This window comes from Salmo salar, chromosome ssa14, assembly GCF_905237065.1.
Source record: "Salmo salar chromosome ssa14, Ssal_v3.1, whole genome shotgun sequence".
NCBI classification, from domain to species: Eukaryota; Metazoa; Chordata; class Actinopteri; order Salmoniformes; family Salmonidae; genus Salmo; species Salmo salar.
This window is the reverse complement of record NC_059455.1, coordinates 28,618,052-29,194,767: the sequence shown is the minus strand read 5'-3', so window position 1 is coordinate 29,194,767 and position 576,716 is coordinate 28,618,052. Positions and strand designations below refer to the sequence as shown.

The following is a 576,716-nucleotide window of genomic DNA, read 5'->3' as shown; positions in this document are numbered from 1 at the left end:
CTCCTCTTTTCCCTCCCCCGCTCCTCGCCGCTCCCCTTTTCCCTCGCCGCTCCCCTTTTCCCTCGCCGCTCCCCTCCCCTTTTCCCTCTCCGCTCTTCTGCTCCCCTCCCCTCTTCCTCCTCTCCTGCCCCCGCTTCCCTCTCCTCCCCTCTTCCTCCCCCGCTTCCCTCTCCTCTTCCTCCCCCTCCTTCCCCCCCTACTCCTCCTCCTCCGCCCGCCTCCCTCTCCTCTTCCTCCGCTCTCCTCCCCCGCCTCCGCTCTCCTCCCCCGCTTCCTTCTCCTTTTCCTCCGCTCTCCTCCCCTCTTCGCCGCTCTCCTCTTCCTCTGCTCTCCTCCTCGCCGCTCTCCTCTACTCTCCTCTTTCCGCTCCTCTCCGCTCCCCTTTCCCCTCTTCGCTCCCCTTTTCCCTCTCCGCTCTTCCGCTCCCCTTTTCCCTCTCCGCTCTTCCGCTCCCCTTTTCCCTCTCCGCTCTTCCTCTCCTCTCCTCCCCTCCCCCTGCTCCCCTCCCCCTGCTCCCCTCTCCCTCTGCTCTCTCCTCCCCTCCCCTTGCTCTCTCCTCCCCTCCCCTTGCTCTCTCCTCCCCTCTCTCTTACCACAGGAGTAGGGGACAATCTGCCATGGCACAGGTGACCATGAAACCTCCCTGTCTAATCAAGAGGACTCAAGGACAGAGGAGGATGATTAATGATTTGATGGATGTCATGGAGGAATCCTGGTGACTCAACTCAGGTCCAGCGTTTGATGAGGAAGAGACACACATATGCGCACACACACACGAAACAAATACATTTACTAGAATTGAGTACAAAGAAACAATAGATAAGCAATATACAGAAAGTTAACTTTGAAACTGTTCAAATAACATCTAGATCAACAGAACATTCACAATCAAAACATTACCCTTACAGAGTAGAGAACAGACTCCTGTTATTCCAGTGGTGTTTTCCCAGCAGGTCAGTGCACTGCCACTAGGGGCAGAATGGGGTTGAGTTCCTGCTCGGGGGACCACATGGCAGGAAGAGTGTTGTGTAGCGCTGAATAATCTTTGTTCGACTCCAGCGGTTGGCCCACTTTCCCGTTCACTGATTATTTTGTGGGTTTATTTAACAGCAATGACTTATGCACAGCAGTGGGCACAACGTGGATATCTACCACACACACACTTGGCCTCCCTAACCTGCTATCTATGTCCATTTAGAAGAAGTAGGCAGAGAAAAGGGATGTCATGCTACAGACTTCCACTTGAATTATGGCTGACTAGTGGGACTGGAGAATACACACATATGATTCTATTCTAGTTCTATTCCATCCAGAGAAAGAGGGGAAACATTAAATACCATCAGAATCAAATATAGTAGTAGTCCGTCTATAGTGCACAGTTTTTTCGCCCCTACCTACATATACAAATGACCTCAACTAACCTGTACCCCCACACATTGACTCGGCACCGGTACCCCATGTATCCTTGCTATTTTGTGTTACTTTTTATTATTTTTTACTTTAGTTTATTTGGTGAATATTTTCTTAACTCCTCTTGAACTGCACTGTCGGTTAAGGGCTTGTAAGTAAGCATTTCACAGTAAGGTGAACACTTGTTGTATTTGGCGCATGTGACAAATAAAGTTTGATTTGATTTGGCAGGGAGGCACCTTTCAGTCCCTACCTTCCTACAGCACTATTTATAATTCAAATACTGTACAAAAACATCAGATCAACCAGCTCTTTTATATACCTAATGTCTATTCTTAAGAATATTCCTGAAGGTGAAGGGAACCTTTTCAGTGACCATCAATCTAGATCAAGTAAAGTAGGCCGATTAGGAGTGCCTGAACTGACAGTGTATTAGGTGTGTACTGGTCAAGATTTTCTGAGAAACTGACAGTCATGCATTCCCTGAACAGTGTTCTGAATCCCAATTTGAGCAAGCGAACACGAGAGATAATCTGGTTGCTATGACATCATTACAGCTGTTTACTGTGACATCATTACAACTGGTTGAAATGTGGTTGTAAAAGAGGATTTTCCTCAGTGATTCCCTCCAATGAAGGAGAGAGAGGATTTTCCTCAGTGATTCCCTCCAATGAAGGAGAGAGAGGACTTTCCTCAGTGATTCCCTCCAATGAAGGAGAGAGAGGACTTTCCTCAGTGATTCCCTCCAATGAAGGAGAGAGAGGATTTTCCTCAGTGATTCCCTCCAATGAAGGAGAGAGGACTTTCCTCAGTGATTCCCTCCAATGAAAAAGAGGATTTTCCTCAGTGATTCCCTCCAATGAAAGGGTGGGAGGTTGATGTGATGTGCGTGTGATGCATGTGTGTGCTCCCCTCTCCTGACTCCCACTGTTATGCAACGAGCATGTTATGAAACCTTTGAAACACAAGCCCTTTGAACAGCCAACACACACAGAGAGCTCTCAGCATTGTCTTCAGTGACAGAGGCCTGTGTTTATGTGTGTGTGTGCGCGTGTAATCTGTGTGTGGCCGTTTGTGTATGTGTAAGGGCTATTTGACCAAGGAGAGTAAGGGAGTGCTGCATCAGATGACCTGGCCTCCACAATCACCCGACCTCAACCCAATTGCGATGGTTTGGGATGAGTTGGATCTCAGAGTGAAGGAAAAGCAGTCAACAAGTGCTCAGCATATGTGGGAACTCCTTCAAGACTGTTGGAAAAGCATTCCAGGTGAAGCTGGTTGAGAGGATGCCAAGAGTGTGCAAAGCTGTCAAGGCAAAGGGTGGGTACTTTGAAGAATCTAAAATATATTTAGATTTGTCTAACACTTTTTTGGTTACTACATGATTCCATATGTGTTATTTCATAGTTTGTCTTCACTATTATTCTACAATGTAGAAAATAGTAAAATAAAGAAAAACCCTTGAATGAGTAGGTGTGTCTAAACTTTTGAATGGTACTGTATATCTTTTTTACAAATTGATACTTGGAGTCAAAGTATTGATTTAATATCATCTAAAATAACATTGTGATATGTAACTGTATCGAAAGTCTATTTGATGGAAACATCTCTGGTGGGAAAATGTGCATTTTGTTTTATGCAGGTTTTAGAATATTTGTATGAAATTCTGCCACAAATTGAGTGAAAACCTAGCTAGTGACATACATTTTCTTCCAACTTTGACTCCTACAGGGTCTGTCTGTTCGTCTCATAGGGCAGTTGAGTAGCTCAACTCTTGTTTCGGTAGCATTAGACAGCTTCCTCTCCAACACTGCATAATGAATATAATAGTGAGAGAACATTGAGGGTAGGATATAGTGTGCAGGCCACTTTCACACAGCATATAGAACGAGGTATAGGCTATATAGGCCACTTTCACACAGCATATAGAACGAGGTATAGGCTATATAGGCCACTTTCACACAGCATATAGAATGAGGTATAGGCTATATAGGCCACTTTCACACAGCATATAGAACGAGGTATAGGCTATATAGGTCACTTTCACACAGCATATAGAACGAGGTATAGGCTATATAGGCCACTTTCACACAGCATATAGAACGAGGTATAGGCTATATAGGTCACTTTCACACAGCATATAGAACGAGGTATAGGCTATATAGGTCACTTTCACACAGCATATAGAACGAGGTATAGGCTATATAGGTCACTTTCACACAGCATATAGAACGAGGTATAGGCTATATAGGCCACTTCAGAACATTAGATGGAGACAGAAACGCAACATGCCAGATGGATCATTCAGCATCACCATCTAGTTAGCAGTGTCACTATGTCACCTCACCACCCACATTGCCACGCAACATGCTCATTAGCTAGTCATTAGTTAGCTAAACAACCCAGTCCCATATCACTCTTCAAGGTCTTGCAGGTGGGTGTACTGTTTTGTGGGTTATTTACAGAATTTCCGAGAGAGAGAGAGAGAGAGAGAGAGAGAGAGAGAGAGAGAGCAAGAGAGGTAACGCGTGTTGTTGTTGTCTTGAGATAGGATACAATAGCCCCCCCACAGAGTGCCGTTTTGGTTTACCCTGGTGGCATCGGACCCCCAAGGGAGTGCACCATGGGAGGGTGTAGCGTGAAAGCAGAGGGGTGAGGCCGGGTGAGGGATGGCCAGACTTCTCTCCCTAATCCCTATATAAGATGACCTCAGACTGTCGCTCCTTCTCTCCAACTTCCTGTGTGTATGGTACGTGTGTGTGCTTGTCGGTGTGTGCCCATGCGTCTGTGTCCTTGCGTCTGTATGTGTGCACGTCTGTCCATGAGTGTGTATGTGTGCACGTCCCTCCGTCCTTGTGCGTATGTATTCAGTGATTCGTTACCTGGCGCTGGGTGACTCCTGCCTGTCTGTAGCCGTTATAGGGTCCTGGGTTTCCCTTTTCATTTGCAGGGCTGCATTAATAATAGCTGCTGGTGGCTGACAGAAACAGAGCGGAGACGTTTCACATTCAGACGCTGGCCTGCTGCTACTCTTGCTGTCTGTCTTTGTCTGTCCTCAACCTCACTCCCTGGTCATCTTTGTCTTAATATCTTTCTCTTTCCCACTGTCTCCCTTTGTATTACATCTTCTCCATCTTCTCGCTATTTCTATGTCACTAAAATGTTGCAGGGAAAGGAAGTCTGCCAAGTCTTCTGCGAGTCTGCAATTATTGCAGAGCTGTAGGTTCATGTAACCTACTACCTACCTACTGGATGTAATGCTGTAACATTGTCATGTGTTACTGTAACATTATGGGGACAAAGAGCTGTAGGTTCATGTAACCTACTACCTACCTACTGGATGTAATGCTGTAACATTGTCATGTGTTACTGTAACATTATGGGGACAAAGAGCTGTCCATTTACAACAGCTCAGTATTAAATGTTCTTTGGCCGGGGTAGGCCGTCATTGTGAATAACAATTTGTTAACTGACTTGCCTAGTTAAATAAAGGTTAAATATTTTTTTTCACAAAAATGTTAAACCGGGCAAGTCAATTAAGCACAAATTCACAAAAAGACCTGTGGGGCTAGGGGCTAGGATTAAAAATAAAATGTAGGACAAAATGCACATCACGACAAGATGGTAGCAATACAACATGACAGTAACACAACATGACACCACAACATGACACCACGATAACATGACACCACGATAACATGACAGTAACACAACATGACACCACGATAACATGACAGTAACACAACATGACACCACAATAACATGACAGCAACACAACATGACACCACGATAACATGACAGCAACACAACATGACACCACGATAACATGACAGCAACACAACATGACAGCAACACAACATGACAGCAACACAACATGATAGCAACACAACATGATAGCAACACAACATGACAGCAACATAACATGACACCACAACATGACAGCAAGATAACATGACACCACAACATGACAGTAACGCCACATGACACCACAACATGACAGTAACGCCACATGACACCACAACATGACACCACAACATGACAGTAACGCCACATGACACCACAACATTACAGTAACACCACATGACACCACAACATGACACCACAACATGACAGTAACGCCACATGACACCACAACATGACACCACAACATGACAGTAACGCCACATGACACCACAACATTACAGTAACACCACAACATGACACCACAACATGACAGTAACGCCACATGACACCACAACATTACAGTAACACCACATGACACCACAACATGACACCAAGATAACATGACACCACAACATGATAGCAACAACACCACCACATGGTAGCACCAAGACAGCAACACAACATGGTAGCGACAACTTGACAGCAACACAACATGATAGCCACACAACATGACAGCAAGACAAAATGACAACACAACATGGTAGCAACACAACACCACATGGTAGCACCAAGACAGCAACACAACATGGTAGCGACAACTTGACAGCAACACATGACAACACAACATGGTAGAAACACAACACCACATGGTAGCACCAAGACAGCAACACATCAACACAACATGGTAGCGACAACTTGACAGCAACACATGACAACACAACATGGTAGCAACAACAACATGACAGCAACATGACAACACAACATGGTAGCAACACGAAATGACAACACAACATGGCAGAAACATAACATGACTGCAACACAGCATGGTAGCAACACAAGACAAAAACAACATGACAGCAATAAAACATAACAGCAACACAACAGCAAAACAACACAGCATGGCAGCAACACATAACAAAACATGGTAGCAACACAACATGACAACAACATGGTAGAACGACATGACAACACAACATGGTAGAAAAAACATGACAACAACACAACATGGTAGAAACACATGACAAAATGGTAGCAACACATAATAGCACAACATGACAATGGCACAACATGGTAGCAACACAACATGACAACACGGAAGCAACAACATCAACACAACATGGTAGTAGGACAAACATGGTACAACCAATGTTAGGCACAGATAACAGCACAAAGGACAAAACGGTAGAGACAAAACACATCACGCGAAGCAGTTTCAGGGCAGTATGTCTCTCACTCACATACACACACCACTGTATTTACGTAACTCAGACAAGGCTGGTTGGAGGAGATATACAGTTATTTCACTTATAATGCACTGTATGACAATTCCAGTGGGTCAGAAGTTGACATTCACAAAGTTGACTATGCCTTTAAACAGCTTGGAACATTCCTGAAAATGATGTCATGGCTTTAGAACCTTCTGATAGGCTAATTGACAAAATTTGAGTCAATTTGAGGTGTACCTGTGGATGTATTTCAAGGCCTACCTTCAAACTCAGTGCCTCTTTGCTTGACATTATGGGAAAATCAAAAGAAATCAGCCAAGAAGTCAGAAAAATTGTACACCTCCACAAGACTGGTTCATCCTTGGGAGCAATTTCCAAACGTCTGAAGGTACCACGTTCATCTGTACAAACAATAGTACGCAAGTATAAACACCACGGGACCACGCAGCTGTCATACTGCTCAGGAAGGAGACGCATTCAGTCTACTAGAGATGAACGTACTTTGGTGTGAAAAGTGCAAATCAATCCCAGAACAACAGCATCTATATCCACAGTAAAACTAGTCCTATATCGACATAACATGATTGGCCGCTCAGCAAGGAAGAAGTCACAGCTCCAAAACCGCTATAAAAAAGCCAGGCTACAGTTTGCAACTGCACATGGGGACAGAGGTGGTACTTTTTGGCGAAATGTCCTCTGGTCTGATGAAACAAAAATAGAACTGTTTGGCCATAATGACCATCGTTATGTTTGGAGGAAAAAGGGGGAAGCTTGCAAGCTGAAGAACACCATCCCAACCGTGAAGCACGGGGGTGGCAGCATCATGTTGTGGGTGTGCTTTGCTGCAGGAGGGACTGGTTCACTTCAAAATAGATGGCATCATGAGGGAGAACAATTATGTGGATGTATTGAAGCAACATCTCAAGACATCAGTCAGGAAGTTAAAGCTTGGTCGCAAATGGGTCTTCCAAAATTGACAATGACCCCAAGCATACTTCCAAAGTTGTGGCAAAATGGCTTAACTTTTTAGGGTATAGGGGGCAGTATTTTCAATTTTGGATGAAAAGCGTGCCCAGAGTATACTGCCTAATACTCGGGCCCAGAGTCAAATATGTGCATATTATTAGTAGATTTGGATAGAAAACACTCTGAAGTTTCTAAAACTGTTTGAATGATGTCTGAGTATAACAGAACTCATATGGCAGGCAAAAACCTGAGAAAAAAATCCAACAAGGAAGTGTGGAAATCTGAGAATTGTAGTTCTTCTTTTGAATCCCTATTTAAACTAGTGTCTGTGGGGTCACGTTGCACTTCCTAAGGCTTCCATTGGCTGTCAACAGCCTTCAGAAAGTTTTCCATCAATCTCCTGTTACTGGGCAGAGAATAGTAGCTCAGTCAATGAGTGGACTGCCTATGGACGACTTGGTGATGCGCGATCCTGCGAGCACACCCCTCCTTTTTTTTCTGTAATGAATACACTATTGTCCGGTTGGAATATTATCGACGTTTGATGTTAAAAATACCCTAAGGATTGATTGTAAACAACGTTTGACATGTTTCTACGACCGGTAATGGAACTTTTTGACTTTTCGTCTCTGGTACTGCGCTCGCGCGTTATGCCTTTGGATAGTGATCTGAATGCATGAACAAAACGGAGGTATTTGGACATAAATATGTAGTATTACAAACAAAACGAACATTTCTTGTAGGAGTCCTCAGAGTGCATTCTGAGGAAGATCAGCAAAGGTAAGAGAATATTTATAATACTAATTCAGTGTTTTGTTGATGCCAGAACTTGGCGGGTAGCTCTATAGCTTGCTTTGATGGCTGAGCTATGTACTCAGAATATTGAACAATGTGCTTTCTCCGTAACGTTATTTTGAAATCTGACAAAACGGTTGGATCAAGGAGTAGTGTACCTATAATTCTTTCAATAACTGTTGTAAATTTTATCAACGTTTATGATGAGTATTTTTGTAAATTGATGTGCACATTCACCGGCGGTTTTGGTGGGAATACATTTTCTGAACATCACGCGCCAATGTAAAATGCTGTTTTTGGATAAAATATGAACTTTATCGAGCAAAACATACATGTATTGTATAACATGAAGTCCTATGAGTGCCATCTGATGAAGATCATCAAAGGTTAGTGAATATTTTAGCTGTACTTTTGGTTTTTATGATGCATGTCCTTGCTTGGAAAATGGCTGTGGATTTTCTTGTGAAGTTTATGTCCTAACATAATCTAATTTATATGCTTTCGCCGTAAAGCCTTTTTGAAATCGGACAATGTGGTTAGATTAACGAGAGTCTTATCTTTAAAATGGTGTAAAATATACTGCTCAAAAAAATAAAGGGAACACTTAAACAACACAATGTAACTCCAAGTCAATCACACTTCTGTGAAATCAAACTGTCCACTTAGGAAGCAACACTGATTGACAATAAATTTCACATGCTGTTGTGCAAATGGAATAAACAACAGGTGGAAATTATAGGCAATTAGCAAGACACCCCCAATAAAGGAGTGGTTCTGCAGGTGGGGACCACAGACCACTTCTCAGTTCCTATGCTTCCTGGCTGATGTTTTGGTCACTTTTGAATGCTGGCGGTGCTTTCACTCTAGTGGTAGCATGAGACGGAGTCTACAACCCACACAAGTGGCTCAGGTAGTGCAGCTCATCCAGGATGGCACATCAATGCGAGCTGTGGCAAGAAGGTTTGCTGTGTCTGTCAGCGTAGTGTCCAGAGCATGGAGGCGCTACCAGGAGACAGGCCAGTACATCAGGAGACGTGGAGGAGGCCAACAACCCAGCAGCAGGACCGCTACCTCCGCCTTTGTGCAAGGAGGAGTAGGAGGAGCACTGCCAGAGCCCTGCAAAATGACCTCCAGCAGGCCACAAATGTGCATGTGTCTGCTCAAACGGTCAGAAACAGACTCCATGAGGGTGGTATGAGGGCCCGACGTCCACAGGTGGGGGTTGTGCTTACAGCCCAACACCGTGCAGGACGTTTGGCATTTGTCAGAGAACACCAAGATTGGCATATTCGCCACTGGCACCCTGTGCTCTTCACAGATGAAAGCTGGTTCACACTGAGAACGTGACAGACGTGACAGAGTCTGGAGATGCAGTGGAGAACGTTCTGCTGCCTGCAACATCCTCCAGCATGACCGGTTTGGCGGTGGGTCAGTCATGGTGTGGGGTGGCATTTCTTTGGGGGGGCCGCACAGCCCTCCATGTGCTTGCCAGAGGTAGCCTGACTGCCATTAGGTACCGAGATGAGATCCTCAGACCCCTTGTGAGACCATATGCTGGTGCGGTTGGCCCTGGGTTCCTCCTAATGCAAGACAATGCCAGACCTCATGTGGCTGGAGTGTGTCAGCAGTTCCTGCAAGAGGAAGGCATTGATGCTATGGACTGGCCCGCCCGTTCCCCAGACCTGAATCCAGTTGAGCACATCTGGGACATCATGTCTCGCTCCATCCACCAACGCCACGTTGCACCACAGACTGTCTAGGAGTTGGCGGACGCTTTAGTCCAGGTCTGGGAGGAGATCCCTCAGGAGACCATCCGCCACCTCATCAGGAGCATGCCCAGGCGTTGTAGGGAGGTCATACAGGCACGTGGAGGCCACACACACTACTGAGCCTCATTTTGACTTGTTTTAAGGACATTACATCAAAGTTGGATCAGCCTGTAGTGTGGTTTTCCACTTTCATTTTGAGTGTGACTCCAAATCCAGACCTCCATGGGTTGATAAATTGGATTTCCATTGATTATTTTTGTGTGATTTTGTTGTCAGCACATTCAACTATGTAAAGAAAAAAGTATTTAATAAGATTATTTCATTCATTCAGATCTAGGATGTGTTATTTTAGTGTTCCCTTTATTTTTTTAAGCAGTGTAGTTGATTGTTTGAGAAAATTAAATTATGAGATTTTTGCTGTTTTGTATTTCACGCCATGCTATTTCACTGGCTGTTGAATAGTGTGGGACGGTTACGTCCCACCTAGTCCAGAGAAGTTAAGGACAACAAAGTCAAGGTATTGGAGTGGCCATCACAAAGCCCTGACTTCAAACCTATAGAAAACGTGTGGGCAGAACTGAAAAAGTGTGTGCGAGCAAGGAGGCCTACAAACCTGACTCAGTTACACCAGCTCTGTCAGGAGGAATGGGCCAAAATCCATCAAATGTTTTGTGGAAGGCTACCCGAAACGTTTGACCCAAGTTAACCAATTTAAAGGCAATGCTACCAAATACTAATTGAGTGTATGTAAACTTCTGACCCACTGGGAATGTGATGAAACAAATAAAAGCTGAAAAATCATTCTCTTCTATTATTCTGACATTTCACATTCTTAAAATAAAGTGGTGATCCTAACTGACCTAAGACAGGGAATCTTTACTAGGATTAAATGTCAGGAATTGTGAAAAACTGACTTTAAATGTATTTGGCTAAGGTGTATGTTTTAATGGGAAGGTACGAAACACATGGAAACAATGTATTTGACTCCATTCCAGCCATGCAATGAGCCCATCCTCCTATTGCTCCTGCCGCCTCTGACGTAACTGCTATATGAACTCTCTGCCCCTGGAACTGTAGTCTGTTCTCGCAACCCATTCCACCCTTCTATCTCTAGTGTGTGTGTGTGTGTGTGTGTGTGTGTGTGTCAGAGCGACCAGCGGCACTGAGGGCCTGATAAGTGAGTTAGGTCACATATCCAAAGGTTAACAAAGCCATTGACACCATCTGTATCTCAGTCTGTGTGTCTGCAGTTTCAGGAGATGCAGTGGAATACACTGCATAGCCTACACCTGTCGTACTTACACTACAAACACAACACAATCCCTACTAAATTTGTGCTATTATATTGTGTTGGTGTAGTGTCACAAACCCACTGACCCAAACAACAGCGAGAGTGACAGCTATCCCAAACCATTATTCACACTTAATCAATGTGCCTCTATGAGATTAAGAGAGATTAAGATTACTTTATTGGTCAATTGCAAACTGAATCCAACTGAAATTTCAATTCCGCTTTTAACCCAACCCCTCCGATAGGGCTGGGCGGTATACCTTATTTTACAATACAACAGTATTGATGCACGGACCAGTTTGGGTTTTTACTTTACCTTCTATAACTGTATTTGAATGTTTGGTTTGTTAAATGTGATACGCCGTGTGTAATGTAAATTTTTATAGTTTACTCCGCTACTTGAGTTCTCGCTCTCCATGCCGCTTTCCACACAGACCTAGCACTTGTTGTTCCTCGAGCACGAGACACTTGAGTTCAGTCTGAATGGTCAAGGCAGCACATGCAACAATGTTGATGACAAAGTGAAAATGACAAATATGCCGTTTTCACTTTGCTTCTTAATATAAATCCACTAGCGTTCTATAATTACACAATCAGTTTGTGTTTCTTACATCTGCAAATGGCTAGTTTGTCTTTTCTTAACAAGTTGGGCCTAAAACATGTTAGCCGCTAGTGCTAATCACCATGTTAGCTGCTAATGCTAATTGCTAGTTAGCTGGCTAGCTAGTTAATAAATGTAATGAGTCAGCGCAAACTTAACTAGCCATTCAGCCTGATAATACCAGTGATGATGTAGACCTAAATCAGCATGTTATTTGTGCAACAGTATCTTCTAAATCAAAGAGGAATACGCAAAGCATGAATATGTTAGCTACATGAAGTAGCTAAGAGAAAACACTCAATGTAGCCAAAGATTTGGCTCCTACCCTGTTGCAATAACTCCTCCCTGGCATTTTCATTCATTGTCATGACAAACACTATTCAAAGTACCCACTGGTATATTCTAACTATAGAATAATCATTTTTCCAGGATTCCAAAAGTTCACCCAAGTGTTTTGCTCTAAATCGCAATTGCAACATTTGGTTGAAAAAAAGGCCTAGATTGTTTCCCATATAGTATAGCCCTATGTGACAGTGTGGAAATTATCGCAAATGAGTGCAGAAAATCAGAAATTGATGAAAATGCTGAATTTTTGTTGGGGTTGAAGTTGAATTCAACAGTATAAAACAATCAGAATGGAGAAAGCCCCATTGAAATCACTTAGAATGTATGTGTTGCTACCCTAGGGTCACACACACATAAACCAAATGTATAACTTGTATTATTGAAAAACATCAAATACCTTTTTTTTTTTTTACAAATACCGTGATATGAAATTTTGGCCATATCTCCCCAACCCTACCCTCCGAAAGACACACATGCATACAAAAAAGTATATGGGCACCCCTTCAAATGGATTTGGCTATTTCAGCCACACTTGTTGCTGACAGGTGTATAAAATCAGGCACACAGCCATGCAATCTCCACAGACAAACATTGACAGTAGAATGGCCTTACTGAAGAGCTCAGTGACTTTCAATGTGGCATTGTCATAGGATGCCACCTTTCCAACAAGTCAGTTTGTCAAATTTCTACCCTGCTAGAGCTGCCCTGGACAACTGTAAGTGCAGTTATTGTGAAGTGGAAACAATGGCTCAGCCGCAAAATGGTAAACCACACAAGCTCACAGAACAGGACCGCCGAGTGCTGAAGCGCGTAGCACAGTTGGCAACACTCACTAGCTAGTTGCCAACTGCCTCTGGAAGCAACGTCAACGCAAGAAGTGTTAGTCAGGCGCTTCATTAAATGGATTTCCATGGCCACACACAAGCCTAAAATAGCTGTGCGAAATGCCAAGCATCGGCTGGAGTGGTGTAAAGCTCGCCGAATTTGGACTCTGGAGCAGTGGAAACACGTTCTCTGGAGTGATGAATCACGCTTCACCATCTGGCAGTCCGATGGACTAATCTGGGTTTGGCAGATGCTAGGAGAATGCTACCTGCCTAAATGCATAGTGCCAACTGTAAAGTTTGGTGGAGGAAAATTAATGGTCTGGGGCTGTTTTTAATAGCAGGGGCTAGGCCCCTTTGCTCCAGTGTATGCTACAGCATACAATGACATTTTAGACAATTCTGTGCTTTCAACTTTGTGGCAAAAGTTTGGGGAAGGCCCCTTTACTCTTTCAGCATGACAATGGCCCCATGCACAAAGCGAGCTCCATACAGAATTGATGTGGAAGAACTTGACTGGCCTGCACAGAGCCATGACCTCAACCCCATTGAACACCTTTGGGATGAATTGGAACGCTGATTACGAACCAGGCCTAATCACCCAACATCAGTGGCCAACCTCACTAATAGTCGTGGCTGAAGGGAAGCAAGTCCCTGCAGCAATGTTACAACATCTAGCGGAAAGCCTTCCCAGAAGAGTGGAGGCTGTTATAGCAGCAAAGAGGGGACCAACTCCATATTAATGCCCATGATTTTGGAATGAGATGTTCGATGAGCAGGTGTCCAAATACTTTTGGTCATGTAGTGTACATACAGTGCATTCGGAAAGTATTCAGACCCTTTAACAGACCCTTTAAATTTTGTTACATCCTCATTAGAAAATAGATTAAAAAATGTTTTCCCTCAATCTACACACAATACCTCAGTGACAAATAAAAAAAAAACGTTTTTCAGACATTTTTGCAAATGTATGTATGTATGTATGTATGTATGTATGTAATGTATGTATGTATACACTACCATTCAAAGGTTTGGGGTCACTTAGAAATGTCCTTGTTTTTAAAAGAAAAGCAAAACATTTTGTCCATTAAAATAACATAAAATTGATCAGAAATACAGTGTAGACATTGTTAATGTTGTAAATGACTACAGTAGCTGGAAACGGCTGATTTAAAAAAAAAAGGAATATCTACATAGGTGTAGAGACCCATTATAAGCAACCATCATGCCTGTGTTCCAATGGGACATTATGTTAGCTAATCCAAGTTTATCATTTTAAAAGGCTAATTGATCATTAGAAAACCCTTTTGCAATTATGTTAGCACAGCTGAAAACTGCTGTTCTGATTAAAGAAGCAATAAAATTGGCCTTCTTTAGACTAGTTGAGTGTCTGGAGCATCAGCATTTGTGGGTTCGATAACAGGCTCAAAATGGACAGAAACAAAGAACTTTCTTCTGAAACTCGTCAGTCTATTCTTGTTCTGAGAAATTAAGGTTATTCCATGCGAGAAATTGCCAAGAAACTGAATATCTTGTACAACGCTGTGTACTACTCCCTTCACAGAACAGCGCAAACTGGCTCTAACCAGAATAGAAAGAGGAGTGGGAGGCCCCCGTGCCCAACTGAGCAAGAGGACAAGTGCATTTGTGTGTCTAGTATGAGAAACAGATGATTCACAAGTACTCAACTGGCAGCTTCATTAAATAGTACCCGCAAAACACTAGTCTAAACGTCAACAGTGAACGTCAACTCCGGGATGCTGGCATGAGGAAGAGTTGCCAAGAAAAAGCCATCTCTCAGACTGGCCAATAAAAAGAAAAGATTAAGATGGGCAAAAGACCACAGACACTGGACAGAGGAACTCTGCCTAAAAGGCCAGCATCCCGTCATTGTCCTGTTGGAAGGTGAACCTTCACCCCAGTCTGAGGCCCTGAGTGCTGTGGAGCAGGTTTTCATGAAGGATATCTCTGTACTTTGCTTCAATAATTTTTCCCTCAATCCTGACTAGTCTCCCAGTCCCTGCCGCTGAAAAGCATCCCCACAGCATGATGCTGCCAACACCACATTTCACCGTAGGGATGGTGCCAGGTTTCCTCCAGACGTGACGCTTGGCATTCAGGCCAAAGATTTCAATCTTGGTTTCATCAGACCAGAGAATCTTGTTTGTCATGGTATGAGACTCCTTTAGGTGCTTTCTGGCAAACTCCAAGTGGGCTGTCATGTGCCTTTTACTGAGGAGTGGCTTCCGTTTGGCTACTCTAACATAAAGGCCTGATTGGTGGAGTTCTGCAGAGATGGTTGTCCTTCTGGAATGTTTTCCCATCTCCACAGAGGAACTCTGGAGCTTTGTCAGCGTGACCATCAGGTTCTTGGTCATCTCCCTGTCCATGGCCCTTCTCCCCGATTGCTCAGTTTGGCCGGGCGGCCAGCTCTAGAAAGAATCTTGGTGGTTCCAAACTTCTTCCATTTAAGAATGATGGAGGCCACCTTTTTTGGGGGGACCTACAATGCTGCAGGAATTTTTTTGGTACCCTTCCCCAGATTTGAGCCTGGACACAATCCTGTCTCGGAGCTCTAGACAATTCCTTCAACGTCATGGCTTGGTTTTTGCTCTGACATTCACTGTCAACTGTGGTACCTTATATAGACAGGTGGGTGCCTTTCCAAATCATGTCCAATCAATTGAATTTACCATAGGTGGACTCCAATCAGGTAGTAGAGACATATCAAGGATGATCAATAGAAAAGGATGCACCTGAGCTCAATTTCAAGACCTTTAGCAAAGCACCCCCACACCATCACACCCCCTCCTCCATGCTTTACATGTGGGAACCACACATGCGGAGATCATCCGTTCACCTACTCTGCGTCTCACAAAGACACGGCGGTTAGAACCAAAAATCTCAAATTTCGTCTCATCAGACCAAAAAGACAGATTTCCACCATTCTAATGTTCATTGCTCGTTTTTCTTGGCCCAAGCAAGTCTCTTCTTAATGGTGTCATTTAGTAATGGTTTCTTTGCAGCAATTCGACCATGAAGGCAGTTCTCCTCTGAACAGTTGATGTTGATATGTGTCTGTTACTTGAACTCTGAAGCATTTATTTGGGCAGAAATTTCTGAGGCTGGTAACTCTAATGAACTTACCTCTGCAGCAGAGGTAACTAGGTCTTCCTTCCATGTGGCGGTCCTCATAAGAGTCAGTTTCATCACTGCGCTTCATGGTTTTTGCGACTGAACTTGAAGAAACTTTCAAAGTTCTTTAAATTTTCCGGATTGACTGACCTTTATGTCCTTGTCACAACACAACTGATTGGCTCAAACGCATTAAGAAGGAAATAAATTACACAAATTAACTTTTAACAAGGCACACCTGTTGCTAGCCCCAATTCTGACTTGTGCTCTGATATCTGCTTCACTGATTTCTGCTCTTGTAAAAGCCTGGGTTTTCTGCATGTTAACACTAGAAGCTTATTACCTAAAATGGATCAATTTAAAGTGTGGGTTCACAACTCCAATCCAGATGTGCTGGTCATTACGGAGACGTAGTTAAGAAAGTGTCTTGAACACTGATGTTAACCTTTCTGGTTATAACCTCTTTCGGCAAGACAGATCTTCCAAAGGTGGGAGAGTGGCAATCTTTACCAAGGAACACCTTCAGTGCTCAGTTGTCTCCACCAAGTCTGTCCCCAAACAATTTGATTTGCTGGTTTTAAGCATTCAACTTTCAAATAGCCATTTGTTGACTGTTGCTGGGTGCGATCGTCCTCCATCAGCACCGGCCTGTACCCTACCTGCCCTAAGCTCTCTCCTGGCCCATTACACTATGTCTGAATTTTTCCTGCTAGGTGACCTAAACTGGGACATGCTTAAACCACCTGACCAAGTCCTAAAGTAATGGGACTCCCTAAATCTTTCTCAGATTATTACCAATCCCACAAGGTATGACTCCAAACACCCAGAAAATGCTACTCTGCTCGATGTTATCCTTACAAATAGTCCTGATAGGTCATTATAGAAAACACCAGACTAATACCTTAGTGATAACTGTTTTACAGCCTGTATTTGTAATGGCGGCTCAGTGAAATGACCTGTCCTGATTAGTCATAGACGCTTGCTAAAAAACTTTAATGAGCAAGCCTTTCTTCATGAACTGACCTCTGTAAAATGGTATGGAATCAGCTTGATCTCTGTTGAAGACGCTTGGACCTTCTTTTTTAATATTTTCAGTGGAATTGTTAACAAACATGCCCCCATAAAGAAAATGAGAATTAAAAACAGGTTCAGCCCCTGGTTCGACAGTGATCTTGCAGAGTTACTCCACCTCAAGAATAGCATTTGGCAAAAGGCTCGGCACACGCATACTCAGGCTGACTGGCTCTCGTTCAGGCAAATTAGAAATAAGTGCACTCAGGCTATACGAAAGGCCAAAGTTACTTTAATGAGCAGTTCTCTCTCTGTAGGTCTATCCCCAAGAAGTTCTGGAAAATGGTTAACCTCTCTGGGCTAGGCGGGACGAATTCGTCCCACCTACGCAACAGCCAGTTGAATCCCGTGGCGCGATTTTCAAATACCTTAGAAATGCTATTACTTCAATTTCTCAAACATATGACTATTTTACAGCATTTTAAAGACAAGACTCTCGTTAATCTAACCACACTGTCCGATTTCAAAAAGGCTTTACAACGAAAGCAAACCATTAGATTATGTCAGCAGAGTACACAGCCAGAAATAATCAGACACCCATTTTTCAAGCTAGCATATAATGTCACAAAAACCCAGAAGACAGTTAAATGCAGCACTAACCTTTGATGATCTTCATCAGATGACAATCCTAGGACATTATGTTATACAATACATGCATGTTTTGTTCAATCAAGTTCATATTTATATCAAAAACCAGCTTTTTACATTAGCATGTGACGTTCAGAACTAGCATACCCCCCGCAAACTTCCGGGGAATTTACTAAATTACTCACGATAAACGTTCACAAAAAGCATAACAATTATTTTAAGAATTATAGATACAGAACTCCTTTGTGCAATCGAGGTGTCCGATTTTAAAATAGCTTTTCGGTGAAAGCACATTTTGCAATATTCTCAGTAGATAGCCCAGCCATCACGGCTAGCCATTTAGACACCCACCAAGTTTAGCCCTGACCAAAGTCAGATTTACTATTACAAAAGTTTGATTACCTTTGTTGTCTTCGTCAGAATGCACTCCCAGGACTTCTACTTCAATAACAAATGTTGGTTTGGTCCAAAATAATCCATCGTTATATCCAAACAGCGGCGTTTTGTTCGTGCGTTCCAGACACTATCCGAAATGGTAAATCAGGGTTACGAGCATGGCGCAATTCGTGACAAAACAATTCTAAATATTCCATTACCGTACTTCGAAGCATGTCAACCGCTGTTTAAAATCCATTTTTCTCGTAAAAAAGCGATAATATTCCGACCGGGAATCTCCGTTTAGGTAAACAGAGGAAAGAAAACAAAGCATTCTGTCGACGCGGGCACGCGCCTGAGTCTCACAGTACTGTAACCAGCCACTACCCAAACGCGCTACTTTTTTTCAGCCAGAGCCTGCAAAGCCACGATTCAGCTTTTTGCCGCCTTCTGAGAACCCATTGGAGCCGTAGGAAGTGTCACGTAACAGCAGAGATCCTTTGTAATGGATAGATATGGCAAAGAAGGCCAAGAAATGGTCAGACAGGGTACTTCCTGTACAGAATCTTCTCAGGTTTTGACCTGCCATTTGAGTTCTGTTATACTCACAGACACCATTCAAACAGTTTTAGAAACTTTGGAGTGTTTTCTATCCAAAGCCAATAATTATATGCAAGTTCTAGTTACTGGGCAGGAGTAGTAACCAGATTAAATCGGGTACGGTTTTTATCCAGCCGTGTCAATACTGCCCCCTAGCCCTAACAGGTTAAAGACCTGGAGAATAAACCCTCCTCACAGTTGTCCATGTCCCTTAATGTTGAGGATGTGGTTGTTACTGACAAGAAGCACATGGCTGAGCTCTTTAAATCACCACTTCATTAAGTCAGGATCCCCATTTGACTCAGCCATATACCTCTTTGCCCGTCCAACATTTCCTGATCTCCCTCCCCTTCTAATGCAACTAGCCCCGATGCTCCTCCCTCTTTTTCCCAAGTCCCGCTACAAAGTTTCTCCCTGCAGGCGGTCACTAAGTCCGAGGTGCAAAAGGAGCTCCTTAACCCTCCTGTTGTGTTCATTTCATGTTAATTAATTCTGTGTTCCCGGTCCAAAATGATCGCCCCATTATAGCTGATTATAAATCCATAATAATACATATTATCACCTAATGTTGTGTTATATCTTTTTATTAACTTAAGTTCTTGTGAACATTACAAGTGTTGAACTTGTATTTACGGCCTTGTAGGCCTCATTGGCCTATTTATAGCCTTTGGCCTGGATTGCTAACTACCTCTCTCAAAGAGTGCAGTGTATAAAGTCAGAACATCTGCTGTCTCAGCCACTGCCTGTCACCAAGGGAGTACCCAAAGGCTCGATCCTAGGCCCCACGCTCTTCTCAATTTACATCAACAACATAGCACAGGCAGTAGGATGCTCTCTCATCCATTTATTTGCAGATGATAGTCTTATACTTAGCTGGCCCCTACCTGGATTTTGTGTTAAACGCACTAAAACAAATCTTTTAGTGTCCAACAAGCTTTCTCTGCCCTTAACCTTGTTCGGAACACCTCCAAAACAAAGGTCATGTGGATTGGTAAGAAGAATTCCCCTCTCCCCACAGGTATGATTACAACCTCTGAGGGTTTAGAGCTTGAGGTAGTCACCTCATACAAGTACCTGGGAGTATGGCTAGACGGTACCCTGTCCGTATCGCAGCACATATCAAATCTGTAGTTTAAAGTTTAATCTAGACCTGGTTTCCTCGATCGTAATCGCTACTCTTTCACCCCAGCTGACAAACTAACCCTGATTCAGATGACCATCCTACCCATGCTAGATTACGGAGATGTAATTTATAGATCGGCAGGTAAGGGTGGTCTCAAGCGACTGGATGTTCTTTACCATTCGGCCATCAGATTTTCCACCAACGCTCCTTATAGGACACATCACTGCACTCTATACTTCTCTGTATACCCATCGCAAGACCCACTGGTTGATGCTTGTTTATAAAACCCTCTTAGGCCTCACTCCCCCCACCCGTTCTGCCAGTCACATTCTGTTAAAGGTCCCCAAAGCACACACATCCCTGGGTCGCTCGTCTTTTCAGTTTGCTGCAGGTAGCGACTGGAATGAGCTGCAACAAACACTCAAACTGGACAGTTTTATCTCTTCAGTCAAAGACTCAATCACGGACACTCTTACTGACAGTTGTGGCTGATTTGTGAGATGTATTGTTGTCTCTACCTTGCCCTTTGTGCTGATGTCTGTGCCCAATATAGATATATATCTCGTTAAAAATAGAAAAAAAAATATATATATTATTTTAAGTTATGGCGATTATTGTATTTTCATGACGGTCTTCATCCATAACCATCTGTTACACACATATATGGTGTCTGTGCCAGCCCTACTAGATGTCGCAGTGAGACCTTCCGAACCCGAGTGACCAGAGGACAGGAGAGGAGAAGAGGAGTGAATGAATGAATGAGATTGTAATGCTTTTGCACATTCCCTGGCTCCACGTGCTCCTGGTGGCTTGCGCCCTCTTCTTCTCTCACCTTGCTTTCTTTCCTTGTTTTGTTTTGTTTAAAATGTAATGAGGCCTGGTTGAAATGGCTGAACGGCAGGCAAAGAGGGAGGGAGGCTGAGGCAACTGCAGGCATGGCATCCGGGGTGTTCTGGCTCAGCGCCCTGTCACATGCTGGGGCCATGTGAATGCAGTGGCACTGACCGAGGAAGGGAGGGGGGAAGGAGGGAGAGCGAGGGAGAGTGATATAAAGAAAATAACCAAAGAGGGGAAGTCTAACCAGAGGGGAACAGGCAGAGAGAGAGTCGGAGGAGTGGTAAAGAGAGAACGAGAGCTACACAGAGGAGAGAACTAGTGGGAGGGAGGTGGAGGAAGAGTGTGAAATAGAGATCGAAAGAGCTACGCAGAGAGATCTACAGATAGAGAACTAGATGGAAGAGAGACAACCAGAGAGGAAGGGGAAGCTAGAGAGAGAAAGAGAGGGATCTCCTCGATCCGGCGCAGTGGGTGATAGCTCCCCCTTTCCCATGGCCTAGGTCATTATAAGAGACCACAGCTGAGAACAATTAAGCCTGCAGCGCTGTAATGATTAAGTCTGGCTGCACACTGGGCTTGGCCCTATCCCTGGGACTCCACTGTGGAGAGAGGAGAGGGGAGGCAGACGGGCCATCAGGGACCACTGGCCCTTTAAACTGGCCCTTTAACTTCGAAATGCTTCAGCAGCTCAACAAAGAGCTGTCCTTTCTCAGTACCAAACGAATGCCCAGAGCTAAGACCACGAACAGTGTAGAACCATGAACTGCTATGGAACCACTAGCAGTATTAGGGATGGGCACGGTTATTCGAATATTAGAATATCCGAAAGGACGTTAGTATTTCATTACTTAGGAGAGTATTATTACATTTTTTTAAAGAAGTAAAAAAAAGCCTATTTTAACAAAGAAAAGGCTTTGTCTAAAAGTACAATTATCTATATGACACTGCTACAGTCTACAAGAATATAACTTTTTTTTTTAACCACAGTTTTATGACAGTCTTTATGAGTGCGCCCCATAAAAAAGACACTGGTTGCCTACACACTTTTCACACCTGTAGCATGTTGTTATTGTCTAACTTTACAGAACTCCACCCAAACACACCTTATTTATCCTTGTCTGGACCACACCAACATAGTTGTTGTAACCGTTTACATTCTGACTACAGCCATTTTATCTGTCCAAAACCTATGCCAAACTTCCATAAGGTAAAGTGGCTAACTAGCCAAACAAAATGTTCCCAGATGAGAGCTAGGCCTAATGAATGACAACATCCAATTGATGTCCATCTAATGAATCTGTAATGATCCCACTGGAGACTTGAGGCAGAGCGAATCGGTTAAACAACATTTGAGATGGAATTTAAGGACCCAACTAATCAGAGTGTTTTGGGTTTGGGGCTGCTTTTGGTCTGTTTTGCTGAGAGTTGCAGATGCTGGCTGGCATTAGGCTAGGCTGCTGTTGATCAAAGCTGGGGAGAGGGAAGAGTGAGCCCCTGCTGGACCTAATCCCCCCCTGCATGGGCCTGAGGAGCTCAGGAGACTAGGTCTGGGGAGAGGGAGGAGGACTGAGGAGGAGGATGAAAGAGGGGACTGGGGCTGGGGAGAGGGAGGACTGGGGATGGGACTGAGGATGAGGCTGAAAAAGCAGACGGGTTGGGGATAGGGAGGACTGGGGCGAAGGCTGAAAGAGGGGACTGGGGCTGGGGAGAGGGAGGAGGACTGGAGAGGAAGCTGAAAGAGAAGACTGGGGCGATAAAGGAAGACTGGAGGGGAGGGGAGGAGGGGACGGGAGGAGTAGAGGGGAGGAAAAGGTAAAGGGGGGATACCTAGTCATTGGCGCCCGGAGAACAATGGGTTAACTGGCATTCTCAGAGGCAGAATGACAGATTTTTCCTTTCGGTTACTGGCCCAATGCTCCTACCCGCCAGGCTACCTGCCGCCCCCGGGGATGTGATGGAGAACAGGGGAGGAGGGGATTTGGTGGAGAGGAGGGGACTGGGGAGGAGCGGAGGGAAGAACAGGGCCTGAAGTGAAAGGGGGACTGAGGCTTCGAGGGCTGACCTGACTTTGGGGAGCCCCTTCACTGCCCTGTTACTCCCTCAATTTCCTCAAAAGACAGTTTGACAGAGCTGAGGCTGGCCATTCCCATATGGTGTATAGGAACCCACCCACTTCAGGCCCCCCTCCAGTCCCCCACTCACTCCCTCCCTCGACATGCGAAAGCTGGCAGGCTAGACAGGAATGACATATCAGCATGACATTCTTTAGCCCAGATTTAGCTGCTTACCACAAAGTAGTGTTCACTTCAAAAACAATGCCTCTTTCGCTCTTTTTTCTTCCCCTTTCTCTCTTATACACTACCCCTTCCTCTCTTTCATTGTTTGGTTAGCAATGTGAACTGTGTAGTGCTCATGTGATTGCAGAGTTTGCAAAACAAATGGCCACTGGATTGATGCAAATAATCATGATATCCTTCTGCCAGGCTACTTTGTAGTTAAAATATTTAATTGACAAGGTTTTTGGGAAAGCCTTTCATCTCTACCAGAAGACGATTATCATTAGGATAATCGCTAACAGCTATACAAAGTGTACAGATACCCATGGGTGTCTGCGAGCAGGAGTTGTGGCAAGGCAAGTCTTCACTTTTGCACAGATATGGGAAATACATTTTGAAATTGAAATACACTAGATGGCCACAAGTATGTGGACACCTGCTCGTCGAACAGGTGTACGGCGTTTCCTCCGACACATTGGTGCAGCTAGCTTCCGGGTTAAGCGGGTGTTGTGTCAAGAAGCAGTGCGGCTTGGCTGGGTTGTGTTTCGGAGGACGCACGGCTCTCAACCTTCGCCTCTCCCGAGTCCATACGAGAGTTGCAGCGATGGGACAGAACTAGGATTGCAAAGGGATAGAAACTTTCCGGAAAATTTCCATGGCAAGTTAAGCCCAGGAATTTGGGGAATTTTGCTTAAGTTCATCAAAAACGTTATAAGTTAACAGTGAACCCTTTTTGTGCTATACACAAGGATACACAACTTGTTAACAATTTCTGCTAGTTAGTTTTTGCTACCATGTGGGTTTTAGCTTGCTTGAGCCTGCTAACTGAGGAGTGTTAATTCACTTGTTTCCATACACGTTTCATTTAAAAACATTTATCTTATAAAGGAGTTGTTTACACTAACTGCTTAACTATTAATCTGTACATAGAATTGTATTTGGGATTTTTTTTTACAAAAATGTTTCTAATCTTTACAGGAAAATGCCACAGGCACTATCTGATGTGTGGAGACATTTCACTGCAGCTAATGTAGATGGAAAAGCTGTGTACATTTGCAAATACTGTGCCAAATCATATGTGAAGAATGCAACAAAGATGCAGAATCATCTGGCCAAGTGCATAAAGTTCCCTCAGAGCTCACAACAAGCAACCTCTGAAAAAAGTCCCTCTACTTCTATTCCAGGTGAAAATGATGAATCAGATACCTTATCGATAGCAACAGCTCATGGTCTTTCTGGAAGCAGAAGGTTTTTTGTCTCCATGGAGGAACGTAATCAGAGAAATGCTGATGAATGTCTTGCTTGAGCTGTGTATGCAACTGGTTCACCTCTGATGCTCACAGGCAATGTGTATTGGAAGAGATTTCTGAATGTTCTTTGCCCGGCATACACCCCTCCAACCAGACATGCTTTATCTACTCATTTGCTGGATGCAGAGATCAGAGTTCAAGTGAAGGTCTCGCAGACGAGTAGATAAACCACCACTACCCTCCGCATTATTGGCCAACATGCAATCATTGGAAAACAAACTGGACGATCTACGATTAAGACTATCCTACCAATGGGACATTAAAAACTATAATATCTTATGTTTCACCAAGACGTGGTTAAACGAAGACACGGATAATATAGAGCTGGCTGGCTTCTTCGTGCATCGGCGGGACAGAGCAGCTACGTCTGGTAAGACGAGGGGCGGGGGGGGTGTCTATTTGTCAATAACTGCTGGTGCGCGATGTCTAAAATTAAAGTCTCGAGGTATTGCTCACCTGAGGTAGAATACCTCATGATTAACTGTAGACCACATTATCAACCAAGAGTTCTCATCTATATCATTTGCAGCCATCTATTTACCACTACAAACTGATGCTGGCACTAAGACCACACTCAACGATCTATATAAGCCCATAAGCTAACAAGAAAATGCTCACCCAGAAGCGGCGCTCCTAGTGGCTGGGGACTTTAATGCAGGCAAACTTAAATCCATTTTACCTCATTTCTACCAGCATGTCACATGTGCAACTAGAGGAGAGAAAAAAAAGAAAAAAAAGCCATTTGGCAAATCTGACCATAATTCTATCCTCCTGATTCCGACATACAAGCAAAAAATAAAGCAGTGACTCGCTCAATACGGAAGTGGTAAGATGACACGGATGCTATGCTACAGGGCTGTTTTGCTAGCACAGACTGGAATATGTTTCGGGATTCATCCAATGGCATTGAGGAGTATACCACCTCAGTCACTGGCTTCATCAATAAGGGCATCGACAACGTCGTCCCCACATTGACCATACGTACATATCCCAACCAGAAGCCATCGATTACAGGCAACAGCTGCACCGAGCTAAAGGCTAGAGCTACCAATTTCAAGGAGCGGGACACTAATCCGGACGATTATACGAAATCTTGCTATGCCCTCAGGAGAACCATCAAACAGGCAAGCGTCAATATAGGATTAAGATTGAATCCTACTACACCGGCTCTGACGCTTGTCGAATGTGGTAGGGCTTGAAAACTAATTACGGACTACAAAGGGAAACCCAGCCTCAAGCTGTCCAGTGACGCGAACCTACCAGACGAGCTAAATAGCTTTTATGCTTGCTTTGAGGCAAGCAACACTGAAGCATCCATGAGAGTACCAGCTGTTCAGGACCACTGATCACGCTCTCCATAGCCAATGTGAGCAAGACCTTTCAACAGGTCAACTTTCACAAAGCTGCGGGGCCAGACGGACTACCAGGACGTGTACTCAAAGCATGCGGGAACCAACTGGCAAGTGATATTTCTAACCTCTCCCTGACCGAGTCTGTAATACCTACATGTTTCAAACAGACCACCATAGTCCGTGTGCCCAAGAAAGCAAAGGTAACCTGCCCAAATGATTACCGCCCGTAGCGCTCACGTTGGTAGCCATGAAGTGCTTTGAAAGGCTGGTCATGGCTCACAACACCATCATGCTGGAGACCCTAGACCCACTCAAATTCGCATATTGCCCCAACAGATCCACAGATGACGCAATCTCAAATCACACTCTACACTGCCCATTCCCACCTGGACAAAAGAAACACATTTGTGAGATTGCTGTTTATTGACTACAGCTCAGCATTCAACACCATAGTACCCACAAAGCTCATGACTAAGCTAAGGACCCTGGGACTAAACACCTCCCTCTGCAACTAGATCCTGGACTTCCTGACGGGCCGCCCCAAGGTGGTAAGGGTAGGCAACAACACATCTGCCACGCTGATCCTCAACACTGGGACCCCTCAGGGGTGTGTGCTTAGTCCCCTGCTGTACTCCCTCTTCACCCACGACTGCGTAGCCAAGCACGACTCCATCATTAAGTTTGCTGACAACACAATGTTGGTAGTCCTGATCACCGACAATGATGAGACAGCCTATAGGGAGGTCAGAGACCTGGCAGTGTGGTGCCAGGACAACAACCTCTTCCTCAATGTGAGCAAGACAAAGGAGCTGATCGTGGACTACAGAAAAAGGATGGCTGAACAGGTACCCATTAATATTGAAGGGGCTGAAGTGGAGCAGGTTGAGTTTCAAGTTCATTGGTGTCCACATCAATAACTAACTATCATGGTCCAAATACACCAAGACAGTTATGAAGAGGGCACGACAACACATTTTCCCCCTCAGGAGACTGAAAAGATTTGAAATGGATCCCCAAAAAGTTCTACAGCTGCATCATCGAGAGCATCCTGACCGGCTGCATCACCGCCCGGTATGGCAACTGCTCAGTATTTAACCATAAGGCGCTACAGAGGGTAGTGCGTACAGCTCAGTACATCACTGGGGCCAAGCTTCCTGCCATCCAGTACCTATATACTAGGCAGTGTCAGAAGAAGGCCCCAAAAATTGCCAAAGACTCCAGTCACCCAAGTCATAGACTGTTCTCTCTGTTATCGCACGGCAAGCGGTACCAGAGCGCCAAGTCAAGGACCAAAAGGCTCCTTAGCAGCTTCTACCCCCAAGCCATAAGACAGCTGAACAATTAATCAAATGGCCACCCGGACTATTTACATTGACACCCCTTTGTTTTTACACTGCTGCTAGTCACTTTTTATTATCTGTGCGTAGTCATTTTACCTCGACTAATATATATATACATATGTAAAAATGTGTTTGTGTATACAGTACCAGTCAAAAGTTTATACATTACTAAAGTTTATATATATATTACTCAAAAAAATAAAGGGAACACTTAAACAACACATTCCTAGATCTGAATGAAAGAAATAATCTTATTAAATACTTTTGTCTTTACATAGTTGAATGTGCTGACAACAAAATCACACAAAAAGAATCAATGGAAATCCAATTTATCAACCCAGGGAGGTCTGGATTTGGAGTCACACTCAAAATGAAAGTGGAAAACCACACTACAGGCTGATCCAACTTTGATGTAATGTCCTTAAAACAAGTCAAAATGAGGCTCAGTAGTGTGTGTGGCCTCCACGTGCCTGTATGACCTCCCTACAACGCCTGGGCATGCTCCTGATGAGGTGGCAGATGGTCTCCTGAGGGATCTCCTCCCAGACCTGGACTAAAGCATCCGCCAACTCCTGGACAGTCTGTGGTGCAACGTGGCGTTGGTGGATGGAGCGAGACATGATGTCCCAGATGTGCTCAACTGGATTCAGGTCTGGGGAACGGGCGGGCCAGTCCATAGCATCAATGCCTTCCTCTTGCAGGAACTGCCGACACAATCCAGCCACATGAGGTCTAGCATTGTCTTGCATTAGGGGAAACCCAGGGCCAACCGCACCAGCATATGGTCTCACAAGGGGTCTGAGGATCTCATCTCGGTACCTAATGGCAGGCAGGCTACCTCTGGCGAGCACATGGAGGGCTGTGCGGCCCCCCAAAGAAATGCCACCCCACACCATGACTGACCCACCGCCAAACCGGTCATGCTGGAGGATGTTGCAGGCAGCAGAACGTTCTCCACGGTGTCTCCAGACTCTGTCACGTCTGTCACATGTGCTCAGTGTGAACCTGCGTCATCTGTGAAGAGCACAGGGCGCCAGTGGCGAATTTGCCAATCTTGGTGTTCTCTGGCAAATGCCATTCGTCCTGCACGGTGTTGGGCTGTAAGCACAACCCCCATCTGTGAACGTCGGGCCCTCATGCCACCCTCATGGAGTCTGTTTCTGACCGTTTGAGCAGACACATGCACATTTGTGGCCTGCTGGAGGTCATTTTGCAGGGCTCTGGCAGTGCTTCTCCTGCTCCTCCTTGCACAAAGGCGGAGGTAGCTTTCCTGCTGCTGGGTTGTTGCCCTCCTACGGCCTCCTCCACGTCTCCTGATGTACCGGCCTGTCTCCTGGTAGCTCCTCCATGCTCTGGACACTACGCTGACAGACACAGCAAACCTTCTTGCCACAGCTCGCATTGATGTGCCATCCTGGATGAGCTGCACTACCTGAGCCACTTGTGTGGGTTGTAGACTCCGTCTCATGCTACCACTTGAGTGAAAGCAGAGCCAGGATTCTAAAGTGACCAAAACATCAGCCAGGAAGCATAAGAACTGAGAAGTGGTCTGTGGTCACCACCTGCCGAACCACTCCTTTATTGGGGGTGTCTTGCTAATTGCCTAAAATTTCCACCTGTTGTCTTTTCCATTTCCACAACAGCATGTGAAATTTATTGTCAATCAGTGTTGCTTCCTAAGTGGACAGTTGGATTTCACAGAAGTGTGATTGACTTGGAGTTACATTGTGTTGTTTAAGTGTTCCCTTTATTTTTTGGAGCAGTGTATATTACATTCTATTAGTTGAAAGAATTGTGTATAGTTTAAGTTGAATCCGGTGTTCCGTTTTGTGTATCAGTTCTTAAACCATGTGCCATGGAGTCAGTACATCGAAAATCTCCCCCAAACTATTTTTCCTCTGTCATTTGTTGGGTCCTTAAATTAAACTAGTATACTTTTTATTCTACACAATTTCCTTTAGTCAATTTTGGTCTTCAATGCAGGGCCAACAAGTTCCTTACCTTTTCCCATTTCCATTTGCCTCCATTTTTGCAGTAATGCTGCAATCAGTTGGTTGTAATTTTGGATAGAGCTGACATTTCAATATATTTTTGTTAAATGCATGTGTGACAACTCCACCAGTTCTATTTATGATATAATTTACAAAGATTTTTTTTTCCAATATTTGTTCTGTCTTTTCTGGTGGATTAAACTGGAATTGCCAGCAGCTTTCTATGGCTTTTTTATTTAAATTTTTGTGTGTAATTTTGGAGATTATTTCATTTTCAAATAACCAAAAGTGAGAAATTGTAATCTGAATGAAGTGGAAAAAGGCCATTCTTGAACGTGGGGTGAGCAATTCTTACTAATCTGATAGAGAACCTTTTCGATTTAGTCATTAGGTGTAGGCAGGGCCATAAGTAAATAGGTAAACTGGGATATGACTAAAGAATTAATCAGGGGGACTATCCCACAAATTAACAGGTGTTGTCCTTTCCATGGTAGCAAAATCTTATCTAATTTGGCTAACTTTCTATAAACATGTATTGTAGTGAGAATTTATTTATTTCAGGATATAAATACTGAGTATGTCCACTTCACCGTCTGACCATTTTATCGGTAAACTACACGGTAATGTAAACATTTTATTTTGAGATCCAATTCATAATATGGAATTATAATTTAGCATAATTTGGTTTTAATCCGCAGAGGTTCGAAAACTATGTCTAGATCCTCTGAGGCTGTGCAGAGATCCAAATTGTGCATTTAAAGAACATGAATCGTAAGCGTACAATGACACCTTTGTTTTTAAGTTCTGGATTTCTAGCCCCTTGATATTATTGTTGATTCTTATTTTAATAGCTAACGTTTCATTGGCCATAATAAACAGATATGCCAATAGTGGACAACCATGTTTTACTCCTCTTGACAATTTAACACGTTTGAGAATTAGACATTATTTACCATTTTACACCTAGGGTTACAAAACATAACTTAAACCCACTGTATTAGAGATTCTCCTAAATTAAAATAGTCAAAACATTTATATATAAATTCCAGTTGTACTTTATCAAAGGCCTTTCCAAAAATTAGCTATGGATACCAGGCCTGGTTTCCCAGATTTCAAATCAAAATGTATGTCACATGCGCCGAATACAACAGGTGTAGACCTCACCGTGAAATGCTTACTTACAAGCCCTTAACCAACAATGCAGTTTAAGAAATAGAGTTAAGAAAATATTTACTAAATAAACTAAAGTAAATTGTTTTAATAAAATCAAAAAGTAACACAAAATTATATAACAATAACGAGGCAATAAACAGGTTGTACTATCAGCAATATTAAAGATGATCTACCCTTTTTTTTTAAGTAGATGCGCGCGCGCACACACTCACAGGGGGGCATTCCTGTGCCGTTTCAGAAGGTTGCAGGAAAATACGAATCACTGAAGCATTTTATTCATGTCTTATGAATAACTTGGGCACATTAATTAATTTTCTAATAAGTTCAATACATTTAGTTGATTTCTTTGAATATTGTTGAATTCCATTGTAATGTCTGGATTCCGTGATTCTGTCCATGTTCTCTGGAAGGCAGATTTTATAGGGCCCTACCATACTCCTTTCTCATAACCATGAGTACTGGGCATCAGTTCATTACAAGGGAGGAGGGTAGGGGAGAGGAGAGGGGAGTATACTTATAATCAAGCAGCAACAGTAACATCACTGTCCTTGTCCACAAGACTAGACAGATATGATGTTGAGATACGAGATTCATTATGGGGCTCAGAGAGAAAGAAAGTGAAATAGAGATAGAGGAGGGGGGAGATGGTGAGAGAAGCTTGAGCTGACATTACCCTAAATATCAAACTCTCTGTTTAAGAGAAATTGAGTGAGAAAGAACAAGGCACAACACATCTCAGACCCCCCCCCCCACGGTGGAATGGCAACAAACTGAGTTGATCAGGGATGAGGGTGGCAGAGAGAGAGGGGGCCGATGGACAGTCGGGGATGGAGGGAGAATAAGAAAGCTGGTCTTGTGAAGGAGAGAAAGAGATATGGAGAGATAAATGCAATCTGTCAGATGGTCTGAGGGAGGAGGAGATGTGAGAAACGATAGCGAGAGGAGAGCGATGAGGACAGATTGAGGGAAAAAATTGAGAGAGCTAGAGATGGAGGGACGGGGAGAGGGAGGTCGGCCAAGAGAGGGATCTACTGTATATTAGAATGAAAAAAGACATACTCCTATGGCTCTGCAGGCTGACACCACTATCCTAAAAGCATCTCACCACACACACACACACATCCTCCCTGCCCCCACACACCTCTTATGTAATAGTGTGTTTCTCCCATGAGGAGACAACACATTCTTTAAGTATTACCCTTTTCCTCCTCTCCTTGGGTGCACACACACAACACATTCGATTCAAGCCCTGGAACGTGCAATATCTGATTAGAAAATGACATGACTCACCAATGGACTGTTTACAAGCACACCATTAGCTGCCAGCCAGGAGAGGAGATGAAGGTAGACAACCACCATTAGCTGCCAGCCAGGAGAGGAGATGAAGGTAGACAACCACCATTAGGGGACTCATTTTCACTATTGGTTGGCATTCATTTTGAAGCAGCTTTCCATCTCCTTGACTACTAGAGAAACCTTGAGGTCCTTGAATCTGAACAAGGTAAATCCCATTTAGGCATAACACTATCAAAATAATTACATTCAGTTGACCTCAGATCGCACCTAGAGACAATGCACTGGAATTATAATTTTAATTGAGTTAAATTCCCTAACTACTACTGCATTCATCAAATATGGAGAGCTTCTAAAACTTGTTGTTAAGACGACCAGTGAGCTCATTCCATGACAGACTGACCAGGTGAATCCAGGTGAAACCTATGATCCCTTATTGATGTCACCTGTTTGAGTGTCAAGAACTGTAATGCTGGTGGGTTTTTCACGCTCAACATCTTCCCATGTTTATCAAGAATGGTCACTACCCAAAGGACATGCAGCTAACTTGGCAACTGTGGGAAGTATTGGTGTCAACATGGGCCAGCATCCCTGTGGAATGCTTTCGACACCTTGTAGAGTCCATGCACCAACGAATTGAGGCTGTTCTGAGAGCAAAAGGGGGTACAACTCAATATTAGGAAGGTGTTCCTAATGTTGTGTACACTCAGTGTACATACAAAAAGGTACCAGAAAGTGTTCTTCTGCCATTATGTCAAATATTTGGAGAAGATTGATGTGCAAACGTGAGACCAATCTGGGGTGTGGAGTGAGAGACAAGAGGCTAACTCAACTATGTGCTTAATGGCTGTCATCAGGACTGCTTCAGAGAACATGAAGCTTCATTAATCCTTTAAACCCCTAGCTAGCTGCAGAGTTCTTAGTCACTACATCACCAATATATTCCTGCTCACTATCCAGCTATGTGACAAGGGGACAACCAGACGGGACATTATATATTGTATTTTATTTAAATGTGTGTGAACTGCGGACAAACTAATCAAACTAACTAATGTAAGGTAAACGTTAGACATAAAATGGCCACATACGCAAATATCACAAACAGCATTTCCTATTTATCTCCTGAAAGCATCCACTGTCCTTTCTCACTGTGCTTTGTGTGTACAGGACCGCTTGGATTAGGACGGTATACATCTCCGTTGTCATAAATTCCACATGAGCAATGTATTCCCATGCTGCACCTGTCCGTCACACCAAAGTACACCTCATGACACATGGTGCTTCAAACACGTGTGACGCAGTAACATTGCAAAACCTTACCAAACTCTTTACCTGAAGGAAGGGAAAAACTAAACTCTGTCCTCTCTTACCTGACTCACCTGTTGTAACCTACTCTCTGAAGTGGAGACAGCACAGCCGTAGCCTGAAAGTATTATAGGACAAGCAATGTATTGTGTGACAGAGTAGTTATTTTGAATAGGTCTACCCAACAACATAATAACAGTGAACCTGTTCACTCATGACTGCGTGGCCATGCACGTCTCCAACTCAATCATCAAGTTTGCAGACGACACTACAGTGGTGGGCTTGATTACCAACAATGACGAGACAGGCTTCATCACAGCCTGGTACGGCAACTGCACTGCCCTCAACCGCAAGGCTCTCCAGAAGGTAGTGCAGCGTGCACAATGCATCACCGGGGGCAACTACCTGCCACCAACAACACCCGATGTCACAGGAAGGCCAAAAAGATCATCAAGGACATCAACCACCCGAGCCACGGCTTGTTCACCCCGCTATCATCCAGAAGGCGAGGTCAGTACAGGTGGATCAAAGCTGGGACCGAGAGACTGAAAAACAGCTTCTATCTCAAGGCCATCAGACTGTTAAACAGCCATCACTAACAGAGGCTGCTGCCAACATACTGACTCAAATCTCTGGCCACTTAAATAAATGGTATCACTAGTCACTTTAATAATGTTTACATATCCTACATTACTCATCTCATATGTATATACTGTATTTTATACCATCTACTGTATCTTGTCTATGCCGCACGGCCATCAGTCATCCATATATTTATATGTACATATTCTTATTCCATCCCCTTACATTGTGTGTGTATAAGGTAATCATTGTGAATTTGTTAGATTACATGTTAGATATTACTGCACTGTCGGACTAGAAGCACAAGCATTTCGCTACACTCGCATTAACTAATTAATTAATCTGCTAACCATGTGTATGTGACCAATAAAATTTGATTTGATCCTCAATTAAAATGACAGAGCAATGCTCACTGTCAACGAAGCTCATATTTTGACTCATTGAGCTAAAACACTGAAGTTTGTGAAAGTAATACATTTGACAGACTGAAAGAAATCTTAGAAAATCAAGTCTGGGCAGCTGGGTCTTTATAAAGTCCTAACCTGTTCTAAATGTGTGATGTTTGCTAAACGAAGCTAGTTAGTAGGCTAATGACGGTAAATAATTCAGGATTGGTATAAAGCACTCTGGCTCACACACACCTCTGAGTATGTTAGTGGGGAAACAGTTGCATCCGCCTGGCAAGGGAGAGCTTCATTAGGATATTCTCCTGGGAGGTCTCTGGGCTGATCCTAGTTCAGTGTATCTACAGAGGGACACTGAAATCCCTGAGCTAGGAGCTGATCCCAGTTCAGTTTAGCCACACAGAGTGTGTGATCTCTGGCAGCCCCTCTGCTCACCCAGGTAAGATACCGTATCTCATGTGGTCACTGAGGAGGAAGGGGTGCACTCTAAGCATGACCTGACCTATTCCAAACAAACTGAACAGACCAATGACAACAAAGTAGTTGGATCCTACTGAATATCACCAGCCAAACAGATCATTTAACCTTGTGTCCATCTCGGTCTCCTTTACCTTGTAATTACGCTGAACAAAAATATAAACACAACATGTCAGGTGTTGGTCCCATGTTTCATGAGCCGAAATAAAAAAATCCCAGAAATGTTCCAATCGCACAAAATGCTTATTTCTCGCAAATTTTGTGTACAAATTTGTTTACATCCCTGTTAGTGAGCATTTTTCCTTCGCCAAGATAATCCATCCACCTGACAGGTGTGGCATATAAAGAAACTGATTAAACAGCATGATCATTGCACAGCTGCACTTTGTGCTGGGGACAATAGAAGGCCTCTAAAATGTGCAGTTTTGTCACACAACACAATGCAACAGATGTCTCAAGTTGAGGGATCGTGCAATTGGCATTTTGACTGCAGGAATGTCCACCAGAGCTGCCGCCAGATAATTAAAAGGAATTTGTAACGGGCAGATGGCAGACAGTATATGTATGGCATCGTGTGGGCGAGCGGTTTGCTGATGTCAACGTTGTGAACAGAGTGCCCCATGGTGGTGGTGGGGTTATGGTATGGGCAGGCATAAGCTATGGACAATGAACACAATTGCATTTTATCGATGGCAATTTGAATGCATTGAGATATTGTGACGAGATCCTGAGGCCCATTGTTTCAGCATGATAATGCACAGCCCCATATCACAAGGATCTCTACACAATTCCCGGAAGCTGAAAACGTCCCAGTTGTTTCATGGCCTGCATACTCAGACATGTCACCCATTGAGCATGTTTGGGATGCTCTGGATCGACGTGTACGACAGCGTGGGACCTTGTCACGATATCTCTATGCATTCAAATTGCCATTGATAAAATGCAATTGTGTTCAGGCCACAATCAACAGCCTGATCAACTCTATGCGAAGGAGATGTGTCGCACTGCATAAGGCAAATGGTGGTCACACCAGATACTGACTGCTTTTCTGATCCAAGCCCAAGGTAGCCAAGGTATCTGTGACCAATAGATGCATATCTGTATTCCCAGTCATGTGAAATCCATAGATTAGGGTAGGGCGATATGGCCAAAATATAAGATCACTATTTCTTTATTTATTTTTTTATGATCGTATGGCGTATTTGACATTTTATACTTGCTTTATGAGTAGTGTGTGATCCTAGGGTGGCCACACATACATTCTAAGTGATTTCAATGGGGCTTTCTCCATTCTGATTGGGGTTTTTTACAACTGAAGTTGACTTCAACCCCAAATAATTGATCAATTTCTGCATTTCCTGGACTTATTTGAGATCATTTCCACGTAGGGCTGCACAATATGGGCAAGCAATCTAGGCCTCATTTGATTTGACATGTGATTTAGAGCAAACACTTGTGTTAAGTGTTGGAAGTATGGAAATAGAATGATTATTCTAATTCTATAGTTGGAATATAATAGTGGGCACTTTTAATACAGTGTTGTTTGACATGACAGCAACAGGCTGTATAGCTAATTACGTTTGCTCTGCTCTGACTCACTACATTTATTAGCCAGCTAACTAGCATTAGCGGCTAACAATATTTAGGTTCAACATGCTAAGAAATGACAAACTAGTTGTTTACAGATGTAAGAAACACAAACAAAGTAATTACAGAACGCTTGTGGATTTTGATTAAGAAAGAAAGCGACCAGCATTTTTGCCATCAACATTGTTGCATGTGCTGCATTGACCATGCAGACTGAACAAGTGTCTCGTGGTCGAGGAACATCAAATGCGCTCTTTGAGTGACAGGGCGAGGGGCTAGGTCTGTGTGGAAAGCAGTATGGAGAGAGATGACTCAAGTAGCGAAGAAACTATAAAAATGTATGTTACACATGGCATATCACATTTAACAAACATTCAAAGCCCGTTATTGAAGGTAAAGTAAAAACCCAAATCAGTCTGCGCTTCAATACCGGTATATTGTAAAATTGGGTATACCGCTCAGCCCTAGATTAGGGCCTAATTTATTTCAATTGACTGATTTCCTTATATGAACTCTAACTCAGTAAAATCTTTGAAATTGTTTCTTGTTGTGTTTATAGTTTTGTTCAGTGTAGTATCTTCGTAGCGCAAACCCAACTTTCTTCCCCTCGGCAATCTCGCTATATTTGCTAGCCTTTCAGGCCTATTCCTCCAACAGACATATTTCACAACAGGTGTTGTTGAATGTACAAACATGAGACTGTCTGTGCTACAGGGCGAAAGAGACATTAATGCAGAACTACAGAGATTAGATTGTGAGGCCTCTAACAGGAAGTCCAGTAGACTCCACTCACACACACCACACCCCCCTCTTATCTTCACTATCTAAGAGGAACGGTCAGTCAGTCAGTTGAATATGTGACAGTAGCAGTATGGTAGTATCCCCCTCCAACCCTGGAACCTCTCCCCCTCCCCAGTAGACGTGCCTGACATTCTAGAGGAGCCAGTGTACATTCCTCACATGCCTCCACCATATCAGAGAGGGGGCGTGGTGGGAGTGCCTCACACAAGGGCATATGGGCTGTTCGGTTTTAACTTCCTTGTTGAATGCTGTCGCTGCTGTGTGACAAACAGGGACCTGCGTGTTGGGCAGTGAACCAGGGGGGTGAGAAGAGGGTCACACAGGGCCTGAGGAGGTCCGAGGAGGGCTCAGGTGACCAGAGTTAAGCCGGCTCATGTGGGACAGGGAGGGTAGGTGGGAAAGGAGACCGGCAGAGGACAGGGAGGGAGGTGTTAGATGTCTGGCCCGGCCCCTGGAGGTGGAGGATCAAAGCTACCGTACTGTAATGGCTGTCACTGCTGGTTGGTTGACTGGCTGGCTTGACTCAGCTGACTGCACATGTATACCATACTGGTAGGCTGCAGGCCGATTGAAAACCCTGTTAACCACAAATATCACACACACACACTCTCTGTGACACAAACCACACATTCACACTCATTCAGCCTATCATATAAAACCATCTAAATTAACTAGTATCCACTCAAGCCACTGTGGCCCTTTGAAACATACAAAATAATTACGGGCCTGGGACATGTGACCGTGAACGGGACAGCAACAACCACGTGGCCATTTTCAGTTTCACATCGACAACAACCTCTGCAACAATAGGCTCTCTCAGTCAGGGCAGGACAGGCGTTTGTGGAGAGTGTGTGTGTTTTGGCCTCTGCTCACGTGCAGTACCAGGCTCCTAAATGAAAAGGCTCACCTTCACATTACCAAGACCTTCCTGACCCTGGAGAACATTGTAGAAACTTCTCTCTCCTCCCAGCTTAAGCAGAAGCGGTGGTGGTGGGATATCAGCGGTGGAAGAGTGAATGGAAAGAGCTTCCTGCTCTCTGATGGAGCTGAGGCTGAGACTGGGGCACACAAACCCAGCTTGGAAGGCAGTGTGACAGTCCAGAAGACAGGGTGCCTGGAGGACAGGGCCTGTGCAGCATCTAAATGACCACAAATCACTGAATTCTTCCACATAGCTGGGGTTTTACGCCCCCCCCCCCTCCCATCCCTCTCTCAACCCATCCATCCCCCTATCCCTCACTCTCTCCCTCCCGCCCTCCATCCACCCACCCACACATTCAAGCCTTTCATTACGATGATAATGGGCCAAAAGCCGGAACAGGGCCCATGTCTGGGTGCCATAAGTTCAGCGCTGGCTTTGTGGCCATGTCATGCGTGTCCATGGGAGCGGAGCGTGCTGCCACGGTTCAACAAAGACGGAAGGAGAGGAGGGAAAAAAACCAACCACACTAAAAATCCTACTGCCTTCAGCAGGGCAACTTTGACCAAAGCATAGTTCCCTGTAACTCTCAAACAACCTTATGCCAGCATACAGTCAGGCCTGGTCTGCAAGCCTGGACACCATAGGGGACAGGTGTTCAAAATGTGTGTGAGCTATACACACACTATGGTGATATTGGATAGGCAGTTATTGTGTGGTATTAATATTCAGTTCCCACTAACCTTGCCAATACTTGTGCCCAGGAGCCTTATATCTGCCCATCTTTACCCTCCTGCATTGAGTATGGACTGTTATACTCACCTTGCCTGTCAAAGTTCACAGCTAATGACAACAGGAAGGAGTGGGCCTGTTATTCCACCTGCATGGCATTATTACAGAGGAAATTTAAATGTTTCTACCAATGGTGTATATACACCCTGGATTTATGATATGTAATGGCCAATGTAAGGCTTTGATGCCACTGGTCAGCCATATTGGCATTGCCCAGAAAAAGCAGTCCTACACAGGAATGAATGGAATTTCAATTAAATATTTAAAGGACTTTATGTTTAGCTCACAGTATGATTTAAAAAGTATGTATTAAGATGTCTAACAGAATAAATGTGGCAAAAATGAATGTAGACATGAATAAATGCATTTCACTAGCTTCCAAAATATGTTCTACAATGGTGGGGGAATGCCAGAAAGGTAGGCGTGGAAGTGTTTGGTTAATTATCTATCCCTTAGGCAAGGGTTGTCATGTTTTACTCTGTTATTACAATGATATAGCATATACACCATGTAGGCTAACGCCATTCCCCCAATACAAATAGAGTTGGTAGGCTTAGGAATGACATGTAGGGTGGTCTACACCAATACAAAAGTGTAGGAGCAACAGTTAACCTCAAATGCATTTCCATTCAACCACCAAATGACGCAAAACTTACATATGCATGATATAGCAAATTGCTATCAATGATAAACAAGATAAATTGTTTATCATTCTTACCAACTTCAAGAGTAGCTTGGGCCCATTCATCTCTCTGACATTATGTCAACATCAGGTCTGTTGTAATAACATTCAAACATATTGCACACCGCAACAGTAATGAAACAAGTGTTTTTTTACCTGCGTAAAACCGTAACAGGGAGCCAATCTCGGTGTTCATCCCTTCCTCCTGCACGCGCCATGGGTCCTTAAATCCCAGTTTAAAGAGAAAGTCATTCTGGATCTGGAGAGGCCTCTCGTCTTGCCCGAGCCTCCTGACAGCGTCACCGTGGAGCTGAACGTAAAGTGTGGGACTCGTGTCACCTGCTGCGTCTCTATCTTCATCAGCCTCTGCCGAACCTGTTTTCAAAGCACGCTGGCGATTGTCAGGGTCTTGGACGTCGGGCCTATTACCTGTCGAACAGGCCCGGGACAATGAGCTACCGCTACTACTGGGTGGCTGCCTGCTTTGACCGAGCCTGTTACCTGCTCCCGTATCCTCTGTCAAGTCGTTTAAATGACCACCGTTGCTAAACGTGTAGTTGGCAGAGACTGTGTTGCCATTCGGGAGAATAGGGTCAATGCTTGTGGTAGGACAGTCGAGCTCCAGTTCGTCTGAGGAGCTGCCATAGGTGTCGTGGCCCTCCGTGGCGCTGTCAAAACTAGGGCTCAGGACGGATGCGTCTGTGCCCAGGATCATGTCGTCGCTGAGGGAGTCCCGGTGCTCACTGAGCCGAGCCCCCGAGATGCTGAGGTCATCGAATGCGCTGCTGCTCTCCACGTCCGAACCAGAATTGGGCCCGTAGTTGTCCACTCCGTTCAGCCGCTGTTCTGGATCATCCTCGTTAGGAGTATCCAGGTTAGAATTCGAATTTTGATCAGACAACGAGTGAGTTATATTATCTTTTGAATCCGAGTCCGGACTCAAAAGTTTTTCATCCTGTTGCTTTTGCAGCTCAGCGTTCTCCATAAGCAGTAGTCTCAACCGGTCACTTGGCTTGTCTGATAAGCCGCCCCTGAATTCTGGGGATCCCGAATGGTTGCGCTTGATATTAACGTTACCGTCTTCAATAAGTTTGCACTGACTGTCATATAGATACTTCACGTTACAGTTTCCGTTTTGATCAGTCTTTAGGTTGTCTTTACAAAATATACGCAATACAGAGCTCGACTTACTGAGTTTGCTCATACGGAGCGCCATGTCGCCGGCGGTGGTATCGATCGTGCACAGCACCGGCCTAGGATATGACGGCGAGGTGAGTTTATCGTGGACATGTATGGATCCCCTGTGAAGATCCACTCGCACCCACTCTCTATCTGAAGGCTGCAGTTGCATGTTCTGCCGATGCCTCAGCAACGTCTTCCTATCCAGACTCCGAGTATGCAGAGACGCAGAGGAGAGGGTCGAGTTCATATTGGCGCCGCAGGCGGCAGTGACAGCCAATGTGGTTGCAGCGGAGAGGTTCCTCTTCAGCCTCCTCCGTCTCAACAGGAGCGAGTTGGAGTTACTGGATAAACTCCGGCCATTCGTAGATGTGCTTCCATTACTTTTATTCGAAGCACTAGAACCCACTGCAGTCTGAGAGGGATTGTTCCCATTTCTAATATCTAAACGAGAGGCCGTCAAATGTACACCACCATCATCCACTGGCGTCCACTGGGCGACAGACAGTCCGCTAGGCTTCTTAAACTTAGTTGCAGTTCTATCTGCCAAGCCTTCGTCAACGACAGCCCGCGCACTTTCCATTTTACCAAATGAAAAGTACACTAGATATCTGTGCGTACGTGGCTTAACATCAGCCTTCTACATTAAAAAAGCGCGACAATAGGAACACAATACAATAAATGTCCGCCGGTTGGGTGGTGTACTTATCCCACTATTCATTCCCTTCTTTGCCTCCGCGCTCCAATTGGAATCTCCCCTGCGTTTCCGAAAACATTTCAGAGGAAAAATCCGCTAAAAACAGGTCGGACTCGAAGTGAGAGATTGGTACAAGGGCGGAGACGTAACTGTGTGTCTCATTTACACCAAAATACTATGGCAGAATATGAAATTAATGTCGGCCGACCTCTTACGCAAATACTGTACGATACATATTCATGAGGTGACAAGATGTGGGAACCTTGTATTGCCTTGTGGGAAATGTATTTCAATGTAAGGACATCTACAATCTTTCATTTTGAAATGCTGAAGTAAAAACTACATTCCCCAAATAAAGGGCATACCTACAGCAGACAGAAGGGGGCAAGGTTCAGAATGATGTAAATAGATATGTAACACAGAAATACAACTCCCTGTTATTTGGTAGAGAGCCTTATCAGTTCTATGCACATAGATACATTTCTATATGCAACGACCTTTATGCACCGCCCACGTGTTATGCTCTGCCCCTTCTGAGGAATATCCCTCTTGTTGCCTAGTTTTGACAAGTGGGATTCAACCTTCTGACTACACAGACAAATTACTGTACCTGTGAAATATGCTTGATGCGACGGACAAGTTTAAAAGCATTCCAAATCAAAATGGGAGACAGAACATGTTTTTCCCCTCACAGCATTAATATTAAATATCCCACTTATTTGTCAGGTGTTTTAAGCCAATGTATTTTATGATATGTGCGTGCTTGCATTAAATAGCATGGGGAAATAACGTTTGAGGCTACTCGACCAGTAACGACGAGGGTGAAATAACTTGAGTGGTGCACCATCTCATCAGGACGCCATTTCACAAGGCCACGCCGACTGGCCGACTTTCTGTCCTCAGTGATATTCTATTGTCCTCTTCCACCACCTAGTGGTGTTCCAGCTCCAAGTAGTGACAATCCTGGTCCTGGGGACACACAGGGTGTGCAGGTTTTTGCTCCATCCCAGTACAAGAACTCATTATATTGATGTCATTGATTTTCTCATTTAGTACACTGTACAGTCAACACGGTCCCTAATGGTAATCCATAACCCATCCCCACTGTGTTAGTAGGCTACAGTGTTAAAACTAGGCTAATAAAAAATAAAACGGTTGCACTTACATGATTTAAGCACTTGGCTCCGATAACGAGCATAGGCCGTTGAAAAATGTCTTTCATCCTTCTCTGATCGGGGCAAGTTCTTATCAATCACACCAGTGCCGCGCTCTCATTTCTGCTTGGACGTCTCTCGTCCAACAGTTTGAATCCTGGAATTGGGTACAAATGGAGTTTGACTGAATCACTGAAATCATTGACACCAGTGAAGCATGATTGCTGGAAAAATCCTTTTAATAAGATTTCTTGGACATAAAATCAGTCTACCCGTTACATGCATTGTCTACCTGTGCAAAGTGAAGATCTGACATAGGGTAGGCCATTGGAGAATCCTGTACATAGGTTTTACTATACAATACTACTTAGATTATTCTGTATAATGAAAAGTGCTTTACAAATGTAATAAATTGTCAAAATTGACTTTTTAGTTGGATGAGAATATTTTGATGTGCTTGGAACAGTTATTGGATCTATGAAACCCCAAAACACCAACAAGTGGTACATCCAGACTATTTGGGATGAAACAGTGAGCTTCCCTGAACTAATAAAGCAAAGGAATAACCCATAGAATTACATGGTGATTCATTGGAGCGCTGTGGGATAACCTCTATGATAGACCGATGAGGTTGTGGTGGTCAACATAAAGATCCAAAAGCATAACTGACACACACAAAAGGAAAGCCAAAGTAGTAAGGCAGTATTTTACTCTAAATCACATTAGCTACAATTCCTGGGCAGCCATAAAGACCCAATAGCTGATGTCAATATTGCCATGGTTTGAGAAAACATGTCTTATATATGATAGTGAACAGAATGCAAAATACATCATGATGTTTAATAGAGAGACAGACAAGGCGGTCATTCACATTGTAAATGGAAAGGAATCCCCATTTCCAAAATAAATAAAATCACTTCCAAATTAAATTCTCAACAAGTACATGTAACAAAAGTGTATGACTGAATTCATATTCCTCAATTCCAACATGACACCATCCTCATACTATGCTCTGTGGTTAAGTGGTCTGTCAAAAGACAGAGAGGAGCCCCCTCAAGATGTTGATCAAAGCGTTAAGACTCTATACAATGCCCAAAACGGTTTGAGGCAAACATGACGTGGTTGGCATGATGCTGGAATCAACAAGGATGCTGATTAGAGCAGAAAACCTGACCCCATCGTCTCTTGAAGAATCTACTGATTTAAGTTGTTCCAATGAAATTAGGAAAAACAAACAGGGACATTGGGAAAGAGAATAACCTGTGTAATAAATGAAGCAATAAGTAATATGTGGAGAATAAACTAACATTTTATATAATATAATAACCCATTTTTACCTGATAACCAAACATATGTGCAATACCTTCGATGTTCCAAAATGTTTTCGTAAATTTCATTGGGCCTCAACTACAAAGACGTTAAAAATGACAGAGGATGTCTTTTTGTTGGTGCATTTTCCTATGCAAATACATTAATACCTTAGGTGGCCAATCAGGCCCGTCACCATATCTAATCTACGTCTTATGACAAGCAAACCTTTTCATATTGCAACTATAAGAGTAATGCGTACCATTTTAAAACAACTCAGTGGCCAATAGGATTTCAATCCTGATATTCCCATTGGGGCCTTTCCTAAAATGGCAACAAAAAAATATATATTTAATGGAGAGGACCATTTACAAGCAAACTAAAAAAGTTTTCATACAGTTTGCCAAGCGGCAGAAAGAATATTGCTTGTTCTTAAATATACAGAAAAGACTGAAAAATACATAAACAGAGTGCAGTGCACTCACGTCAGCAGAGTTCATTTAACATAAGACTGCAAAATGAGAAAAGCTTAATTGTCAACAATAAAAAGCATAAAGTATCCCTGGATGGCAAGCCACATGTACATCCTAAATGGAACCATATTCCCTATTTAGTGCACTACTTTTGACCAGGGCCCATATGTGTCTCTGGTCAAAAGTAGTGTACTATATAGAAAACAGAATGCGATTTGGGAAACATTAGCTATTCTCTGAAGGAGTCTATATTCAAACATCAGAGACCTGTGACATCCCCTAAAGCCACATACCCCACAGTTTAAAATCAAAGTGCCACTTTTAAAAATAAAAATGATATAAAAAGCTGTTCAACCTTAACACATACAGTCAGTGCATTATCTGCCAGCTACATTTTTCATTAAGGTTACCCTTTCATCCATACAGGATCCCGACATGAAAGGGACAGTATTGAAGTGTGATTCTATTTAAAATTTTACTTCATACCTCTGTATAAACACAATGTATATTTGGAGAGTGTAAACAAAACATTGTCTGCACTCTCAAATTCACAGTTAGCAATAGATAAACATTGTCGGTACAGTGGGAACTGAACTGACCACCATGGGGAGAAGTAGAGGTGGGATTGCATGGTCATGACAGGGTGAACCCCAGAGGGCGCTATGACCTAAGGAGAGAGCACAGCGGGAAAATATTGCACATAATTCTGAAATGTTTTATGGACCAGACCCCTCACTTATTTTTCTCTTTAACCATTCAAACACTGTAGATGAATCCACAAACAGCACTAGGTTCACCTTAACAGACCAAGGATAACATTCTCCAAGTGGTTGAAGTCCATCTCTAGCAACGTCCATGGGTAGAGGGAGTAAAAATGTCCTTTCTGATTGAGTGAGGATGTGGAGGCTCCTTCCACCAATAGTGAGACAGTGACAAGGGCGGGGCATAGGTACCTGGTAACCGTGACAGCCAGTCAATGGAGTAGAGACGGCAGGTGTCCAATCCCAACCAGCCCATCCCACTATCATCATCATCATCATCATCCCCAAAGCACTGAGCGCCTTCCTGAGAGCTCAGCACTAAGGTGTGGGACAAACTCGTCAGTCAGTTACATTGAGAAAATTGTGGGAGTTGGGGGGGGGCTACTAAAGGTGTCCAACTACTGTTTGTCTCTGAGGGGAAGGTACCGACCGACTGAGCAGCAGGGTATTGAAAAGGCATTTCAAATCAGAAGAAGACATGGCCTTATTGTAGAATTGGGCACCATTTACTGTCCAGCACTTATGGTTCTCAGTGAAGGAAAACAGCCAGTCTGGCGTTCCTATAGACAGTGATGGTCTACGGCCTGTGAAACCTGAGGGAGGAAAGAGCAGAAAAATTCTGTCATTTGTACGAATTCTAAAGGTCACATATTGCAATTTCCTTATTATAGGGAACTGGAAAAGGTATGACATACATACATGCATACAGTGCCTCAAATCTAAACACAATACATCCTAATGACAAAGGAAAAAACAGGTTTACACAATTTTTTTGCAATTAAAAATTAAATTAAACTGAAATATCACATTTACATAACTATTCAGAGCCCTTACTCAGAAATGTGTTGAGGCACCTTTGGCAGCGATTACAGCATTGGGTATTAATTATGATGCTACAAGCTTGGCACACCTGTATTTGGGGAGTTTCTCCCATTCTACTCTGCAGATCCTCAAGCCCTGTCAGGGTGGATGGGGAGTGTCGCTGCACAGTCATTTTCAGGTCTCTCCAGAGATGTTCGATCGGGTTCAAGTCCGGGCTCTGGATGGTCCGCTCAAGGACATGAGACTTGTCCGAAAGCCACTCCTGCGTTGTCTTGGCTGTCTGCTTAGGGTCGTTGTCCTGTTGGAAGGTGAACCTTCACCCCCAGTCTGAGGCCCTGAGCACTCTGGAGCAGAGTTTCATCAAGGCGCTCTATGTACTTTGCTCTGTTCATCTTTCCCTTGATCCTGACTAGTCTCCCAGTCCTTGCTGCTGAAAAACATCCCCCACAGCATGATGCTGCCACCACCATGCTTCACCATAGGGATGGTGCCAGGTTTCCTCCAGATGTGACACTTGGCATTCAGGGCAAAGAGTTCAATCTTGGTTTCATCAGACCAGAGAATCTTGTTTCTCATAGTCAGAGTCCTTTGGTGCCTTCTGGCAAACTCCAAGCAGGCCATCATGTGCCTTTTATTGAGAAGAGGCTTCCGTCTGGCCACTACCATAAAGGCCTTATTGGTGGAGTGCTGCAGAGATGGTTGTCCTTCTGGAAGGTTCTCCCAACTCCACAGAGGAACTGTCAGAGTGACCATCGGGTTCTTGGTCACTTCCCTGACCAAGGCCCTTCTCCCCCGATTGCTCAGTTTGGCCGGGCGGCCAGCTCTAGGAAAAGTTCTTAGTGGTTCCAAACGTCTTCCATTTAAGAATGACGGAGGCCCCTGTGTTCTTGGGAACCGTCAATACTGCTGACATTTTCTAGTACCCTTCCCCAGATCTGTGCCTCGACACAATCCTGTCTCGGAGCCCTTTGGACAATTCCTTTGACCTCATGGCTTGGTTTTTGCTCTGTTATGCACTGTCAGCTATGGCACCTTACTTAGACAGGTGTGTGCCTTTCCAAATCATGTCCAATCAATTGAGTTTACCACAGGTGGATTCCAATCAAGTTGTAGAAGCATCTCAAGGATGATCAATGGAAACAGGATGCACCCAAACGCAAGGTAACTTTTTTATTTTGAATAAATTTGCAAAAGATTCAAAAGAAATCTGTTTTTGCTTTGTCATTATGGGATAATGTGTAGATTGATGAGGGGATTTTTTTTTAATTATTTAAATCAATTTTAGAATAACGCTGTAACATAACAAAAAAAAAGGGGTCTGAATACTTTCCAGATGCACCGTACATAAAGTATTTAAAGGTTTGTAAAGAAATTGCTTTTCACCATGCCATTCGGGGATGTGTTCATGCATACAAATACATACCATTAAAAACATGCTAATGCACAGGTCTTTACCTGGTTAAATGGCGACTTGACTCATGCACTTCCATTTCATGGCTCTTGAAATCATTGAGTTCCTTCCGTATGGCTGCCTGTGAAGGACAAACAGGTTGCAAGGGGAACAAAGGGTTAGTGCCCAGATAAATAGAAAGTCACTCAGTCTTGCTCAGACTCCTTTTAAACGCATAATTTACTCTCATCTTAAGGTCAAGAGTGAATAAACTAAATCCTCTCCATTAAAACACACTTCTTCCTTGGTCTCCATCTTTTCCCTCCCGCTGGTTTGAGGGAGCAACAAAGAACCTTCAATAATCTCCACCCTGCTGCTCATTGCTCAGTCTTGTACTCAAGGTAGCACCTTGTTAAATCAGTATCGCAACATTCACAAGGGTTGTGTGCTTAGAAAAACTTTACATTTTAGCCTGTACAAAATAATGAAAAGCATCCTCTCGTACCTCCCCCTTCTTTGCACCATTTGGGATAACAGCGCCGGAAGCAACCTTTTGTGGTGGTTGTATTGTGCAACAAAGACAGTTTCTTAGAACAAAATCGTGTACAAGCACATCTGATTAGATGCAATGCATTCTTAAAATGATCCCATCCCCGAAGAGGACTTCTTCCAGGAACAAAAAGTGGTGGCTCAGTCAGGTCTTTTGGATAATCCCCCTGACATGTTCTGACACAGGCTGGTGATGTCACAGACAAGTCTAATTAGCAGGATGACACAGGGGAACGTCTCATCGCCTGAACAGGATGATGCTACTGGTCTGAAAACAGGAAGACAAAAGCCCTGACCTCTGGTAGACGGCAGGAACAAATCTAATGTTATCGGAGCGTGTGCAGTTGGTGGAAGCTGAGGGTTCCTGAGGCGCCGCCTGTCTGTCCCTTCATTATCATCTTACGTAATAAGGAACGTTGTGTAACTAGCTGCCGTGCTTTTGCACCTGAACGGTCCCCAGGTGTTGACTCCGTATGCTCGGATTCCACCGCTGCAGCCAACGTCATAGGGATGACAGAGAGGAGAAAACGGAGAGCGGCTCGCTCTTCCAAGTAATACACAGTTCATTAAAAGTCAGAACCACGTTTCGACGGCCGGGAGGATCGCTCGGGGGTGTTTACTCTCGGAGCGATAAACAAAAAGGGGGGGGGGGAGAAATCATTTGAACTAATAAACAGCAGCCTGGAAGTGCTGTAAGGAGAGGAAATCTCCTGGCATTATACTCCTGCATTATACTTCTTTGAGCTCTGAACTGAAGGGTGGAGATTGATTGATCCAGGGCAATCTGCAGAGGGGCTGCTACCACGGCAGCCAATGTTACTGCTATAACTGCAGAGGGGAAGTACAACAATACAGACCAACAGACTTTCGACCTTTGAGTTGGGCTGGGGAAAATCTAAATGATAATAGATATGTGAGGTCAAGTCGCTCATGTACTCACCAGGGCTGTCTATGTACAATAGGATAACAAGATTCTCTGCAGCATAAACCAACTTCAAAGAAGCGAATACCACACCTCAGACCGGTATACACAACCTCAAAGGCCATTTGATGCTAAATGACACCACTTGACAAAGTACTAAATAAATAGTGGGAAGAAAAAGTATGTGAACCCTTTAGAATTACCTGGATTTCTGCATAAATTGGTCATAAAATGTTCTGATCTTCATCGAAGTCACAACAATAGACAAACAGTCTGCTTAAACGAATAACAAACAATACGTTTTCATGTCTTTATTGAACACACCGCAGGTTGGAAAAAGTATGTGAACCCTTGGATTTAATAACTGGCTGACCCTCCTTTGGCAGCAATAACCTCAACCAAACGTTTCCTGTAGTTGCGGATCAGACCCGCACAACAGTCAGGAGGAATTTTGGGCCATTCCTCTATACAAAACTGTTTAAGTTCCACAATATTCTTGGGATGTCTGGTGTGAACTACTCGAGGTCATGCCACAGCATCTCAAAATCGGGTTGAGGTCAGGACTGACGGCCACTCCAGAAGGTGGATTTTCTTCTGTTCTTGATTTACTTGTGTACTTTGGTTTGTTGCATCACCTAACTTCTGTTGAGCTTCAATTGGCAGACAGATAGCCTTACATTCTCCTGCAAAATGTCTTGATAAACTGAATTTTTCTGTCGATGATAGCAAGCTGTCCAGGCCCTAAGGCAGTCCCAAACCATTATGCTCCCTCCACCATAGTTTACAGTTGGGATGAGGTTGATGTGCTGTGCCTTTTTTTCTCCACACAGTGTTGTGTTCCTTCCAAACGCCACAACTTTAGTTTCATTTGTCCACAGAATATTTTGCCAATAGCGCTGTGGAACATCCAGGTGCTCTTTTACGAACTTCAGATGTGCAGCAATGTTTTTTTTTTTGACAGCAGTGGCTTCTTCCATGGTGTCCTCCCATGAACACCATTCTTGTTTAGTGTTTTACGTATTGTAGACTCGTAAACAGAGATGTTAGCATCTTCCAGAGATTTCTGTAAGTCTTTAGCTGACACTCTAGGATTCTTTTTAACCTCATTGAGCATTCTGTGCTGTGCTCTTGCAGTCATCGTTGCAGGATGGCCACTCCTAGGGAAAGTAGCAACAGTGCTGAAATTTCACAATTTATAGACATTTTGTCTTACCGTGGACTGACTTTTGTAACCCTTTCCAGCTTTAGGCAAGGCAACAATTCTTAATCTTAGGTCTTCTGAGATCTAATTTGTTTGAGAAATGGTTCACATCAGGCAATGCTTCTTGTGAAAAAAAACACAAACCTTTGTGAGTGTTTAGGGGGCAGAGCAGCTCTAACCAAAATCTCCAAACTCATCTCAGTGATTCAACTCCAGGTTAGTTGACTCCAATTAGCTTTTGGAAATGTCATTAGCCTAGGGGTTCACATACTTTTTCCAACCTACACTGTGAATGTATAAATTATGTATTCAATATAGAAAAATACAACAATTTGTGTTTTATTAGTTTAAGCACACTATGTTTGTCTATTGCTGTGACTCAGATGAAGATCAAATTGTATGTCAAATTTATGCAGAAATCCAGGTAATTCCAAAGGGTTCACATACTTTTGAGACATACAGTAGCAAGAAAAAGTGATACATTTAGCATTTCCACAAGGATATAGAAATGATCACTAAAACGCTACATGAATCTCCTTTTACCCACTCATCCCCACCACTACTTGCCTTGTCGGCTGCCGTGAGGCGAGTCCAGGGTTTGTCTGCCCGTCTGTCGTGTTCCGGGGCGTCAGACACCTCTACGTAGTCACTAAAGCGGATCAGGATCTTCGCCTGTCTCAGCTCCTCCACCGTAGGCCTCTGGCTCAGCTGGAACAAGAGAGGAACAGAGTGTTGTGATGAGTATAGACCACAAATAATCCACGTTTGGTATCACAGAGCAAAGGACGTAACATTAACCTTAACACTGGAAAAGGCAGCATTATCAACCGTTGAGGAAGTTAATCAGGCCTGAAAGCTAGTATGCTGAAGGTCCCTCCAACTTCTTTATGAAGCAGCTATACTGTACTCCACATGATAGACTAGTGTGTTGGGATGAGTAGACTGTACAGCGCAAAGACCACTATATCAAATCAAAGTTTGTCACGTGCGCCGAATACAACAGGTGTAGACCTTACAGTGAAATGCTTACCTTTACCCAGGAGGAGACTTAACGCCTGAAGGCTAATCCACTGAAGGGAACCTAAACATCTATACAGCCTGGTTTCTGAAGCAGTTACACTGCAAATTATTGATCCAACTTATTCATTTGATACATGCCATTGCACCAGATAGCTAGATCGTACATTTTCATCTGTAGTCCCTGGTCAGAAAACAAACCAACATCAATACAATAAAAATTCTAAATAAAACTAGTGATTTTGGTTTGACTTTAGTAAATAAATACTACAGTCCCAAGCAACACTACATACCTGCATCTGGGAGTGATAAATGGCTTCTTGTTTACTAAGAAATGTATGACTAGTTGTATGAGGGCATCGTTAGGGTTTGTTCACAAATGCCAAGGACTGAGGACACTACCGTCCCCTGGTATGACCTGGGAGATGTAGTGCTGTGACTACCACTGATTTTACACCTTGCTCTCCTCTCACCCAGAGTGAGTAATTGTTATGCTGTTCGTTTTGCTGTGTGAACAGTCTGTCCTGTCCAACACCTTAAAGAACAACTGTGAGCCTTGGCGGTTGGCATGCTGTTTGCCCATAGGGGTTATGCAGTCTTTTTTAAAAGCTATTTTTGTAGTCAGGATGGAATTGGAAGTTATATATATATATATATATATATATATATTTTTTTTTTTTTTTTTTTTATTTATTTATATACAATTTAACTAAGCAAGTCAGTTAAGAAAAAAATATTATTTAAAATGACGGCCTACCAAAAGGCCTCCTGCAGTGACTACCAAAATACACATCACTACACCACAATACTACAAAGAGAGACCTAAGACAACAATATAGCAAGGCAGCAACACAACATGGTAGCAGCACAAAACATGGTACAAACATTATTGGGCACAGACAACAGCACAAAGGGCAAGAAGGTAGAGACAACAATACATCACGCAAAGCAACCACGACTGTCAGTAAGATCGTCCATGATTGAGGCTTTGAATGAAGAGATGCAGATAAAACTGGAAAGAGGAGGGACCCAGGGATGTGTGCGCTTTGGGGACCTTTAACAGAATGTGACTGGCAGAACAGGTGTTGTATGTTGAGGATGAGGGCTGCAGTAGGTATCTCGGGGGGGGGGCAAGAGGGTTTCATAAATAAGCATCAACCAGTGGGTCTTGCGACAGTTTACAGCGGAGTATAGAGTTCAGTGACGCGTCCTATAAGGAGCATTGGTGGCAAATCTGATGGCCGGCTGGTAAAGAACATAGCACCCTTACCTGCCGATCTATAAATTAAGTCTCCATAATCTAGCATGGGTAGGATGGTCATCTTAATCAGGGTTAGTTTGGCAGCTGGGGTGGAAGAGGAGCGATTACTATAGAGGAAACCAAGTCTAGATTGAACCTTGGCCTGCAGCTTTGATATGTGCAGAGAGAAGGACAGGGTACCATCTAGCCATACTCCCAAGTACTTGTATGAGGTGACTACCTCAAGCTTTAAACCCTCAGAGGTAGTAATCACACCATTCTTCTTACAAAACCATATGACCTTTGTTTTGGAGGTGTTTAGAACAAGGTTAAAAGCAGAGAAAGCTTGTTGGACACTAAGAAAGATTTGTTCTAAAGCGTTTAACACAAAATCCGGGGAGGGGCCAGCTGAGTATAAGACTGTACCATCTGCAAATAAATAGATAAGAGAGCTTCCTCCTACCTGAGCTATGTTGTTGATGTAAATTGAGAAGAGCATGGGGCCTAGGATCGAGTCTTGGGGTACTCCCTTGGTGACAGGCAGTGGCTGAGACAGCAATGTTCTGACTTTATACACTGCACTCTTTGAGAGAGGTAGTTCGCAAACTAGGCCAAAGACCCCTCAGAGACACCAATATTCCTTGCCGGCCCACAAGAATGGAATGACCTAGGCCAAGGCAATACAAATAGCAGCACAACATTGTTTGGAATCAAGGGCAATGGTGACATTAGGACCTTAAAGGTTGCAGTGACACAGCTCCTACTTTTTGGAAGTCCCTCTCCTGCCTTACCTTTCGCGTTAATCTGCGTTTTATTTCCCTCTTCTCCTCCAACTCCTCCTGTTCGTTGAGCGCTGTGGGAAACACAAGGGGTCAGAGGTTATACCGTGTTTCAGGGCACACATGAGTGGGCTGCACTGCTTAGGAAACGTATTCCCACTACTGGAAGGAGAAAAACACTTCATTTACATAATTTAGTCGATTAAAATGCAGCACAGAAACATACTTAATATTCCACGTCGCTGAATATATCAAAGCCTTAAATGGTTTATCATCATCATCACCTGTTTGTAATGTAGAACTATTTGCATTGCAGAAACAGACGGGAAATTGTCTCTCTCTATCCCCCATTCCCACATGGCTAGTTCCTCCACATTCATTAACATGGGGTTGGTTGGCTGGTGTATGTTACATTAAAATAAAATGCTTCTTAGGGAACAAATTAGAATATTCAGACCCAGTTTTGCTCAGAAGAAATACTCCCGTCTCACTGGAGATTACTCTTAGCCTTTTCCATGGACACCCTCCAAACTAATTATCAGATAAGCACCCTCCAGCTTTAGAGTGAAGAAGTTAAAATCAAAAAGGAGGAAAAGGACTGAAAACATTCTATACTTGCTAATCCAAAACAGAGTTCTGTTTTAAATGCCTAACTATACCACTGTAGTCTTGGTTTGGAGTGCCAGTCCAAACAGAATGTTCCATTTGATAAATGGGTGGCAGGTAGCCTAGTGGTTAAGAGTGTTGGGCCAGTAACCCGAAAAGTTGCTGGTATGAATCCCCGAGCAGACGAGGTGAAAAATCTGTCAATGTGCCCTTGAGCAAGGCACTTAAGCTTAATTGCTCCTGTAAGCCCCTCTGGATAAGAGTATCTGCTAAAATGTAACTAAAAGGCATGCCCCATTTATTTAACCTATGCTGTGTTGTGGGGAGACAAAAATTTCAGGAATGGCACATCCCGCTTATCCTCTCCTTACACACACACTGCCAATCACAGAGCAACCTCTGGGAGACCAAGGCACTGCTGGTAAACCGGTCTTTGATGAAAGCAGAGGAGCCCAAGCTGCTATCGCCTGCCTGCGTCTCTCTGATACGGAGTGTGTTTGAGCTGAGAAACCAGCCTCCTTGGCCCTAGCCAGCATCCTGAGGGAACCACACCGCCTTGCCTTCCTCAGATGAAGGAGAGAGAAGAAAGGCAAGATGTATTCCACTGGCTCTAGGATAAGTAGGCCTCTGAAATAACCAGGGCAACTGTGGTTCGAGGCGGCTTGCATAAAATACTTATTAAATGTGGAATAATATGGTACATTAGGGTAAGTCAAGTCACTTGGAATAGTTGTAAAAGGGATAAGAGTGGTTTAATAGTGAGGTGATCATTATCAGTAAATTGCTACTGTCTATATAAATGATGATATGTTATAATGATATGTTATAATGATAGGTTCAGAAGGTAGAGGTACATACAGTACTCACGTTTCAGGATATTCCTCTGTTCCAGTTCCTCAGCACTGGGCCTCTGACTCAACTGCCTGCACAAACACAACCAAACACACGGTCAAGTCAACAGTCAAACTCAACCTTAGATGGATAGTACAAAAACCAAACATGATAAACCCCCTGAACAACAAAAGCAAACTCTGTCAACTAGCCAAATCTCCATAGACGACAACAGTACTAAACATGGGCAACTCAACCTAGATTGATAGTAGGGCTGGGAATTGCCAGGGGCTTCACGATACTTAGGTGCCGATACAATATGCATTGCAATGCACAAGATTTTATATATATTGTGATTTGATGTTCTAAACATATTGCTCACTATATGTCAGCTGCATAGAGACGAGAGAGCATGAGGAAACAAGTTTTGATCAGTCATGGAATAAGTGCTAAAAACATGTTGGCTCACTATTTAAAATGGACAAACTATAGGATGAAAAATACAAGAGTTTTGGCATAGGTACATCTGACGAGTGCTAGTTAACGCTACCTGGCAAAAAATAAATACCTTTTTTTTTACAAATTTATACTTTGAGTTTACAGAAACACACGCAAACATGGATATTTCTCAGTCAATTTAAACTTAGCAGCTCACTTTCAGTTTCTGTGCACGTCGTCTCAGGACAAAGTCCATACCCAAATCACATGACAATCTGTTTCTCTTCCTACTCATCTAGCCTGCGGTCACTTCTCTTTTAGAGGACTCCATCTAGCCAGGGTTATCTAAGTGACAGTTTGAGTGACAGCTTGAGTGTCAGCCAGCACCAGGGTGATAGCTTTGGCTGAGTTGGCACGTCAGGACGGATGGCATCTCAGTCACTACAGAAATCTACATCTATTCTTTGACAGACATGAATAGAAACTGACTGGATTCAAGGCAGTGAGCCGCAATATTCTGTGTGCAGGGCTCATTCCTTTATCTCAGTTATTTTATTTAGACCAGTATTGTCAAGGTCAGGATGTGCACATCACCCTCATTTATTTCCAGACATAACACCAGTTACGAAATCTGGTTTATTCACACAAAAGTATATACTGTAACAATAGCATACAGCACCACACTATACAGTTCAGTCAACCATGCCCATCTCTCGATCCCCCCTTCGTTACTTTGTTTAGGGAAGTCACATTAAGATTTTTAAAAAATTCTAGTTGATCCAGTGACTTCTGCACCACGGAGGGGTGGAGCAAGAGATATGGAGAAAGAAAAAAAAATAGGGGAGTGAGAATGTATGACTGTTTGCAAGCTGTTAAAAGATGAAGAGTCGACAATTTTAAAAGATTCCATTCCTAATTTATGCCGAGAGAGCGAGAGCGAGAAATCTTGTATCAAATTTCTTTGACATCAAGCGCCTGACATGACTGGCTGAATACAGTATGACATTCTAACAAGGTTGGTGAAAATGCTTTTCATTTGAGATTTTGGGAATAAGCGCTGAACACAGCAGTAGATATTCAGACTGAGGTTTCTGCCGGAGCCTACATGACGGGCGTTACTCAAGTTACAGACTGATTGGTTCGCCTTGTGTTGCCTCATCTCAGTGTCTCGCTTGGCTGCACGCGTCCCGGAGAAACAAGACAGTGAGTCTGCCGGACGTCTCCGCTTCTGCTCTCAACGTCAGCTCAGCGTTCTGCAGCTCTACACAGACACACGCCGGCGCCGACCTCAACCCAACCTCAGACAATCTGACTGACCGCCGCGCTTGTCCCAAATCATAAATGCATCATTATACAAGAGGCCATTGCCATAATCATAAGGAATTACACAATAAATTATGAAATTACCAATATGAAAATCAATTATACCGTCTATTAAGTCTCCATCACAATAAGGAGAGAGGAGGAGATGGCTAAGGTCACAATGACCTCCTTCAGGATTAGAACCATCCATTTGTATTGGCATGCCACAAAGAGATTTGCTACAGAGGAGCACAATGCACATGGCAAATAGCATGACATTGGGAGTCATGACGCTGATAGTGTGTCCCAAGTGGCACCCTATTCCTTATATAGTGCACTGCTTTTGACCAGGGCCCCAAAAGTAGTGCAAAACATAAGGAATAGGGTGCCATTTAAGATGCATACAATGGCACTGCGTAAAGGATAGCGAGACAGGGAGCGTTTTGGGAACAACATAATGCCTTCTGGGAACAACACACCATGTGCCAATCACAGCATGGAATAGTGGCAGAGTACGCCCTATTCTCTTTCACATTAAACCATGATGTTCCCTCTATTTAACACCCAGTCATCTTCTTCCCTCTTCTACTCCCTCTGTTCCATCCTGTCCACCTCTTCATTCACTACCATCATTGTTTCCCTACTGGCCAGGCCTGTTCCATCACTGAACAGGATGCTGTTTGGACAGTAGATTCAAATCAAACCATAGATTAATTGACAAAGACTACATGGCTAGGTCATGTTCACCTTGGATTAAGAAAAACCCATCTGTATATTGCCATGTTCAACTTGAATGTGAAACAATGAAAAGTGTTACTGCTGTGTTTATACAAATGTGTAATCACTTCATATGGGCTTCTAAGGTGTCTGTTCCCTTACCACTGAATGTGTGCTGGTGCTGCATGTGTGAGAGCTGTTGGTGTGTGTGAGAGAGAGAGTGCCGTCAGTATAGCGGGTGTGTGGAGGTGTGGTGCGGTATTGCCTTGGCACATATCACCGTGGTGATTCAGTGAGCGAGGGAGGACGGCAGGCAGTGGGAAGAAAAGAGGGAGGGAGAGAATGTAGAGCGAGACGGAGAGCTGATGCATTGCTGAAATTAGGTCAGCTCAGTTCTCAGCGCCCCTCTTAACGAGGTGGAGGGTTAATCTTTAAACGGATGGAAAGAAAATACAACTAAACTGATGGAAAAGTGTTTTGATAAAAAGGAGGCTTCCATTGCGCTTTTAAAAAGCTAGATTAGTCATAGCTAGTTATGTTAGTGGGGATATCAGACCATTTTCCCAAAGTAGGCCACAGTGCAATATTTGGCTGTTGACAACCGTTTCCTGAAAGCTCCGTTATAGAGGAGAAATGGACACGCCTTTCAAAACGCATCAGAGAGCTGTTGGCATTGCAGAAGAGGCATGCTTGGTCTAGTGCTACATTAAGGATGTTGAAGATATTTAACATATGAAATGGACAGGTCGCTCTATTTATGAAAATACAATGGAGTCTGTTCTAGTCACTATCCATCTGTGACTAGAACAGATGAAAACTGAAAAGCTCAACTGTTAAGATCCTGGTCCACCTTTCAATCCTCCTTGGGCAGGTTGTGTGTGTGCGCGCCCGTGTGCTCCCTCTCTCACCGTGTGAGCTTGGTGCCTATCTGCTGCCTGGACTCCAGCCTCTCCTCATCAGTCTGCATGGGCAGGATGTTCTTCTCCTCCAGCTCGCTCTTAGATGGACGGTTACTCAGCTTGACAGCCAGAGAATCCTTCCTCAACACCTTCAGACCCAGGGTACCTAGACACAGACACCAGGAGTTAAAACACAACATGAACCTAACGCGTGTGTGTCCACCATGGTGATCTTACTTGTAAAGAGCGAGTCATCATCCTCGTCATCATCTTCATCATCATCATCCTCATCATCCTCGTTTTTGTACATGCTGGGCAGGTCCTCATAGTCAGACTCGTTGGGCATGTTCTCTTTGTCGTCCTCGTCGATGACCTCAGAGGGCACCTGGCTTCTGTCCAGAAGACTACACTGACCAGAATGCATTGCATTGCTGCAGGGAGAAGAGGCCAGGAGGTAAGTGTTAATGTTAGTGGTAATGATGGATAGAAGAGATTAATATGAAGATTCAATCTACCACTTTTCCTTTCCCAGTGTGAATCTAATGGTTGCTATAGAAATGCAACAATGTGCTGTAGAGAGCCACTATGACCATGACTCTACAAGTGGTTGACTCATTCCATATCTCCTGTGTAGTCATCTGAGAAAATGGCAGTCTGGCTGTAATTGCCTTGACGCACTCGATGTGCGAGGTTGTGCCATTTCTGGATCATGGTTATTAGCACCAAATTGGCCACCTTGACTTGCAGCCATTGAGACACAAACATATCTGGTTATCCGAGCAATAGGTTCCTAGCAGGGAGGTCAGTCTGACTGCCACATTAGCCTACATACCATTAGAAAAGGTTGGTGACCACTGATCGGAGTCAAAATGATTTTCAGCGTCAAAAAGCAAGCAGAGATATAGCGCTCAGAATTGTTTAAAAACACGACTTGAAAAAAAATGGAAGCCTATGCAACATAACCTTATAAAAATAGTCTGAATGAGGATTGTGCAGTCGGCCTAATACATTAATCACAGCATATTGGCTATGCTTGGTCTGCCAGTATTGTTATTCTCAGACATTACCATTATATTATGTATCAAAACTCAAGCTTTGATAACAAAATAGATAAGTTGTATCACTTGTGAGGCACAGCTGAGCATAAATTGAAATACATTTTTTATTTTACTGAACTGATGGTACCAGCATCTGATGGTCAGTCTCAGCGGAGGGAGAGTGCAGCAGAGGGCCCTTGCTCTCTCCTTTCCTCCGGTGAGACTGACCAGAGAGGGGACAGTCGTCCACCTGATGGCGAAACTCAAGTCACACCACATTATTTCTACCTCATGCACAAATTCATGTTGTTCCTATGACCAGAGGAAGTGAAATATTCCTCAATATTACAATTGACATGAGCTACTAATAATAAAACGCAGGCCTAATGATAACTAATTCATTCCAGATGCAGTGCCGGTTGTAGCGCGAGTGGAATTAGGGAGAAGCACATTATGTTTTGTAGAAGCCTTGAATATTTTTTATATTTTTTACTTTTGACAGTGCTGTATAAAAATTTAAACATGAACTCACTCAAAAACAGCAGCTCTTTGTTGTATTCTTTGACAGTCTCTCTCTGGTCAAGGTTTTTAAAGTTATGAAATCTCACGTAGGCTAGTGTTAAACTTTTCTGTGGGGTTGTGGAAGCTGTAGGCACAGTGATTTGAGCCATCCGATTGGCCAGCACAGTAGGCGCACTTGATTTAGCTCTCCTGGTCCGCCGGGTAGGCAGTGTTCGTCCCTTCAAATAAATGAAATGGATCAAAATGGGAACACCTTGCCTACCCGGCATGCTGGGCTTCTGAATCAAGTGCACCTGCTGCCAACAGTGCAAAAAAAATAGGAACGCAAGGCTTTATCGTTGGCTTTTCTACAGAAATGTTTGGTGATTGACTAGGAATGCCTTGAAGAGCGCGGTTGATGACCACTGCATTAGATAGTTGCCCATATCCTTCACATCACAGACCATTCAGGTTCAAAGAAACAAAGTTGTCAATCAACTGGGTTGATGAGGGGCTGGTTCCATACTGTAGTCAGTTGTAGAGCAGGGTTTAAATCTACATATCAGACAGCCCACACTGCTATCACGCTATGACTAATCACAAGCCCCTGCTGTGAGAGCCCACTAGGGACCATTCAGCTCACCATGAGACACGCAAAGCAAGCAATCAGAGGACCTGGGAGGGACTGTGTGTGCATGAATAAGAGGATCCCCTGCTGTGAGATGGTATCATACTCATGCATACAGAGTCAACCTGAATGAATAAGAGGTCTGATATTTGGTTGCAGAAATAAGAAATCCTAGCTGTTCTACACATGGTATTCCAGTCTATACAAATGATACGATAATACTGGCTGTACCAACTCAATTCAGTTGAAAGATAAGGGAAACCAGCTGATCGATTCTAGTTCTGGTCTAGTTTTTTTGTCTCAATTTTGAGACATTTGCGACCAAGCGTTACATAAAATACAGAGAAATTACGTCCAATTCCCCAATACATTTCTCCGTATTCATTTGGCCAGTGTCTGCTAGGGGGATGGTAGAGGATAGGACAGGCTGTGGCATCAGTTGTGCCAGGCTTGCCTCTGGAGGCGGCCTGTGTGCCATGGTGCCACATACACACACAGTCTGCTATCAAAGTGGGCCACTCTGTCGCAGTGGAACGGGGCGAGCTGGGTCAGACCTCTACATCAAAGCCACATGGTGGCAGCCTGACCCCAATATCACCAGGCAGGGGTGATCTGACCTACAAACCAGCTGGACCCGTTAACCTGAACAGATGTATGTATTGAAGACGCACTAAGTCTTCACATTTGATTAGTTTACCTAAGGTGAGTGTTGGAGACAGAAATATATGATATAGAATGGATGTTACACCTCACTCCCATCATAAGGTTGTACCATCTAAATTCTTAATTTGTACCTGCAACGTCCTGGACAAAAGCTATACAACCATAGAGATACATAATGGTTTTATTTAATAATGTGTATACAACAACTCACTTCTCCAGCCTCTGCAGGTTGAAGGCCAGCGTCTTGTTGAGCTCCTCGATGATGCGGCTGGGGGCATGGCCTTGCATGGAGCCATACTGCAGATGGATCTGGTGGCCTTGGTTGTGTGCGTGTCCGTGGTTATGGTGCTTCCCACTCCCCTGGAGCCCCTGGTGGAGGTTGGCTAGGGATGTGAGATGCGAGGGCAGCAGGGGGCCATGGTGGGGGGGATGGCCTTGGAGGTGGCCCTGGGGAGGGGGGAATTTCGGCTGGGAGAAGGTGCTGAGGGAAGAGGGTGAGGAGCAAGAGTTGTCCATTCCCCCTTGAGGCACACAGATCATCACTTTCTTGGGAGGTAGAGGAGGAGATAGCTTGCCTCCCTGGCCTGGCATACAAGGCAGCTTCATCTGCTGGCAAGAGTCTGGACAGAGAGACAGATGAGTAGAGAAAGAGACAGAAACAGGTAAACATCAATGTAACTTTTTTCTGAATAGCAGTAGCAGGGAGTGAGTGGAGTGCTTTGACATGTTCATTTCATTTTCTCTGCTGCCCTCGCAATTGGTAGCAGTTACATTCTTCTCTCGTCGCTGCAACTCCCGTACAGACTCGGGATAGGCGAAGTTCGAGAGCCATGCGTCCTCCGAAACACAACCCAACCAAGCCGCACTGCTTCTTGACACAATGCACATCCAACCCAGAAGCCAGCCGCACCAATGTGTCAGAGGAAACCAGAGACCTGATCAGCGTGCACTGCGCCCGGCCCGCCACAGGAGTCACTAGTGCACGACGAGACAAGGATATCCCTGCCGGTCAAACCCTCCCTAACCCAGACGACACTGGGCCAAATTGTGCACCGCCCCATGGGCCTCCCGGTTGCGGCCGGCTGCGACAGAGCCTGGGCTCGAACCCAGAGTCTCTGGTGGCACAGCCTTAGACCACTGCGCCACCCGGGAGGCCCCTTCCACGTCTTAACTGGTAAGTGGTGAGTATAAGTAGGACTACAGATTAGTGTGTCCTGACCAGGGAAAACACAGGGCTCTAAGCACAATCACCAAGCCATATTGTAAGAGACAGGCAACAGTTTGATAGAGCATATCAACATGACAGTGTGCAGTAGAATATCCAGGTTTGATTGAGCAGGGAGAATTAGACTAGGCTATTGCCACTTCTAGCACAGACAACAGCTGACCTGGCTACACTGGGACTTAATGGCACTAATCTCTCCATACGCACAGACAGTGTGTGCGTGCATGTGTCTACTGACAATAGGTTTATGATCATTCAACCACATAACTGTCTGAACAAACTTTCACTGTGTGTGTGTGTGTGTGTGTGTGTGTGTGTGTGTGTCTCAGAGCTCTGTACTGTAAGCCATTTGCCAGTTCAGTCAATCGTCTATCTTGGTATTCAGTGCCAAACATGATTACATTGTATATAAAAATGCTTGTCCCAATGTCCCAGATGTTGACAGGTCTGGGCCTTTGGTGTACACCTGTGTTTGTCCTTCCTCACTCTCAGGGGAGACAACTACAGGAAGAGCCTGACTGACACCATCCAATCCACTTTCCCTTTGTTGAAGGAGATCAGCAAATCTCGTTGTGGGGTTCACACGTCTTTTGCACATTAACAGTGCCTTTGTATTAGTCTAACAAGGGGCATCAGTGACCGGGTCGCTGTGTGTGCTTACCTGTGCTGTGGTTGGGGATCCTGTTGAAAGGTTTGGGGGGCAGCGCAGGGGGCTGTTTGTGGTACATGGGGGTCTTGGCGACGTTGTCCTGAACGTTGCTGGGGAAACCAACAGATTTCTTGGAAGGCAGGACCATGGACGACTTCATACTAGAGGGCTCCCGAGTGCAGACTCCACCCTCCATCGAGGATCGGAACTCTACGGTTGCTTAAGAAAGACAAACACCAATTATAAACATAATGTACAGACAACTGGAAATGAACGGTCTACGAAGGTGAAGAGAACTAATGTGCTGCATCATGTAAGTGAACATGAATGATATGATAGTGACACACGGAGTACACTAAACATTAGGAGCGCCTTCCTAATATTGAGTTGCACCTATCCTTTGCCGTCAGAACAACCTCAATTTGTTGGGGCATGGACTCTACAAGGCGTCAAAAGTGTTCCACAGGGATGCTGACCCATGTCGACTAAAGCTTCCCTCAGACTCTGAACAGCATGGCGCCGACAGAGATGGTCGTTCTTAGGAAACTATGCAGTATTTCGTTTTTTATTGTATAATTTCTTACATTGTTACCCCAGGAAATCTTAAGTCTTATTACATACAGCTGAGAAAAACTATTGGATATAAGAGCAACGTCAACTTACCAACATTACAACTAGGAATACGTCTTTCCCGAAGTGGATCCTCTGTTCAGACCACCACCCAGGAATATGGAGTTAAATTCCAGTAGGCCATCCAAAACAATGACACCACAGAAGGGGCAGACGACACGGCCACCTGGCCAGGCTCCGTAGACGTGTACATCACACACAGCCCGCCCCCCCAGTACACAACTAGCCAATGTCCTGACTCTTGATAACAAGGTAGATGAAATTCAAGCTAGGGTTGCCTTCCAGAGAGACAGAGAATGTAACATTCTGTTTCATGGAAACATGGCCCTCTCGGCATATGTTGTCGGAATCGGTTCAGCCACCGGGCTTCTCTATGCATCGCGCTGACAGACACCTCTCTGGGAAAAGGGCAGGCGCGTATACTTTACGATTAACGACTCATGGTGTAATCATAACAACATACAGGAACTCAAGTCCTTCTGCTCACCCGATCTAGAATTCCTTACAATCAAGTGCCGGCCATTTTACCTACCAAGAGAATTCTCGTCAGTTAGTCACAGCTGTGTACATTCCCCCTTAAGCAGACACCAAGACAGCAATCAAGGAATTTCACAGGACTATATGCTAACCATACATCCTGAAGCTGCATTTATTGTAGCTGGGGATTTTAACAAAGCAAATTTGAGAACAAGTCTACCTAAATTCTTCCAGCATATTGATTGCGCTACGTGCATGCGCAATCCCCTCGACCACTGCTACTCTAACTTCCGCGATGCATACAAAGCCCTCCCCCGCCCTCCCTTCGGCAAATCCGACCATGACGCCATCTTGCTCCTTCCATCTTATAGGCAGAAACTCACAGGATGTACCAGTGACGAGAACCATTCAACGCTGGTCCGACCAAATCGGAAGCCACGCTCAAGATTGTTTTGATCACACAGACTGGAATATGTTCTGGTCAGCCTCAGAACAACATCGACCTATATGCTGACTCGGTGAGTGCGTTTATAAATGTCTGAATATAAACAGTTCAGCCATTCCCTCCGCAAGGCAATCAAACGAGTGAAACGCCAGTACAGGGACAAGGTGGAGTCGCAATTCAATGGCTCAGACATGAGACGTATGTGGCAGGGTCTACAGGAAATCAGACTACAAAAATAAATGCAGCCATGTCACAAACACCTTCTTTGCCCGCTTTGAGGATGATACAGTGCCACCGTCACGGGCCGCAAACAAGGACAGCGCCCCCCTCCCTTCTCCGTGGCTGACGTGAATAAAACATTTAAACGCGTTAACCCTCGCAAGGCTCCTGGCCCAGACAGCATCCCTAGCAACGTCCTCAAAGCATGCGCAGGCCAGCTGGCTGGTGTGTTTACGTATATATTCAAATCGCTCCCTATCCCAGTCTGTTGTCCCTACATGCTTCAAGATTGCTACCATTGCCTTCTTGGGTACAGGAACAAAGAACTGAACTAAATGACTACTGCCCCGTAGCACTCACTTCTGTCATCATGAAGTGCTTTGAGAGACTAGTCAAGGATCATATCACTGCCACCTTACCGGCCACCCTACACCCACTTCCGTTTGCATACCGTCCCAACAGGTCCACAGACAACACAATCACCATCACACTGTTCATTGACTACAGCTCAGCATTCAACACCATAGTACCCTCCAAGCTCATCATCAAGCTGGAGACCCTGGGTCTCAACCCAGCCCTGTGAAGTGGGTCCTGGACTTCCTGACGGGCCGCCCCCAGGTGGTGAAGGTAGGAAATAGCATCTCCACGTCGCTGACCATCAACAATGGGGCCCCACAAGTGTGCATGCTCAGCCCCCTCCTGTACTCCCTGTTCACCCACGACTACGTGGCCACGCCTCCAACTCAAATCATCAAGTATTTAGACAACAACAGTAGTGGGCTGATTACCAACAACGACGAGACAGCCTACAGGGAGGAGGTGAGGGCACTTGGAGTGTGGTGTCAGGGAAACAACCTCTTACTCAACGTCAACAAAACAGAGGGAGCACCCCCCTATCCCCATCGAAGGGACAGCAGTGGACAAGGTGGAAAGTTTGAAGTTCCTCTTTGTATACATCACATACAAACTGAAATGGTCCACCCACACAGTGTGGTGAAGGTGCAACAGCACCTCTTCAACCTCAGGAGGCTGAAGAAATTTGGCTTGTCACCCAAAACCCTGACAAAGATTTACAGATGCACAATCGAGAGCATCCGTCAGGCTGCATCACAGCCTGGTATGGCACTGCACCGCCCTCAACCGCAAGGCTCTCCAGAGGGTTGTGCTGTCTGCACAACGCATCACCGGGGGCAAACTACCTGCCCTCCATGACAACTACAGCACCCGATGTCACAGGAAGGCCAAAAAGATCAAGGACATCAACCACCCGAGCCACTGCCTGTTCAAACCGCTACCATCCAGAAGGTGAGGTCAGTACAGGTGCATCAAAGCTGGGACCGAGAGACTGAAAAACAGCTTCTATCACAAGGCCATCAGACTGCTAAACAGCAATCACTAATTCAGAAATACTGCTGCCTACATTGAGACCCAGTCACTGGCCCCTTTAATAAATGGATCACTAGTCACTTTGTACCATAATGCCACTTTAATGTTTACGGGGGGGGGGGGTATTTGATCCCCTGCTGATTTTGTATGTTTGCCCACTGACAAAGAAATGATCAGTCTATAATTTTAATGGTAGGTTTATTTGAACAGTGAGAAACAGAATAACAACAAAAAGAGAAAAACGCATGTCAAGAATGTTATAAATTGATTAGCATTTTAATGAGGGAAATAAGTATTTGACCCCCTCTCAGTCAGAAAGATTTCTGGCTCCCAGGTGTCTTTTATACAGGTAACGAGCTGAGATTAGGAGCACACTCTTAAAGGGAGTGCTCCTAATCTCAGCTTGTTACCTGTATAAAAGACACCTGTCCACAGAAGCAATCAGATTCCAAACTCTCCACCATGGCCAATACCAAAGAGCGCTCCAAGGATGTCAGGGACAAGATTGTAGACCTACACAAGGCTGGAATGGGCTACAAGACCATCGCCAAGCAGCTTGGTGAGAAGGTGACAACATTTGGTGCGATTATTCACAAATGGAAGAAACACAAAAGAACTGTCAATATCCCTCGGCCTGGGGCTCAGGCAAGATCTCGTGGAGTTGCAACGATCATGAGAACGGTGAGAAATCAGCCCAGAACTACACGGGAGGATCTTGTCAATGATCAAGGCAGCTGGGACCATAGTCACCAAGAAAACAATTGGTAACACACTACGCCGTGAAGGACTGAAATCCTGCAGCACCTGCAAGGTCCCCCTGCTCAAGAATACATATACATGCCCGTCTGAAGTTTGCCAATGGACATCTGAATGATTCAGAGGACAACTGGGTGAAAGTGTTGTGGTCAGATGAGACCAAAATGGAGCTCTTTAGCATCAACTCAACTCACCATGTTTGGAGGAGGAATGCTGCCTATGACCAAGAACACCATCTCCACCATCAAACGTACAAAATCAGCAGGGGATCAAATACCCCCCCCCCACTGTACATATCTTACATTACTCATACCACATGTAAACTCAGCAAAAAAAATAAACGTCCTCTCAGTCAACTGCATTTATTTTCAGAAAGCTTTACATGTGTAAATATTTGTATGAACATAACAATATTCAACAGACAAACTGAACAAGTTCCACAGACATGCGACGAACAGAAATGGAATAGTGTGTCCCTGAACAAGAGGGTGGCTCAAAATCAAAAGTAACAGTCAGTATCTGGCCACCAGCTGCATTGAGTACTGCAGTGCATCTCCTCCTCATGGACTGCACCAGATTTGCCAGTTCTTGCTGTGAGATGTTACCCCACTCTTCCAAGGCACCTGCAAGTTCCCGGACATTTCTGGGGGGGGAAATGGTCCTAGCCTCACCCTCCGATCCAACAGGTCCCAGACGTGCTCAATGGGATTGAGATCTGGGCTCGTCGCTGCCCATGGCAGATCTGACATTCCTGTCTTGCAGGAAATCACGCACAGAACAAGCAGTATGGCTGGTGGCATCGTCATGCTGGAGGGTCATGTCAGGATGAGCCTGCAGGAAGGATACCACATGAGGGAGGAGGATGTCTTCCCTGTAACGCACAGCATTGAGATTGCCTGCAATGACAACAAGCTCAGTCCGATGATGCTGTGACACACCGCCCCAGACCATGACGGCAATTTATTGCCCTGGCCACATCTGTAGTCCTCATTCCTCTTTACAGCATGCCTAAGGCATGTTCACGCAGATGAGCAGGGACCCTGGGCATCTTTCTTTTGGTGTTTTTCCAGAGTCAGTAGAAAGGCGTCTTTAGTGTACTAAACTGTGACCTTAATTTCCTACCGTCTGTAAGCTGTTAGTGTCTTAACGATCATTCCACAGGTTCATTGAAAAAACATAGGAAATTAAACCCTTTACAATGAAGATCTGTGAAGTTATTTGGATTTTTACAAATTATCTTTTAAAGACAGGGTCCTGAAAAAGGGACGTTTCTTTTTTTGCTGAGTTTATGCCATCTATTGCACCTTGCCTCTGCCGCTCGGCCATCCATATATGTACATATTCTCATTCACCCCTTTAGATTTGTGTATATTAGGTAATTGTTGGGGAATTGTTAGATTACTTCGATATTACTGCACTGTCGGAACTAGAAGAAGCACAAGCAGTTCAATACACTCGCATTAACATCTAACTATGTGAATGTGACAAATAAAATTTGATTTGTGTCAAGTTGGCTGGATGTCCTTTGGGTGGTGGACCATTCTTGATACACACAGGAAACTGTTGAACGGGGAAAAACCCAGCAGCATTGCAGATCTTGACACAAACTGGTATGCCTGGCACCTACTTCCATAACCCGTTCAAAGGCCTTAAATATTTTTTTTCTGGCCCCTTCACCCTCAATGGCACCCATACACAATCCATGTCTGAATTGTCCCAAGGCTTGAAAATCATTAATTAACCGGTCTTCTACCTTTAATCTACACTGATTGAAGTGGATTTAACAAGTGACATCAATAAGGAATCATAGCTTTTACCTGGATTCACCTGGTCAGTCTCATGGCAAGAGCAGGTGTTCTTAATGTTTTGTATATTCAGTGAGAACATACAGAAATCCTCCCAGACAGGTGTTTTGCGGCCATTTCTTGTTGTGACAACCGCAACGCACCAGAGGGCCTTGTTCCCGTCGCGTCAGGTCTGACAGCTTCTATTGGACCAATTCCTCACATATCAAAAAAGTTATGAAATGGTTGCATAATGACTGCAACACCTTGGAGGTGTAACTGGGAAACCTGGTAGGGAGACAGACTGATGTATGACACATGGGACCTCATATGGGCTGTCAGATGAGAAAAGTCCGTATTGTGACCACAAGTTAATAGCAGTAGTGCAACTTTTCTTGGTTGACTTAGTCTTTCAAAAGCCTTTTCCTCATGCACACTGTCAGGTAAGAGACTGTTGTTTCTAAGGACCACGAAAGCTGAGAAGCAATGAGTAAGCCTAATACAGCACGGGTCAAATCAGGCTGAGAAACAATCGTTCCAATACAAGGACAAGGTTTGAGAGGGATCAGACAATCCTCTCCCTTTCCCAGGTGCTATCAATACAAAGGATGAAGGGTGATTTGGAACACAGTTGGCTACTACAAAAATAACCCTTCATATTGTAGAAAACAACATATCACTATTGCTGTCATTTTCATTAACCAACACTCCCATGTGAGTGCTACAGTAGGAGGGTTTGGAGACAGACAGTTGGGGTGTTACATTAAATCCAGGCACATGCAGCACCACTCCAGTGTCAGCCAGTTAAAAGCTGATTACACACCAGCAGCCAAATCAGAGGAGAGATTAACAAATGTTTTGGGAACTGATGTGATTAAATCAATTCTGATTAATGAAATTCAATCTATGTTCCCTTTCAGATGACAGCTAATGGCAAGTCTCATAAGACCTCCATCCAGAAAACATACATCAACCATTTATGCCAGCAGCACTGGCAAGGCACCTCCTACTCTGTTCAATAACTCAAGTCATACTTCATTTCAGGTTCTTCAGTGATGAGTATAAAAACTTCTTACAACTATTACCCACAATCAGAACAAATCATTTTAAGCATAGAAGAGGAAGTGGATTTTCCCAAAAAGAGTTAAGTGGTAATATAAACTAACAAACAAAACATCTTATCCAGGATGAGACTGGATTGGTAAAAAATAAAATAAACAAGCTAGTCCAGTGACAGCAGATGTATCATTAATCAAATGGCTAGCCGGACTATTTGCATTGAACCCCCTTTATTTTTTGCACCGACTCTTGCAGTGACTCTGCACACTCACTGGTCAAGGGTCAAACGAATTGTCCAAAAAGCTCAGAGACAGGATTGTGTAGAGGCACAGATCTGGGGAAGGGTACCAAAACATTTCTGCAGCATTGAAGGTCCCCAAGTACACAGTGGCCTCCATTCTTAAATGGAAGAAGTTTGGAACCACCAAGACTCTTCCTAGAGCTGGCCGCCCAGCAAAACTGAGCAATCGGGAGAAAAGGGCCTTGGTCAGGGAGGTGACCAAGAACCCGATGGTCACTCACAGAGCTCCAGAGTTCCTCTATGGAGATGGGAGAACCTTCCAGAAGGACAACCATCTCTGCAGCGCTCCACCAATCAGGCCTTTATGGTAGAGTGGCCAGACGGAAGCCACATGACAGCACGCTTGGAGTTTGCCCAAAAGGCACCGAAAGACTCAGACCATGAGAAACACGATTCTCTTGTCTGATGAAAACAAGATTGAACTCTTTGGCCTGAATGACAAGCATCACCTCTGGAGGAAACCTGCCACCATCCCTACGGTGAAGCATGGCAGCAGCATCATGCTGTGGGGATGTATTTTAGTGACACGGTGGTTGGTACCAAAAAGCTCCAATTTGAACTCCAGACCAAAGGACAGATTTCCACCGGTCTAATGTCCATTGCTAATTTTTCTTGGCCCAAGCAAGTCTCTTCTTATTGGTGTAATTTAGTAGTGGTTTCTTTGCAGCAAGTTGACCATGAAGGCCTGATTCACACAATCTCCTCTGAACAGTTGATGTTGAGATGGGTCTGTTATTTGAACTCTGAAGCATTTATTTGGCATTCAATTTCTGAGGCTGGTAACTCTGGGTCTTCCTTTCCTGTGACGGTCCTCATGAAAGCCAGTTTCATCATAGCGCTTGACCCGTTTTGCGACTGTACTTGAATTAACTTTCAAAGATCTTGAAATGTTCCAGATTGCCTGACCTTCATGTCTTAAAGTAATGGACTGTCGTTTCTCTTTGCTTATTTGAGCGGTTCTTGCCATAATACGGACTTGGTATTTTACCAAATAGGGCCATCTTCTGTATACCACCCCTACCCTGTCACAACACAACTGATTGGCTCAAACACATTAAGGAAAGAAATTCCACAAATAAATTGAAGGCACACCTGTTAATTGAAATGCATTCCAGGTGACTACCTCATGAAGCTGGTTGAGAGAATGACAAGAGTGTGCAAAGCTGTCATCAAGGCAAAGGGTGGCTATTTGAAGAATCTCAAATATATTTTGATTTGTTTAATACTTTTTTGGTTACGACATGATTCCATAGTTTAGACGTCTTCAATGTAGAAAAACCCTTTAATGAGTAGGGGTCCAGAACTTTTGCCCAGCAGTGTACACAGTCGCAATCTGCTAAATGTTCTATATTTTGAGTACTCAAAATGTATGCATCATGAGTGAATTACTTTCTGAAAGTGATGGAATTTGGCATTTAGCTGAGCAGAAAAACACACACACACACACACACACGTCTAAACAAAACGATGAGAGATGACCAAAACCAAACACAAATACATTTTATACATTTTTTATGGCACATGATGAAGTGAATGACGAAAGCATCTCACCTTTCTCAAAGATCTCTTTCAGCACACCTCTCTTGATCAGCTCTTCTCTGCTTTGCCTTACCGACATCTTCCTCTCCAACGCTGAGGGGGAAACAGGATTGTTAAATCATATATTATATCAAGAGTGTGTGCAGGAGCATTCGTATATGGGAAAACAGGAATACCATCTTTACCTACAGTAAATCCTTGAACAGGTTGTAATAGAGCCAAATCAGAAGATTAGGAAAACAAGGATGAGGTTTATTTTGGGATCAGCATCACCCACGTAATCAATATGTTAAAAATTGAAACATTTTCCCCTGGTTATTTCTATCAATGTGTTCACTTGGCTCCCAACATTGATTGGCACACTTGCGACTGAACACGTCATAAGCACTCTGGGGGCACTGATAATCATGGGTCCTGTGCATCACACTACGTTCCCAAGAGGTCATGCATTCACCATGGGGACACGAGGGACGGGTGATTTTTTCTCTTCTTAATATATTCCTTTTCACTTAGTCTAAAATATTATGAACTGGTGACCACTGCCCATCAAATTCATTAGCAAAGTAAAATGGGCAGTGAAATGAAAAAATTAAGATGCCTCTAAATAGTCAAAACGAACACCTTATCCAGTTGTAAAGCACTAGCCTTAAGCCAAGGAAGATCTTCAAAAGGCATGAAGGAGGATGTTAACCTAATTTGTGAGAATGATGAGAATAAAAAAAGGCAAAAGGCAATGCAACATCACCTCCCATAGTAATGCATTATGTATGAGCACGTCGGGAAGGCATGTCCCAAAGTGAATGCTTCTATATTTAGATCTCAGCAGTTGAGGGACTTAACCATTTACATTTTAGTCATTTAGCAGACGCTCTTATCCAGAGCGACTTACAGTAGTGAATGCATACATTTCACACATTTATCGCTGGGCTGAACAGAGGCAGTTTACCGTCATGTTAGTAATAATACGTATTTTTTTTTTTTTTTAATCTACCCCAGCAAAGGAACCAATTAAGAATGTAAAATGACGATCAGCAAAAACACTTGAGCAGCACACTGTGCAACAATCTCCCTGCAGGCCACCGGCTCTGGAAGTGAGAGTATGTGTATGTGCGCACTCAAATGCATAGTATGTGTGCAAATGTGGTGTGTGTGTAATAAGGAGCTACAGCTCTCGACAGTAGGGGCCAGGGCCAATATACCTAGAACCCAAACAGAAGGCACACATGAGAATCATTCAAAAAAAGGTCAGAAACTGTTGTGAGTCTCTAGTGCATGCAGTCAGAGTGAACCTCAGTGTTCTAACATGTCACATCGCATAAAGTTTAACATTATGAGCTCTTCCAGGACATCCAGATGTTTTAATACACCATCTAAATTTCAAAGACCAGCCAGAGAAGCTCGTTGGGGATGGGAGAAGTGGAATTTGGGCAGTGTGTAAAAATATTATATTTTGAAGAACTGGACCGCTATACCAAAATATAATGCCATGAGCAGGATATCCACCTACATTAGTAGTACAGCAGACAGGCAGAGGAGTAGAAAAGCACAGCTAACATTTTTTTTTTTTAAACCCACCAGGGTTGTGCTCAATTCAGAATTGAGACTCAAATTCTTGAATTGAAGTAGTAAACAGGATACAGAATTGCAATTCAAATGCCTCTTCTAATCTATATTAGGTGTAGTCTATACAAATACATACTGTACACAAAACAAACATGTCGTTATATACATGCATATAAAATATTGGATGAAACAATTGATCTTCAGGACAAACTCTTGAAATGAATGATCAAGGAAAACAAAACCTGTACGTAAAGAGTGTAAATTATTATATTTCATTATGACCTACATTTTGTTCAATATGTGGAAAATATTACATGTCCCAGAATGCATTAGTTTAACCCTCCAATTGACCCCAAAGCCTTACAAAAAAAAGCCAAACAAATGAAATGGTTGGTGGAAATATAAATGGCTATTCTAAGCACTAAGGTTAAGAGTATAAGAACATTGTTTCCAGAGAAAAGTGATACCAAAGAATGTATCTGGAAGTGTGACCTGTCAGTTAATGAAACGCATGTTCTACAACTGAGTGGAATTTCTTTGAATTGCACAGAATTAAATTCTACTTCCTGTGACTGAAATTATACATCCTGTGGAGTGTGGCCAATTACATTTTCAACTCATGAGTTGAATGGTAGTCAATTTGAAAATTCAGAATTGAGCACAACCCTGCCTCCCACCCTATACTGGGTGTGTGTCTGCATTTGATAAATGGCCTCATTTGATAAAGCACCAATCACGGCAACATCATACTCCCAAAACATGCTAAACTCTAATCATTACCAATAACAGGGGAGGCTAGCATTTTTTTGGTGGTAGGATCTCACTAGTCATTCACAATTAAGTCACGACTATACATGATCATGGTAGCATCCACATTAATGTAGAAGTGTTCAGAAACATAATCAATTCCTATTTACAATAGAAGTGACTCCAATGACAATACATTTACCATTAGTTTCTATTGAGGCACAACATAATTCGAAACGATCAAAACAAACTGCAGCCAACAAGTCTGTAGAGTCAAACTTCATACAGTCCTTGCGTGCTAGAATATGTTATAAAATTTGCATTCGACCATAGTAGTCACGGGTGGGATAGTCCATATGGCCGGGGAAGAATACAAAAAAAAAAAAAAAAAAAAAAAAAAAAAAATTCTCTCTCAAGTTGATAGATTTCCCAAAAAAGCATCGCGGCGGGCTGCATTGCCTGCATGGATAGTAACGTTAGCAGCGCCATGATGATGTGTAGCACACGGTAAGTTGTTTGGTTAACCATCTATTATAGGTAACGTCAGCTAAATAGCTTGACCTGCTAAAAACAACGATGTTAGCTAGCTAGTAGCTAAGCTAACCAATGAACAGTCCCAAAGAGAGAACTGCCAATGCAATATCAAAAGTTATAAAATCACTTGCGAATAATGTAGCAAGTCCTGGTCTATTTTATGTTTCTTAACATCAGATACAGAGACCTGTGAAAGTCCCATGTTCTGGAGAGATTGAAGGGTATATCTCCAATGGGTTATATGCTATTGGTTTACTATTACGAGTCGGTTGTAGCGCTACAAAAGTACTGTTAAGCAACAATGCATAGACCTAGAACATGAATGGCCAACCTTGCTTATAGAGCTCTAGCTACTCTGTGCAGGTATCAGTTCCAGGCCAGCCCTGACATTCTGCATATTATTTGTATTAGACACCAACTATTCAATCTCGTTAGGAGTCAGATGAATGTCTAAACCCACTAACCATTTACATAGGCGTCCTTTGTATGATATGAAAGTGATTATTTGATTTAAGTAACAGTTGTCATTGAACATTCCCTGTTTGTTTTTATTTGGTTGTCACTCACTCATTTTGTCTGATATTACAGATTTGCAGCAGATGTCCTTGATCATTCGTGGGTGTAACAATTCGTGTATGGCTGACCTAGGATACAACCTCTGTCCACAACAGCACTTCATACTCACAAAGCAGCATCCATGATCTTGGTTGGGCTAGGATAACAGTACTTTAGGTCTCAGGGCAGGTGATATCACCACCATGGCTACTAGGGCTGTGTCTCACTTGGTCTTTCCTTGATTACTCGCATCCCATTGCAACTGTATTGGAGGATAAGGTACAAGGTCCCTCCCCTCTGATCTTCTCCAATGGGTTTTTAGGAGGTGGGGAGAGGAATTGAGGAAGGATAAATTGAGAAAGAGCCTAGCACTCACCCCTCTGCTACACTCACTGACCTTCTCTGCTTCAACCTCAGCAGGCAGCAGCGCAGACAACCGAGTCGATCTAGCACACAGAATACATTGTGTATTTAACTCTGCTACATTGACGCCGGTCACAGTCAGTGGCGTAGGTAAGAGGGGTGTGACTGTAGCAGAGGTGAGCTGTAGCCACTGATGTCATCCCCCTGATACTTTAAGTAGTAGTCTATCATGAATGCATCTAGATTTTTAATAGCATAAGCATCTCAGCTGATTTCCTATTGCAATTCTGCACTGATTTACTTCATTCTGCTACACTCACTGTCCTCCCCCAGTGGGCCGGGACGCAAATCTTAATCAAATGACACATAGCTAGCATGCCAACCATTAGAGGGGTTAATGCTAGAAGGGATCCAGCTTTTGTCAGAATGTACTTTTTCCTAGCAGGTTTTTGAGAACTTACGCAACAAGTTAGGATAGTTAACGTGGCAGGTTAAGGTTATAAAATGGGTTAGGGTTAGCTAAAATGCGAAAAATATCTATCAACTTGATGTAAATTGGACAAAGTCTGGATCCCATCTAGAAATGAACCCTCCAGTGGTTGGTATGCTAGCTACAAGTGTAATATCTGATTAGGGTTTGCATCCTAGCCTGGTCAGCCATACAGAGATGGAACTCAAACATTACATGGCTACTTTGCAGCCCATGTAAAGTGACCCTTCACTGTGGTCACTCCAGTGTATTTTTCTCTTGCCTCCACTAGCTGTGCTCTACCCTTTTGGTTACAGTGAATGGGAGATTATTTATGACACGCATGCTAAATGCAGACATGGGATTAGTATTGGCCTCGTGGGCATGTCTAATGCACTTGTACATGTGGCTTGTCATTTCTATACTGAAACAGGATTAGCAAATCCTCACACTTTACATTGGGATGTTTTCTTCATTTGAAATTATACTAATACACATATGAAAAGCACTCGCGTCGGAGAATGTACGTGTGGAAAATAATTTGCTAATAACTAAAAAAGCTTATACTGGAAAGATCAGGGTGTAGGTTTTTCTTTTTCATTAGACAATTGAGGCCAACTAGATTTGACTCCTACTGTACATGCCGTCATGAAATGGATTGGTGCAAACTCTAGGCGGCATATTGGCTTCTCCCTACAGTTCACGTTTCTAAACGTCAATATTCACTTGCGATACAGCTTTCGAAACATATGGCCCTTATCTTTCATCAGCAGTTTTGCAAAGAGCCACACAGCTATGGGTGCCTCCATCCAACGAAACTACTTTGAGTTACACTTACACAGGTGTTCGGAGCATGCTAGATGGCCAATAAGCACAGGTGGTCGCTTCTTGTCTGCCGTAAACAAATACTCTAACATGGAAATATGGCAATGTGGGAACACTAACAAGATGTATCAATTTAACATTGTTTTTTGAAAATGATTTCTCACTGATATGAAAGTTAAGGTCCTTATGCTTCCAAAACCATACCGCAAGTGACACATGTTACTGTTCAGACCAAGCTACAGAAGACGCCTTCGTCCAATGACTTGTGTAATGGAACAGAGTCATGATCAAGGGCTAGTGAAAGCCCTAACCTTGTAATGAAGGTAGTCTTAAGGATGACATGCACAGGACAGAGACCTTATCAAATATCACCATAATGAGGGTGTGCAGAAATGAATAAAAGGTTAATTTCATTTCAAAATACATGTTGCTTGAAATAGTTGCAATTTGTTTGCTTCATGTTATTATCCTGGTGTAATTTAATATGCAGTTCAACATTAACATAAGGTGAGCGCTAGCATTTAAAAAAAAAAAAAGTCTAGCTTTACTACATGTAAACAAATCACTAGGTAGATCTCGTAACATGAGGCCAATAGTACATGGCTCAAAAGCTAGCGGTTCATTAAAACTACAGTATCTTTCTTAAATTGAAACAAACTGGGCAATACACCTGGGTAAAATATAGTTGCATTTGAGGAAGCAGACCAAGAGCTAGGCGAGACCGATTGGTGAGGGAGAGCGAGGTTTATAGTGGGATAATTACTGCTGCTAGCCAACTTTTGATAAACAAACAATGTGTCTGTCAGACTAGGGCTGGGCGATATGGCCAAAATATATCGCAGTATTTAAAAATGTAAAAAAAAGTTGACGGTGTGTTTTTTTAATTATAAAAAGTTCTACATTTGCTTTGAGTAGTGCGTGACCCTAGGGTGGCAACACATACATGGGTGATTCTGCAACGTCGGGCACTTTGGCCCGGCAAGCTTTCAGAAATTAAAATGTATTAAAAACACAATTTTACCAGTATTATAATTGTCTTTAATTTGTCTAGAAATAATCTTATAATGGTTGTGATTGTACTATTCAGGAATTGATACATTTGTCGTTTTTCCTCAGACAGCCATAGACAAATGTCACTTCCATCACATCATTAAACATCCATTTTAGTTAAATGAAATCATACAATTAACATTTCTTATACATTTGTACATTAACTTGCGTTGAATATTATTTTAAGTGCTTTAAGGTTTTCTGAAAATTAATAATTCAACATAACTCCTGAATGTATAAACTTGCCTTTGTGACAGCTGAAAATATTTATCATAAAAACATATTTCCACCCAACCTTTTTGTGAGATGATAACAACCATATGATTTCACTATCTAAAACAAAATCAATTTAAATTATACATAATACTACTTTACCTAAGAACGGGTGTAGTGGAAATGACATGAAAAAAAAAAAAAATTTGGAAAACAATATTTTATTTCAAACATTTTGAACAACCATTGTAGAGCATTTAATTCATTTATGAAAAAGTAAGATTCCAAAAGTGGGCAGAGCTCAAGGAAGTAGGCCAGTGTTTGAGAGATGAGCCCAGATTGCAGAGGGGTCATCCGCATAGAAGAGCTCAGTGAGCAAAGTGAAATGGTATCATTTGTGGTATATCCAACACAGGTGTGGAGGGTCACCTGCATGTAACTGGTGTATTTACACAGGTAGTTCTCCGTTTGTTCACTCAAACCACCATGTCTGCTCACCAGCATCAGTCAGATGTTTAAGCTCTTTGGCTTGGCAAAAGGAGAACTGTGTACATGCACTCTTCAGGTTCTCACAGAACAAAGACTCAAGGTTTGATTTGTTGCTGCAGCTGATCACTTTGATACTGTAGTTTATCCGCCATGAACTGGAGGTTGGTGTGGGTTTTGCAGAGTGTCCCTATCCTGGACTGTTTTGCATGTGTCCCTATCCTGGACTGTTGGCTTGACAACACAAAAATACGTATTTTAAAGAATTCATATTAGGACACTAATCTCTGAATATTCCCTCTTAAAATCCTGATAAAAGGTTCTGAATTGTGCCATTCAAGAAGCGCTTCTGCTTTTTTTTTTCTCATTAGTGTGTCCTTTTTCCCCAGTTATTTCTCTACTGTTGACATCACTTTGATATAATCTAGTGATTTTCTCTTGTGGCTGTGCTAATTATGTTACACTGCTTGTTCCTGGAGTATTGCAGACTTGTTGGCCTGTTTTCATTTGCCCTCATTGCTTTTGCTGAAAATCAAAATTCTGTTTGCAGCTTTGACCAGGCCATACTTTCTCAGGATGTTGCCTCTGAGCATTTTTGAAGCCACTTGTTTGCATTTTCTGATACTTTTGCTTTAACTCTGCAATGGCATTTTGAAACAATAAAATCCTTCAAGTTTGGAGTTCCCTTCATTTTCTGTTTTGTCTTTGGCAAATCTTGTCTATCCATTTTCTTCATCAGTTGATCATACCTTTTTTTGTATTTCTCAGTTTTCCATTAAGCTTTATCAAGTTTGACATTTGTCATGCAAAGATCTATTTGAGCGACCTCTTCCAACATTTTTCCTTCCAGCAAGTATTAGACTTCTCATTCCTGTTGCAGATGAGGAAGGGGTATCAGGGCAGGGGGCAGGTAAGTTAGGGGCAGGTATGATGGCCTCATGTTCTGGCTGCAAGTCATCTGGTGACTAAGGTGTCCTGTTGCCGGAGATATTCACCAGATGGAGACCTGAGGTGATGTGTTGCCTGATAGGGTAGGTCTCCATCTGGTGACTGAGGTGGTGTGTTGCCTGATAGGTCTCCATTGCAACGGTTCTCTTTAAAGTCTGTCTTCTATTCAGTTGGTTACATTTCCATCTCTTGCTTCTTTGTTCTCGCTTTGTAAGCTCAGATATCACTTCTCCCTTCTTTTTTCTTCCAGTATCTCTCCCGTCTTTTTGCAGATGTACCTGGTATCGTATAGAATATATATATTTTTTTTTGTTTCTTTGTCTGGTGACCTCTGTTTTTAGAAGATGCCACAAAACAGCACAAATAAATGCTTACATTTTCCAATTGTGCACACCTTGGTGCATTTGAGATTAAAAGTAATTTAAAACAAACTTAAATTAAAAAATAACATGGATTTGTCATTTCCTCCACGTTCTGTCATTTCCATCACAGTTAAGTTTGATGGAAATTATGCTTCTGCTGTTTTGAGAAATTACAATACAAGCATTCTAAGCTGATTTCAAATGGGTCTTTCTCCATTCTGATTGTTTTATACTGTTGAATGCAACTTTAAATCCCAACAGTCAATTTTCAAAAATTTCTGCATTTGAGAACACACTGCCACATAGGGCTGCACAATATCGGCAAGTAATCTGGGCCTTATTTTTAAATTACGCTTACTCTTCTTACCCAGTACATTTATTAGCTAGCGATTAGCATTAGCGGCTAACAAGATTTAGGAACAACTTGCTAATAAAAAGACAACCTAGCTGTTTGCAGATGTAAGAAACAAACTAATAGTGCAATTATAGAATGCTAGTAGATTTATATTAAGAAACAAAGTGACAACTGCATAGTTGTCATCAACAGTGTTGCATATGCTGCATTGCCCATGCAGACTGAACGCAAGTGTCTCGTGGTTGAGGAACATCAAATGCTCTCCTTGAGTGACAGGGGGTGTGGCTAGACCTTTGGAAAGCGGCAGAGAGTTGAGAGATATGACTCCAGTAGCGAAGTAAACTACAAAGATGGACGTTACACTGCGTATCACATTTAACAAACCAAACATTCAAATACCGGTATAGAAGGTAAAGTAAAAACAAACCGGTCCTTGCATCAATACTGGTATACCGCCCAGCCCTATGTCAGACTATTGCTAGCTACATTTAGTTTAGTGATTGTTGGCTGTGGTGAGAAATTAATCTATATAGCTAGCTTAACAAGGTAAACTGATTTTATCACACAAGCTCTGTAGGTCTTTGCTGTCCTAGCCAAATGTAGCACCACCAGAAAAAACAGATTTTTTTTGGTGGATCTGGTAGCAACAATATGAATTAATATTTTTAAACCACCAGTATACGCCCACACCATTCTGTTGTTGGGGTACACCCACACCATTCCAACACAGAAGCTGCTTTTTAACATAAATTTACTTTTTTGGGAAGGAAAACTATAATTTCAGTAAGTAATTATAGGTCATATTTCATAGAAATTGAAACACTAGACAGTTACTTTAAGCCATATATCAATATGTTCTATCAAAACAGCTACATTATTTTACCCAGCAGAGACATTGTTACTCCGATTAGCATGACTTGAATTTATAAATCAGAACAGACTAGCGTCACAATATTTCACATGATTCCAAGCTGAACATTGAGGTTAAATTGGGTCAAAGGGTGGTTGTGTGTCTGAAAATGCAGTAACGTGTTCTGTGATTACATTTCAATTTGATCAAAATGAAAAAGTAATTACCAAAAGATGACATAACTCTGCCTGCGTCGCCATGATGGGATATACACAGTTATGCAATGATTACACTGATTTGCAACACGCCTCAGCCAGTTAGGTCTTCAGGTTTGTCACAAACATTCAGTTCTAAAAAAAAAAAAATGTGGACATCACTGTACACTTATGTTTTCTGTAAACACTGAACAGCTTCTAACTACAAAATGTTGTAAATCACCACTTGTTGCCCTGTTCCAGAATTATATTGAAAACAAATTCAACAGTAAGCTAGGCTACATTACGTTTCCACTAGTGTGAGTTGGTTTAGATCCAGAGCATGAACAAGTGACAATGTGAAGTCAGTTATTATTGCCACAGTCCATTCACAGTAAATCATGACCAAGCTAGCTACTCATGATCTGCACCAAGATGAGGGGATTATGAATTCATTGGAGAGACGCTTCTCAGAGCATATTAAATGAAACTGGCATCATTGAATACACTCAAACAGCATCGACTTGCAAGTGCTACGCTTAGCTTTAGAGAGAAATCCATTCTGCTGTGAATTGACCCAGATAGGAGACAGAGCGTTCCCTACAGTATCAAGCCCCAGGACGAAGTGAGGCTTTTAGCGAGGCAATTCACTCACCCGTTAGCCTCACAAAACCAAAGTAAAACTTTCATGCTGCCTTGTCACAGATGTTGTGGCTCTCACATCTGGAGTCTAGTTAAGGCAAGCATCTGTGTCTAAGATCTGGACAAGGTTTGTAGGCTAGTGATAACACTCCGAGTGGCGCAGCGGTCTAAGGCATCGCATCTCAGTGCTAGAGGTGTCAAAACAGACCCTAGTCAATTCCAGGCTGTATCACAACCCGCCGTGATTGGGAGTCCCATAGGGCAGTGCACAATTGGCCCAGCGTCATCCGGGTTTGGCTGGGGTAGGCCGTCATTGTAAATAAGAATTTGTTCTTCAGTGACTTGCCGAGTTAATCTTTTTAAAGTGTGTGGGGGTGTTATGGTATCTGGTGGCATTACTTTTTTTTTTTTGTGCCTTCAGAAAGTATTTATACTCCTTGACTAATTCCACATTTTGTTGTTAGAGCCGGAATTCAAAATGGAATGGATTTTGTCTCACCAAATCTACACACCAGTGGAGGCTCCTCCTCAGTGAATTTCATAAAAATATAAATAGTATAGTTATTTATCTAAAGGATAAATCACTAAACATTCACTTCACCAAATAATTGTTTAAAACACACTATTTTGCAATGAAAGTCTACAGTAGCCTCAACAGCACATTGTAGGGTAGTAACATGGTGTAGCCAGAGGACAACTAGTTTCTGTCCTCTGGGTACATTGACTTCAATACAAAACCTAGGAGGGTCGTGGTTCTCACCCCCTTCCATAGACTTACACAGTAATTATGACAACTTCCAGAGGACGTCCTCAAACTTATCAGAGCTCTTACAGCATGAACTGACATGTCCACCCAATCAAAGGATCAGAGAATGAATCTAGTACTGAAATCAAAGCTACAGCTAGCTTAGAGAGACAGTAGTTAAACAAAACATTTGCCCATGATTCTTTTCAGAATTCTTCAAGCCCTGTCAAATTGGTTGTTGATCATTGCTAGACAAGCTTTTTTTGGTCTTGCCATAGATTTAAGTACATTTAAGTCTAAACTAACTCGGACACTTTGGAACATTCAGTCTTGGTAAGCAACTCCAATGTATATTTAGGTTATTGTTTTGCTGAAAGGTGAATTCATCATCTCTCAGTGTCTAGTGGAAAGCAGACAACCACCGTTAAGGTTTTTTTTATTTTTATTTTTTTATCCTGAAAAACGGCAGTCCTTAACGATTGCAAGCAGACCCATAACATGATGCAGCCACCACTATGCTTGAAATATGGTGAGTGGTACTCAGTAACGTGTTGTATTGGATTTGCCCCGAACTAACACTTTATTCAGAACAAAAAGTTCATTGCTTTGCCACATTTTTTGCAGTATTACTTTAGTGCCTTTTTGCAAACAGGATGAATGTTTTGGAATATTTTTATTCTGTACAGGCTTCCTTCTGTCATTTAGGTTAGTATTGTGGATTAACTACCATGTTGATCCATCCTCAGTTCTCCTATCGCAACCATTAAACTCTAACTATTTTATAGTCACCTTTGGCCTCATGGTGAAATAAAATTGTATTTGTCACATACGCGTGTTTAGCAGATGTTATTGCAGGTGTAGCGAAATGCTTGTAAATCCCTGAGCGGTTTCAGTCCTCTAACAACGGAGTTAGGAAGGACGCCTGTATCTTTGTAGTGACTGGGTGTATCGATACACCATCCAAAGTGTAATAACTTTTTTTTACCCATCTACCAATAGGTGCCCTTTGCGAGGCATTGAAAAACCACCCTGGTCTTTGGTTGAATTGGTGTTTAAAATTCACTGCATAACTGAGGGACCTTACAGATAATTGTATGTGTGGGGTACAGAAATGAGGTAGACATTAAGAAAATCATGTTAAAAACACTTACTGCACACAGAGTCCATGCAACTTGTGAAGCAAATTTTCACTCATGATTTATGTAGGCTTACACTAACAAAAAGAGGGGTTAAATACTAATTGACTCAAGACAAATACAGCCTAAGGACCCCTGTACATCCTTAACATAAACCCAATCATGGTGCATGAAGCATTTCTAAGGTCTACAGAACATGAAAAAAATTCCAAAATAATCTACATATTTGTACTGTATTTTCAGTGGCATTAAAAACCAAAATCCATATTTTCAAAAGGCTACATTATGAACAACAAACCCAGGAGTGGTCAGATTAGTGCCCCACACTCCCAGGGAATAGAGCTTGATCCATGAACCTCTAGTTTCAATAGCATTATGTTACCATAACACTGTGGCCTGACTAACCAAAGGAACAGGAGGCAAGGCTTTCAGGACTCTGAGCACCGTGGCTAGCCCACTCCTGGAGTTATGAGTATAGCCCCCCAGAGCTGGCCTTCATCTGCCTGACTAGAATACATAATCCACATGCACATTCTCCAATTACCTGGCTAGAACATCTGCATGCCCAGCAGCTGGTCTGCTTCTTGCCTGCAGTCATAGTCCCAATGATCATGATGAACATCATAAACAAGAACAACCACAAAAGAACAAACTTGGGGTAATAGCTGAACTAATCCAATAAGATCATTGATTTGAGTTTTTGCAAAATGTTTTGCTACGGTGTAACATACTGAACACTTCCAACCATCCGTCAGTGATGGCCTTGAACTGACTGATGGAGTAAACCTAATCCTGGTGCACTACTTCTGCTCAATCAATGGTCAGGGGGCAACCAAGGTCACTGCTGTAAGTCATGATGAGCTCAGCAGTCTCTATATAGCCTTCCCTGGTCAACTCCTCACAGAGCCATCCTAACAAAATGCATTTGCAACAAAGAAACTATAGTTGGTTGTTTGGATACATATAATGTCCTCTGCAGTGTTTGGAACAATAGTTGTCCTCAGTGTAGAAAGGGACTGAAGTGAAAAGCTCTTACAGAAGCCAGTCCAATGGGAAAAGCTAGTAGGAGACAATATGCCATTATGCTGCCATTAGTGTAAACAGTATGAATAAGACTAAACAAAATAATACTACACAGAGAGAGTCTTATCCATTGGGTTTTACTGTTGATTTAACAAAAAAAAACTCCCTTTGTTAAATTCTGCTGCTCCGTTTCACTCAGGAGAAAGGGGAGAGAAGAAAAAAGGAAAAAAATATGGGCTCAAATATGCAGTCAACATTATGCATACAAAGTATGTGTGAGAAAAAGATGGTGGCCAGCAGAAAGTGAGTCGTTGTCAGGTCAAGGTGTCAGCGTCCACTAATGTCAGTGTCCCCAGGGATAGAAAGGCAAGGCTGAGGGCCCAAGACTAGAGCACTGGAGGGGAAGGTGACGGTCACAGTTTAGCAGCCCTCAACCTTAAAGCTAGAATCCTTAGTGGTGAAACGGCCATATCCATTTGGAATATTACAAAGTTACTATATGTAAATACACAAAACATCAAAGTGCATATCGCATCACTGCCAAGCTCAATGAATTACTGACTGATCAATGATCAACTGCATTCATAGGACATTTGACCAACAGAAGGATAAAGCCATCACCAGAGCCTGGAGGAGCAGGAACCCAAATATAGACAGGAGTTCAGCTCTGTACCTGACTGACCCAATATAAATTCAAAGTGAGGGAGCTGATTCAGAACACATCTTTCCATGTGCAGTGGATCATCAGGCAAGGGCAGTAGATTGTCAGGGGAAGAGGTGAAATTGTCAGGAGAATACACACGCTACACACACACACACACACACACACACACACACACTAGTATTAAATAAATGCTGTAGAAAACCAGGGACATGTGCAGTATAATGAAGAATGTGTGCTCTTCACATGCCCCTGACTGTTACAGACCTCTGGATTGGCAAGCGCCGAACAAGAAAATATATTTTCCTGATGCATTTAGAAAAACAATAGCAGCAAGTCATTTCAGAGCAGCACGTCGCTCAATCTTTACTGCATGATTAAATATTCAGACAGTTAGGTAGAGGATATAGGATTAAAGACAGCAGATATACCTAGGAGGCTGTAAATAAGGGAGCGGTACTTTGAGGGACAGCAGGCGGTGTGTGTTTTGTTTCCTTTGTGTGTCCCTTACCGGTAGAGGTCTGCTTGAACTTCTCACTCTTCTTCTTCCTCCACTTCCAGGGCTTCAAGAGACGGCCCAGAGTGGCAAACTTGCTCCGGCGGCGGATGGGCGGGGTGTGTGTGCCAGAGACCAGGGACTCGGAACGCATTGCGGCCCGCCTTTCAACCTCCTCCGCTATAGGGGCACAGAATGGAAAGAATGGCTGGTTAGTTAGCAGTCTGCTATATTCAGGGACCACAGATGGAAATAGATAGCCAAATCGGTTGTCATATTTGTTGTGCGTGGTCTGACAAACAAATCAAATACCGTAATTTCCGGGCTATTGAGCGCACCTGAATATAAGCTGCACCCACTGAATTTAAAAAAATATATATTATTTTGAACATAAATAAGCCGCACATGTCTATAAGCCGCAGGTGCCTACCGGTACATTGAAACAAATTCACATTACACAGGCTTTAACGAAACACGGCTTGTAATAAAAAATTTGCAGTAAGCTTTGTCTTTTTGCACTGAGACAATTCCTCACGCTGCTGTTTCCAACGTCTTATCATCGACTCATTAAGACCAAGCTCCCGTGCAGCAGCTCCATTTCCTTTTCCAACAGACAGATCAAATCGCCTTCAACTTGACAGCTGCATTATATGCATTTCTCCGTGTCTTTGCCATGATGAGGGTGACAAAATGACTACCGTAATCAGAATGGTGGGAAGTTTGAGCGCACTCGATTTAATCTAAACAGTAAACAAAAGTTGTTTGACCTTAACCCGTTCGGCAATTTCATTGGTCTAATGAAAGCTTCATGCCGCCAAAAAACTGAGCACGTCACAGAATGTTTTTTTTTTTTTAAAGCGGGAAAAATCCATATTAGCTGCGTCATTGTTTAAGCCGCGAGGTTCAAAGCGTGGGGGAAAAGTAGAGGCTTATAGTCCGGAAATTACAGTAAATGAAATTTCAACAGCAGTAAAACCACTGAAGCATCTCTGATAAGACTCCAGTGTAGGAATAAAGATATGCCAACTGGCCTTCCTCAATGATGTGATCTGGCATGGGTAAATAGACCTGTGTGTTAGCATGATATATTCCAAATCTGAACAGCAGGAAGCTGCAGATTAGTTTGTACTAGCTTGCCAAGAAACAGACCCACAATATCAGGCCAGGGAGAAATAGTCCTGTTTACTAGCTCCTTATAGTCAAGAGCTTCTCTCTTAATTTGATGTTTTCAATACCATCAAGAGGAGTAGTTGAAGACAGTGTTCAAGCTAATAGCATCCATATTTAAAACGACTCACTCAGACTTGTCCGGGTGAAACAGTGTTGAAATGGGGAAGGCTACTGTTAATCCACATATCAACTCTACATTGAGCAGGATTACAATTTGTGCTTAAACCTTAGCATTTGAGAAAATGTAAACCTATTTGTTAGCTTATTCCCATGAGATAATGTGTTACTTAGCTACTATGCTAACATGACCAGCAAGATTATTTCCTGCAACAAATTCTAGATCAACCAATCAAAGATCTTAAAGTATAACAATATTCACAGGCCTTCCCCATTTCAAACCAGTACATCATCAATAGAACAAATAAAGAACCTGCGGGGAAAAAGGGCTATACACGCACATGTCCACTCTCAGAAGTAGAACTAACATGACAAAACACCACCAAGAAAAAAGAAAATACTTGATTCAAGTTACACAGAAACCTGGGCACTTGCTGGAAATCAGCTGAGTCATGATTAGCGTATATACAAAATGTTAAAAATCAGTAGCAAAGTCAAGGAATGTGATCATTTAGAGTAGGGATGGGCAAATTTGATGGGGGCCACAAAACATCTGAACCCATCATGAAGGGCTGCAGTGGCTCGCAGGCCTGCATACCCACACGTGCAGTCAGAGCCGGGCCTAGCCTTTTGGGCTCCCTAAAATAGTTAATTTCCTGCAATTCTACACATTTTCCCCATGGGGCGTAGCAAAAATCATGCAGTTAAGAGAAGTTTGCTGCAATGCAACACATTTCCATTTATTTAACCAGGAAGGGCTCATTGAGATTTGAAATATCTTTTTCAAGAGTCATTACACAATTACAGACAGACATGAAAAACTATAAGTAATCTAGTAAAAACCATAGAAATCACAGGAATATAACAAAATCATAAAACGGCTAATTAAAAACACTGACAGGTCAAGGAATCAGTCTCAAAATCCTTCAATGATTTAAAAACATCAAATCGGGACAAGTTCTTTCAGTTATAACTATTTTGTAAGGCATTCCAAGCCGATGGCACAGAGTACATAAAAGCTCTTTTACCAAATTCTGTTTGGGCATTTGGAACAGTTAGCAGGATAGTCCTGCGAACGAAGCAAGTACCAACCACATGTCTAAAGAATAAAAATGCCCAAATAAAAGATGGTAGTAAACCCAAAATGGCTTTGTAAATAAAAGTATGAGTGACTAGAAGGCCAGCCAACCCTGGTATATAATGCACAGTGGTGTGTAAGCGTTTTGCAGTTTAAAATAAATCTCAATGCTTCATGGTAAAGGATGTTAATTTATCACAAACACTGAGCGGAAGTATTCATAAAATATCACCATAGTCTCGTATAGGCATAAATGTAGCCGATACTAGCCTCCTTTTGGCTTCAAAAGAAAAACAGGCCTTATTCCTAAAATAAAATACCAACCTCAGCTTCAATTTTTTGTTTTTGAATATGCACATTTTTTATATTTTTTTAAAGGCAGTCAATTACAAGTCCAAGATATAGATATATAGAGAACCTTTAGTGTAGAGATATGAGGTTACAGCCTCAATCTCATTGCCCTGAGAGGTAGTAAAAGGTGAAAGATGCAGAGGTCCATTTCTTGCTTTAGAAAACACCATTAATTTAGTCAGCATTGAGGATGGCCTTCAATTGATACAAGGTATGTTGAACAGTATAAAAAGCAGTTTGCAAGTTCTGTAAAGCTTTTGAAAGAGACGAGGTACAACAATAAATAACAGTATCAGCATAAGTGAAGTTGCACGTCTAAATTATTTATAATAGTGAATAAGAGGTGACCAAGTACAGAGCCCTGGGGCACACCATTACAGAAAGACAATTTAACAGATATGAGCCCATCAAATTGAGTTCTATCAGATGGTAAACCATGCTCAGAAAGACCTACGCTCGACAATCTCTGCCTCAGTATAACATGATCAACTGTATCTAATTGTATAGGTCACATACACGTTTAGCAGATGTTATTGCGAGTGAAATGCTTATGCTTCTAGATCTGACAGTGCAGCAGTATCTAACATTAACAATTCCACAACAAAACCTAATACACACAATCTAGTAAAGGAATAAGAATATAAGTATAAAATATATGGATGAGCAGTGAGCGGCTAAGATGCAATAGATAGCATACAGTATATACATATGAGTTGAGTAATGTGAGATATGTAAACAGCGATGCACTGAAAATCCTGTTGGCTGTACGGACTCCAACAGCATGTCCCCAGCTAGCCATGTTTCCGTGGAACAGAGCATGTTACAATCCCGGATATCTCTTGCCACGATTTTAAGCGACTTTGTTAACTTGGGACTGGACATAAGCAAGTAATATACTAGGAAGCGGTGTGTGCACAGCCAAAACCTCACTAGAAGACCGCGCCGGCACCCTCTCCTCCGGCAGCGTTGTTTTTGGTCGGCCTCTGGAATCAGTTCAAATGCCCTGGGAGGTGCAAATGAGTCACTTTGGGAAAGTTGTATTCCTGGTCGTAGTGCTGGTAAGTTGACGACTCTGATATCCAATACTACTTCCCAGCTGTATGTAAATACACTTAAGGTTTTCTGGGCTAACAATGTAAGAAATACATTTTTTTTTTTTTTTAAATACTGCACAATTTCCTGAGGACTAGAAGCGAAAGCTGCCATCTCGTGTGTGTGTGTGTGTGTAAAAAGCCTTACTTTCTCTCTGAGACAGTGCTGTTTTTTTGTCAAGGGCTTCAGTGATATCATTTAAAACCTTCCTGGCTGCTGTAATTGTGCTAGGCTTCTTCCTGAAGCCTGATTGGTACATTGCTCAAATAGTTTATATACTACAGTAACTCTACTTTAGCTGTTCACTAACAAGGGTTTCAAGTATTTTCGCCAGGGGTGACAACTTTGAGATTGGCCTATAATTATTTAAAAGGAGTTGGATAACCCACTTGTAAAAGTGGTAAGACAAATGCTGATTTCCAGATCCTTGGCATTTCATTACATTCCAGGGTTAGATTGAACAGATGTAAGTGGTTCAGCTGTGAAATCAGCTGCCACTTAAAAAATAAAAAAGAAATCAGGGGTCAAGAATCAGGACCTGCAGGCTCTCTCTGATCTAAGGATTTCACGGCTTTATGTACCTTCTGCACTGAGAATGGAAAAAAAGCAAGAAGTTTGACCAGCTCTCACCGGTTCATCCACACAGGGTTGTACAGAGACAGAGGACACTGAATCAAACAGCCTACCTGATGATAGAAAAAGTGCTCATTGAAACAATTCAGCATTTCAGTTGTCATATACAGCAACAGAGTCCTTCAATACACATGACGGTAATTCATTAACATTACATTGACAAGACAGACTTAATAGCCTTCCAAAGCATTCAGGCTATCAGTGATAACAGACATAAGTCAGATTTAGCCTTCCTGAGAAGAGATTAACACTTTTTTCATATCTACCTAAAAAGAAGCCAATCAGCATCAGAACATGATTTCCTTGCTTTAGCCCAGGCTAGATTATATTTGTGAATACTACAAAACAGCTCAGAAGAAAACCCATTGATTATCCCGCCCTTTATCTCAGAACCTGCGGAATGTTTGTTGACTATTTGGGAAAAAAACATGAAAGAATTTCCACAATCTTGCTCCAGTCAAAATAAAACAAAATCATGACGAAAGCATTAAAACGCGTTACGAATTAAACATGGGTTTGTTTTAGGAACCTTAGTATTTTTAACAGCAACAGCACACACGGTCACTTAAATCATTACAGAAAACACCAACCACAGAATATTTACATGGAACGTTTGTCAATATCAAATCAGGGTAAATTTCTCTGGACATTTTGGCGGGTGGGTGAGTTAATCAACTGGGTAAGATTCATAGAATTACAAAACATTTTAAAATGCATCAGACACCGGCTTTAACAAACACCAGTTGATATCACCAATCAAGATCATTTCACTGTAAAGAAGTTTAGACATAAGGTGCATCAGAGAAGAAAATGCAGAGAGCAGAGGCGGGTCTATAACAGCTAATCACAGTTATAGAGAGATCCTTTGAAACCTCAAGATTCAAAGCAAGAAATTCCAACTGTTTACAAATAGTTTCAAATAGCCACACTTACAAGGATTTTAGTCTTCACATATAGCCAAACCCACCTTAACTCCATCAGTGTGATACACATTGTAACCATTTATACAAATAGCCTTATCAAGAACAGACTTGCTGAGCCAGGTTTCAGAAAATAAAATTACATTAGCATCAGTTGATTTTGCCTAAATCCTAACTCCATCAACGTTAGATAACAGGCTGTGTACATTTTAAATGAAAAATATCAAGACCAGATCTAGATATAAAATCAGAGGGGGTTTGGAGACATTGCATATCAGGGCCAGATTGCACGTTACCTAATATCAACAAAATAAGAATAACTAGGCACCTCTTTAATAACCTTGCACTGAGTCTCTGTAAGAGACCTACTGCAAGTGAATTCTACAAGTGAGTTTCCAGACAATAGTCATTTAAAACCATTAGACTTAGTAACAAGTTCGTACTGTTCACATCATGACACAAATACATAGGCACTTGGATGAGTGGACCGAGTGAAAAAGAGCGAGTTCCTGCAGACACAATGTCTAATGGAGGGGAAAGCACATTGTTGCTGGGTGAGTACATCTGACAATGTTCATTTTCTCCAGAGTTCAGTAAAGTCAATGCGAAAAGCAATACAATAAATTGTCATTTTTCCTCTGAGAGATGTAAGAAAGAGGCCAAGGGGAGAGAGGAACTGTATGTATGTATGCATGTATGTATGTATGCATGTATGTTGGCCACACCACTTGCGTGCGCATGTTGATTTTGTCCACACAGATCCGCTCAGGACAAGCAGGTTGAAATATCAAAACAAACTCTGAATCAACTACACTGCTCAAAAAAATAAACACTAAAATAACACATCCTAGATCTGAATGAAATAATCTTATTAAATACTTTTCTCTTTACATAGTTGAGTGTGCTGACAACAAAAATAATCAATGGAAATCCAATTTATCAACCCATGGAGGTCTGGATTTGGAGTCACACTCAAAATTAAAGTGGAAAACCACACTACAGGCTGATCCAACTTTGATGTAATGTCATTAAAACAAGTCAAAATGAGGCTCAGTGGTGTGTGTGGCCTCCACGTGCCTGTATGACCGCCCTACAACGCCTGGGCATGCTCCTGATGAGGTGGCGGATGGTCTCCTGAGGGATCTCCTCCCAGACCTGGACTAAAGCATCCACCAACTCCTGGACAGTCTGTGGTGCAACGTGGCGTTGGTGGATGGAGCGAGACATGATGTCCCAGATGTGCTCAATTGGATTCAGGTCTGGGGAACGGGTGAGCCAGTCCATAGCATCAATGCCTTCCTCTTGCAGGAACTGCTGACACACTCCAGCCACATGAGGTCTAGCATTGTCTTGCATTAGGAGGAACCCAGGGCCAACCGCACCAGCATATGGTCTCACAAGGGGTCTAAGGATCTCATCTCGGTACCTAATGGCAGTCAGGCTACCTCTGGCGAGCACATGGAGGGCTGTGCGGCCCCCCAAAGAAATGCCACGCCACACCATGACTGACCCACCACCAAACCGGTCATGCTGGAGGATGTTGCAGGCAGCAGAACGTTCTCCACGGCATCTCCAGACTCTGTCACGTCTGTCACTTGCTCAGTGTGAACCTGCTTTCATCTGTGAAGAGCACAGGGCGCCAGTGGCGAATTTGCCAATCTTGGTGTTCTCTGGCAAATGCCAAACGTCCTGCACGGTGTTGGGCTGTAAGCACAACCCCCACCTGTGGACGTCAGGCCCTCAGAGTCTGTTTCTGACCGTTTGAGCAGACACATGCACATGTGTGGCCTGCTGGAGGTAATTTTGCAGGGCTCTGGCAGTGCTCCTCCTGCTCCTCCTTGCACAAAGGCGGAGGTAGCGGTCCTGCTGCTGGGTTGTTGCCCTCCTACGGCCTCCTCCACGCCTCCTGATGTACTGGCCTGTCTCCTGGTAGCGCCTCCATGCTCTGGACACTACGCTGACAGACACAGCAAACCTTGCCACAGCTCGCATTGATGTGCCATCCTGGATGAGCTGCACTACCTGAGCCACTTGTGTGGGTTGTAGACTCCGTCTCATGCTACCACTAGAGTGAAAGCACCGCCAGCATTCAAAAGTGACCAAAACATCAGCCAGGAAGCATAGGAACTGAGAAGTGGTCTGTGGTCCCTGTCCCTAATTTCCACCTGTTGTCTATTCCATTTGCACAACAGCATGTGAAATGTGTTGTCAATCAGTGTTGCTTCCTAAGTGAACAGTTGGATTTCACAGAAGTGTGATTGACTTGGAGTTACATTGTGTTGTTTGAGTGTTCCCTTTATTTTTTTGAGCAGTGTATATTAATTTGGGAACATTAAACATTTATGGCAATTTAGCTAGCTAGCTTGCTGTTGCTAGCTAATTTGTCCTGGGATAGAAACATTGGGTTGTTATTTTACCTGAAATACACAAGGGCCTCTACTCCAACAATTCATCTACAGATAAAAGGGTAAACCGAGTCCTTCAGGCTTCTTTGGATTTTATGGCAGTTGGCAACCAACTTTAAGATGCATTACCACCACCAACTGGACTGGAGTGTGGCCCTCAGTTCATCTTTCAAATCACCCATGTGGGTATATGCTCCTAAAAACCAATGAGGAGGTGGGACTTGCAAACAGAACCAAGTCCTATTTTAGCGCATGGAACTCAGACGCTCGTTGATGTGTGCGATGATTGAATAAGATGTATTTTTCAGCACACGTGACGCGGGCGGTGTGGTCAGCATGTAGTCTGTATGGGAGTGTGTGCGCGCGTGAGTAGATTGGGGGTGGGGGTCGATTTGAGAGAACGGGTTGGGATTGTTGAGCTGCCGCTGACAGCCAGGAGGAGAGCGAAAAGGAGGAGCTTGGACGAGACACTCCACAGAGGGAAAGCAGAGGATAAAACACAAGTCTGCCAGAGAGGGGGTTAATTTGGTAAACGACAAGTAGGGAAGTGCAAAAATGGATAAAAAAATAAAAATACTTGAGGGGGACCCACGATCTTTACAACTGCAAGGAAAGTGTAGATTTGCTCCACCATAAATGAATAGGTTATTAGTAGGTTAAACTACTAGGCACTGACAAACAACTTGATATCCTGCCATGGGGCGGAGAGAACATTTAGCAATTGTATAACTATACTGAACAAAAATATAAATGCAACATGTAAAGTGTTGGTCCCATGTTTCATGAGCCGAAATAAAAATGTAAGGGCCCAGAATTTTTTCCATATGCACTAAAAGCTTATTTCTCTCAAATTGTGGATAAATTTGTTTACATCCCTGTTAGTGAGAATTTCTCCTTTGCCAAGATAATCCATCCACCTGACAGGTGTGGTATATCAAGAAGCAGATTAAACAGCATGATTATCACACAGGTGCACCTTGTGCTGGGGACAATAAAAAGCCTCTAAAATGTGCAGTTTTGTCACAACAAAATCCTCAGATGTCTTCAGTTGAGGGAATGTGCAATTGGCATGCTGACTGCAGGAATGTCAACCAGAGCTGTTGCCAGAAAATGTAATGTTAATTTTTCCACCATAAGCCGCCTCCAACGTTTTAGATAATTTGGCAGTACGTCCAACCGGCCTCATAACCGTAGACCACGTGTAACCACGCCAGCCCAGGATCTCCACATCCGGCTTCTTCACCTGCGGGATCGTCTGAGACCAGCCACCCGGACAGCTGATGAAACTGAGGAGTTTTTCAATCTCTAATAAAGCCTGGGCCTAGCTCCCCAGTGGCTGGGCCTTTGCCCTCCCAGGCCCACCTATGGCTGTGCCACTGCCCAGTAATGTGAAATCCATAGAAAGGGAGATGCCTAGTTGTACAACTGAAATGTGTCTTCCACATTTAACCCAACCCCTCTGAATCAGAGGTGCTGGGGGCTGCCATAATCGACATCCACGATGTCGGCGCCCTTGGGAACAGTCAAAACGACAGATTTTTTACCTTGTCAGCTCGGGGATTTGATCCAGCAACCTTTTGGTTACTGGCCCAACGCTCTAACCACTAGATTAGGGCCCAATGAATTAATTTCAATTGACGGACCTCCTTATATGAACTAACTCAGTCGAATCTTTGAAATTGTTGCATGTTGTATTTATAGTTTTGTTCAGTATAATTTCATGCACTTCTACTCATTTTGCCATGGGTTGGAGAGAAATTACCAGTTTTTAATATGATATCTGATGATCAATGGGGGCCTCCTGGTCAGTAATTCAACCATGATTACTACAAGTTCAGATCGCCCCAAAAATACAACATTTTTAAATTGCTTGTGTATTCAACTAGTAACAGTAAGTTGACACCCCGACAGTTGCTAAAAAGTATTATGATGCAGGGGAATTGGGGATACCAATTGGCCATGCCTGATTTAAAGCATACAACGGAGCACAGGGCTTGAATTTGAGCAGCAACGTCAGATGGGTGTGGCAGAAAGAGTTGGGGTGATTTAAAAAAAATATTTAAAAAAGTATTGCCTGCAGCATAAATAGACTGATTTATTTACATATTGTGAGTTTATCAAAACAGCAGATAAAAAATAAAAATAAACAAGTAGAAGACAGTGATCATGTGACCACTAAAGAAGTGGGCCATGTTCTCCCCTGCCTCTCAATCTGACAGTTTAAAAAAAGATGAAGCAACGCAGTCTTTCAAGAAGCATGCTGAATCTATGTCAACACAACGGGGGGGTAAGGTTGTCTAAACAGATCCCAGTCTCTACCGTTGTAGCCTACTGTACACAAAACTCTGTTGGTAAATGGCTGACCCTGGCCCCACTCTGAGGATGTCTCAGGGGGAGTTTGGAAATGTTTTTTGCATATCTCATTCACACATGCGTATAATACACACTTGTAGATGTGTGAAATAGGAAATAAGCACCCACCAAATTATTACACACAGGCTACAGAAGCAGTAATTAAGCCCATAGACAACCAACCTGCAGTCTTTGGCCTATAACAGTTCCATAGTGATAATTATATTATATACTGCCCTGATGAGAGCCATGCAATCTGCCACTTCAGTTATCACTAGGCTACTTTCTCACAGTTCAGCTCTAAAAGTGATAACTGATTGCTACATGGGGCTGTAGTTCAGATGTATGAGATGACCTCTAGCTCGGGGACAGGAGACAGTGCGTCAGTCACTACAGCGTCACACCACCACAGCGTTCATAATTCAAATGACATCACCGCAGGAGCTCTACTGGGGTTAAGGTTATATGGTATAGTACAGCGTTTCCAAAACTAGGTCCTGGAGACCTTGAGGGATGCACGATTTGTTTTTTTTCCTAGCACTACACAGCGGATTCAAATTATCAAAGGACTAATGAGTTGAATATTTAAGTCAGCTGTGTAGCGCTAGGGCAAAAAACAAAACGTGCACCCCTTCGGGGTGACCAGGACTGAGTTTAGGAAACACTGCTCTAGCAAGATTCATTCAGAACCAAGGCGGACATGAATGCAGTGAAACCAGTAACAGACCATTACTCAAATACACAATCCTGCCACAGCTCTGTCTATAAATAGATCAGATTCAATGCTAATTGAATCCAGGTGATGTTTCAAATTACTTTAAATGAAGTCCAAAATGAAAAACAGAATTCACTAACCATTGTCAACTCTGCATTTGAGAGAACAGCCAGCCACACACTTCCTAGTTTTGTTGACAGGGATGCAAATTGAAAGTGACAGTTTATTTTTAATCTGTGTTCGGTGAAAGATACTCCCATAGTTGACCGTTAACGTGCCAAACATCCTCGAGACATCCTTCAGAACTCATCATATTGCGTGAGCAGCAGCCAAATGAATAAAAAGTACTTTGCGGCAAAGTCACACTCTTCTTCCAACTCAACAAAAACTCTCAAGAGAAAGCTACAAAGGCTGTGTAAGAATAAGATAAAAGGGCTTTAAAAACATAGGCTACAATATCACTAGTGTTTCTTTACCAGCATGTATTCCCTGATAAACACATCTATACTCCTCTGGCCAGTTACCCAGAACCAGAGTGCCAGATTTAGCCTAGTCCTTGAACAAATATTAATCTGGGTACTGGAGACTGTACCCTCGTGTTTTTTTACATCCTCATAATCATATTGGCTTCATGCAGGCTTAGGGTGGGGTGGGGATAGAGTGGAACAGCACAGCAGGGGACTGAGAATGACCACTTCAGGTGCTACTCAGTAGGAGGAGAGGATTTTGGGTAGTGGAGTCGGGGGGGAAGCAGGCTCTTGGCCAATTCTACACCACACCAGGAACCTGCTCCAAAAAAATACCTGTCAAACACACTACACAAATATAATTTCTTTAAGTCTGCAATGCCATATAGCTATTCTATTATAGCTGCTGCTACATTGTTTCATACCGCTTTTTGCCAGAAATAACACATTGTAGCTGCCTGTTTTTCATGATGCATTTGTTTGACCCACTACACATAGTGCAAAACTATGTGATGTTGTTACAAATTGTTGCATTGTGAAATGTGTCCCTAATGCAACAGAGTTAAGTGAGTAAGTAGTTTAAGCACGTTAATCCTCGCAAGGCTGCCGACCCAGACGGCATTCCAAGCCACATCCTCAGAGCATGCACAGACCAGCTGGCTGGAGTATTTACAGGCATATTCAATCTCGCCATATCCCGGTCTGCTGGACATCTTGAAGCAAGTGGGGACGACATTGTTCCTGTCCCCAAGAAAGCGAATGTAACTAGATAAATTATCATTGTCCCGTAGCACACACTTCGGTCATCATGAAGTGCTTTGAGAGGCTAGTTAAGGACCATGTCACCTCCACCTAACCCACCACCCTAGACCCACTACAATTTGTATATCGTCCCAACAGATCCACAGACAACGCAATCGCCATTGCACTGCCCTATCCCACCTGGACAAGAAAAATACCTATGTAAGAATGCTGTTCATCGACTACAGCTCAGCCTTCAACACCATAGTGCCCTCTAAGCTCAGTGCCCAAGGTCTGAACCCATCCCTGCACAACTGGGTCCTGGACTTCCTGATGGGCCAACCACAGGTGGTGAAGGTAGGCAACAACACCTCCGCCACGCTGATCCTCATCACCAGGGCCACAGGGCCTGCCCTCCAGGTCATCTACAGTACCCAGTGTCACAGGAAGGCCAAGAAGATCATCAAGGACCTCAGCCACCCGAGCCACGGCCTGTTTACCCTGCTATCATCTACAAGGCTGAGACAGTACAGGTGCATCAAAGCTGGGACCGAGAGATTGAGAAACAGCTTCCATCTTTAGGCCATCCGACCCTTAGAGTCACGACTAGCACAGTACCCTGCCCTGAACCTTAGTCACTGTTCTAGCTGGCTACTACTCAGTACCCTGCCCTGAACATTAGAGACTGCTGCCCAATGTACATAGTCATTGAACACTTCACTTTGATTAAATGTTTACAAGCCGTTTCACCCCCTTCATGTATATAATGTATTCTAGTCATGGCTCATATATACACACATACACATTTTATTTTTTTTGGAAGGCATTATTGCACTGTTGCAGCGAAATTGTTGTTTGTAGCTCCATCTGCGATAACAGCTTCAAATCCGTTAACGCCACCAATACACTTTGATTTACTAATGAAGGGAGTGTAAATAATATGGTAAAGAAGGTAGCCTACAGAGCATAGCCTCCTCGATTACACAGAGCAATGCAGTCAAGCCTCAACTGGAATTGTTGCGCGCCTGTGATTGATGTTACCAGGATTAAACACATCAAGACATTTTCACCTCATATCTCTAGGACATATAATTGCGGAATGGACAAACAAGAACGCATGTGTCCCCCTCCCTATTGAGCGTGTTCAATGAAACCAGCGTTTGTTTGATGGCCAGCAGAGATGAAGCGAGACTATGTGCCACAATCAATGACTGTATATATGGGCATAATGCGTTCATATGCCGCTAGACTACTCACCGTCCTGGGTTTCGTTCCCGCGACTGCAGTTGCTGCAAATGTGTTTGATCTCTTTTCCGATGTGACAGTGTATCATGAAGGGCATATTGTTATTCTGGTGATGCTGGTGGTTGGTTTGCTGATGCTTGGTTTGTTGCCCTTTCTTATTGTTGTTGAGAGACATCATTCTGACCAGGTAAAATGCCTTCTTCGGTTTCTCCACCGCCACGGGCATATTGTTTTCCATGTAGCCCGTGTTGTTGAACCAACTCCCATGCATGGTGGTAGGCGCAGGATCCGCCGCCATGGGGTAGTTGCCCGATTTGAACATGGATAGACGAAAATGAATTTGCGTCTAAACGCAAGGCATACGGGCACGGGGTTTTAAACGAACGGCTCCCCGATTCCTACCTGACCTCAACCAATCGCAAGGCTTTCGATCTTGAGCGCTTCCTTAAACCCCTTCTTCTCTTTTATCAACGACGTCAGATATAATATTGTAAATTCCAAACCTGTACCTTGATTCCGATCTCGCTCACTCACACCGGGCTGACTCCGCAATGCCAAGGGCAGAATTCAAAACCACGGATATTATTATACTATGCTGTAGACCATTGCTGCTATAGGCTACTTTACAGCTTGTCCCAAAATAATGACTGATAGTGAAATAGAGTGAGTGAATTGCTGTGCCTGTCTCTCCCTCAATACCCATCCTCGTCTGCAAAACTAATCCGCAAGTGAGCATATGATTGGCTACCTACCCAGTGCGCACCCCTGCAGTAATATAGTCTACAGACAGAAAGAAAGTAACGGTTTTGAACCAAATCCCAAGACTTGATAATGACATGAATGATTATAGGCTCCAACTATAGGCCTACATGAAAGTTTGGATAGAGAACTTTCTCATACTTGATTGGACAGGCAATTATACTCCAATTCAACACAATTCAAGCTGAAAAAGTAATGCAATGCTCTTTATTACAGTTCAGATGCAATTCACTGCTGATCTTGTTATGATAGTGTTAAATATTCATCCTAAGAGACTGTATGATAAAATGTGCCGTTATAGCAAAACACACACACACACACACACATTCATACACACACACACACACACACTGCTGGAGAGGAGAGATATTAAAATGTTTGTGCACGAAGCAAAATTATCTTGTCATTTTAGAAGAAATGTAATTAGTAGCCTGCTTACTTTAATTAATGTATCTATCTGCCATTGTGCCAACTATTCTTGTAATATACATAGATAGATAGTCATTAGCCCTAATGTTCCTGGCAAGAATATTCAATAGGCCTATAGCTCATCCTTTTTAGCAATAAACTAGTCACCAGCTACTGTCTCTTCATGGGTTTGGGCTACATCACACATGTCCTTCAATGAACATATATTCAGTGGTGTAAAGTACTTAAGTAAAAATACTTAAGTACTATTTAAGTAGTTTTTTGGGGGGTATCTGTACTTTACTATTAATATTTTTGACAACTTTTCCTTCACTACATTCCTAAAGAAAATAATGTACTTTTTACTCAATACATTTTCATTGACACCCAAAAGTACTCAATACATTTTGAATGCTTAGCAGGACAGGGAAATGGTCCAATTCACGGAAATATCAAGAGAACACGTGGTCATCCCTACTGTCTCTCTAATCTGTCAGACTCACTAAACACAAATGCATCATTTGTAAATGATGTTGGAGTGTGCCCCTGGCTATCTGTACATTTTCAAAACAAGAAAATGGTGCGGTCTGCTTTGCTAAATATAAGGAATTTTAAATGATTTCTACTTTTAGTTTTACTTTTGATATTTAAGAATACTTTCTCAATTATTAGGCTCCTGGAAAGGAGGTGGGGAGCCATGGTATATGCCAGAGGAGGCTGGTGAGTGGAGGACGGCTCATAATAATGAATGGAATGGAGTGAATGAAATGGTATCAAACACATAGAAAACAAGGTGTTTGATGTGTTTGAGACCATTCCATTAATTTCGTTCCAGCCATTACTGTGAGACTGTCCTCCCCATTTGAAGTGCCGCCCAATGCTCGAAAGGGGGACAAGTCAAGAAAGTAAATCATGATGCAAGTCATGGGAGGGAGGGGGGGTGCACAGTCATGGGATCTATCATACCATAACAAGTGCACTATACCAGTGCGTCATGCCGTCTTTTGGCCTGGCTTCAAATCCTGAAGGAGGAGATAGATCTCGTCCTCTGATATATCAATCTAGACTTGCAACAGGAGAGTTGGGTATAGCCTGTCTTGCGTAATGGCCAACGCAGCCACCCCATAGCCATGGAGTCCCATCCCCTTGCACTCTGAATCTCGATCCTCACAAAGTTAAACTCCAGAAGTTAAATGAGGCAGTAATAAGGCTGCAGCTTTAATATAGGGAAGATATCTAAAGGTCTCCATGGTATTTTCAATCATGTTTCAGGCTGAAAATCGTTTTGCTGTGTGTGTGGTGCCTTTGATGTTCCTCTCAATGAACTGTGGCTTATTCCAGTGACATCAAAGCCCCTATCTGAAATGAGGGACAAAGGCACCTGATTTTCCAACTGCTGCCACAGGTCAATGTGGTGGAGTCAATGCCCTTGGCCATTTTTCGATTACAGAATTTCACCATGTGCTATTCCCACCACCCTTTGGGTCGATGGACAGTATGGTTCTCTACACTCCCAGACTCTTGTCACATAGTATTTATGGAGTTCCAGGTGTGAACAGGGAGTACAGGAGGGGACTAAGCACACACCCCTGTGGGGCCCCTGTGTTGAGGGTCAGAGTGGCGTAGGTGATGTTGCCTCCCCTCACCAGCTGGGGTCGGCCCGTCGGGAATTCCAGGATCCAGTTGCAGAGGGAGGTGTTCAGATCCAGAGTCCTAAGCTTGGTGATGAGCTTGGAGGGGACAATGGTGTTGAATGCTAAGCTGTAGTCAATGAACAGCATTCTTGCATAGGTATTCCTTTTATCTAGGTGGGTGAGGGCAGTGTGGAGAGCAATTGAGATTGCGTCATCTATGGATCTGTTCGGGTGGTGTGCAAATTGGAGTGGGTCTAGGGTGTCTGGGATGGTGGAGTTAATGTGTGCCATAACCAGCCTCTGTGGGGATCACAGACTGGAATAAGGAGAGGTTGAAAATGACTGTGAATATGCCTGCCAGCTGTTCTGCACATGATCTGAGAACGCACCCTGGAATACCATCGGGCCCCACGGCCTTGCGGGTGTTGACCTGATTAAAGGCCTTTCTCACGTCAGCCTCGGAGAGCGAGATCACCCAATCCTCTGGCTTGGTGACGGCCCTCACACCCGGCACAATGTTGTTGTCAAACGTGCATAAAATGCATTGAGTTCATCTGGTAGAGATGCATCGTTGGGCAGATCAAGGTTGGGTCTTCCTTTGTAATCTGTAATGGACTGTAGCCCTGGCCACATGCGTCGGAGCCTGTGTATTATGATTCCACCTGTATTGTCCTTTTGCTCATTTGATGACTCTGTGGAGGTCATAGTGGGACTTGTACTTATTGCTGTCCTCAGCCGTAGCCTCCGTGTTGTCTACGATAGCTCTGTGTGCAATAGCCCTGTCCTTTAGTTTAGTTTAGCGCCAACCTCAGTGCTTACAGGAATCATTGAAGTGAGACACCAGCCCTCATAAATAGAGAGATGAAATACACAGACATATAGACCTTGCATTGTTGGGTTTTGAGTTTGCAAGAACGGCATTTCACTGTACTTGTGCATGTGACATTAAAATCTTTCAACTTGAACCTTGAAGCAGCACAGTGTTTAAAGCTGCATGACCCTATCAGTGTGTCTCTCTATTCAGCTCCAGTGTTAGCTGTTGGCCCACCTGACGCATGACAGCATTCTTATGTAACAACAAGCTGGGGATAGGGCCCAACCACATAACTTGGGCTCATTCATGGGAAAACAAACCAAGGATGTTTTATATTCATTTTTGTCTCGGAGCAAGGTAGTTTATTTTTAGCTACAAGTAGTGTTTCTTGAAGGAAAAAAAAATATTTTAGGCAGAGATTTTTGAAGTGACTTTGCTTAGAGTTAATTTTATACTTTAGATGTAAAAGGCTGTAGACAAGGCCCATAACAAGGCCCATACCGTGGAAATGTATTTGGTCACATATTTCCTCTAAAGCAGGGCAGGCACTACACCAACACTGCCACAGCCTTAAATAACCTACACCAGTATTCAAACCTATGTTCATCAAATACAGTATTTTGATTAGTAGATTATATTTAAATTATTTAGCTTGTTTGATAGAGTTTTGCATTTACAACATAAGTAGAGTATGACACTATGATTGCTCTTTTAGTTTATTTTGCACATTGTGTGTGTATTTTAGTTTCTGACTGTACTGGATATTGTTAGTGCTTTATGCAGTACTACTGCTACCATGTCTCACCTCAGTAATCTGTTATTTTCTTTGATGTAATAATGTAAATGAGTCTAACCAGCCTCTCCAGTTTCCCTAGACCGATTATGTTTCTGTCCGCGGCACGCTACCCTCCAAAAAACCCTGTATTAGAAAACATACTTTTCTGCACAGTCGGTTTGTCCAAGTGGATTGGAATATTCACTCATCCAGACAGAGAAGTACATGAACTGATCTGTTAGAGCTAATACCTAGGCCGAGACAGTACACTGTACACGCTCTGGAGAGTCCTGCTGCTGTGTTATGAGTGAGGGCGTGGCTAGGGCATGAGTCTTGCGCTGACACAAACAACCACCATGTTCGAATTCTCCCTCCACCTCGCCTCAGTTTCTCCTGTTCCATTTCCTTGTCCCACCCTCCCTCCCTCCCTCCCTCCCTCCCTCCCTCCCTCCCTCCCTCCCTTTCTTTCACTCTTCACTCTCTCTCTTTCTACCCCCCTCTACCTCCCCTTCTATCATTCCCTCTCCCTCCTTTTCTCTCGCTCGCTCGCTCGCACACACACACACACACACACACACACACACACACACACACACACACACACACACACACACACACACACACACACACACACACACACATCTGCTGTGTTCCCTCCCCATAAACCTGAAAGGAAATTACATTTAAATGATAAAAGCATGATGTCTTTTTTCTCTCTCTCCTTTGAGTCTCTTCTTGGCGTGTTGAATTGTTATGCAATTATAATCTGGGAGGGACCTAATTTTCCTCCATTTAGTTACACAGTTCTTGGCTCCACCCAGAAAACTAAGCTCAATCTAACGTAATCGCTTATGTAAAGTCTGACTGAGACGCTATGAAAGAAAAGATAAATGAGGCCCGTTGAGTCTCTGGCTTCAGCTCCCCGTTTCTTATATATCTGTGTGTACACACATCACGTAAGTTCTCTCTCTCTCTCTCTCTCTCTCTCTCTCTCTCTCTCTCTCTCTCTCTCTCTCACACACTATATTTTCTGCGGTGGTGATTCAGTTAGCTCAGAGTTTGTATAGGGGAGGAGGACTGAGAGACCATCACCCTAGAGGTATTAGACTGTATCACTAGCTATGTTAACAATATGACACTGTAGGGGGAGCACCTTGACTACATTGCAGCTATGGTAACATAAATCCCATCCCAAGAGAGAAACATGAAATAAATGATAGCCAACAGAGACACAAGTTCATGCTCTAGGAGAGCGCACTTCCAATACCCAGATACAGTAAACTGCACTGCCACGCCCAGATACAGTAAAATGGCTGAAATACATGTTATCATAAAATCCAGCTGGTGTAAACTTTCACTTAAATTATACAGTATGAACATTGGCAATGTGGAAAGTGTTCTACCTTGTGTCCATTATGTGAAAATGCTACAGTGGAAAGATGATAAAGATGACTTGGTATTTGCGGCTTTATAATGCTGCCACCTAGTGGTTACTCAATTCACATCAGTCCTACTCATTTCTCACACCTCATTCAGGTCAGGAGTATCATAAAATACAACATAATGTATCTCATACCTTTATATTGTTTCTAGTGCACCACATACTGTCATACTGTATGCTGTCCCAGGAACATCAAACCTTCCTTTGTATTTTTACAACAGTCCTACTCTGTACCTTAAGTGTCAGAAATGGGTAGAGCTGAGTAGTAACATACTGAATCTCTCTGTGGCAGCAATACACCATTGTATTCTAGAGTTTATAAGGTGGTTCAAGGGAATAGTGGAAAGTAAATATCTATACAATGGTAACCATTTACTGTAGCTGACAAAAATGATGTTGTACCCAATAAAAATGATCACACTGTCAACAATGGCATTCCTCTTATTAGAATGCTCCATCAACTCTTCCTCATTTCAGGATTTTAACCCCCTAGAGTTGATGTCCGAGCCCCCGTGAAAATCGAATTAACATAATAAAAAAACCACATCCAAATCCGTCTGTTTAAGCTAGATATATCTTCCATAGGATACGTCTCAATCCAGCACATCCGCCGATGGCGGCCTTCTGCATACATCCTGAAAATCGGTCTCCTCGCAAAAATGTCTGTAGCATCTGAACCGTTTGGCCTACAAAACTAAGATCAAAAGATGAGACTACCAGAAACACAATGGTGTTTTCCCTTTTGCTCTACGACCCCCACAAGCGTCACGGGACTCATCTGAAGTCAGTACCGCCCATCACCCAAAAATCTGTAGCGTCCCAACAGTTTGGGCTACACACTAATGATATGACATATCTATGGAAAGGTGAGACTCTCACGAACACGTACATGTTTTGCTCTAAGACGCCCACAAGCCTCACAAGACTCGTCTGAAGGTAGCCCGGTAACAGTTTAAAAAAATTAATGGAAGTATACACTGAGTGTACAAAACATTAGGAACACTTTCCTAATATTGAGTTGCACCCCTTTTGCCCCCAAAACAGCCTTAATTCGTCGGGGCAAGGACTACAAGGTGTCGAAAGTGTTCCACAGGGATGCTGGCCCATGTTGACTCCAATGCGTCCCACAGTTGTGTAAAGTTGTCTGGATGTCCTTTGATTGTAGGACCAGTCTCGATACACATAGGAAACTGTTGAATGTGAAAAACACAGCAGAATTGCAGTTCTTGACACACTTACACCGGCGCGCCTGGCACCTACTACCGTACCCCGTTCAAAGGCACTGAATGGCACGCATACACAATCCATGTTTCTATTGTCTCAAGGCTTAACAATCCTTCTTAAACCTTTCTCCTCTCCTTTATCTACACTGATTGAAGTGGATTTAACAAGAGATATCCATAAGGGATCATAGCTTTCACCTGGATTCACCTGGTCGGTCTATGTCATGGAAAGAGCAGCCTAATGTTTTGAAAATTCAGTTTAGTGCCCCAGTAAATTGGTTAAATATGGCTAAATAAAAAAATACAAATCCTGATCTTTCTTCTATCTCTCAGATATAGGACAGACACTAGAAAACAAACCTCTTTTTGATTCGTTTTTTGACCGTTTTTTTCCATGTATGAATCTGTTATTCAATGCGTTTCTATGGGCTAATAGCAGTAAGGCCAAATTCAATGTTTCACCAAATAATTTTTTATAAAAAACAATTATACATAAAGGGGTTCTAAAATTAAAAATCAAATGGCTAAATGATCTTTGGTATGACTATCTTAAAACAATTCCACATGCTAGCGAAACTACCTCTTACTTCCTTCATACTGGACACAGAGACATCAACATTTCATCCACGACTTGATCTGACTCTGGGGAAGTAGATAAACGGCTTCACTGCCAAAATCCCAAAGTTTCCCTTTGGGGATTTTAATGGACCCCCCAGAGGAAGTTTACCCCACTATTTCGATGTAATTTCCTGTCCTGGGATGAAATGCACATTTAGGTTCTACCTCTGAAGAATGACCAAGGCAATTCATGAATTGTTTGTGGGAATTTCCATGTGGAGTTGATAAACATCAACAAATAGGGCACTGACAGCTATCAGTGTACTGTAGCTAGCTATCATGCTAACTTTAGCTATGTACTGTATATATACTGAACAAAAATATAAATGCAACATGCAACAATTTCAGCGATTTTACTGAGTTACAGTTTATAGAAGGAAATCTATGGATTTCACATGAATGGGCAGAGGCGCAGCCATTGGTGGGCCTGGGGGGCATAGGCCCCACTTGGGGGCCAGCCCCACCCACTGGGGAGCCAGGCCCAGCCAGTCAGAATTAGTTTTTCCTCACAAAATTGCTTTATTACAGACAGAAATACTCTTCAGTTTCAGCGGTCCGGGTGGCAGGTCTGAGACGATCCTGCAAGTGAAGAATCAGGATGTGGAGGTCCCGGGGTGTCGTGGTTACATGTGGTCTATGGTTATGAGGCCAGTTGGACGTACTGCCAAATTTGGCTTATGGTAGAGAAATTAACGTTCAATTCTCTAGCAAAAGCTCTGCTGGACATTCCTGCAGTCTGCATGCCAATTGCATGCTCCCTCAAAACTTGAGACAGCTGTGGCATTGTGCTGTGTGACAAAACTGCACATTTTAGAGTGGTCTTTTATTGTCCCCTGCACAAGGTGCACCTGTGTAATGATCATACTGTTTAATCAGCTTCTTGATATGCCACCCTTGTCAGGTAGATGGATTATCTTGGCAAAGGCGAAAGCTCCCTAACGGGGATGTAAACAAATTTGTGCACAGAATTTTACAGAAATAAGCTTTTTGTGCTTATCAGACATTTCTGTGATTTTTTTATTTCAGCTCATGAAACATGGGAGCAACACTTTACATGTTGTGTATATTTTTTTGTTATGTATAGCTAGCTAGCTATCCTGCTAACCTTATCTAGCTAGCTTATGTTATCTGTGTTACTGTTTTTTTTTTTTTTTACTACACCTTATTCAAAAGATTAGCCAGTTGGCTCTATGGCCGATTCTGGAGCTGGATTTGTCATGAGGATTGATTTAGGGAAACTTTGCCACAGATGGAAACCACTGGCCTTTGACTTCGCCATTTATTGTAATCTCCAAAGTTTTGTCTTTCGTAAATTTATGGCCACGAATCCGCCATAAAAATAATTGGAAAGAATAAGATGAAGCTCTGGTAATATGGATAACTATTGAAAGATAGCTGATATGCGTTTTCCTACATTGTAATGGACACAGTGCGACCTTTGGTAGGCAGGTGGCAGGTTTCGGCTGTAAAGCCAAGTCAGCCCATGATCATGGTTCTCACAGGGGAAGTGAAATGATAGGCTACAATGATCATTCACGCCACGAATTTTCTTTCACAAGGGCCTTTTCATTATCTGGATAGACACTTGTGGTTTCTAGCTTACATTATACCAATCAAAGCATTGGAGCGTGTAGTGAAGAAAAACTTTTGTGGTCAAAACCATTCATCTTGTGGCGAGTGGGTTTGCAAAATGCCATCACATCATGCAATTATACCATTTATAAAATGGCCATATATATATATATATATATATATATATATATATATATATTAGTTATTTTTTATCCAGATTAGCTAACAAAAAGTGAAAATGTACAAATGATCCAATGGATTATGATAATTTTCAGGTAAAAAGTGGAGGTGCAAAAACGTAAGTTTGCATCCCCTATTTTAATTTGCTCCATTGCTCAGGCGGCCAAGTGGACACAAGGCTGTTTGGCTCATCTCAGTCACAGAGGTATAACTTTTCAGCTGTTTCTGATTAATAAACAATGGTATGTGGTAACATTCAAATAAAATCCAGGCCTGAAAGAAAACATAGGCTGAAAATAATGTGTATGTCATATCATTGGAAAAGACACCGCATTCACACAGATTTGCACGAAGTGGGCAGTTCAGATTGATCACTTCAAGCCCAAATATATCATACTTTGACTAAAACTATGACTTTTTGACTTAAATCGTTGTGCAACATCAGGCTCTGTCCATGGTCTTTCAGCTCGAAAAAGTGGATTTCTACCGGTGTGGGCGTTTAAAGCAGCAATATGCAGTTCAAACATCAACAAAGCAGACACCCTCCCACAGATTTGGCAAACAGCTGAGGGATGGGGCTGGAGAAATGTATCCACTCTCAAATTCATAGACCGAGCTATGGATGCAAGGACGTGATATCAAAATGATCGTTTTAACCATGTTTTGAAGCTATACTGTACAGGAAAAATTATGTATTTACCTGCTTTGTTGAATATTGATAGTTACCAATTATATGCTTAACAACAGGAAGACATTTTCATATCTACTAATACTGTGCTTCTGTAAAGGGATGGTTACCCTCTAGCTCCCTGCTGCTGGTCTGTGAGTATAGTCAAGGAGATAGAGATAACCTGAGGAGTAGAACAAACCCCTACTTGTTTCTAATCATCTTTGCTTTTGAGAAACTAAGCCGGGGGGTGGGGGTGAACATTTGTCTCTCAAGCTGTGCACCTACGTTGTAAACTTTAATTCATAGGCTAGGTTGTAGCAACCTCATGATGGGTATAAGGAAAATTAGAGTATCATGTAGTAGCCTAAACCTATAGATGTTACGTTGAACTGGGTGAATGGAATATGAATGACAGGCCATGCTCATGAAAAAGAAAATTGTCCTTCCTCATTATAAACGGCACTGACCGCCACTGATACTAATGCAGTTGTAACGCTCGTCGTTAGAGGGAGAAGTGGACCAAGGCGCAGCGTGGTAAGTGTTCATGATAATTTATTACAAGAAACACTCAAACAAGAATAACCAAAAGTAACAAAATGAAAGCGAACAGTTCCGTCAGACATAGACGCTAAACAGAAAATAACCTCCCACAAACACAGTCGGAAAACAGGCTGCCTAAGTATGATTCCCAATCAGAGACAATGATAGACAGCTCCCTCTGATTGGGAACCACACTCGGCCCAAAAACAAAGAAACAGAAAACATAGACTTCCCCACCCGAGTCACACCCTGACCTAACCAAACATAGAGAATAATAAGGATCTCTATGGTCAGGGCGTGACAGTACCCCCCCCCCCAAAGGTGCGGACTCCGGTCGCAAACCAGAACATAAAGGGGAGGGTCCGGGTGGGCATCTCCTCTTGGTGGAGGCTCCGGTGCGGGACGCAGATCCCCCTCCGCTTGGGGCTCCCTCCACTTTTGTGGAACCGGACCGTGGATCGTCGCCGGAGGCTCCGGACCCTGGATCGTTGCCGGAGGAACCATACCGTAGATCATTGCCGGAGGCTCTGGACTGAGAACCCCCGCTGGAGGCTCTGAACTGACGACCGTCGCTGGAGGCTCCGGACTGGGAACCCTCGCTGGAGGCTCCGAACTGCCGACGGTCGCTGGAGGCTCCGGACTGCCGACGGTCGCTGGAGGCTCCGGAATGCCGACCATCGCTGGAGGCTCCGGACTGCCGACCGTCGCTGGAGGCTCCGGACTGCCGACCGTCGCTGGAGGCTCCTGACTGCCGACCATCTCTGGAGGCTACGGGCTGGGGACCGTCGATGCAGGCTCCGGACAGGGAACCATCGCTGCAGGCTCCGGACAGGGAACCGTCGCTGCAGGCTCTGTGCCATGGATCGTCACTACAGGCTCCGCGCCATGGATCATTGCTGGAGGCTTTGTGCTATGGATCATCACTGGAGGCTCCGGGCCATGGATTATCACTGGAGGCTCCGGGCCATGGATTATCACTGGAGGCTCCGGGCCATGGATTATCACTGGAGGCTCCGGGCCATGGATCATCACTACAGGCTCCGGGCCATGGATCATCATTGGATGCTTCGGACCATGGATCATCACTGGAGGCTTCGTATGTGGAGCCGGAACAGGTCTCACCAGACTGGGGAGACGCACTGGAGGCCGGGTGCGTGGAGCAGGCACAGGGCGTACCAGGCTGGAGAGACGCACTGGAGACCGGGTGCGCGGAGCTGGCACAGGATATACTGGGCCGTGGAGGCGCACTGGAGGTCTGGAGGGTAGGGCAGGCACAACCCATCCTGGCTGGATGCTCACTTTAGCCCGGCAAGTGCGGGGCGCTGGCACAGGACGAACTGGGCTGTGAAGGCACACTGGCAACACAGTGCGTAGAGCTGGCGCAGGATATACTGGGCCGTGGAGGCGCACTGGAGGTCTGGAGCTTAAGGCTGGCACAACCCGTCCTGGCTGGATGCTCACTTTAGCCCGGCAAGTGCGGGGCGCTGGCACAGGACGGACTGGGCTGTGAAGGCGCACTGGCGACACAGTGCGTAGAGCTGGCGCAGGATATCCTGGACCGAGGAGACGCACCGGAGACCAGGAGCACTGAGCTGGCACAATCCGTCTTGGCTGAATGCTCACTTTAGCCCGGCAAATGCGGGGAGCCGGCAACGAGTGCACCGGGCTGTGAATGCGCACCGCAGATACGGTGCGCATCACCGCATAACACGGTGCCTGACTGGTCACACGCTCCCCACGGTAAGCACGGGGAGTTGGCTCAGGTCTCAACCCTGACTCCGCCAATCTCCCCGTGTGCCCCCCCCCCCCCATTTTTGGGGGGGAACTGCCTCTCGGGCTTCCGTTGTTGCCATGCTAATTCCTCATAACGTCGCCGTTCTTCCTTTGCTGCCTCTATCTCCTCCCTTGGACGGCGATACTCCCCAATCTGCGTCCAGGGCCCTTTGCCGTCAAGGATCTCCTCCCATGTCCAACTATCCTGGCCACGCTGCTTGGTCAGTTTTTGGTGGGAGGTTCTGTAACACTCGTCGTTAGAGGGAGAAGTGGACCAAGGCGCAGCGTGGTAAGTGTTCATGATAATTTATTACAAGAAACACTCAAACAAGAATAACCAAAAGTAACAAAACGAAAGCGAACAGTTCCGTCAGGCATAGACGCTAAACAAAAAATAACCTCCCACAAACACAGGTGGAAAACAGGATGACTAAGTATGATTCCCAATCAGAGACAACAATAGACAGCTGCCTCTGATTGGGAACCATACTGGCCCAAAAACAAAGAAACAGAAAACATAGACTTCCCCACCCGAGTCACACCCTGACCGAACCAAACATAGAGAATAATAAGGATCTCTATGGTCAGGGCGTGACAGCAGTGTAGTAGTATAATCAGACTATCCCCTCCCCGTCCCTTTATTCACCTGCCTATAGAGTAGGCTGCTGCTGCAGCAGAGTCAGTGCTGAATCCCTCTGTTTCTGATTTTTCCAACAGTGTGCTAATGATGAAACAGCACTGCGGGCTGGGTGAAAGATGGTGACAGACACACAGCAGCTTTTGGAGAAAATGAACATCGCTTTAAAAACTGAGGAGCAAGGGTGTGTGTGTGTGTGTGTGTGTGTGTGTGTGTGTGTGTGTGTGTGTGTGTGTGTGTGTGTGTGTGTGTGTGTGTGTGGCTACAGCACAGGGGTGGGTGTGTGTGAGTACATAGCTAGATTAATGAAGCAAGGTCATACAAGGGAGAGGGAAATGTTTCAATCCTAATTCAGGTGTGATGAAGTGTAAACCCTACAGTCAGGTCTCAGTGAGGAGATGTAGGATCTATGCAGCTCTTTGAAGTAACAACAATGTATTTTTCTCAGTCCAATACAAGCTTTGTTGTCATACGATATGCAGTGAATGATAGCTAGAATTCAAAATCTTTGCTCTGTGAGGTTGAAATCTGTGACTTTGATATTCTTCTAGAATGAGGCCGATAGAGTTTGATATCCAAATAAACAGTATGTCAAACCTGTACTTGTGAGTTTGATATTCCTCTAGATAGACTGTGCTTCAGTGGAGGCTGGTGGGAGGAGCTTTAAGAGGACAGGCTTACTGTAATGGCTGGAATGGCATTAATGGAATGGAGTCAAACGTGGTTTCCATATGTTGGATTTGTTTGATACCGTTCCAAATATTCCATTCCATATGTTACAATGAGCCCATCCTCCTATAGCTCCTCCCACCAGCCTCCTCTGCTGTGCTTCCTTTCTGCATCTGTTCTCAGTGTACCGTTGCTATGGGCACTGAGACGAGTTGTTGCTGAGCTGAGCACAGCAACAACACTCACAGGTAAGCTGGCAGCCTGGCAGCAGCTTGGCACATCATGGCCTGCTGGGAGGTGTATAAGAGGTAGCAAGGCCTCTCTTTCTCTCTCTCTTTCTCCCTATTTCCCTCTCTCTCTCTCTCTCTCTCCCTCTTTCCCTCTCTCTCTCTCTCTGCTCTCTCAAACACACACTCTCGCTCTGTGTATCTATACATCTGTAATTTGTAACTCTCTACTACTCCCTCTGTTGTCAACACTGTCTTTTTCTCTCTCTCCGTCTCCCTCTTCCCATATCTCCTTTCTATCACTCTCCCTCCGGTGTATCTATAAATCTTTAATTTGTAACACTCTAGCTACCGCTGCTCTCCCTGTTGTATACTCCCCCTCTCTCTCTCTCTCTTTCCCTCTTTTCCTCTCTCTCCCCCTCATTTTGTGAATGGATTGCTGGTTCTCATCAGAGCTCAGTCATTCCCTCTGGCCTGTGATGACTCAGTAGAAGATTATACACTATACATGCAGCTCTGCTCTGGATCTCATGGTGGGGTAGCATTGCTTTATGTAACTGCTTACACCCAGGAGTTCACTGGCGACAGAGCACGCCAGCAAGTCCCAACAACAATTATGCTAATGTGACAGGACTCCGGTCCCCGAGGGTCCCAGGGAGAACATGGAAACAGTGGAAAGGGGGGAGACGCGGAGGGGGTAAGGGAGAGGGGGGAGGAAGACGGCTGTAACCGCTCACAATTTAATGCTGATGCAAATAAGCCTCAGGTATCAAAATAACAATTCAAGTTTATCTTGACTAAATTAGTCACTCTCTCATTGCCCTCATACAAAAACTCCTCAACTGCTTAATAATTATGTACCTGCTTAGCGTGGACAGATGTCTCTGCTATTGGTTCGCCTCTCTCTCTCTGGCGCTGCCCATGTTCTTACAGATCCCATAATAGGACAGATACAATTTTGCGTCCTCTAACAATCTCTATGGGTTAAACAATTGTACTAAGTTAATGAGGCATTTGTAAGTTATATTCTTAAAGAATCAATGTCTATACATAATTGATTTAGAAGTCCAAAAATGTATGTTTCAATCGCAGAATGCCCTTTAAATATTCATTGCCATTGTGACCCTTTTCCTTCGGTTTAGTGAATAGTGGTCCAGTAACTGCATGTAAGAACCCAGAGGCACATGCATTTTCACTCTACTGCAGTTGCAGTAGCATTGCACTCCACCAGAGAGCAGCAGTGATACATTATGTGCTACAACTGGACCAAGCCCTTTTGAATAAATGAGAGAATACTGAGGTCGAGTTCCTGCCTGACTACATTGCCGACGCATACCAGATCTTACAACGCCTGGATAGGTATTTAACATATCAGCTAACCACATCATATGATATAGAAATATGATGCCCGACTGCACAGTCGATGATGTGGCACGCAACAATTGGTGATGCAATACAACGCCTGCACATCTGGTCTGGCAGGAACTTGACCGGTTTCTTCTGTGGTGGGAGTGAACAGCTCCAAGTCTCTCAAGAACTGTAGGGTGCCAAATAGTCTGGTCCCAGATCTGTCTGTGCTGTCTTACTTTGGTTGCAGTGACCATAGGAGTTAGTTGGCAAGACAGCAGAAACAGGTCTGGGACGAGGCTAGGTGGCAGAGGCTGCAGGTGTAGTTTTCCACCTCCCAGTCACTGAAGCCTCTTCTGACCAGTGTGTGTTTGATGATTTAACACCAATCAGGCCACCTCCTTCAGTATGTTCAGTTGGTCTTGGCCATGAAACATCACTGGAGATGTGGAATGTAAAAGCATTAATATTTCACAAAGGAACTCAAGCACTAAAAAGCTAGTGTAGGATCTTAATTTGATCACCTTGTTGAAGGAGAACATTCCTGCAATGCAAACTTGTAGTGTATTTTAGGTTTAAAAAAGCTTCTGAAGTTTGTAATTTCCACTATTAAATTTCAGACTTGATTTTCACAAAAATGTCCATTAATTATGATCCACGTAATAATTCACATTTCCGGTTGCAGCAGGATTATTTTCCTGCTGTATTAAACTGGCTCAAATTAAGATCCTACATCTGTACACTGACATGATGATATATAGCTAGAGCTATTGATGGAGGGGAAAACAAACAATAATAATGGTAAAAATTAATTACTCAATCTAAAATTCAATAGTCCAATGGTTTTTGTTAATGGTGAAAATTGATATTCACCCAAGCAAAAATGCTCATGTTGAAAGTGGTGACCATAATTGTACAAATAATTACCCCCTTATTGAGATGCTTTTGGGAATGAATACAGCTCATACTATTTTGGGCATCTGAGTGCAGTCTGACAGGGTTCCTTGAATAAAATGTATCATAAACTCCTCATATTGACCAGAGCAATTTTTCCCCATCCCATCCCAACAACAACATCATTTAGAACACACTGGTCTCTACACTAAACACATGGACACATAGATTTTCCCTCTTATCTTTGGAATGACCAAGTGAAAGACTGTTGAACAAACTGGTATGCAAATAAGAATGATAGTGCAAAAAAAAAAGACTCATAATATAAAAATAAAAACAAAGCCTATCATTGGTCACTTCTCTAAACTGCTTGGAGATATAACACACTACCCTCCCTTTTAAATCATCTTTATGATGCTGTTAAACCAATGCCCTGCAGTACTTATGGATAGTCTATGAGAGTACAGCACAGCAGTCCCCGGTGGAGACACTAGTCAAACTCAGTTGCATGGTTTGCACAGCCAGGAACAATATAATTCACAGTGGTCTTTCCTAAAGGGATTCATTTGAAAATGAATAATGGAATGACCGAAATAACTTTAAGTGCCATACAAACTTCCCCAAGGGAGTTTACTCTTCTACGTATTTAATCCCACTGGTTGCTGCAATACACAGAGCTACTACATATCAGTGGAGATTGCTTAGAGGATGAAGGGGAGGACCATCCTCCTCAGTGAATTTCATTTAAAAAAAATCGTAAAACATTGAAAAAGTTATCCTTTTTAGATAAAACTACACTAAATATATTCACGTCACCAAATAATGGATTAAAACACACGGTTTTGCAATGAAGGTCTACAGTAGCCTCAACAGCACTCCGTAGGGTAGAAACATGGTGTTGTGACATGGTGAGGTTGGACTCAGGTCCAGAGAAGAGACCAGACGAGGAATCAGTGGTTAAGGGTAAACATAATACTTTACTGAGAAATGTTAATGGAAGGATCACTGGAAGAACAACAAACACTAAGTCTCAAACTCACTCAGGAGACAAACGCACATGGCACACAATTCATTCCAGCTTCAGCAAAGGACAACAGAAAACACACCTCTTTTAAAAGGGAAATCATAATGAGTAAATGTGTCGTTCATGTCTCTAGGATGGTCTCTGCTGTCCTCTAGTGACAGGTGGAACCATGTCAGGTGTAGCCGGAGGACAGCTAGCTTCTGTCCTCCTCTATGTACATTAACTTCAATACAACACCTAGGAGGCTCTTGGTTCTCACCCCCTTCCATAGACTTACACAGTAATTATGACAACTCTGGAGGACGTCTTCCAACCTATCAGAGCTCTTGCAGCATGAACTGACATGTTGTCCAACCAATCAAAGGATCAAAATCAAATCAAATCAAATTTATTTTTATATAGCCCTTCGTACATCAGCTGATATTCTCAAAGTGCTGTACAGAAACCCAGCCTAAAATCCCAAACAGCAAGCAAAGCATGTGAAAGAAGCACGGTGGCTAGGAAAAACTCCCTAGGAAAAACTCCCTAGAAAGGCCAAAAACCTAGGAAGAAACCTAGAGAGGAACCAAGCTATGAGGGGTGGCCAGTCCTCTTCTGGCTGTGCAGGGTGGATATTATAACAGAACATGGTCAAAATGTTAAAATGTTAAAATGTTCATAAATGACCAGCATGGTCAAATAATAATAATCATAGTAGTTGTCGAGGGTGCAACAAGCACGTCCGGTGAACAGGTCAGGGTTCCATAGCCGCAGGCAGAACAGTTGAATCAGTTGATCAGAGAATGAATCTAGTACTGAAAGCATAAGCTACAGCTAACTAACACTGCAGTGCATAAAATGCGGTGAGTAGTTGACTCAAAGAGAGAGAAAGACAATAGTTGAACAGTTTTCAACAAATTAATTTCTTCAAAAATGAAGGAGAAGGAAGAGAGAGAAAGAGTGGCATTTTTTTCAGTTTCACTTACTTACCTAGCAAATGCAGCTAGCTAGTTTAGTTACTCAAACACCCGGCTCAAACAGAGGGATGTTATGTTAGCTAGCTGGCTATGACTATCCAACACAACACTGGAACTCTTCCAAGTCAAGGTAAGCTTTTGGTTAAACTAATTTATTGCCACCGGGGCTCGCCGGTGTAACTGCTTAATGACTATACACTGTAACGTTACTGCATGATTGTAGCGAGTTTACTAATTCATTAGTTCTATTAGCTATGTTGACTAGGACGTTACTTTAGCTAATATGGTGACAACGATGTAGGCTGTGTGAAGAGGTTATGACATGGTTTGGCTTTGAAAGGTTTGGGATAAAAATACAATAGAAACTCTCATTTGCAACTGTGGGACCAATGATTACGCCATAGACAAGCAAGATGCAGGCAAGAGTGTGCAAGGCGGTATTGAATGTGTCACTGTCTGTCACCTCACATTTTTCTCTCAACCTGTGCACCTACATTGTAAACTTTAATTCATAGGCTAGGTTGTAGCAACCTCATGATGGGTATATGGAAAATTAGAGTATCATGTAGTAGCCTAAACCTATAGATGTTACGTTGAACTGGGTGAATGGAATATGAATGACAGGCCATGCTCATGAAAAAGAAATGGTCCTCCCTCATCATAAACGGCACTGACCGCCACTGATATTAATGCAGTGTAGTAGTATAATCAGACTATCCCCTCCCCGTCCCTTTATTCACCTGCCTATAGAGTAGGCTGCTGCTGCAGCAGAGTCAGTGCTGAATCCCTCTGTTTCTGATTTTTCCAACAGTGTGCTAATGATGAAACAGCACTGCGGGCTGGGTGAAAGATGGTGACAGACACACAGCAGCTTTTGGAGAAAATGAACATCGCTTTAAAAACTGAGGAGCAAGGGTGTGTGTGTGTGTGTGTGTGTGTGTGTGTGTGTGTGTGTGTGTGTGTGTGTGTGTGTGTGTGTGTGTGTGTGTGTGTGTGTGTGTGGCTACAGCACAGGGGTGGGTGTGTGTGAGTACATAGCTAGATTAATGAAGCAAGGTCATACAAGGGAGAGGGAAATGTTTCAATCCTAATTCAGGTGTGATGAAGTGTAAACCCTACAGTCAGGTCTCAGTGAGGAGATGTAGGATCTATGCAGCTCTTTGAAGTAACAACAATGTATTTTTCTCAGTCCAATACAAGCTTTGTTGTCATACGATATGCAGTGAATGATAGCTAGAATTCAAAATCTTTGCTCTGTGAGGTTGAAATCTGTGACTTTGATATTCTTCTAGAATTTGTATTTATTTATTTATTTTTTATTTCACCTTTATTTAACCAGGTAGGCAAGTTGAGAACAAGTTCTCATTTACAATTGCGACCTGGCCAAGATAAAGCAAAGCAGTTCGACAACATACAAAAACACAGAGTTACACATGGAGTAAAACAACATACAATCAATGATGCAGTAGAAGAAAAAAAAATAAGACTATATACAATGTGAGCAAATGATGTGAGATAAGGGAGGTAAAGGCAAAAAAATGCCATGGTGGCAAAGTAAATAAAGTATAGCAAGAAAAACACTGGAATGGTAGATTTGTAGTTTGAAGAAAGTTCAAAGATAAAATATAAATAATATGGTGCAAAGGAGCAAAATAAATAAAATAAATAAATACAGTAGGGGAAGAGGTAGTAGTTTGGGCTAAATTATAGATGGGCTATGTACAGGTGCAGTGATCTGTGAGCTGCTCTGACAGCTGGTGCTTAAAGCTAGTGAGGGAGATAAGTGTTTCCAGTTTCAGAGATTTTTGTAGTTCGTTCCAGTCATTGGCAGCAGAGAACTGGAAGGAGAGACGACCAAAGGAGGAGTTGGCTTTAGGGGTGACCAGAGAGATATACCTGCTGGAGCGCGTGCTACAGGTGGGTGCTGCTATGGTGACCAGTGAGCGGAGATAAGGGGGGACTTTACCTAGCAGAGACTTGTAGATGACCTGGAGCCAATGTGTTTGGCGACGATTATGAAGCGAAGGCCAGCCAACGAGAGCGTACAGGTCACAGTGGTGGGTAGTATATGGGGCTTTGGTGACAAAACGGATGGCACTGTATGAGGCCGATAGAGTTTGATATCCAAATAAACAGTATGTCAAACCTGTACTTGTGAGTTTGATATTCCTCTAGATAGACTGTGCTTCAGTGGAGGCTGGTGGGAGGAGCTTTAAGAGGACAGGCTTACTGTAATGGCTGGAATGGCATTAATGGAATGGAGTCAAACGTGGTTTCCATATGTTGGATTTGTTTGATACCGTTCCAAATATTCCATTCCATATGTTACAATGAGCCCATCCTCCTATAGCTCCTCCCACCAGCCTCCTCTGCTGTGCTTCCTTTCTGCATCTGTTCTCAGTGTACCGTTGCTATGGGCACTGAGACGAGTTGTTGCTGAGCTGAGCACAGCAACAACACTCACAGGTAAGCTGGCAGCCTGGCAGCAGCTTGGCACATCATGGCCTGCTGGGAGGTGTATAAGAGGTAGCAAGGCCTCTCTTTCTCTCTCTCTTTCTCCCTATTTCCCTCTCTCTCTCTCTCTCTCTCCCTCTTTCCCTCTCTCTCTCTCTCGCTCTCTCAAACACACACTCTCGCTCTGTGTATCTATACATCTGTAATTTGTAACTCTCTACTACTCCCTCTGTTGTCAACACTGTCTTTTTCTCTCTCTCCGTCTCCCTCTTCCCATATCTCCTTTCTATCACTCTCCCTCCGGTGTATCTATAAATCTTTAATTTGTAACACTGTAGCTACCGCTGCTCTCCCTGTTGTATACTCCCCCTCTCTCTCTCTCTCTCTCTCTCTTTCCCTCTTTTCCTCTCTCTCCCCCTCATTTTGTGAATGGATTGCTGGTTCTCATCAGAGCTCAGTCATTCCCTCTGGCCTGTGATGACTCAGTAGAAGATTATACACTATACATGCAGCTCTGCTCTGGATCTCATGGGGGGGTAGCATTGCTTTATGTAACTGCTTACACCCAGGAGTTCACTGGCGACAGAGCACGCCAGCAAGTCCCAACAACAATTATGCTAATGTGACAGGACTCTGGTCCCCGAGGGTCCCAGGGAGAACATGGAAACAGTGGAAAGGGGGGAGACGCGGAGGGGGTAAGGGAGAGGGGGGAGATAGACGGCTGTAACCGCTCACAATTTAATGCTGATGCAGCTTTAGCAACACAATGTAATGCATGGAGCAATTTAACCTTGCATGGTGGGAGTGAAGTAGTAGTGTACGTGTGTGGAATTCCAGATCAGTATACTGCCTCCCCTGATTCATACATTGCTCCAGGAAGAGCATTATATACAAAAATGAATATAATATTAGGCACTTAATCCAACCTCTCTTTCCTCTTACTACACCCACCCATTTCCTCCTTCCATAGCCTACTGGCTAGGCTTAATGTAGACTTACATAACTGTCACTCTGAATAGTGGGTACATTATTTCCCGTTATGATCTGTGTGTATGGATGAGCCGCACAAACCACCATGTCAAATTTGGCCCATTCTCATTGGCTGCTCTAATTCTGCCTCAATGAAAACACATCTGGAATCTACTTTTTTGTGGAAATTAGTTGTACTAAATGTGGAATTGATACCAGTGTCATGGTTCAGACAAGACAGGGTCTGGATTCAATAAAATGATGCCTGCCCTGGCAATACCCATGATCTGTCTCATTTTTCATGCACACATGTCTTATTCTAAAATGTGGAAGCATCTACCTGTGAGAGTACCTGTACAAAACAATTAAGCAATTTGACAATGGTTTCTTATCCATATGTATACTGTGTAAATAAATGCTCTAGTGTAGCTTTGACTTAATGGAGTCCAAGGTTACTACTGTACAATAGCATTGCATTTTGAGAGTTGTATCTTAGATCTCTCCTCTGCCAGTCAGCAGAAATGTCATAAAGAACTAGTGCTGGTGGTGCGCAGTGGGAACTGTAGTGTGATACTACCAACAAGCTCTTATGCCATCCTCTCCGCATTGTTTCACAAAAATGCTGCCTGCCTGTCACCAACTCAAACAGATATAAATGAACTGCGCTCCACCGGGCTTTCTGCAGATTGGATAAAATGAAACAGGCTGTGTAGGAAAAGAGACACTGCACTGTACCACAGTAAACGTCCTCCACCTCCTCCCTCCTCCAGGCAGCATATTGGCTTTTGGCAGTGGTGGAGCTGTCATTGGGATTCAGTGCCTCAACCCATCCTATCCCCCCACCCCTCTTCCCCCTTCCCCTTTCCAACGTTCTGCCACACTGACTATAAATATGATCAATAACCGCATCGTCACGCAGCTTTCCCTAGCTTGGAGAGCTTTTGCTGAAAGCATTTTTTCACAAGGAGGGGCACATGGAAAGCGCATTACAGCTAGAGCCATTGCCAGACTTCCGGAGAAAGAGGAGGGAGAGAGAGACAGAAAGAGAGACAGACAGAGAGAAGAGCAATCTTGCAATCTCTCCAGGCCTTTCATGGTTGACACCTGCCTGTCTCCTTCTTTCATCTGAAGTGGGGGATGATGGGAGACTTCCTGGTAGGATGGTTGGTTCTGAGGGTTGAAAGGAATCGTAGCACCATTAGTTGCCTCGGTGTAGCACAGCTATACAGCTATTTTCAATATGATATTCATGTTTTATTCACAGATTGATGGTATAACCGGTGCTGGTCAACGTGAATCACTGTGAGAATAAACAAGTGTGTTGCTTGAGATCTCTGTGAAATGCAACTCTGTAGGCTCACGCGTCATGCTTTAAGTTTAAAGGACAAGTTCGCTTTTATGAACCAAATCTCTGTTTTTGATGTAAATGGCATGTTATAAAAGAGACTTCTCGTTCCCATTGTGGTGATATGAGAAACGAGAAAGTACCAGCTTGCTAGCACACAAAAAAGTAACGCTCGAGTCCAACAAAATGATATATAATGTTGAGGATAAAGTTTGTAAAGACACAAAAATCTTAAGACCTGCATCAATATACTGAGGGCATTGCCGTTTCTAAAAATAAGGTATTTGGGTGTTTTTGGAGCCTTTGTTCTTTTGGAATTTGTATTTATTATTATGGATCCCCATTAGCTGCTGCCAAGGCAGTAGCTACTCTTCCTGGGATCCAGCAAAATTAAGGCAGTTATATCATTTTAAAAACATTACAACACATTCACAATATCACAATACATTCATAACAGATTTTCACAACACACTAAGTGTTTTAAACTGTCATCTCTGTTAAGGAAGAGATGCTCATATCAGGGATGCAATTACTACTAGATGAAACCCTCCCTTGCAGTGAGGCAGTCAGAGAAACCAGGCAACTTCATACACAACTTCATACACACAGTGTATGAAGTAGAGAAGATACAGTAGATCTGCCCGGGGCAGACCACAGACGGACTCAAATAGAGATCAAATACAGCCTGTATTAAGGCTGGGAGTGGGTCTGGTCTGGCAGGTGGCTGTCCCCCATAAAGGCCCAGGCGAGACAGGCAGATAGAGCCCTGCACCTACAGGGTGGCATTGGATGGGCTCTGCCCTGCCGCCACCACCATCCATCTGGCTATATTGAATGTTCTCTCTAGGACAGGAGTGATTACAGAGAGCAGGAGGGGGAGGGAGGGAAATATGGAGAACTCAGTACCTCAACTGCACTAGGATACCAGGCGGCCGGGGATGGGAAAGAATGATCCCGTAACATTGTAAAGAGGTTGTCAGAATGTTTGGTGCTGAGAAGGTGTGTTAATTGGTATACTGGAGGGGGTATTGTGACACGGCATGTGTGTGCGTGTGTTTGTGAGTGAGTGTGTACTGTGTGAGTCAGTGGAGGCTGGTGAGCTCATAGTAATGGCTGGAACAGAGTTGATAGAATTGATAGAAACACGTTTCCCTCACCAGCCTCCACTGGTGTGTCTTTCTACGCATCGCATGCAGGTATGTGCGTGCATGCGTAAGTGAGTAAGTGAGTGCGTGTGTGCCTGTTATGTACTTGTATCTGTAGGACTATATGTGTATTAAACTGGCTCCAACTCAATATGGGTGTCAGTTACTCTTCTGGAGCACAGCCAGGGGGAGCACCAAATACACACTTCATCCCCTGCAATGCAGCCCAGCCCAGCCCAGCCCAGTACAATCCAGCCCAGGCTCCAGCCCATACAGGCTATTTATATTCAGCCCATGTTCTGTAGTGGCGATAAAGCCATCAGCATCCCCTGTACCATGACTCAGTCTGCACACACAGCATTCACCTGCCCAGGACAGGATAACTAACTACTGCACAGCATGTAGCCCACCCCTGTAAAATGCACAGTGTATCACAGACCAATACACTACATTACAGGATCATCCAGGTACTGTGTAAGACAGATCAACAATGAGTGTAGCGATCTTCAAGGATGTGATTAAATTTAAACCAAAAACGGATCAAATGTAATCACACACAGATCAAAGGCTCCAGTGTCGGATGATACGAGGAGAACGAGGAGAAATGGAGGGATGTGTGTGTTTTGTGAATCTGTGTGTGAGAGGGAGATAACAGATGTGACTGTTGTTGAGTTGTGCTTGAATGATGATCAAACAAAAACAAACAAATAAATCTAATGAGCAGCTGTATCAGCAGACGGTCGAGCAAGCAGGCAACTCACACACCGTTGCACATGCACACACATACACACACACACACCATTGCACACACATCACTGCATGGCAGGTACACCACATGTGCATGCAGGCACGCACATACGCATGCAGACACACACACACACATACATACACACACACAGCTCTCACCCAAACCTTCCCTGAATAATTTGGACTACTGTCTACCATACAGGATCCTGTACAGATGGGACTGGATTCTATTCATCCTGTGTTTGTCTGCACAGTGTACTGTATTATGGAAGTGTCACCCAGCTTCTTTGGTTAGTAGTCATTTCCTGTTGGGGTTGTTGATTGAAATCCTCACTGCACTAGTGCCTTGAGTGAACAAGTCTGACAGATGTAGTTCCAATAGCTCAAAGCGGAGTCATATAAAGATTAGTGATGGATACACACACACACAAACATGCACACACACATAGGCACACATGCATTCTTGCATACACATACAGTACATCCTTTGGACTGGCCCCCCAGCTGCTCTGAGAAAACCTCCAAAAGGGTGGCATTGTGGTATTGTACAGTATCTCTGGGTGCACACTGGGAGCTTCATAACATGAGGTGAGAGACAACAGCTAGGGTTAATTTTAACAGCTGTTTCCAATAACAACAAACAACTCGATTAAGGATGAAAAGCCAGCGGTATGACGCAGCTCAGGTTAATCTAATCAAAGAGACTAATCAAATTATCCACACGGTGCTAAACAGGCCAATTCAATATACCTACGTCTTGTCATACTCACCCCTTACTGTACTCAACTCTGATTCCATTATGGGGTGATTCCTATCATAAAGTCATTGGATGCTATGGTACTATCTGCAAGCTCTCACAGTCTCACATCCATCCAGGTTTCTGTTGTTCCAAACGTAACATTTCAAAGTGTCTAAGGTTAAGTTTAGGCATTAACTCCAAATTCTTAAGGTTAGGCATTAACTCTGAATGGTTAAGGTAGGGGTTCATGTTGGGGATAGGCAAAAAATAATAATAATAATACTTGTAGGTATTATTGCTCACTGTTGCCCCTAGTGGCCGGTTTCCACCTCATCTCCCGACGTCCTCAGACATGGATGGACATCGAATACTGACTTGTATCATGGGTGACCTGGCTGGGTAATACAGGCTTGCAGGGCCGAGCTAGCCCCTCAGCAGAGACTGTATCTCCAAATCAAATCAAATTCTACTGGTCGTGTACCTGCCGCTTTTGGGGCGGCAGGTAGCCTAGTGGTTAGAGCGTTGGGCCAGTAACCGAAGGGTGATGGATTGAATGACAAGGTACACATCTGTTGTTCTGCCCTGAACAAGGCAGTTAACCCACTGTTTCCTGGTAGGCCGTCATTGTAACTAAGAATTTGTTCTTATCTGTCTTGCCTAGTTAAATAAAGGTTAAAATGAAAAGAATATATATATATACATCATATACACATGTCTTGGGTGCAGTGAAATGCTTATGTTTCCAACAGTGCAGTAATACCTAACAATACACAACAATACACACAAATTCCAAAAATGTAAAGAAAGGAATTAAGAAATATCAGAACGAGCAATGTCAGTCAGATATTTATATTACAATGTATATGATGGTGTGTATAGACAGTATATGAATAGAAAAGGTGTGTACAGCAGTAGTTACAGTATATACATATGAAGTGGGTAAAACAGTATGTAAAGCTTATTAAAGTGACCAGTGTTCAATAACTATGTACCATTGAGATGATAGTGGGTGAACAGGCTGCGGCTCAGGTGGCTGAGGTCCTTGATGATCTTCTTGGCCTTCCTGTGACACTGGGTGCTATAGATGTCCTGGAGAGCAGGCAGTGTGCCCCCGGTGATGCGTTGGGCTGACCGCACCCCTCACTGGAGAGTACTGCGGTTGCGGACGGTGCAATTGCCGTACCAGGCGGTGATACAGCCCAACCGGATGTTCTCAATGGTGCATCTGTAGAAGTTCGTGAGGTCTAGGGGCCAAGCCGAATTTCTTCAGCCTCCTCAGTTTGAAGAGGTGCTGTAGCGGCGTCTTTGTCACACTGTCTGTGTGGATGGACCATTTCAGGTTGTCAATGATGTGCACACAGAAGAACTTGAAGCTTTTCACCCTCTCCACTGCGGCCCAGTTGATGTGGATGGAGATGTGCTCTCTCTGCTGTCTCCTGAAGTCCACGATCAGCTGCTTCTTGTCCAGATGGGACAGGCCAGTGTGCAGTGCGATGGCGATTGTGTCATCCATGGATCTCTTTAGGCGGTATGCAAATTGTAGTGGGTCTAAGGTGTTGGTTAAGGTGGAGGTGATATGTTCCTTAACTAGCCTCTCAAAGCACTTCATGATGAGAGCAGTGAGTGCTACGGGGTGATAGTAATTTAGTTCAGTTATCTTCGCTTTCTTGGGTAACAGAACAATGGTGGACATCTTGAAGCAATTGGGGACAACAGACAAGGATATGATTGAATATGTCTGTTCACACTCCAGCCAGCTGGTCTGCGCATGCTCTGAGGATGCGGCTAGGGATGATGTCTGGGTCAGCAGCCTTGCAAGGTTTAACGCGCTAAAATGTCTTTATCATGTCGGCCAAGGAGAACGAGAGCTCACAGTCCTGGCGAGCGGTGGTGGCCTGTGTCGGCAGCACTGTGTTTTCCTCGAAGCCGACAAAGAAAGTGTTTAGCTTTTCAAGGAGCAAGGCTTCAGTGTCCGCGACATGACTGGTTTTCCCTTTAGAATCCGTGATTGTTTTGGAGTCCCTGCCACATACGTCTCGTGTATGAGCCATTGAATTGAGACTCCACTTTGTCCCTGTACTTATGTTTTGCCTCTTTGATTACCTTACAGAGGCCATAGCTGGACTGTTTGTACTCGTCCATGTTGCCAGTCATCTTGCCGTGGTTAAATGCAGTGGTTCGCGCTTTCAGTTTTGTGTGAATGCTGCCGTCTATCCAATTTTTTTTGGTTTGGATAAGTTCTAATCGTCACAGGGGGAAAAACATCCTCTGTGCACTTCTTGATAAACTCGGTCACCGAGTCAATGTACACACTACATGACCAAAAGTATGTGGACACCTGCTCATTGAACATCTCATTCTAAAATCATGGGCATTAATATGGAGTGGAGTTGGTCCCCCCTTTGCTGCTATAACAGTCTCCCCTGGGAAGTCTTTCCACTAGATGTTTAGTAAAACTAAATGCATTCTCTTCAACCGATTACTGCCCGCACCCGCCCGCCCAACTAGCATCACTACTCTGGACGGTTCTGACTTAGAATGTGTGGACAACTACAAATACCTAGGTGTCTCGTTAGACTGTAAAATGTCCTTCTAGACTCACAGTAAGCATCTCCAATCCAAAATGAAATCTAGAATCGGCTTCCTATTTCGAAACAAAGCCTCCTTCACTCATGCCGCCAAACATACCCTCGTAAAACTGACTATCCTACCGATCCTTGACTTCGGCGATGTCATTTACAAAATAGCCTCCAACACTCTACTCAGCAAATTGGATGTAGTCTATCACAGTGCCATCTGTTTTGTCACCAAAGCCCCATATACTACCCACCACTGTGACCTGTATGCTCTCGTTGGCTGGCCCTCGCTACATATTCGTCGCCAAACCCACTGGCTCCAGGTCATCTATAAGTCTTTGCTAGGTAAAGTCCCGCCTTATTTCAGCTCACTGGTCACCACAGAAACACCCACCCGTAGCACGCACTCCAGCAGGTATATTGCCGCCTTTCCTTCCAGTTCTCTGCTGCCAATGACTGGAACGAATTGGAAAAAATCACTGAAGCTGGAGACTTATCTCCCTCACTAACTTTAAGCATCAGCTGTCAGAGCAGCTTACCAATCACTGCACCTGTACACAGTCCATCTGTAAATAGCCCACCCAACTACCTCATCCCCATATTGTTATTTATTTATTTTTTGCTCTTTTGCACCGCAGTAACTCCACTTGCACATCCTCATCTGCACATATATCACTCCAGTGTTAATGCTAAATTGTATTTATTTCGCCACAATGGCCTTTTTATTGCCTTGCCTCCCTAATCTTACTACATTTGCACACACTGTACATAGATTTTTCTATTGTGTTATTGACTGTATGTTTGCTTATCCCATGTGTAACTCTGTGTTGTGTTTTTGTCACACTGCTTTGCTTTATCTTGGCCAGGACGCAGTTGTAAATGAGAACTTGTTCTCAACTGGCCTACCTGGTTAAATAAAGGTGAAATACATTTTTTTTTAAATTAAATTAAAAAAGATGTTGGAACATTGCTGCGGGGACTTGCTTCCGTTCAGCCACAAGAGCATTAGTGAGGTCGGCCACTGATGTTGGGTGATTAGGCCTGGCACGCAGTCGGCGTTCCAATTCATCCCAAAGATGGGGTTGAGGTCTCTTGACAGGGCTCTGTGCCGGCTATTCAAGTTCTTCCACACCGATCTTGACAAACCATTTCTCTATAGACCTCACTTTGTGCACGGGGCCATTGTCATGCTGAATGAGTAAAGGGCCTTCCCCAAACTGTTGCCACAAAGTTGAAAGCACAGAATCGTCTAGAATGTAATTGTATGCTGTAGCGTACACTGGAACTAAGAGGCCTAGCACGAACCATGCTAACTTTACAGTTGGCACTATGCATTGGGGCAGGTATCGTTCTCCTGGCATATGCCAAACCCAGATTCATCTGTCGGACTGCCAGATGGTGAAGCGGGATTCATCGCTCCAGAGAACGCGTTTCCACTGTTCCAAAGCAGCGGCAAGCTTTACACCACTCCAGCCAACTCTTGGCATTGCGCCTCGTGATTTTGAGGTCTACTTTGTGGCTGAGCCGTTGTTGCTACTAGACGTTTCCAATTCACAATAACAGCACTTACAGTTGACCGGGCCAGCTCTAGCAGGGCAGACATTTCAAGAACTGACTTAATGAAAAGGTGGCATTCTGTGACGGTGCCACTTTGATCGTCACTGAGCTCTTCAGTAAGGCCATTCTACTGCTAATGTTTGTCAACGGAGTTTGCTTGGGTGTGGCGGAAATAGCCGAATCTACGAATTTGAAGGGGTGTCCATATACTTTTGTATATAAAGTGTACGTCAATGCCATTCTCAGAGGCAACCCAGAACACATCCCAGTTTGCATGATCAAAACAATCTTGAAGCCCTGGATTCTGATTGGTCAGACCATGTTGAACAGTCCTTACCACGGGTACTTCCTGTTTAAGTTTCTGCCTATAGGAGGGGAGAAGCAGAATGGAGGTGTGATCTGATTTGCTGAAGGGAGTGTGGGGGAGGGCTTTGTAGCCATCCCAGAAGGGGGAGTAGCAATGGTCAAGAGTTCTTGATGAGCGAGTATCGCAGGAGATGTGTTGCTAAAACTTTGTAAGCGTTTTCCTCAGATTTGCTTTATTAAAATCCCCAGCTACAATAAATGTGGCCTCAGGATATGTGGTTTCCAGTTTGCACAAAGTCCAGTTTAGTTCCTCGAGAGCTGTCGTGGTGTTGGCTTGAGGGATTAAATACACGGCCGTGAAGATGACCGAAGAAAATTATCTTGGGAGGTATTGTGGTCGGCATTTGATGGTGACGTATTCCAGATCGGGAGAACAAAATGACTTGAGTTCCTATATTTTACCACAATCACACCATGATTAGTGAATCATGAAACATACACCTCCCTCCACCTTTCTTTTTCCTGGAGAGTTATTTCTTCATGTACGGAGAACTCCACTGGCTGTATGGATGGGGACAGTATATCCAGAGAGAGCCATGATTCCGCGAAACAGAGTATGTTACAGTCACTGATGTCTCTCTGGAAGGAGATCCTCACTCTGAGCTTGTCTACTTTATTGTCTAGGGACTGAACATTAGCGAGTAATATACTCAGAAGCGGTACGCCTCCTGAGTCTGACAAAAATCCCACTCCATATTCCTCTTCTCCATCGACGGTGTCTTGGAGCAGCCCCTGGGATGAGTGGAATTGCCTCAGGGGGTACAAACAAAGAATCCAATTAAGGGAAGTCACATTTCTGGTCGAAATGCTGGTAAGTGACCACCGATCTAATATCTAAAAGTTATTTGCATCTGAGCAAATAATGTAAAATGTAACACGCAAGAAAATAAAAAATACTGCAAAGTTGTCTAGGAGCTAAGAACAGGACGATCATGTCTGTTGGTGCCTACTGTATGTGATACTGGGAGAACAGGGATCCAAATGTTTCAACAGTTTCAGCACAAATGGTGAACAGTTCAGAGTACAAATAGCACTGCATGTACTGATTTCTCCAAGCTGTTGATGTTCCTGAGGCCTCTTTATTATGTTGACCCTGGATCAACATGTCCATCAACCAATCAGACAATAGTCTGCCTTTTGAACTGTGTCCTCAGATAATTCAACTGTTGTCCACTCTGAATGTTTTTTCTGTTGTCCTCGGAGTATGTGTGAGTGTGTGGGACTGTGAGTTTGGGTGATATCTGATCCCGTATTGTGATCTGTGGTGTCTGCCGCAGACAGATTGCATGTCTGTCCTCCTTTTGCCACCTTTTGGGAGGTGGCCTTAGTGTAAAGGGAGCAGAAGAATGGGGACCAGCACTTACAGGATTCATGGAATAGACCTGAAGCATGCTGCTACTGTATACTGTGTGACAATCTGTCTGTGGCAGACACCACAGATCACAATACGGGGTCAGATATCACACAATCACAGTCACACACACTCCGACCCAGCAGCAGCAATCCATTCCTATTCCATGAATCCTGTAAGTGCTGGTCCCCATTCTTCTGTCCCCTTTCCACTAATGCCACCTCCCAAAAAGGTGGCAAAAGGAGGACAGACATGCAAAGTCATAACACTCACAGCATGCTACCTGCCACAGAGTGACGGGCTCATTAGAACAGACAGTGTGAACTGGGTCCAGGTTACCTCAGGGCTCATCTGGACTAAATTACTTGGTGACCTTGTTTCCACATAGAAGCTCTGCTTGGCCTCCTGCTGGCCTCAAACCATATGTATACCCTCTGTCTCTGTTGCTCTGTTTCTCTCTCTCTCCCTTCATTTTGCTCTCTCCCTTCATCACCCCTTTCCTCTTTCTCTTCATCTCTTTCTCCCTTCCTCCATCATTCCCCCCTCTCTCTCTTCTTGTTCTCTCTCATTCTCTAGCTCTCCCTCCCTCCCCACTCCCCCCTCTGCACCTCCCTCTCTCCCTCTCACTCTCACTCTCCCTCTCCCTCTCCCTCAAGGCACACCCATACAGCACACAAAATTGTGGACAGCATTTAGCCTACCTGATAGGATTGGGAGCACTGTTTTAGAAAGGTGGGGGGGAAAATAACCTGCTCCAACTGTCCTCTTTAAATTCCTTTCAGTTGATAGCAACAACAAAAAAACATGGTTTGGACAAATCAAAACACAAGATAGTAGACATTTCCAGAATGCATCAATAGCCTAAAAAGTATTTATTCCTGAAACTATGCAAGTCGGTGCAAAATTGACTGTTAATCAATAACACAGTAAAGTCCATCTAAACACCATAGGGACTGATGCTGCAGTTTAGTCACAGAAGATCACTCATAGTGTGGGTGTGACCATAACAGAAATGGTTAAACAAAATATAGCAGATTAATACAGAAAAAAATATCCGAAAAGATAACATTTAAAGACTTTACCTTAAGTTATTCGAAGTTTGTCCACGTACGCAACGCAATTTGGGCTTTCTCGCCGTTTCAGCACCACAGCACAGTGGACAGCTCCGGCCAGGTGACAGAAGCACTGCAAGACTATTGAACTGATGCACTGACTATATGCCAACTAAAACCATGCAAACGTCTCCAAGGCTATTTATTTCTGAACAAATTCATCATGGCAATCATGCAATCGCATAGACCACATTTTGCATGATATCGAAATACGAATAACTGCGATATGTGATCGGATGCCTAGGCTACATTTGGCTGTATTTGGTTGAAGTTGTATGCTATTACAATGCAAACAAAAATCTGAATGCCTCTCATGGGCTAACAACAGACTCAGCCCGAAAATTATGCCAAGTCACCATGGTAACAAGAGATGCAATACACCTAGGCGCTCGGAAAGGGAGCAATTTGTGTACGTTTCCCACAAGCCAGAAACGGAATCTAATCAACATCTAATATACCAATAATATTGCACTGTATATAATAACTTGGATGTATTTAACATATACGGGTGCTTTAACAGTCAACACCAATCTGCTTTCTGTCAGGGATCTCCGGCATAATCCGAACACCTTGCTGTTGACTACACGATCACGTTGGGGCTCAGATTGTCAGTCGAATGTTCCCTCTATTATGTGACTGAAATGAATTAGAGGACCTAATGCCGTTCTCTAACGAAATAAAATATCACACGTTGTACAATGACCATTCATCTTCTTCTTATTCTTACATAGCCTAATAGCAAATGATCAATCGACCAATCAAACAATTCGATATGATAAATGTGTCCAAAATGCCACCAAAAGGGCAAATTAGGCAAAACCAAATGTCCACATTATATATGCACTAGTGCAGATCGAGCTGTCTCAGTAAAAATAACTATGAAATATAAATCTATTTTACAAAACCGTTAGTTTACAATAGTAAGGTTTGGTGCTCCGAGAATCAATGGCCACACTTGAGAACAAACCTACCTGTATGCAGGTTGAAGGAGACTCTGGCTTCGGCGAGATACGGGGTATCGCTCTTGGACCGGACTCTCCTGATCCGCCGGCGGTCTATATGGTCTTCCGGAGAAGCCGCCATCAATTTGAGCAGCGTCCAGTGACGACTGGCGTGTTGGGACAGACACAGAGCCACGGCCGATCACGGGAAGGTATTGGTGGGGAGAGAAATAAATAGAAAGGGTAGAACAGGAGAAGGAGATGCTGGGAGATTTGAAGCGAGGCTTGGAGCTGCTATTACAGAGCTCCTTAATAACCCAACAGCAGAGTGGAATGAGAATGGAATATCAGAGGGGGGAAAAATCGCTAAAATGGAAACATCAGACCAGTCATTGCATTTATTCGAGGTTTTTGAACTAACATATGACTGCCTATGAAAGCTAACATTATGAGAACATTAACATTATTTTCCTTCATGTATGTAAACTATGATAAACCAAAAGACATAACTGTAAATTGTGTTATACATTCGTGATACATTTTTAAAATAGCCTATCCAACGCCATCTTGTGGAATTAAATTAGAAATATTGGGTCCTTTATGGACGTATCAGCAAAATGGGATGAAAACGAAGAAAAAAAGAAAGAAAGAAAGTGTGAGCTCAGGGAAGAGAGGAAGTTCTATATTTTAACACCACCAGAGGGCATTATAAACTAGACTATATCTTTCCCCTCAGTGGATTTTGTGGTCTGGCTAGAAGGGATCCAGCTTTTGGCAAATTAACGTCAGATTTGACATTTCGTATAGGAGAATGTACGCAGCAGGTTAGGATAATTAACATAGCAGGTTATGAAAAGGTTTAGAGTTAGCTAAAATACAAAAGAAATATACTTTTTAAGATAATTTGACAAAACTTGGATCCCTTCTAGCCATGACCGAATTTTGGAGCGAAAAATTCTATGCTTTGTGACAGTAAGGGAGTCTTTACGGTTTTTCAAACTAATTACTGTAAGAAAAGTAAACAAACTCTGCCTCGCAGGCTGGTAGCTCTACTGGTTCGGTATGGACGTGTTACAAATGTTATGTATGAATTCAAAATATTCTGAACACAGGCTATTCAATGTAGTGATCGATGCACAATTGATTTGCCTGCATGTACATTTTATCCTGACTTGATGGCTCATCACCTCACTGTTTTCAGTTTTATACATGTATCGTTGGGGAAATTATATTTATTTGTTATTAAAAGCTGTGTTTAAATGTTTTATAAAAAAAAAATCATTTACGAGCCACAGCTGATTTGAACGAGTTTGCTCATTCAGATTCAGAACTTTAAAAACATTGGGTAGACTCCCACTGGGCAGGCTCGCATTGGTCGAATCAACGTTGTTTCCACACTGAAATTACTTTGAACCAACGTGGAATAGACCTTGAATTGACGTCTGTACCTAATGGGGCCTTAATCAACAGGTTTGCCTACATTGTTAACACCATTCAGAATGCATAATCCTACAAAGAGTGGATTTCCTACCTTTGGTGGTGCTGCAGGCTACTGGAGGAAATGGCTTTCTCAGGTCATGTAAAACACACATACATAGAACTACAGGCATTAATTTCATAGTCATGATTTTTATGCTCATGTACACACAGATGTTTACACAATGCTACAGATATACAGTAGCAGTCAAAAGTTTGGACACACCTATTCATTCAAGGGTTTTCTTTATTTGGACTATTTTCTTCATCTTAGAATAATAGTGAAACAATCTACACTATGAAATAACACATATGGAATCATGTAGTAACCAAAACAGTGTTAAACAAATCTAATTATATTTTATATTTGAGATTCTTCAAAGTAGCCACCCTTTGCCTTGATGACTGCTTTGCACACCCTTGTCATTCTCTCAACATTGGTTGAATCAAAGTTGTTGCCACACTGAAATTACATTGAACTGACGTGGAATAAACTCTTGGCATTCTCTCAACCAGCTTCACCTGGAATGCTTTTCCAACAGTCTTGAAGGCGTTACCACATATGCTGAGCACTCGTTGGCTGATTTTCCTTCACTCTGCGGTCCTACTCATCCCAACCCATCTCAATTGTAAACACCATTCAGACTGCATAATCCTACAACAATCGTACAGGGCAGGTGCACATTGGTTGAATCAACGATGTTTCCACACTGAAATTACTTTGAACCAACATGGAATAGACGTTGAGTAGAGGTCTGTGCCTAGTGGGGTTTTCCTCTCATTGTAAACACTATACTAAACACTACTCCATTACTCTCCTTCTTGGTCAAATAGCCCTTACACAGCCTGGAGGTGTGTTGGGTCATTGTCCTGTTGAAAAACGAATGACTAAGAGCAAACCAGATGGGATGGCGTATCGCTACAGAATGCTGTGGTAACCATGCTGATTAAGTGTGCCTTGAATTCTTAATAAATCACTGACAAAGCACCCCCACACCATCACACCTCCTTCTACAGTGCATGCTTCACGGTGGGAACCACACATGTGGAGATTATTCATTCACCTACTCTGTTTCACAAAGTCACCGCGGTTGGAACCAAAAATCTAACATTTTCACTCATCAGACCAAAACCCACATTTCCACCGGTCTAATGTCCATTGCACGTCTTTCTTGGCCGTAACAAGTCTCTTCTTCTTATTGGTGTCCTTTAGTAGAGGTTTCTTAGCAGAAATTAGACCATCAACAAGTTGATGTTGAGATGTGTCTGTTACTTGAACTCTGTGAAGCATTTATTTGGGCTGCAATCTGAGGTGCAATTAACTCTGATGAACTTATCCTCTGCAGCAGAGGTAACTCTGGGTCTTCCTTTCCTGTGGCGGTCCTCATGAGAGCCATTTTCATCATAGCACTTGGTTTTTGCGACTGCACTTGAAGAAACTTTCAAAGTTCTTGAAATTTTCCAGATTGACTGACCTTCATGTCTTAAAGTAATGATGGACTGTTATCTTTGCTTATTTGAGCTGTTCTTGCCATAATATGGACTTGGTCTTCTACCTATCTTCTGTATACAACCCCTACCTTGTCACAACACAACTGATTGGCTCAAGCGCATTGAGAAGGAAAGATATTCCACAAATTAACTTTAAACAAGGCACACCTGCTAATTGAAATACATTACAGGTGACTACCTCATGAAGCTGGTTGAGAGAATGCCAAGAGTGTGCAAAGCTGTCATTCTTATTTACCTTGGCAAGTCAGTTAAGAACAAATTCTTATTTACAATGACGGCCTAGTACAGTGGGTTAACTGCTACGTTCAGGGGCAGAACGACACATATTTACCTTGTCAGCTCGGGGATTCGATCTAGCAACATTTCGGTTACTAGTCCAACACTCTAACCACTAGGCTACCTGCCACCCCACGTCATCAAGGCAAAGGGTGGCTACTTTGAAGAATCTAAAATCTAAAATATATTTTGATTTGTGTAGCACTTTTTTGGTTACTACATGATTCCATATGTGTTATTTCAGAGTTTTGATGTCTTCAATATTATTCTACAATGTAGAAAATAGTAAAAATAAAGAAAAACTTTGGAATGATTAGGTGTCCAAACTTTTGACTGGTACTGCACTTTCTCTCTCTCTCTCATATCTACATAAACTCCCACACACTGTATGACATGTACTGTATGAAATTGTAGAATAAACACACTGCATGGGTGTGTGTGTGTGAATGTGTAGCTAAATAGGTCATATTTCCCATCTTGTTGCTAGGTCAAAGTTTAGTCTTTGATCTCAGCATCAGGGTGGCTCCAGGGTCATTGTGGTAATGGGGGTCTGTCTGTTTCTTCACATAATATGGCTCTGTGCCCTATCAACAGATTTATCTTGACAACAAGAGTGAGAAGGGGGAGGAGGGTGGGGTGTTACTTGCGTAACCACGGTTACTGCGTGCAGTGCCAAGGAGCTAGAACCAGGAGCTGGAGCCAGTGTCAGTTCATGAAAGTGGGACAGTCTCAGGTTGCATGATTGAGTGCCCACCAAGTGTTTATTTATGGGAGCTTGTTCCCACTCTGTTAAATATCTACCTACTTAGTCTCACCCAGCCAGCCCCTAACACTGTAGACTTAACCCATCCCTCTCCACCCTGACCGCTCAGACTCTGTGCGCGTTCCCCTGCCCAGGCATTGCTAACACCTGCCAGATCTTACAACGCCTGGATAGTTATTTTAAGTATCAGCTAACCACATCATATGTTATAGCAATCACGACACAGTCGATGACCTGGCACGCAACCATTGGTTGATACATGCGAAGTTTGAGCAGGGGAATGCGACTTCTACCTCCTTGCACTGTAAACTCTGACCTCTAACCTTCCATGGCCCTGTTTATCTCTGTCCCCAGGACCTAGCCACCCCTGAGGCCTTCTTTCAGAACCCGCACCTCTCAAGGTTGAGAAAACATGCTGAGTCCGGAAGCAGGTCCGGTCTGTGGTAGTCAACGCCCAGGTCATAGATGATTTGCACTACCAGGCCGGTTCCAGACATGTCCTCTAGATCCACGGTGAGAGGGCTGGGCTGGGGTTTTCTGTACTAGGCTGGGCTGGGCTAAGAGATGGCTAGGTGGGCCTGTGGAAGGTCTGGGCTTGGGCTGGGATGGCTTGGGCAGCAGGGCTTGGCTGGGTTCAGACAAGGCCACAGGCAAATACATTTTAGAAAGAGGGCACTGTTTCAAGGGAGGCTTCATTGTTTATGACTAAACTGAGAGGATATACAGTAGCCAGATAATTAGCCCTTGCTCTTGTGGTGGTTTCCAAAACTAGTTGTCAAAAGTCGAAAATGTTAAGATGAAGAATAGACTAACTTTATCTATTCGAGTCCTTCACCTAGGGTTGATTACATCAAACAGCTCTCAACAAGAAACCAGTATGCGTCATTATAATAAGCACACTAGCCATTGAGGACACTACCTTTGAACACTTTCCAGTATTAACATCTCACACACGAGAACTGGAGGACTATTTTGTCTTGCTTTACACCATTGGAGGCAAAGTGGAATGGAGTTAGAGGTAAAAGAGGCGGAACATTCCAACGTATCCTCCCTCTGCCCTCACGTCCAGACCTGTGGCTCTCTAACCATTTTATGGCTCTGAGCCCCCTGACATCATCGGGGCCCTCTGATGAGGCCTTCCCACTCCACCTTAGCACCCAGTGCAAGCTTCTCTGTTTCTGGTCCTGGGGTAATGAGCTGGCCATCCCCTGGATCATAACACGCCTCACAGGCTCGCAGCGACCCTCTCGTTGTCCTCCGCTAGTGGTTGTTATAGGGAGCTCCATAGTTGGGGATGTGGTGGTCGTGGAAGCAAGTACCCACTGCTTCCCTGGAGCCCGTGTTTGTGACATAGATCACCAGGACCATGCTGTGATGGAGAAGCACCCAAATTCTTACACGGTAGTCACGGGCTCCCGATTGGGGCAGTGGTCTAAGGCAGTGCTTGAGGTGCCACTACAGACACCCTGGTTTGAATCCAGGCTGTATCACAACCGGCTGTGATTGGGAGTCCCATAGGGTGGCGCACAATTAGCCCGCGTTGTCTGGGTTTGGCCGGTCTAGGCCGTCATTGTAAATAAGAATTTGTTCTTAACTGACTTGCCTAGTTAAATCATTTAAAAAAATAATGTTGGTACAAACCACAACAATCTTCATAAATCGGAGCAATTAAAAGAGGACTTCAGAGGGCTCATAGGCAGGCTAGGCAGCGGGTTCTCATTTCCGGGCCTCTACCAACAAAGGGTCACTGAATGGAATGCTTTAGTCATCTCCTCTGGCTTAAATCCTACTGTTCCTTGATGGATTTTGAACACATTGACCATTTTGAGCACTTTTGGAAGAGGCCCCAGTTTTACAAATAATTGTTTTACAAATAATTGGCTTGCATCCAATTATGAAAGGGGCATAAGTTCTCTCGGCCAACATAACATTGACTCAAAAACAGCCAAACCCCTGCTGAGGTAACTCATCCCATTCCCACTATGTCACAGCGTTATCGTACTGCTACAGGTACATATCTTCCCAGGTGCATTGTCAGTAATAATCTTGTGACCATAAAGTTGATGTCACGTGTGCTCCCCCTTCGGCCACTAGGTCACCAGGCTGCTCGTTATGGTGCACACCTGTCACCATCGTTACGCGCACCTGCGCATCATCAGACTCACCTGGACTCCATCACTTCCCTGATTACCTTCCCTATATATTTCACTCCCTTTGGTTCCTTCCCCAGGCGTTATTGTTTCTGTGTCATGTCTGTGCGTTGTTCGTGTTTCTTATTTTGTATTATGTTGTGTTTATTTATTAAAACACTCACTCCCTGAACTTGCTTGCAGTCTCTCACGCACTTCGTTACAGTTGAATTCCACTCTTATGAGTTAAGAATTAAAATGGGCTTCTATAAGAGCAGGTCCCGTCTATGGTTAAAAATAGCAGAATACAAACCATTGAGTCGTTATTCATTCTGGTTATTGAATTTGGCGATATCATCTATAGGAATGCAGCTTCCACTGTATTGAAGCCATTGGACACAGTTTATCATAGCGCATTGCGCTTTGTTACGAGCGATAGGTTCAGTACACATAATTGCATTTTGAATGAGAAAGTAGGCTGGCCCTGTTTGAAGTCTCATAGATCGATGCATTGCACTCTTTTTGTCAATAAAGACCTTTTGCATTAACGTCTGACATACCTTACGTCATTGTTGACCTTCAGACCCGTGCTCAGGGATGGCTAACCCTGGAGATCCCATTAATCTTCACCGAGTTAAGTAAATCTGCTTTCAGTTTTTTTTGTGCCTCTCATGTGGAATGCTCTCCAAAAGTCCTTAAAGTTGGTGGATTCAGTGTGTTCAAAGTGTTTTGTTTTTCAGATGATTGTTTTGCTTTCTGTATTTTTGTGTTTGCTTTTCATGTGTTGTGTAATTGATGTTCCCTTTATTGTAATTGTTGTTTATTGATGTGTTTGACAAGTCATCATTGTAAATAATAATTTGTTTTTGATTGACCTACAATGAGGGAAAAAAGTATTTGATTACCTGCTGATTTTGTACGTTTGCCCAGTGACAAAGAAATGATCAGTCTATAATTTTAATGGTAGGTTTATTTGAACAGTGAGAGACAGAATAACAACAAAAAAATCCAGAAAAACGCATGTCAAATATGTTATAAAATGATTTGCATTTTAATGTGGGAAATAAGTATTTGACCCCTCTGCAAAACATGACTTAGTACTTGGTGGAAAAACCCTTGTTGGCAATCACAGAGGTCAGACGTTTCTTGTAGTTGGCCACCAGGTTTGCACACATCTCAGGAGGGATTTTGTCCCACTGCTCTTTGCAGATCTTCTCCAAGTCATTAAGGTTTCGAGGCTGACGTTTGGCAACTTGAACCTTCAGCTCCCTCCACAGATTTTCTATGGGATTAAGGTCTGGAGACTGGCTAGGCCACTCCTGATTTGCATTTTAATGAGGGAAGTAAGTATTTGACCCCCTCTCAATCAGAAAGATTTCTGGCTCCCAGGTGTCTTTTATACAGGTAACGAGCTGAGATTAGGAGCACACTCTTATAGGGAGTGCTCCTAATCTCAGCTTGTTACCTGTAAAAAAGACCTGTCCACAGAAGCAATCAATCAATCAGATTCGAAACTCTCCACCATGGCCAAGACCAAAGAGCTCTCCAAGGATGTCAGGGACAAGATTGTAGACCTACACAAGGCTGGAATTGGCTACAAGACCATCGCCAAGCAGCTTGGTGAGAAGGTGACAACAGTTGGTGCGATTATTCGCAAATGGAAGAAACACAAAAGAACTGTCAATCTCCCTCGGCCTGGGGCTCCATGCAAGATCTCACCTCGTGGAGTTGCAATGGTCATGAGAACGGTGAGGAATCAGCCCAGAACTACACGGGAGGATCTTGTCAATGATCTCAAGGCAGCTTGGACCATAGTCACCAAGAAAACAATTGGTAACACACTACGCCGTGAAGGACTGAAATCCTGCAGCGCCCACATGATCCCCCTGCTCAAGAAAGCACATATACATGCCCGTCTGAAGTTTGCCAATGAACATCTGAATGATTCAGAGGACAACTGGGTGAAGGTGTTGTGGTCAGATGAGACCAAAATGGAGCTCTTTGGCATCAACTCAACTCGCCGTGTTTGGAGGAGGAGGAATGCTGCCTATGACCCCAAGAACACCATCCCCACCGTCAAACATGGAGGTGGAAACATTATGCTTTGGGGGTGTTTTTCTGCTAAGGGGACAGGACAACTTCACCGCATCAAAGGGAACGATGGATGGGGCCATGTACCATCAAATCTTGGGTGAGAACCTCCTTCCCTCAGCCAGGGCATTGAAAATGGGTCGTGGATGGGTATTCCAGCATGACAATGACCCAAAACACATGGCCAAGGCAACAAAGGAGTGGCTCAAGAAGAAGCACATTAAGGTCCTGGAGTGGCCTAGCCAGTCTCCAGACCTTAATCCCATATAAAATCTGTGGAGGGAGCTGAAGGTTCGAGTTGCCAAACGTCAGCCTCAAAACCTTAATGACTTGGAGAAGATCTGCAAAGAGGAGTGGGACAAAATCCCTCCTGAGATGTGTGCAAACCTGGTGGCCAACTACAAGAAACATCTGACCTCTATGATTGCCAACAAGGGTTTTGCCACCAAGTACTAAGTCATGTTTTGCAGAGGGGTCAAATACTTATTTCCCACATTAAAATGCTAATCAATTTATAACATTTTTGACATGCGTTTTTCTGGATTTTTTTGTTGTTATTCTGTCTCTTACTGTTCAAATAAACCTACCATTAAAATTATAGACTGATCATTTCTTTGTCAGTGGGCAAACGTACAAAATCAGCAGGGGATCAAATACTTTTTTCCCTCACTGTACCTGTATACATAAAGGTAAAATACCTTAAAAAAATTCTCTGAAGGGAAATTCTTATTGGACAAATGTCATTGTCAGCATGTTTTGGAGAGAGAAATACATTGTTTTCTTCTCCAAAGTCTCTGGTTGGTGTTCAGTTCTGTGTTTTCCTCCCCTGTGAGTCATCAGGTCTGTTTGAGACGTGCTGTGTGAGCTGTGGACATGTGGCTGTGAACCAGGGCAGCCCTATATGTGCTGCCCTAGAGGGGAAAGGGTAACTGCAGCTGCACTACAGCCCCTCAGTACAGCACAACCACCCGCTCACAGCAGGAACATTCCTCTCTCTCAACATGATGAACTTCATTCTCCATTTGGGTCTGGTGAATTGTCTGCATTGGCTGTGTGACTTGACTTTTAGAACATTTATTGTATTAATTTGTTCCACTGTTCCACAGTTCCACTGACCCAGATACCAGTGATGCCAAGATTCCTTCAGAGGAGCTGCCAAGGTAGGGATGATTCGTTTGGTTCTGTGTCTCTTTGTTGACATATTTTGTTACAAAATAATTTTCTACATAGTGGCAATATTTTGTTATTTGCTTTTAACTTAACCTCTTCTCAATCCTAAGTAACCATACATACCTGTTATGTGTGATGTTAACCTGCATGTGTGGTGTTGTCTGGCGGTGGTTTTATGTGCAGATGTGAGAGGAGAGACTGTCATGCTCTGCTCAGGCTCAATGTGACCTGGTTTGGGGAAACTCTGGACTTGCACGTCCTAACCAAGGTGGAGACAGTACTGGACACCTGTGATCTGTGTCTCGTGGTGTCACGTCCTGACCAAGGTGGAGACAGTACTGGACACCTGTGATCTGTGTCTCGTGGTGCATTTGTGGAATTTATGTTCAATCTGTATCTTATGAATCTCATTCATTTTTTTTGGAAAATGCCCTCTTTAAACACCCACTTTTTATATACATTATGCACAAGATTTAATATATGAGGGGCCTCCCGAGTGGCGCACTCCAGTGCTTAAGGCTTCACTACAGATTCAGGTTCGATCCCGGGCTGTGTCACAGCCGTCCACGACACTATTATAAGATGCAATGTTTTTGTTTTAATAAAAGATTATTTAGGGATTTATTTTAGTGCATTTTTGAAAAAAAAAGATATTTCATCAAACGGGGATACTTCATCAAAACAGAACCTGATAAAATGTGTTTTATTCATACTTCTACTGCACCACACAGTTCAGGTTTAAAATCATTCAGCGTTAATGGCTCATTGGACTTATATCTGATCAGATGTGTGTCACTGATTCCCCCTCAGGAGATTTGGCATGGATCCTCAGATCCTCAAAAGGTTCTACAGCTGCACCATCGAGAGCATCACTGCCTGGTATGGCAACTGTAGTGCGAACGGCCCAGTACATCACTGGGGCCAAGCTTCCTGCCATCCAGGACCTCTATACCAGGCGGTGTCAGAGGAAGGTCCTAAAAATTGTCAAAGACTCCAGCCACAGTAGTCACCACTCTCTGCTACCGCACGGCAAGCGGTACCAGAGCGCCAAGTCTAGGTCCAAGAGTCTTCTAAACAGCTCCTGAACACCTAATCAAATGGCTACACAGACTATTGCATTGCCCCCCCCGACCTATTTTACACCGCTGCTACTCTTTGTTGTTATCATCTATGCATAGTCACTTTAATAACTCTACCTACATGAACATATTGCCTCAACTAACCGGTGCCCCCACACATTAACTCTGTACCGGTACCCCCCTGTATATAGTCTCACTATCGTTACTTTTATTTCTTATTCTTATCTGTATTTTTTTTAAACTGCATTGTTGGTTAGGGGCTTGTAAATAAGCAGTTTACTGTAAGGTCTACACCTGTTGTATTCGGCTCATGTGACTAATACAATTTGATTTGATTTGAATTTGTACAGCAGCGAAATCAATAACCAATGTCCTTTGTGATACTATTCCTTAGGGAGACACTGGGGAGACCGGTAGACCGATTTGTCACATTTCTCCTTTTATACATGCATTGTCAGGTGTTTGTCTTGTGTGTGTCGCGGCGTGCTGCTGCTGTACAGGTACCATTTTCAGGGCCCGTGTGGGACCACGCTACCCCTGGCGTTGGCGCGTCAAAGTCTGAATTTATCCAAGGGTCAAGGGGGGGGTCTGATGGGGTTTGACCTCCGGGGCTCTTCTCATATCCACTCCAGGGTTGTTCGATTCCACGGCAATTATTCTCAGATCCCAAAAACGTGCCTTAAGACACTTTCAACTAGGAATTCTTGGTGGAGGGAGTGCTGCTGTCTGCTGCAGAAGACTGAATAGTAGAGCTGAGTAGTCTGACTGGATACTTGATACTTGTTAGGTTAACTAAACTGGAACTGAGATGTTATGTGTGTAATTGTTGGTTCTTGAAAGGCAGAAAAGTGCATATTCAGCTGAAATAAGAAAAATGGATTAGGCTGCTGATTATCCCGAACACATGTCACCATCGTCTTGCGCACATGCGCTTCATGACACTCACCTGGACTCCATCACCTCCTTGGTTCTTTTACCTATATCTGTCACACCCCTTGGTTCTTTCCTCAGGTGTTATTGACTCTGTTTTCATGTTGGTGCGTTGTTTGTCTTACGTGTTTATTGTTTCATTTATTTATTAAAACACTCACTCCCTGAACTTGCTTCCCGACTCTCAGCGCACTCGTTACAGTAGTCACCTGGATGTGCCTTGTTTAAAGTCAATTTGTGGAATTTAGTTCCTTCTCGATGCGTTTCAGCCAACCAGTTGTGTTGTGACAAGGTAGAGGTTTGTATACAGAAGATAGCCCTATATGGTAAAAGACCAAGTCCATATTGTGGCAAGAACAGCTCAAATAATCGAAGAGAAACGACAGTCCATCATTATTTTAAGACATGAAGGTCAGTCAATACTGAAAATTTCAAGATCAAAAACCATGAAGTGCTATGATGAAACTGGCTCTCATGAGGACCGCCACAGGAAAGGAAGACCTAGAGTTACCTCTGCTGCAGAGGATAAATTCATGAAAGTTAACTGCACCTCAGACTGTAGCTCAAATAAATGCTTCACAGTTCAAGTAACAGACACATCTCAACATCAATTTCCAGAGGAGACTGCGTGAATCAGGCCTTCATGGTTGAATTGTTGCAAGGAAACCACTAATAAAGCACACCAACAAGACAAATGGACTTGCTTGGGCCAAGAAACACAAGCAATGGACATTAGACCAGTGGAAATCTGTCCTTTGGTCTGATGAGTCCAAATTTTAGATTTTTGGTTCCAACCACCATGTCTTTGTGAGACACAGAGTACGTGAATGGATGATCTCTGCATGTGTGGTTCCCACCGTGAAGCATGGAGGAGGAGGTGTGATGGTGTGGGGGTTCTTTGCTGGTGATACTGTCAGTGATTTATTTAGAATTCAAGGCACACTTATCCAGCATGGCTACAGTTCTACAGCATTCTGCAGCAATACGCCATCCCATCTGGTTTGCGCTAAGTGGGACTATCATTTGTTTTTCTACAGGACAATGACCCAACACACCTACAGGCTGTGTAAGGGCTATTTGACCAAGAAAGAGAGCGATGGAGTGCTGCATCAAATGACCTGGCCTCCACAATCACCTGACCTCAAACCAATTTGAGATGGTTTGAGATGAGTTGGACCGCAGAGTGAATGAAAAGCAGCCAACAAGTGCTTAGCATATGTGGGAACTCCTTGAAGACAGTTGGAAAAGCACTCCAGGTGAAGTTGGTTGAGAAAATGCCAAGAGTGTGCAAAGCTGTCATCAAGGTAAAGGGTGGCTACTTTGAAGAATCTACTACTTTGAAGAATCTCAACACTGTTTTGGTTACTACATGATTCGATATGTGTTATTTCATAGTTTTGATGTCTTCACTATTATTCTACAATGTACAAAATAGTAAAAATAAAGAAAAACCCTTGATTGGTACTGTATATATATATATATATATATATATATATATATTTTTTTTTTTTATACCGTACCATATGATCATACAGTAAGGTAATCATATACCTGAATGTTGGTTTTTATTCTCTATGGAGGAAAGGTTTACACTATTTCCCTTGTGAACTGTATAAACTACAACCCAGTACAATACCTAATCCATATGCCTGGTCAACTGTTTACACAACCAAATACACACAGCCATTACCAAATACACACAACTATGACCAAATACACACAACAATGATCAAATACATCAAGTACATGGCAATATCACAGAGAGAGTTTCAGCCACGTTCACTGAGATGGCTATTGCTAAGGGAAAGAGGAGGTGGACAGAGAGAGATGGGAAAGTTTGGGCAAAGGTACACTATAAAGCTTAAAAATCAGAAATACCTTATTTACATAAGTATTCAGACCCTTTGTTATGAGACTCGAAATTGAGCTCAAGTGCATCCTGTTTCCATTGATCATCCTTGAGATTTTTCTACAACTTCATTGGAGTCCACCTGTGGTAAATTCAATTGATTGGACATGATTTGGAAAGGCACACATCTGTCTATATAAGGTCCCACAGTTGATATTGCATGTCACAGCAAAAACCAAGCCATGAGGTCGAAGGAATTGTCCGTATAGCTCCGAGACAGGATTGTGTCGAGGCACAGATCTGGTGAAGGGTACCAAAACATTTCTGCAGCATTGAAGGTCCCCAAGAACACAGGGGCCTACATCATTCTTAAATGGAAGAAGTTTAGAACCACCAAGACTCTTTCCAGAGCTGGCCGTCTGGCCAAACTGAGCAATCGGGGGAGAAGGGCCTTGGTCAGGGAGGTGACCAAGAACCCAATGGTCACTCTGATAGAGCTCTAGAGTTCCTCTGTGGAGATGGGAGAAACTTCCAGGACAACCATCCCTGCAGAACTCCACCAATCAGGTCTTTATGCTAGAGTGGTCAGACGGAAGCCACTTCTCAGTAAAAGGCACATGACAGCCCTCTTGGAGTTTGCCAAAAGGCACCTAAAGACTCAGACCATGAAAAACAACATTCTATGGTCTGATGAAACCAAGTTTGAACTCTTTGGCATGAATGCCAAGTGTCACATCTTGAGGAAACCTGGCACCATCCCTACGGTGAAGCAGGGTGGTGACAGCGTCATGCTGTGGGGATGTTTTTCAGCGGCAGGGACTGGGAGACTAGTCAGGATTGAGGCAAAGATGAACTGAGCAAAGTACAGAGAGATCCTTGATGAAAACTTGCTCAGGACCTCAGACTGGGGTGAAGGTTCACCTTTCAACAGGACAACGACCCTAAGCACACAGCCAAGACAATGCAGGAGTGGCTTCGGGACAAGTCTCTGAATGTCCTTGAGTGTCCCAGCCAGAGCCCAGACTTGAACCCGATCGAACATCTCTGGAGAGACCTGAATATAATTTACAGCGATGTTCCCCATCCAACCTGACAGAGCTTTAGAGGATCTGCAGAGAGGAATGGAAAAAGTCAAGGGGTCTGAATACCTTCCGAATGCACTGTATATACTTCGATACAATGATTGTATTTGTACTTTTGTACAATTACCGCTAGCTATTGTAGGTGTTTTGCTTCTATTCAAATTGATCTCATATACAATGCTTCAAAATATAATACTGTCAACAACATTATGAATACATTTTCATTACGTTTGTCCTTTTTTCGTCTCACACAATGTTATCATTACTGCAGTCCTTTCACTGAACAGTCTCTACATAATAAGCTATGAGTGATTGGGGGAGTGTGAGTTCCCAAAGCTAACAGTAGATGCCAGTATGTTTCCTGAACAAAAATATGAACGCAACGTGAAACAATTTCAAAGATTTTACTGAGTTACAGTTCATATAAGGAAATCAGTCAATTGAAATTAATAAATTAGGCCCTAATCTATGGATTTCACATGACTAGTCGGGGGTGCGGCCATGGGTGGGCCTTGGAGGGCATAGGCCCACCCACTTGGCAGAAAGGCCCGCCCACTGGGGAGCCAGGTCCAGCCAATCAGAATGAGTTTTCCCACACAAAATGGCACACACGTGCACCTGTGCAATGATCATGCTGTTTTATCAGCCTCTTGATATGCTATACCTGTCAGGTGGATGGATTATCTTGGCAAAAGAGACATTTTCACTAACAGGGATGTAAACAAATTTGTGCACAACATTTTAGAGAAATAAGCTTTTTGTGCATATGGAACATTTCTGGTATTTTTTAATTCAGCTCATGGAACGTGGGACCAAGACTATATTTTTTTTCAGTTTAGCTTCTTCTTCCTCATACTGTAGCTTCAATAACAAACTCCTCTGAACAGACAGACAGAATAGTCAGGAGAGTCTGCAGTCAGTCAGGCTGTCTCTCACTTAGTATGAATGAGTGAGAGGAAATACGGAGTTGTGTTCTCCTGCGACAATGTTTTGCTCTGCTCAAGGTGGAGCTAACACTAGCAGTAATGCAGTAGACTGCAGAACCAGGGAGCTCATTCAAACCATCATAATGTTGTAAAATAAAAATATAATGTAGGCGTGAACTACTAGCCACATTGACCACAGGTTCATGGTCATTGTATGACCCTGTTTAGCTATTTTAGTTTTTCTCTGTTCCCATATGTATTCTCAAATGACTCTCCATTTCTATTGATCTATTGAGTGAATGAGAAACCTTATGAAACCAGAGAGAGCATGATTTGGAAGCATGGGGTATGGGGAGAGGATTTGGCTGCTAAGGTCCAAGCAGGACAGACCTCTCTTACAACTTACAAGTTCAAAGGTGAAATGTCATACAGAGGGCATGACATCAGTTAGAATGTCTTATAGAAAACAACCACAAATACAGGAAAAGAGAGACCACAGTAAACATCCCAAAATTATACAGGCAAGTTCACTCATCACATGTGGGGTTGCCTGTCTCCTACTGTTAATTGGTTGTTGATGGCTGAGGTTAGTTCATATTGTGTGAGATAGTAGTTCACATCAAGCTGAGTCTCCATCTGTTTCAGGGCCTGTCTCTGTTCTTATAGGCCTTGTTGACAAGAGGGTGGGGGGGGGTGACAGTGAGGTCTGCGTGTGTGTGTGTCTGTGTGTGTGTCTGTGTGTGTGTGCGTGCATCCGTGTGTCCATCCAAGTGTGTGTGTGTGTGTGTGTGTGTGTGTGTGTGTGTGTGTGTGTGTGTGTGTGTGTGTGTGTGTGTGTGTGTGTGTGTGTGTGTGTGTGTGTGTGTGTGTACACTGGTGGTGAACCTGGTGACCTAAGTAACTAACCCCCTATTTCTAAAATGTCCTGCCTTTGAATCTTTGATAAATTCTCAGCTAAGATCTTTCCTGTTTATGAAATGTATTCTAAATGCTCATTAGTCTGGCATCAGGTCAGGTCATAGCACTATCTCTGCTGCATCACTGGTTATAAATGATATAGTTAAAAATATCAACAAAAGAAACATTGTGCTACCCTTTTCATTGGCCTGTCAAAGGCTTTTGACACTGTGGACCACTCATTATTAATTCAAAGGTTGTCAGAAATTGGCCTGTGTCAAGCTATATGTAATTGGTTTAAATTGTGCTAAGTCAGGTTTCTTTGATATTATGAAAGGTGTCCCACAGGTGTCGATTTTGGGTCCTGTACTTTTTACTATCTATATAAATGATACTGGTTTGTCTGTAAAAAAAAAAGTAGCCTTCACTTGTATGCGGATGATACTGCTGTGTATTGTGTTGCCCCTTCTGTTGACACGGCTCTGTCTGATCTACAGTCTGCCTTCATTGTTTTACTGAAAACCTTAAGTGACCTTAAACTAGTATTGAATGTGGATAAAACTAAGTAAACAGTGCATTCGGAAAGTATTCAGGCCCCTTGACTTTTTCCAAATTTTGTTATGTTACAGCCTTATTCTAAAATGGATTGTATTGTTTTTTCCCCTCATCAATCTACACACAATACCCCCTAATGACAAAGCAAAAATAGGTTTTTATCCATTTTTGCTAATTTAATAAAATAAAAAAACTGGAATATAACATTTACATAAGTATTCAGACCCTGAACTCAGTACTTTGTTGAAGCACCTTTGGCAGTGATTACAGAGTCTTCTTGGGGATGACGCTACAAGCTTGGCACAACTGTATTTGGGGTATCACACCCTGATCTGTTTCATCTGTCTTTGTTCTTGTCTCCACCCCCCCCCCCCCCCCAGGTGTCGCCCATCTTCCCCATTATCTCCTGTGTATTTATACCAGTGTTCTCTGTTTGTCTGTTGCCAGTTCGTTTTGTTTGGTGAAACCTACCAGCGTTTGTTCCCCTGCTCCTGTCTGTTCTTGCTCCTGTTTTCTAGTCCTTCCCGGTTTTGATGGTTCTGCCTGCCCTGACCCTGAGCCTGCCTGCCGTTCTGGACCTTTTGCACCCTCTCTGGATTACTGACCTCTGCCTGATTTTGACCTGTCGTTTCCCTGCCCCTGTACTAGAAATAAACTTGTTTCTTCGACACTGTCTGCATCTTGGTCATACCTGAAACCTAATATGGGAATTTCTCCCATTCTTCTTTGCAGATCCTCTGAAGCTCTGTCAGGTTGAATGGGGAGCGTCACTGCACAGCTATTTTCAGGTCTCTCCAGAGATGTTCGATCGGGTTGTCCGGGCTCTAGCTGGGACATTCAGTCCGGGCTCTAGCTGGGACATTCAGAGACTTGTCCCGAAGCCACTCCTGCTTTGTCTTGGCTGTGTGCTTAGGGTCGTTATCCTGTTGGAAGGTGAACCTGGTTTTCCAGCACTTTGGATTTGAAATGACACAATGACTATGAGGTTGAAGTGCAGACTGTCAGCTTAAATTTGATGGTATTTTAATCCATATCGGGTGATACGTTTAGAAATTACAGGACTTTTTGGACACAGTCCCCCCATTTTAGGGGACCAGAAGTATTGGGACTGACTTACGTATGTATATTAAAAGAGTAAAAAGTTTGGTATTTGGTCCCATATTCCTAGCATGCAATGATTACATCAAGCTTGTGACTCTACATTTGCTGTTTGTTTTGGTTGTGTTTCAGATTATGCCCTATAGAAATGAATGGTAAATAATGTATTGTGTCATTTTGGAGTCACTTCTATTGTAAATATGAATAGAATATGTTTCAAAACACTTTTTACATGAATGTGGATGCTACCATGATTACGGATCGTCCTGAATGAATCGTGAATAATGATGAGTGAGAAAGAACACAGACACACAAATATCATACCCCCAAGGCATGCTAACCTCTCACCATTACAATAACAGGGGAGGTTAGCATTTTTTGTGAGTGTATGATATTTAAGCCTCTAACTTTCTTACTCATCATTATTCACGATTCATTCAGGATTATATATAATCATGGTAGCATCCACATTAATGTTTAGAAACATATTATTTTCTTATTTACAATAAAAGTGACTCCAAAATGACACAATACATTATTCACCATTCATTTCTATAGGGAACAAAATAATCTGGTTTGTGTCACGCTCAACAGTTTCCCGTGTGTATCAAGACTGGTCCAACACCCAAAGGACATCCAGCCAACTTGACACAAATGTGGGAAGCATTTGGGTCAACATAGGCCAGCATCCCTGTGGAATACTTTTGACACCTTGTAGAGTCCATTCCCTGAGTAATTGAGGCTGGGGTGCTCTCAGTAATAGGAAGGTGCTCTTAATGTTTTGTACACCCAGTGTATTTTGTGTGTGCATGTGTGGACAAGGTGATTCATCGTTGGCGACCCAGGGGAGTCACACAGGCCCAGTTCATATCATGCCCACCCTGCTCCCAGCACTCTTATCAAATTAGTGTCTCACACACACACACACACACACACACACACACACACACACACACACACACACACACACACACACACACACACACACACACACACACACACACACACACACACACACAACCGAGGGAACAAAACACAAAGACATGCATCACAACCCTGTCTAGACTCATCTAGTCCAAAAATACCCCATCCCATTTCCCATTCATTAAGGAGTAATTCCCTTTTCTTCATGGCTTCTCTCTGCTTCATTTCTTTACCAACAATTAAGGGCCAAATGACATCCTCCTTATGTCCACCATATTGGATCTTCTACTGTAATGTTGATTATCATTGATGATGATGATGACTATCATCAGAACTTTTCTCCTATTCTTCTTACCCCTTTATTTCACTTGAATGTTTTCAGTTGTACAACTGACTAGGTATCTCCCTTTTCCTTTCCTTTCCCTTTCTTTCCATTTATTTTGTTCATATTCTTTATCTTCTATAAACAGTATGTCTAATGTCAGGTAGATGTGAGGGGAAAATGCTATATGGTTTTTCACATCCTAAATAGAAGCCATTAAACAGAGGATAAGATTGTCCTTGCTTTGATATAATGTGATACAGTGGTTTTAAAGCCTCAATTGAGCAAGCCTGCTGGAGTGTGAGTGGTTATATTGGCAGTGACTGGATGCAGGAGAGTGGGATGAGGGAGGACTCAGGAAGGGATGAGATGGTAGATGTGTAGAGGTCCCTGTCTGACCCAGGCAGCTGCAGGTTTATAGAGCCATCATCATTGGTATCAGTTCAGCAAATATCCTTGTGTCTATTTGAATGAAAAGTAAATTGACCAGGAGACAGGGTGTGTGTGTGAGTGTGTGTGCTTGCATGTGTGCGTAAGCGGGTTTCTCTTTATGCAGACTGATAGGACTGTCAGAACTATCCAGGTCAGCAAAAACACCCCATAAATTTGGCCCATTCAAAGAGCATGGTCGCTTAGTGAAGACAGATATGATTTCAATTACCTACAAACAAGGTCCCACTTTGTGTAAAAAAAATTACATTTCAACATTGCTGTGAAATATTCGAACAGACAAGCAGACAAGTTGATGTACAGTACTGTAGATACTGTTGGTACTTTCTATTCATAGTAACCGTCAATCAGCTTCACAACTGTGCAGGGGAGGCTGCGGCTGGTCTCTATCTATCTCTTTCTCTCTCTCTATTTCTCTCTCTCATACACACATAGGTGGGAATAAATAAGGAAATAGAATACCAAGCAAAAACCAACGTCCAGGCTCTTGCACATTTTACCCTAGGCCTAATCTGTGTTCATGCTAGCTGTCAACAAGTGATCATCAGTGATTATAGCAGAGTTGCCTGCAAGTCCCATTGTCCAGGCGTTAGTGCAAATTATTTTTGTCATCTCAGTGATAGTGAATGGCCCGTACGAACAAAGAGAGAGCACAATATTTCACAATGGCAGAGGAAAAGCAACATGATTCAGACAGAAACGACAAAGAGCACTAAAAGCCAGACTCAGAGATTGAAACAGAACTGTCATTATATCAGAGACAGAGTATCAAAATAGCCAATAGCCTAGGAAACTTTCAAAAATATTACATTTCCATAATATCTCAAATCAATTGCAATCCAAAAGGAAAACATAAGTCAAATGTGTTGCCAAACCATTATGAATTTACATTTCAGATGCTCCAAACGTATTTGAAATGAATATTAAATGAATACATTTCCTGTCATTAATTAACGGTGTGTGACTGCTAAACAGTGATATCTACAGTATCTGTGATAACACTAATACAATATAACAAACACTTTAAGTGCCATCGGAACAGTGCTACAGTTCACATATTTTAATTGCAATCCAATATTCAATACAGTACGATAGAAGTGAGGCTTTTCTTTTGTCAGGCAAGGGATTCGATATACTTGCGAACAAAATGTCAATGCAGAAAAAGAACTAAAGTACAGAGAATTATAATTAATACTTTTAAAGCTCTTCTACATGTTCTTCTACCTACGGGTGTAACGCCCTGGCCATAGAGAGGGGTTTTTGTTCTTTATTTTGGTTAGGCCAGGGTGTTACATTGGGTGGGCGTTCTATGTTCATTTTTCTATGTTTTTGTATTTCTTTGTTTTGGGCCATGTGTGGCTCCCAATCAGGCACAGCTGTAGTTCGTTGTTGCTGATTGGGAGTAACACATAAGGAGCCTGTCTTTCCTTTGGGTTTTGTGGGGGATTGTTTCTGTTTCGTGTTTGCACCTGACAGTACTGTGTGGCTGTCAGTTTTCTTGTTTTTGTATAGTGTTCACGTTGTTTAATAAATTCCTGAAGATGAACACTAACTCCGCTGCACCTTGATCTACTCTCTCTTCCGACGGCCGTTACAGAATCCCCCACCAAAAACGGACCAAGCAGCGGAGGAAGGAGAAGCACCAGGAGAGGGGAGATATGGACTCGTGGACATGGGAGGAGATATTGGACGGTAAAGGACCATGGGCTCAAGCTGGGGAGTATCGCCGCCCGCAGTGGGAGATCGAGGCTGCGAGAGCGGAGAGGCGCTGGTATGAGGCAAGGGAGCGTGACAGGCATGAGAGGCAGCCCCCCAAAAATTGGGGGGGGCACACGGGGAGTGTGGCGGAACCAGGAAGGAATTCTGGGCCAACTCCCCATGCTTACGGCAGGCAGCGTGGTACTGGTAAGGCACCGTGTTATGCTGTGAAGCGCACGGTGTCTCCGGTGCGCGTGCATAGCCCGGTGCGCTATAGGCCAGCCCCCCGCAAGTGCCATGCGAGTGCAGGCATCGAGCCAGGACGGATTGTGCCAGTTCAGCGCGTCTGGTCTCCAGTGCGCCTTTTCAGTCCAGGTTATCCTGCACCGGCTCTGCGCACTGTGTCTCCAGGGCGCTGGGAGGGTCCAGTTCGCCCAATGCCTGCGCTCCGCCCGTGCCAGGCCAAAGTGGGCATTCAGCCTGGAGTGTGGGTAAATGGCCTAAGTACCAGAACTCCAGTGCTCCCCCACAGCCCGGTTTATCCTGTGCCTCCTCCTCGGTCCATGGCCTCCAGTGGGTCTCCCCATCCTGGTCAGTCCTGTGCCTCCTCCACGGACCAGGCCTCCAGTGGGTCTCCCCAGCCTGGTGAGTCCAGTGCCTGTGCCCAGAGCCAGGCCTCCTTCATGTCTCCCCAGCCTGGTGAATCCTGGGCCAGAGCCGCCCACCAGTCTGGAGCCGCCAGAGCCGCCCGCCAGGCCGGAGCCTGGCGGGCTGTAGTTCGTTGTTGCTGATTGGGAGTAACACATAAGGAGCCTGTCTTTCCTTTGGGTTTTGTGGGGGATTGTTTCTGTTTCGTGTTTGCACCTGACAGTACTGTGTGGCTGTCGGTTTTCTTGTTTTTGTATAGTGTTCACGTTGTTTAATAAATTCCTGAAGATGAACACTAACTCCGCTGCACCTTGGTCTACTCTCTCTTCCGACAGCCGTTACAACGGGTGAAACTATGACAATGCACAGCATTCTGACGCAAATCCCAGGCACCAGAGATAAAAGAAGCCTCGCTACTTCAGTAGTAAACATCATGAATACGGTTCTCCACTTTAACCCCTTCTAATAGCTTGGCATCTGTTGGTGCATCTCTCGACTCGTCCAGCTCCTCTGTTCTAACTGCTTGGTTGACTGACTGATGTTGTATCTCCTGGGTTGGAGACCGATGTGAACCATCTGAGAGTAGTAGTGCTGCTGACCTAGGATCAGTTTTAACTTTAGGATAATAATGAACAAGATCACATGAACAGGGCGGGCCTGATCCTAAATCAGCATTCTTACTCTGAGATGCTTTGTAAATATGGTAGTACCAGTCACAATGCTAGCTCCAATATCCATAAATCAATTCACATTACAGTGAGTCCATACATTTTTAGTAAATGGGCATGCTTGTCTATTTATCTTTCTATTGATTTCTAGATTAATTAGGCTACCATGCAGGAAATCAGTGTGTCAACAAAGTGACTCGCTAAAGAGCTTAGGCGGCCTAAAAATAGCAGCAGTTTTTCTTTCTAGAGTAATATTTGTTCTTCCTAACAAGCTGTGTATTAGTGATTGCCTGGAGGATTTCAGTCCAAAAATCCAATCTGGAGAAACAGCCAGGGAACTGGGATTATTAATCTGGGCCTATTCTACATCAGTGTCTGCATTCCAGACCCAAAGCAGCAGGCTATTTCCTATTGCTAGAGGATAACATATTATTTTATGGCGTAAGTACTTTACCTGTGAGGACTTGTATGAGGACTTTACCTGTGAGGACTTTTGATGCGATAATGAAGTGCTAATGATCAAAACCCAGTAGACCTAAAAGGCTCCAAGACTAATTCCCTCTGCCATACATTGTGTGTATGTGCGTGCGTGTGTGTGTGTGTGTGTGTGTGTGTGTGTGTGTGTGTGTGTGTGTGTGTTACTCTAGCTTAGGATGGATCAATAGACAGGAGAATCCTCTTAATGCTGCTGATAGGTCAAGTCATCTAGGAGAGGCCAGTCACTGTGTGTGTGCTTGCCCATGTGCCCTGTCTCCTCCCTCCAGGGCTTTGCTCCACGTGCCGATGCTGAACTGAAATACAGAGTGCAAGGTTGGTCTTACCCTGAACATGGGAGCCCACACACCCACCCCCTTGCACAGTCACACAGAGGCACACACAGAGAGGGATACAGAAAGAGGGAGAGAGAGAAAGAGAAACAGATAGAGGAAAAAGGAGGAATAGGAAATACCTAGAAATTGGTGTCTGATGGCAATAATAGAGGTAACACCTATGAGTCAGATATGATTTATTTCTAGTGTAGATATATTGGGGACCTTGACTAGGGAGACCGAGAGAAGATTGTGCAGGAAGTTATGCGATATAAGTGGATGAGGGTCAACAGTCATAAAGACTGGTTGTCATAGGGTCAGGTAAACAAATGTGACGTTCAGAACAACAACAAAAACAAGACACAGGTTTGTCAAGGTATGTGGAAAATAAGAAGAGCAATGTACACTGAACAAAAATATAAACACAACATGTAAAGTGTTGGTCCCATATTTCATGAGCTGAAATAAAAGATCCCAGAAATCTTCCATACACACAAAAAGCTTATTTCTCTAAAATGTTGTGGACAAATTTGTTTACATCCCTGTTATTGAGCATTTCTCATTCGCCAAGATAATCCATCCACCTGAGAGATGTGGCATATGAAGGAGCTGATTAAACAGCATGATCATTACACAGGTACACCTTGTGCTGGGGACAATAAAAGGCCAGTCTAAGATGTGCAGTTTTGTCACACAACACAATGCTACATATGTCTCAAGTTTTGAATAATCGTGCAATTGACATGCTGCATGCCTCCAAAGTCATTTTAGAGAATTTGGCAGGACGTCCAACCAGCCTCACAACCATGCCAACCATATACAGATTAAAATGGAAGAAAATACAATAGAGCCGGAGGAGACGGCTGCCATTTTACGGGCTCCTAACCAATTCTGCTATTTTGTGTTTTTTAACGTTGTTTGTAACTTATTTTGTAGATAATGTTTCTGCCACCGTCTCTTTTGGCCAAAAATAGCTTCTGGACATCAGAACAGCGATTACTTACCTTGAACTGTACGAAGATTTTTTCTTTAACGAGTCAGACGCGAAGGATTTACTCCAGATACCCGACCCGGTCAATTTGCATGAAGAAAAGACGCCGATTGTCACGTCTACTCCTGCTCCTCCTCTCTGGCGCTCATTGTAATCTGTAAGTCGCTCTGGATAAGAGCGTCTGCTAAATGACTTAAATGTAAATGTAATTGTAGCCAGTTTACTCATCATTACACGCTACTCGTGTTTCTTGTTTTGTTCATGTTTCATTTATTATTACATTTACTCCTGTACTTGCTTCCTGACTCCCAGCGTACATGTTACAGAATAACACCTCACCAAAGGGAAACAACAGGGATTTTTTTGCTTTTTGACTGGTGACGTCAGGTCCAACGTTCGTCTGTCGAAGCACCCGGGGATGCCTCAGCTGGCTCGTCAGGCTTCCATGCCTCAGCTGGCTCGACATGTTCTCAAGCCTCGGTTGGCTCATCAGGCTCCCATGCCTCAGCTGGCTTGACAGGTTCTCAGGCTTCAGTTGGCTCGTTAGGCATCCATTGCCGAAGCTACCGGGATGCCTCAGCTAGCTAGTCAGGCTTCCATGCCTCAAGCCTCAGTTGGTACGTCAGGATTCCCGCGCCTAAGCTGGCTTTACTGGTTCCCACGTCTCAGCTGGCTCTACAGGTTCCCGTGCCTCAGGTGGCTCTACAGGTTACTGTGCCTCAGTAGAAGTGATCGGCCCACTCCTGGTCCTCGGGACCGTCCTTCTGGTTGGTGTCCTGCTACTGTCACGTCTACTCTTGCTCCTCCTCTCTGGCGCTCGTTGTCGCCAGTTTACTCATCATTACGCACACCTGCCACCGTCGTTACATGCACCTGCGCTTCATGTGACTCACCTGGACTCCATCACCTTCCTGATTACTTCCCCTATATCTGTCCCTCCGAATGGTTCATTCCCCAGGCATTATTGATTCTGTTTCTGTGTTTCATGTCTGTACGCTACTCGTGTTACATTTATTATTAAATTCACTCTCTGTACTTGCTTTCCGACGACCAGCGTACACCGATACAGGGGACGCAGGTCTGGGTGCCTTGAGTAAATTCGTCGGCGAGCGGGTAACCCGCCTCTACCATCCGTCCTATTGGCCAACATGCAATCATTGGAGAATAAACTGGATGAACTCTGTTCAAGACGATCCTAACAACGGAACATTAAAAACGGTAATATGTTATGTTTCACAGAGTCGTGGCTGAATGACGACATGGATAATATACAGTTGGCTGGTTTTTCCATGCATCGGCAAGACAGAACAGCTGCGTCCAGTAAGACAAGGGGTGGCGTTCTGTGTCCATTTGTCAATAACAGCTGGTGCGCAAAATCAAATATTAAGGAAGTCTCAAGGTTTAGCTCGCCTGAAGTAGAGTATCTCATGATAAGCTGTAGACCACACTATTTACCAAGAGAGTTTTCATCTATATTTTTCGTAGCTTTCTATTTCCCACCACAAACCGATGCTGGCACTAAGACCGCACTCAACGAGCTGTCTAAAGTCATACGCAAACAAGAAAATGCTCATCCAGAGTCGGCGTTCCTAGTGGCCAGGAACTTTAATAAGGCAGGGAAACTTAAATCCATTTTTCCTAATTTCTACCAGCATGTTACATGTGCAACCAGAGGAAAATAAACTCGAGGCCACCTTTACTCCACACACAGACACATATACAAAGCTCTCTCTTACCCTCCATTTGGCAAATCTGACCATAATTATATCATCCCGATTCCTGCTTACAAAGAAAAACTAAAGCAGGAAGTATCAGTGACTCACTCAATACGGAAGTGGTGAGATGACACAGATGCTAAGCTACAGGACTGTTTTTCTAGCACAGACTGGAATATGTTCCGGGACTCGTCCGATGGCATTGAGGAGTATACCACATCAGTCACCGGCTTTATCAAAAAGTGCTTTGATGATGTTGTCCCCACAGTGACCGTACGTACATACCCCAACCAGAAGCCTTTGATTACAGGCAACATCTGCACTGAGCTAAAAGGTAGAGCTGCCACTTTCAAGGATCGGGACTGTAACCCGGACGCGTATAAGAAATCCCGCTATGCCCTCAGGTGAACCATCAAAGAGGCAAAGTGTAAATACAGGACTAAGACACAACACTGGCTCCGACGTTTGTCGGATGTAGCATAGCTTGCAAACTATTACGGAAGACAAAGGGAAGCCCAGCCGCGAGCTGCCCAGTGACACAAGCCAACCAGACAAGCTAAATTACTTCTATGCGCGCTTAGAGGCAAGCAACACGGAAGCATGCTTGAGAGCACAAGCTGTTCCGGACATCTTTGTGATCACGCTCGTCGTAACCAATGTGAGTCAGACCTTTAAACATGTCAACATTCACAGGGTCGCAGGGCCTGATGGATTACCAGGACTTGTACTCTGACTGGCAAGTGTCTTCTCTGACATTTTCAACCTGTCACTGGCCTCGTCTGTAATACCTGCATGTTTCAAGCAGACCACCATAGTCCCTGTGCTCAAGAACACCAAGGAAACCTGCCTAAATGACTACTGACCCGTAGCACTCACATCTGTAGCCATGAAGTGCTTTGAAAGGCTGGTCATGGCTCACATCAACATCATCATCCCAGTAACCCTAGATCCACTCCAATTTGCATACCGCCCCAACAGATCCACAGATGATGCAATCTCTGTTGCATTCACCACTGCCCTTTCCCACCTGGACAAAATGAACACCTACGTGAAAATGCTGTTCCTTGACTATAGCTCAGCGTTCAACACCATAGTGCTCTCAAAGCTCATCACTAAGCTAAGGACCCTGGGACTAAACACCTCCCTCTGCATCTGGATCCTGGCCTTCCTGACAGAGCTCCCCCAGGTGGTAAGCGTAGGCAACAACACATCTGCCACGCTGATCCTAAACACAGGGGCCCTTCAGTGGTGCGTGCGTTGTCCCCTCCTGTACTCCCTGTTCACCCATGACTGCGTGGCCAAGCAAGACTCCAACACCCTCATTAAGTTTGCAGACGACACAACGGTTGTAGGCTTGATCACCGACAATGATGAGACAGCCTATAGGGAGGAGGTCAGAGACCTGGCAGTGTGCTGCCAGGACAACAACCTCTCCCTCAACGTGATCAAGACGAATAAGTTGATCATGGACTACAGGAAAAGGAGGGCCGAGCACGCACCCATTCTCATCGACAGGGCTGTAGTGGAGCAAGTTCAGAGCTTCAAGTTCCTTGGTGTCCACATCACCAACAACCTATCATGGTCCAAACACACCAAGACAATCGTGAAGAGGGCACGACAACGCCTATTCCCCCTCATGGGTCCTCAGATCCTCAAAAAGTTCTACAGCTGTACCATCGAGAGTATCCTGACTGGTTGCGTCACCGCCTGGTATGGCAACTGCTCGGTCTCCGACCGCAAGGCGCTAAAGAGGGTAGTGCGTACATCACTTGGGCCAAGCTTCCTGCCTTCCAGGCCCTCTATACCAGGCGGTGTCAGAGGAAGGCCCTAAAAATTGCCAAAGACTCCAGCCACCCTAGTCGTAGACTGTTTTCTCTGCTACCGCACGACAAGCGGTACCGGATTGCTAAGTCTAGGTCCAAGAAGCTTCTTAACAGCTTCTATCCCCAAGCCATAAGACTGCTGAACAGCTAATCAAACAGCTACCCAGACTATTTGCATTGACCCCCCCCCCCTTTTTTTAACGCCGATGCTACCTGCTGTTTATTATCTGTATCTATACATATTACCTCAACTACTTCGACTAACCTGTATCTCCGCATATTGACTCGTACCGGTACCCACTGTATATAGCCTTGTTATTGTTGTTTTATTGTTGCTCTTTTATTTATTACTTTAGTTTATTTAGTAAATATTTTTCTTGTAAGTAAACATTTCACGGTAAGGTCTACACTTGTTGTATTCGGCGCATGTGACAAATAAAATTTGATTTGATTTGAATCAATTGACATGTTGGTTTCTTTCATGTCGGTTTCTTTCATGTCTTATCCTGTGAGTGTCCAGACTGGGTTCTGAGGCAGGCCAGGGTTTGTGGCCATGATCAATAATTAGGTGGCCGCTAGCCTTGATCCTAATTATCCTAGCTTTGGAGGAGATTAGCCTGCACCTGAGCCCCATTCTCAGCCTGTCTTAAAAACAACTCCCTCCCAATCAGCCTAGCCTCACTACCCAGAACCTCTAGCATCAGCCCAATAAAGGGAAATACAGGTGGGGACAAGACACCTTAGTTTATCAGTTTACTCACCAGATCTCTCTCTCTCGCTCTCTTGCTCTGATTTTCTCTTTCTCACTCCCCCTTCTCTTCCATAGCGACTTTGTGGATTAGTAATGAACCTGTGTTATTGTTGCCCAATACCGTAAACAGAGGCAGTTATTAGAAGGGCTAGAGAAGGGAGATGGAGGAGATCACTATGAGCAGCAGAACGTGTGTGTGTGTATCTGTGTGTCTGTGTGTCTGTGTGTGTGTGTGTGTGTGTGTGTGTGTGTGTGTGTGTGTGTGTGTGTGTGTGTGTGTGTGTGTGCATGCTTGTGAGCATACCCTAGAGTAGGGGATGTTTTTAGAGTGTGACAGGCAGCTCAGACAACCAGTCGTTCTAAAAATAAACGTTTCTAAGGAGTTCCTCATGTATGTCTCTATCCAGGGGCCAATCTCAACTGCTAAACTGATACCAGAAGCAGCCAGGTAAATCGTCCGTTAACGCACCACAACACACTTAGTTTATTTTCACTGGCATCTGTTTGTTCTCGCCGTCATCATCCATTTTTACATCCATCTATAGAACGCATGGGGATTGAAGTTCAGAGTATTTTTTTTTTTTATTGCGGTTGTGGCATTGAAAATCCATGAAAGCCATTGATGCAATATTCATCATGTGTATATACCAGATATTTAAACAGCAGATTAATCAGATACTGCTCACCCAACTTAGACTGTCTGCCTGTCTGTATGTCTGTCTGTTGTCCTGTCCGTCTATCTGTGTCAGTAATAATGAAACTCTTACATGAGGATGTACAGTAGCTACTACCGAGCAGCAATATGGTCAAGACAAGTAAGACAGAATGTCAGGCTCATAATAATGTGTGGTCTACATCCTGAGTACCACATCTTTGTGCTCCTTTAGGCCAGCTAGGTGTTGAAATGTCACTGATGAAAAGCAGTGCCAAGCCCAGGCCTTTTGGGGAAGGAGCCCAGAGGCTGTCTGAGGTCTGCGCAGTTGACAGATGCACACTCCGGTTTTGTCCCAAATGACACCCTATTCTCTATATAGTGCACTACTGTTGACCATATCTCTGGTCAAAAGTAGCGTACTATAGGGAATTTGGTGCAATTTGGGGCACATACTTGGCCTCTCATTGTAATGCTGAGGAGTTGGTGATCCCTAGATGTGAATCAGAAATAGGTCATCATATGGTGTGTGATTGTTTGAATAACGGTTGTGATTTACTGTATACCAGGGTTGGGGTCAATGCCATTTCAGTACAGTCAGTTAAGGAACTGAATTGAAATTCCAATGTTACACAAACCCTAACCTGGATATACGTACAGTATCAGCTATCAACTTTTTTCTATTTTTCTCATCTCTTTTCTTCCTTCTACCACAACATCAACATCCTGTGCATCGTCTCTCTGTTTGCATGTTATGGCCTAATCACTTATTCAGAGCGAGTTACATCATTGGAAGCCAACGATGCAGACAACTACAGAGAGTGTCTGTCTGGGTGAAATAGTTGAGTGTTCTGCTTCATATAGGTAGGTCATCTTTCAGCTATCACACGCCAACCTCTCCCTGGCACAGATGGGTCATGGCGCGCGCGCGTGTGTGTGTGTGTGTGTGTGTGTGTGTGTGTGTGTGTGTGTGTGTGTGTGTGTGTGTGTGTGTGTGTGTGTGTGTGTGTGTGTGTGTGTGTGTGTGTGTGTGTGTGTGTGTGTGTGTGTGTGTGTGTGTGTGGCCGTCATTTTGCCTCTGATGGATGACTAATCTTCTCCTGGTAATGACTGAGGAGGAGCTACCTTCTGAATGCCAAGCAGCTGGATAGGAAGAGATGGAGCGAGAGGGGGGGGGGGAGTGACAGTCAGGGAGAGAAGGAGAGGGTGAGTGAGAGGAGAGTAAGAGGGAGAGAAAGAGGGAGAGAGAGAAAGAGAGGAGGGAGATGGAGAGGAGGGAGACAGAGAGTGGCTACAACACCATGAAGCCCCAAAGAATGTTAAAGATGAGACACATGTTTCTGAATTCCCTAGCTGTGTCTGATTCAGACTGATAGTATCTAGATCTCCTGTGTAATAACCTTTGTACAACATGAGCTTTCGTGTTTCCTTGCATTTCACCATGAAATACAATACACACATACAAAAGTGCAATATGAAGAGGGGGCTGCTTGAAGGAAATTATTATCTTCACTCAGCTAACTCAATGCAGTAACCGGATATTGTAATCATAATTATACTGTATTCACACACTCACTAAGACATAAATAATATATACAGTACCAGTCAAAAGTTTGGACACACCTACTCATTCAAGGGTCTTTCTTTATTTTTACTATTTTCTACATTGTAAAATAATAGTGAAGACATCAAAACTATGAAATAACACATATGGAATCATGTGGTAACCAAAAAAGTGTTAAAAAAATGAGAATATATTTCATATTTTAGATTCTTCAAAGTAGTCACCCTTTTCCTTGATGACAGCTTTGCACACTCCTGGCATTCTCTCAACCAGATTTGTGAGGAAGTCACCTGGAATGCATTTCAATTAACAGCTGTGCCTTGTTAAAAGTTATTTTGTGGAATGTCTTTCCTTCTTAATGCGTTTGAGCAAATCAAGGTAGGGGTGGTATACAGAAGATAGCCCTATTTGGTAAAAGACCAAGTCCATATTATGGCAAGAACAGCTCAAATAAGAAAAGATAAATGACAGTCCATCATTACTTTAAGCAATGAAGGTCAGTCAATGTGGAAAATTCTTCAAGTGCAGTTGCAAAAACCACCAAGTGCTATGATAAAACTGGCTCTCATGAGGACCGCCACAAGGTTCAAGTAACAGACACATCTCAACATCAGCTGTTCAGAGAAGACTGCGTGAATCAGGCCTTCATGGTCAAATTGCTGCAAAGAAACCACTACTAAAGGACACCAATAAGAAGAAGAGACTTGGACATTAGACCGGTGGAAATCTGTCCTTTGGTCTGATGAGTCCAAATTTGAGATTTTTGGTTCCAACCGCCGTGTCTTTGTGAGAAGCAGAGTAGGTGAACGGATGATCTCCGCATGTGTGGTTCCCACTGTGAAGCATGGAGGAGGAGGTGTGGTGGTGTGGGGGTGCTTTGTTGGTGACACTGCCAGTGATTTATTTAGAATTCAAGGTACACTGAACCAGCATGGCTACCACAGCATTCTGCAGCGATACGCCATCCCATCTGGTTTGCGCTAAGTGGGACTATCATTTGTTTTTCTACAGGACAATGAACCAACACACCTCCAGGCTGTGTAAGGGCTATTTGACCAAGAAGGAGAGTGATGCAGTGCTGCATCAGTTGACCTGGCCTCTACAATCACCCGACCTCAATCAAATTGACACTTTTTTTGGTTACTACATGATTCCATATGTGTTATTTCATAGTTTTGATGTCTTCACTATTATTCTACAATGTAGAAAATATAAAAAATAAAGAAAAACCCTTGAATGAGCAGGTGGGTCCAAACTTTTGACTGGTACTGTATGTTCACAGATGTGTCCAATATTGGAGTTATTCATATGGAATCACATTGTCTCTTATGGATTTTCTGTGTATTCAATGACTAGGACCTAAAGTTAGGAAAACATTGTAGTGTACTAGAGAGAGAAGAGGGGAATTGTGGGTTCGGTCTAAAGTGAGCTCTGCAATACTGGGTCTTTTTTTGTTCAAGACAGGAGACGACGAAGACGGGGAATGACAAAGCGATATTTAGGATTTATCCTTCTCTCATGCTTTTTTCTTTTTTTGGTGTTCATTCTGCCTCTCCAGATCTCACAAGCTGCTCTCCTACACATGACAACTTCACTTTGAACTTTAAAAAGATGACTTAGACTTGAAAGAACATGCTCTCCCTCTCTCCCTCCCTCCTTTGTTCTTTCAAACAAACACACAGGCCTAGAGATACGCATACATGCACTCACGCACATAAACAAACGCACACACGCACGCAGACACACGCACACACACGCACGCACGCACGCACGCACGCACGCACACACACACACACACACACACACACACACACACACACACACACGCAACACACACGCAACACACACAAGGATTCACACATCCATGAGTTCTGTGATGATTCCTGATATCTTCCAAACAACTCTCTTCACCTGGCAGAGGTGATATAACTGTATATAAAAATACACAGGTGGCCTCCTCCCTTGTGCATTGCTATTTTTACAGCTACTCACAGATATGTGAATGTGCTACTGTTCCTCTAATTGGGGAATGCACACAATCTCTTAATGGATCAAAATGGATATCATTTTATAGTGCAATATATAACAGTTATACAGCAATGATGTTATTCATATGCCTGTTAGCTGATACATGATATACACAGACATTAATTGTGTTCTGTGCATAGGCCCCGAAGTGCCATACCTGTTCTCATTTGTATACATGAAACTCAGTAGTCTACTTTAGTTTGTGCAAATTAATTGTTCTAAGATATAATCGACATACTTCTTCTGACTTAAACCTAAAGTAAATAGGCTACAGTATAGCTCACTAAGCCCAGAGAAAGATAGTTATTTGCTCTGTGTGGGGACTGTAGTGCTAGCTACCTCTCAAATCTCTGTTTTGTGTTGGAGATCTGTTGAGTTACTAATACGTGTCTTATCTCCACTTCATAATGCGCAGGCGTGATCCAATCTAAGCCTAGCGAAAAGCTGTTAGATTCAGAACTCGACCGTCGTGTGTTCGAGTCTGTTTCCACACTGTATTCCTCGCCCGAGTGAAACAAAAGCCACCGACAGCCTACTTTTTGGAGTCTTCCTCAAGGGGAGAAAATGCTTGCACGTTTCCTTGGTGACTGATCTCCACGAACAACAGATTTCAACCTGTGGATACTGCGTGGCGTGCGCCAGTTTCCAGCCATAGGGATCCGGGACGCTATCCCCTCTAGCCGGCTGCGTGCTTGATTGTTTCCCGGCGTCGGTCTGTGGCGCGCTGTGTGGTCCAGTGTCTCGTTTATGAATGGCCCTGACATGGAGGAAATTCCGTTTCAGAAAGTCAAAACTCGGCGGAAGAAAAGCCACTGTCCACCCGGCGTCCCTCTGACTACCATTGCATGCGAGGACGAGTTCGACTGTAAGGAGCTGGAGTCTCTGTTCCAGAACTACAACCTAAAGCTGGAGCAGACGTCCACTCTCAAAGCCCTGGCGGTGCTAATCATCATGGCATCGACGCTGGCCGTGGTGGAGTTGCTTTCCGGGCCCAATCTGACCATCTCCAAGGGGTCCCATCCTGTCCACTGTATCGTCTTCGTATCCCTCTTCATTGTCACCAACGTCAAATACCTACAGGTGACCCAGCTCCAGCAGATCGTCAACCTGACCTTGCTCTTCGCCTTCACCTTCTCGTTCCTCTGCTGTCCCTTCTCCCTCGGCGCGGTGGGGCTGGAGCCTCCGACCAACCCGGAGCAGGGCATGTGGCAGCTCATGCTGGTTACATTCGTCGCCTACTCGCTCCTGCCCGTGCGGACTCTGTTAGCAGTAGTGTTTGGAATAATGATTGCCATCTCTCATATCATTGTGACAGCGACCTCCGTGACAGTCAAGACGCAGAAATTATGGAGAACGGTAAGTGGGTGCATACTAATTTGTATGTGTGTATACATAGTTAACCACCAGGCTGTTCAAGGCATGGGTAACGGCTTTTATGAAGAACCGATAAGGGATAACATCCGCGAGAGGAAGCAATGAGTAGGCCTATGTCAATATGAAGTTCAGCACTGTCAAACTGGACAGCGACCGGCAGCTTTTCATACGTTTACATGTCAGTCATTGAGCAGACGCTCTTTTCCAGAGCGATTTACAGTAGTGAATGCATACATTTTCATACTGGTCCCCCGTGGGAATCGAACCCACAACCCTGGCGTTGCCATGCTCTACCAAGTGAGCCACACCGTACTACAATGTCTCGCTTGTGGAAGACCTACAAAATTAAATTCTTAAATTAAATATATTTTAGGTTTATATATATAATGGTTTAGATTTATGTAGAATAGAAACAACTGTGAACTCAAGCCATGCATTTTTTTATAACGAGCGTGTGCTGGATGTAGGCCTACAGTAGGCTGGTAGACATGGCAAGGCTCTACAGTAGCTTGTAGAAAGTGCAAGGCTGTGCGAGATGATGAACGGAGAGGTGCTCAGTAGCTCAATCTAAACTCGGACTTCAATGACGTGCAGCGGATTGTGATAACCTCTACAGACAGGAGAGCAGAGGGGTATCTCACGAAGTAGGGTTGAGGAGTTAATGAGGTAACTTTGGTCAACTCTGAGTTCAATTCGAGATAACCGGCCATACGAAAGTGTGTCACCTTTTAACAGGTACATTTCTATGACAAAGATACCTTCAAAACTAACCTGCCCCGGGACAGGCCAACTCACCGCTAACTTCACTTACCATGAATGAAATGACAGCCACGAGTTGAGGACCAATGAAATCAGATTCCCTCCCTCTTGCAAAGATTGCGTCATCATCCCCTTAATTTGAGAGATGACTGATTACATATTTTATTAATTAACGTTGGTTTGTGTGTTAAAAAAGAGTGATGTTAAAATATATCACATTATATGGAAAGCCGTTTTAACATATATTTATATATTTTTTATATTAATAATTCATCTTTTTTTATATAAATAATTAATTTGTTGATATCAATAATCATATGATAATGACCTTCATAGGGGCTGAATTCAATTTGCATGCTCCTACATACAGTCGCTAGTGAAAGTCTACACACCCCTTGCAGTCTTCACATTTTGCTGCTATAAAATGAATTAAAAAATGGATTACATTTTATTATTTTCCTATAGATCTACACAACGTACTGCTCTTTTTCCAAGTGAAAGAAAAATATAGAACCTTTTTTCAAAATAATAAAAAAAATAAAAATATAAAATGTGTTGGTTGCATGTATTAATTGAGTATGTCTCACAGCCCATTAGTTAATACTTGGTGGAAGAACCTTTGGCAGCCATTACAGCTGTGATTCATTTGGAATAAGATTCTACTAACCTTGCACAACTCTTGGGGCAACATATCCATTGTTTTTGTCAAAATTACTCAAGCTCAGTAAATTTATTGGGAATCATTGCCAGACAACAATATTCAATTCTTGTCACTGATTTTCAAGCAGATTTAGATCAGGACTGAGACTACTAGACCTTTCAGGAACACTCAGCACCTCTTGGAAAGCCGTCTGCTGTGTCTTTCGAATTAGAATTAGTTTAATTGTTTCGCTGATTATAAAACTATGGCAGGTTTTTAGAAAACTATGGCAGGTTTTCCTCTTTATGTTTTACCTGTCCTTTGCTCCTTTCATATTCATTTTGATCCTAACATACAGTACTCCCCAGCCCCTGCCGGAAACAAGCATATTCATCTCATTCAAAATCATTCACACCTGTAATGGCTGCCAATGGTGCTTCCACCAAGTTCTCCTATACGCTTCATGCTGTATAGGGGACTACATCTGCAGGCATCCCAACAACTACATAGTTAAGTTCTTGGATGACACCGCTGTCCTCGGGCTCTTAAACAAAGGCTTTGACACCACTTGCTACAGGGCAGAGATTGAAGGATTCGTCAGCTGGTGTGATGAACATACAACTGAATGTGAAAAAAAACTGAGGAGATGATCCTTGACCCTAAGTCCATTGGGGACCACAGCCCCATAGTGGTAAACAGAGAGCACATTGAGCAGGTGAACTCATAGTACCTGGGAGTCCACATTGACAGTGTGCTGTGCTGGCACATCCGTGTGGAGAGTGTGCTCACGCGTTCAACAGCACTTGCACTTGTCGACACAGGGTCTATTGAGTCAACCAGAAGATCATGCTCCTCTTTTATAGATCCACAATTGAGTCAGTCCTACCCTACGGCATTGTTACATGATTTGGTAACCTGACAGTGCAGCTCAATGCCCACATTTTGAGACTGACCAAGACAGCAAGGAAGATTATAGGCATGACACTTCCCTCCTCGCTCCAGGACATTTTTTGATGAGACCATCATCAGACTGGCCAGAAAGGTCATATGGGACCCCACTCACGCACTGAACACAGAGTTCCAGCTGATGCCATCGAGGAGGCGTTACAGGGTGCCTATATGCTGGCCAAACAGATATAAACATTAGTTTGAACCCCTGTCAATAAAACTGCTTAACAGCAGGGCAGACATAGAGACTGTAGGCGTTCATCATGTGTTATCATGCTTGCTAAATAAATGCCGGCGGAAAGTGGAGAGCGAGCCTTCAGCTTTGTGCGTTGTGCCCGGCACGTGCGACCTGCCCGGCACGTGTGACCTTTCTGTGAATCTGATTGGTCAAGACACGCACAGAGCCTGCAGCAGCACTCTGATGTGAAGGACAGAGAAATTGTGCACGAGTTGACAAATCATGAGGCAAATCAGTAAAAAGAAAAGCACTTTGCTCCTCTTTTTAACGCTTTGCGTCAATAGATTTTATTAAATTAAATCAAAAATGGTGTGCCATAGTTAATACTTGGTGGAAACATCATTGGTGAATCATTTTGAATAAGATTAATATTGTGGTGGCAGCATCATGTTATGGGTATGCTTGTTTCCGGCAGGGGCTGGGGAGTATGTTACCGTCAAAATACATTTGACAGATAAAAAGTTAGAGGAAAACCTGCAATAGTCTGCTGAAAACCTAACCTTGCAATAGTTTTATTTTTCAGCAGAACAGTTACACAAATTCTAATGCTAAAGACTCAACACAATGGCTTTCCAAGAGGTGCTGAGTGTTCCTGAATGGTCTAGTAGTCTCAGTCCTGACCAAAATCTGCTTGAAAATCAGTGACAAGAATTGAATATTGTTGTCTGGCAATGATTCCCAACCAAATTTACTGAGCTTGAGTAATTTTGACAAAAACAATGGATATGTTGCCCCAAGAGTTGTGCAAGGTTAGTAGAATCTTATTCCAAATGAATCACAGCTGTAATGGCTGCCAAAGGTTCTTCCACCAAGTATTAACTAATGGGCTGTGAGACATACTCAATCAATACATTGATATACTCAATCAATACATTGAAAACATATTTTTTCATGAATTTGGACATTTTTTCCCAAAAAATGTTCTTACACTTTTTAAAAAGAGGTGTAATTTGTGTAGATCTATAGGAAAATCATCAAATGTGGTCATCTCTTTTTAGATGTCATTTTAAGGCAGCAAAATGTGAAGACTGTGCAAGGGGTGTGTAGACTTTCACTAGCAACAGTATGTAGGAGCATGCAAATGCAATCCCGCTCCCATGAATGTCATTATCATATAATTATTGATTTATATATATATAATATAATGATCAATAAAAAAATCAAGAATTCTAATGATCGATAAAAAATAAATCAATCAATGAATATATGTCAAAACCGCTTTCCATCGGCACAAATAAAAATGTGCCACTGACTCGCCCTGATGGATTGATGTTTCAACATTGTCTCAATGAAGCGTTTGGCGTTCGACTAGCCATGTGCGACATGCATGCTCAGTTTCAAGCCTGCTAGAGGTAGCGGCCGAGCAGTATCCACTAGAGCCTATAGAGCTGTGTCTGTCTCACCCCATTGACTTCCAAATAGCCTGTGTGACTGATATGACTTGGGTCTATGGTATGAATTTCAATATCACACAAGACGTGGGAATAGGGATCATCTATGAAAACACACTCCCATTCAAATGTACCATTCCCCATTTATATATTGCAACTGCCTATGTCAATTATGAAAACACAGAGCACATTATCTGAAAATGGAAAGCCTCTTCACTTATTATACTTGTTCTGAAGCACATCCGAGATTTACTGGAATCTCACCTTTGAGATCAAGTGATCAGCCACCATGTCTGATGGAAAATCAAGCTGATATGAGAGTGTATGTCTAATAATTTGACCCAACCTCATATCATCCTACACCGCCAACACAGAGTGAAACAAAACAAACAGGACCACACAGAGAGAGCAGGCAGACAGTGTTCAGACAGGGTTCACATATGCCTCTGTTTCATAGGGAATATCTGGTCCACTTAAGCCTCAGAGGATGAGGGTAAAACATCCTTGAGCAGAACCAAAGTAGGCCATGGTAGAGGACCTGAACCAGATATCAGACAACCAGACAGAGTGAAACAAAACAAACAGGACCACACAGAGAGAGCAGACAGACAGTGTTCAGACATGGTTCACATATGCCTCTGTTTCATGGGGAATATCTGGTCCACATAGGCCTTGGAGGATGAGGGTAAAACGTCCTTGATGCAGAATCAACGTAGGCCAAGGTTGAGGATCTGAACCAGATACCAGACAACCAGACAGTTAAATAAAGGGCATTGCAAAGCTAGATAAGTTATTTCAGGACAGAAATACCTAAAATGTCTTGACAATCTCAACAAGTTCTCTCTCTCTCTCTCTGGATAGGTTGAGCTCTATCAAATCAGCTCTAGTTCTTCTCCTTACAGGTTATGGTTGTGTGTGGTTTTAGTTTTTTAGCATGTGGCCTATAATATCTCACGCCTGTAGCCTGTACTGTATGTGGGCCAGGAAGACTGTGTGAAGGACAGTGCTAGCAGAAGCAGAGTGCAGCCTGGGGAGGGAAAGCTAATCCCTTAATCCTGAAGATGAGCTCAGCGGTGTAACCGTACAGGACCTATAGACCACCTTCTCTTCAGAATCTCACTGTGGTGTAAACAAGCCAACAATAGCCATGCTTCGCCTCAGTCAGAGAGAGAAGGACTTGGGCTAGACTCTTTCTTTCCCCTCTCCTGATTAGTCACTGCAGCCTTTATTTACCTGACTTCTGTTATAAGAGTCCACCAACACACTGACGGATATTCGAGGGTCGTCGTCTGTATGGCAGTCTTGTGAGACCAAGGATTTCTTGTGCCTTGGGGGTCAGGTCAGATCCTCGTTTATAACAGTTGGTAGTCAGGTTGACAGTATTAAGCTTGCCCTCATCAAATACAATCACAAACCCTACAGTACAGTACTGTATAACTAATCAACCCATTGGCTGCTGTTGCCTGTATTGTGTTTTCTAAATGCTTGTTCTCGCCACCAGTCATCATACTCTATCAATTACCTATATTACAGTAGACTTTGTAAACACCAGTGACCAATCCCCAATCAGGGTCTGTGGAATAAATTATTCCATGTTGAGTATTGCTCCTGGTGAGGAAGGCTGGCTGAGGTTATACAGAGTTTTAATGGACTAGTGTGTGTGTGTGTGTATTTGTGTATGTGTGCTTCTGTGTACAGGCCTTGTTTTGTTGTTGTAAAGGTCACACTGTGCCAGGACCAGTCATGCCCAGCCACATGGAAAACACTCACTGTTCCAGCCTCTGTTGTTCTGTTGTTCTGTTGTTTTCTCTCCTACATGTCCTATGCTCGGCTGGAAGCACAGCTTACACACACACACACACACACACACACACACACACACACACACACACACACACACACACACACACACACACACACACACACACACACACACACACACACACACACACACACACACACACACACACACACACACACACACACACGCGCGCGCCATGACCCATCTGAGCCAGGGAGAGGTTGGCGTGTGATAGCTGAAAGATGGCCTACCTATATGAAGCAGAACACTCAACTATTTCACCCAGACAGACACTCTCTGTAGTTGTCTGCATCGCTGGCTTCCAATGATGTAACTCATCATACACACACACACACACTGATAGATTGATAGTTTCCAAATGTGTAATAAGACAAGACAAAGCAAATACGTTATTTTTGGCTTCAAAATAATGTTTGTGAATGTACAGTACAGCTGTTCTCTCTTCCTATATCTATACAGTGCATCAGTCTGTCAGTGTGCTATGTGTTTAGGCCAGATGGTTTCTGATGCCTCAGCTTCACCTGGCCCTTCATGCGTTAAAGGGGCAATCTGCAGTTCAAACAATAACAAGCGGACAACCCACCACTGAGGGATGGGACTGGAAAATTGTACCTCTCTACAATTAATTGACAGAGCTATGGATACATGGATACATGGACTGACCATCCATGATAGTTTTAGTCATGTTTTGAGGCTATACAGTGCTTGTTTTCAATTACATTGTTTCCAGACAAAAGGGGTGAAACAAGCTTATATTTGGGGTTCTGATGGGATAAGACAATTGAACTAAAAATGTTTAAGTTATGTTCTTTAAAAATCTATGGGTATACAGCATATGTGAATTTAGAAGTCCAAAAATGGATGTAGCAATCACAGATTTCCCCTTTAAAGATATAACGCAGGTAACTATCAAAATGAAGGAAACACCAACATAAAGCGTCTTAATAGGACATTGGACCACCACGAGCCGCCAGAGCCACCAGAACAGCTTCAATGCTCCTTGGCATAGATTCTACAAGTGTCTGGAACTCTATGGGAGGGATGTGACTCCATTCTTCCACCAGAAATTCCATAATTTGGTGTTTTGTTGATGGTGGTGGAAAACGCTGTCTCAGGAATCGCTCCAGAATCTCCCATAAATGTTCAATTGGGTTGAGATCTGGTGACTGAGACTGCCGTGGCATATTATTTAAATAGTTTTCATGCTCATCAAAACGTTCAGTGACCACTCGTGACCTGTGGATGGGGGAATTGTCATCCTATGGGCGCATAGCCATGTTATCTAGCTACCTGTCAAAGTATAGTTTCACTATCACCATACTGTATGTACTTTGTACAATTATCAGACAGTCAATACATGTATTTGCTATTTAAGACAGTCTTTGCCTTAAGAACGTAGTCCTGTGTAGTTCAGTTGGTGAGAGCGTGGCACTAGCAACTCTAAGGTCATACGTTCAATTTCTGCAGGGATCCTATGTCACTTTGGATAAAAGCATATGCTAAGTGGCATAATGTTGTGTTGTTTGTTGTTTGTGCTTGTAGCTGGTGGCCAACACAGTGCTGTTTACCAGTGTGAACCTGTCTGGATTGTTTGTGCGCATCCTGACTGAGCGAGCCCAAAGGAAGGCTTTCCTACAGGCACGCAACTGCATCGAGGAGAGGCTACGCATGGAGGACGAGAATGAGAAACAGGTACAAACACACATGCACGCACGCACGCACGCACGCACACACACACACACACACACACACACACACACACACATTAACAGAAGGCATAAGGTTAAAATCACGTGTATGATGTCTCATTTATGCATGGCTCCTTTCTTCCCTCCATTCTCTTTTTTTTATCACACTTGGTGACTCATTCACACACTTTTTCAATTCTGTTTGATACACCACCTTTTTGTCTCTCACTTTTCTTATCTGCACCAGCACCAACACTCTCTCCTCTCCTATTCTCAAGTCTGATACAGTATAACTTTCTTTCCTTCTCGTCACTCTGTCTTTCTTTTCTTTCTTTCTTTCTTTCTTTCTTTCTTTCTTTCTTTCTTTCTTTCTTTCTTTCTTTCTTTCTTTCTTTCTTTCTTTCTTTCTTTCTTTCTTTCTTTTCTTTTCTTTTCTTTCTTTCTCTTTCTTTCTTTCTTTCTTTCTTTCTTTCTTTCTTTCTTTCTTTCTTTCTTTCTTTCTTTCTTTCTTTCTTTCTTTCTTTCTTTCTTTCTTTCTTTCTTTCTTTCTTTCTTTCTTTCTTTCTTTCTTTCTCACCCACACACACAGGAGCGCCTTCTGATGAGTTTGTTGCCAAGGAACGTGGCGATGGAGATGAAAGAAGATTTCCTGAAGCCTCCTGAAAGGATCTTCCACAAGATCTACATCCAGCGCCATGACAACGTCAGGTAGGACACCCACCCAATCTACAAACTCCCAACCCAGCGTCAGGGTGAGAAAGTTGGCATTGGTTCATTTAAAACAACTCAAAACTCCCCACACATATTGCCTACACCCTCTTTGACTCATTTAGCCATGAATTAACAGACTGAGACATTTTCTCCTCTTAGTCATTTTCAGCTAAAAGTAGAAGCATAAATACTGTCTGGTTGTGTTATAATATTTCCACAAAAGGAAACCAAACATGCCCTGTGGATGTAGCTAAACTCAGAGATGGAGAGAGAGTAACACAATCTAACATTACGGCAGAGTGCTTTGTCCCAGAAAGACCCTGCATCCAAATCCATCGTTACTGCAGAATGGCGATTGATTGTAATATTCATTCCTTGCTGTGTTTTTTTGTATCACTGAAATATACCCCCTATCCAACTCAAGGTCACTTGCATAATATTATATTGCGTTTCTAAATAGAGTAGTTCCATCATCCATTCAGTGCCTTGCTTAAGGATACACTGTCCCTCACAGGATTAGAACCGGCAAGTTTTGGTTCCGTGGGCGAAAATCTAAACAATTTTTCACAATAATAAACTAACGACGTGAGTTGTAGTGAACGCTCCCCCAACCTCAACTCACGCCAAGGTCAGGATGCCGCCATGTTTTGGCCGGACCCAGGGCACTATGCCATGGCCCATGGGTGAACATGACAACTTCTGGGAGCGTCACATCTTATTGGGTCCCTGGGGAAGGGAAACATGGCCTGGGGAATCATAGTTCCTCTAGGTTCCAGTGAAAGGTGGATTAAGCAACGCTCAGTGAGCAGTAGACTCCTCCGGCTCTTAAGCAATATCCTGCCTTGGCTGCCAAACCAAGCCCCCTACTGGCTGAGCTCAAATTCTCACGCTCCGTGTCCTCTAGAATAGAGCTTTAAACTCCAGTTATAAGAGCATCTTATTACCTGCTCACGCTGTCTCCTCTAGATTAGAGCTTTAAACTCCAGTTAAAAGAGCCTCATACCACTAGCAATCCACTATACCATTACCAGTGTATTTATAGACACATGTATGAGTTGGGATGCTGTTGGGTTTGCTAAAGGGTTTGCTATTGTAATGGTTACGTTGGCATTGAGCAGAGCTTCTTGTGAGCAGACAGAGAGGAATTGTGTCTCAGTCAGTGGTGGGTGTCAGTTTTTGCCAAATGGCATTAGCTTGCACAGAATGTTACTGGCCGATACACTGTGGTTTCGCTGGAGGGGGACCAGCGATTTATTTAGTGGGTTCACTGAGTGCTTCTTCATGGACTTCAGTATCTCTTCCACTTCCAGAGGGCTTTTTTGGAGTCCTTTCCTCCCTCTCTCTCTTTCCCTCCCTCCATCATCCCTCTGTATTCCCTCCCTCCCTCCCTGTCCAGTAAACAAACAGCCAGTGATCAATTAGAGGTTTGTGGGTGGATCTGCTTTCATATGATTAACCAGCTTTGATGTCTAAGTAATTTGTTTACACCTTCCCCCCTGTCCCCGTCCTCTCTCTCCATCTCTCTCTCTCTCTCCCCCGCCCACTCTCTCCATCTCTCTCCCTCCCCCCTCTTTCCATCTCACTATCCCCCCCACCCCTCTCTCCATCGCACTCTCCCCCCGCCCCGTCGATCCATCTCACTGTCCCCACACCCCCTCTCTCCATCTCTCTCTCCCCTCATCCTCTCTCCATCTCACTCTCCCCCTGCCCGTCTATCCATCTCACTGTCCCCCCGCCCCTTCTCTCCGTCTCTCTCTTGCCTCCTGCCCCCTCTTTCCATCACTCTCTCCTCCCGCCCCCTATCTCCATCTCTCCCCGAGACCCCTCTCTCCATCTCTCTCTCTCCTCCCTCTCTCTTCCTTTATGTTGTCAGAGGGGCGTTGGGGCATTGAGGTGTGCGGTGGGAAGTTTGCTTAGCCTCGGCATTAAGCCTCTGCAGTGGAGACTAAACTGTATTGCATAAAACAGTGTGTGTGTGGTGGTTAAGCATGGACACATCTCAATGGAGTGCTTCTGATTGCACTACGCCTCTCACTGCACCAAAGGGCTTTACTGTAGGCCTTATTCACATGCAGTTAGTGCCCACTGACGATCCATTATAAGAGATCCAAGCATATTGCAGGGGGTGGATGATAGGATTTGGGTGGGCAGTAACTGCAAAGTAAACAATGTTACAGCAGTTTAGTCAATACGTTATTATTATCTTCCACAACTGTGGGCGTTATATGGTTTAAAATAAATCAGATCATTAACTCTCATACTACCAACATATTTTACATACTGTACATAGATTACCAACGGGGGTCATTTTGACTCCCAAGTAGAAACTTTTGGAAAAACCAACAATCATAGCAAAATATCAACTGAAACTATTATAAAAACATCATTAGACATGTAAATAATGTTATCTGATGAAAATAAATCTAAAGAGACTGTTATTTTTGCTAAATTACAATTCATTCACATATTCTGTTAAACAGAAATGTAAAGATTTCCCTTAAATAATGTGCGCTTACTATCCCCATAAGTACTAAAAAGACGATTTACCATAATTTAATTGTAGTATCATTTAAAAAATAATAATTCTAAATACATATTTTGACAAAAACGACTGCCATTTTAAGGGGCAGTACACCAACATTTAAAATATACTTAATTCTATTGACAAAAAGTCATTCATCCAATGATCGTTAGAGTTTTAATTATTTACTTACCCCACAGCCAGCATTAGCATTGCTGCTAGTGAAACAAGTTGCACATATTGAATAATTATAGGAATTCTGGTATTTATATGACATTTCCCGTAGAATAACTATTTTTCAAAGAATATACACCAATACAGCACTATGTGTACATTTAGAGGGTAGCTGGTTTCTGTATGACAGTTCTACCAAGTATTCATACCACTGACAGAATTTGATGAGCTGTTTTGACTGCAGCCTAGCATAAATGTAAGGTCATTTTAACCTAGTTCTGACAAGTTATAACAATAGATGAGTACATAAGGTGCTCCATCTCTACAGGGGATCTGTCTATCAGGTCAAGATCACTGATACAGGTCCCCCTCTATGTATAAGTTATTATTGTCTCCAGAAAAACCGGGATTCAAATAAATACTTTTTGAGATTTGCCCTAGAATAACTACTTTTCAGAGAACACACACCAGTACAGCTCTCTGTGTAGATTCAGAGTGTATCTGAGTTCTGTATTGCAGTTGTATCAAGTATTTATACCATTGGCAGGCCTTGTATACCATTAGCCGATTTTTATATGCGCGAAAGGTAATTTTGATTTTGTACAAAGTCATACAGTACGTGGGATAGAAAAGTACAATCGTAGGTGAGTACACAGGGAGCAATATCTCTGTAGATGATCTGTCTATCTGGACAATCTCTGTAGATGATCTGTCTATCTGGACAATCTCTGTAGATGATCTGTCTATCTGGACAATCTCTGTAGATGAACTGTCTATCTGGACAATCTCTGTAGATGATCTGTCTATCTGGACAATCTCTGTAGATGATCTGTCTACCTGGACAAGTTCACTGATACAGGTTCCCCTCCACCCTCTGCTGGTATGGATAACACCTTTGGGCTATGATAAAAAATATGCCTCTGAGGTCAAAATGGCCCCAGTCGGTAGTGTGAGGGTTAAGGTAGCTTGGACTATTATGATATGGTGCTGGTGTGGGCATGGTGTGGGAAGTTACTACACACTTAAATATTATACAGTACTAATAATCCTAAAAATAAAACAATTAAAATATGAAGTGTTGCAAAAATTAAAGGCAGCTCCACCACTTTTCATCATCAAATATGAATTATCTCCAGCACCAAACCAGTGTCTACATAATGTGAAAATGGCGCGTTTCTATGATCTGTGATAAAAACATAAGAAGAAAGGTCCAAAAAAATGCTTCTTTGTGCCATCACAGGGTAGGATTTAAAGTAAGAAAAACAAGAATTTTCAAAACCTGCAATGTGTTTCTAGCCATAGGGAGGGTATTTTCTTAACGTTATTTACAAAAAATCTTCTATAAAACTTAGAAATATGCCATTTTCACATATGTAGACACTTGTTTGGTGCTGGAGGTAATGAATATGAGGCTGAAAAGTGGCGGAGTTGCCCTTTACTAAGTAAAACCATGATATGTTACAGATCATAACCACACATGAAATGCCAGCAATAGTGTAAGTCTTCTTGATATGGGCATCGGCTTTGTAAACTAGATAATGTAATACTGTGTAGTCTAATTTAATAGATGCTTTCAAATGAGATTGTATTTAGTCATCTCTCAATTTACAGCACAATAATCTGTGTGTGTCTGTTTCTGTTGCAGTGAGGAGAGGGAGAAAATAAGGAAGAGAATGTGCACTGGTGTGTACAGAATTATACTGGGAAAGAAAGAGAGGAAAGTAGAGATGCAAAGAAAATTGGGAAAGCAATGCATCAGACCCGTTTGCCTGTTTGTGAACTAACAATGTGATGACAGCAAAAAGATATCTCAGTAGCATTATCCAGTCAGCAAAGAATGCCATCTGCCTCATCCTACCAAAAGAGGCTTGCTTTATCCTTGCAGCCTACAAACCAATTGTCTGCCTCTTTCATAATTTTCCTTCAATTCGCAAGTAGCTGAATGTTTTAGACCAGAGAAAGTATCTCAGTAAGCGAAACCGCGCCCCTCTGTTTCAGTATCTGTAGCCCATGTATCTGATCCTGCCTGGCCAACGAGAGAATGACATTTAGTATGACAAGCCCGTAGCATTAACTCCCTAAAGTCGATGTCCGGGCCCCCGAGGATATCTAGTTAGCATAATACAAAAATACCCATAAAAGCTGTAAATTTAAGATAGAGATATCTGTTTTGTTGCATTGGATGAGTCTCATTCCACCGCATTCGCCGATGTCGCACTTCCGCATCTGCAGTGAAAGGTGACAGAGCTAGTGTCACGCTTGTGTGTAGAGAAGGACCAAGGTGCAGCGTGCTCTGAGTTCCACATTTTATTTTAGTGAAACAAACCGTGACGACATAGGTGCTACATGCACTGACACAAAATAAGATTCCACAAACAACAGGTGGGAAAAGGCTGCCTAAATATGATCCCCAATCAGAGACAACGAGATACAGCTGGCTCTGATTGGGAGCCATATCAGGCCAACATAGAAATACAAAACTAGAGTACTCACCCTAGTCACACCCTGACCTAACCAAAATAGAGAATAAAAAGGATCTCTAAAGTCAGGGCGTGACAGTACTCCCCCCCCAAAGGTGCGGATTCTGGCCGCAAAACCTGACTCTATAGGGGAGGGTCCGGGTGGGCATCTAGCCTCGGTGGCGGCTCCAGTGCTGGACGTAGACCCCTCTCCGCTCGCGGATCTGCCATCTTTGGTGGCGATTCTGGTGCAAGGATCGTCGCAGGAGGCTCCGGACCGTGGATCGTCGCCGGGACCTCCGGACCGTAGATCGTTGCCGGAAACTCCAGACCGTGGATCATCGCCAGAGGAACCGGACCGTGGATTGTTGCCGGAGGAACCAGACCGTGGGTTGTCGCCAGAGGAACCGGACCATGGGTCGTCGCCGGAGGAACCGGACCGTGGATTGTCGCCGGAGGAACCGGACCGTTGTTCGTCGCCTGAGGAACCGGACCGTGGGTCGGCGCCGGAGGCTCCGGACCGTGGATCATTGCCGGGGACTCCGGACTGTGGATTGTCGCCGGGGACTCCGCATCGTGGATCGTCGCCAGGGACTCCGGACCGTAGACCATCGTAGGAGGTTCCGGACCGTGGGCCGTCTCTGGAGGTTCCGGACCGTGGCCCATCTCTGGAGGTTCCGGACCATGGCCCGTCTCTGGAGGTTCCGGACTGTGGCCCGTCTCCGGAGGTTCCGGACTGTGAAATGTCACCGGAAGCTCCGGACTGGGAACTGTCGCCGGAAGCTCCGGACTGGGAACTGTCGCAGGAAGCTCTGGACGGAGAACTGTTGCCGGAAGCTCTGAACTGTGAAGGCACACTGGAGGCCTGGTGCGTGGAGCTGGAACAGGTGACGCCAGACTGGTGACACGCACTTCAGGGCGAGTGCGAGGAGCAGGCACAGGACGTACTGGACTGGGGAGGCACACTGGAGGCCTGATGCGTGGGGCCGGTACAGGTGGCACCGGACTAGTGACACGCACTTCAGGGCGAGTGCGGGGAGAAGACACAGGACGTACTGGACTGTGGAGGCGCACCGGAGATACAGCGCGTAGAGCTGGTGCAGGATGTACTGGACCGTGGAGGCGCACTGGAGGTCTGGAGCGTAGAGCTGGTGCAGGATATATTGGACCCTGGAGGCGCACTGGAGGTCTGGAGCGTAGAGCTGGCACAACGCGTCCTGGACAGATGACCACCTTCGCACGGCAAGTGCGGGGGGCTGGCACAGAACGCACCAGGCTGTGGAGGCGCACTGGAGACATGGTGGGTAGAACCGGCAGACATTGTACCGGAATGGTGACAAAACACCTCAGGGCGAGTGCGTGGAGGAGACACAGGACGTACCGGACTGGGGAGGCGCAGTGGAGGCCAGATGCGTGAAACTGGTGCATATGACACCGGACTGGTGACACGCTCCTCAGCACGCCCGTGCAGCGCAACGCACACCAGGAATCTTTCGTCAAGTTCCTCACTCGACTCCCTGACTGGCTCTGGTTCACCCCTCGGCTCTGCCGACCACTCCGTGTGCCCCCCAAAAAACATTTTTTGGGCTGTCTTTTGGGCTTGCGTCCTGGCCGCGAACCCGTCGTCGTTCCTCCTTCGCTGCTTCCGCTTGTTTCCATGGCAGGCTTTTGTCTCCTGCCATTATTTCCTCCCAGGTCCAGGATGTCCTCCACTCCTGGCTTTCCTTCCAGGCCCAGGATCCCTGCTCCTCCTGGGCACGCTGCTTGGTCCGTTGGTGGTGGGATCTTCTGTCACGCTTGTGTGTAGAGAAGGACCAAGGCGCAGTGTGCTCTGAGTTCCACATTTTATTTTAGTGAAACTTTACAACCAAACAACAAAAACAAAGAAACAACCAACAAACCGTGACAACAGAGGTGCTACATGCACTGACTCAAAATAAGATCACACAAACAACAGGTGGGAAAAGGCTGCCTAAATATGATCCCCAATCAGAGACAACGAGATACAGCTGCCTCTGATTGGGAACCATATCAGCCCAACATAGAAATACAAAACTAGAGTACCCACCCTAGTCACACCCTGACCTAACCAAAATAGAGAATAAAAAGGATCTCTAAAGTCAGGGCGTGACAGCTAGAGCGGTGTTTGTTACACCATGAGACATCCTGAAAATCAGTCTTCTCACAGAATCATCTGTACCATCAGAACGGTTTGGCCTGCTTTAGGACGCCCACAGGCCTAACAAAACTCGTCTGAAGGTCCCCTAGTACCAATTGAAAAAATTTATGGAAGTATACACTACCTTTCAAAAGTTTGGGGTCTCTCAGAAATGTCCTTGTTTTTGAAAGAAAAGCAAATATTTTGTCCATCAAAATAACATCAAATTGTTCAGAAATACAGTGTAGACATTGTTAATGTTGTAAATGACTATTGTAGCTGTGTACTACTCCCTTCACAGAACAGTGCAAACTGTCTCTAACCAGAATAGAAAGAGGAGTGGGAGGCCCCGGTGCACAACTGAGCAAGAGGACAAGTACATTAGTGTCTAGTTTGAGAAACAGATGCCTCACAAGTCCTCAACTGGCAGCTTCATTAAGTTGTACCCGCAAACACCAGTCTCAACATCAACAGTGAAGAGGCAACTCCGGGAGGCTGGCCTTCTGGGCAGAGTTGCAAAGAAAAAGCCATATCTCAGACTGGCCAATAAAAAGAAAAGATTAAGATGGGCTAAAGAACAAAGACACTGGACAGAGAAACTCTGTCTAGAAGGCCAGTATCCCAGAGTCGCCTCTTCACTGTTGACGTTGAGACTGGTGTTTTGCGGGTACTATTTAATGCAGCTGCCAGTTGAGGACTTTTGAGGCGTCTGTTTCTCAAATTAGACACTCTAATGTACTTGTCCTCTTGCTCAGTTGTTCACCAGGGTCTCCCACTCCTCTTTCTTTTCTGGTTAGAGCCAGTTTGTGTTGTTCTGTGAAGGGAGTAGTACACAGCGTTGTACGAGATCTTCAGTTTCTTGGCAACTTCTCGCATGGAATAGCCTTCATTTCTCAGAACAGAACAAGGGTTTCAGAAGAAAGGTCTTTGTTTCTGGCCATTTTGAGCCTGTAATCTAACCCACAAATGCTGATGCTTCAGAAACTCAACTAGTCTAAAGAAGGCCAGTTGTATTGCTTCTTTAATCAGAACAGCAGTTTTCAACTGTGCCAACATAATTGCAAAAGGGTTTTCTAATGATTAATTAGCCTTTTAAAATGATAAACTTGGGTTAGCTAACACAACATGCCATTGGAACACAGGAGTGATGGTTGCTGATATTGGGTCTCTGTGTGCCTATGTAGATATTCCATTAAAAATCTGTCGTTTCCAGCTACAATTGTCATTTACAACATTAACAATGTCTACACTGTATTTCTGATCAATTTTATGTTATTTTACTGGACAACAAATGTGCTTTTCTTTTAAAAACAAGGACATTTCTAAGTGACCCCAAACTTTTTAAAGGTGGCGGACCTGTATGGAGACTGTTTAGTGCCAAAAATAAGGGGTTAATACATGTAAAAAAAAAACAACAACAAATGTTTCCTGATCTTTCTTATATCTCTCAGATGTAGGACAGATACTTCAGAACAAACTTCCTTTTTTGGAACTATCTGTTTTTCCATGTAGTGAATCTGTTATGCGTTTGTATGGGCTAATAGCAGTAAGGCCAAAACAATTGTTTTATCAATATGTACCTAACTAAGTTAGATGTAGTATAGGCTAACGTTAACTAGCTGTCTCATCATTTCCCATGAAAGGAAGTTAAGCAAGCAAGTATTTTAGTAGTCTAGGACAACAAATATTAAAAGCGTGCACTACAGGAGTCATAGACCGTTTTGGCAACATGAAAGAGAGGTTGTCATAGCGTTCCTCTACAAGTTGGGTGAGTAAACGTGTTTTTTTTCTACTTGCACACGTGTGTATACACACACAGGTCTACACACAGAAATCAGTACCATGGACAGCCATATGATATTTAGCTTATGTTAATTACACTAAATTGTTTTTGGTATATTTAAATTGTCACTGTATTACACTAAGCATAGGTGATTTGATGTTGAAATATGGAAGTTGAAATAGTGCTGGAATAGTGGAGGCAGCTCCTGGATTCTTTGCGACTTGCGGTAACTCTCTGTGGTTCTAAATACATTTTGAAAATGTCAAAAACATTGACTTGCTTTACCATGCTGTAGGTCATGTAACTGTTTGTTACATCCAATATTTGCTTTGTGGACTTCACCGGATAGAGGTTTCTCTCTGGTTTTGTGATGAAACAAATAAAATCAAATTTTTGTCACTTGCGCCGAATACAACAGGTATAGATAGACCTTACAGTGAAATGCTTACTTACAAGCCCTTAACCAACAATGCAGTTTTAAGAAAAATAAGTATTTAAAAGTATTTACTAAATAAACTGAAGTAAAAAAAATCATAAACTAAAAAAGCTACAAATAAAATAAAAATATAACTAATAAACAATACAAATAAATAAAAGGAAAAATAAATAATATATAATAACAAATAAAAAATGTGATATTGAATTTATTCTGCCACTGTGTGACTGTTGTCACCATGTTGTCAAGGTGGTGTATGAACTAATGGGTTAAACAATGCAATTATCAAAACACAGGTTGTAATATAGCTTTTTTCCTGGATTATCTTCCCCATTGATTTTACCCATGCACCACTACTGCAACATGCCCAATCCTGCTGACAGTCTGCTATTGTTGCGTAATCCCTGACAGGCAGACAGACAGACAGGTTGCGTCACAGTCGTCTGCTGAATCCCACCTGACACATTCTTGTCACACCTGGCAGGTCTAGTGTTCCTAGAGCAGGGCCCTCTGGGGGCTTTATGCCTGTTGATGACGTGTCGTGTGTGTGTGTGCATGTGTGTTTGCTTGTGTGTGCTGCGCCCCACACAAGCCACCTCATCAAGCAGAATCTTTCTGTCCTGCTCTTTACATGAGCCTTGATGTCAACGACTACTTCACACACACACACACACACACACACACACACACACACACACACACACACACACACACACACACACACACACACACACACACACACACACACACACACACACACACACACACACACACACTCCACCCCTGAGGGACCTCTAGGCTTGACCCCCTCTGGGTCGCTGTGTGGGTCTAGTTCTACCTAGCGCTTGGCTGCTTCAGAGGGACCTGTTGACATTACAATAAAATACAATCTTTATTTGTCCATTATACACTTGATAAAACAGAAATGTGTTAGTTTTTGCTGTCAGAGCAGCTCCTAACCTCGCCACACATTAGTATACTAGGGAGAGAGAAGAGATGATCCCTGGAATGTGATGAGATGAGATCTGGGTGGGGGACATGATGGAAGGTCAACTATGGGAAGGTCAACTATGTCTGCCTGGCCTGGTGATGGGGCACTGGGGAGGACAATATCCAACATTTGGCTAATAACATCGAATCATATAAATGGCCCTAATAGGATGATTTGTTTGATTCAGAAAGCGTTCATGTCCTTAAGAGTCAATTCATTTTGTGTCTGGGGTGGGTTTTGGGGTGGGAGCTGGGGGTTGGTGCTATTTAGGTTTGGGGCTGTGGGATAGGACTGGAGCTGCATTAAAATGGCTGTTTAACCACAGCTCATGTTTCACCATGAGAACAATCTGTCAAGTTCTCTCCCCAAATGTTTGCTGCTCGTAGATGGCTTCCAATTAAAACAATCACAGTAAATTGAATCCATTGCAGTTCATTCCATTGACATCTGGTATATGACAAACTGGCATTTAGTAGCTCACAGATCGTCACGCCGGAGGGACACATTGTGTGTGTGTGTATGTGTGTGTGTGTGCGCGCTCTGTCACACTGTGAAAAGTCCATCTCAAAGAAAGACATCAGGACGCTTCGACCACGAGAGCCTTAAACACAGACATGCAAAGCAGTATGGTCAATCATCATCTGTAGATGAAGACGAATGATACCCTTACCACACCTCCCCTGCTCCCCCAGCAGTTAGGACAATTCCATACAAGATAACTAAGCTTCTCAGGTCTGAGTAGATACATATTCATGTTGTTAGGTCCCCTTAAGGACCTGTTACACCATGTAACTAGGGGCCAGAATTTTCCCCAGTCAAGACAAACTTTGGGCCCTATATGAGTTGTGTCTGCTTATAATATTTACTCATCTAGTTAGTTTGTCTAAGGGTTGAGATGTATTTATATTTCTGTCTAGCTCCTAACAGAGCATGGCTCTGGTTTGATTCCTATGAGAATGATCTAGGGAAGAATTATCCATGTTTCTATTCTGAGTTCATCTGCTTGACTTCACTGCCAGTCAGTCAGTGGAACAGAACAGGGATCATCTCATTGGCTGTCACGGTCCGTTAAATACAACGTTTGATTGATTGGAGGAAAACACATTATGAATAGAGACAATGCTCACTCACTTCCACTTTGGCGTCGCTTTCTAAATGTAATTTAACAAATCCAATGAGACAGTCTGATTTAGCATGTTGTGGCAGGTAGCCTAGTGGTTAGAGTGTTGGGCCAGTAACTGAAAGGTTGCTGGATTGAATCCCTGAGCTGACAAGGTAGAAATCTGTTGTTCTGCTCCTGAACAAGGCAGTTAACCCACTGTTTCCCGGTAGGCTGTCATTGTAAATAAGAATTTGTTCTTAAATTACTTGCCTAGTTAAATGAACATTAAATTTAAAAAATCACTTGTATCTAACTATTTCTCCTTCTCTCTCCCAGTATCCTGTTTGCTGATATCGTGGGGTTCACCAGTCTGGCGTCCCAGTGTACAGCCCAGGAACTGGTCAAACTACTCAACGAGCTCTTTGGGAAGTTTGATGAGCTGGCCACGGTGAGTCTACAGTTTTCCTGTCCTCCCTCTCTCTCTGGCTGTCTACTGCTGGACACTTATGGAACTTACTATCATTCTCATTCTGTGGCTCCTAGACATGCTGACATGGTCAAGGTGTTGTTCAGTTGCTATACAGTCACGTGTTCCATCTTTACCTACATGATACCCTAGTGCCTATTGTTGAAGTGCTAACACCAAGTCATGTACTGTGGTAATTTGGAATTTGACACATGGATTTCAGTAATTGCTGCTTTATCAGTGAGGAAGACGTTGAAGGTTTATTAATTACTTATCACAGAACTTGTAGCTAGCTTACAGTCTTGCCAGCTAGCTCTACCTTACTGAAAGCTAAACAGCTTGCTTGGTTTGTTTAATTACCCTCAAGTTGTAGACATGCTGCCCCAAAAGTAAGAAGGAATGTTATCAGAAATCAATTCATAGTTGATTTGCCGCGATCGCTATGTTGTAACATTGGGTCAGCTAAACGCAGCAGCAGCTGATTCAGGAGGCTACTACGAAGGCTCGCAGCAGAACAGGCAGTTGCTTCATGAAAACAGATGAAAACTCATAATAATGTTAGCTACTAAAGTGGCTAGCTAGCTAACTTTTGGTGGAAGCATTCAGCATTGTGTGTGCAGCACAAGGTAGCTCGTTGGTTAGCAGCATCCCATTCGTTTTATATGAGGTGTGACTGGCTCAGCTAGCAAGCTAATGTTGGACAAATTTAAGATAGCTTTCATGAACATTGTCAATCTTCATAAAATACTGCTTTGTGAAGCACAAAACTCCTTTGCTAGATAAAAAATGGTGTGACTACGATTTTCTCTACAAAAACTAGGTTGAAAATAACAAAGGTTAAGACAAGAGGATTCTAATTTCCCATAACGTTTTGCATAAATGAGGAAGAATTCTAAACAGTTTAACCAAATATGCTAGTTAGCTACAGCACATGGAATCATAACTTGTTCTAACCTGGGTATCTTCAACCTAAACCAAAAAACATGAACATTATAGAGATGTATTGTTTTAGACGGACTGTTTTGAGGCAGAAATGGGGTTCAGCAGACACTGTCACCTAGGTCATATTTTCAACATTTATGACAGCATGCTGTGGCCGAACTACTTTCAATCTATATCATTACCCTTTGTGAGATATGAGACTGATCAATGCAGGCGGAATTGATGCGCTATCTGACGTAAGACAATGCCTTCAACCTACAATTGTCTAATGTTTTCCGTTTGTCTTAGACCAGGGGACTGTCCTTTTGCTCTCTGGTCTGTGTAGGCTTTGGTCAGTTTTTGACCCATAGCCATATGGATCGTGTCTGTCTTCATTTAAGGATGTGGGATACAGTCGACTGGCTCTTGCCGCTATCATTACAGCTTAGTAGGATGTCATCAGGAACATCAGGGCCCCATATGATTTTTAATATGATTATACGCGCTCTCATCTGAGAAAGAGATGACAGGACTCTTAATCCATCCCAGATTTACCCCTGACTAAAGCTCCTTTGTCTCCTCTGTGATAGTCTGAATGAACTGAGTAAAGGAGAGGGGAAAGTGGACTAATACAAGTTACATCTGTCCCAATCTTTCCATCCAGTGTCAAAAGAAAAATATTTGCACGGTCCATCTGTGAATATACAGTATTTCATTCTTAGCAACTCTCTTGCTATGTTGGTGCCTTGAAAGTCCATGCAACAACAAAAAAAGCCTTTACACTTTAGTACTTCACCTTGTTTTGGCCTATTTAGATTTTTCGATTATCATTGATATTCTTACAGTCAGGTAAAATGCAAATGTAGAATAAATTCTAAGATTCAGCTCTCACAACAGGCATTGTTACTGTAGTAGCCTCAACCCATCCCTTCTCTTCTACAGGGAATTCCAGACCTTGATATTAGGCTGACACACGTATTTGTTGTGTTAGAGTTAGAGGGTTCAGACCCCCACCCATTCACACACACCCAGCAGATCATTTCCCCACATCTCTCTGTAATCTGGCCCCCATTACTTACACTGTGCACATGCCTGTGCAATCCCTTAATCCACTGGATTACAAGCAAACCTTTTTTGCTTTTATAGAACAAAAGTCTGTTTGTTTACATGCATTAAAAACAGAATCGGACAAGACAACTGTAGTTTTTCTAAAAGTGATGAAGGGTAGTCAAGACAGTAAAAGGGAATTCCTAGAAGTATTTGTGACATTGGTTATTTTGTCATTATTACATATTTGATTTGATATATTAGAATGCCTTCAATGCTCTTGCTTTACAGTACTGTATGTCTTACCAGTTATTCAGAAGAAGGTCATGGCCAGCCTGTAGGTACAGTACATTGTAAATAAATACATGCATGGTAAAGACAGTCCTACAACCTATACACTAATGCCTCACAAGTCAGAGTAAATGAGAGAGAGAGAGAGAGGGTCAGAGAGAGAGACAGAGAGAGAGGGGGAGGGGGAGAGAGAGACAGAGAAAGAGAGATGGGGAGAGAGAGATATTATGTACAGTATATAGTAGATGCCGACATGTGCGACCACATTTCAAATCGAGCTTTAAGCTATTTCTCATAAGCTATTGTGTATTGCGTTGCAGCTATCACATTTTCACACTTCCATCTCCCCAGTGGCTGTGTCACACTGACAGTTGTCCCCCCGACTTAAACTCCCTCACCAGAGGTTCCACCCTGTGTCCTGACCCATAGCCCCAGTCACTGTGATCCAGGCTGGCAATAAGTGGCAGTGCAAGTGACTCATCCTGCCTTGCCACAGCACACACACATACACACTCACACACACACGCTGTCTCTCCCTTTTCCAGACGATGAGCGGGCGATTCCACATGTCCTCCAGGCAGCGTCTCAGCGCGCCAGTCCTGCCCATCCCCACACCATCCCTACACCACCTGTCCAACCGTTGGACTTGTTGGCTATCCGCCGTGATAGTGGGCCAGGAACGCAGCGTTCTCTCCAAATGTCCTGCCTTAAGCAACTCCTCCTCTCTTCCGTTTCTCTCCTTCCGCTCGTCTGTCTTTCTTTTACTCCTCTCCTCTCCCCTCCCCCCTCCCTTGTGCTCTCCTCTCCTTCTCCCTAACTTCTCACACTTATTTTTTTCCCACCAGCATTCTATCTCCCCATCCTCCCCTCTCTCCCTAAGACATGCACCATGCAAATGAGTAATAACTTAGTGTTATTTGACTTCAGGCTTGTAAAACATTTAGCCTGCGCTGTGCTTGATCCCACTTCCCTTGCGGTCTCAGTCTCTTTGTAACCTGTGCTGTTAACAGACTGAATCATGCTGGCTTCTGTCACAGCCTCTCCTTCACTGCCCTCCCTGCGCCTGATGTTGCTCTGTGATTGTGTCAAAATAAAAGTTAAAAAAAATACCATTACTCTTAATTTGGTTAACCCATTCTGTCTTAAACTATGGGGTCCTCCTTTATTTGAAGGGCACCTAACCTAAATGATGACTTCATAATACATTTGTAACCCATTGGGCCTTTTGTTTTTTCTTAATCATGTGACCTGATTAGGAAGAACTCCAGGTCCTATCATAGCCCATAACTTGGACTCCGTTTTTTTTCGTGATCAGGTCTCGAGGTATAGGAAAAATACAATTAGCATGTGATGAAGAAACACATTCCACTTTTTCCTCCATCCCTCTCCTGCTCTAGCACTGTTTAAACACTGTTTCTCTCTGTTTAGTTTTTCTCCGTCATGCCAGAACCTGAAACAACAGTCTCTGTGCAGAAAGAGACACACTCAGGGCTGATTAATACAGCAATATTATGCAATTCATTTGAATGGTTCTGGCTTGTGTGTGTGTGTGTGTGTGTGTGTGTGTGTGTGTGTGTGTGTGTGTGTGTGTGTGTGTGTGTGTGTGTGTGTGTGTGTGTGTGTGTGTGTGTGTGTGTGTGTGTGTGTGTGTGTGTGTGTGTGTGTGAGCTTGCTTGTGTGTGCGTGCGTATGTGAGCGTGTGTGCATGTGTGTGTTTTCCTCAGTTTCCATTGTAGTTTCACAGAGCTTTTTATTCCCCCCTCTCTCATCTCTCTCTTCTCTCCCTTTATCTCTTCCTCTCTCTTCCTCTCTTCTCTCAACGCCTCTTTGCATCTGAGCTCTTAGACCGGCTCACAGCAGCTCGATTTCCTGAACGGTGTCTTTCTTCCCCATGCTGTTCCTCTCCCTCTGTTCACTCCACTTATTGGTGGGCTTCCATTTTTTGTTGGACGCTTTGATATTTCTTCCTCTGACCTTTTGGATTATTTCAACAAGTCAGAGCTTCTTTTTGGTTCACACACACACACACACACACACACACACACACGCCCACACACATACACACACGCACGCATGCACGCCCGCACACACACACATACACACACACACATTATCGTCATTGTGTAAATGAGTGGCGTGTCAGAGAAGCCATTGGACACAGCTGAGCACAGCAGTCCCATGTCACATCGCATCTTTAGGGAAGGGACTGACCTACAAGTAGCTAAGTAGCTAAGATAAGATATAAGTCTCCAATTTCAGTGATTTTTGCAATTTGTTCCAGTCAATGGCAGCAGAGAACTGGAAGGAAAGGCGACCAAAGGAGGTGTTGGCTTTGGGGGTGACCGGTGAAATATACCTGCTGGAGCGCGTGCTACGGGTGGGTGTTGCTATGGTGACCAGTGAGCTGAGATAAGGCGGAGCTAAGATAAAGCGGAGCGAGATAAGGCAGAGCGTTTAAAGAGTGTTTAAAGTGTGTGTGTGTTTGTGTGTGTCACCGCATCTCAACTCAGTTGAACATTTATGGGAGATTCTGGAGCGACGCCTGAGACAACGTTTTCCACCACCATCAACAAAACACCAAATGATGGAATTTCTCGTGGCAGAATGGTGTTACATCCCTCCCATAGAGTTCCAGACACTTGTAGAATCTATGCCAAGGAGCATTGAAGCTGTTCTGGTGGCTCTGGCGGCTCGTGGTGGTGCAATGTCCTATTAAGACGCTTTATGTTGGTGTTTCCATCATTTTGGCAGTTACCTGTACAGTGAGGGAAAAAAGTATTTGATCCCCTGCTGATTTTGTACGTTTGCCCACTGACAAAGAAATGATCAGTCTATAATTTTAATGGTAGGTTTATTTGAACAATGAGAGACAGAATAACAACAAAAGAATCCAGAAAACGCATGTCAAAAATGTAATAAATTGATTTGCATTTTAATGAGAGAAATAAGTATTTGACCCACTCTCAATCAGAAAGATTTCTGGCTCCCAGGTGTCTTTTATACAGGTAACGAGCTGAGATTAGGAGCACACTCTTATAGGGAGTGCTCCTAATCTCAGTTTGTTACCTGTATAAAAGACACCTGTCCACAGAAGCAATCAATCAATCAGATTCCAAACTCTCCACCATGGCCAAGACCAAAGAGCTCTCCAAGGATGTCAGGGACAAGACTGTAGACCTACACAAGGCTGGAATGGGCTACAAGACCATCGCCAAGCAGCTTGGTGAGAAGGTGACAACAGTTGGTGCGATTATTTGCAAATGGAAGAAACACAAAAGAACTGTCAATCTCCCTCGGCCTGGGGCTCCATGCAAGATCTCACCTCGTGGAGTTGCAATGATCATGAGAACGGTGAGGAATCAGCCCAGAACTACACGGCAGGATCTTGTCAATGATCTCAAGGCAGCTGGGACCGTAGTCACCAAGAAAACAATTGGTAACACACTACGCCGTGAAGGACTGAAATCCTGCAGCGCCCGCAAGGTCCCCCTGCTCAAGAAAGCACATATACATGCCCGTCTGAAGTTTGCCAATGAACATCTGAATGATTCAGAGGACAACTGGGTGAAGGTGTTGTGGTCAGATGAGACCAAAATGGAGCTCTTGGGCATCAACTCAACTCGCCGTGTTTGGAGGAGGAGGAATGCTGCCCATGACCCCAAGGACACCATCCCCACCGTCAAACATGGAGGTGGAACCATTATGCTTTGGGGGTGTTTTTCTGCTAAGGGGACAGGATAACTTCACCGCATCAAAGGGACGAAGGACGGGGCCATGTAAATCTTGGGTGAGAACCTCCTTCCCTCAGCCAGGGCATTGAAAATGGGTCGTGGATGGGTATTCCAGCATGACAGTGACCCAAAACACATGGCCAAGGCAACAAAGGAGTGGCTCAAGAAGAAGCACATTAAGGTCCTGGAGTGGCCTAGCCAGTCTCCAGACCTTAATCCCATAGAAAATCTGTGGAGGGAGCTGAAGGTTCGAGTTGCCAAACGTCAGCCTCGAAACCTTAATGACTTGGAGAAGATCTGCAAAGAGCAGTGGGACAAAATCCCTCCTGAGATGTGTGCAAACCTGGTGGCCAACTACAAGAAACGTCTGACCTCTGTGATTGCCAACAAGGGTTTTGCCACCAAGTACTAAGTCATGTTTTGCAGAGGGGTCAAATACTTATTTCCCTCATTAAAATGCAAATCATTTTATAACATTTTTGACATGCGTTTTTCTGGTTTTTGTTGTTGTTATTCTGTCTCTCACTGTTCAAATAAACCTACCATTAAACTTATAGACTGATCCTTTCTTTATCAGTGGGCAAACGTACAAAATCAGCAGGGGATCAAATATATTTTTCCCTCACTGTATGTTGTCATTGACACAATGACAGATCAATATAACACAATATTGATGGGCTAGGGCCATGGCCAGGCCGTCTTGTCTTGATGACATTTTCTACTATGCCTTGTCACCTTGAAGAGGGAGGGGACATACAACAGTAAGGATCTGGATGTAAACATTAGCCTCATTCACCCCTTAACACCAACAAGTGTCTATATACATGTGTGTGTTCTAAAGTGTGTGTCTGTATATCTGTCCCCTTCTCTTCTTCTCCCCATCTGTCTCTCTCTTGCTGTCTGTCTGTCTGTCTGTCTGTCTGTCTGTCTGTCTGTCTGTCTGTCTGTCTGTCTGTCTGTCTGTCTGTCTGTCTGTCTGTCTGTCTGTCTGTCTGTCTGTCTGTCTGTCTGTCTGTCTGTCTGTCTGTCTGTCTGTCTGTCTGTCTGTCTGTCTGTCTGTGTCTCTCTCTCTCTCTCTCTCTCTCTCTCTCTCTGTACATTATGGCTGTATAGATTGCACATGGGTGGTATGGTCACGTGATAGGGCTAGAGTAATCCTGCATGGCTTGGGTTTGAATCAGCCTCCTAAGCCCTAGCTCACTAGGCAGATCAGATGAACTAACACAGGGACAGGAGAAGAGAAGCAGCACAGCACAGAGAGAGGACTGAGAGGAGAGGAGGAGCCTTTCTAAGCACCAGGGCTTTTCTGTCCACAGCTCCAGCCTCTATCTACCCACTGTAGCCTCACTATAGCCAGGCTCTATATAGCCCACCACCTGTTATACCCTCACTGTCTTCGCCTTAAGATATTCCCCGACCATGGACGTTATACCCTGGTTTCACCCTAGTTTCAATCACCCCTGGTTGCTCACGTGATTGTTTGTGATTGTTTATATTAAAAAGATGACGTTTAGGTGTGTTCCCATGTAGGTACATATAGTGGTGTAGGTTTAGGAATCTTTACTAGCAGATTGTTTGCACCTCTCTTTTGGATGGGATGTTCATTTTGCATCTAGCTATATCTGTCTTCCCTATATCTGTCTTCCCAACTACTGAGGTCATGTAGGTTTATGGATATTTCCTGGTAGGTGGCTTAGCCTATTAGTGCAGTAGCTACACTACATGACCAAAAGTATGTGGACACCTGCTCATCCAACATCTCATTCCAAAGTCATGGGGGACTGCAGGGATGTGCTTCCAGCCACAAGAGCATTAGTGAGATCGGGCACTGATGTTGGGCGATTAGGACATGCTCGCAGTCGGCGTTCCAATTCATCTCAAAGGTGTTCGATGGGGTTGAGGTCAGGGCTCTGTGCAGGCCAGTCAAGTTCTTTCACACCGATCTTGACAAACCATTTCTGTATGGACCTCGCTTTGTGCACGGGCGCATTGTCATGCTGAAACAGGAAAGGGCCTACCCCAAACTGTTGCCACAAAGTTGGAAGCACAGAATCGTCTAGAATGTCATTGTATGCTGTCGCGTTAAAATGTCCCTTCACTGGAACTAAGGGGCCTAGCCAAATCATGAAAAACAGCCCCAGACCATTTTTCATCCTCCACCAAACTTTACAGTTGGCACTATGCATTGGGGAAGGTAGCATTTTCCTGTCATTTGCCAAACCCAGATTCAGCCGTTGGACTGTCAGATGGTGGAGAGAACATGTTTCCACTGCTCCAGAGTCCTATGACGGTGAGCTTTACACCACTCCAGGCGACGCTTGTCATTGCGCATGGTGATCTTAGGCTTGTGTGTGGCTGCTCGACCATGGAAATCCATTTCATGAAGCTCCGGACGAAAAGTTATTGGGCTGACGTTGCTTCCAGAGGCAGTTAGGAACTCACTGGTGAGTGTTGCAACCAAGGAGACGATCTTTACGCGTTACTAGCTTCAGCACTCGGCAGTGCCTTTCTGTGAGCTTGTGTGGCCTACCACTTCGCGTCTGAGCCGTTGTTGCACCTAGACGTTTCCTCTTCACTATAACAGCACTTACAGTTGACCAGGGCAGCTCTAGCAGGGCAGAAATTTGATTAAATGATTTGTTGGAAAGGTGGCATGCTATGACGGCGCCACGTTGAAAGTCGCTGAGCTCTTCAGTAAGGTCATTCCACTGCCATTGTTTGTTTATGATTGCATGGCTGTGTGCTTGATTTTATACACCTGTCAGCAACTGGTGTGGCTGAAATAGCCAAATCCACTTATTTGAAGGGGTGTCCACATACTTTTGTTTATATAGTGTAGCTCTTCTGTTGTACAGTAGGAGGATGTTCTCTTTAACACTCTCTGGTCTTTCTGGTCTCTCTCTTTCCAACGACAAATGTGTTCTGGCTCTGGCCCAACCCATCAGTTTCTGGATCAATCAGACGGCCCCGAATGTGTTCGCATTCGCTGAAGGGACGGGGAAGTACTCAGATCCAGACTCATTGCGGAGAATAAACTAATGCCTGTGGGTGTGGCGTAGTGTTTAGCCGGAGCAAGGAGTCTGGGTAGCCTGGCAACCATTGAGTGTTAAATAGGGGGCAGTATTTTCACGTCCGGATAAAAAACAAACCCGATTTAATCTGATTATTACTCCTGCCCAGAAACTATAATATGCATATAACTATTAGCTTTGGATAGAAAACACTCCAAAGTTTCTAAAACTGTTTGAATGGTATCTGTGAGTATAACAGAACTAATTTGGCAGGCCAAAACCTGAGAAGATTCTGTACAGGAAGTACCCTGTCTGACCATTTCTTGGCCTTCTTGATCATCTCTATCCAAAAGAAGGGATCTCTGCTGTTACGTGACACTTCCTATGGCTCCCATAGGCTCTCAGAAGGCGGCAAAACGCTGAGTGGTGGCTTTGCAGGCCCTGGCTGAAAAACATTAGCGCATTTTGATAGTGGTCGATCAGAGAACAGAGACTGGAGGCGCGTGCACGAGGTGACCCCATGTTTTTATTCTTTCGTCTTTGAACGTAAACAACGACTCCCGGTCGGAATATTATCGCTTTTTTACGAGAAAAATAGCATAAAAATTGATTTTAAACAGCGGTTGACATGCTTCGAGGTACGGTAATGGAATATTTATAATTTTTTTGTCACGAAACGCGTCGGGCGCGTAACCCTTCGTCACCCTTGGATAGTGTCTTGAACGCACAAACAAAACGCCGCTATTTGGATATAACTATGGATTATTTTGAACCAAACCAACATTTGTTATTGAAGTAGAAGTCCTGGGAGTGCATTCTGACGAAGAACAGGAAAGGTAATCAAACTTTTCTAATAGTAAATCGGAGTTTGGTGAGGGTCAAACTTGGTGGATGTCAAAATAGCTAGCCTGTGATGGCGTGCTATCTACTCAGAATATTGCAAAATGTGCTTTCACCGAAAAGCTATTTTAAAATCGGACATAGCGAGTGCATAAAGGAGTTCTGTATCTATAATTCTTAAAATAATTGTTATGTTTTTTGTGAACGTTTATCGTGAGTAATTTAGTAAATTCACCGGAAGTTTGCGGGGGGTATGCTAGTTCTGAACGTCACATGCTAATGTAAAAAGCTGGTTTTTGATATAAATATGAACTTGATTGAACAAAACATGCATGTATTGTATAACATAATGTCCTAGGGTTGTCATCTGATGAAGATCATCAAAGGTTAGTGCTGCATTTAGCTGTGGTTTTGTTTTTTGTTACATTATATGCTAGCTTGAAAAATGGGTGCCTGATTATTTCTGGCTGGGTACTCTGCTGACATAATCTAATGTTTTGCTTTCGTTGTAAAGCCTTTTTGAAATCGGACAGTGTGGTTAGATAAAGGAGAGTCTTGTCTTTAAAATGGTGTAAAATAGTCATATGTTTGAAAAATGGAAGCTTTTGGATTTTTTAGGAATTTGTAATTCGCGCCACGCCTATCATTGGATATTGGAGCAGGTGTTCCGCTAGCGGAACGTCTAGATGTAAGAGGTTTTAAACTAAGAGAAAATTAATTCTTTATTCTTTTCTTTTCTTTTTAAGGCTAAGTCCCAAATGGCACTCTGTTCCCTATGTAAGGCACTTTGTAGGGAATGGGGTGCCAATTGGGATGTAGACGGAGACTTACCTGTTAGTGAACAGTTGGCATGTACGTTCTTAAAGCAGGTGGCTTAACTCTGTGGCTTGCTCCTTTGGCACAGTGTTATTGCCTAAGCTGTCTATTTGAAATGTGTGTGTAGGGGCCCGATGGAACAGAGGAAGTGGAGTCTCAGAAGTTCTATTGAAAATGTATAACTGTTGTTTCTGCAGTCACACCTATTTCACTAGGTAAAGACCTAGTGAAATAGCTAGAGGCCTCAAGTAGAGCCCAAAACACTTGCTCTCCTCTGAAGTTTCAGAATTTCCAGTACGTGTTCCAAACTATTTTTGTGTCTATTTAATTTAGGTTACACTGTTCATTCTACCTAGTTGGGTCTGGGTAGTAAACTGAGATTAGTTTTGGGCTTTGGAGGGTTGTTTTTGTATTTGTTCTTTCTGTTGTTCGATTCTTTAATCAATACTACTGTCTTCTCAGAAGTGAGGCTACGTGTCGCCCGTTACATTGGTTATGATTAGATAGCTAAGACAAAACTTGCCTTGACAGGTTATGTGGTCAAGAGTCCACTGTAGTCCCTGTGCCCAAGAATACCAAAGTAACCTGTCTAAATGACTATCGCCTATTGCAACTCGCATACCGCCCCAACAGATCCACAGATGACACTATCTCTATTGCACTCCACACTGGCCTCTCCCATCTGGATATGAGGAACACACGGTGTCAGAGGAAGGCCCGAAAAACTGTCAAAGACCCCAGCCACCCAAGCCACGGACTGTTCGCTCTGTTACCGCACGGCAAGCGGTACCGGAGCACAAAGTCTTGGACCAAAAGGCTCCTTAACAGTTAACCCAATAAGTCCCACCGTATTGCTGGTGAATTTTGTACTTCTAACCCCTTTTAAACATTGTGTGTTTGAGCTACAGACTTCTGTTGTAGCTCAAACACACAATTTGTCTAGTTCTTCTGCATCCATAGATACCCACCATTAGTCTGTGTGATTAACGGGCGCTGAGCTAAAGCGGTGTTTGTCAGGCAAGGGTGGATCCCGAAGGAGAAAAACAGGGTTTTCTCTAAGATGCTCACAACAGTTGTTAGAAGGTAAGGGCTTCTTCTAAATAGAAGATTATTGGAAATCCCAGGAAATAGTGTCTATAATGCTGTAATAAGCTCACATAGTTGTTGTCACAAACTCCAAACTCCACACAGTTAACGCTGACTAGTTGGATATTCATTTCCCAGTGAGCAAAACATTTCTCTACTTACAGAGTTCATATCATTTCCTTTTGATCAGGTTTTTGCTATGACTTACCTTTTTTTAATTTACATTTATCAATAAAACTCATGAATGCAACTGTTTATGTGAAATTATTTTGTGTTATACGGGTTGTCCTGAAAAGAAAATGGTAAAACACTTAATTATGAGTCGAAATATAAGTCAGATAAATAACAAGCTGATTTTTGCTAGGATCTCGGGACTGATAGGGTTAATCAAATGTCTACCCGGACTATTTGCATTGACCCTTTTTTGCACTGATTCTATGCACACTCACTGGACTACACACACACACACACACACACACACACACACACACACACACACACACACACACACACACACACACACACACACACACACACACACACACACACACACACACACACACACACACACACACACACACACACACACACTACCTATGCTCATACACACAAAACACACACACACATACATATTGACGCCACACATAGTCACATTTATACACTCTTAACATACGCTGCTGCTACTCTGTTTATTATCTGTCCTGATTGCCTAGTCACTTTTACCCCTAGCTACACATGTACGTATTACCTCAGCTACCTCGTACCCCTGCACATTGACTGGGTACCCCTGGTATATAGCCTCGTTATTGTTATCTATTATGCTACTATTTTCTATTTTTATTTGCTAATTGACTTACTTTTTAAGTGCACTGTTGGGAAAGGGCTCGCAAGTAAGCATTTCACGGTAAAGTCTACGCCGGTTGTGTTCGGCGCATGTGACAAATATAATGTAATTTGATTTATGATGAATTATGATTTTGTCCGTTAAACGAATCCGAGTTTTTCCGCATTATTTTCATCATTCATTATTGCTGTTAAGGTCCTATCAAAACACAGAATTTCCTTTTTTTTATGTTTATCTTTTAAGACAATATCTGACTTGAAAGAAATATGCCTCAGTGCCACTGAGCGATAACAAAGTGAGTGTAACATGTAGGTACAATTATGGAAAGTAAAACCATATTTTATGCAGCTAACAAGCTCTCTCAATTCAATTCAATTCAAGAGGCTTTCTGTCTGTCTGTCTGTCTGTCTGTCTGTCTGTCTGTCTGTCTGTCTGTCTGTCTGTCTGTCTGTCTGTCTGTCTGTCTGTCTGTCTGTCTGTCTGTCTGTCTGTCTGTCTGTCTGTCTGTCTGTCTGTCTGTCTGTCTGTCTGTCTGTCTGTCTGTCTGTCTGTCTGTCTGTCTGTCTCATTCAACACAAATAGACTTGCATGTTAGAAATAGAGCTTCCATCTCCATGTTCTTCTTCCCGTGGCACACTGAGAGATGCACTGCATAGTTTTGGGGCTTTGAGTTTTTTTTTGTTCACATGCTCTGCTCAGCCCACGATCACATCTCTTCCATGGAGAAACAACGGGAGCTGGGATATTGTATTACCCCATAGCAGCCCAGCCCCCACCCCTAGTTCAGCTGGCTAGTGATGTCTGTGGCTCACAGATCCTTAATGATGGGTTAGACTTCCAACGCACCTTTCATCCCAGAACAGAGCACAGCTTCACATCATGCCAGGCAGCCAGGCAGACAGGCAGGCGGTGTGACTCACCAACAAACGTCTACAACACTGATCATATGATATGATGGAGTGGGGACTCTTGTGGTTCTGCGCTTAGAAGCATTTCCTTATTTAAGTTGGAATTGTACTGTACAGTACATCTTGCAATAAACTGTATGTTCACGTTAGTGTGTACTTCACACACAGTAGCCTACAGTATACTACATTGATGATACTTGTTGGAGTGGGGACTGTTTTTATCTGTTTTCATTTAATTACATTTTATATCAAATCAAATCAAATGTTATTTGTCACATGCGCCGAGTACAGCAGGTATTACACCTTACAGTGAAATGCTTACTTACAAGCCCTTAACCAACAATGCAGTTTTAAGAAAATACCTAAAAAAAAAGTAAGAAATATATAACAATTGTGTGCTGTGCAGAACATGATGCAATATACTGTATGTTCACATTAGTGTGTACATCACGCACAGTAGCCTACCGAATGTGCAGTACCCCTTTAAATTAAGTACAATTTATAAAGGCTTTATATAGCATACATAAAGGATTCATAAGCACTACATAAATGCTTCACAAATCATCTATAAGCATATGGGATACTCTACAAATGGTGTATAAAGCGTGACATGAAATCAAATTGTATTTATATAGCACGTTGATACAACACATGCATTTCAAGGTTCTTAACAAATCACATGAAGGCATAAGGACATAACAATTCTAACTGTAGGATGAATTGCAAAATGTGACATATGTATGTTTATAGACCATTTATAGAGTATGACATATGTACGTTTATAGACCATTTATAGAGTATGACATATTCTTATAGATGATTTGTGAAGCATATATGTGATGCCTATGAAGCCTTTATGTCTGCTATATAAAGCCTATATAAATTGTACTCTATTTAAAGTGGGACCAGATAGGTCATAGTGTATTTGCACATTAGTGCATATTGTATATGGATGCACAAGACCCAATTCGGATGCACAGATTTTCATACAGTATGTTAACATACAGTATGTACCCTGAATGGCTTGCTGTGGTTCTCAATCCTGGTCCTGGGAACCCAAATGGGTGCACGTTTTAGTTTTTTCCCAAGCACTACACACCTGATTCAAATCCTCAAAGCCTGATGATGAGTTGATCATTTGAATCAGCTGTGTAGTGCTTGGGAAAAAACAAAAATGTGCACCCCTTTGGGTCCCCAGGACCAGGATTGAGAACCACTGGCTTAGGGGAATGGATATTAGATAGAGGGCACCAGGCAATCTAATATCGTAGGTCTGGCATACTGCTATGAATATTAGAAAGCTTATGTGTATACACAGTGGTCAGTTTATTAGGTACACCCACCTAGTACCGGATCGGACCCCCCTTTGCCTCCAGAACAGCCGGAATTCTCTGGGGCATGGAGATGTTGCTCAATTGGTTTCAATTGAGAAACCATTACACCACTGCCACCAGCCTGTACCGTTGACACCAGGCAGGATGGTTCCATGTACTCATGCTGCTTACGGGAAATCCTGACTCTACCATCAGCATGAGGCTACAGGAACCGGGATTTGTCGGACCAGGCAATGTTTTTCCACTCCTCAATTGTCCAGTGTTGGTGATCGCATGGTCACTGGAGCCGCTTCTTGTTTTTAGCTGACAGCAGTGGAACCCGGTGTTGTCGTCTGGTGCAATAGCCCATCCGTGACAAGGATCGACAAGTTGTGCGTTCAGAGATGTCGTTCTGCACACCACTGTTGTAGCGCTCCGTTATTTGCCTGTTTGTGGCCCGCCTGTTAGCTTGCACGATTCTTGTAATTCTCCTTCAACCTCTCATCAACGAGCTGTTTTCGTCCAAAGGATGTCCGCTGACTGGATGTTTTTTGTTTGTCGCACCATTCTCTGTAAAAGCTAGACACTGTCGTGTGTGAAAAGCCCAGGAAGCCGGCCGTTTCTGAGGTACTGGAACTGGCGCGCTGGGCACTGACAATCATACCACGCTCAAAGTTGCTTAAGTCACTCGTTTTGCCCATTACAACATTCAATCGAACAGTAACTAAATGCCTCGATGCCTGTCTGCCTGCTTTATATAGCCCTCTTTCTCTACTCTCTCTCACGCTCTCTCTCTCTCCCTCTACCCCGTCTCTGTCTCTGATTGACAGGAGAACCACTGTAGGCGTATAAAGATCCTGGGAGACTGTTACTACTGTGTGTCAGGTCTGACCCAACCCAAGACTGACCACGCTCACTGCTGCGTGGAGATGGGCCTGGACATGATCGACACCATCACGTGAGTCTATAGGTTTCTGGTAAACACTCACTCAGTCATTGCTAGCACCTTGGAGCGCAGCGCTGCGGCATTTGTCTCTCCATGACGTCGTGTTCTTGGCCAGGTCCCGGGCTGATGTGATGTTATGTCCCAGGTTGTATGGGTCGTCCGTGGTTAACACGTCACCTAGTGTAGCCCACAGCCATTTGGCATAGCCAGATCAGGACCAAACATAAGGACAACTCAGAGTATGCTATTCTGTTCTACTGAAATAGACTACATTTTCTTCATATCATGCTTCTTTAGACCTGTCTAAAATAAATAATGGAGTTATTGTGAAGGTGTAGGTTGTATTGCATGGATTTATTAGACTTTATAAGACTTTCTTAGACTTTATTCAAATGTAGCTGTTCCAGAGGTCTGCATCAGTGGCTTGTAGGCTGTGTGTGGAAGCCAGGGGGATGCTAAATGTGTTTACATAATTAACGGTCAATTACCATGAGACCAACATTTTGTGACTGCCACAGCCCTAGGTACAGACACATTGAGTTGTGATGGATACCATATTACATAGCTCTTTATGGCTCTGTGGAATGAGCCTGCTGCATGGCTTTCAGCCATTATATTGATTCATTTGGTTTGACCAGGGATAAATGCCCAACTGAAGACTGGGGATATTTTGCTATTCTCTATTCTTCTCCTCTAAACCACAGTGGTTCAAGTGAGTCCAGGCTGAAGGATTCCTTAGTGGGATTGTCAATGGCTGCTATGAATACATGCCAAGACTGCAGATAGAGTTGAGAGTGGAATCTCATTTGAGGGCGCGGGAATGGAAATGTATTTGGATGCTTCCTTATGAAGCGTGAAAGTGTTTGTCTCATTTGCATGTCCTGCACAATTTGGAGAAAGAAGAAAGAGCTCAATACTTCAAAAAGCTTTATCCCATTCCGTGTTAAATGCATGGCCATGGACTTGGTCTTATATGGCTCTATGTGCACAAGGCCACACAGGATGTCAGTATTCAAAAACAGACAGTATAGGACTATACACAGACACATAGGGCTACAATGCACAATGAAAACACATGCCTTTTTATATTAACGGTAGATTCATACGCATATTCATTTATATTCCTATTGGTGACCAGTGTAGCATTTTGCCCTGTTTATTTTAGAGTCTAAAGATTGCTCTTAAATCTCACCCTGCTCCCTCCATACGGATGGAATTTTCCTCTGTCTGCACTCTTACATTATTAAAAAAGGTAAAAAATAGTTTAGAATCCAGTGTAGCAACCATTTTGTCCTTCTGGCTTATCTCCCCAGAACATGTGCACTTTTTCCTCCGGAGAGAGAGAGGGAGGGTGGAAGGGAGGGTGGTTAGAACTCAGCTGCCTGGTCTTTCTATATTATTAGGTGAAGAGGAGCAGCACCATTTATCATGGAAGAATAACATTTGTGGAATTTATGACATTGCCTGCTAAGGCAAGAAATTATTTGTATACGGGAATGCTATAGTACACACAAACACACACACATCTACTCGTATGCACACACTCACACACACATGCATGCAGGCACACTTAGGGACATGGCACTTGGCTGGCGGGCAGGTACACACACACGTACGCACGCACACACGTATACACACACAATCACACACACATACACACAGTATCAATGTTTTAATGTTGTCATGACTCTCCTCATGCACCTGCAGGTCGGTAGCGGAAGCCACAGAGGTGAATCTGAACATGCGTGTGGGTCTCCACACGGGCCGGGTTCTTTGTGGGGTCCTGGGACTGAGGAAGTGGCAGTATGACGTGTGGTCCAACGATGTCACACTGGCCAACGTGATGGAGGCAGGGGGACTGCCTGGGTTAGTACCAGTTACCACCATGCCAAAATCTACTGTCCCAACTTCACACACAACAACACACAACACAGGCTGTGAGCAGCGCCTCTGGAGTAATTAGGGGTTAAGTGCCTTGCTCCAAAGCACAACGGCAGTAGGTAGCACCACATGAGGCTGACTCTGTTTGTGTTTCTCCTTCTCCACCAGGAAGGTCCACATCACCAAGGCGACCCTGGACTCCCTGAATGGAGACTATGAGGTTGAACCAGGCAACGGTCATGAGAGAAATGCCTTCCTCCTCAAACACCAGATCGAGACCTTCTTCATTGTGCCAACTCACCGACGGAAGGTGTGTTTGTGTCTGCGTACGTGTGTGTGTGTGTTTGTGTGTCTGGGTGCGTGCGTGCGTGCGTGTGTGTGTGTGTGTGTGTGTGTGTGTGTGTGTGTGTGTGTGTGTGTGTGTGTGTGCAGTATGTGAGATCTTCTGCATGGGTGTGTGTATGTGTGTGTAGGATTAGAGGTGTTTGTATGTGTGTGTGGGGATGAGTGTTTATGTGTGTTCACAGTATGAAGCAAAGTAAAAATAGACACATTTTAGGACACAGATCTCATTTGGTCTTATCGTAGTTAACTTAGGTTCAGTGATGACATCTGTGGAACATGAAGTAAGCCTACTAGCTAGCAGTAGTCTAGCCATTAGGACTCCTGGTTTTTACCCAGGCACCTGGTTCAACTCCCGGTATGGGAACTCGCATTTTGGGCAGCAAGTAGTGCATTGGGCCAGTAACCGAAAGGTCGATAGTTGGAATCCCTGAGCCGACAAGGTGAAACATCTGTCGATTTGCCCTTGAGCAAGGCACTTAACCCTAATTGCTCTAGGGTCGCCATTGATAATTGCTGACCCTGGCCGTGACCCCACTCTCTGAGGTTGTCTCAGGGGGAGTTGGGATATGCAACAAAAAAATAATCTAATTCACACATACATATCAATTGTACATGTGTGAAATAGAACAAATATAAGCACCCACCAAATTATTATACTAGCATTCTTAGTTGGACTAGGAAACACAGTATGGGACATAATCTTGGGCATATTTGAACATACTTGGATATACAGTACTCGACAAAACATTGGATATACTTGGAAATACATACATGAACTGCACATAACCTTGGCATACTGTACATGGACAGATGCAGTGAGACTGCCAGAAGTTAGGATAGATAATCAATTTTAAGTCCAGATTTAAAAAAGACTTAACCTCTCATTAGCCTGCATTTTCATCTTAATAGATCTGGAAAGACAGTACTTTAGTGCTGTAGTAGTGTAGGCCTACATGTTCCATATGCTGTGTGTATACTAGAAAGTGTTAGGTACGTTTTCATTGAGTTGTCACTCCCTCACGTTGGTAGGGTTGTTCAGATGAGATGGGTTCCCTTACAGTCTCGCTGATGTTCTGTAAGTGCTGTTATTGTGTAGTGGAAACATCTAGGAGCAACAACGGCTCAGCCGCGAAGTGGTAGGCCACACAAGCTCACAGAACGGGACCGCCGAGTGCTGAAGTGCGTAAAGATCGTCTTTTCTCGGTTGCAACACTCACTACGGAGTTCCAAACTGCCTCTGTAAGCAACGTCAGCACAAGACTGATCCATCTATCACCTCTCCTGCTATCTCCTTCTCCTACCCTACCCTCGTCTTGCAGACTTTATTAGGTCTGGAGAGAGGATCTGACTTCCTGATGCCTGACGCCTGTGTATTTATTATATGCTGCTTGGCTATTCCAATGGTACACTGTAAAGAAATGAACAATGCACAGTCTGGTGAGGTGCTGAGACTGCTGACTAGCGGAAGATAAATGAAACAGTCAAGGCTCTTCAGCCGAAACTCTGGCTAATAAATCTACAAGGAAGGAGAGATGAGTGCACAACTTTTCTTTAGCATTTGTGTACTGTTATCCACCAGGTTTCACATGATGTAAAAGTGTATGTATGTGGATCCTTACATGAACCTTTAAAGCAGTGTCACAATGTCTCAGAGGGCCGTTCAACCACCCTGTCTTCGTCTACTCTCCTCTGTGAGTGGTGGGACCCTTGACTAAGGTTGTGGCCCAAATGACTCTCCATGAAGTCCACCACTTTTCAACAAGTGCACTAAATAGGAAATAGGGTGCCATTTAAGACACAGCTTTGGTTAATCCTCTTAATAGACGCACCGACAGCTCTACTTTAAGAGAAGAGAGAGAAGAGACGCCACAGTTGTGTGTTTGTGTTTGTGTACTGTAATCTGGGTTGAAACCATATCTACTGAAGTGTATCTCCTGTATCATAGTGTGTATCTTAACACCTGCTTGTTTGTTGACAGATATTCCCAGGATTGATTCTCTCGGATATAAAGCCTGCCAAAAAGATGAAGTTTAAGACGGTGTGCTACTTGCTGGTGCAGCTCATGCACTGTAGGAAGATGTTCAAGGCCGAGATACCCTTCTCAAACGCCATGAACTGTGAGGATGGTGACAAGGTAAGGGCTTTGTGTTTGTTTAGGTGTGTGTGTGTTATGTAAGGGAGTGTAGAGACAGAGAAGTTGTATGTGTGTGTACACATGAAATGTGTTTTTGTGTGTGTACATGCATGTGTGTGTGTTGTGTTAGGGAATGTAGAAACAGGGAGAGGCGTTGTATGCGCATGTGTGTACGTCTGTGCACATGTGTGCGTGCGTGCAAGTGTGTGCGAGCTTGCGAGTGTGTGTGCGTGCAAGTGTGTGTGTCCTCGATGAGGAGTCCAAGCCACCTAGACTTAGTTGACCTTCATCAGCTTACTTTCAAATCCTGTGGTAATCTGGCTAAGTGTCAGTGTGTTTACTTGACCTGCTATTCTTGTGAAGAAATCCTGAGGTCTGGCTGCAGTTCAACTCTGGCTCAGGGTATTTAAATGCAGATGCTCAGGGTATTTAAATGCAGATGCTCAGGGTATTTAAATGCAGATGCTCAGGGTATTTAAATGCAGATGCTCAGGGTATTGAAATGCAGATGCTCAGGTCTGTGTGGGTGTGTGTGGAAAAAAGATGTGTAGGATAAGAACCAAATGAATATTGCACTTTCAGATAAAAGCATGAAACTTGGTACACTCACCTACCTCTATGTGGTTACACTTATGTAATATGTCATAGAGCTGTGACTATGTAAAGTTCATGCTTGAAACTGTTTCCATTTGCTTCGGGATAACCCTGGATGAAAGCATGTAGACATAGACAAGATAATACACAGGAGAGGAAAAGGACAAAGTGGAAATATACTCGACACAGAATGAAAGATTAGGATTCATGCCACACACACACTCTCTCCAGGTTGTTGTAAATGACACAGACTCGGGAGAGAAATAGAGAGAGAGAGAGATAGAGGGTGACGGGAGAGGAGGAAGGAGAGAAAGGATGAGTGCGCTCAGAGCAGGCGGGGGTGTGTGATGTGATGACTGTCCTATGCTCCCCAGACCATCTCCAAACGATTGGGTCATATGCAGAAGTTCACATCCTCTAGGGAATATATTACAGTGGGAGATAGAGAGACAGAGAGAGAGGAAGATAGAGAGACAAATAGAGAGAGAGAGACAAAGCAAGAGAGAGACTGCGAGATAGAGGGAGAAACTGAAGAGAGAGACTAGAGAGAGAGAAAGACGGTAGAGGAAAGGGGTGAGAGACAGGCTTTTAACACAGACATATAAATACTCATTAGCATAATGAATGCACACACACCTCTGAAACAACCAACAAAAAGCGAGAGGTGTTAAAGGATGAAGGATGATGAGGATGAAGTCAATGGGGTGTGTGTTAACCTTCCGCAACATTCGCCACTCTCTCCAGCCTCTCCTTGCCTACCCACTGGCTCTCACACTGTGATACTGATGTCTGTACAGCTCAATGGCTTTCTGCCTTCATCCAGGAAGACTCACTCAGGCTACGTCCCAAATGGCACTCTTACCCTATATAGTGCACTACGAAGGGAATAGGGTGCCATCTGGGACGTATCCTCCTTCTCTCTGGTGTTAAATCACTGCTTCTGCTCTGATGCCCCACATAGCGTACTGTACAATAATGATATTTACTTCCTATGGACACTTAAGAAAAGGGTGTTTAGTTGGGTGAGAATTAATGTTAGCTGTAGAGGGAATAATGAATGTTAACTGTAGAGGGAATAATGAATGTTAACTGTAGAGGGAATAATGAATGTTAACTGTAGAGGGAATAATGAATGTTAACTGTAGAGGGAATAATGAATGTTAACTGTAGAGGGAATAATGAATGTTACCTGGAGAAGGAATACTGAATGTTAACTGTAGAGGGAATACTGAATGTTAACTGTAGAGGGAATAATGAATGTTAACTGTAGAGGGAATACTGAATGTTAACTGTAGAGGGAATAATGAATGTTAACTGTAGAGGGAATAATGAATGTTAACTGTAGAGGGAATAATGAATGTTAACTGTAGAGGGAATAATGAATGTTAACTGTAGAGGGAATAATGAATGTTAACTGTAGAGGGAATCATGAATGTTAACTGTAGAGGGAATACTGAATGTTAACTGTAGAGGGAATAATGAATGTTAACTGTAGAGGGAATAATGAATGTTAACTGTAGAGGGAATAATGAATGTTAACTGTAGAGGCAATAATGAATGTTAACTGGAGAGTGAATAATGGATTTTTTGTTTGTTGTGTGAAGTTAAGCATTTATTAAGTTGATGTTAGTTATTGACTAATGTGAAGTCAAGTCAACCACAATGATTGACTTTGTTTCATTGCCCTTTTTGAATACAATTAGAACAAATCTCTTCTTACTCCATGGTCAATATTGTTGTTGAATGGTTTGTGATATATGTGCTAAATAGGGATGTCACAATACCAGTATTGCGAAACTCAGAAGTATTGTGGCAAGGAAACAAAACATGAGGTATATTTAATTTATTGAGTAAAAAAGCCCTAATGTTTGCAACAAACATTATTATGTTGTCATCCAGAGTCTTTTTTTTTCTTTAAAAAAAAACTATAGCACAGAATATTTTACTTAAAGTAGGTTTTTAAGGTCCAAAGACTTTCTTCTGCTTTGTGTTTTCTTTTTTGGCATGGAAAATCAAATATTGCGATATTGCGATACTGGTATCGTCACAACCCTACCTACATGCAGTTAGATATAAACTTTCTCTACCCCACAGTGATCCTCAACAATAGACAGTAAAAGCCCCGTAGTATTTTTCCTACATGCTCCATTGTTTTGAACAGCTGGTATCAAACCCTCTGAACGTAGTTAAGTCAGGACTCCGTTTCCCACAATGCTGTGCCACAGCGGAGGGCCCTGCGGACGGCTCCAGATAAACTGCGGAACCGGACTTCGGTGTCAGCTAACGTGACCCAGGCCAGCCCGGGCACGCGGGTCAACCGCTACATTGGTCGTCTGATCGAGGCGAGGCAGACAGAGTCGGACACAGCTGACCTCAACTTCCTTACACTCATGTACAAGTGCTCTGAGCGCGAGCAGAGGGTGAGTTACTGTACTGCACTTATAACATACATGTACACACACACAACTGCAAACTCTGCAGCATAAGGAATAAAATTACTTTTGAATCGGACTCTTTCATAGACATTGCATCCATGTCAGCTTTATTAATTGTTTTGCATATATCTGAGACATCCCTCTCTCTGGTTTCTCTGACAGTACCACCAGCTACATGATGAGTACTTCTCCAGCGCTGTAGTCCTCTCTCTAATCCTAGCTGCCTTGTTCGGCCTTGTCTACTTTCTCATCATCCCACAGTATGTATTAGATTATTAGAGGATATCATCCTACCACAGTATGTATTAGATTATTAGAGGATATCATCCTACCACAGTATGTATTAGATTATTAGAGGATATCATCCTACCACAGTATGTATTAGATTATTAGAGGATATCATCCTACCACAGTATGTATTAGATTATTAGAGGATATCATCCTACCACAGTATGTATTAGATTATTAGAGGATATCATCCTACCACAGTATGTATTAGATTATTAGAGGTGTCATCCTACCACAGTATGTATTAGATTATTAGAGGATATCATCCTACCACAGTATGTTTTACATTTTTAGAGGATATCATCCTACCACAGTATGTATTACATTTTTAGAGGATATCTGACAGCAACTCATTCTGTAGCTCTCTCTCTCTCTTTCACTCTCTCCCTCTCTCTCTTTCATTTTACTATATGATGTCTGACAGCAACACACTCTCTCTGTATCTCCCTCTGTATCTCTCTCTGTATCTCTCTGCAGTTCCGCTGCAGCTCTCTATTTCCCGCTTTCATTTTACTGTATGATTTATTTATTTTTGTGACCAAATGTTTATTTATTTTGTCGTTTTTTATGGGCGGGTGGGGTGTGGGTATTACTGGTACAATATAGAAATTCATATCATTTTATATTCAGTTCATATTCACCTGTGGGCTGCCACTCAAGAAGAGAACAAAGTATTGATCATTATGATCATATTACAGAGTTAACTAATAATAACACATTTAATATGTAAAGGAAAATAAACAAAAAGAAGTGAGCCTCCACACCTAACCTCCTGTCACCCAACACCACCACCACCCCTCCCCCTCTAGCAACTAGGGTTGCTTGCCATTCACCCCCCCCCCACAGAACACACTATATCTTTCTTTTCTCTTTTGATCTGCTGCCTTTTCAGTTTACTTCCACAGGCTCTGTCCACTAACTCTCCCCCATCTTCTTCTCCTCTCTCTCCCCTCTTTCTTCCACTCTATTCCTCCTCTCTCCCGCTTCTGTCACCAGGGGAACAGTGGTCCTGGTCCTACTGGTCACCTGCATCTGTTTCCTAGTAGTTTGTATCATGTACCTGCATGTCACTAAATTACAGGTAAATGCCTGCTTGATGCCTTGGTCACCATCTGATTTAACATGTTGTTCTTTTACTTATTCACTCACTCACTTTTTTGACTGGCTCATTAGCTGTAAGTTATTTTCCTTGGGTAGGTCAAGTGGCCACGAGAAACTCTTGGCTCAAGCTATAAGTAATTTGTGATAAGTTAGTGCTGGTAAATTTAATTTAGCAAATATAAAACATTTCAGTTTAAATAGGCAAATATTCAATTATATTTTCATAAGTAGTCTATAATGGGAATCTGGTGTATGTAAATTGATGTCAATGGCCTTCAGAAAATTTTGCAAATCACACTCAGTTTTCCTTCAAACTCAATGCTAAGTCTATTAATTTCAGCTTTCGTTGAGGTTGACAGTTTTACTTTTTCCAACTTTCCCAAACCCCTTAGCTAATATTATACAAATGTAATGTCTTTTCAAATTCAAATTCTTACCAGTCTCCCTCCCCTTTCCTCCTTAATCTCTTTCTCTCTCTGTGTCTATCCTCTCTCTCTCTCTCTCTCTCTCTCTCTCTCTCTCTCTCTCTCTCTCTCTCTCTCTCTCTCTCTCTCTCTCTATCTCTCTCTCTCTCTCTCTCTCTCTATCTCTCTCTCTCTCTCTCTCTCTCTCTCTCTCTCTCTCTCTCTCTCTCTCTCTCTCTCTCTCTCTCAGTGTTTTCCAGGGTGCCTCACCATTCAGATCCGTACTGTTCTGTGTGTTCTCATAGTGCTCTTAATCTATGCTGTAGCCCAGGCCTGTGTGGTAAGTAGGGTTAACAACATGGCACTAAACCACCTAGACTCATTATATTCATTGCAGTACTCTTGAACACGTGAATGTAAATGTCATGTCAATCTAATATGCAAAGAACCAACCTTTGAATTACTGCTCGAGAGGTATTAACATTTGCCATATTCACCTTCTCCTCTCCTTTCCTTTCCTCTTCTCTTCTCTTATTTTATTTTCTCTCCTCTCCGCTCCGCTCCTCTCCTCTCCTATTCTATCCTTTCCTTTCCGCTCCTCTCCTATTCTATTCTATCCTCTCCTCTATACTCCTTTCCTCTCCTCTCCTCTTCTATTCTCTCCTCTTTTATGCTCTCCTATCCTCTACACTCCTCTCCTCTACACTCCTCTCCACTCCTCTCCTCTATACTCCTCTACACACCTCTACACTCCTCTCCTCTACACTCCTCTCCACTCCTCTCCTCTATACTCCTCTACACACCTCTACACTCCTCTCCTCTACACTCCTCTCCTCTACACTCCTCTCCTCTCCTATGTTTTTCTCCCAGGTGGGCTGCATGCCGTGGCTGTGGGGTAGTGCCCACCACTCCAACAGCTCCATCGTCAACATGGATACAGCAGGCCCGCTACGCAGCTTCAACCGTACTTTGATGGAGCTGCCGTGCGACGGTGCCCACTACGCTTTCTTGTCATGCGTTGTGGGCACGCTGACACTGGCGCTCTTCCTGCGCGTATCCTGGATGCCAAAGATGGCCCTGTTGCTCCTCCTGGGGGTGCTGTATGTCACTGTGCTGGAGCTCAGCGGATTCAGACGCACCGCGAGGTAAGAGAGAAGACAGAACATACACACACACTGTCGGGTAAAAGAGAGGATACACACATGTACTAGGGATGTGTATCTTTCCCTTTCAAGATGATTCGATACGTATCTAGATACATGGGCTCCGATACGATACTGGAACAATGCATTTTAGTTTGAAATGATTCGGTGCGATTCGGTTTGATTCAAGAACGATTCGATGCAATTTGTTGTTGCATAAACACATTCATTTTCCATTCTCCATATTAAAAATGATCATATAAACTGATTTTTTTTAAAGCAAAACTACCAAAATGATTGCTGATGGTGTCAGGAGAATTATGTTCTCAATGTTAACTTAAATTAAAATACTCAGTCTGCAACCTGGAATTGGTTTGATTCTGGTTGAATGAAACAGACAGAGTCCCAGCTTACAAGAGGCAGAATGTTTATTCACGAGAACGTTCTGAAGTCCATTGTACAGAGACATCATTTTTATAGTTCACTCCTTACTTTCGCACACACATACTCACAAACATTAAGGCCCCAGATCTCTTAACACTGTAGATCATTACCCAGCTGACAGTTTCATTCCTCTGAGATTAGGGAAACCTTGAGGGGTCCTCCCTCTCATATCATAAACCCTCAGAGTTCAAGCTAGAACAGGTCAACCACAGTTTAACAGTTCTTGGTGTTTACTTAAACACCCAGACACACATTCTTCTCTTTCCCAGTCCAACCTTGTTAGATTTATGCTTAACCCTTTAGTTACTCATTCTACATGCGATATAGACCATATCCCTAATAGTTAAGTTTCAGGGTAGAATTATTTAATCATTACATTCAAACATATAAATCCCTTAACAGATGGTGAACCTGAACAATCAAAATAAAATCAATTGTAAGCCCCGTTCAGCAGGTGGGATATAGCCATTAGTTTACTTTTATTCTGGTAAAACACCATTTTCAACAGCGCATAGATAACAATGATCTATCAAATGACATATGTCGTCACATAACTAATAAAGCCTAATACCACACGAGCCATTTTAGCATTTGAATGCTGAAGGTGCCGCTCAGATTTGCTAAATCAGAAACAGGCCGCCTACCTCCTCGCATTGGTCAGTGCGCGAAGCTGCCACAGTGCACAGTTTGACCAGGCTACTGATATTCCATAGGGTTGTTCTCGGCATTCAAAATGACATGTAGATCAATGACTGTCAACACAGTCAACACAACACACTGAAGAAGAGGACGCATCAGTTGTCACAAAATAGGAGTTTTTTTCGGAAGGTAAAAAGAAACTAATAAAAGAATGGGATTCGCTGTTTCATAACATTTTAGTCGATTTTCTGACCGATTCATACCACATTTGGATTGGTTTGGTGTCCATACTAAACACAACATTTGACTGACAACAAAGTTGGTTCTCACAAAGTGGGGGTTCTTTCCACATCTCCCTTGTGAAGTTGTACTGCCCACTGTATTTATCTGGTCACCCACTCCCCCTTTTATTACTGAAGTGGTACCGTCCTACAGTTGGTCTATCCACATCTCCCCACTTCCCCTATTCATTTATGATGTGGTACAGTCTTACTGTGAACCTACTTATATTGCTGACTTCTCTGTTGGTTTGTCCAACAGTGATGGGGTCCATAGCGTTATATCTCTGTGGTGGGTGGAGGGGTGTCTCTCCATGTACCTCAACTCCCCTTTTAATGAATAATGTGGTACAGTCCTTTTGTATATGTTGCTGATGTCTCTATTGGTTTGTCCCACAGTGGGGGGTCTAATCTCCAGATCCGGGGCTTTGAGCCCATCCTGTCCCTGCTGCTGTTCACCAGTGCCCTGGCCCTCCACTCCAGACAACTGGACCTCAAACTACGACTGGACTTCCTTTGGGCCACACAGGTGTGTGTTTGTGTGTGTGTCACTGTGTGTAACAGCCAGTGCCAGGCTATTGGCTGTTAAAGCTGCGGGCAGAGTGGTGGTGTCTGATATTGGAATGTTGGTTACGATAGGACAACGATAGGTCTCTAGTAGGGGCTGGCTTTTAGGTTTGGACCATAGAGATCCTATTACATTGCTATATAATATTCAAATTCTTAATTCTATGGTTTAGAACTTTTAGCTATTGATTCTACCTAGTGCTCCTTGTCCATAATGTCAGGCTAAGACAGTGCCTCAGTCCTGTACATTTAGAGCTTTTACTGACAACTTGTGGTAAGAACCTTGAACTGCAGGCTTGAGTTGTACTGTGGGGTGAATATAATGTTCCAGTTTTATTCAAATTAGTATATGGTATTTGTTTGTGTGTGGGTGCGTGCGTGTGTGTGTGTTGTCAGGCAGAGGAGGAGAGGGATGGCATGGAGAAGGTCAAGCTGGACAACAGGCGGATTCTTTTCAACCTGCTTCCTGCTCACGTGGCTCAACACTTCCTCTTGTCCAACCCCAGAAACATGGTGAGACCTATGGACGGACAGGCGGATAGATGGACAGACAGAGGCAGGCAGACAGACAGACAGCATTGATGTTTCATAAAGGATATAACCCCTCAAAGTCTAATACGATAATTGATATCTTGTCATACAGTGAATTCGGAAAGTATTCAGACCCATTCCCTTTATCCACATTTTGTTACAATACAGCCTTATTCTAAAATGCATTAAATAATTTTTTTCCTCATCAATCTACACACAACACACCATAATGACAAAGCGAAAACAGGTTTTTAGAAATGTTTGCAAATATATTAAAAAAAAAAAAAAAATTCCTTATTTACATAAGTATTCAGACCCTTTGCTATGAGACTCGAAATTGAGTTCAGGTTCATCCTGTCTGATCATCCTTGAGATGTTTCTACAACTTGATTGGAGTCCACCTGTGGTAAATTCAATTGATTGGACATGATTTGGAAAGGCCCTCTCTATGTAAGGTCCCACAGTTGACAGTGCATGTCAGAGCAAAAACTAAGCCATGAGGTTGAAGGAATTGTCCATAGAGCTCAGAGAGAGGATTGTGTTGATGCACAGATCTGGTGAAGGGTACCCAAAAATGTCTGCAGCATTGAAGGTCCCCAAGAACACAGTGGCCTTCATCATTCTTAAATGGAAGAAGTTTGGAACCACCAAGACTCTCCTAGAGCTGGCCCGCTGGGAGGTTTACCAAGAACCGATGGTCACTCTGACAGAGCTCCAGATTTCCTCTATGGCGATGGGAGAACTTTCCAGATGGACATCCATCTCTGCAGCACTCCACAAATCAGGCCTTTATAGTAGTGGCCAGACGGAAGTCACTCCTCAGTAAAAGGCACATGACAGCCCGCTTGGAGTTTGCCAAAAGGCACCTAAAGGATTCAGACTATGGGAAAAAAGATTCTCTGGTCTGATGAAACCAAGATTGAACTTTTTGGCCTGAATGCCAAGTGTCACGTCTGGAGGAGACGTGACGCTTGGTGGCATCATCATGATGTCTGGATGTTTTTCAGCAGCAGGGACTGGGAGACTAGTCAGGATTGAGCGAAAGATGAATGGAGCAAAGTACAGAGAGATCTTTGATAAAACCTGCTCCAGAGCGCTCAGGAACTTAGACTGTGGGCGAAGGTTTACTTTCCCACAGGACAACGACCCTAAGCACACAGACAAGACAACACAAAAGTGTCTTCGTGACAAGTCTCTGAATGTCTGTAATCGCTGCCAAACGTGCTTCAACAAAGTACTGAGTAAAGGGTCTGAATACTTATGTAAATGTAATATTTCAGTTTTTTATTTGTAATACATTTGCAAACATTTCTAAAAACCTGTTTTTGCTTTGTCATTATGGGGTATTGTGTGTAGATTGAGGAGGGGAAAAAATTATTGAATCAATTTTATAATAACGCTGTAAGGTAACAAAATGTGGAAAAAAGTAAAGGTGTCTGAATACTTTCAGAATGCATGGCCTAAGGGTGATTATCTGTTCTCCTATAGGATCTGTATTACCAGTCCTATGCCCAAGTCGGAGTGCTGTTTGTTTCCATCCCCAACTTCAATGACTTCTACATTGAGCTGGATGGGAACAACATGGGAGTAGAGTGTCTGAGACTACTCAATGAAATCATCGCTGATTTTGACGAGGTGAGGCCCTTTCGGCTGCTACAGTTAACTTAACTGGGAGAATGTGTTCTATTCTTCTGTGTATGACTGTGAATCTTGTTTCTTTTTCCTCAGCTCATGGATAAAGATTGCTATAAGGACATTGAGAAGATCAAAACTATTGGCAGCACGTATATGGCAGCTGTGGGTCTAGTCCCCACCATCGGAACAAAGGTGTGTGTGTGTGTGTGTGTGTGTGTGTGTGTGTGTGTGTGTGTGTGTGTGTGTGTGTGTGTGTGTGTGTGTGTGTGTGTGTGTGTGTGTGTGTGTGTGTGTGTGTGTGTGTGTGTGTGTGCTTGCGCATGTTTGATATATAAAAAAATATATAACAAGGACAATGAATGAATGTGATTATGACATACAGTATATATATTTTTACTTCCTTTCTACAGGACAAAAGATCTGTCTATGATCACCTGAGCACAGTTGCAGACTATGCTATTGAGATGTTTGATGTGCTGGATGAAATCAACTACCAGTCATACAACGACTTTGTCTTGAGAGTGGGTATCAATGTGGGTCCAGTGGTGGCGGGGGTGATCGGGGCCAGGAGGCCTCAGTATGATATTTGGGGGAACACAGTGAACGTGGCCAGTCGCATGGACAGCACCGGAGTCCCTGGCAAGATACAGGTACCGTATAAAATTATGAGTTATGTTTGAGGCTTGAGGATTGGCCCGGAGTAGATTGGTGTTGGCGAGTAAATCTCATTGTATGACAGTGGTTTAACCTCGCTCTCTCTCTCGTTCTCTCTCCCTCCCTGTCTCTCTCTTTCTCTCGCGCTCCCTCCTTTCCTCCCCCAGGTAACAGAGGATGTGTACCGTATCCTGGGGGATAACTATGACCTGGTGTGCCGGGGGAAGGTCAGCGTGAAGGGTAAGGGTGAGATGCTCACCTATTTCCTGGAGGGCAAGGTCCACAGCGCAGGCTGCGCCACCACCTCCTCCGTGGTGCGCTCTGCCAGCCTGAACCGCCGCGCCCACTCCTGCGGCAAGGCCAGTGTTCCCACCAAACTGGGCAGTGTGAACTCTGTCGCCAGCTTCACAGTTCGCGCCAGCATGGTTAGCCTCGGTGGCACGGGTAACAGCAGCTCTAGCCCCAGTGTCAGTGTCAGCATCCACCCCATGCCATGCTTGCCCTCACCCTGCGTGCCCACTCTGGGAGAGGAGGATGAAGAAGAGGAGACAGATGTAGATGTGGGAGGAGTGGTGGTGGAACGGGTGAAAGAATTGGCGGTGTAGGGAGGTGGAGAGAAGAAGTGCCACACTGTTGTAAACTTGAGTTCCAGACCTCCCCGTCCTGGGCTATCACATCCGTCAGGAGTCACTGGGGGTCCCACTAAAGACTGAACCAGGGTCTCCTGTGGGTAAAGGGTACACTGGGATACTGGGACAGCCCACTGCACAATGTAGTGATGCTCCTCGAGGAGTTACCTGTCTCTGAGGATGGTCAGACTGGACAACTGGACAATCACACCTAGGATGGCTGCATGATAAAATCACGCAGACTTGATTGAGTTTGTTGTTACATAAATAGTGACTTGTCACTGTTTGCAACCAAACACAATCAACTGAAGAATTCCGGCTTCCAGCATTGGAACATCAGGCTCCTGGTGACATGACCAGGAGTATGAGTGAATGTGGCAGCCAGGTGATAGTGTGTCGTCCCTCTGTGTGTGTACACTCCCAACAGGGGGACATGCACAAAGCACAACCCAGTATTATCCACATAAAAAAACTGAACTTTTTATGTCTTCTTCTCTGATTATGCCAAGGATTCATTCCATCCTTCAAGGTATAATAGGCTAGTTTTCGTGTACTGTAAATACGGTATGCATGCAAGTGTGTATTCATACACAAGTATTTATATGTGTGTATGCATGTGGGTGTTCGATCTTAAATGAAATAGCACAAATACAATTTTTATACACTCAAAGAGTCCTCAACATCTCAAAAGGCTTTTGACACAACGTCTTTAGTAGTGCATGACCTGTTAGTGCTGGTCTGGACTGGTCTGGTTTCCTGTCGAGTGTAAACCAAAGCAATGAGCTCCTCTAACATCCTGTTGTTTAGTACTTCGTCCTTCACAAAAGGAGCACTACTGCCATCTAGGTTTCTGGCTTTTTAGAGCAAGTCATGGTCAGGGGGGTCAAACACTCAATAGGCAAGATATATGGTTTACTGCATGTGACATATTTTAAGTCTCATGGATCCAAACAAATAATCATGGCTGTTTAGTAAGACTGTTTTGAACCAGAATGGTCTGGTTTTAGATAAGGGTAAGTCACTTAGTGTTACATTTCTAATGTAGGGAACCAGGTGCAACACACACACAGTCAGACGTAGCTTTGTTTGCATCCATGAACTTGTCGAGTTGTGTATTGATCAAGGCTTGTTATTCGTCCATTGCTCTGCCCTGATAGGGATTATGTGTGGGGGTGTGTGTCCTGCGTCGGCTATACACGCAGCAGGCTGTAGCCAAGGCTTTGAAGGGACAGGGAGGTCGGTAAAATAGGCATTGGGTAAGGTGCGTTGGCTTTGACACACAGAGCGATGCCCTCATCCTTGAGTCCCCGATGTGTGCTATAGAACTTTAGTTAATGCCAAACCTGGAACAGTCACTCTTACGCACAACCACCAACACATACGTATGTATGCTCGCACCTTCACACATGCTCTGTGACACACACACACACACACACACACACACACACACACACACACACACACACACACACACACACACACACACACACACACACACACACACACACACACACACACACACAAAGAAAACAGTATTCTGCAAATACGTACAGACATAGCAACATCTGTGGCAGCTGTAGAATCAGTGTTTCCAACTCCCATGCTGTAGACTATGACCATTAGATAGAGAGATGACGACTTTCCCTTGATCTGCAAAAATGTAAATACGTCAAGTTTCAAGTATTTTGCCTTACTTCTATAAACGCTTACAGTGATTGAAAACTGCCTTTTTAGCGCATCACTTTGATACGCAGAATTTTGTAAATAAATGACTACTACAGCTGTAAACAACGTTGTATCTTGTACAGTGTAAAGTTGGGTTATCTCAGATTTTGTAATAAACACTTTATTGATGTACAAAATACATTTACATTGTTGATGTGCGTGTACACGTGTGTGATGTAGGAATTAGGCCAAGATTCAGAAATTCTGCCATTCCGAGATGTCAAGTCATGTCCTTGATGAGGTTACCCCTTGATAGGCATGTTGTTTGTCCCTCAACAAAATCCTCAAATCACCTTTCAAATTAGGACCACCATGGTCCAAGTGGATGTAAGTTACACTATATATACAAAAGTATGTGGACACCCTTTCAAATTAGTGGATTCGGCTATTTCAGCCACACCCGTTGCTGACAGGGGTAAAAAATTGAGAACACATATATGCAATTTCCATAGACAAACATTGGAAGTCCTTACAGTAGTCTCCCTGTACACCAAGTCAGAACCTTAGGATAAATAAAGGGGTCATATAAGCAGACAATGAAAGCTCTTACAATATTCGATGATTACATTTCTCTAAAACAGGCTATAGGCTACATGTGCACCATCAGGTCAGAACAGTAGGCTAAGTTATGAGGGAGAAAGGGACCAAATTATTAGGGTGAGAAACATTGGCTACTAACAACTTACTACACAACATACACTTAGTATTACTTTCTTAGCTACAATATACATATCTCCCTGGCATATTACATCATTTATACAGCAGCATACAATACATTTTTGGACTCGAAGGTGGTGTGGCGGTCCTTCGTGTGCAAATTTGTCATCAAACTTTGTCATCAAAGTCTGGCAATCTCTGGATTTATGGTGCTTTCAAAACAACTGGGAACTCGGAAGGTCGAATCATGATGTCCGTGATCTTTAGGTCGGGGCTCTAGAAAGAGGCCCGAGTTCCCGACTTGGAATTCCGTGTTGGATGACCGTTCAAAACATATGTCGGAGCTCGTATTTTTCCAAGTTCCCAGTTGTCTTGAACTCACTGAAGTCTGAGATTTCCAAGTTCCGAGTTTCCAGTTGTTTTGAATGTGGTAGAAGTCATGCTTGATTGACAGCATGGCCAATTTATTCAACTTTTTCTGTCCCATGGTGTTGAATGTTTATCCTTTTAAGTTTGGAAAAGAGACCCTTAAACCCAGACTTGGACTACACACCCACTCCACTGAATAGCAGGCTAGTGATTGCTTTGCAACCACTAAATCCTTCCAAACCACTCATTGTTGATTTTGCGATTTCCAACTTGTTGTGTAATGTTTATGTCCAATCGCCGATGAGCACCGATACATTTTATCTATAATTTATTTTCATATGACAAGGATGGAAAAGGATTTGCCAGTAAATTGTCAACTTGATTCATGACGATGACTGGTTTTCTAGCTTGCTAGCTAATATTTTGAAAGTATGATGTTGACGTGATATCAGTGATCAAGGCAAGACCCAGATGCAGACTTGAAGTGACACTGTTTATTGTAGCAACAGGGGCAGGTAAAGACAGGTCGAGGCAGGCAAGGGTCGAAAATACAGGGTAGGGAAAAGGTTTTGGACAGCAGGCGACTCAGGGTCAGGGACAGGCAAGGTTCAGTAATCCAGAGGTGGAGCAAAGGTTCAGGACGGCAGGCAGGCTCAGGCAGAGAGTTCAGGCAGGCGGGTACAGGGTCAGGACAGGCAATGGTCAAAACCAGGAGTACTAGTAAAGAGAGGCTGGGAAATGATAGGAGCTGACAGGAAAAACGCTGGTAAGCTTGAACGAACCAGACGAACTGGCAAAAACAGGCAGAACACAGGTATAAATATACAGGGGATAATAGGGAAGATGGGCGACACCTGGAGGTGGGTGGAGACAAGCACAAGGACAGGTGAAACAGATCAGGGCATGACACATGATCAGTCCAATCAAAGCTATAGAAGATATAACATGATTTGATGTAATTTTATCTGTGGCCAATGACCTTGAGCCTTCTTGGATGGGCACATATAATATAACTCTATGGCATCACTTGAATTTTCACGCTTTTCCCGTGGATTTTGCATTGAAGTAGTGTCCCCATGAGTGACAGAACACTGAGCCAATCACAGTGCAACTAGAGAACATTACCAACCCCTACGCTCCGTATTTTCCACTGGCTGCCCCACCACCAGCACAGAAATCACTGAGCTAGACTGAAACACCTGTATTTTGGAGCTGCCTTACTCAAGAAAGCAAAAAAGAGACCATGTTAGTATGCAGCTTTATTAACTCAATGATTGTTATTATTTTACATTGTTTGCAAACTGATATGTGACACGTATTAATGTCAAAATAACATGTAAAACAGGCACACAAAAAATTAAATATAATTATATATATATATATATATATATATATATATATATATATATATATATATATATATACACAGTATCAGTCAAAATTATGGACACACCTACTCATTCAAGGGTTTTTCTTTATCTTTACTATTTTCTACATTGTAGAATAATAGTGAAGACATCAAAACTATGAAATAACACATATGGAATCATGTAGTAACCAAAAAAGTGTTAAACAAATCAAAATATATTTTATATTTGAGATTCTTCAAAGTAGCCACCCTTTGCCTTGATGACAGCTTTGCACACTCTTGGCTTTCTCTCAACCACCTTCATGAGGTAGTCACCTGGAATGCATTTCAATTAACAGGTGTGCCTTGTTAAAAGTTAATTTGTGGAATTTCTTTCCTTCTTAATGCGTTTGAGCAATGATGGTCAGTCAATGCGGAACATTTCAAGAACTTTGAAGTTTCTTCAGGTGCAGTCACGAAACCATTTAGCGCTATGATCTGGCAGTCCGACAGACAAATCTGAGTTTGGCAGATGCCAGGAGCATGCTACCTGCCCAATTGCATAGTGCCTGTAAAGTTTGGTGGAGGAGGATTAATGGTCTGGAGCTGTTTTTCATGGTTCAGGCTAGGCTCCTTAGTTCCAGTGAAGGGAAATCTTAACGCTACAGCATATAGTAATGTTCTAGACGATTCTTTGCTTCCAACTTTGCGGCAACAGTTTGGGGAAGGCCCTTTCCTTTTTCAGCATGACAATGACAAAGGAAGGTCCATACAGAAACGGTTTGTCGAAATCGGTGTCAAAGAACTTGGTTGGCCTGCACAGAGCCCTGACCTCAACCCCATCGAACCACCTCGGGATGAATTGTAATGACGACTGCGAGCCAGGCCTAATCGCCCAACATCAGTGCCCGACCTCACTAATGCTCTTGTGGCTGAATGGAAGCTAGTCCCGAAGCAATGTTCCAACATCTAGTGGAAAGCCTTCCCAGAAGAGTGGAGGCTGTTGTAGCAGCAAATGGGGGACCAACTCCATGTTAATGCCCATGATTTTGGAATGCGATTTTCGATGAGCAGGTGTCCACATACTTTTGGTCATGTAATGTATGTTCTGACTATGAATCAGCTACTAAAAGAAAAAACGAACTATCCTACCAAATTGCCCTCACTATATAACTGGTCCAAAGCACATCGCCCCACGTCTTGTCAGTGTCTGTGATAGACTCAAAGCCTATATGTTCAATGTGCTTTTCCAGCTCCATTCCTTAACCTTTGAATCAACACGGTTCTTACAATAACAACTTCCCTGCTATGCTTCAGCTGCCCAAAGTCACTGACAATGGCAAGTTTACAAAGTCTGTCTGTATTACTTTCCACAGATAAACCTAGGAATGTCACTTTTTCCCAAATGTTGAGTGTGGGCCAATGTTTTTAAATGTTTTCCCAGTGTTGATGTGTGGTTTTTCAGGGGCTCACTCAGTGTAACAGATACGTCAATACAGAGCTGGCCTGGCTTGCTCAACACTCCTGGTTCACCAGTCTGTTGTGGTGTTCTAGTAAGGAATCAAGGACACAGTCAACACAATTCCCTTCATGAGCTACAATTTAAACGTTCCTGTGGTTAGGAGCATTTCAATTGTATTGCTACTCATATCAAAACAACTAATCTACAGTAAATCATAAAAATATCGAAATGAGATGTCCTCTCCTGGTTTATTGCACAATAGTCTGTTATATTGGAGAGTAACTAGTCCTGTAGACTAACAGTGAAATGCTTACTTACGGGCCTTTCCCAAGAAGGCAACAAAAAAAGAAAGCGTAGAAAAATAATAATACAAGGAATAAATACAGAATGAGTAAAGATAACTTGGCTACGTACACGAGGTACCAGTACCAAGTTGACGTGCAGGAGTATGACGTAATTGAGGTAGGTATGTAGCTACATATACTGTAGGTAGGGGTAAAGTGACTAGGCAACAGGATAGATAATAAGATAATAAGCAGTATCAAATCAAACTTTAATTGTCACATGCACCGAATACAACAAGTGTAGACCTTACCGTGAAATGCTTACTTACAAGCCCTTAACCAACAGTGCAGTTCAAGAAGAGTTAAGAAAATATTTAACAAATAAACAAAAAAATACCGGTACCGAGTCAGCGTGTGTAGGTTCAGGTTTGTTGAGGCAATTTGTACATGTAGGTTGGGGTGAAGTGACTATGCATAGATAATAAACAGTGAGTAGCAGCAGTGTTCAAAGCAAATGGAGGGGGGTGGGGGGAAGGTGTCAATGTAAATAGTCCGGTGGCCAACAGTGTATGTGATGAGTCAAAAGAGTGCAATAAGGGTCAATGCAGATAGTGAAATAATTAACCAAATAGCTACCCAAACTATTTAGCAATCTATTGGCTTGGGGGTAGAAGCTGTTCAAGATCCTGATTGTTCCAAAATTGGTGCATCGGCACCGCTTGCCGTGCGGTAGCAGAGAGAACAGTCTATGACTTGGGTGGCTGGAATCTTTGACAATTATTAGGGCTTTCCTCTGACACCGCCTGGTATATAGGTCCTGGATGGCAGGGAGCTCAGCCCCAGTGATATACAACGTCCTATGCATTACCCTCTGTAGCGCCTTGCGGTCGGATGCCAAGCAGTTGCCATACCAAGCGGTGATGCAGCCAGTCAAGATGCTCTCAATGGTGCAGTTGTATAACTTTTTGAGAATCTGAGGGCCCATGCCAAATCTTTTTAGCCTCCTGAGGGGGAAAAGGCATTGTCGTGCCTTCCTCACGACTGTGTTGATGTGTGTGGACCATGTTATTCCTTACACACAGAGGAACTCAAAGCTCACGACCCACGCCACTACAGTCCCGTCGATGTGGATGGGGTCATGCTCGGCCCTCCATTTCCTGTAGTTCACGATCAGCTCCTTTGTCATGTTGACGTTGAGGTAGATCTTCTTGTCGTGGTACCAAACTACCAGGTCACTGACCTCCTCCTATAGGCTGTCTCATAGTCATTGGTGATCAGGCCTACCTACCACCGTCGTGTTGTGGCGTTGGAGTCGTGCACAGTCACACAGTAGTGAGTGAACGGGGAGTACATGAGGGGACTGAGCACGCACCCTTGAGCACGCACCCATGTTGAGGGTGAGTGTGGTGGATGTGTTGTTGCCTACCCTCTCCACCTGGGGGCACCCCGTCAGGAAGTCCAGGATCCAGCTGCAGAGGGAGGTGTTGAGTCCCAGAGACCTGAGCTTAGTGATGAGCTTGGAGGACATTATGGTGTTGAATATTGAGCTGTAGTCAATTGTCAGAATTCTCATACAGTGCCTTGCAAAATGATTCATCCCCCTTGGCGAAAATAAAAAAATAAGCAAACACGTTTGGTGTTCGCCAAAAGGCATGTGGGAGACTCCCCAAACATATGGAAGAAGGTACTCTGGTCAGATGAGACTAAATTTGAGCTTTCTGGCCATCAAAGAAAACGCTATGTCTTGAATTGAATCATCATCATTCCTTCAGAATTGAAGGAATGATGGATGGCGCTAAATAGAGGGAAATTCTTGAGGGAAACCTCTTTCAGTCTTCCAGAGATTTGAGACTGGGACAGAGGTTCACCTTCCAGCAGAACAATGACCTTAAGCATACTGCTAAAGCAATACTCAAGTGGTTTAAGGGGAAACATTTAAATGTCTTGGAATGGTCTATTCAAAGCCCAGACCTCAATCCAATTGAAAATCTGTGGTATGACTTAACGATTGCTGCACACCAGCGGAACCCATCCAACTTGAAGGAGCTAGAGGAGTTTTGCCTTGAAGAATGGGCAAAATTCCCAGTGGCTAGATATTCCAAGCTTATAGAGACATACCCCAAGATACTTGCAGCTGTAATTGCTGCAAAAGGTGGATCTACAAAGTATTGACTTTGGGGGGATGAATGATTATGCAAGCTCAAGTTTTCAGTTTTTTTGTCTTATTTCTTGTTTGTTTCACAATACAAATTATTTGACATCTTCAAAGTGGTAGGCATGTTGTGTAAATCAAATGATACAAACCCCCCAAAAATCTATTTTAATTCCAGGTTGAAAGGCAACAAAATAGGTAAAATGCCAAAGGGGGTGAATACTTTTACAAGCCACTGTAGGTGTTACTATTGTCCAGGTGGGAGAGGGCAGTGTAGAGTGCAAAAGTATCTGGATTGGTGTCCCGCTCCTTGAAAACGGCAGCTCTAGCCTTTAGCTCAGTGCGGATGTTGCCTGTAATCCATGGCTTCTGGTTGGGATATGCATATATGGTCACTTTGGGGACAACATCGTCCATTAACTTATTAATGAAGCCTGTGACTGACTGATGTGGTAAACCCTTCAGTGTTATTGGATGAATCCCAGAACATATTCCAGTCAGTGCTAGCGAAACAGTCCTGTATTTTACCATCTGCTTCATCAGATCACTTCCGTATTGAGCTCGTCACTGGAAATTTCTGTTTGAGTTTTTGCTTGTAAGCAGAAATCAGGAGGATGGAGTTATGGTCAGATTTGTCAAAGGAAAGGCGAGGGAGTTAGTTGTATGCTTTTCTATGTGTGGAGTAAAGGTGATCAAGAGTTTTGTTGCCTCTAGTTGCACAGGTTACATGCTGGTTATTCCAGTTTCCCTGCATTAACCTCTATGGGCTAGGTGGGACGCTTACTCAACAGCCAGTGTAATCCCGTGGCGCGATATTCAAATACCTCAAAAATGCAAAAACTTCAATTTTTCAAACATATGACTATTTTACACCATTTTAAAGACAAGACTCTCGTTAATCTAACCACACAGTCCGATTTCCAAAAGGCTTTTCAACAAAAGCAAAACATTAGATTATGTCAGCAGAGTACATTCTGTTTCCGGTCACAACTTGCAGACTTGTTTACGCTTCTGTGCGTTTTGTTGCCGATCTTACTTTGCTACCTGACGGTTTTTACTTTTTCATTACCGTATATTTTTACTTTTTCCCTCACTCAACTTTTTTCATTCAACTTTTTCACCCCGGAGGTCTTATCTGGACATGGTTCGTCAGGACTTCAAACAGCCGAAGCTAAGTAACATTAACATGATGCCTTCTAATTGCAGTCGTTGTACTTATAATGTACAGGAGAATGATCGCCTTACGGCAAGGATAGCTGTGCTGCAAGCCCAGCTTCAGACGCAATTGTTAAGCAAGGGCAATTTCAGTGTAGGAAAGGATGAAACAGCGTCTGTGCCACCAGTAAGTACAGATAGTAACATTAGTATAAACCCCCTCGCACGGTCCCCGCAGCCGGACAACTTTCTCATGGCTTCTGGAGGGAAACGCTGTAGGAATGTTCAACCGGTGTCGCTTATTCAGCCGACAGAAACTTTCAACCGGTTCTCCCCATTAAGCGAGTCGGAGTCGGAGGCCGAGACTTCTCTGGTCTCTACTCCTCCCGTTGTGGGGTCTGAGACGCCGACGGCTCCCACCATTAGCTCTGACAAATTGAAAACCCTAGTCATTGGCGACTCCATTACCCGCAGTATTAGACTTAAAACTAATCATCCAGCGATCATACACTGTTTACCAGGGGGCAGGGCTACCGACGTTAAGGCTAATCTAAAGACGGTGCTGGCTAAAGCTAAAACTGGCGAGTGTAGAGAATATAGAGATATTGTTATCCACGTCGGCACCAACGATGTTAGGATGAAACAGTCAGAGGTCACCAAGCGCAACATAGCTTCAGCGTGTAAATCAGCTAGAAAGATGTGTCGGCATCGATTTATTGTCTCTGGCCCCCTCCCAGTTAGGAGGAGTGATGAGCTCTACAGCAGAGTCTCACAACTCAATCGCTGGTTGAAAACTGTTTTCTGCCCCTCCCAAAAGATAGAATTTGTAGATAATTGGCCCTCTTTCTGGGACTCACCCACAAACAGGACCAAGCCTGGCCTGTTGAGGAGTGACGGACTCCATCCTAGCTGGAGGGGTGCTCTCATCTTATCTACGAACATAGACAGGGCTCTAACTCCTCTAGCTCCACAATGAAATAGGGTGCAGGCCAGGCAGCAGGCTGTTAGCCAGCCTGCCAGCTTAGTGGAGTCTGCCACTAGTACAGTCAGCGTAGTCAGCTCAGCTTTCCCCATTGAGAGCGTGTCTGTGCCTCGATCTAGGTTGGGCAAAATTAAAAATGGCGGTGTTCGCTTTAGCAATCTCACTAGTATAAAGACCTCCTCCATTCCTGCCATTATTGAAAGAGATTGTGATACCTCACATCTCAAAATTGGGTTACTTAATGTTAGATCCCTCACTTCCAAGGCAGTTATAGTCAATTAACTAATCACTGATCATAATCTTGATGTGATTGGCCTGACTGAAACATGGCTTAAGCCTGATGAATTTACTGTGTTAAATGAGGCCTCACCCCCTGGTTACACTAGTGACCATACCCCCCGTGCATCCGGCAAAGGCGAAGGTGTTGCTAATATTTACGATAGCAAATTTCAATTTACAAAAAAAAAACGATGACGTTTTCGTCTTTTGAGCTTCTAGTCATGAAATCTATGCAGCCTACTCATTCACTTTTTATAGCTACTGTTTACAGGCCTCCTGGGCCATATGCAGTGTTCCTCACTGAGTTCCCTGAATTCCTATCGGATCTTGTAGTCATAGCAGATAATATTCTAATTTTTGGTGACTTTAACATTCACATGGAAAAGTCCACAGACCCACTCCAAAAGGCTTTCGGAGCCATCATCGACTCAGTGGGTTTTGTCCAACATGTCTCTGGACCTACTCACTGCCACAGTCATACTCTGGACCTAGTTTTGTCCCATGGAATAAATGTTGTGTATCTTAATGTTTTTCCTCATAATCCTGGATTATCGAACCACCATTTTATTGCGTTTGCAATCGCAACAAATAATCTGCTCAGACCCCAACCAAGGAGCATTAAAAGTCGTGCTATAAATTCTCAGACAACCCAAAGATTCCTTGATGCCCTTCCAGACTCCCTCTGCCTACCCAAGGACATCAGAGGACAAAAATCAGTTAACCACCTAACCGAGGAACTCAATTTAACCTTGCGCAATACCCTAGATGCAGTTGCACCCCTAAAAATTAAAAACATCTGTCATAAGAAACTAGCTCCCTGGTATACAGAAAATACACGAGCTCTGAAGCAAGCTTCCAGAAAATTGGAACGGAAATGGCGCCACAACAAACTGGAAGTCTTCCGACTAGCTTGGAAAGACAGTACTGTGCAGTATCGAAGAGCCCTCAATGCTGCTCGATCATCCTATTTTTCCAACTTAATTGAGGAAAATAAGAACAATCCGAAATTTCATTTTGATACTGTCGCAAAGCTAACTAAAAAGCAGCATTCGCAAATGGAGGATGGCTTTCACTTCAGCAGTAATACATTTATGAACTTCTTTGAGGAAAAGATCATGATCATTAGAAAGCAAATTACGGACTCCTCTTTAAATCTGGGTATTCCTCCAAAGCTCCATTGTCCTGAGTCTACACAACTCTGCCAGGACCTAGGATCAAGGGAGATACTAAAGAGTTTTAGTACTATATCTCTTGACACAATGATGAAAATAATCATGGCCTCCAAACCCTCAAGCTGCATACTGGACCCTATTCCAACTAAACTACTGAAAGAGCTGCTTCCTGTGCTTGGCCCTCCTATGTTGAACATAATAAACGTCTCTCTATCCACCGGATGTGTACCAAGCTCACTAAAAGTGGCAGTAATAAAGCCTCTCTTGAAAAAGCCGAATCTTGACCCAGAAATTATAAAAAACTATCGGCCTATATCGAATCTTCCATTCCTCTCAAAAATTTTAGAAAAAGCTGTTGCACAGCAACTCACTGCCTTCCTGAAGACAAACAATGTATACGAAACGCTTCAGTCTGGTTTTAGACCCCATCATAGCACTGAGACTGCACTTGTGAAGGTGGTAAATGACCTTTTAATGACGTCAGACCGAGGCTCTGCATCTGTCCTCGTGCTCCTAGATCTTAGTGCCGCTTTTGATACCATCGATCACCACATTCTTTTGGAGAGATTGGAAACCCAAATGGGTCTACATGGACAAGTTCTGGCCTGGTTTAGATCTTATCTGTCGGAAAGATATCAGTTTGTCTCTGTGAATGGTTTGTCCTCTGACAAATCAATTGTAAATTTCGGTGTTCCTCAAGGTTCCGTTTTAGGACCACTATTGTTTTCACTATATATTTGACCTCTTGGGGATGTCATTCGAAAACATAATGTTAAATTTCACTGCTATGCGGACGACACACAGCTGTACATTTCAATGAAACATGGTGAAGCCCCAAAATTGCCCTCGCTAGAAGCCTGTGTTTCAGACATAAAGAAGTGGATGGCTGCAAACTTTCTACTTTTAAACTCGGAAAAAACAGAGATGCTTGTTCTCGGTCCCAAGAAACAAAGAGATCTTCTGTTGAATCTGACAATTAATCTGGATGGTTGTACAGTCGTCTCAAATAAAACTGTGAAGGACCTCGGCGTTACTCTGGACTCTGATCTCTCTTTTGAAGAACATATCAAGACTGTTTCAAGGACAGCTTTTTTCCATCTACGTAACATTGCAAAAATCTGAAACTTTCTGTCCAAAAATGACGCAGAAAAATTAATCCATGCTTTTGTTACTTCTAGGCTGGACTACTGCAATGCTCTACTTTCCGGCTACCCGGATAAAGCACTAAACAAACTTCAGTTAGTGCTAAATACGGCTGCTAGAATCCTGACTAGAACCAAAAAAAATTATCATATTACTCCAGTGCCAGCCTCCCTACACTGGCTTCCTGTTAAGGCAAGGGCTGATTTCAAGGTTTTACTGCTAACCTACTAAGCATTACATGGGCTTGCTCCTACCTATCTTTCCGATTTTGTCCTGCCGTACATACCTACACGTACGCTACGGTCACAAGATGCAGGCCTCCTAATTGTCCCTAGAATTTCTAAGCAAACGGCTGGAGGTAGGGTTTTCTCCTATAGAGCTCCATTTTTATGGAATGGTCTGCCTACCAATGTGAGAGACGCAGACTCAGTCTCAACCTTTAAGTCTTTACAGAAGACTTATCTCTTCAGTAGGTCCTATGATTAAGTATAGTCTGGCCCAGGAGTGTGAAGGTGAACGGAAAGGCTGGAGCAACGAACCGCCCTTGCTGTCTCTGCCTTGCCGGTTCCCCTCTTTCCACTGGGATTCTCTGCCTCTAACCCTTTTACAGGGGCTGAGTCACTTGCTTACTGGTGTTCTTCCATGCCGTCCATGGGAGGGGTGCGTCACTTGAGTGGGTTGAGTCACTGACGTGGTCTTCCTGTCTGGGTTGGTGCCCCCCCCTTGGGTTGTGCCTTGGCGGAGATCGTTGTGGGCTATACTCGGCCTTGTCTTGGGACGGTAAGTTGGTGGTTGGAGACATCCCTCTAGTGGTGTGGGGGCTGTGCTTTAGCAAAGTGGGTGGGGTTATATCCTGCCTGTTTGGCCCTGTCCGGGGGTATCATCGGATGGGGCCACAGTGTCTTCTGATCCCTCCTGTCTCAGCCTCCAGTATTTATGCTGCAGTAGTTTATGTGTCGGGGGGCTAGGGTCAGTCTGTTACATCTGGAGTATTTCTCTTGTCTTATCCGGTGTCCTGTGTGAATTTAAATATGCTCTCTCTAATTCTCTCTTTCTGTCTTTCTCTCGGAGGACCTGAGCCCTAGGACCATGCCTCAGGACTACCTGGTATGATGACTCCTTGCTGTCCCCAGTCCACCTGGCCGTGCTGCTGCTCCAGTTTCAACTGTTCTGCCTGCGGCTATGGAACCCTGACCTGTTCACCGGACGTGCTTGTTGCACCCTCGACAACTACTATGTTTATTATTATTTGACCATGCTGGTCATTTATGAACATTTTAACATCTTGACCATGTTCTGTTATAATATCCACCCTGCACAGCCAGAAGAGGACTGGCCACCCCTCATAGCCTGGTTCCTCTCTAGGTTTCTTCCTAGGTTTTTGGCCTTTCTAGGGAGTTTTTCCTAGGGAGTTTTTCCTAGCCACCGTGCTTCTTTCACATGCATTGCTTGCTGTTTGGGGTTTTAGGCTGGGTTTCTGTACAGCACTTTGATATATCAGCTGATGTACGAAGGGCTATATAAATACATTTGATTTGATTTTGATTTGATACCCAGCCAGAAATAATCAGACACCCATTTTTCAAGCTAGCATATAATGTCACATAAACCCAAACCACAGCTAAATGCAGAACTAACCTTTGATGATCTTCATCAGATGACAACCCTAGGACATTATGTTATACAATACATGCATGTTTTGTTCAATCAAGTTCATATTTATATCAAAAACCAGCTTTTTACATTAGCATGTAACTAGCATGTGACTAGCATTTCCACCGAACACTGCCGGTGAATTTACTAAATTACTCACGATAAACGTTCACAAAAAACATAACAATTATTTTAAGAATTATAGATACAGAACTCCTCTATGCACTCGATATGTCCGATTTTAAAATAGCTTTTCGGTGAAAGCACATTTTGCAATATTCTCAGTAGATAGCCCGGCATCACAGGGCTAGCTATTTAGACACCCAGCAAGTTTAGCATTCACCAAAGTCAGATTTACTATAAGAAAAATGTTATTACCTTTGCTGTCTTCGTCAGAATGCACTCCCAGGACTTCTACTTCAATAACAAATGTTGGTTTGGTCCTAAATAATCCATTGTTATATCCAAATAGCGGCGTTTTGTTCGTGCGTTCAAGACACTATCCGAAAGGGTAAATAAGGGTTACGAGCACGGCGCATTTCGTGACAAAAAAATTCTAAATATTCCATTACCGTACTTCGAAGCATGTCAACCGCTGTTTAAAATCAATTTTTATGCCATTTTTCTCGTAAAAAAGCGATAATATTCTGACCGGGAAATCGTTTTTCATTTCAAAGAGAGTGAAAGTAAAAGCATGCTATCCCCTCATGCACGAGCGTCAGTCTAATGGCCCTCTGATAGAGCACTTGCCAAACGCGCTAATGTGTTTCAGCCTGGGGATGGAATTACATCGTTCAGCTTTTTCCCGCCTTCTGAGAGCCCATGGGAGCCGTAGGAAGTGTCACGTCATGCCAGAGATCCCCTGTATTTGTTAGAGATGATCAAGGAGGGCAAGAAATGGTCAGACAGGCCACTTCCTGTAAGGAATCTTCTCAGGTTTTGGCCTGCCAAATGAGTTCTGTTATACTCACAGACACCATTCAAACAGTTTTAGAAACTTTGGGGTGTTTTCTATCCAAAGCCAATAATTATATGCATATTCTAGTTACTGGGCAGGAGTAGTAACCAGATTAAATCGGGTACGTTTTTTATCCGGCCGTGCAAATACTGCCCCCTAGCCCCAACAGGTTAAAATCACCTGCCACGAGAAGTGCTGCCTCTGGGTGTTCATTTTTGTGTTTGCTTATGGCCCTAGACAGCTCAAAGACTGCAATCTTAGTGCCAGCATCAGTTTGTGTTGGTAAATAGACGGCTACGGAAATATAGATGAAAACTCTCTTGGTAAATAGTATGGTCTGCAGCTTATCATGAGGTATTCTAACTCAGGCGGGCAAAAACTCAAGGCTTACTTAATAACATTAAACACTAGCTGTTAACTAAGAAACACACCCCTCCCCCCTTTGCCTTACCCAAGACTGCCGTCCATACTAGACGATGCATGGAGAAACCAGCGAGATGTATATTATCCATGTCCTTGTTCAACCACGTCTCTAAGAAACATAGAATATTACAGTTCTTCAGATCCCATTGATAGGATAGTCTGGAGCAGAGCTTGTCCAGTTGGTTCTTTAGTGATTGTATGTTTACCAATAGAACGGAGGGTAGAGGTGGTTTATTTTCTCGCCAACGTAGTCTCGTCAGGATGCCAGCTCGTTTGCTTCTCATGCTCTGTCGCTTCCTCTTTCGAGTACCACGGATTAAGACCTGGTCCGGAGTAAGCGGAACATCCAGAGCTGCCATCTCGTTTAAATAGAAATTGTCATCCAAATTGAGGTTAGTGATCACTGTTCTGATGTCCAGAAGCTGTTTTTGGTCATGATGGCAGACATTATGTACAAAAAAAGTTCAGATCAGCTTAAAAAACATAAAGTAGCAAAATTGGTTAGGAGCCCATAAAACTGTTGCTATCCACTGTACATAATGTCACCACCATCATTTCCGATGACCAAAAACAGCTTCTGGACATCAGAACATTATATTGAGAGTTGAAAATGCTAACGACCTCAGTAGTAAATCCAGTTGTATATCTGCTGATAATGCCCCATGCCTGTAGGTATCACAAATTAGAAACACTGACTACAGATGTAATTGGGTAGCACGGACAGAGTGGATATTGAAAATGCTAACAAAAAATAATCTTAGGTTCATCAAGATAATGAGATTGCAATATTTGATGGTTGATTTTTTTTTTCTTCGTTGAGCCAATTTAGTCAAACTGAGAACATTTTGGAACGACCGGCTCAATTCGGTCTTATGTAGCAAAATTTTAAATGATGTTTTTTACACTGGATAAAAGTAGAGACTCAGAGCTAGAACATGGTATTCAAGGGCCACTTTGAGAAGATGGCCCTTGAATGTTTTGGTACACCTACTGGAGAGCTCTTCTTTGTTTACACCAATTCAGCATCGTTCACATCCTCTTAAACCTTAGCCTCACCCATCTCTTTAAGGATTCACATGGAGTCCATGTGTTAAACAGAGTGAGTACGTTAGTGTACTAAACAACCAAAGATTTCAAACTAAAGGCTGGTTTATACTACAGTGAGGGAAAAAAGTATTTGATCCCCTGCTGATTTTGTACGTTTGCCCACTGACAAAGAAATGATCAGTCTATAATTTTAATGGTAGGTTTATTTGAACAGTGAGAGACAGAATAACAACAACAAAATCCAGAAAAACGCATGTCAAAAATGTTATAAATTGATTTGCATTTTAATGAGGGAAATAAGTATTTGACCCCTCTGCAAAACATGACTTAGTACTTGGTGGAAAAACCCCTGTTGGCAATCACAGAGGTCAGATGTTTCTTGTAGTTGGCCACCAGGTTTGCACACAACTCAGGAGGGATTTTGTCTCACTCCTCTTTGCAGATCTTCTCCAAGTCATTAAGGTTTTGAGGCTGACGTTTGGCAACTCGAACCTTCAGCTCCCTCCACAGATTTTCTATGGGATTAAGGTCTGGGCCACTCCAGGACCTTAATGTGCTTCTTCTTGAGCCACTCCTTTGTTGCCTTGGCCGTGTGTTTTGGGTCATTGTCATGCTGGAATACCCATTTTCCTATGCCCTGGCTGAGGGAAGGAGGCTCTCACCCAAGATTTGACAGTACATGGCCCCGTCCATCGTCCCTTTGATGCGGTGAAGTTGTCCTGTCCCGTTAGCAGAAAAACACCCCCAAAGCATAATGTTTCCACCTCCATGTTTGGCGGTGGGGATGGTGTTCTTGGGGTCATAGGCAGCATTCCTCCTCCTCCAAACACGGCGAGTTGAGTTGATGCCAAAGAGCTCCATTTTGGTCTCATCTGACCACAACACCTTCAACCAGTTGTCCTCTGAATCATTCAGATGTTCATTGGCAAACTTCAGACGGGCATGTATATGTGCTTTCTTGGGCAGGGGGACCTTGCGGGCGCTGCAGGATTTCAGTCCTTCACGGCGTAGTGTGTTACCAATTGTTTTCTTGGTGACTATAGTCCCAGCTGCCTTGAGATCATTGACAAGATCCTCCCGTGTAGTTCTGGGCTGATTCCTTATCGTTCTCATGATCATGGCAACTCCACGAGGTGAGATCTTGCATGGAGCCCCACGCCGAGGGAGATTGACAGTTCTTTTGTGTTTCTTCCATTTGCGAATAATCGCACCAACTGTAGTCACCTTCTCACCAAGCTGCTTGGCGATGGTCTTGTAGCCCATTCCAGCCTTGTGTAGGTCTACAATCTTGTCCCTGACATCCTTGGAGAGCTCTTTGGTCTTGGCTATGGTGGAGAGTTTGATTGCTTCTGTGGACAGGTGTCTTTTATACAGGTAACAAGCTGAGATTAGGAGCACTCCCTTTAAGAATGTGCTCCTAATCTCAGCTCGTTACCTGTATAAAAGACACCTGGGAGCCAGAAATCTTTCTGATTGAGAGGGGGTCAAATACGTATTTCCCTCATTAAAATGCAAATCAATTTATAACATTTTTGACATGCAATTTTCTGGATTTTTTGTTGTTGTTATTCTGTCTCTCACTGTTCAAATAAACCTACCATTAAAATTCTAGACTGATCATTTCTTTGTCAGTGGACAAATGTACAAAATCAGCAGGGGATCAAATACTTTTTTCCCTCACTGTATGTACATCTATTGTCACGTCCTGACCAGCAGAGGGAGTAGTTGTTTAGTATTTGGTCAGGACGTGGCAGAAGTTGTGTGTTGTATGTAGTTTCTAGTTGTTCTGTTTCTGTGTTAGTCTTGTGACTCCCGATCAGGAACAGCTGGATATCGTTGTTCCTGATTGGGATTCATATATTAGGTGTGTGTTTTTCTCTTGGGGTTGTGGGTTGTTTTATTTTACACTGCTAGAGTTATGTATAGCCTGTAAAACTGTCACCGGTTCATTTGTGTTTATTGTTTTGTCCGTGTACATCATAATTTATTAAAAATGATGTTGAGCACGCAATCCACTGCGTATTGGTCCACTTTTTCTGACAGTGATTTTGAGATATCTTCAGACGAAGGAGAATATTGTGACATCTATCGACGTGCCTGCAGACATGCAGTGAAATCATGAACATTCTATTGTCGTCCGACATCAAACTTGTCGTTGTCGTTATAATAAAGTATAAACACCAAAACAAAATGCATGATATCAGCAGCCTGGTGGACCAAAGTAGCATAACTGTTGCATTGTAACACCAATAAACCCATCCGTTTAAACATGTATTTAGTAAATGTCAATCTAGCAAATCAGGCATCTAAAAGCAACTTTCTAAACAACGTTTTGGTTTTAAGCAATTTCAAGCTAGCAAGTTCAAATAATGACCATATCATAGCTGACTACGTCTTAACAGGAAAATAAACTCACAATGAGCTCATTATTTACAAGTTAATGGTGAGCTAATTACAGAAAATAGCTTACGGTTGTGAGTGTGACGAAATAAAAGCAGGGCATTCTACCAGAGAATTTTAGAACTTGGACACTGTCTCATTGGCCTGACATTATAACCTAATTTGACTTTGGTGCAGGTCAAGTTGTTCTTCACATGACTGTCACTGGTAAACACGCACTATATAAAATGTAGGTTTTTTATCAGAAACACAGAATACAGAAGGTGTAAATGGTACAGTGAAACGGTTACTTGCATAGTGGAGTATTTCGTTTAGACATGTAGCTAGATAGCTATCTACCTTAACAACAAACCATAATCCCAAATCATAACATTACAACTATGCATAAATCTGCAGGTAGCTAAAGATAACCAACTAGGTTCAATATTAGCTTGCTAGCTAACATTAGGTTATAACTAGCAATGCAAATGGCTTTCTGAGATACTAATAATATTACTACACAGATCATACACGTAATGTTAGCTAGCTAGCTAACACAACGCTTTAACTTGCAATAAAAATGACTTTCTGACAAAATTAGAAACGTATAATATCTGAAAATGTTGCTAGCTAGACTTTCTTTCCCGTATACATGGATGAATGCTTCTCCCTCTCTGTTACGGATGCCATGGTTGCCCTTAGTTTGAAGATGTCATCCGAAGACAGGTGTTTTATACAACAGCCTTCTGTGTGTTCTCTTTTCGACTCACTCCGCATATTTGCAATCAAACATCCAAATGTTCTCGATGTCCTTAGCTATCATACTCTGCTTAGACCGGGCATTCCACTGATTTCAAATCTCGGTCAACTTCTTCCGTCACAACAACCCTGTTGATTGCCGTTTCAGAAAACTACAATGTCTGGTTTAATGAAAATGTTTTTAATTAAATCAGGGATTTCCTCATCGTCTGATTCATTTTCAGAGTCGGAGAGAGTCAGTATGGCACAATCATCCTTCAGAAAATGGAAAGCATTAGCAAAATGTTTGTATTTCTTTGTGATGCAGTTGAAGTCGGAGGTTTACATATACTTAGGTTGGAGTCATTAAAACTTGTTTTTCAACCACTCCACAAATTTCTTGTTAACAAACTATAGTTTTGGCAAGTTGGATAGGACATCTACTTTGTGCATGACACAAGTAATATGTCCAACTATTGTTTACAGACAGATTATTTCAATTCACTGTATCACAATTCCAGTGGGTCAGAAGTTTACATACACTAAATTGACTGTGCCTTTAAACAGCTTGGAACATTCCAGAAAATGATGTCATGGCTTTAGAAGCTTCTGATAGGCTAATTGACATCATTTGAGTCAATTGGAGGTGTACCTGTGGATGTACTGTCATGTCCTGACCAGTAAAAGGGATTATTTGTTATTGTAGTTTGGTCAGGGCGTGGCAGGGGGTGTTTGGTTTGTGTGTTTTGGGGTTTTGGGTTATGTTCTATGTTAGTCTATTTCTATGTTTATTCTAGGTTGTCTATCTCTAGGTTGGGAGTGTTTGGGATTGGTCTCTAATTGGAGGCAGCTGTATCTCGTTGCCTCTGATTAGAGACTATATTTAAGAAGGGTTTTCTTTCTCATTGTGTTTGTGGGTGGTTATTTTCTCTTCAGTGTTTCGTGTACCTGACAGTATTGTTTGGCTGTCGTGTTTTTCTTGTTTTGTTTAGTGTTGGTAATAAAGTTAATTATGAGCACATAACCCACTGCGCCTTGGTCTACTCCCTTCGACAGCCGTTACATGTACTTCAAGGTCTACCTTCAAACTCAGTGCCTCTTTGCTTGACATCATGGGAAAATCAAAAGAAATCAGCCAAGACCTCAGGAAAAAACTGCAGACCTCCACAAGTCTGGTTTACCTTGGGAGCAATTTCCAAATGCCTGAAGGTACCACGTTCATCTGTACAAACAATAGTACGCAAGTATAAACACCATGGGACCACGCAGCCATCATACCGCTCAGGAAGGAGACGCATTCTATCTCCTAGAGATGAATGTACTTTGGTGTGAAAAATGCAAATCAATCCCAGAACAACAGCAAAGGACCTTGTGAAGATGCTGGAGGAAACAGGAACAAAAGTATCTATATCTATATTAAAACAAGTCCTATATCGACATAACCTGAAAGGCCAATCAGCAAGGAAGAAGCCACTGCTCCAAAACCGTCATAAAAAAGCCAGACTATGGTTTGCAACTGCACATGGGGACGAAGATTGTACTTTTTGGAGAAATGTCCTCTGGTCTGATGAAACAAAAATAGAGCTGTTTTGCCATAATGACCATCGTTATGTTTGGAGGAAAAAGGGGGAGGCTTGCAAGCCGAAGAACACCATCCCAATTGTCAAGCACGGGGGTGCCAGCATCATGTTGTGGGGGTGCTTTGCTGCAGGAGGGACTGGTGCACTTCACAAAATAGATGGCATCATGAGGCGGGAAATCAACGTGGATATATTGAAGCAACATCTTAAGACATCAGTCAGGAAGTTAAATCTTGGTCACAAATGGGTCTTCCAAATGGACAATGACCCCAAGCATACTTCCAAAGTTGTGGCAAAATGGCTTAAGGACAACAAAGTCAAGGTATTGGAGTGGCCATCACAAATCCCTGACCTCAATGCTATAGAATATTTGTTGGCAGAACTGAAAAAGCGTGCGCGAGCAAGGAGGCCTACAAACCTGACTCAGTTACACCAGTTCTGTCAGGAGGAGTGGGCCAGAATTCACTTATTGTGGGATGATTGTGGAAGGCTACCCCTGAATTTTTTTGAACCAAGTTAAACAATTTAAAGGCAATGCTACCAAATACTAATTGAGTGTATGTAATCTTCTGACCCCCTGGGAATGTGATGAAAGAAATTAAAGCTGAAATAAATCATTCTCTGTACTATTATTCTGACATTTCACATTCTTAAAATAAATAGATGATCCTAACTGACCTAAGACAGGGGATTTTTACAAGGATTAATTGTCAGGAATTGTGAAAAACTGAGTTAAAATGTATTTGGCTAAGGTGTATGTAAACTTCCGACTTCAACTGTATCTTTAAAAAAAGCCACATTAGCAAGGATTACCTACACATACTGATCAGCTCATGTTATAGACAGAAGCATGCTAAAACATGGCAGACGAATCCGAACTCATCGCTCAGCTTTTCCAGCCCATCCATTATCTCAGCCAATAATGGCTAGCGGGAAGGTTCCTGACTTTTTCCGTGGCTCCTAATTTAAGAATTGTATTTGTATTTACAGATGCCATACAAGTTTGTTATTAAGGCACATGAAAGGTCACATGTTCGTGAAGGCATTTCTGTCAAAAAACACATTTTGATAAAACAAATGTTTACGTTCAATGCCTCCTGTGAAGTAGTGACGTGCGACATACGCCTGGTTTCCTGAAACAAGTCATATTTTATGACTGAGAATGTTTTTGTCATCTCATATGTCTTTGATTTGGGCAAACACTGTCTCTGCCAAACCAGGATTGGTGTCACTGTTTGTACTGCCATAACCTGTCAGGCACGGTTTTCTGCAGTTTAGGCCAAGGACTTGCCTGGTAAAACTGACTGACCGCTGCCCTCTCATTATTGTTTCGCTTCACTTGCTCCTGAGTGGCGCAGCGGTCTAAGGCACTGCATCTCAGTGCTAGCGGTGTCACTACAGACCCTGGTTCGATTCCAGGCTGTATCACAACCAGCCGTGATTGGGAGTCCCATAGGACGGTGTACAATTGGCCCAGTGTTGTCTGGGTTTGGCCGGGGTTGGCCGTCATTGTAAATAAGAATTTGTTCTCAACTGACTTGCCTAGTTAAATAAAGGTTAAATAATTAACTTGTCACATAATACATCACTACACGACTTAATACGTCTAGTGAAACAGAATGTGAGCTCGTGAGATTAGGATGGTGGATCAGGTTAAAAGACTACCTCCACTGCACTCAAATGAACCCACAGTGTGACACAAAAAAGAGCAAATCAAACTGAACAACTGATGGTGTTATAATGGCCTTGTAGTGTGTCCCATCAATCAATGTCTCTAAGGTCATGATTAAGCAATAAAGGGGATGTAAGGTTAACCATTTAGAGTGTTAAACTGCACAATCAGTCCTCTCTACAACATCACCAATACTACAGTTGTCGACATTGGAACAACTGTGTCTTTAATATACAAATACATCATTTCAGATGAGTTTAACTCTGGGTAGAGGTTGTCATCATAACTTGCTTTCTGATCGTAGGGCACCGGGTCAGCTAAGTCGGGTACTAGTTTTATTTTCCCATGCCTGCATATTTGCAAAATGTGTCAATTGACATCCCAGGCTTCAATTAAAGAACAATCAAGACAATTACAAACTGGTGTGTAACCAGACTGCATATAAACAGTTCTTGATATTCACTTCAAATGAGAAGTTAACTCTCAGGGAAAACAACAATTACTTACTCTATTCCTTAGATAATTGATGTTATGGAGAATCAACAGCAATATGTAAGTTTAAATCTGTATATGTTTTGTCTCCAACCAAATATGTCTCTGGAAAAACTAGAGTTTGAATAGAAAGTATGCAAAATAAAATGGTTGGTGCTGTTGTGTGCTATTGAAATGATCTGAGATTTTGCTAGCTTCTGAGTCTTCACAAAAAATACAAGAGTTCTATATACAGTTAAAGTTGGAAGTTTACATACACCTTAGCAAAATACATTTAAACTCAGTTTTTCACAACTCCTGACAATTAATCCTAGTAAAAAATCCCTGTCTTAGGTCAGTTAGGATCACCACTTTATTTTAAGAATGTGAAATGTCAGAATAATAGTAGAGAGAATTATTTATTTCAGCTTTAATTTCTTTCATCACATTCCCAGTGGGTTAGAAGTTTACATACACTCAATTAGTATTTGGTAGCATTGCCTTTAAATTGTTTAACTTGGGTCAAACGTTTTGGGTAGCTTTCCACAAGCTTCCCACAGTAAGTTAGGTGAATTTTGGCCCATTCCTCCTGACAGAGCTGGTGTAACTGAGTCAGGTTTGTAGGCCTCCTTGCTCACGCACACTTTTTCAGTTCTGCCCACACATTATCCATAGGATTGAGGTCAGGGCTTTGTGATGGCCACTCCAATACCTTGACTTTGTTGTCCTTAAGCCATTTTGCCACAACTTTGGAGGTATGCTTGGGGTCATTGTCCATTTGGAAGACCCATTTGCGACAAAGATTTAACTTCCTGACTGATGCTTTGTGATGTTTCTTCAATATATCCACGTCATTTTCCTGCCTCATGATACCATCTATTTTGTGAAGTGCTCCAGTCCCTCCTGCAGCAAAGCACCCCCACAACATGATGCTGCCACCCCCGTTCTTCACAGTTGGGATGGTCTTCTTCGGCTTGCAAGCCTCCCCCTTTTTCCTCCAAACATAACGATGGTCATTATGCCCAAAAGGTTCTAGCTTTGTTTCATCAGACCAGAGGACATTTCTCAAAAAAGTTCGATCTTTGTCCCCATGTGCAGTTGCAAACCGTAGTCTGGCTTTTTTTATGGCGGTTTTGGAGCAGTGGCTTCTTCCTTGCTGAGTGGCCTTTCAGGTTATGTCGATATAGGACTCGTTTTACAGTGGATATACATACTTTGTACCTGTTTCCTGCAGCATCTTCACAAGGTCCTTTGCTGTTGTTCTGGGATTGATTTGCACTTTTCACACCAAAGTATGTTCATCTCTAGGAGATAGATTGCGTCTCCTTCCTGAGCGGTATGATGGCTGCGTGGTCCCATGGTGTTTATACTTGCGTACTATTGTTTGTACAGATGAACGTGGTACCCTCAGGCTTTTGGAAATTGCTCCCAAGGATGAACCAGACGTGTGGAGTCTACAATTATTTTTCTGAGGTCTTGACTGATTTCTTTTGATTTCGCCAAGATGTTTAGCAAAGAGGCACTGAGTTTGAAGGTAGGCCTTGAAATACATCCACTGGTACACTTCCATTTGACTCAAATTATGTCAATTAGCCTCTCAGAGGCTTCTAAAGCCATGGCATGATTTTCTGGAATTTTCCAAGCTGTTTAAAGGCACTGTCAACTTAGTGTATGTAAACTTCTGACCCACTGGAATTGTGATACAGTGAAATAATCTGTCTGTAAACAATAGTTGGAGAAATTACTTGTGTCATGCACAAGGTAGTTGTCCTATCCGACTTGCCAAAACTATAGTTTGTTAACAAGACATTTGTGGAGTGGTAGAAAAACAAGTTTTAATGACTCCAACCTAAGTGTATGTAAACTTCCGACTTCAACTGTATTCTATCTAGCCCTGTAAAGTTAATCAGATTCACTTGATATACAGTGCCTTGCAAAAGTATTCATCCCCCTTGGTGTTTGTAATTTTGTTGCATTACAATCTGTAATTTAAATAGATTTTTATTTGGATTTCATGTAATGGACATACACAAAATAGTCCAAATTAGGGAAATTAAAATAATGACTTGTTTCCAAAAAATTGAAAAGTGGTGCATGCATGTGTATTCACCCCTCTTTGCTATGATGCCCCTAAATAAGATCTGGTGCAACCAATTACCTTCAAAAGTCACATAATTAGATAAATAAAGTCCACCAGTGTGCAATCTAATTGTCACATGATCTCAGCATGTAATACACCTGTTCTGAAAGGCCCCAGAGTCTGCAACACCACTAAGCAAGTGGCACCATGAAGACCAAAGAGCTCTCCAAATAGGTCAGGAACACATTTGTGGAGAAGTACAGATCAGGGTTGGGTTATAAAAAATATCAAAAACTTTCAACATCCCATGGAGCACCATTAAATCCATTGTTAAAAAATTGAAAGAATATGGCACCACAACAAACCTGCCAAGAGAGGGCTGCCCACCAAAACTCACAGACCAGGCAAGTCGGGCATTAATCAGAGATGCAACAAAGACACCAAAGATAACCCTGAAGGAGCTGCAAAGCTCCACTGCGGAGATTGGAGTATCTGTCCATAGGACCACATTAAGCAGTACACTCCACAAAGCTGGGCTTTACGGAAGAGTGGCCAGAAAAAATACATTGCTTAATTAAGAAAAAAAATAAGAAAAGACGTTTGGTGTTCGCCAAAAGGCATATGGGAGACTCCCCAAACATATGGAAGAAGGAACGCTATGTCTGGCACAAACCCAACACCTCTCATCACCCTGAGAATACCATCCCCACAGTGAAGCATGGTGGTGGCAGCATCATGCTGTGTGGATGTTTTTCATTGGCAGGGACTGGAAACTGGTCAGAATTGAAGGAATGATGGATGGTGCTAAATTGAAGGAAACCTCTTTCAGTCTTCCAGAGTTTTGAGACTGGGACAGAGGTTCACCTACCAGTTCGACAATCACCCTAAGCATACTGCTAAAGCAACACTCAAGTGTTTTAAGGGGAAACATTTAAATGTCTTGGAATGGCTTAGTCAAAGCCCAGACCTCCATCCAATTGAGAATCTGTGGTATGACTTAAAGATTGCTGTACACCAGCGGAACCCATCCAACTTGAAGGAGCTGGAGCAGTTTGCCTTGAAGAATGGGCAAAGATCCCAGTGGCTAGATGTGCCAAGCTGATAGAGACATACCCCAAGAGACTTGCAGCTGTAATTGCTGCAAAAAGTGGTGATAGATTTTTTTTTTGGGGGGGTGAATAGTTATTGACGCTCAAGTTTCTGTTTTAGTGTCTTAGTTCTTGTTTGTTTCAAAATATAAAAATATTTTGCATCTTCAAAGTGGTAGGCATGTGTAAATCAAATTATACAAACCCCCCCAAAAAATCCATTTTAATTCCAGGTTGTAAGGCAACAAAATAGGAGGGTGTGAATACTTTCGCAAGCCACTGTATTTACTAAAACTAACGATACAGCAGCTAGAACCTATCCAGGAAGAGGAAGAGGAGGAGGAGGAGAAGGATGAGGAGGAAGAGAAAATAGAGCAGGAGGTGGTGGATGATCAGGAGGAAGAGTCTCCACTAAAGGTGTGGAGGCCAAGCCGGCAGTCCCGTTCTCTGGACCAGAGTAGTGCTGCACAGGTGGAGATCTACAATCTCTCTGTACCATATCCAAATATCACCCAGGCCACAAGTGACCTTGGGGAGGAGATTACCCCAACAGGGTTTACACTCCCTAGGAAACATAGAGCAAAGGCTGATGGTGAAGAGGATTTAGTTCATCTGGAAGTAGAGGTAACCCACTTGGGCACAGATGTCAATTCAACGCCTATTCCTATTCCATTTTTGTTCAACATAATTTCATTGAAATGATGTGGAAACAACGTTGATTTAACCAGTATGTGCCCAGCCTGTTCTCCCAACTCATCTTCTTACTTTTTATTTTTGTTGATGTTTAATGCAAGTATTTACATTTCAGCCCCAGCTAACCATCAACAGAAGAGTGAAACAAACATCTCGTACAAGGAGGAGACTCTCCTGGTCATCGTCAGATGAAGAGCTACCAACACCACAACGACCACAGAAGAGGAGATGGAAGGACGAGCTACCACCACCACAGAAGAAAGGAGGGGCTAGGGGACGGAGAAAGGTGCCAACTGCAGTGAGTATCAATAATACGCCTGTAGTCATGATGGTCTGGACAAACAAAATACATGTACATTACCAGTCAAAGGTTTGGACACACCTACTCAATCAAGAGTTTTCCTTTTTTCCTTTTTTACTATTTTCTACATTGTATAATAATAGTGAAGACATCAAAACTATGTAATAACACATATGGAATCATATAGTAACCACAAAAGTGTTTAAAAAATAAAGATATTTAATATTTTAGATTCTTCAAAGTAGCCACCCTTTTCCTTGATGACAGCTTTGCACACTCTTGGCATTCTCTCAGTTAGCTTCATGAGGAAGTCACCAGGAATGCATTTCAATTAACAGGTTTGCCCTGTTAAAAGTTAATTTGTGGAATTTCTTTCCTCCTTAATGCGTTTGAGCCAATCAGTTGTGTTGTGACAAGGTAGGGGTGGTATACAGAAGATAGCCCTATTTGGTAAAAGACCAAGTCCATATTATGGCAAGTACAGATCAAATAAGCAAAGAGAAACGACAGTCCATCATTACTTTAAGACAAGAAGGTCAGTCAATCCGGAACAGTTCAAGAACTTTGAAAGTTTCTTCAAGTGCAGTCACAAAAACCATCAAGCACTATGATGAAACTGGCTCTCATGAGGACTGACACAGGAAAGGAAGACCAGAGTTACCAGAGTTACCTCTGCTGCAGAGGGTAAGTTCATTAGAGTTACCAGCCTCAGGAAATTGCAGCCCAAATAAATACTTCACAGAGTTCAAGTAACAGACACATCTCAACATCAACTATTCAGAGGAGACTGCATGAATCAGGCCTTCATGGTTGAATTTCTGCAAAGAAACCACTACTAAAGGACACCAATAATAAGAAGAGATGTGCTTGGGCCAAGAAACACGAGCAATGCCATTAGACTGGTGGAATTCTGTCCTTTGGTCTGATGAGTCAAAATGTTTGGTTCCAACCGCCGTGTCTTTGTGAGACGCAGAGTAGGTGAACGGATGCTCTCCGTATGTGTGGTTCCCACCGTGAAGCATGGAGGAGGAGGTGTGATGGTGTGGGGGTGATTTATTTAGAATTCTAGGCCCACTTAACCAGCATGGCTACCACAGCATTCTGCAGCGATACGCCATCCCATTTGGTTTGCGCTTAGCAATCCTTATGAAGCTGGTTGAGAGAATCCCAAGAGTGTGCAATGATGTCATCAAGGCAAAGGGTGGCTATATTTTGATTTGTTTAACACTTTATTTGGTTACTATATGATTCCATATGTGTGTGTTCTACAATGTAGAAAATAGTACAACTAAAGAAAAAACGTTGAATGAGTTGCTGTTTCCAAACTTTTGACTGGTACTGCACATCAAAAGTGCATTCAATTATAGTGATCAAACACACATTTTGACCATTTTGTCCATGATACTCTCTTCACTATATCCCTATAGGAGAATTTTTTCCCACAATGGCTGGTGAATTTGATGCACAACATTGAGGAGGCTACAACACATGAGCTGGTTGTTGAGTAGGCTTGCAACATGACTAAAGGGCATCCAATAAATCATTGCAAGATGATACATACTGTGTGTCACTAAAGCATACAATGCAAGAGAAATACATGTGTCTGATTCATGAATAAAGGTTATCTGGACGTTATCCAGGGTACACCTCCAATGTACCAATTGTGTTTACCAGGGCCAGCATTTCATCAGACTGGGAAAATAACAGGGTCGTTCGATAAAATGAGTCCCTTTTGGGTAGTGTAATAAGTCTGTAAAAATATTCCGATAGTAAGAGCATACTAAGTGCAAAATAAAGTAACAGGGTTGACGATTTCATCTTAAATCAGCCATAAATTCCCTTATGAAAGGATGAATGGAAGCTTGTGTGTGCAACAGTGAGCGGCAATTGAATGCAAGCTTAAAAAAAAAATGTTATTGTTAAAATAATTCTAGCCTGTCTATCTATGGGTAGACTTAGCGGAGTTGCCAAAAACCGGACACATACATTTTTTAGGGATACAGCTAATTCCACCCAGCTTCCTTTTCCGCTGAAAAAAGAATGTATGACCTCCGCTCAGGCATTTTCTTTTACGTCTGATACTTTAGGTTAATCTATCGGTAACAGGGTTTACATGTTAGAAGTCACAGAGGGACATGCCAAAATACAGAATTTTGGCACTTTAGCAAGTCTGATTTATTGAATTTTACATGTGGTCTATATTAAAGGGCACTTCATTTAATATAACATGCTTTTTAAATGCAATTTTGGTGCAGTTTCTTCTTAAAATATCAAAGGGATGTAAAAGGAACTAATTTCGTGGAATGACCCAACAACCTTTCACTATCCACATATGACAAGGTAGTTTCAGTTGGTGTCTCAAGACACTGACTAATAGTCCAGTCATTGAACAAAGTCACCATGCTTCATCATGCGATGAAAACCATGAGGTATCATAGAGGCACAGAGACAGTGTGTGTGTGTCAAGGTATGGGGGAGGGGTGTAGAGGTGTTCAGTGTTAACCGTAGATAAAGTGTGATTAACTAATACTACACCAGGAAGTGACCAATTAAAAAAGACATTCTCCAGACAAACATATTATGGTCGCATGGTTATGTAACTGATGGGATGATCATGTTTATGTGCCCTGCAGATGACCCCTAAGTCCACCACATGGGCTGAACAACACATACGGTTTTTGAAAGTAGAGTAGAATCAAGTCATATCCAGTTCATGACTGACCTATAACTTCTGACCCTTAGGTAAGTCATGTACCGAAGGATGAATCTCAATGCACAACTTAACATCAATCCATTATTAGTTTGTCCCCCACATCATACAGTATGAACGATCGAGGGGTCAAAACCAAAAAAACAACTCATTGATTTTGCAATGTTTTCCAACATCACCTTGTACAATCACTCCTCGTCCCAGAGTAAATATTGACGACAGGGCAGGCAGGCAGCTTCAGTGAACCCCAGTTCAGATCTACACACTCTACCAGAGGTCAACCCACCCAATACAGTTAATGCTGCTCCTGCGCTGTCTATCCAAAATGTTTAATATCTGGAGTCACTGGTTCAAACATTAACCTCCCTGAGGGTCAGAGCTCTGTATAAATACTGCAACTCCTTTGTTCTGAGAATTCAGTTCAGAAAGAAAGAAGGAAACCTATAGATGCCTATCTACAGTATATTGTGCTTGTCATAAGTACTTGAGGACTAAGCAAAAACTACACTTGAAGATTAAAGACTGCACTTGAAGATTAATATCTACACATGACTGTAGATTTTAGTTTCTTTCTACACCTGAAGATTCGAGATGCTCAGATTATATGAGAAGTTGACCCTGCTGGCAGCAATGTCATTGTCCCTCCTGACCTCTCTGGCCCAGTCTTCCCCTGTGGTGGGCCCGGAGCCTATTCGCTGTGCCCCCTGTACCCAGGAGAAACTGGATGAATGCCCGGCCATCTCCCCAGACTGCAAGCAGGTTCTAAGGGAGCCAGGCTGTGGCTGCTGCTTGGCATGTGCCCTGGAGAAGGGGGCCTCCTGTGGGGTATACACAGCCCACTGTGCTCAGGGGTTAAAATGCAGCCCAAGACCTGGGGATCCCAGACCCCTCCACTCCCTCACCAGAGGACAGGCCATCTGCACTGAGGACCAGGGACAAGGTAGACTCAGCTTTCTGTCCTTATGTTTTTGTTTTTCATTCATTGATTCCTTCCTTCAGCTATTACTTACTTATAAAGATGTTGGACAATCTACAAATTAAACCTTTTTTGACAACATAATCAAAAAGATATAATCTAAACTTGTGTAAAACATGGTATACTTACTCCACAGAGGAAGTAGAGGGGGTGCCAGACCACAGCTCCCTAACCTACTTCCTGGGACTCAACACCCCCTTTGACACCAAAAATGAGGGGGCTCAGGAGAGCATCAAGGCCAAGGTCAACACCATCCGCAAGAAACTGGTGGAACAGGTATGCACAGTTTTCAATCTGAAGCAGGGCTGCCACTTTGGTTTTAGAAGTGGGGGGGGGGGACATAACCAGGTGGGGAGTCAGGGGGGTCCTCCCCAGATTTTTGGTGGCCATCTAAAGCTAATTTCCTGCATTTTTACACAATCTAATCTATAACAAAAAGTAAGCAAACATGCCCACAGTCATCAAGCTAGGTAAGAGATCCTTATTAAATATGTTTATGTGGTTAATAAGACAGAACTAGATCAAAGGTAATTCAATAATAAATATTGTGTTACACCTTTAACCAATAGCCTAACAAATGAACGACTCTTGAAAAATACTTTTGATTGTCTTTGTTAAGACATCAACTATATCAAATTTCAGCCAGCACAAGCTGCCACCCCGACCAATCTAGTCAATAACTCAACTCTTTCCCAACACAATTTCCTTCTCAGGTCACACCTTTAATTTTGTTTAATTCCCAACGGGAAAGGTTTGGAAACAAAACAAAAAAACGACATACACCTCAAATATACATTAACACACAGAAACAGCAAATCCTCCATATAATTAATCTCATAGGACTAATAGTACTGTAGAGCTCTTTTTATTTGCACACCATATAGCTGGGTTGCCCGGTCCTGTTCCTAGGGGTCCATCACCCTGCAGCGCCCCAACCCAACACACCCACTGAACTTTAGGATCTTAGTGAAATATTCCTAATTGGTTTTGGGTGTATTAGGAGTGACACCCCACAGGACGGCAGACCCCAGGGCTAGGACTGAGCAGCCCAGGAACTAGGGATTGCCAAAATAGATATCTCCCCTGAAGTGGGCATCTTTTCAATACAGACTCCTTTAGTCGTACTGTATTCCATATAAGGCATCCAGACCTTATAAAAGTTGCCCATTATGCCCTTAATCTTGTAATAAATAAAATCTAGTGATACATAACTTGACATTGTGGGAGGATAACCAACCTTCCAATTAATGGCAATTATTTTCTTAGCCAGTGTACAGTACATGCATGGATACCGTTTTTCAGATAAGTCTCCGGTATCAACAGTGAGAAGGGAGAATCTGTAGTCATACTGAAACAAAAGAACATACTCTTTACTAAAATTCAGCCATGCAGCCTTCACAAGCCCATAACATATGCAAATATGTCCCCTTGTGTTTTTTAAACCTCCAGAAGAGGAATGACATTTCTGAGTGCATCTAATTCAGTTTCACTGGCATATAGTATGTTCTATGGATGGTCTTAAACTGCAATCATTTATGTCTGAGATGATATGAACATGACAAGCATTCAAACATATCTGTATCCATTCATCATCATCAATAGCTTCTACCAGATCCTCCTCGCATTTTACTTTTACATGTTTTGTGACATCAGGAAAAGCCTCTATCAACCCTTGAAACAGTTTGGAAATCAACTTTGGAGGTTTGTCAGACAGACTTAAAATAGCATCTGGCTTGTCCAGTGTTTGCTACACAGAGAGAATGAATTGTTGTATCTGGAAAAATTCACCTCACCTCTGTCACAGACTGGTCTTCCCTGGCTGTCTGACTCTGAGACCCCTGTAACCATCTGATCCTGCTAAAATGAGGCATGACAAATAATTACCTTAGTGTATTATATTATATATATAATATATATTATATATATTATCCAAGAATATAATCAATGGTTCAATAATTGAAATGACTATTATTCCCAGACTGTAGCTTTAAGTTTCAGCTGCTGTCCTGTAGCTACTGTAAGTCTAGCCATCAATTGAAGATGGAACTTTGTATCATTCACTGATATTGTTAATATACTGCAAAATTCACCTGAGCTCCGTAGACTGGTCTTCCCTGGCTGTCTGACCCTGCTGGGACCCATGTCACCATCTGATCCTGCTAAGACATGATGAGCATAGTGTTGTGTACTGACTGCACTAGAGGGCTGCATTCCCGTGGGATTCCTGCAGGAACTGCAGTTCCTGACTGAGATCATTGCGGTGCTGTCAGCATTTCTCATGCTGCGGGCAGGGGTCAGAATTAAAATAGTTTTGTTGTCGCACAGATTATTTGGAAACGGTCCTCTTTCTGCTTTGTATGAGTTAGCCTACCTATTGTATTAAAAGCACATGTTTTTCGCATTATTCACACTCTGCTGCTTCAACTTCAGTAGTCTACCCCTCCTAGTTGGGCGTGACAGTTCAAGTGCGCCTAGTTAGTGTGGTCTCATTGAAATAGACTAGGCTGCCTACATGGGCAGAGAATCCCATGGCAGTGAATATTAAATTTACTTAAATACAATTAGACTGTAGTTTACTTCAGTGTCTGTAAATAAATATTGATAATGGAAAGAAGTGGAGGCGTTCAACCAACGTGTGTCTAACGTACAATCCATTTTTTTTTTTATTATTATTGAAAAGGAAAAGGCATAACATGCACATAGGCTAAGTGGTGAGCTAGCGTTGAACCTTTTCATTTATAATAAGTATTGATTACCCATTTATTTGTCTCTGCCAGCAAATGTTCCTCCTAAATGGTAGGCTATGTCCTATAGGCCTATGCAAAATGTAGCAAGTGCCACTCATCATTCTTGCTGCTTCCAGTTCAGTAGCCACACATGCGAAATCAGGTGCACGTGTAGTCTCAATTAAATAGAGTAGGCTGTAGTCTATGCATGGGCAGGGGGGCAGTTACATTTACTTACTAAATAGACCTATGATTAGAAATAGGCCTAAATATTGATCACCCAACTCTGCTCTCTTCAAACTACATCTAGCAAATTGGCTGACATAGCCTAGTAATACAATATAAGGGCCATGTGAGAATCTTTGGTAATTTAACCTATTTCTTAAGTTATTTTTGTACATTTGATATTTCCTATAGGGTGCAAAATTGCTGGGACCATGGCTGACAAGTGAGCTGCATCACATACACCTAAAATAACATAGCTGGACTGTGGTTGGGTTTGGGACCAGTTCTTGCAGTAGTGGGTGGGAGTCGGACAGAAAGCAAGCAGGTGCGGGAGCGGGACGAAGAAATCAGTCCTGCGCAGACCTCTACTGTGCACCATGACAGTAAAGCATATAATGTTAGATCCGTTTATTACTATGCCAGTGTGAAAAGTAGGGAATTGGCTAGGGAAACTAACATTACATTGCCATACTGACTAATAAAAGTCATATTGCACTGAAAAAAACGTCAGAATATCAATATTCTATCGTTTGGCCGATGGCTTCATCGTTTGATTGAGGCAAAAAGAATAGCTAACGTTCAACAACCTTTGGACAGCTCTCTCTAATGGTACATCAACTGGCGATAGCTAGCCAAGTTAAATTACTTCTGAAACGGGACAAAACAAAGGCTACAAAACATTTCCATACAAACAACAGCTGTTACATAATAATAATAGCCACCTCATATCGTTGTCTGACAGAACTGGAGGCTAGAGCTGACCTGGCTGTGGTAACTAGCATAGCTTATTCACTCACCTCAGTCGAGACGGGATGAAACATTATCTATTGTTACATGTCAGTTACAATACTAGCTCAGCACTGCAAATTAACACTAGTAAAAAAAAATCTGTTAAGTTAAACAGCAGTTACCTTACCTAAATAGTAGCCAGTTTCTGCTCTGCTTGCTTTTACAACTCGGTGAAAGAGCGCAACACATACACAATGAACTATACTCAACTCTCTCAAGCTGGTCCAGCCAGCCTTCCAGAAGCTTTGCCTTCACACAGCCTGTCAGCCCGCTCTGTGGTGTCCACGAGGTCCTAAATCCAGCAGGCTGAACACTCCAAACATCCTACCCGACCGCTCGGAGGCGTCCGCATGGTCCTAAAGCACACTGCCGGTTTTTGTATCACATTGCAATGATAAAACTGGGGGTGACAAAAATGCCATTTCAAAATGTGTGGGGGCGTGGACATAACCGTAATGTGATTCAGACTGTAATGGTTGAACAGGTGGGCACAACTTACATATGCATCAAGCTTCTGATCTGGAATCAGTACTCCCCATCTGCATGTAATCTTATTCATTGTGATCTAAAAGGCTAAACTCCCTCACAAAAAAATTTGGAGTATTGAAACAGCAGTAAAAGTGCAGCAACTGCAGTCGACTGTGATATTTTGGACGCAGTAATTGCTGAATAACTGCAGTGTAATGCAATTAAACTGCAGTTAGACTGCACTTTTACTGTAGTAAAAAAAAAAAACACTTGTATATTGAACACATTATTTGCAGCATACTGCAGTTATACTGCACTCTGACTGCAATCTTTTTTCGTAAGGGCTGATCCTAAATCAGGTGCTTTATACGGCCCGGACTTCTTCTTCAGCTGTAGTTTAGTGGAGAGAACCTAATTTAGAGTTCAAGTCAATTTAGCTCTTAGCCACCAGAGGAAGCTGTTGCCATTTTAACTAAAACTACCCAGCCTCAATGAAAAAATGTTATTCCCTTGAGATGAAATTTGCTTTGCATTTTACCACATCAGGATTTAATGTTCTTAGTCAGATATAACAACTTAGTAAAGGACCAAAAGGCTCCTTAACAGCTTCTACCCCCAAGCCATAAGACTGAACATTTAATCAAATAGCCACCTGGACTATTTATATTGTCCACCCCCCCCCCCCATTTGTTTTTACACTGCTGCTACTCCGTTTATTATCTATGCATAGTCACTTAACCCCTACCTACATGTACAAATTACCTCAACTAACCTCTGTACCCCTGCACAGTGACTCGGTACCGGTGTCCCCTATTTATAGCCTCGTTATTGTTACTATATTGTGTTACTTTTTATTACTTTTTACTTTGCTTTATTTGTTAAATATTTTCTTAACTCTTTCTTGAACTGCATTGTTGGTTAAGGGCTTGTAAGTAAGCATTTCACGGTAAGGTATACACCTGTTGTATTCGGTGCATGTGACTAATAGAGTTTGATTTGATTTCATAATGTATTCTATGTCCATCTTGCTGTGTTTATTATACAGTATGTATTGTATCAGATGTTGACTGTTCTCTTTGTCTAATCCCCAGGGTCCCTGCCACATTGAGCTGCATGCAGCTCTGGACAAGATAACCAGCTCTCAGCAGGAACTAGGAGAGAAGTTCACCAACTTCTACCTACCCAACTGTGACAAACATGGCTTCTACAAGGCCAAGCAGGTAAGGCATACCACCAGAGCTGTAGGTTTGTTTAGCAATAGCATTAGCTCATTAGTGGTTGATAGTAGGACCAGGGATTGTTCTTGTGATCTGACCAGGAATCATTTATCAATGCAATGAAGTTGATCCATGTAACTGAATATATTGCCCCCTCTTCTGTTGTGTTCTAGTGTGAGTCGTCTCTGGTGGGACCCCCTGCCAGGTGTTGGTGTGTGTTCTCCTGGAATGGGAAGAAGATTCCGGGGTCCAATTATCTACTAGGAGGCTTAGAGTGCCAGCTGGAGCTCACTCACTAAATCATGGACACTCTGACCCACATTCACAGGCACATGCAGGCACACGTATTGACAAATATACAGAGTCTTTTTTACTCCGCTTAAACACACATATAGGTGCCCTCAAACCTACACACATCCACATCATATATACTGGCTTTCTTTTACAAACACGTACAAATACACACTCATTCAAATAAGCACACATTTTTTTATGTAATTACTCTTTAATTTATTTACGTGACGTATCACACCTTATTTATTCAAAACGTGTATGTGCTTACTAGTATGAACCATTTGTAATTTTTAGATTATTTATGTTTCCTATTTTCTAATTGTAAATAGGGCAACAGTGTATGCATTTGTGTTTCTGACTAAATAACTCCATCTCTGAAGACCACAGGTCTCCAGCTCTGCCAAACCCAGTTCAGGGTCTTCAGAATCTGTTTTTGATTCATTCAACCAGGTGGACCCGTGAACAGTAAATGAAACAACACAGCCATTCATTCATTCAACATGTTGACAGTTTCGGAAGGTATTCTCATTGACATTTCCTCAATGGGTATCGGGGAAATACTTAAAGTTCCACAAGTATGCATCTGGTGGCCAGGCACAAACATATCACTGCTCATCCAAGCCCCTGTTTGGTTTTGGGGGAGTTTTTCTGTCTTCATCTACCTCTACTGGTCTGTGCAGGTCTTCTGGTTTAGCAGATGTTTTTTGGGACAGTTCTTTCTCTCAACTTTCTGCACGTACACCACCCTCATGTGAGGTAATTGTTTCATTTGTCTGAAAGGAAGTTCTCTTTTGTTTGATGAAATGTCTGTATTTATTATATGTCAAACTATTCCTGACAGCAAGTCAGAAATATGTTATGAGATATGCTGCTATTACTTTTTGTTTGGTTTGTTACAAATCATTTATAGCCTATGTTAGTTACTCTGTAATTTTGTGCTTCCAATAAACACATTAACCTCAATGTTTGTGTTTAGAGCATGTTTCTGTAGCATAGGACATATTAAGACACGGCAAGTTTGGAGAGAGTTGAATGAAGACACCAGTGACTTCATTAAATTAAGTATTTATTTGTGAGGAAACGTGTAACAGAGGTTCTTGTATATCCCCTGGCTTTAACCCCGAGGTTGTGGGAACACTTGGTTCTCAACAAATTATGAGAAAAGACTCCTGGGTAAAGTCTAGAAGGGTACCCTATTCCCTCTAGTGCGCTACTATTGACCTGGTCAAAAGTAGTGCACTACATAGGGAACAGGGTACAATTTTGGACACAACCCTGGTGGGAATTAAAAACATTTCCAGAGCTAGCAACATGCAGGGTTACTTCTGCATCAAGCCTTAACAGAACCTCTAGTGGCAATAGTTATGAGGGATATCAAGTTATAATTGTGAACTAAAAGTATTCAGAATCTCAGCATCATCAATAAGGATCATGGACATTTTGAAATGTTAAGTATATTCAGACATCACACTTACAAAAGTAAATCACATAGCCATGGAAGCTGGTGTCAACTTTACTGCATTTATTTGTTAAAAATACACTTTTTTGATACAAGCATACAGAATATTGACCTTTAACCAAGGCACAGCTAAATGGTGAAAAGGAATCTCTGAAAAGAGAAAAACGTGCCAAGCGTCACGTCTGGAGGAAAACTGGCACCATCTCTACGGTGAAGAATGGTGGTGGTGGCAGCATCATGTTGTGGGGATGTTTTTCAGCGTCAGGGACTGGGAGAGACTAGTCAGGATTGAAGGAAAGATAAGCAAAGTACAGAGAGGTCCTTGATGAGAACCTGCTCCAGAGCACTCAGGACCTCAGACTGGGGCGAAGGTTCACCTTCCATCAGGACAACGACCCTAAGAACAGCCAAGACAACACAGGAGCAACTTCGGGATGTCACTGAATGTCCTTGACTAGCCCAGCCAGAGCCCGGACTTGAACCCGATTGAACATCTCTGGAGAGACCTGAAAATAGCTGTGCAGCGACGCTCCCCATCGAACCTGACAGAGTTTGAGAGGATCTGGAAAGAATGGGAGAAACTCTCCAAACACAGGTGTGCCAAGCTTGTAGCGTCATACCCAAGAATACTCAAGGCTGTAATCGCTGCCAAAGGTGCTTCAACAAAGTACTGATTAAAGGGTCTGAATACTTACGTAAATGTCATATTTCAGTTTTTTACTTTTTATAAATTTGCTAAAATAAAAATAAAAACTGTTTTAGCTTTATCATTATGGGGTATTGTGTGTAGATTGATGACAGGGAAAAAACTATTTAATACATTTTAGAATAAGACTGTAACGTAACAAAATGTGGAAAAAGTCAAGTGGTCTGAACATTTTCCGAATGCACTGTATGTTCCACTGGTGGAAGTATAGGGAATGTACTTACATGAAGATGTATATGAGTTGCATAGGGAAGATGAGAACAATATCCAGCTTTATAGTCAACTCCCTTAAAGGGTCCTGAGGAAAGGGCAGGGATGCTGCAGTGAGATACAGGTTGGACTAAAAGCTGATGTATGTATCCTCTGGCACAAAGTGGGAAGGCGTTTTATGACATTGTACTGTACTGTGCCACAGGGTGGTCACACACCAGCGGTTACACAGATAGACACACTTGTATTTTTTACACACACACACACACACACACACACACACACACACACACACACACACACACACACGCACACACACGCACAAATACATACAGTAACATATCAAACATACAAAATTACTGTATATGAGTCTCTGTCATCAAGTCTGTAATCATCAAGGCTAGCCCTCTGTAATGGAATTAATTATCTAATTTGTCCTTATTAGAAGTACTGCCCTCTGTCTATGGAGAATCCATCCACACACTGCTTACAGTGCATAGGAGCAGCACATAGCATTGGAGGATGTGTGTTGGACACAAGGAGTGTGATTGGATGAGTCCTCTTCTCAAGCCACTCCTCCAGCCCTGCCTTCCATACGGTCCTGTTGGCCGAAGTATCATCAATGCCAGCCAACACGTCCAGGCCCAGCCATTTTGGACCCTTTTGGATCCCAATATCTTCATAGTTTTTCTGTGTGTTCATGGCTCCCTTTTCTTTCTCTCCGCCTCTCTCTCTCTCTCTCTCTGGTTCCTTCTTGCCGCTCAGGTCTTATTGGCTCTCAGAGTTGTAGCATTGGGTGTCTCCTCTCTCCTTCCCGTTGAAACTTGGCAATGGCTGCCCATACTTGTCAACACACCAGCAAAACCCTCGCTTTCTGCCCTTGGATGGACGGCACTGTGTGTGTGAGGGAGAGGGAGAGAGAGAAAGGGGGAGAGAGAAACAGAGAGTTACAGAGACCGAGGGAGAGAGCGAGAGAGCAAGAAAGAGTTACAGAGAGAGAGGGAGAGATTAACAGCGAGAGAGTTACAGAGAGAGAGTTACAGAGAGAGAGATTTACAACAAGAGAGTTACAGAGAGAGAGGGAGAGAGTTACAGTGAGAGAGTTACAGAGAGAAAGTTACAAAGGGAGAGAGTTACAGCAAGATAGTTAAAGAGAGAGAGGGAGATAGTTACAGCGAGAGAGTTACAGAGAGAAAGTTACAGAGAGAGAGAGCGTTACAGAGAGAAAGCTACAGAGAGAGAGTTGCAGAGAGAGAGGGAGAGAGCAAGAAAGATTTACACAGAGAGAGTTAGAGAGAGAAGGAGATAGTTACAGCAAGAGCGTTACAGAGAGAAAGTTACAGGGAGAGAGTTACAGAGTTACAACAAGAGAGTTAAAGAGAGAGAGAGAGTTACAGAGAGAGAGGGAGAGAGAGTTACAGCAAGAAAGTTACAGAGAGAGAGGGAGAGTTACAGGGAGAGGGTTATGTCGAGAGAGGGAGAGAGTTACAGTGAGAGAGGGATGGAGTTACAGAGAGAAAGTTACAGAGAGAGAGGGAGAGAGAGACTTACATGGAGAGAAAGTACAATAAAAAGATTTAGGCTTGTACAGTACATAATTACCAATAGTCATCTAGCACAATGGCCATCTAAAATGACTTGAGGAAGTGGGACATGAAATGGTTAAGGACATTAACGTCCATTTTGTGCTGAAGACCTGAGGAGACTTGGCCATGGGATGCATGCTGGTGGTATTTTCAGCTGCTTTTACGGTCTACCTCCAGTTCCACACACATATAGAGAGCTTTAAGATAAACAGAAACCTGGTCAAATATTTGCTTAGGCCCGTTTGTGAACAACTGAGACCCAATATCTATTTTCAGTGAGCTGGTGGCCAGTACAAATCATCTGTTGCTGATTATACCCCAAAGCTCCAAATTATGGGTACTACAAATGACTTACAGAGTCTCCGGAGCAACCCAAGGGCTGTTATTTTACTGCCAATTTGACTAAAGGTCAGAGTCCTCTCTAGTAAAACATGCAGGCATTAATTTGAAGGGCAAAGGAAGGCGAACAAATGGCGTCGCTCTCTAAAAGAGTTCATCAGAATGGAAGTCAGTCCTTTCTCTGCTTGATATTACATGTGTCTAGGTATCTGACCCCAGAGACCATAGCATAGGCTCAACCCTGTAAGAGCGATGTGGTACCGTAGAGTTTATGTAATGGACTGTCCAGTCAAAATATGACTATCTTGTCTACTGTAACTTAACTCTCTAATATTGGCACCCATTATCATGTTATTTCCCTTCTCCGAACAAATTATGTTTTATTATAATTTCATCTATATGACCAATCAAGTAGCATAATTTGATTAAAGTACACATGCTGAGAGCTTAAGTCACATTTTCAGGAAAAAGTCATTAAAAAGTTGAAACATTGGAGTCAAAGAATAACTCCACTAAATAGTAGCTTGGGAATCTAATAAAAGTAATAAAAAGAAGACAAAACCTGGAAAAATGCATTTAAAAGCTGCATTAAAAGCTCTTTTAAATGCACCTCTCATGCATAATCGCTTTACCATTTCCACCATCTAACTCCACATGCTTTACTTCCTCCTCCAAACTATGTATACGTTTATAGTTAATAAGACATGTTGGGTCTGAGACTCATGGGAACCGCAGAAGTAAACTCCCAGACATTAAATGTCTGCCATTCCCTCCCTGCCTGCCATCCCTGAGGAGACACAAACGTACATTTTATATAAACAAAGACAATGAGCCTGGCGTTTTGGTATAGCTGGTTATGAGATGATTGCAGGTCAAACAGAAGCACGTCCATTAGGCAGGAGACTCAGTGCTGTGGCATGTAATAGAAATGTTGCTTTGTTTTTGGTGGGTGCCGTGATGGCGCTGGTGGACTAAGTGCCTCCATATGAACGCGTCAGGGACACTCATTTATTATAAACCTATTGTGGGCGGACCAGGACCACGCAAATGTTTGAAATGGCTGAAGATTCTATTTTCGGCACTGCTTTTTCAAAAGTCTGGCAATTATGGGGAGCGAGCAGCGGGTGCCGGCGGCCACCTTGACGTCTGTCTCCCTGGGAGGGTTCACGTTAAATGGCCGCTGTTTGAGCCGCGCTGGGTGCTTGCTGGGGTCTGTGGTTCCATGTCTCCAGAGCCAACCCCAAATGGTGTGGCTGAGAAGTGATGAGGCTCTAAGAACTAGTGAAGCAGATCTGGAGGAATGGATCTGCTCCAGATATGAATCTAGTACGCATGATGAGCCACTGACATTACAATCTTCATTGATGAAGAAAGGGTAAGTGGGAAGATTATGTTCAATGGGGGTGACTTTCCTGGCCTTTATAACACTGTTCAAATAGGTGGGTCTGGTATCTGGGCTCGTGTTCCTTGGTGGAAGCATGGCTTTGACACATTCGGGTAATGCCAAGGAGCGTGGGGGACTGACTCATAAAATGGCATCTTTATCCCTACGGTGTGTTTGTAGGATTTCCTTACCTGTTTTTTTTTGTAGAAGCCCTTATTGTCACAGTTTGGGATGTGGAAGCCTCTGGGGTTGAGGATGTCTGTGATCTTCAGTCCTTTAAGGACACTCTCCATCTCTCTAAGACAGGGACCCTAAACACACACAGACTATAATGACCCATATTACCTCTTCCAATCCAAAGCACTCTGTCTATTACATACAGCTCAAATAATGTATTTATCCTATTCGAACAGTGAAACTAACAGAAGCCACAAAAGTGTGCTTACTTGGTACAGTGTAATTCAATCTCTAGGAACAATGGAGCCGGAGAAGAAGGCTGACGTTTTACGTGTCCCCAACCGATTGTGTTATTTTGTTCATTTATTTGCGTTGTTTGTAACTTATTTTTTAACTTACTTTGTACATAATGTTGCCGCTACCATCTCTTATGACCGAAAGTAACTTCTGGACATCAGGACTGAGATTACTCACCATGGACTGGCAGAATCCTTTTTTTCCTTTAACGAGTCTGATGAGGCCGACGCAAACGATATACTGCTTTCTCGGGAACAGGCCCAGATCCCCGTGATTTGCGTGAAGAAAAAGGGGCCAGAGGGCGGTCTGCCTTCTGAGAATTCGTAGGTGATCGAATAAACCCCCACTTCCTTCCATTCTACTAGCAAACGTGCAATCTTTGGAGAATAAAATCGATGACCTACGCGGAAGATTAAACTACCAACGGGACATTCAAAACTGTAATATCTTATTCTTCACGGAGTCGTGGCTGAACGGTGACACTATCAACATACTGTTTGATAGCTGGTTATACGCTGTACCGGCAGGATAGAACAGCGCCGTCTGGTAAGACAAGGGGTGGCAGATTATGTATGTTTGTAAATAACAGCTGGTGCACGATATCTAAGTCTCAAGCTATTGCTCGCCTGAGGTAGAGTATTTCATGATAAGCTGTAGACCACACTATCTACCTAGACAGTTTCCATATGTATTTTGTGTAGCTGTTTACATACCACCACAGATTGAGGCTGGCACTAAGACAGCATTGAATGAGCTGTATTCCACCATAAGCAAACAAGAAAATGCTCACCCAGAGGCGGCGCTCCTAGTACCCGGGGACTTTAATGCAGGGAAACATAAATCCACATTTCTATCAGCATGGTAAATGTGCAACCAGAGAGAAAAGAAACTCTTGACCACCTTTACTCCACACACAGAGACGCATACAAAGCTCTCCCTCGCCCTCCATTTGGCAAATCTGACCATAATTCTATCCGCCTGATTCCTGCTTACAAGTAAAAATTAAAGCAGGACGCACCAGTGACTAGATCAATGAAAAAGTTGTCAGATGAAGCAGATGCTAAGCTACAGGACTGTTTTGCTAGCACGGACTGGAATATGTTCTGGGATTCCTCCGATGGCATTGAGGAGTACACCACATTAGTCATTGGCTTCATCAATAAATGCATCGATGACGTCGTCCCCACAGTGACCAACCAGAAGCCATGGATTACAGGCAACATCCGCACTGAGCTAAAGGCAAGAGCTGCCGCTTTCAAGGAGCGGGACTCTAACACGGAAGCTTATAAGAAATCCCGCTATGCCCTCCGACGAACCATTAAACAGGCAAAGTGTCAATCCCAGAAACCCTAGACCCACTCCAATTTGCATACCGCCCCAACAGATGATGCAATATCTATTGCACTCCACACTGCCCTTTCCCGCCTGGACAAAAGGAACATCTATGTGAGAATGCTATTCATTGACTACAGCTCAGCGTTCAACACCATAGTACCCTCAAAGCTCATCAATAAGCTAGGTGGTAAGGGTAGGTACAGTAACAACACATCCGCCACGCTGATCTTCAACACAGGGGCCCCTCTGGGGTGCATGCTAAGTCCCCTCCTGTACTCCCTGTTCACTTATGACTGCACAGCCAGGCATGACCCCAATGCCATCCTTAAGTTTGCAGATGACACAACAGTGGTAGCCCTGATCACCGACAACTATGAGACAGCCTATAGGGAGGAGGTCAGAGACCTGGCCGTGTGGTGCCAGGACAACCTCTCCCTCAACGTGATTAAGACAAAGGAGATGATTGTGGACTACAGGAAAAAGAGGGCCGAGCACGCCTCCATTCTCATCGACAGGGCTATAGTGGAGCAGGTTGAGAGCATCAAGTTCCTTGGTGTCCACATCACCAACAAACTAACATGGTCCAAGCACACCAAGATAGTCGTGAAGAGGGCACGACAAAACGTATTCCTCCTCAGGAGACTGAAAAGATTTGGCATGGGTCCTCAGATCCTCAAAAGGTTCTACAGCAGCACCATCGAGAGCATCCTGACTGGTTGCATCACTGCCTGGTATGGCAACTACTTGGCCTCTGACCGCAAGGCACTACAGAGGGTAGTGCGAACGGCCCAGTACATCACTGGGCCAAGCTTCCTGCCATCCAGGACCTCTATACCGGGCGGTGTCAGAGGAAGGCCCCAAAAATTGTCAAAGACTCCAGCCACCCTAGTCATAGACTGTTCACTCTGCTACCGCACGGCAAGCGGTACAGGAGCACCAAGTCCAGGTCCAAGAGGCTTCTAAACAGCTTCTACCCCCAAGTCATAAGTCTCCTGAACATCTAATCAAATGGCTACCCAGACTATCTGCACTGCAGACAGGGATACTATCATTAGCATTAGGCTACACCAAGCTCCATCTGTAGCCTAACGCACTACCGCACTACCCTTCAGTAGTACCCAAACAATGTTGGTACTAGGGATAAGAAGAAAGAGAGGCAACTAATAGGAAATGAATTCACCTTGTGAGGGCTTACACTTTGCTGAAAGCTGTTTAGAAACTAGCTAACACTTTACACAAAGGGCCAGGGCCAGGGGATAAGGTCCATTCAAAGAGGTCTTAGAAAGGAGCCGACAGGCCTTATCCTCAAGTCCAGCTCCAGTCTCTGATCAAAGCAAATCAAGGCAGAGTTATTTTCTTGTGCTGCACTCGTTTCTCTGCCACCGGGCCAAAGATAGGATAAAAAAACTGAAAGAGGAGGGAGGAGGGCGAGTCCAAACAGGCACACGCAAAGGGCCAATCCATCATCAACTTGCTCTGAGACTCGGCGCTCCCCTCCAGACCGCCACCGCTCCCCTCCGTTCCCCCAGGAGGCATGCGGACGCCTTGCTGCAAAACAACAGGTTACCCAGAGGCAGAGCTACTGTACCCAATCACCGCCATGCCAATCTACCGCCACCACGCCACCGCCAGCCGTCAGTACCCATACCCAGAACATTTCATCACCCGCAGACGGACGGAGAAAAACACCAAAACACAGAGAAAACGGGGAGGAAAGAGGGAGAGAGGAGGAGAAGGGAGGAGAAAAACACCAAAACACAGAGCGAAGAAGGAGGAAGAGGAGAACATTTTCTGAAAGACTGTTCCTAGAGAAAGGAAAACAGTGGACCTGGTACTCACATACTCTGGCTCCTGCTTGGATTCCAGGGAGAAGTTTTGTTGGTCTGTGCTGTGAGCTCCAGGGAGTTCCTCCATTTTATAGCTCCGGGCCCTCTTCAGCTGCTCCCTGTGGATGACCACTGCCTTGACAGGGTGGAGGAGAGATGGGTGGTGGGGGAGTCTGGGGGGGCCTACAGGAGGTCTGCTGGTGCTGAAAAGGGCTTGGGGGGCTTGGATCACTGGGGCGGTGGTGTTTTGCTCCTCCTCCTGAGTACCATCCACATTCTCTGCCAAAAGTTATTTTGGGGCAATTATTTTCATTCCCAAAATTACATAATTATTTTAAGTATTATACATTATAAGTATAATATTTAGTATAATAATACTAATGGGTATATGTTTGGATCATGTGAATCATGTGAATGGTCTATCTGTGCTGGTTCGGGTGGGGGTTTTTCACTCGAAGTTCATCCAAGCTAATAATAGTTGCACATTAATTACTGATGAAGAGAGGAGGGTAGAGAGATCAGATGACATTACAAAATTACAAAATGTAAATTAGTTTTGATTTACAATTGGAAACCACAGTGTAGTTTGAAATAAATATTGACATCTGTCAAATAATTCCAGACTCATTCAATCAATAATCTTCATGAAACCCTTGTATCACAGAACCCCAGTTGTATCACACAGTCCCAGTTGTATCACAGAACCCCAGTTTATCACACAGTCCCAGTTGTATCACACAGTCCCAGTTGTATCACAGAACCCCAGTTTATCACACAGTCCCAGTTGTATCACACAGTCCCAGTTGTATCACACAGTCCCGGTTGTATCACAGAACCCCAGTTGTATCACACAGTCCCAGTTGTATCACAGAACCCCAGTTGTATCACACAGTCCCAGTTGTATGACACAGTCCCAGTTGTATCACATAACCCCAGTTGTATCACACAGTCCCAGTTGTATCACACAGTCCCAGTTGTATCACACAGTCCCAGTTTATCACACAGTCCCAGTTGTATCACACAGTCCCAGTTTATCACACAGTCCCAGTTGTATCACACAGTCCCAGTTGTATCACACAGTCCCAGTTTATCACACAGTCCCAGTTGTATCACACAGTCCCAGTTGTATCACACAGTACCAGTTGTATCACACAGTCCCAGTTTATCACACAGTCCCAGTTGTATCACACAGTCCCAGTTTATCACACAGTCCCAGTTGTATCACACAGTCCCAGTTGTATCACACAGTCCCAGTTTATCACACAGTCCCAGTTGTATCACACAGTCCCAGTTTATCACACAGTCCCAGTTGTATCACACAGTCCCAGTTTATCACACAGTCCCAGTTTATCACACAGTCCCAGTTCTATCACACAGTCCCAGTTTATCACACAGTCCCAGTTCATCACACAGTCCCAGTTGTATCACACAGTCCCAGTTGTATCACACAGTCCCAGTTTATCACACAGTCCCAGTTGTATCACACAGTCCCAGTTTAATCACACAGTCCCAGTTTAATCACACAGTCCCAGTTGTATCACACAGTCCCAGTTGTATCACAGAACCCCAGTTTATCACACAGTCCCAGTTGTATCACACAGTCCCAGTTGTATCACAGAACCCCAGTTTATCACACAGTCCCAGTTGTATCACACAGTCCCAGTTGTATCACACAGTCCCAGTTGTATCACACAGTCCCAGTTGTATCACACAGTCCCAGTTTATCACACAGTCCCAGTTGTATCACACAGTCCCAGTTGTATCACACAGTCCCATTTATCACACAGTCCCAGTTGTATCACACAGTCCCAGTTTATCACACAGTCCCAGTTGTATCACACAGTCCCAGTTTATCACACAGTCCCAGTTTATCACACAGTCCCAGTTCTATCACACAGTCCCAGTTTATCACACAGTCCCAGTTTATCACACAGTCCCAGTTGTATCACACAGTCCCAGTTTATCACACAGTCCCAGTTGTATCACACAGTCCCAGTTTAATCACACAGTCCCAGTTTAATCACACAGTCCCAGTTGTATCACACAGTCCCAGTTGTATCACACAGTCCCAGTTGTATCACACAGTCCCAGTTTTATCACACAGTCCCAGTTGTATCACACAGTCCCAGTTGTATCACACAGTCCCAGTTTTATCACACAGTCCCAGTTGTATCACACAGTCCCAGTTTTATCACACAGTCCCAGTTGTATCACACAGTCCCAGTTGTATCACACAGTCCCAGTTGTATCACACAGTCCCAGTTAGAAAATTGATGAAAGAATCATAGAGAGGAATACAGCAAAATTACAGGGTCAAACATCGATATCAACCAGATCATGAGTTAAAACCATTCTATCAATAATTCAAATTGCAAAAGACCATTCTTGCTGTGGAATTCACCATAATAAAAACAGACAGTATAATTGTGTCCATCCAATTGTGTCAATATTGGATATATTACGCACAGGCTGGCTTCATCTAACCGGATAGCTCAAGGTGATAAATTATACTTTAGGCTACCTTGCATGCAGATGTTTGATGACAAGCAAAGTTATCTATATTTTTACAGGCGACATTATTATAACAATATAATATTCCGTTGGCAAACCATGCGTAAAAACATTTCCAAACTGCGTCATCATCTTGGCCTTTACCTTGTATCTCATTGACGGCAGGTAAAGCAGCGGTGGATCTTTTAATGGTCGCAATCGCACACTGTCCTCGTCCCTCCAGCAGAGCTTGGAGAGGTTTCGTCTCGCCGGGCTGCAGCTGGCATGTCATCCCGGAGCCACATCTCCCCGTGTACACCCCGCACGGCTGTCCAAATGCCAGCGCGCAAGTCATGCAGCACCCGCAGCCAGTTTCGCGAACTCTCTCGGTGCAGTCCTTGGGCAACGGCTTGCACAGGAGCCGGGCTCCAGCATCACAAGGTTCACACCGGATAACCGGCCCTACCGCGGCTGATCTCCGCGTAATCAATGCCAGAACAACTGTCATCCAAAGTGTACGATAACAGGTCTCCATTGTAATGATTTCGGGTAGGTCGTGGTGCGTATTGTCCTAAATTTAACTCTGCTGTTGATGCGTACCTAATTCACATGAAGCCACTTTAGACAAAACGTCTCAATATATAGAGCCATCCACTGCAATGTCACACCCCCTCAAATGAGTTGCCTGTGTGTGGGATTGCTTTAAAGGGGGAATCAGCAGTTGCTACATACATGTTTGTACATACATTAATATGCACCCAATAATATCACTTTTAAATGCCTCATGAGCTTAGTTCAACCCCATCAGTATGTAAGCTTTTTTATTCCAATGTGTGTAAACAAAGTAAACGTTAACAAGCACTATATAGACTCAAAACATGGTTAAAACTATAATGTTGCTATCATTAATGGTCAGTCCTTGGATCCATAGATCTGTCTATGAATTTGAGAGTGGTTATATTTCTCCAACCCCATCTCCGTCCGCTGTTTGCCGAAACAGGCGCATTGTTATTGTTTGTACTGCTAACTGCCTGCCGCTTAACTTCATCACTGATATTTTATGAAACAACTTGCTTAGAAGTTTCGATGAAAAAAGTAGCTTAATAAATAAAACATATGTTTTGGTGTGCAAATAAAGTAATCAAATAAAGTAATCGAACTTTATTTCTTTCTAAATCATTGAAAGGCTAATTCTGAAACGGATGGTTGTGGATTTTCTCTTTAGGTATGCCAGCACAATAACTAGCTTCATTTTAGTTGTATGACTTCTCTACTGACTTATATTGGATGAACATTAAAAAAAAGAAAGAGACCTTTGACGTTATTCTGAGGGCTCTTGATTTCAGTCAGGGTATTTTCTGTGAACTTGACAGAGTACCAGTTTTAACAGGGTAGAAAACCTTATGTCCATGAAATTGACGGAACACGTGCCTGAAAGAGAAATAAAAAGTGGCCAAATCAACATCAGTGTGAGGCTTAGGGGAAAGGGAAAGGTAGGACACTACACAGAAATGTGTGTGTGCGCACATGCAGGCGCATGTACAGTGTGTGTGTGTGTGTGTGTGTGTGCGTGTGTGTGCGCGTGCGCATTTGCACTGGTTTTCACAGCACTAGGTTCCATCAATCAATGTGGAGAAAGATCCCTTCACAATCTCCTTACTTCTGATTGAGTGCTTAGGCCAAACCAGGCCAATAGATGGCAAATTCCATTGTTTGCTACAGGATTACTTGACTTGATAATGAGTCAGCTTTCTTTGGTTGACTTTTTTCAAGGAAAAATGACTTTGTGTGTGTATGTGTGTTTGTGTAAGTGTGTCTGTGTGTGTGGGTGTGTGTGTGTGTGTGTGTGTGTGTGTGGGCGTGCGTGCGTGCATGAGTCTGTGTGTGCCTGTTGTGGCCCCATTCCATATCAAAATCGCAAGCATTCAAATAGGTGTCAGGTCAAGGAACTGAATTTCTCCTGACATTACTCCAAGCATTATTGAGAAGATTAGGTTAGAAATACATAGATTATTTGTGAATACTGCATGTGAGCAACGATACAGCTATACTCCATTATTATTTATTAAACTAATACAGGAAAGTAATTTATGTTTTTACCATGCCCATTTGATCTATTGTCCCACATAGTCTACTAAACCTCTCATACTATCCACACCACATAGTAGTAGGCCTATGGAACATTGTGTAGTCACATACCTAGTCTGGACTCGAGAATGTGTCGGCCGAACAACAGCTGGACGGACCATCCCAACCCTGAATGTTTTTCTTCAACCTTGCCTTTCAGGACATGATTCTGAGGTTCTGAGGATGTGTGACATAGCTCGAGCAAGTCAGTAGGCCTACATTGTAGTTTGTCATAGCACCTACAGTCGGTGGGTTTGTTTCAAACCATTTCACCATATATAACTTTGACATTCAAATAAGAGGGACTAATCTTCATATTGTATTTATACTTTTCAATACTTCACAATCCAGAGAGATGTGTTCAGTACAGCCTAAGATGAAGATGTTCCCCAGAACACAGCAAGGACCAGGTCACAGGAAGAGGGCTTTTAATGCCACATGGTACAAATACTATTCATGGCTGAAATATTCACAAAGCCAGGACTTGGCACATTGTTTTTGTTTACAGACACTTTTCACTACCCAATGCCCCTCAATCTTTCTTCACTTCTTTCTCTGGTTTTGCAAACTAGAAGAAAATAAATCATAGAATCGCCCCTGATTTCAGTGCCCAGCTCAGCCTGAGCAAAGCCAGCACTTGCCCAGCAGTTAGATGTGTTGACAGCCAACTTTAGAGCCCAGCCCGGAACCAATTACATCAACCCTCAAGCTTCAGTACCAGTAAGTTAAATATTACTCCTGGAGCAATTTACTGTTCTAATGGAGACTCTCTCTCTCTCTCTCTCTCTCTCTTTCTCTCTCTTTCTCTCTCTCTCTCTCTCTCTCTCTCTCTCTCTCTCTCTCTCTCTCTCTCTCTCTCTCTCTCTCTTTCTCTTTCTCTCTCCAACAGGCATTCAGCCAGTTCTTAGTTTAACTCAGACCACACTGAACCCTGAGTTGTCCAAGTGCCAGTGACCAATATCTAAAAGTCACCTTTTAACTATTGTCTTAATGGTAGCTGTTTATTAGACTGAATATCAGGACTCTAAATATACTGGAAGGTATCTTTTAGCTCAGCCCCCCCAAGTCTTCCACCTGAAAAGTATGAAAATTACTAAACCTGATAGTTAATGTATGATCAACTTAGTAGATGATATCCTATGTAAATATTCATGTGCATCATTATAATAGTACTGTCTTTATCTTTTGTGTCTTCTTAATATGTCCCTTGAAATACTTTAATTGATGATGGTGACTTATCCTTCCACTTTGTGTTTTTAAAACACCCCTCCATATAGGGTACTAGGGGGTAACTAGCCTCCTGGGGTAACTGGCCCTCCCCTGTAATCCACATTAAGACCACAAGATGTCACCAAATTATTTTCTCAACACTTTCCCTGGCTCCCACTGCTCTTGCTCAACAAAAAATGTCCTCTGTGTCATCACAACTTTTGGATATATTTCAACAAAACAATTTGATCAAATTTTGGGGAAATTTTGAAAAAGTTGTAAATATATTCCAATGACGTTGGATCTAGAATTTTTTTTAAATATACAAGAAGGAAAGCCTTAAGATAAATAATCCATTTGTTAAGAGAGAAAAATGTTGATGGTTTTTTAGTAAAGTAGTAATATGTTGGATGAGTTTGTTGGGGGCAACTTAACCCCCCCCCCCCCCTTACTAGAGGGTAACTGGCCCCTGGGGGCTAGTTAACCCTTTATGGTTATGAATGTGTTTCTACCAGTTATTTAGACAATGACTAGCCCAGTTAGCGCTAGTTTATGCTAACTTGCTAGCTAGCAACTTCACCTTGCAGTAAATGTTAGCCAGCTAGATATTTAGCATAAGATGCTAGGAGTGCTAGCTAGCGACATAAATTTGATGTCATATACAGTGCATTCGGAAAGTATTCAGACCACTTGACATTTTTCACATTTTGCTACATTACAGCCTCATTCTGAAATGGATTAAATAATTTTTTCCCCCTTAGCATTCTTTACACAATAACCCATAATCACAAAGCAAAAACAGGTTTTTAGACATTTTTGCAAATGTATTAATAAACCAATTAGGCACATTTGGGCTTGATAAATCATTTTGAACAGAAATGCAATGGTTCATTGAATCAGTCTAAAACTTTGCACATACACTGCTGCCATCTAGTGGCCAAAATCTAAATTGTGCCTAACCTGGAATATTACATTTTGGCTGTTCTCTTGCATTCTCTAATGTGTTATATTCTCCTACATTAATTTCACATTTCCACAAACTTCAAAGTCTTTCCTTTCAAATGGTATCAATAATATGCATATCCTTGCTTCAGGTCCTGAGCTACAGGCAGTTAGATTTGAGTATGTCATTTTAGGTTAAAATAAATAAATAACAGAAATACCTTATTTACATAAGTATTCAGACCCTTTGCTATGAGACTCAAAATTGAGCTCAGGTGCATCCTGTTTCCATTGATCATCCCTGAGATGTTACTATAACTTTATTGGAGTCCACCTGTGCTAAATTCAATTGATTGGACATGATTTGGAAAGGCACACACCTGTCTATATAATGTTCAACAGTTGACAATGCATGTCAGAGCACGAAACAAGCCATGAGGTCGAAGGAACTGTCCGTAGAGCTCCAAGACAGGATCGTGTTGAGGCACAGATCCGGGGAAGGGTACCAAACAATTTCTGCAGCATTGAAGGTCCCCAAGAACACAGTGTGCTCCATAAGTCTTCAATGGAAGAACCACCAAGACTCTTCCTAGAGCTGGCCGCCTGGCCAAACTGAGCAATCGAGGGAGAAGGGCCTTGGTCAGGGAGGTGACCAAGAACCCAATGGTCACTCTGACAGAGCTCCAGAGTTCCTCTGTGGAGATGGGAGAACATTCCAGGGCAACTAACACTCCTCGGTAAAAGGCACATAAATCAAATCAAATCAAAGTTTATTTGTCACATGCGCCTCTAACTGGTGTGAAATGGCTAGCTAGTTAGTGGGGTGCGCGCTAATAGCGTTTCAGTCGGTGACATCACTTGCTCTGAGACCTTGAAGTAGTTGTTTCCTTTGCTCTTGGAGAGATAGGTAGGTCGCTGGTTCGAGCCCAGGTAGGAACGAGGAGAGGGACAGAAGCAATACTGTTACACACCGAAAGACAACAGGTGTAGACCTTACAGGGAAATGCTTACTTACAAGCACTTGCAGTTTTAAGAAATAAAAGTAACAAATAATTAAAGAGCAGCAGTAAAATAACAATGAGGCAGGGGGTGCCGGTACAGGGGGTACCGGTACAGAGTCAATGTGCGAGGGCACCGGTTAGTCGAGGTAATTGAGGTAATAACGTAACAGTCGACTTGGAGATTGCCAAAAGGCATGTAAAGGATTCTCAGACCATGAGAAACAAGATTCTCTGGTCTGCTGAAACTAAGATTGAACTCTTTGGCCTCAATGCCAAGCGTTACATCTGGAGGAAACCTGGTACCATCCCTACGGTGAAGCATGGTGGTGGCAGGGATGTTTTTCAGCGGCAGGGACTGGGAGACTAGTCAGGATCGAGTGAAAGATGAACGGAGCAAAGTAGAGAGAGATCCTTGATGAAAACCTGCTCCAGAGCGGGGGTCTGAATATTTATGTAAATGTTTTATTTCTGTTTTTTATTTGGTATAAAGTTGCAAAAATGTCTTGAACCCTGTTTTTGTTTTGTCATTATGGGGTGTTGTGTGTAGATTGATGAGGGGGGGGGGGGAAATAATTTAATACATTTTAGAATACTGCTGTAACGTAACAAAATGTGGAAAAAGTCAAGGGGTCTGAATACTTTCAGAATAGATATAGATAGCTAGCTACGTTTTTAAGAGCGAGCTTTTCAATTGGCATCTCTTCCCCTGTTTTCAGTCACAGTTGGGGACTGAATTAGGTGTGAGCAGTGCAGGAGGTGGGCTCATGAGTTGTGCTCCAATTTTACTGGGGATAACTTTATTTGTGACCTATGTACAAATTAGACTCGCGCAATAGCAGAGCATAAGAGAGTTTCCACATCAATGTTACCCAATTAGTCAAGTTATTAGCTATATTCAATTACAATATTATATTCCAATGAATACATTTTTTTATGAATTAAAAACAACTAATGAAAACCTTTTACTCTTGAATGTCATTTTAAATACTGCTGGGATTTAAAATCTTGCATTATTCAAATCATATTTAGTGCAATTGTACATATGTATTTTATGTAAAAGGAACAACAAAGAAAGAACAAATAAAATGAATGTGCAGGTGAGTTAAAAAGAGGGACTTTACATCAAATCTCATAGCGCGGATATTAATGCTGACATGTGCAACACCATTTCCCCCCATATTGTATTTAAATAATTAAAATAAGACACCTAGACTTAGCTTTCAAGTATTATTTACTAAAGAATTTCTAAATAAAACGGATTAAATGGATTTTAACACAAATGTGTGAAACCCTATCCCGTAATCTTCTACCGGGGTAACGTTGCTTTTTTGTGTCAACAATTAGACATTGTTCTTAGTGTGGACTAGTTACCCCCTAATACACTATCCCTCAAGAGAGGCATACTAAGTCAAGTCAAACTGTGTGGTATTGCAGAAAATACGTTTTAAAATGTCCCCCAAAAAACGTGTGAAGACCCACGGACCACCCTCTACTGTTCCGCCCCCCACATATCTACCCCACAATTTCGCCCTTGACCTACAAAGTAACCTATACCTTAAAATAAGGACACGTTTCTGGCATAGATGCGAGAGATAGATTCCTGCATAATTAGGCCTACATCTCTATATAATTTAGGCCCGATATTTTAGTTGGTAACAGATAAGAATTTCACCAGTAGGCTAAATTTCCAAAATGTCTCCAAAAGAATAACAAACAGAAAAGAGAAAGTTGGACTATTGCTTTGCGTTAAAAAAAAATTATACTGTCAAGACGTGGCCTCCCGCCGACAGTTTACAGTCAGGTCTGAGTCTACAGCAGAGCACCACGCAGTGGAATGCCAAATATTTGTTTCATATGCTGAAGAAAGAGTGTTGATTTTCCTCCCCTTTCCCCGGTCAGTTTTTTTTGTTGGAAGGATCTGTCGACTATCAAGCACCTGCGCATAGTCCGCAGAGCGCAGAAGGAGAGCGTTCATTGGGCACGGGGAGAACGCATTGGCGGCTTGGGGTGGAATTTGGTCCCGCAGCACAGCCACTCAATAAAGACGGAGTGTGAAGAATGCGCTTTTTCACACACAGAATATTACTGTACACGTGTTTAACATACCCCGTTGTCAGAAGCAATCTCGGCCAACAACAACAGTCGCTCAAATTCTAATCCAAGGAAATTTTCCACCGTTTTAAGACGATTTGGACGATTCAGTCCGTGATTTTTAGAGCACATGTACAGCAGAATTGCCCCTATTTATTTCCTACTGCAGAGGAGACCACTAGCAGCTGAAACTCTTAGTAGGAATGTAGGCCTACTGCTCTATTCGAGACAGCTATAGGCTGACTGAGGACTACTGCTATCAGTCAGTACCATCATCATCATTATCATCACCAACAACATTGCCATTCTCTGGCGTACAATTTCCATAATCAAATCTTGATTCAAACAGTCTGAATGCTGCCTGAGTCTGATTGTCTGAAGATATGATATGGGCAGGCTTGGAGCGAGTGTGGGGGATCTGCTGGGTGCTGTATGGCATTACTGCAGAGACAGAGAAAGAAGCCCAAGAATCTGCAAGACGTGCCAAAGCTCACAGAGAGGAAAGCACATAGTTCAATCAGCTGGAGTTCGCTGAGCCAAACATGCCTGACTAGGAAAGGGCAGTGTGTGTGTGTGTGTGCGTGTGTGTGTGTGTGTGTGTGTGTGTGTGTGTGTGTGTGTGTGTGTGTGTGTGTGTGTGTGTGTGTGTGTGTGTGTGTGTGTGTGTGTGTGTGTGTGTGTGTGTGTGTGTGTGTGTGTGTGGTGAGGGTTATCCTGCAGGAAGGAGACTGTAGATCCCATGACGTCTGGTACAGTCACTGTTATTATTATAGCCTCGTGACCTTCTCACACACAAAGGATAATTGATTCTGCCTGAGTGCCTTTCAAATTCCCTCTCTTAACTGACCCAAATGTATAACTCTCTTAAAACTGTACAGTACAAAACAACGGAGGAAGAGAGCAACTGTTACTCTAAGTTGATGTGGGTGCATACCTTGAGTCCTATACATTATGAGATGTTATAATGTTACTGTATTTCATTGCTGATAGTATTTTATTCTTCATCCAGCCAACCATTCCCTTCAATTTCAATCTCAGACACACTACTAGTCTCAATATCCAATCCAGCTGCAAAAATATCCAATCATCAGCCCAGTCCAAAGACCGTAAACAAACAGACAGATGACATACATTAAGGCCACCAGGCCATCTTCTGTGTGTCTATTTCTGGAGGCACTCCCTCTAACCCTCCCTTCCATCCCGTCTTGTTTTTGGAGCGGTCAATTTGTGTCGTGCGAGGAGCAGGGACCCTGCCTGCCTGGTCCTGTTGTAGTTAGTTTGGTGTTGTCGTGGTCCCCTCCAGGAGGCCAGCCAAGGCCCCAGCCCATCTAGGCAGCCCAACCCAAGGCTTCAATTAGTCCAGAGCGATGGGGGAAGATGGTGGAGAGCACGTGTGAGCACCCCGCCTGACAGTTTGCAGAGCTGCAAGGAAGTGGGCTGAGAGTGGCGCCGACCAGCAGCCGCTAACTTTGGGTACTGCACAGACTGTGCTGTTCCCCATGCATGCACACACATGTGCACTGAACACTTATGATAGCCTAGATATGTAGTTTTGCACACTTACAGTTGAAGTCGGAAGTTAACATACACCTTAGCCAAATACATTTAAACTCAGTTTTTCACAATTCCTGACAATTAATCCTAGTAAAAAATGTCCCTGTCTTATGTCAGTTAGGATCACCACTTTATTTTAAGAATGTGAAATGTCAGAATAATAGTAGAGATAATTATTTATTTCAGCTTTAATTCCTTTCATCACATTCCCAGTGGGTCAGAAGTTTACATACACTCAATTAGTATTTGATAGCATTGCCTTTAAATTGTTTAACTTGGGTCAAATGTTTCGGGTAGCCTTCCACAAGCTTCCCACAATAAATTGGGTGAATTTTGGCCCATTCCTCCTGACAGAGCTGGTGTAACTGAGTCAGGTTTGTAGGCTTCCTTGCTCGCACATGCTTTTTCAGTTCCGCCCACAATTTTTCTATAGGATTGAGGTCAGGGCTTTGTGATGGCCACTCCAATACCTTGACTTTGTTGTCCTTAAGCCATTTTGCCACAACTTTGGAAGTATGCTTGGGGTCATTGTCCATTTGGAAGACCCATTTGCGACAAAGATTTAACTTCCTGACTGATGCTTTGAGATGTTTCTTCAATATATCCACATAATTTTCCTGCCTCATGATGCCATCTATTTTGTGAAGTGCTCCAGTCCCTCCTGCAGCAAAGCACCCCCACAACATGACAGGACATTTCTCCAAAAAGTACGATCTTTGTCCCCATGTGCAGTTGCAAACTGTAGTCTCGCTTTATTTTATGGCGGTTTTGGAGCAGTGGCTTCTTCCTTGCTCAGCTGCCTTTCATGTTATGCCGATATAGGACTTGTTTTACTGTGGATATACATACTTTTGTACCTGTTTCCTCCAGCATCTTCACAAGGTCCTTTGCTGTTGTTCTGGGATTGATTTGCACTTTTGGCACCAAAGTACGTTCATCTCCAGGAGACAGAACGCGTCTCCTTCCTGAGTGGTAGGACAGCTGCGTGGTCCCATGGTGTTTATACTTGCGTACTATTGTTTGTACAGATGAACATGGTACCTTCAGGCGCTTGGATATTGCTCCCAAGGATGAACCAGGATGAACCAGACTACAATTTTTTTTCTGAGGTCTTGGCTGATTTCTTTTGATTTTCCCATGATGTCAAGCAAAGAGGCACTGAGTTTGAAGGTTGGCCTTGAAATACATCCACAGGTACACCTCCGATTGACTCAAATGATGTCAATTAGCCTATCAGAAGCTTCTAAAGCCATGCTTCTAAAGCCATCATTTTCTGGAATTTTCCAAGCTGTTTAAAGGCACAGTCAATTTAGTGTATTCTGACCCACTGGAATTGTGATACAGTGAATTCTAAGTGAAATAATCTGTCTGCAAACAATTGTTGGAAAAAGTTCTTGTGTCATCATGCACAGAGTAGATGTCCTATCCGACTTGCGAAAACTATAGTTTGTTAACAAGAAATGTGTGGAGTGGTTGCAAAACAAGTTTTAATAACTCCAACCTAAGTGTGTGTAAACTTCAGACTTCAACTGTATGTGTACTTTGCATGCATGTTTGCACACACACAAATGCAGTGCACTGCTGGTGGACAATGAAAAGTTAAGGCCCCATGCAAATCATAGGTGGTGGATGGAATAACTCCACTTGGCAGTCGTAGGACATTCAATGGTTCATTTATTTTGGACGTGTTGGTGGTCTGTGGCTGTGAGATGTGGTGTGTTGCCTACGTGGAAAGGAAAGAACCAGAGTTATTGTCATCACAGTGGGGTGCTGAGAGTTTCTTAGCGTTATAATCGTCTTTGACAGCTTTGGCAATCAGCTGATTGGTTAAGCTTACTGTATTTTTCTATAGGGACCCTGTTCAGATCATATACCTACTATTCCATACAAATCAAAGGCCGCCTATGGCTGGCTTTGCTTACAGCATGTCTAGGCATGAATTAGAATCAGGCAGGGGAGTACTTGCGAAATTCACATGTTATGTTATGTGATGACATAAACTGCTAAAACTACTGGAAAGGTAAGTTAGTCAGGAGACAGTTGAAACTTTGGAGCTTTGAAAAGGGAGGCAGAATAGACTAAAAGATCATGCAAATCTAGGTTAAATGGCACAACCACCACACTACCTCTGATACTAGTTGAGAGCCGTATCCTTTGGGAGTGAGATAATCTCCACACACATAGTGTACGCACGTACACACAGAAACACTCATTCACATGCACCTACACACTCACACATACACTACATTAGGAAAGTATTCAGACCCCTGGACTTTTTTAAATATTATTCTAATATAAATTAAATATTTATTCCTCATCAATCTACACACAATCTTTGGGGCGGCAGTGTAGCCTAGTGGTTAGAGCGTTGGACTAGTAACCGAAAGGTTGCAAGATTGAATCCCCGAGCTGACAAGGTACAAATCTGTCGTTCTTCCCCTGAACAAGGCAGTTAACCCACTGTTCCTAGGCCATCATTGAAAATAAGAATTTGTTCTTAACTGACTTGCCTAGTAAATTAAAGGTTCAAATAAAGGTTTTCCCATCTGTAGAGATGGGAAAACCTTCCAGAAGAAAAGCCATCTCTACAGCATTCCAACAATCAGGCCTTTATGGTAGAGTGGCCAGACGGAAGCCACTCCCCAGTAAAACGCACATGACAGCCCACTTGGATTTTGCTAAAAGGCACCTAAAGGACTCTCAGACCACGAGAAACAAGATTCTCTGGTCTGATGAAACCAAGTTTGAACTATTTGGCCTGAATTTCAAGCGTCACGTCTGGATCCCTACGGTGAAGCATGGTGGTGGCAGCATCATGCTGTGTGGATGTTCTTCAGTGGCAGGGACTGGGAGACTAGTCAGGATCGGGGGAAAGATGAACGGAGCAAAGTACAGAGAGATCCTTGATGAAAACCTGCTCCAGAGCGCTCAGGACCTCAGATTGGGGTGAAAGTACGTCTTCCAACAGGACAACGACCTTAAACACACCATCAAGACAATGCAGGAGTGGCTTCGGGACAAGTCTCTGAATGTCCTTGAGTGGCCCAGCTAGAGCCCGGATTTGAACCCGATCGAACATCTTTGGAGAGACCTGAAAATAGCTGTGCAGTGACACTCCCCATCCAACCTGACAGAGCTTGAGAGGATCTGCAGAGAAGAATGGGAGAAACTCCCAAAATACAGGTGTGCCAAGCACATAGCGTCATACCCAAGAATACTCAAGGCTGTAATCGTTGCCAAAGGTGCTTCAACAAAGTATAAAGTAAAGGGTCTGAATACTGTTTTCACTTTGTTATTGTGGGGTATTTTGTTTAGATTGATGAGGGGGAAAAAAATTAATACATTTTAGAATAAATGTAATACATTTTAGAATAAGGCTGTAACGTAACAAAAATGTTTAAAAAGTCAAGGACTCTATATACTTTCCGAATGCACTGTATGCACGCACACACGCAGCATATACACGCACACACACAAACTAGCTCTGACACCCTTCAATGCACTGCTCTGCTGTTCCTGCGGTGTCCACTTAATGTAAGCCTAGTCATGGCTGAGCAGGTCTATATAATATTGGCGAAGTTGTGACCATGAGGGCAGTCAGTCGAGTCAATACATGTGCGTCCCAAATACACCATATTTCCTAAGGGGCCTGGTCAAAAGTAGTGCCATATGAATGGAGTAGGGTGCCATTTGGGACGCAAAATAGTGTTGTCGAAGTGGAGTATGAGTTAGAGCGAGAAGTCTTTGTTCTCTGGCCTGTAACACACTCCCCCAAACATACAGTCAGTAAATGGGTCACCACCTTCCCTTTTAGCACAGTCAAGTGTAACACAACAGCAGGCCCACAATCCATCAGATACTATCCCAGTACCTTCTGTCCCTCCTTCCTACTCTGCTATGTGTTGGAGCTGTTGAGCCTTGTTGTTCTGTTGGCAGGTCGGAAAGTAATAATGAAACATTATGTTTCTTTCTTTCGTAATGACTGTAATATTACATTGCATCTCTGTAATGGTAAAAATATAATCTAGGCCTACATTTGTTGCACGGTTATTGGTTACATATGATTAGTAAAAGCCTTTGATCTGCACACTGCTTTACATCTATATAACCTCTAGGGTAATGTATAATTCTAATACTATAGCTCCTGCAGAGTAGGGTAAATGGCATCCAGTAACCCTTAAAAGATATTTACATGATGCTGGGTGGCAAAGACGGCCCAAAATCAAACAGTGCATGGCATTGTGCAGCGATCCCAAAATTGAACTTTCTATTTCTGCGTCGCTACCTTTGTTCTTCCTCCAAAAGGGGACCTCCCCTCCCTCTTCATCCCCTCCTCCTCTCCTCCCTAATTAAACAACAAGTGAATGGCGGGAGGGAGAAGTGGAGCAGGGAGGAGGAAAAGTTCTATGGAACTGGGGCCACTACTTACCAATCCAGACTTGAAGAGCTCCTCCCAGAAACAGCCTTGTGCAAACTTGTGAAATTGTTTGGCAGAGCTGGATTTATTATTACTGTACGTGTGACAGCCCTAATCAGTGTCTGCAACGGGCGCTTGAGCAGGTCAGAACACACAAGACAATGGCGGCGATTATGCCCTGCCCTGTTTGAGACTCATCAGTGGGGATTGGGTTTGTGTTTAGGGTCAGAAGGTAGGAGGTTCCAGAATAGTGGTGGTAGTTGAGGAATTCCTGGTCAGTATCCAGTGTATTCTGAGAAATTACAGTATTTCCTAGAATTGATTGAACCCAATATATTATGAGCAATATGCATGGAAATTCAACGAGAGGTCTCTCTCTCTCCAGTGTATTCTGTAGTCTGTAATTATGATGTATGTTATTCTGTACAAGAGACTACTGGATAGATCTTATGAAATGTGCACGCGTTGAACCCTGTGATGGAAACTTATGGACAATGTGCTCAATACATACAATGAGTGGGAATTTCTCTCTCTCTCTCTCTCTCTCTCTCTCTCTCTCTCTCTCTCTCTCTCTCTTCTTTCTCTTTCTGTCTCTCTGTTAAATGAAAATGAGGACGCTATTATTACTTGTCTGAAATATTGCAATCTCACAATCTGTTCTCGTAAAACATCTACCCTCCCCAGAGAATTCCCTTCTATTATTTTAGTATTGTCTGCTTCTCCGGACTTTGGATTCCCCAAATTCCTTTTTCTCTGTGGCCCACTCAGACTAAATAAGACACCTACACTCCCTTCCTCCCCTCCCCGGGAATTCTTCACTTTCACCACCTGTCCAAGGACAGTAGGGGGTTTCTCTCCCTTCCCACCTTCCCCCTCTCCTCCACTCTCCTCACCCTGCAATTTGTACCTCAGTCTCACCACCGGGCCAGTCAAAGACAGACCTGTCCAGACGTGCACCGCCCAGAGAGAGCAGAGGAACACGTCCTGATTTCTCCAAGTGTTAAATGACACGTTCCTGTGTTGTCTTTAGGGTTCATCCTCCAATCAGACAATAAACTGCCTTGTGACATCATCAACATTTGCACGATTTGCAGCGATAGTCTTGATGATCCAGGACCAGCAGTGCAAAAGACAATCCAGGACTGACACAGCGCACAAGACGATCCAGGATTGACACAGTGTACAAGACGATCCAGGACCAACACAGTGCAGTGAGTGCACAAGACAATCCAGGAGCGATCCAGTGCACAAGCCAATCCGGTACCACTGATCTGCCAACTTCTGCTTGTAGCGCCCGAACAGTTTGGGCTAAACGCTAATATGACCCCTCTATGGATGCACACACATGCCTCACAAGACTTGTACCAGTTAAAACATTTTATGGAAGTATATGTGGAAGTGCCTAAAGAAATTTGTTAAATATGTGTACATTTTTTTTAATAGTTTTCTGATCTTTCTTATTTCAGATATAGGACAGACACTTCAAGACAGACTATCTGTTTTTCCATGTATGAATCTGTTCAATGTGTTAGGTTCTATGGGCTAATAGCAGTAAGGCCAAATTCAATGTTTCATCAAATAATTTTTTTATATATATTTTTCATAGCTAAAGGGGTCCTAAAATTCTAAATCTAATAGCTAATGGTACATGGTATGACCATCTTAAAACAATTCCATATGTTGGCTTAGTAGAACTCCCCTGCCCCCGGTTTAGACTCTTAAGGATTTGTGTGTTACTAGCACCCTCTTCTGGTTTCCTGGTGGAACAACAGACATACAAATCAGACACTGCCAAACTCAACAAATCTCTCTATCGTTCTGTGGTACCTGAATTGAAAGTCAGATCTCTCTCTCTCTCGCTCTCTCTCGCTCTTTCTTTCTCTCTCTCGCTCTCCCTCTCTCTCTCTACTTTTTGAGAATAAATAAATGTACTAATGACATTACTTTTCCCTTTTGTTTATTTACATCTAACATTGAAAATGTAATTTCTAATATACAAACAAACTGTTCATGTCACTTGCTGCAGGATCAATATGACACTTTATTATTATTCCAAATGTGAGATAGTAAAGGTATTATGAGGTACAGACTGTAGATGATATACTACATGACCAAAAGTATGTGGACACCTGCTCGTTGAACATCTCATTCCAAAATCATGGGCATTAATATAGAGTTGGTCCCTCCTTTGCTGCTATAACAGCCTCCACTCTTCTGGGAAGTCTTTCCACTAGATGTTGGAACATTGTTGTGGGGACTTGCTTCCATTCAGTCACAAGAGCATGAGTGAGGTCGGGCACTGGTGTTGGGCGATTAGGTCTGGCTCGCAGTTCTTCCACAGCAATCTCGACAAATCATTTCTTTATGGACCTCGCTTTGTGCATGGGGGCATTGTCATGCTGAAACAGGAAAGGGCCTTCCCCAAATTGTTGCCACAAAGATGGAAGCACAGAATCGTCTACAATGTCATTGTATGCTGTAGCGTTAAGATTTCCCTTCACTGGGAAAAAAAACAAAAAAAACAGCCCAGACCATTATTCCTCCTCCGCCAAACTTTACAGTTGGCACTATACATTGGGACAGGTAGCATTCTCCTGGCATCCGCCAAACCCAGATTTGTCTGTCAGACTGCCAGATAGATGGTGAAGCGTGATTCATCACTCCAGATAATGCATTTCCACTGCTCCAGAGTCTGATGGCGGCAAGATAGTGAGTGTTGCAACCAAGGACAGACTATTTGTACGCACTACGTGCCTCAGCACCTGTTCTGTGAACTTGTGTAGCCTACCACTTCACGGCTGAGCTGCTGTTGCTCCTAGACGTTTCCACTTCACTATAACAGCACTTACAGTTGACCGGGCAGCTCTAGCAGGGCAGAAATTTGAGAAACTGACTTGTTGGAAAGGTGGCATCCTATGACGATGCCACGTTGAATGTCACTGAGCTCTTCAGTAAGGCCATTCTACCGCCAATGTTTGTCTATGGAGATTGCATGGCTGTGTGCTTCGTTTTATACACCTGTCAGCAACGGGTGTGGCTGAAATAGCCAAATCCACTCATTTGAAGGGGTGTCCACATACTTTTGTATATAAAGTGTATAACTAGCTCATCATGAGAAAAATATGAAAAAATACAATGAAAATGTAAATAAACAATGACTGTATAATATTTCAACAAAACCGTATTGGATTAGATGGTCCCTGTCCAGATTATTTGACATAAAGAAATAAGTGATCAGGAAAGTCAATTTAGACAAAAATGTGTTTTAAAAGTTGCGCTTGATTGAGCTCACACGGTGCATTGAGTGGGCAATGTTAATAAATTTGCACTTTTCCATTTAGCTCAATAATCACCTATTGTTCCAACACAAAAAAAATTATGAATTCCAAATGAAATATATAATACAAATGTCCTCTAATGTATATATATATATATAAGACACCTTATTATATATATATATATTTATATTAACAATGAGACATTCCAATATATAGTTAGAGGCAATAATATACCACCAAAAATACAATTGAAAACAATTATTTGAGATTAGCCAGAGGAAAAACAAACAGTGATGTATCAATGTTTAAACATTCTTCCAGACAAAGTTTTACTGAATTAAGTAATAAAGGAGTTTGAAGTACAAGTAATGAACTAATTAGATAAACTAATCATATAATATATTAGGGTTTACATATAAAATAATGGTCTGTGGTTTAATTCATCCTAACACTCCCCATCCAGATCATAGCATTTGTGTGTATTTTAGTTTTGATAGTGGTTAAACTCACATACGTTTCCAGAGTTAGCAACATCAAAGTTCAAGAGAAATTATTGGGATGGTAAAACATGAGTTTAGGGATATTTGAAGTCAATAGATATTACTTTTAAAATAGTATTTGATGCATTCACAAAAAAAATATTTTTTCATGAAGTATGGAAAAGTTATGATTTAATGTATTTTTCATTACCCTTTTTAATAGCTTGAGTAATGCTTTATTTATATTGTTTCTTTCATTTTGGTTAAATATTCGACATGACAAACCCTTACATGCCAGACTTCTAGGTTCACCTTTAGCATAATATCACACCATACAGAGCATGTTGAGAATAGGAATATGTAACTAACTTTAGTATAGTATCACACCATACAGAGCATGTTGAGAATAGGAATATGTAACTAACTTTAGTATAGTATCACACCATACAGAGCATGTTGAGAATAGGAATATGTAACTAACTTGTAAAGAGCTGGGATACATAAAACTGTAAACCCCTTCAAGACAGAAATGCAAACACCTGTATTAGTTCTATAACAATAAATGAAAATGAAATACACATGTTATAATATACCTGTTGTATTCTATGTTTCCCTGCATACACACCCCTAATGCTCATCATTAGGTGAGTCTATTAGAAAATGAAGTCAAAGGAAGTTTTGAGTTTTCATTCGACTCAAGAAAGATTTTATTGAGTCTCCTGTCCTGCTGATGGTCCACAGCTCCCTCTGTGCTGTGACTAGGAGTTTACTTGGATAGGTGGTGGAGTTGGAACTTATAAGTCTTTGCATGCTCGTTATCAAGAGAAATCTATCCAATGTCCAGTTATACATTGTTCATTGTATCCCATTCTTAGGTGGGGGAAACATAGAAATAGAGACTCACAGAACTCACTCTAGTTCTGTTGGTGGAACTCTCTTCCACTGCCTTCCAGTATCCAACGTATTAAGTCCTGGGTCATAACCCTCAGGTTGTGGGTTGTACAATACAGTTTCCAGTTTTAGAAACAGCCAAACAGAAACAGCCAATCAGCTAGCAGCATGACAGGTCTACTTGGTCTTCTGGGAGCCAATCATCACCTTGGAGACGAAGTTGACAATGGCGCTGGCGGGCTGCTCGGGGTCGTGCTCGGCAAACAGGTGGCACACGTTGTCCTGCCCGCTGCCCGTCTTCCTTGCCACAAAGCCAAAGATCTTTGCTGAAGTGCAGCCATCTTTTTTCCACCTAAGAATGGTTGGGGGAAAGAACACAAGAAGAACATACGGTATCATACAAACAGTAAAAGGTAATGATATTAACCCCACCGTACTCTTATTTCAAATTATGTTCATTATGGCATCTTTACTCACTTCCGATCTTGAGGGTCCAATGCACAGAAGATGACAGTGTTCACTGCATAATGCCTTCTGAAGAATAACCTGGAAAGAAGAGGGGGAGGAGGGAAAAATAGAAATGCATATTATTACTGTATATATATATATATGTATAATTTTATATTACCTTTATATGCATTCCTAATGTGACCATACATATTACGTGTGTGTCTGTCTTTCTGTCTGTCTGTGTATTCTCCACGACTCACTTCCTCTGGTTGTCAGTGAGGGTGATACCCTGTGAGGAGACTTTGAAGTGGACCACGGTGGAGGTGGGCAGAGGGTCTGAACCCAGAGGGTCTGAGCCCAGCGTTACACTGGTGGCCTTCTGCACAGCCTGGTACCCCGTCAGAGACTCCATCTCCACCGAGCCCAGGAACCACACGTTACATGCTGCAGAGAAACACACACGTTACTCACTGATGAAACACACACTACACACTGAACACACACAGGAACCACACAGTACACACTGCAAGACCAAATACATGTTATCTACACAATCACTAAGGAACCGAGGTTGTTGTTGTTGCCCAATACTTCATTATGAGCCTTTAATATAATCCCCATTGATTCATCTAATAGTCATACACCTGTATAAACATGTGCGTAATGATGATTTGTGGTTAGTAAAAGGATTTAAGCCCTACCTGCTCCTTGTTTGAGCAGCTCAGCAGCAGAGTTGGTGATAGATTGTGTAGTAGTATTCTCCACCATGTCTTCAAGAGGATCTATGGACATTGGGGGGAAAAAAAAGATTTTCTATACAATGTAATGAAGAAAGTGATAAAGGAGGGATAAAGGAGGCATTGATATATCACTGAATTAATCCCTCTACTGGCCCTGCCACTGATTTTTTATTTTTTTTATTTTATTGAGAACAAGTTGTCATTTACAACTGCGACCTGGCCAAGTTAAAGCAAAGCAGTGTGACAGAAACAACAACACAGAGTTATATGGAATAAACATGCGTACAGTCAACACAATAGAAAAAAAATAAAGTCTATATACAGTGTGTGCAAATGGCATTAGGAGGTATGGCAATAAATAGGCCATAGATGACGTGGGTTTATAGCTACCATGTAGAGGCAATTCATCTAAGTTGACAAGAGTTGCATGCACAGGCTAATAAATCACATCATTTACGGTACCAGTCAAAAGTTTGGACACACCTACTCATTCAAGGGTTTTTCTCTATTTTTAATATTTTCTACATTGTAGAATAGTAGTGAAGATATCAAAACTAGGAAATAACACATATGGAATCATGTAGTAACCAAAAAAGTGTTAAACAAATCAAAATATATTTTATTTTTGAGATTTTTCAAAGTAGCCACCCTTTGCCTTGATGACAGCTTTGCACACTCTTGGCATTCTCTCAACCAGCTTCATGAGGTAGTCACCTGGAATGGGGTGGCAGGTAGCCTAGTGGTTAGAGTGTTGGGTTAGATCGAATCCCTGACCTGACCAGGTAAAAAAAAAAGACCTTCTGCTCCTGAACAAGGCAGTTAACCCACTGTTCCTAGGCTGTCATTATAAATAAGAATTTGTTCTTAACTGTCTTGCTTAGTTAAATAAAGGTAAAAAAATGCATTTCAATTAACAGGTGTGCCTTGTTAAAAGTTAATTTGTGGAATTTCTTTCCTTCTTAATGCGTTTGAGTCAGTTGTGTTGTGACAAGGTAAGGCAAAAGATATCCCTATTTGGTAAAAGATCAAGTCCATATTATGGCAAGAACAGCTCAAATAAGCAAAGAAAAACAGTCCATCATTACTTTAAGACATGAAGGTCAGTCAATGCAGAAAATTTAAAGAACTTTGAAAGTTTCATCTAGAGCATTCGCAAAAACCATAAAGCGCTATGATGAAACTGGCTCTCACAAGGACCGCCACAGGAAAGGAAGACCCAGAGTGTACGTCTTGCTTGGGGCAAGAAACAGGAGTCCAAATTGTAGATTTTTGGTTCCAACCGCCGTGTCTTTGTGAGACGCAGAGTAGGTGAACGGATGATCTCCGCATGTGTGGTTCCCACCGTGAAGCACGGAGGAGGAGGTGTGATGGTGTGGGGGTGCTTTGCTGGTGACACTGTCAGTGATTTATTTAGAATTCAAGGCACACTTAACCAGCGTGGCTACCACAGCATTCTGCAGCGAAACACCATCCCATCTGGTTTGTGCTTAGTGGGACTATCATTTGTTTTTCAACAGGACAATGACCAAAAACACACCTCCAGGCTGTATAAGGGCTATTTGACCAAGAAGGAGAGTGATGGAGTGCTGCATCAGATGACCTGGCCTCCACAATCACCTGACCTCAACCCAATTTAGATGGTTTGGGATGGACCGCAGAGTAAAGGAAAAGCAGCCAACAAGTGCTCAGCATATGTGGGAACTCCTTCAAGAGTTTTGGAAAAGTATTCCAGTTGAAGCTGGTTGAGAGAATGCCAAGAGTGTGCAAAGCTGTCATCAAGGCAAAGGGTGGCTACTTTGAAGAATCTCAAATATAAAATATATTTTGATTTGTTTAACACTTTGTTGGTTACTACATGATTCCATATGTGTTATTTCATAGTTTTGATGTATTCACTATAATTCTACAATGTAGAAAATAGTAAACAATTTAGAAAAACCCTTGAATGAGTAGGTGTGTCCAAACTGTTGACTGGTACTGTATATATATATAATTCTAAACTGCACTGCAATTTATAGCCCTGTCACATTTAGTTGCCATGAGAGAAGAGAGAGTAGTGTTCATTTAACTCGCTTTTCCACAGGACACAATATGTTTTGTCAAATACAACACTCTCTATTGTGTGAATGTAAAATCTGTTCTGTTGATGATACTAAGAAGTAGCTTCTCACCTCTGTCAGGTATGATGAGTTTGCAGGGCAGGGCCAGGGGAGTGATTGAGTGCTGGCACACCAACGCTGTTAAACTTCCTGGAAAACAAAAACAATAGAAAACATACAATAAACATCATAGCAATTTAGAGTTGTGATGAGCTTTCAACACAAGGTCTGAAGGTCTGAAGCGCAGTTGTGTTGATTATCCAGTAGAGGGAACTCTGAAACATTTCAAATTATTTCGCTGGTTACACAGAGTAACCAGCAGAGGTCCCCACTGTTTTACCACTGTCCTCAATCGAGTATGTAAAGTGTGCTAGAGAAGAGACACACCAAAGTAGGGCTCATTGGGACAGCCCTTCAACCGAACTCCTTTCTGTGTACACTCAATCAGGAAGTGACGGACCAGCTCATTGGACAGATCTCCTCCTATCAGAGAGAGAGAGAGAGAGAGAGAGAGAGAGAGAGAGAGAGAGAGAGAGAGAGAGAGAGAGAACTTTATGATACACAGTAATTTAATAAATGCTCATAACATGCGTATAACCTGTAACAATGCACTATACCTGTTGGCTGTAATGAGGGTTAGGGTTTGTGTTACCGGAGTCTAAGTTCTATTACCCCTGTTAACTCCTATTCCTGAATTCTAAGAGTTACATAAATATCCAATCACTGCTGAGATAAGTGGTATTATGATTTAACAACAGTGTGTACGAGGGGCATGAGGATCTGAGGAATGTCCTCCAGTACAAAGGGACCTGAGAAAATCCTTCATCTGGAGCCAGCTCGGGATTCAATCTCTTAAGGAGTCACAAAGTAAAGCTGAAGGTGTGGAGAGGGACTGCGTCATAATGTTACTATAGGTGCTAGCCTGCTGCGAGCTTAGGGGGCGAGCGACACCAGAACAAAAGGAGAAAGGGGTCAGGGCTCAGTGGGTTGTGCTCTGGGCTGGGCATAGGGGCACCAGTGTCGTTCAGCGTGCTGTGTTTTAGGGACCACCCGCTGTAGATGTCTGACTGCCAACACTTTCACTCGATTCTACATGTAAAATTGATGCACACTCGATTTGGAAATGACGGCCGGCAATCTGTTCACAGGTGCTAAGTACTCTCGGCCAGAAAACGCTATTGGTGTGTCTGAGGCCTTACAGGATTACTATCAGCACCCATTTTCTTTCTTTCCCAGAGAGCAACACCAACACATTCCAGGAGTATTTACCGTGTAATTATGTAATCGACGACTCTGGATGAAGACATTCATGAAAATAAAATAACCATCATAAGCGTAAATTTGTTTGGAATGAACAGCTGACTGAAGATGTGACGGCCGGGCATTCCTGCGGTTGAGTCCGTTTCAGCGGTAACATGGACTCATTACAACGTGATTAAACTTTGTTGCTCCTTGTTGAAACAAGCAAGGTGTTGTAGCAAACAAGTCGTTGGTTGCCTAGGAAACGCCCCCCCTCCCTGCAGCAGCAGGATCGGAGGAGAGGAGCTTTAAAAAAATATATATATATTATATTCAAACAATTATAACAGTGACCGTGGTCATTTGGCTGACCAATATGACCAATAACAATTATCCAAAATTCCATGACTGTCACACCCCTAGTTAGGGTAGAAGTTTGGGGTAAAAAAATATCAAGTTTAGTGTTCTGTAGGCCTATTCCTAGAAATATGTCTGAATATGACTTGAGATTATCGTAATGATTTGTCTTTTCTTTAGAAGTCCTTCATGTTTGTTTTCAATTAAAATATAGCCAGATTCACATACCGCCCCAACAGATCCACAGATGACGCAATCTCAATCACACTCCACACCGCCCTTTACCACCTGGACAAAAGGAACACCTATGTGAGAATGCTGTTAATTGACTACAGCTCCGCGTTCAACACCATAGCACTCACAAATCTCATCACTAAGCTAAGGATCCTGGGACTAAACACCTCCCTCTACAACTTGATCCTGGACTTCCTTACGGGCAGCCCCCAGGTGGTAAGGGTAGGCAACAACACATCTGCCACGCTGATCCTCAACACAGGGGCCCCTCAGGGGTGTGTGCTTAGTACCCTCCTGTACTCCCTGTTCACCCACGACTGCGTGGCCAAGCAGGACTCCAACACCATCATTAAGTTTGCTGACTACACAACAGTGGTAGGCCTGATCACCGACAGCGATGAGACAGCCTATAGGGAGGAGGTCAGAGACCTGGCAGTGTGGTGCCAGGACAACAACCTCTCCCTCAATGCTGATCGTGGACTATAGGAAAAGGAGGGCCGGACAGGCCCCCATTAACATCGAAGGGGCTGAAGTGGAGCGGGTCGAGAGTTTCAAGTTCCTTGGTGTCCACATCACCAAAGAAGTATCATGGTCCAAACACACAAAGACAGTTGTTAAGAGGGCCAGATAACACCTTTTCCCCTTTAGGAGACTGAAAACATTTTACATGGGTCCCCAGATCCTCAAAAAGTTCTACAGCTGCATCATTGAGAACATCCTGAGCAGTTGCATCACCGCCTGGTATGGCAACTGCTCGGCATCTGACCGTAAGGCGCTACATCCCTGGGGCCAAGCTTCCTGCCATCCAGGACCTATATACTAGGTGGTGTCAGAGGAAGGCCCAAAAAATTGGCAAAGACTCCAGTCACCCAAGTCATAGACTGTTTGTTCTCTCTGCTACCGCACGGCAAGCGGTACATGAGCACCAAATCTAGGACCAAAAGGCTCCTTAACAGCTTCTACCCACAAGCCATTAGACTGCTGAACAATTAATCAAATGGCCACCCGGACTATTTACATTGTTTTTACACCTCTGATATTCGCTGTTAATTATCTATGCATAGTCACTTTACAAATTACCTTGACTAACCTGTACCCCCGGACATTGACTCGGTACCGGTATTCCCTGTATATAGCCTCGTTATTGTTATGTCATTTTCTTGTGTTACATTTTGATTAGATTACATTTTTTTACTTTAGTTTATTTAGGAAATATTTTCTTAACTCTATTTCTTGAACAGCATTATTGGTTAAGGTCCTGTAAGTAAGCATTTCACGAAAAGGTCTACACCTGTTGTATTCGGCGCATGTGACAAATACAATTTGATTTGATTTGAAATGGCATCAGCCATTAAAAAAAAGACATTAGTTCCAGGAAGAGCTGCATGCCATGAACAAAGCAAAATATTGCACGACAGGCTATTTCTGAATTGAATTGTGGATATATTTCAATGTGCTTTATAAAACATGAACTGTGCTGCTGAAAAAAACTGCATAAACCAGGATAAATTCCAATCTGGTCCATGGTGATCTAAGCTGGTCGGATGCTGGTCAAGCTGGTCTGACCAGCCTGGTCTAACTGGTTCTGCTGGCCAACCAGCATCAGGGGTGGGCAACTCCAGTCCTCGGGGGCCTGATTGATGTCACACTTTTTCTCCATCCCTAGCAAACACAGCTGATTAATCAAATCGCATTCTAAACTGAAGATCATGATTAGGTGATTATTGGAGTCAGGTGTGTTAGCTGGAGCTGGGGAAAAACTGTGACACCAATCAGGCCCTCGAGGACTGGAACTGCCCACCCCTGCAGGTTATGCTGGCAGATTAGCATGGTCTAGCTGGTCTGACCAGCATGGTCTAGCTAGTTATGCTGGCAGACCAGCCTTCGCTGTGTTTTCACTGGTGACCAGCCCTTGTTGTGTTTTCACTGGTGAACAACCTTTGCTGTGTTTTGGAAACTGGTGACAAACATAAACTAAAGCAAAACCAGCATCAAGTCACATTATGCTGGCTTGTAAAGTAATTTCTATAAAAATGTAGCCGGAGTGGAATCCCATAATCTGCATTCAGAAATACTGCCAGGGTTAGAAATATGAAAAAATAACCACAACTAAAACATCTAAACTGGAACAACCATTTCAGTAACAGGTACAATAAATCCAACTAACAGATTGGATTAGTTTAGAAAAGTGTATGTTATTTATCTTTGTGTAGCATAAGATAAATTAATTGATTCATTAGTTAATCAATGTATATTCAAAAATAGAGACATTGAAAGAAGCAATTCTACAAATCTAACTCCAATAGAGCATGCTGGGAAATATGATAATGAAGGGTGTGGTTTTGCAGGCCAGTTTGGGAGTAAACTTCACTTGGCATTTGAGCACCCCAACCCCACCGCACTAACAAAATGTACGGTCACAGTTTTGTGTTTATATATTTATATATAAAAAAAGTGTATTATTTGTGAGTTGTGATTTTTATTACTTTGATATCACTATTGGAGTTCTCCAGGTTTATGCATTAATATGCACTGAAATGCATTGGCACCATCTGTTGGTTGGTGGCCTTTACACTGGTGATTGTGACCTCACTTCCTCATTCTATTGAGAGAACTGTTCCTGAAACTAGCCAATTTTCTCGTCTCATAATTTCTCCTGTTTTACAGATTAGTTTCAGTTGAAGCTAGAAAATGCTAAGTCTCCCCATTATAAGTAATGAACCACACTTGGTGGAAAAGATTTAACATGGAGGTGAACCTAACAAAATTACACTGCAGACAAGTTATAAATATATATTTTTTACCTCTGGATGACTTCATTTGATTATATGATGGCTCAGATTTAGATACATACATGTTGCATTATTGAATCCTTGTAGTTAGATGTTTTAGTTATTTGTTTTAGAAAGCTCACTAGCTAGCCTAGCCTTACGCTAAACGCTAGTTTAGCCATAGCTTTATTATTATTACTATGAACAATACAACAAATACAAAAACTGAAATATACAAACAAGAGTACATAAACCTAACAGACAGGGGTATTACATGTCGAGATAAATGTTACATTCTCCAAAAAGTTTATGGTACATATTGCTTTTTTGTTTTTACACTTACTGATAATTTATGCTTAGCCGTTCATGTATTTTACTATTAGCTGTAACACGGCTAGTGGGAGTCACTGTGGTCGATTATGTACTATCGGGTAACATTTATGTTTACACTGTTGAGATGTGTTGGACAAATATACATACAATTTGATGGTTTTACATGGTAGATAGCACACCTTTTGCACTATTTGTAAGTGAATTGCCTTTATTTTGGTACAGATACTAATTAGTTGAATTGCAATTACTTAGTGCCTTCAGAAAGTATTCATAGCCCTCGAATTATTCCACATTTTGTTATGTTACAGCCTGAATTCAAAGTGGATGAAGTCTCTAAGAGCTTTCCACACCAGAATTGTGCAACATTTGCACATTATTATTTTCAAAATTTTCCAAGCTTTGTCAGATTGGTTGTTGATCATTGCTAGACAACCATTTTCAAGTCTTGCCATAGATTTTCAAGTAGATTTAAGTCAAAAATGTAACTCGGCTCAGGAACATTTACTGTCTTATTGGTGTCTTATTGCTAAGCAACTCCAGTGTATATTTGTCCCTGCTGAAAGGTGAATTAATCTCCCAGTGTCTGTTGGAAAGCAGACTGAACCAGTTTTTCCTCAACGGTTTTGCCTGTGCTTAGCACCGTTCTGTTTATTTTTTATCCTGAAAAACTCCCCAGTCCTTAACGATTACAAGCATACCCATAACATGATGCAGCTACCACTATGCTTTAAAATATAGGGAGTGGTACTCAGTAATGTGATGTACTGGATTTGTCCCAAACATAAAACGTTGTATTCAGCACAAAAAGTTAACTGCTTTGCCACATTATTTGCAGTATTACTTTAGTGCCTTGTTGCAAACAGGATGCATGTTTTGGAATATTTTTATTCTGTACAAGCTTCCTTGTTTTCACCACTGGAAAAAGTACTCAATTGTCATACTTAAGTGAAAGTAAAGGTACCTTAATAGAAAATGTGAAAGCCCCCCAGTAAAATATTACTTGAGTAAGAGTCTAAAAGTATTTGTTTTTAAATATACTTAAGTATCAAAAGTAAAAGTATAAACCATTTCAAATTCCTTAAATGAAGCAAACCAGATGGCACAATTATTTCTTTTTTTACTTAAGTACTTTACACCACTGGTGTAGTAACTGTGGAGTAACTACAATACTGTTGCTCCATCCTCAGTTTTCTCCTATCACAGCCATTAAACTCTGTAACTTTTTTAAAGTCACCATTGGCCTCATGGTGAAATCCCTGAGCAGTTTCCTTCCTCTCCGGCAACTGAGTTAGGAAGGACGCCAGTATCTTTGTAGTGACTGGGTGTAGTGTATTGATACACCATGCAAAGTGTAATTAATAACGTCACCACGCTCAAAGGGATATTCAATGTCTGTTACCAATAAGTGCCCTTCTTTGCGAGGCATTGGAAAACCTTCCTGGTCTTTGTGGATAAATCTGTATTTGAAATTCACTGCTCGATTGAGGAACCTTACAGATCATTGCATGTGTGGGGTACAGAGATAAGATAGTCATTTAAAACTCATGTTAAACACTATTATGGCACACAGAGTCCATGCAACTTATTATGTGACTTGTTAAGCAAATCTTTACTCCTGAACTGATTTAGGCTTTACATAACACAGGGGTTAAATACTTATTGACTCAAGATATTTTAGCTTTTCATTTTTAATTAATTTGTAAAAATGATAACAAATATACATATATACATTATTCTACTTTGACATTATGGGGTATTGTGTGTAGCCCAGTGACCAAAAACAATCTCAATGTAATCCATTTTAAATTCAGGCTGTAACGCAACAAAATGTGGAAAAAGTAAAGGGTTGTGAATACTTTCTGAAGGCTCTGTATATGTACTGTTAAAGAGACTGAACATAGGATATGAAAATATGTGAATGTATATTTTTCTACCAAGCATTCTTATGAACCAGATAATTGACCCTTTATTCTTTTGGAAAAAATATGTTTATTACATTCTATTGAGATAACTTATCCTGAAACCAGGCAACTTTATCTTGTCTCATCATTTCTCCTGTTCTACAGGAAACATTAAAAAAAATATATATTACAGGAAATTTGCTTTAAAACTGCAACATTTTCTCAGACTCATGGTAAAATGTGTAAATAGCATGAGATTAGCTATAAAACTGCAAATTCTTCTTTCTCCACATGGCAAAAAAACAAAAAGTTCAACTACAAAAAAAAAAACATTGTCCCAGGAGACTTGGAGTAGTTGTTCCCCTTGCTCTGCAAGGGCCGCGACTTTTGTGGAGTGATGGGTAACGATGCTTCGAGGGTGGCTGTTGGCGATGTGTTCCTGGTTCGAGCCCAGGTAGGGGCGAGGAGAGGGGCAGAAGCTATACTGTTACACTGGTAATACTAAAGTGCCTATAAGAACATCCAATAGTCAAAGGTATATGAAATACAAATGGTATAGAGAGAAATAGTCCTATAATTCCTATAATAACTACAACCTAAAACTTCTTATCTGGGAATATTGAATACTCATGTTAAAAGGAACCACCAGCTTTCATATGTTCTCATGTTCTGAGCAAGGAACTTAAACGTTAGCTTTTTTACATGGCACATACAGTGGGGGAAAAAAGTATTTGATCCCCTGCTGATTTTGTACGTTTGCCCACTGACAAAGAAATGATCAGTCTATAATTTTAATAGTAGGTTTATTTGAACAGTGAGAGACAGAATAACAACAAAAGAAACCTGAAAAACGCATGTCAAAAATTTTAGAAAACTATTTGCATTTTAATGAGGGAAATAAGTATTTGACCCCTCTGCAAAACATGACTTAGTACTTGGTGGCAAAACCCGTGTTGGCAATCACAGAGGTCAGACGTTTCTTGTAGTTGGCCACCAGGTTTGCACACATCTCAGGAGGGATTTTGTCCCACTCCTCGTTGCAGATCTTCTCCAAGTCATTAAGGTTTCGAGGCTGACGTTTGACAACTCGAACCTTCAGCTCCCTCCACAGATTTTCTATGGGATTAAGGTCTGGAGACTGGCTAGGCCACTCCAGGACCTTAATGTGCTTCTTCTTGAGCCACTCCTTTGTTGCCTTGGCCGTGTGTTTTGGGTCATTGTCATGCTGGAATACCCATCCACGACCCATTTTCAATGCCCTGGCTGAGGGAAGGAGGTTCTCACCCAAGATTTGATGGTACATGGCCCCGTCCATCGTCCCTTTGATGCGGTGAAGTTGTCCTGTCCCCTTAGCAGAAAAACATCCCCAAAGCATAATGTTTCCACCTCCATGTTTGACGGTGGAGATGGTGTTCTTGGGGTCATAGGCAGCATTCCTCCTCCTCCAAACACAGCGAGTTGAGTTGATGTCAAAGAGCTCCATTTTGGTCTCATCTGACCACAACACTTTCACCAGTTGTCCTCTGAGTCATTCAGATGTTCATTGGCAAACTTCAGACGGGCATGTATATGTGCTTTCTTGAGCAGGGGGACCTTGCGGGCGCTCCAGGATTTCAGTCCTTCACGGCGTAGTGTGTTACCAATTGTCCCTGACATCCTTGGAGAGCTCTTTGGTCTTGGCCATGGTGGAGAGTTTGGAATCTGATTGATTGATTGCTTGTGTGGACAGGTGTCTTTTTTACAGGTAACAAGCTGCGGTTAGGAGCACTCCCTTTAAGAGTGTGCTCCAAATAAAAAATAAAAAACTTTTTTCCCCCACTGTATTGCACTTTTACTTTCTTCTCCAACACTTTGTTTTTGCATTATTTAAACCAAATTGAACATGTTTCATTATTTATTTGAGGCTAAATGGATTTTATTGATGTATTATATTAAGTTAAAAAAAGTGTTCATTCAGTATTGTTGTCATTGTCATTATTACAAATAAATAAATAAAAATCGGCCGATTAATCGGTAGCGGGTTTTTTGTGTGGCCAGCCAATAATCGGTATCGGCGTTGAAAAATCATAATCGGTCGACCTCTACTTGGCACACCTGTATTTGGGAAGTTTCCCCAATTCTCCTCTGCAGATCCTCTCAAGCTCTGTCAGGTTGGATGGGGAATGTCGCTGCACAGCTATTTTCAGGTCTCTCCAGAGATGTTAGATCGAGTTCAAGTCCGGGCTCAGGCTGGGCCACTCAAGGACATTCAGAGACTTGTCCCGAAGCCACTCCTACGTTGTCTTGGCTGTGTGCTTAGGGTCATTGTCCTGTTGGAAGGTGAACCTGCTTGGGAGCAGGTTCTCATCAACGATCTCTCTGTACTTTGCTCCGTTCATCTTCCCCTCGATCCTGACTAGCCTCCCAGTCCCAGTCGTGGAAAAACATCTCTACTGCATGATGCTGCTACCCCCATGCTTCACCGTAGGGACGGTGCCAGGTTTCCTCCAGACGTGATGCTTGGCATTCAGGCTGAGGAGTTAAATCTTGGTTACATCAGACCAGAGAATCTTGTTTCTCATGGTCCGAAAGTCTTTAGGTGCTCTTTTGTCAAACTCCAAGTGGGCTGTCATGTGCCTTTTATTGAGGAGTGGCTTCCATCTGGCCATTCTACCATGGAGTGCTGCAGAGATGGTTGTCCTTCTGGAAGGTTCTCCCATCTCCATAGAGGAACTCTGGAGCTCTGTCAGAGTGACCATCGGGTTCATAGCCACCTCCCTGACCAAGGCCCTTCTCCCCCGATTGTTCAGTTTGGCCGGGTGACCAGCTCTAGGAAGAGTCTTGTTGCAACCAAACTTCTTCCATTTAAGAATGATGGAAGCCACTGTGTTCCTTTGGACCTTCAATGCTGCAGAATTGTTTTGGTATCCTTCCGCAGATCTGTGCCTCAACACAATCCTGTCTCGGCACTCTACGGACAATTCCTTTGACCTCATGGCTTGGTTTTTGCTGACATGCATTGTCAACTGTTGGACCTTATATAGGCAGATGTGTGCCTTTCCAAATCATGTCCAATCAATTGAATTTACCACAGGTGGACTCCAATAAAGTTGTAGAAACATCTCAAGGATGATCAATGGAATCAGGATGCACCTGAGCTCAATTTCGAGGCTCATAGCAAAGGGTCTGAATAAGGTATTTATGTTTTTTATTTTAAATACATTTGCAAACATTTCTAAAAACCTGTTTTCGTTTTATCGTTATGGGGTATTGTGTGTAGATTGATGAGGGAAAAGGTAATTTAATTCAATTTAGAATAAGGCGGTAACGTAACAAAATGTGGAAAAGGTGGAGGGGTCTGAGTACTTTCCGAATGCACTGTACATTGCCAGCACTGCCCATCCCCCACTGAAATGGACTCCAACATGGCTAGTTGCTGTTCAGCACGTGGACTTGTTTTAGTAGAAGACACACACGAGCAAGAAAGGGATGGCCTTACTGCTGCTGGACATTATTTGCAAGTAGCAACATTGGAAATTTGCATTGATTATTGGTGTTATTGGTATAGCTAGAATGTGTAGTTATTTCTATAATGTTAGTAACATTTCATAAAACACTATTATAGCCTGTGTATTTTAGCCTAAAGAAAAGGATTAGGATTAGGACGTTTGTACACATGCATATACACACACTCTCATTCAAATACACACATACAAGGACACACACGTATGTAAATAGTGTCAGACATGCACTCAAACATATAGAGTTGGCCTTGCTGTTATGATTTTAGTTGTCCTTGATGTCCCTTGTTTTTTTTGCATTGTTGTTTTCTGTTTTCTTTTGTCTTTTTCTTTTTTCTCATGAGTTCATTTTCTTGGTTGTTGGTGCATTGGGGGGTGGGGTTCTTGGGGGTGGGGAATGGAATAAAAAAATATTTAAAAAATAATAATAATTCTTGGGGGGGGTGACTGTGGGAGGGGTCTCGGATGGTTGAGGGACAGCTATGGGGAACTGTAGGGGGATCCTGGAGGGTTTGCGTCCCCGTTTTTTTTGTCCTTGTGGGAGATCTGTCGACGTGCCCTTGAGCAGGGCGTTGACCCTAGATGCTTCTGTGTGTCGCACTGAATGGGAGTCTGTTGGATGACTGGTGTGGTGTAGTTGTTGAGCGGCTTCACTGCAAGCAAATTGTATGTTTTGGATATTCAATTAAATTTTTTTTTAAAAAGGACAAAAAATATAAGAAAAGGATGGAGAGGTAACATAAGGCACATTATGTGAACAAAACATTCAGATTGAAGTATATTATAGAACACTATGTGTCTGACATGTATAATATGAAATCCTGTCATTTCTTTTTGTCACAGAAAATGTACAACTTTATCACTGGAGAAACTTGAATCAGAGACGGTAATCTACCAAGAGACTCAACAAGCGATTACATCACTTCCTGTAATTCGCGTGTGCGCAAAGAAGATTCTTGCAGAAGTCAATGGAAAAGTGTCATGTTCTAAGCTACAGGAAGAAGCCTAATTGCATTTTGAGTATCTTGTTTTTCTAATTTGCCTAGCTCGCACAAGTCGGGGATTCTTCTGTCGACTACTTTCCATTCCATGTCCAGTCTCATAAGCGATATAAACAAAATAGTGAATAACGTAAGAACACGTTTATGAAGTTAGACATTACTATATTGGCCTGTTCAATGTGGATTCTTCAATAGCATAACCAGTTTCATGTGCCTTTTATTGAAAACATGTGGTTATGGTAATGTTCGGTGTTAGGGCTGTTTAATGCTACAACAGATTCATGAACATTACCCTGCACATATTGTGTAGACCTGTAGATATATTTGACTTCAGGAATGATGTTGAACCCTTGCTCGGATAAAACCTCTCTTGAATTAAACAATTGATCAGTCACTGTCACCCATACTCACCTACAGGTAAGTCTACTCTTGGCTGGCTGACTTTGAGAAAATGCAAACACAACACTATTTAGGATATCTAGTTTATTCAAATGGTATACTGACTCACTTTTGAAAGAAATCCTGAACATGCTGCAAAGCAATTGTGGTCTTACAGGGAACCTGTTTATAGCATATGTGGTAGAGGTCGACCGATTAATCGGAATGGCCGATTAATTAGGGCCGATCTCAAGTTTTCATAACAATCGGTAATCGGTATTTTTGGCCACCGATTTGCCGATTGTTAATATTTATTTATTTATTTCAAATATTTTTTATCTAGGCAAGTCAGTTAAGAACACATTCTTATTTTCAATGACGGCCTAGGAACGGTGGGTTAACTGCCTTGTTCAGGGGCAAAACGACAGATTTTTACCTTGTCAGCTTGGGGATTCAATCTTGCAACCTTACGGTTAACTAGTCCAATGCTCTAACCACCAGCTTTACATTGCACTCCACGAGGAGCCTGCCTGTTATGCGAATGCAGTAAGAAGCCAAGCTAAGTTGCTAGCTAGCATTAAACTTATCTTATAAAAAAACAATCAATCAATCATAATCACTAGTTAACTACACATGGTTGATGATATTACTAGTTTATCTAGCCTGTCCTGCGTTGCATATAATCGATGCGGTGCGCATTCGCGAAAAAGGACTGTCGTTGCTCCAACGTGAACCTAACCATAAACACCAATGTCTTTCTTAAAATCAATACACAAGTATATATTTTTAAACCTGCATATTTAGTTAATATTGCCTGCTAACATGAATTTCTTTTAACTAGGGAAAATGTGTCACCTCTGCAACAGAGTCAGGGTATATGCAGCAGTTTGGGCCGCCTGGCTCATTGCGAACTGTGAAGACTATTTCTTCCTAACAAAGACAGCCAACTTCGCCAAACGGGGGATGATTTAACAAAAGCGCATTAGCGAAAAAAGCACAATCATTGCACGACTGTACCTAACCATAAACATCAATGCCTTTCTTAAAATCAATACACAGAAGTATATATTTTTAAACCTGCATATTTAGCTAAAAGAAATCCAGGTTAGCAGGCAATATTAACTAGGTGAAATTGTGTCAGTTCTCTTGCGTTCATTGCACGCAGTCAGGGTATATGCAACAGTTTGAGCCGCCTGGCTCGTTGCGAACTAATTTGCCAGAATTTTACGTAATTATGACATAACATTGAAGGTTGTGCAATGTAACAGGAATATTTAGACTTAGGGATGCCACCCGTTAGATAAAATACGAAACGGTTCCGTATTTCACAGAAAAAATAAACGTTTTGTTTTCGACATGATAGTTTCCGTATTCGACCATATTAATGACCTAAGGCTCGTATTTCTGTGTGTTTATTATATTATAATTAAGTCTATGATTTCATATTTGATAGAGAAGTCTGACTGAGCGATGGTAGGCAGCAGCAGGCTCATAAGCATTCATTCAAACAGCACTTTAGTGTGTTTTGCCAGCAGCTCTTCGCTGTGCTTCAAGCATTGCGCTGTTTATGACTTCAAGCCTGTCAACTCCCAAGATTAGGCTGGTGTAACCGATGTGAAATGGCTAGCTAGATAGCGGGGTGCACGCTAATAGCGTTTCAAACGTCACTCACTCTGAGACTTGGAGTAGTTGTTCCCCTTGCTCTACATGGGTAACGCTGCTTTGAGGGTGGCTGTTGTCGATGTGTTCCTGGTTCGAGCCCAGGTAGGAGTGAGGAGAGGGACGGAAGCTATTGTCACGACTTCCACCGAAGTCGGCCCCTCTCCTTGTTCGGGCGGCGATTGACGTCACCGGCTTACTAGTTACCACCGATCTATGTTTCCCTGTTCGTTTGGCTTTGTCTTAATTATACACACCTGTTACATATTCCCTGATTATGTTCATTATTTAACCCTCTGGCTTTCCTGTTTGTCTTGTCCGTGATTGTTTCCTGTTTTGTAATTGTTGGGGGTGTTTCTCCCAACCATGTTTTATTACTGTGGGAGAAGTTGGATTATTGTTTTGAGTAAACACGTTTTGTTTGCACTCATCCCTGTGTCCTGCGCCTGACTCCGATACTTCTCCTACGAAAATCATTACAGCTATACTGTTACACTGGCAATACTAAAGTGCCTATAAGAACATCCAATAGTTAAAGGTATATGAAATACAAATCGTATAGAGAGAAATAGTCCTATAATTCCTATAATAACTACAACCTAAAACTTCTTACCTGGGAATATTGAAGATTCATGTTAAAAGGAACCACCAGCTTTCATATGTTCTCATGTTCTGAGCAAGGAACTTAAACGTTAGCTTTTTTACATGGCACATATTGCACTTTTACTTTCTTCTCCAACACTTTGTTTTTGCATTATTTAAACCAAATTGAACATGTTTCATTATTTATTTGAGGCTAAATTGATAGTATTGATAGTATATCTGTATTATATTAAGTTAAAATAAGTGTTCATTCAATATTGTTGTAATTGTCATTATTACAAATAAATTAAAAAATTGGCCGATTAATCGGTAGCGGCTTTTTTGGTCCTCCAATAATCGGTAACGGTATTGGCGTTGAAAAATCATAATCTGTTGACCTCTAGTATGTGGCCTATCCAGGGCTTTAAAACAAATCTAGACATTTACACAATTGTATTTATTTCAACTTTCGTGCTATACAAAGATAAATAGAGTACAATTTCTAAACTAATCCAATCTGTTAGTTGGACTTAATGCACTTGTTACTGAAATGGTAACCCTGGCAGTCATTTTGATTGCAGATTGTGGGTGAATAAAAGTTCACATTTTTGGATATCCCCAGTCAGGCTGGATTCCAATAGGAATTAGACATCACTTTGCAAGCCAGCATAATGTGACTTGACGCTGGTTTTGTGGGTGACCAGCATATGCTGGTATGCTGGTGACCAGCTTATGTGTCAAAAACACAGCGAAGGCTGGTCACCAGCAAAAACACAGAAAATGCTGGTCACCAGCAAAAACACAGCAAAGTCTGGTTACCAGTAAAAACACAGTAAAGATTGGTCACCCGCCAAAACAAGCTGGTAACCAATGAAAACACAATGAAGGCTGGTCACCAGCCTATGCTGGTGTATGCTGGTTTTATTCAGCAGGCATATGTCAAGTAAAGTAAGGCAAAAAGTATCTCTGGAGAAAGTCCTGAAATCTGTGCAGGTTTATAAAGACAGCATGTCTATTGTTTGTCTTGAAACACTAGCCGCCACATCTAAGACTAGTTGGCAAAGAGAAGGGCTGCTTGGCTCTATCATGATACTGCCCAGAAGAGAGACCCAAAGCTAGGAGTTGTAGAGAGAGGGGACAGAGAGGTGACTATCATGTTCCCTCCATGGAAGTAAGGTCATAGGGGTGAAATAGTAGAGGGCTTTTATGGTGATTGTTATTGTTAGATTCCCAGGATGCTGCCTCTCAGTTGGCTCATTCCATGATACCCCTGTTCTACTGGGGCAGAAAGGTTCTGGAACTAGGGTGGTGTCACGGTTGTCGTCAGTGAAGGAGAACCAATACGCAGCAGGTACGTGTATGCTCATCTTGAGAATTTATTAACTTCAAAAAATGAACGTACAAAATCACAAAACAAAAAGAACGAACGAACAACTACAAACAGTCTGGCTAGCATAGGCTCAACACAGAACAATCACCCACAAATCACAAACACAAACACACCCTAATATATGGGACTCTCAATCAAAGGCAGATAGACAACACCTGCCTTCAACTGAGAGTCCCAACCCCAATTAACCAAACATAGACATACACTCACTAGACTCCACATAGAACTACCTAGACATAAACCAAAACCCGGAAATACTAAACCAAACACCCTTTTAACAAACACACCACCCCGAACCACATAAAACAAATACCCTCTGCCACGCCCTGACCAAACTACAAAACAATTAACTTTATATACTGGCCAGGACGTGACAGGTGGAACCTGCCTGTAGGCACAGATCTAGGATCAGCTTATCCTCCAACAATTCTAACAATGACCATGGGTGAACACAAAACGGACTTAGGTCAGCATATATGTGCTTCGTCAATCATCATCCTCCTCCCATTTCCTACATCAAACAGGAACCGCTTTGAGTCGAACCAAAGCTCCACCCATTTATATATTTCAGCCAATGCCTACCTCTCTTGGTCTGCTGCAGGGCTGAGGGAGGGGGTGTGGCCACCTTCATGGCCAGCCCATAGGCACCTCTGAAGGAGTGGCTGTCGCGTACAATGAAACACCCAGGCTCTTTGTCCTTCAGGACTGAGATAGCTGAGAGGAGGAGAGGAGGAGAAGAGGAGTATAGAGTAAAGGAGGAAGATATTTTAACGATGGTGTCATGGAGGAGTGTGCAAATTGGAAACTCTGCTAAAACTGGACAAAATCACTTTCAACATGTTGAAGAGAATCGTGGAAATTCAGCAGACAAAATACAGTTGGTAGACAAGACAAGTATTTCCTCATGTTTTTACCTTGGTCCCTGGAGATATCAGGCTTGTACCAGAACTTCGATGTGTCTTGCACAAATTTTACAGTTACCTGCTTGATGGCCAGGACATCTGTAAATACAGTATCACAAACAGACCAGAGGTTAGCCAATGCACAAAGACCTCAGGAATTCAAACACTAAGTTTAAAAGACATCCATTTGTGGCAAATCCAAATTGACAGAGAACACTCACCTAAAGGATACAATACTGATTACCTTCTTTAAAGTATTGCACCAACCCAAGCCATTGGCTCATATAAGTGATTGGCTATTGACTACGCTAGCTAGAGGGTTACCTGGCAGAGGTGAGGCAATGTCCAGCATCTGTGCAGAGGCTGAGAGGTCAGGCAGGACATTGGGGAAGGGGATACTGAGGGAGCTCCCGCTGTGTGGGCTGGAGAACCCGCTGGGGGCTGGGGAGGCCGTGCCCAGGGAGTGCTCCCCGTCTGATGCCCTCCTCTTCTCGGGCAGCAGCGGAGGCAAGGCCCCCTGGGCCTGGAGCTGCTGGTGCTGCTGGGTCCGGATGGTGCCCTGCTGGTCCATGGAACCAGACATCAACATGCCCCTCTCCATCCCTCCGTTCCCCAGAAGAGGAGAGGCAGAGACTGGGCAGTCGACGGTGCCGTAGCTCCCCAGGCCTGAGTCGTCCTGCTCATCAAAGCTGTGTGCGGGGCTGTGGGTGAGGGCGTAGCGGGCCATGTGGCTCCGCTGGCTTCCCCGGGGGGAGCTGTGGGCATTGGGGGCCGGGTGGGGGTGCATGGGAGGGGAGTGGTGTCCATAGTCCAGGGACATGGAGTGGGGAGGGAGGTGCCTGGGGGTGGGGCAGGTGCTAAGGGAGGCGTGGCGGCTCAGGAGGGCTCTGTCCTCTGGCCAGGGCTGACCCATGGAGGGGCTGGAGAAAGGAGGAAGAACACCAAAATTAGAAGATAATCAAAAACACATCTATAATCAAACTGTATGACCATAACGTATTTTCAGAACATGTATCCTATAACCATAATTATACCGAACAAAAATATAAACACAACATGCAACAATTTCAATGATTTTACTGAGTTACAGTTCATATAAGGAAATCAATCAATCAATTTAAATAAATTAATTAGGCCCTAATTTATGGATTTCACATGACTGGGCAGGGGAGGCCATAGGTCCACCCACTTGGGAGCCAGGCCCAGCCAATCAGAATTAGTTTTTCCCTACAAAAGGGCTTTATCACAGACAGAAGTACTCCTCAGTTTCATCAGCTGCCCGGGTGGCTGGTCTCAGAATATCCCGCAGGGGAAGAAGCCAAATGTATAGGTCCTGGGCTGGCATGGTTACACATGGTCTGCAGTTGTGAGGCTGGTTGGATGTACTGCCAAATTCTCTAAAATTACGTTGGAGGTGGCTTATGGTAGAGAAATGAACATCAAATTATCTGGCAACAGCTCTGGTGGACGTTCCTGCCATCAGCATGCCAATTGCACGCTCCCTCAAAACTTGAGACATGTGGCAATGTGTTATGTGACAGAACTGCACATTTTAGAGTGGCCTTTTATTGTCCCCAGCACAAGATTCACCTGTGTAATGATCATGCTGTTTAATCAGCTTCTTAATATGCCACACCTGTCAGATGGATCGATTATCTTGGCAAAAGGGAAATGCTGACTAACAGGGATTTAAACAAATTTGTGTCCAAAATTTTAGAGAAATATGCTTTTTGTGCATGTGGAAAATTTATTGGATCTTTATTTCAGCTCATGAAAGATGGGACCAACACTTTACATGTTGCATTTGTATTTTTCTTCAGTATATATAAAAATCTAAGTGATTGGGTCCATAACCATCTACAATATTCAAAGAAATTACCTTTGAATAAACATGAGCTAGGCTTCTAATAATTATGTGAAAGGCTTGTTTGTGATTGGCTATACCTGTCTGTCCTTTGGAGCGTCCCACTTGTGAAGGCGGAGCGAGAGGAGCCAAAGGACCTATGGCTGCTGGAGGAGGAGTCTGGTAGGCCCTCAACTGTGGACTGGGGAAGGTGACCAATCATCTCTAAGTAACCATGAGGCTCTGTGGGGGTGTGAGAGGGCATACATGACAAAAGACACATATTGGATAAATACATTCAAGGACTAGGGCTAGAATGCACTAAACATCTTTCAAATCAAATTAGATTTTTCACATACGCTGAATACAGCCGTGAAATTCTTACTTACAAGCCCTTAACCAACAATGCAGTTTAAAGAAAAAAAAGAAGAAAATATAATAAAATCAAATAGTCCAGGTAGCCATTTGATTAGCTGGGGGTAGAAGCTGTTAAAGAAGCCTTTTAGGCCTAGACTTGGCGCTCTGGTACCGCTTGTCGTGCGGTAGCAGAGAGAACAGTCTATGACTAGGGTGGTTGGAGTCTTTGGAGATTTTTAGGGCCGTCCTGACACTGCCTGGTATAGAGGTCCTGGATGGCAGAAAGCTTGGCCCCAGTGATGTACTGGGCCGTACACACTACCCTCTGTAATGCCTTGCGGTCGGAGGCCGAGTAGTTGTCATACCAGGCGGTGATGCAACCATTCAGGATGCTCTTGATTGTTCAGATGTAGACATTTTTGAGGATCTGAGGACCATTGACAAATCTTTTCAGTCTCCTGAGGGGGAATAGGCATTGTGGTGCCCTCTTCACAACTGTCTTGGTGAGTTTGGACCATGGTAGTTCGTTGGTGATGTGGACACCAAGGAACTTGAAGCTCTCAACCTGCTCCACTATAGCCCTGTCGATGAGAATGGAGGCGTGCTCAGCCCTCCTTTTTCTGTAGTCCACAATCATCTCCTTTGTCTTAATCACGTTGAGGGAGAGGTTGTTATTCTGGCACCACACGGCCAGGTCTCTGATCTCCTCCTTATAGGCTGTCTCATCATTGTCTATGATCAGGCCTACCACTGTTGTGTCGTCTGCAAACTTAATGATAGTGTTGGAGTCATGCTTGGCCATGCAGTCATGGGTGAACAGGGAGTACAGGAGGGGACTGAGCACGCACCCCTGAGGGGCCCCCGTGTTGAGGATCAATGTGGAAGATGTGTTGTTACCTACCATTACCACTTGGGGGCAGCCCGTCAGGAAGTCCAGGATCCATTTGTAGAGGGAGGTGTGTAGTCCCAGGGTCCTTAGCTTAATGATGAGCTTTAAGGGCACTATGGTGTTGAATGCTGAGCTGTAGTCAATTAATAGCATTCTCGTGTAGGTGTTCCTTTTGTCCAGGTGGGAAAGGGCAGTTTGGAGTGCAATAAAGATTGATTCATCTGTGGATCTGTTGGGGCGGTATGCAAATTGCGGTGGGTCTAGGGTTTCTGTGATAATGGTGTTGATGTAAGCCATGACCAGCCTTTCAAAGCACTTCATGGTTACAGAAGTAGAAGTCATTTAGCTCATCTGGTAGGCTCGTGTCACTGGGAAGCCCACGGCTGTGCTTCCCTTTGTAGTCTGTAATAGTTTGCAAGCCCTGCCACATCCGATGAGCATTGGAGCCAGTGTAGTAGGATTCAATCTTAGTCCTGTATTGACGCTTTGCCTGATGGTTCGTCGGAGGGCTTAGTGGGATTTCTTATAAGCATCCGTGTTAGAGTCCTTGAAAGTGACAGCTCTAGCCTTTAGCTCAGTGCGGACGTTGCGTGTAATCCATGGCTTCTGGTTGGGGTATGTACGTACGGTCACTGTGGGGACAACGTCATTGATGCACTTATTGATGAAGCCAGTGACTGATGTGGTGTACTCCTCAATGCCATCGGAAAAATCCCGGAACATATTCCAGTCTGTGATAGCAAAACAGTCCAGTAGCTTAGCATCTGCGTCATCTGACCACTTCCCTATGAGCGAGTCACTGGTACTTCTTGCTTTAGTTTTTGCTTGTAAGCAGGAATCAGGAGGATAGAGTTATGGTCAGATTTGCCAAATGGAGGGCAAGGGAGAGCTTTGTACGCGTCTCTGTGTGTGGAGTAAAGGTGGTCTAGAGTTTTTTTTCCTCTGATTGCACATGTAACATGAGCATTTGGAGATTTTTAGGGCCGTCCTCTGACACTGCCTCGTTTAACATTAGCATTTTCTTATTTGCATGTTTCAGACCGTCTATTGACCAACACTCCAAAATAAATACAGATCCAATTTCTCAAAAACAACTGGATATCACATGAACAAAAACTGGGCAAAAATGCCTAAACTCTTAATCATAACCTTAAGAATTTCAGTCAAATAAAAGCACTCACCCCCCAGGTGCAGTATAATAGAGTACATCCAATACCAAACAGAGCAGTCAGCAGTGGTGTTAGTTAAATCATTCTCCAGTCAGTCAGTCAGTAAGTCAGTCTGCTGCTAGCTCAACAGTACAGCAGCCATTCGTCGATCTGTTCAGTACGGAGCAGATTACTCTCCCTGGCAGGCCTTACTGCTGCCTGGCAGGCAGTGGCACTGAGTCAACAAATCAGACTAATTCATTCAAGCAGAAATTAAAAGTCCCCAGACATAATTGAGTAAAGCTTTTATTTCATCAATCAAAGCTCTGGAAACCCTGACAGGTGTCTAGCCATAGAAACCTGACTGGCTTCCTGGTATTGTGATGCAGTAATTACCACGGTAATGTACAGGTCTCTGACACTGTCACCACCGATAAATCTACGATAATCGATCATTTCAATAAGCATTTTTCTACGGCTGGCCATGCTTTCCACCTGGCTACCCCTACACCGGCCAACATCTCAGCACCCCATGCAGCAACTTGCCCAAGTCCCCCCCCCCACTTCACCTTCACCCAAATCCAGACAGCTGATGTTCTGAAAGAGCTGCAAAATCTGGATCCCTACAAATCAGCTGCGCTAGACATTCTGGACTGTCTCTTTCTAAAATTATGCCGAAACTGTTGCAACCTCTATTACTAGCCTATTCAACCTCTCTTTCGTATCATCTGAGATCCCCAAAGATTGGAAAGCTGCCGCAGTCATCCCCCTACTCAAAGGGGGAGACACTCTAGACCCAAACTGTTGTAGACCTATATCCATCCTGCCCTGCTTTTTTAAATCTTCGAAAGCCAAGTTAACAAACAGATCACCGACCATTTCGAATCCCACCGTACCTTCTCCGCAATCTGGTTTCCGAGCTGGTCATGGGTGCACCTCAGCCACGCTCAAGGTCTGAAACAATATCATAACCGTCATCGATAAAATACAGTACTGTGCAGCCGTCTTCATCGACCTGGCCAAGGCTTTCGACTCTGTCAATCACCGCTTTCTTATTGGCAGACTCAATAGACTTGGCTCCTCAAATGACTGACTAGCCTGGTTCACCAACTACTTCTCAGATAAAGTTCAGTGTGTGCTAGTAAAACTAAGTGCATGCTCTTCAACCGATTGCTGCCCGCACCCTACCGCCCGACTAGCATCACTACTCTGGACGGTTCTGACTTAGAATATGTGGACAACTGCAAATGCCTAGGTGTCTGGTTAAACTGTAAACTCTCCTTCCAGACTCACATTAAGCATCTCCAATCCAAAATTAAATCTAGAATCGTCTTCCTATTTCGCAACAAAGCCTCCTTCACTCATGCTGCCAAACATTCCCTCGTAAAACGGACTATCCTACCGATCCTAGACTTTGGCAATATCATTCACAAAATAGCCTCCAACACTCTACTCAGCAAACTGGATGTAGTTTATCACAGTGCCATCCGTTTTGTCACCAAAGCCCCATATACTACCTACCACTGCGACCTGTATGCTCTCGTTGGCTGGCCCTCACTACATATTTGTCGCCAAACCCACTGGCTCCAGGTCATCTATAGGTCTTTGCGAGGTAAAGCCCCACCTTATCTCAGCTCACTGGTCACCATAGCAACACCCACCCGTAGCATGCGCTCCAGCAGGTATATTTCACTCTTCATCCCCAAAGCCAACACTTCCTTTGGCCTACTTTCCTTCCAGTTCTCTGCTGCCAATGACTGGAACGAATTGCAAAAATCACTGAAGCTGGAGTCTTAAATCTCCCTCTCTAACTTTAAGCATCAGCTGTTAGAGCAGCTTACCGATCACTGTTCCTGTACATAGCCAATCTGTAAATAGCACACCCAACTACTTCATCCCCCTATTGTTACTTACCTCTTGCTCTTTTGCACCCCAGCATTTCTACTTGCACATCATCATCTGCACATCCACATCTACGCCAGTTTTAATGCTAAATTGTAATTATTTCGCCTCTATGGCCTATTTATTGCCTTACCTCCCTACTCTTCTACATTTGTACACACTGTACATAGATTTTTCTATTGTGTTATTGACTGTACGTTTGTTTATGTGTAACTCTGTGTTGTTGTTTTTGTTGCACTGCTTTGCTTTATCTTGGCCAGGTCGCAGTTGTAAATGAGAACTTGTTCTCAACTGGCCTACCTGGTTAAATAAAGGTGAAATAAAAATGTAATAAAAATGTGCCTGCCCCCAGAACCTGAAACCACATGTTTCCAGTCCACAGAGTCCATACAGCTCAGTGACTGACTGATGTTTCCATGGGTTCCCAGTTACCTCTATGGGAATGTGGAGGACAAGGCAGACAACGAAACGAGAAAGAAGGGTACTGGTTTCTTTTTGTCCCTCGACCCTTCTTTTGACACAGAGGTACTTTCACTGGGGAAAGAAAATTGTTTTTGTGCACCTCGATTCCTCGACCCTGTGTAACCATGGTTACGTGGCACGTCAGAATGCGGTGATTCTATACACGGTGCGTGCTTGGGCAAAGTGGGCACAGTGGGGCCACAGATCAGTCTGGGGGTGCTGTCACTCTCACAACCCCTCTGACACAGATCACCATGACAACAGGCTGGTGGGGGTCAGACAGGGACAAAGAGACGAACATGAAGGTCACCTCTATGAGTCTCACTTTGTGTGTGTGAGTGTAACCTCTGATATCATCGATGACCCACAGTCACAACAGGAGGGCAAAACCCTGCCAACTGCTCAACTGGATTTGGAACAAAAACCCTCTTTATGACTTGTTTCGGAGGGAGGGAACCACAGAAGGGACCTATGCCATGTCTGATTATGTCTCTATACTCTAAAAGGATGGTTTAAGATGTATGCCAGTAGATGATAAACCAAAACATCACTCCCAATCTCTGAGAACAACCACATTTATAACTGGGTGTGTTCCACCACTGAGAAAAATTTAAGACCACAACAAGGCTACGCACAAACAACATTTTTTACTGTTTGAGTCATTCAAGGCTTCGCCACTGTGCTATAAAAAACTGTTTCTTTTCAGTACTGAAACCACATAGACGTTCTCCAAACCGACCATGGGAGGAGAGAGACTTGTATGGAACCCCCAGGGAAAGGAGGCAGTCCATAAGAAGGCTTTGTTTAGTGCACTGCCTCCAACCACCACAAAATCCCCAACTACAGGCAGGGATCATACATTCGTTATGGAAAAGTGACCAGCAATGGTGCAATACCACAGGAAAAACAAAGACAACCAGATATAAACACATAAACATAACGTACACCTAAAAGGGCTATGGTCGATTACATTCCGAAAGAAGTTCTCATGATAGTCAAAAGCAGTGATGAACAATGAATACACGTAAACCACTTACTTGAATTCAAACCCTCATCACTGGGCTCTGTCTCCTAGAGCTATTTCTCTCACACACTCTCTTTCTCTGACACCCACTTTCTGTCTTTAATAGAGTGAGAGATAAAGTAAAGAGGGAGAGGAGGATGAGAGAGAATGAGTGGAATAGACTCCACTTCTAATGTCTTCACTTCCCTACATAGACCACATATCCATTGTTCCACTGCCCTATCGTGTGACTCCTCCAATCAAATGGCTTTGTCAAAGGTCAAGTGCCACATGATACATTCCCCTCACAATGGCCTGACATTTCAATATATCCATTCACTTTATGTAGAGATTAGTGGTATTTCTATGGATTGTACTGTACTCTGAAAATAAAAGTATATTTTGAGTACTGCTGTAATCAAATCAAATTGTATTTGTCACATGCGCCGAATACAACAGGTGTAGACCTTACCTTGAAATGCTTAGTTACAAGCCCTTAACCAAAAATGCAGTTAAAGAAATAGAGTAAAGAAAATATTTACTAAATAAACTAAAGTAAAAAAAGGTAGGGGTAAAGTGACAATGCCTAGACAACAAACAGCGAGCAGCAGCACGGGGGGGGGCATTTGATGAATTGTTCAGCAGTCTTATGGCTTGGAGGTGGAAGCTGTTAAGGAGCCTTTTTGTCCTAGACTTGGCGCTCCGGTACCGCTTGCCGTGCGGTAGCAGAGAGAACAGTTTATGACTTGGGTGGCTGGAGTCTTTGGCAATTTTTTGGGCTCTCTGACACCGCCTAGTATATAGGTCCTGGATGGCAGGAAGAGTGGCCCCAGTGATGTACTGGGCCGTACGCATTACCCTCTGTAGCGCCTTACCGTCAGATCCCGAGCAATTGCCATACCAGGCGGTGATGCAATCGGTCAAGATGCTCTCCGTGATGTAGCTGTAGAACTTTTTGCGGATCTGGGGACCCATGCCAAATATTTTTGGTCTCCTGAGGGGGAAAAGGTGTTGTAGTGCCCTCTTCACGACTGTGTTGGTGTGTTTGGACCATGATAGTTTGTTGATGATGTGGACACCACGGAACGTGAAACTCTCGACCCGCTCCACTACAGCCTGTAACGATATGCACTGAGAGTCGGGAAGCAAGTGCAAGGAGTGAGTGCTTTGATAAATAAACGGAACATAATACAAAACAAGAAACACGAACAACGAATAGACATGAAACAGCAACAATGACGCCTGGGATTGGAACAAAAGGGAGTGACATATATAGGGAAGGGAATCAGGGAAGTGATGGTGTCCAGGTGAGTCTGATGACACGCAGGTGCGCATAACGATGGTGACAGGTGTGCGCCTTAATGAGCACCCTGGTGACCTAGAGGCCGGAGAGGGAGCACACGTGACAGTTCCCCCTCCCCGACACGCGGCTCCAGCTGCAGGATGCCGACCTAAATGACGATCCCAGGGATTAGGAGCGGACTGGTCACCTCTGCTGAAGCGCGGGAAACTTGTCAGTCCGGCTGAGACGCAGGAGCATGGCGATCTAGAGCGCCAGAGAGAGCATACGTGACGGTACCCCCTCCCTGGCGCGTTCGGCTCCAGCCGCAGGACGCCAACCAAAGGGACGATCCCGGGGATCAGGAGCGGACCGGTCACCCCTGCTGATGCGCGGGAACTTGTTGCCAGCTGGGGAGTGGGAACCTGACACACCGGCTGAGGCAGGGGAGCCTGGTGATCCAGCTGAGGCATGAGAGCCTGATGAGCCTGTGGAAGCAAGGGAGCCTGGCGATCCGGTGAAGGCATGAAAGCCCGACGAGCCAGCGGTAGCAGGGGACCCTGGCGATCCTTTCAAAGCACTTCATGGCTACCAATGTGAGTGCTACGGGGTGGTAATTATTTAGGCAGGTTACCTTCGCTTTCTTGGGCACAGGGACTATGGTGGTCTGCTTGAAACATGTAGGTATTACAGACTCGGTCAGCTTTCTGAATATTGACCTGTTTAAAGGTCTTGCTCACATCGGCTATGGAGAGCGTGATCACACAGTCGTCCAGAACAGCTGGTGCTCTCATGCCTGCTTCAGTGTTACTTGTCTCGAAGCGAGTACAAAAGGCATTCAGCTCATCTGGTACGCTCGCGTCCCTTTGTAGTCCGTAATAGTTTGCAAGCCCTGCCACATCCGACGAGCATTAGAGACAGTGTAGTAGGATTCAATCTTAGTCCTGTATTGACGCTTGCCTGTTTGATTGTTCGTCTGAGGGCGTAGCGGGATTTCTTATACGTGTAAGAATATTCAAAGATAAATACACAACGAAGAGGATGTAAGGTCAAGAGGGAATTAACGATCAATGGAAATAGTTGTTTTTCTGTAATAGGGATTTGTTTTTTGTTTTCGTTTTTTTACTTTTATTTAACTAGGCAAGTCAGAACAAATTTTTATTTACAATGACGGAATTAATGATCAATGGAAATAGTTGTTTCTTTAATAGGGAACTGAAGATTAATGGGTCAGGGACACGGGAGGAATTTCCGTACTGGACTCATAGCTACATGTGGCAAGTTGTCATTTGTCTGAATTGTCTATACATTGAGCCTGAAACGGGATACTTGTTATTTGGCCACTGGCCCAATTTTACTGCAAGGAATTCTAATTGGTCAACCACCGGCTAGGGTTGGGTTATAAGCTACATCCTGTCTCTTTGTTCAGTGGAGAAAACATTGAGGACAGGGAAGAATGAAATCTGCCATCTACTTTCCAGCATAACAACTATGATTTGTTCTCTTTGATTAAATATATTTTTCTCCCCCTGTTCTGATTCGTGGTCTGTGTTATAGAAGAATAACGTCAACTGCTAATACAAGCATCCGGATTAGTGTCCTGCTCCTTGAAAGCAACAGTTCTAGCCTTTAGCTCGGTGAAGATGTTGCTTGTAATCCATGGCTTCCGGTTGGGAAATGTATGTACGGTCAGTGTGGGGATGACGGCGTAGATGCACTTATTGATGAAGCCGGTGACTGAGGTGGTATACTCCCCAATGCCATTGCATGAACCCCGGAACATATTCCAGTCTGTGCTAGCAAAACAGTCCTGTAGCATATTGAGTGAGTCACTGGTACTTCATGCTTTAGTTTCTGTTTGTAAGCAGGAATCAGGAGGATGGAATTATGGTCAGAATTATGTGTGTGGAGTAAAGGTGGTCTACATTTTTTTTTCTCCTCTGGTTACATATGTGAACTGCTGGTAGAAATTAGGTAAAACGGATTTAAGATGGCCTGCATTAAAGTCCCCGGGCCACTAGGAGCGCCGCTTCTGGATGAGCATTTTCTTTTTAGCTTATGGCCTTATACAGCTCGTTGAGTGCGGTCTTAGCACCAGCATCGGTTTGTGGTGGTAAAAAGACGACAACAAATAATATAGATGAGAACTCTCTTGGTAGATAGCATGGTTTACAGGTTATCATTAAGTACTCTACCTCAGGCGAGCAATACCTTGAGACTTCTTTAATATTAGACATTGCACACCAGCTGTTATCGACAAATAGACACACACTGCCGCCCCTCGTCTTACCAGACCATTGAATTATGGAATATATTTAAACATTTATCTCACTTCATTTGAATGAAGAATTAATTCATGAGAATGTTAGTTCTGTGATACACACAGCCATGACCTACCCTGATCCATCCTGTAAGCTCCGAAGGATTGCATGCTGGGAGACGGAGATTGCCTCAGGTGAGGGAATTCCGGCATGTTTTTCACTGTGGAAAGATAGAAGAGATGAGGTTCAGAATGCAGTCATTCAGCAACGATCACAAGCACCATCATATGCAATCATACACACACCTTTGAAAAGAGGCCCAAGACAATGAAGGAGGCTCTTACCATAAGGTGTAGGGGGAGAGATGGGGAAGGCAGGAGTAGGAGGAGTCATGTCACTACCAGCCTCCACTCCGCTGTCCATCTCTGAACCCTGAGCTCTGTAGTCCACACTGTCACTCCTGTATAGCATGCCATGCTGAAACAAACACACAGCAAAAACATGCGTGTGAACATCACAACATTTTATATAGCAAAAATGGTACACAGCAAAACAGAGCACTTAATTGTGCACATCATGACAAGCAAGGCAATTTTTGGGGTCCAGCAACATTAAGGCAGTTATATACAATTTAAAATATTACATGACATTACATTTCATAATACTTTTCACAAAGTGAAAGGGAACACATTAATTGTCTTCCCTCAGACCACTACTCCACTATCACATATTTACAATACAACATCCATGTGTACGTGTGGGTAGAGTGCGTGTCTTATCATGTGTATGTGTGTCTGTGCCTGTGTGTGTGTCTCTTCACAGTCCCCGCTGTTCCATAAGGTGTATTTTTATCAGTTTTTTAAAATCAGATTCTACTGCTTGCGTTCCATATAGCCATGGCTCTATGTAGTACTGCGCGCCTCCCATAGTGTGTTCTAAACTACAAGGTAATGACAGACATTGGGAGTCAGCGAGTAAGGGTTTCAGTATGTTCAGGTACCTGTGAGTGAGGTGCGCAGGGTGAGTAGGTCCGTGTGCTCCTGTAGTCTTCCTGCACACCCCAACCTGAGCCACAGAACCCTGGGTGATCTGTGACATCACTGACCTGCCGACTCAGACTCTGCATGGCGTCCACTCTGACATCACCAATGGACGATGGGACGGCTGCTCAGACACACAAAGAGACAGAAAGGAGGGTGAGAACTAGCCATTGATGCTGAACATACCAGAGAGCACTACCACCTCAAGTCTATAGGAAATACATGCTTCTGAAGAATGTCAACCCTTTAAGCGATGTTAGTGACATGCAATGTGTGAAGCAATATCATACCAAAGACTTCTGGCTCTAACTTCTTGATTACACTCTCTAGGAGTTGTTATACCTCTCCAATACCTTCAACTGTCATAATATTGAGTGTAGTTTAGTACTAGTGTCTGTGTCGTTGTGAGTGGACAGCTGAGGACCGAGGGGGAGATGTGAAGTGGGGGGCAGACTTGTGACAGACTGGCCTGGCCTGGGGTGACCCTCCACTCGGCACCGGAGTGCTAATTTAAGGCCTCCCAGAAAGCCCTGTCATCCTATAGCCATGAGGATTGTTAATGTAGAGATGTATAGTTGTGGCCAAAAGTTTTGAGAATGACACAAATATTAATTTCCACAAAGTTTGCTGCTTCAGTGTCTTTAGATATTTTTGTCAGATGTTACTATGGAATACTGAAGTATAATTACAAGCATTTCATAAGTGTCAAAGGATTTTATTGACAATTACATGAAGTTGATGCAAAGAGTCAATATTTGCAGTGTTGACCCTTTTTTTTTACAAGACCTCTGCAATCCGCCCTGGCATGCTGTCAATTAACTTCTGGGCCACATCCTGACTGATGGCAGCCCATTCTTGCATAATCAATGCTTGGAGCTTGTCAGTATTTGTGGGTTTTTGTTTGTCCACCCGCCTCTTGAGGATTGACCACAAGTTCTCAATGGGATTAAGGTCTGGGGAGTTTCCTGGCCATGGACCCAAAATATCAATGTTTTGTTCCCCCGAGCCACTTAGTTATCACTTTTGCCAAGGTGTCAAGGTGCTCCATCATGCTGGAAAAGGCATTGTTCGTCACCAAACTGTTCCTGGATGGTTGGGAGAAGTGGCTCTCGGAGGATGTGTTGCTACCATTCTTTATTCATGGCTGTGTTCTTAGGCAAAATTGTGAGTGAGCCCACTCCCTTGGCTGAAAAGCAACCCCACACATGAATGGTCTCAGGATGCTTTACTGTTGGCATGACACAGGACTGATGGTAGTGCTCACCTTTTCTCTGGACAAGCTTTTTTCTGGATGCCCCAAACAATCGGAAAGGGGATTCATCAGAGAAAATGACTTTACCCCAGTCCTCAGCAATCCAATCCCTGTACCTTTTGTAGAATATCAGTCTGTCCCTGATGTTTTTCCTGGAGAGAAGTGGCTTCTTTGCTGCCCTTCTTGACACCAGGCCATCCTCCAAAAGTCTTCGCCTCACTGTGCATGCAGATGCACTCACACCTGCCTGCTACCATTCCTGAGCAAGCTCTGTACTGGTGGTGCCCCGATCCCGCAGCTGAATCAACTTTAGGAGACGGTTCTGGCGCATACTGGACTTTCTTGGGCGCCCTGAAGCCTTCTTCACAACAATTGAACCGCTCTCCTTGAAGTTATTGATGATCCAATAAATGGTTGATTTAGGTGCAATCTTACTGGCAGCAATATCCTTGCCTGCGAAGCCCTTTTTGTGCAAAGCAATGATGACGGCACGTGTTTCCTTGCAGTTAACCATGGTTGACAGAGGAAAAACAACGATTCCAAGCACCACCCTCCTTTCGAAGCTTCCAGTCTGTTATTCGAACTCAATCAGCATGACAGAGTGATCTCCAGCCTTGTCCTCGTCAACACTCACACCTGTGTTAACGAGAGAATCACTGACATGATGTCAGCTGGTCCTTTTGTGGCAGGGCTGAAATGCAGTGGAAATGTTTTTGGGGGATTCAGTTCATTTGCATGGCATTGAGGGACTTTGCAATTAATTGCAATTCATCTGATCACTCTTCATAACATTCTGGAGTATATGCAAATTGCCATCATACAAACCGAGGCAGCAGACTTTGTGTGAATTAATATTTGTGTCATTCTCAATACTTTTGGCCACGACTGTACTAATGCACAGGATGATTACACACACACACACACACACATTCTCTGAGGGCACAGCCGGAGGAGGTGTGTGTATGTTGGTGTGTGCGTGTGCGTGTAGGTTGTTGTGACTGTCATGGTGTGTTATTTTGGACTTAATTTGCATATGTTTCTTAGTCAGCATTTTTATTTTTTAAATGTGTGTCCGTTTTTCTAAACCAGTATGTTTCAGTCAGGCTCGGCATGCCTGTGCCTTAGCAGACGTTCATTTAGCAGACGTTCTTATCCAGAGCGAGTTCATCTCAAGATAGCTAGGTGGGACAACCACATATCACAGTCGTAGTAAGTACATTTTCCATCAACAAAGTAGTTATCAGCAAAGTCAGTACTAGTAGGTTATTTAAGATACTCTTTGAAGAGGTAGGGTTTCAGACATTTTCAGAAGATGGGCAGAACCTCCGCTGTCCTGACGTTAGGGGGAAGCTTGTTTCACCATTAGGGTGCCAGGACAGAGAACAGATTTGACTAGGCTGAGCAGGAGCTGAACCCCTGTAGGGGTGGGAGGGCCAAGAGTCCAGAAGTGGCAAAACAGAGTGCTCAGGTTGGGGTGTAGGGTTTGAACATAGCCCAAAGGTAGGAAGGGACAGTTTCCCTTGCAGCTCCGTAGGCAAGCACCAGGGTCTTGAAGTGGATGCGAGCTTCGACTGGAAGTTTGTCTCTGTTGTGGGTGGGTGGGTGGGTGGGTGGGTGGGCTGGTGGGGGGACACACTGGTAGCGTTTGCTGGCCGAGAGCGGTCTAAGGTACACCTCTGAACAGAGTGCCGTCTGAAATTTGCAAATCGATTCTGCGCAAATATGTCGTCAAATCAACATTTGGTGAGGAGTGTATGGTCCCTAAGGTGGCATCATGGGGAGTTGAGCTCATTGAGAGGGATCTGAATGAATGCCGATCTCATTACCATGTGAGAGACTAACACTGCTAATAACTCTCACTATCACCTCTCTAACGTCCTCTCTCAGGTGAGATGTTTTCATTGCCCTTCAGCTTGTAAACACTGTCATTTTTGGGGTGTTGCTATCTTTTTCTGTTTTTGGGAGACCTCACTTTGTAGAGACATAACATACATTCCAAGGATGAGATCATGATTTGGGTTAGGGTTATGTTATCCACTCAGTCAATTTTTTTAAAATTATTTCTCCATTTTCTTTCTTTCTGCATTGTTGGGAAGGGCCCGTAAGTAAAAAAGGTGATTTGCTGCTACTACTCTTTATTTTACTCTTATTATTATCTATCCTGCTGCCTAGTCAGATTACCCTGCCTTCATGTACATACAGTGCCTTGCAAAAGTATTCATCCCCCTTGGTGGTTTTTCCTATTTTGTTGCATTACAACCTGTAATTTGAATGGATTTTTATTTGGATTTCATGTAATGGACATACACAAAATAGCCCAAATTGGTGATGTGAAATTAAAAAATAACTTGTTTTAAAAAATTCTAAAAAATAACAAACAAAAAGTGGTGCATGCATATGTATTCACCCCCTTTGCTATGAAGCCCCTAAATAAGATCTGGTGCAACCAATTACCTTCAGAGGTCACATAATTAGTTAAATAAAGTCCACCTGTGTGCAATCTAAGTGTCACATGATCTGTCACATGATCTCAGTATATATACACCTGTTCTGAAAGGCCCCAGAGTCTGCAACACCACTAAGCAAGCGGCACCACCAAGCAAGTGACACCATAAAGACCAAGGACCTCTCCAAACAGGTCAGGTACAAAGTTGTGGAGAAGTACAGATCAGGGATGAGTTATAAAAAAATATCCAAAACTTTGAACATCCCACGAAGCACCATTAAATCCATGATTAAAAAATGGAAAGAATAAGGCACCACAAGAAACCTGCCAAGAGAGGGCCGCCCACCAAAAACTCACGGACCAGGCAAGGAGGGTATTAATCAGAGAGGCTAAAAAGAGACCAAAGATAACCTTGAAGGAGCTGCAAAGCTCCACAGTGGAGATTGGAGTATCTGTCCATAGAACCACATTAAGCCGTATACTCCACAGAGCTGGGCTTTACAGAAGTGACCAGAAAAATGCCATTGCTTAAAGAAAAAAAGCAAACACGTTTGGTGTTCGCCAAAAGGCATGTGGGAGACTCCCCAAACATATGGAAGAAGGTACTCTGGTCAGATGAAACTAAAAGTGAGCTTTTTGGCCGTCAAGGAAAACGCTATGTCTGGCGCAAACCCAACACCTCTCATCACCCTGAGAACACCATCCCCAAAGTGAAGCATGGTGGTGGCAGCATCATGCTGTGGGGATGTTTTACATCGGCAGGTTCACCTTCCAGCAGGACAATGACCCTAAGCATACTGCTAAAGCAACACTCGAGTGGTTTAAGGGGAAACATTTAAATGTCTTGGAATTTCCTAGTCAAAGCCCAGACCTCAATCCAATTGAGAATCTGTGGTATGACTTAAAGATTGCTGTACACCAGCGGAACCCATCCAACTTGAAGGAGCTGGAGCAGTTTTGCCTTGAAGAATGGGCAAAAATCCCAGTGGCTAGATGTGCCAAGCTTATAGAGACATACCCCAAGAGACTTGCAGCTGTAATTACTGCAAAAGGTGGCTCTACCAAGTATTGACTTTGGGGGGGTGAATGGTTATGCACGCTCCAGTTTTCAGTTTTTGTTTATCTTATTTCTTGTTTTTCACAACCAAAAATATTTTGCATCTTCAAAGTGGTAGGCATGTTGTGTAAATCAAATGATACAAACCCTCAAAAAAATATATTTTAATTCCAGGTTGTAAGGCAACAAAATAGGAAAAATGCCAAGGGGGGTGAATACTTTCGCAAACCACTGTATCTACCTCAGATACCTCATACATCTGCACATTTCTCTGGAATGTATTGCTACATTCTTGTGTATTTTATTCCTCTTGTGTTACTATTTTTCTTTTATTATATATATTGTTTTTTACCGTGCATCGTTTGGAAGTGCTCGTCAGCAAGCATTGCACGGTTAAGTCTAATCCCGTTGCATTTGGCGCATGTGAGAAACACAATTTGATTTGATTTGAAGTACGACAGCCTATTTCAACAAAGAAAAGGAGTCAAAACACAACTCTATTCATGCATTTATAATTGGGCTTAAGTTGCACACAACAGTGTCGTAGCTGTGTCGTAGAGTGAGTTTGCTTGTAATGTTCAGAATGTTTTATGTGGAGTGTTTATGAGTGTGCCAGTGTTTGTGTATGTCTTCAATACAGCTGCTCTACACATGTGATTTATGGCTACAGCAGTTATGTCTGTCTGTCAAGATACAATTTGTGATTTTGCCCATAGATGTAAAACATTTAGCATAACAGAGGTACCTTTCCAAGTCTTGTGTACTTATACAGTACAAATCTAACATTTGAACTCATCTACTCATTCTAGGGTTTTTCTTTATTTTTGCTATTTTCTACATTGTAGAATAATAGTGAAGACATCAAAACTATGAAATAACACATATGGAATCATGTTGTATCCAAAAAAGTGTTAAACAAATCCAAATATATTTTATATTTGAAATTCTTCAAAGTCACCACCCTTTGCCTTGATGACAGCTTTGCACACTATTGGCATTCTTGATGTTTGGGGCTCCCGAGTGGCGCAGCGGTCTAAGGCACTGCATCTCAATGCTAGAGGCGTCACTAAATAACAGGCTGTATCACAACCAACTGTGATTGGAAGTCCCATTGGGCGGCGCACAATTGGCCCAGCGTCGTCAGGGTTTGGCCGGTGTAGGCCGTCATTGTAAATAAGAATTTGTTCTTAACTGACTTGCCTAGTTAAATAAAAATAAAACAATTATCTCAACCAGCTTCATGAGGTAGTCACCTGGAATGCATTTCAATTAACAGCGGTGCCTTGTTAAAAGTATATGGAATTTCTTTCCTTCTTAATGTGTTTGAGCCAATCAGTTGTGTTGTGACAAGGTAGGGGTGGTATACAGAAGATAGCCCTATTTGGTAAAAGACCAAGTCCATATTATGGCAAGAACAGCTCAAATAAGCAAAGAGAAACCACTTTAAGACATGAAGGTCAGTCAATTCGGAAAATTTCAAGAACTTTGAACATTTCTTCAAGTGCAGTCACAAAAATCATCAAGCGTTATGATGAAGCTGGCTCTCATGAGTACCGCCACAGGAAAGAAAGAGTTAACTCTCCTGCAGAGGTGTAACGCCCTGGCCATAGAGAGGGTTTTTTTGTTCTTTATTTTGGTTAGGCCTGGGTGTTACATTGGGTGGGCGTTCTATGTTCTGTTTCTATGTGTTTGTATTTCTTTGTTTTGGGCCGTGTGTGGCTCCCAAATCAGGCACAGCTGAAGTTCGTTGTTGTTGATTGGGAGTCACACATAAGTGCATGTTTTTCCGTTGGGGTTTTGTGGGTAATTGTTTCTGTTCAGTGTGTTAGCTGTCAGTACTGTTTGGCTGTCGGTTTTTTCTTGTTTTGTAGTTGTATAGTGTTCTTTCTTAATTAAATTATGATGAACACTAACTCCGCTGCACCTTGGTCTTCTTCCGACGACAGCCGTTACAGAATTACCCACCAAACCAGGACCAAGCAGCGGAGGAGGAAGGATCAACAGGAGAACAGCTTGATGGACTCATGGACATGGGAACAGATACTGGACGGAGAGGGACCATGGACTCAGGCTGGGGAGTATCGCCTCCCGCAGTGGGAGATTGAAGCGGCGAGAGCGGAGAGGCGATATTATGAGGAGAGAGAGCGCAACAAGCACAAGAGGCAGCCCCAATAAAAAAATTGGGGGGGGGCACACGGGACAGTCAGCGGAGCCGAGGTCGGAACCAGAGTCAGTCGGGTTGACATTGGAGGTGAGCGAGGGGTACGAGGCAGAGACTGTGAAGGAGTTAATGGGGAGATTAAAGGAGAGAGAGAGATGAGAGAGCTGCTAGTTTGGTGCATAAGGCACGGCATTCGCCCTACGGAGCGTGTCGTTGAAATGATGTCACCTGAGGCAGCTCTCCATACTCGTCCTGAGGTGCGTGCTGGTTGTCTGGTGAAGACTGTGCCTGCGCCCAGAAACAGGCCTCCTGCATGTCTTCCAGCCCTGCACGTCCTGTGCTTACGCCCAGAACCAGGCCTCCTGCATGTCTTCCTATCCTGGTCAAGCCCGTGCCTCCTCCACAGACCAGTCCTCCAGTGGGTCTCCCTATCCTGGTCAAGCCCGTGCCTCCTCCACGGACCAGCCCTCCAGTGGGTCTCCTCATCCTGGTCAAGCCTGTGCCTCCTCCAAGGACCAGTCCTCCGGTGGATCCCTCCACCCTGGTCTCTCCTGTGCCGCCTCCTCAGACCAGGCCTCCAGCGGGTCTCCCCAGCCTGGTGAGTCCAGGGCCTGCGCCCAGAGCCAGGCCTCCTTCATGTCTCCCCAGCCTGGTGAATCCTGAGCCGGATCTGCCAGAGTGGCCCGCCGTGCCGGATCTGCCAGAGTGGCCCGCCGTGCCGGATCTGCCGGAGTGGCCAGTCTGCCCGGAGCTGCCGGAGTGGCCTGTCTGCCCGGAGCTGCCGGAGTGGCCCGTCTGCCCGGAGCTGCCGGAGTGGCCCGTCTGCCCGGAGCTGCCGGAGTGGCCCGTCTGCCCGGATCAGCCGGAGTGGCCCGCCTGTCCGGATCTGCCATCGCCGCCCGCAAGCCGGGCGTAGCCATCGCCGCCCGCCAGCCGGGCGCAGCAAGAGCCGCCCGCCAGCCAGCCAGGCGCAGCCAGGGGCGTCCGCCAGCCGGGCGCAACAAGGGTCGCCCGCCAGCCGGGCGAAGCCAGGGTCGCCCACCAGACCTTCGGCGCGGCCAGGTGCGCCACCTAAGAGGGCGACGCCAAGGGTGGGGCAGAGGCTACATCCCGCACCTGGGGGGGGGGTACTGTAACGCCCTGGCCATAGAGAGGGGTTTTTTGTTCTTTATTTTGGTTAGGCCAGGGCGTTCTATGTTCTGTTTCTATGTGTTTGTATTTCTTTGTGTTGGGCCGTGTGTGGCTCCCAAATCAGGCACAGCTGAAGTTCGTTGTTGTTGATTGGGAGTCACACATAAGTGCATGTTTTTCCGTTGGGGTTTTGTGTGTAATTGTTTCTGTTCAGTGTGTTAGCTGTCAGTACTGTTTGGCTGTCGGTTTTTTCTTGTTTTGTAGTTGTATAGTGTTCTTTCTTAATGAAATTATGATGCACACTAACTCCGCTGCAACTTGGTCTTCTTCCGACGACAGCCGTTACAAGAGGATAAGTTCATTAGAGTTACCAGCCTCAGAAATTGCACGGAGTTCAAGAAACAGACAAGTGAATCAGGCCTTCATAGTCGAATTGCTGCAAAGAAACCACTACTCAGTCCAAATTTCCAATTTTTGGTTCCAACTGCCATGTCTTTGTGAGATGCAGAGTAGGTGAACGGATGATCTCCGCATGTGCGGGTCCCACCGTGAAGCATGGAGGAATAGGTGTGATTGTGCTTTGCTGGTGACATTGTCAGTGATTTATTTTGAATTCAAGGCACACTTAACCAGCATGGCTACCACAGCATTCTGCAGCGATACGCCATCCAATCTGGTTTGCGCTTAGTGGGACTATCATTTGTTTTTCAACAGGACAATGACCCAACACACCTCCAGGCTGTGTGAGGGCTATTTGACCAAGAAGGAGAGTGATGGAGTGCAATCACCCAACCTCAACCCAATTGAGATGGCTTTGGATGAGTTGGACCGCAGAGTGAAGGAAAAGCCGTCAACAAGTGCTCAGCATATGTGGGAATTCCTTCAAGACTACTGGAAAAGCATTCCAGGTGAAGCTGGTTGAGCGAATGCTAGGAGTGTGCAAAGCTGTCATCAAGGCAAAGCGTGGCTACTTTGAAGAATCTCAAATATATAATATATTTCGATTTGTTTAACACTTTTTTGGTTACTACATTATTCTTTATGTGTTATTTCATAGTTTTGATGTCTTCACTATTATTCTACAATGTAGAAAATAGCAAAAATATAGAAAAACCCTGGAATGAGTAAGTGTGTTCAAACTTTTGATTTGTACTGTACGTACAGTCACGTTATGAGTTGTCCCTGAACCACGAAGCTATTCCCTTTCCACTGTAAGTCACATGAATCACACTTTAGCCTTAACAACTCACCTGCACACTATGTTCACCTTAACACTAATCATTATTCATCTACACATCGACACAGACGTCTACTCTAAACCAACTCAATATACAGATATAGGATCTTAATTTCATCCAGTTTGCTTCAGCAGGAAAATCCTCATTCAGCAACAGGAAATGTGAATTATTATGTAGATTATAATTAATGGACATTTCTGTAGGGGTTGATACATTTTTTGGGGGGCAAATCAAGTCTGAAATTTCAAAGTGGAAATTACAAAGTTTAGAAGCCTTCTTAAAGCTCAAATACACTACACGTTTGCATTTCCTGCTGTGCAGGAAAATTCTCAGCAACAAGAGTGATCAAATTAAGGTTCTACATCTGTATATGTCCTTCATGTAAATAAGCAAAACACAGCATGTTTCTGCACTGTGCTGTGTGTCAGTCTGGATGTTCCACTGTATGTACCGGATATGCGCAGACAGGTACAAGTCTCTGAAATCGGATGGAAAATGCGATGCCTCGGGGCAGGCACACTTGTTCCTCTCTTGGAAATTCCAGGGCCCTCCTCCCCGTGCTGCGCTAACCTCTTTACGTGCCCCCTGGCTGCTCCAGGTACATATCTTAACGTTATTCACACTCTACTGACAGCCAGACCGCACTCACTTACTCCAGGTAGAAACAAAATGGTGGACCACAGTTCCAGAGCCAATGAACTGCACTGCATGCTTATTCTTGAGTCAACAACATTCACAAGTTCAACAACTGAGAAGACACGGCCAAGTTTGGTGAAATGAAGAAATACAAAACATTTGTGGTTTTAGTAAGTGCGTAAGATTAAATCTGTACATTTGAATAGTTATCTGCAAGATACTGTACATATCACTAATAGAGGGAAACGAACAAAGTGAGATAATGAAATTAGCTGGTTTCAGATTACAGACCAAAATACTGTGAATGGCTAAGGTCCAAAGCTGGTGGGAGACGTAGGCTACTTTTCAGTCACTGATAAGCACTGAACGCTCCTAGGATTCTTTGGCACAGTGTTTCAGAATCAACGTCTATGTCCATGAACAAGGGCATAATAGACCAAAATAATATCCAGACTTCCAGAGAGAAATATTTGGCATCTGAACTAAAGATAAGCCAATGTTTTTTTGTGGAAAACTATTGCAATGTTCAAAACATACAATAATAAGTAAGTAAGATAGAATATTCCTCCACTTCTGTTTTTTTATTATTTTATATAGATAACATGCAAGGGGACCTGCTGACACCGACAGCTGAATATTCCCTTTATCATGAAGACACTGTTTTCTGAAAGCAAGAAACATCAAGCTGGTGTTTCTACTGATAAAAGCAGCTTCAGTGAGCAAATGACAAGTAGGGCCTGAGAACGTGTGAGGAACTTTCAAAGACATTCCATGACAGCAGTATAGTGTCCCACATGTATGAATGTTCTAGAGATGTGTGAGCCTAGATCTACAGAGCTGATGACAGCCCTCTCTCTCCGTCTGATTCCGGAGTGAGATAGCTGTACACAGACAAGCCTCGACAATGGCCTCTGACTCAAAAACAAGCTGAAAACATCTGAAAAGCTGTCAGGAACCCTGCTATTTACACTGGCAAACAGCCCTCCAGGTGGGAGAGAGAGCAAAAGTGCGTTTTGGTAAAGTTAACACTATGTTGTAAGAGAAGGGAGGATTTCATGTTGATGTTCTCCCAGAACAGATGCATTATAAAATCTGACTGTCTCATTGATTTCCTACCACCACCATTTTTCATGAAGCTTTGCTATTTGCAGAGGTTGCGTCACATTTCCACCACCAGCGCTAACATTACCACCAGTACTATTATTGAATCACCATTATCGTTTATTTCCTTGTGTCGCAAATCACACTCTGTACGGCAATATTTTTCGTCAATTGGACAACGCTTTGAGGAAATTTGCAACACAAACAAACATGGAAGAGAGTGAACGTGACACAGAGAATGGAGACACGGAGTTCGTACCTAAAGGAGGGGCAACTTTGGTCGCATGGACGTGGTTTGAGTATAAAAAGTCTGACACGGACCAGAAAACCGTCCACTGAAAAATATGCTGCAGGCCGGTCCTGACAACAGGCTCAAACACCACTTACCTATTTTACCACCTATGCAAAAATCATGTGAAACGGTACAGAGAGAGTCTGCGGATGAGACCCCAAAAAAGTACAGTCGAATGCTCAAAACAACCCCCCGACTCAGACGTTGCAAGAGGCTTTTTCCCGCGGCATACCGTATGGCAAAGAATCACCAAGATGGAAGGAGATAACAGCTGCCGTTACAACTTACATCTGCAAAGACATGGCCCCAATTTACACGGTCCAGAAACTGGGATTTCGTGAGTTGGTGCTAACACTCGACCCAAGGTACCAAATGCAAATTGATATGTGACACGTATTAATGCCAAAATAACATGCAAAACAGGCAAGCCCCCCCCCCAAAAAAAATATATTTTAGGCCTATATTTATTTTGTTTGCAACTATAGTTGAAGTTTTCTATTTACCTTTTTAGATTTTATACATTCATATTTTACATTTTGTTACATGCTTAATTGAAAATTTACACACGTTCTAAATAAAATAAATAATCGAATATGAGTAAGTACCTTTTTATTTGTTGAGTATAATTCAAAATGTAATTAGAAAGAGGCCTTTACATGTGGTCATTTTATATAAACTATTTATAAATTGAATTTACAGAAAATGTGCTATATCGTGATATGTATCATTATCGGGATATGAAATGACCTTTATCGGGATATGATATTTTGGCCATATCACCCAGCTCTAACCACCACCATTCCTATCACCACACCACCACCACCACCACACCCAGAGCTTGCTGTCTGTCTTACCTGACTGCTGTGTGCTTTGCAGTGGGGCTGTACTGTTATCCATGAGTCTGTGACTGACTCCATTGGGGCAGCCTGTTGAGGTGGTGGTGGTGGTGGTGGCAGAGCCATTCACGTGCGTCCCTGTACCTCCGTTCCTCTTGACCGAGCTGGAGCGTGTGGGGACCGGCATGAACGTGGGGTCCAGGTCCATAATCAACTGGTTGAGCTGGTCGATGGAGTTATCAATGTCCACGGTCAAAGAGTTGAACTCCTCGTCTCGCTTGTTCTTGTTGACGACCGCAGGAGACTGCTCACTGTGAGTTTCTGGCAGGGCCATCACCGTTCTCTGGACAGCAGTGTCCATCCTCAGCACGGAGCTTTGTTGTGGCACTGTAGGGGCTGGTGGTTTGGGTGGGCTTCCCTCCTGCTGCTTGTTGTTCCCTGGGTACCTCTCTCTTTCCTCACCCTCCTCGGCCTGCAGGTAGGCATATTGATGGGCTGCTACCATCTGCTGCTGGCGCACCCAGGTGTGTGTGGAGTAGCTGCCCTGTAGGTAGACCTGCTGCTTGGGCATGGGAACAGTGCTGGCTGGGGTGGAGGCAGAGATCGAAGCACTCCTTTGGCCCAGACAGCCCCTCCGGGCCTCAGCGTAGGCCCTCTCGTACTCCTCCATGGCTGCAGGGGCTGGGTGGTGGTGCTGGTGTTGGAGCTCCTCTCCCCCGGGGCTGCCAAAGCCATCCGACAGCAGGGAATTCTGGCTGCTCTTGTGGCAGGACGATGACAGGGTTCCCAGGCTGTCCACACTGTGCAGGTCGTGACCCGACAGGAGGACCAGGTCATCCAGGATGTCCGTTTCCCTCTCCCTGGGGGGCCGCGGGTCTCCGACGACATGCACCTGGACTTGGACCAGTCTCTGGAAGGCCACCCCTCCTGGCCCTCCACCTCCGCACTCAGACATCTCCTCGACCTCTCGGGAGGGTTCCTCCAGGCCAAACCCACTCAGCAGGCGCTTCAGCTGGGCCTTTTCCTGGCGGCTGGGGCCCTGCTGGGACCTGGTGCTGGTGGTGATAGGAGCTGGGGGTCGGTCGGTCCACAGGGAGGTGCTGGACAGGCCTGAGTCGCTGCTGGCTGACAGGGCGTGGTCGCTGTGGTCGGGGCTGCTGGTGATAGAGGTGGCTCGGTGGGCTCCACGGCCCAGGGTCATGTTGGTGGATCCTCCCCCGTTAGCGCTCCTCTTGGACAGGGCTGCTTTGTCCTGGGCCAGGCCCTGAGAGCGAGGCACTGGAACGACAAGAGATGGAGCGTCTTCAAACGGTCAGCTGGTACGGAGACACACACACAGACATGACCACACATGGACACACACACATACAGGTGGATGACCACAAAGACGCTCACATGACCACAAAGACGATCACGTTCTCACATACACAAATAAGTTCTCACATTCACAATCACATGGAATGAACAACAAGTACAGCTCGCTGATAAAAACAAACAGGGATACACAAACTCACCTTTTGACACACAAACATTCAAATGAACACACACATTAACTCAAAAGTATGCCACATTTTCAGAGCTGGTGGACAATGAGTAGGCTACAGGTTGTAAGAACAACAAAGCAAGGGAATTATCAGCACTTCAACTGCACATGACAAGAGTGTTCTCCTAGACAACAGTGCAGCACAGAATAGTTTCCCCTCAATCTCAAACCAAAACAACACAAACTAATCACAAAATCTAACCATTCTGATTAAATAAAACCACAAAAGTATCACCAACCAACAATGATTTAGGCTACAGTTGATCCCACTCCAAGAACTCCCAAGTTCTAACCATCAGCCACATTATTTAGCGAGTGAATTTTTTTTAATAAAGCACCTATAACTCTCATTCGTACATTGTGCTGTACGGTGTTCCTCATGTTCAGGTGATATAACTAACTGGTCTCTCTATGTGCTGATATAGGAGAGACAAAGTGATGTTTAGTCCCCAGCCAGTCAGTCAGTCACAGTGTTTGATCTCTGCATTCCTCACTGTGGGGTGATTTACCAACCCGTCCCTACTACCCTTTGACCCTCCAACATATGTCTAAACAGCCCAGTTAAACCCTCGGCAGAAAAATACAACCACAGTCAGAGATCAAAACAGCACAGTCAAATTCATCACTCTCGCTCATTCCTCGAATAGGTTACTGAAGAAAAAATGAAAGAGTTCTAGCTAGCTAACAAGACAAGCAACCGGTACTTACAGAATGCAGTTCAATGCATTAGACGTGTTCCATGTGCAAACAAAGGCTGTGTTGAAGTCCTGGGTAAAAGCGCCATTCCACAATCAGTGTCACTCTCCTCTAGCTCAACAAAGGAGAGTTAGCAACATGACCCTGGTGCCTCTGTCTCAATCTGGTGCGTTAAGTACTTTCCTTTCAGTCAAGCCAACAGGGCTGTTGTAGGATCTGAATACCAGACACGCATGATAAAAGATACCCTCCTCCTCTACCCTGCCTTATGCTGGTTTCCCCCCTACACTGCTACACACACACACACACACACACACACACACACACACACACACACACACACACACACACACACACACACACACACACACACACACACACACACACACACACACACACACACACACACACACACACACACAGGGTTCTCTTGAACTCACATCCGGCTCTCTAAAGCAAGTCTCAGGCCTCCTCAGCAGGCTACATTCCAGGTCAGAACAGAACTTCTAGGAGTATTCCAACAGATCCCTCTACAGCATTCCAACTGGCAAAGGTAGTAACAATTCTGAAGACAGATGTCTCCCTCCTCTCTCTCCCTCTGGTGCCTCAGTATGTTACCCTCCCACTTCTCTCCCCCTTTCTTCCTCTTCCCTCAAGGCCCCCCTTCTTCTTCAAAATAGAATGCAGCCACAGCTCTTACCTTCTCCTTGACCGGCTGCAGGTAAATAAGTGCACGCACTAGACAACCACCATCTCCCGCATAACAAAATTGAGAAATAGAGGGAAGATATGGAGAGCGGGAGGGGATAAATAAGGACTGTGATGTTTAGCAAACAGATAGTAGGCTCCCACACACACATACTAGTCCTGCTAGCAGTGAGAAGGAAGGTGAGAGTATTTGCACTCCACACAGGGGGGACCTTGAGGAATGTAAACAAGTGGGGAGGGGCCATGGGGTGGGGCCTGTGGGTGGGGGAGGGCCCGGTGCTGAGCTGAGCTGTAACCCGAACTCGAGCCCGGCTGCATCAGGGGACTACCCTGCTGGGAGGGAGGAAGAGGGTATGAGAGAGCGAGAGAGACCATATTAGAGACCCATATTTCCCTCAGATTACAGATTCACAAAGATTTTGAAAACAAACTCAATTTTGATAAACTCCCATATCTACTGGGTTAAATACCACGGTGTGCCAAGAGTTGTGACTTGTTGCCATAAGAAAAGGGCAACCAGTGAAGAACAAACACCATTGTAAATACAACCCATATTTACATTTATTTATTTTCCCTTTTGTACTTTACTATGTGCACATCGTTACAACACTGTATATAGACATATTATGACATTTGAAAATGTCTTTATTCTTTTGGAACTTCTTTGAGTGTAATGTTTACTGTAAATTGTTATTATTTATTTCCCTTTTGTTTATTATCTATTTCCTCTTGCTTTGGCAATGTTAACATATGTTTCCCATGCCATTAAAGCACTTGAATTGAATTGAGAAAGAGAGAGAGAGAAGCAGTGAGGATTGAAAACAACATTTCTTCTCCTCTCCTCCTTCCCGCTTTCTTTCACACTATAAAGAGCGACTTCATTAGAGCGAGCCTGCCTTCTAGTTGTGCCCTCTGCTGGTTTTTTGAAACCTACCCAGATAGCCAGGTTGTTTTTTCTCTCGCTCTGTTGTATTATGAAATGACATGCCTGCCATCCGCGCTGCGTACACCAGCGTGGAAACAGATGTGTCCGAACCTCAATTATGGGGTTCAACAATTGTTTCTACTGATTTTGTCTATCATAAGACACACACTGGCATGGCTGAGGTCCATGGGTGGTTAACCAAGTATGGTCCCATCTGGTGGTCTTCATCTTTGACCCATTTCATCTATCCTAGAACTTCAAGTTTCAAGTTTTTATTGTCACTTGCACTAGTACAGTGAAATGCCTTTATTTCTTGCTAAAAAGAGCACCACCGCTAACTAGCTAGCCATTTCACATCGGTTACACTCACCCACCTTTTGACCTCCTCCTTTTCCGCAGCAACCAGTGATCCTGGTCAACAGCATCAATGTAACAGTATAGCTTCCGTCCCTCTCATCACCCCTAACTGGGCTCGAACCAGGGACCTTTTGCACACATAAACAACCGCCTCCCACGCAGCATCGTTACCTATAGCTCCACAAAAGCCTCGGCTTTTCAAGGTCTCAGAGCGAGTGACGTCACCGTTTGAAACGCTGTTAGCGCATCCCGCTAACTAGCTTTGCCATTTCACATTCGGTTACACATGCGTGGTGCATGTTATGTGTGTGTGTGAGCGCGTGCGTGTGTGTGTGCATGTGTGTAAAGGGGTGGGGAGGAATGGAGGCATTGATCAAACAACTTTTGGTTAGAAATTGTACATTTTCTTAGGTTATTATGGTGTTATAAAACACTCTTCACACTCAACAAGCATTAGGGCAAATGGGAATGTAGCTGCAAAACTGTTGATCTGACGCCAACTATTCTTAACCCCCAGAGGGATTGTTGTTGCTACACCTTTGAAATTACCCTACTCTTACTCTGCTCTGTTCACATTACTGTTATTACCATCTGCCATCCCTCCTCCTCCTCTCCTACTGTATGACAGGCCTGTGAGTCATGACCATCATCATCCTCATTTCTATCCCTCCTGGCCGGGCCCTGGCCTAGCTGCCGTTAAAGGGAAGGTTGCACAATATATTTCCACAAATTGAACAACGCAGATGGATTAAATTCCATCTAAACGGTCTTTAAGCAACAGTGTATAAGAAAACTATGTTATGCACTTCTATTTTTGCAATTTGAATTACATTGATCAACAACTCATATACCAACAATCAATTGCGGCTTTGATGTCAAGAAGGGAACGGCCTGATGGTAGCGGCAGTGCACTAGAACCACTGTTTACCGGCATGCATGTTTGCCGAAATGTGAGACGTTTGGCCGCTTTGTGAGGAGGGTAACCCCTGGTGCTTCAGTAATTTTGATGGCTACCAATGGTGGAAGAGTGGATTCACCATGAAGCTGATGCTAAAAAACGGTACTGTGCTCACAGTCAATGTTGCTTCAAGTCCACTGACACCACCGGTGCTACTGCAGCATAACGACGGGTGGCTTCAATGATTGATGTGAATCTGGTAAGTACAGTTGAAGTCGGAAGTTTACATACACTTAGGTTGGAGTCATTAAAACTCGTTTTTTCTACCACTACACAAAATTCTTGTTAACAAACTATCATTTTGGCAAGTCGGTTAGGACATCTACTTTGTGCATGACAGAAGTAATTTTTCCAATAATTGTTTACAGGCAGATTATTTCACTTATAATTCACTGTATCACAATACCAGTGAGTCAGAAGTTTACATACACTAAGTTGACTGTGCCTTTCTTTAAACAGCTTGGAAAATTCCCGAAAATGATGGCATGGCTTTAGAAGCTTCTGAGAGGCTAATTGACATCATTTGAGTCAATTAGAGGTGTAACTGTGGATGTATTTCAAGGCCTACCTTCAAACTCAGTGCCTCTTTGCTTGACATCATGGGAAAATCAAAATAAATCAGCCAAGACCTCAGATTTTTTTTTTGTAGACCTCGACAAGTCTGGTTCATCCTTGGGAGCAATTTCCAAACGACTGAAGGTGCCAGGTACATCTGTACAAACAATAGTACGCAAGTAGAGACCACGCAGCCGTCATACCACTCAGGAAGGACAAACGTTCTGTCTCCTAGAGATGAACGTACTTTGGTGCGAAAAGTGCAAATCAATCCGAGAACAACAGCAAAGGACCTTGTGAAGATGCTGGAGGAAACGGGTACAAAAGTATCTATATCCACAGTAAAATGAGTCCTTGGTCGCTTGGTCGCAAATGGTCTTCCAAATGGACAATGACCCCAAGCATATTTCCAAAGTTGTGGCAAAATGGCTTAAGGACAACAAAGTCAAGGTATTGGAGTTGCCATCACAAAGCCCTGACCTCAAGCCTATAGAACATTTGTGGGCAGAACTAAAAAAGCGTGTGCGAGCAAGGAGGCCAACAAACCTGACTCAATTACACCAGCTCTGGCAGGAGGAATGGGCCAAAATTCACCCAACTTATTGTGGGAAGCTTGAGGGAGGCTACTCAAAATGTTTGACCCAAGTTAAACAATTTAAAGGCAATGCTACCAAATACTAATTGAGTGTATGTAAACTTCTGACCCACTGGGAATGTGATGAAATAAATAAAAGCTGAAATAATTCATTCTCTCTACTATTATTCTGACATTTCACATTCTTAAAATAAAGTGGTGAACCTAACTGACCTAAGACAGGGAATTTTGACTAGGATTAAATGTCAGAAATTGTGAAAAACTGAGTTTATATATATTTGACTAAGGTGTACGTAAGCTTCCGACCTTAACTTTAGGTACTAAAATGCCCAAAGAGTTTTGTCATGTTATATTGCTAGTAGATAATGAAAAACCAAGATAGCCAACTATATACAGTGCATCCGGAAAGCATTCAGACCCCTTACCTTTTTCCACATTTGTTACGTTACAGCATTTTGTTACGTTGCAGCCTTATGGACATGATTTGGAAAGGCACACACCTGTCTGTATAAGGTCCCACAATTGACAGTGCATGTCAGAGCAAAAACCAAGCCATGAGGTTGAAGGAAGTGTCCGTAGAACTTAGAGACAAGATTGTGAAAAGGCACAGATATGGGGAAGGGTACCAACAAAAATTCTGCAGCATTGAAGGTCCCCAAGAAAACAGTGGACTACATCATTCTTAAATGGAATAAGTTTCGAACCACCCAGAGTCTTCCTAGAGCTAGCCACCCGGCCAAACTGAGCAATCGGGGGAGAAGGGCCTTGGTCAGGGTGACCAAGAACCCTGCCCAGAACCTGATGGTCACACTGACAGAGCTCCAGATTTCCTCTGTGGAGATGGGAGAACCTTCCAGATGGACAACCCTCTCTGCAGCACTCCACCAATCAGGCCTTTATGGTAGAGTGGCCAGACGGAAGCCCCTCTACAGTAAAAGGCACATGACAGCCTGCTTGGAGTTTGCCAAAAGGCACCTAAAGGACTCTCAGACCATGAGAAACAAGATTCTCTGGTCTGATGAAACCAAGATTGAACTCTTTGGCCTGAATGCCAAGCGTCACGTCTGGAGGAAACCTGGCACCATCTCTACGGTGAAGCATGGTGGTGGCAGCATCATGCTGTGGGGATTTATTTCAGCGGCAGAGACTGGGAGATTAGTCAGGATCGAGGGAAAGATGAACGGAGCAAAGTACAGAGATCCTTGATGAAAACCTGCTACAGAGCGCTCAGGACCTCAGACTGGGGTGAAGGTTCACCTTCCAACAGGACAATGACCCTAAGTAAACAGCCAATACAACGCAGGAGTGGCTTCGGGACAGGTCTCTGAATGTCCTTGAGTGGCCTAGCCAGAGCCCGGACTTGAACCCGATCGAACATCTCTGGAGAGACCTGAAAACAGCTGTCCAGCAACGCTCCCCCATCCAACCTGACAGAGCTTGAGAGGATCTGCAGAGGAGAATGGGAGAAACTCACCAAATACAGGTGTGCCAAGCTTGTAGCGTCATACCCAAGAAGACTCAAGGCTGTAATCGCTGCCAAAGGTGCTTCAACAAAGTACTGAGTGAAGGGTCGGAATACTTGTGTAAATTTCATATTTCCAGTTTTTTTTATACATTTGCTAAATTATATAAAAAACGTTTTTGATTTGTAATTGTGCAGTATTGTGTGTAGATTTCTGAGGGATTTAAAAAAATAATGTTTTTAATAAAAAGTCAAGGGGTCTAAATACTTTCCGAATGCACTGTAAGTGCACCTGGCCATGCAGAACGAACTGTCCCACTCACACAGATCTAGCATGGTGTTTTTGGGATGGAAGCTAGCTAGAAAGCAAGCTACAGCAACTCCATCAACAGAATACTGTTTTAAATTGTAAATTGTAAAATACCAATCGGATTAATGTAATTCTTTATTTCAAGGTATGTCTTTATTTTTGTTAAACTGACTGATCTTTACTGTCCGATATAACTTGCAGGATATCATGGTAGCCAATGTTTGAGTAGCACTCAGGTTAGCGTGTGGCTAGCTATAGCTACCATCGGCCAACAACAGAGTTTTAGCCAGTTTGGCTATAGACTTTCAATGTCTAATATCTAACAGTAGGAGAAATGCTGATGTGCTGAACTGCTAATAAGTGATGTGTTTCAAGGCTGCTAGTGGTTAGCTAGTGGTTAGCTAGTAGGGGTAAGCCAGGAGTGTAAAAGGGCTATGATAAAAGCCTGCTAGCTGTATGTGTTTCAAAAAAAATTCTACAGAATAAATAAATCACAGGATATGGTCAGATGTTCCCTTTATTCAGAGTGCCACAATATTTTTTCAAAAACAATAGTAGGACTCTGCATGATGTGGGTCTTTACCGTCTTATGTGGACAGGTTCGCCCTGCTCCTCTCGTGCTCCTCTTTATGTCACATTTCTGAAAATGTTTCTTTCATGACTTCAGTCAAATTCTGATAAAATATAAATTTCTCCCAAATTGCAAATGTAAAGTGATATGTCATATTGGGACATTTAGTTGGAAGGATGAAGCAAATCAGAATGTTTAATTAACAGCAACCTAATTCTGCAATCTTCCCTTTAAGGCTTCCGTTTGGTGCCCAGCCAGACAGCCCTCAGCTAAAACATTCCTCATTAATCCAGCTAGCCTGGTAAATGGCTCTGCTCTGACTCACTGACTCACTCACCGGGAGCTAGAGGCAGAAACAGAGTTGAGAGAGAAGGGAGCCCTCAGTACTGGAGAAGTCTACTGTGGTCTAGGCTTTATCTGTGAATAGGCTCAAAGGCGGTTGTTGACACACCTGGTAATGATTACAGGGACACCCCCTGATTCATGTACACGGGAAGTGAGTTTCTAAAAAACAAAACAAACACTGGCTGGATTTGTTTCTGTTGATGGACAGGACATTTACCCAGGAAAGAGTAGTTCAGTTTCCAGTAAGTTGTGTGAGGTAAAGTATTGTGTAAAAGAAAATCCTGGAAAGAAAATCCTGGTAAAGAAATCTAATTGATTGATACAATAACAACAGCTATATCAATCAAATCTAATTGATTGATACAATAACAACAGCTATATCAGCCAGAAGAGGACTGGCCACCCCTCATAGCCTGGTTCCTCTCTAGGTTTCTTCCTAGGTTTTGGCCTTTCTAGGGAGTTTTTCCTAGCCACCGTGCTTCTACACCTGCATTGCTTGCTGTTTGGGGTTTTAGCCTGGGTTTCTGTACAGCACTTTGAGATATCAGCTGATGTAAGAAGGGCTATATAAATACATTTGATTTGATTTGATCAATAAAGACTTTTTTTCTAAAGGACCTATTCTTATATCCCTCATTAAAGATCATTCCACCATGGTATACTCAAACACAATACTTAATTAGAAGATCAACCCAAATTTCAAATAGATTAGATTTAAAAAGCCATTGAGGTAAATGATGTTGCCTTTCCACATACATAACAACGAGGTGGTAAGCAGTCTTTAAAATGGCAAGAGTACTTCCTCCTTCCCTTAACCCACTGATTGTCAGCTAGTTAGAGGGACACTGGGAGCTGCCAATGGACTGTAGCTGCTGAATTCCTGTAGAGCTCCCAGTCTTTCCTCTCCAATCTAGAGTTTACATGAGAAAACAAGGCTGTAAATATTCCACAGGAAAGCCTCAAAGCAACACTTTTATTTTTTGTTTAGGTTGTTGCTGTATGCCTTTAATTCATATTTTAATTTAAAAAATGTGCTCTTTCATTACGCGCCCAGAGACTCTTGATCTAGCACTTCAAACATAAAAGTTGTGTAGTTGAGTTTCTCAAATAAAGCAATATAACAAATTGTCTTTATCATCAAATGGCTTCTATGGGTGTTATATATAAATGCTTATTGTGTAACGGGCCTGGGTGGATTCATGTTTTAATGCCACCATATCGCTCTATTCTGGGAGGTTGTTGTGAATTGCGCGGTTGAGAGGAGAGATTTGGCAGAGCAGCAACCACCACAGCTAGGAGGGGACGCCCTGACAGTGTGTGTGTGTGTGTGTGTGTGTGAGAGAGGGAGCACACCCGCGCCTGCGTGAGTGGGTTGGTTGAAGCATGCCTATTAATTTGATACAACAACAACAACAGAAATCTCTGGGGAACTACCCGTTCTCTCTATGACCCCTGGCTTGCTGTATGCCCTACGGTAGCAGCACTTTTCCATCGCTAGCAAATAACAACCCAAAAGACCTACAGAAACATCTCACTAGAATTGTCCTAACCCTAACCCAAGCTGAGATTGACATGGCCATTCTTAGCAGTATGAGAATCTCTGTGCCTTTGGTTCATCAAGAGGATATGCTATCCTTCATATCCTCTGTTCGCCATAGTAAATAAAAAAAAATCCATACGACTTGCCCTGGTGCAAATCTTTCTTATGAGTAATGGGTCCCACTGCCACATAAACTAGGCCAGGGACGACTGACTGTGTGTATGTTAATGTAATCATGCTGCGGTCCCTATATGATACAGTACAGAATGAGGTGGGCCAACCAGAGCATAGGACTATGAATCTGTCATGCTCTGCAGTACTGAGACTAGCATGACGTTTACAGGGTTGCTGAGAGATCTGTTTCACTGGAAAAAATACTGCAGTTATCACTTTCCACTGGGCACGGACTGGTTGAATCAACATTGTTTGCATGTAATTTCAAAGAAATAATGTTGAACCAATGTGGAATAGATGCTGAATTGACATCTGTGCCAAGTGGGTTGGCTCTCTCAGGAATGATCCATTCATTCATTTATAAAAAATAAGCACTGACTGAACCAGACGTGGTTTGATTGGTTTTACTGGGTGTACCTGTGTTGGTAAAACTGGAGCTTGGTTAAGGAGTTGTTCCTGACAGGGATAGCCTACATGTGGCTCAGAGATTTTACTGGGCAGAAAAAACGCCCTAGTAATGGCTCAATGGACAATGTAAGCAGATAAATTCCATTCACTCATAAAACTGACATGCTAAACTACTGACCCAGATATGGCTTGGTATCTGGATGAACTTGTTTGTTAGTTGTGGTGGATCATGTGATAGTAAGTTAGTAATAGTTAGTAATGGATCATGTGATAGTAAGACTGGAAGCTTTATCTTCCAGGAGAAATAAGTCAGAGTGGCTGCTGTTACCTTCCCCGTCATTGATGTTCTGGTAGGAGTCCCATCGTGTCAGAGGGTCGGCTGTGTTGTAGTCCACACTGACGTCTGCCCCGTTCTGCCAGCGCTCTGCACCTAGACCAATCAAAACCAAGCATTCACTCTGAGATGCTCTTATATGGTCCAATCAACAGCAAGGGATCAGTGGGGCAATCTTATAGGTTTAAACTTTTGAGGAACACTGTTGGAAAGAAGCTTTTTTTGTTTCTTTCCTAAAAGTGATTTGTGGCCGGAGTGTTTTCATCTTCCAACTGAGAGGTGAAGGAGTGTTACTTTTTACTAGTTGTGTAGACCACACATATGCTCGGACACATGTATGAGCTCACGCACGCACGCACGCACACACACACACACACACACACACACACACACACACACACACACACACACACACACACACACACACACACACACACACACACACACACACACACACACACACACACACACACACACACACACACACACACACACTCCCTACACTCCCTCCTGTGGGGCTGGGAGGCAGGGCATTCTATGCTCTTTTACCTATCTGTCAGTACACACTTCACACTACATTTCCCCTCTACGGAATTCCACATCCTCATCTCGGCAGGGGAAGGAGGGGGGATCGAGGGGGAAGCTAGGTCGGCTCCATGTGTCTGGAGGTTTTCAAACCCTCCTGTTTTTCTAACTGGGTTAAGGAGTTAGAAGAATACCTGGGATCTTCTCCGGGCCCTCAGAGAACACCAGCTCTACTTTCCCGTAATCAGGAAATCTAGGTTCTGCAGAGTCAACACAAAGGAATGTCGTGAGTGTGGCTGCGCTGGAACGCAACGGAAAGATGAATGATGCTGCATATGTGGTTTTTATAAAGGAAAATGAAGTCCAGCAGAGACATTCTCTAGGCCTTTCCAGGTGTGTTTGTGTGTGTGTGTGTGTATACCTTTATTGGCAGTCTCCATGTCCTCCTTCTCGAACATCAGGTTGTAGCCCTGCACTGCTCCCGTGTGGAACTGGAGCCGGAAGATGACCTCACGCTCCGAAGTGACATCACTCTTATGGTAACATTTCACCTGCAGGAACAGGGGAGACAGGGTGTAACAGAAGTTTGTGTGGGTATTCATGTGACCTTTATCAAGTCGCTTGTTGGCATCTGCTATGTTTCTTACCATTTTATATGTGTAAGTCTTCTGTTAATGTTATCTATCATGACTTCCATCATTCCTTTTGTATGGTATACCCAGTACATTCTGTAGGATATGTTATGTGATGCTATGAGAAGTTGTTCTTACCATTATGTCTCCCTTTAGCAGCTGAGCAGGTTCCAGACTGATGCATATCCTGTCTCTGTGTCCAGGCCCAATGTGACTGGATAATAGAGACAAACAACCAATCAGAGAGAACATTCTATGACCAATCACTGACACTCACAGAAAGTGAATTAGAACAACAACCAATTATGCTTCAAAGAAAATGGTATCACTTATTGTGAAACAAAATTGGAAAGAGGTTGTTAAATGTATGCTTACTAGACCCCTGAGGAGTAGACAGCTTGCATTCCCTGGTAGACTTTCAGATATGGGCGACACACTTATAAAAAGAGAAATAGAAAAGAGTGGAATTCAGCAGAAAGAGCGGGGACCAAAATGAACAAGTGTTATGATTAAGTGACCTTTTGAAATGACATTGTATCAATATACTGCATCATGAATTCATGAATGTTATGTTATACTGTATCATGTATTAATTAATTAATTCATGTTGGTATCAAGTGACAGTTAGTCATAATTTCTTAGATGTATTGCTAATAAAATGGCATAAACCCTTTCCCTCAAGCTTCTTGTGGGCTGTTACAGAGAACGCACAGGAAATCTGACCTGACAATTTGCGACTTGACAAATTGTGTCAGTCTCTCTAAGATGCTACTAGGCATATCTCTATGTAAGCGTCATGTGCGACATTGGCAGCCTCTCAAGCAACCTATAGGCATGTCACATGTAACATGATCTGTGTGTTTCCACTGTGGTCAACTACTGTTCTAACAGAGGTTTGTACCAGTAGTTCCATCCAGTGCTTCGTTTGTGAATTGGGAGGTGCTGGAAAAAAAAGTGAGCCGGGAGGGGGCTGACCTGGGGTGCTATTATAAATTCATCTTTAAAATAAAGCATTGCATGCATATCATCGCTTTTGCATGTTGGCATAGAGCAGTAGAGTAGAGGTGCTTGCAGAAGAGGGTCCGGGACAAATGTAGCCTTTTACATAATTCTACATAGTCTTAGATGACTGGAGACTTCAACATAATCTTTTTTCATACCTCACAAATTGAGAATCTGAGATCAATAAAAACGACCTCATCTTGAATCCATCAATAGCCTAGGCCTGTGTGTGTGGAGACACACATATTGTACAATATGAGGAGAAAATTATAGTGTAAAAAAGCTTTCCAGTTTCACTGACTCACCCAATGATGTGCAGCGTTATAAGCATTTCGCTACACTCGCAATAACATCTGCTAACCATGTGTATGTGACCAGTAACATTTGATTGGATTTGATTTGATTTGGGCTGACCAACCAGGGCCGCCCAACCAGTGCTCCCGCACATTGGCTAACCAGGCTATCTATCTTGCTGTGTCCCGCCACCTGCCACCCGTCAACCCCTCTTTTACGCTACTGCTACTCACTGGTCATCATATATGCATAGTCACTTTAACCATATCTACATGTACATACTACTTCAATCAGCCTGACTAACCGGTGTCAGTATGTAGCCTTGCTACTTTTATAGCCTCGCTACTGTATATAGCCTGTCTTTTTACTGTTGTTTTATTTCTTTACTTACCTATTGTTCACCTAATACCTTTTTTGCACTATTGGTTAGAGCCTGTAAGTAAGCATTTCACTGTAAGTTCTACACCTGTTGTATTTGGTGCACGTGACAAATAAACGTTGATTTGATTTGATTTGAGCTCACTCACCGGCGATGGCCGATGCGCTCATGCCAAAAGCCTATGTCTCTCTTGTTTTACTTTGTAAAACAATGCTGTTCGCTCAATAGGCCTATTTAAAAGTTGATCACATATTTGGTAGCCTACAGACAGATTAGTCTTCTCTTTTCAGCGGAATCCATTTGCTTTCAAACCTGTGTTTTCCCACAATGTTTGGCTATTTGAAATATTGCGAATAACCTGTTTTGGCTGCATGCTGTTCAGATTTGCTGCGCGTTCCAGACTGTAGGCATGCCTTGTGATTGGGCTACACACAATCTGCAACTAGGCTAAAAAAAAGTTTAAACGTTTTGATCTGTGGCTAAATTATAGGTCTATTCCTGGTGTGGTATTCAGAATGATTTCATTTCTTTCTAAACAGACAGCATTAATTATATAACTGGAAAATGTATTTAAATTTATCAGGGGTGCTGCGACACCTTCAGCACCCTTCCTCCAGCTACACTCAGAAAAAGGGTTCCAAAAGGGTTCTGCAGCCTTCCCCATAGGATAACCCTTTTGGTTGCAGGTAGAACTATTTTGGGTTCCATGTAGAACCCTCTTTGGAAAGGGTTCTACCTGGAACCAAAAGGGTTATACCTGGAACCAAAATGGGTTCTCCTATGGGGACAGTCGAAGAACCCTTTTTGGTACTATATAGCATATTTTTAGCTAAGAGTGTATGATTCTAAAGGAAATAAATGATGAAGTGCAACGCTGGAGAGATGAGAATTGCAGGCGCGTGTCTATCAGAGCAGAGAGAAGGAGAGATCACAGAAAGTGAATGTCATTCTAGTTCTGTGAGAGATACAGGTGTGCTTCTCTCTCACCACAGCAATGGTCTATACAGATTACGATGTTGCGCAAACCATAAACCCGGTACGGCCCAACACTAATCAATTCTTCGAAAATCAGGTACGTTTTCACATTATGTATTACGTTTTTTAGGTGGCAGGATAATTACAGAGAAGGCAAATTGAATTAACTCTGATTGATTTTAGTATAATTTTTTACATTGCAAACAGTGACAATTATTTTTCTTTCCAAGAGAGGAACTGATCCTGGAAAATGGGTTTCGGTACAAAACAGTCCAAACTTGAGAGGTGCCAGATCCTGTTCCGGCAGGATCCGGCTCACATTGTGGCACTGGTTCCATCTCAGGGAAGTCTTTGTTGTTTATTTGAAATGTGTAAAAAAAACAATTTGTTTATGTAAAGAAAATGGGTGTGGATTCCCTTACTACAGACCATCAAGAAGTTATTCTGTGGTGCGTATTTACATATGCGCATGTCTGTGTGAAAGGAGAGGTTCACTTAGCATGCAAGATCTCCGAGAAGCCCACTTCTTTCTAGATAGCCTCATAGGGATTTTATTGGTAGTTATTTGTCAGACTTTTAGCTTCTGCAGATGTAGGATCTTAACTTCAGCCAGTTTGCCACAGCAGGAAAATAATCCTGCAGCAACAGGAAATGTTAATTATTATGTGGATTATAATGAATGAACATTTTTGTAGGGGTTGATACATTTTTTTGTAAGGGAAAATCATGTCTTTAATGTCAAAGTAAAAATAACAAACTTCAGAAGCCTTTTTAAAACTCAGATACACTACAAGGTTCGAATGTCCTGCATTGTAGGAACGTTTTCTGTGACATAGTGATCAAATTAAGATCCTACATCTGTATTGACTGAGTGGAATATTTACATTTATTTCTTCTAGTGGGCCAATAGGTGAACAAAATTGTGTTTTCAGTTACCTCCTGCAGTGTTGAAGTTGGGTATCCGATGAAGAATGATGTAATGCAGGAACAGTGGAGAAGCATTCATTTTCATCGACCCACTCAGGAGACTGTTCAGGATCCAAACATACCTGGCATGAAAGAATAGAAGAGATATAGTAATCCACACAATAGCTAGCCAGATGATCCTCACTAACTAAACCCCTTTGCATATAGGTGGACAACAACAGATCACTTACAATACTGACATCAATGGATAAGTCCATCCGTGACAATTGCAACCCAGTTACTGAAGCACACATGGGAAAAGGACCGCTCTGAAATGCATTGAGCCTGTGTGTTTGTGATGGGGATATTCTTTATGAGGCGCCCACAGCGTGACTGAGTCACAGGGATTCAGTGTGATGCAGGAGGATTAGATTGCACCAGGTCACCACAGGATCCCATTCTGTTTCAATTACACACAATGGAGCGACTATCACAGGCCCTTTTCTATGGGAATGGACAAACAAGACCAAGACACGCAATAGGTTTTCTATTGGTCTTGGTGGGACTGGTACCTTAACTTGCCCTAACATGGGCAGAAAGGGGTGTGTATAGATCTGTGTGTGTTTGTTGTGTGTGTGTGTGTGTGTGTGTGTGTGTGTGTGTGTGTGTGTGTGTGTGTGTGTGTGTGTGTGTGTGTGTGTGTGTGTGTGTGTGTGTGTGTGTGTGTGTGTGTGTGTGTGTGCGTGCGTGCGCGTGTCTGTGCACGTGCGTGTGTGCACGTGTGTGTGTGCACGTGCGTGTGTGTGTGTGCGTGTAAAGGGGTGGGGAGGAATGGAGGCAGATGAAGGAGGGTGTGGGATAAGACCTTTACCTCACCATCCATCCATATCACACAATGAGCATTTCCTCAGTACTAGAGAGCAGATGAATATTGTGCCTGAGAAGAGGCCGTACCTTTTCTGAGAAGGTGTCATCAATGCTGAGACCTTGTCGTCATAGTACTTCCTCATTGCAAAGCGGTCCAGGGCCTGATCAGCACTATGTAAGACAGACACAGACATGGTTTAGGCTTAAACACTGACTTACCCTCCTCCTGTTTAGGCTTAAACACTGACTTACCCTACTGTTTAGGCTTAAGCACTGACAGAGTAAACACTCCTGACAATGACGGAAAGTAAGCTTTAGTTAAGACCTTAAGTTTTAAATAAGGGAACAGTGAACTAAACTGAACTGAGCGTAAGTCCTCAGCCTATACCAGAGACCCTCCTGGCTGACAGAGTGGAGGTACACACACTGTAAACAAACATTGGCACATATTCAATACATATTCTGTTTCTCTCTGACACCCACTCATGCACACACACACACATGCGCACACACACAAATGTGAGCATGCACACACTGACAAGCGATGAAGAGAGAAAGTAACCAGAGAGGATGACAATCCAGAGTAAACAAAAAGGAGAGGAGGAGAGGAGAAAGAGGTCAGAGTGTGTACACAGTTACTGCTGTAGCAACAGGCCTAAAACCAACAGGCACTGGAGGCTTTTCACTAGAGGTCTCTCTCTCCCTCTTTTTCTCTCTTCCTCATCTGTCTCTCCATCTCTCTCCCTCTCCAACCATATATTTCCCTCTAAATCTCCCTGCCTCTCTCTGCCTCTCTTCTTCTTCTTCCCCCTCACTTTCTTTCCTCCCCTCACTGTCCTCACTCTTTTTCTGTTCTACTCTCTCTCTCTCCCCTTCCCTCTTTATCAGTCTCTCTCTCCCCTCTCTCTCTCCCACGTTGATTGGCCTGCCCCAGCCTGGCCTGGGCCAATGTGTACCCATATCACATGGGGGCTGTTTGCAGAAAGGATCTCCATAAGACAAGACACACACAAACACACACACAGCACTTCCCTTCACCTTATAAACCACTTTCTCGCTAAACGTCTGCAGTCAGTGCTTGACTTTAGGGATTAGCTGAGTTGCAGCTGCTCTGAATATCCTTTCAGAGTGTAAATGACTTTCAACTTTGTTTGTGTAACTTTATCCACTTAGAGGAACTACATGTGCTTGAGGGGAAATGTTCTACTCAAGTGCCTTACTGAAAGTCATATTTAATTGCTAAATTAATTTCCAGGTCTATTCATTGAAACTTACATTGACCTTTGTGATAAACGGCAGTTCCTGTCATAAACTGACTGTCATGACTGTCTAGTATTGTCTATGTTGATGTAGAGTGTGTCATTCTGTATGCGTGATCCCACAACCATAAGTATTGATTGTTTGACTCACGTTCTGATTTACTGTGGAATTCAGTGAAAGGGCTGAGTGGGCCAGTAGTGGTCAGACAGTGAAATAGACTATCTTTGTTTCTAGGCCTATATGTATCTGAGACATTTGGTTGGAGTTGACAAGGAGTTTGGACCAAACATTCAATCAGTGCTACTCATTCTCTCCTGAGGTCAGATATTTTGGTTAGAGTGAAGTCATATTTCACAATGCTAAATCTCAATAAATGAAAATATTGATAAAAAGCTACATGAGATGCCATTTGTTGCAGCAGTTACCTGGCAGATATGTCAGTGAAATGCACAAACGATGAGATGACCACTCCAATTCTGTTTTTCCCACCCTGAAATACAAGACAGAGACAAGATGTCAAATGAATTCATATTTGTGTGCCAATGCTTAGGCATAATCATTTGCAACAGTAACAGGTAGTGTTATTAGATTAGAAATAAACAACAAATATTTTTTCAACTCCCCGGAAGCATTACCATGACCCCACTCGCCAACCGGTAGTACCTTCAGCTGAATGCTCCCTGTGTTGGAATGTTGTAGGCATACCCTAACTATAGAATGGTGTGGGCGTACCCCAACTATAGAATGGTGTGGGCACACCCCAACTATAGAATGGTGTGGGCATACCCAACTATAGAATGGTGTGGGCATACCTCAACTATAGAATGGTGTGGGCGTACCCCAACTATAGAATGGTGTGGGCATACCCCGACTATAGAATGGTGTGGGCATACCCCAACTATAGAATGGTGTGGGCATACCCCAACTATAGAATGGTGTGGGCATACCCCAACTATAGAATGGTGTGGGCATACCCCAACTATAGAATGGTGTGGGCATACCCCAACTTTAGAATGGTGTGGGCGTACCCCAACTATAGAATGGTGTGGGCGTACCCCAACTATAGAATGGTGTGGGCGTACCCCAACTATAGAATGGTGTGGGCGTACCCCAACTATAGAATGGTGTGGGCGTACCCCAACTATAGAATGGTGTGGGCGTACCCCAACTATAGAATGGTGTGGGCATACCCCAACTATAGAATGGTGTGGGCATACCCCAACTATAGAATGGTGTGGGCATACCCCAACTATAGAATGGTGTGGGCGTACCCCAACTATAGAATGGTGTGGGCGTACCCCAACTATAGAATGGTGTGGGCGTACCCCAACTATAGAATGGTGTGGGCATACCCCAACTATAGAATGGTGTGGGCGTATACCGGTCATTAAAAATATTCATGCGAGTTCACAGCTGATTGTACATGCTTGCTATTTCCTCAGCAGCATGAGGAAATAGCAAAACATTTGTAAATGGTCTGTTTGAGATAAGTTTGAGGTTGTGTTTTTGAAGTGTTTTTTTGCTCAAATTTATGCTTTGACCACAAATAGTATGAGACGAGTCAACAACATTATTTGGGTATGAGTTAACAGAATAAAAAAAAGTAAAAAAAATTTACTGGACAGTGACTTTATATGATAAGGTGAGACAAGTGATCTTTGGCCAGAAGAAAATAACTGAGAGATGATGATGACAGAGTGATGATGATTATGCTCACCCTGCAGTGTATGACCACCACATGTAGAGGGTCAGCGTTGAGCCAGCCTTCCATGGCCTTACAGATGGTACAGATCTTATCCAGAGGAGGGGCATGCAGGTCAGGCCAGCCCGTGTCCAGAGTCTGCAAACACAAGGTAAGACACACACTCTGTTATAGATAGTTCTAATCAATAAAACCTCTATACAACCTAAACAATCTATTTAGCACGTGCAGAGTCTCCAGAAATCCGAGAGACAGCCTTTCTAAATCAAAGGGTTATCTAGTGAGACAGTTGTTCAAACATACGGTTGAGATCCATGTTGCCACTGATATTCATTGATTTAGCTATAGCAAATACAGCCGAGTCATTCTGCAGCTTGTTGATACCTGTATCTCTTCAGCACCTCGTGTCTTGCCCTATGTTTTGTTTATGTTGCACATTTGGAAAAAGACAGTATGGTTGCTTTACCTTAGGGTTCATTTTAGAGAGATCATGTCTCTTCTCCGACAGGTTGATAATCTAGAAAGAAAAAATATATGTACGCATGAATACATACATTTATGTTGCAATTTTATTATATGCCTTTTATAACTATCTTATTAAAAAGTAACTGTTTCAACTGTTTTCACTTCCTCTTTCCCATATGAACTAAAGAAGGCTTCACAGCACTCCACACTAAATGGTTGAGCTGAGGTTAAAGTAGGCTCTTGTCCTGTCAACATCACTTCTCTAGAAACCACAAAATGTGTCAATGAGACAATGACATAGGGTGAATAACAGTCACACTTTAAACCAAATAAACAAAGCAAACTTTAGATAAACTTTAATGATCTCACTCTAATAGAAATCTGATGTCTGCCACAATATGTCAGATAAGACAGAAAGGACTAGGTATCTCGATAGTCTATGCACTACAAGTGAGATGAAGAATGGTGTGAGACAGATGCACGAGAGTCGTGTCAACTGACCAGGTAGTTATCAGCGTGCTTGGACTTGAGCATCCGGGTGACATCCTTCAGATTGTGGAGGTAGATCTCTTCTGAGCATGTCCGAGGGAAGGACACGGCGATGATGCGCTCAGTCACGTAGGTCAGGTCAAGTTCGTATCCCTCATCCATTCTCACATCTGGGTCTTCTTGCTGTTGGGAGGGAGGGAAGGAGAGCTAGAGAGAGAGAAAGCGAGATGCCTCAGGGCCTGCAACACACTTTCCTCTTGCCCATTGACAGGATGCATGTTTTCACTCTAGTCAATGTTTGATGAGCAAAGTCCTTGGTGTCAGCCATTGTGCTCTGCCACCCCACTGATACCTTTACAATAGGAACACAAGCCTACTGTAGATTGTATGACAAAGAAGGACATCTGTTTACATTTAACTGTCTGCACAGGTGCCACACTGACTGCCATTATGCCTCATGATAGGTTACTGCAGATGATGATGAAACACTATTTCTACTTCTATGTTCACTGTAGTTGTATTCCTAATTTCCATTTACTCCATGTAAAAAGTAACTGCTTTTGAATATGAAAACAAGGAAATAGTCACCAACTGATCATGCTGAAGTTCGCACAGTAAAAACAAGACAGACAGCAACAATGAAACAAAAAAAAACCATGAAAACTCCGCTGTCTTCCAGTTGGAACCAGTCGTGTGCTGTGTAGCCCTGAAATATGGCATGTTCCTGTGACCTCATGGTCATGAACTTCCTGTGTAGCCGCTGGGGAGAGAAAAAGAGAGCGGGAGAGAGAGGCTTCCCCCACTCATCCACACATCTCTTATCTATCCATCTGTGATCTGTGTTTTGGCCTAGTGCTCTGTCTTTCCTGTCAGCTGGGGAATAGGGAAGTGATTCTTTAAACAACATGCAGGCAGTTAACTGGCGCCCCCACGAAGATAATCCATCCAAAATACCACAATACAAATCCCAGCGTAAATTCTTCTAGGAATCATTTTCACATCAGAATCATGTTCTATTTCTAGGTCATTCTATCAGTTTTATAATCTCACTAACAACGAGAATCAAAGTAAGGAATCAAACCGAAAGAAGTTTCATAAGTTCACAACACACTCAGATCAGTATTGATTTCATGTTAGTTACCACAGAGGGATAGCTTTGGCATGGCTGTGTAGAGATAGAATTACGAAACAACAAAACTCTCAATATCTACGTGTCAGTCTATTGCATGCCTGTCCTCTATCTAATCTAGACCAACAGGGTGACCACAAATAGTCAGCTTGGAATTTATTTCTGCTCCCACCCTAACACCACACACTCCCAAAGACAAAGGGAGTGAATCAAAATGTCATGTTTCAGTCCGGTCACCTGATTGTTTGTTGTGATTAACAGTGAAAAGGCCTGAATGTGCCTGTTAATCAAGTCTGAAGTGACTGCAGGCTAAAGTCGCACACTTTGAAGGACTCTGGAGAAAGGGGCCAGGACCGTAAAACCAGGGGGCCGTGGACTACTGCACCCAGGGGCTTAAACCCCTTGGAGAAGAATGAAAAGGGGCCGTGTGTGTGTGTGTGTGTGTGTGTGTGTGTGCGTTTGTGTGTGTGAGAAACGGACTGGGGTGTAGTGGGTCTGCAGTTAGTGTAATAGCAGGGTATGTCCATTTTCTCCGGGAGCTGCGGGAAAAACTGTCTATCAGAAATGTACGAAAAGGTTGACCGGCCAACACTTGAGGGTTGTGTTTTCAGTGGCGGAGGGGACTAGGTGAGTGGGAGGCTGGACTGGACTTGTTTAAGAAAGTGTCAGAGCATAGTACCAGAGAGAGGAGATGGGTAACCACCAGTACTTAACCTTCAATCCCCAAGCCATAAGATTGCTAAATAGCGAACAAAATGGCTACATGGACTATCTGAGTTGACCCTTGTATTTTTTACATTTTTTTGCACTGTCTCTATGCACACTCAAAGGACTCTACACACTCACGCACACTGACACTCCAACACACAAACACACACACACATACATGCAAACACATACACGCAAATACACGCAAACACACACACACTTAATTTGCTCACACAAATAACATTTATACTGACTCTACACACACGCGCACACACACACACTCACATACAAACATCATATACACTGCTGCTACTCTGTTTGTCATATATCTTGATGCCTAGTCACCTTACCCCTATACATACAGTACTGTATCTACCTCTATCACTCCAGTATCCCTGCACATTGTAAATATGCTATTGGAACAGACCCTGTATATATGTTTTTGTTCTACCTTATGTTACTTTTAGTACTACGTTGATATTGATTACTTTATTTGGGGTATAGAGCTTGCAAGAAAGACATTTCTCTGTACTTAATAAAGTTATTCAAAACACAGGTTAAAGTCTGTTTGAGTTGAAAGTCTGTGTTTGATAGTCGGCCCTTGATAAGGTATTTGATAAAATCAATGTGGACAAAGTCTTCCTCATCCCATGAAGCTCTATGGAGGGTAGGCATACATTATATTGACGTTAAATTATTTTAGAAAGACTATCCTACTTTTTTTCAATTGAGATGTTTTCATTTCCAATACGCAGTCTATTAGATACATCAAAACATATTTCAGAGTATACCTGATGACAAATCTACATTCCAATGTGAGCACAGATATTTTAAAGAAGTTAGGTAAACCCACTCATCTATTTCATGTAATCCTAAACTCCATAATTTTATACTCAATCACATATCAATATAAATCATCCAGACACTCTACACTGTGGTAGTTCCTTTCAACTAAACCTCTCTCTCCCATAGTCCCGTTCTGTCTCTCATCAGTCACGTCAGGAAAACAGCAGCGACTTGCCCCAGCACGCACTACAGATCATTGCTCTTTAATTTACAAGGAGTGCTTTTGTTCCTGGTTCAGGACATGGCGCTCGGCCACTAGGGCATAACACAACAACCATCCCAGGCAGCCGGCTAAGGATCGGAAAGCACAGCCCACCCATGGCACAATGACTGGGAGTAGACAGTAGAGTAATGGCGGAAGAGAAGGCGTAGGCCTAAGCTAAGCAGAGTGGTGTTTGAAAAGTAGGTTGCCAGCAGCAGGCTTCATAGAGAACAAGCTGAAACAGGTATACTAGTGTAGGTAAGGATTCTAGGGGATTTAGGTGTGTCTACTCTGAAACCCCTGGCTGACACAACCCCTGGAGGTATGTGTAAATGCTGGTGCGTGGGCGCTGTCAGCGAGGCTTAGATGTATATAGATCACTCAGCACTGTGAGGCCTGGGACTGCGTCTCAATAGTCTCCAATGGTTTCCTTTCTTTCAGTAATCATGAAGGAGAGGTGTGAGGTGAAGAGAGGTACCACCTCAGATTATTGAAACCCAGCCCTGATCAGTACTGGAAACTACACCTCTCACCTGGCTGTAGTTCACACTGCATGGAATATTCCATCTTAAATTGCAGGGGAGTTAAATTGAACCTTTATTTAATTAGGCAAGTCAGTTAAGAACAAATTCTTATTCACAGTGACAGCCTACGTAGAGGAAACACTGAGCACTGTTGACATGCTGAGGATAAAATCCACCAACTAGTAATCAATGTTGGTCAGCCTCAGAGGATGGAAACGTGGCCCAGTCGTGTGAACAGTGACATCATGGTTGTTTTCATTTTTTAGCACATGTTGGTGACAAAGGTTGACAAAAACTCAGCATTCTGGCCTGTCACAAATAATAAAGTCATCCAATTGCGATCATAGGGTTGGACAACAGCAACAAAGTCCAATTAAGACATCCAAGTTTTGTTTGTATGTTATTAGTCCGGTTGCTACACATCTTCAGAATCCTCAGTTACATTTTCCACAAAAGGCACATTGGGGTGATCATGATGGAGTGGAGACTGTGTGTATGTGTGACTGTGAGAGTGATTTGTTAAAAAACACCATAAATATGGATGGAAATTGAAAAGAAGCATTAGATGTGGATGAAACTCAAGAGAAGTGAAACAAGCATAAACTATGGCTATTGTAGGAATGGAAAAACCGAGAGAGGGAGTCCTTGGTGTAGAGGGAAAAGGAGCTGCACATGAAACAGCTTAAGGTGAGGGAAGCAGTATAATCCTTTAAAGACAGTGTCTAAAACCACATGGAGGGGATAAAACTCACTCTGCAGCCATAAAGTCCACAATGCTAACTACCACAGCTGGCCATCTTTAGAAGTCCTAATCATTGTTTTATTGGTAAATATCATTCATATATCCTGACTTACCAAGCAGGTACTATTTCCTCAGCAGTGTCTGGCCAGAAACCAGATCAATAACAACAATAATAGCCATGTCTTATTAAATTAGGCATATTTCAATGGACCAGGAGATCTGTCAATAAATACAGGAGGTATTGAACAGGGAAAGAATGTAGTGAACAAAGTCCATGATTTAAAGATCAATGGGATAGTAGTTGGCAACAAATAGGCACCGTCTACTCAATCATTTGACTGCTCAGGCGTAGCCAATATTCCTTATTGGATGTAGGTTCACCACACTATTACTTTCTTAGGCTATATTGCCAACATGTGATGGCCAACAATCACCCCTTGGCTGGCTTGTGGTAAGTTCCATTCCTTGACTCAAAACATCAAATTTAGAAGTGTTCCTATTGGCTGGCCTTGGTTCATGACTGACAGATTGTGGCAGTGCAGTCCATTATTGGGTTAGTTGAGAATTCACCATGGTCACATTAAACCAAAATATGTTCCAGTGGTGAAAAGGAGAGCAGACGGATCTCCACCAACTTAGCACTCCAGAAAAGAAACCTCCCAGTTCTCTCTGAACCAAACATTGCCAAAACCCAAATCTATGGTCAATAAAGTACAGAGTCAGCCTCTCCACCAGGATCTAAAGTTTATATGGTATTAACAAGTTGAATGTGCCATACTTCCATTTATGAATAGTGGAATGAAGGATGAAAGCTAGGTTAAAAAAAGAAGATATTTCTGCAAGGGAGGATATGGCTCAGTACAGCCCAGCATGGGAGGACTTGGCTGTGCTGTGGACCAATGTAAAAACCAGCCACACGTAGCCTACTGTCTCTCTGGGAGTCAGTGTGCTTGGTCCGGCAGCCAGGGACACATTCATGATCTTGTAAGATGTTCGTCTTCGACCCTCAGCCACACCAAACATGTTTTTTAACGTTTCAGGAAGTCCGGCTGCTTATGGGGAGACTGTTAAGGTGGAATGTCATATGTAATTTGCAACCCGTCATTTTACCTTTTAGTACTAGTAGGATCTCCGCTGGCTTTGGGTCACAGAGGTAAGGCCTCTGCAAACAAGCATATGAGTTCAATGGAGTATTGGAATTCTTATATTGTTTCCAATGTTGTCTTTGTGTCTTTCTTGTCCAACTCTATTTTATAGGGAGGGTACAGCACAATGTGGAAGGTTGGAATAGCTGAGCCTGCGCTTTTTTTTTGTATGGCTGAGGTTCAACTCTTCACCACAACACTGCATGTTCTTTGCTTGTTGTGCGGTATATCACTTCTCAGTACTACTGCTAGTTTGCATAGACTGTGGGCACCTGAAGGTATTTAGCATTTAAATCTGGACACCATCTAATAACCCACCCTAATTCCCATCAGTCAGTCAGACAGAGCACCACACATGCTCTTATACCTGGCACGAATAGAAGCAGTAGCAGCACACTTTAAACAGTCAGGGAGGATAACATCTCCCACAACAACATAACAGGCTAGATGGATGAAGTGGCTTTGGGGAGAAGAGGCCATAGTTTGTTCTGCCTGTTTCCTGTCTCGCTCGATGCGTTTACGCTGTGGCTTTGAGGCCCATTCAACACCGAAGGGCCGAAATAAACAAAACCGGGGAATCTGTAGGGAAAAAAGCAGCAGGAGGGGGAACTGGAGAAAAGGGGATATTTTTAATGCTGTTTATTTAGCAACTCTGGAACTCAAACATATAGTTGTCTCTCATTTTCACAGGATATTTTGAAGGGAAATGAAAGCGAGCTGCTTCCCTGCCTCTGGGTGAATCTGTGTGTAGCAGCAGCACCCACCAGCCTCCTAAAGCACCACCTAATTACCACCTTCATTCCCAAGGTCATAGAGGAATGCGTTCCAAAATGGATTACCCCCCCGTTTTCTCTCTCTCTCTCATTGCTCTCCCTCACTTCACTCTGGCTAATGGCTTACATATGTGTGCTGTGTGGCTAGCAGCTCCTTTCTGTGACACTATACTGCCCCAGCAGCCCTCAGCCCTACAGTCAGTGTGAAGAACAGAATGTCTTTTTCTACTTAGCTTACTGTACACACACACTAGCCTTCTTCCAAAGCACATTATCAGGGTCCTATCCATCTGTCCCTCAGCTAGCTCTTTGTAATCTCTCTTTTATCAAAGGAGAGAGACAGAGAAGAGAATTGAACTCCCATGTTTTCTGTGTTCTTTCTACACTTGTCTCACAGTTCCTATTGATAGTTAAACATTATCTGTATGTGTGTGTTCTTATGTGTGTGTTCATGGTGCAGTAGAGCTTTTCTTTTCTTCTGTTTGTTTTAAAGATAGATAGCTACAGGAAGGAGATAAATTGAGATATCTAGACAGGTAAGGAGGAGGGTGTAGCCAATGTGAGGTAAGAGGGACTCTTGTACATGTCATCAACAATGGCTGCCTAAAAAGTGCAGCCCTGAGGCCTGGAATACCACGCAGCAGCTGTGGCTTGAAGAATACGTATATCTCTCTTTCTCTTTCCATCTTTTCTTCCTCCCGGCAGACCAGCCATTCAACAAATTTAGTAAAAAATGAAATAAATAAAAAATGCTGCAGACTCATTGAGGACTATGCTAGCTCTGAAAGGTCTCCAGCACAGCAAAGCCCCAAATATCATGGAGTACCAAACCAATACAAAAGAAAGCTTAACCGGTAGGACATTCACAGTGGTGCGATTCTCTCAATGTGTGAAAAGCTGCTGCCAAAGCTTGATTTAGAGATAATGTTTTTTTAATTAACACTTTATCATTCAAAGAAATCACACACACACTGCATGTTGAGTTTGAATGACCCCTTTCTCTCTCTTCAGAATCCCCCCCCCCCCGCTGACACACACATACACACACATACACACGCAGACAGATACACACACACACACAAGTAGGGCATAGAGCCAAAGTAAATAAAGACTAAGCAATGCCCCCATTTTACATTTTGAATGAATTCCACTGAATGAAATGTGCTTGAACCACAGGATAAAGAGAGAAGCATTGATAACATCACCAGACTGCATGAAACTACTCCAGAACTGATTTGAAGTACTAGCACAACAATGAAACCATCTCCCCTGCAAGTTAAACACTACAAACTACTTAAAACTCCAAACCTTACCGTTTCAAAACTGAAAATAGGACCTTTTATTCTCCTTCTTCCTTTGAAATCCCTTGTCAGTCAGACACTGCTGAAAAAGAGGAGGGTGATAAAGTCCAGGCAAAGAAGAGAAGAGAAGATGAGGTTTAGTTTAGGTCCCGTCACACAGGCTTAGAGGAGGCTGACTGGCTCATTCTCCTGTGCTGGAATGCGGTTGCAGGGTGATCAGAGGCACTTCTGTGAGCTCACTTTGTCTGGCTTTGCCGCCCCCACTGCTGCTCCCTCCCTCCCAGGCTGTTGCAGCTGACTCCTACTACTGGCTGTTGGCTTCTGTTGGCCGTGTTAAAATGGAAGCTCTGCTCTGTTCCTGAACTGCTGCACTGCTCTGCTCCACTCAACCCCCAACACACTTCCTTCAGTCAGTGAAGGCTGCTAGGCGCTGCCGCAGACACAAGTCCTGGCATGGGATAGTCCTCCCACTGTGGCTGGGCTGGGGCTGCCTCCCTCGCTGATCCCTCCCTCTTCCACACTCCTTCCCTCCTCCCTTTCCACCCACTCCACCTCTCTCTCACTCACACACATTCTCATACTGCCTCCATGTTTGCTTCAGTTTTTGCCAGAGCTGGCCAGTGGATGGACACACACACACACACACACACACACACACACACACACACACACACACACACACACACACACACACACACAGAGTTGAGAGGGGGATGGGTGGGGGTGATGGAACAGGAGGGCACATTATACTGAACATTTGAACTTTCTTTTTTTATGTTCATGGTGTAATACTGCTCTAGATTTTAAGGGAGGTGATTCCTTGGATTTTATATGAAATTGGCGAGCTTGGATATGTTATGTATCTAGTCCAGTCTTAGTGCTGGTTAAACAAAAATCGTTGAAATCTATTCTGCTTAGTTGAGCCACTTGTTGAAGTGTCTGGAGCCCTCAAGGAAATACACAACATGACCAAACGTATGTGGACACCTGCTTGTCAAACATCTCATTCCAAAATCATGGGCATTAATATGGAGTTGGTCCCCCCTTTGCTGCTACAACAGCCTCCACTCTTCTGGGATTTGCTTCTATTCAGCCACAAGAGCATTAGATGTTGGGCGAATAGTGTTGAGGTCAGGGCTCTGTGCAGACCAGTCAAGTTCTTCCACACCAATTTCAACAAACCCTTTCTGTATGGACCTCGCTTCGTGCATGGAGGCACTGTCATGCTGAAACAGGAAAGGGCCTTCCCCAAACTGTTGCCACAAAGTTGGAAGCGCAGAATCGTCTAGAATGTCATTGTATGCTGTAGCGTTACGATTTCCCTTTCCTGGAACTAAGGGGACTAGGCCGAACCATGAAAAACAGTCCCAGACCATTATTCCTCCTCCACCAAACTTTACAGTTGGCACCATGCATTGGGACAGGTAGTGTTCTCCTAGCAGCCACCAAACCCAGATTCGTCTGTCGGACTGCCAGATGGTGAAGCGTGATTCATCACTCCAGAGAACGCGTTTCTACAGCTTCAGCGGCGAGCTTTACACCACTCCAGCTGACGCTTGTCATTGCACATTCTGATCTTAGGCTTGTGTGTGGCTGCTTGGCCAAGGAAATCCATTTCATGAAGGTCCCAACAAACAGTTATTGTGCTGACGTTGCTTCCAGAGGCAGTTTCAAACTCAGTAGTAAGTGTTGCAACCGAGGACAGCCAATTTTTACACGCGACACGCTTCAGCACTTGGCGGTCCCGTTGTGTGAGCTTGTGTGGCGTACCACTTCGTGGCTGAGCCGTTGTTGCTCCTAAACGTTTCCACTTCACAATAACAGCACTTACAGTTCACCGGGGCAGCTCTAGCAGGGCAGAAATTTGCCAACTGACTTGTTGGAAAGATGGCATCCTATGACAGTGCCATGTTGAAAGTCACTGAGCTCTTCAGTAAGGCCATTCTACTGCCAATGTCAGTCTATGGCGATTGCATGGCTGTGTGCTCGATTTTATACACCTGTCAGAAACAGGTGTGGCTGAAATAGCAGAATCCCTTCATTTGAAGGGGTGTCCACATACTTTTGTATATATCGTGTAGCTCTTACAAGGGTGACCTTCACTCTCATTGTAATGTATATACACCATATACAGCTGGTAAAAATGAATAAAGATAGGACCACCATCAAAATATGTAATTGACTATTGAATGTCATCTGTCAATACATGTATAGTAAGTATCAGATGAGAGGTATTCCCTCTGCAGCAATATTAGTTTGTGTTTGTTTTATATGTATTTTACATTTACATTTACATTTAAGTCATTTAGCAGACGCTCTTATCCAGAGCGACTTACAAAATGGTGCATTCACCTTATGATATCCAGTGGAACAACCACTTTACAATAGTGCATCTAAATCTTTTAAGGGGGGGGTTAGAAGGATTACTTTATCCTATCCTAGGTATTCCTTAAAGAGGTGGGGTTTCAGGTGTCTCCGGAAGGTGGTGATTGACTCCGCTGTCCTGGCGTCGTGAGGGAGCTTGTTCCACCATTGGGGTGCCAGAGCAGCGAACAGTTTTGACTGGGCTGAGCGGGAACTGTGCTTCCTCAGAGGTAGGGGGGCCAGCAGGCCAGTGGTGGATGAACGCAGTGCCCTTGTTTGGGTGTAGGGCCTGATCAGAGCCTGAAGGTATGGAGGTGCCGTTCCCTTCACAGCTCCGTAGGCAATCACCATGGTCTTGTAGCGGATGCGAGCTTCAACTGGAAGCCAGTGGAGAGAGCGGAGGAGCGGGGTGACGTGAGAGAATTTTCATCTATAGATCAGTCTAAAATACACCCATATTATCTTTGTGATGTTTATCCATCTGAACTGTTTATTTTTCTATTAATATTTGGCATATTATCTAGAATGAAGCAAGTCAAGACGAGACATGAAGAATGGAAGTGGGTTACAGCAATACAAATCACTGGGACCACATTAAATACAAATAAGACAATAGACAAAACTGAAGTACATAGGCCTACAGTAACTATCGGTAACAACAGCTATACCAACCCCCAGGACGCCTGCCATTGTTCTAAAAAACAGTCCTCATATCACCAGCCTACACACACACTGACATTTCTGGGTTGTTGTCCTCCTGTTAGTATATCATCTTATGAAAGGATTGTATACATTTTCATTATATGGCTTATTTGCAGTTGTCAGTTAAGACTGTGTGTTAAAATTCCACAGCAGAAAATATTTAGAACAGTGTATGAGTGGTATGGGACTTGGTCTTCAATAACCCCATTGAGTTTGTGAGAGCGCAAGCCAACTCCCTGGGCAAACTGTCACTGATTAGCCGTTAGCACCATCTATGGGTGAACCCACTATTGGTGCATTTCCACTGAGGATTTACCTGTGTTGGCTCCTGGGACTCACAGGGCCTTGGCCTCGGTGGACCTGCTCTGACTTGGGGCCAAGGCAAAGCCTGCTGGGGCTTTTCAGGCAGCATTTACATAACAATGGCTAACAGTGTACATGGATTTACACCTTTGACGGTTAACACCTTCTCACAAAGCAACTGTTTTGATTATGCAAAGGTTGCTGATTCTGTTCTTCACAAGTCTTCACTGTCAGCCCTACCTATGGAAACACAATTACCCTAGTATAACATAAGGGTGTATACACTAGTGGAACACTGGTGTTACAGTTGAAAAGCAGCATTGCATTACGCGTCATAGTATGAGGGCATATTCTCCCTATTATTATGCTTCCTAAATCTCTACAGACTAATGATGGACCTATGAATAACTCTACAGGACACTTACAAATGACTGTTGGGAATTATAATCTTTTATTTTTCAATCCTTTGGAATACAACATTTAATTCATAATGCTTTATTACTTGTTTTACAATTCAGCACATTGTGTTGTAAAGTATATGCCATTGTCAAGTAGTGGGGGGGTTAGTTTTTGGTGAAAAAGACTAAAATCACCAGCCATTCAGCTAAAAATGTGTTTAATTTAGGAAATATTTTCACAAGTATTCCCACAAATAATGTTTTTAAAAAGTGATTGTGTATCAATGTTATTTTCAAATATAATCTCTTTTTAGGCATAGTTGTGGTCAATTTGCAGTGTACAAATGATTCTTATTATTTTCCAAGGCAAGGCCATTCGCTCCAACAAAAATGGTCCCGTGGCTTAATCTAGTTGCCTACCCCTGTTGCAGATGCTGAGCGAAGGATCTTTGAAACAGTAATTGATTCCCTCCCATTCAAATTAAACAACAACCATGTGTCTACATAAAAACAAAGCTAAGTACAATTTAAAAGCAGGTTTTTTTTGTTGGTCAAATGTTATATATTTCAACACTAAATTCCTTTTCACCCAAGTTTAAACTAATCTAAACATTGACATAGATCCAGAATGAATCCTAACAAAACATTCTAACATATTTCTCAATATACCCAGCCTTTATGCCCCCAACCAGATTTCGTTGACAGCACAAAACACCAACTAAACACAATGAATGAAAAATATACCAAATCACAAATGCTAACCCCACCTATCCCACTTTCCATCTTCCATAACCATAACAAATGTGCCACATCAAATAGACACAGTCTACTCCAATCTACTCCACACCCTCTTTTCTCTGTAAGTGTGTTTTAATCATAGAAGTGTCAGTTGGCGCTAAAGGTGGTGGAGGAAGAAGTTGTGAAGGAGCCGAAACTGGAGGAGTAATCCACACTGCCTCTGCGAGAGCCGCTCCTAGACCCTGTACGAGAGCTAGACCTGGAGCCTGAACGGGAGCCTGGGTTGGACACGTTGTAGGGGCTACTAATACCCTTGGAGGATATGGAGGAGGCCTGGAGCATCTTCATGCCTTTGCCTTCCTCCACCATGCAGCTGTCCATGGCCTCCTTGTAGGAGATCTTCAGCTTGGTTTTGGGGCAGGTCAGGTTTTTGGTGTAGCTCCGCGTGTCCTGGAGCTTCTGGGCTCCACGACCGTCCAGCCAGCCTCGTCGGATGGCCTCCTCGATAGAGGTCTTCTGGCCCGTACCGGGCTCCAGCAGACCTCCTGTCAGGTATTGGAACTCCAGGAATCTCTGTCCGGCCTCATAAGGCAGCCATTTCTCCTTCATGGCCTCGGCCGCAGACATCTTCCTCTTGGTCTTCATGTCCTCGAAGCCCATGAAGGCCTTCTGGGCTGGCTTCAGCTTGGTGGCCATGTCATTGTCAATGATGCTTTGGTGCACAGCATCTTGCAGGTTGAGCCTCTGACCATTGGTGGGGTTGATGATGCCTCCAGTACACGCCTGGGCCTCCAGCAACCTCTGAGCTGTAATGGCGTCCACTAAGCCTCTCCGTAGAGCCTCCGGAATGGTGATCTTTTCCATAGTCTCAGTGTCAAAGATGGCCGCAACAGGGCTCCCTTCGTCCAACTCCTCTGGCGGGGAGAAGATGATGGAGATGTTATTGAAGCGCTTGCGGACGGTGGGGGAAGAGGGGCGGGCCTGGGGGGGGCTGCTGCAGGTGGCCACGTCCTCCATGTTTCTGGCGGTCATTGTCAACTCGCTGAGGTTGCTATTGCTGGTGATGAGGTCAGCGAACTGAGGGAGAGTCAGGGTTCCTGATCGGTACTGCTCCAGAGAGGTCTGGTCAATGATGCCACGGTCCAGGGAGTCCTGGATGTCATACTGGGTGCCTGTCTTCCTGTCCACCACCACCAGACGGGCTGAACCATCAGAAGCTGTGATGGTGATCTCCTCCCATTCACACTCCTGCTCTGAAAGACTTAGGAAGGTGTCATAGTCAATGAGCTCCTTATGGTAGGCTTCCCTCACGGTCATCTCTATTCCAGTGTCAGGGTCCACGATCACTACCCTCCTCTTACGGAGGATGGTATTCTGGCTGCTCTGCTGAACCATCTGCTGGGGCTTGGTCTTGTCTCTCAGCGGTAGGAGGACCAGGCCAGTCTTGGGGTCTGTGATGCACCTCTCCTTCAGCTGCAGGTAGGTCAGGTTCTCTTGGGTGTTGGGGTCAAAGAAGCCCTTGGTGTCATCTCCTTCATAGGTCAGGATCTCATTCATCTCCTCGTCGAAGTAGCCCCTCTTGTAGGCGATGTCTACATCAATACGGTGGCTCTCCTTTGGGTCGATGATGCCACCGCTGGCTATCTGAGCCTCAAGCAGCCTGATCCCATGGCCCTTCTCAATCAGATCCTTCTCGATGGCTTGGAAGAGGGAGATGGTCTTGCCAGTGTGTGGGTCTTTGTATCCAGTGACGGCCCTCTCTGCAGACATTAGCTTGTCCTTGAACTCTTTGCCCACAAGGCCTCTCTTCCAGGCCTCATCCACAGTCAGGCAGACATTGTTGACAGGGTCGATCATGAAGCCGGAGGCAGCCTGGGCTTCCAGAAGCTCCAGGGTGGTTCCTTGTCTGAGCAGACCATCCTTCATGGCCTGGTAGATGGTCATTGTCCTGTTGTTGGCTTCATCATAGATCCCTGCGATGCAGTTAGAACCATGGAGGTAGTTCTTGAGCTTGTCCTCGATGTCCTTGCTGCTGAGCTTGCCCTGGTTCAGCTTCTGTACATCTGTCTCAGTCAGCAAGTTTGAGTCGATCAGCTCTGTGACGGACACCTCTCCCCTGAGGCCCTGCACGGTCATGGGCTTTTCCGGGGCTGAGAGGAGCAGCATGCCAGAGGCGGGCTCAATCCTACACTTCAACATTAGGTCACTGTAGCTGATCTTCTTCTCAGTGACTGGGTCCAGATAGCAGGCTGGTTTCTTGTTCAGAGCCCTGTAGAGGTCTTCATCAATTAGATTGCGGTCAAGGGCAAGGTCTTTGGGCAGGAACACACTCAGAACTGGGTCCAGGATTCCTCCAACAGACTCCTGGGCCTGTAGCAACCGGAGGGCTGTCTCCTTGTCCAGACGTTTCAGCTTCAGAGCCTGTCCAATGGACAGCAGCTTGCCGGTGTATGGATCTTTGAAGCCTGCACTGGCTGCTTCAGCTGTCATGAGGGCGTCTCTATCATCTGTGTCCACCACTCCTCTGGAGGAGGCAGCATCAACAGACATCTTCTCGTTAAACTTGGGGTCCATGATGTGGCCAGTGGCAGCTTGGGCCTCTAGTAGCATTAGGGCACTCTCTTTGCTCAGAAGGTTCTTGGTCTTGGCTTCAGTGATGGACATCCTGCCCTGGGGGCCTCTGACCATGCCTGCAATGATGCCTGTTCCCTTGAGGCTAAGCTGGATGTCGACGGCCACATCCTCCACGGTCCTCTTTCCCTTCAGCAGCTGCTCCAGGGTGGCCTTGCTGATAATGCCACAGTCACACAACTGGTGGGCGGTGACCTTACGGCGAACCCCATCGAACACCAGTTTAGACGGGTCCACGGTGACCACCTTCTCGTCTGTCTGGGTCTGGATGCTCATGGAGTCAGGTCTCTGCTGACGCCTCCTCAACTCCCTCTCCAGGGCGTCTCTCTTCAGGGCCAGGTCTGACACCTCCCTCTCTGAGCTCTGCAGCCTGCCCTTATACCTCTCCTCCACGGTCCTCAGCTCCACTATCATACGCTCCAACTCGCTCTTCAGGGAGAGTCTCTCCCTCTCCATCTTGTCCTTGTCCGAGTCGCTCTGCCTCATCTGGCTCTCCTTCAGTTCGTACTGGCTCTTCCAGTAGGTGAAGTCCTTTTGCATCTTGTCTCGTTCTTCCTGGAGACGCTGTTTGTTGCGCAGCTCAGTCTCCAGGGAGACCTTGATGCGATTCAGTTCCTCTTTATAGTGACCCTGTTGGGCCTTGTCCTGTTCCAGCTGCTTCAACTTGATCAGAAGGGAGTCCCTATCAGACAGGATTTCAGTGTAGTGGGTCTGAGACTTCTGCACAATCATGGAGGTCTGGATGGGAAAGAGAGAACAAGACATATTGGTCAACACACTCCCATGTTAAAAAAACCTGTATGGATAAAGACTGTATAAATCATTTGTTCCACATTCCTTTCATATAAGTAATTTTGAAAAGTAGGTAACACTGTGGTCATGCGGTTTGCCCTCTCAACTTCTGGTAAAAATATTGATGAAAAAAAACATTTAAGCAGGGACCCAGATAATTCACATTTCCAGCAACCAGAGAACGTATTGATGTGATATACTGTAGATATCGGTGAGTGAGTGCAGTGTAAACCATGGAAGCAGTCAGGTGGTGAACATTGGTCCTCTGAGAAAACTATTAAATTATTGATGAAATTATTATATAATTTAGCGAGTTGATTTAGGACTTATTCATAATGAATAGTTGAGTAATATTAACTAATTGTTAATGACAATACAATTGTTATTTAAGTGAACAAAAGAAAACCCATTTTCTCAATCAAAATTTGGAGAAATTACCAAACATGGTAACACTATATTTTAAGAATCTGTAATAAACCAAGGCATTTATATAATGTGTGTGTTCACCATTTATTAATCATTACTTCCACATTTTTAAACCATTTACAAAACATTGGTAAAGTATTTTTGCAGCACCTAATTTAAAGTGAGCACTATTTCTGCTTTATAAATACTTTATATATGTTTTGAGTGACCAGTGTAATTTCAAAAAAAAAGGATGGGCATGCCATTGGTAGTCAATCCAGCAGTCCCTGGTAAAAGAATAAGCACACAACACAGGATATCTAAGGAAATATACTGAGTGTACAACACATTCCTAATATTGAGTTGCACCCCCTTTTGCTCTAAAAACAGCCTCAATTAGTCGGGGCATGGACTACAAGGCGTCGAAAGCGTTCCACAGGGATGCTGGCCCATGTTGACTCCAATGCTTCCCACAGTTGTGTCAAGTTGGCTAGATGTCCTTTGGGCGGTGGAACATTCTTGATGCACACGGGAAACTGTTGAGAGTGAAAAACCCTGCAGCGTTGCAGTACTTGACACACTCAAACCGATACGCCTGGCACCTAGTACCATACCCCGTTCAAGGACACTCAATGGCACGCATATACAATCCATGTCTCATTTGTCTCAAGGCTTAAATATCCTTCATTAACCTGTCTCCTCCCCTTGAGCTACACTGATTGAAGTGGATTTAACAAGTGACACCAATTAGGGATCATAGCTTTCACCTGAATTCACCCGGTCAATCTCTGTCATGGAAAGAGCAGGTGTTCCTAATGTTTTGTGCAAGTCTTGTGTATATAAATGTGTGAATGTCTAGCTTACTATGGGAATAATGATTAATAAATTGTGAGCATAGTGTATGTAAATGTCTTATACATGGTTTACAAATGCCTTATAAATGGTTTATTACGCACCCTTAAAATAAAGTGTTACCCAAAACCTTAGTGGATCAGAATCAGAATCAAAGAAAACATTGAATCATCAGTCAGTGGGGACCAAAATTAGTCGATCCCTTGATAAAGATGAGCAAAAAAGACTATAAAACAAATAATACCAATACTGAGCCATAGTGTACACAATATTTTGGGGGGGAAATGCTATATTTATGAGAGAGAGAGATTTTTAGTTACAAGTAAAAAATTAAAAAATGATTCCCGTTTCCAATACTCCAGCACCCTCCCCTTGTGAGGATAACAACACAGATGTTTTCTAAAATATTTTATGAGATTGAAGAACACATTGGGAGGGATCTTAGACCATTCCTCCATACAGATGTCCACTGCAAAATTTAGATTTTGTGTTCAATTAACCATTTCTTTACATTAGGGATGAGATATTTTCAGCATATGCATTGTTCTTTCAAAGGCCAAACGCACCGCTGGTATAACATGGCCAAATATCTCTATTCGTGTCATATGACCATAGCGCCGGTTCAAATCCAAGTGCAAATGGCGTTTAGCAAACTCCAGGTGGTGCTTTGGTCAGATAACATGGAAATAGCACTTGTTAAGGTCAACGGCATTTTAGCAAAAAACCTGGTTGCCTCTTCAAGGAGGCTGAAACTAGACCACAAGTGAATCTTCCAGCAAGACAATAACCCCAAGCACACATCAAAATCCATAAACAAATTGTTCTTTGACCACAAAATCAACAAGTATATCAAGGATCTGGAAGTGTTCTGTATGGAGGAATGGTCTAAGATCCATCCCAATGTGTTCTCCAAGGCTCAATGGGGCTATCCTCGCAAGGGTAGGAGGCTGGATTATTGAAAACATGTGATCCAATAATTTTTACCCCTATCTTTAGAGAATTTTTTTATTACTTCTTGTTAAACAAAATACATTTTATCTCCGCACCCACCGCCAAGCGCCTCAACTCCAGGCAAGCCAGATGGGCCCTGCTGTTCACACAGTTCAACTTCTCCTTCTCGTACCAGCCGGGATCCAAGAATGTCAAGCCGGATGCACTGTCACGCCGCTATAGCCCCACGGGTACCACCTCGGAGGCCGAGACCATCCTTTCCACCTCGTGCCTGGTGACGGCACTCAACTGGGGTATAGGGAAACAGGACCGGGAGGCGAAGCGGTGGGGGGGGGGGGCTCTGATAATCAGATGTTTGTGCCTGATGCTGTCGACACTGCGGTCCTGCAGTGGGCCCATTGCTCCAGGTTTGCCTGCCACCCGGGCTCCCATCCAGATGTCGGCGTGTTTGTCTCTGCCTGCACGGTCTGTGCTCAGAATAAGACTGCTCGGGCAAGCTCCGGCTGGTCTTCTGAAGCCACTGCCTGTCCCTCACCGACCCTGGTCCCACATATCCCTGGATTTCGTCACGGGTCTCCCCCCATCTGAGGGCAACACTGCAATCCTGACTGTGGTTGACCGGTTTTTCAAGAACGCTTACTTCATTCCTCTCCCCAAACTACCTTTGGCCAAGGAGATGGCCCAGCTCATGGTGCAGCACGTCTTCCGGATCCATGGACTGCCCATGGACACGGTCTCCAACCGGGGGCCTCAGTTCTCGTCCCGGTTCTGAAGGTGTTCTGCGCCCTCATTGGGTCATCGGCCAGCCTGTCCTCTGGGTTCCACCCCCAGTCCAATGGCCAGTCGGAGCGAGCCAACCAGGATCTTGAAACTAGTCTGCGCTGCCTGGTCTCCGCCAACCCCACCTCCTGGAGCCAGCAGCTGGTGTGGGTCGAGTACGCCCGCAACACCCTTCCCTGCTCTGCCACATCAGCCGTCCTCAAGACCACCTTCAGGTATCGATGACAAGCGGATCGCCATCGGACCCCGGGTCGCCGGTATGGTCTCTGGCAGATTGTATGGCTATCCACCCGGGATCTGCCCCTCCGGGTGGAATCCCGCAAACTCTCCCCTCGGTTTATCTGCCCATTTCCCATTTCCAAGATTATTAGCCCCTCTGCTGTTCGTCTTCTGTTTCCCCGTACCCTTCGTATACATCCCACCTTTCATGTGTCCAGAGTCAAACCTATGTCTCACAGCCCTGAAAGTTTAACCTCTGGGCAGGGAGTTTCAGTACCTGGTTGACTGGGATGGTTATGGCCCGGAGGAGAGGTGCTGGTCCCCCACCAGGGACATCCTGAACCCAGGCCTCATTGTGGATTTTCAACACTGACACCCTGGTCAACCAGGTATGCGCCCAGGTAGGATGCCAGGTGTTGCCCCTAGAGGGGGGTGTACTGTCACACCCTGACCTGTTCTTGTGATTGTCTCCACCCCCCTCCAGGTGTCACCCATCTTCCCCATTATCCCCTGTGTATTTATACCTGTGTTCACTGTTTGTCCGTTGCCAGCTCCTGCTTTTCCCAGCCTCTCCTTTTTCTCGCCCTCCTGGTTTTGACCCTTGCCTGTCCTGACACTGAGCCCGCCTGCCTGACCACTCTGCCTGACTCTGACTACCGACCTGTAACTTTGCCCCACCTCTGGATTGTTGAACTCTGCCTACCCTGAACCTGCCTGCCGTCCGGTACTGTTGCCCCACCTCTGGTTTACTGACACCTGCCTGCCTTGACCCGTCTATTGCCTGCCCCTGTTGGACTATTAAACCATTGTCAATTTGACATGTTTGCACCTGGGTCTTACCTTGATTCCTGATAGGAGGTGCTTCAGGAAGCATGGGGTGAAATCTCTTCAGATCACCTCAACAAATTGACAACTAGAATGCCAAAGGTCTGCAAGGCTGTAATTGCTGCAAATTATTTGACGAAAGCAAAGTTTGAAGAACACTATTTCAATAAAAAATAATTATTTTTTACCTTGTCAACATCTTGACTATATTTCCTATTAATTTTGAAAATCATTTCATATATTTTTTCATTGAAAACAAGGAAATTTCTAGGTGACCCCAAACTTTTGAAAGGTAGTGTATCTATTTTTTGGACCATACACTATAGCTCAGTATTTGTATGATTTTTTTTCTTCTATTTTTTTTATTCATCTTTATTAAGGGATCCAATACTTTTGGACACCATTGTAAATTATTTGAACTTCCAGTGCCACTCATTCATTCACGCAGATTTGTTTGAATTATTTGGAATTGGCCCCTCAGATCAATCAAAATACCTCTATGGATTGCTTTTGGACTTTGTCCAAATCCGACTTTAGCTTTTCCCTCTCCTTGGTCAGGTCCTTGATGAGGGCTTGGAGTTCCAGTGTCATCTTGCTGCTGCTCTGGAGCTGGACATGCAGGGATGAGATCTGGGCTTGGCTCTCTCCATCCACACTATCTCTGTTAAGTTTTAGTTGCTCTTTCTCCTGCTTCACTCCTCTCAGTTCCTCCTCCAGCCTCAGCCTCTCCTTGGTCAGATTCTGAGTAAGGCTCTGAAGTTTCTCGATCTCTGTGGTGGCATCATTGAGCAGCCGGCTCTTCTCCTCTATGGTTTTGTAGAGGCTCTCGTTGCGGAGATTGACTTCACGGACCTTCCCCTGCTCTTGGAAGAGCTGTTGTTGGAGAGCCTTTAATTCTGCAGATGCCTGAGCCAGGTGCTCCGTGGTGGCCTTGTGCTCCCGCAGGCTCTTGTCCAGAGCCTCCTGGAGAGCCCTGAGCTCCTGTTCGTACTTCCTCCCTGAGGTGGACACCTCTTCCTGCTTGGCCCTGAGGGTGTTGAGGGTGGTGGTGTGTTCTCTGCAGCTCTGGGTCATCTTCTCCAGCTCAGACTCAATCCTCTTCCTGCGGGTGAACTCATCCTGGGTGGTTCTCTTCTGCTTCTCCATCTCCGCTTCCAGACCGTCCACCATAGCCTGCAGGTCCCTGATGCGGCTCTGCAGCCTGGTGGCAGTTGTCTCAGCCTTGGTCCTCTCGTTGGTCTGCTTTTCCAGATCCACTCGGACCAGGTGGATCTCCTGCTCTGAGATCTTGAGCTTGTTGATGACATCCCGAGAGGTGGCATTACTGGTCTGCAGCTCAGTGTAGGACTGCCTGAGCTTGGTGACCTCAATCTCCAGGGCACTTCTCTTCTTGCCCTCCTCCTCCAGGTTGTGTGTCAGAAGTCTGATCTGCTTGCTCTTCTCCTGGCTGCTCCTGGTGGCCTCGGCCAGCGCCTCCTTCTGCCTCAGCTCCTCCTCTCCTCTCTGAGTGACCACAGTCTGGAGCTGTATCTCCAGCTCTCTCCTCCTCCTCGACTCCTCTGTCCCTGTAGACCTCTGCTGATGGGCATCATCTTCTGCCTTCCTCCTCATCGCCTCAGTCTGAGTCACAGACAGTCTCAACCTCCTCAACTCCTCTTCAAGATCCCTTTTATCCGATTCTAGTCCCTCACACTGCAGTTTGAGCTCGGCCGTGTCTTCCTGTTTCTGCTGAGAAGCCTTGAGGATGGTGGTCTTGGTGACGTGGATCTCCGACTCATAGGTTTGCTTAAGGTTACTCATCTCCTGGTTGCACTGGGTTCTTACCTTAGAGATTTCCTGCTCAGCCCCACGCCTCCTCGTGGCCTCCTCTTCCAGCTGCATCCTCAGCCTCTCCAGCTCGCGCTCCTTGTCCTTCACTGCCTTCTCCAAGTCGATCTTGGACCAGTTGAGCTCGTCCAGCTCCTTCTGGCGCCGACGCACGGCCGCCTCGTACTCTTCCTGCTGGCTTGTATAGCGCTCCTCGGCCAGCCTCTTCTTCCTCTTCTCCTCGTCCAGCTGGTAGGTGAGACGGGTCAACTTGTCATTGAGCTCAGTGAGCTGGCTGCTGGTGTTGTCCAGGCTCTCCCTGGCTACGCTGACCTGCACAGCTGTGGTCCTCTTCACCTCCTCCATGGAGATGAGTTGTTCTTTAGACTGTGAGAGCTCCAGCTTGTATCGGGACAGGGCGTCCTCTAAGGAACGGTTCTTCTGGCTGTGGTCCCCGATGTCCTCCTTTAGACGACGAAGCTCCTCCTCCAGCATCTCAATCTTGGTGTTCCTAATCTGAGGAGGGAAAATAGGAGTGTCGCAATGAGATGGTAGTTGACCATAAAAACAGATCTAGGATCAGATTACCCTAACCCAATCGTAACCAGGGAAAGTCATATCACTAGAAATTGATAATCTACAGTCTTATTAGGAGGGAACGCATATGCTACATATCGCAAACCCATTATTTTTTATGATTGTGCCTTCATGCCCTTACCTTCAGTTCCTCCATGTTCTTGAGCATCTCCCCCAGGAACTTGTAATAGTCACTGGAGCGGGTCAGGAGCTCAATGTAGCGAGACTGGAGGTCAGCACCCTAGTGGAGTTAAAGTTTATCAATAAACAAGCAGCCATAAAAAACAGCCACTACAACAGAGTTAATTGTAAACCTTATTTGCCAACATTTAGGATGTTTTAATAGTGCCAAATAGAAAATCAATCCAAAAAACAAGGATTATCACATTTGGATTAACATAATGGTAATGAATGGCCTTATGCTACAGTGAGGGAAAAAGGTATTTGATCCCCTGCTGATTTTGTACGTTTGCCCACTGACAAAGAAATGATCAGTCTATAATTTAATGGTATGTTTATTTTAACAGTGACAGACAGAATAACAACAAAAAAATCCAGAAAAACACATGTAAAAAATTGTATAAATTGATTTGCATTTTAATGAGGGAAATAAGTATTTTACCCCCTCTCAATCAGAAATATTTCTGGCTCCCAAGTGTCTTTTATACAGGTAACGAGCTGAGATTAGGAGCACACCCGTAAAGGGAGTGCTCCTGATCTCAGCTTGTTACCTGTATAAAAAGACACCTGTCCACACAAGCAATCAATCAATCAGATTCCAAACTCTCCACCATGGCCAAGACCAAAGAGCTCTCCAAGGATGTCAGGGACAAGATTGTAGACCTACACAAGGCTAGAATGGGCTACAAGACCATCGCCAAGCAGCTTGGTGAGAAGCTGACAACAGTTGGTGCGATTATTCGCAAATGGAAGAAACACAAAAGAACTGTCAATATCCCTCGGCCTGGGGCTCCATGCAAGATCTCACCTCGTGGAGTTGCAATGATCATGAGAACGGTGAGGAATCAGCCCAGAACTACACGGGAGGATCTTGTCAATGATCTCAAGGCAGCTGGGACCATAGTCACCAAGAAAACAATTGGTAACACACTACGCCGTGAAGCGCCCGCAAGGTCCCCCTGCTTAAGAAAGCACATATACATGCCCGTCTGAAGTTTGCCAATGAACATCTGAATGATTCAGAGGACAGCTGGGTGAAAGTGTTGTGGTCAGATGAGACCAAAATGGAGCTCTTTGGCATCAACTCAACTCGCCGTGTTTGGAGGAGGAGGAATGCTGCCTATGACCCCAAGAACACCACCCCCACCATCAAACATGGAGGTGGAAACACTATGCTTTGGGGGGTGTTTTTCTGCTAAGGGGACAGGACAACTTCACCGCATCAAAGGGATGATGGACGGGGCCATGTACCGTCAAATCTTGGGTGAGAACCTCCTTCCCTCAGCCAGGGCATTGAAAATGGGTCGTGGATGGGTATTCCAGCATGACAATGACCCAAAACAGACAGCCAAGGCAACAAACGAGTGGCTCAAGAAGAAGCACATTAAGGTCCTGGAGTGGCCTAGCCAGTCTCCAGACCTTAATCCCATAGAAAATCTGTGGAGGGAGCTGAAGGTTCGAGTTGTCAAACGTGGAGTGGGACAAAATCCCTCCTGAGATGTGTGCAAACCTGGTGGCCAACTACAAGAAACGTCTGGCCTCTGTGATTGCCAACAAGGGTTTTGCCACCAAGTACTAAGTCATGTTTTGCAGAGGGGTCAAATACTTATTTCCCTCATTAAAATGCAAATCATTTTATAACATTTTTGACATGCGTTTTTCTGGATTTTTTTGTTGTTATTCTGTCTCTCACTGTTCAAATAAATATACCATTCAAATTATAGACTGATCATTTCTTTGTCAGTGGGCAAACGTATAAAATCAGCAGGGGATCAAATACTTCTTTCCCTCACTGTACCTCAGGCGTCATGATCCCATTTAACCACATTAGCTGGGTAAAGACCAGTCCCTGTATTGATAAAACATCTAGGATCTGCCCCCCTGTCCATATAACCGTATTCATTATGGTCTAAAAAACTAAACTGATCCTACTCTGAGACGCTTTATGAATACAGCCCTGATGTATTTTTAACACGGTCTACTGCCCCCTGTTGGACAGGCTGCTCCATTACCTCCTGTCTGACCACAGTGGCAGGGGACTGGAGCATGGTTCTCTTGATAGGGATGTTCAACAGGGTCTCCAGTCCTGCACTGTAGGAGGCCAGCTGCAGCTCATAGTCCTGGAATGAAGTAGCACATGTGAACACAGGCACTTAGCATTTGTATTGTACATGCTATAGTATGGAAGGGTTTTAGGTGCTGATGTGGTATTCAAACGGGTAAGATACTTTCAGTGACAACTACATTGAAGGCGTCGAGAGAATGACAGGTTGTGAAAGAACGGCATTCACCTTGATGGAGGCAGCACAGGTGTCCGCATCCTTCTGTACATCCTCCACCTTCTCCTTCTTCCCTTTGATCTCACTGTCCAGCACCTGTCCATCAAACATACTGGGCTTGTCATGAGTGCATTAGAATCTATTAATCATACCTGAAACAACCAGTCAGTGTCTGTACTGTACAGAATTGCACAACAACAATAACAATATATATTTTGGGGATGGCTGTGCAGTGGCCTACCTTCTGTTGGTTGAGGTGCTCCATGACAGCCTGGATGTTGCTAAACTTGGTACTCTGCAGGGTGTCCTGGCGCTGTCTAGCGTTGTCTATCCACTGGTTAACCACTCCGCTGCTCTGCTGGAAATGTCTCAGCTGTTTCTCCTGCTTCTCCAGGTCCCACACTCTGATGAGAGAGGATGTAATTATGCCCCCAGCTTCTGGTATAGCCTGACAGAAAACCTGAGGAGGGCCGAAACTATGGACATATTTAAAAGAGATCTTAAAACACATCTTTTAAGATTTTATTTTCCTTGCGGTACTTTTTAGTCGTTCAGTTTTTATTGTTATTCTTTTGTTTTTATCGTCTTAAGTTTGTTGTGTAGTAAATATAAAATATTTTATTTTCATAGTTTTTTATTCCTTTTTTCCTGTGAAGCACATTGCATTGCATTCCATGTCGGAAATGTGCTGTATAAATAAAGCTTGATTTGATTTAATGGAGAAAAGGAGGGAGAAGAGTAACATTTAGTCCCATGGTCAATAGAGTTGCTGAATACCAGCAAGAAGGATCCACTACATGGGCATAGAGGCGACATCAGAACTGAATATGTATCATGGCATGGGTATTGAAGAGTTTGTGAGAGTGTATGTGAGAAGTGGATGTTTAGAGATCTAAGGGTCCTCACCTGCTGTCGATCTGGGTCTGGATGCGTCTCCAGCGGTCAGACATCTGGGTCACCAGCTCAGTGTACTTGGACAGGTCCACATCACACTTGTGTAAGGAAGCTGAGATCTGACTGTTCACGTGGACTGCATTGGCCAGATCACTATCCATGGCCTTCAGAAGGTCTCTCTTATGTTCCAGGTCAGACTTCATTTGCTGTAGTGGAAAGACAACAGGCAATGCTCAAGACACACTATTGGACACTGATACGAATCTTGCTGAAACATACTCCCTCTCACAGTTCTACAACACTAATGCACAATAAGAATATTGAATTGCAAAAGCAGTATATACATATATTATTTGGCAAAATTACACAGCTCACAATCAGAATTTATTGACAGATATGAATTGACAGCAGTGGTGATTGATGGTGTGTCTGACCTTGAGTGTAGCCCTGTAGCGCTCCAACTCGTTGAGATCCAGGGAGGTGGTCTCCTTCTCAGTCAGACGGGCCTCGTGGACCTTGATGACATCCTCAGCCTGGAGGAGGCTCTGGAGCAAGTTCTGCAGATACGACAGTCTACCCAGGGAACACATACACACAGAGACCACGTTACAAAACCACCTCAATAAACAAGACCTTTCAACAGTGAAACAACAAACACCACAACAAACTACAACCATTTCACACAGGTGAAACATACCCTCAACAAACATTTGCTAAACAGTTCGTTTTCTCAACTACTTCTTAACATAGGAAGAAGACTATAAAGGTAGGAGCTCCTGTGAGAGCCGTACCTCTGGAGGTAGGCAGAGGACAGCCCTTGCAGATCTCCCAGTTTCTGGTTGAGGAGATCCAGCTCTTTCCTGAGGAACTTGGCCTGCTCTGAGTCTGCTGCCGTCCCCTCTAGCTGCTTCACCACCCTCTCCCTCAGCCTCAGGTACTCATCACGCACACCGTCCAGGTCATTGTGAATGCCCTGAGATTCAGGAACAAGGGTTAGTCCATCATGTAGAATAGTTTGCATTTAAGATGATTGACATTATTCAGTGAGAAAGCCAATCGATGGCCACAGTGTCTATCTTTGAACACTTTAAATGAATCCAGTATTCAAAAACACAATTGGATAGGATTGACCACACAGTTTCCCTTTCATTGCTTTCACCTATCCAGTCATGCTATCTCATATATTACATCAAAGATAGGAGGAAGAAATGCAAAGATGTGTGTTTTTCACAGGCCCATTTCATCTATTGTATCTCTGGTGTAGATGCAGTTGCATACCTCCAGCTTCAGGAGGTGCTGTGAGCACTCCTGCACACTGTTCTCCCCCAGGGAAACATGGAGGTGGTGGCTGAGGCCTGATTCAGCCAGCTCCAGCCTGCGTCTGAGGGCTTGGAGGTCACTGAGCAGGCTCAGGCTCATGTTAGAGCCCTGGGTGGAGATGCTGGTCCCAGTACACGAGGTATTGGTGATCTTGGTAGTGTTAGCTTTGATGGGCAGCTCAGGCTGGACCACCACCACTTTGGATTGATCTGTGAAATGAAATGGAACCAATTTGAATTTAGTGGACTGGCATCGAATTGAGTAGCAATACATATTCATATTATAACTGACATCCAACATAATCTAATTGATTTCTTGGCAAACATCTGTAGCAATTGGGTCACAGTATCCACTGGTTATTATTCAATTCAATTCATTCCATTAACCTTCCTGACTAATTCAGTTGAACTGATGCAGTTTGTAGTGTAGACAGGGAAGGCGTTAAGCCATCTAAGAAGCTCCACTGGGTATGCTAGGCACCCTTGGACTCACTGTATGTAGGCAGCCCTATGACCAGTGTGTCGTAGTGGCTCTGGGCTCCAGAATACTGGCCCTCCATCTTCTTCTTCTCATCCTCTCCAAACATCTCGGAGCCATGGCTGTTGCGGAGGAACTCCTGGTAGTGAGTCTCCAGACTCTTAATGATGTTACGGTACTCCTCAGGACGCATCTGGGACAGCTAGGAGAGGGTGATGGAGAGGAAGGAAGAGTGAGATTTACAACTACTGTGGGCTAAGAGGGCTCATTAAACATCTACTTACTTCTTGTTGTGGATGAAAAAGATAGAGATGTTAGAGTTAAATAATGTCTAAATAAGACCAACACTTGAGATGTCTAATACACAAACACAACGTTAAATATCTCCAAATGGTTGTGTGTATTGCCACCTAAAGCCTTTGTTCCTTGTTCATATTGTGAGAGTAGCACTATTGATTGGTGTGACAGATTGTCTGCAGTGTATGCAGTGTAAGTCATAGTCTTGTTTAAGGCCTTACCATGGTGAGAGTGAGGGAGTTGATATGGTTGATGTCTTTGACACAGTACTGCCAGGAGATGAGGCTCTTGATGTTGATGTAGAGCTGATTCCAGATGCCCATGATAGCCTCATAGTACTGTTCATTCCTGCAATACACAACATAGGATCAGTTACTAATCTGCTTGTGTCATAACAGTGTAAAGTCAGTTGATATATTCTGACACCAGCATTTATGAAATTATTAGTATTTACTCTAATGTCATTTTTATGGCACTGTTATTTAGTCCATTGAAATGGCAATAATGTCATAGAGCCAAGCAGTGTGTTTGTCGAGGGGGTCTTACTTGTTGGCCAGGCCGATGCTTAGGGGGTTGGGCGGGGGGATGAGGAGGCACACAGATGGGATCAGCATGTCCAGACCTCCAGGACCCGTCACGTGCCACTTACTGCGCTGGGAGTTGTCCTTCAGGATGCCCTCGTCCCCCTTTAAGATCCCTTTCTGTAGGACACACAGAACACATGCAAAACGGTGTAAACTCACTACTGTTGCGGATCTTCTCTATGCAAATATTGTATGTGTGTGTTAGGGGTGGTAGTATTGTAAGAATTTGTATAAGCGACGTCAGTTCATGGGTTAACACTTTAAAATGTGTGTGTACGTGTGTGTGTGTGTGTGTGTGTGTGTGTGTGTGTGTGTGTGTGTGTGTGTATCTGGTGTGTGTGTGGGTGCTGACCTGGTCCTGTTTGAAGTCACACAGGGCCTGTACTATAACAGCTGTGCTGCTCTTCTCTTCAGGGTTACGTGGTCTCAGCCTCACGATGCTCTTGGACTTATTCACCAGGTGCTTCACCTGGCTCTTATTCTCCATGACCTTCTCCTTCTCTCTCTGCATGGGGACACAAACACACAGGTCATATAACGGTCACAGAAACAGGACGTGTCCTATACTTATCCCTGAAGAATATGTTACCATTATTTTAAATAACTTGAACCATCCCATATAGTTGTTATATACCCTATGACATTTGCATTATCTTGTTCACATTTCCATTTCTAAATCATGCCATGCAAACAGGTGAGGGAACGAGTTATCCTCAATAATGAGTAGCAAAGAGGTCAAAGAGGGATATCTGCAAAAATGCTTACTACTCATATCAAATACTTGTTGAAAATATGATAGTTGTGGGAGAGATCCTATATGGAAACATTCTCAGGTGTCATTCAGTGTTAGGTACCTCGAGGTTCTTCAGGAGCTCAGTGAGGTTCTCCAGAGGTGTTCCTTTATCACAGGTAAACTTCTTACGGATAGTCTCATGGTCCTTTTGCAGCTTGCTGTAGGTCTCATTGGCCTCCTTGAAGAACTGCAGTAGAAAGGGAAGGTTAATAGAACATGGGATACAGATACTGTGTGTGTGTGTGTGTGTGTGTGTGTGTGTGTGTGTGTGTGTGTGTGTGTGTGTGTGTGTGTGTGTGTCTATGCACACTTTAGTGTTTATGTGTTTATGCAAGTATGTCTACGTGTGTATTCACCTGGCTGTAGGCAGCGTTCTCCTTCAGGTGGACATGAATACACTTGGTGATCTGGAGCAGCCAGCTCCACTGGGTTTGCAGAGTGTCCATATATGCCTGGGGAACAAACAACACTATTAGTTAGCAGCAACTTCATGAATATTGTAGAACAAACTCATGTTACCACTTCACTGCATACGGTTATACAAATCCAGTAACTTTCCCAAAATGTTCCAAAAGTTACTGGAATTCTGAAAATCTAGCTAAGGGTACAGTGACTCTCACCTCTATCTTGTCTGAAGCTGGGTGATTGTTCTTCAGGAGAACATCCACTTTCTGCTTCAGTTTGTTCAGCTCCTTCTCTTTCTCCTCCAGGGCACTCATCAGTTTCTGGGAGAGAAAGATAGACTGTCTGTGAGTAAACCTACAAAAGGACCACTACAGTATAGTAATGCGTCCCAGATGGCCCCAATTCTCTATACAGTGCACTAAAAGTAGTGCACTAAATAGGGTATAGGGTGCCATTTGGGTCGCAGCCTAGGAGGCTTATCTCCTCATGGTTACCAGACCTTGATATTCTGCTACTTCATGTTCATTCGTAAATAGCAGAGTGAAAACAAGACTTTGGAAGTGCGATAACACAAGACTACAGTAGTGAGTGCACTGAATAGATACATATCATGTCAGTATTGTAAGGCCTTACGGAGTAGCTCTCCTGTTTCTTGGGGATGTAGACGTCGATGTTCTTGTCTCCCCAGTCGAACACCAGCTCCTCCTCCTCTCTCTCGTTGACCCACATGATGGCCCTGGAGATCTCGTCGATGATGTTCTGCAGCTCTCTCAGCTGGCCCGTACGAGCAAATGACATTTTCTGACAGAGGAGAAGATGAACAAAGATGAGCACAATGAGGCTAGTGAATACAACTATGAAGAAAGGAATGATCAAATAACTTTATTTTGTTAAATAGTTTGTTAATATGGACTCATACCTGTAAACTGTCCCATTCTTGCTGCAGGGAATGGAGGCCACCCTTGTCATCCCTTTGGGCCTGAGTTAAGACACACAGACGATTAGTAGGAACAGGGGTTTTTCACGACTATATTATCTGACCAAGGAGCACTTGTTATAGTCAACTCTATAGTACGCACCAGTTCATCCCTGGCGTGATCCACCTCATGGCTCCTCTGTATAGAGCTGTGGAACTTGTTCTGGCTGAGGATCTGCTGCTCGATGGTGGCCGCGTCATCACCCCACGGAGACGTCTCGATCAGACGCTGCAGACAGACAGATATACAGCCGATACAGCTTACTCCATTTTCTCAACAACACTGAGTCAAAGTAAAATCATGGCACCAACATGTATGAAGTTCTGCCGGTGTTTACTCAATATTATACACAATAATAGCTTAATTACATTAGTATTACTGAATAACAACCGCTCTGCTTCAGGATTCATTAAAATAAGTATAATTTGGTGTCATGTAGTTAGCAATTCTATATAGTATTTTCTGGTGAACACCAGTTCCATACCAGCTGTCGGACAGTGATAAAGTGCTAGCGAAACCAAGTATCTGTTTGTGTGGAAGGCTGAACAAATGTGTCCTTCCTAAGTCTATTCTCTAGATGGCAGTAAATAACCGTTAACTGATCAGTGTGTCTGTCATCAGCAGGAAACTATTCCAACTATTCCCCCTGTAGAGTTCACTCCAATCCACTCAGCTTTGATAAGAAAAAGGGTTGAGTTCTGCTCAGTAGAAAGTGGCTGGGGCTGGGAGGGTGGCTGGGGTGGAGGTGGTTGGCCACCCTAAGTAGTGGACAGCCTGAGGGAGATAGGGTGGAGGGAGATATGCGTTGGGAGAGAGGCTATGTAGCGACTCATATACAGTAGGGTCACTAGAGAGGCAGGGAGGGAGAGGGAAGGAGGGAGAGAGGGAGAGAGAGATGGGGAATGAGGAGAGAGTTAGAGAGAGAGTCAGGAAAAGTTTCACTCTTGCCAATACCTTTATTGACTCAACGTGATAGAGAAGGAGAGAAAGTTCTGTATACAACATACAGTGACAAAGCCAGAGAGACACAGAGGGAGGTGAAAAAATCTGAGCGATGAGTAACAAAGGAAGATCTTAGGTGAGATAATGATAGAGAAGGTGTGAGAGAGATGAAGGGATAGGGAGAGAGGGAGAGGCAGGGAGTGGTGTGTGGGAGTGAATTAGTTGGAAGCAAGGCGTGCAGGGTGTGTTTTCATATGCATGTAAGTGATCAGTCATGTCCCATATTGGCATGAGTCAGTGGTGAGTGTCAGATGTTACACTCCTCTCCTTCTTTTCCCATGTTTCTGTCTCTCTTGCTAAGTCTCTGTTCCTGTCTTCCTCGCTCTCGTCTCTCTGTCTCCCTCTCTTTCTGAGCATCCATGTTTTGGTATTGTGGTGGTTTTGTGTTTCAGCAGGTCATCCTTCAACCTCCCTTCACACACACACACACACACACACACACACACACACACACACACACACACACACACACACACACACACACACACACACACACACACACACACACACACACACACACACACACACACACACACACACACACACACACACACACCTACTGCTCTATACCGGTTTAGAGCTTGGAGATGAGGATGGTATATTGTCTAGGCGGTGAGTTCCAGAGCAATGAAGCCATCTGTAACACCCTATACAATCCCCTTGAGGGGGAAATCGCTAAATAAATGATGCAGGTTTTATAATACCTTCTGTTGGCTGATCCAGGACATGGCATCAGCGTAGGTCCTTCCTCTCTCCTCCCAGCCAATGGTTCCTCTGTTCTGTCTCTGGGTTGTCCCACTGATGGAGGAGATGATCCCACTCTGCATGCTCTGGAGCTGCTGTACGCTGTAGGGAGGGAGAGACAGGAAGTGTCAGGCATGAAAGATAAGAGATTTGTCCCATCTGTTTTTAAGCACAAATGTAAAAGCAAACAAATATGCAAATACCTTTATCAAATACACACAAACACACACTCTCTCGTTCTTTCACACGTACACAAACACAGATGGACTGTTTCCCTTCCTCTCTAACTCTCTCTCACACAGACAGCTGTCCTTGCCTCCTGATGATGTTGTCGTTGGGTTGTCTCATTTGCTGCAGCTCTATGGCACATTCATTCAGTTGGTCTATAGTCTCAGAGGACATAGTCATCAGCTTGTCCACCTCCACCGCTGGACCACGCTGGGGGAGGACAATCATATGGTCAGTACAACAATACACACACACAACCCAGTACTGTCAACATACCCACACTATCCAAAAGACTGCCCAGTAAGCTGTTAAAGATCTACTACCTTATTTGACCAGTTTCTCACAACAGCAAAATAACCCTGCAGCAACAGGAAATGTGACTAATTATGTTAATTATAATCAATTGAAATGTTTGTTGGGCCTGAGTGATCAAATGAAGATAGCAGACCTGTAATAATGGCCCATTCATGGACAAACAAGGCAAAACGAGCTCTTTTCTATTGAGTAATTCTAGATGAGTGAGATATTATCAGTACAGCTGAAGACCACAGCTGCTTCCAATGCTGCATCAACACCGATAAACCTGTTTCTGTGTACATAGAAACATCCCAGACATCAATGTAAAAAATATGGCTTCATATTTGTAAGTGAAAGATACGTCATTATGCTGAAGCTAAAACTATTTAAATTCTGCTCTTCCACAACCAAACATGGTCTTGTGTCAGTGTCTGTGTAAGTGCAGTCATGCATGCTTAAGTTTGATTTCATCCATAACTATACTTTGACCTATGCAGAGTACTTACTGCCTGGAGAATCTGCTGTACTCTCTGCAGGTACTCCTGACACTGGCCTTGCAGGAAGAAAGCTTTCTTTTGGATGCTCTGCACACTAAACATGACAAAACAAGGAACACACCATCAAAGTTTGTTATATTGCAAAACACATCATCCATTATAATAACTTTCGTAATCTGCTTTATACTAATATGAACAATATTAACAAGGTAGTTGACATCATTCGATGACATCACTTCTTGAGCAATAGCTGGGTGAGGATCGAGTTAAGGTATGTGTGTGGTGTGTTGAACATTTCCAACCCGTTTCAGCTCTTATCGGCTCTGACCCAGAATATGTGTTGAGTAATGTCTGTGATTGTATTCTGGAGAATGTAACCCAGGCTATTGAAGCTCTATAGAATAAGGGAATTGACCACTATTGTGTGACTGTAGTTTATCATCTTTATCATCATATTTGACAAAACAGAGTTTCATTCATTTCCATTGTACATATGTATAATGAATGGTCCATTCAACATTTATCTAAAACAGTCCAGGTTGATATTTACACTAGTTTGGCACTATAAGGTTCTATCTGCAAAAATATGATTCTGAGATAATTGGCTTTATAGTTTCAAACCCTATTGGTGTCAGTAAAGGTGTGGTGATGGTGTGAGTAATTTTTTTATCTTGTATACTTTTGAATTTATACATTCTGACAAAAATACAGATAAAACCTAATCTAAAACTCTCGTGTAGGCCCATTGGTCCAATGACATTTTTGCCACGGTAACGGAATTATGCTGAGACTGAGTTCAAAGTATACCAAACCATACAACTATATGCACAAGGATTACTTTTAACAATTTCCACTGAACATTTTACAAAAACACATTTACACGAAGAACTGTGCAGATAAAAAGTTTGGTAAGAGAATTAGGGTAAAATGTCCCTCAGTTGTATTCTGTTACCAAACTTTGTATCTGCACAGTTCTTTCTGTAAATGTATTTTTGTAAAATGTTCAGTGAACATTGTTAAAAGTAGTCCTTATTCATATAACTGTATGGTTAGTTATTCTTTGAATTCAATGGTTTTTGTTTGGTATACATTTTAAGTGAAAAATCAGCAAATGTCAGCATAATTCTGTTTCCATGGAATTGCCCCTGTGCTTTTTTTAGGCTAACTGTAATTATGCATGTAATGTACACGTTACATACCTTGCTCCCCCTCCACCTCCCCCTCCATAGCCCACTCCACCTCCCCCTCCACCATCCCCTCCGTATGACCCTCCACCAACCCCTCCGTAGGCTCCTCCACCTCCACCTCCTCCACCTCCTCCCAAGGAAGATTTGGAGTAAGTTTGTGAATAGGTGTATCCATCTCCATATTCCTGTTGATAGCCGTTTCCACCGACGAAGACCTGGCTGCCGTCATTCCTGGGAATGGTGAAACTGCCGCTCGTCAGGTCTGGTCGAGAATTACTTCTCCGAATCATGGTCGGAAGTCTACTTTGAGAGCCGTACATACTAATTTCCAGTCCCGTTTATGATTTGAAATTCTGTTAAAAAAGGTAAATGGTATTGAAAGAAATGTAGTCCTAAACGTCAATGGAGCTCGTCCCTGCGCGCACAGTCGACGACGTCTCCTGTTGCGCCGATATTGTACTACTGAGAAGACGGAAGAGTGTTGTTTTGGACGGAGACCACACCTAGCGGTGTCTCAAACGAAAAAACGCCCTTGTTACTTTTCGTCAGTGGACTATATTTCTGGGTGGAGTTAACTTTCTCCTGCCGGGAATAGGACGGAGAGCTGTGCAAAGAATGAAATAATTTGTCACGCACTTCACACGATTATTGAGTTCGGGAAGGTCGTGTAACTATAACAACGGACCTTAACCTTCCATACCTCAAGAATCTTGCGAAGAGCGTGACACATTTTTTAATTCTTATGGTCTCTCCTTTTTCAAACTAATTGCAGAAATTGATATTAAGGGCTTAAAGGCTACTGTGAAATTGTTGGGACAATATTCTTCTCTGTTTGCAACATTAGAAAGCAAAATACGATAATATGGGAAGTAATGGTTTTATTAGTTTATCATTAGAAAGCAAAATACGATACTATGGGAAGTAATGGTTTTATTAGTTTAATCAATTCGATTTAGACATAGTGTGCAGAAGATGCATGTGTCTGAGCAACAGGCTAATAAAGGGAAAGGAGAAGAGAGAAATGGAGGAGGTACACACCCAGTCTGAGTCAGAGGTTAAGCTCTGCTCCAGTACGGGAGACTTGAACACCTAGGTGTGTGCATGAGTGAGAGAGGGAGAGAGTGAAAGGGAGAGAGTGTCTGAGAAAGAGATAGTATAGTGGCCTTTGATCCTTTGAGCAGACAATAAATGAGCAATAGGCTATATCTGAACATAGTGTCAACATTAACTCAAAGACAGCAACTCCACACACGTGAATAGATTGTTCTATGCTGGAACAAGTGAAGTTGACCTGAAGTGTGTTACAATACCATCCAAAGCCATGTGATGTAGGGGTGCTGAGAAATCAAAATAAAAAATTAACATTTATTGCTGCTGTATGAGCAGCCATTATACCGTCAACATTATGACAATCACATGCTCAATGTTATCGACCACTCCATCTTAAACTTACAAATTGTGGCCAGACATTAACCTTATTTTGTGTGTGTGTGTGTGTGTGTGTGTGTGTGTGTGTGTGTGTGTGTGTGTGTGTGTGTGTGTGTGTGTGTGTGTGCGTGTGTGTGTGTGTGTGTGTGTGTGTGTGTGTGTGTGTGTGTTGACCAATCACTATCTCTGGTATCTCCACACCCCTCTAGTAATTACTATAGTAAAGTTTAAGCCATTCATATCAGCATCTCATCAATAAATTACAATACTTTCAGGATGAAGAAACATCAGTCAATGCACCGACATGTTTAATTGTATTTTGTATAATACATCATATCGTAGAATGTGGTCCTGTTTTTGTATCATGAGCTATATCTTTGATATGTAGGGAACAGCATAATCCACTATTAGGATATCTTATAGAACATTCCAATGTTTATGGTTTTCTCTCCTCAAGCACCAGTGATGTGCATATATACCTCTCAGAGGTGTTTAAGAATGTCCTCCTAGAGCTATTGATATAAGGTAATGAGATGTTTATAACCATTACTGGAACACATGCAAAGATGCACATTCTCTGCTATGGATATGGAGGGGTGTAGACACCCCTCCATACCAGGACAGTAATGTTTCTATTTGGCAATATACAGTATTTTACCCAGCACTGTATGCACAACCAGAACCATGCCATTGTTCTTGTCTTGAAGGGGCCAAACACACAGACACACCCAAGAGACACATCCTGTTTGCTTGGTTTTTTCAGCAGCAATGGAGTGATCATGTTTGCTTTTCTCCTTTCTTTCTCTCCTTAGATGTGTAATAATCTCTACTGCACCAACAACAAACCCCAGAACGAGACTGAACATGCCGGTTACACAAACATCATGTGTATAGTGTAAATGAACTGTCCTGAACACAGGGCAGAGCACCACCTATCTATCGTCACCTAACAGAGACTGCAGCTGAGGCAGGATGAGACTTGTGTCACTCTGACGAACTCCCTCCAACAGAATGGGGTTGGCATCATCAGATAGTTAACAGAAATATGACAATGAGTTACAATTATCATGTCCATGCCTCATTTTTGTATGTGTTGTTAATGTCTAATTATATAGTATGGAAAGTTGGAAAGTGTGAGTGTAGAGGGATTATAATGCATTGTCAGAGTTTATGAATCTCTTACAGACTCAATCAGGCATGACTAAACAGTACAGTTGGTGTGACACAGGGTTGGGCCTTCATGTCTGCTCCCTCCCTCACCCACCTCTCTTGTTGTCATCATGGGGGGGTGTCTATTTTGATTCCCTGTGTTAACCTCTAACCCTCTCTCAGTCTCCTCTTACCTCTTGTAGTCCAGTGCATAGGTGGAATAATCATCAAACTTGGTACACTAATACTAGATAACTTAAGGAACATTTTAAAGTCTGGGAAGCCTGCCGGTCAACCAGGGTGACCATTTTAATAAAAGGCTGACATTTGAATTTCCTGTTAGAAGAAAATTGTTTAAATTCATTCCAAACAATATCAAATTACTTTGTGATGTCATCTACCCACTAAATAAACCCCACTGATAACAATTAGGGGTAGGGGTTAGGTTTAGTCGTTTAGTATGATTTTGAATGGAAATACATTTTAGGTCTCCACAAGGATAGTAAAATATATGCTGTGTGTGTGTGTGTGTGTGTGTGTGTGTGTGTGCGTGCGTGCGTGCGTGCGTGCGTGTGTGTGAGAGAGAGAGAGCGAGAGAGAGCATTCTACACAGCAGTAAATTTGGAATTGACAGCACTGTGTGAGCCTGAGGCAAACCTCCAGTGCTTTCCAGACAATAATTAATCACCAGCCTAGCTGGTGAGTGTAGCCAGTTTCCAACACACACACAAGTCAACTCATGCCCCTATGGGGCGGCTCCCTGCCACACCTGAAATTGTTGCCACAGTGACAAACAAGCAGGTTTGAATGAGACAGCCGGTGTTGCTATGTGAGGGCAGGTCAGGTTTCTATTGGCAGACACCCATGTGACTGGTTTCATTGACAGGACCAGGTTTTGTGGGAAAAGTTTGGTAATGCAGCGTATTAGTGATATTGCACAATATGAAAAGTTTGGCTGAAACATTTGCCCTTTGAATAATTGTATTTTTGTGGAACAGGATATTTTGTCATAAAAACTATGCCCAGAGCCACTTTGAGTAAGAAAATGACCTTAAAAATGCATGTGCTACATGACAGGTACATTTTTAGATCTATGTCTTTGATCTTTGTGTCAGTAGGAGCCACATAATCATTCCCATCCCACGGTTGACAGTAGTGTTGTTGGTTAGGTCTGCCAGTGGAGGTCAGCAGTGTATCAGTTAACACAATACTGCAACATACAACATTGTCTGTAGACCTTCAGTAAGTGGCTATGTCCTAGGAGCTTGGAGAGAGCTGAAGTTGTGGCAGATGGAGCCTAGTGGTGTTTATTTCTTTGTTTGAATCCCAAACAAAGAAATAAGTAACTGGGTTATGTGTCATTTGCATTCACTATCTACATTTAAAGTAAATAAAATCAAATGTTATTTGTCACACGCGTCGAATACAACAGGTATAGATAGACCTTACAGTGAAATGCTTACTTACAAGCCCTTAACCAACAATGCAGTTTTATGAAAAAATAAGTGTTAAGTAAAAAATAGATGAGTAAAACATTTAAAAGAACAGTAACAAATATTTAAAGAGCAGCAGTAAAATAACAAAAGCGAGGCTATATACAGGGGGTACCTGTACAGAGTCAATGTGCGGGGGGCACTGGTTGGTTGAGGTAATTGAGGTAATATGTACATGTAGGTAGAGTTAAAGTGACTATGCATAGATAATAAACAGAGGGTAGCAGCAAATAGTCTGGGTAACCATTTGATTAGCTGTTCAGGAGTCTTATAGCTTGGGGGTAGAAGCTGTTAAGAAGTCTTTTGGACCTAGACTTGGCGCTCCGGTACCGCTTGCTGTGCGCTAGCAGAGACAACAGTCTATGACTAGGGTGGCTGGAGTCTTTGACAATTTTTAGGGCCTTCCTCTGACACTGCCTGGCATAGAGGTCCTGGATGGCAGGAAGCTTGGCCCAAGTGATGTACTGGGCCATACACACTACCCTATGTAGTATCTTGCGGTTGGAGGCCGAGCTGTTGCCATACCAGGCAGTGATGCAACCAGTCAGGATGCTCTCGATGGTGCGCTTCGTAAATGTATTTACTGAAAAATTATGTGGTACCAAAATATCATGGAAAAGCATCACATTTTGGGGACAGTTCCACCACCAACAAAACCTATACCTGTCAATAGTAGGCCAACAAATTACCTTTCAAACTTTTTGTGTAAACTAGAAAATGGCAATGCTGTAGTGACACACAGTAACCATCAGAGGTGAAAGTGGTGAAACATTAAAGGGCGACTGCACTTCCTGATTTGGCCTGGTTTTACATTTGCCCTTACCGCAGTCTTTGGCCAATTTGTGTCAAGCTCATATTTTCACGTCAAGCAAATTCGCTTTGTGGCAAACTTGTGGCGATTTGTGAACTTCTGGGAAATAATTCTGGGAAAGTTATGGCGAACATTCTACTGTTTGTTACAAACTCATGACTATGTAAATTAGATCCGTTTTTTGGTTACTTTGTGTATTAAGCCTCCTGCTGTGCTCCGGTCGAATTGGACCGATTTACAAGTTTTCTCTCTGAAAAATGTAGTTCATTTAATCTGATTGTCACATGGTTCCATGACTTTGTCCAAACAGGGCATCTGAACACACAAAATATACATTTTGATGATTTACATAAAATTTTGGGTGTTTTATTTAACTTTTGTACACCTGTGGTGTTCCCGGTCAAAAATTATCAGTCATTAGAAATGAATGGGTGAGACTATAACTAGTGTATAAACTTGAGTTCAGGCACATGCCCCTTCATCAGATGTACACACTTCCTCTCCCAGACTCCTACATGCATGTGTGTTTGAGCACACACACACACAAACACACACCTCACTCCCCTTCTTGGTTTCCATTCCCCCACGGGAACTACACCTGTTGGCATTCTCACAAACAATCGCAACATTGTTTCAATAACATATTGGACTTTTCTCGCAGCTCTGGTATAGAAAGCTTTTTTGAAGCCTTGCTCACAATTCATTCTGTGGCAGCACAATGACCAAACGATATACTGTATGTGAGGTTCTTGATCATATATTTGATCACGACACTGGTGAGAAGGAGAATGTCCTTAAACGTTGACACAATTTAGTCTGTGATAAATAGCACAATATGTTTCATCTCTGTATTTGTTATAGTCAAAATAATCCATACATTATGCTTTTTTTTTTACACAAAAACAAGTTGTATGAGCTCAGGTCAATGAGGCCTACAGGCCATAAATAGCAAACAGAAGTTCAAAGCCTGTAATGTTCACAAGAACTTAAGTTGATAAAAAGATCTAACACAAGATTAGGTGATAATATATGTATTATTATAGATTTATAATCAGCTGTAATGGGGCGGTCAATTTGGACCGGGAACACAGAATTAATTAACATGAAACGAACACAACAGGAGGGTTAACATTGAAATGTCGTATCTACATAAACCAAATCACATAACTTTAAATAGAAAACTTAACTAAATGTACTAAATATGCAAACAATGTGTATTCAATGTCATAACAGATACAAAAAAAATCCAATACAACTTGAAATCAGCATGCTAATGAAGAAAAGAGCAAAGACTGAATATTTCCCAAATAAATAGTTTATTTAATATCTATTGTAGATTCAACATTTACATGAGATAAATGTGAACGCTATGGGGATGTTTACCTTATGTTTAAAGTGGCAACTACAGAATTTAGAGCCAAGTGATAACTGGTCAATGAGCTTTGAACCAATGGATGTTTAAAAGAGAATTAACAAAATTGAAATAATTAAAACAACAAAAGCAAACCCAGTTCAGAACTATTGCCTTTTTGAGTGAACTTTAGAGATGGCAGCCCTGTGGAAGTCCTTCGTCCAAAGCTTCTTAAATGCACACACTGAAACATTAAGAAAACACAAAAACAAAACATTAGGATACTGAAAACAATTACTAAAAATATTTTCTATGCTGGCATATTAAAAGGTAGACACAGTGGCTAATGGGTGGGTTTGGCTTTGGAAAAACGGTGTCAGCTGTTACAAAGTTACCTTGGTGTTGCTATGTTTCAAACTGAAAATGACATTCCAGATATTTTTATGTTTCTGCTTTGTATAAATGCTTTATAAACAAACAATGTAGCTCGCATAAACTGGGACTAAGGCATACTAAATCTACCTTTAAATGTGGGGTCAACTGTTTCTAGAGAGCCACAGTATACAAGGTTTTTCTCCAGCCAAGCCTCAACACAGTTTATTAAAACAAATGAACTATGATCTTCAATCTAGATTGGGGACTTCATAATTAAGAGCAAGTTCTACTAGTTGTCTCTTCTTCCTGACTCAGGTGTATAAAGCTTGGGTGAAAAAAAAGCGACATAATATTGAGTTATGGCTAATATGGAAATTCATATTATTTTCCCTAAATTAATTATTGTTAACTCACATCTCAAAGCCATTCATGCAAAAAGCTTTGACCTGGTGCACATTTCTCTGTCCTCAGTTTGATTGAAGGCCTCAATCTGTCTTTATGCCTTGTAACTGATGGCTTCTAGAAAGAGAACAACACTTGATCAAGATGAGCGAGCTAGCTACTAGTTTAAAGCAATTAAATATCTAATTGTGAATGTATGGGCTACATTTATGAAAATAAAGCATGCATTTGCTTACCTTATCAAGCTTGAAGACAATACATTCATTTATCACTCAAACAAGTGTTATGAGTAAGTGCACCGCAAACATCTTTCCAGGGTGTTGATGCATCCTCTTCCCAATGCAGCCTCTTCCAACACCACAGGCAGAGGTAGGGTATCCATCTGCAAAAAGTAACATTTTGCTTTGATGTCAAGTCAGCTCATATTGTTTTTTTATTTTTTATTTATTCCAGGTAGGCCAGTTGAGAACAAGTTCTCATTTACAACTGCGACCTGGCCAAGATAAAGCAAAGCAGTGCGACACAAACAACACAGAGTTACACATGGGATAAACAAACGTACAGTCAATAACACAATAGAAACATCTTTATACAGTGTGTGCAAATGTAGTAAGATTAGGGAGGTAAGGCAATAAATTGGCCATAGTGGCAAAATAATTACAATTTAGCATTAACACTGGAGTGATAGATGTGCAGAAGATGAACATGCAAGTAGAGATACTGGGGTGCAAAGGAGCAAAAACATATATAACAATATGGGGATGAGGTAGTTGGGTGGGCTAATTACAGATGGGCTGTGTACAGGTGCAATGATCGGAAAGCTGCTTTGACAGCTGATGCTTAAAGTTAGTGAGGGAGATATAAGACTCCAGCTTCAGTGATTTTTGCAATTCGTTCCATTGGCAGCAGAGAACTGGAAGGAAAGGCGGCCAAAAGAGGAGTTGGCTTTGGGGATGACCAGTGAAATATACCTTCTGGAGCGCGTGCTACGGGTGGGTGCTGCTATGGTGACCAGTGAGCTGAGATAAGGCGGGGCTTTACCTAGCAAAGACTTATAGATGACCTGGAGCCAGTGGGTTTGGCGACGAACATGTAGCGAGGGCCAGCCAACGAGAGCATACAGGTCGCAGTGGTGGGTGGTATATGGGGCTTTGGTGACAAAACAGATGGCACTGTAATAGACTACATTCAATTTGCTGAGTAGAGTGTTGGAGGCTATTTTGTAAATGACATCGCCGAAGTCAAGGATCGGTAGGATAGTCAGTTTTACGAGGGTATGTTTGGCAGCATGAGTGAAGGAGGCTTTGTTGCGAAATAGGAAGCCGATTCTAGATTTCATTTTGGATTGGAGATGCTTAATGTGAGTCTGGAAGGAGAGTTTACAGACTAACCAGACACCTAGGTATGTGTAGTTGTCCACATATTCTAAGTCAGAACCGTCCAGAGTAGTGATGCTAAACAGATGGGCGGTGCGGGCAGCGATCGTTTGAAGAGCATGCGTTTAGTTTTACTTGCATTTAAGAGCTGTTGGAGGCCACGGAAGGAGTGTCCAAAGAAGGGCCAGAAGTATACAGAATGAACCCTGTGGCACCTCCATAGAGACTGTGTGATATCGTTTAGGACCTTGAGCATAGCTGAGGTGCACCCAGGACCAGCTCAGAAACCAGATTGCACAGCGGAGAAGGTATGGCGGGATTCGAAATGGTCGGCGATCTGTTTGTTTACTTGGCTTTCGAAGACTTTAGAAAGGCAGGGTAGGATAGATATAGGATAGATATAGGTCTGTAACAGTTTGGGTCTAGAGTGTCTCCCCCTTTGAAGAGCTTTCCAATCTTTACGGATCTCAGACAATACGAAAGAGAGGTTGAACAGGCTAGTATTAGGGGTTGCAACAATTGCGGCAGATCATTTTAGAAAGAGAGGGTCCAGATTCTCTAGCCCAGCTGATTTGTTGGGGTCCAGATTTTGTAGCTCTTACAAAACATCAGCTATCTGAATTTGGGTGAAGGAGAAGTGCGGGAGGCTTGGGCAAGTTTCTGTGGGGGGTGCAGAGCTGTTGACTGGGGTAGGGGTAGCCAGGTGGAAAGCATGAACATCCGTCGAAAAATGCTTATTGAAATTCTCAATTATCGTAGATTTATCGGTGGTCACAGTGTTTCCTAGCCTCAGTGCAGTGGGCAGCTGGGAGCAGGTGCTCTTATTCTCCATGAACTTTACAGTGTCCCAGAACTTTTTGGAGTTTGTGCTACAGAATGCAAATTTCTGTTTGAAAAAGCTAGCCTTTGCTTTCCAAAGTTGCATATCGCGGGGGTCTATTCGATGCTAATGCAGAATGCCACAGGATGTTTTTGTGCTGGTCAATGGCAGTCAAGTCTGGAGTGAACCAAAGGCTATATCTGTTCATAGTTCCAATTTTTTTTAATGTTACCTTAGCTGTTGCCCTAATTAACATGGTACTGAACAGTGACACTATCATATTTATGTATATTATTGGTATCAAAAGACAGCAATGTATTCACCTAAAAATAAGTGTTTAGGCAAATCATTAGTTTGTTAACTAGCTAGCTAAGCACTAGCCAACTAGCTAAGCACTAGTTACTAGCTAGATAGCCAGTGGTGCTGACATTCAAACTGATATAGTGTCACTATATCCTATTAAACATGACATTGCTAACCAGGCAGCTAACCATTTTTTTGTTTATTAGGAAGTTTAATTAATAAGTTAGACACTCACTTGACAACTTCGGTGGGTAACTTAGCTAGCTAGATAGATTGGTTTCAATTTTCCAACTGATTTTTCTTCTCCCCCTGACTGTCATCAATGGTTACTGGTCTTGGAACACATGTGTTCTCCAGAAACATATTTATTGAAATAGAATTTTGAGAGAGTTGTTTGCCAGAAAAAAAAACTCTGGCGAACTGTTTGTCACTAGTGGCAATAAATATTATTGTTGCCAAAGGTTTGCTGCAGATTCACCACTAGTGGCAAACGTTTGCAAACTTCTGGCAACATTTTGTGGTCCACTATTTAGTTTGCAGCAAATTGCGGGAAGCCTGCCTCAACAAATTATTTTGTTGTAAGGGTGGTTCATTAAGAAATGCAAGCAGCCATGACTGAATTAAAATGTGAGTTGGTTTTGGGGTGTGGTTTGATCTGGGTGTCTCGTGTGTGGGTTTGCAGGTAGGAAGAGTTAGCCAAATGAATTCGCCAATTAGCTTCAGCCTGCTGGTGTGAAGGTGACCGTGGCAAGTTGGTTTTGGACAGCCTGTCTCTGGGGCTAGTTAGGGACCGCCAATAAATTACACAATGTAAATGATACAATATTTTCATGTTACACATCTTTTAAGTTTCTCATTAAATGCTTTCAATATTTGTATATGGATATTTTTAAGTCATTGAAATTTGGAGCTATGGGAATTTTTTACATATTGTCCCATGTACATTGTGTATGTTACAGATGGTCCCTAACTAGCCCCATAGGGATATCCAGAGTCAACCCAAATTTACCACAGGCATTAAGATAAGGTCACATGCAGCTGCACTCCAAATTGATGATTACTTGTGTGCTGCCAGCTGTGGGCAGGATTGAAACAAACCCAACCTTCATTTACAATACCGCTCAAAAGTTTGGTGTCACTTAGAAATGTCCTTGTTTTTTGAAATAAAAGCAAAAAAAGGTTGTCCATTAAAATAACATCAAATTGATCAGAAATACAGTGTAGACATTGCTAATGTTGTAAATGACTATTGTAGCTGGATTTTTTTAAATGGAATATCTACATAGGCGTACAGAGGCCCATTATCAGCAACCATCACTCCTGTGTTCCAATGGCACGTTGTGTTAGCTAATCCAAGTTTATCATTTTAAAAGGCTAATTGATCATTAGAAAACCCTTTTGCAATTATGTGAGCACAGCTGAAAACTGTGGTGCTGATTAAAGAAGCAATAAAACTGGCCTTCTTGAGACTAGTTGAGTATCTGGATCATCAGTATTTGTGGGTTCGATTACAGGCTCAAAATGGCCAGAAACAAATACCTTTTTTCTGAAACTCATCAGTCTATTCTTGTTCTGAGAAATTAAGTCTATTCCATGCGAGAAATTGCCAAAAAAAACTGAAGATCTCGTACAACGCTGTGTACTACTCCCTTCACAAAACAGCGCAAACTGGCTCTAACCAGAATAGAAAGAGGAGTGGGAGGCCCCGGTGCACAACTGAGCAAGAGGACAAGTACATTAGTGTCTAGTTTGAGAAACAGACGGCTCACAAGTCCTTACCTGGCAGCTTCATTAAATAGTTCCTGCAAATCACCAGTCTCAACGTCAACAGTGAAGAGGCGACTTTGGGATGATGGCCTTTAACTTGGATTAGCTAACACATTGTGCCATTGGAACACAGGAGTGATGGTTGCTGATAATGGGCCTCTGTACATCTTGGCCAACATCTTGGCCATGTGCTGTTATAATCTCCACCCGGCACAGCCAGAAAAGGACTGGCCACCCCGCATAGCCTGGTTCCTCTCTAGGTTTCTACCTAGGTTTTGGCCTTTCTAGGGAGTTTTTCCTAGCCACGTGCTTCTACACCTGCATTGCTTGCTGTTTGGGGTTTTAGGCTGGGTTTCTGTACAGCACTTTGAGATATCAGCTGATGTAAGAAGTGCTATATAAATACATTTGATTTGATTTTGATTTGTACGCCTATGTAGATATTCCATTAAAAAATCTGCCGTTTCCTGCTACAATAGTCAATTACAACATTAACAATGTCTACACTGTATTTCTGATCAATTTTATGTTATTTTAAAACCTGTTAGGGACAGACGTTCCGCTAGCGGAACGCCTCACCAATATCCAATAGTATAGCGTGGCGCGAAATGCAAAAACCTAAAAAATGCTATAAATTAAATTTCTCAAACATATGACTATTTTACACCATTTTAAAGATAAGACTCTCGTTAATCTAACCACACTGTCCGATTTCAATAAGGCTTCACAGCGAAAGCAAAACATTAGATTATGTCAGCAGAGTACCCTCCCAAAAATAATCACACAGCCATTTTCAAAGCAAGCATATATGTCACAAAAACCAAAACCACAGCTAAATGCAGCACTAACCTTTGATGATCTTCATCAGATGACACTCCTAGGACATTATGTTATACAATACATGCACGTTTTGTTCAATCAAGTTCATATTTATATCAAAACCCAGCTTTTTACATTAGCATATGATGCTCAGAACTAGCATAACCACCGAAAACTTCCGGTGAATTTACTAAATTACTCATGATAAACGTTGACAAAAAACATAACAATTATTTTAAGAATTATAGATACAGAACTCCTTTATGCAATCGCGGTGTCCGCACATTTTGCAATATTCTGAGTCCATAGCCCGGCCATCACGGCTAGCTAATTTGACACCCACCAAGTTTGGCACTCACCAAACTCAGATTTACTATAAGAAAAATTGGATTACCTTTGCTGTTCTTCATCAGAATGCACTCCCAGGACTTCTACTTCAACAACAAATGTTGTTTTGGTTCGAAATAATCCATAGTTATATTGAAATAGCTCCGTTTTGTTCGTGCGTTCAGGTAACTATCCGAAGGGTGACGCGCCGTTGCGTTTCGTGACAAATAAATTCTAAATATTCCATTACCGTACTTCGAAGCATGTCAAACGCTGTTTAAAATAAATTTTAATGCAATTTTTCTCGTAAAATAGCGATAATATTCCAACCGGGAGACGTTGTATCCGTTCAAACAGTGAAAGAAAAAAATTGACTCGTCTCGTGCGGGCGCGCGCGCCAGTGTCATTGTCCTCAGAAGGACCACTCACAAAAAACCCTGATGTTTTTCGCCCAGAGACTGCAGAGCTATCATTCCACGTTCTGGCGCCTTCCTAGAGCCAATGGAAGCCTTAGAAAATGTCACGTTACAGCAGAGATGCTGTATTTTCGATAGAGATGCCACAGAAGGCCAAGACATGGTCAGACAGCGCACTTCCTGTATAGAATCTTCTTAGGTTTTGGCCTGCCATATGAGTTCTGTTATACTCACAGACACCATTCGAACAGTTTTAGAAACGTTAGAGTGTTTTCTATCCAAATCAATTAATTTGATGCATATTCTAGTTTCTGGGCAGGAGTAGTAACCAGATTAAATCGGGTACGTTTTTTATCCGGCCGTGAAAATACTGCCCCCTATCCCTAACAGGTTTTAACGGACAAAGAAATGTGCCTTTCTTTCAAAAACAAGGACATTTCTAAGTGAGCCCAAACTTTTGAACGGTAGTGTAAGTCTCACAAAACTCTGTTTTGGACCAGACTGACTTTATGACCAAAATTATTCTATTTACACTTTGTAGTCAATTTTGACAGTAGAATAAATGTTTCTGACTCAAATCGATGCCACATAAGGTGTTTTCTAAATGGGAAGTTGGTTTTTAGAGGCAGTTGCTCTTTAAATCAAATAATGTACTTCATATTGATTTTGTTTTGTTGATTTTGAATAAGTTCTTGATTTTCCTCATGGTCTACAGTTTTTTATCCGACCACACAAGACATTGTAACATAGAGTTACAGTTAATCATTACTGAAATAACAATGTAGTAAAGCTCTTGAAATAATATGTTGACTGACTATATTGCACAGATGACATTAATATCTCTCTCTCTGTAGATCTCTCTGTGTATAATAGTAAATTATAAACTGGGTGGTTTGAGCCCTGAATGCTGATTGGCTGACAGCGTGACATATTTATTTTAACTGCTCTTTTTACGTTGGTAACCAGTTTATAATTGAAATAAGGCACCTCAGGGATTTGTGATGTATGACCAATATACATACCTCTGCTAAGGGCTGTGTCCAGGCACTCCGCATAACCCATTGCATGTGTGTTTGTGTGTGTGTGTGTGTGTGTGTGACAGTGGGCCCACCCCCTTATTAAAAATCTCAACTCAATTGCATCCTCTCTTCTCCTTTCCCTCCACTATGACAGACCTATTGTCATAAATATAAGGACAGGCCTATGGGCCTACTAAACGTCTCCTAGGCTACACACGTTACAATGGAGATCTTTGTCGCTATATAGAGCCAAAACCGTGTTATGCAGCCTGTCGGGGTATGCACTGCTGCGAGTGAGCGACAGACATGGGCGGAGGGTTGCTCAAAGTTCCACCTATAGTTTACCAGCCGGTTAAATGTTTTTATCTTTCTTCCTATTCTGTAATTACATAATCTGTCCGTGGCACTTCATCGCTGTGAACATTACTCAACATTTCGATATATCGGATGACGTGGTCGGGAAGAAGGAATAGGCTATGTGTTTACAGACCATCAGATGACTGTAATTCACTATTTGTACAGGTGTGTTACCTGTAGCGCCCTCGAGAAAGGGGCAGTGTTTATCTCCCCCCCTCGATGTACCATTTCTTCCGGCACAATTATATGCTAATGAGATGTAGCCTATCCAGGCCAGCAGAAGGGAATATTGGTGATTAAAAACATCCCTGCCAATTTCCCATGTTGTCGCGCGTGTTTATTCTAAGTTTGGACATTTGCCAGCCTGCATTTAAAGCTGCTTGCTGTCACTTAAGTAGCCTAGTGCTCTTCGTTCAGTGGCAATAGTCCATGGAGTCCACCTAAACAAGAGCACAGGGAGTCCTGATCATAAAGAAGTGAGTCTTATTTCAATTTCAGTGGTTGCTTGCGGACGGCTTTCACCACTAGAGCGGGGACATTGACGCATTTTGGAGTCGACGGGTAACACTGCCAACCCGGCTGCGCTACAGACGCATCCATGAGCGAAACCGCGATGGCCGTGGTGCAGCTCGAGACGGAGGAACATCAACCGGAGAACGGCTTCGTGTCCCCCGAAACAGAGTCGCCGGGATTGCTCACACGCATCGACGATTGTGTCTTGCCTTTTCTTGGGGGATTTGGGAAGTATCAGAGACAGCTAATCGTGCTAACATGGATTCCGGCGTTATTTATTGGATTCAGCCAGTACTCTGACGAATTCCTTCTTGCCCAACCGAACAATACATGTGTTCCGCAAACTGCAAATACGACTAATTTTACTATAATTCCTTCCTCTTTATTCCATGGTCCAAATAATAGTTTCCCACGAACAGCGGCGTACGTTTATTACAATGGAACCCACAATAATACAGCCAGGCATCTGCAACATTGTATGTGCAAGGAGTGGACGTTTGAGCTGCAAACGGGACTCATGCAGAATGTGGTTACTAAGGTAAGTTTTGTTGCCTGACATTGAGCAGTAAGGGCTGACTTTACATAGTTTATTTTATGTAATTAAGGCCTATACACGTATTCCTCCCTCGATTCACATGAGGCGCATTGGATCAATTGCATTATAATATCAGCATATTGTGGTGGGTTTACCCACAGCCATAGATAAGTAAAGTACGTTAGCAGACGAGGGCTTTAACACTATCACATTGTTTCATTGTAGGAATAGACCTATTGCAGTCTCTCAAAAAAAAGCATATTATTTTGATATAGGCTGGCACCTCGCTTAACCGTCACACCTTTATGAGTCTAAAAGCATGTGACTGGTTCATGCATTGCTGCCTCCAATAGCCTGCTAGCGCATGCAGCCCAGGAATGTATTTTTCCACAATTGGCTATCCCTGTATAATAACACGAGCTGCTCCACTGAGTGCTTTAATAACCAATTCATCGGGCTATGAGTACTCATAGACAATAACTACGAGTATGTCGGCTGGAGAGACTGTTCTGTAGCCTATAGCTCATCTACATGCCGACAGTTCCTAAGCCAGTGATGTTATGCCTTCACTCATAGGAGCAGCTGACGAGGTGCTACCTATCATGGAGAGATGTCCCTCTCCCTATGACCACGGCAGAATGTGCCTGTGGTCAGAATGTTTCGTTGGTCATAATGGCCCAGACCTAAGCGATACTGGAGCTTTGATCTAGAGCAAAGGGCATGTAGCCTACTGTCAAGCTCGTTAGTGCTCTCCCTCGCACACCTCGCGCCACCCGAGAATAATGACTTCCCTATTTAGATTATGTCAACTGCTCTAAAAAAAATGCAACGATTGTCTTTCTTCCTTATCTGAACTTGTTTTATATCTGAACAGTAACCTATAAACCCTTCTACTGTGCCCAGTTTCGACTCTGTATCAGACATTTATTTTGAGTTACTTCGAGAGAATACTAGTTTTTCCAAGGATCTTGTGCTGTTGATGTTATAGTTCAGTTCCTCTGCCTCAGGTGTTAATCGATCCACATAGGCCTCCTAGGCCTATAAAGATATACTAAGCCTAAATATAGTTTCTGAACCCAAATAGTGAAAGGACATGATTTCCCCATTTGCACTTTCAAAATGGACCTCGTGGCCTACTATTTCTAGCCTGACGACTCACACAAAATTCTTCCTCTTCTCTGTCTTACTCAACATACTTTATTCTAGACTGCCATCATTGAAATCGTTTGTGGTAACAAGTGGTGTTGTACAAAATAAAGTCATCAGCAATTCGATCGTCTCTAACCAATTAGAGTATCAAAGCCAATGGCACATTCTCTAACTGCAGCTTTAGCCACGTGTTCCAAGGAGCCAAGGGTTCCGGTCTAGAAGCACGGTTTTGACTGCTACAGTTTGGCTTTGGTACTGCAGTTTAACTGATCATTTCCATAGACACCACATAGAGAACTCCGATTTGAAAATCCTAAAAACGACACTCTAGTCATCACCTTCGTGCACAAAACATCCATTGAATTATTAAAATAATTGTAGCTCAGGGAGATTTTTTTCCATCACTCACAGCCGACAGTATTAAAATGTTATATTCATCCACTGTCTGCCATGTTTTTGGATAACGTGATGACATCCACTGCATGTGCTACTCCCTGTGCACATTGAGTGCTAGTGCGCATGGGATGTTGGTCCGTATAAACCCGATGCCACCCGGATATAGACCGTCCATGAGTCGGCGTGAGTAGATTACCTTGACAATAAGGGGCGGACATCTTGGATGCGATCTCCAGTTCATATTATACCTTAGTGGTGTGTTCTGGCTCTGGCCCAACCCATCGGTTTCTGGACCAATCAGACAGCCCCGGATGTGTTTGCTTTCGGTGAAGGGTCTGGGAGGTATTCAGATCCAGACTCATTGCGGAGAAGAAACTAACGTCCGTGGGCGTGGCGTAGCGTTTGGCCAGAGCAAGAAGTCTGGGAAGCCAGGCAAAACTACACTGCTCAAAAAAATCAAGGGAACACTTAAACAACACAATGTAAGTCCAAGTCAATCACACTTCTGTGAAATCAAACTGTCCACTTAGGAAGCAACACTGATTGACAATAAATTTCACATGCTGTTGTGCAAATGGAATAGACAACAGGTGGAAATTATAGGCAATAAGCAAGACAACCCCAATAAAGGAGTGGTTCTGCAGGTGGGGACCACAGACCACTTCTCAGTTCCTATGCTTCCTGGCTGATGTTTTGATCACTTTTGAATGCTGGCGGTGCTTTCACTCTAGTGGTAGCATGAGACAGAATCTACAACCCACACAAGTGGCTCAGGTAGTGCAGCTCATCCAGGATGGCACATCAATGCGATCTGTGGCAAGAAGGTTTGCTGTGTCTGTCAGCGTAGTGTCCAGAGCATGGAGGCGCTACCAGGAGACAGGCCAGTACATCAGGAGACGTGGAGGAGGCCGTAGGAGGGCAACAACCCAGCAGCAGGACCGCTACCTCCGCCTTTGTGCAAGGAGGAGCAGAAGGAGCACTGCCAGAGCCCTGCAAAATGACCTCCAGCAGGCCACAAATGTGCATGTGTCTCCTCAAACGGTCAGAAACAGACTCCATGAGGGTGGTATGAGGGCCCGACGTCCACAGGTGGGGGTTGTGCTTACAGCCCAACACCGTGCAGGACGTTTGGCATTTGCCAGAGAACACCAAGATTGGCAAATTCGCCACTGGTGCCCTGTGCTCTTCACAGATGAAAGCAGGTTCACACTGAGCACGTGACCGACGTGACAGAGTCTGGAGACGCCCGTGGAGAACGTTCTGCTGCCTGCAACATCCTCCAGCATGACCGGTTTGGCGGTGGGTCAGTCATGGTGTGGGGTGGCATTTCTTTGGGGGCCGCGCAGCCCTCCATGTGCTCGCCAGAGGTAGCCTGACTGCCATTAGGTACCGAGATGAGATCCTCAGACCCCTTGTGAGACCATATGCTGGTGCGGTTGGCCCTGGGTTCCTCCTAATGCAAGACAATGCTAGACCTCATGTGGCTGGAGTGTGTCAGCAGTTCCTGCAAGAGGAAGGCATTGATGCTATGGACTGGCCCACCCGTTCCCCAGACCTGAATCCAATTGAGCACATCTGGGACATCATGTCTCGCTCCATCCACCAACGCCACGTTGCACCACAGACTGTCCAGGAGTTGGCGGATGCTTTAGTCCAGGTCTGGGAGGAGATCCCTCAGGAGACCATCCGCCACCTCATCAGGAGCATGCCCAGGCCTTGTAGGGAGGTCATACAGGCACGTGGAGGCCACACGCACTACTGAGCCTCATTTTCACTTGTTTTAAGGACATTACATCAAAGTTGGATCAGCCTGTAGTGTGGTTTTCCACTTTAATTTTGAGTGTGACTCCAAATCCAGACCTCCATGGGTTGATAAATTGGATTTCTATTGATTATTTTTGTGTGATTTTGTTGTCAGCACATTCAACTATGTAAAGAAAAAAGTATTTAATAAGATGATTTCTTTCATTCAGATCTAGGATGTGTTGTTTAAGTGTTCCCTTTATTTTTTTGAGCAGTATATTTCACAATAGGGTGTCTTTTCTGTAAGAAAGATAATGAGAAATGATTTGGCATTCTTCTCATGAGGTATAAGAGTACATCCATAGCAGGGATGTCAGTCATGTCCTTAGGGGCTATTTCTGTGATGCTTGGAGGGCCACACAGCAAGAAAACGACTGTACCCCATGGTGGACACCCTCTGGTTGTTTGTTGGTCTTGTATGTTACACTCTGTCCTATTGATTCCTTTATAATCTGTAAAAAGTTCTACAAAAACAAACTACACATCCTGATTTATATTTTTTTCAAAAAGGTTAGAAACGGAACTTTGAAGGGGCAGTGCAGTGATAAAAAAATATATATATATTTCCACACGATGTTGAAACTCTGAAATTGTGAAATGTATGATAATGCTCTTTTAGTGTAAGATGTTTTTGAGATAAACACCTGGAATTTCAGTCTGTTCAGGTGGGAGGGAGTTTTTGGCCCAATGTCAATGACCGGTCATCTTTTATTTGCATATGTATCCTCCTACTTTGAAGGGAAAGAGGGGTAGAATCTAGAATAGAGTCTAGACAATCCTGTCCGTCAATCAGGTCTGTGTATGTCAATATATTTACCTTTGTATTAACACGCCGACACGATCAGACTGAGCATTTCAATGGCAAAAGGAGGCCCAGGGAAATAATTGCATTTAGTATTTTGAGTTATTTTCATGGAATAAACACAGTGATTTATTAGACATACAGTGCTTTAAAAATTAAATAAAAACATACTTTATCTGGGCTTTAAGGTCACACATATTACTACATTGTAAATACTGCTCAATAGGCCTGTGGTCACCAACCGGTCGATCACCTAGGAATGATCTTCAAGGTATTCCTAGTCGATCACCAAACATTTCTGTGGATAAGTCAACTATAAAGGCTTGCGCTCCTTTTTTAAAATTCGTGTTGCGCTGTTGGCAGTAGGTGCACTTGATTCAGAAGCCCAGCGAGTAGCCAAGTATCGATAGCCCTGCGTTTTTATCATAATTTGCAGCTCATCGTGTCTATTTTAATGTCAAGGAGTATTTCACTTTCTCTGGTCATAGAAATAACATGAATTTGTGCATGAGACAAATGTGGTGCGACTCGAGTTTCGCAATCAGATGGACGACAGTGTTCCTTCTCTCTGGTCAGTCTCAGAAATTAGGGACCGGGAGAGTCCTTAATTAGTCTCCCTCCGCTGAGACTAATGCTATGTTCAAAACAACTGGGAACTCGGAAATCTCTGACTTCAGTGCGTTCAAGACAACTGGGAACTTGGAAAAAAACAAGGTCCGACTGGCAAAGATCGTTTTGAAAGGTCTTACAACTCGGAATTCCAAGTCGGAAACGGTGTCTTTCTTGAGCTCCGGATTTCTGACCAGAAGATCACCGACATCCTGATTTCACCTCGTTTTTTCCGAGTTCCCAGTTGTCTTGAAAGCACCATGACCATCAGATGCAGGTACCATCAGTCCAGTAAAATAAAAAATATAGTTATTTTCAAATGTATTCAATTTATGCTCAGCTATGCCTCGCAAGTGCTACACCAACTGATCTATTCTGTTATAAAAGCTTGAGTTTTGAAATACAATATGGTCTGAGAAGAACAACATTGGCATGCCAGGCATATAGCCAATATGTTGTAATAATTTATTAGGCCAACTGCACAAACCACATTTTTATTAGGTTAATGTTACGACTTTATTAAGTTGTGTAAAAAAAAAAAATATTTCAGCTTGCTTCTTCTCTGCAAAAGTGATCTTGACTCAGAAAAAGTTGGTGACCACTGCTATAGGCTATGTCCTGTGTCCCTGTCATTTGTGTTCAGGTGAGTCAAAGGGGTGTGTGTTTACACCTGACTAAATTTATATTTTTTCTTCTTCAAGGAACTCTTGCTTGACAACTTTGTTGTATGTTTATGTGTATCCTAACCCATCCATCTCCATGGGGGGCAGCAAGGAAGTGTTAGCTTTTTGTTGAAGCTTCATACACATTCATAATCAAACACTACTTAAAATACACCAGTTTACCCACAGACATGTCATCTAGTCTGCTCAAAGGCATAAGAGGACCAGCTTGATAAAGAGCCTGGTTTTGAAGCCTCTCTCACAGTATTGCACAAAGGGGTTCCAAGTACCACACCAAGGCCAGTGTGATACGACTAGGAGCAGCCATGCGCCCCTCCCTCTCCCCACAGCCTCGGACATCTGTTTATCACAGATAATATCCCCTGTTTAAACGAGCGGCAGATAAAAACGCAGCAGCACTGCATGCACGGTGTTTCATTCCACCACGAGTCAAGGGACACTTTAGCCACGTTTTCATTTTACTGTACTGTCTGGAGGGAGGCTAATAGAGAATGTCTGTATGCTCAGAAGACAGCAGGCTGACTGCATAGCTTTATGGTACACACAGAAAGCAGGGGTGGGCAACTCCTCGAGGGCCTTGATGTCACACTTTTTCTCTATCCCTAGCAAACACAGCTGATTAATCGAAATTCATTCTAAACTGAAGATCATGATTAGGTGATTATTGGAGTCAGGTGTGTTAGCTGGAGCTGGGGCAAAACTGTGACACCAATCAGGCCCTCGAGGACTGGAACTGCCCACCCCTGCACTAAAGCATGTAAGCGTTCATATTTATGTTTCTATGCATAACATCCATCTTGGATATTCAAATGCACATTTAGTCGCCGCCAATGTCAGCTCATACAATCACAATTTGATTGGTAGAGTTGGTATCAACTCCAGGGTTGCGGAGTAAATGATGACATGTAATCTGTTACAAGTAACGGATTACAAAAACGGTAACTCTAATCCTTTACATTACCAGCAAAAATATTGTAATCAGATTTCAGATACTTAACTAAAAACGAGTTTACTTCTATTATAATTTTTACATTCAGAAAGGAGGTTTGCGAAAACATTCCTTGACAACTTTCTGTTTTCTCAGTGACATTCAAATCAGCATTGAAAAAAGGCGCAAATTTACAGTAAGTTTGTTCAGCTGAGCGAGTCTGACCACAAGTCAAAGACCACTATGATGACACACCAAATACTTTTGATGGATCGCGGGAAAAGAGCAGGAATAGGCTTTTGTAGTCTACATTCCAAGCTATGTCATCCAATGGTGTGGAATCTGTCAGCATCCAAAGATTATCCAATTTGAATAAACGCTTGGAGGTAAGGACGACAGTAGTGGTGTAGCCTACAGGCAGGGCGATATGAATATCACTTATTACATAGCGCATTGATGTGAATTACGCTGCTGCTCTCTCAATTAGCTATTTGCGCCTTACGGATTATGGTTCTTGTGGATGGCTGTTCACAAATGTATAAGTGTACTTAACCCAATAATGGTTGAATTGAAGAAGATTGAACTGCCTTTCAATCATTAGTTTTGTGACCAGTGAAAAATGCTCTCTTGCAACAGTTGCATAGTAGATCCCAGCCTGTGGAATAAAAGTTTGCGGGAATTCTTCCCTTCCTTGGTATTGTGATCCATACTGTTAGAAACAAGTTTAATTTAAGAAGACCACGGGTGGGCATATTACTCAATCTAATTCGTGATGATTCCCAAAGAAATTCCATAGGCCTAACGGACACATGCTCAAACTCGCACACTTGATTAACTTAAACAGCTGCAAATTATCGAGATATCAAAGTGTCACCAACAAAAACATAAACAATAGGCCTACAGTGGCAAGAAAAAGTATGTGAACCCTTTGGAATTACCTGGATTTCTGCATAAATTGGTCATCAAATTTGATCTGATCTTCATCTAAGTCACAGCAATAGACAAACATAGTGTCTAATAATACACAAATTATTGTATTTTTCTATATTGAGTACATCATTTAAACATTCACAGTGTAGGTTGGGGAATGTATGCGAACCCCTAGGCTAATGACTTCTCCAAAAGCTAATTGGAGTCACGAGTCAGCTAACCTGGAGTCCAATCAATGAGTCGAGATTGGAGATGTTGGTTAGAGCTGCCTTGCCCTATAAAAAACACTCACAAAATTTGAGTTTGCTATTTACAAGAAGCATTGCCTGATGTGAACCATGCCTCGAACAAAAGACATCTCAGAAGACCTAAGATTAAGAATTGTTGACTTGCATAAAGCTGGAAAGGGTTACAAAAGTATCTCTAAAAGCCTTGATGTTCATCAGTCCACTGTAACTGAGTAGAGAAGAAAGTTCAGCGCTGTTGCTACTCTCCCTAGGAGTGGCTGTCCTGCAAAGAACACAGCGTAGAATGCTCATTGAGGTTAAGAAGAATCCTAGAGTGTCAGCTAAAGACTTACAGAAATCTCTGGAACATTCTAACCTCTCTGTTGACGAGTCTACAATATGTAAAACACTAAACAAGAATGGTGTTCATGGGAGGACACCACGGAAGAATGCTGTCCAAAACAACATTGCTGCACCTGGATATTCCACAGCGCTACTGGCAAAATATTCTGTGGACAGATAAAACTACAGTTGAGATGTTTGGAAGGAACACAACACTATATGTGGAGAAAAAAAGGCACAGCACACCAACATCAAAACCTCACCCCAATTGTAAACTATGGTGGAGGGAGCATCATGGTTTGGGGCTGCTTTGCTGCCTCAGGGCCTGGACAGCTTGCTATCATCAATGGAAAAATGAATCCCCAAGTTTATCAAGACATTTTGCAGGAGAATGTTAGGCTATCTGTCCACCAATTGAAGCTCAACAGAAGTTGGGTGATGCAACAGGACAACGACCCAAAACACAGAAGTAAATCAACAACAGAATGTCTTCAACAGAAGAAAATATGCCTTCTAGAGTGGCCCAGTCAGAGTCCTGATCTCAACCCGATTGAGATGCTGTGGCATGACCTCAAGAAAGCAGTTCACATCAGACATCCCAAGCATATTGCTGAATTGAAACAGTTTTGTAAAGTGCAATAGTCCAAAATTCCTCCTGACTGTTGAGCTAATCTGATCTGCAACTACAGAAAACATTTGGTTCAGGTTATTGCTGCCAAACGAGGGTCAACCAGTTATTAAATCCAAGGGTTCACATACTTTTCCCACCCTGCACTGTGAATGTTTACACGGTATGTTCAATAAAGACATGAAAACGTATAATTGGTTGTGTGTTATTAGTTTAAGCAAACTGTGTTTGTCTATTGTTGTGACCTAGATGAAGATGAGATCAAATCTTATGACCAATTTATGCAGAAATACAGGTATTTCCAAAGGGTTCACATACTTTTTTTTCTTGCCACTGTATAGCAAATGCAGCATATAACAATAATACATTTTTTCACATGCAAATAGCACTTTTCGGTTGTGCTTAAAGCATGCAAGCCCATGACAGCCCAATCAGTCCTCCAAGACAATAAAATCATAAACAAAACTTTGTGGTAGTTAGCTAATAAGTCCATCGTTTTTGGGTTATGTTCAGATAAAACAATTGAGCTAATCTATATTTCCAAGTCCTACTCTTGAAGATCTGGCCCAACGCTCTAACCACTAGGCTACCTGCCGTCCCAGTAGAAAGCAATGGGTTAGAAGAAGCCTACATAACCAACCCATGTAGTCAAATCCAACATCCATTTATGGGCAGCTATGTAAACTCTAACATTGGCTTATCCTGCAATAGATGTCGTTCAATTGGTAATATACATTTTTGTCTTCTTCCAATGCTTCTTAAATGAAAGTAGTCAGATTACGTTACTGAGTTTGGGTAATCCAAAAGTGATGCTACTGATTACAATTTTGGACAGGTAATAAATGGATTACTTTTAGAAAGTAACCTTCCCAACCCTGTGAAACTAAAAACGATTTTATATAGCCTACCATTTTGCCTCTTCGCTATGTAATTAATTACAAAACTATTACTAAGTTATCATCTATTACCGTAGTAATTACAGCTTTACTACACAGGTACAAGAGCAGCTGAAGGTAAAGTGTTACCACAATATTAACAATATCGAACAAAATGGCATATCATTCCATTACACACACAAACACACACAGACCCAACAAAGGTCGTCCCCAGAAGGAATTGATTCTCAGGTAAATGGATGAGTTCAATCCCACTAAAGGACCTCGCTATAAACCCTCTCCCTCGACTCCTGGGGCCTCATTTATCCATCATTCGTAGTCACAAATCTGTGTAAACCATGCGTCGGGTCATTTCCATGCAAAGTATGAGACTTATCATTTTGAACGTTTGCTTGAGAGTGAGCGTAAATTTACGCACAGCCTTGACCAAGCGTGCACACAGTGCCATGTGCTGGAATAGGGGAACTGCTTGTCATGCGTATAAGTTGGGAAATGTATGTTTAAAATGTGGGAAATTGCGAGAGTAATAATATTTTTGGGGATTTAGTTGTATTTCCATTGTGAATTCATGCAACATCTTGACAGGCTATATATAATTTGACCCCATCAGTGCATTTGTTACGATAATAATCCATATAAAGTACAATCATTTGTTAAATCAGAGGCACTTGTGAAAGTGAAACCATTGTTGAAATACTATTAAAGTCGGAGATTGCGTTTATAGCATGCTATTCTCATGCTTAAGTTCAAGGTCAGAATACACAGAGAGATGTGCATAAAAAAAGAATCACGTTCCATTTACGCATAACTCACGCTTAACTCAGTTTGGAATCGGGCCCCTAAGAGCATTGGATATATCTCCTTGAATAGTTATATCATAGAAATAATACAACATAGTGATAATACAATCAGAGCTTTGGCTCTATCTCCTTGAAATACTAGCATAGTGACACAATGGATTTCTTTGGTAGCGTCTCCTTGAATAGTCATGGCATGGTAACAGTGCCCCTCAGTGCAACTCTGTCCCCTCAGAGCAATGTTCAGAGAAGGCTTTGATAACGCTGGGGGCGGATGGGGGCTGATGGGGAATCCAGAGTGGCTGGTGTGGATGTGGATTCCAATTGATACCTGGGGCTTCTTGGGGACAGAGCTGAATAAAATAATAAAATGAGCCTGAATCATTACAGAGAGACACAGATGGGCCGGACAGGTCGAGTATCCCACTCTCCCTGCTTAATGATTAATCCTTCTCTGCTCATATACTCTCCATTACATTCAAATGGCAGTGTCACGTCCTGGCCAGTATAAGGTTAATTGGTATTGTAGTTTGGCCAGGACGTGGCAGAGGGTATTTGTTTTATGTGGTTTGGGGTGGTGTTTTGGAAAATAGGGTGTTTGATTTAGTGTTTCCGGGTTTTTGGTTTATGGTCTGTGTGTATGTATTTCTATGTGTTATCTAGTTAGTTGTATGTCTATGTTTGGTTAATTGGGGTGGACTTCCAATTGAAGGCAGCTGTGTGGTGTTGCCTTTGATTGGAAGTCCTATATTAGTTGGGTGTGTTTGTTTGTCTAATTGTGGGAGATTGTCTTTGGATTTGCTGTGTTGCCTTCAAGGCTGTCATTTTGTCGTTCGTTCTCTGTTGTTATTTGTGTGTTCATTTTGGATGGAATAAATGTTCAAAATGAACAACCGCATGCCTGCTGCGTTTTGGTCCATTTCTACCGACGACAACCGTGACAGGCAGCAGCACCACACAGCCTGGAGTAGAGCCAATAAACTATCATCACATTCTAGACTACACTGACTGAAATCCCCAGTGTGTTCAAGGAAAGTTGTGGTTGTCCAAGTTCATTGGAGAGTTAGTGGTTAGAGAAGGATCAGCTCTTCTTAAAATATAGCTGGAGATGACCAGTCCTGTATCTAGATGGGATTGCTATTGGTGCCTGCCAGCTCCCATTTCAAGTGCATGTGGAGAAATATTATGCTATAAATAGAATATAACAATGTAATTCCTCTAACGTAAATAGGAAAAGCATTTCGCTACACCTGCAATAACATCTGGTAAAAATGTGTACGTGACCAATACGATTTGATTTGAAATGCAAGAATATACTACTCCTCAAGCTGGCACCCCTGTGTAAGCAGATGTTACATTGTTTTACGTAAGTCTGTACGCTTTAACTATACTACAAGATAACTGTATGTCATGAAACTGTACTGTCATAAGTACGGCGAGATAAGGTTTGCACCCAATTCCACTGTAGTGCTAGCAGGACTGGACAATGCCCCCCAACGCCCTGAGATTGAATACAGGAACGCACAGTCCTTAAACATTCACTGTCTGTTTGTCCAGCTGTCCTCTCCTGTCCTGTCTTATCTACAGACCCAGCATCAGTGTGGGACAGCATGAGACAAACACAGCTGTTAGGAGGGGTTAACCCTCTGCCCAAGTCAGTTGTTTGTAGACACACACACACACACACACACACACACACACACACACACACACACACACACACACACACACACACACACACACACACACACACACACACACACACACACACACACACACACACACGTCAGCTGTGAGGAAAGAGAGGTCTGCCTGTGGCACTGAAAGACAAAGCTTCATACAGTCGTTGTATGTATTTGCTGAAGGGAGTTAGTTTCTGGTAGTGGTATTTTTGAGCAGAGCAGCAGTAAACCTGGAACTGAACGTGTGACCCAGAGCAACCTGTGTCCCTGGTCGCAGTTGTTTTAGATCAAGTGATGGAATGCAAGACTGGAAGGGAAGTAGCTGATCACGCCCTTTCTCTCCTTCCCTCTCTGTGCATAATCACAAACAGTGAGATTGATCAAATTCATTTAATTATATGGTTAATCTACATTGCCATGACAGGATATGCTGGAGCACTGTGTGTGTGTGTGTGTGTGTGTGTGTGTGTGTGTGTGTGTGTGTGTGTGTGTGAGAAAAGTGGTGAGTTAGAAAGCAATGGGAGTCATGCAGAAACTGCCTCTCGTTTTACCCACTATCCACCTAATACTATTTGTTTTGTCTATCTTTCTCTTTCCACACAAAAGAAGGTTACTCACTCTCAATCTAAGATACTATCTTAGTGTACACACACCCAAACTGAAGAATATCTTTTTTATCCTTGTTGTTTTCAAGTCTGTCTGTGTGGACACTTACAGGATACAGTAACAAAGTGTTGAGTATTGCTAGGCTCCCTGCAGACCTCAAAGACAACACTGCAGATGTATCTGATCAGCTAGTCTGTATCTCTCTCACACAGAAACTGAGCTGACAGGCACTGGAACCAACTGTCACTGATGGCGCGCCGTCTTGGACACACACCCACCCACACACACACACACACACACACACACACACACACACACACACACACACACACACACACACCTCTCTTTATAGGGAGATTGTGGCATGGTGTTTGACTGTTGTCCTTGCCCTGTCACTGCATGATCATTTGAGGAATAATGCTACTTTTCCTCAGACTGTTAATTGTGCCCCTGAAAGAAAAGATGCCATTATCTCCATGAATGTTAACAGTAGAGATAGACTTCAATAGGCTACATTATGTTTTTGACCTGAGGTGGTTTTTGAATAGATGTCACCATTGTCTGCTCAGCATGTAAATTGTAATTCTTTTTCTTATTATTTAAAAAAAATGTTTTAACTAGGCAAGTCAGTTAAGAACAAATTCTTATTTACAATGACAGCCTACCCTGGCCAAACCCAGACGACGCTGGGCCAATTGTGCACCGCCCTATGGGACTCCCAATCACGGCCAGATGTGATACAGCCTGGAATTGAACCAGGGACTGTAGTGACGCCTCTTGCACTGAGATGTAGTGCCCTTGACCGCTGCGCCACTCGGGAGTCTTATTGAACATGTCTGCAATTAGTCCTACCTTTAATGTGTAACTTGAGAATTGATTCTGGAATGATAGTTATCTAGGATATGAATATGAAATGCAATTTACACAACAGCTCTGGAATATGGCATTGCTTACATAGGTGATTTCTCAATGAGTCGCATCTTACTTTTCTAAATGATGTCACTGATTGAACAGTTTGGATTTATATTATCACATTTTCTATGACGACTGTAACGGTGATGGAATGTGTTCCAGAGCTCCCTCTCCCTTTTTCCCTCAGAACAGCCTCAATTCATCGGGGCATGGACTACATGGTGTTGAATACCTTCCACAGGGATGCTGGCCCATGTTGACTCCAATGCTTTCCACGGTTGTGTCAAGTTGGCTGGATGTCCTTTAGAAGGTGGACCATTCTTGATACACACGGGAAACTGTTGAGCGTGAAAAACCCAGCAGCATTGCAGTTCTTGACACACTCAAACCGGTGTGCCTTGCACCTACTATCATACTCCGTTCAAAGGCACTTAAATCTTTTGTCTTGCCCATTCACCCTCTGAATGGCACACATACACAATCCATGTCTCAAATGTCTCAAGACCATTCTCCTCCCCTTCATCTACACTTGTTGAAGTGGATTTAAGAAGTTACATCAATAAGGGATCATAGTTTTCCCTGACTCTCTCTCTCTCTCTTTCTCTATACATTCAGTTCAGGAGTTTTCTGTGTCTTTCTTGCTAATACACTCAAACATTAAAATACCCTAAGGGGCAGACTTCAAAGACTTTAGCTTGTATTGTTTAAATATGGACAAGTAATTAAGGATGTGTCCATCTCCTGCTGGATGTGTGCTTCTCTCTCTCTCACACACACCTCCTACTCTCCTCTATTCCCTGATCCCAGAGATGAGAGAATCCTTCTAAACTTATACTGTAAATTACAAAAAGACTCATAACCAAGGTGATAGTCTGTTGCTAGGCAGTAACTATGCAGCAGTCTCACTCCACTCTCCCTGTATCCCTTGCCTCACACTCCCTGCCAAGAATTTAATGTGTCTCTCTGTCTCTCTATTTACTCTTTATATTTCCCTATTCCCTTTCTCCTTCTTTATCTCTCTCCATTCACTGTGAAGCATTTTGTTTCCATCTCTCTCACCCACCTTCTCCCTCTTTCTACTCATTCTCTCATCCCTCCCTCCCTCCCTCCCTCCCTCCCTCCCTCCCTCCCTCCCTCCCTCCCTCTTTTTTAATTTTAATTTTATTTATTCATTTAACCTATATTTAAGTAGATGTATCAGTTAAGAACAAATATTTATTTACAATGACGATCTACCAAAAGGCAAAAGGCCTCCTGCGGGGACGGGGCCTGGGATTAAAAAAGGAAAAAAAGAAATACCATATAAATATAGGACAAAACACACATCACAACAAGAGAGACACAACACTACATAAAGACAGACCTAAGACAACAACATAACATGGGAGCAACACATGACAACACAGTATGGTAGCAACACAACATGACAACAACATGGTAGCAACACAACATGGTAGCAGCACAACATGGTAGCAGCACAAAAACATGGTACAAACATTATTGGGCAAAGTCAACAGCACGAAGGTCAAGAAGGTAGAGACAACAATACATCATACAAAGCAGCCACAACTGTCATTAAGAGTGTCCGTGATTGAGTCTTTGAATGAAGAGATGGAGATAAACCTGTCCAGTTTGAGTGTTTGTTGCAACTCGTTCCAGTCGCTAGCTGCAGTGAACTGAAAAGAGGAGCGACCCAGGGATGTGTGTGCTTTGGGGACCTTTAACAGAATGTGACTGGCAGAACAGGTTTTGTATGTGGAGAATGAGGGCTGCAGTAGGTATCTCAGATAGGGGGGAGTGAGGCCGAAGAGGGTTTTATAAATAAGCATCAACCAGTGGGTCTTGCGACGGGTATACAGAGATGACCAGTTTACAGAGGAGTATAGAGTGCATAAGGAGCATTGGTGGCAAATCTGATGGCCGAATGGTAAAGAACATGTAGCATCTCGAGAGCACCCTTACCTGCCGATCTATAAATTATGTCTCCGTAATCTAGCATGGGTAGGAGGGTCATCTGAATCAGGGTTAGTTTGGCAGCTGGGGTGAAAGAGGAGCGTTTACGAAAGAGGAAACCAAGTCCAGATGTAACTTTAGCCTGCAGCTTTGATATGTGCTGAGAGAAGGACAGTGCACCGTCTAGCCATAATCCCAGGCATTTGTATGAGGTGACAACTTCAAGCTCTAAACCAAACCCTCAGAGGTAGTAATAACACCTGTGGGAAGAGGGGCATTCTTCTTACCAAACCACATGACCTTTGTATTGGAGGTGTTCAGACCAAGGTTAAGGATAGATAAAGCTATATGGACACTAAGAAAGCTTTGTTGTAGAGCATTTAACACAAAATCCGGGGAGGAGCCAGCTGAGTATAAGACCGTATCTCTAGTTAGATATGTACTGTACATGCAGCTGTGGCCGTTGGTGTTAAATGACACGGTAGACACCGCAGCAGGGTACCTGCAGGGGGTCTCCCCCCCCCATCCCCTCTGTCCCCTCCCTGGGCTAGTACTGTCACTTGGGTCAGTGTTCGGGGCCTAATGCCCTTCCTTGCTGTCACACACAGACCCAGAGCACCAATAGGCCTTTTGTACTCCTGCCTGCCTGTCAAACTAAAGGATTAATAAGGCATTGCCTACTGTCTAACATAGAGCCTTCAATTCAGCTATCCCTAATGAACATTACAATAGTGAGTGACGGCACAAAAGGAAGCATATGGGACAGAATATTCTGTCGAGTAGCTAGCTGAACTTCTGTAGTGACATGACCATGGTCACATACGGTCGACATCAGGTTTACTAGCTAACATATTTTGTCCCTTGACCTCAGTCGTGGTTAGGATTTTTATCGTGGTTAACATTAATATGTTCAGTTCCTCTAACTAAGATGTGGTCAGGCTTCTTGCACAGTCAGCTCTCTCTTTGGTGCTTATTAATGGTTGAGGTTCCTTTCAACTGTGGTCACCAGCTGCTTTGAACCTCGTTCATCTGTCACGCTTTGTCAGTCACCCTGGCCGCGTGGTCTGGTTGATCCCCCATTCTGCACGGTCATGAGTTCTCCATATCCCATGGTCTTATACATAGTCCCAGCTCTGACACACATCACACTTTCAACACGCAAGTTTGACACGGCCAAAGACAGAGCAGACTTCCTTGGCTTTGACACTACCTCGTGGTTTATGTGGTGTTGCGCAACATTGGGGAACTTGTTTGCCTCCCATCTTGGTCTTGTCCCCTAGTGACATCCATACCGAAAGTAAGCATGTGTGTGTCATGCGATCACTGCCTTGTGACAGTGGATAATCGGGGAGCTGGAGCTTTTTACCCTGAACAGGACAGATCGCTATGCCAGAGGTTATAAGAGGTCATAAACTCTGATAGCCTAAAGACATATTGTGAGTGGGGAACTTCAGTTTCAAATGAGAAGGAAATACAGAGTGCAAACTCAGTCCACCTGTTCCCAAATTAAGAACATTGTTTTATTCGTTCAAGGGCTGTCCTCGACTAAAATAAATCTTGGTAACCTGAAAGTCGTCTGTCCTTTCACCCAATCGAATGGTCAAAATTGTTAAAAGTCTATTTTTCCATATACAGTTAAAGTCGGAAGTTTACATACACCTTAGCCAAATACATTTAAACTCAGTTTTTCACAATTCCTGACCTTTAATCCAAGTAAAAATTCCCTTTTTTGGGTCAATTAGGATCACCACTTTATTTTAAGAATGTGAAATGTCAGAATAATAGTAGAGAGAATGATTTATTTCAGCTTTTATTTCTTTCATCACATTCCCAGTGGGTCAAAAGTTTACATACACTCAATTAGTATTTGGTAACATTGTCTTTAAATTGCTTAACTTGGGTCAAACGTTTTGGGTAGCCTTCCACAAGCTTCCCACAATAAGTTGGGTGAATGTTGGCCCATTTCTCCTGACAGAGCTGGTGTAACTGAGTCAGGTTTGTAGGCCTCCTAGCTCGTACATGGTTTTTCAGTTCCGCCCACACATTTCCTATAGGATTGAGGTCAGGGCTTTGTGATGGCCACTCCAATACCTTGACTTTGTTGTCCTTAAGCCATTTTGCCACAACTCTGGAAGTATGCTTGGGGTCATTCTCCATTTGGACGACCCGTTTGCGACCAAGCTTTAACTTCCTGACTGATGTCTTGAGATGTTGCTTCAATATATCCACATCATTTTCCTCCCTCATGATGCCATCTATTTTGTGAACTGCACCAGTTCCTCCTGCAGCAAAGCACCCCCACAACATGATGCTGCCACCCCCGTGCTGCACAGTTGGGATGGTGTTCTTTGGCTTGCAAGCCTCCCCCTTTTCCCTCCAAACATAACGATGGTCATTATGGCCAAACAGTTCTATTTTTGTTTCATCAGACCAGAGGACATTTCTCCAAAAAGTACGATCTTTGTCCCCATGTGCAGTTGCAAACCGTAGTCTGGCTTTTTTATGTTGGTTTTGGAGCAGTGGCTTCTTCCTTGCTGAGCGGCCTTTCAGGTTATGTTGATATAGAACTGTTTTACTGTGGATATAGATACTTTTGAACCTGTTTCCTCCAACATCTTCACAAGGTCCTTTGCTGTTGTTCTGGGATTGATTTGCAATTTTCGCAACAAAGTACGTTAATCTCTAGGAGACACAATGCGTCTCCTTCCTGAGCGGTATGAAGGCTGCGTGGTCCCATGGTGTTTATACTTGCGTACTATTGTTTGTACAGATGAACATGCTACCTTCAGGCATTTGGAAATTGCTCCCAAGGATGAACCAGACTTGTGGAGGTCTGCATTTTTTTCTGAGGTCTTGGCTGATTTCTTTTGATTTTCCCATGATGTCAAGCAAAGAGGCACTGAGTTTGAAGGTAGGCCTTGAAATACATCCACAGGTACACCTCCAATTGACTCAAATGATGTCAATTAGCCTATCAGAAGCTTCTAAAGCCATGACGTCATTTTCTGGAATTTTCCAAGCTGTTTAAAGGCACAGTCAACTTAGTGTATGTAAACTTCTGACCCACTGGAATTGTGATACAGTGAAATAAGTGAAATAATTGAAATAATCTGTCTGTAAACAATTGTTGGAAAAATGACTTGTGTCATGCACAAAGTAGATGTCCTAATCGACTTGCCAAAGTGATAGTTTGTTAACAAGAAATTTGTGGAGTGGTTGAAAAACAAGTTTTAATGACTCCAACCTAAGTGTATGGTAACTGCCGACTTCAACTGTATAGACACACTCTATGTGTTTTAATAAAATAACTATATGCTTTGAGCTTGTCTGATGCTTTCAAACTTCTTAGGGCTCGGTGTCCTTCTAGCGGGACACCTGTTGACAACATCCGGTGAAATTGGAGGGAGCGCAATTCAAATAAATAATCGTAATATTAAACATTCATGAACATATAAGTATCTTGTATCATTTAAAAGTGCGGACAACTGCATTGTTCGATTTATAATAGGCTTTACAGCAAAAGCATACCATGCGATTGTCTGAGGATGGCGCCCCACATCAACATATTTGTCAACCAGCACAGGCTTCACAAAATCACAAATAGCGATTAAATAAATCACTTACTTTTGAAAATCTTCCTCTGTTTGCAATCCCAAGGATCCCAGCTACAACATGAATGGTCGTTTTGTTAGATAAAACCCTTATTTTTATCCCAAACAGTCTGTTTAGTCGGCACCATCGATTTCAGTAATCCACTCGTTCAACATGCAGACAAAGGAGTCCAAAAAGCTACCTCTAAACTTCATCCAAACAAGTCAAACAACATTTCTATTTAATCCTCAGGTACCCTAAAATGTAAATAAACTATAATATTTCATACGGAAAGTAGTACGTTCAATAGGAAAGCAAAATTAGTAGGCGTGCGCCCTCTCCCGCGTGCGCCCTCTCCCTCGCACACCGAAAGACTGATATTGTTCCGGTACTCTCTTCACCAAAACTTCAAGTTCTTGCTCATTTTTCAAAAAACAAGCCTGAAACCTTGAATAAAGACTGTTGACATCTAGTGGAAGCCATAGGAATTGCAATCTGGGAGACAGAATTACATAGGACCCATAGCTTTCCATTTTTAGAGCCTTGGGTCTAAAAACAAATACAATTCTGGTTGGTTTTTGTTCGGATTTTACCTGCCATATCAATTCTGTTATAGTCTCAGACATTATTTTAACAGTTTTAGAAACGTTAAAGTGTTTTCCATTTCCATTTTAGTCATTTAGCAGACGCTCTTATCCAGAGCGACTTACAGTAGTGAATGCATACATTTCATCTCATACATTTTGTTTTTCTTTTTTTTCCTTTTTTTTTCTCCGTACTGTTTCCAATACATTTCCAATACATCTTTAATACATCTTTCCAATACATATACAATACATGTTTCCAATTCATGTTTCCAATACATGTTTCCAATACATGTACAATACATGTTTACAATACATGTAAAACACATGTTTACAATACACGTTTACAATACATATACAATTCATGTTTCCAATACATATAGAATAGGCCGTCATTGAAAATAAGAATTTGTTCTTAACTGACTTGCCTAGTAAAATAAAAATAAAATAAAAACATATACAATACATGTTTCCAATACATGTACAACACATGTTTCCAATGCACGTTTCCAATACATATACAATATATGTTTACAATACATGGTTACAGCACATGTTTACAGTCCATATGTAATACATGTTTACAATCTCTTCCAATAGGGTGTCATTTCAGATGGTAGTCCTAGACTCTCCTCATCTCCTCCAATAGGATGTCATTTCAGATGGTAGTCCTAGACTCTCCTCAACTCCTCCAATAGGGTGTCATTTCAGATGGTAATCCTAGACTCTCCTCATCTCCTCCAATAGGGTGTCATTTCAGATGGTAGTCCTAGACTCCCCTCATCTCCTCCAATAGGGTGTCATTTCAGATGGTAATCCTAGACTCCTCTCATCTCCTCCAATAGGGTGTCATTTCAGATGGTAGTCCTAGACTCTCCTCATCTCCTCCAATAGGGTGTCATTTCAGATGGTAGTCCTAGACTCTCCTCATCTCCTCCAATAGGGTGTCATTTCAGATGGTAGTCCGTTTTCTAATACTCATACTAACCACACTAACCGTACTATTTGTGACGTGATTTGAGTATATAGTATGCTTATTGGTCATAGTATGATATAGTTTAGTATGCCAAAAGTTCCCGGATGTCGTACTAAATTCGCCAAAATATTAAGTTTACACGCAGAGGACACTACTTCCGTACTTTCGGTCCCATAATGCAATTCTTCAGGAAATGGGCGGGGCTTCTCATCGTTTTCAGATTTCAAGAAAATGGCGGAAAATATGTTGCTGAAGTCGAACGAGAGCGGATACAAATTCATTGCTTTAACTAATTATGACAAATGTGAAGAAAATTTTGAGTATTGTAATAAAGTAATGACTTTTCAAATAACTTACCTTACACATTATATTGGCTGACAATTTGCTAGCTACGCTGTCCTTACGAACCACATATCATATCATTACAGCTGTATGTACCGGTATGTTAGCTACCTACCTAACGTTACAGTAGTTGGCTACTTATACATCAACGTGCCAGTATATTAACTATAGGTTAACTAACTACTCAACGTTTATTGACTTGATTATTCCCGTCATTCTTAGCTTAGCTAAATGGTATAGTCGTTGTGCTTTCGTAAATTCTCTCTGGCTCTACTCCGATTTCAGAGCATCTCGCCTGAGAGACCAGAGCGCAGAAAAATGAATTTACGAGCCGCTCAACACCCGTTGAATATGGCCGGTGTCAGTAAACGTCGGCAAAAAACGCGTAATTAAATTGTTTCCAGCAGCACCAGAAAGCTCAAATCAACCCTACTCCTCCGCCTGAGCGTCCAGCACTCCAGATTTAATTGAATAACACACCCAAAGTTGAACAATGTCTAACTAGTAATTTGTTACGCTAACTAGCTAGCAAGAGGTTTTCTATCCAATGCTACCAATTATATGCATATCCTGGCTTCTGGGCCTGAGTAACAGGCAGTTTACTTTGGGCACGTCAGTCAGGCAGAAATTCAGGAAACTAGACCCTATCCTATGTGTTTTAATAAAATAAACGATATGCATTGAGCTTGTCTGATGCTTTAAGCTTATGGTTTGATGCTTCAAGGGAACCAGAGATCTAGATAACCAGAAGATTCAAACCTTAACCTGTCCCGACCATCCTCCTGCCGCTCCTACTGGCTTTTTCAGATTCTGCCATTAATCTCCTGAAGTTGCCGGTAATAGGCTACACAAGGAGTCGGCAATCTTTCTCATGTGGAATGCCAATTTATCTTACCATTTCTACTGATCTGCGTGCCAGTAATGGTTTTCATAGGCAAATTTCCTTGAAATTATTTAATTTAATATATAATAACATCTTCATATCTGAAAATCATTGTCATGTGGTTAATAAACATTCTATCCAAATCTAAATGAAAATTATACAAATCTAAAAATTCAATTCTATTGCCATTGCCATTGCCAACAATGTAAAAATAGCCTACGTAAAGCCAACAAATACAAACATTGCAGCCTGCAGGTAGAAAATATCCTGATATAAATGAGTATGATATATATCACATTGGCTACATATGGCCTGTCTGCAAGGAGCTTGAAACATTGCATCAGTTGTACAGTGTTTCCTCCGACACATTGCTGCGTCTGACTTCTGGATTAAGTGAGCAGTGTGTCAAGAAACAGTGAGGCCTGGCAGGGTCGTGTTTCGGAGGACGCATGGCTCTCGACCTTTGCCTCTCCTGAGTCCGTACGGGAGTTGCAGCTATGGGACAAGACTGTAACTACGAATTGGATATCACGGGGAGAAAAAGGGGTACAAAAATTATTACAAAAAATAAACTATTCACTTGGATCTGGCCTGAAACTTGCACTAACTAACTTGAAATATTGTATAAAATATTCTGTTCCCTCAGAGTTTCCTGCCCCAGTGAGCTCAGGACAGACATCAGCTGTAGGCCATTTGCACAAGGGATAAGAAGCAGTGCTCAACTTGGGCAGGAGTTCACCAGAGCTGAGTACCGGCACCTGAAATGTTCTACTGCTTGAGCTCCTGTTCCTCTCATAGAATATTAGCTTAAAAGTATTGTAGAGCTCCTGCACCTAAATACAAACTTTACCAGCACCCAAAATGAGTACCAGAACCTATTTCTCTCCAAGTTAAGCACTGATAAGAAGTAGCCAGGTTGGCCTATTTTATGACGTTTCCACTGGATCAGAGCATGACATTTTTCCCTTTCACGCTGAGTGGTTATGGAAAGGGAGAGAGCTGGAAAGATTTTACAACTACATTGAGGATCTACTGTAATTCTCAATGGATGTAAAAACAGACTTTGTTTCCTTGCTGTTTGAGGTGAAGAAAACATTACTCTGAGAAGCTCCACAGGTCATAGTTGGTGATGCATAAAGCCAATCAGAAATATTATCTGATCCCCCTACTTCTATGCGTGCGCGTCCTTACTCAACATTGACAGGATCGCTCCAAACAAAACACAATACTAAATTGACAAAACTCGTAAATGGAATGAAAATAAACGAAAACTTATTTCTCTCAAGTGTAGAATAGGTTGTGCACTCTGCAAACAACGTGTCGACTTTGACAATGAAAACAGGAAGACTGGAATAATAATATTGAATGCATTAACATAAATTACTGTAACCAAAGTAACAAACATTGTAGATTAGAAATGCTAGGAAATAACGGTACATTTACTACTGGTGATATATGTATTGTGGAATTAACAGACACTGACAATCAAACGCAAACAATTCACACAATGAAGTTCTGAAACAATGAATGTGCAGAAATTAGCGGGAAAGAGCGCATTCTGGAGAGAGAAGTGCATTGTGCATCTGGGCGCGTTGTCAATCTGACGTCTGCCTTGGCCAGGTGATACGACCTCAGCAGAAATCAGGGCATTCATACATCTTGCGCTTCGCAGAACAGTGCAGAGCTGTTGTCAAGAAAGTGAGTTTGTATTTTCTACCGTCAACCAATCATGTCAATATGGCGCTATACAGAGCCCTCCACGTTGTTACAAAATTTGGGAGGCGCATGGCGATACGGAGCTGGATTTGGCCTCTGCATGCCTCTGCAGGCTCGAGCATCAATTGGCTTTTAGTCTAGGCCTCCACAATGGATTAGTTCACTGAGATGGCCACACACACACACACATATATATATATATATATATATATATATTTGTTACTGCTCGACTAAGACAATCTCGGTCAACCAACAGCCTAACGATCAAACAATCGACCAGTTCGAGCCATTGCATTCACGTTTACCAGAAATCAAAAAGCAATGCTTAGTAATGGATGTGCTGTTTGGTACTTTCCAACGCTGTGTCTTTGGGTATGTATTGGCTAATCTCAGAACTTGGAACCAAATCTTGTGTGTGCTTGTCTGTCTCTGTTGGCTAACCAGAGCTATACTCCGGGTGTCACATCGATAGACAGACATCCCATGTGTCACACACCTGTCACCATCACGCCCCAAGCTTACACACCCTCTCCTTGACTCTTATATCCCTCAGACAGCTGGGAGCACAGAGGAGGCTCCATTCCAGACCAGAGTACCAGGAACCCAGTAACCCCAACAGCCTGCCTCTCAGTACTGTTTACTCACAGCTGCATTGGGCTGAAAGTGTGGGGTGATAGTGGAGTGGATAAGTCAAACAGATTTGGGGTGACATTATCATCATTGACTAAAGTGGATTTATTCTGTATGTATTGTACACATAATTTACATGTAGACTTGAATCAGTAAAGGATTGATTTATTAGACATACTCTACATATATCTACTTCAGTTCCCCCTAAGGTTTTTTCCCAGCAGCGGTGGCAGAGTTATCGGGGGGATGAATGGGGTCTAGCTATTTTTTGCACTGTACTTTATTTATCAATGTTTGATTGATTTGTCCAAAGTGGGTTCATTCTGTTCACACATGTATGCACCTACAATTGTATTCATCCACAAATAATATAAAAATATGAGCATGGATGAAATGCTAATGCAAATCAGCTGTAGTGGCAGAGCATACTTTGCATTCTTGGAAGCCTACTACTGATGGGCAGAGGACTACATTACACAGCCAGAGGAAGAGTACACAGGCATGGGGGGGTTGAAGTGGGGGTATACGTCATTATAGACGACACACAGAGGGCAATCTAGGGGAAGGGGAAACGCAACATAATAGGCTACAGTACATTTACATGGTTGAACACTTTTAATGGAGGCTTTAAATCAATGGTTAGTCTCTCTTTATGTTTTAAGGCGTTGTTAGCAAAGTGGGATGTCGGTTAGGGAAACTGGATTGAGATCAGGGGTGTGCTGCCTGGTTCAAATCCAATAGGAAGTTAGCTAGAATGCTCTTGTAGCTCTGAGTTAATGTTCCCATACAATCTGACAAATAATGTATATGCTTCATGTCGTTATTAGATATATTGAGTAACACTCTGGCTGAGACTAGTCTGAATACAAAATGGCTGATGTGAATGTGTTGTTTCTCCGTATGCCATAGTTTGTCTGCCCTCTGTTTTTTTTTTTTTTTTAATTTCACCTTTATTTAACCAGGTAGGCTAGTTGAGAACAAGTTCTCATTTGCAACTGCGACCTGGCCAAGATAAAGCATAGCAATTCGACACATACAACAACACAGAGTTACACATGGAATAAACAAAACATACAGTCAATAATACAGTAGAACAAAAGAAAACAAAAAGTCTATATACAGTGAGTGCAAATGAGGTATGTTAAGGCAATAAATAGGCCATGGTGGCGAAGTAATTACAATATAGCAATTAAACACTGGAATGGTAGATGTGCAGAAGATGAATGTGCAAGTAGAGATACTGGGGTGCAAAGGAGCAAGATAAATAAAATAAATACAGTAAGGGGATGAGGTAGATAGATGGGCTGTTTACAGATGGGCTATGTACAGGTGCAGTGATCTGTGAGCTGCTCTGACAGCTGGTGCTTAAAGCTAGTGAGGGAGATATGAGTCTCCAGCTTCAGTGATTTTTGCAATTCGTTCCTGTCATTGGCAGCAGAGAACTGGAAGGAAAGGCGACAAAAGGAGGAATTGGCTTTGGGGGTGACCAGTGAGATATACCTGCTGGAGCGCATGCTACGAGTGGGTGCTGCTATGGTGACCAGTGAGCTGAGATAAGGCGGGGCTTTACCTAGCAGAGGCTTGTAAATAACCTGTAGCCAGTGGGTTTGGCGATGAGTATGAAGCGAGGGCCAACCAACGAGAGCGTACAGGTCACAGTGGTGGGTAGTGTATGGGGGTTGGTGACAAACGGATGGCACTGTGATAGACTGCATCCAATTTGTTGAGTAGAGTGTTGGAGGCTATTTTATAGATGACATCGCCGAAGTCGAGGATCGGTAGGATGGTCAGTTTTACGAGGGTATGTTTGGCAGCATGAGTGAAGGAGGCTTTGTTGCGATATAGGAAGCCGATTCTAGATTTAAATTTGGATTGGAGATGCTTAATGTGAGTCTGGAAGGAGAGTTTACAGTCTAACCAGACACCTAGATATTTATAGTTGTCCACGTATTCTAAGTCAGAGCCGTCCAGAGTAGTGATGCTGGACGGGCGGACAGGTGCGGGCAGTGATCAATTGAATAGCATTCATTTAGTTTTACTTGCATTTAAGAGCAGTTGGAGGCCACGGAAGAAGAGTTGTATGGCATTGAAGCTCGTCTGGAGGTTAGTTAACACAGTGTCCAAAGAGGGGCCAGAAGTATACAGAATGGTGTCGTCTGCGTAGAGGTGGATCAGAGAATCACCAGCAGCAAGAGCAACATCATTGATGTATACAGAGAAGAGAGTCGGCCTGAGAATTGAACCCTGTGGCACCCCCATAGAGACTGCCAGAGGTCCGGACAACAGGCCCTCCGATTTGACACACTGAACTCTTTCAGAGAAGTAGTTGGTAAACCAGGCGAGGCAATCATTTGAGAAACCAAGGTTGTCGAGTCTGCCAATAAGAATGTGGTGATTGACAGAGTCAAAAGCCTTGGCCAGGTCGATGAATACGGCTCCACAGTAATGTCTCTTATCGATGGCGGTTATGATGTCGTTTAGGAACTTGAGCGTGGCTGAGGTGCACCCATGACCAGCTCTGAAACAAGATTGCGGAGAAGGTAAGGTGGGATTCGAAATGGTCGGTAATCTGTTTGTTAACTTGGCTTTCGAAGACCTTAGAAAGACAGGGGAGGATAGATATAGGTCTGTTGCAGTTTGGGTCTAGAGTGTCATCCCCTTTGAAGAGGGGGATGACCGCGGCAGCTTTCCAATCTTTGGGAATCTCAGACAATACAAAAGAGAGGTTAAACAGGCTAGTAATAGGGGTTGCAACAATTTTGGCAGATAATTTTAGAAAGAGAGGGTCCAGATTGTCTTTTTCAGCTCTTTCAGAACATCAGCTATCTGGATTTGGGTGAAGGAGAAATGGTGGGGGCTTTGGCGGGTTGCTGTAGAGGGTGCCGGGCAGTTGACCGGGGTAGGGATAGCCAGGTGGAAAGCATGGCCAGCCGTAGAGAAATACTTACTGAAATTCTCAATTATAGTGGATTTATCGGTGGTAACAGTGTTTCCTAGCCTCAGAGTAGTGGGCAGCTGGGAGGAGGTGCTCTTATTCTCCATGGACTTTACAGTGTCCCAGAAATCTTTTGAGTTAGTACTACAGGATGCAAATGTCTGTTTGAAAAAGCTAGCCTTAGCTTTTCTAACTGCCTGTGTATATTTGTTCCTAACTTCCCTGAAAAGTTGCATATCACGGGGGCTATTCGATGCTAATGCAGAACGCCACAGGATATTTTTGTGCTGGCCGAGGGCAGATAGGTCTGGAGTGAACCAAGGACTATATCTATTCCTAGTTAAAAAAAAATTAATGGGGCATGCTTATTTAAGATGGTGAGGAAGGCACTTTTAAAGAATAACCAGGCATCCTCTACTGACGGGATGAGGTCAATGTCATTCCAGGATACCCCGGCCAGGTCGATTAGAAAGGCCTGCTCGCAGAAGTGTTTTAGTCAGAATTTGACAGCGATGAGGGGTGGTCGTTTGGTCGCAGACCCATTAAGGATGCAGGCAATGAGGCAGTGATCGCCGAGATCTTGATTGAAAACAGCAGAGGTGTATTTTGAGGGCGAGTTAGTTAGGATGATATCTATGAGGGTGCCCATGTTTACGGATTTGGGGTTGTACCTGGTAGGTTCATTGATAATTTGTGTGAGATTGAGGGCATCAAGCTTAGTTTGTAGGATGGCCGGGCTGTTAAGCATGTCCCAGTTTAGGTCACCTAGTAGCACGAGCTCAGAACATAGATGGGGGGCAATCAATTTACTTATGGTGTCGATGGCACAGCTGGGGGCAGAGGGTGGTCTATAGCAAGCGGCAACAGTGAGAGACTTGTTTCTGGAAAGGTTAATTTTTAGAAGTAGAAGCTCAAATTGTTTGGGTACAGACTTGGATAGTAATATAGAACTCTGCAGGCTATTTTTGCAGTAGATTGCAACACCACCCAATTTGGCAGTTCTATCTTGGCGGAAAATGTTATAGTTAGGGATGGAGATTTTAGGGTTTTTGGTGGTTTTCCTAAGCCAGGATTCAGACACGGCTAAGACATCCGGGTTGGCAGAGTGTGCTAAAGCAGTGAGTAAAACAAACTTAGGGAGTAGGCTTCTAAAGTTAACATGCATGAAACCAAGGCTTTTACGGTTAAAGAAGTCAACAAATGAGAGCACCTGGGGAGTGGGAGTGGAGCTAGGCACTGCAGGACCTGGATTAACCTCTACATCACCAGAGGAACAGAGGAGAAGTAGGATAAGTGTACGGCTAAAGGCTATACGAACTGGCCGTCTAGCACGTTCGGAACAGAGAGTAAAAGGAGCAGGTTTCTGGGCATGATAGCATAGATTCAAGGCATAGTGTACAGACAAAGGTAAGGCAGGAAGTGAGTACATTGGAGGTAAACTTAGGCATTGAGTAATGATGAGATAGATATAGTCTCTAGAGATGTCATCGCATATGTAGGAGGGGGAACAACATGGCTGGTTAAGGCATATTGAACAGGGCTAGAGGCTCTACAGTGAAATAAGACAGTAATCACTAACCAGGACAGTAATGGACGAGGCATATTGATATTAGAGAGAGGCATGCGTAGCCAAGTGAACATATGGGTCCAGTGAGCGGTTGGGCTGGCTGGGGACACGGCGATTCAGACAGTTAGCAGGCCGGTGCTAACAAGCTAGCAGATAGTAGGTCGGGGCCAACAAGCTAGCAGTTAGCAGACCGGGTTAGCAAGCAAGCAGTTAGCAGACCGGGTTAGCAAGCAAGCAGTTAGCAGACCGGGTTAGCAAGCAAGCAAGCTAGCAGTTAGCAGACCGGGGCAAGCAAGCTAGCAGTTAGCAGACTGGGGCTAGCAAGCTAACAGACTGGGGCTAGCAAGCTAGCAGACCGGGGCTAGCAAGCTAGCAGACCGGGGCTAGCAAGCTAGCAGACTGTGGCTAGCAAGTTAGCAGAACAGGACTAGCAAGTTAGCAGAAGGGCCTTTGGGGGACGTCGCGATGGAGGTAAGTCTGTTTTTGCCTCTTCGTGCGGTGACGTCAATAGACCAGTCATGGATTAGTAGGGTTCCAAGAAGCTCTAGGTAGCTAGCAGGCCACGGTGAGCAGAATGGGCCTTCAGCGGACGTCGCTCCTGAGGGGCCTGTTGGAATCCTCGGGCAGATTATGTCGGTATTCCAGTCGTAGAGGATCGGCGGGGTTCCATGCCCCGTACCGGCAGTAGAAGGGGTCCGGATATTGTAGCCCAGGAGTGGGCTTCGGTGGTAGCCCAGGAGCCCTAGCCAGGCTAGCTTCAGGCTAATTGGTGCTTGCTCCGGGATGGAAATGCTAGCCAGGAGTAGTCACCCGGGATTGCGTTTAGCTAGTTGCGAAGATCCAGATGAAAATGTTCAGAGTTTGCGGTAGGAAACCGGGGATATGGAGAGAAAAAAATAAGTGTTATGCTCTGGTTTGAGTCACGTTGTACAGACTGGCGAGAGCTTTCCGACCTGAAGGTTAGCTGATGACTGCTAGCAGTGGTTTGCTGACTGATAGCTGGTAGGTAGTTAGCTGTCTTGCTTCAGTGAGGGATTCCAGATCCGAAGTGAAGAGAAATACTTTAGAAAAAGAACAGATCCACGCCACATTGGGTGAGGCTGGTTGCAGGAGAGTATTTAGAAGTTGAAGTTTAGGAAAATATTTAAAAAAGATATGCGAAGAAAAAGATATAAAAAGATATACACGACAGGACAAAGACGGCTGACTGCTACGCCATCTTGGAACTATGTGTGTTTGCTACTTTGTGTGAGAGTCTTTCAGAGGAGTTGGGATAAAGCAGAAGACATGTTTCCATTTGACATTTGTGTTAATTAGACAATCCAGTAACCTTCCTCTGTTCTTCTTCATCTTCTACAGTGGAGTCTGGTGTGTGACTCGGCGTGGAAGGTCCACATCGCTAAGTTCTCTCTGCTGGTGGGATCCATATTCGGATACCTGGTCTTTGGGGTCCTGGCAGACTGGTGAGTTTAATTATTCACTATTACATAATAAGTTGTTACATAATATCTTTACTACATAATAAAGTTATTACATAATATATTTTCATAGACATTTCGTTCAGGAGTTTTCAGTATGTGTCTTGTTAATGCCCTGAAACAATACCCTAAGGGACAGACTTCAAAGGCTTTAGCTTGTATTGTTAAAATATGGACAAGTAATTATGGATCTTTCCTACTGTATTTGTGCTTCATTCTCTCATTCTCTCTCTCTCTCTCTCTCTCTCTCTCTCTCTCTCTCTCTCTCTCTCTCTCTCTCTCTCTCTCTCTCTCTCTCTCTCTCTCTCTCTCTCTCTCTCTCTCTCTCTCTCTCTCTCTCTCTCTCTCTCTCTCTCTCTCTCTCTCTCTCTCTCTCTCTCTCTCTCTCTCTCTCTCTCTCTCTCTCTCTCTCTCTCTCTCTCTCTCTCTCTCTCTCTCTCTCTCTCTCTCTCTCTCTCTCTCTCTCTCTCTCTCTCTCTCTCTCTCTCTCTCTCTCTCTCTCTTCTCTCTCAGGTTTGGTCGCCACCCGGTCCTAATAATCTCGGTCCTGTTCATGCTGGTGTTCGGTCTGACCGTGGCCTTCTCGGTCAATGTTCCCATGTTCGCAACGCTGCGCTTCTTCGAGGGCTTCTGCTTGGCAGGCATCGCCCTCTCCCTCTACATCCTCAGTAAGTCCTCAGTAAGTCCTGCAGACCTACTACACCATGCTATTCTGCATGCCTTCGCTATACTGTACAGTCCATTGATTTATCTGTTAGGTGAGAATTTCTATTAGCTCTTTAGTAATGGATGTGCTGCTGTGTGGTCAGTGGTTGTTTCCCATAGCCTTGTCTTTGTGGAGTGTGTTATAGTTAGTAGACCCCCATGTCTTGAGTTAGGATTCACATTCTATATATTGTCAAATGGTGTTGCTGTATGCCTTAAAGTAAGGAAATCCCCTAGTCATGAGGTGTACAGTGCGTTTGGAAAGTATTCAGACCCCTTGACTTTTTCCACATTTTGTTACGTTACAGCCTTATTCTAAAAACAATGAAATATTTTTTTTCTCTCATCAATCTACACACAATACCCCATAATGACAAAACAAAAACAGGTTTTTAGACATTTTTGGAAATTTATAAAAAATTGAAAACTGAAATATCACATTTACGTAAGTGTTCCGACCCTTTGCTCAGCACTTTTTTGAAGAACCTTTGGCAGCGATTACAGCCTCGAGTCTTCTTGGGTATGACGCTACAAACTCGGACACACCTGTATTTGGGGAGTTTTCCCCATTCTTTTCTGCAGATCCTCTCAAGATCTGTCAGGTTGGATGGGGAGTGTCGCTGCACAGCTATTTTCAGGTCTCTCCAGGGATGTTTGATCGTGTTCAGGCTCTGTCTGGGCCACTCAAAGATATTCAGAGACTTGTCCCGAAGCCACTCCTGCATTGTCTTGGCTTTGTGCTTAGGGTTGTTGTCCTGTTGGAAGGTGAACCTTTGCCCCAGTCTGAGGTCCTGAGCACTCTGAAGCAGGTTTTCATCAAGGATCTCTCTGTACTTTGCTCCGTTCATCCTTCCCTCGATCCCAGTCCCTGCGGCTGTTGAAAACATCCCCACAGCATGATGCTACCACCACAATGCTTCACCATAGGGATGGTGCCAGGTTTTCTCCAGACGTGATGCTTGGCATTCAGGCCTAAGAGTTCAATCTTGGTTTCATCAGACCAGAGAATCTTGTTTCTCATGGTCTGAGAGTCTAGGTGCCTTTTGGCAAACTCCAAGTGGGCTTTCATGTGCATTCTACTGAGGAGTGGCTTCCGTCTGGCCACTCTACAAAAGCCTGATTGGTGGAGTGTGCAGAGATGGTTGTTCTTCTGGAAGGTTCTCCCATCTCCACAGAGGAACTCTGGAGCTCTGTTAAAGTGACCATCGAGTTCTTGATCATTTTCTTTCCTATATGTTTTTTATTTCACCGTTATTTGACCAGGTAGGCCAGTTATTTTATTTCCCCTTTATTTAACCAGGTAGGCTAGCTGAGAACAAGTTCTCATTTACAACTGCGACCTGGCCAAGATAAAGCAAAGCAGTGTGACACAAACAACAACACAGAGTTACACATGGAATAAACAAACGTACAGTCAATAACACAATAGAAAAAGTCTAAATACAGTGTGTGTAAATGGTAAGGTAATAAGGAGGTAAGGCAATAAATTGGCCATGGTAGTGAAGTAATTACAATTTAGCAAATTAACACTAGAGTGATAGATGTGCAGATGATGATGTGCAAGTAGAAATACTGGAAAGACTAGTGTGCAAAAGAGCTAAAAAGTAAATAAAACAATATGGGGATAGAGGAGTAGGTAGTTGGATGGGCTATTTACAGATGGGCTGTGTACAGCTGCAGCGATCGGTAAGCTTCACAGATAGCTGATGCTTAAAGTTAATGAGGGAGATATAAGTCTCCAACTTCAGCGATTTTTGCAATTCGTTCCAGTCATTGGCAGCAGAGAACTGGAAGGAAAGGCGGCCAAAAGAGGTGTTGGCTCTGGAGCGCATGCTACGGGTGTTGTTATGGTGACCAGTGAGCTGAGATAAGGCAGAGCTTTACCTAGCAGAGACTTATAGATGACCTGGAGCCAGTGGTTCTGGCGGCGAATATGTAGCGAGGGCCAGCCAAGGAGAGCATACAGGTCACAGTGGTGGGTAGTATATGGGGCTTTGGTGGCAAAACAGATGGCACTGTGATAGACTGCATCCAGTTTGCTGAGTAGAGTGTTGGAGGCTATTTTGTAAATGACATCGCCGAAGTCGAGGATTGGTAGGATAGTCAGTTTTACGAGGGTATGTTTAGCAGCGTGAGTGAAGGAGGCTTTGTTGCGAAATAGGAAGCCGATTCTGGATTTAATTTTGGATTGGAGATGTTTAATATGAGTCTGGAAGGAGAGTTCACAGTCTAGCCAGACACCTAGGTATTTGTTGTTGTCCACATATTCTAAATTAGAACCGTCCAGAGTAGTGATGCTAGTCGGGCAGGTGCAGGCAGCGATCGGTTGTAGAGCATGCATTTAATTTTACTAGCGTTTAAGAGCAGTTGGAGGCCACAGAAGAAGTGTTGTAAGGCATTGAAGCTTGTTTGGAGGTTTGTTAACACAGTGTCCATAGAAGGGCCAAATGTATACAGAATGGTGTCATCTGCGTAGAGGTGGATTAAGGAATCACCCGCAGCAAGAGCAACATCGTTGATATATACAGAGAAGAGAGTCGGCCCGAGAATTGAACCCTGTGGTACCCCCACAGAGACTGCCAGAGGTCCGGAAACAGGCCCTCCGATTTGACACACTGAACTCTATCTGAGAAGTAGTTGGTGAACCAGGCGAAGCAGTCATTTGAGAAACCAAGGCTGTTGAGTCTGCCGTCATCTCCCTGACCAAGGCCCTTCTCCCCCGATTTCTCAGTTTGGCAGGGTGGCCAGTTCTAGGAAGAGTCTTGGTGGTTCCGAACTTCTTCCATTTAAGATTTATGGAGGCCACTAAGTTCTTGTGGACCTTCAATGCTGCAGACATTTTTTGGTACCCTTCCCCAGATCTGTGCCTCGACACAATCCTGTCTTGGAGCTCCAAGGACAATTCCTTTGACCTCATGGCTTGCTTTTTGCTCTGACATGCACTGTCAACTGTGGGACCTAATATAGACAGGTGTGTGCCTTTCCAAATCATGTCCAATAAATACAATTTACCACAGGTGGACACCAATCAAGTTATAGAAACATCTTAAGGATGATCAATGGAAACAGGATGCACCTGAGCACAATTTCGAGTCTCATAACAAAGGGTCTGAATACTTATGTAAATAAAGTTTTTGCGGTTTTTATATTTATAAATGTGCAAACATTTTTAAAACTCTGTTTTCGCTTTTTCATTATTGGGTATTGTGTGTAGATTGATGAGGATTTGTATTTATTTAATCCATTTTAGAATATGGCTGTAATATGGAAAAATATGGAAAAGGCCAAGAGGTCTGAATACTTTCCGAATGCACTGTAAGTATGTTGTGAGGGCCGGAGTGTGTTTTTTCCAACATATACTGTTAGTTCAAGTTGCCTATAAAGTGTTAAAACAGGCCTCTGCATCACTAGAGATGACCGCAAGCGTTTCAGAAGGAGCAGTGGATACCTACTGGAGCCTCATCGAGAGATATACCTGTAGTGCCTAATTTTTCCTATGCGTTTCATGTAGATGCTGTTACAGCAGCTTCCATAGGTCCAAGCTAGCTGTGTTTTCACTTATCCCTGTTGCCACCAGCCCAGGCCTCTGCATTGATAGAGATGACTACAAGCATTTGTACTTGTGTGGAAACCTAGCTTGTGTCCGAAATGGCACACTATTCCCTAGATAGTGCACTACTTTTGACCAGGGTTCTACCTTTTACCAGTGCTCTGTGTCAAAAGCATATAGGGAATAGGTTGCCATTTCAGCCGCAGCCCTAGCCTTTCCAATGTGGGTCATGTTTGTGCAAGGTCAGCAGAGGGTTAGAGGCTGTTGAATATGTACTTAACACAGAGGGAGGTTGGAGAATGGCAAAGGCCACTGTGTAGGCGTAGCAGAAATACTGTACCCGCAACCTGTCTGGTCTACTACATGGATTACTGGCAGAGCAGTGTCAGGCTCACACTTTCGATGGGGTCAGTTAAAATAGGTTTGTTTTGGTCCGGGTTTGTTTTGTTGTAGTTCTAGGAAAAACGACACATGGCATTGCTGGTAGACAGAGAGTGGAAAGTTATCAAGAGCGTGTGTACCTGTGAAGTCAAATTCACTTGATCAAAGAGCCTTTCAGTGTAATGTAGCCTCTGATAGCATACAACTTCTATTTTAGAGGGCGTGACCTCCTTATGAGGAGGTATCAAATGACAGAGAAGTGCTGTCTTTCCACATTAGGGTTATTCTTTGGAAGGCTCTCTGAAGCACAATCAACCTCACTCAGCCAAATAAAAATTTTTCCTGGGTTTGTCCTCTTATTACTGCTAATCAATAGACTGACAGATACTGAGGGAAACGGAGGAGGGGGGATATTGATAACCTGTCTGCTCCACTCCACTCCTTGGGCTTGCCGACTACAGCGCTTCAGTGGTACTGTGTGTACTGTACACTCCATAACAGTCACAGAGAGATGAATCCTCATTGCCGTTGAATGGTGACCTTTTCTCTCCACAGTAAAGGTTTGATGAGCAATAATCTGCTTTAGACAGCCGTTCCAGTCGGTCCTGCCGCTTGTTACCGTTGAAATGCATTTACCCAGCTAGCGAAGCAGGGGGAAGGGGGTGGGGGGGGAATTAATAGCGTCCTGATAACTAGCCTTGCGGTTGATGCCCAGTACAGTCCCGCTGTACAATAGATCCCTAAAAGCCTCTTTGGCTGCAGTAATTGTCTGTCGCAGAGGAAGGGGGGGACAGAGGGCGGCAGAGGAGCCCTCAATGTCCTTGTCATTCTAACTTAATCCATACTGTCTACCTTGAAAAGCCTTGCAGCTTGCCCAAAATAGAGCACTGGGATTGGTCGGTACTGAGTGGAGCAGAGTGGAGGGGTTGGATGAATGCGGAGACTAGAGGGGTTCCTGGCTGTTCAGAGGTTGCGGAGAAAAATAATAGTTGTTGTGTAATGGGGCAGACGTTTTAAAGCGATGATGAGGTGTCAGACTGATGAGTCTTGACTCTGATTGGGGTGTTAAGAATGCAGATTGATTGACGTGTACAGTACATGCTTCTGTAAATTTTTTCCATCTGATTTCTGTCTCCTTAGCTTATTGTAATATATTGCAGGGTCCAAGGCCATGTCCAAAATCTGTCTTGTCTACTACAATTACCAAAACTATACAGAACAGATATATAAACCAAACATGCAACAATTTCTTTTTTTTACTGAGTTAAAGTTATTTTAAGGAAATAAAATAAAGTAATTAAGCCCTAATGTGAAAAGATTTGGCATGGGCAATCAGATCCTCAAAAGGTTCTACAGCTACACCATCGAGAGCATCCTGACTGGTTGCATCACTGCCTGGTATGGCAACTGCTCAGCCTCCGACCGCAAGGCACTACAGAGGGTAGTGCATACGGCCCAGTACATCACTGGGGCCAAGCTTCCTGCCATCCAGGACCTCTATACCAGGCAGTGTCAGAGGAAGGCCCTAAAAATTGTCAAAGACTCCAGCCACCCTAGTTATAGACTGTTCTCTCTGCTACCGCAAGGCAAGCGATACCGAAGCGCCAAGTCTAGGTCCAAGAGGCTTCTAAACAGCTTCTACCCCCAAGCCATAAGACTCCTGAACATCGTCCGTCCGTCCCCCCCCCCCCCCACAGTTTTACGTTGCTGCTACTCTCTGTTTATTATCTATGCATAGTCACTTTAATAACTACCTACATGTACATATTACCTTGACTAACAGGTGCTTCCGCACATTGACTCTGTATCGGTACCCCCTGTATATAGCCTCGCTATTCTTATTTTACTGCTGCTCTTTAATTATATATATTTTTTTCTTTTTTTTTTTACTTATCTATTTATTTATTACTTTTTTTACTTAGCAGGTATTTTTTTAAACTGCATTGTTGGTTAGGGGCTTGTCAGTAAGCATTTCACTATAAGGTCTACTACACCTGTTGTATTCGGCGCGTGTGACTAATAACACTTGATTTGATTTTAATCTATGGATTTCACATGACTGGGAATACAGATATGGATCTGTTTGTCACAGAAATCTTTTTTTTTAAGTAGGGGCGTGGATGTCACATCCTGACCAGTAAAAGGGGTTATTTGTAATTGTGGTTTGGTCAGGGCGTGGCAGGAGGTGTTTGTTTTGCATGTTTCGGGTTTTTTTGGTTTATGTTCTACATTTTCTATTTCTATGTGTTTATCTAGTTTTCTATTTCTATGTTGGGGTTTTGGTAATGACCTCCAATTAGAGCCAGCTGGTTGTTGTTGTCTCTAATTGGAGGCCATATTTAGTTGGGTTAGTTTTCTCTGGTGTTTGTGGGTGGTCGTTTCCTGTATAGTCTGTGCACCTTACGGGACTCTTTTCGTCGTTTGTTTTGTTTAAGTGTTTTTTTTCTTCAATAAATAAGAAGATGATCAATATACCCGCTGCATTTTGGTCCACTCCTTACGACGCCCGTTACAGTGGATCAGAAAACCAGTCAGTATCGGGTGTGACCACCATTTGCCTCATGCAGCGCAACACATCTCCTTCACATAGAGTTGATTAGGCTGTTGATTTTGGCATATGGAATGTTGTCCCACTCCTCTTCAATGGCTGTGTGAAGTTACCGGATATTGACAGGAACGGGAACACGCTGTCGTACACGTCGATCCAGAGCATCCCAAACATGCTCAATGGGTGACATGTCTGGTGAGTATGCAGGCCATGGAAGAACTGGGACATTTTCAGCTTCCAGGAATTGTGTACAGATCCTTGCAACATGGGGCCGTGAATTATCAATTTGTAAGTCGCTCTGGATAAGAGCGTCTGCTAAATGACGTAAATGTAAATGTAAATTATCATGCTGAAACATGAGGTGATGTGGCGGATGAATGCAACCACAATGGGCCTCAGGATCTTGTCACGGTATCTCCGTGCATTCAAATTGCCACTGATAAAATGCAATTGTGTTCATTGTCCGTAGCTTATACCTGCCCATACCATAACCACACCACCACCATGGGGCACTCTTTTCACAACATTGACATCAGCAAACCGCTTGAGATATCTGTGGCGTTGTGTTGTGTGACAAAACTGCACATTTAAGAGTGGCCTTTTATTGTCTCCAGCACAAAGTGCACCTGTGTAATGATAATGCTGTTTAATTATCTTGGCAAAGGAAAAAATACTCACTAACAGGGATATAATCAATTTAATAGAAATAATCTTTTTGTGTGTCTGGAAAATGTATTTCAGCTCATGAAACATTGGACCAACACTTTACATGTGGCGTTTCTATTTTTGTTCAGTGTACTTACTGTGTACTAATCATATACTACATACTATTTAGTTTGAAAAATATGAAAATGTATGCACTCACTACTTACTGTAAGTAGCTCTGCTAAATGACAAAAAATACAAATGTAAAACGTGGAACGTACTGTTTAGTAAAATTGATTGCAGTAAGCAACAAAATATTAACATACTAGGCTTACCCATACTGAGAATTTGTCATCTAATGTGCAATTGCGTTGTTTCCGCCATTCGTTCATTTTTGTACACTGCGTGACCTCATCTGATTACCAACTGTTGTAAAGCACACCTGGGTGTGAAAAGAAGCTTCTCTTCCTCAATAGTGTGCAGGGAATTCTACTTGATCAAAAACCAATTTTCTAAATTTCACAAACTATGAAATGTTCTATTTTTGCATACCCAAAATGGTTACTAATTAGAACACAAGTATGGGCATTCAGACACGGCCCCTGTGTTTAACCTCCACCTCTGTGTGTCTGTGTTTGATAATTGCTTTGGTTGTTTACATACCTTTTGCAGAGTCATCTCACTGTTTGCTGACTTGATACTGTGTGTGTATGGACACAATAAAATTGAGGCCCAGTCTTTCTTTCTTTCTTTCTGTCTGTCTGTCTGTCTGTCTGTCTGTCTGTCTGTCTGTCTGTCTGTCTGTCTGTCTAGTCTCCACATCTCCGCCCTCTGTCTTTCTCTCCTGTTTTTCCGCTCATTATCAACTGCCATCCAGTGATTTCTGAGTAAATACTGTAGAATGTATGTACGCTTTAAGGTGTGCCACTAAATCATTCAGGAAACTCTCCTCAGGCAACAGTGATAAAAGACTATGTACGTACCCATTACATTTCATTCTCCGTCAGTGTTGTTGAGCAACACACACCAGACAGGCAGAGCAAGGAGATGGGGATTTTCCATCAAGATTACCTGCTAATTGGTCGGGACTACATTATCTGACCACTTCTTAAAACTTTCATACATTCATTGTTATCATTTTTTTATTTGTTAGAATCAATAGTGTAACTAGCAAACCCATGGTGGGCCTAGTATATTTGCTTCAAAGATTTGTCTAGATAATGCCTTGAGCTCGCCATTCATGTTTTAGTTTTCAAATTCGTACCAGTACAGTTTGTAATAATCGCACAATGTAATGTGTGTCGTTTTTTTCTCTCTACGGAGTTAGCTCGCTAGCCAAGTCATTGAAGTTGAGTCTGTTGTAAGCTATATTGTGGTCTGTATTGTTGGTCATATCGTTGAGGTGGTAGTAGTGATATACTTATGGTCACATGCTGTGTCACCATCTTCCCTCTGCCTCTGTGTATGTTGTCAAAACTCCACTAATGCTGGTGCTAATAAGGCTGGTCTTATTGTAATTCAAACCCTACATCACTATAGCTATACTACTGCTATGTATAGTATAGGCATCTTTAGACTTTACAAAAAGAGTATGTTCACAAAAACACAAGCATTCAGGGAAAATTGAAGGAATTGTGGTAGCCTCACAGGCCAGGCATCTAAACTCTCATATCAGCACTGCTGTTAAGAGACACGAATTGTGAGGAAACCTGTGAAGAACAGTGGAGCAAGGGAGTGACTGTATATTAAAGATATGTTGTTGTAGTAATGTCACCTTGCCTTGCAATCTGTGATTTCCCACATCAATGGCATTCTTCCCTTCCTCCTTTTCCCAAAGTGTGGCAGTGAGTAAGTAACGATAATCCTGGTGGACTGATTTACTTTGCCAGTTGGTCACACACGTCGGTCTAAACAGAGAGACTGTAATCCAGGTAAAACTCTGCGGTGTTCACTGTCAACAAAGTGACATTTCCCCATGTAAACCACCATGTAAGCTACTGCGTCTGGTTTCATTCTACCTAGACACAGGACGCAGTGCTGTACCATAGAGCTGATTGACGTTGACAAACTCTGTGTGGCTCATGTTCTCCTCTAGTCACACACAGAGACACAGTGACTCAAAACGCTCTGGAGTGTGTATGACAGTGATTCCCCTACCATTACATAAGTAGGGTTGGCCCTTCCATCTAGCTTCCACCTGTTATTCACAGACTGAAAGTATTTCACATGGTATGTTTGGGCCCTGAATAGGCTTGCAAAATTACTCTAACTTTACCACAATTCCCAGGTTTTCCAGAAATCCTGTTTGGAGGATTACGGATTTGTTACTTATTCCCTTCTGTGTCTGGGAATCTTCTTGAAGGTTACCAGAATTTTTCAACCCTAACCCTGGATGCTGCTTGGGGGGCCCACTGTACCGCACCGCCAATGGCAATACTGATATGTAGGGGAAAAACTGAGGATATGGTTAGTAAAAGGACAGAACCAGCCTCCCACCTCCACTCCCTCTCCTACCCTTAACTATATCCCCAGAATCAGCCAGCCAGCCAGCCTTTTGATGAGTTGTATTGCAGGCGGTAAGCCCCTAGGGAGAGGTTTGTGTAAATGTTTGTTCCGCTAAGCTGGCTTGTCGGGTTCAGGCATACTGCAGGGGCGGACAGGGCTGATGTGAGGCGACACCAAATACTGCTCCTGATGCTACTGCTCCTGATGCTACTGCTCCTGATGCTACTGCCATCCAGACAGACTGGGACATGAGAGAGAGAGAGAGTGCAAGAGAGGGTACAGATGGAGGGATAGTGTGGGGAGAGGGAAATAGGGGAGACAGGACTGGTGAGGGATAGTGAGAGAGGAGAGAGACTGTGGGAGAGATACGGGGAGAGAGAGACTGGGGGAGAGAGAGTGAGAGAGATGGGGGGATAGAGAGAGATACAGGGAGAGAGGGATATGGGGAGAGAGAGGGGTACAGTGAGATGGGGAGAGAGAGAGAGAGGGACGGGGACAGAGCGATGGAGAGAGATAGACGGGTAGAGAGGGACAGGGGGGAGAGACGAGGAGAGAGAGAGATTGGGGGATAGAGGGAGAGAGCGAGACGGCGAGAAAGAGACTAGGAAAGTAAGAGACGGGCGGAGAGACATGGGGAGAGAGAGAGAATGTCGGGAGAGAGAGAGACATGGGGAGAGAGACATGGGAAGAGAGAGAGACATGGGTAGAGAGATTGGGGAGAGAGAGAGAGACGGGGGGAGAGAGGGACAGGGAGAGAGAGTGAGAGGGAGAGAAAGAGAGTAGGAAAGTAAGAGACGGGCGGAGAGACATGGGGAGAGAGAGAGACATGGGTAGAGAGATTGGGGAGAGAGAGAGACAGAGAGAGAGAGAGAGAGACAGGGCGAGAGAGGGACGGGTAGAGAGAGTGAGAAGGAAAGAGAAACCGAGGGGACAGATGGGAGAGAGGGATTACAAAGGGACTATTATATAAGCATCACAGCTCACAATCTGTCTATGTAATGACTCATTAGTATGCTAATGATGTAATGTTATCAATCTGTGTTAAGGTTTGCTGTGCATTTACCTGCAATGCCCAGGATGTGCTCTCCACTCAACAGCAGTAGGCCATTTTAAGACTGCCACATCCAACCTATCCATCCTATCTATCTATTTACATAGCAGAAAAGCAAAGCAGACACCTTAAGGGTCATCTGATACGCCATTTATTTATTTTTACCTCAGGGTTCTGTCATTACAGTATGTTAGTGTTTTTAGTGCTGTAGCATCAGGAATTGCTCCAGTGCTTAGCCAGGGTCACGTTAATGCTAACGTCTGTAGCTTAGCGTGTAAATGCAGAGCTGTGTTTTTCATCAGCTCGTTTCCAGGGAGTGTTCTACTCCCCACACGGCTGGGTCTGACTCATGCTAGATGTATGTGTGTGTGTGTGTGTGTTTGTGTGTGTGTGAGAGAGAGGTCATTGTGGTCTGTGATCAGTGTTTGCCAGGGCTATTGTGCTCTGGGGTAGGGTAGGCCTAGCTAGCTAGATTTAGTTCTCTCTGTATATGTTATTGTTAGCTCATGTTTTGCCCCACTTATAGAGATCATTACTTCTCTTCCAGCCCGTGATACGATTGAATTCAACTACTGAACTATATACAGTACGTTCCATCTGATTGTCTTAATTGGATCATTTTAGCTAGATCGTCAGATCATTTTAGTAGCCTACAATTTATTCCTTTAACTTAATGAATCGTAAATGTTGACAACCATGCTCTTATTCATTAGTCTAATGACAGAAGTATACAGTGTGTTGGAGAGATCTCGGTATATTGTATATCTACAACCTGGACAACACAGTCATAGAAGACAAGCAAACATAGAAATCATATCACATCAACCCTTTTAGTAGGCCTCTGCTTGTTGCTTCATTTACTGTGTTGGGAGCGCTTGTGATCCTAGAATGTTGAACAGTGTCTCAACAGAAGCTACTAGATGTCACTCTGGCTGCAGTGTTCCCAAGTCTTGCCCCTGCCTGCCTTATGCGAGTGTGCACCTGTGTGTGTGTGTGTGTGTGTGTCTATTGCCTTGCATCAGGGCCCTTGTTGAGGGATGAGCTAGTAGAACTGATGATGTCATCAGACCGGTCGGTAATTAGGAGTGCCCCAGCACTGTGTACTAGGAGTCACAAGTCTGTGTGGGTATGATTATCCAGATTTGACTACATGTTTTTGTTGTCAGTCACATGCCTACCACTAATCTAGTCTAGGTGATTTTACCAGGTTTCTTTATCTGTTTAAGGGATAAAGTAGCATGGTTGTATCTTGATCACTGTGAATCGCTGACAGTAAATGAGACATACTACCTGTATGTGATCAGTCGATTCATTCCAGTCAGACTAATGTGTTTTAGTCTTGATGCATCTCAACACTCACAGGGCTGCATTGATTATTCTGTGTTACACCTTAGTCTGCATTCACTTCAACTTACATACATAGGCCTACTACTACACTACATGACCTTAAGTATGTTGACACCTGCTCGTTGAACAACTCATTCCAAAATCATGGGCATTAATATGGAGTTGGTCCCCCCTATAATGACCTCCATTCTTTTGGGAAGGCTTTCCACTAGATGTTTCTGCGGGGACTTGCTTCTATACGGCCACGAGCATTAGTGAGGTCGGGCACTGATGTTGGGCGATTAGGCCTGGCTCACAGTTGGCGTTCCAATTCATCCCAAAGGTGTTCGATGGGGTTGAGATCAGGGATCTGTGCAGGCCAGAGAGGTTCTTCCACACTGACCTGACCTAAAAAAAAAAAACATTTCTGTGTGGACCTCACTTTGTGCATGGGGGTATTGTCATGCTGAAACAGGAAAGTGCCTTCCCCAAACTGTTGCCACAAAGTTGGAAGCACAGAATCGTCTAGAATGTCATTGAAAGCTGTAGCGTTAAGATTTCTCTTCACTGGAACTAAGGGGTCTAGCCTGAACCATAAAAACAGCCTCAGACCATTATTCCTCCTCCACCAAACTTTACAGTTAGCAGTATGAGGCAGGTAGCGTTCTCCTGGCATCCGCCAAACCCAGACTCGTCAATTGGACTGCCAAATGGTGAAGCGTGATTCATCACTCCACAGAACATGTTTCCACTGCTCCAGAGTCACTGAGCTCTTCAGTAAGGCCATTCTACTGCCAATGTTTGTATATGGAGATTGCATGGCTGTGTGCTCGATTTTATACACCTGTCAGGTGTGGCTGAAATAGCCAAATCCACTAATTTGAAGGGGTGTTCACATACTTTTGTATATATACTGCTCAAAAAAATAAAGGGAACACTTAAACAACACAATGTAACTCCAAGTCAATCACACTTCTGTGAAATCAAACTGTCCACTTAGGAAGCAACACTGATTGACAATAAATTTCACATGCTGTTGTGCAAATGGAATAGACAACAGGTGGAAATTATAGGCAATTAGCAAGACACCCCCAATAAAGGAGTGGTTCTGCAGGTGGTAACCACAGACCACTTCTCAGTTCCTATGCTTCCTGGCTGATGTTTTGGTCACTTTTGAATGCTGGCGGTGCTTTCACTCTAATGGTAGCATGAGACGGAATCTACAACCCACACAAGTGGCTCAGGTAGTGTAGCTCATCCAGGATGGCACATCAATGCGAGCTGTGGCAAGAAGGTTTGCTGTGTCTGTCAGCGTAGTGTCCAGAGCATGGAGGTGCTACCAGGAGACAGGCCAGTACATCAGGAGACGTGGAGGAGGCCGTAGGAGGGCAACAACCCAGCAGCAGAACCGCTACCTCCGCCTTTGTGCAAGGAGGAGCAGGAGGAGCACTGCCAGAGCCCTGCAAAATGACCTCCAGCAGGCCACAAATGTGCATGTGTCTGCTCAAACAGTCAGAAACAGACTCCATGAGGGTGGTATGAGGGCCCGACGTCCACAGGTGGGGGTTGTGCTTACAGCCCAACACCGAGCAGGACGTTTGGCATTTGCCAGAGAACACCAAGATTGGCAAATTCGCCACTGGCGCCCTGTGCTCTTCACAGATGAAAGCAGGTTCACACTGAGCACGTGACAGACGTGACAGTCTGGAGACGCCGTGGAGAACGTTCTGCTGCCTGCAACATCCTCCAGCATGACCGGTTTGGCGGTGGGTCAGTCATGGTGTGGGGTGGCATTTCTTTGGGGGGCCGCACAGCCCTCCATGTGCTCGCCAGAGGTAGCCTGACTGCTATTAGGTACCGAGTAGAGATCCTCAGACCCCTTGTGAGGTCATTGTGGTCTGGTGCGGTGCGGTTGGACCTGGGTTCTTCCTAATGCAAGACAATGCTAGACCTCATGTGGCTGGAGTGTATCAGCAGTTCCTGCAAGAGGAAGGCATTGATGCTATGGACTGGCCCGCCCGTTCCCCAGACCTGAATCCAATTGAGCACATCTGGGACATCATGTCTCGCTCCATCCACCAACGCCACGTTGCACCACAGACTGTCCAGGAGTTGGCGGATGCTTTAGTCCAGGTCTGGGAGGAGATCCCTCAGGAGACCATCCACCACCTCATCAGGAGCATGCCCAGGCGTTGTAGGGAGGTCATACAGGCACGTGGAGGCCACACACACTACTGAGCCTCATTTTGACTTGTTTTAAGGACATTACATCAAAGTTGGATCAGCCTGTAGTGTGGTTTTCCACTTTAATTTTGAGTGTGACTCCAAATCCAGACCTCCATGGGTTGATAAATTGGATTTCCATTGATTATTTTTTTGTGATTTTGTTGTCAGCACATTCAACTATGTAAAGAAAAAAGTATTTAATAAGATTATTTCATTCATTCAGATCTAGGATGTGTTATTTTAGTGTTCCCTTTATTTTTTTGAGTAGTGTATAATGTAACTAGTCTACAGTTAAAGGTACGATTCACCCATTTTGATTGTTTTTGGGCATCTTTGAGCGATGTTCTATTGATTCCCGAGGTCATTTCATGTTTTCATGTGATGCATGAGCTCTTGCCAAACCGGCGGAAATTCAGCCGGTTTGACGTAGCATTGTTATAAAGCCCTCACTAAAGTGGAAGGGAATATGACTTTTAGATCGTGAAAACATCTATCATACATGTCCGATTTAAGTACTAGCCAATGTCATAACGCGTGAGGTAGGGCTGGGCGATATATATCGTGTGACGATAGAAAAATGTCTATCATTTCATATTGTGCTCTATCGTTTATTTCGTTGCGTCGCAAATCACACTCGTTACGGCAATATTTTTTGTCAATTGGACGACGCTTTGTGTTCTTCCACATGTGCAGTGTCAATGGAAATTTGCATCAAAAACAACATGGAAGAGAGACACAGAGCACGGAGACATGGAGCTTATACCTAAAAGAGGGGCAACTTCGGTCGCATGGACGTGGTTTGGGTATGAAAAGTCTGACACGAACCAGGAAACCGTTCACTGCAAAATATGCAGCAGGCCGGTCCCGACAACAGGCTCAAACACCACTTACCTATTTTACCACCTATGCAAGAATCATGTGAAACAGTACAGAGAGAGTCTATGAATGAGACCCAAAAAAGTACAGTCGAATGCTCAAAACAAACCCCCGACTCAGACGTTGAAGAGGCTTTTTCCCGCGGCACAACATATGGCAAAGAATCACGAAGATGGAAGGAGATAACAGCTGCCGTTACAACTTACATCTGCAAAGACATGGCCCCAATTTATACGGTTGAAAAACGGGGGTTTCATGAGTTGGTGCTAACACTCAACCCAAGGTACTAAATGCAAATTGTTATGTGACACGTATTAATGCCAAAATAACATGCAAAATAGGCAATTAGGCCTATATTTATTTTGTTTGCAAATATAGTTTAAGTTTTTTCTATTTACCTTTTTAGATTTTATACATTCATATTTTATATTTTGTTACATGCTTAATTGAAAATGTGCACAGGTTCTAAATAAAATAAATAATCGAATATGAGTAAGTACCTATTTTATTTGTTGAGTATAATTCAAAATGTAATTAGAAATAGGCCTTTACATGTGGTCATTTTATATAAACTATTTATAAATTGAATTTACAGAAAATGTGCTATATCGTGATATGTATCGTTATCGGGATATGAAATTACCTATATCGGGATATGATATCTTGGCCATATCGCCCAGCCCTAGCAGGAGGTTGTCTTCTCTCGAATTAACCATTGATCATATTTTTGCCATATTCCTACTTCGAGAGGGTCCACCACATTTCTCTGATTTCTCTGCCTTTTCAGTCTATGGTGCATTGCATGGTGCCGTTGCATGGACGTTGCGAATGGCAGACTCCACTCTGCGAGGCACATCGATCTGCAGGTTGAGTGTGGTGAGATTGTAGACTCTTAAATTGATAGTGCAGTTTGTTTAGGCGATTTTACAGCTAACTAGCTACATCACATGCTGATATTGAGTTTGTTATTATTGTGTGTAGCTACATTTGCTTGCAGGTAGCTAGCTAGCTAGCCAGCCAGCCAGCCTGCTAGCCTGCAGAGTGCATTGTGGGTTTTGAAGTCAACTTGAGCTGCAACAGATTTCTATAATGATTTTCACGTGTTGCTACTGCAGTGAAAGAATGACAAAAGATGATACTCGTGTCTGGTGACTTGCACGCTGATTAGATTAGAATCTGGGTGTGTTTTCCTGTCTTTTGTTTTTACTAGCAAAGTGCAAAGAAATGTTAATTCAGGTTGGATGTGAGTTCCTCTGTGGAGAAGGGAGAACCTTCTAGAAGGACAACCATCTCTGCACACTCTACCAATCAGGCTTTTGTAGAGTGGCCAGATGGAAGCCACTCCTCAGTAAAAGGCACATGACAGCCCGCTTGGAGTTTGCCAAAAGGCACCTAAAGACTCTCAGACCATGAGAAACAAGATTCTCTGGTCTGATGAAACCAAGATGGAAATCTTTGGTCTGAATGCCAAGCGTCACGTCTGGAGAAAACCTGGCACCATCCCTATGGTGAAGCATGGTTGTGGCAGCATCATGCTGTGGGGATGTTTTACAACAGCTGCAGGGACTGGGAGACTAGTCAGGATCGAGGGAAAGATGAACAGAGCAAAGTACAGAGAGATCCTTGATGAAAACCTGCTCTAGAGGGCTCAGGACCTCAGACTGGGGCAAAGGTTTGTATTTGTATTTATTATTATGGATCCCTATTAGTTCCTGCCAAGGCAGCAGCTACTCTTCCTTGGGTCTGGCAAAATTAGGTCAGTTATACAATCTAAAAACATTACAATACATTCATTACAGAATTCACAACACACTGTGTGTGCCCTCAGGCCCATACTCCACTACCACATATCTACAGCACAAAATCCATGTGTACATGTGTGTATAGTGCGTATGTTATCATGTGTGTGTATGCATGTGTCTGTGCCTATGTTTGTGTTGCTTCACAGTCCCCCCTGTTCCATAAGGTGTATTTTTATTCATTTTTATCTGATTCTACTGCTTGCATAATTTACCTGATGTGGAATAAAGTTCCATGTAGTCATGGCTCTATGTGGTACTGTGCTCCTCCCATAGTCTGTTCTGGACTTGGGAACTGTGAAGAGAACTCTGGTGGCATGTCTTGTGGGGTATGCATGGGTGTCTGAGCTTTATGCTAGTCGCTTAAACAGACTTTCAACATGTCAATACCTCTCACAAATACAAGTAGTGATGAAGTCAATCTCTCCTCTACTTTGAGCCAGGAGAGATTGACATGCATATTATTAATGTTAGCTCTCTGTGTACATCCAAGGGCCAGACGTGCTACCCTGTTCTGAGCCAATTGCAATTTTCCTAAGTCCTTCTTTGTGGCACCTGAGCACGTGACTGAACAGTAGTCCAGGTGTGACAAAACTAGGGCCTGTAGGACCTGCCTTGTTGATAGTGCTGTTAAGAAGGTAGAGCAGCGCTTTATTATGGACAGACTTCTCCCCATTTAGCTACTGTTGTCTCAATATGTTTTGACCATGACAGTTTACAATCCAGGGTTACTCCAAGCAGTTTAGTCACCTCAACTTGCTCAATTTCCACATGATTTATTGAGGTTTAGGGTTTAGTGAATGAATTGTCCCAAATACAATGCTTTTAGTTTTTGAAATATTTGGAATTAATTTATTCCTTGAAACCCGTTCTGAAACTAACTGCAGCTCTTTGTTAAGTGTTGCAGTCATTTCAGTTGCTGTAGTAGCTGACGTGTATAGTGTTGAGTCATCTGCATACATAGACACTCTGGCTTTACTCAAAGCATGTTGTTAGTAAAGATAGGAAAAAGTAAAGGGGCCTAGACAGATGCCCTGGAAAATTCCTGATTCTACCTGGATTATGTTGGCGAGGCTTCCATTAAAGAACACCATCCGTGTTCTGTTAGACAGGTAACTCTTATCCACAATATAGCAGGGGGTGTAAAGCCATACACATACATTTTTCCAGTAACAGACTATGATCATTAATGTCAAAATCTGCACTGAAGTCTAACAAAACAGCCTCCACAGCCTCCACAATTGTTTTATCATCAATTTCTATCAGCCAATCATCAGTCATTTGCTTGTTGTCCTTCTCATTAAGTGTGCTGAAAGTCTGTTGTCAATTTGTTTACTGTAAAATAGCCTTGTATCTGGTCAAACACAATTCTTTCCAAAACTTTACTCAGGGTTGGTAACAGGCTGATTGGTTGGCTATTTGAGCCAGTAAAGGGTGCTTTACTATTCTTAGGTAGCGGAATTACTTTTCCTTCCCTCCAGGCCTGAGGGCACATACTTTCTAGTAGGCTTAGATTGAAGATATGTCAAATAGGAGTGGCAATATCGTCCGCTGTTATGCTCAGTAATTTTCCATTCAAGTTGTCAGACACTGGGGGCTTATCATTGTTGAAAGACAACAATCATTTTTTCACCTCTTCAACACTCACTTTACGGAATTCAAAATTACAATTCTTGTCTTTTTTAATAAAAAATGAAAATGTATTTCACCTTTATTTAATCAGGTAGGCCAGTTGAGAACAAGTTCTCATTTACAACTGCGACCTGGCCAAAATAAAGCAAAGCAGTGCGACAGAAACAACAACACAGAGTTACACATAAACAAATGTACAGTCAATAACACAAAAGAAAAGAAAAATAGAAAAATCTATGTACAGTGTGTGCATGTGCAGAAGAGTAGGGAGGTAGGCAATAAATAGGCCCTAGAGGCGAAAATAATTAAAATTTAGCATTAATACTGGAATGATAGATGTGCAGATGATGTGCAAGACAGCTGATGCTTAAAGTTAGTGAGGGAGATATAAGACTCCATCTTCAGAGATTTTTGCAATTCGTTCCAGTCATTGGCAGCAGAGAGCTGGAAAGAAAGGCGGCCAAAGAAAGTGTTGGCTTTGGGGATGACCAGTGCAATGTACCTGCTGGAGTGTGTGCTACGGGTGGGTGCTATGGTGACCAGTGAGTTCTGGTAAGGCGGGGCTTTACCTAGAAAATACTTATAGATGACCTGGAGCCAGTGGGTTTGGCAACGGATATGTAGTGAGGGCCAGCCCACGAGAGCATACAGGTCGCAGTGGTGGGTAGTATATGGGGCTTTGGTGACAAAACGGATGGCACTGTGATAAACTACATCCAGTTTGCTGAGTAGAGTGTTGGAGGCTATTTTGTAAATGACAACGCCGAAGTTAAGGATCGGTAGGATAGTCAGTTTTACGAGGGTATGTTTGGCGACATGAGTGAAGGAGGCTTTGTTGCGAAATAGGAAGCCGATTCTAGATTTAATTTAATCTTTCATAATTTGGTCAGATATGCTTGGATGTGTAGTGTCAGCGTTTGTTGCTGGCATGTCATGCCTAAGTTTGCTAATCTTGCCAATGAAAAATAGTTAAAGTAGTTGGCAATATCAGTCGGTTTTGTAATGAATGAGCCATCTGACTCAACGAATGATGGAGCTGAGTTTGCCTTTGTACTATCATTCTTTATGTCATTTATCTTTGTTTCATAGTGTAGTTTCTTCTTTTTATTCAGGTTAGGCACATGATTTCTCAATTTGCAGTACGTTTGCCAATCGGTTGTACAGCCCGACTTATTTGCCATACCTTTCGTCTCATCCCTCTCAACCAAACAACTTCATAAATGTGTCAAGTGCAATGTCTGTTTGATACTCATTACAGACCACGGACCAACAAATATTCTTTACATCAACAACATAGGAATCACTACAGAACGTGTTGTATGACCTCTTATACACTATATTAGGCCCAGCCTTTGTAACTGTGGTTTTCCTAGCTATGGCTGCTACATTGTGATCACTACTGTACATGCGATGGATCTGGATACTGCTTTCAAGCACATTTTTGCAGCATTAGTAAAGATGTGATCAATTCATGTTGATGATTTCATTCCTGTGTTGTTTGTAACCACCCTGGTAGGTTGACTGATATACTGAACCAGGTTGCAGGCACTGGTTACTGTTTGTATCTTTTTCTTGAGTAGGCAGCTTGATGAAAGCCAGTCAATATTTAAATCACCCAGAAAATAGAAGTCTCTCTTGATATCACATACATAATCAAGCATTCCAACAGCGACCCTAAGCACACAGCCAAGACAACGCAGGAGTGGCTTCGGGACAAGTTTCTGAAGGTCCTTGAGAGCCTAGCCAGAGCCCGGACTTGAACCCGAAGGAACACCTCTGGAGAGACCTGAAAATAGCTGAGCAGCAACGCTCCCCATCCAACCTGACAGAGCTTGAGAGATCTGTAGAGAAGAATGAGAGAAACTCCCCAAATACAGGTGTGCCAAGCTTGTAGCGTCACCCAAAGATAATATTGCGATATGTAACTTTATCTATTTTCCCCCATCACATGTACATCATCGACATTGCTATACATTTAGAACAGAGACATTGCTATACATTTAGCACAGAGACATTGCTATGCATTTAGCACAGAGACATTGCTATGCATTTAGCACAGAGACATTGCTATCCATTTAGCACAGAGACATTGATATCCATTTAGCACAGAGACATTGCTATCCATTTAGCACAGAGACATTGATACACATTTAGCACAGAGACATTGATACACATTTAGAACAGAGACATTGATATACATTTAGAACAGAGACATTGCTATCCATTTAGAACAGAGACATTGCTATCCATTTAGCACAGAAACATTGCTATGCATTTAGCACAGAGACATTGCTATACATTTAGCACAGAGACATTGCTATACGTTTAGCACAGAGACATTGATACACATTTAGCACAGAGACATTGCTATACGTTTAGCACAGAGACATTGCTATACATCTAGCACATTGCTATACATCTAGCACAGAGACATTGCTATGCATTTAGCACAGAGACATTGCTATATGTTTAGCACAGAGATATTGCTATGCATTTAGCACAGAGATATTGGTACATATTTTATTCAGAGACATTGATACACATTTAACACAGAGACATTGCTATACATTTAGCACAGAGACATTGATATACATTTAGCACAGAGACATTGCTATACATCTAGCACAGAGACATTGCTATGCATTTAGCACAGAGACATTGATATACATTTAGCACAGACATTGTTATACATTCAGCACAGAGACATTGATACACATTCAGCACAGAGACATTGATACACATTTAGCACAGAGACATTGCTATACATTTAGCACAGAGACATTGCTATACATCTAGCACAGAGACATTGATATACATTTAGCACAGAGACATTGCTATACTTCTATCACAGAGACATTTCTATACATCTAGCACAGAGACATTGATACACATTTAGCACAGAGACATTGCTATACATTTAGCACAGAGACAATGTTTTACATTTAGCACAGAGACATTGCTATGCATTTAGCATTGCACATAGAAAGGGCAGAGATACTGTATGTACTGAAAACAGGAAAACACTAATCAACTCCAAAGAGTACATAGCTGTAATAGGTCATATCCGTAGCCCCTCTTCAATGTGAGCCAGGGGGCAGCGTACCCCCTGTTGACCCTGCTCTATCCTGGTCTGTTTCCCCTCTGGTGATGGGGGAGTAAAGCTGGTTCATTCAGACAGGATTTGGCCCAGTTCTGTTCCCCTTCCTGCTGCAATACGTACGACTGAACTGAGTCCGTGCTTCACTAGTCTTGGATCCTTGTAGCTTCAATATCAGTTTATCTTTCTCTCTGTCTACCTGTCTACGTTTTAATTGATTGTCAATGGGTCTTTATATTGGTGGATGTATCACTCAGGCCTGTTCACATTAGCATACACTGTCCATCTCTCTGCTATAGAGAAGAGCTTTTCATTTCCCCTCATCCAGTATGGATATGGCTTTCTGAGTACACCAGCCACAGCCTGCTGCACTGTGCTCAGTCACCCTCAGGACCTAGGATCAGTTAGAGACTTATTTTATTCATTTTATTTTATTTATTTCACCTTTATTTAACCAGGTAGGCAAGTTGAGAACAAGTTCTCATTTACAATTGCGACCTGGCCAAGATAAAGCAAAGCAGTTCGACAACATACAACAACACAGAGTTACACATGGAGTAAAACAAACATACAGTCAATAATACAGTAGAAAAATACGTCTATATACAATGTGAGCAAATGAGGTGAGATAAGGGAGGTAAAGGCAAAAAAAGGCCATGGTGGCAAAGTAAATACAATATACCAAGTAAAACACTGGAATGGTAGATTTGTAGTAGAAGAAAGTGCAAAGTAGAAATAGAAATAATGGGGTGCAAAGGAGCAAAATAAATAAATACAGTAGGGGAAGAGCTAGTTGTTTGGGCTAAATTATAGATGGGCTATGTACAGGTGCAGTGATCTGTGAGCTGCTCTGACAGCTGGTGCTTAAAGCTAGTGAGGGAGATAAGTGTTTCCAGTTTCAGAGATTTTTGTAGTTCGTTCCAGTCATTGGCAGCAGAGAACTGGAAGGAGAGACGGCCAAAGGAGGAATAGCCCTTATAATGAAGGCATGTTGGACCCAGGCTTAACTGAACATGGATCACCTAGTCAAATCAAATCACATTTATTTATAAAGCCCCTTTTGCATCAGCCAATGTCACAAAGTGCAATGCAGATGTAGAAGCACTACAGATGTAGAAGCACTACAGACACATGGCTGCTGAAATCAGCCCAATTTGTCAGAGAGACAGAGAAGGATGTCTAGGTGGAAGAAATGGAGGAGTTTCTCCAATGAGAGGAGAGGAGGAAATCTATGACTGGGTGGGTGAATAACATAATCCCTTCCCTCCTTCGTGTCCTGTCCTCCCCCACTCCCTCACGTTCTGTGTCTAGATAAATGAGATAAGATGCACACTCAGTGCTTCCTCTGAGCAGGGTAAAGTTCACTTTTGTGCTGAGTGTACATTACCCGGCTGCTAGGCAAACTTCCTTTCCTTCCTCCCCAATATCCCTCCATCCCTATCTCTCCCCCCTAGCACCCATCCTCTCCTGGGGGTCTATATCCCTCCATCCCTATCTCTCCCCCCTAGCCCCCATCCTCTCCTGGGGGGTCTATATCCCTCCATCCCTATCTCTCCCCCCTAGCCCCCATCCTCTCCTGGGGGTCTATATCCCTCCATCCCTATCTCTCCCCCCTAGTCCCATCCTCTCCTGGGGGTCTATATCCCTCCATCCCTATCTCTCACCCCTAGCCCCCATCCTCTCCCGGGGGTCTATATCCCTCCATCCCTATCTCTCCCCCCTAGCCCCCATCCTCTCCTGGGGGTCTATATCCCTCCATCCCTATCTCTCCCCCTAGCCCCCATCCTCTCCTGGGGGGTCTATATCCCTCCATCCCTTTCGCTCACCCCTAGTCCCATCCTCTCCTGGGGGTCTATATCCCTCCATCCCTCTCTCTCACCCCTAGCTCCCATCCCCTCCTGGGGGTCTATATCCCTCCATCCCTATCTCTCACCCCTAGCTCCCATCCTCTCCTGGGGGTCTATATCCCTCCATCCCTCTCTCTCACCCCTAGCTCCCATCCCCTCCTGGGGGTCTATATCCCTCCATCCCTATCTCTCCCCCCTAGCCCCCATCCTCTCCTGGGGGTCTATATCCCTCCATCCCTATCTCTCACCCCTAGCTCCCATCCCCTCCTGGGGGTCTATATCCCTCCATCCCTATCTCTCACCCCTAGCTCCCATCCTCTCCTGGGGGTCTATATCCCTCCATCCCTCTCTCTCACCCCTAGCTCCCATCCCCTCCTGGGGGTCTATATCCCTCCATCCCTATCTCTCACCCCTAGCCCCCATCCTCTCCTGGGGGTCTATATCCCTCCATCCCTCTCTCTCCCCCTAGCTCCCATCCCCTCCTGGGGGGTCTATATCCCTCCATCCCTCTCTCTCCCCCCTAGCCCCCATCCTCTCCTGGGGGTCTATATCCCTCCATCCCTCTCTCTCACCCCTAGCTCCCATCCCCTCCTGGGGGTCTATATCCCTCCATCCCTCTCTCTCACCCCTAGCTCCCATCCTCTCCTGGGGGTCTATATCCCTCCATCCCTATCTCTCACCCCTAGCTCCCATCCTCTCCTGGGGGTCTATATCCCTCCATCCCTATCTCTCACCCCTAGCTCCCATCCTCTCCTGGGGGTCTATATCCCTCCATCCCTATCTCTCCCCCCTAGTCCCATCCTCTCCTGGGGGTCTATATCCCTCCATCCCTATCTCTCCCCCCTAGCTCCCATCCTCTCCTGGGGGTCTATATCCCTCCATCCCTATCTCTCACCCCTAGCTCCCATCCTCTCCTGGGGGTCTATATCCCTCCCTATCAGAAGTCCCAGTGCGGTGGACGGTTGGGGACCTTCTTTCCATAGCTTGATACTGTAGTAGGCCCATTTTGCAGACACTGTGTTATTCAAATGACTCACGCATTCACAACATGATATAACAACATGATCTCTTACCCTTTGGATAAGTGACATTTACCCACTGTCCAAAGCAACAGAGCAGGACTGCATAGTATCAGGCTGCATTGTGTCACTTTTTTCTTCTCGTGGTGTAGGGAGTCAACAGTAGACCTAATCCGTCAACTGTTTGGATCAGGATGATGACTGTGGTTTTGTTGGCGCTATTTTGTCATTATTTGTGTTTGTGTCACACTGACTGGATGTATTTTATGTCTGTCTGGGGTCTCATCTGGGACTAGTAGAGCTGGGGTGTAATCACTAATCCAAACAATTATGCGACGAAAACTAGCGTTTCTATTGGATAGGTTCAGCAAACAGAGAGGGACCTCCCTGAGTCTGTCCAATAGAAATGCACATTTTTGTTGCAAAAGTAGCAAATCTCGTTTTGCAACTGTTTGGAGTAATGATTAAACCACAGATACATCCTTTTTGTGTTGATAGTAATGTCTGTTTTTACTACAGAGACACAAGCAAACTTACATGTGCGTGCACACGCGTAGACATTCATTCATCCACGTTCAGCAGGCAAAGTTCAAAGTTGCAAGTATTGTCATGCCATTTTGGAAGTAGGGATCAACGTAGTATTACTGTGAAGTTGTTACCTAAACATCCCTCTATTCCTCAGAGGCCTTGGACCCATAGCCTATTGATCCTTACAGTTTAAGATAAGGTATTGATCAATGAGTGTGACCTCACTTAAAGTCCACAAAGAGTGAGATAGGCCTACTACACACACACACATGCACTCAGGCGTGCGCACACACACACACACACACACACACACACACACACAACTAACCTTGTGGGGACACAAAAATCAGTCCCATTCAAAATCCTATTTTCCCTAATCCCTAACCCTAACTTTAACCCATACGCTAACTATAACCCTAACCCCAAAACCTAACCTTAACCCTAACCCTTCTTTGTTTACTATTCTTGTGGGGACTTCTGGTCCCCACAGGCATAGATAAACACGTCCACACAGTCACTCTTCAGTCTCAACCTTTCTGGATATTGAGCACATGGTTGCACACACATTATTCCATTTGTACAATCTCTTTAAGAAAAAAACAGGAAGCAGTATTCTGAGTCTTATTATCTACAAGCTTTTTAAGAATGATCATTATACAGTGTAATATGTCTACCACCACATCTTTACTGTATTTAGAAGGAGCGGCCCTGGAGCTGTTTACTGGCTAGGAACACACAAACCCAGTGGCCGGGAGCAGGGGGGGAGGCAGGGGGTGACGACATGGCATGGGGCCATGAGGAGATCATGTGACTGTCGGGGAAAGGTCAGTGTGGTGTGTTACCCGCTGGTCACAGGGAAATAACATCACTGTGGGCCCCTAGTGGTCAGATACTGTAATGTTCTCAGAACAATGGAACCTCTTTGACTCACTGGACATTATGTTCTTGAAGTTGCATGTTCTATTCCAGAATCCACACTGTGTTGGACTACTTGATGAACAGAGGCTGCAAACCAGAGGCTTTTGGCAGATGATGGCTTTTGATGGTTAGGTTACTCCTTGATACCAATGCTGTCCCCCACCATGGCTTTAGATGAGTCTTATCAGTTGTCATCATGTGGCATGTGTGTTAACAAAGTCCTGTTTTAGTGCATTTGGTCACTCCTGTTTGGTTACTCCTTTTTGGTCACCCGTGGGTCACCTCAGTATCACCCCTGTGTCATTGTGGCTTTCTGTGAGTGCTTTGTGTGTGACATCACCTGAGCGCTGGGATTTGTGTCAGCAGGCAGGGCCTGGGCTGATGGTTGGAGGTTGGGGCTGGTGCAGGGCAGTGTGGGACTGCTGATCAGGAGGGATGTGGAGGATTAGGGTCAGCTGGAGTAAGGAGCTCATAGTACCTCTGTAGAATGTTTTGTAAGTACATCCATATGTTCGATTCACACACTCACAAAAGCACATAACACCAACCCATGCTATTCCCAGTGACCCATGACTTTACTCACAAAACTCCCACAGAGAATCAGGATGGGTTTACTCCAAAACACAACACTCCCTCTCCTCTCTCCTCTCCCTCCTCTCTCCCCTCCCACCCCCTCCTCTCTCCCCTCCCACCTCTCTCCCCTCTCTCCTCTCCCTCTCCTCTCCCTCCTCTCTCCCCTCCCACCCCCTCCTCTCTCCCCTCCCACCTCCCTCCCCTCCCACCTCTCTCCTCTCTCCCCTCCACCTCTCTCCCCTCTCTCCCCTCCCACCCCTCTCCTCTCTCCCCTCCCACCTCTCTCCCCTCTCCTCTTCCCCTCTACTCCTCCTCTTCAGTCTTAGCTCTGTCGTTCCAGCTGCGTTACTGTCACAGTGTCATGGTGAGGTTACACCAAACCCAACACTCCTTCTCCTCTCTCCCCCCTCTCTCTCACCACTCTCCCCTCTCCTCCTCCTCAGTCTTAGCTCTGTCGTTCCAGCTGCGTTACTGTCCCATGAACACAGAGCATTATTCATACTAGCTAGGAGGGGGGCAGATGCTAATTGAAATTCCGGCCTTTTCCTCGGGGGTGGAGCTGCAGCCTGCTGACAGTGTATTATCCTGGCCCTGTCACCTTGAAAGATCCAGTTGGAGCTGAGAAAAGGAAAAAACACAAGTAAAAAGTAAAATAGGAGGAGATATAAAGTGATGAGTGGAAGACAAAAGCTGAGAAAGAGAAGGAAAGGAAAGGGAACTGTTGTTGCAGTACAGTACCACTCACCAGCTTCATAAGATTGATATAGCCTATTTTATTCTATGCTATGCTGCCGCAGTGTCTAGCTTGCTAAGGGGCTGAGTTCTGTGTGTTTCTGCTGGCTAGCGTGGTGGTGGCATGCATGCTAATGTCTGTATGAATGAATCAAGGACTTTCTGAAAGTGACTGGGAATACATTTGTAGAAGGAGAACCTCATTACTTCACTGCAATAGGTTTGGTTCAGTCGGATCAGGACAGAGACTGTGTTTTGTCCTAGCCATGGAAGAGTCAGTGCTCTTCAGCTAAAATAGGCTAATAATGTTCACAATACTGGAGTGGCATCGGTATCAGGATACCTCGTCTCCTTCCCAGGGATGGAGCTATGTAGTGGAACTGTAGTGTCGACCCCTCTCCCTTCTGTCCACTCTCTCTGTCAAGTTGTGTATGTGTGGGAGTGTCATTGTTGACCTTGTGTTCCCTCTGCACCCTCTGTATCATAGATTTTTATTGTTTTATTTTTTATTTCACCTTTATTTAACCAGGTAGGCTAGTTGAGAACAAGTTCTCATTTGCAACTGCTACCTGGCCAAGATAAAGCGTAGAAATTCGACACATACAACAACACAGAGTTACACATGGAATAAACAAAACATACAGTCAATAATACAGTAGAACAAAAGAAAACAAAAAGTCTATGTACAGTAGAGATCGACCGATTAATTGGAATGGCCGATTTCAAGTTTTCATAACAATCAGTAATCGGTATTTTTAGCCACCGATTTGCTGATATTTTTTATTTTTACACCTTTATTTAACTAGGCAAGTCAGATTAAGAACACATTCTTATTTTCAATGGCGGCCTAGGAACGGGGGTTAACTGCCTTGTTCAGGGGGGATTCAGGGATTTGTTTTTGCAATCTTCTGGTTACTAGTCCAACGCTCTAACCACCTGCCTTACATTGCACTCCACAAGGAGCCTGCATGGCAGGCTGACTACCTGTTACGCGAGGGCAGCAAGAAGCCAAGGTAAGTTGCTAGCTAGCATTAAACTTATCTTATAAAAAACTATCAATCTTAACATAATCACTAGTCAACTACACATGGTTGATGATATTACTAGTTTATCTAACGTGTCCTGCGTTGCATATTATCGATGCGGTGCCTGTTAATTTCTCATCGAATCACAGCCTACTTCGACAAACGGGTGATGATTTAACAAGCGCATTTGCGAAAAAAGCACTGTCGTTGCACCAATGTACCTAACCATAAACATCAATGCCTTTCTTTAAAATCAATACACAAGTATATATTTTTAAACCTGCATATTTAGTTAATATTGCCTGCTAACATGAAATTGTGTCACTTCTCTTGCGTTCATTGCCTGGCTCGTTGCGAACTAATTTGCCCGAATTGTACGTAATTATGATATACCATTGAAGGTTGTGCAATGTAACAGGAATATTTAGACTTAGGGATGCCACCCGTTAGATAAAATACGGACCGGTTCCATATCTCACTGACAGAAAAAAACGTTTTGTTTTCGAGATGATAATTTCCGGATTCGACCATATTAATGACCTAAGGCTCGTATTTCTGTGTGTTTATTATATTATAATTAAGTCTATGATTTGATAGAGCAGTCTGACTGAGCGGTGGTAGGCACCAGCAGGCTCTTAAGCATTCATTCAAACAGCACTTTTGTGCGTTTTGCCAGCTTTTCGCAATGCATTGCGCTGTTTATGACATCAAGCCTGTCAAGTCCCAAGATTAGGCTGGTGTAACCGATGTGAAATGGCTAGCTAGTTAGCGGGTGCGCGCTAATAGCGTTTCAAACGTCACTCGCTCTGAGACTTGGAGTAGTTGTTCCCCTTGCTCTACATGGGTAACGCTGCTTCGAGGGTGGCTGTTGTCGATGTGTTCCTGGTTCGAGCCCAGGTAGGAGCGAGGAGAGGGACGGAAGCTATACTGTTACACTGGCAATACTAAAGTGCCTATAAGAACATCCAATAGTCAAAGGTATATGAAATACAAATTGTATAGAAAAATAGTCCTATAATTCCTATAATAACTACAACCTAAAACTTCTTACCTGGGAATATTGAAGACTCATGTTAAAAGGAACCACCAGCTTTCATATGTTCCCATGTGCTGAGCAAGGCACTTAAACGTTAGCTTTCTTACATGGCTTTTACTTTCTTCTCCAACACTTTGTTTTTGTATTATTTAAACCAAATTGAACATGTTTTATTATTTATTTGAGGCTAAATTCATTTTATTGATGTATTATATTAAGTTAAAATAAGTGTTCATTCAGTATTGTTGTAATTGTCATTATTACAAATAGAAATAAAAAAATTGGCCGATTAATCGGCAGCGGGCTTTTTCGGGCCGCCAATAATCAGTATCAGTATCGGCGGTGAAGAAAACCCATAATCGGTCGACCTCTAATATACAGTGAGTGCAAATGAGGTATGTTCAGGCAATAAATAGGCCATGGTGGCGAAGTAATTACAATATAGCAATTAAACACTGGAATGGTAGATGTGCAGAAGATGAATGTGCAAGTAGAGATACTGGGGTGCAATTAAGCAAGATAAATAAATAAATACAGTATGGTGATGAGGTAGGTAGATAGATGGGCTGTTTACAGATGGGCTATGTACAGGTGCAGTGATCTGTGAGCTGCTCTGACAGCTGGTGCTTAAAGCTAGTGAGGGAAATGTGAGTCTCCAGCTTCAGAGATTTTTGCAGTGCGTTCCAGTCATTGGCAGCAGAGAACTGGAAGGAAAGACGACCAAAGGAGGAATTGGCTTTGGGGGTGACCAGTGAGATATACCTGCTGGAGCGCGTGCTACGAGTGGGTCATGCTATGGTGACCAGTGAGTTGAGATAAGGCGGGGCTTTACCTAGCAGAGACTTGTAGATAACCTGTAGCCAGTGGGTTTGGCGACAAGTATGAAGCGAGGGCCAACCAACGAGAGCGTACAGGTCGCAATGGTGGGTAGTGTATGAGGCTTTAGTGACAAAACGGATGGCACTGTGATAGACTGCATCCAGTTTGTTGAGTAGAGTGTTGGAGGATATTTTATAGATGACATCACCGAAGTCGAGGATTGGTAGGATGGTCAGTTTTACAAGGGTATGTTTGGCAGCATGAGTGAAGGATGCTTTGTTGCGAAATAGGAAGCTGATTCTAGATTTAATTTTGGATTGGAGATGCTTAATGTGAGTCTGGAAGGAGAGTTTACAGTCTAACCAGACACCCAGGTATTTGTAGTTGTCCACGTATTCTAAGTCAGAGCCGTCCAGAGTAGTGATACTGGACGGGCGGGCAGGTGCGGGCAGTGATCGATTGAATAGCATGCATTTAGTTTTACTTGCATTTAAGAGCAGTTGGAGGCCACGGAAGGAGAGTTGTATGGCATTGAAGCTTGTCTGGAGGTTAGTTAACACAGTGTCCAAAGAGGGGCCAGATGTATACAGAATCGTGTCGTCTGCGTAGAGGTGGATCAGAGAATCACCAGCAGCAAGAGCAACATCATTGATGTATACAGAGAAGAGAGTCTGCCCGAGAATTGAACCCTGTGGCACACCCATAGAGACTGCCAGAGGTCCGGACAACAGGCCCTCCGATTTGACACACTGAACTCTATCAGAGAAGTAGTTGGTAAACCAGGCGAGGCAATCATTTGAGAAACCAAGGCTGTCGAGTCTGCCAATAAGAATGTGGTGATTGACAGAGTCGAAAGCCTTTGCCAGGTCGATGAATACAGCTACACAGTAATATCTCTTATCGATGGCGGTTATGATGTCGTTTAGGACCTTGAGCGTGGCTGAGGTGCACCCATGACCAGCTCTGAAACCAGATTGCATAGCGGAGAAGGTACGTTGGTATTCGAAATGGTCGATAATCTGTTTGTTAACTTGGCTTTCGAAGACCTTAGAAAGACAGGGTAGGATAGATATAGGTCTGTAGCAGTTTGGGTGTAGAGTGTCACCCCCTTTGAAGAGGGGGATGACCGCGGCAGCTTTCCAATCTTTGGGAATCTCAGACAATACGAAAGAGAGGTTGAACAGGCTAGTAATAGGGGTTGCAACAATTTTGGCAGATCATTTTAGAAAGAGAGGGTCCAGATTGCCTAACCCGGCTGATTTGTATGGGTCCAGATTTTGCAGCTCTTTCAGAACATCAGCTATCTGGATTTGGGTGAAGGAGAAATGGTGGGGGCTTTGGCGGGTTGCTGTGGAGGGTGCCGGGCAGTTGACCGGGGTAGGGATAGCCAGGTGGAAAGCATGGCCAGCCGTAGAGAAATACTTCTTGCAATTCTCAATTATAGTGGATTTATCAGTGGTAACAGTGTTTCCTAGCCTCAGAGCAGTGGGCAGCTGGGAGGAGGTGCTCTTATTCTCCATGGACTTTACAGTGTCCCAGAACATTTTTGAGTTAGTGCTACAGGATGCAAATTTCTGTTTGAAAAAGCTAGCCTTAGCTTTTCTAACTGCCTGTGTATATTTGTTCCTAACTTCCCTGAAAAGTTGCATATCACGGGGGCTATTCGATGCTAATGCAGAACGCCACAGGATGTTTTTGTGCTGGTCAAGGGCAGACAGGTCTGGAGTGAACCAAGGACTATATCTATTCCTAGTTCTCCATTTTTTGAGTGGGGCATGCTTATTTAAGATGGTGAGTAAGGCACTTTTAAAGAATAGCCAGGCATCATCTACTGACGAGATGAGGTCAATGTCATTCCAGGATACCCCGGCCAAATCGATTAGAAAGGCCTGCTCGCAGAAGTGTTTTAGGGAGCGTTTGACAGTGATGAGGGGTGGTCGTTTGGTCGCAGACCCATTACGGATGCAGGCAATGAGGCAGTGATCACTGAGATCTTGATTGAAAACAGCAGAGGTGTATTTGGAGGGCGAGTTAGTTAGGATGACATCAATGAGGGTGCCCGTTTTCACGGATTTGGGGTTGTACCTGGTAGGTTCATTGATAATTTGTGTGAGATTGAGGGCATCAAGTTTAGATTGTAGGATGGCCGGGGTGTTAAGCATGTCCCAGTTTAGGTAACCTAGTAGCACGAGCTCAGAAGATAGATGGGGTGCAATCAATTCACATATGGTATCGAGGGCATAGCTGGGGGCAGAGGGAGGTCTAAAGCAAGCGGCAACAGTGAGAGACTTGTTTCTGGAAAGGTGAATTTTTAGAAGTAGAAGCTCGAATTGTTTGGGTACAGACTTGGATAGTGATACAGAACTCTGCAGGCTATCTTTGCAGTAGATTGCAACACCGATGGAACTGTGTCTGTGGTCAGAGTGTGTGTATCTATCTGTATTGTAGGTCCATGTAAGCTAACCTCTCTCTCCTCTCTCTCTCTACCAGGGATTGAGCTGTGCCTACCAGCATGGCGTTTCTCCATGACCATGGTTGCCAGCTTCGTGGTGCTGGGCGGGCAGCTCCTGATGCCAGGGATGGCATACCTCTGTCGAGACTGGCAGGTTCTGCAGGCTGTCATCATCTGCCCGCTTCTCCTCATGCTGGCTTATATCTGGTGAGGACAACACCTACTTTACTCCCCATCTCAGGCAAAGCGCAAAACTGTTCTAGGACCAGGCTATACTTCAACACCTGCTACAATTAGGCAGCTCAGTGTTGATATATTTAGCTATTTATTATATGCATACACGTGATCCCATTTAGATAGAAAATACTGATTTAATTCACTTGATTAGGTGCTACTTCCAATTATCTTACACTGCAGTTCATGATTGGTTTCTTATTTATGTTAATGTAGGTTCTATTTATCCAATGCTCATATTATGTATGTATGAAATTAGTATGGGGCCAGCGGGGCATGGGAGCACACGGAAGTGAAATATTATCTGTGTAGTTCCCAGGACACTGGAGGTTAATCAGATATGTATAGAATCAGAGGGAAGCTTCTTGGGTTTTTCCAGCTGTGTTTCCCTCTTATTTAGGTATACCTAATCGCCTATCACCTCTACTGTACATGTTAATACAGCTGGTCTTTTTAAAGCTTGGGTAATAAATAATAATTCATTAACCAGCATTTACCTTTTATTCACATTGTATACCTGACTGCTAGGAAAGCTGCCAACAGATCAAGGGGAAGAAACTTATGGGTTTTAGTTCATTCTAGAGAATCATAGCTCTTGTCATTTTCATTCCCTTCAAATCACACACCTTAACAAAGGACTTAATATCCACAAGTTATGAAAGCATTTTAAAGGAAGATTCAGTCCGAGTTTCAATCCGCTAGAAAGAAATCATGGATATACACATACGCACATGGCCACACACACTTTTCAGACTCAGGGATTCCCACAGAGCCTGAGGAGGAGAATGATGTATTGAGATTCCTATCAGCCTCTCATTAAATCCCAGTGAAAAAAATAGGTACTAATTTCATTTTGATTCAGCGGTTCATATTTTATTGAGGAGAGAGTTAGAGAGTGTTCTGTCTTGTCTCCATGCAGGATCTTTCCCGAGTCTCTGCGGTGGCTGCTGGCCACTCAACAGTACGGCCGCTCCAAGTGGATCATGGGACACATCATCAAGAAGAACCAGGTCAACCCCGAGCTGGACACTGACCACATCCTTACAGGTAGAGATCACTATTGTAATTATTGCTGTAATTAACACTATCTAATTAGCCCAAGTGTTTTGTCTTTGGTTTGGATTCGTTTCTTTCCTCTGCTATGGGTTTAATGTTGTTATTTGGAAGTGAAATGTTTGTTGATCCCTGAAGTGAAAGGTTCTTAGACAATATCTCTAGCAAGGACAGTTAGTGAAAGTAATGAAAAGGATTTAGAGACTATCCTATCTATTAACTTTGAATACTTTGAACAAAACTCTGACTGTGTTTACGCAGGCAGCCCAATTCAGATCAATTTTTTCACTAATTGGTCATTTAACCAATCAGATCAGCTCTGAAAAAGATATTGTGTGAAAACATCTGATGTGATTGGTCAAAGACAAATGAGTGGAAAAAATATCAGAATTGGCCAGCCTGTGTAAACGCAGCCATAAGCATACATTATAATAATGCCAATGTTAGATTCTCTCTGAGACAGAAAGGCCTGGTCAGGCTCAGTAGAGTGTAGGTCCCTGTTGTTCAGTCAACAGTCTATATGGATTATCTTGACTGACGGGGGAGATCCCCTTCCTTCCTCTCTGCCTGGTTACCATAGTAACAGCCCTCTCTCCTGGAGGTGGAGGTATATCTGCGGCAGGGTAGTAAACCTACACCGTGGCATCATGGACCCGACCCTCCAGACCCTAATTCATTTTATTACCAGTGTTGGGGATTAGTGAACTAGAAGTAGTTCAACTAGTAATGTAACTACATTTTGCAGTAGCTTGGTGGAACAAACTCTAATCCAGTAGTGTTTTCAGAAGGTACTTACTTTTTTGCAGTGTAGCAGTGTAGCTACTATAACTACATACTACATTTTGGCCAAAAAATAATCAGACCTGCCTAATTCTCACTTCAAACATTGTTTAAACATTTAGTTTAATAGGATAAATATACATTCTGTTAACATCTGACTCCCGAGTGATCTGTTCTTGCAATTTGTATTCTATGACATTTCAGATTTAGATAGGATAATTTATCACAAAGTAGTTTGGATGTTGTGAACTACTTTTTCTAAGTAACTTTAGTTAAGTAAACTATATTTTTCTTAAGGGTAGCTTTCTTCCAGTGTGAAGTATTGGTAGCTTGGTAAACTATATTTTCAGAGTAGCTTCCCCAACACGGTTTATTAGGGCCTTTAGAGGGAGCGGGGCAGAAGGAGAAGGGGAGAGGCATCGCTCACAGACAACAGATGGGACCAGGTCAATCCCTTTGACCTCTACCTTAGTGTCTGGATAATGGATAAGTATAGCCAGGCCAGATTCCTGCAGTTTGGACAAGAGATGACTGGATGGTTCTCATGAAATCAGTTACAAAAGCATGATGCATCATTCTGAGGGCTAAGATGTCTAGTTTTTGGGAACGTGTCTTATTTGAAGTACATTTTACATTATTGCCTGAATTTTATACATTTTCACTGTAAGTCTTCATTACCAAAATGTGTCCAGATACAATTATCAGGTCGTAAAAAAATGAGGAAAAAAGGTTTGTCCATAAATCATAAGAATGGTATATTAATTAAAGTTTACATTAAACTATAATATGTATTACTTACATACAGTGTCTGTGGACATCTCATTACCGTGACACTTTTTCAAGTTCCTGTAAAAACTCCAATCAGTTTTTAAATAAAGTTTTATTCACCAACGATGCATCATCTAGAGGATAAGTCCTTAGATGAGCACAAGTCAAGTTAATGTATTTGCTTATATGCCTTCAGAATGAGGTTCTTATTCTCGAACACCACCTTTACCCCACTTTGCCTTCTCATTACCGAAACCGCTAAAGAGCTCAATATGGGAAAAGTCTGATTTAATTTGATAATAGTTGTATAATTTCATTTGAAATATTAGTGTTTTCATTGTTATGTTTAACACAGGCCTTTTCATTAGGGGAGCAGTGTTAAAAAATATTATAAATATTGATTTGTTTATTACATTTTTGGACTTTTACGGTAATGATACTTTTGTAAAAATTTTGGTCAAATGCATTAAAAAAACATAATAATAAATATAAAATAGATAAGTACAGATCCTAATCTCAGTGATTCAAGAGAACATTTTGTGAAAAATGACACTTGAGAATTGTTTGTTTCTTTGGACAGTTTCATGAGAATGACCCAACTATGTTGTTGACAGAGGTTATGATTTACACATTTAGGGGAAAAATGTGTAAATCATAACCTCTGTCAACAACATAGTTGGGTCATTCTCACGAAACTGTCCAAAGAAACAAACAATTCTCAAGTGTCTAATAATACTTTTCGGGATGGTAAAACGTTTTCAGTGTAAACTTAAACGACTAAAACCATATATAAAGTATGTAAAAAAGATAATGGATCAATATATTTTTTAATAAGATCATCTTTAATAACCATCACCAAAATAAAAAACTAGACAATCAGGGAGATTCTAAAATTCCAAAAATGTCATGGCATGGTGTAACGGGGTGAGTGACTGGTTGCCGGGAAGTCAGGCGCTGGAGAGCAGAGATGGGTGATAACAGGAGAACTTTAATATACACCCTGGCCCAAAGGCACAGGCGAGGCAGCACAAAGCACAACCACGGTAACATGAACCGGATTAAACAAAACAAACAAACCTAGGTTTGAAACAAACCGAGCGCAAGCCAGCCTGTAGCGTAACACCCTACACAAAGAACAATTCCACACACAGACATGGGGGAAACAGAGGGTAATATACATTTAGTCTGAGGGAATGTGAACCAGGTGTGCGGGAAAACAAGACAAAACAAATGGAAAATGAAAGGTGGAGCGGCAATGGCTAGAAGACCAGCGACATCGACCGCCGAACGCCACCCGAACAAGGAGAGGGACCGACTTCGGCGGAAGTCGTGACACATGGGGCCCCCATTGATTTTGTTGTAATGTTTGAGTCTCTCAGATAACATAAGAACAAGGCATAAGCCATGGCAAAATGTGTATAATTTAATAAGGAAATTAGCATTAAAACTGAAATGTCTCTCGGCCCCATGGCAAAATGTGTAGAATTGCAGGAAATTTGCTTTGAAGCTTCAATATTTCTCTCAGCCCCATTACAAAATGTGTAGATTTGCAGGAAACTAACTTTAAAACTGTAAAATGTGTCTTAATTAGGTCGTTGGGTCACCACGAGCCGTCAGAACAGCTTCAATGCACCTTGTCATAGATTCTACAAGTGTCTGGAACCTATTGGGTGGATCTTTCAATAGAAATTCCATAATTTGGTGTTTTGTTGATGGTGGTGGGAAACGCTGTTTCATTCAGTGAGCACTCGTGCCTGGTGGATGGCGGCATTGTCATCCTGGAAGAGACCACTCCCATCAGGATAGAAATGATTCAACATAGGTTGAAGGTGATCACTCAGAATGGCTGTGTATTTATTGGCGTTTCCCTTGCCCTCTAAGGGTTGTGTGGATCTAAACCATGTCAGGAAAAGGCACCTGACACCATAGCAGAGCCGCCAGAAACCTCATTTACTCAAGTGTTCCCTTTATTTTCGCAGTTAACTGTAGCTGTGCCCTTTTACCTAGGAGGTCTTCTTGTCAGGTATGATATGGCAGAGGAAAATGCTAACCATTTACAAATTCTTCTGTTACTGTGCTACTCAGAGTAACAGTGAGAAAACATCGTAAAACAGAGTTGCTTAATGTGAAATCAACTATTTTCTTAGCATCCAGAGATCTTCTAGAGCAGTGAATGCTGATGCAGCGTAGAGAGACAGTGTGTCTGTCAGCAGGGTCGTCCCATTCGTCCTCTCCTGCACACACAGCTCTCTGTCCTCCTGTTGTCATCTGCATCTATGGGCGTAGCTAGCTAGAGCATTCTTTCTCTCTGTAGTGGTAGAGCTATGCTCGTGTCATCTTTCCATGGTGCACCTGGCTCTCTTAGCTGTAAACACTTCACAATAAAACCAGAAGCAGCCTCTGGGTGTTTGTCAAATCAAATGAAAGTTTATTCGTCACTTACCCAGTTTACTGCTGGTATAAACGGTGCAGCGAAATGCTTACTTGCGAGCTCCCTCGACAATGCAGTACAAATATGATGTATTGGGCCGTCCGCACCACCGTCTGTAGAGACCTGCGGTTGAGGGCAGTGCAGTTGTGTGTGTGTGTGTGTGTGTGTGTGTGTGTGTGTGTGTGTGTGTGTGTGTGTGTGTGTGTGTTATGTAGCCTTGTAACATAACTAGCCCCTGAAAAGGGCCTCTTGTTTAAGAGCCAATCGTAGATGAGGGATTATGGCTATGCTGCTAGGCCAGAGGATGACTTCAAAGCTCCATTATTTTACAGGGCGATAAACTTGGAATGTGCACGTGCATATGTGTGTGTACATGCAGAAAGTGGAGGTTTGTTTCCATAGCAACCCATTATATTTCAAAACATCCGTGCTCCATGTCGTGATCCGTGCTTCGCTGGGGCGTTGTCCTCTTTCATTTATCCATTCATTCACTCATCTTCTTTTCCCCTAGTCACCCACTCCTTCCCCCTGTCATACCTGTCTCCTAACAGGAAGAGATACGTCACATGATGAAATGTGTTGGTATGAATCACATAGTGTGCAGCAGAAAGTGTCCTTCCCTCACCTAAACCCATCATGTGGAATTACATGAAGCCCTGTGGTTGACTGTACAACCTGGTATAAAGCCTTATGTGACTTATTTTCATTGTTTCAGAGCTGCAGAACGCTCTTCACAAGAAACCCAAAAAGACATGTATCGTAAAGATGGTGGGGACAAGGAACCTGTGGAAAAACATTGTGGTCCTCTGTGTGAACTCGTAAGTATGTTTGTGTGTGTGGCGGTGTGCGTGTACATGTGCATGTGTCCATGATGCAGCTGCCAGTAAGACGCCTCTGGGTGTTAAATGTGGTGGCCGGTGTTCCGTGATGATGGGACTATTGACCTGTCTGCTCGATGCAGCATCGACCAGCAGTGGCCCTCTGTGCTGTTGGCAGGCCTGTCCGTCAGTCCATCCGTCTCTCTGTCTGTCTGTGCTGTTAGCAGGCATGTCTGTTTGTCCATCCATCCATTCATCTGTCTATCTGCCTTCAGAATAAAGATTCACCAACTCCCTCACCCACCAGTCATTATAGACAGCTATTTCAGTGCCCTGACCAGTCTGTCTGTCTGCCTGTCTGTCTGTGCTGTTAGCAGGTCTGTCTCTCTCTGTCCGTTCGTCCGTCTGTTTGTCTGTCCATCTGTCCTTATGTCTGCCATATGGTCTAAAGAATAAAGCTTCACCTTCTCGCTCACCTATCCCAGTCATTTATAGACATGCAGACATAGACACAGCCCTGGCTATTTCAGTGCACGGTGCCCCTGACTCTAGTCTGAACATGAATTTTGCATGAGCTGTGTTCTTATGAGAGAACTGGAGATGAGCAGGAGAGGGTGTATGTGCGTGCTTTTAGCTTTGTTTCAGAGGAGACGAGAGGAGAGATTCATTTTCCGCTTCTTTCTTCTCCCTCACTCTCCGTCTGGACTCATATAGTTTTTCTTTACACTCTCTTCCCATATCAATCTCTATCTTTCTGTCCTCTCTGTACACTCTTTCGTCTCCTCACTCCTTTCTCCCTCTCTTGCACCATCTCCCCCCTTTCTCTCTTATCTTCATTCTCTCTCTCCTCATTCTCTCCCGTCCCTCTCTCTCCCTCTATCCAGACTGACTGGCTATGGCATCCACCACTGCTTTGCCCGCAGTATGATGGACCACCATGAGACCCACGAGTCCACCATGTTCCACAACTTCTACGCTGACTACTACACCATGGCGGGCATCGCCGTGGCTTCATGCATGGCACTGTGCCCGGCGGTGGGCCTGATGGGGAGGAGGGGAGGCCTGCTCATGTTCATGATCATCACTGCCCTGGCATCACTGCTGCAGCTTGGCCTGCTCAACTGTGGGTAGCCTACAGTGTAATACACATACTGTATAGTACACACGCTGTCACAAACTTGCGTGCACACACACACACACACACACACACACACACACACACACTTACACACACAAATATACAAACACACAGGCATGCACACACACACAAACACACACACTCACACATACACTGCAAGCACTCACACACAAATTATCATACAGTCTGTGCATTCTAGCTGCTCACCTTGACCTCTACGGCACAAAGCCATACCTTGACCTCTATGGCACAAAGCCATACCTTGACCTCTACGGCACAAAGCCATACCCTGACCTCTACGGCACAAAGCCATACCTTGACCTCTACGGCACAAAGCCATACCTTGACCTCTACGGCACAAAGCCATACCTTGACCTCTACGGCACAGTTTCATTCTATCTTGTCCCTACAACACTCACGTTGTGAGAGTAGCACGAGCTATCTGACCTTAGATTACATGTGGCATAGCAGGTCATGTCTCCCCGCTAAAATGTCTCACTGTCACTAGCCAGCTGGTATGTGCGGATCTTATCTAGTTGTATCTAGTTTTATAATGAATGTGAATAGGTAGAGGTAAAACAGCCTTTATAGTTAGCTATAGTTGTTTTGGAGTGGGGTTTAAATGTAGGTCTATGTGATGTGGTGTAACTGTGTGACAAGGACAAATGATTGTCTGAAATCTGTCAGAGTATTTAGTCTTTTTTTAAAGAGTCACTTATACGTTGAGTGAACAAATGTTTAACCTACAACTACAGGTACACATCAAGGTCAAACACATATACACACACACACGCGCGCACACGCACACACAACACACATCTTGTGTTGTTATTGCTGTGGTGTAACTAGTGTGTGTTTTGTGACTGGAAAATTCACTTGTGGTACCGCATGGCTGTGTCTTCTTTTTGTGTCGACTATGCTCTGTGTGATGTGTGAGATGATCATTTGACTACATATTAACCTGTGTATGTTTCCCTCTCTCTCCCTATGTCTCCTGTAGTGCTGGGGAAATACAGTGTCCATCTGAATATAGGTACAGTACACCCATCGGTTTGTCTCCTATTCATTCTAGTGGGAACTCAGCCAATGTTTCCCTTGTTGCTGTTGCTCTGCCCTAGAATCTAAACTAATCAATACCCCATCATTCTGGCTCATAACTGTTTATCATGTTTACCCAATTATATTCAGCTTACTGGAAATACTTTAACTGCTTGATAAAGAACCAAGAAGGTCCTGGGCAGATGGGAGAATTCTGCAGTAAATTGATAACCAATTTACCGTCCTAAATGTGGTTCAAGCTGTTAGAAACACATTATGATAGCTGCAGATGTCCCCAGCGTGATTTGTTTGATATGATTAGACAAAGATTGGAGGAACTGACATCTGTATAAGATTGAAGAACACTAAGATAATGTCAGCATTATAAACTAACAGTACTAAAATCAGGGCTTTAAATGTCGCAATGAGTTTGTTGCACAATGCTGGTGGTTCAAAGCAAAGGTTGATTTTTCACCTCAACCTAAATACTGTGACTTTTCCTAGTTCTCCCTTTCTCCCAATCACTCCCCACTCTCTTTCCCACCCACTCTCTAAAAACACAAACTCATTGCAGAGTTCAGTCAGGTCCTGATAGCCCAAACCGCGACGTGCGATTTCTGTTTGACAACTACGATGAGTGACAGTTCAGAGGTACCATGTGACTGGCTCAGTACGTCTGTAGGCATCAGTGAATAAATAAATATCTCAAGGACTAGCGTTCTGTTTACTGCATAAATACACATTCAGATCCAGCTAGCTTGTCCTTCACAGTGAAACGCCACAACTGACACATGAAACCAGCAGTTGTACAACCTTAGAAGCTAGTACATTATACGTGGTATGAAATACATTATGCCGTATCACCATCATTCATCTGAGCTGCTTTTCATCTTGCTTGGTCTTCATGTATTCTAATAAGAGTAACTTCTTCTTGATGCTATTTTTCATTAGAGGTGGAATTACCAGTCTTCCTGTCTGTGTTCTACTCCCTGATCCTCATTTGTCTCATTGACCCTCACTAACCTCTAGCCCTCTTCTTCCCCTGTGTATTTATCTATCTCTTATGTTCCCTCCATTCTCTCTATCCCTAATCTTCCACCTGGAAGCAAACTGGGCCTGGCCTGTTGTCAGACAGCCAGAGGATTAGAGATTAGAGAGGAGCAGCAAACTGACCCGCCTCGGATGATCCTCTTTGGGCAACTTAAACATCTTTAATTTAGACACCGAACCGATCCGAGACCAGCCAGAGATGATCCTCTTTGGGCAACTTTAACATGTTTCATTTAGACACCAAACTGACTTGAGACCAGCCTCGGATGATGCAATTTAAACATGCCTCATATATACACATCATGGGAATTATGTAACCATCTACATATGTTATTTATAAACCTATAGTTTTATGTCAAGATGGCAGGAAATATGTTGTTGAAGTATTAGGATCATCCTTCAACAACACCCTGCTCTTAGGAGAAAGCATAGGTACTTTTCTTGCTCGGTGCAATGAGCATTCTCTTAAGAGCGTCATTCGTTTATCAGTGTTAGATATAGTATTTTCCTTTGAGCTTATCTCACCTTTCTACATTATAATGTATTCTCTCTGTATAATGGCTGGATAATGTTTATGTTTATGTTTGCTTTCTATGCAGAGTGCTCATATACACTAATCTCACTTTAATAATTTAGGCTGAATCACTTTAATAATTTAGGCTGAATCGTGTTTAATGGCTGACTCGTGTGTTGTCTTCTTTCTGTGCAGAGAGCTCGGATACACTTAATAAGAACTTCTCCATCGCCTTTTCCATCATTGGCATGTTCTCCTCCCACGCTGTCAGCAACCTGAGCATCTTCTTCTGCGCTGAGATCACCCCCACTGTCATCAGGTGAGCCCACCCACACACTGTGACCGGACCACTGGAGCGTACCACTGAGGGGGGTTGAGGGATAGGATTCAGAGAGGCTGTGAGGATATGTTCAGGCCAGGGTTGAGGAGAAAGCTTGTTTTAGGCCTCATGGGAATTGAAAACAGGGTTTCATTTTATTCCCCTTTTATTCAGCGCTGTCTTGAGTAAAATGTCTGCTTCAGTTTATAACATTTTACAGAACATTCACTCTGTCAAGCGATGTAAATATACTGTCTACAAATCTGGAATTGAAGAAAGATAAAGAGGTGTGGAGTCTGAAGGTTGCTGTCATCATCTAGTGTGAAGGCAAAATCTGCTGTGTTTTATGATGCTCATTATCCAAATATAACATAGTCTTAGTCTTTTGAGCGCAATAGAGAGGTTAATGACTTAAGGTTGCTCTGACCTGCTAGGATATCACCAGGATATTACAACCCTGCTGTTAGCACAGCACTCCCACCATTTGAAAATATTACATGCCCCCATCTATAACATAGTAAGTGTGTAGTTCTATATCCACATATTGTTTGAATTAGCCTTTCCCTCTCTGGACAAACTACGACACAGCTTTGGATCGTCATGATGGTGTGTGGTATTATGTAAGGTATGGTGCACTGCACTGCCTCGAGTTACTGCGGAGCGCCACCCGGTGGCCAGTCACAGACCAGAAAGGAGAGAAATGATGGTACTGCATTGGCAGGATTCTCTTACAAATCAAATCAAATTTTATTTGTCACATGCACCGAATACAACGGGTGTAGTCTATACAGTGAAATGCTTGGTTACAAGCCCTTCCCAACGATGCAGAGTGAAAAAATAAACAAATATAAATAATAGTAACACTTGAATGAAGCTATATCCAGGGAGTATCGGTACTAGATCAATGTGCAATGATATGAGGTAATTGAGGAAGATATTTACATGAAGGCAGTGTAAAGTGACTAATAATAGTAATAATAAGAGTAAAATAAAGAATAGAGTAGCAGCAGAAAGTCTTCACACCCTGTGAGTTGTTTGAAATTTTCTTGTGTTACAGCCTGAATTCAAAATGTATTAAATTGAGATTTTGTGTCACTGGCCTACACACAATACCCCATAATGTCAAAGTGGAATAATGTTTTTAGACATTTTTACAAATAAATTACAAATGAAAAGCTGAAATGTCTTGAGTCAATAAATGTTCACCCCGTTTGTTATGGCAAGCCTACATAAATTCAGGAGTGAAAATGTGCTTAACAAGTCACATAATAAGTTGCATGGACTCTGTGCACAATAATAGTGTTTAACATGATTTTTGAATGACTACCTCGTATTTTTACCACACACATACAATTATCTGTAAGGTCCCTTAATCGAGCAGTGAATTTCAAACACAGATTCAACCACAAAGACCAGGGAGGTTTTCCTTTGCCTCGCAAAGAAGGGTACCTAATGGTAGATGGGTAAAAAAATCTGACATTGAATATCCCACAACAAAGATAGACGTCCTTCCTAACTCAGTTGCCGGAGAGGAAGGAAACCGCTCAGGGATTTCACCATGAGGCCAATGGTGACTTTAAAACAGTTTAACACTAGAACCGCCGTAGGCCAATGGCCACTGACGTTTGATTTTGTAAATAAATCAAATCTGCCCCAAAAAATTGCTATGTCCTGCTCCTTCCTTGACTTTTCCTAAATGTTTGTATTATATCAGAATTTTGAAATCACGAACACAAATGTATTTAGAGCCCTTTTACCTGTTTTTTTTTCACACCTATTCCTAATTTAACCCACCAAGATAATGTGCTGTAGGACGTTGGTACCCAGCCAGGCACTAATGCATCTCTCTCTCCTCACTGAATGAATGACAAATGGATAAATGGACAATAATTGTGCATCTTACCTCACAATTGATTTTAAATTAGGCCTAACTGAGTGATAAGGAGGTTGAAGAGGTTGATTTAATTTATAAAGACAATAGTGTAATGATGAGTTTGTTATGCCGCGCGCCTTGGGGATTGATACCATTCTCTTTTAAATTGTACTTTTTAAAAATAAGCTGTAATGGGAAACTAAAACATGCTACATGTTGCAGTAGGCCTTTCCAGTAATGTGAAGCATTTCCTTGACTCTATACAGCAAAGCAAACGATGCCATCCCCCACTGAATGAATGACAAGTGGATGGATGGAATTACTTCACAATCAAATTTAAAGTAGGCCTAACTGAATGATGAGGGTAAAGATGTTGATTTAATTTAGAACAACAATAGTGTAATGATGAGTTTGTGTAATAAGAATTAGCCTGTAGACAAGATTAAATTGACAATAATCTGATGAGTGACAATATTAGGCCTATCAATTGTCAAATTGTATACTTAGAGATGGGTGTAACTTGTAATTTACAAATGCATGGAAAGGAGCATCACTTTTTCAAATCCTCCTTCAGAGTCACATGTAGGTAAAACATTTTTATTTCTATATAGTATCAGGAAGAGCATATTCTGCAGTTTCTATTACACTTACCTTTGTCAAATAACTATCATAATTCAAGAGGTGCAACTCTATTTCCAAATGTAACCTTTTCCAAGAATATCCGAACTGTCAAAGCATTCAGCACATGACCACCTGCGCAGCAGCAATGCTCTGTCTACTACGTAAAAACTAGTAACATAATTATCTTCAAATTAAAATATGCAATTTATCCTTTGCAATTGTTCATGTACTGGTGCTTTTGTATAGGAATACAGCAAATTATTTCAACTGTGCACCTGGCTGGTTGTATTATTATCTTTTTTGTTCTACTTTGTCAAAATAAGCTTTAACTAGACTATTAATTACTGCTGTATAACTCTATTACTAATTGAATCTACAGATAAAGTTGATCAAATGGATTAAACTGTAATATTTTTATTGTAAGGGAAATGAAAATAGGCTGGAGGTCTTGTGTTTTTTCTGGACTTTGAAGAATTATACAAACCGTTTCTTGACTCTAGCTAAACAAATAGCTAGTGTTTTTTCCACAAATATGTCTTAATGCAATTAATCCTTTACAATAGTTGATGTACTATTTATCAAGGGTTGGTGCTTATGTTTTCACACCTTGTGGGTTGATATGGATCTGATGCATAAGCTAAAGAAGACGCCCAATGTTGTCTAGTGGGTTAATAGATATGATAGGAGAAAACTGAGGAAGGATCAACAACATTGTAGTTACTCCACAATACTAACCTAAATGACAGTGAAAAAAATTAAGCCTGTACAGAATAAAAATATTCCCGAAACATGCATCCTGTTTGCAATAAGGCACTAAAGTAAAACTGCAAAAAATGTGGTAAAGAAATTAACTTTATGTCCTGAATATAAAAGTTATGTTTGGGGCAAATCCAACACATCACTGAGTACCACTCTTCATATTTTCAAGCATGGTGGTGGCTGCATCATGTTATGGGTATGCTTGTCATGGGCAAGGACTAGGGAGTTTTTTTAGGATAATAATAAACCGAATAGAGCTAAGCACAGAAAAAAATCACAGAGGAAAACCTGGTTCAGTCTGCTTTCCAACAGACACTGGGAGACAAATTCACCTTTCCGCAGGACAATAACCTAAAACACAAGGCCAAATGTTGCTTACTAGGGCAACATTAAATGTTCCTGAGTGGCGTAGTTACAGTTTTGACTTAAATCGACTTGAAAATCTATGGCAAGACTTGAAGCTGGCAGTCTATCAATGATCAACAACTAATTTGACAGATTAAAAAAAATAATAATGTGCAAATATTGTACAATCCAGGTGTGCATAGCTCTTAGGGACTTACCCTGTCAGGGATTTCTTCGTCGGAGGACGATATGGCAAAATCATCATCGGAAAATGAGGACCAATATGCAACAGAGTTGAGATGGTTCATTTTGAACTTTTAATAAATTCCAAAACGAACACAAAATAACAAACACGAACGCACGATACACTGACAGTCCTGTTCTGTTCTGTTCTGTTCTGTTCTGTTCTGTTCTGTTCTGTTCTGTTCTGTTCTGTTCTGTTTACACACACTAAACACGGAACAATCTCCCACCATCAAACAGACAAACACACCCAACTAATATAGGACTTCCAATCAAAGGCAACACCACACAGCCGCCTTCAATTGGAAGTCCACCCCAATTAACCAAACATAGACATACAACTAACTAGATCAACATAGAAATACGTGAATCTCAAACAGTGCCCAAAAACCCCGGAATACTAAATCAAATGCCCTTACTACAAAAACACCACCCTGAACCACATAAAACAAATACCCTCTGCCACGTCCTGATCAAACTACAATACCAATTAACCCTTATACTGGCCAGGACGTGACATAGCTAGAAAGACTCACAGCTGTAATCGCTGCCAAAGGTGATTGTAACATATTGACCAGGGGGGTGAATTCTTATGTAAATTAGATTTTAGTATTTCATTTTCAATACATGTGTGAAAATTTATAAAAACATGTTTTCACATTGTCATTATGGGGTATTGTATGTAGATGTGTGAGATAAAAAAATACATTTGATCCATTTTGAATTCAGGCTGTAACACAACAAAATGTAGAATAAGACAATGGGTATGAATACTTTCTGACGGCACTGCATAATGAGTGCAAAAGTGTGTGTGCGCGCGTGTGTATGTATGTGTTGTGTCGGTATGCACGTGGGTGTTTGTGTTGTCGGTAGGTGTGTGTTTGTGTGTGTGTGTGTGTGTGTGTGTGTGTGTGTGTGTGTGTGTGTGTGTGTGTGTGTGTGTGTGTGTGTGTGTGTGTGTGTGTGTGTGTGTGTGTGTGTGTGTTATGCACTGTATGTAATGTATGTGAATGTGTGTGGGTTTTGTGTCAGTGTAGTGTGAGTTTCAATATAGTGTGTATGTATAGTCTTGTGTGTGTGCATAGAGTAAGTGCAAGATAGGGTCAGCGCAGATAGACCAGGTAACCATTTCATTAATTATTTGATTAAATGCGGGAATAATGACATGCAAACCTGGGAAGCTTTGTGTTCACATTGTCCTAAAAAGGGAACCGAAACCGTGTAATTCAAGCTAACCGAATTCAGACCACCTCTTGAGATAGTCTCATTTCGGTTCGCTTTGGGGGCTCTTTTGACAGGTCTGAGTTCCTTTTGGAGCGTTCACACTGCGCAGAAAAATGAAGCGAACTGCACTGAGTTCACAAAAATGGTCTGAAAGGGGACAAGTGTGAAAACACACAGTCATCCGTAACAGGGGCTTTCACGCAAGACTCAAGGTTGTATTTCTTGAAGTGAGCATAAAAGGCATTTAGAGCTCGTTTGATAGTTCTGCATCACTGGGCATCTCATGGCTGGGTTTCCCTTCGTAATCTGTTATTGTCTGCAAAACCTGCCACATAAGACGAGCGTCGGAGTTGGTGTAATAGGATTCCATCTTCCTCCTATATTGTCCTTTTGCATGTTTGATATTGCGTCGGAGGTCGCAGCAGGCTTTGTTGTATGTGTCCGTGTCCCGTTCCTTGTAAGGAGTAGGTCTAGCCTTTAGCCCAGCGTGGATATTGACTGTAATCCATGTTTTTGATTTGGATACATTCGTATTGTTACTGTGGGGGCGACGACGTTTATGCACTTATGATGAAGCCTGTGGTAAACTCCTCAATGGTATCAGATGAATCATGGTATTGCAGCACTCTCTGCTGTTGTGACCTTAAAATGGCTGATAGGGTATGTCAATAACACAATAATCACCAAGTGTGTCTTCGTAAGGAAATGAGACTAGTAGGGGCTTGAATGTGGAATGTGCCATTGAATGTGAACATAGATCGTTGCGCTGGAAATAGCAGAGGTTGCACTGGAAATAGCAGAGGATGCAGGGCAGAGGTTGCACTGGAAATAGCAGAGGTTGCAGGGCAGAGGTTGCACAGGAAATAGCAGAGGTTGCAGGGCAGAGGTTGCACAGGAAATAGCAGAGGATGCAGGGCAGAGGTTGCACTGGAAATGGCAGAGGTTGCAGGGCAGAGGTTTCACTGGAAATAGCAGAGGTTGCAGGGCACACCCTTTCTAAAGAATGGATCAGGTTTAAAGAGAGTGGGGCGGTTTTGGAATCGGAAGTAGTCATGTGCTTCAGATATGGTGACTTCCTAACTGACGTTCCATGTCTCCCTTTGTAGGCGTGGTGGTCTGTATCTTCTCAAATCTACATGAGAGCTGCCTAGGAGAGTAGGGGGCAAGGGTGGGTTTGAGATTGGGTGTAGATGTGTAGACTTCAGAAGTGATGACTGACATGACGTTCCTTGTCTCTCTCTCCATAGGGGTGGTGGTCTGGGCCTGGTACTAGCCAGCGCTGGCTTCGGCATGCTGACCGCCCCCATCATGGAGCTGCACAATCAGAAGGGCTACTTCCTCCACCACATCATCTTCGCCTGCTGCACCCTCATCTGCATCATCTGCATTCTCCTCCTCCCCGAGACGCGCTACCAGCCCCTGCCCGAGACCCTGGCCGACGGGGAGTGTTACACCCGCCAACCCCTGTTGCCCCCCAGAAAGCCTGGGGAACAGCGCCTCCTCCTGGCCCAGTCGGAGAGCAGCAGGGACTACACCCGGGTCCACGACACGCCACTGCACGAGGCGGCCGCCACCACCGTCTTCACCATGGACTCCAAGGCATCCTCCGCTGTTGACCTCACGGCACCGTCGTTTATAGATATTTTGGCGCCCCCCGCCACAGAGTTGACGTCATTCCAGCCTGATCCTGATAGCGTGCCCCTGGTTAAGAAAGACCTCAATGGGCGATCCGTTACGCTCCCATCTGGTACTCCTATGGCGGCCCTAGATAAGGCAGGCGTTGTACTGCCTAGTAAAGAGCACCTGTTATCTTCCACACCTAGAAATAGTGCCCTCACTCCCTCCAATCTGAAGTCCACTGAAGATTCAACTGATATACCCCTCATTAATTATGTTGCCCATGAATCCATTTTCATTGTTGAGGATGAGACAGCTCCCTCCCCAACTAAGGACGTTACCACTGCCACTGATACAGAAGACCTCCCTACCTCCATCTTGGTCAACACCATTCCCCCTGTTATTGAAACCCATCCTATCTCTTCATTGGACTCAACCACTCCACCAGTACTTGATTCATCCTCTACCTCCACTTACACCCCTCCCCCTGTCATAAAAACCACCCCTACATTGGAGTCTATCGTCCCCCCTGTTATAGAAACCACCCCTACATTGGACTCTACCATTCCCCCTGTCATAGAAACTCCTTGTACCTTGGGCTCTACCACTCACCCTGTAATTGTCCCTATCCCCCCTTCTCCAACACCCTCCCCTACTGTCATCAATGACACTGTTCCCCTTCTCCCCTTGGCGGACCGTACCACTTCTATTGATTCTACTGACCCCATCACCACAGATTCGATCATTCCCATTCTAATAGACTCTGTAGATGGCAAACTCCCCCCTCCTCCTACCCATAATTCAGACTGTACCATTCCCCCTGTCACAGACTCTGTCCATACTCCAGAGTTGGACTCTTCATGTGTTAATGATGTTGTTGTCTCTCCCTCTTCCCCTGTCGTAGCTCATTCCCCTGTTCATCACCCCACCCCCCTACCACCACCACTGCCACCCATTGACTCAGTTCATATCCCAACAACAGTGGACTCTTCCACTCCCCCTGTCATAGACACTGTTCACCCCCTCACTGTGGACTCTACCACTCTCCCCATCACAGACATTGTTCAACACCTTACATTGGACTCTACCACTCCGCTTTTCATAGACTCACTTCTCCCCAACATAACAGACACTGAAACAACAGAGGCAGCCCCTGCTTCCACAATAATGGACTGCACCATCTCCTCCCCAATAGACTCAGGTATCCTCCCCGTAATGGACTGTGTCATCTCAGAAAACAGCGCTGTCAACGGGGTGGCGTCTTCATGATCCAAGGCTCCACCTGTGGAACAAGGAGGTGGGCCCCTCCCTCATGGAGGAAGAAGCCCTGGACACCCATGTCACATGACAGGGGTCACTAACTGGCCTATCAGGCCTCAGATATTTCAGCTGCTCTTTAGGGAGACTGCCAGCGACAGACAGGAGGGTAACAGCTTGAGCTTGGGCCAAGTTTTTTTGGTCATACATCTTACTGGGAGCGGCCAGAGAACAGGACAGGGGGACCGGCTGTGGTGACAGTGATGAGTGGTTAGGGACGGTTCGAAATTTACTGGGAGGGCAATGCGTTTTTCCCCCGGGTTTACATTCACCCTATTTGTAGGTTTTACTATATGATTTCTTCTATCATCTGCTTGCATGCACCTCCCCTATATCAAGGTGTTTTGGAGGTTCCATTATGCACTGCACTTTTCCACACATTAACTATACCACAGGCCAATATAGTCTACCAGTCTGTCTATCCTGCCCTCTATCCACCTTTCATAGTGACAATAGTCACTACCAGATCTGCAATAACTGCAATATCACACATATATCATTCAAATCTGCACCAATATCAGCAGAGACCAGGTGCGTCATTGCGCATGAAAGAACAGTGAAGACATGAGACATGCAGCTCAAAAATCTCCCCTATACTGTAAATCTTGTTTAGGGACTATACAATTATCCTACCTAGACTAGCCTAGAACACATTATTGCTTTCAAGTGAGTACATTTTACTCTAGGCTGTGAACTGCAGTGAAAATGTCATTTAAATAATATTTCATTCCATTTGGCTCAGTTGTTGGTCTACGCTCGACAGTTTATAAGATCTAGAACAAGGGTCTCCAACAGCTCCAGTAGCTCTGAGTCCACCTATGAGTTGCTCGCCAAACAATTCTGAAAGTACATGCAATTTTCACATGGTCCACCGCAAACTCATAAACAAATCTCTCATGTATCAGACACCGCAGCTTCCCAGCTACTGTCTAATCAACGCAACATTGGCATTATCCCACCCCAGGTTAGCCACTAATGGCCTAAAAAGCCAAACGTAATACAATATCTGCCAATTAATTTTCCAGCAATATTGCCCCGGTCTGTCTGTGTGATGCACGTGTTTGTCTATCACTTCATGTGGAGCCAGTTGATGTGATAACTGTCTTGTGGGTTTCCCCAAAGCCTTCTCAATCAAATGTTGACTGCAAAGTAGGCTTACCTGTCAGAAGTAAATTATGAGTAAGTATATAATTTGTGTCTACACTGAACAACAATATAAATGTAACATGCAACCATTTCGAAGATTTTACTGAGTTACAGTTCATATAAGAAAATCGGTCAATTTAAATAAATTCATTAGGCTTATCTATGGATTTCACATGAATGGGAATACAGATATGCATCTGTTGGTCACAGATGTATTTCTTTTTAATTTAAAGGTAGAGGCGTGTATAAGAGAAGTAGTCATTATCTGGTGTGACCACCATTGCCTCATGCAGCATGACACATGTCCTTCACATAGAGTTGATCAGGCTGTTGATTGTGGCCTGTGGAATGTTGTCCCACTCCTCTTCAATGGCTGTGCAAGGTTACTGGATATTGTCGGGAACTGTAACACGCTGTTGTACGCTTCGATCCAGAGAATCACAAACATGCTCAGTGAGTGACATGTCTGGTGAGTAGGCAGTCCATGGAAGAACTGGGACATTTTCAGCTTCCAGGAATTGTGCACAGATCCTTGCGACACGGGCCATGCATTATCATGCTGAAACATGAGGTGATGGCGGCAGATGAATGGCACCACAATGGGCCTCAGGATCTCGTCACGGTATCTCTGTGCATTCAAATTGCCATTGATAAAATGCAACTGTGTTCGTTTTCCGTAGCTTATGCCTGCCCATACCATAACCCACTGCCACCATGGGGCACTCAGTTGTAAGGCCTCTTGGACGTACTGCCAAATTCTCTAAAACGATGTTGGAAGTGGCTTATGGTAGAGAAATGAACATTAATTTCTCTGGTAACAGGTGGAAATTCCTGTGGTCAGTATACCAATTGCTTGCTCCCTCAAAACTTGAGACATCTGTGGCATTGTGTTGCGTGACAAAACTGCACATTTTAGAGTGGCCTTGTATTATCCCCAGCACAAGGTGCACTTGTGTAATGATCTTGCTGTTTAATCAGCTTCTTGATATGCCACACCTGTCAGGTGGATGGATTATCTTTGCAAATTAGAAATGCTCACTAACAGGGAAGTAAACAGATGTGTGCATAACATTTTAGAGAAATAATATTTTTGTTCGTATGGAAAATGTCTGGGATCTTTTATTTCAGCTCATGAAACATGGAAACAACAATTTTTGCGTTCATAAACTTCATAAACTTCGCCATGAAATGAGTAGCAGCAGTACAGAACCATCGCTAGACCGGCACATTAGACGGCACATTCCTCATTTGTGCAATTAAAGGGCCAGATGTGGAACTAAAGGGGAATTACACTCAAATATCAATTTGTTCGTTTTTTCCAGTCCTACATTTTTTTTAAGCATTGACATGGACTCAGAACATACAATTTTGTTGTTTCTTAATGAACTGTTATTGTAATTTTGAGTTTTAAATTGTTTTAATCAAAACCCACAATTTCTTTTTTACTAAGAACTTAATTTGGGAAAATATTCAACATATTTTGGGGAAAATTATTTAATTTTTTTAAATTAAAATTATTTTATAAGGGCCCCCTTTAGAGTTGTTCATTAACCATTATTTTACCAGGTATATTCACAGAAAACATTATCTTGTACACTAAGGACCTGGCGAATAATTGCAGGGGAGAGGAGAAAAGGAAGAATGTGCCTATTTGAAAGCTTGAAAAAATGTGTAACTCGAGACGCATTACATTTTTAAGCTTTTCGTGCTAGAAAAGGTTGGAGACCCCTGGTCTAGAAATACACAGTAGCAGGCCATTCTGGCTTTATTTTAAGTTCTGATACTGAGATGCGCTGTCTGTTGCGGATCATCATTCTCCTAAGTCGTGCTATAATAATGTGATCACATATGCTCCCAGCAGGCCCAGTTGTTCAGGAAAGCGTCATGCGTGCTCTGCCTCCTCTCCGATCCGAGCAACTATTCCTCGCGCACCTAGAACCTAACACTTCAATATAGCCTAAATATTTGTAATTTAACTTTTAAAATGCATTACCTTTTATGTGTGGCATAAACACAACCAGTCACAATATTTGAATCTGATTAAGCTACTTCAAAAGTCTCCTGTAGACTACCTGCGTACATTTGTCCAACATTTTATTCAGGCATCCAAACTGTCCAGATTGTGGTGTTGAAAAACGCAAATCATGATGTTGAAGCAGCCGAAGTCAGTATAATTTGCTTATTGGTTGTTGTCAATTGGCACAGAGACCTGTTGGTGGAAAATTTGTTGCATATATTTTATATAATTATAAACCGGGTGGTTGGAGCCCTGAATGCTGATTGGCTGAAAGCCGTGGTATATCAGACTGTATACCATGGGTATGACAAGAAAGAATATTTGTACTGTTCTAATTACGCTGGTAACCAGTTTATAATAGCAATAAGGCACCTCAGGGTTATTGGTATATGGCCAATATATCGTGGCTAATGGCTGTATTGAGGCACTCCGCGTTTCGTTGTGCATAAGAACAGCTCTTAGCTGTGGTATTTTGGCCATATACCACACCCCCTCGAGCCTTATTGCTTAAATATGGCATCAACATTTTGAAAATCTGATTTCCACCTAGCTGGTCATTGCAGCTTGCTCTGATTGTGGTGTAGGTCTAATGAAACAGGCCGGGAGCGTTAGCTCTGTCCATGGTGGTCGGCAAACTCTCAACCTTCTGGCCCGTAGCCCTGCATTGCATCGACTGTGCCACAAAAGCATGATGAAGTGGAAAAGTCACATTTATAGACACAGGGTCACTATAGTTATTGTTATTTGTGGTCGCAAACATTATTTAGAGTTAATTCTATGAGGGAGGACGGTGTGCAATTATGTTTTACAGTACAAGGGGAGTGTGGTGTGAAAATATTTTTTACTTTGAGGATGGGGGTGGCATTTTTTTAGGACACCTCGAAAATGTTGAACTGTCCTTTACTCAGCCACAGTCTGAAACTGTCAATAATTATGACGTCGTCAGCGTGTGACGTTGTTGTTGTTGGGGGAATCTGAATGTAATTTTAGACAGAGACTACCAGCCAAAACTCCATTTAGAATCCTTTATCCCAAAGGTTAGTTGGAGATTCCATAAATACCACAAAAAAAAAACATTTGACTGTACATTTGCCTCAGCTGCAGACTTAGATGTATGTCCAATGTGTTTGATGATGTACAATTGCCTTATCATGTAGAAAAAAATACTTCAAGAATACAAAGCAGAATTTTGAATGTCAACAGTGCCAGATTTCTCCTAATTGTTCTTGTTGTCGCTGAAATTAGTACCCAGAAACCAATTGGATTCTGTGTAGGGAAAAGAGCAATTTGCCAAACATGAAAAACCAAAAGTAAATTTTGCTGCCCGAATGAACTGCCAATCGAAGGGCAATAAAGACAAGTATTGGAGGTATTTTGATGTATTAGACAATGAGTTAAAATCACAAGTGAAACATCTCAAGACTTCAGTCCTTAGTGTAATACAAGCATGTGTGTATGAAAAGTTAGAGAGAAGGAGAGAATGACTTGAACTGAAGAGGCATGCTCCAAAGTTAAAAAGACAATAGACTGTTTATGTCTGAATAGACAGTAGAAAAGGAGAGCTTTACCAGTGATGTGGTTTAAGTGAGGGGTCAGTTGGTCCTATAGGGCTATGTTGTGATTATTGACGGTGCGGTCCTGAAAGTGAAACATTTTCATTTTTTTTTTTACTATTTCCCCGTTTCATGGGACTGAAGCGTCATCTTTTTATTTTTCCACTCTTTTCATAAATGAAATGAATTGTACTGTATGCAATGGATCTTGTAAACGTGATATTGTAGATAAAATTGCATACTTAATGTTGTTGTGCTACTGATGTTGAGCTTGATTACAAAAAAAGAAAAAAGATTTCCACTATAATCTCAAGGGGCGTGTCCTTAGTGTATACAGCTAGCCGGCACTGTCACCATTATTTGTGTGAATGTAAGTGGCACTTTATCCTTTGCTATGGGGACAGAGCATGTAAACAAAAATGTGAACTTTTCCACGAAACAAAGAAGTGATGTTCAAATGTTACCTAAAAAGACAGAAGAGCTATCACTCTGAAATGGACACATGAATGACAAAAGTATTTTGTCAAATATATCTGTCATTGCCACCATCTTGTGTGTATTGTGTATGTGTAATTTGCATATTTGTTGTAGTAAAAATATTTTTTGTATATTCCCTTGAAAAATATACCAGAAAATATTTTCATTTCACAAAAGTATGCAAAAATGATATTCTTGTGATATTGACAAAAATTCTGCTACATTTTGAAATGTAGGCTTACCCCTCTCTGTTTTTGTTGGGGTTTTACTTCAAAATATTAACAATCATTAACATTAAGTACTTATTTAATTGTAATCAATACAGACATGATAGAGAAATGCTGTGATCTCTTGACTGTAAAAAACAACAAACATCTTTGATTATTTTTATTAAAATTGAAATATATGAGGAGCTTTCTTCTTCTTTTTAAAACCCAAATGGCTAGTGTCAACATCATGCTTTACCAACATCTGTGATTGACTGACTGTTGACAATAGTATATACCCAACAAACAATATGTTGGCTGTCAGTTCACTAATAAGGCTACTACATCCAATTGTGCAGAGATCTGTGTCAATTTGCCACTGTTTACAAATACAACATCACAAATTTATTGTAAAGCTTCTTTTCAAATCTCATTGATTGATGTCAAATGCCATGGAGTCCACATTCTTATATAGTGTGTTTATTACTATGTATTTAACCAGGAAAATACAATGGCTTTGGAGGTGTCCAAAGTGTTGTGTATGATGCAATAGCAGCCAATATGATCACTCTACTGTACACTAATCATACAGTAGTCATCACAACACATACTGTCATGTGTTTCTATGGATGTAAAAAATAACTATGTAAATACTAAACATGTAATAACATACTTTATGTTCATTCTCTGGTTATTTCCTGGTAAATAAGCACGCTGTTAAAGAAGATATTATTTTCTTGTGAGATTAATTCCTAATACTACATCCACCCTGTTCACAAGACTCAAGCATGATGTAGAAAGGATATGTGAAACAAGTTAAACTTCAGTACACCCCTATATGGGCCTATTCACTTCTTTAATCTCCAATACACCCTAGGCCTCAAAGCACAACGTATCCTGGTGTCCTGCCAACTCAGAGTAGTTAACTCAGGAGTAAAGTTTCCCCAGATTTCCCCAGTTACAGATCTAGGATCAGCTTCCCCTCCCCCGATCCTAAACTTAACCATTGGTTGGGAAAATGCTAAACTGACCTAAGATCAGTGTCTAGGGGCAACTTCACCCCAGTCCGATTAGCTCGTTTGGCTAGCTGTGATGTGAGGAGGCTGCTGTTGTGAACACACAGTCTGTCTGAGCACTCTATCACTTCAATAACAGACTCGACATGTTGTATATGTACAATACAATACACTTACTTTACTGTACAGTCTGTCACTGTACTGTCTATTCACACTGGAACAACAAAATAGGTCAATCTTACAGATGTTAAAGAGGATATCATCTGCAGCTGTAGATACAGTAGTTCTCACCCCCCATTTCCTGAAATGCAACCTCACCGTCTCATTGGTTAGCTGATACACACATGAACTGACACACACAGGAACAAATGGTGTAACCTCACATGTAAAATTACATTAACATTTTTAATTTGCATTCTGGTCATTTAGCAGATACTCTTATATTAAAATGTCACAATACAACACATTGCAACCTTACATTACAGTCTCAGATTTCATATGTAATAGCAAAGTCAGCACCAGGCGCTAGTGTATGGTAAGAGTAGGGTGATGGCTTGGAGAGTGCCTATAGTAAAACAGTAAAAGTAGATAGACCATAGAATACATTCAGGTAAAGATGATTTTCTCTAGGTTCATGGGTTGTTCATAGGTTGTGCCATCATACAGTGGTTTGGAAAGGGTTTTTATCTGGACAAATCAGGTCAACTGATCAAATCTTCCCTCATCCTACATGCAACCAAACAGCTATATTGGTGAAATGAAAAATAACCCCAATATGGCGCAGAGTTTCTGTTGGTGCAAGATTTGAATGAATGAATGTAAATATCCCAGACTGTACCAGTTACATTTTTATTTGGGGATTTTGAATAATGCACTTGTATATAAGCCACGTGACGTTGTAATAAACTTCACTATTTATTGATGAATGATGTATTCCTGGGTCTTTGTTGAGTTAATTGTTCTTCAGACTATTTTCAAGCCACCTCTTGATACTGAATCTTGAGGTGTTTGAGTTTTCCCGTGTTTTACCAGTTGATGTCTTCTCTATCCCAAGATCATGACATGGGCATAAAGTGTGTTGATGCTATATGTTGAGGATCAGTTTTCAATATATCACTTGCTTATTGAATTGAGGCTGAATGTTGCTATACTACTGTGCTACACAGTCATTCCATAACTCTGGTTCAGTATTTTTTTTAATTATTGATCTTTAAATGATAAGACCATTCTACTAAACCAGCTATTAACCCACTGATGCTGCTAATATATTTCTCTGCTTGGAAAACTCTGATTTGAACCACTTCCTGTTGTATGATGTCATACAATACCTCAATACCCTGTAAATATGCTCCTAGGGGAAACTACTCCCCTCTCTAGTAAACAAGTGATCAATAAAAACGAATATTTCTGTCTTGAGAATGGCATTGACAACATTGTGGATGATGTAGTTGCAGAGCTCCAAACTGACCTCTATTGGACATAATGTACACTGAAGCAGATGCAGGAAGACAAGCTAGACGGTGGGCACAATGCCTATCTTACATTGAACAAGGGGATATTTATGAACAATGAAGTTGCATTTCCTTAACTTGGCAAATAATAACAATTTGCGCCATGTTTTAGATTAAAAGTGATGCAGCAGCATCCTCAACCAGTCCACCGGTCCACTGCATCAGACGTTGCTCGCTGATATGCTGGTGCGCGAGATTGGGATGCAGCGCCGGTGTGACGTCACCCAGCATCAACATGATGACTCTCCCTGAGCTCACCGCTCACCCTAGTAATGTAAAAACTGCTGAGAGGCGACACATGCAGGGGTAGTAACGAGGTTGAGGACATCGGTGTTAGCTGAGACAAAAGGCTGCTGTCTGCTTGCACCCACAAGGCATCATCATGAGGGAGATTGTTCATATCCAGGCCGGGCAATGTGGAAACCAGATTGGTGCCAAAGTAGGTAGCATGTTTATATTTGTATACTGACGCAGTGGTTGTTATAGAGCAATAACTTTTTTGTTAGATGTTTGAAATGTTGAGACCTGCATGCTTTTTTCGCCCATGTAACTTTATTTAAAATAGGCCTATGTCGCAACGCATTTTCCAAGACATTAAATTCCCAAATACCCATCCAGTATTTTGGTAGAATATTTTGGGCCTAATGTGTTATAGAAATTAGTATTTAATTTATTTAGAAATATTAGATGCTATTCGATTGATATGGGTGTGGTCCTATGGACTTGGGCTAGGAGGCAAAGTGTCTGCAGTGGTGTTGCGCATCTGCGGGGCCGATGAGTCACGCTATCACCATGCGCAATAGGGATAGGGCTACGCACAAAGACCGTTCGGTATTTTTCCATGTGTCTTGAACAGGTTATAGACAGAGCACAGAAAATCGTATTTATCTCTTAGTTCAAACCTTTAAACATCAAAGTTGCAGTACCTACATCTCTGTCCCATTCTCAGTTCTGGGAGGTCATAAGTGACGAACACGGCATCGACCCCACCGGAAGTTACCAAGGTGACAGTGACCTGCAGCTGGAGCGGATTAACGTGTACTACAATGAAGCATCCGGTATATATACATCTATTTGTCTGGACTGGGCATGAAGTAATCTCTGCATGCATCTGAACAATTGCTTAAAGAAAATAATAAACCATAAGCACACTGTAATATCACTTGGCTTTCCCCCAAATGAAAACAAAAGTAAATCAATATTCCCTGGTGAAAAAAACTGCAGACCTCATTTGATTTGCAGTCATGCTCTAATCCAAACTGAGTATGTGACATTGTAACCATAATATCTGTCTGGGTGCAGTGGGCCCTGTGGCAGGGCAGGGGAAATGAGGACAGCAGCAGGTACCTGCCAATCTCCCTCCCTCCCTCCCTCCATCCCTCTCTGGCAGGGCAGGGGAGAGGACAGCAGCAGGTACCTGCCAATCTCCCTCCCTCCCTCCATCCCTCTCTGGCAGGGCAGGGGATGAGGACAGCAGCAGGTACCTGCCAATCTCCCTCCCTCCCTCCATCCCTCTCTGGCAGGGCAGGGGGGAGGACAGCAGCAGGTACCTGCCAATCTCCCTCCCTCCCTCCATCCCTCTCTGGCAGGGCAGGGGGGAGGACAGCAGCAGGTACCTGCCAATCTCCCTCCCTCCCTCCCTCTCTTGTTATTTCTCTCCCTGTATCACATATTTCTTTCTCTCTCTCCCTCTATCCTCTCTCTCTCCCTCTATCTCACTATTTTACATTCAATGGAATTTATTGGCATGGGAAACTTATGTTTACATTGCCAAAGCAAGTGAAATAGATAATAAACAAAAGTGAAATAAACAATCAAACAGCAAATTCTATATCTATCTCTACATCGGGGGTCGGGTATACATCTGCAGTCTCTGTAAAACCGACCCAACCCTAATGTTTGTCTGCTGTCTGTGTGTCGGTCTGATTTTTATTAGCCAGGGATTTGAAGGTCATTGCCGTGCAGCATCCCATCCTTTGTCTCCGGCACTTTGCCATACTGAGCAGTCAGTCTCCTTTGCCAAACCAACCAGGCTGCAGAACCTGGGGCCTATGCGGCCTACATGTCCTGTGGTTAGCTCTGATCCTATTTCCAGTGTGTGCAAATGCTAAGCAGTATTGATCCCTCTCATTTCACTGTTGTCAGGCGTAAATTGAGCTTGCATGTCTGTGAGCAACTCTGCCATCCATTATTGTACATGCATTGTGCATTCATCAATAAAAAGTTTCCTAAAATAACAAGGCACTGATTCATAGAGAGATGTGTATAGCAGCACTTTAACCCTCATACTACCAACATATTTTATATAAATGGATTACCAACTAGGGTCATTGTCCCCAAGAATAATCTATTGGAAAAAGCAACCGTCATAGCAAATATATACTTAGTTCTTATCAAAACATTAGACATGTAAATAATGTTATCTGAAATAAAAAAAATAACTAAACAGACGGTTATATTTGCAAAATTACAGTTAATTTGAATGTTCTGGAAAACAAAAATAAAAACATTTCCCTTAAATAATGTGCAGCTTTTTTCCAAACAACAAAGTACTAAAAAGTAGATTGACCGTCATTGGATTGTAGTATCTTTTAGTTTTTAGATTTTTGAACTAAATTCAAATTTTGTCAAATTTATGTGGTAAAAAACGACTGCCATTTAAGGGGCAGTACAACAACATTTAAATATACTTAATTGTATTCACAAAAAGTGATTAATCCATTGATCCTGAGAGACAATGACCAAAAACATGGCTTACTTTTCTTTATTTACTTACCCCACAGCCAGAATTAGCATTGCTCCTAGTGAAACAATGGGAATGGCAGGGGCTATGGTAGAATGCTTACAAATCTTCAAAGTCACTTCAAACCAATGTTATAGCAACCCAAATACCACATAAAGTTGCACATACACACACACACACACATATATATATATATATTTCATAGTTTTAAATTCTACACTATTATTCGACTATGTAGAAATAGTAAAAATAAAGAAAAACCCTTGAATGAGTAGGTATGTCTAAACTTTTGACTGGTACTATATAGTACCAGTCAAAAGTTTAGACATACCTACTCATTCAAGGGTTTTTCTTTATTTTTACTATTTCTACATAGTCGAATAATAGTGTAGAATTTAAAACTATGAAATAACACATATGGAATCATGTAGTAACCAAAAAAGTGTTAAACAAATCAAAATATATTTTATATTTGAGATTCTTCAAAGTAACCACCCTTTGCCTTGATGACAGCTTTGCACACTCTTGTTATTCTCTCAACGAGCTTTATGAGGAATGATTTTCCAACAGTCTTGAAGGAGTTCCCACATATGCGGAGCAATTGTTGGCTGCTTTTCCTTCACTCTGCGGTCTAACTCATCCCAAACCATCTGTGAAGCATTTATTTGGGCTGCAATCTGAGGTGCAGTTAACTCTAATGAACTTATCCTCTGCAGCAGAGGTAACTCTGGGTCTTCCTTTCCTGTGGCGGTCCGCATGAGAGCCAGTTTCATCATAGCGCTTGATGGTTTTTGTGACTGCACTTGAAGAAACTTTCAAAGTTCTTAACATTTTCCAGATTGTCATAAAGTAATGATGGACTGTAATTTCTCTTTGCTTATTTGAGCTGTTCTTGCCATAATGTGGACTTGGTCTTTTACCAAATAGGGCTATCTTCTGTATACCAACCCTACCTTGTCACAACACAACTGATTGGCTCAAACACATTAAGAAGGAAAGAAATTCCACAAATTGACTTTTAATAAGGCACACCTGTTAATTGAAAGCCATTGAAATCCACCTCATGAAGCTGGTTGAGAGAATACCAAGAGTGTGCAAAGCTGTCATCAAGGCAAAGGATTGGTACTTTGAAGAATCTCAAATATAAAATATATTTTGGTTTGTTTAACACTTTTTTGGTTACTACAGTTGAAGTCGGAAGTTTACATACAGCCATTAAAACTCATAAAACACTCCACACATTTCTTATTAACAAACGATAGTTTTTGCAAGTCGGTTAGGACATCTACTTTGTGCATGACACAAGTCATTTTTCCAAGAATTGTTTACAGACAGGTTATTTCATTATAATTCACTGTATCACAATTCCAGTGGGTCAGAAGTTTACATAAACAGCTTGGAAAATTCCAGAAAATGATGTCACGGTTTTAGAAGCTTCTGATAGGCTAATTGACATCATTTGAGTCAATTGGAGGTGTACCTTTGGATGTATTTCAAGGCCTACCTTCAAACTTAGTGCCTCTTTGTTTGACATCATGGGAAAATCAAAAGAAATCAGAAAAAAAATTGTAGACCTCCACAAGTCTGGTTCATCCTTGGGAGCAATTTCCAAACGCCTGAAGGTACCATGTTAATCTGTAAAAACAATAGTATGCAAGTTTAAATACCATGGGACTACGCAGTTGTCTTACTGCTCGGAAGGAGACACATTCTGTCTCCTTGAGATGAACGTACTTTGGTGCAAAACGTGCAAATCAATCCCACAACTACAGCAAAGGACCTTGTGAAGATAATGGAGGAAAAAGGTACAAAAGTATCTATATCCACAGTAAAATTAGTCTTATATTGACACAACCTGAATGGCCGCTCAGCAAGGAAGAAGCCACTGCTCCAAAACCGCCATAAAAAAGCCAGACTACGGTTTGTAACTGCACATGGGGACAAAGATCGTACTTTTTGGAGAAATGTCCTCTGGTCTGATGAAACAAAAATAGAACTGTTTGGCTATAATGACCATCGTTATGTTTGGAGGGAAAAGGGGGAGGCTTGCAAGCTGAGAACACCATCTCAACCGTGAAGCACAGGGGTGGCAGCATCATGTTTTCGGGGTGCTTTGCTGCAGGAGGGACTGGTGCACTTCACAAAATAGATGGCATCATGAGGTAGGAACATTATGTGGATATATTGAAGCAACATCTCAATACAAGTCAGGAAGTTAATGCTTGGTCGCAAATGGGTCTTTCAAATGGACAATGACCCCAAGCATACTTCCAAAGTTGTGGCAAAATGGCTTAAGGACAACAAAGTCAAGGTATTGGAGTGGCCATCACAAAGCCCTGACCTCAATCCTATAGAAAATTTGTGGGCAGAACTGAAAAAGCATGTGCGAGCAAGGAGGCCTAGAATCCTGACTCAGTTACACCAGCTCTGTCAGGAGGAATGGGCCAAACCCAACTTATTGTGGGAAGCTTGTGGAAGGCTTCCCGAAACGTTTGACCCAAGTTAAACAATTTAAAGGCAATGCTACCAAATACTAATTGAGTGTATGTAAACTTCTGACCCACTGGGAATGTGATGAAATAAATAAAGCTGAAATAAATCATTCTCTCTACTATTATTCTGACATTTCACATTCTTAAAATAAAGTGGTGATCATAACTGACCTAAGACAGGGAATTTTTACTAGGTTTAAATGTCTGGAATTGTGAAAAACTGAGTTTAAATGTATTTGGCTAAGGTGTATGAAAACTTCTGACTTCAACTGTACATGATTCCATGTGTTTTTCATAGTTTTGATGTCTTCACTATTATTCTACAATGTAGAAAATTGTAAAAATAAAGAAAAACCCTTGAATGAGTAGCTGTGTTCAAACTTTTGACTAGTACTGTATATATATAACATTTCCTGTAGAATAACTACTTTTTGAAGAATATACACCACTACATTTAGAGGGTAGCTGGTTTCTGTATTACAGTTCTACCAAGTATTCATACCACTGACAGACTTTTATGAGCTGTTTTAACTGCAACATACATTTACACTACCGTTCAAAAGTTTGGGGCCACTTAGAAATGTCCTTGTTTAAAAAATAATAATAATAATAAAAAAGTCCACTAAAATAACATCAAATTGATCAGAAATACAGTGTAGACATTGTTAATGTTGTAAATGACTATTGTAGCTGGAAACAACATTTTTTTTAATGCAATTTCTACGTAGGCGTACAGAGGCCCATTATCAGCAACCATCACTCCTGTGTTCCAATGGCACGTTGTGTTAGCTAATCCATGTTTATAATTTTAAAAGGCTAATTGATCATTAGAAAACCCTTTTGCAATTATGTTAGCACAGCTGAAAACTGTGGTGCTAATGAAAGAAGCAATAAAACTGGCCTTTAGACTAGTTGAGTATCTGGAGCATCAGCATTTGTGGGTTCGATTACAGGCTCAAAATGACCAGAAACAAAGACCTTTCTTCTGAAACTCATTAGTCTATTCTTGTTCTGAGAAATGAAGGCTATTCCATCCGAGAAATTGCCAAGAAACTGAAGATCTCGTACAACGCTGTGTACTACTCCCTTCACAGAACAGACCAAATTTGCTCTAACCAGAATAGAAGGGATGCTGGCCTTCTAGGCAGAGTTGCAAAGAAAAAGCCATATCTCAGACTGGCCAGTAAAAAGAAAAGATTAAGATGGACAAAATAACACAGACACTGGACAGAGGAACTCTGCCAAGAAGGCCAGCATCCCAGTCGCCTCTTCACTGTTGACATTGAGACTTGTGTTTTGCGGGTACTATTTAATGAAGCTGCCAGTTGAGGACTTATGAGGCATCTGTTTCTCAAACTAGACACTCTAATGTACTTGTCCTCTTGCTAAGTTGTGCACTGGGGCCTCCCACTCCTCTTTCTATTCTGGTCTGGGAGATGCCATCTTGGTCTGAATCAATTCTGCAGAGCACATTTTATTCCCCCTCCCTACTTTGGACTGGAGCTAGCAAGTTCTCTGTGCTGCAAGCTGCTGCAGTCTGCAAATGAGGCTAATTGAGAGAGAGCGAAACAGAGAGAGAGAAAGAGAGTGAGAGAGAGAAAGAGAATCAGAGGCAGTCTGTGCTTTGCTCTGTTTAATAAGCTGTGCGGGAGAGCATGGTCAGGGGATGCCTAGTATTTGCCCTCTGTTTCCTTTTTTGGGTTAATTTCCTCAGAATCAATGTTTACTGTGTAGGTTGTGCCCTCTGATGTGGCTTCACCATGCTATCTCACCCAGGGTAGTAAACGGTTTCCGTTGTGCAACAAAATCTGACTAGTGAATATATGATATCACTAAATCTGATATACCCTGATATCCCTGCCTCTCCTCCCCCCACAGGTAACAAGTTTGTCCCCCGGGCCATCCTGGTGGATCTGGAGCCAGGCACCATGGACTCTGTACGCTCCGGGCCCTTCGGCCAGCTCTTCAGACCAGACAACTTTGTCTTTGGTGAGTAGTGGTTATCATCTAGCCACATTCCATATCTTTTTGTGCTATCTCGCCCAGCCTGGTCCCAGATCTGTCTGTGCTGTCTTGCCCAATTGGTTATCTTCATGTCCTCATCAGCTTTTCCATCTTTGACCCAAAGCATGTCATGTCTGTGTCAGCATTCACTGTCATGTCCTTTGAAGCGAAGCTCAGTTTACCTTTCACATAGATGTACAGTGTGCTGTCTGTGCAACGTTTCTGCAGTTGTGTCAGGCAGACACAGCCAGCATGGTGACTCAGCAGAATGCAGTCCAGACTGCCACTGCTGCAGTGCTCATCAGGATGGGGATATTGAACTAAATAAAATCCACCCCAGGACACCTTACCTATAATACTGAATAAAGTATAGTAGGATTACACTCACATCAGTACAATTAGATTAAAACACTACTTTTATTAGATACAAATTATTCAATGTTGTTTCAGTGGAATGGAATTTTCTCTTTCACTGGAAATGTATAAATAATGTACACAATGCATATGCTTGTTACTGGTGACTTGCTTTTCATTCTCCTAGATGTGTCTGGCTAAATGTTTACTAGCACAAAGATGCTTTGTCTCTAACCCAGGTTCTTCATGGGTCTTTCAGGTCAGAGTGGAGCTGGTAACAACTGGGCTAAAGGCCACTACACAGAGGGAGCCGAGCTGGTTGACTCTGTCCTGGACGTAGTCAGGAAGGAGTCTGAGAACTGTGACTGCCTCCAGGGCTTCCAGCTCACCCACTCTCTGGGAGGGGGCACCGGCTCTGGCATGGGCACCCTGCTCATCAGCAAGATCCGCGAGGAGTACCCTGACCGCATCATGAACACCTTCAGTGTCATGCCCTCACCCAAGGTGTCCGACACGGTGGTGGAGCCCTACAACGCCACCCTGTCAGTCCACCAGCTGGTGGAGAACACTGATGAGACTTTCAGCATCGACAACGAGGCTCTCTATGACATCTGTTTCCGTACCCTCAAACTCACCACACCCACCTACGGAGACCTCAACCACTTGGTGTCGGCCACTATGAGCGGTGTCACCACATGCCTACGCTTCCCCGGTCAGCTCAACGCCGACCTCCGCAAACTGGCCGTCAACATGGTGCCCTTCCCCCGCCTCCACTTCTTCATGCCCGGCTTTGCCCCTCTGACCAGCAGGGGGAGCCAGCAGTACCGTGCCCTCTCCGTGCCCGAACTGACCCAGCAGATGTTTGACGCCAAAAACATGATGGCCGCCTGCGACCCTCGCCACGGCCGCTACCTCACCGTTGCCGCCATCTTCCGCGGGCGCATGTCCATGAAGGAGGTGGACGAGCAGATGTTGAGCGTGCAGAACAAGAACAGCAGCTACTTCGTAGAGTGGATCCCCAACAACGTGAAGACTGCCGTCTGCGACATCCCGCCCCGTGGCCTTAAGATGTCCGCCACCTTTATTGGTAACAGCACGGCAATCCAGGAGCTGTTTAGAAGGATCTCTGAGCAGTTCACTGCCATGTTCCGCCGTAAGGCCTTCCTTCACTGGTACACCGGAGAAGGTATGGACGAGATGGAGTTCACTGAGGCTGAGAGCAACATGAATGATCTGGTGTCTGAGTACCAGCAATACCAGGACGCCACTGCTGACGAAGTGGGCGAGTACGAGGAAGACGAGTTGGAGGATGCGGATCAGGATGTCCAGCAGCACCATGATGTCCGCCACTGAAGGGTGCTGGGTAGAAGCAGTACAGCAGTCTGTATGTTATATCCACCAGTCACTTTAAATGATCAATAGGTATGGAAGGATAGAGGCGCAGAATGAGTTATTGTCGCGTCAAGATACTGTATATTGTAGCTGTTTAGCCTAAAGACTACTACTATTGCATTTCATTGCTCTTCAAATATGTCTCGAAGACCATAAGTGAAACATAACAATTATGTGAGTATTATAAATGTCATTGATTTTCCAATTCATGCTGTGTCAATGTCAATAAAAACAACATCATTACACTATTATCGAAACCGAGTTTTGTAACATTTTCCTCAGAATGCATTTTCTGTCGCAAAATAAAATGGTCCTGTCCTATGAATATCACTCTCGTTAGCTTTCTTTTCATGGGAATGCTCATTGTATTCAGCAGATGAGATACAATGAACAATCCAGACTTTTCATGCTGTAATGAAGATGTATAGATACAATAAGAAAAATGAAGATTTGTTTCCTGGTTTCAAAATGCAAGGTAAGCATGGAATGTGATTACCGTACCTATCTTGAGAGATGCTTACCACTTTTATAGTCTTGTGAATCCCTTGAGTCATCTTGACTGTGTTGGTTTGTTTTCTCTGTCTGGCTAGGACAGGAGAGACTTTGATTGAAAGACCAAGATTATGGTTAATTCCTCTTCATCATGATCTGTCAGTTAGGAAATCTGATTTAGGGCTGGCCAGACATGGTGACTATCCGAGCATCGGGTTTAATGTGTGGGGACATAGGACACTCTCTTTCAATGGCAGATTTTTTTTTACTAATAATGCCAATCTTTGAACATGTAAACCTAACCACTCCAGTGGTGTGGGGGCTGTGCTTTGGCAAAGTGGGTGGGGTTATAACCTACCTGTTTGGCCCTGTCTGGGGGTTTCATCGGATGGGGCCACCGTGTCTCCTGACCCCTCCTGTCTCAGCCTCCAGTATTTATGCTGCAGTAGTTTATGTGTCGGGGGGCTAGGGTCAGTCTGTCACATCTGGAGTATTTCTCTTGTCTTTTCCGGTATCCTGTGTGAATTTAAATATGCTCTCTCTAATTCTCTCTTTTTCTTTCTTTCTCTCTCTCGGAGGACCTGAGCCCTAGGACCATGCCTCAAGACTACCTGGCTTGATGACTCCTTGCTGTCCCCTGTCCCCCGTGCTGCTGCTCCAGTTCCAACTGTTCTGCCTGCAGCTATGGAACCCTGACCTGTTCACCGGACGTGCTACCTGTCCCAGACCTGCTGTCCCAGACCTGCTGGAACCCTGACCTGTTCACCGGACGTGCTACCTGTCCCAGACCTGCTGTTTTCAACTCTCTAGAGACAGCAGGAGCGGTAGAGATACTCTCAAAGATTGGCTATGAAAAAGCCAACTGACACTTACTCTTGTGTTACTGACTTGTTGCACCCTCGACAACTACTATGATTACTATTATTTGACCATGCTGGTCATTTATGAACATTTGAACATCTTGGCCATGTGCTGTTATAATCTCCACCCGGCACAGCCAGAAGAGGACTGGCCACCCCTCATAGCCTGGTTCCTCTCTAGGTTTCTTCCTAGGTTTTGGCCTTTCTAGGGAGTTTTTCCTAGCCACCGTGCTTCTACACCTGCATTGCTTGCTGTTTGGGGTTTTAGGCTGGGTTTCTGTACAGCACTTTGAGATATCAGCTGATGTAAGAAGGGCTATATACACTGCTCCAAAAAATAAAGGGAACACTTAAACAACACATCCTAGATCTGAATGAAAGAAATAATCTTATTAAATACTTTTTTCTTTACATAGTTGAATGTGCTGACAACAAAATCATACAAAAATAATCAATGGAAATCCAATTTATCAACCCATGGAGGTCTGGATTTGGAGTCACACTCAAAATGAAAGTGGAAAACCACACTACAGGCTGATCCAACTTTGATGTAATGTCCTTAAAACAAGTCAAAATGAGGCTCAGTAGTGTGTTTGGCCTCCACGTGCCTGTATGACCTCACTACAACGCCTGGGCATGCTCCTGATGAGGTGGCGGATGGTCTCCTGAGGGATCTCCTCCCAGACCTGGACTAAAGCATCCGCCAACTCCTGGGCAGTCTGTGGTGCAACGTAGCGTTGGTGGATGGAGCGAGACATGATGTGCTCAATTGGATTCAGGTCTGGGGAACGGGCAGGCCAGTCCATAGCATCAATGACTTCCTCTTGCAGGAACTGCTGACACACTCCAGCCACATGAGGTCTAGCATTGTCTTGCATTAGGAGGAACCCAGGGCCAACCGCACCAGCATATGGTCTCACAAGGGGTCTGAGGATCTCATCTCGGTACCTAATGGCAGTCATGCTACCTCTGGCGAGCACATGGAGGGCTGTGCGGCCCCCCAAAGAAATGCCACCCCACACCATGACTGACCCACCGCCAAATCGGTCATGCTGGAGGATGTTGCAGGCAGCAGAACGTTCTCCATGGCGTCTCCAGACTCTGTCACGTCTGTCACGTGCTCAGTGTGAACCTGCTTTCATCTGTGAAGAGCACAGGGCGCCAGTGGCGAATTTGCCAATCATGGTGTTCTCTGGCAAATGCCAAACGTCCTGCACGGTGTTGGGCTGTAAGCACAACCCCCACCTGTGGACGTCGGGCCCTCATACCACCCTCATGGAGTCTGTTTTTGACCGTTTGAGCAGACACATGCACATTTGTGGCCTGCTGGAGGTAATTTTGTAGGGCTCTGGCAGTGCTCCTCCTGCTCCTCCTTGCACAAAGGCGAAGGTAGCGGTCCTGCTCCTGGGTTGTTGCCCTCCTACGGCCTCCTCCACGTCTCCTGATGTACTGGCCTGTCTCCTGGTAGCACCTCCATGCTCTGGACACTACGCTGACAGACACAGCAAACCTTCTTGCCACAGCTCGCATTGATGTGCCATCCTGGATGAGCTGCACTACCTGAGCCACTTGTGTGGGTTGTAGACTCCGTCTCATGCTACCACTAGAGTGAAAGCACCGTCAGCATTCAAAAGTGACCAAAACATCAGCCAGGAAGCATAGGAACTGAGAAGTGGTCTATGGTCACCACCTGCAGAACCACTCCTTTATTGGGGGTGTCTTGCTTATTGCCTATAATTTCCACCTGTTGTCTATTCCATTTGCACAACAGCATGTGAAATGTATTGTCAATCAGTGTTGCTTCCTAAGTGGACAGTTTGATTTCACAGAAGTGTGATTGACTTGGAGTTACATTGTGTAGTTTAAGTGTTCCCTTTATTTTTTTGAGCAGTATAAATACATTTGATTTAATAGGATCTTTACATATTGGTTAATCACAATATTACACACCTTTATTCTACCTGCTCAATTTGCTTGATATCATTTACAAAAAGGTCCTCTGGCAAGGCTCAAGAGTTTCCGCTTTGTTAGAGGTACAGTAAATCGGTTGTCTTTTTCATTGCTCTGTGGTCCATAAATACTTGAAGACTCTGAAGTTGTTCTATTTTGACAGCAGGCGTCTAAAAAGGCTGACCACGCAGAATGTTAGTATAATGTTATCCACTTCTTGGAAAATTCAGACACAACTGGGGGAAAGATGCTCTTGTCGAACACATCATACATTGAAAGAACGTGTGGTTACCCAGGAGGACGTAGCAGAGACGGATACATTGGAAACCAACAGGAGGACTCAAAACCACAGGTTAGGCCAGTCTTAGGTTATGGCAAGGGTTGAGACTGGGTGTGGACATGAAGCTTGGGTTAGGGTTAGGTTTATTTCTGGGTTATGCCGGGGTGTGAACAAAACAAGGGTTAGGGTCACTGTCTTACTAATGTTAACCTGTTCCAGGTACATCAAAAGTGACATTGTGTTATATGCAGATGTGTCCCCAGAGTAACTATAATATGTCTGAATTTACTCAGACTATAAGTGCCGCAACCCCAGTGTTGATTATGCACATTACTACCTTTTGCCTCTTACCATCAGTCTCCTGTCTTTTACATCAGACCACAGGAGTAATACTGTATGTGTCACTTGTCTGTCAAATTAGCTTAGAATAGAAAATCTGAGGTCAGGTCACCTATCTCACACATTACGTGAGGTCTCCTGCTTATCTCACCAATATCATCATATATAACACTGTACTGCATTATTCATATGTATGTTAGCATATGCCATGGTATTATACACAGTTTATTAGGTACACCCATCTAGTACCGGGTTGGACCCCCTTTGTCTCCAGAACAGCCTGAATTCTTCAGGGTATTCTACAACGGAAACGTTCCACAGGGATGTTGGTCCATGCTAACGGGATGGCATCACACAGTTGCTGCAGATTGGACAGCGGTACATTAATGCAGCGAACAGCTCGTTACATCTCATCCCAAACCTGCTCTATTGGGTTGAGATCTGCAGACCGCGCAGGCCACTCCTTCAAATTCTCTCATCAACAAGCTATTCTTGTCCACAGGACTGCCGCTGACTGTTTATTTTTTGTTTGTCGCACCCTTATTGATAAACTCTAGACACCGTCATGCGTGAAAAACTCAGGAGGGCAGCCATATCTGAAAAACTGGATCTGGCGCACCTGGACCCGACGATCATACCACGCTCAAAGTTGTTTAGTTGACTTGTTTTACCCATTCTAACGTTCAATCAAACAGCAACTGAATGCCCCATTGCCTGTCTGCCTGATTTTTCTATTTTAATAGCCTTAAACACTGAGTTAGGAATAACTCATTTCAAAATAGGCCATTATCACCATCAATCGTAAATGATAATTCTTTACATTTTAATTACTGAAATGTCCAAATGCCAATAGTTTGATCTGAAGCAGTTTCTTGGAAATATGCATTTAGATATTCTTCAATTACTGTTTCGTGAGCGAATTAGAGCAGATGGTTTTAACAAACTTTGAACCTGTCTTGTATTTTGTTACAATCAAAGCATTTATACCTGTATCCTGCCTAGTGACGCACACTGTTGCGTTCTGGCCACATGATAAAAGAAATGCGACTATTCAGTTTCAGCTCCTAAAATCTCACTAGAAATGAGGTGTTTTTGGTGTAACAGTAATGTTATAAGCCTACTATGCTGTGGTATTATAGTCAGTTCTGATGTGTAAAATACTCATTCATCATTATGTGATCTTGTGGGACATTGATTCAGCTTCAGAATTCTTTTTCTGTTACAGCAACCCCCCCCCCAACTTTTCATTACATTGTTCTGAATTAAGAGTCCAGCACCATATCACAGCAGCAATTCAGCTGGTTTTAACATCCTTATGGAATCAAATACTCCTTTAACATTCCTCTGGTACTTCATCTGTGATAATATTGTTCCTGACAGACATCAGTGATCAACTCTGAAAATCAATAGATTTCCCAATGAATTCTGGGTGTGGGTGGTGGGAGGTGAGTCAGTGTGTCTTTTGAAAACAGGTTAACTTGTAAAGTCCTCTTTTGTAGTCATCTTTAGTTTTTTTTTGGTTGAGCAGTGACAACATCTGAACTACAGTATGTAAAGATGTCAAGGTGTGATAAGAGTGATACTATAAAACAGATTTTCCACTCTAAATCCCCTGAAGAACCACTGAAACACTACAGGAGTGAGATTCTAAGAAAGAAACGACATGAAACCATAACACATGACTAACTGAATGTGTCTGGTATATGTTCAAGTTTATTATTCTCTCAAAATCAGAAAACATTTAATCAAACTTTTTAGTACACAATGAAGGACAGACATACTGCAGGCAGACACCATATCTCATGACACATACAGTAAAATATATTAGACATGAAAGCTTGCAGCCAGGTCAGAATTGTCAAAAACACCAGTAGCATTAACAGCAACATCAAACTCACTCTTTGAGTAAAAAAACAACAATAATAATAATAATCTTTATTATTATTACTGTGTGATATTAGATTGCTTCTTGTATAAATATTTTCCGTCTGGATTTTAATGATTTGTATGTATATATATATATATATATACTCTTTATTATTATTATTGTTTTTTTTTTACTCAAATCATTTGTGGGGGGATACTAACTATTGATAACACAGTATGTTATCAATATACTTTAAAATGACTAAAACCAAATCGAAACTGTGTAGAATTGATAATGGACCTACATTCATACAGAAACTTGACTGTGTCCAGCTCGCTTCGCTAATAATCACTGAAATGAAAGGCAGTCAGGGAGCATTGAAAATTCCCCAAACTATGGATAGAGAAAAGAAACTGCACATTTTCACAGCGAGAAATATAACACATTTTCAATGCAGCCCCCCAAACCTCGTTGAATACTGAATGCGGCCCCAGGGTCAAAAAACACATTTGACACCCCTGCTTTAATGCATATCAGTGCATAATAAGCCAAGCCCATGGTACAAATCTTACATAATCTCTATTTTTAGCTTGAATGTTGAGATGAACAAAAATATAGGCATCATTTAATGTACATTTAACATCAATAACTTGAATATAATGGGATAAATTAATGCATATGAGACCCAACAGAAAAACGAGACACTCTTTGGCTTAAAATGTAAACTATTAGAGAAAAATAAGGGCTTTTTGACAGGTCCCACACTTCTCTGGTACAATAATTTTGTATGTCCCGTTTGGAAACCTTGACCTACTGAACTATGAATTAGATAAAGAATTGACAATCCCAGTAAAAAAAAGCTTTATCAAAGATAGACACATTTTCTCACCTGAACAATTAATACATCACCCACCACAACATTTGAATGTTTAGAAAAATATTTCACTCCTTTCAAATACTGATTCGATTCCATGATTTTCATTATTTTTATTCAATTTCTTCTTCTGTAATCAAGTATCTTCAACTCAATCATTAATTCACAATGTATCAATGAATCATATTTAGTATTATATACCATCTGGTAATCGTGATAATAAAAACTAAGTGTTATAAAAGAGTTGTTATCAAACAATGGGTAGAATTCCTGTATTTCAGACCAGAAGAGAGCACCAGTACCTCTATCTCTTTCTCTCTCCCTGGATTGTTGCTTTATTGACTAAAAAGAAATCCCCTTTAAACCCACAGTGTACAGTATGTTATCAAGCTGATGTGAAGTTGTTTTTCTACGCTATAGTACTGGTCTCAACGTATTTCTCAGTGACAGATATTTTCTTCTCTTGCACCACAGCGGTGTGGCTGCTGCTACAGGGTGCAGCTGTAGGCGTGGTGGTGACTTTGACAGCAGTAGCAGAGGCCTCGTTTGACCCCGCCGTGCCACACAGGGAGCTGGAGCTCAACGAGGAAGCACCACTCTGACCTCTCACTTCTACACTATGACATTTGACCTCTAACCCCTGGCCTCTCTGCAGCATGGTGACCTGGGCAGCCCCTAAGCCTGTGCTGCACCCTGCTGCCGAGTCTGACCCAGACCCGCTCTCAACAACCACCACTTTCCTGGACCCGGACAGGCTTCCCTGTGAGAAGTTTCCTCCTGGCGATAGATGGCCTTTTCCGATCATGGTCTGGTCTGCCCCCTGTAGAACCTGGCCTCCCCGTGTAATGGTTTGGCTCGTCTCTGTAATAATGTGACCTCCCCCGATAATAGTGTGGCCCGCTCCCTGTAAGACCTGGCTTGCGCCCATAACAAGATGACCTTGTCCTTCCTCACTACCACCTGCTCCTACCTGCCTCTCCAGTAAAATCATGCCCTGAGCACCATGGAGCCCTTCTACCTGCACCACCCCCTGACCCATCCCTACCCCCACCTGGCTTACCGCCTGCTGGGCACGGACATAACCACCTCCCCCTCTCTGCTCCACCAGCACCAACTGGGGCTGGGGCTCCACCATGTACATGGTGGGGGAAGCGGTGTAGTACATAGGGGGCTGCTGGATGAAGAGGGTCTTGTTGGGCATCACCTTGTTCTCCTGAACCTTGCGGATGGTGGCTGATCCTTGGGCCCGAGTAACAAGGTTCTCCTGTAGGGGTGTGGAGGAGGTGGAGGTGGTGGATGAGGTGTTCAGGGTGTTGACATTGAGAGCTGTGTCTCTATTGACCTCTGTGTGGGTGGATGTGGTAGGCCTAGGTCTAGGGGATGACACAGACATGTTGACAGTCTCCGCCTCCATAGCTATCGACCCCTGGCAGATCTTGGCCAGGGTCTTGAACTTGGGCCCCAGGTCGTTGAGGAAGTCCAGGTCGTCATCGGCCCCCAGGAGGCTGCAGCAGCCAACAGAGCCTACTGGTGACCCCTGACCTTCGTAGTCGTAGATCAGTAGGTCATCTCTCTGTTGGTCGTTCTGCGCAGCATGATTGGCCTTCTGTAAAGGTCATATGATAGGAACAGATACAGTATATTAACACATTTAATCAAAATGGCTACAATAACACTGCCCTCAACTCCTATGTCAAAGGAGTAATCCAAGAAGTTCACTTTCACCGACTCAGTATAATCTCAATACTAATGCATACACACTTTTAGTGGTCTTCAAAAGATCATGATCTAAGATACTCACTGCAGAGTAGTACTCCTCTAGGACTCCCTCGGAGAGAGCGACCCCATCATAAGCTCCAGCTCCATATCTGGAGAAGTGTTCATGTCCAGTCATGGTTCCTCCACCCACGCCGTAGTTCACCTTCACTCTGCCACTGAGCTGGTGGGAGCCATGGGAATGTTTGTGCTCCCATGTGTTTATTGCGGACGGGGTGAAGTCGTCCCCGAACACTCCTCCTGCTGATCCTCCTGCAGCCCCTGCATCTCTTATTAATCCCATGTTTGCCAAGTCAACGACTTTGATGGAGCCATCTATCACCACAGGAATTTGCAGGAGTGGAACTTCCTGTGAGGGGGAAGGAGTGGGTCAAATTTCAACTTGGAAATGGAACAAAATAAATGTACAGTACCAGTCATAAGTTTGGACACACGTACTCATTCAAGGGTTTTCATTAATTTGACTATTTTCTACATTGTAGAATAATAGTGAAAACATCAAAACTATGAAATAACGCATATGGAATCAGGTACTAACCAAAAAAGTGTTAAACAAATGTTTTATTTATTTTTATTTCACCTTTATTTAACCAGGTAGGCAAGTTGAGAACAAGTTCTCATTTACAATTGCGACCGAGCCAAGATAAAGCAAAGCAGTTCGACAACATACAACAACACAGAGTTACACATGGAGTAAAACAAACATACAGTCAATAATACAGTAGAAAAATAAGTCTATATACAATGTGAGCAAATGAGGTGAGATAAGGGAGGTAAAGGCAAAAAAGGCCATGGTGGCAAAGTAAATACAATATAGCAAGTAAAACACTGGAATGGTAGATTTGTAGTAGAAGAAAGTGCAAAGTAGAAATAAATGATGGGGTGCAAAGGAGCAAAATAAATAAAATAAATAAATACAGTAGGGGAAGCGGTAGTTGTTTGGGCTAAATTATAGATGGGCTATGTACAGTTGCAGTGATCTGTGAGCTGCTCTGACAGCTGGTGCTTAAAAATAAAAACATATTTTATATTTGAGATTCTTCAAAGGAGCCACCCTTTGCCTTGATGACAGCTTTGCACACTCTTGGCATTCTCTCAACCAACTTCACCTGGAATGCTTTTTCAACAGTCTTGAAGGCGTTCCCACATATGCTGAGCACTTGTTGGCTGCTTTTCCTTCACTCTGCGGTCCAACTCATCTCAAACCATCTCAATTGGGTTTCAGGTCAGGTGATTGTGGAGGCCAGGTCATCTGATGCAGCACTCCATCACTATCCTTCTTGGTCAAATAGCCCTTACTTAGCCTGGAAGTGTGTTGGGTCATTGGCCTGTTGAAAAACAAATGATAGTCTCACTAAGCGCAAACCAGATGGGATTGGCAGAATGTTGTGGTAGCCATGCTGGTTAAGTGTGCCTTGAATTCTAAATAAATCACAGACAGTGTCACCAGCACCACACACCCACACCATCACACCTCCTTCTCCATGCTTCACGAGGGGGGACCACACATGCGGACATCAGCCAACAGAGCTGAGCCTCACAAAGACACGGCGGTTGGAACCCAAAATATTTATACCGGTCTAATGTCCATTGCTCGTGTTTCTTGACCCAAAGAAGGATCTTCTTCTTATTGGTGTAATTTAGTAGTGGTTTCTTTGCAGCAATTCGAACATGAAGGCCTGATTCACACAGTCTCCTCTGAACAGTTGGTTGAGATGTGTCCGTTACTTGAACTCTTCGAAGCATTTATTTGGGCTGCAATCTGAGGTGCAGTTAACTCTAATCAACTTATCCTCTACAGCAGAGGTAACTCTGGGTCTTCCTTTCCTGTGGCCAGTTCCATCATAGCGCTTGATGGTTTTTGCGACTGCACTTGAAGAAACTTTCAAAGTTCTTAACATTTTCTGGATTGTCTTAAAGTAATGATGGACTGTCGTTTCTCATTGCTTATTTGAGCTGTTCTTGCCATAATATGGACTTGGTCTTTTACCAAATAGGGCTATCTTCTGTATACCAATCCTACCTTGTCACAACCCAACTGACTGGCTCAAACGCATTAAGAAGGAACGAAATTCCACAAGTTAACTTTTAACAAGGCACACCTGTTAATTGAAATGCATTCCATGTGACTACCTCATGAAGCTGGTTGAGAGAATGCCAAGAGTGTGCAAAGCTGTCATCAAGGCAAAGGGTTGCTAAATTGAAGAAACTCAAATATAAAATAGTATTGATTTATTTCACACTTTTTTTATTGAATATCCGAAACATACAATATACTTGCAGTGGAGCCGCTCAACAACTACACCATACCAGTCATCCAACAGACTCCCATTCAGAGCGACACACAGAAGCATCCAGGGTCAATGCCCTGCTCAAGGGCACGTTGACAGATCGCCCACCAGGCCAAAAAACGTGAACCCGAACCCTCCAAGATCACCCCACAGTTCCCCAATAGCTGTCCCTCAACCATTCGAGACCCCTCCCACGGTCCCCTCCCAAGAAGAAAAATAAAATAAAAAATACAATTAATTCCATTCCCCACCCCCAAGAACCCCCCAATGCACCAACAACCAAGAGAATGAACTAAAGAGAAAAAATTAAAAGACAGAAGAAATCAGCAATGCCAACTGTATATGTTTGTGTGCAAGTCTGGCATTATTACATGTATGTGTGTGTTCTTGTATGCGTTTATTTGAATGAGAGTGTGTGTATATGCATGTGTACAAACACCTGCACGGCATCAGCCTCAGGCAAACCGGCATTAGTTGTAAAAACACTGCCCCTCAGTGTCATTCAAACATACTTTTAATTATGCTTTATTTACACTTTTTTTTCTTTACTTTTATCTTTGACCATCATTCTATCTCCCGCACAGAAACTCCACTCCCACTTGTCTCCAATTCCACATCCCAACCCTCAGCTTCCCGCAGCCCATCCCATCTATCTCTGCTGGTCTCTCCAGATCTCCTAACAGTACTATTTCTAGGGTAAATTTTAGATCAATGCTATGCATTTTCAGCCATTCCTGAACCTAAGACCAGAAAGAGGCTACATGAGATCAATACAAAAATAAATGGTCTATTGATTCTGTATCCTCACGACAAAATGTGCAGAGCTTCAATGATTTTATGCCCCAAATATTCAACATTTTGTTGGTGGCAAGAATTCTATATAATAATTTTAGCTGAAAAGCACAAAGTCTTGAATCTCAGACACCCTGTACCATGGAATCGGTACATCAAAAATCTCTTCCCAAATATTTTGCAATCTGTATGGCACAGTTGTCAACATCCTGGTCCTAAAATGAAACTGGTATACTTTCCTATTTATGCTATTTTTATTCCTCTGCCAGTTTTGATCCTTTATATTGGGCAGACAGACCAGTTCCCTACCTCCTCCCACTGCCACCTGCCTCTTCCATTTTTGGGGTAATGATGTAATCAATTGGTTGTACTCTTGGATTGAGCAGACCTTCCCGTACAATTCTGAACTTCATGAATGTCATAACTCTACCATTCCAATGTACAATATCATTTAAGAACAAAATACCCGTTTCAAACATCTTTCCCATAAATACAGGTATTTTATCAACCAGCACATTTGAGTTCTGCCATAATATTTGTTGTAATATTTGTTCTATCTTTTCAGGGGGATGAAATTGAAATTGTAGCCAGCTCTGCAATGCTTGTTTGAAAAAGAGAGATACTTTGAAAAAAGTATAATTTTCAATTAATCGAAAATGAGACATGGCAATCTGCACAAAGGCAAAAAGGCATTTTTTTAACAATGGGTGAGCTTTTCTTAGTAATCTACTTGAGAACCATTTAGGGTTCAAGTAAAACTTTTGAATAAGTGAAGCTTTTAGAGAGAAGTTTAGTGCTTTTATATTTAATAATCTCAACCCACCCAATTCATATTCATTATATAGATAGGCACATTTTATTTTGTCTGGTTTAGCATCCCAGATGAAGCAAAATAGTTTTTGCTCATATGATTTGAAAAACGAATCATCGGGAGTAGGCAGCGCCATAAGTAAGTGAGTAAACTGAGAAATGACTAAGGAGTTAATTAGGGCAATTTTTCCATAAATAGACAGGTATTTACCTCTCCATGGTTGCAGGATCTTGTCTATTTTACAAGTTTTCTATTCAAATTCATTGTGAAGAGCTTATTTACATCTTTTGTGATATGGATACCAAGTATGTCTACTTCACCATCAGCCCATTTTATAGGTAAACTGCAGGGTAATGTAAAAGTTGTATTTTTTAAGATCCAATACGTAACATTGTACACTCATAATTAGGTTTTAGTACAGAAAGGTTATCTAGATCTTCAATGAGACAATGCAGGGATCTAGCTTGCAGACTTAATATAAAACTTGAGTCATCAGCATACATGGACACCTTTGTTTTTAAGCCTTGGATTTCTAATCCTCTAATGTTGTTATTGGATCTGGTTTTAATAGCTAGCATTTTGATGGCCATAACGAATAGATATGGTGACAGTGGACACCCTTGTTTAACTCCTCTTGACAATTCAAAACTCTCTGAGAAGTAGTCGTTATTTACTATTTTACACCTGGGGTTGCTATACATTATTTTAACCCATTTTATAAGAGAATCACCGAAATTAAAAAAATCCAGGCATTTATAAATAAAATCCAGTCTTACTTTATCAAATGCCTTTTCAAAATCCACTATAAATACCAGGCCTGGCTTCTTAGATGTTTCATGATGTTCTATTATTTCTAGTAGTTGTTGTATATTATCTCCAATGTATCGTCTATGTAAAAAACCTGTATGATCAGGATGATAAATACCTGGTAAAACCCTTTTAATTTCGAGTGCTATGCATTTCGCTAGAATTTTTGCATCACAACATTAAAGTGTAAGGGGCCTCCAGTTTTTTAGATAGACTGGGTCTTTTATATTTGCCATCTGGGTCTTTTTTTTATTAATAGAGAATTCAGACCTTCCTGCTGAGTACCTGACAGACTACCATTTCTATAGGAGTAGTTAAAACAATCTAACAATAGAGCCTTTAGTATATCAAAAAACGCTTGATAATACCTCCACCGGTATGCCATCAAGCCCTGGGGTTTTTCCAGACTGAAAGGATCTAATAGCCTCAAAAAGTGTTTCTTCTGTAATTTGGCCGTCGCACTGATCTTTCTGTACATTTGTTAATTTTCAATGTTTTATATTATTTGGAAAGAATTCCTTAGCGTAATCTTCATTCAGTGGGAGAGGACGAGATAGAAAAGAGAACATATGCCTAAAATAATTAGCTTCCTCTTTTAAAATATCATTCGGAGAATCATAGATGACTCCATAATCAGTAACAAGTTTCTGCAAATTCTTTTTGTTAGCTTTCCTGTATTGGAGATTCAGGAAGAATTCTGTGCATTTTTTTCCATATTCCATCCAGTTTGCTTTATTTTTGTAATAGATTACATTAGATTGTTCTTCAATAACGTTCTTGAATAACTTCAAGTTCTTTTTGTTTTTCCATTTTGTATCTCCGTAGTATTGTTTTTATTGCTATCTATCTGTACTATTAGTTCATGGATTTCCCTTGTTGTCTTGTCTCTTTAGTCAGAAACTGATTTTTTATTATTGATAAATATTGAATTGAATGACCTCTGAAGGTACATTTAAAGGTATCCCAAACGATAAGGGGATATGCTGAACCTATAATACACTGGAAAAATTCAGTTATAAAATATTTTGTCTTAGTTAAAATAAGTTGTCCTCCAGTAAACTTTGATTAAATTTCCAATATCCCCGTCCACGTGGAAAATCTATAAGAGTTATGTGGATGCCAATTAGATGATGATCCGATCGCATTCTGTCTCCTATTAAAACTTTTTAACCTTTGATGCAAGAGAGAAAGAAAGTAGTCAAGACGACCAGCTTGATTAAGTCTCCTCCATGTTTATTTTTTTTAATTTAACCTTTATTTAACTAGACAAGTCAGTTAAGAACAAATTCTTATTTACAATGACGGCCTACCCCGGCCAAACCCAGACAATGCTGGGCCAATTGTGTGCCGGCCTATGGGACTCCCAATCACGGCCAGATGAGTTGCAGCATGTACAGTTGAAGTCGGAAGTTTACCTACACCTTAGCCAAATACATTTAAACTCAGTTTTTCACAATTCCTGACATTTAATCCTAGTAAAAATTCCCTGTCTTTGGTCAGTTAGGATCACCACTTCATTTTAAGAATGTGAAATGTCAGAATAATAGTAGAGAGAATGATTTATTTCAGATTTTATTTCTTTCATCACATTCCCATTTGGTCAGACGTTTACATACACTCAATTAGTATTTGCTAGCATTGCCTTTAAATTGTTTAACTTGGGTCAAACGTCTCGGATAGCCTTCCACAAGCTTCCCACAATAGGTTGGGTGAATTTTGGCCCATTCCTCCTGACAGAGCTGGTGTAACTGAGTCAGGTTTGTAGGCCTTGCTCGCACACACTTTTTCAGTTCTGCCCACACATTTCCTATAGGATTGACGTCAGGGCTTGTGATGGCCACTCCAATACCTTGACTTTGTGGTCCTAAGCCATTTTGCCACAGCTTTGGAAGTATGCTTGGGGTCATTGTCCATTTGGAAGACCCATTTGCAACCAAGCTTTAACTTCCTGACTAATGTCTTGAGTTGTTGCTTCCAAATATCCACATAATCTTTCAGCCTCATGATGCCATCTATTTTGTGAAGTGCACCAGACCCTCCTGCAGCAAAGCACCCCCACATCATGATGCTGCCACCCAGTGCTTCACGGTTGGGATGGTGTTCTTCAGTTTGCAAACCTCACCCTTTTTCCTCCAAACATAACGATGGTCATTATGGCCAAACAGTTCTATTTTTGTTTCATCAGACCAGAGAACATTTCTCCAAAAAGTACGATCTTTGTCCCCATGTGCAGTTGTAAACCGTAGTCTGGCTTTTTTATAGCGGTTTTTGGCTTCTTCCTTGCTGAGTGGCCTTTCAGGTTATGTCGATATAGGACTCGTTTTACTGTGGATAGAGATACTTTTGCACCTGTTTCCTCCAGCATCTTCACAAGGTCCTTTGCTGTTGTTCTGGGATTGATTTGCACTTTTCACTCCAAAGTACATTCATCTCTAGGAGACAGAACGCGTTTCCTTCCTGAGCGGTATGACGGCTGTGTGGTCCCATGGTGTTTATACTAGCTTACTATTGTTTGTACAGATGAACGTGGTACCTTCAGGCTTTTGGAAATTGCTCCCAAGGATGAACCAGACTTGTGGAGGTCTACAATTTGTTTTCTGAGGTCTTGGCCGATTTTCTTTGATTTTCCCATGATGTCAAGCAAAGAGGCACTGAATTTGAAGGTAGGCCTTGAAATACATCCACAGGTACACCACCGAATGACTCAAATGATGTCAATTAACCCATCAGAAGCTTCCAAAGCCATGACATGATTTTCTGGAATTTTCCAAGCTGTTGAAAAGCACAGTCAACTTAGTGTATGTAAACTTCTGACCCACTGGAATTGTGAAGCAGTGAATTACAAGTGAAAAAATCTGTCTGTAAACAATTGTTGGAAAAATTACTTGTGTCATGCACACAGTATATGTCCTAACCGACTTGCCAAAACTATAGTTTGTTAACAAGAAATTTGTGGAGTGGTTGAAAAATGAGTTTTAATGACTCCAACCTAAGTGAATGTAAACTTCAGCCTTCAACTATATATCTCACTAGGTCGGGTTTTTAGTCTCCAAATATCCACTATTTCTAATGTGTCCATAATATTTGTGATTTCCTTAAGGGCACGGTGATGATAGTTCTTAGAGTGATTACCTTTACGCTCCATTGAGGTACTTAACACTGTGTTGTAGTCTCCTACCATAATGATTTGATCATTTGTTGCCTGTAAGTTCAATAAATTGGTATAAATGTTTTCAAAGAGGTATGGATCATCCTGATTTGGAACATATAGATTAATGAGCCAAATCTCTTTTTCGTCCACTTTCATATTCAAGAAGATCCACCTTCCTTGCGAATCATTCCTGACTATTTGCACATTCAGATCGAAATTGTTGTTCATTAATATCATCACACCTTTTGAGTTCCTTTGTCCATGACAGAAACATTTTTCACCACCCCATTCCTTTTTCCACGCACATTCATCTAAGGATGTAGAGTGAGTTTCCTGTATACAGTATGTTATATTCCTTTTCTTTTAGCCATGTAAAGACTTATTTTTTTATAATCTGCTAAACCGTTACAATTATAACTGGCTATACATATTTCACACCTTTCCTTAACTAGATACTATTCTCAGTCTAAATTGACCATAATTAGTGCTTGTAAAGTTACTGCCATCAGAGATATTATGACGGTCAAAATTAGAGCTTTCAAAGGTCTGATATTTAGAGTTCAAGAAATAGGTTCTAGCAATATTTGTTTTATTCCCTTGCCTGTTTGCCTGTGAGCCAATACCACAGATGTTAGAAAATTGAGACAAGATATTATGTGTGTAGTAAATCTGAGTAGGTTGATGTGTATATTGGATGTGATTTAGTGAGAGTGTGTACGATGTCTGTATTACATTTACATTTACGTCATTTAGCAGACACTCTTATCCAGAGCGACTTACAAATTGGTGCATTCACCTGTATAAGAGGAAGACTATAATATGTGATGTCCGAATAAATAATAACTCTGCTAATTTGCATGGTTGAGTGTCTATGTGTGTAACATGTAGTGCCTATAGCCTTAATATCCATGATGATAATTGTAATCCATATCGTATCCCCGTCATAGTTGAATCATAATTATCTTTAACATCAATGAAAAACACATCCCAGCATTTCCATAGCAATTGACGTTTCACATGATCATGAAAGACACCTTGCATTACTCTAGAGACAGCTTCACTACAGTACAAATGTATTCCGTACAATATGTTATTATTCCCTAGTGCCCCTATTCTGATATCTCCCCCTTGCTTGTTGTAAACATATATAAACTTGTAGACAAATACATCAAAAAGATAGACAAACAATAAACATATTACATTTTAAAACAGTTCTCGACAATAGAGAAGAGAAAAGAGAGAAAGAGAGTGAGAGAAGGGAGCGAGAGCAGGTGTGTGTGAATGTATAAGTCTGTATGTGTAAGCAAGCATGTAATTGAGTACGTGTGTGTTCATATCCACTTCATATCCACTTCATTTTTACAGTTCCCATACTTTCTTTTTTTCGTAACCTGAAGTCCCTGTAGAATTTAGTACAGCCATGGTGTTATGGAGCTGTCTCGGAATAGCTGTCCATCTATAAAGAGTTTGTCCACAATGAGAAAGGCACGCATACCCTTCTCCCTTTGTTGCCTTTGTACCGGATACAGTCTCTTACGACGTTCGTTTATCTCCCTTGGTCACTGAGACCAAATTTGATCCCTTTAAACTCCCTTCCTCTGCTTTTGATCAGCTCCTTTTGTTGGTAGTGTTGAAATTTTGCGATGATCGGTGGGGGACACTTGGTCTTGTCGCTCCGAGCTCCAAGTCTGTGTACTTGGTGGACAGCCACCTTGTTTACAGTCTCTATAGGAAGTTCCAAGGCGGATTGCATGAATTCTCTGATCGTGCCCTCTGGATTATTGGATGCGTCCTCAGGAATCCCATAAATCAAATATTTTCACGCATGCTACAACTTTGTATGTCTAGTAGCGACTCCTTCATCACCCTGTTTTCCCTGAGTAGACAATCGATGTTGGAATTGTGGATTTTTACCTTGGCTGTGAGTGCCTTCTTTTCTCCTTGGAGCGTGAGAATTTCACTCTGGCTAAACTCCCCCTCAGCCCTGCTACCTCCTCACACAACTTTTCCAGTGTTGCATGGATTCCAGCCAGAGCACTTGCCTCTACTTCAACGGTAAGTAAATCATCTGTGTCTGTAGATGAATCTGTTTTTTTGTGAGGTAGTCGGCTCTTTCCATGATGGAGTATGTTGTTCCTCCATAGTGTAAGCTTTTGGTACTCGGCGATTTCCCTCAGGATCTCCTTGGTATCCAGGTTGGCACTTTACTGCAACCAGTTGATTTACGAAAAGATAACAATGAGTCTTTCCCATGATGACAACAGGTGTCTGTAGTACAGCCAGCTAGCACTCGCGGAATCCACGCAAAAATGGAACACAAACTTGCAGTCCCAGCTGTAAAGGCTAACCGCGTCGTGGAATCCTTAGCAACAAAACTTTAGTTCTGATTAACCTCTCTGGGCTAGGCGGGACGAATTCGTCCCACCTACTCAACAGCCAGTTGAATCCTGTGGCGCGTTATTCAAATACCTTAGAAATGCTATTACTTCAATTTCTCAAACATATGACTATTTTACAGCATTTTAAAGACAAGACTCTCATTAATCTAACCACACTGTCCGATTTCAAAAAGGCTTTACAACGAAAGCAAAACATTAGATTATGTCAGCAGAGTACCCAGCCAGAAATAATCAGACACCCATTTTTCAAGCTAGCATATAATGTCACATAAACCCAGAAGGCAGCTAAATGCAGCACTAACCTTTGATGATCTTCATCAGATGACAACCCTAGGACATTATGTTATACAATACATGCATGTTTTGTTCAATCAAGTTCATATTTATATCAAAAAACTGCTTTTTACATTAGCATGTGACGTTCAGAACTAGCATACCCCCCGCAAACCTCCGGTGAATTTACTAAATTACTCACGATAAACGTTCACAAAAAACATAACAATTATTTTAAGAATTATAGATACAGAACTCCTTTGTGCAATCGAGGTGTCCGATTTTAAAATAGCTTTTCGGTGAAAGCACATTTTGCAATATTCTGAGTAGATAGCCCAGCCATCACGGCTAGCTATTTAGACACCCACCAAGTTTAGCCCTGACCAAAGTCAGATTTACTATTACACAAGTTTGATTACCTTTGATGTTCTTCGTCAGAATGCACTCCCAGGACTGCTACTTCAATAACAAATGTTGGTTTGGTCCAAAATAATCCATCGTTATATCCAAATAGCGGCGTTTTGTTCGTGCGTTCCAAGACACTATCCGAAGTGTAAATAAGGGTCACGAGCATGGCGCAATTCGTGACAAAAAAAATCTAAATATTCCATTACCGTACTTCGAAGCATGTCAACCGCTGTTTAAAATCCATTTTTATGCCATTTTTCTCGTAAAAAAGCGATAATATTCCGACCGGGAATCTGCGTTTAGGTAAACAGAGGAAAGAAAACAAAGCATTCGGTCGATGCGGGCACGCGCCTGAGTCTCACAGTACTGTAACCAGCCACTACCCAAACGTGCTACTTTTTTTCAGCCAGAGCCTGCAAAGCCACGATTCAGCTTTTTGCCGCCTTCTGAGAGCCTATGGGAGCCGTAAGAAGTGTCACGTTATAGCAGAGATCCTCAGTCTTCAATAAACAGAGGTAAGAAGAACGACACCTTGTCAGACAGGCCACTTCCTGCATGAAATCTTCTCAGGTTTTTGCCATATGAGTTCTGTTATACTCACAGACACCATTCAAACAGTTTTAGAAACTTTAGGGTGTTTTCTATCCAAAGCCAATAATTATATGCATATTCTAGTTACTGGGCAGGAGTAGTAACCAGATTAAATCGGGTACGTTTTTTATCCAGCCGTGTCAATACTGCCCCCTAGCCCTAACAGGTTAAAATGTATTTAATGAAAATGTTTTAATATAAACAACAAACCGAGTGTAGACAGTACAATGTTCTGTTGCGCTCTCTGATGACGTATCGGATGACGTATACCAACCCAGCCAACTGATTGGCTGAAATGCATTAAGAAGGAAAGAAATTCCACAAATTAGCTTTTAACAAGGCACACCTGTTAACTGAAATGCATTCCAGGTGATTACCTCATGAAGCTGGTTGAGAGAATGCCAAAAGTGTGCAAAGCTGTCATCAAGGCAAAGGGGTGCTACTTTGAAGAATCTCAAATCTATTTTGATTTGTTTAACACTTTTTTGGTTACTACATGATTCCATATGTGTTATGTAATAGTTTTGTTGTCTTCACTATTATTCTACAATGTAGAAATTAGTAAAAATAAGGAATGACCCTTGAATGAGTAGGTGTGTCCAAACTTTTGACTGATACTATATGTCCAAAGATCATTCTTATTTACAAACTCTAGAACAGTTTGATGTCATCCATTGGCAGTGCCATCATGTATAAAATACCTTGTCTTCTCCTTGTCCCTCGGTGTGATATGGAATCATGTGTTCTTTAGTGTCAAACGGCATGGCCTTAAAGTCACCTATGGACGCCACTCCTCCACACAGACAGAACAGCAGCAGGAGGGGCACCACTGTAAACACACATTCCAAATTTCAACTAATGTTCACAAAACACAAAAGGTGAGAGGTCTGAATGCCTTGGGACAAAGGGTTGTAGACATAACCCATCAATAGCTATGTTTACATTACCTTGTCTAGTGATTTGTTGTCAACATTTCAAAAGTTAGAATATAAAATTGATGTGACCATTGCATGCTATTGTGGGTTTCCATTTAACTATCTTGAGTCAATAAAAACAGCTAAACGTAATGACGTCACACCTAAAAAATCTATACTCTTAGAAAAAAAGATGCTATCTAGAACCTCAAAGGGTTCTTCAGCTGTCATAGAATAACCCTTTGACAAACCCTTTTTGGTTCCAGGTAGAACCCTTTTTCGTTCCAGGTAAAACCCTTTTGAGTTCCATGTAGAACCCTTCTACAAGGAACCCTACAAGGAACCCAAACGAGTTCTACCTGGAACCAAAAAGGGTTCTACCTGGAACCAAAAGGGTTATCGTATGGGGACAGCTGAAGAACCTATTTTGAACCCTTTTTTGTAATAGTGTACAGTGTTGAATAAAAAAAAGTGGTGTTTCCATTTTCCATTTAGGCAAATTGCACATTAGGCCTAATAAATTGGTGACAGTAGCTTATGCCCTCTATTTGTTTCATGTCTCAGGTAGACCGCGAAAGCCAGAATGAACAGAATGCATTCATTTACAAAAATGTGCTAAATTCAAACAACTGGACTGGGTACCGGCGCAGAGGAAGGCTCCGGCCATGGAGCGGGACTGGACACCGTGCCTGGACTGGGCACCGGCGCAGAGGACTCAGGGCTGGTGACACACTCTTCAGGGTGAGTGCAGGGAGCTGGCACAGGATGTACCGGGCTGGGAAGGCGCACTGGAGGCCTGGTGCGTGGAGCCAGCACAGGTTTCACCGGACTGATGACACGCTCTTCAGGGCGAGTGCGGGGAGCCGGCACAGGACGTACCGAGCTGGGGAGGCGCACTGGAGGCCTGGTGCGTGGAGCCGGCACAGGTTTCACCGGACTGATGACACGCTCTTCAGGGCGAGTGCGGGGAGCCGGCACAGAACGTACCGGGCTGGGGAGGTGCACTGGAGGCCTGGTACGTGGAACCGGCACAGGTTTCACCAGACTGATGACACGCTCCTCAGGGCGAATGCGGGGAGCCGACACAGGATGTACCTGGCTGGGAAGGCGCACTGGAGGCCTGGTGCGTGGAGCCTGCACAGGTTGAACCGGACTGATGACACACTCTTCAGGGCGAATGCGGGGAGCCGGCACAGGACGTACCGGGCTGGGAAGGCGCTCTTCAGGGCGAATGCGCTGCAGAATACACCTAACCAACATCTCTCTCCGATATCCCTCCTCACACTGCTCCATCAACTCCCCGACGGTCTCTGGCTCTCTCCTCGGCTCGACCGACCGCCCCTTGTGCCCCCCCCCCAAACAAATCTTGGGGTTTCTGTGGCCGCGGACCACGGCGTCGTCGCTGTCCTCCTATGCTCCAGCTCTCCTTTTCCTCCAGGGCACGCTGCTTGGTCCTGTAGGGGTGGGATATTCTGTCACGTTCGTCGTAAGAATGAGCGGACCAAAGCGCAGCGTGAGTAGAGTTCCACATATTTATTGAGGTGAAACTTCAAACAACAAATAAATAAACGAACGTGCAGTTCGTAGCGCACATAGCACTAAACACAAACAATATCCTACAACGCAGGTGGGAAAAGGACCACACTAAGTATGATCCCCAATTAGAGGCAACGATCATCAGCTGCCTGCAATTGGGAACCATAGTCACACCAACATAGAAATTAAAGACTAGAACACCCCCTAGTCATGCCCTGACCTAAAACAACCATAGAGAACCCCGAGGGCTTTCTATGGTCAGGGCGTGACAATCAAGTGCATCGCATACCTTCAAAATGATTCAACAATCATAATTTACTCCAAAAACACTGTTTCCTTCATCATTTGTCGCAATAAAGAAAGTTGGACAAAATAAAAATCCACCCTGTAGAACGGATAAAAATGTTGTCAATCTTTAGAAAATGTCTCCTACATGTATATCTGCCATTTCCATTACACATGTCAACATATATTTTTTTGCGACATTGCTTTTGTCGAATAAACCTGGGTCAATGGAAACCTGCCTAGTGACTTGTCTTACCCAACTTACTAATCACTCAAAACATGTTGAAATAGGTTAGTCAGCAGCATTATGAATCAGTCTCTCCTTCCTAGATCTTTATCAAATAGGCAGTTTGAGGAAGCCAACAGAGTATGTAGTTAACAGAGGGCTTACTCACGCAGCAACAGCAGGAGGCCCAGAAGGAGCAGCAGGATGGCAGATGCTCCTAATGTGACGTCCTTGTCCGTCTCCCTGGCAAAGCAGACCTTATTGACCTGATCACAGGTGCACACAACCACGTTCAGAATCTGGATGTCTGCACAGGCCTTCCCCTGCTGGTCACTGATCTCCACAGCAACCTTGTAGTGACCTGGCCACATGTGGGCATGGTCTCGTAAAATGGCAGTGGTACCTAAAATAAATATGAGAGAGACAAAACAAACATGAATTATACAAATCTAGAAATCAAATCTATCCACCAATTCCATTCAAACACACCACAATACGTAATTGAAGTTTAGTTTACGACTACTCTTTCTAAAACACCTTCTATCAGGCTCAACAAAATAAAGCCAAAACAGCCCCTTGATGAAGCTTTCCATACTGTCTATCTGCTTCCTAAACCCCAAAGTCCCAGATTAGTTATGTTACCATTGAGGTGCGCCACTGTCCACTTCTGTTTGCTGTCCCCCTGAATCACTCTGAACTTGAAGGGAGCTCCGTTGGGGAAGGTGTCCCCATCCACAGCCTTGACATACACAGCAGTGTCCCCCAGGCACATGGTCGTAGCCGTTGCTGTCAGTATGGGACAGTGGTCGTTAAAGTCCTCCACCTGGATAGCTATTGTCCCTGTGGCCGTTTTGGATGGCAGATCTGGACACCAAAAGAAAATACAGAATTACATACAGACTTGACTTATTCTCTTTTAGCTCCAAGTGGAGCAAAGGTCCTAGAGTGCATCTTCAGTGACCAATGTTCTGGACAGATTTCTTGACTTCTTGATATCTTACAGAATGGCATGAGGACAAATTGATTATTAGTATGGGTACTTGCCGGTTGTGATGGCTATTATCTTGGCGTAGTATGTTCCATTGACCAGGTATTTGGACTCCCGATCAGGCACTTTGTTCAGCTTGATCTCTGCTGTCTTTTCATCGATGATCAGCCAGTTGTCTACATCGGATTTTTTGGCATACCTGAGTAAATGATAATGACAAGAGCACACAATTAGGATCAACTAAATGATCCTTTAGTAAGATGGAGATTAACATAACATAAAATCACATCACATAATATTTACTCTGATAAAACAATATGAAAACATCTGGGACCTCACCTAACATTGGTAGCAGTCAGTAGTGTGTCACTGTCAATGGCTGCGTAGGTGGTGATGACCTTGTTAATGGTGACTGTGGTGGAGTCCTCAGAGATGGTCACCACTTTAACCATTGGCTGGAATTTGGGGCCCTCTTTCTGGTTGATCACGTTGATCTTGATGGGGTAGGTCTTACCACCGCCCGTCATACCCCCGCCTGCAACCCCTCCTCCTCCTATCCCTCCACTCGTAGAGGAGGAGCCAAAGTAGTACACTGCTTTGTTGGAAACACTTATGGCAAGGTTGAGCACTTTCAGCTCCTCGTAGTCCAGTGCCTTTAGATTCAAACAGCAGGGATAAACAGTAGAATGAGTCAAGTGATACCAACAATGTTGGAATATTATGAGAATTGAGAAGACTAGTAGTTACAAGACACTGAGGCTGGAATTACATTTAAAAGAAAATGTTCTATATGCTTTTTATTAAATTCAAGCCTGAGTCAATCTTCAATCATAGCCCATACCTTGGTTATCATAATAATGCCTTCGTTGGTCTTGGAGTCGGTAGTGATAGTGAAGTAGCCGGCTTCGTTGCCTGTGATGATGGTGAACACAGCCAGCCAGTTGTCAGTGTACATCAGGTCCAGATCAGTGGCTTTGATCCTCAGCACCTCCACATTGACCGTGTTCTCCAACACACTCCCCTCGTACTGAAAACACATTCACACATCAAAAGTTCATACATCGCAGCAACATATTGCAGTGAATTTCGGGTGTCCAGCAACTGTCAAGCCAACACGTTAGCCATTGCGCCAAGAGATCTGAACTTCTCGACGAGGCTGCTAGGTTATGGTTGCTACAATATAATAAATATAAAAACACTATTATACTGAATAGAGATCAGAAAAGTGGTGAGAGGTTGAGTTCTTACAGATTCTTTCTCCAGGGTGGGGATGTTGTCGTTGATGTCCAGGATTTTAATGACCACCTGTCCTGTTCCTGAGTTTCCACCCATTGCTCCGTTCATGTCTGAGCCTTTTACAGTCAGGATGTAGGTGTCTTGGGTCTAGACAACCAAGAAATATAATAGAGCTTATAGTTAGTTACTTATTGTTGTAGATATCAACATTATTGGCTGTGAAAGTGTCAATGCATACAATGCATACAGTGCTGTGGTCACTTTTGCGAGCAGGCCTTTCTAATCGACCTGGCCCGGGTATCCTGGAAGAATATTGACCTCATCCCGTCAGTCGAGGATGCCTGGTTGTTCTTTAAAAGTAACTTCCTCACCATCGTAAATAAGCATGCCCCTTTCAAAAAATGTAGAACTAAGAACAGATATAGCCCTTGGTTCACTCCAGACCTGACTGCCCTTGACCAGCACAAAAACATCCTGTGGCGGACTGCAATAGCATCGAATAGTCCCCGCGATATGCAAATGTTCAGGGAAGTCAGGAACCAATACCCGCAGTCAGTCAGGAAAGCAAAGGCTAGCTTTTTCAAACAGAAATTTGCATCCTTAGGCTCTAACTCCAAAACGTTTTTGGACACTGTCAAGTCCATGGAGAACAAGAGCACCTCCTCCCAGCTGCCCACTGCACTGAGGCTAGATAACATGGTCACCACCGATAAATCCATGATAATCGAAAATTTCAACAAGCATTTCTCTACAGCTGGCCATGCTTTCCTCCTGGCTATCCCAACCTCAGCCAACAGCTCCCCCCCCCCCCACCCACAGCTACTTGCCCGAGCCTCCCCAGCTTCTTCTTCACCCAAATCCAGATAGCTGATGTTCTGAAAGAGCTGCAAAACCTGGACCTGTACAAATTAGCTGGGCTAGACAATCTGGAACCTATCTTTCTAAAACTATCCGCCGCCATTGTTGCAACCCCTAATTACCAGTCTGCTCAACCTGTCTTTCGTGTCGTCCGAGATCCCTAAAGATTGGAAAGCTGCCGCGATCATCCCCCTCTTCAAAGGGGGTGACACTCTAGACCCAAATTGCTATAGACCTATATCCATCCTGCCCTGCCTCTCTAAAGTCTTCAAAAGCCTAGTTAATAAACAGGTCACTGATCATTTCGAATCCTACCGTACCTTCTCCACTGTGCAATCCGGTTTCCGAGCTGGTCACGGGTGCACCTCAGCCACGCTCAAGGTACTAAAAAATATCATAACCGCCATCGATAAAAGACCGTACTGTGCAGCCGTCTTCATCGACCTGGCCAAGGCTTTCGACTCTGTCAATCACCATATTCTTATCGGCAGACTCAACAGCCTTGGTTTCTCAAATGACTGCCTCGCCTGGTTCACCAACTACTTTGCAGACAGAGTTCAGTGTGTTAAATTGGAAGGCCTGTTGTCCGGACCTCTGGCAGTCTCTATGGGGGTGCCACAGGGTTCAATTCTTGGACCGACTCTTTTCTCTGTATATATCAATGATGTCGCTCTTGCTGCGGGTGATTCCCTGATCCACCTCTATGCAGACAACACCATTCTGTATACTGCTGGCCCTTCTATGGACACTGTGTTAACTAACCTCCAAACGAGCTTCAATGCCATACAACTCTCCTTCCGTGATCTCCAACTGCTCTTAAACGCTAGTGAAACCAAATGCATGCTTTTCAACCGTTCACTGCCTGCACCCGCCCGCCCGACTAGCATCACTACCCTGGACGGTTCTGACCTAGAATATGTGGACACTACAAATACCTAGGTGTCTGGCTAGACTGTAAACTCTCCTTCCAGACTCATATTAAACATCTCCAATCCAAAATCAAATCTAGAATCGGCTTTCTATTTCGCAACAAAGCCTCCTTCACTCACACCGCCAAACTTACCCTAGTAAAACTGACTATCCTACCGATCCTCGGCTTCGGCGATGTCATCTACAAAATAGCTTCCAATACTTAACTCAGAAAACTGGATGCAGTCTATCACAGTACCATCTGTTTTGTTACCAAAGCCCCTTATACCACCCACCACTGCGACCTGTATGCTCTAGTCGGCTGACCCTCGCTACATATTCGTCGCCAGACCCACTGGCTCCAGGTCATCTATAAGTCTATGCTAGGTAAAGCTCTGCCTTATCTCAGCTCACTGGTAACGATAACAACACCCACCCGCAGCACACGCTCCAGCAGGTATATCTCACTGGTCATCCCCAAAGCCAACCCCTCGTTTGGCCGCCTTTCCTTCCAGTTCTCTGCTGCCAGTGACTGGAACGAATTGCAAAAATCGCTGAAGCTGGAGACTTATTTCTCCCTCACTAACTTTAAACATCAGCTATCTGAGCAGCTAACCGATCGCTGCAGGTGTACATAGTCCATCTGTAAATAAGCCACCCAATCTACCTACCTCATCCCCATACTGTTTTTATTTACTTTCTGCTCTTTTGCACACCAGTATCTCTACTTACACATCATCATCTGCTCATTTATCACTCCAGTGTTAATCTGCTACATTGTAATTACTTCGCTAACATGGCCTATTTATTGCCTACCTCCTCACGCCATTTGCACACACTGTATATAGACTTTCTTTTTTTCTATTGTGTTATTGAATGTACGCTTGTTTATTCCAACTCTCTGTTGCTGCTTGTGTCGCACTGCTTTGCTTTATCTTGGCCAGGTCGCAGTTGTAAATGAGAACTTGTTCTCAACTAGCCTACCTGGTTAAATAAAGGTGAAATAAAAATAAATAAAAACATAGATGCACAGTACACTGTATAATAGTATACCAAGGTATCTCTCTCACCTCTCTGTCCAGCGTAGTCTGGCGAACCATGATCTCTCCAGTCTGGTAGTTGATGGCGAACATGCTATCTGAAGAACTCTTCTGCACTATGCTATAGTAAATCTGAGAGTGTAGCGTGTTCACTTCATCCGCATCTGTGGCTAAAACTTTCATGACAACGGTTTCTGGAATTCACCAAGGGAATAGTTACTTATGCAGTACACCAGTACTACTACTGTACTATTACTATTACCACTACTACTATTACCACTACCCCACTATCACTATCACTACCACTACTACTACAGATGTAGGATCTTAATATGAGCCAGTTTGCTACAGCAGGAAAATAATCCTGCAGCAAAAGGAAATGTGAATTATTATGAATGCACATTTTAATGAATGCAAATTTTATAATGAATGCACATTTTTGTAGGGGTATATACATTTTTCATTAGGTCATTAGGTCAAATAGAGTCTGACATTTCAAAGTGGAAATTACAAACTTTAGAAGCCTTTTTAAAACTCAAATGAACTAAACGTTTGAATTTGCTGCTGTGAAGGTAAAATTCTCAGCAACAAAAGTGATCAAATTAAGATCCTACATCTGTACTACTACGACGCCGATGACTACTACTACTATTACTGTATCACTACTGTGACTATTTCACTGATTACACTGGTAATAACACTACTACTACAACAGCTACAGTTTGAACCATTACCACTACTCTGGCTGCTAATTCTCATCAAGTTTCATAGAAACATTTAAAATAATTGGAACATGCCTGCAGCACTGGACTCATTAACGGATCCAGATTGTCCAAAAACGAACACTGGTTGGCAGTCATTCTGGTCCTCAACGGAAATACGCAGGTCAATGTCCTTCTCTGCTTTGCTTCCATTGTTGTATGTCGCTACTCCAAGTAACTAACAGAGAGACCATGTTAGAACATCAGACATTCATTAATTTCTTACATGTTGAGCACAAGCATTCCATGCCTTGGATTAGGTTTTAGTGGGTAGCTTACGTGGTAGGAAGGTATCTTCTCTCTGTCCAGAATGCCATTGATTCTGACCATGCCTGTATTTGGGTTGACAGTGAATAGGCTCCTGGGGTTTTGGTCTGCACCGATCCCTGTCAGTGAGTAAGTCACCTTTGACGTGTACTGCTCATCAGAGCGAATCTGTCACAAACACACATACCAATCAATCTTGATAGTAAAATACTATTATTATTGTAATAGTATTGATCTAATAATAAGCATCGGTGAATAGCTAGGATAATACCACAAAAGCCTTTTTTGTTATGGAACCTATTTTTGGAGTATAGCCTAAATATCAAATGTACATTTGGAGATGTAGCTGATCACATGCATTCATATCAAGGTGTACTGTAGGTATGAAACTATTGATAGATGAATGGCATGTTTGAGTTGTAGAAAAGAGATACAGGCAGAATGTGTTGTTGAAAGAGTTATTTTACGCTGTTGCTACTCTCTGTTATTATCTATGAATAGTGACTTTAATAACTCTACCTACATGTACATATTACCTCAATTACTTCGACTAACCAGTGCCCCCGCACATTGACTCTGTACCGGTAACCCCTGTATAAAGCCTCGCTATTGTAATTTTACTGCTGCTCTTTAATTATTTGTTACTTTTATTTCTTATTTTTTACTTATCTATTTATTTAGAATTTTTTATTTTACTTAGCAGGTATTTTTCTTAAAACTACATTGTTGGTTAAGGGCTTGTAATTAAGCATTTCACTACACCTGTTGAATTCGGCGCATGTGACAAATAACATTTTATTTTATTTTGATCTGTTTTGTTTTTAGACTAAACCCTTGCTCTGTGACTGTAGGTATGACCGCACATTGGGCTGTATCTCTGAGCAGCTTGTTCCTAACACATAAATCACAAACATAACGATTACACAGGTATTCCTTCACTTTAGAGTACAACATCTGGCTGACACAGATATAGTGTATGCAACCAACCTGATCAGTAGAAAGCAAGACAACATTCAGCACTTCTTTGGTTCAAACTACGGACATCGACAAACTTTCAAAGTGCTAATTTTGACTAAACGCTAAAGCCATGTATCTTCATGGATCTTAATATGCATGATTCATTCTAGACAGACAACTGACTTATCCGATGTGTAGCCTAAAGAGCTATGCCATGCTCAGACTATTTCATGTCTCATGGTTGTCAGAAACATCTGAATCACTCCATGAGTTAGAGTAAGACGTATAGGATCAGATCATACCTTTGCGATGTACTCTTGGCTGGTGTAATCTACATTCTCCTTCAACCTCTTAGGAGGAACGATCCATTCTCTCTTCTGTCTTCTCAGCTTCAGCCCACCGCCTACTGCTGCCACCACACATAAAAACTGCACAAAATACAAAAGAAAAAACACAGCATTATAATATTGACTCACCACGAAGGCCTAAGGGGTTTATGCTAATGTGATAATAACACCGTAATAACACTGCATTGCTTCTAAATAACTCACAACTGCAGACTACAAGTTGTACAATAGCTTACACATTGAGTGTACAAAACATTAGTAACATATTGTTAATATTGAGTTGCACCCCCTTTTTAGCCTTAATTCGTCACAGCATGGACTCTACAAGTTGTTGAAAGCGTTCCACAAGGATGCTAGCCCATGTTGACTCCAATGCTTCCCATAGACAGTTGTGTCAAGTTGTCTGGATGTCCTTTGTGTGGTGGACCATTATTGATGCACACGGGAAACTGTTGAGCGTGAAAAACAGCATTGCAGATCTTGACACACTCAAACCAGAGCGCCTGGCACCTACTACCATATCCCGTTCAAAGGTACTTAAATATGTTGTCTTGCACATTCACCCTCTGAATGGCACACATACACAAGCCATGTCTCAAAAAACCTTCTTTAACCTGTCTCCTCCCCTTCATCTACACTGATTGAAGTGGATTTAACAAGTGATATCATTAAGGGATCCTGGTCAGTCTATGTCATGGAAAGAGCAGGTGTTCCTAATGTTTTGTGCACTCAGTGTAAGTTCTAGCACAATAGTTATAGCTATGTTTAAATATCAGGTCATGATTGTTTCCTCAGTGTCTGTACCACTTTGTACAGATTAATGGATTTAGTGCCTTCAGTATTCGCACATTGTTATGGCAAGACAATGTAAAACCAGGAGTAGAAATATGTTTAACAAGTCACAAAATATGTTGAATAGTTTCACTGATAGCAATGATAGTGTTTAACATGATTTTTGAATGACTAGCTCATCTCTGTACCCCACACATACAATTATGTGTAAGGTCCCTCAATCGAGCAGTGAATTTCAAACACATATTCAACCACCAAGACCAGGGAGGTTTTCCAATTCCTTGCAAAAAAGCAGACATTGAATATCCCTTTGAGCATGGTGAAGCTATTAATTAACATGTGGATGGTGTATCAATACACACAGTCACTACAAAGATACAGGCATCCTTTCTAACTCAGTTGCCAGCCAGGAAGGAAACCACTCAGGGATTTCAATGAGTCCAATGGTGACTTTAAAATACTTAGAGTTTAACAGCTGTGATAGGAGAAAACTGAGGATGGATCAACAACACTGTAGTTACTCCACAATACTAACCTAATGACAGAGTGAAAAGAAGTAAGCCTGTACAGAATACACATATTCAAAAACATTCATCCTGTTTGCAATAAGGCAGTAAAGTAAAACAACAAAAAATATGGCAAAACAATTAACTTTATGTCCTGAATACAAAGCATTATGTTTGGGGCTAATCCAACACAACATCACTTAGTACCAGTCTTCATATTTTCAAGCATGGTGGTGGCTGCATCATGTTATGGGTATGCTTGCCATCGGCAAGGACTAGGGAGCTTTTTTAGGATAAAAATAAATGGAATAGAGCTAAGCACTGGCAAAGTCCTATAGGAAAACCAAGTTCAGTCTGCTTTCAAACAGACACTGGGAGACAAATGCACCTTTCAGCAGGACAATAACCAAAAACACAAATCCAAATATACACTGGCGTTGCTTATCAAGATTACATTGAATGCTCCTGAGTGGCCTAGTTACAGTTTTGACTTAAATCAGCTTGAAAATATATGCCAAGACTTGAAAATGGCTGTCTACCAATGATCAACAAACAACTTGACAGAGATTGAAGAATTTTATAAAGAATAATGTGCAAATATTGTACAATATTACCCAGAAAGACTTGGCTTTTGTGATTTTAACATATATTGACTCAGGGTGTAAATACTTGTGTAAATGACATTTCAATAAAATTGTAGAAATTTCTAAAAACATGTTTTCACTTTGTCATTATGCGTTATTGTGTGTCGATGGGCGAGATTTAAAAAATAGATTAATCCATTTTGAATTCAGGCTGTAACACAACAAAATGTGGAATAAGTATGAATACTTTCTGAAGGCCTAATGTGTAGTTTCATGCCAAGGCAAATTATAGTTGCATGTTTATGCCAATTCATGATCAAAGACATATGACAGGCATAATTAGAACCGAAAAGTATAAAGCTTTAAGCTATTAATAGTTTTCGTTCACTGTCACGACAGGAAGCTGTATATGATAAATTCGTTTTCTTCTGTATGCAGAAGACCCAATGAAAATATTGAACAAATCAATTTCACAACATTTAAACTAGGAGAAAGTTGTGATAGTGATATCAGTGTCGATTTTAGCTGTTGATAGTTATCCTATTCAGTGACATTCTCTAAAATCGGAGCTAAGTATTTCACCAGCTGTTCTTTCACTGACAATGACCAGACGTGTTCAGACTTTCTCTAGGCAAATGACCACTGGGCACCATTTCGCAGCTAAACTGTTTTTGTTCTCAATCTCATGTTGTCCGTAATCGGTGTTGCACGCGAAATATGAACGGGAGAGTAATAAAATAGCGTCATATGAAGTACATTTTCTCTTCAGATAATTGAAGGTTACAATCCTAAAAAGAAAACTGTAAATTCATTCGATAAAAACTGTTTTTTCGACATTGTCATTGAGATGCTCACATTGAGGCTGCCTGAGAAGTGTCACACCTAAAAAAAAAAAAAAAACCGAGCCGTTATTGCTCGTGTAGCCTATACCTAATTACCAGCACATGTTACAAAATGAAAAATAAGATTTTTGACTCACCGTTAGTATGAACGGCAATAATAAAACAGTGGCTGTGGCTACACGGGCCATTGCAATGATTGTTGACTAAGGTAAAATGTTCCCCTCTTGAAGTGTAGCCTAATTCTTTAAATCTGCTGCTGAGTATTTTCTGTTGTAGCCTATATAAACTTCGGCCTTTTCTAAATTGTAAACTCTTTATTCTTTGATGATACAGACTGCAATAGGCGGCGTCTCTCAAATAGTTTCACCACAGCATCGCTTATAGGCTGATTACAGAAAGGGCGAGGCAAAAGACGAAGCTTGGTTCATTCTCACATAGATGGAATATTTGTGCACAGCTCATACAGTAGATGGAGTATTTGTGCACAGCTCTGACCGGGAAAGCTATTATTATTGTGTGACAATATAGAATGGATATCACCTTTGAAAACAAATTGGTTTATTTTTCATAGTTGGTCAACAAGATATTTTGCCTTCCAAAATATCAATCATATCAATCATTCAAACTCTCTAAAATATTCGTAGTTGATTTTGAATCCAGTGCTCTCTCACTCATGTGTTAAACTTCACCTCAGCACTGTCACATTCCCAAACCGCTTTCAGCTGGGAAGGACAAGGACAACACTCATAGAATAAGGAAGGTTTGTTGGGTCATTGTCCTGTTGAAAAACAAATGATAGTCCCACTAAGCACAAACCAGATGGGATGGCATATCGATGCAGAATGCTGTGGTAGCCATGCTGGTTAAGTGTGCCTTGAATTCTAAATAAATAACCAACAGTGTCACCAGCAAAGCACCCCAAAGCACATTCAACTATGTAAAGAAAAAAGTATTTCCAAAGATTATTTCTTTCATTCAGATCTAGGATGTGTTGTTTAAGTGTTCCCTTTATTTTTTTGAGCAGTATATATACATCTACAGTTGGAGTCGGAAGTTTGCATACACTTAGGTTGGAGTCATTAAAACTTGTTTTTCACCCACTCCACAAATTTCTTGTTAACAAACTATAGTTTTGGCAAGCCGGTTAGGACATCTACTTTGTGCATGACACAAGTCATTTTTCCAAGAATTGTTTACAGACAGATTATTTCACTTATAATTCACTGTATCACAATTCCAGTGGGTCAGAAGTTTACATACACTAAGTTGACTGTGCCTTTAAACAGCTTGGAAAAGTCCAAAAAATTATGTCATGGATTTAGAAGCTTCTGATGGGCTAATTGACATCATTTGAGTCAATTGGAGGTGTACCTGTGGATGTATTTCAAGACATCATGGAAAATCAAAAGAAATCAGCCAACAAAATTGTAGACCTTCACAAGTCTGGTTCATCCTTGGGAGCAATTTCCAAATGCCTGAAGGAAGAAGCCACTGCTCCAAAACCGCCATATATAAAGCAAGACTACGGTTTGCAACTGCACAAGGGGACAAAGATCGTACTTTTTGGAGAAATGTCCTCTGGTCTGATGAAACAAAGATAGAACTGTTTGGCCATAATGACCATCATTATGTTTGGAGGAAAAAGGGGGAGGCTTGCAAGCCAAAGAACACCATCCCAACCATGAAGCACGGGGGTGGCAGCATCATGTTGTGGGGGTGCTTTGCTGCAGGAGGGTCTGGTGCACTTCACAAAATAGATGGCATCATGAGGGAGGAAAATGATATGTATATATTGAAGCAACATCTCAAGACATCAGTCAGGAAGTTAAAGCTTGGTTGCAAATGGGTCTTCCAAATGGACAATGACCCCAAGCATACTTCCAAAGTTGTGGCAAAATGGCTTAAGGACAACAAAGTCAAGGTATTGGAGTGGCCATCACAAAGCCTTGACCTCAATCCTATAGAACATTTGTGGGCAGAACTGAAAAAGCATGAGCGAGCAAGGAGGCCTACAAACTTGACTCAGTTACACCAGCTCTGTCAGGAGGAATGGGCCAAAATTCACCAACTTATTGTAGGAAGCTTGTGGAAGGCTACCCAAAACGTTTGACCCAAGTTAAACAATTTAAAGGCAATGCTACCAAATACTAATTGAGTGTATGTAAACTTCTGACCCACTGAGAATGTGATGAAAGAAATAAAATCTGAAATAAATCAGTCTCTCTACTATTATTCTGACATTTCACATTCTTCAAATAAAGTGGTGATCCTAACTGACCTAAAACAGGGAATTTTTACTAGGATTAAATGTCAGGGATTGTGAAAAACTGAGTTTAAATGTATTTGGCTAAGGTGTAGGTAAACTTCAGACTTCAACTGTACATACATACACATACACATACCCACACACATATATATATATATTTAAACATTCATACATATATACACATATATATACGAACGATTAGCTGTCCACCCTGTCTTCCTGTAGCACTGTCTTGGGCGTCTCACAGTACGGACATTGCAATTTATTGCCCTGGCCACATCTGTAGTCCTCATGCCTCCTTACAGCATGCCTAAGGCATGTTCACGCAGATGAGCAGGGACCCTGGGCATCTTTCTTTTGGTGATTTTCAGAGTCAGTAGAAAGGCCTCATTAGTGTCCTAAGTTTTCATAACTGTGACCTTAATTGCCTACCGTCTGTAAGCTGTTAGAGTCTTAATGACCGTTCCACAGGTGCATGTTCATTAATTGTTTATGGTTCATTGAACAAGCATGGCAAACACTGTTTAAACCCTTACAATGAAGATCTGTGAAGTTATTTGTTTTTTTACGAATTATCTTTGAAAGACAGGGTCCTGAAAAGGGACGTTTCTTTTTTTGCTGACTTTAATATATATATATATATATATATATATATATATATATATATATATATATATATATATATATATATATATATATATGAGTAGGTGTGTATTCATATATAACATTCGGAAAGTATTCAGACCCCTTGACTTTTTCAAAATTTTGTTACATTATATCCTTATTCTAAAATTGATAAAATACTTTTCCCCCCTCATTACTCTACACACAATACCCCGTAATGGCAAAGCAAATATGACATTTACATAATTATTCAGACCCTTTAATCAGTAATTTGTTAAAGCACCTTTGGCAGCAGTTACAGCATCGAGTCTTCTTGGGTATGACACTGCAAGCTTGGCACACCTGTATTTGGGGAGTTTCTCCCATTCTTCTCTGCAGATCCTCTCAAGCTCTGTCAGGTTGGATGGGGAGCATCGCTGAACACCTATTTTCAGGTCTCTCCAGAGATGTTAGATCAGGTTCAAGACTGGGTTCTGGCTGGGACACTCAAGGACATTCAGAGACTTGTCCCGAAGCCACACCTCCGTTGTCTTGGCTGTGTGCTTAGGGTCGTTGTCCTGTTGGAAGGTGAACCTTCGCCCCAGTCTGAGGTCCTGAGCTGTCTGAAGTAGGTTTTCATCAAGGATCTCTCTGTACTTTGCTCCGTTCATCTTTCCCTCGATCCTGAGTAGTCTCCCAGTCCTTGCCCCTGAAAAATATCCCCACATCATGCACATTGTGCTGCCACCACCAAGCTTCACCGTAGGGATGGTGCCAGGTTTGTTCCAGATGTGATGCTTGGCATTCAGGCCAAAGAGTTCAATCTTGGTTTCATCAAAACAGAGAATATTGTTTCTCATGGTCTTTAGGTGTCTTTAGGTGTCTTTTGACAAACTCCAAAAAGGCTGTCATGTGTCTTTTACTGAGGAGTGGCTTCTGTCTGGTCACTCTACTATAAAGGCCTGATTGGTGGAGATGGTTGTCCTTCTGTAAGTTTCTCCCATCTCCACAGAGGAACTCTGGAGCTCTGTCAGAGTGACCATCAGGTTCTTGGTCATTTTCCTGACCAAGGCTCTTCTCCTCCAATTACTCAGTTTGGCCAGGCGGCCAGCTCTAGGAAGAGTTGAAAGTTCCAAACTTCTTCCATTTAAGAATGATGGAGGCCACTGTGTTCTTGGGGACCTTCCATGCTGCAGACATTTTTTGGCATTCTTCCTCATATCTGTGCCTCGACACAATCCAGTCTCGGAGCTCAACGGACAATTCCTTCAAACTCGTGACTTGGTTTTTGCTCTTACATGCATTGTCAATTGTGGAACCTTATATAGACAGGGGTGTGTCTTTCCAAATCATGTCCAATCAATTGAATTTACCACAGGTGGACTCCAATCAAGTTGTAGTAACATCTCAAGGATGATCAAATGAAACAGGATGCACCTGAGCTCAATTTCAAGTCTCATAGCAAAGGGTCTGAGTACAAATCAAATCAAATGTTATTAGTCACATGCACGAAATACAAGATGTGTAGACCTCACAGTGAAATGCTTACGTACGAGCCCCAAACCAACAATGCAGTTTAAAAAAATACAGATAAGAATAAGAAATAAAAGTAACAAGTAATTAAAGAGCAGCAGTACAATAACAATAGCGAGACTATGTACAGGGGGTAGGTAGAGCTATTAAAGTGACTATGCATAGATTATAACAACAGAGAGTAGCAGCGGTGTAAAAGAGGGGGAGGAGGGCAATGCAAATAGTCTGGGTTGCCATTTGATTAGTTGTTTACAAGTCTTATGGCTTGGCAGTAGAAGATGTTTAGAAGCCTCTTGGACCTAGACTTGGCGCTCCGGTACCGCTTGCCGTGCGGTAGCAGAGAGAACAGTCTATGACTAGGGTGGCTGGAGTCTTTGACAATTTTTAGGGCCTTCCTCTGACACCGCCTGGTATAGAGGTCTTGGATGGCAGGAAGCTTGGCCCCAGTGATGTACTGGGCCGTTCGCACAACCCTCTGTAGTGTCTTGCGGTCGGAGGCCGAGCAGTTGCCATACCAGGCAGTGATGCAACCAGTCAGGATGCTCTCGATGGTGCAGCTGTAGAACCTTTTGAGGATCTGAGGAACAATGCCAAGTCTTTTCAGTCTCCTGAGGGGTAATAGGTTTTGTCGTGCCCTCTTCACGACTGTCTTGGTGTGCTTGGTCCATGTTAGTTTGTTGGTGATGTGGACACCAAGGAACTTGAAGCTCTCAACCTGCTCCACTGCAGCCCCGGTGATGAGATTGGGGGCGTGCTTGGTCCTCTTTTTCCTGTAGTTCACAATCATCTCCTTTGTCTTGATCATGTTGAGGGAGAGGTTGTTGTCCTGGTACCACACAGCCAGGTCTCTGACCTCCTCCCTATAGGCTGTCTCGTCGTTGTTGGTGATCAGGCCCACCTCTGTTGTGTCATCGGCAAACTTAATGATGGTGTTGGAGTCGTGCCTGGCCATGCAGTCATGAGTGAATAGGGAGTAGAGGAGGGGACTGAGCATGCACTCCTGAGGGGCCCCTGTGTTGAGGATCAGCGTGGCGGATGTGTTGTTACTATTGGAATTTTTCCAGAACATGTGTGCTTATTTCAGAGGAGCCAGCAAGAATAGTGCATTCTATATGTGCGTCTGGGTCATTACACATGCACCTGTCTGGGGAGTGGACATGACTGTTTATTTCTGTACCAGTGCTATGGCTCTAAAGTTTCCATTCCCTAAACCAAACTAAAATTAGTGCAAGGCAAAAAGATAATGGTGGCTAAATGCCAGAGGGGATGAGTCATTAAGAGAAGTTACTATGTTTGTGACGCCTTGTTCGGGGGTGTTCGGCGGTCGACGTCACCGGCTTTCTTGCCATCGCCGCTCCATTTTTCATTTATCCATTTGTTTTGTCTTGTTCCCTGCACACCTGGTTTTCATTCCCCAATCACACTACATGTATTTATTCCTCTGTTCCCCCTCATGTCTTTGTGTGAGATTGTTTCGAGTTACGTGTCATGTTTGATGCGCCATTCTGGTGTGCGTTTATTCCGTGTTTTAGTTCACGAGGTATGTTTATTTGTTTGTACATAATTATTGTGGCAGTTTGCACTTTGGCATATTGGCTGGAGGTTTCGACGCAGTGGCGTCCGTCTGTTGGTTTCTCCTTCCTAAATAAAGTGTGCGCCTGTTCACAACTCTCTGTTCTCCTGCACTTGACTCCGCTCACAGTACACACACCATTGACAGGCGAGCTAGTCAGGAGTGGTGAAAAGGGACTAGAGACGGTAACAATCTGCAGCTGAGGACGGCCTTTTTTGAAGAACTGTACAAATAAAATGGCCATTTGAAAAACAAGGGTAAGCTACGTTCTTGCGTATGGTATAGTTTGTGTGGAACGCTCTAGGTAACCAGCCTCAGCGGTAGGTCACCGAGTGGGTCTCTCCAAATTTCACGAACCACAAAAATATTAGGAGCTTTTGGGTTCAATGAAATGCATGCAAAATAATGAAGGGATAAAAACCTTTGAGGGTTGCAACAGTGAAAATATAGTATAGTAATTGGTGTGTGACGCAAGCCCATTCATCTTATTCAGTCAGTACGAGTCAGGTGGGTCATTCAATTCATCCAGCTCGCTCAATTGCTCAGCTGGGGTGGGTGTTCAGTTTATCTGTCTGCCCTGTTGACTGTTCTGTTCGATCTAGTTTGGATTTACAACTGCATGGTCGAATAAAATGAAATAGAAATCCTATAATACCGCTTATCGTGTCGAGGAAGTGAATCGATAAGGACTGCTTGGATGGGTAGAATTCCTGTGACACTGCCTATTGCATTGAGGAAATTAATCTATCAATGGGGATTGCTTGGATGGGTAGAATTCCTGTGATACCGCCTATTGCATTGAGGAAATTAATCGATCAATGGGGACTGCTTGAATGGGTAGAATTCCTGTAATACCGCCTATTGCATTGAGGAAATGAATCGATCAATGGGGACTGCTTGTGTAACGGATGTGAAATGGCTAGTTAGTTAGCGGTGGTGCGCGCTAATAGCGTTTCAATCGGTGACGTCACTCGCTCTGAGACTTGAAGTAGGGTTGCCCCTTGCGTTGCAAGGGCCGCGGCTTTTGTGGCGCGATGGGTAACGCTGCTTCGTGGGGTGTTAGTTGTTGATGTGTGCAAGGGTCCCTGGTTCGAGCCCAGGTTGGGGCGAAGAGAGGGACGGAACCTACACTGTTACACTTGGATGGGTAAAAATCCTGTATAATATTGTCTTTTCTGTATCGAGGAAGTGAATCCGAAAAGTGCTGTATAATTAGGTCACTTACGAACGCATAAGAGGTGTGTGAATGTGAAAGTTCTCTGCTGTTGGTGGGAAAAGGGTTGCGCGCCTCTACTGAACCGTAACTTGAGTGTGACCTGGAGGAGGGGATGCATCTGGTTCTGCACTAGGGGAGGTGAATGTAAAGGGTATGAGAGAGACTGTTGAAGTGACATAAGTACTAGAAGTTTGAACAGTGAGGCTAAATAAAAAAATATGAACATTATAGTAAGATCATAATATTGCCCGGTGAGGCCATTAATCTTCCGCGTAGGTCATCTATTTTATTGTCCAAAGATTGCACGTTTGCTAGCAGAATGGAAGGAAGTGGGGGTTTATTCAATCGCCTACGAAGTCTCAGAAGGCAGCCCACCCTCTGGCCCCTTTTTCTCTGCCTCCTCTTCACACAAATCACTGGGATCTGGGCCTGTTCCCGAGAAAGCAGTATATGGTTCGCGTCGGCCTTGTCAGACTCGTTAAAGGAAAAAAGGATTCTGCCAGTCCATGGTGAGTAATCGCAGTCCAGATGTCCAGAAGTTATTTTCGTGCATAAGAGACGGTAGTGGCAACATTATGTACAAAATAAGTTAAAAAATAAGTTACAAACAACGAGTACTTATGTAAATAACGTATTTCTGTTTGTATTCTTTATTTATTTCTTAAAACCTTTTTTTGCTTTCTCATTATGGGGTATTGTGTGTAGATTGACGCTAACAACATTTTTACATTCATTTTTGACTAAAGCTGTAACGTCATAAAATGTGGAGAATGTCAAGGTGTCTGAACACTTTCCGAATGCACTGTACATGCTAAAATCTCCACTGTGCGTGATACCTATCGATGAGTGTCCGAACTGTGTGCCAACTGGTTGAAGCTACTCGAATCTGGCTTATTGTGAGGTCAATAACTCTGATAAATACATCATCGTCAAGAAACATATTGTTCTCAATCAAATCTATTATAGGAGTAGCAAGCTATCAAAGTTGACCTTCGGGTCTTCCTTCTCATCTTTGTGCTTTTCTTCTCGAAGAGAACCGCATATAGGCTATAGGCTAATCCGCACACAAGATAGTGGCCTAATCAACAGGTATAAGGCCTAATAAAAAAACTAGGCTTAATCGAAAAATATTTTCAGAAGAAACCTGAAACTCTCCTCCTGAACTGACACCATAGCCTTACACAGCACAGCCATTGGTTAAGCAACACAAAAAAAGTGTTTTATCAGCAAGAGCAGAGCAGGCCGCGGCTCAGGGTTGGAATATCCATTTCAGTGTGTATTGCAGCCTAGTTTTATTGACACCGTCCCAGCAGCTATCTTAGAAATATAACTTTGCTATGTGCTTCTCTGAGAATGCACTTCATAACCTATAGCCTATAAGCTATGGATCATTTGATTGAGACCATACTAAATAACGTATATGTGCAATTTATACAGCGGAGAATCAGAGATGAGGGGCGGCATCGGGCGCACATCGATATAGAGCCTAATAAGCAACTAATTCTGAAAGACTGAGAAATAAAGACATTTTATGACCCTCCCCTGAACTAGATTTAAAAATACTAAACCCTCCCCTTGACTGAAATTGAAAAAGCACGACCCTCCCCCATTTCCTCCAGGTAACCATTCTGTACATTTTGATCCATCCCTAATAATGAAAATATAAATAAAATATATACATATTAACACTGTAACAATGGTAAATGTCCATTTGGGTGAGGGCAGGGTAAATGGGTGGGGGAGGATAGGGGGGACAGGTAGCTAACTAGTGGTGGCTATTCAGCAGCTTGAAGAAGCTCTCGGCCAGTCTTCCAGTTTTTTCCATGATGCTCCTGTACTGCCCGTGTCGGAGTGATGGAAGAGGGGAGAACAGGCCGTGGCTCAGGTGGCTGGAGTCCCTGATTGTCTTCTTGACGTTCCTGCAACACCTGGTGTTGTAGGTGATCTGGAGGGCAGGCAGTGTGCACCGAATGGTGTGTTCGGCTGAGCATACCTGGAGGCGAAAGAAACGCACACCTGTTTAGGCGAGGTTCTGGCCAACGGAGTAGAACACTTGAAAAAGAACAGGAGAGCCACATACTCTAGGAGCTCAGATGCAATAATTCAGTAACCTAATAATCAATGGCTGAGCATACCACCATCTGTAACGCCTAGTGGTCATCAACGGTCGAGTTGCCTTACCAGGCTGTGATGCAGACAGAATGCTCTCGATGGTGCTCCTGTAGAACACTGTGAGGGCCCTCGGTGATAGGCCAAATTTCTTCAGCATCCTGATGTTGAAGAGTCGCTGTCGTAACTTGTTCACTACGGCGTCCGTGTGGTTTGGCCCTTTCAGGTCCTCTGAGATATGTACGCCAAATAACTTGACGTTTTTGACCATCTCCACATTGGCTCCATTGACGATGATGGGGGCGTTCCCAGCCTGGTCCCTCCTGAAGTCCACAATCAGCTCCTTTGTTTTGCTGATGTTGAGGGAGAGGTTGCTTACCTGGCACAACGCCGTCAGAGTGGCTACCTCCTCCCTGTAGGCGTCGCATTGTTGTTGGTAATCAGGTCCACTACTGTCATGATGTCAGCGAATTTGATGATGAAGTTGGAACTGTGTGAGGCCTCGCAGTCATGGGTATACAGGGAGTATAGGAGGGGACTGAGGACGCACCCTTGTGGGGCCCCAGTGTAGAAAATCAGTGTTGAGGATGTACTGTTGCATACCTTCACCACCTGGGGGCGGCCCGTCTGGATGACCAGGCCCCAGTTGAATAGGAAGGAGTTCAGACCCAGGGACGTGAGCTTTGTGGTGAGCTCAGAGGGCACAATAGTATTGAAGGCTGAGCTGTAGTCAATGAACAGTATCCTCACATATGCATTCCATTTGTCCAGATGGGTGAATGCAGTGTGCAGTGTAATGGCGATTGTGTCGTCAGTGGATCTGTCAGGGCGGTAGGCGATTTGGAGAGGGTCGAGTGTGTCTGGGAGGGAGGAGGTGATGTGGAACATTGAAAGGTAAATTGAAATGATGTGGCTTGATGTTGGAAGAAATATAAATCATAAATCTAGGTGATAACCACAACTAAATATTTGAAATATTTAGGGCAAATAAAACTTGGACTCGTAAATCATTAGGAGAAAAAATATGATAAGACCTGTTCTTCTATTGGGTCATGTGTGTAAAATTGACTGTGTATTTAAAGGGACAGTTTTATGTGAATGAGAGAGTTAGAGAGGTAACATCAGAGCATCTCATCAAAATTCTTCTGGAAAGTCTCCAAAATTGTCCAGTATGAAGAATAATCCTACCTGAACTTTTTCACTCTATGTTCCTGATGCACATGTTCGTCTTCCAGATCTGGTTAAGGATGGTTGTTTTCTACTTAAAAGAACTCTCCTACAGGAAATTACTATCACAGGTAAAACATATTAATTTTGAATTTTGGCTGAGCCTACATGTGTGTTGACAATAACTGACATCACTTATAACCCCTTGTGAATTTCAAAGTAAAATAATTCACCATCACTACAGGCCTGTGCAGTGCTGGAGGGCGGTGTATTGATGTTGTGTTAACTCTTGCAGGTGTCAACTAGGATGTACAGTACCAGCCAAAGTTTTGACACACCTACTCATTCAAGGGTTTTTCTTAATTTTTTACTATTTTCTACACTGTAGAATAATAGTGAAGACATCAAAACTATGAAATAACACATATGGAATCATGTAGTAACCAAAAAACGTGTTAAACAAATCAAAATATATTTTATATTTGAGATTCTTCAATGTAGCCACCCTTTGCCTTGATGACAACTTTGCTCACTCTTGGCATTCTCTCAATCCACTTCAGCTGGAATACTTTCCCAACAGTCTTGAAGGAGTTCCTGTGACGTGGTGAAGTTGGACCCAGGTGCAGAGAAGAGACCAGTCGAGGAATCACTGGTTAAGGATAAACATAATACTTTACTAAGAAACGGTAGCTGCAGGATCACAGTAACACTTGAAAAAACAGCAAACACTAAGTCTCGAAAACTCACTCAGGAAACGACCGCACACGGTAAACAATTCAAGCTTCTGCAAAGGACAACAGAAAACACACCTCTTTGAATAGGGAAATCCTAATGAGTAAATAGGACACACCTGAGTGTCGTTAATGTCTCTAAGACGGTCTCTGCCACCCTCTGGTGACAGGTGGAACCATGATAGTATCCCCCTTCTAGGAGCGGCTCCAGCCCGCGGAGCCAGGGTGACCACCACGGAGTTGGTTGAAGTCCTGAACAAGTCCCAGATCCAAGAGGTCCCGGGCAGGGACCCACGCCTGCTCCTCGGGGACGTAGCCCTCCTAGTCCACCAGGTACTGCAGGGTGCAGTAACTTGAAGTTTTTGACTATCTCCACGTCGGCCCCATTGATGAGGATGGGGGCGTTCCCAGCCTGGTTCCTCCTGAAGTCCACAATCAGCTCCTTTGTTTTGCTGATGATGAGGGAGAGGTTGTTTACCTGGCACAACGTCGTCAGAGTGCCTACCTCCTCCCTGTAGGCTGTCGCGTTGTTGTTTTGTAATCAGGTCCACTACTGTCATGCTGTCAGCGGATTTGATGATGAAGTTGGAACTGTGTGAGGCCTCGCAGTTATGGTTTTACAGGGAGTACAGGAGGGGACTGAGGACGCACCCTTGTGGGGCCCCAGTGTAGAAAATCAGTGTTGAGGAGGTACTGTTGCATACCTTCACCACCTGGAGGTGGCTCGTCAGGATGTCCAGGACCCAGTTGAATAGGAAGGAGTTCAGACCCAGGGACGTGAGCTTTGTGATCATTAGGAGCCCCTTGCTTCTCCACTTTGTTCCTATACTTGTGTTTTGCCATCTTGATCGATCTGCGTAGGTCATATTTGTACTGTTTAACCATACTATTTTCCCCATTCACCTTGCCATGTTTAGAAACAGCATCTCTCACCTTCAGTGTCCCTAGAAGGCTGCCATCAATCCATGGTTTTTGATTCAGGTACATTTTGAAAGACACTATTGGTATCACATCATCTATGAATTTTCTGAAGAATCCAGTGACTAAGTCGACGTATTTTTTGATGTTTTCAGAGGCAACCCGGAACATATTCCAGTCCATGTGATCAAAACAGTCTTGGAGCATGGATTCTGATTGAATCTGTACAGCGTTGGTCCGACCGATGTTCAGAAATTACGATTCAATGTTTTTCCTTAATGTGCCCCTGGTAGAGTTCTGAGCTGTCAATCAAATAGCTTCTCCGAGAGCCTTTGTATTAGTTCCATGGCTCTCCGACACCAATGGGTCCTAACAACATTTCATGTTCAAAGTGCTTCTGTAGCCAGTTGGTTAGTTGTGGTGTCTGCCCTGCTGTGTATGATAAAGGAGGTACTGTGTGATAAGGGTATTCGGGCAGATTGTACGTAACCATTAACTAGCTAGTAGCTCTGTATCAGAGAATAAGAGTTGTATAACATGGCTCGGCCTAAAATACACAATACAATCAGACACATCTTTGCAATTTAATTTGTAAAATTTCTAAATGACAAAAATGATTGGGCTCTATTTTTAAAAAGTAATAATAGGAAGCAGGATGAGGTTTTCAGTTTGCGTGTACGTGTGTGTGTGTGTGTGTGTGTGTGTGTGTGTGTGTGTGTGTGTGTGTGTGTGTGTGTGTGTGTGTGTGTGTGTGTGTGTGTGTGTGTGTGTGTGTGTGTGTGTGTGATCCCACCTGAGGCCAGGACACCAGGTGTGTCCAGTGATATGGTTCTCTCTCGCTCTCTCTCTCTAACTTGATAAACCCCCTGGTCTGCCTCACCACACCTTGTTTGGCACAGAACAGGTTTCAGCAGCATTTCTCTCCGGAGAGAGAAGAGCAGATAACATCCCTATGGAAACGGCCATAAGTGAGACATGTAATGACTGCAATTAGCCAATCAGATAGCACTGGGGGAGTTTGTGTTTTGTTTGTTGATGTGTCTAAGGACTAGAATTAATGTCTTTATGTGACAAAGTCAACTTTGTAGTGATATTGCACATAACCTGGGGGTTTGTCAAAATTAAAGTGTATTTGATTGTACTTGTCACGTCCTGACCATAGTAAGTTGTTATTTTCTATGATAGAGTAGGTCAGGGCGTGACAGGGGGTGTTTGTCCATTTTTGTATTTCTATGTTTAATTTCTAGTTTTGTATTTCTAGGTTGGTTTTTGTTTGGCATGACCTCCAACTAGAGGCAGCCGGTTGTCGTTGTCTCTAATTGGAGGTCATATTTAAGTTGCTGTTTGTCCCACTTGTGTTTTGTGGGTGATTATATTTTGTGAGTGTGTTTGTTCCTCCTGCGTCACGGTTTGTTGTTTTGTTCCTTCAGTTTATTCTTGTATCGCATTAAGTTTCACAATCCAAATAATATGTGGAACGAAACCGACGCTGCATTTTGGTCCGATCATTCGAACAGCCGTGACAGTACTACAATACAGACTGAGATGAGTTGCAGATAGGCCTCAGACCAAATCCCAATACTGGCAGTGCAGTAGTTTGTTAGCTCTCCTGTCAAATACGTAATCATCATTATGAATAGTGTCTACGTTGACAGTAACTGACATCACTATAACCCCTTATGAACTTTAAAGTAAAATGATTCACCATAGCTACAGGCCTGTGCAGTGCTAGACGGGGGTGTATTGTGGTTGTGTTAACTCATGCAGGTGTCAACAAGCATGTAGTGGACACACCTATGTACAGTAAGCTCTAAATTACTTTATCAGTAAATGGATGACTAGTGTGGGAGAAAGAAGAGATAGTGTTTGTGTAGCAACACAGAAATTCAACAACAGACTTAATTGTTCATCACTGGGGCCGAGCTCCCTGCCATCCAGGACCTCTATATCAGGCTTTAATTTACTGTACAACAATAAAGACTGAAATTAGTTGTAGAAAGGCCACAGACCAAAGTCCTTCGACTTAAAAATCCTGATACTGACAGTGCAGTAGTTTGTTAGCTCTTCTGTCTTTGACGTAATCATCATTATGAATAGTGTCTACGTTTTCTCGACTTCTAATGCAACTTCTCTCACACAGACAATGAATCATCCTCACACATAATGGCACTGCCCCTCCCTCTCACTCACTGGCTTCAACCCAGCTTGGGCTGGAAAGGGGAGAGGGTGGTTGGGTGGGTGAGGGAGGGAGAGGGGTGGGTGGGTGGGTGGGGTGAGGGATAATGGTGGTTTAGGAAAGGAGTGGGAGAGGTGGGGGGGGTAGAAGGAGGGCGAGATGTGGGTGGCTGAGGGAGGCAACGGTGAAGGGTGCAGTGTGCGTGTGAGAAAATATTATTTATCTTGGATTCACAGAGCCACGCCCTCATCTGTCAACAACAGTTCTACTGAAGTTGCAAAGACCTGAGGTATTGTTTTGTGTTTACATTCAACTAAGAGCATCAATAGACGGTAGAAAGAATTCCCAACAGTTGATAAGATATACAGGTACATAGAAATGATGTGGCTTGATGTTGGAAGAACACATAAATCATAAATCTAGGCGATAACCACAACTAAATATTTGAAATATTCAGGGCAAATAAAACTAAGACTCGTAAATCATTAGGAGAAAAAATATGAACCCAATTTGTGATTTGGCTATGCCCATAAACGTAACTGCTTTAAATGATAAGACCTGTTCTATTGGGTCATGTTTGTAAAATTGACTGTGTAATTAAAGGGACAGTTTTCTGTGAATGAGAAAGTCTCCAAAATTGTCCAGTATGAAGGATAACCCTACCTTAACTTTCTCACGTTATGTTCTTCATGCACACGTTCGTCTTCCAGACCTGGTTAAGGATGGGTGTTTTCTACTTAAAAAGAACACTCCCACAGGAAATTACTGTCACAGGTAAGATATATGAATATATATTGTGATATATTTTGTTTGACAATAGCTAACATCACTTATAACCCCTTGTGAATTTCAAGGTAAAATGATTCACCATCACTACAGGCTTGTGCAGTGCTGGAGGGCGGTGTATTGTGGTTGTGTTAACTCTTGCAGGTGTCAACTAGTATGTACATTACCAGTCAAAAGTTTGGACACACCTACTCATTCAAGAGTTTTTCTTTATTTTTTACTATTCTCTACACTGTAGAATAATAGTGAAGACATCAAAACTATGAAATATCACATATGGAATCATGTTGTAACCAAAAAAGTGTTAAACAAATCAAAAATATATTTGATATTTGAGATTCTTCAAAGTAGCCACCCTTTTCCTTGATGACAACTTTGCACACTCTTGGACTTCTCGCAATCCACTTCAGCTGGAATACTTTTCCAACAGTCTTGAAGGAGTTCCTGTGACGTGGTGAGGTTGGACCCAGGTACAGAGAAGGGACCAGTCGAGGAATCAGTGGTTAAGGATAAGCATAATACTTTACTAAGAAACGGTGGCCACAGGATCACAGTACACTTGAAAAAAACAGTAAGCTCTAAATGACTTCATCAGTAAATAGTTGACTAGTGTAGGAGAAAGAAGAGATTGCTATTGTTAATCACTGGGGCCGAGCTCCCTGCCATCCAGGACCTCTATATAAGGCGGTATCAGAGGAAGGCCTGAAAAATTGCCAAAGACTCCAGCCACCCAAGTCATAGACTGTTCACTCTGCTACCGTCCGGCACCCGGTACCGGAGCACCAGCTCTCGGACCAACAGGCTCTGATAAAGCTTCTACACCCAAGCCATAGGACTACTAAATAGTTCATTCAGGAGCGTTTCTTTTTATGCTCTTTACTTGTCAGTGTTCCAAAGATAACATTAATTGTCTTTTTACCTAATCATGCAAACACCATCCGATATAATTCATAGCAAGCAGTGCTTTTTATTTTACTAGGCAAGTCAGTTAAGAACAAATTCTTATTTTCAATGACAGCCTAGGATCAGTGGGTTAACTGCCTTGTTCAGGGGCAGAACGACAGATTTGTACCTTGTTAGCTCAGGGATTTGAACTTGCAACCTTGCGGTTATTAGCCCAACGCTCTAACCACTAGGCTACCCTACCGCCCCGCTTTGGGTTATTCAGATGTTATTAAATATAACAGAATAGATGAACTGGAATGACATTCCATCTCACAAGATGGTTGGCCAATAAGAACTAACTGAAAGCCACACCCCCAATAAGCCAATGATATGACTGAATTGAAGCATAATGTCACTTTGCTTCTATGGCTATATGCACCATGCCACTGCCTATTTCATTTGGCTCATTTAGCGAACAAGACAGTGCATAATCCAATGCCCTTATCACAGTCAACACACCTATATTTTGCTAAATTGTCTGTCAGCCTCACGGCAAAATGTGTATAATAGCATGAGATTCGCTACAAAACTGCACATTTTTCTCTTTGCCCCATGGCACATTTCTGCAGGCCCACCCACCAACAAGTTTCTGGCTATGCCACTGAGCTAATTATTGGGTACCTGGACTATATACAGTACATGTATATATATGTAACAGGCGCCGTATAGAGGGGACCAAGGCGCAGCGTGTTGAGTGCTCATAATTATATTTAATGAAAATGAAACACTTTGACAAAGAAACAAAACGACAGCCAACTGTTCTATCAGGTGACATACACGAAACGGAAAACAACTACCCACACAAACCAGGTGGAAAAAGGCTGCCTAAGTATGGCTCCCAATCAGAGACAACGATAGACAGCTGCCTCTGATTGGAAACCATACCCGGCCAAAACATAGAAACACAACACAGAATGCCCACCCCATATCACACCCTGACCTAACTAAACAGAGAAAAACGGCTCTCTTAGGTCAGGGCGTGACAATATATATATATATATATATATATATATATCCACTGTGTATTTCCGTTTGCAGAATATTTTGAGAAAGCATGGAATAAAAGACTACCTATAATTAAATTGTACAAATATTTAGCTTCTATGTGGTAAATGGCACGTGTGCATATAGATTGTGTATAGGCTTGTCTCCCATATGAATCTTCTCTTTGTGACAGACTGGGTTCAAATGCCTTCGGTTTCTTTTTTTCTGTATTTATTTATCTGTATATGTTATGTTATGTTATGTATACAGTCTGTACGTTTGTTTGTATGTATATTATTTTACTGCTCTAGGGATATTATTATTGTTTGGATAACCTTAATTACTATTATGTATTGATTTTTACCTTATATTTTCTCACTCTTTATGCAATGTGCAATGCAGAGAACACCGGATGAAGAATTAGCATTTAATTACCATAGTGAATTATTGTAATGTTTGTTTATGTGTCAATTAATCCCATAAGTGATGGGTTGCCAATTGGCGATTTGACACAACTTTTTTAATTCATTCATATATATATATATATATATATATATGGTTGCTTTGTTGTTGTCTTTACTGATGTTGTTGTTGTCTTTACACACACTATACTGTATGCACACACATACTACACTGACACTCTCACACAAAACCCCCACACATTCACATACACTACCTACACATACCGACAACACAAACACAGATACACACACGCATACTGACACAACACAAACACACCATTTTACACTCATCATATGCTGCTGCTATTCTGTTCTTTATTTTATTCTTGTTATTATCTATCCTGATGCCTAGTCACTTTACCCTGCCTTCATGTACATATCTACCTCAAATACCTCATACCCCTGCACATTGATCTGGTATTGGTACTCCCTGTATATAGCTCCACATTGATCTGGTACTGGTACTCCCTGTATATAGCTCCACATTAATCTGGTACTGGTACTCCCTGTATATAGCTCCACATTGATCTGGTACTGGTACTCCCTGTATATAGCTCCACATTGATCTGGTACTCCCTGTATATAGCTCCACATTGATCTGGTACTGGTACTCCCTGTATATAGCTCCACATTGATCTGGTACTGGTACTCCCTGTATATAGCTCCACATTGATCTGGTACTGGTACTCCCTGTATATAGCTCCACATTGATCTGGTACTGGTACTCCCTGTATATAGCTCCACATTGATCTGGTACTGGTACTCCCTGTATATAGCTCCACATTGATCTGGTACTCCCTGTATAGCTGCATTCTTGTGTACTTTATTCCTCTTGTGTTACTATTTTAAGTTTTATTCAAATGTTTTAACTGCATCGTTGGGAAGGGCTCATAAGCAAGCATTTCACGGTTAAGTGTACACCAGTTGTATTCAGCGCATGTGACAAATACAATTTGATTTGATTTGTGAGGATGAGGTTGCTTTGTTGTTGTCTTTACTGATATTAACGTCTGCACACAGTGAATAATTCTTTATGCTTTGCACAAACAGCATTGCTGGACTAGCCCCTATAAAAGTGCATCACTTTCACTTGGAGACTGACAGAAGAGAGAGATTGGAGATGACATTGTTTTAGGGGCATTTGCAGTGTGTGTGTGTGTACGTGTGTGTGTATCTGGTTTGCATTATGGTGTTATATTCTCCCTGAAGGCCTCTCATTATGTCTACACCCATGACCCAATGTTCACTGCAAGTGTGCTCGTTGTCTGTTCTTCTCCTGTTCTGATTCTTTGTGTGGATTCTGAATGCAGTCTAATATTAAACAAACCAAGAACAACAATGCCCAATGGAATGTGATGCTCTAATGTTGCCCCATCACTGGGAAATTCAAACATCTGATATCTGCTCTACAATGTTAGTGAAAATGTAATAGAGGCAATTAGGTTTACCATAATCTCTCTCTCGCTCTCTGTACTGAACTCACTCCTGACTCAGAATGCTCCAGTCTTATCAGCAGTTTATAGTGATAGCATGAGCTCAACGGTCTGAACACAGAACCCAGCTTCCCCCACTTCAGGCCCTATCCAATACACATTCCTGTGGGGTTAGGGAGGAGCCCATAATGCTCTCTTAATCACCATGCTTGAATAAACTGCATGCAGAAAGAGGGGCAGAGAGTTGATGTACTTTCCGTTACATGATCAGGAAAGGTTTTAAATGGGCCTAACAGAATATTTGAAAGGCCTTGCCGGTCCGTCCGAGTGCAAAATAAAAGTTCAGGAACCATCAATATATTGCACTTGGCTCACTCAAATGTCCTACTATTCATAATAATGACACAGAATACAGTGCATTCGGAAAGTATTCAGACTCCTTCCACATTTTGTTACGTTACAGACTTATTCTAAAATTGATAAAATCTTTCCCCCCCCTCATCAATCTACACACAATACCTCATAGCGACAAAGCAAAAACTGTTCTTTAGAAAATGTTTCAAATTTTTTCTAAAGAATGCTTCACCATAAGGATGGTGCCAGGTTTCCTCCAGATGTGACGCTTGGCCAAAGAGTTAAATCTTGGTTTCATCAGACAGAGAATCTTGTTTCTCATGGTCTGAGAGTCTTTAGGTGCTTTTTGGCAAACTCCAAGTGGGCTGTCATGTGCCTTTTATTGAGGAGTGACTTCCGTCTGGCAACTCTACTATAAAGGCCTGCAGAAATGTTTTGGTACCCTTCCCCAGATCTGTGACTCGACACAATCCTGTTTCAGGGCTCTATGGACAATTCCTTTGACCTCATGGCTTGGTTTTTGCTCTGACATGCACTGTCAACTGTGGGACCTTATATAGACTGTGGGTGTGCCTCTCCGGCCTATAGGTCATCAGGCTGCTGATTATCCCGCACACATGTCACCATCGTCAAGCGCACCAGCACCTCATGACACTCACCTGGACTCCATCACCTCCTTGATTATCTTCCCGATATCTGTCACTCCCCTTGGTTCTTTCCTCAGGTGTTATTGACTCTGTTTTCATGTCAGTGCGTTGTTTGTTTGTTGTTTTGTTTATTTATTAATTAAAACACTCACTCACTCCCTGTACTTGCTTCCCGACTCTCAGCGCACTAATTACACTGTGCCTTTCCAAATCATGTCCAATCAGGGGCGAAAATCTGATATCCACTTTGGAGGGGACAATTACATGAAATTTTCTCAAGAGCAATTCCTGAGGGGGACACCAAAAGTAGTGCTGTAACACATAGCCTACATTGTAATATGGTAAATGTATATTGAGGAACCAAAGAAATAAGGTGTTTGCCGTACTCCTAACTACCGGTACCCAAAACTACACAACTAATCACAACAGCAATACCATTGCCTTTAACAAATCTTAGTTCAGTCACCAGTTTAAGTTGAGAGTGGGGGTATCCATGGCATTTTCCAATTATGTTCCTATTTTACAAGTCAAAAAAATTGAGAACCTTTCATAATGTTGCCAAACAAAGACTCAACAAACTTACCTGAGACTCCCTGTCTCTGCCAGTCTGTCCCTGCATATCTGTCCCCAACTCTGCTGTCTGTGTGCCATCTGTTGCCTGCTCTGCCTAATGACATCATTGTGAAACATTTCCATTAGAATTTCATTTCTTTCTTATGAACATTTTATCAACTAGTCTTTGAGATATTAGGCTACTAGGGTTCTTACTATGCGTTTTGGTGTATTGAAACATACTCTGATGTCTGTCTTTTATTTTTCTGTCATTTTTCTACCTGGCTGGCTGGCTGGCTACACACACACACAGTGTGTAGGTTATTTACAGTAGGAGATGGGCTTCTATCATCTTCAATCATTCTATATGGGCTTCAATCTAAAAGGTAGCTAGCAAATGTGAAACGGATTAAAATGACAAGAGTTGACAGCTGTATGAGTTCACCATTTACACAACATATGCTGCAACCTTTTGTAATTTTAATAGTTTGTTTCATATTGGCTGGCTTCCAACAATAGCTGAATTTGCAAAGCTAGCGAGCACCAATTCAGTTTCAGTGGTGTTTGCTATAATCTTTGCTACCCGGGTTAAATAAAGGTGAAATAAAATAAATAAATAAAAGTTCCCTTGCGACAATTTAGCTTTTGCAACGAGACCATTAAATATATTTAAGACAATGGTAGATGAGAGTGTAGTTCTGTTCAGTTTGGACTTCAGTTTATCGCTAACCTTATCACAGGGACTTTGAAGCACTAACTTACATCATCTGCATGCTGATTCCATCTTTGACGACGCCACATAAATGGAATAGGTACTAGCTAGCTTAATAGTTCATATTTGCGCGCTAGCTCTGCATATTCAGCTAGTGTGTGTGCGCGATTGACTGGATGAACCTCACGGCAGTTAAGTAGCAAGCTAAGGAACTGGCAGTGGATCAAACCATTGTGAGGCAAAGGGCGGGGGGGTCGCAATCTTTGGAAACTTAAAAACGCGCTATTAAGTGTCTATAATCAGCACAATTGCTTTCATTGCGTATTATTAATATTATTTAAATTACATAGTTATGTTTCAGTGATATATTGGGGGGGACAAATCATATTTTCCCAGGATGGGGGGGTCGTGTCCCCCGTCCCCCCCGGGATTTCCGCCCCTGTGTCCAATCAATTGAATGTACCACAGGTGGACTCCAATCAAGTTGCAGAAACATCTCAAGGATGATCAATGAAAACATGATGCACCTGAGCTCAATTTCGAGTCTCATAGCAAAGGGTCTGAATAATTACGAAAATAAAATATTTCAGTTTTATATTTTTAAATGTGTAAAAAATTCTAAAAACCTGTTTTCGCTTTGTCATTATTGGGTATTGTGTGTAGATTGCTGAGGATTATTTTATTTAATACATTTTAGAACAAGGCTGTAACGTAACAAAATGTGGATAAAGTCAAAGGGCCTGAATATTTTCGAAGGCACTGTATTCCCTGAACACGGATCAAGTTTATTTATCGTGGCTTTCAGCAGTTCAATTCATCATCATTGAGATTATGCAATGATAGAAAGAGAGAGTTTACTCTTGAAATACATGACATGTTCCCATCTTAATTTCCCTGGAACAGAATGGAGTTATAAAATACTTCGCATGATAACTGCACTAAGGATTAAATTAACATGACAAAATAGCTGTATCTGTCTACATGCTTTAATTTTTTTAGATATAGAAAAAACTGAAAAAATCATTTCAATTTTAATCCATTGCATGGGACAGTTGATAGTTGAGAAAAAAAGCCAAGGGATCATTCCATTGTTTTCAGACAACAACCCATTACCGATACAATGTTTCCCCCTGTTGGTAACATTTGTTCACTGTGCTTTCTTTCGAAGTAACCCATTTGCTTAGCGTGCATGCCTCACACCAAACCACAAGGTTTGAACAGCTGATCACATGTTAATAAAGCATAAATCACACCTCTGTACTGTTATTTTCACAGACTGAAAGAGGGTGGAGTACTAGGCGAGGAATGCGTCCCGGCGTCGAGGTAGCCAATTGAGTAATCGCGGGCGTTGTACTTACTATGGGCATAGCTCATAAATGAAACCGTCATTCCGATACCTGCAATGGAAGACGCATTCGGACACAATTAGGTTACTTTATTTTGATTGGTGTAAGGATATTCCACCCTCTAATCCTCGCCCTTGACAGAAACACTTATACTTCTTGTTCCTGCGTGTGGTGTCGTCACTATAGTCTTGATGTTTCGAATGGTAGTAACAAAAATGGCACGGAACTTACATGTCAATTTATGCTTCTTTTTGGTAAGTACATATGAAATGAAAGTTTGTCATTTTCTGTCATTTTCACATTTGATTTCGATATGTCAACTTCCTTCGAGTCTATGAATGTAATTGAATTGGCAAACGTAACTTTTATTTTGTGCAGTTTTGTAATATTAGACAGTAAGGTGCGGCTTGTTGATACATTTACCTATGCAGACTATGTTCTTGAAAATGTAAATGTCTCATTCTTTTGGTTCCAATAATAGACAATACAAATAATTGCAGTACGATATTTGTAACACAGCTATTGTATGATATGCACGTTGTTAGAATGAACAATATCACTCTCATGTGTTAACCCCAGATCATCTCATGTGTGGACTCCTGCTTTATCCCCGGCTCCATACAAGCAACAGTACCTCAGACAGTACCAGTTGGGCATGTTATTTCAAAAGGTAGCAAAACATTCACAAATACTCCAGTCCTGTCAAACGTATGTAATTGATACTGAATGAAACAATCAATATAGTCATAAACTTTTTATAACCAGTTGACATCCTTAAACATAATCACGTTCTCTTGCTTTGGATAATTCATGTTGTTTTTAGTAATTGTATAGTTCATAACATTTCTTTCTCTCTCATTGTTCAGTTGATGTCGACAACTGTGACACCAAGACCTTGCACTTTACCTCTTGTGACCCGGACTTCACAGTACAGGCAGATGGAACTATAGTAACAGTCCACATCACTATGGTACCAACCAACGGCAGGACATTCTCAGTGCAGTATCAGGACCCCAATGGTCAGGAGAAAAACATGGATGTTCACCTTGTCCAGAACTCTAGAAAAGTAAGGTGGATTCCACATTGGCTTAGAGTAAAAGATGTTGAAGATGCTAGTCCCATACTTTTTAAATAAGTACTATATTATGTTTGCAGTGTCGTGACTTTTTGTGACTTTCCCCCGCATGTTTCAGGTATTGAAAGATGGTCTACTAAAGCGCTCCAAAAGACGTTGGAGCCCTATGCCCTTCAACATCATAGAAAACGACCACCCTCCATTTCCAAAGGAAGTTGATCTGGTAATGTCCTTAACATAATTTACAACTTCCATCACTTTCAGCACATTCTGTCTATTTGAATATGGACAATAAACCTAAGCCTTGTCCATATTTCATGTAATGTAGTCATAACACACTCCTACATGGGCGACAGCCAAATTATCCTCTACCTGTGCTTTCAATTCTCCTTACCCATGTTCCACTTTATTTCTCACTCTTTCTCACTTGTGGCTAAGGCACATTCTGTACATGTATGCTCCACGCCCTCACCAGATGGTACACACCCATACTCACCCAACCACATACATGTATACACAGGATTAGTGGGCACGGTTAATCTATTAATGTAATATCCCAATGGATGTTGGTATTGGATTAATTGTGTGAGTATTCACTTTTTAGAAGAAAATAATATAGGCCTTTTTTAACAATGACAATGCTTTGTCTGAATTAAATAAAATGAGCCATGTGACATTGCTACACACAAGTATATAACATGCCATTTGAAGTGGGATATTTCTAATCAATGCAAAATGGAATTAAAATGTCTGAATGAAGTAACCTTAATGAGAAGAAGTAGACTACAATGAGCAACCAACAGCTAGGCTGTTTAATCCGAATGGAGTTGTTGTAGACAAGAAACTGTGCAGAAGGGAATTGTGCTTCAAAAATAGCAGTTCTGAAACATCTTTTATTGACCCTCATTCTACTTAATTGCCGGCCTCAACATGTTACGGAGATAGATTCAATTACTGTATAGGAAGCTCTGGGGACAGGTTGTCTGGATACTGGAAAGACAATACATTGGCAGACGCAAACAGATTATCACCATTAGCAGACAACAGTTCTTGAGGGCTTGAACAACAAAAATCTGTTTGTGATTTCGTTCATACTGGTGAACCGGCAATTGAATTATGTGGTTGCAATATCAAAATATATTATGACACCAGGGGAGTCTTTCAAGTTGGATTTATTTTTATTTAATTTCATTTGAATATTGCAGCCCATTTGTGTAGGTTATTAGCCAGACAAACCCACTAAATTCAACATTAAATAGTGGTCGAATTTATCCTCAAGTCGACACTATTTTTTTTAAAGTTCTAAATAGCAGCTAAATACAGTATATAGCTATAGATAGTACACTGCATAATGAAACAATATAGTAAGCTAGTGTTCTGAGGGTGGACTGACTGTATGTAGGCCTATTATTTGGCATTAATAGATGCACAACTTTCTATCAAAGCTGGGAGAGAGCGCGAGGGCGGCTCATGTCATGCAGGTTCAGGTAGCCTATACAGGACAGTTGAATATTCTAAAAATCAATTGGTATCTGATTAGTATTGTAAGGGAATTCTGCCCTATGTTATACAAGAGACCACAGGAAACTTCTTTGATCAGAGGTTAGTTTGTTTAATAAGGATTGCAAGCCGGATTGCAACCCGGAGTATAATCACAGGTAGAATTGTAATGTATAGATATAATAACATTTCTTACAGTATGCTGCTGTTACATCAAACATTTATTTAAGTCCGACCTTGCGGGGATCCAGAGAAACCGTGTTACACCAGTCCAAGGACAAAGCGCGCAGCAAAATTATAGCCTCAATTAGCCTTGCTAGTTGGCTAACTCATGGGTACTGTTGCTAGCTACTTGCTTCTTTACATCGCTTTGATGCAGTCAAGACAGGCACTACGTGATGGTATAATCGATAACCTTTGTCAACCCAGTATCACAGGTTATTGTGAAATAGACACATTTTTTATTGGAAATTTTTCCGTGTGCCTGTCACGAATTTCGAATAAGTAATTTGTGTCTATTTCACAATTAGCTGTGAAAGTATGGCTACTTTCTCTCAATTCAATTTAAGGGCTTTATTGGCATAGGAAACATATGTTAACATTGCCAAAGCAAGTGAAGAGGATAATAAACAAAAGTGAAATAAACAAAAATGAACAGTTAACATTACACTCACAGAAGTTCCAAAATAATAAAGACATTTAAAATGTCAAATTATGACTATATACAGTGTTGTAACAATGTGCAAATAGTTAAATTACAAAAGGGAAAATAAATAAACATAAATATGGGTTGTATTTTCAATGGTGTTTGTTCTTCACTGGTTGCCCTTTTCTTGTGGCAACAGGTCACAAATCTTGCTGCTGTGATGAGTCACTGTGGTATTTCACCCAGTAGATATGGGAGTTCATCAATATTGGGTTTGTTTTCGAATTCTGTGTGGATCTGTGTAATCTGAGCGAAATATGGGTCTCTAATATTGTCATACATTTGGCAGGTGCTTAGGAAGTGCAGCTCAGTTTCCACCTCATTTTGTGGGCAGTGTGCACATAGCCTGTCTTCTCTTGAGAGCCAGGTCTGCCTACGGCAACCTTTCTCAAAAGCAAGGCTATGCTCACTGAGTCTGTACATAGTCAAAGCTTTCCTTAAGTTTGGGTCAGTCACAGTGGTCAAGTATTCTGCCACTATGTACTCTCTGTTTAGGGCCAAATAATATTCTAGTTTGCTTAGTTTTTTTGTTAATTCTTTCCAATGTGTCAAGTAATTATCTTTTTGTTTTCTCATGATTTGGTTGGGTGAAATTGTGTTGCTGTGCTGGGGCTCTGTGGGGTCTGTTTGTGTTTGTGAAAATATCCCCAGGACCAGCTTGCTTAAGGGACTCCTCTCCAGGTTCATCTCTCTGTAGATGATGGATTATTTATGGAAGGTTTGGGAATCGCTTCCTTTTAGGTGGTTGAAGAATTTAAGGTCTCTTTTGTGGATTTTGGTAATTAGCGGGTATCGGCCTAATTCTGCTCTGCATGCATTATTTGGTGTTTTATGTTGTACACAGAGGAAATTTTTGCAGAGGATATTTTTGCAGAATTCTGCATACAGAGTCTCAATTTGGTGTTTATCTCATTTTGTGAATTCTTGGTTGGTGAGTGGACCCCAGACCTCACAACCATAAAGGGCAATGTGTTCTATAACCGATTCAAGTATTTTTAATCAGATCCTAATTGGTATGTCGAATTTTATGTTCGTTTTGATGGCAAGGCCCTTCTTGCCTTGTCCCTCAGCTCGTTCACAGCTTTGTTGAAGTTACCTGTGGCGCTGATGTTTAGGCCAAGGTATGTCTTTTTTTTGTGTGCTCTAGGGCAACGGTGTCTAGATGGAATCAGACCCTCATGCCAAATTGAGTCAAAGGCTTTTTTGAAATCAACAAAGCATGAGAAGACTTTGCCTTTGTTTTGGTTTGTTTGTTTGTCAATTAGAGTCTATGGATTCTTTAATTACATTGAGCTGATTTCTGACGTGCTGTTCCTTCTTTTTCCATACTGTATTTCTGTATTGTTTTAGTGATTCCCCATAGTGAAGGTGTAGACTCAGGTTTTCTGTGTCTCTACATTTTGCAAAACAGAAATGGTCATACACGCCTAGCAATTAAAAGTTCTAAAGCATTATAATTGTTGACTAAGTGTTACTAAGGCTGTGTCAAAAGACCAATTACTGGCAAAATATCAGAATTGGGCTGCCTGTGTAAACACCAGGGATGGGTATTACAAATATTTTCACTATTCAAATAATATCATGATTTTTGGAGAGGATATTGAAATACATGTGTGCTTTCTGTGAAACCTTTGAGAAAAGTTATTCTAAACAGCACTTGTTTGCTACGCGATTCGGGAGAGCTGCAGCAGGGCGTGGGAAGGGCTGCGGTCAATGTGTATGAGATGGGAGGTAGGAAGATCAGACCTATGCCCCTCCTGCCCACCCCACACCCCCCACTCCCGCAAAAAGGGCCTCAACATGGAAGTCACACATACACCCAGGCTGTGAGCAGGCAGACAGGCCCAACCCCCCACTCTTACACTAGTCCGAGCCAATGACATGTACCAGATGCTCAACAGGCTCTGCTCACACTTACTGGTCTGAGGCCAAACCATACGACTAACAATAATGGCAAATGGTTTGATAAAGATTGCAAAAACCAAAGAAAGAAATTGAGAATCATATCCAACCAAAAACATATCATTACTGTACAATTTTCTAACCCGAATTATATGATTATCCCACTGCTTGTTGAAGCTTGACCCCAGATAATATTTGATTGTTTTCTGGTCTAGGTTGCATCTGATTCTTCTGTCGCATACAATGTGTACTACACCCTCAGTGGGCCTGGTGTGACAGAGGACCCTGAGGGTGTGTTTAGTGTGGTAAAGGAAACTGGGATGCTGAAGGTCCACAAAGCTGTCGACCGCGAGATTACCCCTCAGTTTATAGTGAGTAGTACACTACAATTATTGCTTTATTACTTTATTATTTAATAATTGATTCATTAATTATCTATGATGATAAAACATGACATCTATTTTTTTCAGTTTCAAGCCAGAGTGTTTGACAGAAACACCAACCAGGAGACAGACTTACCATTACCCATCACAGTGAATGTAGAAGATGTGAATGACAATGCACCAACTTTCACTGGCCAACTGCAGTTTACTGTGCTGGAACAAAGCAACAAAGGTGAGAAACATACAGCTGAAGTAAGAAATACCAGAGTGCCTTTAGCCTCTGTAATACAGTACATAGAAAAAGTGCCATACGTTTCACAAATTTGTAAATTTACAGATACATTTGTCACACATCCAGACATTCATTTGAAACAGGAACTTGTGGCTATGTACTAATAGCCTGTGTGTTGTGATGTGTTCCATTGCAGGTACCATTGTGGGGAAGGTGAATGCCACAGACAAAGACGAGCCTGGTACAGACCACACTAAGATCAGGTACTCCCTCCTCTCTGAGACCAACCTGTTCTTCATCAACCCAGAGACAGGAGTCATCAGCACCAAAACAGACACTCTTGACAGAGAGGTGAGAGTCAGTCTCCTCTTCGTACTTTCAAAATATCTCACTTAGTTTTCCAGGGTTCCACATTGGTGACCACTGCTATCATTGTTTGAATTATTCCTTTTTTAATATACACTGAGTGCACAGAACATTAGGAACACTTGCTCTTTTCCTGATATAGACTGACCAGGGGAATCCAGGTGAAAGCTATGATCCCTTGTTGATGTCACTTGTTAAATCCACTTCAATCAGTGTAGATGAAGGGGAGGAGACAGGTTAAAGAAGAATTCTTAAGCCTTGAGACAATTGAGACATTGATTGCATGTGTGTGTCATTCAGAGGGTGAATGAGCAAGACAAAAGATTTCAGTGCCTTTGAACAGGGTATGGTAGTAGGTGCCAGGTGCACCAGTTTGAGTGTGTCAAGAACAGCAACGAGGTTGGATTTTTCAACAGTTTCCCGTGTGTATCAAGAATGGTCCACCACCCAAAGGACATCCAGCCGACTTGACGCAAATGTGGGAAGCTTTGGAGTCAACATGGGCCAGAATCCCTGTGGAAAGCTTTCAACACCTTGTAGAGTCCATGCCCCAACGAATTTAGGCTGTTCTGATGGCAAAATAGGTGCAACTCAATATTGGGAAGGTGTTCCTAATGTTTTATGCACTCAATGTATATTTGAACTAAATGTATATTTTGGGATTTTGTTTTTCAGGTGACCGATAAGTATTTTGTGAGAATGGACATCAGAGACATGAATGGCGCTCTGAATGGTCTATCCAACACGGCTACAGCCACCATAGTGCTGGGAGATATCAACGACAACCCTCCCACTTTTACAAAGACATCTGTAAGTCAAAAATAATCATCTTGAATATTTCTTTTACAGTAATAACATTTTTGTATTGCAGTTGATTTGGCAGCAAAACAATAGTTATGGTGAAAATGTGCTATATTTTGTTTGCTATAGAGTATGGATATTCAATATACCTCAGTCAGATAATTGAACAGGCTGCTTTCCTCTTGCAGTATAATGTGAGTGTTATGGAGAACCAAGAGAAAGGCCTCATCCTCAGAATCCCTATTGAAGACAAGGACTTATTGAACACACCAAACTGGAACTCTGAGTTCAGCATCACCAAGGGGAACGAAAATGGGAACTTCAGGATTGAAAGAGACCCAAAAACAAATGAAGGACTAATTTACCTAACAAAGGTGAATTGGTACTCACAATGAACCTATATTTTTGATCTGATCTTGACTTTCATATTTATTTATAAAATAAGGCAAACATAATTTCGGCAAACTATCCCATAACATAAAGACAGTCAAAATATTGAACCAAAATACTTATTTACTCTTGTACAATGACATTGTCATTGATGCCTGATAGTCCAATAATAATGCAATAAAATGACACTCCATGTCTTTGCTGTGTCACCAGCCTCTAGACTACGAGAAGACTAAGAACCTAAAGCTGGAGGTGTTGGCCCGTAACCAGGCTGAGCTGAGTGGGACCAATGCCAAGTGGGTGTCCGTCCCTGTGGATGTCACAGTGGGGAACGTGGACGAGGGACCAGAGTTCACTGCCCCCACCGTACGCTTTACTGTCCAGGAGAATACTCCAAACGACACCCTGATCGGAACATACACTGCCGTTGACCCAGAGACCAAGAGCAGCGCTGGCATCAAGTAAGATCTTAGTTTACCTCAATGTCATACTTTATTAGCCTGGTCGCAGATATGTTTGTGCAGTCTTGCCATATGACCATAGGAGATGGCATATTGTCTAACCATATTGATAATGGTCATAGTAATAATATGATGTTATAGCAAGGTCAGATTGTGTTTCAATAGAAAATAGAGGTACATGTTTTTTTCTCTCCAGCACTTGATGGCAGAATTGCACCATGATGCCCATGAATGCTTTAATACCGTCTTCTCTCTCTCTGTTCCCTCTCAGGTATTACAAGGTCTCAGACCCGGCTTCATGGGTCAATGTCGATGAAAGCACTGGACAGCTGAAGATCGCCAACACAATCGACAGGGAGTCCCACTTTGTAGTGGATGGTGTTTACAACATCACTATGAAAGCTGTGGATGCCAGTAAGTAGATGTTGTTACACATTGTCTCGCATGTGTCTTTATTACATTTCTGTGTAGTCAGATATGCACCCCTATTTGGATGATCTTAACTCATCTATTGCTTTGAAAATCTTTGGGCCTGGTAGCATAAAACATCTTAAGTGTTTCCTTTAAGGATTTACCCTTACCTGAGGGAATTGTTTAAAGAAATTGCATAGATCCCTCAAATGTTTTCCTTCAGTAAGGGCATACTTAAGGGATTTTACCCCAGAGTTTCTAAACCCAGAGGCGCAACATCACGAGACTTCCGGGAACGCTTGCAAAACAGACTAAACAGACCAGGCCGGAGATTGGGCTTTGAGATGTCAATGAGTGAAATGAAAAATTCTTCCTTAGTTGTTAATTTTCTCTATCTAAAGGCACAACCTAGATTCCAGCCAATGTCTTAAGTAGTTGAACATGTTACTAATCCAACCTCATGAGTGGCAAACTGACACGCTTTCATTTGAGTCAAAAACAACTTTATGTGGAAGGAATGCCTTTGCTTTGACTGCCTGCACATGCACAGTTCGGTGCGAGACAACTGTTAGACCCGACGATGTGTTTCTGAGCATGAGGTTAAATAGCCAACGTTGCCATTACATCGCCTACATGTGTGATCGTGGATTTCTAATGGAGAAGCGATTTATGCCTGTCTTCATACTGTACTGTCTTTGGTTTTACAGTAGTTTGAAAGCATGTATGGCAGAATAAGTCTCTGGTTACCACGGAGTTGACCATCACTGGCTGAATGTCTTGTCTAAGAGATCACGTTTATTTTAAGAGATCGCAAAATAGAACTACATTCAAGACAGGAGAAACAAATTGATTCAGAAGATAATAAAACATGTTTCTATTACTTTCTAGCATGTCAAGCTTACTTACAGAGTACGTAGCTGGCTACAGTGCCTTCAGAAATGATTCATACCCCTTGACTTATTCCACATTTTGTGTTAGACTGATTTTAAAAATGTATTTAAAAAAATGCTCACCCATCTACACACAATACCGCATAAAGACAAAGTCAAAACATGTTTTGGAAATATTGCTAATTTATAGAAAATGAAATATCTAATTTACATAAGTATTCACACCCATGAGTCAGTACAGGTTAGTATCATCTTTGGCAGCGATTACAGCTGTGAGTCTTTCTGGGTAAGTCTCTAAGAGCTTTGCACACCTGGATTGTACAATATTTAAAAATTCTTCAAGTTCTGTCAAGTTAGTTGTTGGTCATTGCTAGACAGACATTTTCAAGTCTTGCCATAGATTTTCAAGCTGATTTAAGTCAGGATGTAAGTTTGGAATCTTTTTTTATTCTGTACAGGCTGTCTTTTCACTGCAATTTAGGTTAGTATTGTGGAGTAACTACATTGTTGTTGATCTATCCTAAGTTTTCTCCTATCACAGCCATTAAACTCTGTAACTGTTTTAAAGTCACCATTAGCCTCATTGTGAAAACCCTGAGCGGTTTCCTTCCTCTTCGGCAACTGTATTGATACACCATCCAAACTGTAATTAATAACTTCGCCATGCTCAAAGGGATATTCAATGTCTGCTTGTTACATGTTTACCCATCTACCAATCGGGGCCCTTCTTTGCAAGGCAGCTTTGTGGTTGAATCTGTGTTTGAAATGCACTGCTCGACTGAGGGACCTTACAGATAGTTGTATGTGTGGGGTACAGAGATGAGGTAGTCATTTAAAAATCATGTTAAACACTCTTATTACACACAATCTCAATTTCAGGCTGTAACACAACAAAATGTGGAAAAAGTCAAGGGGTGTGAATACTTTCTGATGGCAATGTAAGTAGCTAGCTAGATGTATACCTAGCTAGCTGGTTGAAGTTTTTTCTGCTTCCAGGGCAGAGGAAAGCAGGAGTTGGAACTGAAATTATTTTCCAATAGTATTGTTCTGGTTGTAACCCCTCAAAAAGTAATGGTTTATATTGTTCCTTTTAAAACCACTGAAATATATATTTTCTTTACATTTAGCTCAACATTAAATTACTTCACCAATCAAATTTTATTGGTCACATACACATGTTTAGCAGATGTTAATGCGAGTGTAGCGAAATGCTTGTGCTTCTAGTTCCGACTATGCAGTAATATCTAACAAATTCACAACAACTACCTTATACACAAATGTAAAGGGATGAATATGTACATATAAATATATGGATGAGCGATGGCGTGCGGCATAGGCAAGATGCAGTAGATGGTGTAGAATACAGTATGTACATATGAGTTGAGTAATGTAGGATATGTAAACATTATTAAAGTGGTGTTATTTAAAGTGACTAGTGATACCTTTTTAAGTCCATTTATTAAAGTGGCCAGAGATTTGAGTCTGTATGTAGGCAGCAGCCTCTCTATGTTAGTGATGGCTGTTTAACAGTCTGATGGCCTTGAGATAGAATAGTGCATGCAGAGCAGCTAGCTGACAAGCTGTAGCCTAGTTGTTTACATACATTGGACAGACAAGTATAGGGCGTGTGATGTGACTGAAATTTTGTGGGAAGAGCGAGAGAGGGTGGAGGAGGCTTGGCTTGAAGCACTGGGCATCTTATTATGACACGCATTATCTGAATTAGGCCCACAGAATGGAACTTTGAATATCTTTCATCTTCCGATGAAATATGTCTTCTGCATTTAACACAACCCCTCTGAGTCAAAGAGGTGTGGGGAGCTGCCTTAATTCACATCATCAGCGCCCGGGGAACAGGGGAGTTAACTGCCTTGCTCAGGGGCAGAACGACAGAGTTTTACCTTGTCGGCTCGGGGATTTGATCCAGAAACCTTTCGGCTACTGGCTCAACACTCCTAACCACCTGCCTATTAACCGGTTTGACTAGATTGAATGATGTTTACTGTATATATCCATAGTTAATGAAGCACATATGGGTCCTGATGGGCACCCTTTTCCCCTTAATTTAAGGGGAAAATAACTTAAGATGTGTTATGCAACCGGCAACAAGGAACCTAGTTATATCCTCCCAGCTAATAGCATGCTAATCCTGCATTTGCTTTCTCTCACTGCTTCTATCACTGTAACAAGTATTAACACTCTAAAACAAGGAAGAGACAAGGCATCATAATTATAGCTAACAACACCACTGTGCCCTATTCCATCTCCTCAAGGTCTCCTTTTACTGACATGTTGATATGGGAGTGCGTTTGCACAACTTGAATTACACCACAGAGGATGAGAGGTTGTCGTCGTCTTTACGCCTTGGCTGATGTTACCTAATACATAACACATTCTGGTGTTAGCTTCAACCACCCCCTCCACTCCAGTCAATGTTTTTTTTATGTTCACACACAACACAATAACTCTTTGTGTGTTATTTAAGAGACAGGATGATGAGTATAATAGTCAGTCTGTAACACCTGGTGTGATCACGTCATTGAGGTCCATGACATTGTGTTACTCGGTTCTATTCCAGATGTGACGATGATGTTTTTTTTTGGTCATATGCTATCTACTGGCCCTTATCTCTGTTTTGCATTTATAACAGGGAGTGACTGGGAAAATATCAGTACTGTGTGCCATCTGTAACTGAACTTTCAAGTTTTCCCGTTTATTGCCATGTGTGATAGTGAATAGATTGGAAATCTGACTCACTCAAGCTCTCACAATAAAAATCAGCAAGAAGGTATTGTGTTATCTTGTTTCTTACATATGTCTCCTTTCTCCTAGGTCAGAAGACAGGTACAGGGACGGTGATTATTCAAGTGGAAGACATGAACGACCACGTCCCAGACATCCTCTCTAAAGACCTGGTGTTGTGTGGGAAGGATGGGGGAGAGATGGGCTCTGTGCTGGTGGTAGCAGAAGACAAGGACCAAGCTCCCTTCTCCGCCCCCTTCAGCTTCAAACTGGGAGAGAAGCATGATGACAAATGGGCTGTGAAGCCACTTAACAGTATGAAAATGATTCCTACCTCCTGACTCCATTGCATCTCTATATTAATTGATGTCTTGCAAATGTGATTGAAAAAGTGATGCAGTTATTTAATGGGAAGAAGTCCATAAATGTACAATTTGTATCTTATAATGAATAGTCAGTGTCATGTATTCAAGAATGTAACTTTAAAGCCGAAATACTCTCTAGAGATGCAACCTCAACAGAGCACTTGTTAACTGACATTCTTTAGTGACATTTTTTTAGAGCCAGGAGTTTTAGTCCTTATAGTGTAATCTCACCTGGAAATCTAGTACACAAACTCCTGTTCCTAACAACAGTGTATTTCCTCCTCAGGCACTGCAGTGATGTTGGAGCAAACTAAGGAGCTCCCCTCTGGCCTATACACTGTCCCCCTGATGGTGGGGGACCTGCAGGGCTTTGGAAGTACTCAGACTGTGACGGTCCGGATCTGCCGCTGCAGGAACGGAGTGTGTCTGGCCCAACAGAACTCCACATCTTTGGGGGTGTGGGGCATCCTGGCCATGTTGCTGGGTCTGGCTTTGCTACTTCTACTCTGTGAGTCTCCACTGGGCTATTATGGACATTCATATTATTTATGTAGGCCTGACAGGTTGGTGTCAAAGCAAATAATAAGATAGGACAACGAATAAAACTGATGAGATATTAGAAATTGAATGATGAAGTCTTAAATAGCTGACATCAGCTAGTATAGCTGTATTCCTTAACAAATGACTTGTGCGTCTTGTCCATCTGACAGCCTTGTTGTTGCAGTGCCACTCACACACTTTCTTGTTGGTTCTTTATCGCAGGTATGCTTTGTGCATTGGTGTGTGTGACGAAGAATGAGAAAATGGAGCTGGAGGATATGGGAGACAGTGGTGGTATCCTGCTGACGTCTAACATTGAGGCCCTAGGGGATGCAGTGGTAAGGCTGTCATAATGAAAGTATTACGAACACATTTCTCATGGTCATGAAATCAGAGCAGATTTCAGTGTTACATCCTCATTTTTATTCATATGTATTTTATATGTCTCCTCTTTAGGATTCAAATCTCATCATTGTTCCAAAGTCTGGGATTGACCGTTCAGTGAAGGGATCCATGACTGACATGGGGTGGGCTGGAGCTAAGAACTTGGATAAGATGGGAGGAGGCCTGGGCACTCAACAGCAGTCCGGCAGCAGCATCATTGTGACCGATATGCCGAATGGCTTCTCTGACCAATACAATGGCAGTCAATACGGTGGACAAAATGGCGGTGGACAATATGGTGTTGATCAATATGGTGGCGGACAATATACCAGTGGCAATAGGACTTTTGACAACACACGTTCAACTGGCAAAAACATGAAGTTCAACTGGCAAACCAACGGGCTGTTTCTACAACAGGTAAAACAACTCAAACAATGTCAATGTGTTTTACTTTAGTCTGAGTAAACACCGTAAATGGACAATATCGTCAGGATCACATTTTCTGCCTTTTCTCTAAGGTTTAATATAGTCCTTGCTATTGGTGAAAGCCTAGACAATTCCGATGTGTAATGTTGGCTTACTTATTGGCTAAACCCTTGGCTTCTCTGTCAGCTTTCATGTATCTCGTCTGGTTGGTGAAAGGTTTGTCTGTTTTCAGTGTAATATTCTGTGGAAGGATGTAATATCACCTACTGTAATATCTTCCTCCCCCCTTCAGGCTAGTCCTTGTCTGCTCCCTATGGACTAATAACAACATGCATTCTCCTCTCTCCACCTCGCCTTTTACCTTGTCTGCTACCAAGTCCATCCTGTCTCGTATCATGTTTACCTGGTCTACCTTTTCTTTGCAGAAGTTGGCTTACCTAAGGACGGAAGAGCAGGGACGGTACGCCGATGACATCATCCACGCGTACGGCTTCGAGGGGGTGGGGTCTCCAGCTGGCTCGGTGGGCTGCTGCAGTGACCAAGTCAACCAGGAAGACCTGGACTTCCTGAACACACTGGGGCCAAAGTTCAAGGTGTTAGCTGAGGTCTGCACTAACAAATGAACCAGGAAGATCTATTGCAATATTGTTTTTACTACAGAAAGTGTTCTCTCATGTTTGTTTTTTGTTAATTATTATGAATTGGGTTGGCATGCTATTATTATCAAGGGTGATACAAAACATTGAGTCAGTCATCACACTGAATTGCTCAAACTGTTTGTTGGTTAGAGCCTTTTTGCACTGGAAAGTACTATGTATTGTAAATAGTGTACATTTAGTGATTTAAGTGCCAAAGATAAGATTTTTTCTCATTTGTAAATTGTGGTAAAAGTTTCAGTGTTGTAGAATCAAATGTTTGTTTATGAGATTCTGTAAAAACAGTACTTGAATGTTAGATTAGATGAGATTTTTCTAATTACCTATGAACTGAATGGGGTACAAACATTACTAAATAAATTCTATATTTGTCTTTCAATGTTGGATAACCTGAATAATTACACCTTGCACTTAATGTCCTAGCTATATTTTGTACCATTGTACATTCTGTACAAGTTAACACATGATAATGAAATAAGTAGAGTGAATGTGACCATCTAAAGCAGACTGTATGTAATTGTCATGAGAATTTTCAATCCCAGTGATGACAATAACAATCACTATAGCTTTGACCAATTCTCCAGAGGTTGTAAGGCCCTGGTTAATAGAAGAATTAGACAAAGTCCCAGAATTCTGCAAAAGGTTCTTTATTCAGAGAGCTCTGAAAATCATACAAGCACATAGCCTTTTATACCTCGCATTTGGTCATACCATATACCATACCCTTTATAAATGCCCCTCCTCTTCTCTAACACTGTCAATGCTATTTACAAGTCTACTGTATCCTGCAACATGTTATATAATCTACTGCAAGCCTAACGGTTTCTCCCCTCCCTGGGTGTGGAGACGTTTTTCCTGTTATTAGTTTCACAGTAGTCACAACTTGTCTGTCGACAGTTTCGCTTCTCCTTGAATGTCTCAACTGTACTTCTGCTTACATTGCTAAATAGTAACATACTGTCTAGTCTCAGCTTGTCCTACACACACACCTTATAGAATTATAGTCTTGTAATTCTGATACATTTAACATAAACAAATAGTATCTGGGTGGAATCCTTTAGTCATTATCTTTAACATATAAATTACTCTCAGTAATCCATTTTTTTAAAAAGACTGTTTGTGTGAGATTGTAAATGGCAGTTCTCATCACTTTTTAGCCATCAAAGAGTAAAACTGCCTTGTCGATTAGGCTACATTGGGGCTTCCATGTTGAATTTGTCACACAATTCAATTGTCTGTCCAATTCATTTTATTCTTATGGTTGATTGGTGGCAGAAAAAGCCTTGTGTTTAGACAAGAATAGAATGTTCTGGGTACTTCTGTTTACAATAGAAGGTGCTTCTGTTTAGAATAGAAAGTTCTGGGTGCTTCCATTTAGAATAGGAAGTTATTGGTCCTTCTGTTTAGAATAGAAGGTTAAAATATATTTGTAGAAGGTTAAAGAAGGTTAAAATATTAAATTGTTTTGGATACATGTGAAATATTTAAAATTGGCCAAATATAACAGTACCAGTCAAAAGTTTGGACACACCTACTCATTCAAGGTTTTTTCTTTATTTTTACTATTTTCTACATTGTAGAATAATAGTGAAGACATCAAAACTATGTAATAACACATATGGAATCATGTAGTAACCAAAAAAGTGTTAAACAAATTCTTCAAAGTAGCCACCCTTTCGCCTTGATGCAGCTTTGCACACTCTTAGCAATCTCTCAACCAGCTTCATGAGGATTGCTTTTCCAACAGTCTTGATTGAGTTCCCACATATGCTGAGCACTTGTTGGCTGCTTTTCCTTCACTCTGCTGTCCAACTCATTCCAAACCATTTCAATTGGTCTGAGGTCAGATGATTGTGGAGGCCAGGTCAACTGATGCAGCACTCCATCCCTCTCCTTGGTCAAATAGCCCTTACACAGCCTGGAGGTATGTTTTGGGTCATTTTCCTGTTGAAAAACAAATGATAGTCCCACTAAGCGCAAACCAGATAGGATGCCGTATCGCTGCAGAATGCTGTGGTAGCCATGCTGGACAATGACCCAAAACTGTGCCTTGAATTCTAAATAAATTACTGACAGTGTCACCAGCAAAGCACCCCACACCATCACACCTCCTCCATGCTTCACAGTGGGAATCACACATGTGGAGATCATCCATTCAGCTACGCTGTGTCTCACAAAGACACAGCGGTTGGATCAGACCAAAGGACAGATTTCCACTGCTCTAATGTCCATTGCTTGTGTTTCTTGCCCCAAGCAAGTCTCTTCTTATTATTAATGTCCTTTAGTAGTGGTTTCTTTGCAATAATTTGACCATGAAGGCCTGATTCACGCAGTCTCCTCTGAACAGTTCATGATGAGATGTGTCTGTTACTTGAACTCTGTGAAGCATTTATTTGAGCAGCAATCTGAGGTGCACTTAACTCTAATGAACTTATCTTCTGCAGCAGAGGTAACTCTGGGTCTTTCTTTCCTGTGGCGGTCCGCATGAGAGCAAGTTTCATCATAGCTCTTGATGGTTTTTGCTACTGCACTTCAAGAAACTTTTAAAGTTCTTGAACTGTTCCAGACTGCCTGACCTTCATGTCTTACAGTAATGATGGACTGTCATTTCTCTTTGCTTATTTGAGCTGTTCTTGCCATAATATGGACTTGTTCTTTTACCAAATAGGGCTATCTTCTGTATACCACCCCTACCTTGCCACAACACAACCGATTGGCTCAAACACATTAAGAATGAAAGAAATTCCACCATCTCAATTGGGTTGAGGTCGGGTGATTGTGAAGGCCAGGTCATCTGATGCAGCGTCTCACAAAGACACGGTGGTTGGAACCAAACAACTCAAATTCGGATTCATCAGACCAAAGGACACATTTCCACCGGGCTAATGTCCATTGCTCGTGTTTCTTGGCCCAAGCAAGTTTTTTCTTCTTATTGGTGACATTTAGTAGTGGTTTCTTCGCAGCAATTTGACCATGAAGGCCTGATTCACGCAATCTCCTCTGAACAGTTCATGTTGAGATGTGTCTGTTACTTGAACTCTGTGAAGCATTTTTTTGGGCAGCAATCTGAGGTGCAGTTAACTCTAATTAACTTTTAACAAGGCACACCTGTTAATTGAAATGCATTCCAGGTGACTATCTCATGAAACTGAAGGTGGTTACTTTTAAGAATCTCAAATATAAAATATTTTTGGATTTGAGATTTGTTTAACACATTTTTGGTTACTACATGATTCCATATGTGTCATTTCATAGTTTTGATGTTCTTATACAATGTAGGAAATAGTACAAATAAAGAAAAACCCTTGAATCAGTAGGTGTGTCCAAATTTTTGACTGGTACTGAATATATATTTTTTCTTAAATACGTTTCAACATATATTACGGAATGTTTTTAAAATGTACACTGGGTGTACAAACCATTAGGAATGTCTGCTCGTTCTATGACATACTGTAGACTGACCAGGTGATCCCTTATTGATGTCACTTTTTAAATCCACTTCAATCAGTGTAGATGAATGGGAGGAGACAGGTTAAAGAAGGATTTTTTTTACATGGAATGTGTATATGTTCCATTCAGAGGGTGAATGGGCAAGACAAAATATTTAAATGCCTTTGAATGGGGGTATGGTAGTAGGTGATAGGCAGACCGGTTTGAATATGTCAAGAACTGCAACACTGCTGGGTTTTTCACTCTCAACAGTATTCATGTGCAGTTGAAGTCGGAAGTTTACATACACCTTAGCCAAATAAACTGAGTTTAAATGTTTCACAATTCCTGACATTTAATCCCAGTAAAAATTCCCTGTCTCAGGTTAGTTAAGATCACCACTTTATTTTAAGAACATGAAATGTCAGAATAATAGTAGAGAGAATGATTTATTTCAGCTTTTAATTCTTTCATCACATCCCCAGTGGGTCAGAAGTTTACATACACTCAATTAGTATTTGGTAACATTGCCTTTAAATTGTTTAACTTGGGTCATACGTTTCGGGTAGCCTTCCACAAGCTTCCCACAATAAGTTGGGTGATTTTTGGCTCATTCCTCCTGACAGAGCTGGTGTAACTGAGTCAAGTTTGTAGGCCTCCTTGCTCGCACACACTTTTTCAGTTCTGCCCACAAATTTTCTATAGGTTTGAGGTCAGGGTTTTGTGATGTCCTCTCCAATACCTTGACTTTGGTGTCCTTAAGCCATTTTGCCACAACTTTGGAAGTATGCTTGGGGTCATTGTCCATTTGGAAGACACATTTGTGACCAAGCTTTAACTTCCTGACTGATGTCTTGAGATGTTGCTTCAATATATCCACATAATCTTCCTCCCTCATGATGCCATCTATTTTGTCAAGTGCATCAGTCCCTCCTGCAGCAAAGCACCCCCACAACATGATGCTGCCACCCCCGTGCTTCATGGTTGGGATGGTGTTCTTCGGCTTGCAAGCCTCCCCCTTTTTCCTCCTCCAAACATAACGATGGTCATTATGACCAAACAGTTCTATTTTTGTTTCATCAGACCAGAGGACATTTCTCCAAAAAGTACGATCTTTGTCCCCGTGTGCAGTTGCAAACCGTAGTCTGGCTTTTTTTGGTGGTTTTGGAGCAGTGGCTTCTTCCTCGCTAAGCGGCCTTTCAGGTTATGTCGATATATGACTTGTTTTACTGTGGATATAGATACTTTTGCACCTGTTTCCTCCAGCATCTTCACAAGGTCCTTTGCTGTTGTTCTGGGATTGATTTACACTTTTCGCTCCAAAGTACGTTAATCTCTAGGAGACAGAACGCGTTTCCTTCCTGAGCGGTATGACGGCTGCGTGGTCCCATGGTGTTTATACTTACGTACTATTGTTTGTACATATGTACGTGGTACCTTCAGGCATTTGGAAATTGCTCCCAAGGATGAACCAGACTTGTGGAGGTCTACAATTTTTCTTCTGAGGTCTTGGCTGATTTCTTTTTATTTCTTATGATGTCAGGCAAAGAGGCACTGAGTTTGAAGGTAGGCCTTGAAATATATCCACAGGTACACCTCCAATTGACTCAAATGATGTCAATTAGCCCATCAGAAGTTTCTAAGGCCATGACGTCATTTTCTGGAATTTTGCACGCTGTTTATAGGCACAGTCAACTTAGTGTATGTAAACGTCTAACCCACTGAAATTGTGATACAGTGAATTATAAGTGAAATAATCTGTCTGTAAACAATGGTTGGGAAAATTACTTGTGTCATGCACAAAGTAGATGTCCTAACCGACTTGCCAAAACTCTAGTTTGTTATCAAGAAATTTGTGGTGGTTGAAAAAGGAATTTTAATGACTCCAACTTAAGTGTATGTAAACTTCCGACTTTAATTGTATGTATAGGGAATGGTCATCCAGTCAACTTGAAACAGCTGTGGGAACATTGGAGTCAACATGGGCCAGCATCCCTGTGGAATGCTTTTGACACCTTGTAGAATCCATGCCTCGACGAATTGAGGCTGTTCTGAGTGTAAAAGGGGTTGCAAAAAATGTATGGCATGTACTGTAGAGACTCCTTGTATTATACCACCCATATTGAATTTAAAAGCGTGTTATATGAAATGAAGTGCCCTTTAGTATGTCTATTAACTCTCGATTTAATATGGTGAAACTATTCCTTTTTACATTTAAATGTTAAAACATTTAATGGGTTAAGAATAAAACGTCAACCCTGTTACCCATAGGCAGACATGCTAGACATGTTTTAACAATTTAAAGCATTTTGTGAATCTTGCATTCAATTGCCTCTCCCTGTTGCACACAACAAACTTCCATCCCCCTGTCACATGGGGATTGATGACATATTCACATTCTAGTCGGAACAAGGAAACTCTGACATTTCCGGCTTGCTAATTGGTTGTAGCTATACACTCGCCACTTTCAACCAGTTAGAGTTTTCTGGTTTCGACTAGCACGTGAACGTGGTATAATTCATGGCTAATTTAACTAGTAATTACCAGTTGGAAGGCCGTTCAAGTGGATTTTTCCCAGATGTGGTAAATTCCCACTTGGTTATGAACTCACCATAACACCTTTAACCATCCACTGTAGAGCTGTATACTACCACTCATTGGAATTGGAAGCACAAGAACAAGACCTACACTTGACATATTTTGGAGTGTTGTATGATGTATAGTTTTTGTTTAAATCGATAAAAACGAAAGTTAAAAATAATAAAAATAGCCTAGTGCCACCCGATCATTATTATTTTTCATTATTTAATTAAGTTGAAGAGAGGCACTTACAATAGTCTTTTTTTCCCTCTTGAGATGGGAAACGTGTTTTGTATGAAGTTGAACATGTGCTCTTTACCACAGAATGGTAAAATGAGGTGAAATCAAAAGGTTTTCTTTTACTCACCATCACAATTGAAATGATATCACTGCCAAGTTTTGGCTTGATGGCCCCCCCCAAAAAAAAATATCTCCATTGATCAATATGTAAAGAGTACATTATAAAGCCAAATTAGGAACCATTTTGTCCACCCTGTAGAATGTCATAGCCATGCATTTCTGGAATATTGTCAGGCATTACATGCATTTGAGCAAAGATGCAACAGGGAGGGGTTAGAACTTAGAAACATACATGATACATCTCTGTATGTTCCTAGGTTAACCCCTCCCTGTTCATACACTCAGCCTCAGGCTTAATTCCACAGTATGACTGACTCACTGTCAGACACATATCATCAACAACCTCTGTAATCCCATGTCTATCAGCATCAGTCTCATCAGAAAATTATATTCTAAACAGAAGCACCCAGAACCTTATCTTCCTAGGATAGAACCAGACGGACAGCCTGTGAGTGTATGTGTAGTCATAACGACGTGTGATTGACTGATTCAACAGAAGTGTCATAATAAACTTTGATCTTATTTTAAATATAGTGTGTTTACCAGAGACAATGTGAAGAACAACCTGTTAGGATATAGGCCAAGGACTAGATGAAGTGTATTTTTACCTGGAGATTTTCCTTATTGTAGGCTACTTCTTTCACTACCTTAAATCACTCAGTTTAGCACATGGCCTCATATGACTACTTAAGTAGATGGGTGGGGTTTAGGCTTAAGAGGGTGTGAACAATGCTGAATGGGCACACAAAAAAAGAGCTCTTGAGCAAGTGTGAAATACTTTAATGGGAATTTTCTGGTACTTGTCTACAAGGTGGAATAACATGTTTATCATGTTTCAAATGAGCATAACTTTCCCATGTTTCCCACAACTGCAGTGTATGATATACAATTTTAAAATTATGAGTCTGTACTTTTATATAATGTACTAAAAAACTATTTTGGAAATGGTACATGAGACTCAAATGGGAAATGTATGCACGTGTTCTTATTATTCATTTGGAATTGGGTTTCCAAACTGACCCATTTTTTAACTAATCGTGTTGCCTATTTTGTCAATTTTTGCTAATATGACTTTTAACGTAAATAATATAAAATACACCTGTTGTGTCATGCACTTTGGTCATGCTGTTTTACTGTAAACCCTTCATTTTTTTGGAGAGAGAGAGAGAGAGCGAGAGAGAGAGAAAGATTATTAGCTTGTAACTATTGTTTCTCATGCCTGGATACGCCTAGTAAATGATTAAAAGGGTTTGGTTCATTGTACAGTAGAGTACAAATAAGCCAAGTCTTGCACAATAACTGACATGAGGTAACTAAGGATACTTTATTCACCCTTGAACAAATATTGAGCTCCACCATCTGGCAACAGAGTGATATTGCATATCTGACAATGATTAGTATGTGTCTGTCAAAGGTTACCGTCTCAATCATTGACGACTGCATTCTTTCTATTCTATTTCTATTCTGGTTAGAGCCAGTTTGCGCTGTTCTGTGAAGGGAGTAGTACACAGCGTTGTACAAGATCTTCAGTTTCTTGGCAATTTCTCGCATGGAATAGCCTTCATTTCTCAGAACAAGAATAGACTGACAAGTTTTAGAAGAAAGTATTTTGTTTCTGGCCATTTGAAGCCTGTAATCGAACCCACAAACGCTGATGCTCCAGATACTCAACTAGTTTAATTAAAGAAGGAGAGTTTTATTGCTTCTTTAATCAGAACAACAGTTGTCAGCTATGCTAACATAATTGCAAAAGGGTTTTCTAATGATCAATTAGCCTTTTAAAATGATAAACTTGGATTAGCTAGCACAACGTGCCATTGGAACACAGGAATGATGGTTGCTGATAATGGGCCTCTGTACGCCTATGTAGATATTCCATTAAAAAAAATCAGACGTTTCCAGCTGCAATAGTCATTTACAACATTAACAATGTCTACACTGTATTTCTGATAAATTTTATGTTATTTTAATGGATAAGAATGTGCTTTTCTTTCAAAAACAAGGACATTTCTAAGTGACCCCAAACTTTTGAAAGGTAGTGTGTACATAAGATGATCTGAAAGTGTAACACAAATATAGTCAACCCTACTAATAGAAAATGATTCCCTTACCATAACTGTTTTGACAAAGGCCCATTTTTAATGGGAGGTTTCAATTTAACAGTGATTCAAATCATTATACAGCCTAGGCATATTTGAAGAAAGTAGTACTATGTTTGAATGATGTGTTTCAGCATAGGAAATATTAAGTTATCAATTCTCAATTTGATTCAAATTACTCTGAGGATGTCTTTGAGATATATAATTAGAAGGTCCAGATTGGAACATCTGTCAAGTCATATTGGGTGGTGAATATCAAAGATGGCAGTGGACAGTAAAAAGGGAATGGAAATTAATGGAAAAACTATGAACAAGTCCCTTACAATGATCAAACAGTGAAATGTGTTAAAAATACAACAATGCTATCTGGTAAGATTACAAGTACTGTCATAATTATGAGAGGATTATGAAATAAAAAGGAGTCGTTCTTTCATGTGAAAGAGCCTTGCTAGAGAGTTGTGAGAAGAGCAGTCACATCAATGATTTCTGCTTAAATTCCCACAGGAGCCAATTAGTTGTATCTTGAAAAGTTACTTGAATCTTTTTCTTTTTTTTTATCCACAAAAATGACTTCACAAGTTCTTCTGCGTTTAGAAATAATATAAATGAGCAGTTGACCCAAATGTAATAAAAAAGCATTCTAAGTATAGACTTACAAATAACTTGAAGCCAAATATCCACAGCAGAATGTTTTTATGCTCCCTAGTTATATTAAAACTGTGCTTAGATAAGACAATGATTGACCTAAAACATTTTATTATTAAATACCATAATCAATTCTTATTGAATTTATTTTAAATACGTGTATTCTTCTTCAAATTACGTGCCTGGCAAGCATTGTCCAAGTAAGCGTTCCCTTCCTATTTGTACACAGAACCACTTCGTACACCACTTTGTTGCTCACTGAAACTGAGCGGCCAAACTGAAGGGCCATTGCACACTGAAACTGAGGGGCCATATGTGCCCCCTCAAAACTTTTTTTGAGCATGACACAACTGTCAAAATGTGCGTTGTTTTTGTCCGCTTTGTATAACTGACACCAGTGACTGAAGTGGATACATTAATTTCCAATGACCCCAACATCATGTGTACCTCTGGAAGCCTTGTTGTCAGGGTTACCTGGTAACAACAGTTATATACACCCGGCTTGTGTAAAATGTACCACCTCAGGTCAAAATGGCTGCCTCATAGGTGAGAGGTTGAAGTGAGGCAAGCAGACTCTGTCAGGATGACTAAGAGATGCTTCAGTTGATCTTTCCCTGCAGCGTTTTGTTAGACTACAACCTTTAGAACACAGTGGGTGGCAAACTTTCCTTATGGCTGAGGCAATCTAAACATTTAAGGACACATATGGCTATTTATAGCCTATAGATAGGCCACATAAGAAGTATGACGGAAATACTTAAGCAGCAATTAAAATAGGTTTAGGGCGTTCCTTTAAGGAGCATGA

At 42.9% G+C, this 576,716-nt stretch overlaps 12 protein-coding genes, 1 long non-coding RNA gene and 1 pseudogene across 23 annotated transcripts in view; 7 read left to right on the top strand and 7 right to left on the bottom strand.

Moving 5' to 3' along the window:
- Positions 1–41,230, bottom strand: part of LOC106569160 (PH domain leucine-rich repeat-containing protein phosphatase 1) — a 79,103-nt gene extending 37,873 nt beyond the window's left edge. The window contains exon 1 of the mRNA XM_014140205.2: positions 39,279–41,230. Coding sequence (XP_013995680.1) covers positions 39,279–40,884 — 1,606 coding nt within the window. The 5' untranslated portion in view covers positions 40,885–41,230. The remainder of the gene's footprint in view (positions 1–39,278) is intronic.
- Positions 41,231–42,973: 1,743 nt separating this feature from the next.
- Positions 42,974–131,984, bottom strand: LOC106569162 (phosphatase and actin regulator 1). Of its 4 annotated transcripts, none has more exons than XM_014140209.2 (12): positions 131,703–131,984; positions 84,939–85,103; positions 70,719–70,799; positions 62,123–62,329; positions 60,448–60,856; positions 57,645–57,838; positions 57,417–57,573; positions 54,079–54,143; positions 52,627–52,688; positions 50,146–50,286; positions 46,972–47,048; positions 42,974–45,287 (listed from the first exon to the last, which is right to left on the bottom strand). In XM_014140209.2, exons 1-12 carry the CDS (start codon positions 131,812–131,814, stop codon positions 45,272–45,274), a joined length of 1,686 nt encoding a protein of 561 aa, XP_013995684.1. In that variant the 5' UTR covers positions 131,815–131,984; the 3' UTR covers positions 42,974–45,271. The 4 variants fall into 4 exon arrangements, with proteins under 4 accessions (XP_013995684.1, XP_013995687.1, XP_013995682.1 ...); XM_014140212.2 differs by having other exon boundaries at positions 54,088–54,143; positions 131,703–131,976; XM_014140207.2 differs by lacking the exon at positions 131,703–131,984 and adding an exon at positions 98,222–98,910.
- Positions 131,985–133,171: 1,187 nt separating this feature from the next.
- LOC106569266 (NAD-dependent protein deacylase sirtuin-5, mitochondrial-like) lies at positions 133,172–141,441 on the top strand (annotated as a pseudogene).
- Positions 141,442–164,976: 23,535 nt separating this feature from the next.
- Positions 164,977–217,970, top strand: LOC106569164 (adenylate cyclase type 1). The gene is made up of 19 exons (XM_014140214.2): positions 164,977–165,904; positions 173,263–173,412; positions 173,998–174,116; positions 186,080–186,191; positions 201,848–201,975; positions 203,671–203,829; positions 204,013–204,154; positions 206,168–206,323; positions 209,143–209,337; positions 209,515–209,612; positions 210,637–210,721; positions 211,396–211,485; positions 212,016–212,290; positions 214,048–214,177; positions 214,612–214,728; positions 216,235–216,381; positions 216,475–216,573; positions 216,792–217,031; positions 217,203–217,970. Exons 1-19 carry the CDS (start codon positions 165,296–165,298, stop codon positions 217,638–217,640), a joined length of 3,489 nt encoding a protein of 1,162 aa, XP_013995689.1. The 5' UTR covers positions 164,977–165,295; the 3' UTR covers positions 217,641–217,970.
- A 23,294-nt stretch (positions 217,971–241,264) lies between these two features.
- Positions 241,265–247,062, top strand: LOC106569280 (nucleolar protein 12). The gene is made up of 4 exons (XM_014140465.2): positions 241,265–241,394; positions 244,788–245,105; positions 245,290–245,472; positions 246,903–247,062. Exons 1-4 carry the CDS (start codon positions 241,374–241,376, stop codon positions 246,981–246,983), a joined length of 603 nt encoding a protein of 200 aa, XP_013995940.1. The 5' UTR covers positions 241,265–241,373; the 3' UTR covers positions 246,984–247,062.
- Positions 247,063–248,776: 1,714 nt separating this feature from the next.
- igfbp-1b1 (IGF binding protein 1) lies at positions 248,777–254,876 on the top strand (the record flags this gene model as incomplete). Its single annotated transcript, NM_001123624.1, is given in 4 exon segments — positions 248,777–249,125; positions 249,298–249,437; positions 254,461–254,589; positions 254,760–254,876. Coding segments are annotated over 4 exon segments (735 nt in total), but the record flags the coding sequence as incomplete, so codon positions are not given.
- A 3,147-nt stretch (positions 254,877–258,023) lies between these two features.
- On the bottom strand, positions 258,024–267,224 carry igfbp-3b1 (insulin-like growth factor binding protein 3 paralog B1). Its single transcript, NM_001279167.1, is given in 4 exon segments — positions 258,024–258,149; positions 260,756–260,875; positions 264,213–264,478; positions 266,855–267,224. Coding segments are annotated over 4 exon segments (882 nt in total).
- Positions 267,225–283,174: 15,950 nt separating this feature from the next.
- On the bottom strand, positions 283,175–357,351 carry LOC106569166 (tensin-3). Of its 7 annotated transcripts, none has more exons than XM_014140218.2 (27): positions 357,136–357,350; positions 356,908–356,977; positions 349,538–349,732; positions 349,038–349,088; positions 348,587–348,709; positions 347,295–347,359; positions 345,697–345,780; positions 344,773–344,885; positions 341,562–341,622; positions 341,325–341,400; positions 340,976–341,105; positions 340,749–340,814; positions 340,024–340,125; positions 328,567–329,826; positions 316,359–316,522; positions 315,703–315,835; positions 315,495–315,578; positions 306,159–306,300; positions 304,539–305,134; positions 304,227–304,313; positions 303,895–304,026; positions 288,355–288,450; positions 288,040–288,117; positions 285,830–285,910; positions 285,389–285,572; positions 285,156–285,224; positions 283,175–285,030 (listed from the first exon to the last, which is right to left on the bottom strand). In XM_014140218.2, the coding sequence occupies exons 3-27, from the start codon at positions 349,685–349,687 to the stop codon at positions 284,856–284,858; spliced, it is 4,302 nt and encodes a 1,433-aa protein (XP_013995693.1). In that variant the 5' UTR covers positions 349,688–349,732; positions 356,908–356,977; positions 357,136–357,350; the 3' UTR covers positions 283,175–284,855. The 7 variants fall into 7 exon arrangements, with proteins under 7 accessions (XP_013995693.1, XP_013995694.1, XP_045550124.1 ...); XM_014140219.2 differs by having other exon boundaries at positions 349,538–349,708; XM_045694168.1 differs by having other exon boundaries at positions 356,908–357,351.
- A 3,341-nt stretch (positions 357,352–360,692) lies between these two features.
- dspa (desmoplakin a) lies at positions 360,693–383,927 on the bottom strand. 2 transcript variants are annotated; one of them, XM_014140215.1, is made up of 24 exons: positions 383,411–383,927; positions 382,221–382,305; positions 381,506–381,627; positions 381,150–381,291; positions 379,546–379,671; positions 379,386–379,445; positions 379,100–379,267; positions 378,682–378,786; positions 378,418–378,513; positions 378,123–378,248; positions 377,621–377,773; positions 377,231–377,385; positions 376,906–377,032; positions 376,403–376,589; positions 375,869–376,119; positions 375,382–375,563; positions 375,025–375,163; positions 374,603–374,796; positions 373,938–374,100; positions 373,709–373,792; positions 373,430–373,537; positions 371,380–371,478; positions 369,351–371,177; positions 360,693–364,769 (listed from the first exon to the last, which is right to left on the bottom strand). In XM_014140215.1, the coding sequence occupies exons 1-24, from the start codon at positions 383,716–383,718 to the stop codon at positions 361,548–361,550; spliced, it is 8,229 nt and encodes a 2,742-aa protein (XP_013995690.1). In that variant the 5' UTR covers positions 383,719–383,927; the 3' UTR covers positions 360,693–361,547. The 2 variants fall into 2 exon arrangements, with proteins under 2 accessions (XP_013995690.1, XP_013995691.1); XM_014140216.1 differs by having other exon boundaries at positions 370,680–371,177; positions 383,411–383,925.
- Positions 383,928–389,581: 5,654 nt separating this feature from the next.
- On the bottom strand, positions 389,582–390,905 carry LOC106569168 (uncharacterized). Its single transcript, XR_001320448.2, has 3 exons — positions 390,644–390,905; positions 390,420–390,524; positions 389,582–389,874 (listed from the first exon to the last, which is right to left on the bottom strand). It is a non-coding gene; the product is annotated as an uncharacterized lncRNA (long non-coding RNA).
- Positions 390,906–397,505: 6,600 nt separating this feature from the next.
- On the top strand, positions 397,506–487,477 carry LOC106569167 (solute carrier family 22 member 23). Its single transcript, XM_014140221.2, has 10 exons — positions 397,506–398,662; positions 428,586–428,689; positions 429,218–429,372; positions 462,033–462,201; positions 463,148–463,275; positions 467,976–468,078; positions 468,963–469,201; positions 470,217–470,249; positions 472,014–472,137; positions 478,450–487,477. Exons 1-10 carry the CDS (start codon positions 398,210–398,212, stop codon positions 480,086–480,088), a joined length of 3,147 nt encoding a protein of 1,048 aa, XP_013995696.1. The 5' UTR covers positions 397,506–398,209; the 3' UTR covers positions 480,089–487,477.
- An 898-nt stretch (positions 487,478–488,375) lies between these two features.
- Positions 488,376–497,372, top strand: tbb2a (Tubulin beta-2A chain). The gene is made up of 4 exons (NM_001173873.1): positions 488,376–488,501; positions 489,012–489,120; positions 495,176–495,286; positions 495,915–497,372. Exons 1-4 carry the CDS (start codon positions 488,445–488,447, stop codon positions 497,006–497,008), a joined length of 1,371 nt encoding a protein of 456 aa, NP_001167344.1. The 5' UTR covers positions 488,376–488,444; the 3' UTR covers positions 497,009–497,372.
- A 5,287-nt stretch (positions 497,373–502,659) lies between these two features.
- On the bottom strand, positions 502,660–530,460 carry LOC106569169 (cadherin-4). The gene is made up of 14 exons (XM_014140222.2): positions 530,194–530,460; positions 527,288–527,413; positions 526,041–526,196; positions 525,798–525,939; positions 525,031–525,194; positions 522,206–522,340; positions 521,799–521,984; positions 521,297–521,610; positions 521,014–521,156; positions 520,612–520,833; positions 520,139–520,372; positions 517,710–517,837; positions 505,511–505,834; positions 502,660–505,315 (listed from the first exon to the last, which is right to left on the bottom strand). Exons 1-14 carry the CDS (start codon positions 530,242–530,244, stop codon positions 504,119–504,121), a joined length of 3,522 nt encoding a protein of 1,173 aa, XP_013995697.2. The 5' UTR covers positions 530,245–530,460; the 3' UTR covers positions 502,660–504,118.
- Positions 530,461–552,503: 22,043 nt separating this feature from the next.
- LOC106569170 (desmocollin-2) lies at positions 552,504–567,177 on the top strand. The gene is made up of 16 exons (XM_014140223.2): positions 552,504–552,822; positions 553,148–553,238; positions 553,435–553,634; positions 553,762–553,866; positions 557,967–558,122; positions 558,222–558,366; positions 558,563–558,717; positions 559,408–559,542; positions 559,722–559,907; positions 560,137–560,384; positions 560,656–560,798; positions 564,518–564,742; positions 565,079–565,300; positions 565,555–565,670; positions 565,789–566,133; positions 566,568–567,177. The coding sequence occupies exons 1-16, from the start codon at positions 552,760–552,762 to the stop codon at positions 566,763–566,765; spliced, it is 2,733 nt and encodes a 910-aa protein (XP_013995698.1). The 5' UTR covers positions 552,504–552,759; the 3' UTR covers positions 566,766–567,177.
- Positions 567,178–576,716: the final 9,539 nt, after the last annotated feature.

Coding starts and splice junctions, on each gene's coding strand:
- LOC106569162 (XM_014140207.2), bottom strand. CDS start 98,531: ATGTTCAAATCGGGCAACTACCCCATGGCGGCGGATCCTGCGCCTACC. Junction 54,144..57,416: donor ATAGGCACCAAGCTCACACG/GTGAGAGAGGGA, acceptor GTGTTTGTGCAG/GCAGTTGAGTCAGAGGCCCA. Junction 52,689..54,078: donor TATCCTGAAACGTGAGTACT/GTATGTACCTCT, acceptor TGTTTCCCACAG/CGCTCAACGAACAGGAGGAG.
- LOC106569164 (XM_014140214.2), top strand. CDS start 165,296: ATGAATGGCCCTGACATGGAGGAAATTCCGTTTCAGAAAGTCAAAACT. Junction 212,291..214,047: donor GGATTCAGACGCACCGCGAG/GTAAGAGAGAAG, acceptor TTTGTCCCACAG/TGGGGGGTCTAATCTCCAGA. Junction 214,729..216,234: donor TGTCCAACCCCAGAAACATG/GTGAGACCTATG, acceptor GTTCTCCTATAG/GATCTGTATTACCAGTCCTA.
- LOC106569280 (XM_014140465.2), top strand. CDS start 241,374: ATGGAGAATCAACAGCAATAT. Junction 241,395..244,787: donor TGGAGAATCAACAGCAATAT/GTAAGTTTAAAT, acceptor CTAACGATACAG/CAGCTAGAACCTATCCAGGA. Junction 245,106..245,289: donor TAGTTCATCTGGAAGTAGAG/GTAACCCACTTG, acceptor TTTACATTTCAG/CCCCAGCTAACCATCAACAG.
- LOC106569166 (XM_045694166.1), bottom strand. CDS start 350,245: ATGCCATATTTCAGGGCTACACAGCACACGACTGGTTCCAACTGGAAG. Junction 349,709..350,113: donor AACTTCAGCATGATCAGTTG/GTGACTATTTCC, acceptor CCCTCCCAACAG/CAAGAAGACCCAGATGTGAG. Junction 315,579..315,702: donor CTCTCCCCCTACACCTTATG/GTAAGAGCCTCC, acceptor ATCTTTCCACAG/TGAAAAACATGCCGGAATTC.
- dspa (XM_014140215.1), bottom strand. CDS start 383,718: ATGTACGGCTCTCAAAGTAGACTTCCGACCATGATTCGGAGAAGTAAT. Junction 371,479..373,429: donor CCACTGTGGTCAGACAGGAG/GTAATGGAGCAG, acceptor TAACTCCACTAG/GGTGCTGACCTCCAGTCTCG. Junction 371,178..371,379: donor AGAACATGGAGGAACTGAAG/GTAAGGGCATGA, acceptor TTCCCTCCTCAG/ATTAGGAACACCAAGATTGA.
- LOC106569167 (XM_014140221.2), top strand. CDS start 398,210: ATGAGCGAAACCGCGATGGCCGTGGTGCAGCTCGAGACGGAGGAACAT. Junction 462,202..463,147: donor CTCATGCTGGCTTATATCTG/GTGAGGACAACA, acceptor GTCTCCATGCAG/GATCTTTCCCGAGTCTCTGC. Junction 468,079..468,962: donor GTGGTCCTCTGTGTGAACTC/GTAAGTATGTTT, acceptor CCCTCTATCCAG/ACTGACTGGCTATGGCATCC.
- tbb2a (NM_001173873.1), top strand. CDS start 488,445: ATGAGGGAGATTGTTCATATCCAGGCCGGGCAATGTGGAAACCAGATT. Junction 489,121..495,175: donor GTACTACAATGAAGCATCCG/GTATATATACAT, acceptor CTCCCCCCACAG/GTAACAAGTTTGTCCCCCGG. Junction 495,287..495,914: donor ACCAGACAACTTTGTCTTTG/GTGAGTAGTGGT, acceptor TGGGTCTTTCAG/GTCAGAGTGGAGCTGGTAAC.
- LOC106569169 (XM_014140222.2), bottom strand. CDS start 530,244: ATGGCCCGTGTAGCCACAGCCACTGTTTTATTATTGCCGTTCATACTA. Junction 526,197..527,287: donor GCCAAGAGTACATCGCAAAG/GTATGATCTGAT, acceptor TGTTTGTGACAG/ATTCGCTCTGATGAGCAGTA. Junction 520,373..520,611: donor GACAGTGGCGCACCTCAATG/GTAACATAACTA, acceptor TATTTATTTTAG/GTACCACTGCCATTTTACGA.
- LOC106569170 (XM_014140223.2), top strand. CDS start 552,760: ATGTTTCGAATGGTAGTAACAAAAATGGCACGGAACTTACATGTCAAT. Junction 553,239..553,434: donor TGGGCATGTTATTTCAAAAG/GTAGCAAAACAT, acceptor CTCATTGTTCAG/TTGATGTCGACAACTGTGAC. Junction 566,134..566,567: donor ACGGGCTGTTTCTACAACAG/GTAAAACAACTC, acceptor TTTTCTTTGCAG/AAGTTGGCTTACCTAAGGAC.